The sequence below is a fragment of the Lissotriton helveticus genome, chromosome 7 (assembly GCF_964261635.1).
Source record: "Lissotriton helveticus chromosome 7, aLisHel1.1, whole genome shotgun sequence".
Taxonomy (NCBI): domain Eukaryota; kingdom Metazoa; phylum Chordata; class Amphibia; order Caudata; family Salamandridae; genus Lissotriton; species Lissotriton helveticus.
The window spans coordinates 256,920,905-257,497,620 of record NC_136068.1 but is presented as its reverse complement, the minus strand read 5'-3'; the positions used below and the strand labels follow the sequence as shown (position 1 = coordinate 257,497,620).

The following is a 576,716-nucleotide window of genomic DNA, read 5'->3' as shown; positions in this document are numbered from 1 at the left end:
TTGTGGCTGACTTTTGTATTGTTCGATTTCCTTTTTAGTTTCAAGAGTGCTTGGGTAACAACATCCTGAAACGTGTCTATATTATCGTGAGGTAAGTTGGGATAAAAAATGGAGCGTGGCTTAAACCCAGTCTTAGGGGTACGATTGATGGTCATACCCAGCTCTCTGCTATTGTCCAAACTTACAATATTATTTTCCACAGTCACTAAATCCTGTATATTTTGGATTCCTGATGCATCACCTACAGTGAGGTTAGGAAAGGTGCTGGGAATGTTGTCTCCTTCTAAAGTTATTGGAGCAGAATTCTGTTTATATAGGTAATGCCATTTCTTGAGTTTAACTTTTCTCACAAACCTATATAAATCGATTCTCGTATCTGCATAGTTAAAAACTTCAGAAGGACAAAATGTAAGTCCAAGACACAAAGTACTTTTTTCAGAAAAAGTTAATTGTCTACTACTCAGGTTAATAATAGTTTGATTTACCGTAGTAGGATCCATTATTCTTTGTTCATTGAGCCTCTTGTTCTTGTTCCCACGGACTCTTTTATGTTCTTCTTTGCTTTGTTGTTGTTTTCTGCGTTTCCGCCTTTGTTTGCTCCTCCCCTCCCTCTTCCTCTTCCTCGGCCTCTGCCTCGTGTTTTTCCTTTCGTCGGTGGAGATTCTGGAATTGGTCCTGGTATCGAACGGCCCTGTCTCAGGACCTTGAACTCGTCTAAAAAATTCGCTCTCCTCGTTGGCATTGGTCTTTCTGAATTCGAGCTCACAGTTGAAAATGAGAGATCAGCGTCTGATCCACTTACATCCACTGTCGTATTCTCGTTGGGTGTTGCACTTTCCGCCTGTAGCGATTTTTGTGGTGGTAGGTCTTCGTACAGATGGTCATATTTTGGACTGTATGTTAAAATCCGGCCGGATTCATAATCTAGACAGTCTCTGTGTAGTTTACGTTGTTTTCTATTCTTTATATCCTCCTCATGATGTTCTAATTTAGGTATTAAGTCCTTCAAAAATTTCTTGACTATATCTTGTTCGGCATTCTTCATCACTTCTTCTTCCAGTGACTTTATTTCTGCCATGATAACTTCGCGATCTTCCCATGCGTATTTTATCAAGATATTCATCATGATTCTTGAGCCGTTGGCAGAATTTTCTTGCCAATCCAAGAGCATTTGAGGATTTAAAGATTCATATGAAGGCATCACGTAGATACGTAGGCCTCTAGGAACCATCTGTTTGTCTACATAATCCTGTAGGGAAATGGCGTCCCACCATTTTGACGTCTCGGATTTCTTAAGTTTCTCCTATTTCTTTAGTTTCGTGAGTAGTGATGTGTCCACTTGGCTATTGATCCTTTGGACAGTGCCTGTGCCTATGCCCGGGGCTCTGGCGAACAATGTTGCTGCCGCTGCGCGGCGTTCTGCTTCCATGTTGTAATTTAAAAGGTGAGTCCTTATGTATCAGAAAAAATACACACAACCGTAGTGCTCCAATAGATGATATATTCGAGCAATCTCCTCTTCTCAATAAACTGAGGTTCTATTACCCCTTCTTATTAGAAGGTTTCTGTTGCCGTATAAGTTACCACATGTACAGCCGATTTGGAAATTCAACGTTTTTTGCGTTTTTTTCGTTTTTTTCGTTGTTTTCATGGGTGGCCGCAAATATCCAAAATGTATTCCGCAGTATCTACTTACTGGCTTGTCTTTTTTTTGACGTTGTAAAACAGAGACTGGTAAACACGTCTTCTTAGCAGGATATCATTCCCATTTCAATATGCGCGATGCATAGAGCGCTGTGCCAGAAGGATTGCGGGTTGAGAGAGAGACCTTCACCGGAGCCAGCGTTCTCCTACAGTAGGCAGATAAGCGTGCGCGTCTGCTTCCAAACGTACCCGCTATCTCCCTCCGAATACGTCCCGGGGAAGGGCAAAAGGAAAAGGCTTACTTCTACGGTGCTCTCAGCGGGTCTATACCATCCAAAACGATATCGTGTGGAACATCATCCAAAACTTCATTATCGGATGCACGGCCGGACAAAGGACTTCTCAATTTGTATGCACACTGTGTATATGTATTGATGTGTCCCTGCAAAATGAAATATGTAGGTAGCACTACAAACACCTCGAAAAAAAGAGTACTCTAACATATGAGGGCAATAACCAATAAAGACCCCCACTATCCAATTGCCAGACATTTTGAACTTTTCCATCATTCAAACTGCAATCTATTAAGCTTTTTTGCTTTGGAACAAGTTCATGTGGGCCCAAGAGGCGGAAATAGAACCCTGGCACTTCGTAAACGAGTAACGAAATGGATAATAACTCTCGAGACAAAATACCCTGGGGGGCACAATCTAGATGAGGAACTTGCCTGTCATCTAAAGGAATAACATCTGTTCTAGAGTACTCTTTGCCCTTTTTTGATCTACTAACTGCCTGCGTACAATGTAAATAATGTATATTATTCTGCAAACCTTGCTGTTTTTGTATATAGATTTTGATTACTTATTTAGTTCCCCTTTTTCTCACTGTAGGAAAAAAAGGACAGGTTGCCTGAATAATGATCCTTATAACCTACTCCTTTCTCCCGAGGGTCCTATTTATCAGATAAGAATTTTTGCACTTTATTGAGGAAGATTTTTTGGTGTTGCACTTTTTCTCTTTTTTCTGACTCAGGAAGCAGTCTTTTGGACATTAATTGTATATGCTAATGGCTCATCTGTAAAGCGGTGAAATTGGGTTGTAGGATGTTATGCTTCAAGATCATTGTAAAATATATATAATAGTAACCACTCTAGTAGGTGGATACGAGCACTATGCCTAAATTTAGGTTCCTGTAGGTATGGATTGAATTTGACACTATGTCGAATATAGGTACCAGGCAAACAGCTGGTGACAAATTGCTTTTTTGTACATATATAATTACAGTGTACAGAATATATTTGTCCATGAATGAACTCTGAATGTAAATATATTTGTGTAAATATAAAGATTATGATCCGTTTATATAACTCCACATGTAAATATTATCCACTACAAGATGGCCGCCATTTCCAAATTTGGACACTAGTTAACAAACATAGTCCTTTGTCTGTTTCAGTCATCTATGTATTGACTTCCTGGTCAGATTGCAAATTGTGTGATCAAGACAGCTCTTGCTGTTGAAACGCGTTACTTTGCTGGAATAAACTTTGGTTCAACTATTCCCTAGTGCGAGCTTTTCTGTGAGGAAACTTTGTGGTTATATATATATATATATATATATATATATATATATATTCACTGAAAAAACCATAGGTTTCAAGCCTTATATAGTTAGGAATTAGCATTTTCAAAACCTTTAAAATTCACTCAAAAAACTATAAGTTTTAGGGGTGTTATAGTTAGCTGGACATTTCACTCATACAAAACCATTGAAATTGCTCCTATATAGTTAGTTGTACTAACTATATTTCGCGCACCCGCAATCCACTGCTGATGATGTCACATATTACATCATTCATGACATGGTCAGTGACATCACTGATGACATCTCAAATGACATCACTGATGACATCACTGATGACATCATCCAGTGAATGTGGTTTACTTCGTTATTTAAATATGCATTATATATATAGCAATTTGCATTGATGAATGAGTGGATATATAAAAATAAATATTTGGATGGAGGATTTAGTAGCAGTGTAATTGACTGTTTACTTGACCAAGTTATAGTGTCTCACTAAATATAGTGGATAGTGACTAAACTGTATATCTATCACTTTGTCAGTTGTTGTGTAAACTGGTTCTCCAGTTGGTTTCTAGCTATGTGAAAGTCTGTATTAGTTATTGATTAGTTAACTGAGTATTTTTAAGGGAGAGTGAATGTGTGTGTGGTTCGGTGGGGGTGTGTGACTGCCCAAAGATGTGTGAATAGTTGATTCACTAGATATATGAAGTTAAAACTGCATGTTCTAACAGTTGTTTGGGTGAGTGAATATCTTTATGGGTGTGGTGATGAGCAAATATATTTCTCAATGGTACATGTCCAACAAACTAGAAAAATAAAAGGCAGTGTATGTGTCAGTTGTTGTATATTAATAAGTAAACATAAGACTCAATGATTGTGTAAGTGACTGTATGGATAACTTTATACTTGTAATAATGATTTTATAATTCACTAAGTATGACTTACTATCTAAATGAATAGATGAAGTTGTGTTTGTATAAGTGTGTAGCTAAGTAAATATGTAAGTATGATCCATTGTTTACATAAGTGAGTAGGATGACTTCATATGTGAATAGGATGTGTGCTGGTGTGTAATGTCGATTAAGGTGTATACGTATTTTTGATAGTGTTCTATTGTTCATTGACAGCATGTATGAGTGAATCTACAGGTAAGTGATTAGATGTGTGTATACATGTAAAATCACTGAGTGGGTTTTTAGATACTTGTATTGCTGTAACAATGGATTCAAATATGATACTCTTTATTTTACAAAGAGTGATGAAAGATTTTACTAGTGTATGAAAAGGTGTATGTGATTGTCACGTGGATGATGTCATCAGTGATGTCATTTGAAATGTCATCAGTGATGTCACTGACCATGTCATGAATGATGTAATATGTGACATCATCAGCAGTGGATTGCGGGTGCGCGAAATATAGTTAGTACAACTAACTATATAGGAGCAATTTCAATGGTTTTGTATGAGTGAAATGTCAAGCTAACTATAACACCCCTAAAACTTATAGTTTTTTGAGTGAATTTTAAAGGTTTTTTTAAATGCTAATTCCTAACTATATAAGGCCTGAAACCTATGGTTTTTTTCAGTGAATTTGCAAGCCTTTTTAAATGCTAATTCCTAACTATATAAGGCCTGAAACCTATGTTTTTTTCAGTGAATTTCAAAGGTTTTTTTAATGCTAATTCCTAACTATATAAGACGTGAAAGCCCACCAGGAATCTCCAGTATGTGCCAGGGGACTGCATTGCAGAGAGGTGTAATGAAGCCACGCCCCTTTTTACACCTCTCTGCAACGCAGCCCCCGTGCATGTTTGAAGAGGGGGAACTAATTCCCCTTGCATACTGGGGGCCCCTGGGGGACAACTAGCCCACCTTGAACCTCCAGTATGCGCCAGGGGGCTGCATTGCAGAGGTGTAATGAGGCTATGCCCCATGTTACACCTCTCTGCAACGCAGCCCCCTGGCGCGTTTGCAGAGGGGGAACTAATTCCCCTTGCATACTGGGGGGCCCTGGGGGCCAACTAGCCCACCAGGAGCCTCCAGTATTCGCCAGGGGGCTGCATTGCAGAGAGGTGTAATGAGGCCACACCCTTTTTTACACCTCTCTGCAACGCAGCCCCCGTGCATGTTTGAAGAGGGGGAACTAATTTTCCCTTGCATACTGGGGGTCCCTGGGGGCCAACTAGCCCACCTGGAACCTCCAGTATGCACCAGGGGGCTGCATTGCACAGAGATGTAATGAGGCTATGCCTCTTTTTACACCTCTCTGCAACGCAGGCCACTGGCGCGTTTGCAGAGGGGGCTCGAATTCCCCTTGCATACTGGGGGTCCCTTGGTCATATCTGCCCAAACGCCGAAATTCCGAACGATTGAAAATGACTTTTCTTGAGAAACATTTGGATTTGGATTATCATGTCCTATACTTTGGAATTTTTGAAAGACTGACTTTGAGGATGCTAGAAATTACTCAAGTCTGCCCGAATTGTGTGGGTAAAATTGATACCTAGTTACTTTGAATAAGAATGAACTTACATCTTGTCTAACATTTGGAAGAAATATCTAGTTATATGACAACAGGATACCGACATAACTTGAAGGAAATAAGAACGCCCTGAAGAAGTTCTGTTGTACAGAACGCAACGCGTCAGCTGGCTGTGGTACATAAACTTAAGGAAAATAAAAGCATTTGAATATACACCAAGATTCAGCGCTTGAATAAGGACTCTAAGTGATATGATTTGATTGGACTTATTGTGCAAGTGGTGCTGTGCCAAACTTTGGAATATTCTCCACTACTCTCTACTACTTACTCTCTACTACTCCACTACTCTCTAATACTCACTCTCTACTACTCATTCTCTACTACTCTACTACTCTCTACTACTCTCTCTCTACTACTCATTCCCTACTACTCACTATCTACTACTCTCTACTACTCACTCTCTACTACTCTCTACTCTCTACTACTCACTCTCTACTACTCTCTCTCTACTACTCACTCTTTACTACTCACTATCTACTACTCTCTACTACTCACTCTCTACTTCTCACTATCTACTACTCTCTACTACTCACTCTCTACTACTCTCTACTTCTCACTCTCTACTACTCTCTCTCTACTACTCTCTACTACTCACTCTACTACTCACTCTCTACTACTCTCTACTATTCTCTCTCTCTGCTACTCACTCTCTACTACTCTCTACTACTCACTCTTTACTACTGTCTACTACTCACTTTCTACTGCTCTCTACTACTCACTCTTTTTTTATTTGTATTTTTTTATTAAGAGATAAGGCAGTTATACATATCCAGACAAATATTAATATATCATTCATAATATGCAATAAATTAGTAATCATTATTCATAGATAATACCATACATATTTAGAAATATAAATATAAAAATTCATAGTGTGTAGTAAAATCAATCAGAGCTGTACAAAAGTTAATAACATACGATCATGGTTTGTAAAAATGTGTTATCCCAACATGGCTCACGAATCTGAATTCCTCCAGTTCTTCACTGGTGCCCATATATTCCTACCAAACTCCTGCTTCCTTCTTCCCTTAAATTCATATAGGCATGCTTCCAGATTATGAATAGCCAACAACCTAGACAGCCACATCTGGAACGTAGGGGCATTAGAATCTTTCCACCCAGCAGATATCAGCATTCGAAGTACTGCAACAGCTATAAATAACAATGCTTGTGCATGTTTTCCAACCTTAAGTTTGGCATCTGAACCTAAAAGGACCAGGGTGGGGGATAGGTTGATATTGTTACCTAGCAGCCCCCTCAAAAAGGTTGTTATCTCCATACGAATTAGGGCCAGACTGGGGCAACCATGAAACATATGCACCAAATCTGCCGGACCTGCATTACATCTTGGGCACTTATCATCTTCCCTTAGCCCCCATCCATACAGTTTCGCAGGTGTATAATAAAGGTTAAACACCGTCTTGTAATGTTGGGCCCTCAGATTTGAGGCTCGGAATATTTTATTACTTAAGAGTAGGGCAAGGTCTATATCAACATCCGGGTCCCCCAACTTATGCGACCACGCCAACTCCGTTTTATCTAAATCATCTGGGAGCCCAGACACCCAAAAATTATAGGCGGTACCAATCTTCCTTCCCCCTCTTTTTAAATAATCAATCAGTTGACTATCTGGTGTCACCACTAATTTTGGTCTTATTGCAGATATGGTTTGAGCGACTTGCCAATATAACAGCCAATGATTTCCAGGGATCTCAAATCACCGCTGTAGTTCATTGAAGCTGATTATATCCTTGCCCAACATGATATCACCCAAACATCTTATCCCCTGTATCCTCCATATAGAACAGTTCTCATTCCGGCCTAGATGAGCGAATAGGCTCGATTTCCACAGGCTGGTGTTAGCATTTATTTTAGGGATTCCCAAGGTTTTACAAATGGTTTTCCACATCCCCCAAACCCCTTCAATAATCTTATATCTTGTCCTACTATAGAATCTCCGTTCCACTTCGCACTGCAGTAATCCACATGCCTTTCTGCCCAACAGTAGCTTGAAAATGGAGGGAGGATCTTCATTCTCATTGGATCCTACCGCTGGCAGAGGTTCGGGCTGGAACAGTATATTCATTTGTGTAAGGAGGCATGCCAGATGGTAAAATTTTAGGTTCGGCAGCGACAGACCGCCTCTATCCGCCGGTAATGATAGATAGTTAATAGAGCGCCTAATTTTACCATACTGCCACACAAACCTAACAAATGTGGATTCTATTTTCTTGATAATTGTTTCCCCTAAAAATAGGGGAATAGCCCTGAAAAGATATAGTATTTTGGGGAACATGGTCATTTTTAGGGCATTCACCCTACCTATCAGGGATAAATGCAACACATCTATTCTTCTTAGTTCTGTTTCAATTGAGCTCAGCAGTGGAAGATAGTTCTCTTCAACCATCTTCTCGACGGATGAATCAATTTTGACCCCGAGATATACAGCACACTCTACAAACCTTTGATCACTCTTCCTGATGTTTTTGGTACAGATGATCTGGGTTTTCCCCTCATTCAGCTTATACCCGGAGCAGCTGCCAAATTCATTAGCCAATTGTACTATCTCCGACATTGCTTGATGGGGGTCCACAGTTGTTATTGCCAGATCGTCTGCGTAGGCTAACAGTTTGGTGGTGAATCCGTTAACCACCACCGGGCTTATTTGTCGTGAGGCCAGGATTCTTTGTATAAAGGGGTCGATGTACAAAGAGAACAGAATCGGCGAGCAGGGGCATCCCTGGCGCGTCCCCCTCTTAATTGTTATTTTGTCCGATTGATGCCCCATAACTGAAACTTTAGCCACCGGATTAAGGTACATCGCTTTAACTGCCCTCAGAAAATTACTACCGAACCCTCTACCTACCAAAATGCCCCAAAGATACTCCCAGACCACCCGGTCAAAGGCTTTCTTCGCGTCGAGGAGGATCATAGCCATCTCCTCCCCCGCGGCACCCTGAGCATCAAACAAAGCTGTTGCCCTTCTGACATGGTCCGTGGTGCCCCTCCCTGGCACAAACCCATGCTGCCACGGGGATACGAGCTGGCCAATGATCCCCCCCAACCTACTCGCCCATATCTTTAAATACAGCTTTGTATCTGAATTAATGAGTGATATGGGACGGTATGATCCTGGTAGTTCCTTGGGTTTCCCCTTCTTATGGAAGATAATGATTTTCGTCTCTTTCCAGGATTCTGCTACATTCCCTGTGTGTAAAATTCCGTTAAATAGATCAAGCAAAATAGGGGCAATCTGTTTTTCTAAGCACACATATACCTCGAGGGGAATCCCGTCGGGACCTGCAGCCTTACCCGCAGCTAACTCATGAAGTGCCTTTATTACCTCTGTAATCTGTAAATCTTTTTCCAGTTCTTCCCGATCCTGCACATTTAATCTAGGACCGCTGTCCGCATAGCCCAAGCTTTGCTCGCCTGTATGCTCCTCTTCGTCGTATAGTTTTTGATAGAAATCGTGAAATACTCTCGATATCTCTTTAGGCTCGGTAAACTCGATACCCTCTTCCTGTATGCACGAGATTAGATTTTTTGTCCTTTCCTGTCTTATCTGCAGAGCCAAAGCTCCCCTGTCTCGTAGCGTCTGGCCCTTGATACCTGATAGATTCTAGTCTCCTTCTCCATAACTATTTTCTGGAGGTTAGCTTTAGAGTTTGTGATTCTTGCAAGGCTTCCATGACCGTCCTGCCCTGAACTGATTTCCCTAATATGCTGTTTTTCAGCCAAAGCAAGCCCATCCATCAACTTCTCAACCTCTCTCCTATCCTCCCTCCTAAGCCTAGCTGAGCAGCTAATTGTTTCGCCCCTCAGCGAGGCCTTGAAGGCCTCCCACACCAAATTCCTGGATGAGCTCTACCGGTTGGCGTCATAAAACTCCTCTGCCCATTTTCTGAGATGTTCTACAAATCTGGTATCTAACAATAACTTGCGCTCAAAAGACCAGCTGGTATGTTTCTTCTCTATACTAGGTATCTTACAGGTCATAATCAGTGGATTGTGGTCTGAGATTGTTTAGGGAGTTTCCTGATGTCAACCTTATTCATTTCCACGGAGGAGATCAAAAAGTAATCTAGTTTGGTATATTTCGCATTAGGGAAAGATAAATAGGTGTAGCCTGGATCATGAGGCTCCTTAAACCCCCAGACGTCCGTAAGCCCATGGGAATTCCTAAGGGAGTCTAGGGCTCGGAACACCCTTGGTTTCCGCCCCGAGTAGCCCACCGGATCATTCCAATCCACCGATACATTTAAGTCCCCACAGACTATTATAGGTGTAGGCCAATTAGCTAGCTCTCCCTCCAGAAAATCAAAAACTTCTGGGTCGTCTTGGTTTGACCCATAAACCACGCAAAGAGTGTACCCAAGGTTGAGTTCTACTATCACCCATCTACCGGAGCTATCGGCTTTATGTCTTTTAGCCCCCCCAGATAAGCTTTAGCCAATATGGCGACCCCTCTTATGTTTGATGTTTGTGTGGAGCAGGATAGAATTTCATACCCCCTCATTTTCATCATATTTCGTTTAGCCCAAGGGAGATGGGTCTCCTGCATACAGAGGATATCGATGTTATTATACTTTACAAAATACTCCACATTATGTTGTTTTCACACATCATTCAGGCCGCCTACATTAGCTGTGCAAATATTAATGCTTGCCATACTTGCTATGTTTACCATACTTTTGATCAGGTTCACCCTGTAGAGCCTGGGTTGTGATTATCTTCCCCAAAAAGCTACTAGCTCTGATACTATCTTCTTCAAAACTCCTTATCTCCATTTTTTTTGCTTTCTCCCCTGCCATCCCTCCCCCTCCCCCCCTTCCCTTCCCCCCGCCCCCCTACCCCAACACACCACCACCCTTACTCGTGAGGCGCTCAGACCTGGTCTGTGCGTGTGATGGATGCAGTGAGAACAGTGAAGCCCTTCCAAAAAAAAAACAATACTTTGCACATCCTAACCCCCCTTACTACCCTCTACATTGCTATACCCTACCAACCGGTGACCCTTTGCTTACATTTATACTTCAGAGCTACTACCATGACCAGCCGGCCATCTTAGGACCCCGAGTCTGCTGATTTACTTCCCTTGAGAGTCCAGAAACTCTTTAGCTTTAATTTCGGATGAGAAATAAATCGTTCTCCCCTCATTGATAATTTTAAGTTGCGCCGGGTTTATCAGATAAGCCTGCATCTTCTTCTCGATGAACGGTTTAATCAATTGTCTAAGTCGCCAGCATCTCTCCACTGTGGCGTGGCAGAAGTCCGGACGAACAAAGAAACATACCCCGTCCACATTCCTCTTGGCGTCTGGTCTTGCCTTCTCCGAAATTGCCTGTCTGAGCAAAAAGTTGCTCACAAAGATAAGAATTGCTCTGGGTTTATCATCCCCCTTTGCCCCCCTTTTAATTTTGAACAGGAAGCGGTGTGCTCGTTGAATTTCTGCGGCCCAATCCCAGCTTGAAAGCTCGGGGAATGCCTGCCCGAATAGTTTAATGACATAGGCCCTTGTATCGGACCCTTCCATTTCTTCGGGTATCCCAAGGATCCGAAGGTTGTTGCGCCTAAGCCGATTCTCCATGTCCTCCAGCTTCCACTGGATTTCTGTTATTTGGGAACTTTGAGCTTCGACCTTATTAGTTGCTGCAGCAGCCTCCACCTCTGTTGAGACCACTCTATCTTCGAGGTTAGTCACTCGATCCCCCAAGTTGATGCAGGCCTTGGATAGCTTCCTTACCGCACCCTGCATTTTCCTTACTGCCGCTCTAGACTTTCGACTTTCCTGCCGGGCTTCCTCCCTATGGGCCAGGATCTCTTTATGGATAGTCTCCAGAAGCGACATCTGGGCCGCCGCTCCCCCCGGACTACCCTGCAGGGGCATAGCCGATGAATGGTCCCAGCTCAGCTCGCCTTGAGAGTGCTCTCGAACTTTTTGTGATTTCACTGTCGTCACCGGTAAGTCCAGCTCATGATCGCTTTCTGAGTCCAGATCTGATCCCTGGTTAGAGCTATCCTCCTCCTCTGACCATTCACCCCCTTCCGACACCGAGAAGAAGCATTCACTCGGGACCTTTTCGTTCTCTTTACATTTTTTTTCCTCAGGGTAAGCTCCCAGATACTCCTGGCATACTTTTGCCGCCTCGGCCTGACCGTCTACTATGTTTTCAGCCTCGTTCTTATCGGCCCCATTCAGCTGATTCACTTGACTTATATCATCTTGAGGTCCAGCATTTATATCTACTACCTCACCTTCAATCATCTCAATCGTTTTGTTGCTGGTAGTGGCATCACTCTCTGCACTCTCAAAAACGTTAGACTTTAATACCTTGGTACTTATAGCTTCCCCAGGTTTCACTTGTTCTGGTCCACCTTGGAGCACAGGGGCCACAGGGGCCACATCCTGATCGCTTGATATTAGTGCGGCTATATTCTCAGCTATCGATAAGTCTTTCCCCCCTCCTTCCGTTGCTAACGGGGTATTTTTTGATCCCTTTTCCTTAACCACCTTTGAGAAAAAGTCAATAATAGGGGCAGTGGGGGCTGCAGCCATAGCTTGTCTTGTTCTAGACGCAATTTGCTTCTTTACCTGAGGGGACTGCATTTTCAGCTCTGCTTCTGCTGGTGTAGTTGGCACCGTCTCACCCCCTGTCTTCTTTTTCTTTTCTGTGGTTGTTTTATTCCCCGTATTCACTTTGGAAGCCATTGCCTTGATTTTACTGTCTGCACCGTAGTTCTTTTTATTTTTCTCTATCACAGCTTCCCTCGCGTTCTGCTCCACTCCAGACTCTGCTAATTCTGCTGCTTCTGAGCGAGCTCCTGAATCAGCTGCTGACTTCGCCTTCGTTGGTTCCCTACGCGGAGTTTCACCTTTGCCCCGCCTCCTCCTCCTCCACTGAAGCCGAGACACAGTGAGAGCCGACCGCGTCGATACCAGGGCGCTCCTTCCAGTCCTGCCCCACCACCTTGTCTCCGACTCTGAAAAGCTCCGCAGTGTCTCACCGGCAGTCCGATCACAGGCACAGCCACGAATCACCACGGCGGGTCGAATCAGCCCGCGGATCAACTGCAGCGCCGTGCCACGGGTAAGCAGAAGAAACATCAGTTTCTCCCGGCCGCTCGTACCATTCGTACCCTAGGTTATATCTCCACAGCTGCCACCGTTACTTTTGCTTATTCTCCCGCGTTCGCCGTCATAGTTTACACAATGTAGAGTTTGGCAGGGTTCTTCACGGGCTCCACTGTTCGGCTGCTTTCAACCACAACTAAGCGGTCGCCATCTTGCACTTTCTCCTGCTCTCTACTACTCACTCTACTATTCACTCTACTACTTACTCTCTCCTACTCCCTACTACTCACTCTCTACTACTCTCTACTACTCACTCTACTATTCACTCTACTACTCTCTACTACTTACTCTCTGCTACTCTCTCTACTGCTCTCTACTACTCTCTACTACTCACTCTCTACTCTATTACTCACTCTCTTCTCTCTACCTCTCTATCTCTCTCTACTTCTTTCTCTACTAGTCTCTACCTCTCTACCTCTAGCTCTCTACCTCTACCTCTCTACCTCTACACCTCTACCTCTCTACCTCTCTCTACACGCACACATATACACATATATATATGCATATATATGCGTATGCATTTATGTATGTGTATATATATATATATACATACATATATAAACATATATAATCTGCATATCTATATAAATACAAATATAAATGCATGCATACATATACATATATGCATACATATGCATGTTATTTACATGAAAGTTTTAAAAACACTAATAAAAGCAAAGCTAAAAAGCCACCTCATTGAAATGAAATGAAATGAAAACAGCACTTTTATAGTGCATGGCTACCCGGAGGCATCCCAGCACTTGCAGCCACAGAAATTAATCAGAAGAGATGGATTAATTGGTAGGGAAAAGCCAAGTTTTTATTTTTTTACGGAAACGAGATAGTTAGGCTCCTGTCGAACGGAGAGGCGCAGAGAATTCCACAACCTCGTGATGTTATGGGAAAAGAGACGACCACCCGTGCGGGCCTTGTTAATTCTGCTTACTTGTGCCAAGTTCTGGTTGTTGGAGCGAAGATTTCTGGAGGCCTTGTGCATTTTAATTAGATTTGCCAAGATGGGAGGGCCATTGCCCTGAAGGTTTTTGTGGGCAATGCACAGGGCCTTAAAGTGTACCCGTTCTTTTATGGGTAACCAATGAAGAGATCTCAGGGCTGGTTTGGCTGAAGAGCGATGATTAGTATTTGTCAGCAATCTGGCGGCGGAGTTCTGCACCACCTGAAGTTTTTGGATTACGGAGATCGGGGCTCCCAAGTAGAGCACATTACCGTAATCCAGCCTAGATAAAATCATGGCCTGCACCAGAATTATTTTGGCTTTTTCGGGGAGTAGAGGGAGGATTTTGCGAGTGGATTTGAGCAGCCCAAAGCAAGTGGCCGCGGTTTTTCTGGCTTGTACTTTAAAAGTAAGGTTATCATCTAGCCAGAAGCCCAGGCTTTTGATCGCTTTTTTTGGAGTTGGGCTAACACCCATGGATGGGGGCCACAGCGTCGGGGAATTGAACGAGGCCTTCCTTCCCAGTAACATCAGTTCAGTTTTTTGACTGTTTAATTTTAGCTGGGACTGGCCCATCCACCTCGAAACCTCTTCGAGGCAACTGCTCAGAGTAGGGTGCGATGAATCAGCCTGATTGAGGGACACCACAAGCTGAGTATCATCAGCGTAGCTGATGAGTTCAATTCCAAAAGGGGCCACTATCTTAGCAAGGGGGGCCATGTAAACGTTAAAAAGTGTGGGGCTAAGGGAGGAGCCCTGAAGAACCCCACACTGCAGGGGGAATGGTGAAGAATGACAATCTCCTTCAAATACTTTGAAAAATCTGTCCCTGAGGAAAGATTCGAGCCAGGAAAGAGCTTTACCCGAGACTCCAGTTTCTGTAAGGCGGCACTAAGGTCCAGGAGGATGATGGCCACGTTGCCACCCGTGTCCATTATCCTCCTAGACTCTTCTACCACCTTGAGTAGTGCCGTCTCCGTCCCCTGACCCGGGCGAAAGCCAGTCTGGGAGGGATGAAGTGAGTTAGAGGTCTCCAGAAATGATGACAATTGCTGATTGATAAATTTTTCGGCAATTTTACTGATGGCCGGGAGAAGTAAAATGGGCCGGTAATTGGCTAGGTCTCCGGGGTCCAGGTACGATTTCTTGAGCAGAGGCTTGACCATGGCTATTTTCCAGTCCGAAGGGACTCTACCTGTTTCAATCGAAAGGTTGATCAGGTTGATAACTGGGGACTCTAAGATGGGCATAACTAGCTTCAGGGTGTTAATGGGAGCAGGGTCGAGAGGAGAACCACTCTTGATTGAGTTAAGGAGGGGGGATAGGTGTTCCTTCGTCAGCGGAGTAAATGAAGAGAGCCCGGGAGTGGGACTAAGAGAGAGCAGAACAGATGTCGCAGGAAGGTCGGGGCTAGAGACCGGAGGGAGGGCCAAAAGAATGTTTTGAATTTTCGTGTGGAAGAAGAGTGCCAGTTCTTCACAGCGAAATTCAGATGCTTGTTGGACCGACGGGGGATCAGGGGGTTTCAACAGGCTTTTCACAATTTTAAAAATCTCTTTGGTTGAGCTAGAGGAAGTGATGATTTTTTTCGGTATAAAAAGATACTTTTGTTGCCTTTAGCATGGATTTGTAGGCCTTAATTGAGGCTCTATATTTGACTTTTGTCTCTGAGTTGAAGTCTTTCCTCCATAATCTCTCTACTTTTTTGCAGTTCTGTTTGAGTTTACGGAGCTCAGGACTGAACCAAGGATGATTGACGGGTCCCCTTTTTTGCACTGTAGATTTTCTTGGTAGGGTGACGTCTAGTGAGTTCTCAATCCACTGGTTAAACTCTATATTTGCTATATTTATGTCAGGGTTCGCGGGTGGTAGAGTGAATTTTAGTTCTTCTGCCCAGTCGATAGTCTTGAGCTTGGACCAGTGTCTAGCCTTTTTGGTCGTAAACGATTTTACTGGGGCTGGGGGGGGAATCTTCCATACAAAAGGTATGATGAAGTGATCTGACCACGGTAAAGGATTAGGATGTGAAGTGGTGAGATCAATTAAATTGGAGAAAATGCGGTCAAGCAAATGACCCTTTGTATGAGTAGGCTTTTGATTTTTAAGAGACATGTCACACATCTCTAGGTCTTGTACGAGGTCAGCCGCTATCATGTCGAGAGGATCATCAAAATGGAGATTGAGATCGCCCAATATAGTGAAGTTGGAGGCTGAGCTGGCCAGATCTACGACAGCTTCCAATAATGTCTGATGAAATTGTCCTAAAGATCTCGGGGCGGTAGATTAAGAGCCCCGTGAAGGAGGCAGAAGATGATAGGGTTATCGAGAAGTGGACGTTTTCACAGTCCAGTACGGGACTGCCTAGAAGGCGGCAGACTAAATGGTCTTTATAAAGGATGGCAATCCCGCCACCTATATTTCCTGTTCGATCCAGGTGTTGAATTAGATAGCCCGGGGACAGGGCCTGGACAATATCTGGGCCAGAACAGGGTCCTAGCCATGTTTCCGTGAGAAACAGTAGATCGAGTGCTGAGTCTTGTAATAGGAAGGAGATCTCCGAGGCATGTTTGGGCAGGGACCGACAGTTTAAGAGGGCCATCTTAAGCATATGGGGTTGTTTCTGCCTGATCTCTGGTGTTTTGAGTAGATGGAAAGAGCAGTGTTGGCAATGGTATTGATTGAGCGAAGGGTCTAACGAATGATTGCACAGGGAAGAAAGGGTAGTGACCTGATTCAACTGTAGAAGGTGAGGCCGGGGATATGTGATAAGACCGGGAGAACGTGTGACAGGGGGGCAGGCCCTGGGCGCGTCCTGGTGCGGACGGATATATGACGGTACAACGCGTACCGTCACAACGCATACCTTTACAACGCGGCCGTGACAACGCAAGTCGTTACCACGACTTGCGTTGGGGGGGCGCGGATTTCGAATAGTTTAATTTACTATTCTAACACCAGTCCCCGTGGACCCTAGGGAAGGTGTTAGGATAGTAAATTAACTATTTTTAGACCTTGAGCGCCCTCCAGCGCAAGTCGTGGTAACGACTTGCGTTGTCACAGCCGCGGTGTAAAGGTACCGCGTTGTGAAAACATCGTTGTAAACGATGTTTACCGGTGCGGACGGGTGCAGACGGGCAGGACTCTGGCATGACTCCGGCGTGAGTCAGGCGTGTCCGCAGCGCGTCCGCTACGCGGAGAAGGGCCGTCCTTTTTATCAGACACTAGAGCGCACCTGAGCGCTTCGTCACCCCCAAGATGGCCGCTTTGGAGGCTTCAGATCCCGGTACCACACCCTCAGCGTCGATCCTCAGCTGAGAGTGGGTCCAGGGAGCAGAGAGGTGGTGCTTCACTGATCTGATACTAAAATCGCTTTTTAATTCAAGCGCAAAGTCAATACCCCTATAAACAGTAAAAGACGCTTTTTAATCGAGCGCTGCACTAGTGACAGTAATTTAATAAAAAGTTGCGAGGATAAAATGCTTTTTAAGTCAAGTGCTGCACTAGTGACAACATTTAAAAAAGAGTTGCGAGGAGTAAGAGAGAACCTCCCGGCTTCCGCCTCAGGAGGGTGAAACAGAATCGTAGCTTGCTAAGGCGCCGAGGGTGGGAGTCCCTTTTATCAGACACTAGAGCGCACCTAAGCGCTTCGTCACCCCCAAGATGGCCGCTTTGGAGGCTTCAGATCCCGGTACCACACCCTCAGCGTCGATCCTCAGCTGAGAGTAGGTCCAGGGAGCAGAGAGGTGGTGCTACACTGATCTGGTACGAAAATCGCTTTTTAATTCAGGCGCAAAGTCAATACCCCTATAAACAGTAAAAGACGCTTTTTAATCGAGCGCTGCACTAGTGACAGTAATTTAATAAAAAGTTGCGAGGATAAAATGCTTTTTAAGTCAAGCGCTGCACTAGTGACAATATTTAAAAAATAGTTGCGAGGAGTAAGAGAGAACCTCCCGGCTTCCGCCTCAGGAGGGTGAAACAGAATCGTAGCTTGCTAAGGCGCCGAGGGTGGGAGTCCCTTTTATCAGACACTAGAGCGCACCTGAGCGCTTCGTCACCCCCAAGATGGCCGCTTTGGAGGCTTCAGATCCCGGTACCACACCCTCAGCGTCGATCCTCAGCTGAGAGTGGGTCCAGGGAGCAGAGAGGGGGTGCTACACTGATCTGGTACGAAAATCGCTTTTTAATTCAAGCGCAAAGTGAAAATCCCTATAAACAGTAAAAGACATTTTTTAATCGAGCGCTGCACTAGTGACAGTAATTTAATAAAAAGTTACGAGGATAAAATGCTTTTTAAGTCAAGCGCTGCACTAGTGACAATATTTAAAAAGAGTTGCGAGGAGTAAGAGAGAACCTCCCGGCTTCCGCCTCAGGAGGGTGAAACAGAATCGTAGCTTGCCTGGTTCATTACAAACAGAATGGCTTTAACTTAAACGAGGGCGAGATTTATTGCATTTTCATTGCTTGTTTACTTTGGTTCCATCAAGAAGGCATTCAGATGTGTCACACATTTGCCATTAATTCTGAATGTTAGCACTCTAGTTGCTCATTAGATCACTGTAGTAAAGCTACTGCTCACCAGGGAAGTCTGCTGCTAATCATACTTTCTATTTCTATGGCAAAATGAACCCCCTCATTTTGTTCCTTTTTAAATTAAATGTTTTCAGACTTACCACTTCATTCCAATCAAGATGGCTTCTGGTGTGCCATACTTTCGTCATAAGTAAGACTGTTAGCGCTCTAGTTGTTCTTTAGAACACCCTGGGACATTCTGTCATTGGGCTATTCTTGGGCTACATCTGGGTGATATTTGGGCTACATTTGGGCTCTTTTGTCTCTGGTGGCCATCTTGGGAGACTGCATGTCAGAATTTTTTTATGAAATAGAAGAGGATTTGGGAATTCACTCAAAATATGCCCCAATTTTTCTTTCTGCAGCACTAATCATACTTTCTATGGCAAAATATACCCCCTCATTTTGTTCCTTTTTAAATTAAATGTTTTAAGAGTTACCACTTTATTCCAATCAAGATGGCGTTATGTGTGCCATACCTTTGTAATACGTAGGAATGTTAGCGCTCTAGTTGTTCTTTAAAACACTCTAGGAGGCTGCAGTAGAACACAAAGGAATCAACTGACAGTCTCTGTCCTTGTTGGATGTATATGTTTTACTGAGAATGTCAGACTTCATTCTCACATGACTGAGAAAGATAATGTGAATTTACAGAAAATATGCTTTCAGTTTAGCTTATAGATCCCCTTCCAAACCACTGTGGGAAAAGCATGAGATAATAGTTTTCTTTCAAACATGATTCATGATATCCCAGCAGAAGGCTTTTTCACATGGTAAAATCACCTTAGAACACACCACAATTCCTAAAATGAGTATGGTACCATCAACAAATGATTTATAATGTAACTAAAGTCCTAAAACCCTCTATTAACTACAATGCTTTTTAATGAGGTGCTATCATGTATATTGGTCCCAAGATGGCTGCCAACACTTCTTGGATGAAGTGCTGATAGCCAATCAGATCTCACGATGAGATGTGTGGTTAGGCTCCGCCCAGATATATATGTGTTTTTGATGTTAATTTTCATAAAAACCACTGGAGTAATTTTCACCAAATATAGCAAAGGCACTTCTGCGTACCAGTCCCTACAATTTTGCCAAGTTTGGTGTAATTCCGTTCAGCGGTTCGGGCTGTAGCCTCGTCAGAACGTCCTATGGAAATTAATATGGGGAAAACACGTTTTGGGACCCCCCTTTTTTCTCAGCCCCCACTTCACGAATCTCCCCATAACTTTCAGGGAAGGAGCGCAGCGGAGCTGGCCAAAATTTTGGAAAATTACACGCAAATTCCTCAACCGGCGCTAAAGTTATTCCCAATAGAATGTTGCGGATTTCCTATGGTAGCAAGGTCCTAACTATATATACCTACTGGCTATCGCCACTGGCTATATATATATATGCCACCAAACACTCCGAATTCCTCAATTCAGAAAAATAAACGGCACTCCAAGTCTGTGTGTTTCACCAAAGATGTTTTATTGGCAGACCCCCCTGCCCCCTTGACAAACGCGTTTGTATCCAAATGTAACTTGCTCCAAGGGTGAAGTGCCACACACGAAGTTCAGCTTTAACCTTGTTTATTTCAAAACGGCAACAGCAGAGGCACAGCACACTGAATTCTTAAGTCTTTCACAGCCTTTTGCCAGACGCGTTTCCGGAGACATTCTCCCTTACTCAATGGCAGGCAAGGAAAGAAACAGCTGCCTTGTGTCCCACATTCAATTTAAATATTCACAACACCGCCCAGCAGCCCACGAAGATGCCCCCCTGCTGACTGTGCAGGTCCGTTTGTTCTACTCATAAGCAACGGTAGTGAACGAAGTCACCTTTTCATCTTGGCACGAGATAAACAACAGAAGCGGCGTAATCTGATACAAGTAACATTTATTTAGGAAAGCATTGCAACAGCGGCAACTCAGCATCTTACTACATTAACCAGAATGCTTGATGCTACACGCCCTGCATTTGTGTGTGTATATATATATATATATATATATTTTTTTTTTTACCAAGATACTTCAAACGATTCTGAAGATAACAGGACACCCAAAGTTCAGATATTCCAAGATTTATTTGGCAGATGAAAAAATCACGACGCGTTTCGCCATTACGGCTTGATCACGCTCATCTCGTGGTAGTCACGGCCATTTTTTTATATACATACCACACCCTAGTGCATAGATTCTAACATGGGGAAGTGGAGGATATCTTTGAATGGTTTATACATAACGGCAACAGTCAATTATTAGCGCTAGACTGATAATCTTTGTCTTACAATACATTTAGTGTAACGTTAAACGCGCAATACAAAAATATTCATATAATATGACAGCGTAACGTAATTTCATATTATTATATACATATGTCAAAATAAAGCCTATATGAAAACCATAATGACCATGATATTAGTGCAAACTTGTTACATTGATCCAAACAGCGATATGTTCCTCAATTGCAATGTCAATATACAGCGCGATAGGACATATGCGAAAACAGACTCCTCATTGGCTATCCATCAACCTAACGCGCCATTGGTTGTATGTTGGTATGGCAATATGCTGTAAACTAAGTAAGTCCATAGTGATTGTTCAATCATAGATGAATAATAGCTAGCCAAAATTATATATACACTGCATTATATGATCATGCCGGTATTGTTGGTGCCTCAGTTCATGATAGAAGAAATGTAGTCTGCCCTAGTGGGCTGCAGTCTTGAATCCAATAGAACCACCGGAACAATGTTTTTAAGTTATACCCAAGTGGGCAAATAAATTCATTAACAAGGTAGTGCACAAAATAACTTGCGATATAATCCACTTCCTTCAGCTACCCCATGTTGTGAGAAATCTAAAAATAATAAAATAAAACAGTTAAAACCAAGGAAACTGCAGATATAATAATCAATCCAATATCATAAAGTTCTCTCATTCATACAAATGTACGGATAGTTCTTCACTCTTGTTAAATCCTTTCGGAGTTAAACATTCGAAGTCTACAATATATTTAGACTCAAGCTTCCTGAGGGACAGTTCACGGTTGCCTCCCCGGATTCCCAAACCTACACAGTCAATCACAACTAGCTGGATCAGTTTTTCATCCTGCATATGTTCTGCAAAAAAATGTCTCGCTATAGGATATTGTTTATTGTTGTTGTGTATGGCACGTAGGTGCTCCAGCACTCTTTTTTTAGCCTCATGTTTTGTGCTCCCTACGTACCATTTGTTACACGGACAGATTAGTACATATACACTGTAGGGTGTATTGCAAGTCAGATGTTTACGTATTGTGAACTCCTTCTTAGTAGTTGGAACAATGAGTGTTTTGCAATCATGGCTAAATTTACAAGCTTTGCATCTACGACAACATTTGAAGCCCATTTCTTGATTATTTGAGCCAGATGATGATGTCACATAATTCTGACTCAACTCGTCTCTTAGTGACCTCCCCTTCCGAAATGTTATTTGTGGATTGTCACTCAAGTACTTCTTAAGGTGTGAGTCAGTATGCAGGACGTGCCAATGTTTACTGAAGATCTTCCGCACATCGCGTGCCTGTCCTGAGAAAGTGGTTATGAGTCTAACCAGATTGGTATCTTCTGTTTCAATTCTGGGATTCAATAATTGCTCTCTATTTTTCAGGGCAACCCTCTCTTTTGCAGTATTAATCATATTCTGACTGTACCCCCTGTTACGAAATCTTTGACACATTGTCTTTTCTTCATCTATATAGGCTTCCTGAGTACTACAATTCCGCTTCGCGCGAAGTAATTCACCATAAGGTATACTATATACCAAATTGCGGGGATGGCAGCTATTAGCATATAAAATGCTATTGATAGAGCGCGCGAGGCCACCCGACCAATAGTTTTCGCCGTTTTCCGGCTTCAGGGCCCATATACTTTCAAATCACCATATACATCGATCAGGTGACTTCACGAGCTCTACCAATTTGTGTGTGTGTTCCCTACTATTAATTTTCAGTGCACCCGACTTACCATCCACCGATGCGGGTACCTAATGACCACAATGAATCAGGGAGCTAGCTGTAAAGAAAAGGCAGCAAAATACAAACCCAACCAATAACATTCAAAATTCTGTTGAAATGACCACGGACAACTGGAAGTTTTAAAATGTTTATCTAAAGTTCGTTCTCTTCATGCATCAAGTATACAAGAATGAGACAATCAATGACCAAGATAATGTAAATTATGTAGCTATATAAAAATAATGATAGGGTAATCATTGAAATACTGATATAAAATGCAAGAGAAAAATACTATGCAATTCAGTAATACCTAAGCATGGGTAGACTATGTATGGGTAGGCTGTGGGGTTTTAGGTTTAAACCTATAATAACTGATAAAACCCCACTGAAAGAGAAATAACCCTCACCAGTGAAAACATATAAACACTGAAAAAACACCTGCACAACCACAAACTAAATGCCATTCAAAGAAAGGAAAAAGAGAGTGAAAGAGTCATTTATTTTTCTTCCTGACGGGGCCAATACAATGAAACGTTGTTATACAAGCTAGCAGTAACAAAGCCTGGGCTAACATTATTCTTCTTGAGTTTTGTTGTTTAGGGATGCCACTAAAATATTGTTTCTTCTTCCTTTTGCTTTTTTCAGTTTTGTGGTCTTTGGTCTAAAGATGCAGGGTTTAGAAGCATGTTTTAGGTCTTGTTTTATTATTTTATAAACTGTAGAGAATCAGGAAATATCAAAATCATTTTTGATATTTTGGCTGCCTTTGATTCTTTCACTGTTAGGTAAGATGGCTTGTTTCATAAGAAGCTTTCCTGATATGTGTAATCACATTTACCCACCGAGAATGGGTAAAAACCCTGAAGACATCAACCCACAGTTTCTAGTGGGTCAGTATTGACAGTAGGTGAATTGCTAACACCTCAGGATTTAAACATTAATGCAAGGTATAGTGACAAGTCTATGTATAAAGAGTGCAATCATTAAGCATCAAGGATATTGATGAAAACGTGACAACAGACTTTTGGAAAACATGGAACGCAGTGTCACTTGGAATGCTCTGCAAAAAAATGTTCTTTCCAAGTTCAACAAAGATTGGAGTGATATTGTTTGTATTTGCAGTGATTCAGCTACATATATGAAAAAGTTGTGTGATGACCTGTCAAAATTGATACCTGAGCTGAAGTGATTCCCTGTAGGAGATCCTTGCCACTTGTTAAATGGTATGCTGAAAGCATCTTTGCAATCTTCAGAGTTAATGAGGGATGCTATTGACTTTTTCAGTCCATTCTGGTGCACTGTTTCCTTATGCACAGGAACTAAATCGCAAAGATTTATAATTTTGTGCTTTGTGTGGCATCAAAGAAAGAGCCATCTCAACTGTGTCCTTTAGCTGATGGTTCTCACTCCAAGGGGCTATGAATGCTATATTATCCATGTGGCAACCGTTTACAGAATGTTTGCTGAGTGATGGTGCCAAAGGCAAGAAATGTGAGGGTCTTTGGTCGCATAAACATAGTGATGTGAAAAAAGTGCACTCTACTGCATTATTAGATTTTTACTGGAAAACATAACTTCTGTAGTGGACATAATAAAAAAACTAGAGCTTGAAAAAAGCCTTTTCTGCCAAGTGTTCAGCATAATTGGTGTAGATGTGAAACCTCTCCTTGAGAGTAGGCTGGGCGACACCTTTATTGACTTTGGCACAGCAACCAGTATTGGCAGGGAAAGCTATGTCAGTGCCAGAGTTAACAAACTGTGACCTGGCTGTTTTGGAGTTGCTCGTCTCAAGTGCCAATGTTGAGAGGGTCTTTTCACAGAAGTTTACATGGGAAGGAAAGGGCGAGCTCACATGACCAAAGACACATGACCAAAGACTCACTGAAGGAGTATTGTATGGTGTATTACAATAGTTTAATTTGCAAAACTCTATTTGGACCTCATATACACTATACGTACATTGTCTATATATCATGTTCTATAAGTGCAGAAAGTAAGCAATAATAAAAGCGAAACATTCCATAAACACCGGAAAAACACTTTTTCTGTTGTTTTTAGTGGCGTGAAAATGTGTAACCACTGATAACAACTGTTTTTTAAGGTATTGAAAACACTGAAAAAACCCCACCAGAATTTACCAAAAATAGAAACTGAAAACAGGAAAGCCTATGTATGGGTAACTATAGGAGGGCCTAAAATGAGTAACACGCTTCACTTAAAGTAAAGGGGCCTTTGAACAGTCTAGGTAATGAAGTTCTAGACCATATCAGAAAATTACAAACTGCAATGCAAAATATAATCTCTAACAAGTGAGAAGACATAGGAACAAACTTATGGAAAAATGCAAATGACTTTCAATAGTTGCGGAAAGGCATGGAAAATATAACATATGCAATGATGAACTTTATTAAAGCAAAAGTTAGAAATTCAGAAGGTGCAAGATTTTAAGAGTTTCAGAGCAATATTTACCTAGAATGGTGTGGAAACCAAACCCTGGCCACGGGTCAGTTAAGGACAGGAAACCCTCAAGGAAGGATACCCCTCAAAGGACAGCAGGTGCAGAATGGACACCCAGGACAGGACAGGATACCCTCGGAATAGGAATCAGGACAGGACCCTCAGGACAGGACAGCAAACCCTCAGGACAGGACCGCTCAGGACAGGACCGCACCCGCAGTTTGGAAGCAACGCCTGCGCTCCACCCGCTCTGCAGCTATCGATCAAGACCCCGATTGGGTCAGCGAACTCCCAGCTAAGTGCTTCGCCAGCACTTTAAGGTTCAGTAGAACCTTAGTCTATGGTCAAATTCGGACAGAGTGCTCCGCAGCTCTCTGTATCTTCAGTCACCTATTGAGTGCGTTGGGTCAGTGACAGGTCAGCTAAACCAGACAAGTCGGACGACTCCCCAGGGGAACCCAGGGTAGATATACAGTTTGGGGACAGTGTACCACCCCCCAATGTTGCAAAGTGTCAGAATCCCTCAATTTGGATTGGTCCTAAGGTAGGATTTGGGTAGCACACCAATCACAACATAGTAATTCAAGCCTACATTTGCATAGTAGGGTACCGCCTAACTAGATTGGGGTTCCCATGAGAAATTGTGCAGAAATACAATGGCAATTTTAACAATGTTGCACTGCGAGAACATGTGATTGGTTCAGCCGAGTTTTCAGGTCGTTTCTCAGGAGCATCTTGCTCATCACTGCCAACTGGCTGTGTTCCATCAGTCAAGGTCTGCTGTGCCTCGGCAAGTCGCGCAGGCGCAGAAGGGACCTCCAAGATGGTTCTCGGTACATACAGAACCCCATTCCCCGCGGTACATGAAAAGTAAGCGAAAACAAATTAATACATAATAATGTCATTATGAAAACACATCACAGGGTTTGTACTTTTAACTCATCATCAAGAAATAAACTTATGCGTTTTAAATGTTAGCTACATTGATACAGGCACAAGAGCAGTGGCACGAGCAGTACCACATGATAAGCACAGCTATGAATTACGCATGCGCATAACTTTCCCTCCACTTCTGCAGACGCGTCAGGACACGTGAGTGTGGCTGACGCATGCGCAGTAACTAAAATACAAGCGGCGGCCATGTTAAAGTACACAGGGTAAGTGTATTAGAAATACACGTAGGCAAGCTTCATAAATTTTGCCTAAACAAAAATAAACGTTAGTAGAACATACTTAGGTTACCTTATTACACATAAACGAGGTTCTTGACTTCGGCAAGCCGCAAAATATGCGAAGCTTTGCTTCATCAATCCCCTCTTTGATGATATTTACTATCATCACAAAAATGGAACCAGATGCCAACTTTCTTTCATACTTTATATAGCTCTATCTCTTCCAGCAATCGTTCTAACTTTTCTCTCTCCGTTTTAGTAGGGTGAGAAGTCTTCACCTTTTTGTATATCTGATCATTCACTTCCTCCAACTCAATCTCATCCACACTCCGTTTCAACCCTCTTGCATTTACCTCGTGCTTCTTGGTGCGCTTGCGGCATTTACAACAGATAAAAATGAGAAATATAATAAGACCTATAATACCAATTGGCATCAGTATCTTGAACAACAAGCTTTTACCTACACTAGCAAGCCAATGACCTACATTTGAGAGACCATCTACCAGTCTCTTCCAGGCACTATCAACCTCGAGTGGTTTGAGTTCCTTTGTCAAATTAGTAATGTTTTTCACATATCTTTTGATCTGTACACTTTTATCCGGAATATAAGTGCAACAATGTTGCGCCTTCAACATCCGGCAGACTCCGCCCTCTTTCGCTAATAAGGTGTCAAGAGCAAGTCGATTCTGTAAAACCATTGATCTGATCGCAACCATTTCGGTATTGACCAGCAGAAATCCATGAGCTGTTTCAGTAGACAGCACATCTACTATAGTAGACAATTTGCAAATTCTGTGAGTGTTCAGAACCACTCCCACTCCAGGTATCAGTGCACTGAAAATACTACCCATAATTTCACCTATACTTTCTCTTTTACTACGCACTAAGCCATTAGTATCTTCATTGCTTCCAGCTTTTCCATTCACATGGTATATTTTCGGGAAAACAATGCCAAAATAGCAGCTTCCATACCAGTGATCCGGCAATTTGAAATAAGCCTTGTCCCCACAAATATAATAAATTCCAGGAAACACAGGCTCTGACCCATTTTTGAAACCCCAACCTCCAATTACCTTGTAATTATGTTCGCATTCACTGGAACCAATGAAAACATTATTATAATAGCTAGTCTTCTCGCGGTGAAGACATAGCTTGCCTTTCTTTTCAAAATCCAGCAACAGAGCAGGTCCCGCCCCACCATTTGAGGTGCCTTCCATGTTCTCTGCCCATTTTGGCTTTTTCTGACTTTCGTCATTAGCCTTCTTTTGTATTTTAATTCTTCTTTTCTCTGCCATGTTCAGGAACATCTTTTCCTGTTCACGCAAAGAACAAGTCAAGTTATCTCTGTGTGCATCTGCTATGTCAATGTTACCTATGGTCAAGAAGTAGTCTCCCATATATCTTATGGTGTCACTTTTGGTATGTACAGGATTCAAGTTCCCACGTATAGGAAGTTCAGAAAAGATTACGTCATTATTAGAATAATAGTACTGTAACGGTCCTCTTTTGTAAAATAAACTAGCTAAAATGCTACAGGAGATTCCATATGTTAATGGCAAGTGATGGTATGTCACGCCTTCAGCCACAGAAGTAGGTAGCTTCATGCAGACATAGCAATCTTCAATTTCCATAGTCTCTACATAGTGTATTAACAAGTTTGCAAAAACATTTAAGTGTGTCCTGTTCTTAATTCCATGATAATGTAGTCCTCCCTCATCTGATGCCTCTAAGTCTCGTTTTGTTTGTCTCAGTGCTCTCTCATGTCTTGCTACACTCTGTGTTGTCAACTCCTCACTGTCGGTATTTACAATTTCAGTAGGGACAATGTTAGTATCTTTACTTACAGTGAAGGGTATAAAGATTGTTAGTCCTATCCAAATTACTATCAGTACTACTATACTACATATACACACCTTGCAGCACGTCTTGAAACGACTGCAACTAGGTCTACCATTCACAGTTGAATCAGACATTTCGGCTCAGAAGAAGTTTCTTGACCCCTCTTTGTGTCTTTACACAGCTAGCTTACTTTGTGCAAATTCACGGTGGTTCGTCTTCTTCTTCAGCAGAGTACTCAGGGACGGGCTCTCCGTCGCTTACGTCAGTTATATCAAGATCTTCAAGTTCTTCCAAAACGAGTGTCCATTCAGGAGACTTGTATTTCTTGTTTTGTCTTTTTAATCGTTCACTCCTTCTTTTGGAAGAGTTTTCTTCTTGCTCTGCTATCCGTGCACTTCTCCTTGCTTCTGCACGTTTCTCTTCCACCGTCTTTATCCTTAGCCTTAGTCTCTTTATGAACCTAGGCTCAAGGTTGTTTCTTTTCTTTAGTCTCTTAGTTGGTACTTGGACTTCACTTTCTTCTCTTATCCTCTTACTCTCTTTAGCTTGTGGCAATTCTGCTTCACTTTCTTCTTCTTCTTCCCTTATCTCGCTAGTTCCAGGGCTATCATCAATTTCTTCTGCCTGGTTACTAATCTGGCCTAGTTCAGGAATATTTTGTTTTTGGCTTTCGATTGTCTCTGTTTCTGTTTCTGTTTCTGTTTCCTGAACCCGTTCTTCTAACCCTATCTGATCCTGTTCAAGCACTTCGATCTCTTGATTTTCTTCTGCTCGAACTATCACTCTATGTCTAAGCTGTCCCTTATCCTCATCAGGAGTTAGTGGAGGTGTATCGAACACCTGTTCTGTCCCTGTCTGACCTTCTCCTTCCTCAGTTTTGATGTGAATCTCAGGCGGCTGAGGTTCTTCGCCTGTGCCTTGCTTTTCCTGACTAGTCCACTCTCTACCTTCACTAAGTCGCTCTCTTGTTCTGATAGGATCTTCAGTCAGATCAATCATCGGTATCCATTCTTCTGGCCATATGCTTGGCAGCTCGTCATCAGCTACTCCTGGCTCAGCTTCCTGGACCTCTTCAGCAGGCTGGATTCTTGGCAGTTCGTAGTCAACTACTCCTGGGCCAACGTCTGCTGTTCCTGCAGCCTGACTGGTGCTGGGCTGCTCGTTGTCAGCTACTTCTGTTCTGGCTCCTGCAGAGTCCTCTGCTGGTTGCCCTTCTTCTGCAAATTCTTTGTCTGGTAATACCTTCTGGGTGTGGCCAGCGTGGATCCACTGGGGAACACCTGCGACCTTCACTGCAGTGGTTGTTACCAGGATTACTTGGCGTTTCTTTCCCCACCTTGGTGTCAGACAGTTTGATCGAGTGTGCTTCTTTATTTTGACCCAGTCTCCTGGAACCAAGCTGTGGAGAGGAGTCGTTGGATTGAGGATGCCGTCGTCTCCAATCTGGCGAGAGATAGAACGCACTTGGTCACCCAATCTTCTGCAGTATTCAAGCACCAAATCATCAGTAATACTCAACAGTTTGCTTCCTGGCACCCATGCTTGTCTCATCACTCTTCCCATAATGATTTCATGGGGACTTAGGCCTGTCTTGCGGTCAGGAACACTTCTCAGTCCCATCAGGACCAGGGGCAGGGCCTTCACCCAGGTCATGCCAGTAGCATCTGTCAGCTTTGCTAGTCTGTTTTTGATAGTTCCATTTACTTGTTCCACTATTCCAGAAGCCTCTGGGTGGTATGCACAATGAAGTTTTTGCCTTATTCCAAAGGCCTTACAGAGTTCAGCCAGTATTTCATTCTGGAAATGTCCACCCTTATCTGATTCAATAATGAATGGCACCCCGAATCTAGGTATCAGTTCTTTTAGTAAACACTTCGCTACTGTCAGTGCGTCACTTTGGGGAGTAGGGTAAGCTTCTACCCATTTTGAAAATACGCAAACAATGACAAGGACATATCGCTTCCCTTCACAACGGGGCATGGTGATGAAATCAATCTGTATCCTTACAAAGGGACCCCCTGATCTCCCAATTTTGCTCAGTTCAACCATTGTCCTCTTGCCTGGGTTCATCTGTTGACATGACAGGCACCTCTGGCAGAGGGACTCTGCTACTTTCCTGAACTTCTTACTATACCAAGTCTGTTGAAATACCAGAATCATGGCATCCCTACCAATGTGTGATCCTTCATGTATTAATCTTGCCATTGTGCCAAGCAAGTGTCGGGGTAATACAGGCATACCAGTTGGGCCCAAGATGACACCATCCACACGTCTCGGTCTACACCCATCCTCCTTCCATTTCTCTCTTTCTTGCCAAGGAGCCGACTCCTGCCACTCTCTCACTTCATCCCAAGTAGGCACTTTCTCAAACACCTGAAGTTGGCAGCTGGTTCCTGGCCCCCCTCGTTTTGGATTTACGATATACCGATCTCTGGCGCACCATTGGGCCACTCGGTCAGCATAATCGTTTCCCAGTGATACTTTGTCCATGCTCTTCTTATGAGCACCGCATTTTACCACTGCCAGTTCCTTGGGTAACTGGATGGCCTCTAAAAGGTCATGCACAACCTTTGCATTCCGAATGGGAGTACCTGAGGAAGTCAGGAATTCCCTCTGTAGCCACAATTGGCCAAAGTCATGCACAACTCCATAACAGTACTGACTGTCAGTATACACTGTTATGCGTATGTTTTTCCCAATTTTGCAAGCTTTTATCATAGCAATCAATTCGGCTACTTGTGCAGACTTGATGTTATATAGGTAACCTGCTTCTTCAATTTTTGTTAAAGAGACTACTGCATAAGCAGCACTCAGGCCTCCTAGTTCATGTCTTAGACAGGAACCATCCACAAATAGTTCTTTATCATGTTCAGGCAATGGCGCTTCTTTTATGTCTGGGCGTGGTTTAGTACTGAACTCTGTCAGATCAATGCAATCATGTTCATCATCATCCCCATCTTCCATTTCCAAGGGTTCGGGGAGTAAAGTGGCAGGGTTCAGAATACCGCACCTAACAATGCTTACATTTGCTGCACCCACAAGAATCCTCTCGTATTTAGTCAGCCGACTAGGGGTGAGATACTGCGTTTTAGTTCTGGTCAATAGAATTACTACTCCATGTGAAACATACACAGTCACAGGATGTCCCATGACAATGGACTCACTTTGTTCTAAACTTGCACAGGTAGCAGCTACCGCTTTCAGACAGCCTGGTAACCCAGCAGCTACTGGGTCCAAGGTGGCAGAGAAATAGGCCACAGGCCTTCTGGTCGTGCCATGTTCTTGAGTCAGGACTGACAATGCGCAATTATCGCGAGTGTCACAGAATAGGGCAAATTCTTTGGAATAATCAGGCATTCCCAGCGCAGGGGCTGTACACAGACAGTTTTTCAGTCTTGTGAAAGCCATTAGGCTTTCATCGTCCCATTCTACAATGTCTGGCATTCCTCTTGTAGTCATTTTTATCAAAGGCCGGGCTAAGACTGCAAATCCCAGAATCCACTGCCTGCAGTAGCCTAGTACACCCAGGAACATTCTGACGTCTTTTTGAGTACGGGGCAACTGCATCTTTTGAATTATTCTCACTCTTTCTGATGTGACTTTTCTGACACCCTTTTCTATCTGGTGTCCTAGATATTTTACTGATTTTGCACAGAACTGTAGTTTGTCAGGGGCCACTTTATGCCCTTTCTCACATAGATGATTTAGGAGGGCAATGGTGTCAACTACACAGTCCCTATGACTTTTAGACGCCAGTAGAAGGTCGTCTATGTACTGTACTAAGACCGAATTCCCAGGTAAGATCAAAGTCTCCAGACATTTTTTCAAGATCTGATTAAAGATAGAGGGGCTCTCTGTATACCCCTGAGGGACCCTGTTCCAGCCATACACGTGACCTTCGAAGGCAAATGAGAAAAGAAATTTGCTGTCGGGGTGCAGGGGTATCGAAAAGAATGCATGACACAAATCAATCACAGTGAACCACTCAGCATCCCAAGGAATCTGGTACAGAATCACTGCAGGGTTCGGGACAATAGGGCAGCAAGGAACTACAATTTTGTTTACCTTTCTCAGGTCTTGCACTACCCTATACTTGCCACTAGGCTTCTTGATGCCCATAATCGGTGAGTTGCATGGGCTGCTCATCACTTCCTGTATGATGTCTCCTTCTAATAATTTTTGTATTTCCAGAGTGACACCTGCTTTCACTTCAGCATTCATTCGGTAGGGCTTAGTGTTAGGATATACTGCATTGTCCTTGATGGCTATCTGTATGGGGTCCACATCTTTCATTAATCCCACATCTTTTCCAGTGAAATCCCACACCTCTGGCTTTACCGCTTCCTGGAGTTCTTGGGGCAAATCCTGCAGGGTCAATCTTTTAATTTCTGAGTCAGGTCTAAGTAACAATAATTTATAAATGCCATCTTCATCCGGGGTCTGTATTTCAACACCTTTTGGTGTGCAAAAGATGGTACAGTTCATTTTGCACAGCAAATCACGACCCAGTAGATTCACTGGACTGGTGTCACAGACAACAAACCTATGCATTTGTTTAAAATTTCCAATTGAAATCTCCATTGGTTCGGTAACAGGAGTACTAATCAATTGATTAGATACACCCACTACTTGGATATTTTCTCCCGAGAGGGGTAGGTTTGGAACGTCCACTGTTCTTACAGTAGAACGGGTAGCGCCAGTGTTCAACAGAAAGGTGACATCATTTCCGTCAACCTTTCCTTCAATATATGGTCCAGACTGGTCTACCGGCAAGGAAGCGCCAAGTACGCACTCCTCGTCCTCCCCTCTCAGGCCCCGTCAGTCCTGATCATTACAAAGGAAGGTATCATTTAGCAGATACTGCGAAGTTGCTGTATTTCTGTTCTCACCGCTTTCCCAAACTTCTATCTCCTCACCCTCTGCTTGCCTTCCCCTGTATACCTGCTTGGGTGCTCGAGGCACCTGAACTGTTTTTACCTGGGGTTGAGTCTTTCTTGGTCTTTCTTTCTGCGTCTGTGGAGTTAAATCAGGAGTTTTTGCATTATCATCTATTAATTGAGGACACTCGTTTCGCCAGTGTCCAATTTCGCCGCACTGATGGCAGGGAAATTTCTTCATAGCCTCTTCCCTACTAAATTTTGGCCGGGGCTTTCCTCCACCCCCTCCCCCAGGACTTTTGTTCTCAGCATTTTTAACCATGTTACTCAATTGTTTTTCCTGCTGTTCTGCGAGCTTCACCTGAGCCCACATCACTTTTTCCTTAAGGGCCTTTTTCTTTTCTGCCATCTCGTCCTCGCAGTACTTAGCGTACCGCAGGACCTCATCCATTTTCTTTGTATGCCAGCAGATTTTATTATCTTTTATCCACTGACAAATTTCAGGTCTTAAACCATTTACAAACCTGTAAATAAAATGCGTCATGTCCTTCAAATCGATGTTATCAATACCACTGTATGTTTTAAATACCTGCAATAACCTCTCATAGAAGGAGTGCACTGTCTCGTCCCTTTCCTGTGTTGTTCTATCTATTTTTGTCCAATCAGTTTCCTTTGCGGGCACCTTTTCTTTCAAATGCTGAATCACCTGCTCATATTTTCGCATGACATCCTTTGATGGCTCCCCTGTTTCCTTATTTCTTGGGTACTCCTCACTGGGCCAGTCTATGGCTATTTTACACTGGGTCCATAAATCCACCGGAACCACAATGTCGAAAAACCCATCCAGGTCTTTCCACAGACATTTCTGTACCTTCACGAACCTCTCCACCTGCCTGTACCAGTCTACTGGTTTCTCTCGTAATTTTGGAAAATCGTTCGTAAAGGACACAATATCCTGTCTAGACCAGGGGACATGCACATATTTCCCTCCAGGTACTTCGCGCATGGGGCATAACTGTTCAGGTTTCTCCACCTCCCTTAAAGCAAATTCAGGAGTCACTTGTCGGGAGCGAGCCTCTTCCCTCTTTTTCGCCCACCTGCTTCTCCATCTTTCCACATCTCCCCATTTCTGCAGTACTCCCAATAATTCTTTAATCTGCAGCTTTTTTCCTGCCACATTCAAGTGCTCTATATCTTTGTCTGAGAAGTCTGCTCTGTACGGTTTCTGTAAGGGCTTGGATTTTGAGATATCTACCCCCATACTAACTGCTGTTTCGGTCAGTTTTTCGTGGAGCACTCTGGTGTTCCTTGTAAAGCTTTTACATATAAACGACAATTCTTCTTCAGAGTAGGTATTCAATCGATCCAACCCCACATTTCCTGCCATTAATTCTTCTATTTCTACCCTCAGCTTGTAGAGGTCTAAAGGTTTCGTTTGCGGAGTCTGTTTCTCTAATTCACGACTCCAACTCTCAATTTCATCTGGAGTCACCAGAGAGACATTCCTAGTGCCTGTTGCGGATTCTAATTTAATCTCTTTCGCATTAAAAGGGTTATGCCTCTGCTGCATTCCCTTTCCGGTCGGTTTGTTTGGCAAGTCCAAGAACGCAACTTCAGACTCGCACTCACTGGACTGATCATCTATGATTATCGGTTCCTGTCTCGGGGGTGCCATGACTGGGGTCATAACTGGAGTAATCGGATTTCCCTGACCATTTCCGTATAACGGGACCACTGGTCCAATAGTTACTGGAATAGTCAATGCCTCAGGGCTGGTATTTAACTGGGAGATTTTCTGAATTATTTCTGTCCTTTGTCTAGCTAGAGCCTCTTGCTCCTTTTCCACTAGTATCCTTCTTAAAGTCGTGTCATGTAATATCTGTGGGGTCAAAGGAGGAGTAAAACTCGGGGCAGTAGGATGCGTTTCACTTGGTCCCCCACCATAATTTGGTTTCGGAAATAAAGTTCCAGTGTTAAAGGACCTGCGCTCTTCCCCATATGGAGGTTGAATAAAAGGCAGTCCTGAATTCGATGGTTTCTCTTCGCTTTCATACAAGGGTCTGGGAAACAAAACTTTCGTACGTGAATATTTTTCTTCCTGGCTTGCGGGCACTTTGGGATATATATCCCTTGTTTCCGCAGGTTCGGGTTTCTCAGAATAGGGCAATACTTGACCACCCCCTCCCAGTCCTAGGAACCTGTCTTCTTCCTTGAGGAAGTGGCGTCGGGGAGCATCTCCTACACTGGAAGGTCGGGTTCTCTCGTTATAAGGTGGCGGACTTCTGGTACAGATGTCATCTATCAGTTCATCATCTGACTCCCCCGGGGCCCCCCAATGCTTACACTTTTCGGTACTTTTCTCACCCGCTGCAGGGTTATGACATGCCGGCATTATGGGAAACAAACCCTCAACAATCATGCTCTGCCTCCACTGTTTCATCCTTTTATCCCTGGACTCCTGTTTCAGCCTGGGGTACCACTTGGTCAAACCCTTGTCCATTCGGGGTCTTTCTCTTTCAAAAGCCTCAATTTCCCATTCCTCTAATGCCTCATACTGCGTTAGTCTCGGTCTGGGATGCAATTCGTTCATCCGAGTCCTTAAATTAAATAGGATCCTACCATTGAAAGTCCCATCTAATGGAAATGCCAATACTCCATCATCTTTTGTGTACTTCACCCAATTCTCCAACCACACACAGGTATTGTACCCTCGGTCAAACATCATAAATGAGGCAGGAGTATTAGGTGGTGGGACAAGAACACCTTCCCTAGATTTAATTGGTTTGTCCGTTTTAAAATAATTTTTCACCTTACTTACAAGGGACAATTTTCTCTTTGTTCCGTACATAATATCGTATCTATTAGTTTTCCACTGATCCCTTTCAAACCCTAGGTGCCTTGGATCAGGTCGAGTTCCTGTAGTCTGCGAGTGCCACATACGATTTCTACGCTAAACTTTGTTTACAAACTACCTCCAATCAGAACGCGCTTCAGAAATCCGTGCGACCAATGGGTGCGCGACTCTGAATATTCTCCGCCAATGGGTGCGCGGCCCCTTCGTGAGACAGTTCCCACGCTCTGTCGCTCACCCCTCCTTTACAATTCCAGCTCCGCTACCCGCCCGCTGCTTCTACCAATCCCAGCGCGGCACAGAGTGACGTCAGAGACGCTTCGCGGCTGACCCCCTCCCTTCACAAGGTCACGGAAACTTTCTTTCTTTCTAAAGTGCTCAGTGCTTGGTTATTTTACAACAAATACACATTCGCCACAGTGCTCAAGTGTCTAGACAGGAAAATTTCTTTTACTGCAAGTAAACTACTTCCATTTACTTTTCACACGCTGCGGGTAGATCCCTTCCGCCTACCCTTCACTCTAGCATCGGTGAACCTGTTATTCCCCTAAACTCATCCACTTCTTTCCGGGATATGTTCCGAGTTTAAGGTTTCTCAGCGGACCCCTTTGCTTTCACGCTAGCTCCGAGGAACCTGCTACTCTTCCGATGTGACCCTTACTAGGTTACGCCACTATGGGAATTTTGCCAATGAACCCCGTTACTGACATTTATTCACACATGTATTCAAAAAAAAAACCCTAGTTAGTGCTTCCCGGTTATCTTAACCTGCACTTAACTTTCCTCGAGCCTGTGACCTCAGGACAATGGATTCTATTCACCACTTGCCCTTTCAATTCCCCGGGGAGTTCGGACAACAAGAAACAATACGGTTTACAAATGCATGGATTAGTACATATAACAATATAAGAACAAGAATAATAATAATACAAAAATTCATGAGTTTCAGCAGCGTATTCACAAGAGAATGATCAGGTCTCTTAGAACAGCCGCTCTTCTAGCAGCATCAATATACTAGCAGCTTCCGACTCAACTAGTCCAACTAATCCCTGCCTTACTCTCAACTAGTCCCTAACCATCCTCTAGCTACCAGAAAAACTGATAGAGCGCGCGAGGCCACCCGACCAATAGTTTTCGCCGTTTTCCGGCTTCAGGGCCCATATACTTTCAAATCACCATATACATCGATCAGGTGACTTCACGAGCTCTACCAATTTGTGTGTGTGTTCCCTACTATTAATTTTCAGTGCACCCGACTTACCATCCACCGATGCGGGTACCTAATGACCACAATGAATCAGGGAGCTAGCTGTAAAGAAAAGGCAGCAAAATACAAACCCAACCAATAACATTCAAAATTCTGTTGAAATGACCACGGACAACTGGAAGTTTTAAAATGTTTATCTAAAGTTCGTTCTCTTCATGCATCAAGTATACAAGAATGAGACAATCAATGACCAAGATAATGTAAATTATGTAGCTATATAAAAATAATGATAGGGTAATCATTGAAATACTGATATAAAATGCAAGAGAAAAATACTATGCAATTCAGTAATACCTAAGCATGGGTAGACTATGTATGGGTAACTATAGGAGGGCCTAAAATGAGTAACACGCTTCACTTAAAGTAAAGGGGCCTTTGAACAGTCTAGGTAATGAAGTTCTAGACCATATCAGAAAATTACAAACTGCAATGCAAAATATAATCTCTAACAAGTGAGAAGACATAGGAACAAACTTATGGAAAAATGCAAATGACTTTCAATAGTTGCGGAAAGGCATGGAAAATATAACATATGCAATGATGAACTTTATTAAAGCAAAAGTTAGAAATTCAGAAGGTGCAAGATTTTAAGAGTTTCAGAGCAATATTTACCTAGAATGGTGTGGAAACCAAACCCTGGCCACGGGTCAGTTAAGGACAGGAAACCCTCAAGGAAGGATACCCCTCAAAGGACAGCAGGTGCAGAATGGACACCCAGGACAGGACAGGATACCCTCGGAATAGGAATCAGGACAGGACCCTCAGGACAGGACAGCAAACCCTCAGGACAGGACCGCTCAGGACAGGACCGCACCCGCAGTTTGGAAGCAACGCCTGCGCTCCACCCGCTCTGCAGCTATCGATCAAGACCCCGATTGGGTCAGCGAACTCCCAGCTAAGTGCTTCGCCAGCACTTTAAGGTTCAGTAGAACCTTAGTCTATGGTCAAATTCGGACAGAGTGCTCCGCAGCTCTCTGTATCTTCAGTCACCTATTGAGTGCGTTGGGTCAGTGACAGGTCAGCTAAACCAGACAAGTCGGACGACTCCCCAGGGGAACCCAGGGTAGATATACAGTTTGGGGACAGTGTACCACCCCCCAATGTTGCAAAGTGTCAGAATCCCTCAATTTGGATTGGTCCTAAGGTAGGATTTGGGTAGCACACCAATCACAACATAGTAATTCAAGCCTACATTTGCATAGTAGGGTACCGCCTAACTAGATTGGGGTTCCCATGAGAAATTGTGCAGAAATACAATGGCAATTTTAACAATGTTGCACTGCGAGAACATGTGATTGGTTCAGCCGAGTTTTCAGGTCGTTTCTCAGGAGTATCTTGCTCATCACTGCCAACTGGCTGTGTTCCATCAGTCAAGGTCTGCTGTGCCTCGGCAAGTCGCGCAGGTGCAGAAGGGACCTCCAAGATGGTTCTCGGTACATACAGAACCCCATTCCCCGCGGTACATGAAAAGTAAGCGAAAACAAATTAATACATAATAATGTCATTATGAAAACACATCACAGGGTTTGTACTTTTAACTCATCATCAAGAAATAAACTTATGCGTTTTAAATGTTAGCTACATTGATACAGGCACAAGAGCAGTGGCACGAGCAGTACCACATGATAAGCACAGCTATGAATTACGCATGCGCATAACTTTCCCTCCACTTCTGCAGACGCGTCAGGACACGTGAGTGTGGCTGACGCATGCGCAGTAACTAAAATACAAGCGGCGGCCATGTTAAAGTACACAGGGTAAGTGTATTAGAAATACACGTAGGCAAGCTTCATAAATTTTGCCTAAACAAAAATAAACGTTAGTAGAACATACTTAGGTTACCTTATTACACATAAACGAGGTTCTTGACTTCGGCAAGCCGCAAAATATGCGAAGCTTTGCTTCATCACTATTACCCGCAGTTTTTTTGCGAAATAGTTTGGTGATAAGTTGTTTGTTACTAACTTCCACAGTTACATCAAGGAATTCTAGCCTTTTATCACTGATATGTTCAGTGAATGTGAGATTTAAATCGTTGATGTTCAATTTGTCAATGAATAGTCTAACAGACGCTTCATCCCCATTCCAAATGAAAAAAATATCATCTATGTAACGTAGCCACAGGGCAACGTTGTCAAATTCTGCCATCCCACTGACAACCTGCTCCTCCCACCAGCCCATGAATAAATTCGCGTAGCTGGGGGCGAAGCAGGTTCCCATGGCCGTGCCCTATGACTGACGATACAAGATGTTGTCAAAGAAAAAAAAATTGTTTCTGAGACAGAAATCAATCATAGATAAAACCATTTTAGAATGTTGCAGGTATGAGACAGAACGTGTTCTAAAGAAATACTCTATAGCCATTAAGCCTTGCTCGTGTAAGATGCTGGTATATAAACTAGTCACATCTAGTGTGACGAGAGTATATTGATCTTCCCAATGTATTCCATTGATGGCTGTTAGAAAGTGGGTGGTGTCTTTGATGTACGACGGAAGAGCGACCACGAAAGGTCTTAAATAGTGGTCAATATACTTGGAAGTGTGTTCCAGTAATGATCCAATCGAAGATACGATTGGACGTCCTGGTGGTACTAGGGGATTCTTGTGCAATTTGGGTAGTAGGTACAAAATAGGGATTCTGGGATGCGCACAATATAGATATTGAAACTCTTCAGGCTCAAGCAATCCCACATCCCTCCACTCCAACAACATGTCCCTAAACATTAGATTAGATTTCAATAGCTCTTCATGGTTGGTTTTACAATAGCAGTTCACATCATTGAGTTGTCGTAATCCCTCATTGAGGTATTGGGTCTTATTTAACACCACAACATTCCCACCTTTGTCACTTTGTCTAATAACAATGTTGGTATCATTTTTCAAGTCATCAATGGCTATTAGTTGATCATTCGTTAAGTTTTTCTTTCTACCTGGCCCTTTCTGATAGCGCAATTTTGTAAGATCTTTCAACACGCCTTTTTCAAACACATCTATTGCATCACATTGGATTAGGGGAAGAAAAACTGATTTTGGTTTGAATTTTGTTCCAGGATTAATCCCCAAATCAGTCCCCCACGTGTCCCAGTCAGAGGTATTGTGGATATTGTCCGGATCAGAACTCATCACATGCAATAGTTCCATATCACTCGTATCAAAATTACTGACAGTCGATGACATACTTACAGGCTCGCTGATCTTGGGTTTAGTTGCAAACCATTTCTTCGATTTAAGTTTCCTTGAAAATAGAAATAAATCGATGCGAGTTTCTGCAAAATTCATATTCATGGAAGGACAGAAAGATAAACCAAAGGCCAAAACATCTTCTTCCACCTTGGTAAGTGCCCTGTTCGATAAATTGACAACTGTCATATTTAATTCTGTTTGCGGCTCCGTGTTGCCATTCCCATTGGACCACTGTTGATTCTTGCACCTCCTCTTTTTGGCTTGTTTGTTGCGGTGGTTCCTCCTCTGTTTCCCCGTCCTCGACCCCTTTGTGGTCCCACATCCTGGAACATTTCTGTCTTCTATCATGAACTGAGGCGCCAACAATACCGGCATGATCATATAATGCAGTGTATATATAATTTTGGCTAGCTATTATTCATCTATGATTGAACAATCACTATGGACTTACTTAGTTTACAGCATATTGCCATACCAACATACAACCAATGGCGCGTTAGGTTGATGGATAGCCAATGAGGAGTCTGTTTTCGCATATGTCCTATCGCGCTGTATATTGACATTGCAATTGAGGAACATATCGCTGTTTGGATCAATGTAACAAGTTTGCACTAATATCATGGTCATTATGGTTTTCATATAGGCTTTATTTTGACATATGTATATAATAATATGAAATTACGTTACGCTGTCATATTATATGAATATTTTTGTATTGCGCGTTTAACGTTACACTAAATGTATTGTAAGACAAAGATTATCAGTCTAGCGCTAATAATTGACTGTTGCCGTTATGTATAAACCATTCAAAGATGTCCTCCACTTCCCCATGTTAGAATCTATGCACTAGGGTGTGGTATGTATATAAAAAAATGGCCGTGACTACCACGAGATGAGCGTGATCAAGCCGTAATGGCGAAACGCGTCGTGATTTTTTCATCTGCCAAATAAATCTTGGAATATCTGAACTTTGGGTGTCCTGTTATCTTCAGAATCGTTTGAAGTATCTTGGTAAAAATTACGAGCTTGCTGGTAGCTGTAACAGGACCGCCCGTGACAGCCTGACCCCTTCACCAGCAGTAGTGGAACGTATATATATATATATATATATATATATATATATATATATATATATAAACTCCAAGGTACTCTAAGACTTCCAACACATGGCTAAAAAGAATGCACAAACTCCTCTTCGTGGTAGGTTGAGACATTTTTATGACTCCCTTCTGCCTGCCATGATGCGTTTCGGCCGATGAGACGGCCATGATCACATGAGGCTGGCTCTGTCAGAGACATTTTTAAAGTTGCAACACCCACATCACGTGATAAAAGACATAAAGGATATACTGTCGAATCAATACAATTAACTGCAGAAAATAAATAAATAAATACTAAAACTGTTACACATAATATCTCAGTTATGTAGCAGTATTGTAAATAGTATTTATGGCACACATCCTGATAAAAATAGTGAAGAAAAGTGCTACTGCAGTGATAATGGTCCCACACAAATAAATGCTTAAAATGCTGAATATTGAAACGAAATATAACTCCACAGTGCAGGTTGTCTAAAAAGGCATAAATGGGCATTTAAAAAAAGATCATAATAGTATAAATACTATATATATTTAAAAAAACGACCCTGGCATGTTTTCAAATGTGAGGTACCCAACAATGCATGAAAACAGAGCAAAAAGTGAAGGGCAAATATAGAATTACTGCATAAATGCAAAATCATACAAAGCAGCCCCTTATTTTATATAATGCCTCCAGATGATGTAAAAGGGTACCTAAATGGAATGTATTCACTAATACAATGTATAGGATGTGCAGAACTGCAGTTAAAGAGAATATATATAAATGTCAGTATATCCAAAAAGTGACCCCCCCTGGTGGCTGACCAACTATTGATAAAAGCCTATTACTAAGTGTGCAAAAATTGCCATAAAGTGCAAAAGTGCTGATAGTGCGCAAAAATTGCCAAAATCTAAAAAGTATACAAAGGAAATACCATAGGCTACTAGGACATGGGGGAGGTGTGAGTGGACCAAATAAGTACATTGGGGCAGATTTATGTTGGGAATGTGCCACGTTTGCGTCACGCAACTGCGGCGTAAACGTGGCGCATCCCTACGACCCATTTACAACGTGACGCATCTAGGCAGATGCGTCACGTTGTAAAGCCCTGCGCCATTTGTGGGCGTTCCGGCGCAGGGTGGGCGTTCCGGGGCAGGTGCGCCTCGCAAAAGTGGCTGAGTGAAATCTATAAGATTTCACTCAGTCACTTTCAGGCCAATGCTGCGTCAAAACTCTGCGCCTGCTTGAAGCAGGCGTAGGTCTTGACGCAGCATTGTAAAGATGGGGCACCCCTGAGCCTTGCTGGAGCTGCGTCGCGCTTGCGACGCAACTCCAGCAATGCGCCACCTTTACGGCACAGATGCGTCACGCATCTGTGCCGTTTTTGCCCCATGGTGCGCCGCATTGTAAATGCGGCGCACCATGGGTGGCGGAGCAGCGGCACAAAATAACTGGCGCATCCCTGGGGATGCGCCAGTCATCATAAATCTGCCCCATTGTACATAATCAGACTGTTCCTATTTCGCCAAGGACTTCCCATGTCAACTTCGTTTGGCGCTGAAGACAGAACACGGCACGCCCAATTCAAGTTTTTGAAACTGGTTTATTATAACCTTAAGTTCATAACACCAAGTGCAACAGCAGCGTGAGATGGCCTACGCGTTTCGGCTGATGCCTTCCACAGGGCCATAGAGATGTGTGTGCAGAGTGCCCATTTAAAGAAGCTCGCACTCCAACCTACACCTCTTAAACAAAACTTTATTGACAAAGAGACATGCCCAATTTCTAACGTACTACTCATTTGCCAAACCACACAATTTATTGCACTCTGCATGAAAATGTATTTGTATTTACACAACCATTTCTGGTTTTCACTTTATACTCTTTTGTGTGTGTTCCTCTAAGAACAATACAGTAACACTAAAATTCATTTTTCATCACCTTATTCAATCGAATTGATTGAGGCCAATAAACAGGGAAGTAATGGTACCAAATTGATTTTAAGTTCCTCCTCAATAAATGTGATTCTCCAAGCAATTCCAGACAGTTGCTCTTTTTAACCTAATATTTTCTGAGACAACAAGATCATAACCTTTCCTTTTCCATGCATGTGGTTTTTCAAGCCACATCCATAGACTTAAGGTGCTGAGTGCTCCTATAAAACCCTAATAAGGTGCTCCACAACAATTATCAGGAATTCTTATAAGATATCTTTTTATGTAAGACATTTTTTCATGCTTGTCTTATTGGATTCATATGAAGTACCTATTTATTAAATGATCCACAATAAAAATATGCAGATGCTTACTGATGTCCAGGCTAAAGTTCTTAAGTCTCCTCTTTATGATTCGACACAGGCTTGATGTCATTTACTGATAAAGCACCTACAAAGTCTCTTTTTCTAATAATGTTGAAAGGTAGGTCTAATTTGATCAAAACGATATGGCAGGTTTAAAGGTCATTATGGTGTCTTAAAGTGCTGATTTGATATGATCCCTATAGAGTGTTAGCAATGTACTCTAATACGGGTGATATAATTTAAACATAGCAGATTCAGAGTGCCTCGTCCTCGCTTTTTTACCCAATTGGGTATTGATTTTATAAGCTGTAAAATCACTTGTGAAGTATTTAATACACGCTGCAGAATCAAATAAATCATTATTGCACAATATAATTAGGTATGTCAGGTTTAAAGTGCATTGTGCTGTCTTGAGATGCTGTCTTGAGATGCTGAGTCTCTGTAAAGTGCTAACAATATTACAATCCGCTTTGTTTGTTTGAACATAGCAGATTTAAAGTGCATCGTGCTGAATAATTTGCTGATTAATTTCTAGTTATATAAACTTTAAAAATCACTTGTAAAGTACTTGATGCACAGTAAAAAATCAAGCCAACCATTTTTGAACAGTGCCCACCTGATTCTGCAACATCAGAACCTATGTATGCGGCTTCTAATCAACACAAGTGCATTAGTATTTGGAAAATGACACCTCAACCCATTTCTTGGAGGACTTGGTACAGCAGCCTTTTGATCTTTGTTATATCCGCTACGTACAGTTTCGAATAGGTAGATAGATGGATAGAGAGATAGATAGATAGATAGATGGATGGATGGATGGATGGATGGATGGATGGATGGATGGATGGATGGATGGATGGATGGATGGATGGATGGATGGATGGATGGATGGATGGATAGATAGATAGATAGATAGATATTGGATGTCTCGCAAATTGTTTGTAATTGGTTTTTAGATAAGTATTTACATATTTGTGCTCGCACTCCATTAGTACCAATGCTGCTAGAGATTTTTTTCTCAGCTGTAAAACATCTGCTTGAAATAAAGGATTACCACCATATCAGCTCTTTTTGAGATGATAGCCGCACCGACTTCCATGCAGGCACGGTACTGAGGAGTATCATTACTCAGTTTACAAATTCCAGAAGCATTTTGTATTCTATATCATCAAGTCCCCATTTATGAGAAAAAACAGTGCAACAAGTATGCACAATGGATACCGTTTTTTAATCAAACACATTTAACAAAGGTTCCAAGTATCTCTGACGTAAATGCTGGAAAAGTGTCTCGACCATGTGCAGCATGACAAAGATCTCATGGTTACATCATTTTATTTTATTTCCAGTTTAAGGTCAAATACACTGCTACTCCTAGATTTGTGAAAATAAATCCTTTAGTTTGGTACAATCTACAAACCGTGAATAATTACATCTTTTTCTGCCAAAGGATCTTTGTTTTAGTCATATTCATGATTAACCTTTGACATTGTTAATGCCTTTTAATAAGCTTGTCTGGTCTGTTGGCATTAGGTCATCAGCATAGACTAGAACAGAAAGAAACAATATAGGGGAGTTTGGCGGACGGGTTACTCCATCACAAAATTGACAGAAAATTTGATACAATGGAACTCATAATACAGCGGACGGGATATCCATCACCTTTGTGATGGAGTGATCTGTCCGCCAAGCTCATAATCAGGCCCTGTGCTATCTAAATTACAATAGTTTTATGTCAAAAAGTCAAGCCCCAAAAATTGATTAGTAGGTCAATTGAGATTATATTATCAACATTCAAAATATTATCAAGGTAAGTGCAGAATTAGTATTATGAACTCCACCATGATGATAATGCTGGGGGTCAATATTTTGATCTTAATATATCTTTAGGTCGATATTTCTACCACATTAAGGTAGTCCACCGCCATCAACAACATCGAAATTTAACAAGGTTGATACAAGAATGCTCCCTTATTTAAGCTGTGTAGCGTGTGTATTTCTGGTGATACTGTGACTTTGATATTAGCCCAACTCTAAGCCAGAACTCACAGTGAGGAGATGTAATCAGATTTCACAATTTTGGATCACTCCTGTGTTTACTAGATTAGCCCAGTGCACAGATTTATTCACCATGTTGAAGGCTGCTCTAAAGTTTACGGAGCATCAGTATAGCCTTCAAACTCTTTTTGTAACAACAAAACATTCCACTAAACAGAGTGCAATACATTGCCTGAATACAGGCAGCATTCCTGAATTCAGGTTGGATTAAAGGTATCAAAGTCTTCTTTCCAATGCACACATTGATATAATCAAGTAAGGCACTGATAAATGGTTAACTTTCCTAATCTAGTAAAGAGATTTAAAAAAAAAAAGTTTTTATTGAAATCCATGAGTACACATACAAGCACATGTTTTACAAAAAGAATAGCATAGCATCACTCCAAAATGAATCAAAGCAAAAGAAAAAAGAAAAAACAGCACTACATAAAAAAAATAACACGTCAGTCCAGAATATCCGTAACCTATAGTGTGCAGGACTAATCACATCTGGACTTGTTATATCTGCTACTGTCTGACACACAAAAATACAGAAATTCAAGCAAAAAAGAAAGCATAATAAAACCACAAGGCGACACTTTTATACCTCCATATAGTTCATAACTGCCCCCCAAATCTGATGGCCTAGTTTCATTTTCCGTCTGCCTTTCACGGCATAAAGGCTATATTCAAAATTAAAGATTGATAAAAATCTTGCCCTCCATACCTCAAAGGATGGGGGGTCCTTTTGTAGCCACATTGATGCAATACAGAGCCTAGCAACAGCAGTGGCAAGAAAGATCAAATATACAGATTGCATGGGTAAAATATCAACTGTCGATCCCTTTTCAACCCCCAACAAAACCTGAGTAGCAGATAATCGTATATGTACACCCAGAATCTCAACAAAAAATTTCTCTATATGTCCAATGAGCATAGTTAAGTGCCTACACGAGTAGAAGACATGTACAATATCAGCAACTTCGGTCCCACAACGAAAAAAATTACCCCCATTAACACAGCCGCACTTAGACAATTTGGCTGGTGTGTAATATATTATCTAGTGTACCCAACATTAAAGTATTTGTGAATAACAAAGGCCCCCTGAATCTTGGATCAAGGAATTCCTAGGACAGGGAATTAACAATGTGAGTAGATATATTTCCTAGGCAATTACATTTTAATTGCCTAGGAAATATATCTACTCACATTCCCAACATTAAAGTATACAGTGTGCCGATCCGTGAGCCTTTCCTGACTGCCTCAACAAGAGGATTAGCTTGAATTTTCCATCTGGCTTTTAAAAAAGTAAACACGAATTTGTAAATATTTGAAAAAATCAGCCCGAGGCAAATAAAATTGATCCCTTAACTGATCGAAAGATTTCATGTCATTTACTAGAATTAGACCACCAACTGTGCAAACCCCTTTATCCCTCCATTTGCACACCGTCCAGTCCCAAAACACTGATGGAAAAAGAGTGGTTGTTGTTAATGGCGTATACCAAGATACCTTCTCCACCCCATACTTTTTTTGACCGTTGTCCATACTTTGTAAGCAGCACTGACAACCTTAAACCGAGTGCGCTTGTAGTAGCTCCCATCCACATTAATAAACAGTCGATTTTTGGCATCACTGCCTAGCAACATTTGATAAATCGAAGGGGATTCAGCCCTAGTAGTTAATTCAGCACCAGTCAAGAGTATGTTCATATGCTGCATCATACATGCGTAATAATACAACGTAAAATCTGGGACGGCCCAGCCCCCTTGTTCCCTAGGTAGCACCATATACCGCATCGCTGTGCGTGCTTTGCCCTGAGCCCATACAAATCTGGCACATATTGATTGTAGCAGAGCGAGATTACCTCGTGAGATCTCTAACGGCACTGCTCTAAAAAAATATAATATTTTTGGCAAGATCAGCATTTTAAGAATGTTACATCTTCCCACCATAGTCAGATGGAGGCACTCGCAGCGATCCAATTGTTTACGAGTCTCCGATACCAGCCGCCCCCAATTAGACTCAACCAATGCCCTCAGACAGACCCGGATCCTGATCCCCAAATAAACCACCTCCTGCACTACCCTTTGATCAACAAATGCATGTATGTTAGTACATAAGATTTGTGTCTTTGTTGAGTTCAATTTGTAGCCGGATGCCGCCCCGTACTGTACCGCCAATTGCTCTATTTCAGACATAGCCATTGCTGGATTAGTTGTTACTACTGCTACGTCATTGGCATAAGCGAGGATGCGAAATTGATCTTGCTGCAACCTGACTGATATTATCCTGGGGCTATCTTCTAACATTTTTAAAAAAGGGTCAATATAAAGAGAAAACAATAATGGGGAACAAGGACATCCTTGTCTTGTACCACGTGTGATTAAAAATGGCTTGGACTCAAGACCCTTTATACAAATCCTAGCGACTGGTTTGCGGTATAATGTTTGTAAAGCAGAAAGAAAATGCTGTTTAAACCCGCGACGCCGCATCACCGCCCACAGAAACCCCCAAGAAACGCGATCAAAAGCCTTCTCAGCATCTAATGAAATAAGGCTAAACGCTTCCCCCCTACAATTCGCATAGTCCAAAAGTGTTATCGCTCTGTTGACATGGTTTGTCGTTCCCCGCTTACGTATAAAACCGTGTTGTCGAGTTGATACCAGTGGTGTTATAACTTCCGCAAGTCTAGTCGCTTGGATTTTGGAATACATTTTACCATCTGCGTTCAAGAGAGAAATGGGGCGGTATGAGGCCGGGATCTCAGGAAGCTTATCTTTTTTCCCAAATACGACGATGTTGGCCTCATCCCAAGTTGCCGGAGATGAGCCAGCCTGAGCCTGTCTACCTGTTGCCAACATATCCTCCTGCAGGACACCGAAAAACGTTTTATACACCTCCAACTGTATTTTATCCGGCCCTGCAGCCTTCCCATGTGCTAGCTCATGTATGGCTCTTTCTAATTCACCCCTAGTTATAGGGGCCTCTAACTTTTCCGCCTCCAAATCATCCAAATTTCGCTCACAAAAACGCTGTAACAAAGGCTCAGACTGTTGCTGGTCGTATTCTACTCCAGTGTACAATACTTCATAAAAGTCTTTAAACACCTCTAGTATCCCAGCCTCAGTTTCCACCCGATTCCCCCTCAGATCACAAATTGCACTAATTCTCTGAGCCGCTTCCTTAGCTCTCACCTTTTGTGCCAGACAACGACCACTTGCCTCTCCATATTCATAATTCAATTGCTGATTCACTAGATTATTTTTTAGCTGCTTCTTGGCTCCAGTGTAGCTTTACTTTGGCCTTGCACCTGGCAACTTCTGTTGCAACATCTCCAATATTTAAACCATCATGTATAACCACCATAAGCTTTTCTTCTGCATACCTCAATGCACGATACAACTCCTGCAAAATACTCCTAAGTTGTTTTTGCCTATACAGACCATAACTAAGAACTTCCCCCCTAAATGCAGCTGTAAAAGCATCCCACACATATCCTGCAGCTGTATTACCACAATTAATCCGAAAAAAAACCTTGAATACACTTCTATCTGGGCATCTTTCAAAAGGTGAACCAGAGCAAAGAAATAATCAAACCTCACAAGTTTTTGATGTGGGCATGAAAAAAAGGTGTACCCTGGGTCATCTCCCCTCAAAGTAGCCCAACCATCAACCAGGCCATGCGCTTCAACAAACGATTGAAGAGCCTTGTATACTTTTGTTTTTCTGCCGATATACCTGTAATTCAAATTGCCTACACAATTAGGTGTAAGATGAATATTAAAATCACCACAAACTATAAGCGGAGTTGGCCATAGCACCAACTCAACGTTAATTGACTCTAAAACTAATGTCTCATCAAGATTTGAGCAATAGATGGAGCATATTGTAAAATTTGACGTCCCAAAAATACATTCAACTATGGCCCATCTTCCATATTTATCAGTTAGTGTTCTGCCAGTACTGACAGTCAGTTTTTTTGCCAAAACTGCAACCCCCCTTGATGTAATTGATTCTTCAGTACATGTCAAAACCTTATATCCCAACTCCGCTAACACTTTTCTCTTAGCCCATGCTATATGAGTCTCTTGGAGATAAATTAAGTCACACTGAAGCATCTGCAGCTCACTCGCCACCCGCTGCCTTTTATTGAGATGATTTAGGCCCCTAACATTCAAAGAGCCCAGTCTAATACCTTTATCCATCATCTATACTCCATACATTTTGCCCCTGGGCCATATGCCCCAGATGCTCAAAAATCAAAAAAGTGTACTCATGGATTATTTTTCTTTTTCTCCCCAACACCCTCCCACCCCTCATCCCACCCACTCCACCCAGGCCCCCACCCACACCCAACCCATTTCCCCCACCCAAAACGAGGCATAAGGACCATGTCCTCAGTGATGGGGAGTGTTTGTGGACTGCCCCCCCGCAACCCTCACCGTGACCCACCCATCACAAAACAATTCGTCCCTGGTGCCAACACCTTTTTATTTGCCAACTAACTATCTATATTAATTAAAGCACCTTGCATTTCATATTCCCTCCAGATAGACCCTGAACACTGACATAATGTATGTTCTGCATCCGAATAAATGATGCACTACACTGTATATCATAATATTGTAAACATATTAGCAATATACTGCAGGAAATAAAAATGAAAACCAGCATACTAGCTGGACGAAAGAAAGATTCTAACTTATACTGTGCTGTTGCTTACTGATTTGCCATTATCTTCAGGTATTCTTGTGCAGCTATCTCTGATGTGAGAAATTGAGTATTTCCCTTAAAGATCACTTTTAACTTAGCGGGATTTAGCAGAAAGGCCTGCCCTCCTTTAGCCTGAAAAGCTGCTATTAACTGCCGCAATCTCCACCTTTGCTGCACTGTAGTGGGACAAAAATCGGGGCGCACAAAAAATTTGCACCCCTTGCCCGACCGGCGCTTATCTGGCCGAGCAAGATCATATAATGCCTCACAAATAGTTGTTCAAACAAATTAAAATTGCACGAGGCTGTGCATTTCCACCAGACCCACCCGCTCTTGCAAGTATAACAAAGGGGAATCTATGTGCCCTAATAACCTCCGTCTCCCAGTTCCAGTCTTTTAAGTCAGGGAAGGCCTCCTTAAAAATTTCCACAACAAATTGTCTCACATCCTCCCCCTCCCGCTTTTCAGGCACCCCCACAATACGGAGGTTATTATGTCTTGATCTATTTTCCAAATGTGTAATCTTCCAATCAATGTCCACTCTAGTTTTTGTAGATCTGTGATGGCCGACTGTTGTTTTACCAATGAGTCTTCTGCTCCGGAAATATGTTCTTCTACCTCCACTACCCTTGCAGTTATTTCAGCGCAGGACTTTGCAATACGACGTACCGTGTTTTGTAATTTACGCACTGCCCCTTGTGTGCGTAGGCCTTCTGCCTTTGTCTCCTCCCTGTGGGCAATTATGACTTCATAGATTGTGTTCAGAGTTACTTCACCACAGACCTCACCAGGGTTTCCAACATCAGGTTCTGACTGGGCAGATTGTATGCTAGTTGTACTGTCCCAGATAGGCTGGACTAGAGGTATCTTCATCACGTGATCCCCGTGTTCTTGTATTTTCCTCACAGTCTCTTGATTTGCGGATTGCTCCAAGCAGGAATCATCCTCACCTAGATGTGAGTCTATCTTATCCCCCCAGTCTCTGACTGTGCTCAAGTTATCGTTATCATTATCATTCTCTGAAACATTCTCCGAAACAGTCGAAAGGACCGACATAGAATAGAATTTTCCACCTGACCCAGCAGAGTCCGCATCACTCATCTTTTCCGACACAATAGGGCCATTATTAACCATATCTAACCCATCTAATACAGCAGTACCCACAGTTAATGGCCCCTCAATATTGCTTAGTATGATACTGGCTGCAGCGTCCTCCGCGGCAACACCACTCACTGCCATCTGTGAAACAGGGGCATTATTACCTACAGAGCCATTAAATGTCAAGGGTCGGTTCAGAGGTGGATTTACTTGATTGACTTGGACCCCCACCGCCTTACCACTAGATACCACTTTTTTATGAAAAATAGCGGGCACTATACGGTCTTTTTTAGAAATATCTTTTGCTCATTCCTGGGTTCTTGCAGAGATCAATTCTCTAATCCTGAAGTGCCAGGGTCAATATCCCCAGCTGCGCCCGCAGAGTCCACAACCTGCACAGCTCCCCGCATATCCTCTACCTCACTGTCACGACGAGCGGGTGTCACTTTGGTCAAATTTTTTGAATTCGGTACGACCTTAGGAGTACCTCCCCCCGCTGGTCAAGTCCCCAGGAGTCACAGAGGATGAAGTGGCCGCCGCAGCGCCACAGGTGTTTGCCCCTCTACCTTTTGGAGCCATTTTCCAACTCCAACTCCAATCCGATCCAAAATCCTGAGAATCAGCCGCTGCTCAGCTCCGCTCCTTTCTGCTTTGCTCCGCGGCTCCTCCTCCACCTCTCTGCCAAAGTAGCAAAGACGCCGAGGACGCTGCAACCTCAGTGCTGCGCGAGGCCACTCCACCCGAGTCTTCGCAGAGGTCAATCCGCACGGGAATCACCCGCAAATCCCAGCCGCTACAGAGCCTCAACAAGCAGCAATCAGCAACCGCTCATGGACGGGCGAACCCGGCCACAGGTAAGAGGTTACAATGGAGCAGTCCACAGCCTACTCACACAGCCACCGCAGCAGCCGCCATCCTGCCTCATGATGTTAATGGTGAGACTCCTGTTCTCTTTTTGTGTATTGGGACTAAAAGTCCAGGAATTAGGAATAGTTGTGCTTTACAACACAGGCTTTAATTGTCTAAACTAATTGAATTGCACAAATATTGCTATTTAATTTATAGAGAGGATTGGGGATGCTATTGATACCGGGATCCTGTGATGATTTGCCATCTTTGATCAGATTCTCAGTATAAGTCATTGACCACTCATGTTGCCAATCATCAGAACTAAACCTTTCAGTAGTTTTCTGACCACCATCTTTCTATAGTCTTCCCAAGCATCTATACTGATGTCAAATGAAACAAGACTATCATTTTGATAGTTTAGTGTAAACTCCTGGGTGGCATAGTGGAAACACCTTCAAAGTGAGGGTACATTTCCAGAATCCACATCACAAGTGTCCCTGCTGTGGGAGGAGTTTTCTCCCAAGTACATCAGGCATATCTGTCTACGTTCCTTTACTAAAATTGAATGGTATGCTTGCATGTTTGCATACTTGAATCGATCCTACTGTGATGATTGCTGACGGTATACCTTCCTCAGTTTGAGATTATATATACTTTAGTTACGGGATTATTTATTTAGAGAGAATCTATGTACGAGTGGCACGTGATGTCAGGGTGGGACTAACTTGCAAGGAAGAATTTAGCAAGTTATAAGGATTCAGACTTTGAAGATTTTTTGGCACTCGGGCAATTTATCAAATTGAATTAACGAAATAATTTTTTCAGCCCTGAAGAAGTCAATTGTGTATTACATCAAACGACAAAACACATGTTGGCGGTTTTTCTACATATTTGCTGTGATTATAATTTGACATCAAGCTGTGTCTTGAAAATATTAACTGGCTACACCTTGAGAATTGGGAATCTGAATAAATACTCAGAATCTGGATCAAGAGTTTTTGGACTTGTTCAAATTTAAGGAATTTTTAAGATTATTTTGTGTGCTCAGGGTAGACCTTTATGTAATAATAAACAACATCAGTAAATAAATAAAATCAGTAAATAAATATAAATAATAAAATAAAAATACTAAAAATAATTAAGAAAATTTGAAAATACTGTACACTGACAGTTATAAAAGCATATACAATATACAAATATACAATTCACTATTCTCTTTCCAAATTAAGCAACAGTGGGGAAAGTTGCTGGACTTTGATGGGTCAGATTTAATATTCCTACTCCAAAATAAGCAATAGCATGGGAAGTTTTAGACTTTGGAGGGGTCTGATTTACTATTTCCACTCCAACCTGGGCAGCAGTAGGTAAAGTGTTGGACATTTGAGTGGTCAAATTTACTATTGGGACTCCAAAATAAGAAACTGTAAGGAAAGTGTTTACTTTTAGAAGAGTCCAATTTAGTATTTCCACTTCTAAATTAAAAAAAAACTAAATGTATGGAAAACATATATATAAATGTATTTCAACAAATATATTAAAAATATACAATAATTTTTACCATTAGATATTTAATATGAAACATTATTGCAACATTAAAAGTTAAAGTAATAAATAATCTTACAAATGTTTACTAAATATAAATATTAAATACATATTTTTAAAACACTTCCGACCCTAATCCCCTAAAAATCCCATCAACCACAAAAACAAATAAAAATGATACCAGAAAATAATAAATAGTGCATAGTAAATTAAAATAATAATTTCATAAACTTAAATGTTATATAAGCATACTAAAATGTTAAAACACTACATTTAATGAAAATAATAGTTATTTATAACAATTAAATAGTTTACATAATTGATAATGTAATTAACTAACAGTCCAAACAGTTAATCACTAATTTCCTTTTTATTTTCTATTACATCAATCAATTTACAAATTAAAATATACAAAATAAACCAATTGTTTATAAACAATTACAAAATACATATTAAAAACCTGTTGTCCTACTCTCCTCCGAACCCAAAAAACAACAATAGATAAACACATTCAAATGCAGTGAAAATAATCTTTAAATATATACACAGAGTAAAAATAAAATAAATGATACTAAAACAAAAATACACATATTCATCATTAAAATTATAACATATAGCACACAAAGTAATAAAAGCTAACAAAAGAATTGAAAAAAATAACTGTGTTAATAAAATGAAGCACTTAAATAATTATATACTTATCTGTGATATTCTGTCCACCAATATTATCGACATCATAATCATTTTGACATATGTGTGTCCAACAATATATTTGCAATGATATTAAGACTGTGAACTTCACAAGGCTATTTCAGTGGGTCAAAGCTCCTGAAATTTACTGAGAAAAGAAATTGAGAATCTTGTGCTGTAGGTGTAGCCAGCACAAAGCCTAGGCAGAGTGTGCCGCTGCCCATGACCCTAAGCCAGTGCACCACGGGAATAACGCTACCCTACACTCGGTCATGTCTCCAAGGCTTCAAAGAAACCCTTCTCAGCTTCTGACAATAATGCGAACGTGGTTAATTCACTCCTCACAGCCATAGTCTGAGAACGGAATAGCTCTGCCAGGTCCCAACCTAGCTAATGTGGAACACCAAATGCACTTCTGTGTGCACCACACAGAGAACGTGCTGAAAATACAAGCCTATCAACCACATGTTTTTTTTTGGTCAGGTTTCTGTTTCTAAGCTATTTACTATGCTACTTGGGTAACATCCAAAAAAGCATCAACTTCCTCGACTGTACGAAATGTATACATTTTGTTGTGCCACATAACTTTTAAGAAGGCGGGAAATTTTAACTGAGCTGTGGCTCCTACCTCCCTTAAGGGTGTCAGACGTTTTCCCATCTCCCATTGCCTATTAGCTGTTGCTGGAGATAGATCCGACCTAATATCCACTGCTACTCCATCTATCAAGATAGACTTTTTCTTTAAAGCAAGTTGCAAAATTTTTTCCTTCAATGAGTATGTTGCAAAGTTAATTAGAATTTTTCTTGGCTTAACCCGATCTGGATTTAGCCTGAAGGGGTCGCGATGTACTCGTTGAATGTCTCGGGCCAACCACTCCTCAGTTTCATCTAATGACAACTCTTTCTTTAACATTTGCACAACAAAAGTCTTTATGTCTGTTCCCTCTTTCCCTTCTGGAAGTTTAAGAATTTTTAGGTTGTTTCGCCTTTGCATGTTTTCCAATCTTTCTACCCTCTCATCTAATTCTCTATCCTGAGAGTATAATGTCTCTATCTCCTTACGGTTGTCCAACACTCTTCCGTGCACCATTTTTATCTCAGATTCCATCTGGCTTGTACGTATGGTCAATTTATCGATCTTGTCCTCTAACAAAGTGCATGTAGCGCTAATACGCTCTTGATTTTTTTTAGAGGCTTCAAACCCTAAATGAATGTCTTGCTCCAGTTTTCTTAAAAGTTCTATTACGGACAGATCTGCTGAGGCATACTTCTCATGCTGTATGGGACTGATTTCCTCCGGAGGACTTTTTTCCCCATTAACTGACAATTCATCTCTTTTTATAGATATATCAATTGCTTCATTCTCTTGGAATTCAGTAGGAACCACAGTTGGACACCCCACTGCTGATTCTGATGTGTTGGTTCGAAGTATCTGTTTAGTGAGGGACTGTGCTGAGTCTGTATCAAGGCTAACAGCCATTTCTACCTCCATCTCTGTGTTTAGAACCTGAAAAGGATTAGGGGATAAGAGGGTTGACCAATCCTGATCAGCCGTCTCTACTGCCTCTTCAACCCTAAGATGGGGTTGGAGCTGGGGGGAGGAACCCGGTTTCAAAACCAAAACCTTAGGGACAGGTTTAAAGTAAGAACTAAGTGAGGGGGTTATAGAGGGGGTTATAGAGGTCTTTAATCCAGCCTTTTCTTTTTTTTGTCTCTTTCTTCTCTCTTTCCTTGAGGGTGAAACGTAGGGTTAGACAAAATCTCTGTTTTTGCCGCCTCATTTTTATGACCCTTCTTACACTCGACTGAAGAAGAGAATGGGCCTCCTTGTAAATTATCAGACTTATTTGAATTGCTCCCTTCCAACAGACCACCCTGCCTCCCTGGTCTGTTACTCCTCAACTGGTATCTAGTTATTTTCCTTCCCACTTTCAGTCCCCCGCTTACTTGCTCCACGCTTAATTGCTCCACGCCAAGATCTGCTCTTTTGGTCCGATTACTGCCACACAGCTGCGAAGGGCTAGACGTAAGTGTCTCCACTCCTTGACCCCTGCCGCCACTGGTCGGTGTTCCAATTTTTGCCAGCACTCTTCTCCCTCTGCTGACTCCAGACGCTGCTCTCTGCCAGCTCCCCACCGGTAAAGGTCGTGACTCCGCCCCCTCACTCTCAGCGGATTGTAGAGCTGCGCCCTCCGCCATCCGTTTTGGATCGACTGGATCGAGCCGACAGACGGCCTCCAAGATAGACCGGTAGCTCGCCGTGGTGTCCGCTAAAAGTTGCTCTCCACTTCAGGTATGGGTTTCTTTCTCCCGCTATGCTGCCATTAACTGCAGCTTACGGCTGCAAGCCGAGATTGCTGCTCCGCTCCGCTGCTCTCTATAGCGTAGCTCTCATCTCTCAATGCCGCTGTGACCCCACAGGTCCTCACTCTCCGCTCTACGCTCTGTGTGAAAAAACTGTAGAAACCGCCAAACCCACTCGGCAGCAGTACTACACAGAGCCTGACATCACCACTCCTCGGACGTCCGCGACCCGCTTCCTAGCCGGCCGCCATGTTTTCCCCCCCATCACCACTGAGACGTCCACTGGCCTGGGCCATGGGAGTAATGGTTGGGTTTTCCGGGGAGGGAATTGAGAGTGTGGGGAGGGGAGGGGAGGGAACAGGGTCAGGGAGAAAAAAAGAAAATATTCCTCATGAGCTATCTTGCTGCGTCCTAATCAGTAGGGAAATCTTGTCACTATATGACAAATATCATGAGCAGGGCTAATAAAAAGGAGCTAAAGTTCCTCACTTGGAATGTTAACGGGCTCCGAGTCAAATCAAGGAGAATACTAATTTTGAAATACTTAGAAGATTCGCCAGCACAGATCATTATCTTGCAGGAAACACACTTAACACAAAAGGAATGTAAGGATATATTCACTACTCAAAAATGGATTGGGAAGGCTATCTACACATCGCAAGACTTGGTTACAAAGGGAGTGGCTATTCTAATTAGAAGAGGTTCTGATATAGTAGTTGAAAACAGTTTAGTAGATAGTAGAGGGAGATGGGTGATATGCAAGTTACGATTGCCGGGAGAAATACTAGTAGTAGTCGGTTACTATGGCCCAAATATTGACGATCCTACAATCCTAGAGAAAATAGAAGTTGAACTATTGGACTTCTCAGGTAAAATTGTCATGGCAGGAGATTTTAACACAGTATTAGATGCTAAGCTGGATAGAACTGTTAATCCTAGGGCAATAGTGAACTGTAAAATGACTGCTAAAGTGAAGTCACTTATGGCTCAGTTAGGGCTGTGTGATATTTGGCGACTTAAAGCAGCAAATCAGCCAGGATACACGTTCTATAATAAGAAATATAAACATAGTTCAAGGATTGATTTTTTCCTGACAGATATTAGGATCAAAGACCAAGTTATTAGTGTAGAACATATAGGGGCACACTTATCAGATCATTCTGCTGTAGGTCTAAATTTAAGCATGAAACCAGAAGACATGACCCCGGTTTGGAGATTAGATCGCACAATTTTAGCGGATTCTGAAATCTTAGAGACTCTTAAAGAAGAGACACAAACTTTTTTGGAGATTAACCTGGGATCGGCTAGGGAAGACATAGTGTGGGAAACATGCAAAGCTTTTATGAGAGGCAGAATGGGAGCTCTAGGTGCAAAGAAACGTAGAGTATATTACAGTCAAGTTTCTAATCTAGAAAAAGAGATCCGAGAGGCTGAACTTATTAGAAACCTAGATGGGTCATGCGAGAAAAAACTTTTAGATTTAAGAATTCAACTTACTGCAACACTCACTCAAAGAGTTAAGGAGAGATGGGAGGCCAGTCAGTTGGCACACTTTTCATATGGAGAGGGGTGTGGTAAGCTACTAGCGTGGAAAGCCAAGAAAGATGCTATACGGAATCAAATTAAGGAGATCAAGAAACCAGGGACAGATCAAGTTATTGTAGAAAATAAACAGATTGTAGAAGCATTTCAGCAATACTTTGCAGATGTATATACAGAGGATCTCTGTCCAGATCAGCTTGAGATTGATTCCTGGCTGCCCCTAATCCCACCGCTTGCAAATGAGGATATGTTGGAATTAAATAGGGAAATAACTCAGGAAGAGTTGGTGAAAGTTATCAAGGAAGGCAAAAGAGGGAAAGCACCTGGACCAGACGGTCTACCTGTGGAGGTTTATAAAGCTTTGGGAGATACGGTGGCACCCACTTTGTGTCTTTTGTATAATAAAATCTTCAGAGGGGAAGTGGCAATCCCAAGTTCATGGAACGAAGCTACTATTGTTTTAATATTAAAACCAGGGAAATCTCCAAAAGGTATGGATGCATATAGGCCGATTTCACTTTTGAATTGCGACTACAAATTTTTTTCCAAAATCTTAGCTGATAGGCTAGGCAAAGTCATTCATAAATTGATTCATGAAGATCAAAGAGGTTTTATTAAGAAGAGGTACTTAAAAGATCTTACTTTTTCACTGATAGGTATGATTGATGTAGCCTCTAAATATGATTATCCCTTGGCAGTCATTGCGCTAGATGCTGCCAAGGCTTTTGATCGAGTCAATTTTGTATATTTAAAATCCCTTTTGCACCATCTTAATTTAGGGGATAAGTTCACACAATCTATTTTTTCTCTGTATCATGCACCTACATCAAGAGTACTAGTAAATGGAACCCTCACACTTCCTATCAGAGTAATGCGGGGCACCCGACAAGGATGCCCCTTGTCACCGTTGCTTTTTAATATATATATAGAGCCTCTTGCATGCAAAATTAGAGCTTCAGCAGAGATACCTCCCTTTGTTGTGATGGATTGGTCCAAGAAACTTGGACTTTATGCGGACGACATTATTGTTTATTCTACTGATTTAGTTGGAACCTTGGAAAATTTAGTGAATACGACAAAGGAGTTTGGTAGGATTTCTGGATATCAGTTAAATCAAGACAAAACTGAAATAATGACTTGGAACCTTGATACTGAAGATGTTAAAACAACAAAAGAGATGAGGTACTTGGGAGTTAGGATTACTCAGAAAGTCGAAGATATGGCCAAAACTAATTACGATAGGGTGAGGAAAGAGGTTGGCGAGACGTTAAAAGGTTGGATGAATTTACCCCTGTCAATATATGGAAGATCTAATCTTGTTAAGATGGTGATTGTACCTAAGATTACCTTTTTATTCAAGACTATTCCGCTGGGCTTCAAAAAGGAATGGCTGGCGAAGTTACAAAGTATGATAACATCATTTATATGGGCATCAAAATCCTCTCGAATTTCGTGGAGGAAAATCAGGAGGAAAGTTGAAAAAGGAGGACTGGCGGCTTCAGACATACGAATGTATGCATGGGCTTTCTGTTTAAAAAATTGCAGGATGCTGTTGGGTACCCCTGTTAACTCTCAGATTGGAGGCCTTTTTGCGATGATGCTGAAGAGATCAGGTTATCATGAGTTTGGTTTTTTGTATAAGTTTGGAGACCCTAAGTTTTTTAAAAAGGTGAAACTCAAGACGCTGAGAGACCTTGCGGAGACATGGTATAAGATTAGAAAAGTATCTAATCTCTTGTATTTTAGCCATAGCGCTCCGATATGGGATTCTCCTGGAGCCCCCTCTTGGACACGAGATCTGCTTGCTTTAAGTTTGAAAAAGGAACCTGATTTGCAAAGGTGGAAGGACTTGTTTCAAGATGGCAATTTAATTCCTTGGGATAGTTGCCGACAAAAGTGGGGCTCAGTTTTTTCTAAATATAAGTACTTACAGATCCAAAGCTGGGCGAGCCACTTGGAAGTAAAGATTGGAGTGGAAAATGAGTTTGAGTCAAAGCTGGAGACGGGGGCATTTGAGAAGGAAGTAGCTTTCTGGTATTGGCGAATACTAGACTTGGAGGATGGAACATTTGATTTGCCAGAGACCCTGTGGAAGGAAAGCTTGCCAAGGATCGCCACAGAAGACCAATGGCAAGTAACTATGTGCATGCTATATAAAATTGTTAAACCGGCAAATCTGAGGCGAAATCTCTTGTTTACTATCCACAGGGCATACTGGTCTCCATACAGGCTTTCTAAATTTAAGGATGGAGGGATTGTTGGATGTCCAAAATGCAAAGCTCCAAATGTTGACGACTTACACATGTTCGTATCTTGCCCAATTATCAAGAATTTCTGGTTAGACGTGAGTAATTCCCTCTCCAAAACTTTGAATCAACCCATTGAGGTAAGCCCTGAACTAATTATCACTGGGAGAATGGATTTACAAAATAATTTTTTGAATAATAATGTCAGACTTATTTTTTACGCTATGTTGTTAGCACGCCGAGAGTTATGTAAATTGTGGGTCTCACCACTTAGTCCCACGTTATTAGATTGGGTTTTAGCCATGAGGTACACGGCAAAGCTTGATATGCTAGATCCCTCTAAAAGAAACAGAGGATTCTGGTTACCCTTCCTGCAAAAGTTTGGTTAAAATTAATTTCATGTTAAAGTCCAATGATTAAGCCCGTGCCTGTCTCGCTGGAACTTGTAACTACCCCAGTACGATAAAGAGAGTTGGTGGAGGACACACATCTTGGGTCAGGCTGGGAAGAAGGATAGCTTAGAGGAATGCCAGGCCCAGAATATGTGGTGTCTATGCCCTATTACTCTAATTCCAGCACAAGAGATAATAACAGCCCAGAGGTGGATTAGAGAGAAGCAGGGGCGGCAAGACGGCAAATGAGGATATAAAAAAATAAAATAAAAAAAAAAAGCCTATCAACCACATGTTGATGTGTTGAAATGTTATATTTTCGCATGTCTTTATTTTAATCATATTACAAGAGCAAGGACAGAACACTGAGAGCTTGGGCCACATGAAAAAAGTCATTTTGTGATCGCAAATCCTGCAATTCACAAGATCACAGGGTTTGCAACTGCAAAATGACTTTTTTTATATATATATATAAAAGCCCATTGACGAGTCAAGTTATTATTTGAGACTCGTAAAAGGGCTTTTGCAATCCTGCCTGATTTGCAAATAGGAGAGGGTGTGAAAGGGCGACCAATTCCTATTTAAGAGTCGGAGAGGAATGTACCAATGCATTGTGACCAACATTTCAGTCGCCAGCCATTAATGATATACCAACACCTCAAAGGTGATGATGTCTGATTTGAAAGGTGGAAGGAGTCCCTTTGAAGCCCTTTCCCTTTGTAATGCTTAAATAGTGTTCTAGGAGAGTTGGCGGTGCCCGTGGACCACTGCCAACTGTCAGTGGAACATTGTAAAATAACAAAACTGTCTTTTTAAATGCAGTCCTGCTTCCTTGAACGGACTGCAATAAAAAAAATCTTCATTTAAATACAATCACAGTTGTGTTGCTCTGCTTCCTTTGCAGGCCACCATCACTTTGAATGTGGCCAATCAAAAGGGGTCATAAATTGTGACCTTCTTAATGAATATGAATTAATCCGGTTGTTCTGTGACCCCCTGCTATTCAGTATTTTGTGAACCGACCTGTTTGTACATAGGTCTGTTTTTCAAAAGCAGAATAAATTCAAAAACGGTTAGTGTGCCATTTCATCATTTTTCTGAATCAATTCTTAGAACATAAGGCCTTGAATTACACTGATATATTGTTTTTATCTTTGTAGAAAAGTGGTGAATAGGTTGGTCGCTATCACATACACTTTTTTGGTGCAAACAATTAGATAAATTCACCATGTATGAATATTTGTTTAGGGAATATCTCCTCTGTGCTCACTCCTGTACTGAGTCTTTTTTGGAGTTTTTTACATGAAGTCATATAAGTGGAGAAAGGACCGGAAACAACATGATTTGACCAAGATTAGCTTGGTAAATTAGGGAGCCGAGATTGCAGGCCAGAATTGCTAGATGCAAGTCTTGTAACTTTCCTACTATTGTACATTTAGATGAGTGTACATGAAACTGGCAACAGTTTTACAGGGTAGTATTCAATGTGTATTGGGTTCCAGGACGATTTTCTTATCACACACTTCCTAGCCACTTTTATCCTCATTTTAAGTACCACCAATCTTGCCAAAAAAGTAAGAACAGGATGGAAAAATAAAAAAATGTGTTGCCCAAGACCGCACAGATTGTCATATCACTTGGGGAAACCAGGATTAGAAATCATGTCTCCTAGTTCTACAGTCCACACGTTGACCACTTGTAGAGTGGGCTGCTACTGATAACGATGCTGAGGGATTGTCCCCCCCCCAGGGAAAGTGCACTTTTTTGGGGACTCTGGTCAGATGTTATAATACACTGCTGATTACCAGCATGGTTTTCTAAAGTGACAAAGTGATAACGACGGTGATCACATATAGTGACGGCATAGTGGTATCTGCCCACCCTAGTGAATTGCCCTTCTCCTTTGGAGCAGTCATTTTTAGGTCTCGCTAGCGAACGCAGCGCATGCGCTGCTTTGCCTTGTTAGGTCTCGCTAGCGGACTCAGCTCATGCGATGCTTCGCCTTGCGAGACTCTATTGTTGCTGCTCTCTGTCCCGAAGGGAGACAGGAGGTGGCACGTGCGGACAGGAGATGTGCATGCATTCGGACAGGAGATGTGCACTCCGTACGCATGCACATCTCCTGTCCCCAGAGGCTGGCAGCGCGCGCATCGTGCGCTTTCATTTTCCCTCCGTATGGATTTCTAGTGATGGAAGGGGTTGGTGCATTTCGTAAGAAAACAAGCTTGTGAGAAAAGTTTTCCTGCTGGGGGTATTTTCTGTGGAGAAAGAAACCCGCCTGAGGTGGCGGCATGCGGCAGACACACCGGCAGGCAGGCACTTCCTCGCAGCGCTGTGCATGACTCATCATCCAGGCAGTGAGAGAGCCGAGGCGTGGAGGGGCACGCAGATACCATACTTACTGTAAGTGTGCAGACCACGGCTCCGACTGGCATTCCGTTCCCATGACTTTCCGCTTTCTGTTTCTATACTCATACCGAATGGAATGTTTTGAAGGGTTTAAGTTTCTTGCCCCATCAACACAGCGAACCAAATCAATGCACGCCCTGCGGCCCTCTTCCTTCCTGTATTCATACACACGTTTTAGCGAGGTGTGTGGTATATTATAATATTTACAATGTGTTTTATGGTGCTCCATACCGCTCTTCTGCCACTCCTAGGAGCATTACTATTTTTAGGTGCACACAACAGTTTATTAGATTTTGCTGGTCCGTATAAACTTACATTAAATAAAAATAGGAAGATAATATTCACAAATTTTTCGTTCATGATTTACAGACGTTGGAAGGCTGAGCCTTTCTCGCTGGGATTCGAACTCAGTCCTGATTTTTAGATAACTCTTTCTAAGCGGCAGACATTTAACGCACTGAGCCGCCTTTCAAGCTAATATGTGACTTATAACATGGGCTATTTAAAATATGCAATTTGACAGCCGCAGCTTTCTGACCTACTTTTGCATTTACATCAGTTGCCACATACTTCACCATCTGCTGTATAATTTGCAAATTTAAACGAAAAGCTAGTTTACACCTCAAAGGGATCTAAAGTTATTTTTAAAAAAACACATATATGATTCCTGGTGTAACACTGTGCCTGACAATTTGCGAAACTGAACTAGTCCCTGAGCAGCTGTTAATTACTGTATTTAGGTATTAAATGGGTATCAGTGAGTCAAAACTGTTGCTCATTCAGTGGCAGTGGCTAGGAAGGACTACTGAACAATCTCCTGCAAAAAGGTCCTCAGAAGTTTTGTCTCCATCCTTCTGTGTCTCTGGTTTGTCCCTTAATCTCCAGGAAGGCAGGCAATTCAGTTGTGCTGCCTTCTTAAGCAGTCTCCCAGCCTCCATCTCGTGCCATGTCAAAGAGCGATGCAAAATGGATGCCACCGGTTCGAGCACCCATACTCACCGGATTATAGAGTCATGCCACCATCCATACCTCAAACACAGGTAGTCAACATGCACATGAGATGTCAGCACAAGGGACAGGGTGCTACATCCAAGCAGAACCTTTCACGAGTGGGGCTAGTAGGCACCTCAATCAACCTGAATAAGAAAAAAAGGTATTTTCATTGTTATCAATCCACAAAAAACGGTATTCTTCCACCACCGCTCCATAATAACCCAGGACATGGACTGCACTAGTATGTCAGCATTAAGGGCACACTTGGTGCACTCTTCCAGGTCACTGGATTCGTTAATAGGCTTGTTAGTTCCTCCCTAGTACTGCCTTGTCTTGATTTGTAACATCCCATGAGGACTAACCCTTTTACTTCAGTTGTTACACAGTACATCTTATTTAGTCTGTAAGCACTATTTTCTTAAATGAGTTTCTCCTACTGCAGGCATGATATGCTTTCCTGCAACGTTCAATGCTCCAAGCGCATTCACTTTCCAAGCAGCCTGGGACAATGCGGGCGCTTCTTTGAAATACAATAGTTCTCTCATTTACAAGAGTTTGAGCTATTTGCATTGTAAATGACAATGCCTTTTATGTATATTTGAATTATAAAAACAGATAAATATATGGCCTTGTCATTTACAATGCCAATAACTTAAACTCTCACAAATGCGAGACCTATTGCATTGCAAATGCTTGTTTTAGCTCTCACTGCCTAAACGCAGTTTGTCTAAGCCATCCAAGTACGAGGCAATAAGGTATTAAAGGTGGGAGCTGACTGTAATGCCTAACAATAAATGAGTAGTTTATATATTGTTTTCATTTATCTGAAGTCAGCTTTTGACATAGTCCCCAGAGCTAAACATTGGTCCACCCTTTAGGCTCTAGGATCCCTTGTCCCTTGTACAACATCATAACCAGGCCATTGCAATAACTTTGCAAAAGTCTGCTGAGGAGCAAACGGGAGACTATGACCATTTTCAAGTCAGCAGGGGAGTCAGGCAGGCTGCATCCTTGTCCCTACTTTATTTCTTCTTTTTATCAACAGCTGTGCCGAATTCCTTAAGGGCTGCGACAATGATTCCCTGGTGCTTGGGGGTACTAAAATTCCAGCCCTATTGTTCACAGATGACATGTTAATGACTTTAAAAACCCCAATGGGTATCAAGACTCTCCTCCAAAGGTTTCACTCATTCTGCATTTCCTCTGGACTGACTATAAATGTATATCCAAAACTAGGTTTATGGCAATAAATTTCAGAGGGTCATTAACTTTAGAGGGGCTGATAATGGAGGGAGTACTCGAATTTGACTATCTCGGAATCTGGCTCTCCACTTCCAACTCTTGGGACAGTCAAGTTTTTAAGAGCTTTCTTAGGTTAAACCATAGGGCGGTTGCTATTTTAGATTTGCTGGTAAGACTACTTTCCACCCTGTCTCCCTACTTCAGGAAGTTTGGAGAGCCCGCAGTAGCAGATGCTACCTATGACGCAGAACTCTGGGGGCATAGGAAAGTAGGTGCGTTGGGCACAACTGAAAACACATTTTTGAGGATGGCCCTTAAACTACTCCAGAGCAATCCCTTGATTTTCAGACAAGACCTTGGTATTCGCCCTATCTTTTCTCTGGTGGGACTGAACCATTTGGTCTGTTCCCAAGCTGTCATACAATAGGGCAGGTCTGAAAGACATCTTGGGTAGACAAAAAAGTAGCGCGTTGGTACTATGGCTGAGTTATATCATACAGACCTTCTACTCATGGGTGCAACAGTTTTGGGTAGACACTTCTGCTATCACAACTTCCTCAATTAAAAATCTGAAGTCTCTTTATTGGGAACATGAGGAGAAGAAGCTGATTAACCAGTCGAGTCCAGGGTACCTTAGTGTCAGAAGTTGGCCTGATATATGATGCTCACTAGTTCTAGTGATCACCTTGTATCAGTCCAAACAACCCTTATGGTGATTGGTTGTAAGTCAACCTTATAGACCAGCTATCCTAGTGGTAGCATGGACAAAGCAGTCTTAGGCTAAACTCGTTATGGCATGTGAAGCCAGCTGTTTTACCACAATATAACCCCTTGAATACCAGATGAAAGGACACCACACAGGTTGTTATGAAAATAAACAGTATATTTATTAATAACAAACATCTCTGAACTCTTTATGAGGTCAGAGGGCTAAGCACATGACAATCTCTTAGGAAAAATACGATAAGTTGCACAAAATTACAAAGGTGCCCTAGGGGCACGACAAACCATATACTAAGTAAGTGGAATGTGAAAGTCGATAGAAGGAATGGAGCTGTCCAGAGGCTGTAGGATCGTTGGGACCACGCTACACTAACTCTAGGTAAGTAATAGGAGGCCCACGGAACGCGTGTGCAGAGTGTGAACTCACACGCGAGATGCGTAACAACGTCTATGGACAGTACAGTTCAAGTTAAAGGTGAGTACGGACAATCCTGACTAGGTAGGACTAAAACGCCTGTGGAACTGGACACTAGGACAGTTAAACTACCCCTGAGCACCGAAATGCTCTCGTTACCTCACCCACGGGCTGCGGGTGCATAGGTGCCAAAGTGTGTCGGGTTCTCGCGTTGAAGTCTATGGAGCCTGAAAGAAAAGATGCTGCAGGCGACCAGGAGGAAGATGTCCGGTGCGATCCAAGGGTGGATCGGTGAAGAAGAAGACCTGAAAGCAGAGGGGCCAATGTTCAAAGTCACTGGCCAGTGACTGGAGTGGAACCAGGAAGGAACCAGATGTCGTCGTCGCGATCAGGTGAAGAGTGGATGCTTATCTCTGCAGCCACGTGGACCAGGAGGTGTCTTCGCTGACCAGGATGGAGGCACGAGCTGTCCCACGCAGGCTCTCGCTGTCAGCGTTGTTGGATCCGGAATTGGCGCCAACAGGCCTTGGCAAAGGCAACCCACGCGGTGAGTGGAAACGGCGTCTGGAGTGGACCAGGAGGGTCCGGGGTGCTCCTCTTTTGGAAGGGAGCAAGGGCCAGTCTGGAGCAACCAGACCAGCAGTGAAAGTTTCAAAGTTCGTCGTCTAGGAGGCCACTAGCCAGCCGGCAAGTGACCAGACAACGCGTCAAGCAGCAAACAAGCAGAAGGGCCCCACGCAGATCTCGTGGATGCTGGAGGGCTGGTCTTCGGTGCAGGAGCTGCTCGGCCCGGGGCTTCTCAGTCCCCAAAGCACTTGGTCGAGTTTACCTCGGGAGTCGTGCTGAAAGCGAAGTGCAGATTATTTCAAGATGGCCGGTCCCACGTGTCTCGTCGCACCCACGGATCTCAGCTGTGCTGCAGATGTAGAAGTCTGGATCCTCAAGGGAAGACGACAAAGTGAAGCCGCTGGACGCTTGATGGTGCCTGCTTGTGCAGGGTGGACACTCCCTGCCCACAAGGGAGATTCTTCAGTCTTCTGTGGAGCAGAACGTCGAAGTCCAGAGTTTCTTCTTGTAGAATTGTTCAGGATAATCTAATTTGGAATGGGACCAGCTCCTACCTTTATTCTCCTAAAGGGGGCTGCACTACTGACTAGGTCCCTCCCCTGGGTGGGACCAGGAAGGGGGGTGGCTACACCCCCTATCCTTTGTCCGGTTTTCGCGCCAGGGCTGGGGCAGGGATGCCCCAGCAACTGGTTTGAACCGGTGTATGCACAGGACACCTTGTGTGCCCCAGGCATGTCTCATTCCTTTCAGGCCTGTCCTACCCAATACACAAAATCCTGTCTGGGGTGGTGCTAACACCTCCCAAGGCAGGAAACCCTTTGTCCAAGCCTCCCTCGCTGGAAGGACTCCCAGCAGCAGGAGGTCAGACTTGTGTCTGTGGTGGCAGCATCCATTTTGTGATGCCAAGGCTCGAGTTAACTTTAACCGGGGTTCTCAGTTACATACATGTCGTGTCCCTTTAGAAGGGTGGAATGCTACCCCCGTCGCCAGATATGGCGGGGGGGTAGTATTCCAATTCGTATGACACCTTACTCGACATGTTTTGATAATGTTATACCAGAGTTAGCATTCAACCGCGAGGTCGATAATGCACTTAAGAGTATATGGTATAGCGTTATCATGGAACAGCTATTAGGACTTGTTTCCGCAAGCTGCAGACGGGCACAGCTCATGCCAGAGCACCATCTCACATAATTCCAAGCACTCTGCCTTCAAGATTGTTAAGGCCTGCCATAGGAGTGACTGATAGGAGTATATGTGTCCATTTTGGGGTTAGATATAGGTATACTATATCTACAGCAAAGGGTGATTACACCACCTTGCCCCAGCTGTCGTGCAGCCAGTTGTGTCAGTTTTGGATGGCCAGCCAGGGGTGGCATAATACATGCTTCAGCCCCTGGTAGGCCCTGGGTACACCTATGCCCTGGGTACCTATAGTACACTGTACAGGGACTGATAAGGTGGCCCAGTACCAATGGGTAAATGCAGCTAAGGTACATGGTTGTCAATTTAGAGAGAGAACAGCTAGGCTGTGGGTCTGATTAGCAGGCCCACAGCCAGGGAAAGTCGTAAACCAGTGAAGCAAAAAGCAAAAATCTGGGGTGACCATAGGATTGCAGACCCCACTCTCCTACATAACCCCCCCCAAAACCTAGGGACATTAAACTAACCTTGACCAGGTGAGTCTTCCTGTTCTAAGTGGAAATACCTGGAGAGACCATCTGCATTGCCATGGTCAGTCCCTGGTCTGTGCTCCACTGTAAAGTCCATCCCCTGTAGGGAAATGGACCACCTAAGAAGTTTGGGGGTTTCACCCTTCACCTGATTTAGCCATAAGAGGGGCTTATGGTCGGTCTGAATCTTGAAGTGAGTTCCAAACAAGTAGGGCCTCAACTTCTTCAGGGCCCAAACCGCAGCAAAGGCCTCCCTCTCTATAGCTGACCAACGTTTCTCTCTAGGGGTCAGCCTTCTGCTTATAAAAGCAATGGACTGGTCATGACCATCAATATTCAGTTGAGATAGAACAGCTCCCAAACCCAACTCAGATGCATCTGTTTGGACAATGAAGGTTTTGGAGTAGTCAGGACTCTTGAGAATAGCTGCAGTACACATGGCCTGCTTTAGGTCATCAAATGCCTTTTGACAGCTAGCTGTCCACTGAACTTTCTTTGGCATTTTCTTACTTGTCAGGTCATTAAGAGGGGTCACAATTGACCCATAATTTCTGACAAATTTCCTGTAGTAACCAGACAGGCCCAAGAAAGCTCTGACCTGTGTCTGGGTGGTTGGAGGAGCCCGGTCCTTTATGGCCTGTATCTTGCCCTCCAAGGGTTGAACCTGGCCTCCACCCACAAGGTGGCCCAGGTACACAACCTGACTCTGCCCTATCTGGCACTTAGTAGCCTTGATAGTAAGGCCTGCCTTTTGCAGGGCCTCCAAAACTTTCCTCAGGTGGATCAGGTGATCCTCCCAGGTGGAGCTAAATACAGCAATATCATCTAGATATGCTGCACAGAAGTCATCCAACCCAGTGAGAACTTGGTTCACCAACCTTTGAAAAGTGGCAGGTGCATTTTTCAAACCAAAGGGCATCACCACAAACTGGTAATGACCTCCTGGGGTAGAAAATGCTGTTTTGGCCTTGGCATCCTCAGCTAACCTGATTTGCCAATAACCAGCTGTCAGGTCAAATGTACTCAAGAACTTGGCAGAAGCCAATTTGTCTATGAGTCCATCTACTCTTGGTATTGGATGGGCATCTGTCTTAGTGACAGCATTGAGACCCCTGTAGTCTACACAAAACCTCATCTCTCTCTTACCATCCTGGGTGTGAGGCTTTGGTACTTGAACTACAGGACTAGCCCAAGGGCTCTCTGAGAGTTCAATGACTCCCAATTCCAAAATCGTTTGTACTTCTTTCTTTATGCAGTCCCTGACGTGGTCAGGTTGCCTGTAGATTTTACTCTTTATAGGCAGACTGTCACCGGTGTCCACCTCATGGGTGCACCAGTCTGTCTGACTGGGAGTCAGAGAAAACATTTGTCTGAAGGATTGAAGTACCTGTCTACAATCCTCTTGTTGATGGTCAGAGAGGCTGTCAGAAAAGACTACATCATCTACTGACCCATCGTCAGGGTTCTGAGTGAGCAGGTCTGGGAGAGGGTCACTCTCTTCCTCCTGCCCCTCATCTGTGGCCATGAGCAAGCTCATGTCCTCCCTGTCAACAAATGCGTTGAGCCTGTTCACATGAAGTACTCTGTGAGGGCTCCTGGGAGTTCCAAGGTCCACCAGGTAGGTGACCTCTCCCTTTTGCTCAATGGTGGTATGGGGTCCAGACCATTTGTCTTGGAGAGCTGCTGGGGCCACTGGCTCCAACGCCCACACCTTCTGTCCTGGATGATAAACAGTCAGGACAGCCTTTTGGTCATGCCAAGCTTTTTGAAGATCTTGGCTGGCATCAAGGTTTTTGGATGCCTTCTCCATGTACTCTGCCATCCTGGAGCGGAGACCAAGTACATAGTCCACTATGTCAAGTTTAGGCTTTTTGAGAGGTAACTCCCATCCTTCCTTCACAAGACACAGGGGTCCTCTTACAGGATGCCCAAATAGAAGCTCAAAAGGGCTGTAACCAACCCCCTTCTGTGGGACCTCTCTGTAAGCAAACAGAAGGCAGGGTAAAAGGATGTCCCATCTTCGCCTAAGCTTGTCTGGTAACCCTTTTATCATCCCTTTGAGGGTCTTGTTGAATCTCTCCACAAGCCCATTGCACTGTGGGTGATAGGGTGTGGTAAACTTGTAGTTTACACCACATTCCTTCCACATTGCAGTCAAGTATCCTGACATGAAGTTTGTACCTCTGTCAGAGACAACCTCCTTAGGAAACCCCACTCTAGTAAAAACTGCAAGTAGGGCCCTGGCCACAACAGGAGCTGTAGTGGTCCTAAGGGGAATAGCTTCTGGGTACCTGGTGGCATGATCCACTATCACCAGTATAAATCTGTGCCCAGATGCTGTTAGGGGGTCCATTGGTCCAACAATGTCAATCCCCACTCTTTCAAAGGGAACCCCACCACAGGTAGTGGTATAAGGGGGGCCTTTGTTGTGCCACCGGATTTGCCACTGGCTTGGCAGGTGACACATGAGCGACAAAACTCTTTTGTGTCCTCAGACATATGAGGCCAGTGAAAGTGTGGAACAAGCCTGTCCCAAGTCTTGTTCTGGCCTAAGTGACCTGCAAGGGGAATTTCATGGGCTAAGGTGAGAAGGAAACCTCTAAGAGACAAGGGGATGACCAGCCTCCTGGTAGCACCAGGTTTGGGGTCTCTTGCCTCAGAGTATAGGAGTCCATCATCCCAATATACCTTATGGGCACCAGTAGCATTCCCTGCAGCCTCAGCAGCAGCCTGCTGTCTGAGGGGTTCAAGGGAGGAACAGTCTAACTGTGCCTGCCTCAAGTCTGCCCTGGAAGGTCCCCCTGTCCCAAGAAACTCAACCTGTTCAGGCTCAAGCTCTTCTAGGACAGTTCCTTCTGAGGTCTTGGGGTCAGCCTCCTGAGAGAGCTGATCCTCAACCTGAGGCAGGGGGGAAGGCTCAGCCTTACCCCTACTGCTCTTCCTCTTGGGTAGTGCCTGGTCCATTCTTCCAGGATCCAGCACTTGTTCAGCTGGGCATTTCTTGGCCTGTGACCTGGTCACAGCAAGGACATGTGAGGAGAGACCTAGCATTTCTACATGAGTCCTGTACTCCACATCTGACCACAGTGAGGATTCCAAATCATTGCCCAAAAGACAATCTACTGGGAGGTCTGAACTAACTACAACCCTTTTGAGGCCAGTTACCCCTCCCCAGGAGAAATTAACAACTGCCATACTGTGATTGGTAGTGACATTGCTAGCATTGGTCACTAGGTATTCTGAACCTAGCATGATCTGGGCAGGGTCCACAAATGTTTGTGTCACCATAGTGACACTGGCACATGTGTCCCTGTAGGCCTGAGCCATCTTTCCATTTATCAAAGGCGTTTGCCTGTATTTGCCCAGAGTACTAGGACTTACAGTAGGGGTCATATCCATGTCCCCAGTACAAACAAGAACTGCCTGAGTAGGTATTCTAACTAAGTCAGAACCCACCTCAGTTCCCAGGGTTAACCCAACTATAGCCTTGGGAGGTACACTACCACTACTAACTGTACTAGGGGGTGCAGGTGTCTTAGGGACAGTAGTGGTAGGAGTTTGGCCTTTCTTGGTGCACTCACTAAACCAGTGAGTCTTACTTTTACAGTATTGGCACCATGGTTTCTTAGGACCATCATTCTTCTTCTTTTGGGAAGTTTGGGACCCACCCTCCTTAGGTTGTTGGGGCCCTGTTGAAGACTTCTGGTCATTTTGCTTATTCTCATTACCCTTCTGGTCTGCTTTCTTCTGGCCACCACCCTGGTTCTGGTTCTGCTGCTTGACCCTTGTCCTGACCCATCTGTCTGCCTTCCTTCCCAATTCTTGGGGAGAGGTCAGATCTGAGTCAATCAAGTGCTGATGCAACAACTGGTTCTGACAATTATTTAAGATTTGCTCTCTCATAATTAGATTATACAATCCTGTGTAGTCAGTAACTTTACTTCCCAGTAACCAGCCCTCCAAAGCCTTAGTGGCACAATCAACAAAGTCAGTCCAATCTTGAGCCTGGGTTTTCTGGGTGTCCCTGAACATTAACCTGTACTGTTCAGTTGTTAAGCCAAACCCATCAATCAGTGCAGTTTTCAAGACTTGGTAATCATTAGCATCCTCATCTCTAACAGTGAGGAGCTTGTCTCTTCCTTTACCTTCAAAGGAGAGCCACAATATAGCTGCCCACTGACTCTGGGGTACCTGCTGTACTTTGCAGGCTCTCTCCAAAGCAGTTATCCACTTGTGGATATTATCTCCTGTCTTATAGGAGGGCACTATCTTGCTCAGGTTTCTAGTATCAAAACCCCTTTCTCTATCCCTAGGGATATTGCTGCCACCAGTGGGGACTACCCCACTCAACTGTTGCTCCCTAGCAAAGGCAAGCTTTTCTTTGGCAAGGGCAAGTTCTTCCCTTTGGATCCTCAGATTAGCCTCCTTCATCTTTGCTTCATGCTCTCTCCTCTGAGGGGAAGTCATTCTCCTCTGAGCAGATGCATGAGAGTGCACAGATCTATTGGAGTCCCTAGAAGGAGATCTATCTCTCCTAACCCCAAAGTTAGGCATGCTCAGGGTCAGTACTGGGGGTCCCCCAGATCCTTCCCTATGCATGTCTAAGTTGGCCCTGGTTAGTCTGCTGACTACTACAGGACCTTTGTCTGCCTCATCCCCAGAGGGGTCCTCTTCCTCCTCCTCCTCTTCTACATCTTCTGTTTCAGGGAGGTCTGGATCACCACGAGTACCTTCTAAGGCAGACATGCTCCTATCTGGATTAGAGGGGTCTGTGTCAGCAGCCCTTCTGGCATCATATGTCTCTAAGAGACCTAACAGAAAAGGAGTGGTAGGGTTAGAACCCTGTTTCAATTTCCTGGAGGTACGCAATTGTCTCATCTCCTGGAAACTGAGAGCTGCATATCTGGAAAGGACCTGTGGAGGGTCACTAACCACTAGGGGAGTCTCTGAAGTCTCTCCATGGGTAGACATTCTTTCTAGTGAGGTGTAAGTGATTCACCTACCTACACTATGGGTTTTCCTACTGATCCCTTACTAAGAGTTGTAGTCAGGGTGTGCTAGGCCCTTTCTACTACAACAGCTGGTTCAGTAGAACTCAGAGTATTTCTAAGCTTGTTATATGTACCTATAGTACCTTATGTGATCTTTCAAATGATATTTCAAGATTATATGCGGTAAAAACAACAGCAAGCTCAAATCCCAACCGCTGCACACCAATGTGAGAAGTTGGCCTGATATATGATGCTCACTAGTTCTAGTGATCACCTTGTATCAGTCCAAACAACCCTTATGGTGATTGGTTGTAAGTCAACCTTATAAACCAGCTATCCTAGTGGTAGCATGGACAAAGCAGTCTTAGGCTAAACTCGTTATGACATGTGAAGCCAGCTGTTTTACCACAATATAACCCCTTGAATACCAGATGAAAGGACACCACACAGGTTGTTATGGAAATAAACAGTATATTTATTAATAACAAACACCTCTGAACTCTTTATGAGGTCAGAGGGCTAAGCACATGACAATCTCTTAGGAAAAATACGATAAGTTGCACAAAATCACAAAGGTCCCTAGGGGCACGACAAACCATATACTAAGTAAGTGGAATGTGAAAGTCGATAGAAGGAATGGAGCTGTCCAGAGGCTGTAGGATCGTTGGGACCACGCTACACTAACTCTAGGTAAGTAATAGGAGGCCCACGGAACGCGTGTGCAGAGTGTGAACTCACACGCGAGATGCGTAACAACGTCTATGGACAGTACAGTTCAAGTTAAAGGTGAGTACAGACAATCCTGACTAGGTAGGACTAAAACGACTGTGGAACTGGACACTAGGACAGTTAAAGTACCCCTGAGCACCGAAATGCTCTCGTTACCTCACCCACGGGCTGCGGGTGCATAGGTGCCAAAGTGTGTCGGGTTCTTGCGTTGAAGTCTATGGAGCCTGAAAGAAAAACTGCTGCAGGCGACCAGGAGGAAGATGTCCGGTACGATCCAAGGGTGGATCGGTAAAGAAGAAGACCTGAAAGCAGAGGGGACAATGTTCAAAGTCACTGGCCAGTGACTGGAGTGGAACCAGGAAGGAACCAGATGTCGTCGTCGCGATCAGGTGAAGAGTGGACGCTTATCTCTGCAGCCACGTGGACCAGGAGGTGTCTTCGACAACCAGGATGGAGGCACGAGCTGTCCCACGCAGGCTCTCGCTGTCGGCGGTGTTGGATCCGGAATCGGCATCAACAGGCCTTGGCAAAGGCAACCCACGCAGTGAGTGGAAACGGCATCTGGAATGGACCAGGAGGGCCCGGGGTGCTCCTCTTTTGGAAGGAAGCACGGGCCAGTCTGGAGCAACCAGACCAGCAGTGAAAGTTTCAAAGTTTGTCGTCTAGGAGGCCACTAGCCAGCCGGCAAGTGACCAGACAATGCGTCAAGCAGCAAACAAGCATAAGGGCCCCACGCAGATCTCGTGGATGCTGGAGGGCTGGTCTTCGGTGCAGGAGCTGCTCGGGGCTGGGGCTTCTCAGTCCCCAAAGCACTTGGTTGAGTTTACCTCGGGAGTCATGCTGAAAGCGAAGTGCAGATTCTTTCAAGATGGCCGGTCCCAAGTGTCTCGTCGCACCCACGGATCTCAGCTGTGCTGCAGATGTAGGTTGAGGTCGGAGAGGTCTGGGAATCCGGGTCTTGTCGGGCTCTGAAGTCTGGATCCTCAAGGGAAGACGACAAAGTGAAGCCGCTGGACGCTTGATGGTGCCTGCTTGTGCAGGGTGGACACTCCTTGCCCACAAGGGAGATTCTTCAGTCTTCTGTGGAGCAGAACGTCGAAGTCCAGAGTTTCTTCTTGTAGAATTGTTCAGGATAATCTAATTTGGAATGGGACCAGCTCCTACCTTTATTCTCCTAAAGGGGGCTGCACTATTGACTAGGTCCCTCCCCTGGGTGGGACCAGGAAGGGGGGTGGCTACACCCCCTATCCTTTGTCCGGTTTTCGCGCCAGGGCTGGGGCAGGGATGCCCCAGCAACTGGTTTGAACCGGTGTATGCACAGGACACCTTGTGTGCCCCGGGCATGTCTCATTCCTTTCAGGCCTGTCCTACCCAATACACAAAATCCTGTCTGGGGTGGTTCTAGCACCTCCCAAGGCAGGAAACCCTTTGTCCAAGCCTCCCTAACTGGAAGGACTCCCAGCAGCAGGAGGTCAGACTTGTGTCTGTGGTGGCAGCATCCATTTTGTGATGCCAAGGCTCGAGTTAACTTTAACCGGGGTTCTCAGTTACATACATGTCGTGTCCCTCTAGAAGAGTGGAATGCTACCCCCGTCGCCAGAATTGGCGAGGGGGTAGTATTCCAATTCGTATGACACCTTACTCGACATGTTTTGATAATGTTATACCAGAGTTAGCATTCAACCGCGAGGTCGATAATGCACTTAAGAGTATATGGTATAGCGTTATCATGGAACAGCTATTAGGACTTAGTTCCGCAAGCTGCAGACGGGCTCAGCTCATGCCAGAGCACCATCTCACATAATTCCAAGCACTCTGCCTACAGGATTGTTAAGGCCTGCCATAGGAGTGACTGATAGGAGCATATGTGTCCATTTTGGGGTTAGATATAGGTATACTATATCTACAGCAAAGGGTGATTACACCACCTTGCCCCAGCTGTCGTGCAGCCAGTTGTGTCAGTTTTGGATGGCCAGCCAGGGGTGGTATAATACATGCTTCAGCCCCTGGTAGGCCCTGGGTACACCTATGCCCTGGGTACCTATAGTACACTGTACAGGGACTGATAAGGTGGCCCAGTACCAATGGGTAAATGCACCTAAGGTACATGGTTGTCAATTTAGAGAGAGAACAGCTAGGCTGTGGGTCTGATTAGCAGGCCCACAGCCAGGGAAAGTCGTAAACCAGTGAAGCAAAAAGCAAAAATCTGGGGTGACCATAGGATTGCAGACCCCACTCTCCTACACTTAGCGACCGCTTTGTAGGGTTCAAGCCCTTTTCGGCTATTGAGGCCAATATGGACAAAATTGATCCTGCCTCCACCAAAGCCCTTTATATAAGGTTAAGATTGGGCACTCTTCACCTTGCTTCATTTACTTCTAAATGAAAATGTGGCCCGGGGAGAAGTAGCCTGTACTCAGCATGCAATGGGTGTGAGAAAACGGATGACTATCTGCTGTTTTTTTGCCCCTTTTACTTGAAGCAGTCAAATGCTTGAACGACCCCCTTCTACGTTCTTTAGGAGTGCGCCAGTATAGGGTTGCCCTGAGAATTTGCAGAGTCGACACCTCGCCCCCCTCCCCTCATCGTGTTTTTGATTGCCAAGTTTTTAGAGAGCGTTTGGCAAATCCTGCGCAAAGCCATTCCATGCTAATCTATAGGCCTGAGAAAAATATTTTGTCACATAACTATACTGAACTGAATCATTCCTCTTGCACGCACAGTGTTTTAATTGTTGTATATGTGTAATTTAAAAAAATGAGAAGATCTTTCTATTTATTGCTTTTTAACTATTATTTTATACTATGGTTTTTAAGATTTATGGTATTTGTCTTGATGTAACCTAAGTGGGCCCACATTATTTTTCTTAAAACGTTGTGTTTTGTTATTAACTGTGTTTTTAACTAGGCTCATGTACTGTATTTTTCTTTCTCATCTGTGACTTTTGTGCTCTATGACCGAATAAAGTTTAAATTAACTGAGTAGTTTACTGATTTTTGGCAAAAGCCTGTTATTGTGTAATCAGCACACACTCTCAATCAATCTTTTTGGTAGAGTTGTGAGCCAGTATGCAAAGACAGTATAACACATACAATTTTATTGGCTAAGATATTCTCTCGAAGACAAAGCTGGATATTCTAAATTGCATTTTGAATTGGCAGTTGTGTCCTGGAACTTTTGTATTTATTGACCACAACCCCACCTTGAAGTGACTGTTCTGGTCAGAGAAATTATTTTTCTCCATCAGTTCCAATCTCACCTGACTGCAGCTGCTGCACCGTAAAAGTCTGTTTTAAGAGGGCAGTGGGCTGTGTGTGGCAGCAGCCCTGTGTTCAAGGTCAGGAGCAGGACCCTTGCAGCTGCACTCATGAAAGTTTGAATCTGAAATCGTTTCCTGATGTGTAAGTAAAATGGAGGACAGACTCCAATTTCAACCATGTGTGAAAGTTTCCCCTTGAGCAATGTATGTACCTGAGGGGCTTGTTTGTGTCTGAAGAGTAGATTATTGTTAAGTTTCTTAAGGTGAAACACTGGGGTCAGTTTCTGCTCTCAGGCAATTACCTCAGAAAAGAGCGTGTTCTGGCGGGCTCTAAGGCTGAAACAGTTCCAGCAGGAAACCTGTTTTAAAAGTAGAGTTTGAGTTTAACATTCAAAGCACCGTGAGTTATGAAACGAGCAAGTTAATCTAGTACTCGGTTCAAACCGAGAGATTTTACAGTTACTAATGACGTCACCCTTGGTATGCTACACGCCTCATTAAATGACATTAGTCATCATGACTCCAGTAATCCCATCCGCTTTGCTGAAATCCTGTGGCAGTTAGAACATATGACTTCTTATTACACCGCGGGTGACTGCACAGCTCCAGTCACGTGCCAGGCATAGGTATCCATGCGCATGTGAACCACAACAGGCTGCCACTTCCGGTGGAGGAACGTATCGACGTCATCACTAATGACGCCAGTCATGCTATTCATCCTGTTACACGGGACGTCACCTCAATACATGGAGAGATTCGTTGCAAAGAGAAAGAGACAACACAACTGAAACCCAGACTTTTCAATCCATAAAAGGAATGAGCCAAACATATTATTTTATCATTTGTTTTTGTAGCGCCCAGCAGATTTGGAATGTGTGCTTTTCATAAACTAAACATAGCAAGATACCGTAAAAATGATAACAATCGAGCATAAAAAATTATTTAAATTTTCCATGTTGCTCACCCAACACCGCAAGACTTTGTAAATGACACACCTCTCCCTTTAATGTCGGTTTCTGTATTGAATGATGGATTGCGTTTTAGCAGGTTTTGTCAAGTGCCCGAGGCTCACAACAGAGAAACGGATCCTCCAAAATTCCTTCGAGAAATTAGGAACATTCTTCGACTGATGCAAATCTCATTCTCTCCAGTTCCTTCCACAATATTTATCACTTTTATTTCCCAGTCCCTTTGCCGTCGCTAGGGGTCATAATTGCTGCCCCATTTTGGTGCCTGCTACCCATATTATTTATTTAATCTAAATAATCTCTTAGAAGTGTCCCTTTAAATGCTGCGTGTTTCAACAGATGATTGTTTGTGTCTGTTGTCAATCATTGTTCATTAACATGCTCAAGTCTTAATTAAAGCATGTTAAAAGACCTGCGATTTTATTTAATCAGGGTCAAAGCCTTAGTTATTTTTATTTTTTTATTTGTTTGCAGTTTAATATAGCTCCAACTCTACCTGAAGAGATTACATGAGCACCAGTTACATTACACAAAGACATATGAATTTTTGGTATTCACCTTGTGTCACTTTTGCGCCACCTGTGCGTCACTTTTTGTGACGCACCAGCGGCGTAAAAAATGTGCCTTGTTGCACCATATTTACAAAGTGACGCATCTAGGTAGATGCGTCACTTTGTAAACCCCTACGACACATTATACCTGCGCCAGGTATAATGTATGCAGGGGGCATTCCGACGCAAGAAAGGGCCATAGAAGTGACGCAGTGAAATCTATAAGATTTCACTGCTCCACTTCCAGGGCCGGACTGGCTACCAGGCAGTTTGGAATGCTGCCGAGCTGGGGGATGATTTCACTGCGGTAGGGGCTGATTTAGTTCATAGAGACCTGCGTGTGCTTTGAAATAATTTATGCAAAACGAATTTCGTTTAGCACATGCAGGTCTCCATGACGAAATCACCCCCCAGCTCAGCAGCATTCCAAACTGCCCGGTAGCCAGTCCGGCCCTGCCCACTTCTAGGACGAAAATGCGTCAATATCTCACCCCTGCCTCATGGCAGGCGTAAGACTGACGCAGGCACATTTCACATGGGACTTGCCCATGTGTAATGACCCATTGCTAGAGTTGTTACACCCTCAGGCAAGGAGTCATTTTTGCACCTACAGATGCGTCAAAAATACTGTCACATGATGCGTCATACTGTAAATATGACGCATCATTGGTGTCGCAAGGAAGGCGCAATGAAAAGTGACACATCACTGTTTTCTCGCAGCGATGTGTCACTTTTCATAAATGAGGCACAGGGAGATTGCGTGATTTGCCCAAAATCACAGGATGTTGAGCCAACGCCGAGACTCGAAGCTGGTTCCATAGTTCCAAAGTCATATTTCACCCTTGTGATTTTACTAGAGTGAGATCAAAGTGTATGTGTGTTACTTTCGCTCTTCATATCATTTTTGGTACTAATAAAGTCACTGGTTCCGTTGGATTTTTATTAATACCCCCACCTTCAGCTCCTCCCCTTTCCTACTTTTTCTTTGCGTTCTCCCCCACGCTTCTACTCTCCTTCTCCCCCCGTTCTTCCCTCCCCTTCTATGTGCGACTTTTTCTGAGGTGTGCACCTCTGGAATAGCATAGCAGCCGCGTGTCAGTTACTTCTCCAAGAACTGATCCCACCAAACAATTTCAGCAGTGTGGGGGCATTGGGGGAGGCAATATATTTTTTTAACTCTGTGATCAAAGAATTCTTACAGTAATCGGATCCTGAATTTGCACCAGTTTCCTGACCCTTTGAAAGGAGGGAATTATTCACACTGGCTCAGGTAACACCTTGAGCCTCCTGACTCAATTAAATCTGACATGCATCTGCTCTTGGGGCTAACAGATGAAAGGGCCTCTCCAATGAAATGCAAGCTTGCCTCTAGTTTTAGTACATGTTCTGGGTACACTCTCACCCCACCAAGACTGCCACCCCCACAAGACTTCACAAACTAAATTGTACTCTCTATACACTCTTCCACACACCAGCTTTTCTAAACTATCCCTCTTACTAATAGCACTTCTCTAGGAAGACGTTAAGACAAATTCACTTCTGATTGTTTACACTTTGAGAGACCAATTAGTTAGGTCTATGTCCTGATTTCAAGTTTCAGGGGTACGTTTCCAGGCCTTTGAAGAGAGAAGTTGCACAGGTATTGAAATTCCCTTTTGTGGGAAATACTACACTTCTGCAATTTCCCTCTGACCTATTTCATCAGGTTAAACCTGGCAAAATGAATCAAATAAAATATGCAGGAAAAATGTGATACCTGCAAGTATCGGTGCAGGAAACAATGATTGTGCATGCAATTCTCCATGTTTCCTGCCATACTGGAATAGAAGGTATTTATTGAACACACGAAATATCGAATGACAGAAAAATGCTTTTTAATGGGTGTGGAAATAACCTCAAAGTCTATTGGGACACACGCAAGAGAGACTGTTCTACAATCTCCAGTGTGGTTCCAAACATATGGGTGCTACAGGCAAAGATGCTATCGCTGAACTTGTGACCTCTATTTCATTAAGCTCAAAGGAAGATGATTATCTGCAGGGCCACTGGTGCACAGACACAAAAATGAAGTCTTTCTGGTTGCATGTTGACCCGTCAGTATTGTTTTTTTGTATTGCTGATTGTCAGGGAAAAACCTTTCAATCTATTAGGAACGCAAAAGGTCAAGTTATCTTGCAAACATAGCTAGACCTAGAGTGCAGTGGGGAGATCCTTTTTAATTTTTTAGCATTTTACACAGTTTCCCATATGATGTTCATGAGCAGGTGCAATTGAAGGATGTCGTTTTTCCGCTTCTAGACATGAAAACATACATATTCCATATGTTCTAAATGCATAGCATTCACCAACAAAATAAAGTAATCCATTGTTCAGAGGACATGGCGAAGACCTCCATGGAAAAAGGGTGATTTTTAGTGTCAGTGACTGATTGCTCCAGGTGCTTGTTTAGTATAGCCAGGAAATTTCCAGCACCATTTCAGAAGGTCAACAGGTCAACGGCTCAGTTGGTCAAAGATATATTTCACCATAGTGAGACAACTAAATGTAGGGTCACCTTAATTTAGAGGATTTTTCATAGGAAGGGATAGCCACAAGTGGTGCTGACAGACAATGTCGTGTAACTGACCTTGAAGGAAATTGATACGTTTGTGGGCTACAAAAATATAGAGCATCACAAGTCGTCTCTCTGTCATCCAGAAACCAGTGGGAGGGTCGATTAATATGGTAGGATTATAAGGAAATATACAAGAATGGCGTTGGATGCTTCAGACTCACCCAGTGGCTCCGCGGGAAGAACAAGCGATGGCTGTCAGCAGCTGTGCCCGCCCTGCAGCTGGCTTTCCAGATGTTCCAAACACTAAATTCTCAGATCATAACTGACAAAACCTCACTCAAGATGGCACTGTCAAAGAGATCTTAAACATAAAATAGGCCATCTACTTCCAGGTTATAGAACACAGAATGAGCATCAAAGGTAGCATTGCAATTCTCTCTTTGTTTGGCAACATTGTGGTTTGAATGGACGTTCAAAACTCATGTGATCCATTCCTGCTGTCTCAGTCTTACATTTGTCATTGCCACTTATTTCAGTATATTACATTTTTCATGGGTCTTTTTCCTTCAATATCCTGACACTCATTCTCCAGCCTTCTAAAGTAAATCCTGTATTGTTTCCTTAGTAGTTCAACTACCAGAATCCTGAGTGGTCTTAAGTTCAAACAGTCTTTTTCAGGGGGCCTGTGAATCCTGGCAATATTGATATTCCTGTTTCTTGAATGATATTATGTTTGTCCTTGGTATTCATGCCTTGATGTATTGCTTTAATGCAATTCCTTTAAAGATCCACTTTAAAGGGCCGATTATGAATCTGGCGGTCCAAGGACTGCCAGACTCGAGGGCGCGCGATGGTGGCGGTCCAACCACTGCCACACCGGCGGTCCAACCACCCCATTACAAGTTGGTGGTCGGACTGCCCTGGGACCGCCACTGCCAGGGAACTGCTGTTCCCTGGAGGTGGCACAGCGGTCAGAGACTATAATATGCTTGTCAGGAACCGCCGTGGTCCCACCAAGCATATTATGAGCTTCCTCTCTGCTGGCGGTGTCACGGAGGTTCTTCCTCAATGTACACCATGGCGGAGCAGAAACAAAGGGGGTCCTACAGGGTCCCCTCTGTGCCCACTCTGCATGTGAATGCACATAGGGGGCATAACAGGTGTATGGGGATGTGGGCATCGTATAGCATGGCTTACCTTGTAAGTTTATGAATGCTTACAAACATGTACACTTGAGCATTCACAAGGGTTGTATAACACAACCGCGCTTTCCTTTCCCATGCGTTCCTTACAACGAATGTGTCTGAACCACATATTCCATTTACAACGCAAGTTGTTGCAACAACTTGCCTCAGGGTGGCGCTGGACTTTGCAATACTATAATCTACTATTCCAACTCCAGTTCCCGAAAGAGTAGTGGACTTTAAAGTTCAAAGCCGCTTTACCTAACGCATGTCATTGTAACGACTTGCGTTGTAAATAGTATGCGTGGTTCAGATGCCTTCGCTGTTCCACCCGCATTGTAAAGGCAACGTGTTGTTCGGCGGACAAGGTATTTGCTGTTTCCCATTCACAAGCAATGATCTGAACCATTCCCACTCTGTACGTGACTATGAAGAGCAACTCTCTTCCAGAATGTGGAGGGCAACAAACCAGTCCAGGATTTGCTCCTGGTGTAGGGAAAGTCCTTTCTCCATGGAGAAAATGTTTTTCCAGGGGAGAAACAAAAATGTGCATTTGCACAGCTGTCTCTATTCCTTTGTGCATACTTCTGCACTATGTAGTTTTAGGGAAAGTGGGAATGGGGGTGTACGGCTGGAAAATGAGAGGGGGGCAGCTTTCCATGCTTTTTTCAGCAAATATCTATAAATAGAAAACAAAGTAAAGCATGCACAGATGGAAATGTGATTCTCTACGTGTTCTTTTTTGTTTCAATAAATAGGGCTATTTGAGTGTCTCTTCAGATGTTTCTTCAACAATAGAACTTCCGATATATGAAGGTGCTTAATTACTATATTCCCTTTACGGAGATCATCTTGTGACCATTGCTAGGCAATTTATTGGAACCCAGCGCCACTAACTGATCTAGCAATGATCAGTTTTTTCGACTTCTTAATATATAAGTTTTTCTTTTTCGGTAGGGCTAGAATGCAACAGTGACTCGGAACTACAAAATTGTTCACGTTTCTCTGATCGTTATCTGAAGAGGAAATGCTTTTAAAGTTTTGTTTCCTGTAAAAGCAGCATTCTTTGTGAATTTACATGTTATCTTTGACTGTCTCCGTTTACATACTTTCTTGTTTTCCCGGGGTTACAGTGCAGGGGGTTGGAGGCGGGGGAGATAGGGGTTAAAGAGAAGCCATAATCATGTTTATCTGCAGTTCCTTTCTCAGTTCCTACTCTGTACTAAGTTCAAGGTTTTCATTTTTTGATTGACTAATATCAACCCATCTGGGTTCCACACTTTACAATCAAAAGCATGCAACCCTTCTTAAACTTAAAAAAAAACTTGTATTTATAATCACAGGTAGAAAGAGAAAATATTGCAGTACTATTAATCCATACATTTTCATCATTGCAAATAGAAGAAATATTATAAAAGTATCCTTCCCCAAAGTCACACAATTCTTATACACGTTCCTAGATGTATTCATCATATAAAACCTGCCACATTGTATACACCGTCCACCCCCTAAAAAACTACTCTCTGCTCCCCACCCCTAATTTCATAGAACTTCACTATGGCTGCTACTCTTTGAGAGTATAGCATTTCCTTGGATTCCACTTGTTTCATCTTCAACACCCATTGATCGAAGGCTGGAGCCTCCACCAATCTCCATTCTTATAGGATCAAAGATTTGGCAACTAGTGATGCAATAAATAATAACTGTTTTTGACAAATTGATAAGTTAGGTGTAATGTTAATACCAAACAGGGCGGCCAATGAGTCGGGGTCTAAAGATGTCTGTAATTTTCTACTAAGCCGCTGAAAGACTTGTTTACAAAAATCTGTAAGAGCCAGGCAGGTGAAACATACATGTACCCAGTCTCCCGTATGGTGTCTACACCTAAAACACGACCCGGAAATAAACGGAAACATTGTACGTACGCGGGATGAGGTATAGTATTGTCGCAACTTACAAAGAAAGACAGTGCGTTTAAAGTTAGCCCCTCTTATGGCTTTGTGTGCCCACCCATTATAAGACTTCCACATATGCACTTTTGTTTTACACCCTGTAGAGGTCTGGATATTTTGCAAGGTTAGCAGAACAAGTGTACCATAGAGCTGTTGCTGGATTATTCAGTACTAATTCCCTACCCCTCTTGTCCCACTCAGACAGTATGCCTGGCTAATCAAAGTGGGTAGGGTATCTCCTGAAGGTTGCATGTTTCACATAAAATTTTGAAGCTGAAGAAAAGGAAACGACAAGGAGGAGGGAAGTTCTGGATTTCCAATTTTTACTGATCCCACACCTTCATGACCCCATCCACCAAAAGATCTCTTAACTGATGGATCCCAACTTTTTGCCAGTTTTTAATACTCCTGCCATCGATATGGAGACCCAATGAGTTACAGTCTCCTATCGAGATATGGGGTGGAAAGAAGCAAACCGAAATTCTTTGTTCATTTGGGAAAACCTGAAAAAGATAATGGGCCTCATAACGATGTCGGTCAGAAAGGTTCCGGCCGGCATTCGGATTTTCCTAACCAGTGTCGAAACCCATGTTTCCGACTGACTCGGAAACATTTAGGACCGACCGATTACGATAGAAGATAACCGTTCAGTCTTTCCAACTCTGTTCCGACCGGCATTCAGAGACTCCAAGTCGGTCAGAGCTAAATCGTACAGATCTACAGACTGTGCTTCTGACCAAATAATTACGATGTTGGATTCGGACAGCCTTTCCGAATTGGTCTGTCTGACACGGAACTGCTGTTGGAAACTGAATTTGGGGGCCCATAGCAGGACCCCTTCACCCGGATGCCTCCAGTTGGGGTCCGTGGGGGTACCCCCATGCACAGTGTGGCAGGCACCATGGGATGCCTGCGACAGGGTGCAACGTTTTCTGCAACTACCCCTTTTTTCAAAGGAAGCCTGTGCTGTAGGTCAGATACAGGCTCCCATTGAAGTCAATGGGAGTCGGACAGAAAGGTGTTCGGAAACATCGTAATCGGTCGGTCAGACTCGCCGAACCCGAGTCGGTCGGAACCAATTCCAACAAGGAGTCGGTCGGAATGCTTTACGACTGACATCGTAATGAGGCCCTATGTGTGAAAGCTTGTATCTATTGTGTTTTGGAAGCTTTTGGAATTTAAATAAATAGAATAAGTTGTATATTGCTTTATAGGAGCATATAAATTGCCTTCCAGGTCCCCTGGTGCGTCTGGATGAGCACACCAATCATAAAATGCAGATGTATAATAGTTTTCGAAGTGGGGCAGCGCAAGACCCCTGTCCTCCACACCCAACTGCAGAGTTACCAGTTTGGTATGGGGTTGCTTTCCTGACTAAACAAATTTGCGCAACACCTGGTTGATTTCATTAATATAGCTTTAGGGATCTTTAATTATCATTTTTATTCGAGCAATTCAACCAAATAGAGAGTGGGATGGGCTGCCATTGTCTTAATAAATGATTGGCCTTCGAAAGAGTTGGCACATAATGTAGGTGCAACAGCTGAGAAAAACGATGGTCAAAAAAAATGCCCAGATATCTAATTGAGCCCGCCCTGCAAACTTGAGTCTACATATCGATGGTAAGTACTTGATCCGAGCAGTTAAATAAAAGCACTGCAGACTTTGTATGATTAATTCTATAAACCCTAGATATGAAAATGTTTTAATCTTTTTTAATGTTCCAGCGATATTTTGTTTTTCCAAAAACAAGTAAAGAATTAAATAATCAGCTAACAATCTGAGTTTGGGAGCCCCTGGCAATGGTGCCCTAATCTGAGAGTTTTACTGCAGAAGCAAGGCTAGTTGTTCAATAAGCAGTGCAAACAGCAACGGAGACATGGGGCATCCCTGGGGAGTGCCACGTCTAATTTCAAGTGATCTCACTGTATGGGAATTTACTATGATTTTTACTTCTGCTTTACTATATAAGTTTTGCAGGAGCATCTCCAATTTAGTGGAAAATTTAACCTAAGTAAAATAGCAAATACAATATCCCACCAGACTAAGCCATTGGCTTTTTAAATGTTGATCTTGATGATCACCACTTTTGTTTAGCTGTTTCTAAAATAATCGAGAGCCTGAATGAAAAAATTGGTATTATTTGCAATGATTTTCCTTGGCAGAAAGCCTTATTGATCTCTATCCACCACTTCTTGCACTAGGGGAATTATCCTAGAGGCCATCATTTTAGTAAACAATTTATAGTCATTATTAAGCAAACTACTGGGATGATATGAGCCGAGCTTGCCAGAGGTCTTATATTTTTTCAAGAAGCTTATTATTACAGCTTTAGAAAAGGATTTGGGGGTCTGGCATCCCTCCCAACATTCCATCAAATAGTTGAACCAGTAGTCTTGCTATTTGGGCCATAAACCTTTTGTAAAGCTCTATTGGCTTCCTGTACTTCAGTAATCATAATGGGAGCCACTGTCTGGGCCTACGGGCCTACGGGGCTCTGCAAAACATGGGTAGATCTATTGTCCAGAGGTAATCACACATATTTTCTGAAGAAGCAAGAGATGGAGACGTAAATAGCTTTTTATGATGCCTAAGAAATACCCCATCTGTTTCTGCCATTTGGTCTACCCTCTGACCCCTATCCTCATCGTAGATTGATTTAATAGCAGCTTTGTTGCGCCTTTTTTTGACTGACCAAGCCAAAAATCTCCCAGCATGCTCACTCTCCTCATAAGGTTGCTGGAAGCACGTGTTCTGGTTAACTCTCATCGGAGAGTCACATTGCTTCTTTAATTGTTGTCTAGCTTCTCTCAAGATAGACTCTTTCGTTTGAGAGTAATGTGTTAGGTGCATTTGAGTTGCTTGCTCTAGATTACGCTGTAGAGACATTGTCTTCTCCATCCTTAGTTTAGATAAGTTGGCTTTAAAGGAGATTGCCCTGATGAAGGCCTTGCATGACTCCCAAACAGAAAATTTTGATCCGAAGTTCTTCTCTAGAAATTCCATGAGATTGGCTTGCATAATCCAGACTCATCCAGCATCAATTATTAGAACCTTGTCTAATGCCCACTGAAGACGCTCAGTCTAATTAGTGTCTCTGGTACTGGGGCAGAGTGGTCAGAGAATGGGTTTGTAAGGATAAGAGACTTCCCTCTAGCCTATGGTGAGAGCTTAGAAAAGGGTCTATCCTTGAGGTTGATTTAAACCTCTTGGAAAAGCAATTATACTACTGTGCCTGCAAATACCGAGCTCGTCAGAAATTGACTAAGGCAAGATCTTGACCCATTCTGGCCAAAAACTTGGAAGCTCTGAGTTTATTTTGGGCTTTACTCTTACGAGATTAGTCTAATTTTATATTCTGCAAAATATTAAAATCACCCCCTATCACCAAGAGGCTGGAAAGTTAAGCCAGTACATTCTCTAGTTTTTCTAGGACAGTTGTATCGTCCTCTATTGGGCCATAGAAACTAATCATCTGGAGGACCTTATTTTCAATTTTCACACTTACCTTAGGGTCTCTAACAACCTAAAGTAAAGTAAAGTCCACATTTGTAAAGCGCACAATCACCCGTAAGGGTCTCTAGGCGCTGGGGGGCCGTCGGGAAGATTAAGCGAGCTATTGCCCAGAGTCACATGGTGCTGGGCTGACCTGCCGCCGGAGCCGGGGATCGAACCCTGATCCCCAGATTCCAGCGTCAGTCGCCCTGGCCGCGGCGCCACACCTCTTCCACTAACCTGATAGGCTTTCCTCAAGCAATTGCGTGTGAACCCTTCTGAAGCCTACCAATGATGCTGCTGCAGTGACCCAAGGCCAGCTAAGAACATCCGTCGGGTCAGTGGTGGAAAACCAGCTGCCCTGAATCCTCTCAACAGGTCAGGATTTGTCTTATGGAGACCCAGAGAGCACTTCACATTCTCCAGCTAGCTGTAATATTTCTGGTCCCCTTTGGAGCTAAATGCCTAGGGGCAGATTTACAAGAAAGTGACGCATCTGTAAAGCTGCGTCACTTTTCCTGCGCCACCCTGAGAAAACCGAATAAAACAGTTTTGCAAAGCACATTGAGCCATCTAGAAGCGCGCCTGATAGAAAGATACCACACGTCAAGTGTAGAACTGAATGACTGGGACGAGATTTGGGCGCTCATCTAATACTTGAGGACAGTATGTCATGCATATAAAGGACCCCCCTTCTGAGGCAAGGCATAGAGGGGTAGCAGCAGTGACGAGGTAATCGTTTGCGACATGTATATATGTAAATATTTAAACTCTTGTGTTGAGGTTTAGCCACCATACAGATTATTAGGTTTTTATGTGTATATGTGTATGTAATGATTTATACTATATGTATTGTTGAGACAGATTGCTTCCCGCAGTTGAGCGGGTAGGTAGCCGACTTGGAGTGGTGGGACTGCCCAATCATCTGAGGTATGAGTGGGTGCGTTTTTCTATAGAACTTGGTGCATAGGTGGTGAGTTTAGTTTTTTGTATACTTTATATTACATTTGCTCCATTTATGGAGGGGCTCTTGCTCTCCGGATCGTGGTTTATATATTGAGCCACCTTCTGTTTTATATCAATAGCAGGATATTTCTTTTGAGTACACTTCTAGTTGTTTTTTGATTCATTTTTTTCGCCTGGTTATAGCGTTTTTGACTTTTTCTGCCGCCAGTGCGTTTTTTTAACTTTGGGTTAGTTTGCTTAATCAGTTTAGCCCTTTGAAGTGTATATTGCAATCCAGCAGCACGTATGCACTTTATGGCTAACTATATTTCGCTTGATTGCCATAATTGTGGTCCCCGAGATGCGCTTGAATATTCTATAGCGCCAGGAACGTTCTGCTGCTTTCCTCTATATTTATTAGCCTTTAGCTAGACGGGTCGCTTTAAGAAACAGTCCCCTTTTTTTGTCCATGCTCGTGCAGGGCGCAAAGAGCATACGTAGGAAAGTTTGTCGCTATACGTATGTATTCGCGCATATGCGTAGGTTCAGCAGCTGTTGCTCACGGGCACACTGGTCTCCTTGGGGTATTGGGCAGTCACCACCCTCTGTAGGCATGCTCCCCTCTGGAGTTGGGGATTGAAGTAATGCTGTGATATTGTTTTGTTTTTAGTATTGTATTAAACCTTGTCCTGAAGAGGCCGAAGAATACAAGGCTGAAACGTGGTCGCGTCGACACTTCTTTGGAGGAGTCTGGAAATAACAGTTATGTTCAGGTCTCTCCTATTCTATCCCGCAGGGATAAATAGGTGAGATTATAGTAAGCGGAAAATAAAAGTCTACGTAGCTGCGGATCGCGTACAGTTCATGTGAGCTATGCGCGTTCACATCATCGCCAGCCACATCATTTGCCTCGGCATCAGACTTCAAAGGCTGCCACACCCCCGCCCCCACGCATCAGACTTGAAAGGAATGCACGCCCCTACCACAGCAATGCCGAGAGCTTTTTTTTTTTCTACATGGCTCGTTACTTATTTCCTGTCTTTCTCTGGCTCACATTTTACTTTCTTCTCTGACTCATGCTTTTTTCGTCGGATCGTGCATTTCATTCCCCACTCTTTCATCTGCTAGTGCTTTTTTTCCCCACTTTTGTCGGCTCAAGCTTTTTTCCCCCCACTCTTTCGTTGGCTCGTGCTCCCCCCACTCTTTCTCAGTGCATTTTTTCCCCCATGCCTCTCACTGCTGCACGCCTCACACTGCTGCACGCCTCACACTGCTGCACGCCAAACACTGCTGCATGCCACACTGCTGCATGCCTCACACTGTTGCACACCCCACACTGCTGCACGGCACACACTGCTGCACACCACACTGCTACATGCCTCACAGCTCGTACACCCATCATGGGGGTACGGCTCGTACACCCATCGTACAATGGGGGTACGGCTCGTACACCCATCGTACAATGGGGTAAGGCTCGTACACCCATCGTACAATGGGGGTACGGCTCGTACACCCATCGTACAATGGGGGTACAGCTCGTACACCCCATGATCGCAGGGGTACGGTGCGTACCCCTGCGATCATGCAGTGTACGGACTGTACGGTGTGTATGTGTTTGTGTGCTTTTCCGTACGACTCGCCCTTACCTGACGTGGACCGCACGAATTGCGTCCTCATACCCCGGTCCGGATCATACTCGTCGGGTCGTACGGCATGTGTACAAGTCGTACGGTATGTGTACGAGTCGTACGGTTCACGGTTTCAGCCTTGCAATACGTACGGATCGCGACGATTTGGACGGATTCACGGAATACGGATCGTACTTCGTGACTCGAACGGACGGGTACGATTCGTACGGAGAGGGCTCCGGATACAAATCGTACGGACGTTTTTTTTCCCGAATCGGAATCGACCCCCTAGTGTTGTTAAACACACAAGGTCTGATTAACAAATCATTTTGTGCATTTAAGCTATAAAAACAACTTGATTTACAATTGTACTCTATTCACAAATTATTAACTTACATGTGTAAATTAACTTACTCAAGCTCAATATTAGTCCACATTTGTGTAATAATGCACATGAGGAAGTCCTACTCCCAGGGTAGGAAATTGGAGATCTAGTACAGAAAAAAGGTATCAGGATGCAAACAAGATTTCGAGTTTGTGTGTATAATTTTTTTACTACCCATCCCAGCCCTGGTAATGATTGAAGGTTTACTCGTGGAGAGCGGAAGCTATTTTCTCTTAGCTAGGTTGGATCTGAAATGCAACACACCATTTATGAGGGAATGGGGTTTTCCAAGGAAACATGTTTTCTCCCAGGAGAAACAAAAGGAAAGAAAAATAGTTCAAGTGTGCATAAGAAAAGGCATTTCTCCATGCACACGAGGGCATTTTTCCACGTGTAACTATGCTTGTGGAAATGCCCTCACATAATCATAGGTGGGCATTTCAGAAGTTTTCCAGCCGGGCACCTGAAAACCTGCAAATGTTGCACCTTTCAAGGAGCACTCATGGAAACGTTTGTGAAATCTGTAAATTCTGAAATTTGCACCCATGCAAAGTGATAACGCAATTGGTACCCATTTTTTGATGGTTTTCTGGGCATCATGTTTAGCAGTCAGATTAAATTACTACCAACACTCTGGAGTCAATTGCATCTGAACAGATCTAGCATGAGAAAGTATATTAAAAAAAGGCCAACCCATTCATGCTTTGCCCATTACTCATGCCAAACACAAGCACAAATGTAGAGAAGTAGGATCCCACAGCAGAGAGCAGCACTTTTTGGTGGAATGTGGAAGAGGAGCCATTGCTGCTCTATATATAACCTATGCTAGATGCATGCCTGCTGCCTCTGGAGGTTTAGTATGGAGAGCACAATTACAATGGTGCCAGGCACTTGGTCTTGTACATACAAGACCAGGGGCCTTGCACCATTGTTGAGTCAGACAATGTTGGTCATAAGTGTGGAGCACATGATGGCAGAAAGCTCCTCCTGGGGGTTTGGGTAATTCTAGTTACTGGATTTCAGAAGAGATTGGGCCAACCTTCTCGTGAGATCTGGAAGCCATTTTAAATCCGTAAACCACATAGCCCCCACTAATGATCACACCTAACTGGTATTAATTTTAATCTACCATAAAAAAAACTGGAATAAATGCAGGGAATGTTTTTGTTGTTGCTGTCGAGAGCATCTGACTAGTCCCAATAACCACAAATAACCATTGGGTTAACCACTAAACTTGAGACTCGAATAGGGTGCGACTTGTCACTTCAATCCCTCGTCAGAGGTTGTAAGTGCTACATAAATGCGATCACAAATACAAAGAACACTAGAAGTTACAGAGAGAAGGCTTAGTGTGGCTTAAGTGGAAGTTACAGACATCTCTTGTGTATAACAATGTCTCAACATAAGCAAAAAGTGCTTAGCTTAACTCCTTGCAGAACATTTTCAGGGCAGCTTTTTGTGTCTACATTTTGAAATGCAGCATAAGTTGCTACAGAAATCCTGCTTCAAATCACACCGGACTAAGGTAATCAAATAACATCGCACACTTTTGTTAGGATAGCTATCATCTTTGTTTTTCCATGACATTGAGTCGCAGTACTTTCACTCAGAAGAGTCAGTGTGCTTTTATAATTACCTTAAGAGGGCAAAAAATGGCTCACATTCACCGGTTATAATGCTCCCACACCTGATCCCTCAAACCATGAATGGAGGATCCCAGCACCAAGTTACAGCATAATGAAGGGAAACTGGGTGTAATGGACTAAGAACTGACCATAGGCAAAACTCTATACGTCAGTAACGGGATTAATCCTACAGTTATGGAGCATGAAATTCACTTTTGTATAGATTAGTGGTGGGCAAGCCAACAATTTAACAGGGATAGCCAAGCCAGCACTGAGCCAAGAAACAAGCTTGGATCATATAGCCCATGCATGAACCGAGCCCTGAAAATGTTTGCTTTGTAAATCACACATCTAAACTTCACATAAAATACGACAAAGTCTCTTCGACACTCAAAAAATTGTATTGACATGTGGAAGCTTTGACATTAATTTGTCACATTACACAAGGCCACATTTATATTTTAAATGCATGGGGACATTATGTGATTTGCCTAGAATCAAAGGAGGTTGAGCCAAAGCTGAAACTCAATCCTAGTTTCCCAGTTCCTAAATCATCAGTGCTGGCCATAACGCCACATCCTGAGTAAAGGGAGGATGGCAGGCAGAAGGCACATAAAAGCTTGGCTCGTTCAGGGCTTGTTAGTTGTAACAGGACCTCAGACTAAGCCAGGCTTCAGGCTCAAGTCTGGCTCGAGCTTTCAGTGGCTAGTCCACCTCTATCACAAATGAATGTGAGGATCCTGAGAACAGAAATTACTGCAACAAATGTAGAGTTGATGGCCGTTCCAGAGCGAGTAAAAGGCAATACTGTAGGGGATACTGTGGCATAACTCAGGATATTTCTTACCAAAATCCAGGACTTTCTCTATGACATTGTCTTGAGCATTCATATGTTGCACCACATAAAGCTATTGAGAAAGGCCACTAACAGCAACTAGTGTGGATTATTAATGTTATTTCGTAATTACATTTAATTAATCGAAGCACTAACAACCGCCATAGGCAAAAACCAGCTCATAGGAACACGACACAAAATACATTCTGTTGCAGATGTAATTGCTGACAAAAGGAAAATGATTCAAATTGTGTGAGTTTTTCAACCTTTCCTGTTTTTTGATGGGATATTACACCTGCGTTCCACAGTCAAATAAATAATTAACACTGCCACAGATACTATAATACCAGTGCTAGGCTCTCCAAATGTCTTAAAGTTCTGTAAGCTGCTCATAAAGTGCCCTTGGGGAAATGCCTAAAAAATATAGCGGAAATAGACACCTCACTGTAGTCGCCCATCAACCTCTGATCAGCATCCGCTCAGCATATCAACCAGAAATCTATCAAGAGGATGAAGCACAGACACAGATCTCAGGGTGTGCAAGGTCCTATACTCTGAAAAGCCCACTACTGGAACTTAAGATCTGAACTCAACTATTCATGGAGCATGTAAGTTCTGAAACGCAGCAAGCAGCAAGCAGCATGCAGTGGAACAGCTTGCAGATCACAGCCTATCATTAAAGAGGATCAGACAATGTTACCAGCCGCGGCCTGTGCAGGTAAGAGCGGTGGGGGGGATTTTGACAGGCGACGACACTGGAAGATTAATTATTTATTTAATTTTCCCTTGTGGTCGTCTGTCGAATACCCCCCTCCCCCCAACCCGGCTTCAACACTCTTACCTGCACGGGCCGCTCCTGAATGTTACACACCCTTCCTCCACAATGTGTTATTTTTAAATTCTCTGTCAGCACTCTCAAAGAGTTGAAAGGCAACATGTGGCACTTTACTAAATCAGTAAATAAATACTTTCACTTTATACTTATCAGTCTAAAATCTTTCAGGCTCCACACCATGTCTAAAAACAACCCTTCTCAATCCCACAGCACTTTCTAGTTTGAGTGAGGCGAAGACTTGTTCAGCAAAATACTAAACATATTAATTTACAAAAAATCTTACTAGATGACCAACCAGATGGAGATATCTCTCAACCCTCATTTCTGTTTTCAACTTAATTTATTGTGAATTGTGCACAGAGGAGTCTATCTCAACAAAGTCTGTGTACATTTTAAAACGTTCATGGTTCGGATGGCTTCACGTCCTGTTTTGATTACATCTGTGTCAGGAAAGTTAAATCCCTGCTCTGTATGGTAATAACATCTTGGTGGTCAGCTCAAACATTGTCAACTGCTCGTGTGGACCACGCACCACAACATAAAATATGTTTTATGTCATAATGAACCAGAGTATATGAGCAGTATCAGGAAAGGATACACTATTCAGTTATGTGTATTTGTACAGTGCACTAGAACCTGGGAGACTATGCTGGCGCCGATCAGATGTGTGTGCGTAGCACTGCCTATGGTAGGTTGGTTAATTGAAAAGCCCAGTCTTCAGCTTCTAGTGGAATTCAAGAAGAGAGGAGGAGGCTCTGATGTGGAGTGGGAGGTTGTTCCACGCCTTAGGAGCGATGCGAGAGAAAGCGGATCCTAAACTGATTCAGTGTATGAGTGTATGGAACACTGGTGCAAAGTTGAGTGTCTGTTTTTAGATACCGGGCTGTCCAAAGCACATGCGGAAGCAGGGACAAGCATTAATGCTTCCCATTCCCAAGCGGTCCTTTCTGTAGCTCATGCACTAACTCAGAGAATGAACGCTTTAGATAATACAATGTCTTAAGCCCATTGGCATAGTTGTGCCATACAACAGCGCGTCCATGCATGATCTAGTACCTAGGGCCATATCACATAGAGTGATCACTGCAAGTGCTAATTTAAGACAGGTCTGTGGCAGTGTTTTAGACTGACTGGTGTCTTAAATATTTGACATGCTGGAGCAGTGTTTTTTTAACCACCCCACACTGTGGCAAATTCCGCCATGCACCAGGAACTTTAAAGGTCTGTGCTTTTTTGGGGGGATATTTAGCCTGATCTATTGACATATCTGAAGCAAAAACAGAACAGAATACTGTAACAGACACAAAATACGATAACAGCACAATTAAACACAGCAGGGAAAAACACAATAACGGTCAAAATGGAATGTTACACAGCAACCACAGTAAGACACATTACATTGCAAAAATGCAACACAAAAACATGGCAGCACAAAACAACCGCATAACATATCATCACCACAACAAAACAATGTTTATTTGTAAATATGGGGAAAAAATGGAAAATGTATTATGATTGCCTATATGTCATTGTTTTTGTCTTGTCTGCATGCTGATATAAAAGCTTAATAAAAAATAATAATAAATAAATAAATAAATAAAGTTACCACCTTGGAAATGAAATAGTGGTAGTCAAAAATTATTTGTTATCAGTCGGCCCTTAGGGTTTACAGCTACCGACTCAGTTCCGTAGTGTCGGAAATGCAATAATCAACACTCATCTTCATGCTGCATACCTCATCACCATTATGTGAATTAAATTACTGCACAGTAGGATATTTGACCAAGACTTCATGGAAACCACAGGAATTCCAAGTCCGCCCTCCCCCCGCCCCCGAAAGTCTCATATTCAAAGACTTTATGAACTAATTTGCTCTCTTGAGTTTACTCTTACGTGTGGTGCAAACCTCGGACTTTGGCTTCAGTTGAGAATTGGCTGATCAGTAAATAAGAAAGACTACAGCACTTAATCTGTTACCCTGAACCGCTTCTGACCAAATGAGAATCTTGACTGCTAAATTGGGGATAAATAGGAGGATCACTGTTAATGCCAGTGTTATGCACACCTGAATTCTGATATCCAAATGGTATCGGGGGGATGGAAAATTACCAGGTGATATCGAAATACTGCACACTGTGTGATGTAACTATTTCACCTGCAGCTTATTTCGTTATCTGTTTGTAATGGTTCTGTGCTACCAAAATAAATGTCTGGAAACTCTGGGGCATATTTACAAGGGAATGGCAGAGCATGGCATTAAGCACAAAATGCTAATGTCACGCTCCGCCATTCCGAAAATGCAGGTATGAGACGTATTTACAAGGATACGGACCATCCCTGCATTTTCCCTAGCAATGGCGCTAAATGAAGCTGCCTAGCGCCAACGCAGGCACCCCCGCACCATAGTGCATGGGTGCCTGTATTGAGGGCATGATTGTTTATGTGCAGGAAGGTGTCCCTTCCTGCACATAAACAATCACAAATGGCGATTTGAAACTTCTATGTGTGCTGCATTGTGCAGCAAACATAGAAGTTGCAAATTGAAATTTTTTAATGATTGTTTATGTGCAGGAAGTGACACCTTCCTGCACATAAACAATCATTCATGGTGTTTGCTATTTCTATGCGTGCTGCACAATGCAGCACACTTAGAAACAGCAAAAACAGGGATAAATAATGCATTTCTCTTCGTTTTGCCATGTTAAGATTAGGTTTTCCCTGGTCTTAATTTTGGCACTGGCTCCTATTACGCCACCCTTGTAAATAGGGGCAGCGTCAAAATCAATGGGTATTGTGGCGGAACGCCCACCACAACACCCATTCACCCTCCCCTTTCGCGCTAAGTATAGCACAAAAGGGTGCCTTATTTACAAGGCACCGTTAAGCAAAGCCCGTATCTGCATAGGAAACTCCCTAAAGGTGACGTTGTGGTGGCGGTAGTCCCTTGCAAACATGCCCCTCTGTTCCCTTTCAGGTTTTTCACTCGCTGCCATTGACAGTAGGTTTGTAATGACTCCCCTTTCTTAGAATTCCACAAATAAACATAAAGGACATCGTGTAATTCTGTGGCTCTGGAAGATTTTCATGAGTATTCATCAAGTAAGTATTTCCACATGTGAATCTGTAACGAGGTGCATAATTCTGTTTGTAGAAATGTAATCCAAATGTGCATTAGCACATCCAATATTTTTTTTTCCATGTTGAATCTGTTTCACTCCAACTACTTGAGGTTTGAGAATATTCCGCTCCCTTACTCCTCTTACTCCTACTTCACTTACTCCGACGGCTCTTACCTCTTACGTCTTCCCTTGACAGAAGTAGATTTGCATTTCCTTGCAGGATGGTACCCGCAAATGTAAGAATTGTCGATTTTTCACCAGCTTAAGTATAGATTCTGACCCAGGAAAGACAAAAAAAATGCAAACATGCCATCATGGTGGGTGCAGATGACATTTCTGCATGCTGGTGGAATTCCCATATTGTCAATTTCCCTCTCCTCGTGGAAAATTCCACCAATCAATACTCTGTGTCTCAGGGTTGGGGGTTTAAGTGTGCAAAGTAAGACCCTGTGTGTATCTAACTAGATGTCAGGTGTGAAAGATCCTTTAAGACTGGTCCTATGTGGTAGACGTTGGCTACCGGGTTCAGGAAGGTGTCGCTGTTAGCTCAGAGAGAAACTGATGAAGTATCTCTTTGTTTTCCGAACACAAACATGTAGGTGATGTAACAACTCTCCAGATGTTTGAGGTTCAAGTGCATGACACTATGGTGGAATGAAGGTAATCACTGAGTACACAGAAAAGGTCGACACCATCCACCAGAGGGCAGAGGCTTAATGAAACCCTTCTGCTCTCCAGATGGTTACTTCCTAAAAGGAATCTTCACTGTCCCTCTGGACATATTAGCCAATGCCAGGTGTTCTCTGCTTTGCCACACAATCTCCCCAGTCCTGCTCGGGCAAACTAGTAGAAACTTTCACGCATACTTTTTGTGGCCTGTAAGATTGGAAAGTAGTGCCTTCTAGACTATCTGCCTGTTATTTAGAGCTCAGGTACTGCCATGACCTGGTTTTAAAACATTCTACATTGTTTTCCAATGCTGTCTGGAGTTAACTGACACTTTGGGCATATTCCATACTTCTCACACGTTTCTGGAGTAGCTCCTTTCCCTTCACCTATTTTCTAGGCTGTGGAAGTTTGTTGAGTGTGTGATATTCTCGAAGGGTAGTGACCTTTGGTATATTAGATTAATGTCCTGAAGGAAATTGGTTTGAATAGTGGATCAATAGAGGATTATTGACCTTTGCACAGAGTGTAGTCAACAGTTTCATCTCCTCTTTTGGGTGTGTGAACTGGCATGAAGTGCCTGCTTTGCAATTGTCTGCCGTGATTCTAACCTCTTGGTTTCCAGAGTGTGAGATGCGTGTGTCGCGTGAAGTTGGTCTACATGAGATTATTCAGGAAACCCAAGCTTGGGGTTCCACATTGTACGTGTAGCCCAAAGAAGATGCACTGCAATATTAGACAGCATAGAATCATCTGGTTGCCATCCCTGGCACACTTCCTGCCACTGCTCACTTCTACCCTCCATGTGGCAAGTTTGTGGAGTATCTGGGTTATATATTTTCAAACTCTGAATGGGAAAGGGAAGGGCCATTTGTGCTCATTTCAGTGATACAGGGCACATTAGAAAGTGCATATTGTTCCCTACAAGGAAGCATAATTTTGATACAGAGAGTGGGCAAGGGCATAACCTCTGCTAAACTCGAACAAAGAAGATGTACTGTGGTCCATCCCGCCCCTTGCAGTCTGCTCTGGCAGAGCAGGACTTACCCCCAGATGCATCATAAACCCATTTTGCGATTCCTTAATAGCGAAAAATACCGATTCACTATTAAGGAATAGCAAAATGGAATGCATGAAGAAATCACTAAAAAAATAGCGGTTTCATAGAATTCCTTAATTGCGACTCGCAAATTGCGAGTCGCAATTAAGGAATACCTCCCCATTCATTCCTATGGGCCTAGAGGCCCATAGGAATGAATGGGGAGACAATCTCATTTTGCGAATCACAATTAGCGATTCGCAAATTGAGATTGCGATTTCAAGGGTGCAGGGGTGTCCAAAGGACACCCTGTTGCATCCCTGAAATTGATCTGTGCACATATGTTGCGCAAACACATGCCCTTAGGGCATGTGTGTGCGCAACATGAAACTTTGAAAACTGCACTTTAGTGCATTTTTCTAAGTTTTTGCAAATTACCATGATGTTGTACTTCATGGTAATTTGCGTGCCCTATTAGCGAATTCGCTATTTTTAAAACTTTCATGCATTGCATTTAAGGAATCTCAATTTGAGATTCCTTAAATGCCAATAATCGGAATTTTGCGATTTCTCAATTTGCGATTTTTGCATTTGGGATGATGCATCCCAAATGCAAAAATACCGGTCGCAAAGGGGCAGATTCTGAGAATCTGCCCCTTTGCGAGCGGATTTTTGTTTGATGCATCTAGCTGTAAAATCCCAGGAACAAATACCACATTGGCAACAATTTTCCTGAGTAGAATCCACAAACCATGGAGATATTATGGGATGCAGTAATAGCCATAGGATGACGATTCTGAGAGCATTGTTACCAAACTAAAGATTGAGCAAGATTTAAGTGAACCTGGCTGGGTCCACTAAGGGATCAACTTCAACCCCAAATAAGGGCGATCTCAGCCACATGTTTTGGCCTGCTTAGATCTTTAAAATTGATACAGAATCTACTTTCTAGGTTCACTAGGAAAGGGGTAGTGCAGCTCTGGTTACTTCCAGGTTGGATTATACAGATGTACTGTATTCAAGACTTCCAGTTGGTTTGCTGCATAAGCTTCAGCTGGTGCAGAATGCGGCATCCTGTTTTATTCTAAAGACAATCTACAACGGAGAACCTTAAGCAGTAGCACTAGCTTCCTCTAAAGGATCACCTTTAATACAATGCTAATTACATTTAGATCACTGCATCACAAATGGCCTTTGTTTTTATAGAGAACAGTTAATAGATGTATCCCCTGCTAGGGCTTTGCAAATCAAGGAAAGGTGTTAATTCCAAGAATTCGTAAAGAAAGATCTGGGGGCAGGTCTTTGTCCTCTTGGGCGTGAGTTTCCTTGATTCAGAGCTGGTTTCAAAATTAGGATTAAAAGCCCATCTTTTTAGGGAGGCCATCTTATAAATTCTGTTTTCCATTTGCCTACTGGCTAAAGAACCGGGAGGCTTTGTGGTGAAGCATCTGTGCGCTTTATAAATCATTTTTCATTCATTCATTCACCAGTTCTTAGTGGCTGATTGGTGCGCCCACAGAGATTGTACGGTAACAGAGTCGCCAGAAAATATGTTTGTCTTTCACCTCCATTGTGAGCTCAGTGCCCAATCAGAAAAAGAATTGCAAGAATGACAGAAAGATTGGCTGTCCTCCTGGTACTTGGGGACAGCCTCAAAGAAATGAAAAACATGATGGGGCTCATTTACAAGACCCTCGCACCGCCGGTGCGTCTCTTTCAATATGGGAAAAAGTGACATACCGGTGGCGCAAGGGGCTTGTAAATAAGCCCCGACATTTCCGTGAAATCAAGAAAAGAGGATAGTCTACGATTTGCACTGAAATCCTGTCTTACCAGTCTAATATTCATAGCAGTGGTGTTGACAGAATATGTAGGACTCAAGGCTTAAAATGTGGTGAACTACGAAGATGGGAGATTTGTGCCGCTGCCCAGCACAGCCCCAAATATCACTCGACAGAGGTGAGCTTCACCAGACATTCCCCGATGACGAATGAAGAGGATATCCCTTGAGCAAGTTGCCAACAGAATGAAGGAAGATTGTAAGCACCTCTGGTTTAAACCAATGTGCCCTTTGGGTTGCCCATGGTGCCCTTCTTTGCTATGACCCAAGAGTTTCCTTGTATTCACTGATCATAACCTTGTTGACCCTGTCATGCTCTTTGTGTGGTTCCTGGAAGATGTTAGTGAATGTCTCAATTAATGTCTCATACCACACTAACACTGCTCTGATCCCGCATGTGCCCACCACTGTGCCGTTGCGCCTACCACCATCAAGTGTCAGGTGTCGGGAGTACATCGGCATCAGCCAGGACCTTGCTGCACACAACTCCCAACTAGTGCCATCCTGCAAGTATGACCTTGTGTCAGAGTTTTCATGGTCACTATCAGCAACCACACACAGGAATGGATCTGCAAGACTGAGCAGACTTTTGAATACATGTACTATCCCTTCAGAGAGGATGTGGCCTAATGGCTAGAGCGTTGACCTTGGAGCTGAGGAACCAGCTTTGAGTCTCTGCAGGGACGCTCAACATCATGTGATTCTGGGCACTTCACTTAATCCCCCCATGCCTAACAAAATAAATGTGTCCTTCCGTACGACAACTGGTGCTCATGTAAAGTGCTCCAATACTTCGGGTTGAGTTTGCGCTATATGAAACTCACCCCCACCCCCAAAAAATACCTGGAAAAATGGGATACATACAATTAATTGTGTTGAGCATCCCTTATTATGGCTCTCAATTGGACATTGCTATAGTGTGATTGAATATTTGCCCACAAGTATCTTATACTTTGATTACAAAAAAAGTGATAGCACTACCTGTACATTGTATTTATTGGGCACCAGTGCAATAGAAACTGTTTCTCTGCATCCTACTCCATACTGCTCTTCATTAATAGCTCTTGAATATCTTCCATTGCGACCCACTCATAGTCGAAGCCTACAAGAGAGGCTCTTGTCATTCATTGAGCTTGAAGTAATAGCAAGTTACCTAGGTTCAACACTCAGGGGCTTATTTATGAGTCTTTACGACACTTTTGCGTTGCCGTTGCGTCACTTTTTGTAACACATCTTGGAAGATGCGTCACTTTGTAAACCCCTACACTACATTATACCTGTGCTAGGTATCATGTATGCAGGGTGAGCCTTCCCCCGCAAAAAGCCTAGTAGAAGTGGCACATTGAAATCTATGAGATTTCAGTGCACCACTTCTAGGACGCCATTGCATCAATATCTTAGGCCTGCCTTACAGCAGGCGTAAGACTTACGCACGCAGTGCTATATTCATAGCCCTCCCCCTGCATTGCTGGAGTTGCGTCACGCTTCCGACAGAACTCCTTCAATGTGTCAGTTTTGCGCCAACAGACACGTCAGTAATACTGACATATCTATAATTCCTTGCGACATGATGCGTCATACAGTAAATACGATGCATCAATCATGTCGCAAGGAGGGCGCAGTGAAAACTATTGCATCGCTGTTTTGACGCAGCGATGCAACAGTTTTCATAAATAAGACCCTCAATCATTTTCCTAGCTGCCACTAGAATACCTGTGCCCCAGAAAACAGGCCAGACAAAGTACTTTCCAAATCAGGATTATATGCTCGGAGGAATACTTTCTTATTTTAACCCCTTAACCACGGCGTTAATTCTCCCGCCATGCGGGAGAATTAATGAGCACGTGGGGCTTCGACGTCCAACGGACGTGCGCAGCACCAGGGAGGTAGGGCTTGCATCGGCCGCTGGCCGACGCAAGCACTGAAGGGGTTAAACAAGCTGTTGACATTTTTAGCTTCCAATTTCTGGAGTGGTCTGTCATGGGTTTGTTCAGGGTTGTTCTAATCAGAGCTAATGCAGACAGTCATCTACAATGTCCGCTGTGGGTTGGGACTGCCAAAATCACATCTGACCTTTATCCCTTCAATGTTTTATAGCAGCTCTGATGTGTCATGCATGAAACAAATATTGCCACTGTTTTTTGTTCATGCTATACAGCATGATTAAGCAGAAAGAAAGACATAGTTCCCTAAAAGTGAGCAGTGGAAGGCACAAGTAAAGAGGCAATGCTCCAGAGGAGGGATAACATCAAGATGGACAAGGAAAGCTATTGAATAAGAAGCAAGAGCGACAATAAATCCAAATGATATGGGGCATTCGGCAGGCTTTACGCCCACAATAATATCTTGGTACGCTGATAATTGGTCTTTTGATTTGCTGTTACGTAGGAGGGGTTCTCAAAATTTACATTTGCAATAATGCGTGTAATGGTGTTCAAATATTGGCTTCTGGTATGTCTACAATTTGTTAGCATCTCTTACCCATTTTCAGCTACAGCAGTGTGCTTGGTCACTTTTCCCTTTCTTAATAGATTGTCTTGCTCATGTACCCAATTTGAGCTACTCTTTTATTAGCACATTTTGAGATGCAAACACAGCCACAACATTCAAAGTGGGTGTAACATGACTTAATCGGAAAATGTACCTTGGCAGTAGCATCAATAGCCTTCTTTCTCCTCACTGCTAATCCTAAAAATAAATCCAATACTTTTAGGCCTAGCCTAACTTTTGCTGTCTCAACAGCCTCATGATTTCCAATAAATTCGTTCGAAAAGTACATACGTTCATGTACAGAAATATAGGTACTTTTGATCAGCCCTCCTTATCCATGTGTTTGATCATGTGTCACTTACACTTTGCTTCTAGACACCACAGCATACAGCATGAGCAGATGACTCAGACTGCTTTGTGCTTTGTCTGTCTCCGAATGGTGTGTGGGCATTTTGCCTGATCACATGCCCACAGCCGCCAGAATAGGAGTGCACTTCAATAGCAGAGCTGGGGTGCTTGGGCTGTTGGACACTTCTCTTTTATTTTTATATTCTTTTATAGTTTTACCAACTTTTTTTGCATGTCGCACATGTTTGCAAACAAAGTAAGAAAAATAAACATTGCATGTTTGACAAGGTAAAATTCTATTGGTTTTGCCTGTTCTTGTTTCTTCAATCAATCAGGTTTCTTATAAAGCGTGACTACTCACCTGTAAAGGTCTCAAGGCACTGAGGGGAAGGATATCTTTACATTTCTCACTGAGAATTGCAAATTCCAGCTCTGGCCAGAGTCGAAGCCAGAGTCAAAAAGCATCTTCCAAAATTCTGCGGTGAAATGATGTGTGACGGCAAGGTCATGTGGGTGTGCAACAGGTCCCTTCAATGCCTGTTTGACACATCATGAAGCACTTTCACGATGCATGAGGAATCAATTGAGGGAATGGCATGAAGGTTCAAACGTAAATCATATTTAATGATAATGGCAAAATCTGTGAGTTTACTCTGCCCTACACTCCCAGTATGTGCGTGTGAGGGAGGAGGGGATTTGTAGCGGCATGAACCACATAATTGCACTACTTTACCCAAGTGTTCCAACCATTAACCTAAGCAACGGAGCATGGATAAATTCATATGTTCCATGTTTAACCAATTTTAGGTCGAGTCTGGGCAGCGCATGCGCTGCTCTGCGAGGCGTGCTGTATTGAGGTAGGGACTTGAAGATCTGCCCCCTCTCCGCCCATATTTTTCATTGGCTTGTGTCATTGTCCACTGTAAACTTTGGCTCTTCATTGGTCAAAAGACTTAGTAGTCCCTCTTTAGTATCGCTTTCTCTCATTTTGTAACTTCCCATAGAGACAGCCCCTGTTACTTGTGTTGTTGCTCAGTAGTCTTTAATTACAGTCTTCGAGCACTATGTTCTCAAATAGCTTTGTCCCGCGTGCTGTTGCAGGCAGGACGCACTCTTTCCTAACGCTTTTTCAAATTTTTATAGCACACATTTGCAATGTAATAGATCTCACATTTGCGAGAGTTTAAGCTATTGGCGTTGTAAATGACAATGCCTTCTATTTATCTTTTTCTAAAACAAAAGGCATTGTCATTTACAATGCTAATAGCTCAAACTCTCATAAATGTGAGACCTATTGCATTGCAAATGCGTGTTAATGCTGGTTGTCAAGCCTATGGTGTCACAAAATGGAGTCTCTGCAGGATTGTTATGTTTAATTCCAACTGCAGTGAGAAAACGACTATGGTTGTTAGCCTGTAAATAACATTGTGGGCGTGGATTAGAGTTACTGCGAGTTGGAATGTGCTACCCTTGCGTTGCCCTTTACTTCCCTGGGTACTGGCATTGCTACCCCTGGTCTGAGAAATGTTTGAGGCAGTGGTGGAAAGAGCCCCATAATTCCACCACATTAACCGTCTCACACGAATAAGAGGTTTTTGGGAGGCTAATAGTAGACATGGGTCAATCTTACAATGTGAGCGGTTAAAGGATGGGTGTGCTTCAATAAGATGTCACTTATGGTCAAAGTCAGCAATTGCTTATGGACAAAAGTGAAACTGCTTTAGGTCGAACAAAGAGAATTGTTGGAAACAAAAGGGGTTGCATTGTAGAAGAATTTGTGACGAACTACTGGCAAACCAACAACAAGCCAGATAATTTGGGTTGATAATTACACTTATCAAGGCAATAAAGAGGTAAGTGAGAACAACTAGGCAGTGGAACAGTGGATCGAATGTTGGTTCAGGAGATGCATGCCAGAATTTCAGGGTAACCGCAGACTAGTAGTCTAATCATATCCTACATTCATTGAGGCAGATTGACAAGCCCCTTGCGCCACTTTTAGCGTCATTTTTCCCATGTTACAAATTACGCAAAAGTGGCGCAAGGGGCTTGTAAATAAGCACCATTGTATGTAAAGTTATCCTATGTTGATATCCTGAAAATCTGGCATGGATTTAAGCTGCACAGAGCAATGCTTGAAACCCAGGAAGTGGCACTGATTCAGGAGACTGGCAGTCGCTCACCCTCTAGGGCCATGGTCATTGTATCAGTGGAAGCCACTAATAGCCAAAGGCGTTGGTGCACACGGAGCTGGTGCAAGGATCGTTCAAACCCTAAGTTCCATTTGGTTACCTCTATGTCAATCAGTGAGGTAATGTATAATATTTCTAGGGGGAATCTTGTGCCATTTTCCTGATGCATTGTAGTTATCTGGTTTTGTGTGGCTCTAACCCTGTTCATTGTCAAGCCAGTCGAAATATTTATTACAAAAAGGTAAGCTTGCATAGTTGCCATTTTACACAGTTAGCCTGGTACGTGTAATTTTCCTCCCAGACTTTATGCTACTGTGTGCAGTTTTTGACCATAGGAGACAGACTTGAGCAGAAAACGTATTGCAGGAACTGTGTGCTACAGCCTCGAGGTATTTTTTGCTTGAACCTGTATTGTGGGCAAATTTTTTTTACACGAGGTATAACATGACAGAGAAAAGCTACTTTCAATACCGGCAAAGTGCATTTCGCACAATGAGTAAAGTTTTTTGCAACATTAGATGTATAACGCTAAATAAAAACAAGCATTGGCAAAACCACGGGTCGTTCCTATGGAACAGCTATCGGCTTTTCCAATGTGTTTTAGCCATGTTGTACACCAGCGTGGCTTCTGTTCAGCATGGCTGAAAGTTAGGGGTATAGAGGAGAGTGGCAATGGAGTGGAGTAGCATAGAGTGAAGTAGAGTGTTGCAGAGTGGAGTGGAGTAGAGTCTAGTAGACTGGAGTAGAGTGGAGTGTCGTAAATTTGAGTGGCATAGAGTGGAGTGGGGTAGAGTGGTGTAGAGTGGCGTAGAGATGTAGGGTGAGTAGAGTGGAGAGGAAAGCAGGAGAATGGAGTGAGGTAATGTGGAGTGGAGTGTTGTGGAGTGTCAGGGAATGGCGTGGCGTAGAGTGGCGTGGAGTGGGGTGGAGTGGCGTGGAGTAGCGTGGAGTGGCGTGAAGTGGCCTAGACCGGAGTGGCATAGAACAGAGGGGAGTAGAGTGGCATAGAGTTGATGATATGGTAGCGCACTGCCTTACAGACTACACCTTGTCAATTGAAATGACTATTACATTTGAACAGACACAGTTTAACTGATAAAGCTATTCAGCTCACAAACGGAAATGTGTGGAAAAGGCATCACCTAAAAAAATTATTTGTTTTGATCACATTAAAATATTTGTTTCTACCACAATTCAGAATTACAAAAAATGTGCTTTATTAGTGCTTTCCTAATTCTGATATGTTCTTAAAAATTTGCACAGTTCATTTATAGACATTTACATTTTGTTGTGTGCTAGAGAAAAAAAACTCCTACAACCTTCCTCCAGCACATCCCCAGTACCCAGTATGATTGCCACATATATCTACTCACTTTGAAGTTAGAGAAAAATAAACACCAAGCTCTCTAGGAGAAGACAGAGCCCAACATTTGACTTCTGTCTTTGAATGCACAGCAAATGTGAAACGATAATCCAAAATGTAAAGGCCTTTTTATAGAAAGCGAGCACTTGCGGAAGAATACAGTAAACAGGCTATGAGCCACAGGAGAGACAAAGACATACTGCACAGCCTAAAACAAATAAAGCCAGCAAATAGAAAGCAAGCAACTGTGAGTTACAAAATACAAAAAATGGTAAGAAATGGGCAGAACATATTCCCAGGGAAGCTTTCTGGATGTCCCCAAGAAGTGTTTGTAAACCAGACAGCTGTGCTGTAGGTAGGCTTCTACCTAAAAATTGTGATTTTGCCCACTCCTATCTTCAGTTGCCCAAGGATGCTAGTGTCACATCTTTCCAAAGGCTGTACATAAAGACCTGCAGACTGAACATTCCATATCGTTCCACTTATTTTCCATTTCTATAACCCCATAATACCAGACTTCATCATGCTGACAAAATAGACGGAAAAGGTTTAGATCTACAGCCATGTTTTTATCTGCATCCTAAAGTAAAGAAATTCAATATTCTTTGTAATTTTTCTGGTAAACTGTTCCAAAAGATCGCAGCATGGCAGACGTTTCTACCAACCCAATCACTATGCTTGGATTTCACAATTAAAATCAATGATTTTTTGCAAAAGCCCAAGACTCGGTTTAGCCAAAAATCTCATATCCTACTTTTCACCATACAGCAGCGCTCAGTTGCCAACCACATAGGTTTGTGGTTTGGAAAAGTCCAAATATACATACATATATACAGAGAGTACCACAAGGGAACCAGAAATGTTAAACCTTATCAAGGATTTAACAAACAACCAGTGTAGGTTCCCAAAAATTGGTGTCATACACAAGAATCTTGAAACATTCTTGGCTACGGAATCTGCCAGATTGTGTAACCTTGCGCTTCTTGGAATAAGGATTGTGGCATTCCTGCATATAAAAAGTTTCAGTATTTGAGCCTAGTCCCAATGATTGATCTGGATACAACTATGAGATGAGCCCTCGGAGTGGTTGAAATCACAAATTTTTCCCCAGGTCTTTTCTTTGAAAATGTAGCATATTTTATCAAATACATTTGGGCAGACACCTGAGTCAAAATGTACGCAAGGGCATATCTCTGACACAGTAGTCACTGGAGATACTGGGGGGAGATTGGTTCAAGCAGAAAATGTATCACTGGCACACATCAGTTTCATAGTTCCCACAAGACTTTTTCTGCACCAACCAGTCTCCCATGGAGAAAAGGTGCATGAAAATGCATAACCTGGAAAGGGTCTAAGGGGATTTACCTAAATTAGCTTAAAGCAGATGTGTAATAAACATTTCGTATGGCCCTAATGAGATTGCCTCACTCGCCTGACAATCTCACGCACGTGATAAGCCTCAAATGGCGATTTGTGAAAATCACAACTGCGATCACTTGGGCTACCATTGTCATGCTAGAGTCCAAATAAATATCTGCTGTATTATATATGATATTTCAAAAAGGGGGTGGTGATGGACAGAGTATCTGAGTTAATCAGAACACTCCTACCCAGTCAACAGATCAGGGCTTGATCCATCACCGTTTTTTTAGCTCACTGCACCATCCCAGTTCAGAACCTGGCTATATGCAAATTAGTCTGTCCCTGGCCCAGTGCATCATGGGGACAGGGCAGACCAAACTACCAAGCCAATTCTTCACTGGAAAGGAAACAAGTTTCCGGGGACCGGTTTCTGGCATTACAGCCGTCTTCGGCCCGGCTTGCTTGAATCCTGATGGTGCAGTGAGCAAGGGACTCATGTCTGAGTATACCCTTCCACACTCATGGTGGCCAAAAATATTTCAAAAAGGGGGTGGTGATGGACAGAGTATCTGAGTTAATCAGAACACTCCTACCCAGTCAACAGACCAGGGCTTGATCCATCACCGTTTTTTAGCTCACTGCACCATCCCAGTTCAGAACCTGGCTATATGCAAATTAGTCTGTCCCTGGCCCAGTGCATCATGAGAACAGGGCAGACCAAACTACCAAGCCAATTCTTCACTGGAAAGGAAACAAGCTTCCGGGGACCGGTTTCTGGCATTACAGCCGTCTTCGGCCCGGCTTGCTTGAATCCTGATGGTGCAGTGAGCAAGGGACTCATGTCTGAGTATACCCTTCCACACTCATGGTGGCCAAAAATATTTCAAAAAGGGGGTGGTGATGGACAGAGTATCTGAGTTAATCAGAACACTCCTACCCAGTCAACAGATCAGGGCTTGATCCATCACCGTTTTTTAGCTCACTGCACCATCCAAGTTCAGAACCTGGCTATATGCAAATTACTCTGTCCCTGGCCCAGTGCATCATGGGAACAGGGCAGACCAAACTACCAAGCCAATTCTTCACTGGAAAGGAAACAAGCTTCCGGGGACCGGTTTCTGGCATTACAGCTGTCTTCGGCCCGGCTTGCTTGAATCCTGATGGTGCAGTGAGCAAGGGACTCATGTCTGAGTATACCCTTCCACACTCATGGTGGCCAAAAATATTTCAAAAAGGGGGTGGTGATGGACAGAGTATCTGAGTTAATCAGAACACTCCTACCCAGTCAACAGATCAGGGCTTGATCCATCACCGTTTTTTAGCTCACTGCACCATCCCAGTTCAGAACCTGGCTATATGCAAATTAGTCTGTCCCTGGCCCAGTGCATCATGGGAACAGGGCAGACCAAACTACCAAGCCAATTCTTCACTGGAAAGGAAACAAGCTTCTGGGGACCGGTTTCTGGCATTACAGCCGTCTTCGGCCCGGCTTGCTTGAATACTGATGGTGCAGTGAGCAAGGGACTCATGTCTGAGTATACCCTTCCACACTCATGGTGGCCAAAAATATTTCAAAAAGGGGGTGGTGATGGACAGAGTATCTGAGTTAATCAGAACACTCCTACCCAGTCAACAGATCAGGGCTTGATCCATCACCGTTTTTTAGCTCACTGCACCATCCCAGTTCAGAACCTGGCTATATGCAAATTAGTCTGTCCCTGGCCCAGTGCATCATGGGAATAGGGCAGACCAAACTACCAAGCCAATTCTTCACTGGAAAGGAAACAAGCTTCCGGGGACTCTGTCCATCACCACCCCTTGTTGTTAAATATTTTGTCCACCCTAAGCGTGGAAGGGTATACTCAGATGTGAGTCCCTTATTAGCACTTGCACTGTTACCCTGGTGTCATCTTTCACCTACTATTTTTTAATTCACTTGGTGCAGTAGTTTTTATTTATATTGGTCCTGAAGAATGCAAGGGAACTATAGTCCCATTATTGCAGAAACTAGTCGACCTACTCTGACCTAGAGCAGTCTACCTTATGAGAAGGCCTTAGGTTATATTGTTTTTATACTTTTGGTATGTTAGGCAAACACGGAATAAACTTTTTTTCAAGTGCCTATTCAAACCAATTTTAAACATACACTTTATGGATTTCTTTCACTTTATCACCCTTTCTAGCACTGCACACCCCAGTCCCACATCCAGGGCCACTTACCTATATCGAGTGGTCTACCACACTGTCACTGCCATTCCCCTTTGAGGAACCCCCTTACCACCGGGTTGACCTCACAGTGTGGCACCGAGCTTCTCAGACGGGTGGTACGGATAAAATCCCAAATGATGAAGGGCGGATCCGTATGGTGACTGATGGGTACTCTCCTCATCCTGTTGAGAATTTTCTGTGTTGTATCACTTTGGTCTGCTGGGAAAGGTTGGCTCTCTGTTTCTTTTGGGCACACTCCTCGAGACCCTCTGGTACCTTTTGTTGTTGAGAGACAAATATAGACATCAGCAATTTGTCATAAAGATTTGCACATCAAAACCCTCATTTCAGGCTCAATCCTAGACCCGCTTTGTTTGTGTTGTTCTCAGGGTGAGCTAGATTTTTTGATTGTGCGATAATGGGCGTCGACGCATTTCGATGGACTCTTTCAATAATGTGCCATCTTTATCAAGACTATAGAATATGTCTCTCCTATTATATGGCACTGGATGGTTGCCTCATACATGAAAGTTCTTATTCCATTTCCATTTTGTTTTACTTCGGATTTGTTTCCGTTTTTGTAAAAAATCGCATCCCTGTTTTTAATTTAATCTGATGGTCCCTTTATGTTTCACTCTTTGGTACCCCTGTTCCGATTTTTTCTAATTGATATTTAAAAAAGATATTTTCTTTCTTATTTTAAAGAATGATTCCTCCGTATTTATTGGTTTTCTACTCAGCTGCCTGTGTGCTCCCTAAGTGTGTGGCAAAACCAGGAGCAGAATGTGATAGCGGCAGCCCAGCCGCGAGGAGAGCACCATCCCACGAACTTTGGGGGCCACGAGGCGTGGTATTTACCTACCTCACTGTGGGACATCTGAGCTGGATGAGGACGGAGGCGCTCATGGGGGGGCTCATTCAGAGCCTTAAATGGAGCTAAGAACAGTGCCTCCATTTACGGATTTTAACTTCAACTCTCACAATGCTACAAGACACTGTTCCATCTGGGCAGCCCATCGAGGGGCGTGTCATGGTTAATAATGGCAGCTTGTGGGAGTATGCACGCAATCTTCGTTTTCAAGCCTCTGATGAAGAAGGATTTCAAAACGCGTAAGGCACTGCTTACATTTTTCCTGTGTTTGTGTGCCGTTCATACCAATGATTAAAGTTAAGGGTTAAACCTTCTCAGCTGCCTGTCTGCTCCCTAAGTGTGTGGCAAACCCAGGAGCAGAATATATATATATATATATATATATATATATATATATATATATATATATATATATATATATATATATATATATATATATATATATATATATATATATATATATATGTATATATATATATTATCATTGAGCTGAGCTTTGCCATTTGTCTGAAGAACTAAGCTGCCAGAAAGTGTGTTAAATTCTCACCATTAATGGTTTATCTGCTAAAATCAAATCTTAATGATGTGCAAACATATGTCCATCCATGCACATCCTTGCCATGAAATGGGACAGGACTGCTGGAAAGAGGGGTTTGAGTACTGTCAAATGTCTTTCTTTATAAAGACTGAAAACACACCAGCCCAGTGATATTATATGGAACAAAAAAGTAGACACTGATAACTACTGATTTTTGTAAATTTTGAAAACACTGGAAAAACTCCCAGCCTTTACAATAAATTGAAACTGAAAACAGGAAATCCTACCCATGCCTAAAGAACGTAACATTTCCAGCAAGGGTTAGATATAATCACAGAAAAGGAATGATGAGAGACAAGACCCCTGTGGTACCTGGTTAGAGGGAAACAGTTAATTGGCCTAATGCTTCACACATCAAATGTTCAGTCTTAAACGTAAAACACATCTTTAACATGTTCAGGCTCAGAAACTTTGAGGTTGTAATTCGTCTCTGTGAAAATAGAATATCCCAAAAATTCAAAATTACTGTAAGTTTCTTGTGTTTTCTGAAGATGAACAACATGAAGGCACATGCCTGTGCGTATTTTGGACACTGTACTATACATACTGAGACAAGCAGAAACATTTCTAGCATAGATGATGGGCAGAGGTAGAAAGAAGATACTTGGTACCAAGGTCGGTACGGAAACGCCCATTTAAATGTGACCTAGATACTTCATGGAGGATAATGGACTTACATACAGTAGGCAATAAAATACAAAAATACAAAGTACATTTAAACTGTAATGCAAATATTACAGTTGCATACCTATCCAGATACACTTGGACAGAGGGGGTTCTGCAAATGTATTTATTTCTTATTTTATTTAAGGTTTTAGTAAAGGGCCGCTACTCACTCACCAGAGGATTCAGAGCCTTCTGTGTGTGGGAACAGATGAAATGTTAAGAGTTTTAAGATAGTGCACTTAAGTGACCGGGTGATGGGGAAACACAACCTATCTGGTAAGAGTGGGGTGTGCTGCAGATATCATCCACCAAATATACCCATAAAATGAATCGTTTTATACTGGAACATAAAACTGAGGGCCGAGGATGTAGAAGGCTTAGGTGTTTGACCAACAAGTACTTCAAGGGGCAGCTGAGGAGTGTCATGAAAAAGGATAGGCTAATCCAAGAGTCAGGCAGAATAGATAAGGGTCTTTTTCTGTCACTGTGGTTCTCTGCTTAAAGGAGGTGTGCGTTAGCATAATCTTAGAGAGTTGAAGCACAGTTAATCCCCAGAACCCACCAGAGAGTGACTTTGGTGCAGGCGGTCTTGGACACAGAAGGATCTAAATGTGAATGAAGTACAGGCTACCTTGGATGGTTAGTAGGTTAAGGTCATCAGACTGCAGGTTGTGTTTAGGTGTGTAAAGCATGGGTGAGGTACACTAGGTCACCCATGCATGAATGTGGTACAGGCTACCTTGGATGGTTAGTAGGTTAAGGTCATCAGACTGCAGGTTGTGTTTAGGTGTGTAAAGCATGGGTGAGGTACACTAGGTCACCCATGCATGAATGTGGTACAGGCTACCTTGGATGGTTAGTAGGTTAAGGTCATCAGACTTCAGGTTGTGTTTGGTGTGTATACATGGGTGAGATACACTAGGTCACCCATGTATGAATGTAGTACAGGCTACCTTGGATGGTTAGTAGGTTATGGTCATCAGACTGCAGGTTGTGTTTAGCTGTGTAAAACACGGGTGAGATATAGTAGGTCACCCATGTGTAAATGTGGTACAGGCTACCTTGGAGTGTTAGTAGTTTGAGGTCATCAGACTGAAGGTTGCGTTTAGGTGTGTAAAACATGGGTGAGATACACTAGGTCACCCACGTGTGATTGTGGTATGGGCTACCTTGGATGGTTAGTAGGTTACGGTCATCAGACTGCAGGTTATGTTTAGCTTTGTAAAACACGGGTGATATACACTAGGTCACCCATGCGTGGATGTGGTACAGGCTACCTTGGATGGTTAGTAGGTTATGGTCATCAGACTGCTGGTTGTGTTTAGGTGTGTAAAATACGGGTGAGATACACTAGGTCACCCATGTATGAATGTGGTACAGACTACCTTGGATGGTTAGTAGGTTAAGGTCATCAGACTACATGTTGTGTTTAGGTGTGTAAAACATGGGTGAGGTGCACTAGGTCACCCATGTATGAATGTGTTACAGGCTACCTCGGATGGTTAGTAGGTTACGGTCATCAGAATGGGTAAGATATACTAGGTCACCCATGTGTGGATGTGGTACAGGCTACCTTGGATGGTTAGTAGGTTATGGTCATCGGAATGGGTAAGATATACTAGGTCACCCATGCGTGGATGTGGTACAGGCTTCCTTGGATGGTTAGTAGGTTATGGTCATCGGACTACAGGTGGTGATTAGGTGTGCAAAACAAGGATAAGATATACTCGGGGATCCATGTGTTTGGTGTGGCAGTAGCAGTTTAAACAATGGCTGGTGTTGTGTAAACAATATCCAGACAGTGCTTAATTTGTGCTGGTGGTTGCTTATGGTGGGCAGCAGCACTCATGTTGGGTTGCACTGACATATTTTTTATCATCGGAGAGGGGAGGCAGAAGAGAGAAAAACAGAAAGAGTACAAAGAACGAGGAAAAGAATGATAGGAAAATAAAGACAAATAGAGAAATTGGGTATGAAGAAAGAACTGCAAGAGAATGATAAATAGGTTGGGTAGTTTACGGCGGGCGAAGAAAAGAACATGCGGTGGAATCAAGGCCAAGCAGCCTTGGAATTAGTCATTACGACACTTGGCTTTGCCAGCAGCAGGCTTCTTGGAAAAATTATAAAAAAGGAAATAGAGAAAGGGAGAGAGAATCTGTGAAGGAAAAAAATTGTCAAGAAGAGGGAAAAGAAGTAAAGGTGGAAAGAAGGAAAGGCTAAAGGGTGGTTCAATGGAAGAGTGAGAGGACAGATGCAATGGTGAAAGGATCGATGGATGGATGGAAACGTGAAAGGATGAATGAATGAATGGGATGATAGAACGGTGAAAGCCCCAGAGGGATGCATGAAAGAAGAGATAGATTGAAGGGTGAGGTAATTGATGGGTGAACGGAAGGATGGATAGATGGGTAAAAGGAAGAATAAATGGTCTGGAGTGTGTATGAATGAATAGATGTACGAATTGGTGAACGGGTGGATGAATGGTAGGGTGGATGGGTGGGGGGAATGCTGAAAGGATAGATGGATAAATGAAAGAAATGATAAAGGACGGGTGGGTGAACAGATGAATGCCTGAAAGGATGACTGGATGGATACATTGGTGAGTGAGTGATGGATAGATAGAATGGGGCACCGATAGCTGCATGGAATAGTGAAAGGATGAATAGGTAGATGCACCACAAAGAATGGACGGATAGATCAGCGGAAGGTTAGCACTGTGAGCGGAATTCTTCCGGTTTGGGTCGCATAGCAGGTACAGATCAAAGTGGGGAGTCACTTCGTTCTCTGCCTGTTCCCTTGGCTGTTGCCCTTGTCTGGGACAATAAACTGAGGTTAGCCAGGCAGGAAGCTGCGGCAGTAATTGCTTGTGCATATTACTAACGCATTCGCCAGGCCCCTGGCAGTATGAGAGGAGAGATGGGGGATACATTTTGCTTCTGTTTAGCTCTTGGTTACTCGCTTCTGGGTCACAGTGGGAAGTTTCCGTGCTTTCTGAAAAATGCTTGAACTGAAGAACGCGGCAATTTAACATTGAATCCCGGCTCACGAGAATCAACCAAACGGTGTGATCCTCTGCAAAATGCCGCAATTCTCTGTAGGCCCCCGTGTTTGGCAAGTGCTTAGAAACAAGATAACCATGTTTGTAGCTGTGGGACACACAGGACGCTTACGTTTTTTTTTTTATTTAGAGAGAAGTCCCAGTTTTAATGTTGTTAACCACTTTTTTTAAAACGAGCAGATATCAATTCCATATTTACCATGTGAAACCTTCTCTTTAAAAAAACACAGACCAGATCTGAGGTATGCTTGTTAAAAAAAATGTACACGTAACCTACAGAGAGTAATAAAGATATGGGATTAAGAATGCAAACCGCAGAAATGGTTTAGAAACCTTCATAAACCTTAAAATATGGTAAACGGTCCCAAATAATTTCCAGTGAAGAGGAGGGGGGAGTGGAGGGGACTTCTGCAGACGGCTGTTTGTGATTAGCGGAGAGAAAGCATCATAAACCCGAGTAAACAGAGGATGCGGGGCCAGCCCCCGACCCCCTCCGGAGCGGGGCAGGCATCCGATGCCTTGTGATTCATAGCAGAGGGTTCAAGACGTAAGCACAGCCCGGCATGTCCTTTCAATTAGCCGCATTTTCCCAATCCCCCTGCCAGACTGCAAAGGGGGAGGCGGGAGGCAGCCCCGCGTCCCGCTGCAGCTCACTGAGGGGACTCGCAGTGTCGGGAAGCGCTGCTCTGGCTGACATGCGGGGCGCCTAGCGGCCGTCCGATGGCCTCAAGGCGCGCAGGAGCCACCCGGCCGGGCCTGGCGTTTCTTGGAAGTCCCCGCTGACATCACGGCAGGCTGGCACGGGGGATAAGGCAGCTATCAGGGCACCGCATGCTCTCTGGACATAAGCACAGCTCCGGGGGAGGCGAGGGAGCAGCAGCCTGCGAGAGGGGGCACTCGGGTGAGTTACCAAGGCTTTCTTTACTTCTCTGACACTCGTCTGTACTTTGAATTCAGCCTCAATGCAGATTCGGCGTATCCGACTGGGCTAAAAAGAAATGTAAAGCTTATATAACTTTAGGTCACTTTAGGTAGAAGTCGGTAGAGCAAGTCCTGCAAATGTTCTTTGCCTCTGGCGTTGTCTGTAGTTTACGGCTTTTACATGGCAGGTACTGTCAGATATGGAGTACCTGCACAGCTTCAATTTGAAAGGGAGAGTAACAGCAGGGTGCAATGCTTTGAATGGGAGCGTATGCACATTTCTCAGCAGGATGCAAAACCATGGGCGCAATGCTTTTAATGAGAGGGTATCAGCGCTTCTCAGCATGGGTTCAACACCTTTAATGGGAGAGTAACAACACTTCTCGGCATGGGTTCAACACTTTTAAGGAGAGAGAATCAGCACTTCTCAGCATGGGTTCAACACCTTTAATGGGAGAGTAACAGCACTTCTCAGCATGGGTTCAACAGTTTTAATGGGGGAGTAACAGCACTTCTCAGCATGGGTCAACACTTTTAATGGGAGAGTAACAGCACTTCTCTGCAGGGTGCAATGCTTTGAATGAGAGTAACAGCACTTCTCTGCAGGGTGCAATGCTTTGAATGGGAGCGTATGCACATTTCTCAGCAGGATGCAAAACCATGGGCGCAATGCTTTTAATGAGAGGGTATCAGCGCTTCTCAGCATGGGTTCAGCACCTTTAATGGGAGAGTAACAGCACTTCTCAGCATGGGTTCAACACTTTTAAGGAGAGAGAATCAGCACTTCTCAGCATGGGTTCAACACCTTTAATGGGAGAGTAACAGCACTTCTCAGCATGGGTTCAACAGTTTTAATGGGGGAGTAACAGCACTTCTCAGCATGGGTCAACACTTTTAATGGGAGAGTAACAGCACTTCTCTGCAGGGTGCAATGATTTGAATGGGAGCGTATGCACATTTCTCAGCAGGATGCAAAACCATGGGCGCAATGCTTTTAATGAGAGGGTATCAGCGCTTCTCAGCATGGGTTCAACACCTTTAATGGGAGAGTAACAGCACTTCTCGGCATGGGTTCAACACTTTTAAGGAGAGAGAATCAGCACTTCTCAGCATGGGTTCAACACCTTTAATGGGAGAGTAACAGCACTTCTCAGCATGGGTTCAACCGTTTTAATGGGGGAGTAACAGCACTTCTCAGCATGGGTCAGCACTTTTAATGGGAGAGTAACAGCACTTCTCTGCAGGGTGCAATGCTTTGAATGAGAGTAACAGCACTTCTCTGCAGGGTGCAATGCTTTGAATGGGAGAGTATGCACATTTCTCAGCAGGGTGCAATACTATCAACGGAAGTGTACTGGAAATTTGCACCATGGGCGCAATACTTTTAATGAGAGGGTATCGGCACTTCTCAGCACAGTGCAATATTTTTAAAGGATTAGTATCAGCACTTCTGAGCATGGGTTAAATACTTTTTTAGAGGGAGAGTATCAGTACTTCTCAGTAGGGTGCAATACTTCTAATTGGTGAGTACTGACACGTCATTGCACGGGGGCAATCCTTTTATTGGGAGAGTACCACCAGCATGTCACAGCATGGATTAAACACTTTTAATGGGAGTGAACCAGCACTTCTCAGCATGGGTTCAACACCTTTAATGGGAGGATACCAACACTTCTCAGTAGGGTGCAATACTGTCAATAGATGAGTACAGGAACTTCTCAGCATGGGTGAAATGCTTTTTAAAGGGAGAGTATCATTACTTCTCAGCATGGGTTCAACGCTGTGAATGGAAGAGTATCAGCACTTCTCAGTATGGGTTCATCACTTTTAATGGGAGAGTATCAGCATTTCTCAGCATGGGTTCAACGCTGTTAATGGGAGAGTATCAACACTTCTCAATATGGGTTCAACACCTTTAATGGGAGAGTACAAGCACTTCTCAGCGCAGTACAATATTTTTAATGGGAGAGTACCAACACTTCTCAGCAGGGTGCAATACTGTCAATAGATGAGTACAGGAACTTCTCAGCATGGGTGAAATACTTTTTTAAAGGGAGAGTATCAGTACTTCTCAGCATGGGTTCAACGCTGTTAATGGGAAAGTACCTGCACTACTCAGCAGGGTGCAATACTGTCAATGGAGGAGTACAGAAACTTGGCAGCATGGGTTCAATACTTAATGGTAGTGGACCAGCACTTCTCAGCATGGTTTCCACACTTTTGATGGGAGACCACCAGCACTTCTCAGCACAGTGCAATATTTTTAAAGGATGAGTACCAACACTCCTGAGCATGGGTTAAATACTTTTTTAGAGGGAGAGTATCAGTGCTTCTCAGTAGAGTGCAATACTTTTATTGAGTGAGTACTTGCACGTTTTAGCACAGGGCAATACTTTTATTCGGAGAGTACCAGCACTTCTCAGCATGGGTTCAATACTGTTAATGGGCGAGATCAGGCACTTCTTAGCATGTGCTCAATACTTTTAATGGAAGAGTACCAGCACTTCTGAACAGGGTGAAATACCGTAATGCATTAGAACCGGCACTTCTCAGCGCTGGAGCAATACTTTTAAATGCAGTTTATCAGTACTTCTGAGCAGGGTGCATTACTTTTAATGGATGAGTACTGGAACGTCTTGGCATGGGTTCAGTACTTTTGTTGGGAGAGTAAGGCACATCTCTGCATGGGTTCAATCATTTTAAGGTGTGAGTACTTACACTACTCAGTAACCAACAGGAACTCTAAGAGAGTGAGTTACTGCACTTTCATATTTCCATTTCAAGCACTCGTCTGCTTTGTCGTTCTCCTCAGTCTGAAGCTGGCTGGCACCAGGCACTTAGCATGGAGCAACGGTGCCCACTGCCCCCTCGCCGCTTCAGTAGATCACTTTACAGGCTTGGGTCTTGAATATGTCCCTGTAAGGCGCGGTCTTTGATACCTCACACCATTTAGTCAAGCCTGTCGCATAATTTGGTCCTCACCTGCCTCATAATTCCAGTAGCCCTGCCTAGAGGTTTAGAAATTTTTGGCAGGAGGGGGTCGTTACACCTGTAAATGTTGACAGGGGGGTCTCGGCATCCAAAAGTTTGAAGACCTCTGGTCTAAGGGCTTTAAAAGTGGGGGTTTGCCAGTTTCTAGACCTCTGCACTTTGGCAGATAGGAAACTAGGAAGCATGGGAAGACGGTGGGGGAAGGGTGACGGCTCAAAGCATAAGACCATCGCAGGTTCTTGCCCACCAGATCCACTCGTTATTTATGCACACATTTACACCTTGGATCACCCGGTTGGATCTGGAACAGACATAAAGCCTACCACATACATATTCCGCGGGGCTCTGGTAGGAGATTCTTCGGTAAATCCAAAATAATACGAAAACTCTGTGGCCAAAGGATCACTAATTGGCACTAGTTATGTGGCATTATTGGTTCATACTCTACAGAGCTGGGCTTGCAGCCACATAACGATCCGTCTCCACTTGAAATATTGTATTAGCTTCTAGTCACGTTAGGGCAGTGCTGGCCTTTATCCTTAAGGCGCATGTTAGACTCTATCAGCTTACAAGGCAGCGTCACTTCCTGGATATGTACCCAGGGTACGGGGGGCTCTCCCAGTTACAGTCCGCTGAGTGTCCCTGATGAGGTCTGTGGCTGCCCTACTGCTCACAGGATTTTATTCCAATACACCGGATGGCACCCATCATCCTTCCAAGGTCGAGTAACTGAACACTGCTGACTTGTAATATTGAGCTGTTACATTAGTGGGTAATTTGTCAAATAAAAGTGTTTACTGTGAGCCTGCCACGGTGCTGCGGAAGTAGGGCTGTCAAGTCCAGCTTCCATCTCATGCTTCTTTCCTCCACACCATACACTCCTTCCTCTCCTCACTCCACTTTCCCACTTTTTTTGTCCCTGCTTTCTCCCACTTTCTCGATCTCTCTCTCTTCCTCCTTCTTTCCCACTTTTCTAGGTTTCTTTCGCTCGATCTTGGTCAAGGTCTGGTAAAGAAAAACAAGTGCCGGTCCCCAAAAGTGAATGCCGATACCCATAGTCTGAAAACACCGGCACAAATTAAGCAGTGCTCATACCGTTATTTAACCTCCTTCTATGTGTTCCCCACTTATATAAGAACCAAGACAGTGGAAAAGAGGCCCAAGATCACACAGTGTGATTGATTGAGGAATGCTTGCTTAGAATCCAGGTCTTTGGATCTACAGTTGGCAACACAGTGACTGTACCGTATTTCATCATTTACAATCGCACCAGCTTTTTAAAATTGCTGTATTTAAGGCGGCAAGTGCTGTATTAAAGAGAACGTCAAATTGTTTTTATTTTCTGAGAAATGGAGGATGGTAGAAAAGTTGGGTGCCCTGGGGCTGGCAGTTCAGATGTTTCTCATCAGGGGGCTTCTTCCCCAGACTATGGGGAACGAGCAGCGCTTGTCGATAGTACGCATGATTTGCGAAGGCGCCCGTTAGTCAGCGGTCATCTCCCGCTGCAACATCTAAATGAAACTCGTAAAATTTCTCGCCGAATGACGCGATTTGTGGCGGTGCGGAGCGCGCTGGCTGTTAGAAGGGACCACATTAATGAATTTCCATGAATCAGAGGGTCTGCTAAATCCAAGCCAAACAGCTGTGCCGGCGGGGTAGGTATTTAAAAAAAAAAGTTTTGTGTACATTAAGCGCATGAACACTCTCACAACTCACGCATTCAATGCGCTAGGGGTAGAAATTCCTGCCACAGCTGAAAAGTCACCCATTGCTCCAACCTTATAGCCATCTTCGCAAACCTCCTCTCCAGATGAGCTGCCCTGGCGGCTCGCGCGGTCTCTCGGGCACCCCTCCACATTCAACATGGGAGACACCTTCAAAGCAGTGAAATGGCGCAAAACCATGCAAAACATGTTGATTGGCCCATGAGGTTCCTAGAAACCGCATCATATTTGCTCCGCCATTAACGTAGCAGCAAATAATGGCAGTGTATTTGGGGCTTAGTTCTATGTATGGAACTCTCACTTTTGATGGCAGTGAATTTCCGCATTAGGTCCAGTGTTTCACCCCTCTCTTTTATTGGCAGTTCCAGTATCTGGGCCCTCACTTTTAATGACAGTATATTTCTGGCTTATTTCTAGTGTCTGGGTCCTCACAGTCAGTCCCGGACTGGGAACCAAAACAGGCCCTGGCAAAGAGCTCGGCCGCCCCCCTCCCCAGCCCCCAGCTTTGCTGCAAAAACGGCCCTGTAACAAAATCGGCCCCCAGGGGCCCAAAACCAACCCCCACCTGTGCGGCGCACCGGAGGATTGCCCGGTGCCCGCTATGGCCAGTCCGGGCCTGCTCACAGTTATTGGCTGTTTACTTCTGGCTTGTTTCCAGTGTAACGGATCCTCACTTTTTCCAGTGTAACGGATCCTCACTTTTAATGTAACTATTTACTTTCTGTTCCTGCTGCTGTCCCCCTGAGACAGGAGGTAGGAAGGAAAGGTCCAGGAGTACCAAAGGGTAAGGAAATGGTTCCAAGCTAAGCTATGTTTAGCAGTCTCTACCTGAGATCTATATACTTCCTGTTTATACGGCAACGTTTCTATACATTGGGCCCACATGCTAGTCTCCTTGATGAGAGCACCAGGGATCTGCTCCGTCCACCGCACATGTGACTCTTTCACAGACCAGGCGCCTTTCAGGAAATATAGGGGTTTCTGGAGCCCAGAGGGATCTATTCCAGGTCAATTACGTAGAAAGAGGATGTGAGCAGGAATTCCACGTTACCCCCTGCCCACAATCAAATTAGCGTCGCACAACAGAGCATGTTTGCTTTCTTCATTTTCAGATAAATTGCCCACAGCTGTGCAATCTGATCGCCCGCTGGCCTGGAATGAAACTCTCGGATCTCTGACACTGCACAGTTCACATGCGGATGGCATCATTTGTCCTAAGTGCTTTGGACACAAAGGCATGATGGAAATAATGGCACACCTGTATATGATGGTTTATTGATTGGTGCTATGCCTGTATGGAGATCTTGGAAAAAACATTAAGCAGCTTATTTACAAGGCCCTTGCGCCACCGGTGCGTCACTTTTTGTGATGCACCTGTGGCGCATTTTGCTGCCCCATATTTAAAAGGACAGGAAAAGCCACCCTGTGTGGCTTTTCCTGCCCATGTAAATACGGCCCCTTTACACGCAGGACTTTGATTGAAAGGGGCGTTCCATGGGTGTTGCTGTGGGTTTTCCCACGCAACACCCATGGAACCCGACACAATTCCAGATTTACGAGAAATCATAAACCTGGAAATGCTTCTGAATGCTGCGCCTCCCAGGGGAGGCGTAGTGAGGCGCAACGAGGAGAAATGTATCCATTTCTCCAATGCTTGTTTTTTACTTCCTCCACCTTCGCGCAGTGATGAAATGCCACCTTGCGGTGTCTCAAAATGGCAGGATGAAAAGTGGGGTCTATATTAAGTCATATCTGTTTGCCTTTTAGACACCCAGAGCCAGATTTCCCATTGTTTTAAAGAATGGCACGCAGCGAGCAAAGGTGCTGAGCTTCTTTGCGTGAAACGGAGAGAGCAGACATGTGCTGTATCTACTAGGATATGGTGCAAATACAAAATAACAAATCATTTTAATTGCTTGAGTTGAGGAGAAATAATTCATTGAGACGCCATCTTTTCTCATCCAAGCCACACTCCATGGTGTGCTCAACTGTTAAGTTCTGCACTACCAGAACTTTGTAGACTCAGCAACGTAGGGCATGGAGGTTATAGAGAAACAACATGTTGCCCGCAGGTTTCTTGTAATAATGGTGGGAGTGAGCTGGTGCTGATGCAAACAAGACCTTCATGCTTCATCAGATCTCCCAGGCTTAAGTGCAGAGGGGGTGGGGATTGTGTGAATGATAAATGACTCCTCTGGCAGTACTGTGACTTCCACCACATGCTGTATTTTAATGACCCTATGGCTAACACTGAAGAACAGACTGCTTTGGGGCAGCACAGTTGCTCATAATCCGCAAATAGTACCTTTTCTCCAGCTATGCCTTTCGCTCTTCGCCCTACTGTGTACCACAGCATGCTGAACTCTTGCCTGATTGGTGGAGGGGCTTCTGTGTGTGCCTCAAGATATAAATTAACACACAATCACTGGCTACACTGTGTAGATTTTCAGGTGCACCACTATCGTGGGATGGAGAAGGAAGCGGAGCTATGCCACATCAGTAGCTGCCTTTGAGTCCTGCCACCCATAAAGTCCACCTATATTAGAGAGGAAATCATGTCTGTGCATGTCTATTAGGTCAAAAACTCACTGGGCAGGATTACAAGACTAGCAGATCTAGTCCAGCCTCAAATAGCCAGGAATCATCACATAAATGTCAGAGGCAAAGTTTTCCTGAGAGTGGACGCCATCAGTCCATGACTGTCCCCAAAAACCACAAAACTCATCATCAAGTGATAAGGCTAATGTTTGACCTGGGTAAGCACGATCATACCATTGATGACCCAAAGTGTCATGAATCCCCACCAATATTCAAGGTACAGAATTTTGCCCAGGGTGGGCCTCTTCAGGCGATGGTTGGCCCATAGTACCAAGAAGTACCACAAAAATACACAAATTTTTTTTTTTTTGCAGAGTTTTATATAGCGCGAACTAGAACCGAACCGAATCAGTTATCAGAGCGCTTTACATAGCACCAGTTACGTTACATGAGGACACACTTTCATTTTAGGCACGGGGAGATTAAGTGATTTGCCCAGAATCACAGGGGGTTTTTGGCGTCGTTACCGAGACTTGAACCCAGATCCCCAGGTCCGAGGTCGAGCGCCTTAGCTGTTAGGCCAACCCCTCTCCCCAATCGTAACTTTATTAGGTATAAGGGTGTCAGCCGGGGTATCGGCATTTGGAGACAGGCATAATAGCAGTTGAGCAGTTGTGTCATGTTAGCGTCCCGCTCTAACGTGTGGTCTGCTTGCATTTGTGATGTGGTGTGCTCATGTTTCGAGGGTGGGGCATTTGTCAGCTCCATTCATTGCCGTTCGGCATTACCACGGTGTGCGCTCCTGAGCAAACAGAACAATGGCTTACTTGAAGCCCACTATGTCTGCTCACATTGTGTACATCTCTTGCAGCAGCCTTTCCATGCTTCCTCAGTCAGTTATTTCAGCCAGCAACACCCAATGGAAACTTCTTCAGAGGTATTTTTTTTTTTTTTTTTTTTTTTTTATTTTAAAGATTTTTTATTTGCATCAAATGGATACACAAAATAAGCCAGAAATAAAATGTTGCAATAATTGCAGTAAACAAGCATTAAGCATTGCATAGGCCATAGCCAATAAAGAGGTCATACATACATAAGTTTTTAGAAAAAAAGACCAAAGAGAAGGATCCAAAAAAAGAAACATGACAAATACAATTACTGAGGCATAAATGAACCCCAATTTTTCGTTCAGCCTGTATACCCCTTGAAGCAGCAATAGCAGTCTCCATATTATATGTTTCCTTAACTAGGCTCCACCATTCCAGAACTATTGGTGTTTTTTTTTTAATCCAGGCTCTAGCAATAGTTAGTCTTGCGCATGTGATTTAAATATTCAACAAATCTCTAAGTGCGCGATTACCCCTACTGATGCCTACTAACACATCAATAGATGAAAATGAAATGGGTTGATCAAGTCTATCAGCAATCACCTTAATTATTCCATCCCAATACTCACTAAGGCGTGGGCAAGAAAAAAACATGTGGAGAATATCAGCGCCACTCAGGTCACATTTAGGGCATTTCGTGCGATCACAATAATTATTATTCGTTGTCCATTTAAGGATTCTCTCAGGAGTATGGTATAATTGACAAACAGTTTTAAACATTTGCAGTTTTAGACTAGAAGATTGAACAGATAAGTTTAGGCTTTTAAGAGATGTACTAATTAGATCAGTTGGTACAGTCAAAGCCAGTTTTCTATTCCATTTCTCTGTTAAGTTTATGACATCGCTAATCCTGAAGTCAGAAAAAAGCTTATACCCTAAGCTAATCATGGATTTGTCTACATCTCTATAAATACAATCCCATATCTCGGAATCTAGTACCATAGTAAATTCTAGTTTCTTCACCAAATAGTCTTTAATCTGATAACATTTAAACCGTGCCAGTTCGGATAAATTATAACAATGTTTCATTTTATCAAATGCCATAAATCCCTGATGGTCATATAAATCTCCCAAGAATCTGATACCAGAATCTAAAAGTAATCGGCAAGTTGGGTCATGAAAAATTAAAGGAAAGCCAGGATTACCCCATAAAGGTGTTTTATAATGTAAAAGAGAAGTATTACATTTAACCATAATAGATCGCCAAATGCTAACAGTATCACGTATTGTCTTGAATTGAACCCTTTTGAAGTAGTTAGGGTCATTCAGCCTGTAAAGAAACATATTAGCATCCGGTCCTAGTAGAAACCTATGAAAATACAAACATTTATCAATGACTGTCAAACTACGTAGCCGAATCAGAAACGCTGACCAATAATAGAGTTTGAAGTCCGGAAGCGCCAATCCCCCTTGATTGAAAGGGAGTTTAAGTGATGATACTGCACGTCGGGCTTTTTTATATCCCCATACAAAGCTGCTAATAATACCCTCTAATCTAAGAAAATAAGAATTGTTAACCCGTAAGGGAATTGCTCGAAACAAATATAAGAACTTAGGCAAAATTTTCATTTTAATTAAATTTATTTGGCCAATCATACTAATTGGTAATTTATGCCATTTCTTAAACTGCATAGCGGTCTCTTTTAATAAAGGTTCGTAGTTTAATGCTATGATAGAGTCAATATCAGAAGAGATTTTGACGCCTAGATAGGTTGCAGCGCAACACGTTCCAGGGATAGGGGCAGGTGATTGATAATTCATAACAACTTGAGTTTTAGTAGTATTAAGTCTATAGCCAGAAACAGATCCATATATACCTGCTTCTATTATAATGCCTTTCATGGTTTGAGACACATCTGAGGAAAAAACTGCAACGTCGTCCGCGTATACAGTAATATCTAGTTTATTTAAGCCATTAAAAAAAGGACAAATTAAAGCCTGGCGTTGAAGTGCGGTTAAAAAGGGTTCCATCCCTAAAGCGAAAAGCAGGGGTGATAAAGGGCACCCCTGTCTTGTCCCCCTTTTAATTGGAAACATAATAGAGCATTTCCCCATATACGCGATCTTACCCATGGGATTATCGTATATCGATTGAATCCATCGTAAAAATTGACCATTGATGCCAAATGCCTGTAAAGCTGCCCATAAAAAACCCCACCCCACCCGGTCAAATGCTTTTTCTGCATCTAATAAGATCATACCGAGTCGGGCGGGTTTAGTCCGTGCAGCATCAAAGGCAGATATGGCCATATTAATATGCGCTGTAGTATCTCGCTTTGGAATAAAACCATGTTGTTGGGGAGAAACAAGCTGGGACATGAGTGGCGCAAGCCTAGTAGCCAATATTTTGGCAAAGATTTTAGCATCACTATTGATAAGTGAAATTGGCCTGTATGATCCTCTCTCTTGGGGTACTTTGCCCTTTTAAAAAAAAAATAATAATTTGTGTTAAATTCCAAGATCTGGGTGCTTGTTGCCCTTTACCTATAGCACAAATCACATCAGTAAATAATGGTATCAATTCCTCAGCACAGTGTTTATAAAGTTCCAGAGGAATAAAATCTTCACCTACAGCTTTACCCATTGCTAAAGACTTGATAGCATCCCTAATTTCTATTGCTGTAATATCGGCCGCTAATTGAACAGATTGTTCCGGCTTTAGATTTTTAGCTTTGTTTAGGTTTATATAAGTATTAATGCTATCATCTGATATAGCAGTTTCTGGTGTATATAAAACTTGATAGAAGGAAGCAAATTGTTGTAATATCGATTTTGAGTCACAAAATAATTGATTGTTATCCCCTTTAATTTCTTTAACCATATTCTGAGATCGATCTTCAGCAACTTTGTAAGCCAGTAGTTTACCAACTTTATCACCATTTTCATACTGATCTAATTGATATTTCTTTAATTTGCTAATACTCTTACCCCTGAGAAGATCTTTTAATGCAGCTTTAAGCTCAATTAGTTTAAAGTTTAGTACATCTAAGTTCAAAACCCCGTTAGAAATTGCATCGTATATTTGAAGTTCAACATCACGAATTTCAATAAGCCTTCCCTTATTTAAATTTCGAAGTTCTTTATTTTGTCGCCAAATGTATTGTTGGGTGAATCCACGTATACTAGCTTTGCAAGAATCCCATACTATCCAGGGTGAGCTAGATTGTATGTTGATATCAATAAATTCTTTTATATGCTCTTTAAGTTGAGTTACAAACAGCGTGTCAGAAAACAAATAGCGTGGAAATGAGAAAAGACGAGGGGAAGACTCTTCAGTTGCTAATTCAAATGTTAAAGAGATCGGGTTATGGTCCGAGGTTACCCTTGGGTATATAGCCATCGAACAATTACCAAGAATAAAGTCTGAAGCCCAAATCATATCTATGCGTGAGCATACCTTATGCGCAGCAGAATAAAATGTATAGCCAGCTACTTTGGGATTTAAACATCTCCATACATCTTTTAGGAGATGAATAGCAGCTAAATCCAAAATTGCAGCTCTAGTTTTCCTCATTCTCGGAAGGGAATTTTTCCTGGTAATGTCCAAGTTATAGTTCATTATACAATTAAAATCACCCAGCACAATATATTCCCCCTCCCATACAAGTAATTCCATGTTAATCTGATCAAAAATTATAGGCTCGTCTTGATTTGATGCATAAACTCCACATATTGTATATTTTCGGTTTTCTAGCTTTATCTGTGCTATTGCCCATCTACCAGCTTTATCAGTTAATGTCTTAAGTAGCTCACATTTTAATCCTTTATGTTTTAAAATCGCTACCCCCCGAATTGAAGCATTAAAGTCAGTGCAAACTAAAATATCATATCCTAGTTGTTTAAGCAAGTGTTTATCTTTATAAGCAATATGAGTTTCAGTAAGAACCACAATTTGAGGGTTATACATCTTAAGCTCCTCATATACAAGACGCCGCTTTATTTTATTATTTAAACCTGACACGTTCCAGGTTAAGCATTTTATTTGATGCATTTCAAATTTAGTATATCGCTATCTATATGACCTCTATAGTAAATCATAACAGCATTATAATTCCTCATAGTTTTTTTATAGTTTTTGTGTCCTTTGATGCATTTTTTTCCCCAAAGCATATCTTCCCCTTGCCCACCCCACACTCTACCCCTACCTCCCCCCACCCCATAGTTACCTGCAGGTCCCCCCTTAATTCGGCTGCCGCTATAATGGCAGCCAACAAGCGGATTTAGCCGCCTGTAGGATCCGGGCATTCAAAAATGGTCAAAAGAAAACCGTGTTTAAAGTCATCAGTAACTAATGTATCTATTCCCACCTAGTCATCTGGTTAGACCAGTCAAAGAAGAAATTGAAATGTTAACAGCAGAGCAAGACAATAGGACAATAGGAAGAGCATAGCATTAGTCAATATCCACTTCATTTTTCCAGTCTCCACTTAGCAATAGCAGATTCAACCTCGTTCTCTTCCAGAAAGAAGTAAGAGCGACCATTCCTGAATACTTTCAGTTTTGCTGGTTCTTGCAAAAAAGCTTGGTAACCCAACTCCTTAATTGGATCAATAAATTGTTTCAGTTTCCGGCGTCGTTCCAAAGAAAGTTTACTTAAATCAGATCGAACAAAAAATATAACTGAGTCAATAGTAACTGGAGTATTTGGCCGAGCTTTTATTGATATGGCTTGTCGGAGCAGATAATTACCAAGACAGATCAGGATTGGGCGAGGAAATTTACCACTCTTATTCCTTTGCAATAAGGGAAGCCGATGGGCGCGTTGGATCTGAGAGTCCCAATCCCAATCTGATAAATCAGGAAAAGCCTTCTGAAACAGTCGGACAATAAATGCCCTAGGGTCAGCTCCCTCGACTCCCTCCGCTATGCCAAAAACGCGTAGGTTCTGTCTCCGTTGTCTATTTTCTAAATCTTCGAGTTTTAGCTTGCATCTGAAGAAGTTGAGAAGTATGTTTATTCACAGCAATCTCTGAACGGTGTGATTTTTCCTCTGTTAGAACCACTCTCTGCTGTAATTCCTCCACCTCTTGGGATACAGCTCCCAATTTACATGACAGTTCTTGCAAAGAAGCCTGAGTTTTATTGCTGTCTTCCCGCATCTGTTGATAATGAATCTTGGCTTCTTGTTTCTGTTCATTAAGTAACTGTAATATCGTCTGAAATGAAGCGGACACCTCCACTTGAAGGGTCCAATCTGCTGATAGTATAGACGGTTGAGCCGGTCCTTCAGAATTATTCTCTTTAGTTGATTCTATCACTGGAGCCGGTGCGTAGCCCCCTTTTGTTGATCTTACTATGCTTGTTGTATCCTCTGCTGAGGTGTTATTGTTAGATGAGAGTATAGGAGTATCGCTCATAGGTATTGTCGGTATTAAGGAAGGCAATTGCAGACTTGTTAGTGAAGAAAAGGGAGACTCTTCTAGTGGTTTGTTGCCAGAGCCAAGGCCAGATAGTTCCTGTCTTTCCGTTGTAGCCGCCTCAACTTCTGCAATCTGACCTGCAGTGGATGTTACATTTGGTCGTTGGCTAGAACCCATCGAACCGGGCGCGTCAGTCATTGCTACAGAGGCATTAACATCATTGGTTATCATACCTAAATCAGTTGGGCTGTTACCTGATAATCTCATTGCCATTGATTTAACACCGCCCTTAGCTTGCACTCATTGTCTGATAGGGCTGTTTTCTGCAATAGCTTTCATAGTGTTTGGTTTAGATTTGCTAATAGTCTTTTTGGCTTTATTCTTAGTTTTGCCTCTAAGTTTTTTGAAATTAATAGTTTTATCTTTAATCAATCCTGAAGGCGAGTTGTTCCCATGTTCGTAAAGGTCAAGATACTCCTCATCTGTTTCAATGCTTTCAGCATTGTCGCCGCCTTCAGCCCCTAGCACTCCTATTTCAACAGAATTAACATTTAAATCAGTAGACAGGTTAATAGGCAGCGCTTGATTAGTTGGTACTTTTTCCATACAGAGAGAGTCAGAATGTGTGGGGGCTGTGCTGGTATCAGTATATTGATTAGTCAGAACAGAAGAACCAGTATTAGCCTCAACCGTGAGAACTGTAGCAATGCTGGAAACTGTAGCAATGCCCTGATTATTTACAATAGCATTGTTGCACATAGACTCGAGCATCACTGGCTGAGCACCCACATTTGAAAGCATTGTATCAGCTTCTACACCACCCACAATTTCCCCCAGTTTCTCTTGCCTACCAGAGAATTGTTTGTTCACATCCAGCGTGGAAGTCAATAGGTTGTTAGCAGGACCCCCCAGAGAGACTGGATTGCTGGAATTAGAAGTCATTAAGAGCGGCGCTGTCGTTTGTTTCCCCGTTCCTGCTGTAGTCCGAGTATTCCTTGCTGGAGGTTTCGGTGCCATCACTGAACACTCTATCTCCGTCGACGTAGAGGAGAACTGCCGATAGATCCGCAGGCCAAACCCACTAATCGCCGACCAACCCCTCGTGGTCTCAGGGGTCAGACGCGGTAATCGAGCGGAGCGCAGCAAGCTCCGTACTCGGCTCTTAATCAGCCGTAGTTTCAACATTCAGCAGTGCTCCACAGTTTCCCAAGTGTTCATCTATCTCGGCGCCAGCATATGTGCCTCCGCCTACACCCGCTCCGGTGTATGATGTAGCTCCGGGGGGTCAGATGTGGTCAGACGCGGAAAACGGCCCGCAATCAGCCGTAGCTTCGCCTTCAGCATTTCAGGTAAGCAGCGTTCAGCATTCTCGGCACCCGTGTATAATCCGTGTTATCACAGAAACCTGCGGTATAGCTTGCGGTATAACTTATTTTTTGAGTCGATTGTGTGGAAAACCGTAATCCCAAAAGGTGGTCACAAATCACGGCATAAGCAGCAGAATCACTAGCCCGGACCCATACAGCGTTCCTCCGCTTAGCGGTGTCAATCCGCCATCTTGGACCCGAGTCGTCTGTCTCTGATGGTTAGGGTATTTTTTTTGTTTAACAATTTTTATTAAGATTTCAAAAAAAGAGAAACATTATTAATCAAATGAACCTATTATGAATAAAATATAACAGTTAATATATAAGAGAAAAACATGAGCAAATAATTCAAAAGAGCAAAAGATAAAAAGAGGTGAAGAAAGAGAGAACGAGAATAAGAGGATAGAAAGAGAGAGAAGAAAAGAAGAAAAGAAAGGAAGAGAGAAAGAAGATAAATAAAAGGAAGTTAGAAAGTAAGAGAAAGTAAAAATTTAAGATGCAGGTGCATGTTTAGAGAGAAAAGAAGTAAAAGGTAAACAAAGTAGGTCAGATTTAATTTTCTGAAAAAGAGTAAGAGAAGAAACAGAAGCAATGCTATGTTCATCACAAATATAGTTCCACCAAGTTAATAATGATACTTTAGAGTTATCTTTCCAACAGGACAGAATCACTTTAAATGCTAGAACAAGGAATAAATCAAACAACAAAAAAATATGATCATCAAAATCAGGTGAGAAGGAACCTAGAAAAACATTTTGTATGGATAATGGAATATTACATTTAAATATTTTCATACATTTAGACCAAATAGATTGCCAAAACTTCAATACATAAGAACAATCGTAAAATTGATGGATTAAAGTCCCAGTGGATTTAGAACAAGACCAACATAGGGACGAGGAAGTAGGGGAAAACTTGGATATACAAACAGGGGTAATAACAGCTCTATTATAAATAAAATATATGATTGAGTAATAACAGCGGTAATAGAAGTTTTAAATAACTTGAGCCATAATTTATCCCAAGAAGAGATAGAAAGGGACAAAGATAAATCTGCTTCCCAGAGTAATTCTACATGGGATTTAGGTCGTTCAGTAACAGGAGATAACAACAACTTATTAAATAAAGGCAGCCTTAGGTCTATGCTCCTGAGAGATACTATATAGCAGTGAGGATAGAGTGAGTGAGGGATAAGCCAAAGGGAAATATTTGGAAGATAAATAAGACTGCAAAGCCATTGATATTAAAAGATATCATTAAAAAATGAATCAGGTAAATTATAATGTAATTGGAAATCATGGAAGGGAATAACAGAATTATGCTGGATTAACTGATGGATAAAAATAATTCCCTTCTCCTTCCAGTGTTTGTAATAAAATGATTTATGTTTGTAGTTGATAAATTTATTATACCAAACAGTGGAAGACAAAAAAATTGATATGATTCTAGACCATCAGAAAAAATATTATATAATAACTGTCAGGAGTATTTTAAAATGGGATTATCTGAAATGAAGGTACAATTAGACATATATATTGTATTTCAAAAAGAAATATCTTTTAATAGGGAACGCTTAAAAACAATCCAACGGGGGATAGGGATATCAGCAAAATCATAATTTAAGGCAAAAAAATTAACTGACTCAAAATGCAGAATGATAGGATTTAAAATCAGCAAACGTACACCACCTTCTGTTTTGGCACATTTGAGTTTCATAAGAGCAATGTGGGGGTGTTTGTTATTCCATAAAAACTTTGTACAAATAGAGTCAATCTGTGAAAAATATGAAACAGGGACCTGGAAAGGTAACATGGATAATGTATAAAGGACATGTGGCACAATCATCATTTTAATAGTATCTAATCTACCCCACCATGACAAATGAAGAGGGGACCATGAGCGAAGGAGTGAACGTATTTTGTTCGTTAGTACATTAAACTTATGATTAATGGTGGTAGATAAGGTAGAGGAAAATCAAATACCAAGGTATTTGATTTTTGTGGGACACCAGGTAAAATTGGTATTATTGAACATATATAGATAGCAGATAGAGTTCAAGGGTAAGACTTTTGTCTTAGAAAAGTTCAATTTATATCCAGAGATACTGGAATACAACTGAAACTCATCCAAAACGGGAGGGAGGGAAGTATTGGGATCAGACATATATACCAACAGCCAGAAATATGTGAATTAACTCAAATACCCTAAGGAAAGCTTCAAGACATAAAAGAAATAACAAGGGCAAAAGAGGACAACCTTGGCATGTACCTCTATATAACGGAAAAGATTTAGAAAAATGGTTATTCACAAAAATACTAGCACGAGGAAAAGAATAGAGGAGTTTATCATAAGAAATAAAATTTGGACCAAAACCAAACAATTGGAATGTAATGAACATGAATTGACAGTTTATGCGGTCAAAAGCCTTTTCGGCATCTAAGGACAAAGCTGCAAGTGGAGATTTGTACTTCCTTCTGAAGGAGATAACATTAGCAAACATGCGTGCATGGTCCGAAGCCAATCTGCCCTTATCAAAACCAGCTTGATCTGTCTTAATCTATAGTGGGTTATATTCTCAAGGCGAGAGGCAAGAATTTTAGCAAATATCTTACAGTCCAAATTGATTAATGAAATGGGGCGATCATTTTTACAGAGGGAATGATCTTTATCATGTTTTGGAATAAGAACAATCAAGGCCTCCATAAAGGAACCAGAAGCTTTTGAATCAGAAATAAAAGAGTTAAAAAGGGCCAGAAGTTTGGGAGCAAAAATAGAGGAAAAAGTGGGAAAAAATTCAACAGAAAAACCATCAGGATCTGGTACTTTCGATTTTTTTAGGTATTTGATGGCTTCCGTTATCTCTTGAAGAGTGACCTCTCTTTCTAGTAATGCAAATTCATCAGGAAGCAGAGGGGGTTTAGGGAGACCCGAAAAAAAGGTGTATACATTTTGATTGGAGGGATTCGTATCATCAGTGTATAACGATTGATAATAATCATGAAATTCATTAGCAATATCTTCATCAGAGGACGCTAAAATATTAGTAGATTCATAAACTTGGTCAGAATTAGTTTCCACTTTCTGGGAGCACTGCACCACATACTGGGCACTGTAAGTGCTAAAGTATAACAGCGATTAGCATGCTTATTTGCACTGGATTTTTCTTTGTGTGCCAACAGCGATTGGCAAGTTTATTTCTCTTGCATATTTATCTCTGTACAGCGATTGGCAAGCTACGTTTGTGCTGAATACTACAGTGTGTTTCCTCAACAGCTCAACAACTAGGCATTAATTCTAGTATTTTTCATACTTGTGTAAAGTGGTTAGGTGTATTTAGGGATTAAGAACACTACTGTATTAGTATGTTGCACTTCTTTTAATTCATAATCATGCATACAGTCACATCACCAGCACCTTTTCTCCAGGAACCCGTAGAAACCCCGGTAAAGTGGTGACTTTGGATCAGGTTGTTTAATGGCTATATGGGTGCCATTGATGGTCAAAAATATCACCCAGTCAGAAAATGCAATTTGTTATATTATTATTTGTGGATTGAGGGACAAAATATTCTTGACCGTTTTCCTGAGGTTAATCGTACAGAGGATAACACGTCAATTGATACTTTTATCATTCCTCTAAAAGTTTTACCCCCACCTGCATCAAGGTAGGCTTTTGCGACTCCTTATTTGCGATTCCTTATTTGCGATTATTAAAGAATCGCAATTATGGAATCGCAAAAGCTAATGCATGTAGGAATCGCTAAAACAATAGTGATTCCCACACATTCCTTAATTGCGACTCGCAAATTGCGAGTTGAAGTTAAGGAATGGCTTCCCATTCATTCCTATGGGCCTACAGGTTCATAGGAATTAATGGGAAGTGCATGCGCAATTTGCGAGTACCCATTAGGTACTCGCACATTGCGCATGCAATTTTAAAGGTGTAAGGGTGCCAAAAGGACACCCTGTAGCACCTCTGAAATTGTAATGTGCACCCATGTTGCGGACACACATGCCCCAAGGGCATGTGTGTGTGTGTAACATGTAACTTTCAAAAATGCACTTTAGTGCATTTTTCAACGTTTTCGCAATTACCGTCCAGTTTCATTTGACGGTAATTTGCGAAGCCTAATAGCGAAATTGCTATATTAAATTGCATCATGCGTTGCATTTAAGGAATCGCAATTTGGGATTCCTTAAATGCAATCACAATTTAAGTAATCGCAAATTCTGCGATTCCTTAAATTGTGATTTTTGCATTTGGGATGATGCATCCCAAATGCAAAAATACCGGTCGCAAAGGGGCAGATTCTGAGAATCTGCCCATTTGCAACCGTTATTTTTGTTGATGCATGGGGCCCTTAGTCTCTTATTTCAATTTTGTGAAATGCTTCTGACCTTCAAAAATCCTTCACTTGGCAAGGCTATTGACTTAGCCAAATGCACTGAGGCTTTGAGAGAAGACTTGAAATAATTAGTAGCCAGTTTGCACCAAGTTGCCAATGTATCTCAGGGTAGTGGTAAAGAATCACAACCTGGACACCCACAGGCTAACGGGACACATTCTTACAAAGGACATGGGGGCAGTAAACCTTTATGTTTTAGGTGTGGTTCTTCTTACCATATATGCTCTTTCAAAAATTGTCCCACAATTATCCAAGAGCGTTGAAAGTGCAACAAAACAGGACATTTTGGGAAGGTATGCAGAGGCGGAAAGCACCTTAGTGGTGGCAGAGGTGCTTCTAGAGATATCTCTCTTCATACTGTCCGTAGTCAGGATTACTTTGATGGTGTACAAAGTTTAGATAACAAAGTTGATGAACGGGTGCTTGCAGTAGATGTGGTAGAGACTAAAGGTGCGAACAATCCATAGTGTTACAGTGATCCTTTGGTGGAATTTATGAATAATGCCTTCCCCATTCTCTGTTAGTTGATTCTGGTGCCAGGATAACTAATATTGACATTACCAGGTACAATGAAAGGTGATCTCACCAAGTTTTTTTGCCACTGGATGGAATTACCACAGTGCTTGAATGTAGTAGAATTAATCTTTTAGGTTATTTTTGGGCATTTATTGGATTCTCCAAAAGGAATATATTAAAGGAAAAGTATAGGCTGCAAAAAAATGTATCAACGTTCTTGGTTCGTGGCATCAAGCTGATTTTGGCATTGTATTACAACCTGGAAGAAACACCCAGTTATATTGAAAGACAGTCATGGCATTGGGGGGGGGGGGGCCATCGCCAATGAGATAGTACAATGGTTTTGTGAGTTTGATAAGGTGTTCACGGATGACTCTGGTGAGATTACAGATTTCAAGTATATAATTAAAGTAAAGGAGTGTGAAACACCACTTAAACATAAGCAGCATATTGTTCCTTTCAGTGTGAGAGGTGATTTGTCAAAAATGTTGTCCAAAACGCAACAAGAGGGCATACTTGAAACTGTGGATGCTACTTTGTGGTTGTCTCCAATAGTTCTAGCAAAGAAGAGATCTGGAGAGCTGAGATTGTACGTGGATCTTTGTAGTTTGAACATTGTCACATGGGTGGAAAACTTCCAATTACCACAAATAGAAGATCTTATAACAGCTGTGGGTCAGGCCAAATGGTACACAAAATTGGACTTAAAAGCTGCTCACATCGTGTTAGATGCCGATTCATGGCATTACACTGCGTTTGTTGATGCCTGATGGCACGTTCCAATTTTGTAGGATGTTATTTGGTCTGGCCTCCACTGCTTCTGTATTACAAAAAGTCATGACTAAATAATGTTGTTGTATTTCAAGATTTCATTTTGATATTTGCCAAAACTAAAGAAGAGCATGTTTGTACATTACGTTTGGTGTTGAATATGTTGAATGACAATGGTGTTACGCTAAGGAGAGTCAACTGTGTCTTTGCGGTCAATGAGGTAAAATATTATGGTCACATTCTCTCAACTGTAGGTGTCAAATCTAAACCTGGACTGGTTGAAGCCATAGTTAAAGCTCCCCATCCTAAGGACAGGGACCAACTCACATCCTTTTTAGGAATGTGTGGATTCGACTCTACGTTTTTGCGCAATCATCCTTACTTGACATTATCTTTCAGGATTTTGTTATAAAAGAAATCTTAGTTTATTTGGACGCCAGTTTGCCAACAAAATTTTGAACTCATCAAAAAGAACATAGACTCCGCTCCTGCTCTACAACCATATGTGGAAGGGCACAAAACGTTTACTACAGAGGATGCCAGCACCTATGGATTAGGAACAATACTTTCTTAGAGTGATGGCGTTAAGGAGTTCACAATTGGATTAGCATCTCGTAGACTGTCTGAAGTAGAAATGAGATACTCTATTATCAAAAAAGAGATGCTGGTATGAACATGGTGGGGTCGAAAAGTTTAAGCCATATCTTTGGGATAGGGCGTTTTGTTTGCAGACTGACCATATACCAGAAGTGGACATTCTCCAAGGTCTAAAGATTTAAAAATCTACAGCTAGATTAGCCATATTGTCTGTGAAATTGTTGGAATTTTACATTGATGTGGTGTACATTCCAGGAGGTAAAATTGTAAAGCTCCCTGCTTATTGAAACTGCCCGGGGGAACCAGTCAGCTTCCATGGAAGAAGTAGAAATTGAGGTGTGTTTGACTGCAAAAGTTATGGGTCATGTTGTACGTGAAAACTTGAATGAGTGGCACTGTGCCATGGCTGTGAATGTTGATTTCCAATAAGTTATGAAATTTTTTTGAGGGGTTGGCCCAAGGAAAAAAGTGTGAAAGTAAATTTACAACCATTTTGGAAAGTTGTAGATGAATTGTCAATGTAGTCTGGAATTCTTGTTAGAGGAGAGAAGTTCTGCCATCATGTTATAGAAAAAAGATAATCGAAACAGCACGTGCTGGGCATTTAGGCTTGACGGCCATCAAGAGAAGGGTAAGGAGCACAAATTGGTGGCCAACCATGGATCGCGAGGTGGATGAGGTGGTACGTGAATGTAGTCAATGTTGTATGAGTGTCAAACACCTGGCAATGTCTGTTCCAAAACCTAGAGTGGCGCTGAGTCCAGAGAAAGTGTAGAAAAAGGTTTCCATTGATTTTCTTGGCCCGTTCCATGTTTTACCCTTTCAAATGAGATATATGATTGTATTGATTGGTCACTTATCAAGATGAGTGGAAGTCAAAGGTGTTGCAAAACCTAACACTGTGAATGTTATAAAAAATTTTAAACAAGTTTTTTTACCGCGAGGGTACACCAGCGGAGGTATTGTCAAACAACGGTGTACAATTTACTTCAGCTGTTACGTGTTTTTTTTCCAAGAAACATGGAATTAAGCACATTCACACTCCGTTATATTGCCCACAATTTAAGTGTAAAGTGGAGCGATTCAATAAGGTTTTGGTTAAGTGCATTCAGAGTGCATTGAGATCTCAGTTGATTGTGTAGAGGCCATTAGAAACATCATTTGGGCATACTGCACTATCCCGTACTTTGTAACAGGACAGATACTTTTTGATGTGATGAGGTGAAGGAGTGTGAGGTTGTGATTATCCCTGGTGTGGATGTTGGATGTGGTGGATGTGGGGATTGATGTGCAGGAATTGTCTAAGAAAGCTAAAGTGGAAGTGAGGAAATGGGCAGGATCAAAGTGAAGGAGCTGTTGGAGTGTAAGAAAAGGCTCAAGAATGCTTTGACAGTGTTAGTGGGGGAGACTGGGTCCACATCAAAGCTCGATTGCTGTTGAGAAAGGGCTTGTCAAAATTCAGAGCCTATTCAAGTAAGGAGAGTGTGTGGTAATTCTGTACAAGTTTCCAAAGGTCAATGGTGGAACCTGTCCCATGTGGTGAAGGTGAGCATGGGCTGTGGAGAGTGTCCTGAAGGTGTGAGGATGATAGTAATGCTGTTATGGAGAAAGGTTGCCAGGAACATTGGTTTCAGTCTAAAGAACCTATCACGCAGTTAGGAAGAGTGTTCGCACAGTAAGGTTACCTGAAAGATTTATTGATTGCTTTTTTTGTGTTATTCGTGAGGAAGGGTGTAAATAAAAAGTAGGAAGTTGTGTGGTATAGTCATGTGTGTTGATAGATAGTCATGCTCATTCTGTAATGTCATAGTGAATGTTCCAAGATGACATACCCAGGAGCCATGAGAAATCTAGAATGTCAAGGAGAGAGGAAGAGAAGCTGTTCTCCTGGGCTCAGTAATTGTATAGCTCATGTTTATGCTCATGTGATCAATAAACCTATACTGATCAACCTGCTGGTGACTTAGTGGTCAGTTACACTTTGGTCATGTGCCAAATGACTTGCATACAAATACATACACACGCACGCATGCACTAGCGCATTCATGCGAATGCATGCTCTCACGCACCAGCAAAAGCTTGCATACAGTAGTTGAGTTTATCATATTTTTTACTTACGTTCTGCTGGCCCCCAGCACGGTTTCTGTGTATAGTTACTTCACCCTGGGGTTCCAGTGCTCTGCTTTTGGTCACTTTTCTAGACAAATTGTCAGGTCCAGTCACGTGTTCCGTGTGATTGCCAGTGCAAGGCCTGTCAGGGCACTGTGCTGCCAATCACGATGCAGATTTGACAGTGGGTCATGCCATTAGTGAAGATTGATAATAGGCAATACTCCATTAGAGAGCGGTGAAGCCCAAATGCAAGAACCCGGCAATCAGCAGCCCCACTGGTGAGTCATTTGTCATTTCTCTTTTCTCTTACTCTCCAGCAGAACCCAGTCCCACAACTACATTCTTGACTCACCCCAAATTCCGCCTGCCCTTTGATCATCCATGAAGCCCCCAACAGCCCCCCCGCATTCGCTCCTCTGGAATGCCTCCTCGGGGGTTTTAATAGGGCTGAGGGGCTGTGGGCACTCTGCATTTGTGGTTACAGGAAGATGGAGCTCTGTCCCCTAGCCCTTTGGGGGTCATTCAAAGACAGCCATTTAACATCTGGCATTCTCTTTTTATTTAAATTTCCATGATTAACTCTTTTTTGATGCCTACGGGTCCCAGGTCCAAGGTAATGTGAGGCTTAGAACACATGGGAGGTGATGTATGAGTAGCCTGTTCTAAGCTGAACCTTATTTATAATTTTCAGAGAAAAGTTAATTTCTGGGCACGTTTTTCAGGAAAGTCGTCTTATCCTATGGCTGTGAAATACTCCTGTAATGCAACCCTGAAAATGGGTGTGTCATGCGTGCATAGGTGCTCTTTACAGTGAAAGATACACATACATACACACACAAACACACACACACAAAGGCATCTAATTTGATCGGTTGGACTGAGACAGAAAATAGGCCCAGGCACCATAATAAAAGTGGCCCCCACTAGTGGATTAAATAGATAAAAAAGTGGTCATTGTTTGCAAATTGGTCATTTTGGAACTTGTAAACAAATGCTGCATCAGTGATTTGCAAGCTATGGATGACTTCATGGATTTGAACTTGTTGCAGGTAATGTTTGGGGTAATATTAGGGAAATCAACCACACAAAAATGCTCATTAGACCGTGAAACAGCCCCTCAAAGAGCCAAAAAACGGCCCTCACAGGAACCTGATAGACGAGCCCATCAGTCACTGCCTGCTTGCCTTACAGGCCAGTCCATCCCTGCTGCTGTGCACAAGATAAGCACGCGAGAATCTCACGTGCATCGCCGGATGCTAGAGAGGGCCCTGCTAAATGTGTAAACACTGGAAAAATACAGTCTCTGGCAAAATGCTTCTCACTGAAATGGATAACCCTCGATATCGCTGCTTTTCAGAATTTGTGAAAACACTGTAAAATATCTACTGAAATACACATAAAAGTAAATGCTGGAGAGCAAACCCAAAACATAACAAAACACAACACAACAAGACATGAGATGAGATGACATAACATATCACTTAAAGTAGAGTCTAGGGGGGAACCCAGGGTTCTTTTGTACAGGCACAAATGAGAAAGGCTGCAGACCTAGTTCAATTATATCTTTAAGGAGAAGGGAAGTCAGGCACACTGGAGAGACACAGGAGCTCCTAATCGTCCATGAAAGCACTTATATCAATATACTACTGGGCATATTTACAAAGAAGTGACGGAGCACGGTGTTAGCCTCCTTGGCTTAACGTCGAGCTCCGCCACTTACGAAACGCAGGGCTGCACCGCATGTGTGCTGCTTTGTGCCGCACACATAGAAGTTGCAACTCGTCATTTTTAAAATGATTGTTTATGTGCAGGAAGGGACGCCTTCCTGCACATAAACAATCATGCATGGTGTTTCGCTGTTTTTATGTGTGCTGCACAATGCAACGCACATAAAAACAACAAAAACAAGGAGAAATAAAGCATTTCTCCCTGTTGCGCTCTGTTAAGACCAGGTTTTCCCCGGTCTTAATTTTGGCTTTGCCACTTATTTACGCCACACTTGTAAATATGGGGCAACGTAAAAATCAATGGGTGTTGCGGCAGAACGACCACCACAACACCCATTGCCCTAGCGTGAAAGGGTGCCTTATTTACAAGGCTGTGTGCCTTATTTACAAGGCAGTGTTAAGCCACTTTAAGTGGCTTAACGCTACCTTGTAAATAAGGCAAAGCCAGTATCGCCACCAGAACGTCAAAAAAGTGACGTTCTGGTGGCGTTAGTTGTTTGTAAATATGCCCCTATATATTTCTCAATGTCACTTTTAAGGCAGCAGCATATTGTTGCACTGATATTTGTGTTTACCTCGCAAGGTTCTGCATGTTTTCAAGTCTTAGTGTGTTTTATGGCACAAATTGAGTAGTAATAAAATACAATCTCAGAGGTGTGCCTTCTGGGCTGTGCTTTGCTCCTTCCGGAAGTGTCTACAGTTGACACAAAGACATATTCCCTTAAAAAGTCCCTTCATGTCGCCTCATTGGTCTGACACACCAGTTACTGGGATGGCTGTATAAAACTGAATGTCATAGGTATATGACCAGTGTGATGCCCAGACTTTCATCTCTCCAAGGTCGATACCATGAGCACTATAGATTGAAGTAACAGTCACTTCTCTTATTGATGTGCAGCTGCGCTTAATTTGTGCCGGTGGTTACAGATGGTTGGCACCGGCATGCTTTTTTGGGGACCACGGCGTATTTTTTGTCATCAGAAGCAGACTGAGAAAGCATGAAAAGAGAGAATGAAGGAGGAAGAGATAGGAAACCAGTGAGGAAGGCTGTAAACAAGGATGAAAAGGAATCTGCAAGAATGGCATAAAGACACAGAACGTGGAAGAAAGAGGCCTGCGTGACATGTGATACTGGTGGGGCGTAAAAGTTAAAGAAATACCCCCCCACCCCCATTGTTGTGGTGTGGGTGTTTTATCAGTGCCTCTTCCTTGTGTGGACTTTGCTCGGTGCATATCCCTGTTGTCTGCTTTGTGAAGTACTGCATATATCTCTATTCTGGTTTGCTTTATGGGCATGTTCCATTGGCGTGGTCTGTGTACTGGCGCGTTCCTCTATGGAGCAGTATGCGTGCTTTTGAGTGGCACACACGATGGCGCGTAAATTATGCAATATTTTGTGTTGGTACTCAATACTCTAGATGGTAATTATGTGGTGCGCACACATCTCTGCTTTACAATATTTACAGCCTGTCTTTGGTATTGTCTCTGTGCTTGCATATATTTCTTTAGTAAAAAAAAAGCATGACAAATGAGCTTGGGAAGGTGTCTGTCGCGGGCCTTGTGTTTCACTTTTCCGTGCCCTGCGCTGCATGCGCCTCATCCACACCGTCCGCGTGCACCCTGGCTCGTGCCCGTCATGTCCTGTGCTGACCTCAGCACCCTTCCCTACGTCAGGGAGGTGAGGGCTGCTGCAGTACCTGCGCCAGGGGCTCCTGTGAATAACTCACTTTACTCCTCCACGCCTGCTGTCTACACTGCGGTTCTTTCGTCCACTCCAGGCTCTCCAGACGAGGCAGCGCCTGGACACAGTGCGCCCACCAGATGCGGCAGCGGGAAGAGGGAGCCCATGGCAGCAACGTCCTCGCACGACCGCATATCTTTTGTATTCACCAGTCCAAAAATCTGCTTCAAGTGCCCATCTCTTTGAAGTCTGACATGAGGTTGCCATATTTTTATCAGACAAATCTGGGACACGCTCCATGTCCGTGCCCCGAGGGCGAGAGCGCGCGCGGCATGTGGACCGGCCTTTTTAAAGTAAAATTTGGCGAGGTTCACTTACACCTAAAACAGGGTCTCGGTGCGCATCAAGGCCTGTTGTGCAGTGCTCTGAGGGGAGTGATGGCGAAACTCTGGAAAATGGCTATAAAACGGGTCAGTTAGGCCCACTTCAATGACACACACTGAGAGGCAATGGCCAATTGGTAACGTCTTGTAATAAAGTTCTACTGCCAGCAGATTTTTACTGACACACTGTGGTGGTACTGTATAGTAATTGCGTTTCTATAGTCCTTACTGCCCCTGATGAGGCGTCGAAAAGCTTTATTGGCAAGTAGTTTGCTGCTCCGGAACCCATAAAGGATTAGTGGAGAATTTGTATAGTGAAAAAAGAAAGTAATTTGAGTGGTTGATACGTTATTCAGTTATTTAGATTGAGAAGGATAGTGGAGGGATAGAAGAGGGAAAAAGGTTTGCAGTTATGTAGCGCTTGCTACCCCTGATGAGGTGTTGAAGCACTCTTTCGGTGAGTGGCCCGCTACTCCGGAACCATAAAGGATTAGTGGTGAATTAGTATAGTGTTAAGCCCGTAAGGCTGCCCAGTTCTATACCCCCCCAGTATGAAGCACAGTTTTTTAGGGAGTCTAGAAGTCAAGTATGTGGCAATTTTGAAAGCTTCCCTAGCAAATACAGTACCTTAAGGGGATAAATTAGTCAGACCAGAAATAGATGCTGAATTGATTAATGTAATTTGCTATCAGAAAGCTATTATCATTCCCTGCACAGAAAATTGGTGCGGTCCTGCCCTCCTCAACAAAGAATGTTTGGAGCACATTTACAAGGAAATGGTGGAGCGCAGAGCTGCGTCAAATTTGGCAGTGCCGCACTCCATTATTTCCAAAATGCAGAGATCTGTCGTATTTACAAGAATAAGGTGCACCCCTGTGTTTTCCCCAGTGCTGGTGCTAAAAATAGCTGCCTATCGCCAATACACACACCCTTGCGCCATAGTGCAAGGGGCCCTGCATTGCAGGGAATTAGTGTTTATGTGCAGGAAGGTTTCCCTTCCTGCACATAAACTATCAATAATGGCGATTTGTTACTTCTACACATGCTGCATTCTGCAGCACACATAGAAGTAGCAAATCGTCCCTATTTAATGATTGTTTTTGTGCAAGAAGGGACACCTTCTTGCACATAAACAATCATTAATGGTGGTGTTTTGCTCTTTCCATGTGTGCTGCACATTGCAGCACACATAGAAAAAGCAAAAGCGAGGAGAAATAAAAGTATTTATTCTCGGTGCGCCATTCTAACGCCTGCTATTGCATGGCGTTAGATTTTGGCGCTCCCTCAGGTTTACACATCCTTGCAAATCTGGGGCAGCGTAAAAAAACAATGGGTGTTTGGGGTGGAACGGCCACAGCAACACCCATTGCACGCCTCTTTCATGCAGAAAACTGCGTAAAAGTGCACCATATTTACAAAGCGCTGTTAACCGGCAGAAAGTGGCTTAATGCCACTTTGTAAATATGGAGCAGGACACTGTGCCACAGGAACGTTATCAAAAGTGACGTTCCTGTGGCGCAATCTCCTTGTAAATATGCCCCCTTGTTCCATTGTTTAGTGACATAGAAAATATAAACTTCAAGAGCTAAATTAACGAGGGGCCAATCAATTGTAGACAACAAAGGTATTGCTTGCGATATAATTACGGTTTCCTTATAATAATGTATAGGGGTCGCTGGTGTTTACCTGATGTTTGTCGAAGACAGCAGAGGTGTAATTGGAGTGTACAACCGAAAATGGATCGCGCTGACCTTTCTAGTTCCCTTCTGTCAAAGTGAAAAGCCCCTTCATTTTAAAGCAGCAGTGGGAGCACAAATGGGATGTAGATGGGATAATCGAATCTTCCAGACTGCAGTGTATGCCCTAATGCTGGTGCACCCACTCTATGTGCCCATCTTTCTCACCTACATCATCGGTGTCCAGCCCCTCCATCTCTCCGAAGTCCAGCTCCCTGCAGGTGATGCTGCTAAGGTGGGCCCTTTAGCCTCACAGGCTCACAGCAGACACTGTAGGGCCCCAGACTTTGTGATGCCCTCAGATCTGTCTTACGTAGTCGTACGTAACCAGCAGAACAAAGAGTTGAAGAACAAGCTAACCAATCTTGGAGCTGCTTTCGTGCTATTTTCAGCATGAGAGAAGCACCAGGACTGGGTGCAGCAGGCAAAACCGGTGCCCCTTTGCAGACTTGGGGTCTTTGACTGCAATCCGCCAGGCTGGTTGAAACAGCTCGGATTGGTGCGATCTGAACTGCGCATGTCGGGCTGGCCGTGGCAAGACAGCCTACCATTTCAAGAGGTGCACTCCACACTTTACTCTGCAGTCATCCCTTCCCTGCTGCCAATCATCATGAGACACCCCTGCCGCCGCTCACACTCGAGCTACAACAGCGCAGGGCACTGCAGTGATGGCACTTTTATAAGAAAATGGCAATAACAATTTTATTAATGTACATATGTTGCTGCGCTACCATCAGGTAGGGCGACGCACCTCCACCCTAAAGGAGGAACCGCCACTGGTGAGGTAGACAACAGTCTTGGTATTTGGCAACACAGATTTCGGAAGTACTGGCAGTGGACTCTTACGAAAAACTTTGGCCCGAAGAATCAAATTTGCTCTGAAATTAAGCACTGATGCCAGTGACAATTCAATTTGTTGCACGTCTTTTGTTAATGTTCTCTATTAACATTGTTCTCTTCTCCTTCCGTGATGTGAAGTCATCTAAATAATGTGTTTTATCCCGTGCAATTTACAAAATATTTGTTCAGCCGAATCCCTTCCCTTTCAGTACCCATGTGAGGGTAATTTGGGTGCCAGGGGATTCCTCATTTTCGGCAGTAAAGCAGAATGACCAATCAATTTAGCATTTCAGCAGAGGACAAAATCAAGATCTTGCAGTCCTAACAACCCCTTGCTTATAATTGACGCCATTTTAAAAGAATGGTTTTGTAATGGGAGGTATGATAATGAAAGGCATATGTTTAAAAAGGAATTCCAAATACAGTAGAGATTAGAAGCTCACAGGATTACTTTCAGATGCGGATTTATACAGTAACATTTGTTTTTGGTCAAATCTGTTTCTTTGGAACGTCAAAGTCGCTCAAGGATATCACATGACTTTCTATTTAGCAATCCCTCCAGCAGCGATCGATGGCCGGGCAGCGCGTGGAGCGTTGGACAGGATCCCACTTTAATAATGTGGTTGATGCTACATTTTTAGACTTGACCTTGCTCCATAAGCTTTGTTTAAACAGCTTCAAAGCCTTTGCTTTGTATAAAATGTCATACTGAGCGGTAAACAGTTTGCAGTCACATTCAGACGCTTGGGGAGACGCTGAGATGTTGTGGCCGCAGCACAGATGGTTTTTCTGGCGCAGCTTCAGGGTGTTGGCCAACATCACTAGATATGTGCAGGTAATCGTTAAAATAATCCTAGGGTGGACCAGAATTGCCAGTTACTTTTGGTAAGGTGTCGGGGCACACAAAGACAGCCTCAGTTGTTCCGTGCACATAGTGGTACCTAGACACGTCATAGGCGTTTAACACTTATGGTTTCTGGTCGCTGATCTGGCAGATCGCGTGTCTCTCTGTTGGAGTGAATAGTAAAATTATCAACAGAAGGAAAAGACTTAGCATGCGATTTGACTATGGGTAGTAGGGTTGTACGGGAAGAAGATTCTATCACACAGTGGGAGGTTGGAGAACATGAGTGCAGACTTTCAATACTGCTGTACGGTATACAACCTTTACCACGCAACTTTTACAACGACCTACCTTTACCACGCAATTTTTACAACGCAGGATCCATTACAACGAAGTACCATTACAACGCATGTATTTACAACGCAGATACTTTTACCACGCATACCACTACAACGTAAGTATTGGTAAGTATATAATTTTATCAAAAATATTATAAGTTTGGGTTTTTGGGTAAAGGGGTATTTTTAGGGTTGAGGGTCAGTTTTCAGTTTTTGGGTAAAGGGGTATTTTTAGGGTTCAGGGTCAGTTTTCAGTTTTTGGGTAAAGGGGTATTTTTAGGGTTCAGGGTCAGTTTTCAGTTTTTGGGTAAAGGGGTATTTTTAGGGTTCAGGGTCAGTTTTCAGTTTTTGAGTAAAGGGGTATTTTTAGGGTTCAGGGTCAGTTTTCAGTTTTTGGGTAAAGGGGTATTTTTAGGGTTCAGGGTCAGTTTTCAGTTTTTGGGTAAAGGGGTATTTTTAGGGTTCAGGGTCAGTTTTCAGTTTTTGGGTAAAGGGGTATTTTTAGGGTTCAGGGTTAGTTTTAGGTTTTTGGGTAAAGGGGTATTTTTAGGGTTCAGGGTTAGTTTTGGGTTTTTGGGTAAAGGGGTATTTTTAGGGTTCAGGGTCAGTTTTGGGTTTTTGGGTAAAGGGGTATTTTTAGGGTTCAGGGTCAGTTTTGGGTTTTTTGGGTAAAGGGGTACAGGATAAATTAAATTAAATTAAATAATTAAATTAAATTAAATAAAAATAAATTAATTAAATGAAATAATTAAATTAAATTAAAATAAATTAAATTAAATTAAATTAATTAAATTAAATTAAATTAAATTAAAATAAATTAAATTAAATTAATTAAATTAAATTAAAATAAATTAAATTAATTAAATTAAATTAATTAAATTAAATTAAATTACATTAAATTAAATTAATTAAATTAAATTAAATTAAATTAATTTAATTAAATTACATTAAATTACATTAAATTAATTAAATTGAAATAAATTAAATTAATTTAATTAAATTATATTAAATTACATTAAATTACATTAATTAAATTAATTTATTTAAATTAAATAAATTACATTAAATTAAATTAAATTAAATTAATTAAAATAAATTAAATTAAATTAATTAAATTAAATTAAATTAAATTAAATTAATTTTAATTAATTTACATTTCAAAAAATATTATATGCTTACTAATACTTACGTTGAATGGTATGCGTTGTAAAGGTATCTGCGTTGTAAATACATGCGTTGTAATGGTACTTCGTTGTAATGGATCCTGCGTTGTAAAAATTGCGTGGTAAAGGTAGGCGTTGTAAAAGTATGCGTTGTAACGTCATACATCCCTGCTGTACCACCAGAACATGAATAAATATGGGTGCCTCACCATAGGCTATACTGATTTTCATGGGAGGGGGAGACCATTTTAAAACAGTAAATATCCCTCTATCTTCAGGACAACAGATTTTACCCTACAGAATGTTTGTTCATCCTATGTGCAGTGCAGCATACATCAACCACCACCTGGACTTCCACCAACCCTCCCGACGCCTGCACTCCACCTCCCTCACACTCCCGCATCTGCTGAAGCAACAGTGGAGGAGGCTTCTTCTCCAAATCCTGGAAGGACCTTCTGCTCCACCTCAAAACATCTTCCTCACTCCCTGAATTCAGGAGAGCACTGAAAACATGAATTTTCAATTGATCTCAGCAAGAACCCAGAGCCTGGATACCCTCACGGGTGATTCGCCACGCTCTACAAATCCAGATTGATGGAGTGCACTTTCCACACTAAGCTTAGCTGCAGAACCACAGAAGGTGACTGGTCAAAGCCTAAAACTAGTGACATAAAATCCCACTTCAGGCTGTTGTGTGTCTATAACCCCTTCGACGCGGATGACAAAGCCAGCTCGTCATGGGCGTTACCTGCGCTACGCGGATGACGAGCTGGCTTTGTCACAAACCGCGCATTTTTCAAATTTCAGTGCACAGCGGGAAAACCCGCTAGCGCGCTAGAGGTTAAAGAATATATAAAAAGCACAATTGCTATACCATTGGTGGCTGTAAAAGAGACATACATAGATGACTTTACAGTTGCCATAATAAATATGTAGGGTATGTTAGCAGTGGATTGGGTTTCCATAAATCCAAGTCCAACATAGGCCTTTACTAGAGGAATGATGGAGACACCACTGCTCCCCGCACCCTGGCATGTCTCAAGAAAGACCATGGTTGTTTCTTTCACAGACTATCCACTTCAAACAAACACTAGCTGGTCTAAATGTAAGCCCTCGCAGTGTCCGTTCCATGTGCTGACATGTGGCACGTGAGAAATGGTCCTAATTTGTAAGTTGATACCCCATGCAAATTAGGTCATGTCCACCCACCCATAACCCACTTGTCCTCAGCGGGGCTTACTACCCAATGATTGAAGCCACCAGTTCTCACTGCTGCTCTATCTGCAATAGGCAGATCCTACCAGGTGGAAGTAGCCCAACTTTCAGCAGGCTTAACTTGTCTCCATCTGTGTAATGAGGACACCAGAGTCTTACCCTCACATCAACACATACTTTATTGCACCCAGAATTATTCATTCCTCGTATATTTGCATCCCAGTTCAAAACAAATCTAGCCTGGCAGTAATTTCATTACCCAAAGCCTAGCACGTGCTATCAATTCTCTTCTTAGATAGGCAGATAGGATAACCTTTGAACTGTCCTCTAGTTACTTATTGCAAGATACTTTGAAGTCCATTTATTATTAGAGACGAATTTCCCTGTAATAAGGACATCTGATTCACGTTTTCATAAACATCTGTTAACGATTCTTTGTATCATATGGGGCATAAACTACTGCACCACAAAACGGGTGATATTTAATATCCGGGGACACCATACTATTATGAAAGTCAAGTAACTCATGCCCCACGCGGCTCAACAGAAGTCAAAAACCTGAACCTACCTTTATGGATAATGGCATGAGCATTTCCACAGGAATGAACACTGTGCTCCTGATCCTCCTTATGAGCACATTATTAACCATATTGTACATCATCTGAACCAAATATCAACCAGAGACGACCAGAGATGGTACAAAAATCCAAAATATTGCTCCTCTGACTCTCCGACAAGTGCAACACCAGCACCACCCATATCCTTCCAAATAACGTCGCATCTCGACCGACACTCTTTCGGTCCTTCAAACACCTAAAGACAAACAGAGGTGACAAATGCTTGCCCATTCCCGCCCTCACAGGTTGGAACAGCCTTTCTCCTCATATCAGATTCACTGACTCCCACTTATTAAGAAAGCCATTAAAATCTTTCACCACTCACCGGCATAGTAGTGCCTACAATGCTGGACCAATTCCCTTGAATATAGATAAATAGTTCTGCGCCTCCTCCAGCATGACATGGATACCACTGTAACCTCTCTTCCCGTGTTCAACGCAATGACTCCACCCTATCAGCTACGCGCTTAATGCATAGCTGGTCCCAAAATCCCAATATATAAAGACCATGGGGCATATGTAGGTAGGCGTTTGCGATTCGCAAACGCCGAAATTCGGCGAATTGTGGCATTTGCAAATCGCAAATGGCGTTTTGATATGTAGGTGCCACTTAGGAAAATAAGGAATCGTAAAAATTGTGATTCCTTATTTTGCACAAGCATTTAAGGAATCGCAATGTTGCGATTCCTTAAATGCTATGTAGGGGTGCATTTAAAATTGCGATTTTGGCTTAAGGAATCGCAAAATACCACCTACTTCAAGTAGATGGTATTTTGCGATTTTCTTTCAAAATGCATTTTAAAAAAAAAAATCAAAGTGCCATGTGGCGCACAGACATGCCCTTAGGGCATGTATGTGCACCACATGTACTTACAGGCACATTCCAGGGGTGCAACAGGTGTCCTTTGGACACCCTGGCACCCTTGGAATTGCGATTCTCAAATTGCGATTTTCCCATAGAAAATCGCAATTTGAGAATGTATCCCCATTCATTCCTATAGGCCTCTTGGCCCTTAGGAATGAATGGGACACTCATTCCTTAATTGCGATTCGCAATTTGCTAATCGCAATTAAGGAATGTTAGAGATTCGCAAAAAAATTGCGAATTATTACCTACATTCCATTTTGCAATTCTCAAATAGCGATTCCTTAAAAATCGTTATTTGAGAATCGCAAAATGGAAATTACCTACATATGCCCCCATGTGTTTGTATCCAGGAAAGGCAAAAAGGTAAAGGTGGCAACTAGTGGCAATGCCAAGTAACAGCCACAAACCAGATGACCTGACTTTTTAGTGTTTGGGGAGCACTCGAGAGACAAAAATAGTGGTTTACCCACAGCACTGAAAATGCAGGCATCTATAGTATACCAAAGCTCAATACTCTTAGTGCATAAAAAAGAGCAAAAAAGAGCAGGAGTTAATCAACAAAACATTTTACGAATCATAATCAGTGCGCCACACTGCGCCCTTTTTACAAAGTGACTCATCTAGGCAGCTACGTCACGTTGTAAGGGCATGCGCTACTTATACTTGCGTCAGGTATAATGTATGCAGGGTGGGCGCTCCCCCGTAAAAAAAGCCCCATAGAAGTGACGCAGTGAAATTCATGAGATTTTACTGCATCACTTCTATGACTTGACTGTGTCAAAATCCTTACGCCTGCTTAAGCAAGTCTAAGGATTGACGCAGGTCTTTTCACATGCAACTCGCTCATGCTGTTGGGGTTGCGTCAGTTCTCCGACACAATCCAGCAATGCGCCATTTTTTGCAACACCTGATACGTTAGAATTTCTACATATCTGTAAATCCTTGTGCCATGGATTGCCGTATTGTAAATACGGCGCATTCATGGTGTCGTAAGATGGCGCTATGAAAAGTGATGCATTGTTGTTTATGCCCAGCGATGCGTCACTTTTCATAAATGAGGCCCTGAATGTGGAGGCCGGCAGCCAGTTTTCCATCCACATGATCAATAAAATCACGCTTGGGAAATATAACACAATCACTCTACCTGACATGTTGGCTTATCATATGTTTTCATAATGAAATACTGCGTTTATCACTCTGGCACTGAAAACTCAACACCATTTCTAAAGTTTACCACAAAAGGGATACCTAAGAAGGGGAGCCACGTGTTAATTTTGGTCTGATATCCATTGACAGTTGGGAAAGGCCTAGTTTTGCCTAATAGTGGTACGTGTTTTTCACATTCCTGTCTTTGTTATGATGTTTGTTGTTCTCGCGAGAATCGTGACATAATTGCATACGCGTCCAAGTCAGGATTTCCTAATAACGTTTGAGCGTTACTCGCACAATATTTGTAGGAATGCGCCGACATTTAGAATTTGGGCTTGGCTCCCAGAACCTATTGCGTGAGCCAAGTTTCAGCATTCCTATATAGACAGTTTGAGTTATGCAAGTTGGAACAATGCGCATTTTTTATGAAGCAGCAACATATGAATCTTTTGGGTGCTCAAATAACTATAAAAACTGAAATAATTGCTAGGCCAGAAATCTTGCTGGACAAATCCCCTGAAAATCTGAGCCAATCTGCAATCGATTGGGGATTGTGGCTTGTGAAGCCCTGACATACTTAAGACTGAAAATTGAGAAAACACCAAGGCTAAAGGGTAAAACCCACTAATTCATGTCAGCAGATTCCCAACCAGCCTTTGACAGCCAAAATTACATGTTTGGTTTGTTGTTTGTATTTAAGGGGGGGTGAAGCTATCATTACAGTAATTTCTCATTATCTTTACTGCCAATATATCTGTCAGTGTAGTAGCCACTTTGTATCCCTGTGTAATATATAGTTATACTGTTTGCCTCAAATTTCATGAACAGATCTTAGTAGCATAAACCAACCTCAGCCCTTGAGTGCAGCCTTGGTGAGACCTTCCATCCTCTAACCTTTCATGTCACCTCTCGGCGCTGAGCAGAAGCACCATCGCTCATGGTTGCATTTCAAAATATCGAGGTCAAAGGTATCGACCGACAGAAAAAGACTACCACTATGTCATCAAGGCAGGTATATACGGGGAAGTGTACATTTACTATCTTAACTCCACATCTACTTACCTTGATAATATTGTGAAGTTGTTATGGAGAAGTGTGGCTCAATGGTTAGAGCGGCAGACCCTGATGCAGAGGTCTAGCCCGGGACCAGGGTTCAATTCCCTGCCTTGGTGGGTCTAGGGCTCAAAATTCCATGGACCTGATAATTCACTCCTCGGTGCCTATTCCAATCATGGAGTCTCACTCTGCAACTCTGGGCAATAGCTTGCTTAATCTCCACAACAGCCCCCACAACACTAAGGAAGCCTGGCCTCCACCTTGGGGGTGCCCAGGAGTGGACACCTCACAGGGAAAGCCATGATGGGTTCCACAGTGGTATTTGTACAAGTGCCTTGAGACCCTTGCGGGTGAGTAGTGCGCTATACAAGTATCAATTTACATTTACATTCTTGAAGTCCAAAAATGTATTATTTATTTAATTTTCCCTCTTCATCGGCTATCGAAATCCAACCCTCCCCCCCCCCCCCAACTCGGCCCCACCGCTCTTACCTGCACAGGACCAGGCCCGGACTGGCCATAGCGGGTACCGGGCAATCCCCCGGGGCGCCGCAAGGGTGAGGGCCGTTTTTGAGCTCCTGGGGGCCGATTTTGTTAGAGGGCCGTTTTTGCAGCATAGCTGCAAAATCGGCCCTGCAACAAAATCGGCAGAAAACCGCCCCTGGCAAAGAGCTTGGCGGCACCTCCAACCCCCCGAGTGGGGAGGGGTGCCGGCCGAGCACTTTGCCAGGGCCGATTTTGGTTCCCAGTCCGGCCCTGCACAGGCCGCGGCTAGAATCTGAGATAGGGCAGTGGCCCAAGGACCCATATATTTTGGGTCTCATGCCTGGTAACCCATGTAGTTCCATTAAAATCTTAACTGGGTTCCATGTGAGCTTTCTGGGAAGACGGGAAAAGAGCCAGCGGATTCACTTGCTTCTGCTTTGATAACAGTAGATCACTTACTTTTCATATTTTTACATAATATACCAGATTTGTTACAGAAAATATTGGTGTACGAGTGATAAAGATCACATAGATGACCACAGACGTGCTACCTTTTAACCACTACCGCATTATATTTTCGTATCTTTTTCATCATTAAGTCGCTGGATGGAGAGGGCAACAACCCACCGTCTACCATCTAACCATTACCACTTTATACTTTTTAACTTTTTCATCATGAAGTTGTTCCATGGACGGTGCAACTTGTTATGGATTGGTTTAATTTGAGGTGCTGTTTAACTTGATTGCAATATGGAGTTGAGAGGATGTTTTCTACTGTGCATAAAGTTGTGGTAGGGCGTTCGTTAAGGGAGGGTCTGCGTTGCATAATACTTTTAAAGTTGCTCTATTGCTTTAAAATGTGTGCTTATTCCTCTCATTGAACTTTAAAGCAGGAATAAGAGATACATTTGCCCAGAAACAAATACACTGGATCATATTATCAGCCAGTGAAGAACCATCACACACTCAACAGGGAAACTGGAAAAGGGTTATGCATCTTCATATCTATTTCTCTTAGACTGTGCAAAGAGAATATTGCCTCTCAAGGGAAGCACACTTGCTACACCAAACTAACTTAAAGGGATAAGTAATAGATACAGAAAATCACCTCAAATTTCTTTCGCATATGTGCTGCCACTGTAACTCCATCAACTTCCAATTTGTAGACAAACCAGGAATACTTCTGGGAGCTGGGGTCCTTTCCATCCTCAATGCTGTGAATGGTTTGCTGCAGTAGACTAAATATTGCCCCACTATAATTCTCTGGATGAAGTTATTTTCTAAGGCCAATGGCCATGTGTTTGTAGGGTACAGGTACACCAAGGCTTTTTGGCGCAATTCTGAAAAGGGTGAGACCAATCACAAGTTGTTAGCTATCAATAAATAAATAAATAAAAAAGGTCTTAGTTGCTTTCTGAACTGGAACAGTGAGATGTCAGTGTGAAAGGTAAGCGGAGAATCACAGGGTTTTGCAGCTGCTACAAAGAAAGCTTTGTCAGCAAAGGTAACAGAGCGAGACCTGGACACAAATAACAAATGTAGCTTACCACAAAGTGTACAAGCAGGGTATACCAAGGAAATCAGGAGAATTTTTGGAAATATTCTACTTTTGACAGAGAGTCAGTGCAGTTGTCTCAACACTAATGTGATATGCGAGTGATTAGGTAGCTTGGTAAGTAGTCAGGTTGCAGGGTTACAAGGGATGCTATATAAATTGCAAGTGCTGAAATCCAGTCTCGATTGGCTAGGGTGTTAAAAATGAGAACCAGGAAACATTGATTGATGAAAGGCAATAGGGATCGGAAACCTTTAAGTTGTCAGAAGCTATCTTGGCTCCATTAGTTATCTGTGTTCTAAAGGAGCAATTGGAATCAATATAAATAACTAGGTTATGGCTTGAAATTGAATGTTTCCACAGTTTAGCAGAGGGTACAACTGACATGAGTAAACCGATTCCAGTGTGAGATATGTACTAAAGTTGTGAATACCCACAAACTTTCAAGTTTGTTGGTGTTTCTAGATTTTCTGTGAAAGGTCGTGATGGGCCACTCACTGCCCTGTGTTACAGATTAAACATGCGCAGTTTTACACAATTGTGTTGCAAACCGATTTTAATAAGTGCAAGTTCACCTTTTCTGATTTCCTTGGACTCATAATAAGTGAGGCATTTGAGCTTATAAATGCAAATGCCTTAAAAACTTACATATGCAAATATCTTCCATGTGTTAATTGTTTTGAGAATCAGGCTTGAAGACTGGAAATTTCAGGTGTTTAGTGGAGGGAGGTTACAAAGGGGGCAGAGGTTGGCCTTAAGAACTGATCACTCAGCCACACCACCTGTAAATCACACCTGCCATTCACACCAGAGGAAAACTTAGGCAGACCAGATGAAGATGCTAACTAAGCAAAACCAAAGAGGATGATGGACAGAGTGTTGAACATTGCAAACACTCACCCCCAGTCAACTGATCTGGGTCTAATCCATCATCATTCTTTAGCTAACTCTGCCACCCCATTTCAGACCTAGCCATATGCAAATCAGTCTGACCCTGTGCCTCATGGGAACAGTTCAGCCCGAACTGCCAAGCCATGTCTTCCCTGGACCAGAAACAAGCATCCTGGGACCGGTTTCTGGCTAATCAGCCGTCATCAGCCAGGCTAGCTTGAATCCAGTAGGAAAGTGAGCAAGGGACCCATGTCTGGGCATACCCTGCCAACTTAGGCCGAACAAAGCAAAACCAAAGGGGATGATGGACGGTGTGTTGAACATTGCAAGCACTCACCCTAGAAGATACTAACTAGTCGATTCTAAAACACATCTCATGGCTAGTAAACCCAATGTCATTGTTAGTCTTGAGCCAAAAAACACGAAAAAAAACACAGGAACAGAACACAAAAACTCCAAAAGGAATCTGTAAATAAAGCACAAGCTGCCACCTCCGAATATATATATTATATACAAACAGAAATGCAACTAACTCACTTTGGCATATTCGGTTGAGATATTTCAATTGCTCTACCCAAAGAGGCCACACGTAGCAAGACCAAGCAATTTGCAGCTTAATAATCAAAAGTTGTGGTACAACGTTGCCATGTCATCCTAAGGATTTTGGGTACCACGGGCAAGACATATTTTGGCCCCAATGTTTGGGAAAGCTTTTCATTTTATTACCTACCAATTTTTGACAATTCATGCTCCATGTTGCCTAACAATATTGAATTATACATTAGAGATTAAGATATAAAAATACACAAAAGTGAGCCAGAGAGAAAGTTCACGTTTCCGGGGTTGGGTGGTGGGGGTGGGTCTTGGAAGTGGGTGGCCCTGGGTAATTGCAAATTTTGTCCATGCCTTAAAACTTCTCTGCAGCGTTGTGGTAGATGAATTTCCCACAGAAACACATATAGCTTCAAAAATCCATCCTTCATGCAACAAATATATAAACTACCTCGGTTCTATAACATGTAGCCCTAATCTGCTTTGTACGTTTCCAGAATGTATGTTTGTGTCAGGGGAAAGTGGGAGGGTGTGTTAGGAGAATTATTCTTTCATATTCAACATCTGCTAACATTTTCAGATTAGTTGAGGGCTTGAAATTAAAAAAATATTGAATTAAATCACGGTTTATTTGCATCGTGTATTAAATCTTGATTGGAACTCAAAATATTTTTATGGCAGTCAAGCATTGCATGAATTGATTTACCATACTCTGTTCCTGCTTACGATTCCTTTAAGCAACGTAATAAATATGGTTCTTCTTAAAAAGAAAAAAGTTGAATTCCTTTTGTGGAAAAGTAAATTTTGCCATGTTCTGTGTCCCTACGTGTTCCCCATCTTATGTTATGTGTGTATGATTAATATGCATATGTATTCCCCATGTTTGATTAAAGACGCAATTACAGTTGTGTCCATCCCTAGTATGCCAGTTCCCAGTTCTCGTGAATACTACGAATATCAGGCCTATGTAAAGTTACGTTGCCACGTTTCCCAGTGTGCACGTTATTTCATTGAAAAGTCCCCGTTTCTAGGCCTCAAAAGGGCCTGGACACCAGATTCAGCTCCTGTCTCCTGAGCCCTCGCAGAGGAGCGATACAGCCCCCACCTGTGTTCCTGACCCTTCACTTACTTCCTGCCTCACAGTGCCCGGCTCGGTCTGGCTCTGCCTGCTAGTCTGCCAAGAGTATGTTATGATTCTAGTTATCAGTTCAGCCCTCCTTCTCTGCATTCCTAAGCTACTGAATCGCATCAATAGTTTCAGTCATCGTCTAGCCTTTACGTCTCCATGTAAGAGAAATACTGTATTAATGGTCATTTAATATTCTTCAACACACACTACATGTAGAATAATGCATGCACCAGTCTTAGAGTCTGTTAGCCTTTACCCTGATACCTTTTAGTTTATATCAACATGTTCTCTAAACATCAGATACTAGATAGTGTTTAGGTACATGTCGCCCTGACTCTCCAGACTTTCGTCTCTGCTCCTAGCACAGAAGTCATAGCCCCCAGCTTCTCCTAGTAACACGTCATTGTCAGTTTGCGCGCACCATTAGGTTAGAGGTCCCGGCTCCTTAGGTAGCCCCCTCCATGTTTCCGCCCCATTTATGACATATTCTGTTACGTTTACATCACATGTCTATGTATACGCCTCCTGTTACACCTCTTTTCACCCTTATCTTTCGCGACTGCTATTGACCACACCCACTGCTCCGCCTATTGTATGTATTGCAATTGCAACTGTTTTAGTATATATGCTTGTGTATTGTTATTAAAGTTAGCGCGCTCATCCCAGATCCAGCCCCGGCAGCTGCCGGGCTCTGCCATCCTATTCCTGTGCAGGTTGTCCTGTTCCTGTCCTTTATGCTGTAATAAACCTGCAAACTCCTACTACCTCGAATCTTGACTCTTATTTATTGAGCTATCTGTTATTACTATGTCCAGTAAAACCTAGATCCGGTATTATTTATTTATATACCACATAATGGCGCCCGAACAGGGACTTGCCCTTTCCCCACGCGCCGGTGAAGCCACGTATGCCCCCTGATCCTCTGCAGCCGTGACGGAACCATACCGTGCACGTGCAGATATTTCTGCTTCAAGTATCCCTCAGGCACACGGAGGAGACGGAGGTTGCGGTCCAGCATCCAGACGAGGCGGTGGAGGAACGCGGCGAGTCCCGACCAGAGCCCAAGCGGAGAGTCCAAGGTCCGAGGTATCCGGAGGCCCACCCGTAACAGAAGTCCGAAGTTCGTCCGTCCGGCTTCGAAGCAGTCCCGTCCAGTCCGAGGCCTTCCGTTCTTGCTGCCCGGTGAGTACCGTTGCTGGGGTAGTATCTAGACAGGGTCAATCTAATTGTCTCTGGTCCGTGGGGTTTGGTGGTACACAGATCCCGAAACGAAGTGTCCACTCCGGTGGATGCGGGTCCTGACGTGTCTCTTTATGAGACCGGTAAGTTTCGTACTGTTTCAGCAGTGCATCTAGTCTCTGTTCTAGTCAGTTCAGTTCTCAAGAAGATTCATGTATTCTGTTTTCCGTATTCCAGGTAGTATTCTGTCCGAACTGTTATTTTAAATGTTCTTCATGTATTTTAATGTCGTGGTATGAAAGTGGTGTAATTATCGTTATTGTATTATCGTGTTCATTGTGTATTGTATTGTGTCTAGATTACAGTTCAGTCATGCCGTTATTTTCCAGACTACGTCAGTTAAGAACTAGAAAAGGCCTGTTAGAAGAAGCAGTTCCTGTCCCGCCTAGGGACAGTCCAGGTCATTTTATGTATCAGAAGCATGGCATAAGTGCCATATTATATCTAGATTTATGGGTAGAGTATACCAAACAGTTAGAAGAAAAGTATAGATGGCCCGTATCGGGTACATGGGATGCCGAGTGCATCATGCGAGTAGAAGAAGCATTATGGAAAAAGAAAGCCAGACAGTCACAGAAAGATGCCATCGAGTTATGGCACAAAGAATCTCATAAAAGAACCGAAAAAGAAATCAGAAAGTCAGAATTAAGTAGAGAATCCTTAGAGCGAGCCCAAGAAAGGGAATTAATCGAGATAGGTGAACGAGTCAAAACCGAACAGTCAGACAGACAGAGGAATGCCCTCATTAAGGGTATGTATCCTCTTCTTGCCGAGGGCTTGCCAAAAGCGACCCCGGAGGCATCCAGTAATTTTCCGCCACCATTAGTTCCGACCAAGCTACGTCACAAACCGACCGCAGCTGATATTTTCATCTCGTCCTACTTGGACGACACAGTCCCAGAATATGCAAATCCTGTTCCGCCAGTCCCTGTAAATCATGCCATTCCTGCTCCTCCAGACACCGGAGTACCTGCTACGGTACCCCCGGTCCAGCCTACATTACAATTTCCCGCCACTCTGCCAGCACGAAGAGTATCAGTCGATGATACCAGTTTAGGGGCCGCAGGAGGAGGTCCTCCTGGTACCCCGCCACCACACCAACGTTTAACGTTAGTCGAGTTACATGAATGTGCGTTACAGCGTACGCCCAAATATAAGTCCGTTGCAGATATCCGACGAGCTCTTACTGAATGCCGCTATGATCCAGTCGCAGGTGATGATAGTACGGTTATATATTCGATACGTGTAAGACGGGTGACCGGGTATTTGGACACCCTACCAGATATGAAAGGAGATCTAGACAGAATATATCGTTTCATCCGTACAGGGGATGATCCAGAAAGTATTGGCGAAGCCATGTCCCAAAGGAAAGCTGAGATCCAGCTCATGCTATTAAAGTTTCTGATTAATTGTTTAATAAGGGAACAAGATTATCCGGCCGAAATGAGAATCCTGACAAGGTGGAGTGATAATATAGCCGAGGGTAAGCACAGAACTATCAGTAGTATAGAGAGTATGTACAAGAGAATTCGTAAGGAAATAATAAAGTTACACGAACAACGTAAAGCAGCACAAGTAAGCTGTGGAAAAGTAAATTTTGTCATGTTCTGTGTCACTACGCCTCATCCATCATATGTTATGTGTGCATGACCAATATGCATATGTACTCCCCATGTCCGATTCAAGACGCAATTACAGTTGTGTCCACCTCTAGTATGCCAGTTTCCAGTCCTCGTGAATACTACGAATACCAGGCCTATGTAAAGCTACGTTGCCACGTTTCCCAGTGTGCACATTATTCCATTATAAAGTCCCCGTTTCTAGGCCTCAAAAGGGCCTGGACATCAGATTCAGCTCCTGTCTCCTGAAGCCTCGCTAAGGAGCGATACAGCCCCCACCTGTATCCTCGACCTTTCACTTACTTCCTGCCTCGCAGTGCCCGGTGCAGCTTGGCTCTGCCTCTGAGTCTGCCAAAAGTATGTTATAGTTCCAGTTATCAGTTCAGTCCTCCTTCTCTGCATTCCTAAGCTACTGAACTGCATCAATAGTTTCCGTCATTGTCTAGCCTATTCGGCTCCATGTTAGAGAAATACTGCATTTACTGGTCGTTTAATATTCTTCATCACGCACTACATGTAGAATAATGCATGGTCCAGTCTTAAAGTCAAGTCAGCCTTTCCCCTCCTGACTTCTAGTTTATATCAACATGTTCTCTAAACATCAGATACTAGATAAGGTTTAGGTGCATGTCGCTCCGACCCTCCAGACTTTAGTCTCTGCTCCTAGCACAGAGTTCATAGCCCCCAGCTTCTCCTAGTAACACGTCATTGCCAGTTTGCGCGCACCACCAGGTTAGAGGTCCCGGCTCCTTAGGTAGCCCCCTCCAATGTTTCCGCCCCATTCATGACATATTCTGTTACGTCTGCACCACATGTCTATGTATACGCCTAGTTACACCTACTTTTACTGTTATCTTTCGCGACTGCTACGCGTCACGCCTTCTGCTCCACCCACTGCTACGCCTACTGCAATGTAATGCTATGTGTTTGCGCTATGTATATATGCTCGTGTATTGTTATCAAAAGTTAGCGCGCTCATCCCAGACCCAGCCCCAGCAGCTGCTGGGCCCCAGTTGTCCTGCCGGGCCCTGTCATCCTGTTCCCGTGCAGGTCGTCCTGTTCCTGTCCTTATGCTGTATTAAACCTGCAAACTCCTACTACCTCGAATCTTGACTCTTATTTATTGAGCTATCTGTTATGATATATGCCTAGTCAAAAATAGGGTATTATTTATTTATTTACCACATAATGGCGCCCGAACAGGGACTTGCCCTTTCCCCACGCGTCGGTGAAGCCACGCCGACCCCCTGACCCTCTGCAGTCGTGACGGAACCATACCGTGCACCGGCAGATATTTCTGCTTCAAGTATCCCTCAGGCCCACGGAGGAGACGGAGGAGGCGGTCCAGCATCCAAACGAGACGGTGGAGGAACGCGGCGAGTCCCGACCAGAGCCCAAGCCAAGAGTCCAAGGTCCGAGGTATCCGGAGGCCCACCCGTAACTGAAGTCCGAAGTTCGTCGTCCGTCGTCGTAGCAGTCCAGTCCAGTCCGAAGCTTCCGTTCTTGCTGCCCGGTGAGTACCATTACTGGGGTAGTATCTAGACAGGGTCAGTCTAAATTGACTCCTGGTCCGTGGGTTGGTGGTACCCAGACCCACAAACGAAGTGTTCACCTAGGTGGATACGGGTCTTGATGCGTCCCTTTATGGGACCGGTATGTTCCGTACTGTTACAGCAGTGCATCCAGTAACTCTAGTCTGTTCTGTTCTCGAGAAATTCTTGTGTTTCTGTTCTCAGTATTCCAGGTAATATTCTGTCCAAACTGTAATGTTATGATGTTGTTCAATGTATAGTCCAATGTCGTGGTATGCCTGAATTGTTCTCCCAATTGTTATTGTTCCTTGTTTATTGTATTGTGTTCCGATTCAAGTTTACAATGTCTCTCTTTTCGAGATTACGTCAGTTAAAAACTAGAAAGGGTTTGTTAGAGGAAGCAGTTCCTGTCCCGCCCAGGGACAGTCCAGGTCATTTTATGTATCAAAAGCATGGCATAAGCGCCATATTATATCTAGATTTATGGGTAGATTATACCAAACAGTTAGAAGAAAAGTATAGATGGCCCGTATCGGGTACATGGGATGCCGAGTGCATCATGCGAGTAGAAGAAGCATTATGGAAAAAGAAAGCCAGACAGTCACAGAAAGATGCCATCGAGTTATGGCGCAAAGAAGCTCATAAAAGAACCGAAAAAGAAATCAGAAAGTCAGAACTAAGTAGAGAATCCCAAGAACGAGCCCAAGAAAAAGAATTAATCGAGATAAGTGAACGAGTCAAAGCCGAACAGTCAGACAGACAGAGGCATGCCCTCATTAAGGGTATGTATCCTCTTCTTGCTGAGGGCTTGCCAAAAGCGACCCCGGAGGCATCCAGTAATTTCCCGCCACCGTTAGTCCCGACCAAGCTACGTCACAAACCGACCGCAGCTGATATTTTTATTTCGTCCTATCTGGACGACACAGTCCCCGAATATGCAAATCCTGTTCACGCTCCGCCAGTCCCTGTAAATCAGGTAATTCCTGCTCCTCCAGACACCGGGGTGCCCTTAACAGCCCCCCCGGGTCAGCCCGCCATACAAGTCCAGCCCACGTTACAATTACCGACCCTGCCAGGACGAAAAGCATCAGTTGATGATTCCAGTCTAGGGGCCGCAGGAGGAGGTCTTCCTCAAACCCCGCCGCCACACAAGCGTTTATCAGCCCTCGAATTACATGCTCAAGCATCACAGCGTACTCCTAAAAGTAATAAGTCTGTTACAGAAATCAGGCAAGCCCTTGGCGAATGTGTCTATGACCCAGTTCCAGGCGAGTTTAATATGGTTTTATATTCCGTACGCGTAAGGAGAGTGACCGAGTATCTAGTCACCTTGCCGAATATGAAAGAAGATCTAGACAGAATATATCGTTTCATCCGTACAGGGGATGATCCAGAAAGCATTAGTGATGCCATGTCTCAAAGGAAAGCCGAGATTCAGCGCATGATATTAAAGTTCCTAATTAACTGTCTAATAAGAGAACAAGATTACCCGTCTAAAGATCCGGAAGAAATGAAAACTCTAACAAAGTGGAGTGATAATATAGCCGAAGGAAAGCACAATACCATTGGTGCCATGGAAAGTATGTACAAGAAAATCCGTAGAGAGATAATAAAGATACACGAACAGCGTAAAGCAGCACAAGTAAGCGAGAAAGAAAGTATCTCTGATCCTGAAGAGGAAGACGACGAGAATCCCGCCAGAATAGCGTATGTAGGAAAACCTAGATTCCCAGATCGCCATTTACGTCTAGAACACAAGTCTATTTTTCATCATCCAGCACCAGAACAAGGTTCTCTAGAACAAGTATTCCAAGCTACCGATCACATTCTGAAATCACGAATCGGTTATAGTGAGTTAAGTACTATGCATGAGCAGGAACTAGCCCGATCAGCAGTCCGATGGATTACTGATTCTACCACTTTTCCAGACGAAATAGTGGCACAAATGTTTCTGAAAATGCCCCCAGCCGAGCAACGACTGGTGGGTATGTATATGATTCAGCACCTCATTACTTTGTATGAGGGTCAACACTCTGATCCAGGCCCGTTACATGATATCCTGAACGAGTTACTCCAGTATAGATGGAGAGGTCTAGGTACCGATTTAATTAGTATCATTCTAGAACAGCGTCACAAATATAGAACATTCTTGAACCCGCATTTTGTTCATGTCTCACCCCCAGAAAGTAAATCATTCTACATAGACAGACAGAATCCGTTACGAGAAGTCCACCCAGTTAAAGGAACGGGTGGCGAAATGCAGCGAGTGTTTGTTTACACCCCAATAACAAAGATGGAACTTCTCGAGATGAAGAAATTAATTCCCTGTCATGACAAAGATCCAGCAGGGTTCCATAGAGAATTAAAAGACATGCTCCGTATGGGAGAATATACTTACCCAGATATCATTAAAATGTTAAAAGTTCTGCTACCCGCAGGGGTGTATGAAAAGCTAAAGGAAAAAGAATGGGAGGTGGGAGAGAAAAAGATCGATTGGGCAGTTCTAGAAGCTGAAGACAAGGCACGAGTACCAGGTACCGGTCTTGGAGATAAATGTAAAGAATTACCGGAATTATTGATTCAAGTTTTACCCAGATTATTGACAACTAGAAAAGAAGACTGGGATGCAATCTCAGCCTGTAAACAGAAGCAAGATGAAGATATTAGTGATTTTTATTCTAGGTTTGAAAAATGTTTTAGTATCAACAGTGGTCTCAAGACAAGTAGTGAGTCATACCCTCACCTTTTCGTTACTAAATTAGTCGAGAATTCAAGTCCATCAATTAAAAACCGAGTTCTGAAAGTCGAAAGCACCTGGCAAGCTAATACTCCGTCCCAGATGCTCCAGATGCTCCAGTATCACCGGAATAGAATCAGGGAAGAGCAAGAACACGAAAGAAAACGTATGAAAGACACGAAAATGAAAGTACTAGTTGCACAATCTGTTCCTCAAGACAGTCAGAAGAGGGGTCCGAATCAAGCCAGTCATCCTGCAGCTCCCGTTAAAGGGAACTGCAATTATTGTAAACAGCCAGGTCATTTTATAAATGAGTGTGCAGTTCTGAAACATAACATAGCTACTGGTAAGACTAAAGAAAGACCACGTCCGCCTAGACAAGAACAAGTTTCACAGACTCCTCAGTCACAGAATGCACCACAGACAGTTACAGCACCGCAGCCTATTGCTGCAACACAGCATGTTACATCGCAGATGTACCAGTATGCACAGTCTGAGTATCCAGAGTACCAGCCATATTCATGAAACAGCCTAGAGAGGGAGGTAGGCTTGCCTCTCATCGAGATACCTGTAGATCAAGAAGGTCCCTATGTTCACAGTCAAGTATTAGGGAAAGACAGAAAGTTTTTGATTGATACAGGGGCAAGTAGGACCACAATTAGTCATGCCGAGGTTCCAGGGGCTCCGCTCTCAGGCTCAAGAAATGTTTCCCTTGGATTTTCAGGAAAACCTATAGTTAACGAGATATCAAAGCCAGTTACCCTAGAAGTAGGTCCATTGTCCCGTACTACTGATCTGTTACTTACTAAGTCATGTCCAGAAAACCTATTAGGCATTAAAACACTGAAAGAGTTGGGTGCAGTCATATGCTGTTCCCCAGAGGGAATACGTCTGTTCCTACGTGACTTTAAGGGTCACTATGTATTACGAGATTTTGATTCAAGACTGTCTAATGTTCCGCAGCATTTATGGGCGCAAGGTCCAACTGATGTAGGTTATATGCAAATCACACCCTATCGTGTGACTCTCAAACCAGGTGTAGTGTTACCACGAATCAGACAGTACAGATTGCCACCTGAGGCTGTAGCAGCCTTATCCAAAATTATAGACGAGCTCATGGCTCAAGGAGTAGTTGTAGAAACTGACTCCAATGTATGTAATTCTCCGATCATTCCAGTCATGAAACGTACTGATCCAAATGCACCCCCAGTATATCGATTAGTGATTGACTTACGAGAGCTTAATAAATGTATTATTCCGCAGTACCCAGTTGTCCCAGACATCTCTTCCCTATTGACAGCCATTGATTCCGAAGCCATGTTCTTTACTGTCATCGACCTCAAGAATGCATTTTTTAGTGTTCCCATCCATCCAGACAGTCAGTTTCTTTTCGGATTTTGTTTAAATGGAAGGAGCTATATGTTCACACGAGCTCCTCAAGGTTTCACTGAAAGTCCTAGTATTTACAGTCAAGCACTTAAGAGACAACTAGACAACATCCACATGCCAACTGACACTGCCCTGCTCCAGTATGTCGATGATCTACTGATCACAGCCCGTTCTGAACGTGACTGCGAGCGAGCGTCACTCACGGTTCTGTATTTCCTAGCCGAGATGGGGCACAAGGTGTCCCCTTCGAAGCTTCAATTCTGTGTCCAGCAAGTGGTCTACTTAGGACACTTGCTGTCCAAGAGGGGTAGGCAGTTGACACCAGACCGTATCCAGTTGATAGTGAGTCTTCCCCAGCCCAGAACCCAGAAGGAGGTACGTGCTTTTATCGGCCTTACTTCTTATTGTAGACAATGGATTCCCCAGTATGCATTTTTAGCCAAGCCACTGATACAGTTAACGACACAGGAGGCAGCCGTATCGACTGTTCTCCCTTGGACATCTGAACATACACTTAGTTTCAACGAGTTAAAGAAAGCCCTATGCCAAGCTCCAGTTCTAGCTACACCGAACTACAGTAAGCCTTTTACACTTTTCGTTACTGAACGTGAAGGTACAGCATTATCTGTTCTTACACAAGATCAAGCAGGACAACACAAGCCCTGTGCTTATTTTTCAAGCACATTAGATCCAGTCGCCCAGGCATTGCCTGCGTGCCTCAAGTCAGTTGCAGCCACAGCACTCGCTATCAGACAAAGTGATTCCATAGTTTTAGGACATTCCCTGACAGTACAAGTCCCACATTCCGTGGAAGTTCTTTTAAATCGAACACAAACTCAGCACTTGACAATTGCACGTTTAACAGGTTATGAATTGACACTGTTCCAGCCACACATAGAAATCAGACGCTGCAACATCCTGAATCCTGCTACACTGTTACCATCAGTTAGTTCAGATTCTGCCACACACGACTGTGTGGAAGTAGTCAACATTACGACAAAGCCAAGACAAGACCTGACAGACATTCCGTTACCAGATCCTGACCTGACACTTTATGTGGATGGTTCATGTATGAGAACTAGTACAGGAGAACTAGTCGCCGCGTATGCAGTGACTACTGACACTGAAGTTATTGAAACACACCGTATTGATACCCTGTCCGCTCAAGCAGCAGAGCTAGTTGCTCTGACACAAGCCTGTATACACGCCAAGAACCTGAAAGTTAATGTTTACACAGATTCACGTTACGCATTTGGAGTCGTACACGACTTTGGAGTGCTCTGGCAGGAGAGAGGTTTCATGACTTCTCATGGAACCAAGATTCAGCATGGTCTCCTTATTCAAGCTCTGTTAGATGCCATACATTTACCGACATCTATTGCTATCATGAAGTGCAAAGCACATACGAAAGTTACTGACATTATTTCTCAAGGTAATGATCTAGCAGATCGCACAGCCAAGCTTACAGCCCAGACTCCAGACATTCCAGTTAACAAGACACATACTCCAGATCCGATTACATGTATGACAGTTAAGGACCCTACTCAAGATGTCATAGATATCCAGTTACATGCTACTCCCGATGAAATCAAGAAATGGTCTGAACAAGGAGGGGTCCAGACAGATCAAGGATGGTTAACAAAGGGTAGAACCACATGGTTTCTCCCCGACTCTATGGTTCAAGTCATTATTAATACCGCACATAGTCCAGCACATTTAGGAGAAAAAGCCATGTTAGACAGTATCCAGAACATTTGGTTCAACAAGCATTTACGAGCTGCAGCCAAGCAGAAAGTCCGTACCTGTATGATATGTTGTCAGTTTAATCCAGGTAAAAGTGTCCCGGTGGAACAAGGTGGTTTCCAGCCTCCTGACCACCCATTTGAGGTCCTCCAGATGGATTATATTCAGATGGAGCGATGTCGAGGTTTCAAGTATGTTCTTGTAGTTGTATGCGCTTTGTCCAGGTGGACAGAAGCATATCCAGTCTCAGATTACACAGCCGCGACCACTGCTAAGCAGTTGGTTCGTGAATTCTTCCCTCGATATGGACTCCCTAGAGTCGTATATTCTGATAACGGCCAGCCATTCTCATCCGAGTTGATGAAGCACGTTTCCCTGTTGTTAGGGTACCAGTGGAAGTTTCATTGTGTACGCCATCCTGAAGCAGCCGGTCTAGTCGAGAGACATAATCAGACTCTGAAAATCCGCATTGCCAAAGTTTGTAAAGAAAAAGGTGTGGACTGGCTAGTAGCTCTGCCAGTCGCTTTGTTTTATATGCGCATGGTCGCACATTCCAGATCAGGTCTGTCCCCGTATGAGGTCGTATTCGGCCGCCCCCCTAACATGTGGGGTACTCCTAGACCCCGAAGTATTACTGATGTTTCATGTAATATGCTGACAGATTACCTAGCTTCCTTGATGTCTGCCCTCAACTCATGTCGTTCACAGGTTGCCGCCGCATTTCCAGACAATACCGAGGTGGCACCGCATGAAATCGTTCCAGGTTCCATGGTGATGGTCCGAAACTTTGACAGATCAAGTCCGCTGGAGCCCCGTTGGAAGGAGCCGAAGCTTGTCCTCCTGACCACCCGTACTGCCGTCAAGCTGGAAGGCAGGAAGGGGTGGGTCCACCTGTCTCATGTTAAAACATTTCACGGACTAAAACCTAAAAACATTTCCAAGAACATTTCCCAGGATTCGAAGGATTGCCAAAATATTGTTTTAAAGGACTGTCCCGCAAAAGACATTGCTACAACCCCTCCCTTGTTAGAGAAAACTCCGCAGCAGGAGTATAAGTTAAAACTACGGTCTAGTAAAATAAGTCAGCCAGTTTGATTGTCTAAGTCCTCCCCTAGGTGAAACGGTTAGACTGTTTCTGACATGTATAAAATAGACCCCCATAGTGAGAGAGTCAGTCAAAACTCAATTCAATGTATCGTTTTTCTAAGTTTCATATTATTCATCAGCATAATGATTTCCTGCACTAGTTACGCATTTTTCCTGTATTTTCCAGTTCCTCATGTAAATAAGTCTGCTAATGCTACAGTAGAGCACACGTTTAGTGATCTGCCTCCTCACGAATATTCATACCGCCTCGCTATGCGTAACAATTCATTTATCCGTATGTTACATTACTCACACCAGACCAGCAATGCCACAAATTGTTGGGTGTGTGGTCGACTCCCCCCTTTCCAGACACCAAAGGGAGTTCTGCCACTTTTTCCTTATCCATTTTCACATAATGGTTCGTGTGGAGCATGGTCCACGTTAACGTCATCCTCAACAGATATGTCTTTTCTTAACAGCACATGTTTCCCAGACAAGCAAGGTTTCCCCCACAGAACAGGTTTAGATCTAGAAAATGAAGTATATAATTTAGGTAATTATTCGTCGAATTTTATGGTCCTGAATGTTCAGTCTGATACTACTCCAGACTCACCTGCTATTTCAGTACTACCAGTCAAAGGCGAATTATGTGTCCGTAATCATGGTTCTGTACACGTAGGACATAGTGATTGTACTACTATTGTCAAGTATAGTGACAGTGGGAAATCTATTTTCAAAGCTTCACGTCATTCTTATTTTGTTTGTGGTCAAACTGCATATGTTCGTCTGCCCCTCAATTGGGAGGGAACCTGTTACATTGCCCTCCTACTGCCACCTGTTTTCCTAGCCCCACCTGATTACCATAGGAATTCCTTCCTAGTACATACTAGACACAAGAGAAACCTCCCGATTGTCGATTATACTGAAACCGCTGCAGAACAATTCATTGATATTGATAAAGGTGTTTTCCCTTATTTAGGTACAGTTGTAAACAGTAAGCTAATTCGTAGGTTAACAAGAACTCTTGAAGCAGTAGTAGATGAGACTGCCTCCGCTCTAGGTAACTTAACCGAAGAGCAATCCTTTATGAGAATTGTTGTGCTCCAGAATCGTCTCGTCCTTGACGTCATACTGGCCGATAGGGGCGGGGCCTGTAGAGTCCTCGGATCTAGTTGCTGCATTTTCATTCCAAATAACGCGCCGTCTGTTTATTCAGCTATAACCAGACTCCATAAAATTGCCCATCTGTTACACCAAGATCCAGGCACCTGGACATGGTCCGGTTGGTTCTGGAATATAATTTCCGCATGGGGATGGAAAGTCCTGTCCTTTCTAAGTATTGCAGTAGCGATCATATTCAGCTGCTGCCTCTGTATACAATGTGGCCCTGCGATTTGCGGCATTTGTGCTACCTCTTGTATTCCTAGTCCCAAGCCCCGTTCTAAATCCCGTTCCAAGATAATTCGAGACGAGCAAATGATACTGTATGAAATGATAGATGGTATCATGAATATTGATGTTTCCTGATGGAAACGTAGTGACAAGGAGGGAATGTGGAAAAGTAAATTTTGTCATGTTCTGTGTCACTACGCCTCATCCATCATATGTTATGTGTGCATGACCAATATGCATATGTACTCCCCATGTCCGATTCAAGACGCAATTACAGTTGTGTCCACCTCTAGTATGCCAGTTTCCAGTCCTCGTGAATACTACGAATACCAGGCCTATGTAAAGCTACGTTGCCACGTTTCCCAGTGTGCACATTATTCCATTATAAAGTCCCCGTTTCTAGGCCTCAAAAGGGCCTGGACATCAGATTCAGCTCCTGTCTCCTGAAGCCTCGCTAAGGAGCGATACAGCCCCCACCTGTATCCTCGACCTTTCACTTACTTCCTGCCTCGCAGTGCCCGGTGCAGCTTGGCTCTGCCTCTGAGTCTGCCAAAAGTATGTTATAGTTCCAGTTATCAGTTCAGTCCTCCTTCTCTGCATTCCTAAGCTACTGAACTGCATCAATAGTTTCCGTCATTGTCTAGCCTATTCGGCTCCATGTTAGAGAAATACTGCATTTACTGGTCGTTTAATATTCTTCATCACGCACTACATGTAGAATAATGCATGGTCCAGTCTTAAAGTCAAGTCAGCCTTTCCCCTCCTGACTTCTAGTTTATATCAACATGTTCTCTAAACATCAGATACTAGATAAGGTTTAGGTGCATGTCGCTCCGACCCTCCAGACTTTAGTCTCTGCTCCTAGCACAGAGTTCATAGCCCCCAGCTTCTCCTAGTAACACGTCATTGCCAGTTTGCGCGCACCACCAGGTTAGAGGTCCCGGCTCCTTAGGTAGCCCCCTCCAATGTTTCCGCCCCATTCATGACATATTCTGTTACGTCTGCACCACATGTCTATGTATACGCCTAGTTACACCTACTTTTACTGTTATCTTTCGCGACTGCTACGCGTCACGCCTTCTGCTCCACCCACTGCTACGCCTACTGCAATGTAATGCTATGTGTTTGCGCTATGTATATATGCTCGTGTATTGTTATCAAAAGTTAGCGCGCTCATCCCAGACCCAGCCCCAGCAGCTGCTGGGCCCCAGTTGTCCTGCCGGGCCCTGTCATCCTGTTCCCGTGCAGGTCGTCCTGTTCCTGTCCTTATGCTGTATTAAACCTGCAAACTCCTACTACCTCGAATCTTGACTCTTATTTATTGAGCTATCTGTTATGATATATGCCTAGTCAAAAATAGGGTATTATTTATTTATTTACCACAAAGCGAGAAAGAGAATGACTCTTCTACTGAAGAGGTAGAGGACGAGAATCCCGCCAGAATAGCGTATGTAGGTAAGTCTAGATTTCCAGACCGCCATTTACGCCTAGAACACAAGTCAGTTTTTCATCATCCAGCACCAGAACAAGGTTCTCTAGAACAAGTATTTCAAGCTACCGATCATATTCTGAAATCACGAATCGGTTATAGTGAGTTAAGTACTATGCATGAACAAGAACTAGTCCGATCAGCAGTCCGATGGATTACTGATTCTACCACTTTTCCAGACGAAATAGTGGCACAAATGTTTCTGAAATTGCCCCCAGCCGAGCAGCGACTGGTGGGTATGTATATGATCCAGCACCTCATTACACTGTATGAGGGTCAGCATTCCGATCCAGGTCCGTTACATGATGTCCTGAACGAGTTACTCCAGTATAGATGGAAAGGTTTAGGTACTGATTTAATTAGTGTCATTCTAGAACAGCGTCACAAATATAGAACGTTTCTGAACCCGCATTTTGTTCATGTTTCACCTCCAGAAAGTAAACCGTTTTACATAGATAGACAGAATCCGTTACGAGAAGTACACCCAGTCAGGACAGCAGATGGTGAAATGCAAAGAGTATTTGTTTACACCCCGATTACAAAGATGGAACTCTTAGAGATGAAGAAATTAATTCCTTGTCACGACAAAGATCCAGCAGGGTTCCACCGAGAATTAAAAGACATGTTCTGTATGGGAGAATACACGTATCCAGATATTATTAAAATGTTAAAGGTCCTGTTGCCCGCAGGGGTATACGAGAAACTCAAGGAAAAAGATTGGGAGGTGGGAGAGAAAAAGATCGATTGGGCAGTTCTAGAAGCCGAAGATAAGATACGAGTACCAGGTACCGGTCTTGGAGAGAAATGTAAAGAATTACCAGAACTGTTAATACAAGTTTTGCCCAGATTATTAGCAACTAAAAAGGAAGACTGGGATGCAATCTCAGCCTGTAAACAGAAACAAGACGAAGACACTAGTGATTTTTATTCTAGATTCGAGAAATGCTTTAATATAAACAGTGGCTTGAAGACGAGTAGCGAATCATACCCTCATCTTTTTGTTACTAAATTAGTTGAGAATTCAAGTCCACAAGTTAAGAATCGAGTTTTGAAAGTTGAAAGTACATGGCAAGCTAGTACCCCGTCCCAGATGTTACAGATGCTCCAGTACCACCAGAATAGAATCAGAGAAGAGCAAGAACACGAGAGAAAACGTATGAAAGACACGAAAATGAAAGTACTAGTTGCACAATCTATTCCTCAAGACAGTCAGAAGAGGGGTCCGACTCAAGCCAGTCATCCTGCAGCTCCCGTTAAAGGGACATGCAATTATTGTAAACAGCCAGGTCATTTCATAAACGAGTGTGCAGTTCTGAAACACAATATAGCTACTGGTAAAACTAAAGAAAGACCACGTCCGCCTAGACAAGAACAAGTTTCACAGACTTCTCAGCCACAGAATGCACAACAGACAGTTCCCGCACCGCAGCCTATTGCTGCAACACAGCATGTTACACAGCAGATGTACCAGTATGCTCAGACAGAGTATCCAGAGTACCAACAGTATTCATGAAACAGCCTAGAGAGGGAGGTAGGCTTGCCTCTCATCGAGATTCCTGTAGATCAAGAAGGTCCCTATGTTCATAGTCAAGTACTAGGGAAAGACAGAAAGTTTCTGATTGATACAGGGGCAAGTAGGACGACCATTAGTCACGCCGAAGTTCCAGGGGCTCCGCTCTCAGGCTCTAGAAATGTTTCCCTTGGATTTTCAGGAAAGCCTATTGTAAACGAGATATCAAAGCCAGTTACTCTAGAAGTAGGTCCATTGTCCCGCACTACTGATCTGTTACTTACGAAGTCATGTCCAGAAAATTTGTTAGGCATTAAGACACTGAAAGAATTAGGTGCAGTCATATGTTGTTCCCCAGAGGGAATACGCTTGTTTTTACGTGACTTCAAGGGTCACTATGTATTACGAGATTTTGATCCAAGATTGTCTAATGTTCCGCAGCATCTATGGGCGCAAGGTCCAACTGATGTAGGTCTTATGCAAATCACACCCTATCGTGTGACTCTCAAACCAGGTGTAGTGTTACCACGAATCAGACAGTACAGATTACCACCTGAGGCTGTAGCAGCCTTATCCAAAATTATTGACGAGCTCATGGCTCAAGGAGTAGTTGTAGAAACTGACTCCAATGTATGTAATTCTCCGATCATTCCAGTCATGAAACGTACTGATCCAAATGCACCCCCAGTATATCGATTAGTGATTGACCTTCGAGAACTCAATAAATGTATTATTCCCCAGTACCCAGTTGTCCCAGATATTTCTTCCCTATTGACAGCCATTGATTCTGAGGCAACATTTTTCACAGTCATAGACCTCAAGAACGCGTTTTTCAGTGTCCCCATTCATCCAGACAGCCAGTTTCTTTTCGGATTTTGTTTAAATGGAAGGAGCTATAAATTCACACGAGCTCCTCAAGGTTTCACAGAAAGTCCTAGTATTTATAGTCAAGCACTTAAGAGACAACTAGACAACATTCACATGCCAGCTGACACTGCCCTGCTCCAGTATGTCGATGATCTACTGATCACAGCCCGTTCTGAACGTGCTTGCGAGCGAGCATCACTTACAGTCTTGTATTTCCTTGCCGAGATGGGGCACAAGGTGTCCCCTTCGAAGCTTCAATTCTGTGTCCAGCAAGTGATCTACTTAGGCCACTTACTGTCCAAGTGGGGTAGGCAGTTGACACCAGACCGTATCCAGTTAATAGCGAGTCTTCCTCAACCCAAGACACAGAAGGAGGTACGTGCTTTTATCGGCCTTACTTCTTATTGCAGACAATGGATTCCTCAGTATGCATTTCTAGCTAAACCACTGATACAGTTAACGACACAGGAGGCAGCCCTATCGACTGTCCTCCCTTGGACATCTGAACATACACTTAGTTTCAATGAGTCGAAGAAAGCTCTATGCCAAGCTCCAGTTCTAGCTACACCGAACTACAGTAAGCCTTTTACACTTTTCGTCACAGAACGCGAAGGTACAGCATTATCTGTTCTCACACAAGATCAAGCAGGACAGTACAAGCCCTGTGCTTATTTTTCGAGCACATTAGATCCTGTAGCCCAGGCTCTGCCTGCGTGCCTTAAGTCAGTTGCAGCCACAGCACTAGCTATCAGACAAAGTGATTCCATAGTATTAGGACATTCCTTGACAGTACAAGTTCCACACTCCGTGGAAGTTCTTTTAAACCGAACCCAGACTCAGCACTTGACAATTGCACGTTTAACAGGTTATGAACTGACACTGTTCCAGCCACACATAGAAATCAGACGCTGCAACGTTCTAAATCCTGCTACATTGTTACCGTCAGTTAATTCGAATCCTGCCACACACGACTGTGTGGAAGTAGTTAACATTATGACTAAGCCAAGACAAGATCTGACAGATATTCCATTACCAGATCCCGACCTGACACTTTATGTGGATGGTTCATGTATGAGAACAAGTACAGGAGAACTAGTAGCCGCGTATGCAGTGACTACTGACACTGAAGTTATAGAAACACACTGTATTGACACCCTGTCTGCTCAAGCAGCAGAGCTAGTTGCTCTGACACAAGCCTGCATACACGCCAAAAACCTGAAAGTTAATGTTTATACAGATTCACGCTACGCATTCGGAGTTGTACACGACTTCGGAGTGCTCTGGCAGGAGAGAGGTTTCATGACTTCTCATGGAACCAAGATTCAGCATGGTCTCCTTATTCAAGCTCTGTTAGATGCTATACATTTACCGACATCTATTGCTATCATGAAATGCAAGGCACATACGAAAGTTACTGACATTATTTCTCAAGGTAATGATCTAGCAGATCGCACAGCCAAGCTTACAGCACAGACTCCAGACATTTCAGTTAATCCGACACAGACACATACTCCAGATCCGACTACATGCATGACAGTTAAGGACCCTACTCGAGATGTCATAGATATCCAGTTACATGCTACTCCCGAAGAAATCAAGAAATGGTCCGAACAAGGAGGGGTCCAGACAGATCAGGGATGGGTAACGAAGGGTAGAGCCACATGGTTTCTCCCCGACTCTATGGTTCAAGTCATTATCAATACCGCACATAGTCCAGCACATTTAGGAGAAAAAGCTATGTTAGACAGTATCCAGAACATTTGGTTCAATAAGCATTTACGAGCTGCAGCCAAGCAGAAAGTCCGTACCTGTATGATATGTTGCCAGTTCAATCCAGGTAAAAGTGTTCCGGTGGAACAAGGTGGATTCCAGCCCCCTGACCACCCTTTTGAAGTCCTCCAGATGGATTATATTCAGATGGAGCGATGTCGAGGTTTCAAGTATGTCCTTGTAGTGGTATGCGCTTTGTCCAGGTGGACAGAAGCATATCCAGTCCCAGATTACACAGCCACGACCACTGCCAAGCAGTTGGTTCGTGAATTCTTCCCCCGTTATGGACTCCCTAGAGTCGTATATTCTGATAACGGCCAGCCATTCTCATCTGAATTGATGAAACACGTTTCTCTGTTGTTAGGGTACCAGTGGAAGTTCCATTGTGTACGCCATCCTGAAGCAGCCGGTCTCGTAGAGAGACATAACCAGACCCTGAAAATCCGCATTGCCAAAGTCTGTCAAGAGAAAGGTGTAGACTGGCTAGTAGCTCTGCCAGTCGCTTTGTTTTACATGCGCATGGTCGCACATTCCAGATCAGGTCTGTCCCCGTATGAGGTCGTATTCGGCCGCCCCCCTAATATGTGGGGTACACCTAGACCCCGAAGTATTACCGATGTTTCAAGTAATATGCTGACAGATTACCTAGCTTCCTTGATGTCTGCCCTACACTCTTGTCGTTCACAGGTTGCCGCCGCATTTCCAGACAATACCGAGGTGGCACCGCATGAAATCGTTCCCGGAAATCTGGTTCTTGTGAGGAACTTTGATCGTTCAAGTCCGCTGGAGCCTCGCTGGAAGGAACCCAGACAGGTCCTCCTGGCCACCCGTACTGCCGTCAAGTTGGAAGGCAGGAAGGGCTGGGTCCACCTGTCTCATGTGAAAAAGTTTTACGGATTAAAGACTGTTTCCAAGAACATTTCCCAGGATTTGAAAGACTGCCAAAGTACTGCTCTTAATGACTGTCCCGCAAAAGACAATGATACTAAACCCTCCCTGTTAGAGAAAACTCCGCAACAGGAGTATAAGCTAAAATTAAGGTCTAGTAAAATAAGTCAGCCAGTTTGATTGTCTAAGTCCTCCCCTAGGTGAAACGGTTAGACCGGTTTCTGACATGTATAAAATAGACCCCCATAGTGAGAGAGTTAGTCAAAACTCAATCCGATGTATCGTTTTTCTAAGTTTCATATTGTTTTTCAGCCTTATGACTACCTGCACAGGTTATGCATTTTATTTGTGTTTTCCTATTTCTCATGTGAATAAGTCTTCTATTTCTACAGTAGAGCACACGTTTAGTGATCTGCCTTCTCATGAACTTTCTTATCGTCTTGCTATGCGTAATAATTCCTTTATCCGCATGTTACATTATTCACACCAGACCAGCAATGCCACTAATTGTTGGGTGTGTGGTCGACTCCCCCCTTTCCAGACACCGAAGGGAGTTCTGCCACTCTTTCCTTATCCATTTTCACATAATGGTTCGTGTGGAGCATGGTCCACGTTAACGTCATCCTCAACAGATACGTCTTTTCTTAACAATACATGTTTTCCAGACAAGCAAGGTCTTCCCCACAGAACAGGGTTAGATCTAGAAAATGAAGTTTATAATTTAGGTAATTATTCTTCGAATTTCATGGTCCTGAATGTTCAGTCTGATACTACTCCAGACTTACCTGCTATGTCAGTACTACCAGTTAAAGGCGAATTATGTGTCCGAAAGAATGGTTCCGTACATGTAGGACATAGTGATTGTACTACTATTGTCAAGTATAGTGACAGTAGGAAACCTATTTTTAAAGCTTCACGTCATTCTTATTTTATTTGTGGTCAGACCGCATATGTTCGTCTGCCCCTCGATTGGGAGGGAACCTGTTACATTGCATTCCTACTGCCACCAGTTTTCCTAGCCCCACCTGACTATCATAGGAATTCCCACCTAGTACATACTAGACACAAAAGAGACCTCCCGATTGTCGATTATACTGAAACTGCTCTAGAACAATATATAGATATCAATAAAGGTGTCTTCCCTTATTTAGGTACTGTCGTAAATAGTAAACTGATACGTAGATTAACCAGAACACTTGAAGCAGTAGTGATTGAGACTACTTCTGCTCTAAGTAACTTAACCGAAGAGCAATCCTTTATGAGAATTGTCGTGCTCCAGAATCGTCTCGTCCTTGACGTCATACTGGCCGATAGGGGCGGGGCTTGTAGAGTCATCGGATCTAGTTGCTGCATTTTCATTCCTAATAACGCGCCGTCTGTTTATTCAGCTATAACCAGACTCCATAAAATTGCCCATATGTTACACCAAGATCCAGGCACCTGGACATGGTCCGGTTGGTTCTGGAATATGATCTCCGCCTGGGGATGGAAAGTATTGTCTTTTCTAGGTATTGCAGTAGCGATCATATTCAGTTGCTGCCTATGTATACAATGTGGCCCTGCGATTTGTGGCATTTGTGCTACCTCTTGTATTCCTAGTCCCAAGTCCCGTTCTAAATCCAGTTCCAAGAAAATCCGAGACGAACAAATGATACTGTATGAAATGATAGATGGTATCATGAATATTGATGTTTCCTGATGGAAACGTAGTGACAAGGAGGGAATGTGGAAAAGTAAATTTTGCCATGTTCTGTGTCCCTACGTGTTCCCCATCTTATGTTATGTGTGTATGATTAATATGCATATGTATTCCCCATGTTTGATTAAAGACGCAATTACAGTTGTGTCCATCCCTAGTATGCCAGTTCCCAGTTCTCGTGAATACTACGAATATCAGGCCTATGTAAAGTTACGTTGCCACGTTTCCCAGTGTGCACGTTATTTCATTGAAAAGTCCCCGTTTCTAGGCCTCAAAAGGGCCTGGACACCAGATTCAGCTCCTGTCTCCTGAGCCCTCGCTGAGGAGCGATACAGCCCCCACCTGTGTTCCTGACCCTTCACTTACTTCCTGCCTCACAGTGCCCGGCTCGGTCTGGCTCTGCCTGCTAGTCTGCCAAGAGTATGTTATGATTCTAGTTATCAGTTCAGCCCTCCTTCTCTGCATTCCTAAGCTACTGAATCGCATCAATAGTTTCAGTCATCGTCTAGCCTTTACGTCTCCATGTAAGAGAAATACTGTATTAATGGTCATTTAATATTCTTCAACACACACTACATGTAGAATAATGCATGCACCAGTCTTAGAGTCTGTTAGCCTTTACCCTGATACCTTTTAGTTTATATCAACATGTTCTCTAAACATCAGATACTAGATAGTGTTTAGGTACATGTCGCCCTGACTCTCCAGACTTTCGTCTCTGCTCCTAGCACAGAAGTCATAGCCCCTAGCTTCTCCTAGTAACACGTCATTGTCAGTTTGCGCGCACCATTAGGTTAGAGGTCCCGGCTCCTTAGGTAGCCCCCTCCATGTTTCCGCCCCATTTATGACATATTCTGTTACGTTTACATCACATGTCTATGTATACGCCTCCTGTTACACCTCTTTTCACCCTTATCTTTCGCGACTGCTATTGACCACACCCACTGCTCCGCCTATTGTATGTATTGCAATTGCAACTGTTTTAGTATATATGCTTGTGTATTGTTATTAAAGTTAGCGCGCTCATCCCAGATCCAGCCCCGGCAGCTGCCGGGCTCTGCCATCCTATTCCTGTGCAGGTTGTCCTGTTCCTGTCCTTTATGCTGTAATAAACCTGCAAACTCCTACTACCTCGAATCTTGACTCTTATTTATTGAGCTATCTGTTATTACTATGTCCAGTAAAACCTAGATCCGGTATTATTTATTTATATACCACACTTTGTCAAAATAGCCATATGGAGGCCAGTGCTGTGTGCTTCTTTTCCAAGGGAAGTCAGTCCCTGGAAAAAGCTTGTATTAACGGTAGGCTGGTATGGTCAATAGGAATGTTATATTTCTAGTTAAATAGAATATTTAGAAAACCTTCCCAATCGAAAGGTTCATATTTGGCAAAAACACTGTGATACTGTACGATTAAATGTCTTGCTCTTTAGGATACAACACTTCCTTATGGAACTTTCCTGTGCGTTTGGTTGACACATACTTACACACCTCCTCCAGCACCTGGATTCCAGTCAGGTAATACATTTTGCTTTACAAATCCAAATAACATAGGACCTATTACTGGACCCCAGCCACTTCCTTACTCATTATATTTACTACCCTTATACCTCGTCCTATTCATAAGTATGATATTTTCAGACTTAAAATGGGAGATGTAAGTGCACCATCTTAAGAGTCAAAATAAAAATAGGACTAGAGGTAGTTTAACCATGAGGGGAGAATGGCTGGAATCAGACACTGTCTTAATGTGAAAACTCACAAGGACTCAAGGCCAAGGTACTAGTGTCTAGGCTTTAATGTCCTTGGCTCACCCCCAAAAGATCTGGGAGTGCACAGATGCTATTTCCCTTGTATGCCGCTTGTTCTTGGCCTCCCCCTTATATCCAAGCCCACCACATCTGTTGAGGGAAGATGTGGCTCCTCACGCCATCAATTTGTTGTTGCCCACTCATGCCCAGATGCAGCTTCGAGGTGCCTATGCACACATAGGCACCCATGTCGCAGCACTGCCTTTCAAAAGATTCAGACGTGACCACCTGTATGGCTTATGTATCGAAGCATTTCTGCTTGTAAGAATGAATTGAAAATGCCCTTATTATATCTTACAATGAGACATAAGTACTAGTGGGGATGGATTCATGTCATGAGGTGGCACATAGTGGTGCGGCTAATGCCAACTAAGATGTACATACTTTACCCTTAGCAAGAACGTATGTGGACAAGATGCCAAGATAATGTAAGGTGACCTGGAGAAATCAGCAGGTACCAGAAGGTGCCATGATCATTGATAAAATTCAGCTATTGATCCTTGAAACCACCCAATAGACTGGTGGCACCACAGTCCTACAAATGCTTTTTTTGTTTTCATTTTCAAACTTGTGTTTTTGCATCAATTTTCTGGTTTACTACTATATAGGGAGGATCTGGTGGTCATCGTCTGAAGATTAACTAGGCTTTGTATTTGTTTGTGGCTCTATGGAGCATCATCCAAAGACATTCCACAACCTTAAACAGTAACTGAGATGTATTGTCTCTACAGAAAAACACATGAAGGTTTGAACAATGGTTCCATTTGTTAGGGTTGTAAATACTTAGGGGCATATTACAATCGCAGTTTTCCCGCTTCCTCCGGGCCGGTGGAAGCCACCGCCGGCACGGAGGATGCGGGAAAACCGCCGCGGAGCCTCCAAAGACCCACCGCCAAATTAGGATGGCTGGTGGGTCTTGGTTTATGTCCGCCGCTTTTCCGCCTCGGTCGGCTTACAACCGCGGCGGAAAAGCACTTATATGGTGGCGGTGTCTCTCAGACACCGCCAGCCATATTAGGATTGCGTATCAGATATGCTTTTCCGCGGCGGGTTCTCCGCCGTGGAAAAGCATACGGATGTGCACTTCGGGGGCCCATTGCGGGCCCCCAGGGTGAAGGGGGTTGCACATGGGGCGTACCTATGGTACCCCCCTGCATTTACATGCAGACAGTGGCAGGCACCGCACGGTGCCTGTAGCTTTCTGCATGTAAATGCAATGCGTGCTTTTTTACCATTGCGGCGGGTGCAGCTTGAAGCCGCGCCCACCGCAATGTTAAAAATAGAGGATGTGACCGCCAGGGTGGCGGTCACATCCTAATTGCACAGGAGGGAACGCCGCAGCCCATATGGATGTTCCCTCCTCCTCAAGGGTCGCGGACGGACTCAAGTCCGTCCGCGATCCTAATGGGCTCCTTAGTGCGCCAACTCATCTCAACAATTTTGAATTAGTTGTGGTCCGCTTTTTGTCATTTCCATGTTTTTTGGGGCATCCTACATGAGCCTCCCCATCCAGCCCAAGACCTATGAATATCTGTGAGACATGGGAATCTCAGGAGCTCCTCATCACATTCTGCAGGAAGCCCCATCATTTTGTTCTTCAGTGCACACACTGGTGCAACAAGGCCACCTATGACCTACGGAATATGTTCCAACCCAACAAACTCACTTGTGTTTCAGTTTTATTTATAATTATGCTGTGGTTACCCAAATCAATAAGATGCCATTTTGTTTATTGAACTCACTTCCATTTCTTAAGTCAAGAAATACGGTAATTCTTTATTTTAACAGGCAATACCTTTACCCCATGAAAACATGTCTGGTCTTATCCTAGGGTGATCTTTCTGCAATAGCCCAGTACAGGTATCCACCTCAAGAAGGGAGATGATTGTTCTTTATTGTATGAAGGACCATTTCAAGGAGTAGGCATACAGCCTGGGTTTTTCTGCCCCACTATAATATAGTCCATGAGTCAAACAAAAAAATAGATATATCTATACAAACTGCCAACAATACTTTCCTGGGCAGGTGGATCCGCTGATTCTACCTAAGTAGCTGAAATGCAATACTTCCAGGCTTGATTACAAATTATGTCTTGTACAATTTCCAGTTACTAGGGAAATCTCCAGCTAACTTGTGTTAGCTATTGTTTACTTATTCATCGTCAACACACAAATAAGTGGTGGACAGAAATGTTTCACGTTTCAAAAATTTCCCCCAAATTAATTCTAACAGCTCACCTCTCATTGTGATGAAGACATGCAATAGGAAGAATCAGGTACAAGCACTCTCAAAATCTATTACATATCAGATTTGCTATGTGCAGCGCGCTGGTTGCTGTTTAATTTTAAACTCCCTCACTTGTCACTCGATATTTTAATTGCGCCGCTCACTACCCCTGCGCCGTGTACCTTGTGCTTAATATAGCGCTAGCTCCTTACTTACATTTAAAGGTGTTTCACCCTGCATTTGCAGGAATTAGGGCAGCCAGGGACTGATACCGGGGACTCTCGCGGACGCCATCTTTGAGAGGGCCTCTGTGGCAGCCGAATTTCGGGCGCCATCTTTGAGAGGGGAATAGTTTCCTCCCCTCACACTCCTCCCACGTCTGGAAAGGGTGTGTAGGAGTGTATTTAAGCGCCAGGACGATCGCGCTCAGGTAGATTTGCTATGTGCAGCGCGCTGGTTGCTGTTTAATTTTAAACTCCCTCACTTGTCACTCGATATTTTAATTGCGCCGCTCACTACCCCTGCGCCGTGTACCTTGTGCTTAATATAGCGCTAGCTCCTTACTTGCATTTAAAGGTGTTTCACCCTGCATTTGCAGGAATTAGGGCAGCCAGGGACTGATACCGGGGACTCTCGCGGACGCCATCTTTGAGAGGGCTTCTGTGGCAGCCGAATTTCGGGCGCCATCTTTGAGAGGGGAATAGTTTCCTCCCCTCACACTCCTCCCACGTCTGGAAAGGGTGTGTAGGAGTGTATTTAAGCGCAAGGACGATCGCGCTCAGGTAGATTTGCTATGTGCAGCGCGCTGGTTGCTGTTTAATTTTAAACTCCCTCACTTGTCACTCGATATTTTAATTGCGCCGCTCACTACCCCTGCGCCGTGTACCTTGTGCTTAATATAGCGCTAGCTCCTTACTTGCATTTAAAGGTGTTTCACCCTGCATTTGCAGGAATTAGGGCAGCCAGGGACTGATACCGGGGACTCTCGCGGACGCCATCTTTGAGAGGGCGTCTGTGGCAGCCGAATTTCGGGCGCCATCTTTGAGAGGGGAATAGTTTCCTCCCCTCACACTCCTCCCACGTCTGGAAAGGGTGTGTAGGAGTGTATTTAAGCGCCAGGGCGATCGCGCTCAGGTAGATTTGCTATGTGCAGCGCGCTGGTTGCTGTTTAATTTTAAACTTCCTCACTTGTCACTCGATATTTTAATTGCGCCGCTCACTACCCCTGCACCGTGTACCTTGTGCTTAATATAGCGCTAGCTCCTTACTTGCATTTAAAGGTGTTTCACCCTGCATTTGCAGGAATTAGGGCAGCCAGGGACTGATACCGGGGACTCTCGCGGACGCCATCTTTGAGAGGGCTTCTGTGGCAGCCGAATTTCGGGCGCCATCTTTGAGAGGGGAATAGTTTCCTCCCCTCACACTCCTCCCACGTCTGGAAAGGGTGTGTAGGAGTGTATTTAAGCACCAGGACGATCGCGCTCAGGTAGATTTTCTATGTGCAGCGCGCTGGTTGCTGTTTAATTTTAAACTCCCTCACTTGTCACTCGATATTTTAATTGCGCCGCTCACTACCCCTGCGCCGTGTACCTTGTGCTTAATATAGCGCTAGCTCCTTACTTGCATTTAAAGGTGTTTCACCCTGCATTTGCAGGAATTAGGGCAGCCAGGGACTGATACCGGGGACTCTCGCGGACGCCATCTTTGAGAGGGCTTCTGTGGCAGCCGAATTTCGGGCGCCATCTTTGAGAGGGGAATAGTTTCCTCCCCTCACACTCCTCCCACGTCTGGAAAGGGTGTGTAGGAGTGTATTTAAGCGCCAGGACGATCGCGCTCAGGTAGATTTGCTATGTGCAGCGCGCTGGTTGCTGTTTAATTTTAAACTCCCTCACTTGTCACTCGATATTTTAATTGCGCCGCTCACTACCCCTGCGCCGTGTACCTTGTGCTTAATATAGCGCTAGCTCCTTACTTGCATTTAAAGGTGTTTCACCCTGCATTTGCAGGAATTAGGGCAGCCAGGGACTGATACCGGGGACTCTCGCGGACGCCATCTTTGAGAGGGCTTCTGTGGCAGCCGAATTTCGGGCGCCATCTTTGAGAGGGGAATAGTTTCCTCCCCTCACACTCCTCCCACGTGTAGGGCTATAAGGGATGGGCAGACGGTCAGAGCGCAGCGATGACGCGCAGCGGGTGCGCGCCGGAGGTGCGCCAGAGGTAAGCCCGTTTGCGCCCGTTCGCGTCTCTGGCGCGTCTGGTGCGACCTTTATGGACACACTAGGCGAGTTGGATCCCTTAGTACAGCCTCGGGACCCCGTCAGAGGTCGCACCATGACTCGCCCTTTTGCCGCCTCCCTTACTTGTGGCCTACTCAATGTCCGCTCTCTTGTAAAACATCATGCGGAAATTGCATTGTTGATAGACTCTTTACATCTTGACGTTCTCTTCGTAACTGAGACCTGGATTAATTCTAACTGTGAAGTAGAGCTTGGATGGGCCTGCCCGTCGGGGTACCTTATAAAACATTCGCCTAGAACAACTGGCAGAGGTGGTGGACTAGGTTACATTTTCAGAGACTCAATTACATTTACACAGCTGGAGGTGAAGGAGGTAGCAGGGTTTGAGCTCATGGGTTTCTCCATCATGGCCCAAGGCGGTACCTTGGTGGCGGGTCTTTTATGTTATAGACCACCCTCCCCAACCTCCACGGATGTTCAGCCTCTGATTGACCTGATCTACGACCTCTCAAACTCCCACTCTAGACTAGTAGTATTAGGTGACTTTAACCTCTGGCCTTCTGGCCCTCAAGACCTGGCGTATAGAGAACTATGCCAAGCATGTAGCAATGTACAACTTGCACAGCTGGTTAAGGCACCTACCCATGGTAGAGGACATACTCTAGATCTTGTATTTGCCAACAGTGATTTAGTCTCTGTGGGAGAAGTCATGGCTCAATGCTGGACCGACCATTCACTGGTTCTGCTGTCTGTCCTCTTACCTAGTACACGGAAGACGGGCGGCCCAGGTGCTGTTAGGACTGGCAGGCAGTGGTCTCGTCTTTTGAAATCTTCAACTAGACCTACCTTGCTGTCCAGGCCCTTTGTGGTGGAGGACAATGTGGATAAAAGTTATCAGGTCTTCTGTCAGCAGATTGTAACATCTCTGGATAAATTGATCCCTCTAAGAAAAGTGGGGGACAGACCTAGAAGAACCAATGCCTGGTTTACGGAGGATCTGGGCCAGCAAAAACTTTGCTGTAAGCAGGCGGAACGACTCTGGAGAAGAGAATATAGGGAAGCTAACAAGGTTGCATATAAAGCGACCTTGCAGGAATATAAGATCCAGCTGAAGAAAGCCAAGGCCCAGTTTTTGGCGGATACTTTGACCAGGGCCGCCAATAAATCGCAGGTATTGTTTAAATTGGTAAACAACCTAGCCCACCCGCCTTGTGCTGCCTCGACCAATCCCATCTCCCAGGACCTGTGTGACTCGGTGGCTGATGCGTTCAAGGAGAAAATTAGGAAAATTCTGAGTGGACTTCAGAGTTCTGCTCAGTTAACATCTTCCTTGCTCTCCCCGATAGAATCACCCGTCATGGTGGCTCAGCTGTCCTGTTTTCCGTGCCCCTCCTTGGAAGAATTTTGCCTTCTGGCAAACGGTGTGTCCTCTGGATCACCACTTGATCCTATGCCTCACAAAATCTGGAAGGCTTTCCAAAATGAGCTGTTCCCGCCGCTCCACACCATCTGCTGTCAGTCACTAAGTACAGCAGTGGTTCCAGAAAGCTGGAAAATGGCAATTATTAGACCTTTGCTGAAGAAGGCTTCTCTGGACCCCTCAACTCTGGCCAATTACAGGCCCATCTCGCTCTTGCCTTTCATAATAAAGGTTGTAGAGAAGTGGGTCACAAGAACTCTATCCAGTTTCCTGGAAAACAACTCCTGCCTGGACACATCACAGTTCGGCTTTAGGCCGGCGCACGGCACGGAAACTGCATTGGTCGCCGTGTTGGACGATCTACGAGCGCGAGTCGACATGGGCAAATCAGCATTTTTAGTGCTGCTTGACATGTCGGCTGCGTTCGACACGGTGGACCATGCAGTATTGTTGAGCCGTCTGCAGATGACAGGAGTAACTGGCTCGGCTTTGAGTTGGATTACATCTTATCTTAGTGACAGACAGCAGGCAGTGGCTTTACCACCTTATCAATCTGCCACTCACCGTGTGGAACAAGGCGTCCCCCAGGGATCGGCGATCAGCCCAATTTTATTCAACCTGTACCTCCAACCTCTGGTCGCTTTGATAAAGTCATTCGGCATATCGGTCATCAATTATGCCGATGACACCCAGTTGATTTTCTCATTCGAGGGCGCCAAGGCAGTGTCAATAGACACATTTCATCGCTGTATGTCGGCTACAGCCGAGTGGCTGGGCGCGAATTCGCTCCAATTTAACAGCTCAAAAACGGAAGTGGTTCATTGCTCCTTAGACCGTACACCGCGCCCGCTTCCGGACGATTTTTGGCCTGTATCTATTCCTGGTACAGTAGAGGCCGCTGAGTCGGCCCGTAATCTGGGAGTCCTGTTTGAATTCAACCTGCAGCTTGATGCTTCAGTGAACAGAACCATAGCGACTTGTATGGGCCTACTCCATGCCCTACGCAAGATTTTACCACTCCTCCCTGCAGAGGCTAGAACAGAAGTAGTGCGCAGTTCTATTCTTAGTCGTTTAGATTACTGCAACGCACTGCTTCTGGGGGCCCCAAAAATCTTAATCCTAAAACTCCAGAGGATACAAAATATGGCAGCTAAGCTGGCCCTAGCGCGTCCTCGATCCGCCTCCTCCATGGGAGCATTGGCTGATCTTCACTGGCTACCTGTCCAGCAGAGAATTTCGTTCAAGGCAGCATGTCTTGTTTTTAAGGCCCTGCACGGACAGGGGCCGACGCCGATTCAAAATCTTTTTTCTTGGTATTGCGCCACCAGATCCTTAAGATCCTCCTCCGCGTTTTTAGTGACGGTCCCAAGGATCAATAGAGTGAGGATGGGCGATCGGGCGTTTGGTTTCACGGCCGCTACTCTTTGGAACACACTCCCGTTGGCGCTGAGGAGCAGACAGGATCTCCCTTCCTTTAAAAAGGATCTTAAAACGTTCTTGTTCCCAAGAAAAATGTAATGGCAGCCCTGCCTGTAGTACAGACGCAGTCTCAGCGCCAGGATACCCTTTGGGTGGCAGCCGCGCTTAACAAATAAATAAATACATACATACATACATGTCGAGTGCATTATAAATTTCATTACAGTATCTCACAAAGTAGGATCTATGTTAGGCCTTTTACAGATAATATTTTAATCAGAGAGTCGTTCTCTCATTAGTAACTGGTTTCTTATGCCATGTAAGACTCACCACTCTTACCAGCCCTGTGTGCCTTTTCTCCACACGTTGGGTTGTGATATTGAACTTCTGGGTACTCAAAAACATTAGTAGAATAAACAACACAGAGGAGTACCACCAATGAGAATTCACCAGTTGCTGTAGGGGTGAATGGTTTTCGTAAGGTGGAGAAAAACTCTTTTTATTAGAAACCCCTCACTCATCACCTAGTGATGACATGCTTCATCATCGGGGTCCACCCTAATGACCTAGCGCCATCAGGGTGTGCTTCGACACCTGATTACAGTGGAGCAGGTTTTTGAGTGGTGGTGCGTGAAAAAATGAAAGGTAAGTGTGTTAAAAATTGTCCTGGTTTGAACTTAAAAAATAAAGATTTTTTATTGGTAAGCAACTGGACAATGTTAAAATCGTGGCGAGATAAAATAAGGGCAGTGATGAGCCCGTGTATCTCTAGGGTTTATGTGTTGGGTCTACATGTTTCAACCTTAGCGGTTATGGTCAACCAGGTTTTCGTCAGGACCTCAAAACCAAGTTGGTGGATGGTCTGCGTCCCCTAAAAGACGCACCCAATCCTACCACATGGGACCACTGGATGGCAAAAATGTGCCCGTGGTTTAAGCTCGCTCCACACTGGGTGAGCTGTAGAAAAATTGTTTAAAACACCTGTAAAAGAAAATGCGAATATTTGTCACAAATTGAGCGTATTTACAAGCCTGTAACGTAGTGCAGTGCTTTCAACGTTGTGTCTGCATGCTGTCACACCCCGTTACATGGTGAATTCAATGGTAGCATCATACGTCTAGTGTTACCGCTGTCAGGCTCTACTCCAGCATACTTCTAGAGGAGGGAAGTGATAGTGAACAATGTGGGGCTGTGAAATTACAACGTTGTGTACATGATTACGTGCACTTGTGGCAAGAACTACATCGGTATGACGACCAGGAAGGTCAAACAGCGTATCTGCGAGCATCGCAGCACAATACGCTGCAGAAAGAACGCCACCAAGTTAACAGACCATTTCCTGAGTGCGAGCCACACACCAAACGATATGAGATGGACCATCATCGAGCAGATTCCAAATGGACCCAACTCCCAAAAAGTACTACACGAAAAAGAACAACGTTGGGTCTATAGACTCTCTACTCATATCACTGGCCTTAATGATAATATCCCTTGGGCCTCAGTACTCTGATAATATCCCTTTGGCCTCAGTACTCTGATGCTACCCACTGCCCTTGAAGCAACATCTTGCCTACCTATGACCCCCGACTGGCCTATATATCCCTCTGTAAATATGTACAAATTAACATGGCCTGGCACCCTTTTATTGTTGATCAGCCAAGGCCAAGGCTTTTACCAATCTCCCCGGTAAACATAGCCATGTAATTAGGCTGCATCTACAATCCCACATGGGAGGGTTTTACTGGGGTTCCTATTTCCGAGCGAGCTTAAACCACGGGCACATTTTTGCCATCCAGTGGTCCCATGTGGTAGGATTGGGTGCGTCTTTTAGGGGACGCAGACCATCCACCAACTTGGTTTTGAGGTCCTGACGAAAACCTGGTTGACCATAACCGCTAAGGTTGAAACATGTAGACCCAACACATAAACCCTAGAGATACACGGGCTCATCACTGCCCTTATTTTATCTCGCCACGATTTTAACATTGTCCAGTTGCTTACCAATAAAAAATCTTTATTTTTTAAGTTCAAACCAGGACAATTTTTAACACACTTACCTTTCATTTTTTCACGCACCACCACTCAAAAACCTGCTCCACTGTAATCAGGTGTCGAAGCACACCCTGATGGCGCTAGGTCATTAGGGTGGACCCCGATGATGAAGCATGTCATCACTAGGTGATGAGTGAGGGGTTTCTAATAAAAAGAGTTTTTCTCCACCTTACGAAAACCATTCACCCCTACAGCAACTGGTGAATTCTCATTGGTGGTACTCCTCTGTGTTGTTTATTCTACTATTGTATCCAGGGGTACAGGAGTACTCCCCGTTCACTCTGGTGAACACAATCCTTGCTCTCTCTATTGTTTTTGTATACTCAAAAACATTAACCATACATGTGTTTGTGCCAATAGCAGAATTTTATTTTAACAAATATCTTTGCATAAATCTAATGTTGAACTCACATGTTATTGTTAATTTAGACCATTCTTTGAGCTAGAGGACTTAATCAAACATCCACATATTTTTAGGGAATCAATCTTTGCCACCTATCATTTACCAGTATGGTTAGTTGTGAATAGGTAGTTACCTGTTCTTATGTAATTTGCCCTTTAATTAAGATTCTGGAATCTCTGCTTCTGTTTCATATACAATGTGAACAACAGGCCCTTGGCAGGCCTCAAAACAGAGGTTCAAGCTCTTGTATTATCATAACTAGATTATGATAGTGCTACCCTTGTGGGCCTTCCGAAAATCAATTTAGCACCGTTGAAGGCTACTTTGAATGTGAAAGCTAGGCTAATCATCAGAACAAAAAAATATCACCCGACTCAAACCACTGCAATGGCTTCCTTATAAGGCTAGGATCCATCTCAAAAGTGCTTGTATGACTCGAAAAGTGCTGCACCACAACACCCACTCTTACCTGACCGAAAAACTGACCATACCCGTTGGAAACAGATCTTCAAGAAGCACAAGCTCCCTACTACTTAAGCCACAAAAATTCTACAAAAAGAAAACTTACAACAGATCCTTCTCCGCAATTGCCTCAAAAATCTGGAACTCCGAGATTAGATGCAACCCATCCACAGCTATCTTCAGGAAAGAAGTAAACATTTTTATCCAACAAGTTCCTCTCATACTGATGATACACCTCCTCTTCTCATGAACAACTCTTTCCTACCTGTTTGACGTCGCTTCTTATCCTGCCTTCACCCATACTCCCAAGATCTGTGATGTTTCCTGCATTTCTCAGCCATCATCACACCATTCTGACACCTATCAGACATTGCCTATGCCAGAACTTATGTTTGATTATGTGCTCTTATCTCTCTTCTTACCATTTGCTTCTGTCAATTTTGGCTCCATAACTTCGTTTTGTATCATTTTGCCTTCATAATTTCGTAAACCATGGGTCATTATGTAATTTCCTTTTACCCCTTATGGTGTTGTGTTTGAGCGAATTCATTCCTCACTTATAACTGTCATCCAGTTATGAAAGCGGTGGGAATCCTCTGCTGGCTCACCAGTTAGGATTGGTATCTTATTTTGGGCAATGCAATGCAATGCAATTTTCACCCCGAGTGGGCTGGGTATGCTCAGACGTGAGTCCCAGGCTCTCCACACCACTGGAGTCAAGCTATCCAGGCTGATGAAGGCTGATAGCCAGAAACCGGTCCTTGGATGCTTGATTCCGGTCTGGGAAAGACATGGCTTGGTAGTTCGGACTGGACTGTTCCCATGAGGCACAGGGTCAGAGCTGATTTACATATAGCCAGTGTCTAACCCAGGGTGGTGTGGAGTGCAAAAAAATGATGGATTTAGGCCCAGATCCTTGTACTGGGGTGAATGTATGACATTGTTCTACATTCTGTCCATCAACTGTGTTTTTTGCAATTTTCACCCTGAGTGGGCTGGGTATGCTCAGACGTGAGTCCCAGGCTCTCCACACCACTGGAGTCAAGCTATCCAGGCTGATGAAGGCTGATAGCCAGAAACCGGTCCTTGGATGCTTGATTCCGGTCTGGGAAAGACATGGCTTGGTAGTTCGGACTGAACTGTTCCCATGAGGCACAGGGTCAGAGCTGATTTGCATATAGCCAGTGTCTAACCCAGGTTGGTGTGGAGTGCAAAAAAACAATGGATTTAGGCCCAGATCCTTGTACTGGGGTGAATGTATGACATTGTTCTACATTCTGTCCATCAACTGTGTTTTTTGCAATTTTCACCCCGAGTGGGCTGGGTATGCTCAGACGTGAGTCCCAGGCTCTCCACACCACTGGAGTCAAGCTATCCAGGCTGATGAAGGCTGATAGCCAGAAACCGGTCCTTGGATGCTTGATTCCGGTCTGGGAAAGCCATGGCTTGGTAGTTCGGACTGGACTGTTCCCATGAGGCACAGGGTCAGAGCTGATTTGCATATAGCCAGTGTCTAACCCAGGGTGGTGTGGAGTGCAAAAAAACGATGGATTTAGGCCCAGATCCTTGTACTGGGGTGAATGTATGACATTGTTCTACATTCTGTCCATCAACTGTGTTTTTTGCAACTCTTGCACCATGGCGCAAGGTTGCCTGGGTTGTTAGCAGGATTATTTTTGTGCAGGAAGGCACAAAACCACTCCCCACAAACAATCCCCGGGATCATTTTCCTCTTTCTTGCAGCACCCAAGGAAAGAGGGAAAAACAATGAGAAATAAACCTAATTCTCCTCGTTATGCTTCGCCAGGAGAGGCGTAGCAGTTTTGGCGCATTCCCAGGTCTTCCACTTACGGTAAATTTGGGAATGCATTACAACCCATGGGTTTTGCATGGAAACACCCATGCACAACCCATGGGAAGCCTCCCTGGGGCAGAGTAACGCAACACAGCAATTTGCAGTGCGTTGCGTCACGCCGGATTTATCAAACCACTCAGCCCCATGCAAGGTGGCCTTGTTTGGCCTGATAAATAGTATCTCGTGGGTTGCATCGCTTTTGCACCCCATCGCATGGTGCAAAAACAACGCGACCCTTGATTTGGGTGACCCGGCGTCCCGGATTTGCCAGGACGGTCCCCGTTTTTCACCAGCTGTCCGGGCAGATTTCGAGAAATTTAGCTCATGTTCCGGTTTTTGGAGAGGGTCGACTAAAAAAGAGGGGGGAGGTGTTTTTTATGTTTTACAAAGCTGGGCTTGTTTTCCAAGAAATCAATTTAATTCACAGGCAAGCTACTGAGTTTAAAAATAGCATCTTATGTATGTTCTTACTGCCTGTTTTGTAATTCTCTGCTCAGGAGCGCTGTCATTCTGTGAGCTCGGTTGACGTAAAATGATAGTCCTTCTTCTATTTTTTTCAAAATGTCCCTTTTTTTTGCTTTAACATTCTGGTCATCCTACCCCTGATAAATATGGCCCTGTGGATGAAATATCAACTGTACCGTCCTAAAACTACTTCACCCTGACCCAGTTAACCAGTAATCTGACTTACATTCCCGTGCTTAACTTGCCTGCCTTCTCTGCAACAAAATCAATATGCTGTGCTATTAGCAACGACCATCCACTTCCACTCCGGAGGTAAATACACACGTTTATTTAATTAGCTTAAACCCCCCAGACAGAGCAGTGTGCCAGAAAAGCGATGCAATAAATAAACATATACAAAGCATCGCAAGGTTGTCCTGACATATTCAAGACAATGCGCAGAGGGAGACGGGCCCCGCACACACAGCCTCCACCCCTCCACTTGGCCCTACAATCTAACGAATCGCAGAATCTTCCAATGGGGTTACTCGAATTACCCTCCTCCCGCCAATCCAAGTGCTGCACGTTTCTGCCGCCCTGTCACTCAGTAAAATGGCGTCCCCCGGCGCATGTCTGGCGTCGGCCGCGGCCTCTGCCAAGAGCTCGTGGCTGCGTAAGATCATGTGTGATGCTTTTGGACGGTGGTCATTTTCTTGGCCTGCGCCTCCAGAGGGGTCCCTTTGATGCTTCCTGCCCCATGTGAAGGAAACACAGCGCTCTCCTGTGCTTTTTTTCACATTTTTCGATGTCTTTTCCGTTTAAGGCGCTGGAGGTTGAATTATGTCATTTAACCCGAACAGCGTCTTTTTTCCATTTTCTTTCAGATCCTAATGAGTCACAGCAGCAGATCACATGAAACGCCATGGGAAGAAAAATACATTAAACACAGCACCGAGAGGGCCCGTCGCTTATAGCGGTGAGTCATGGGAGGGAGGGGACAAAGGTTTGTGAAAGGCAAATTCATCTTTGGAAGGGCCTCGAGCTCACTGTTTTAACAGTTACACCCCTCAGTACCTCCACTTACAAAAAGGTTCTGTAAAACTTGACATCTGGGCATTCTCAAATACAGCTGTTGAATGGTACCTTATTATGCCTCTGTGTGTTATTTATTGGGCATATTTATATAGTGCAAACCCAACTACGCCAGAAGGGCAGTGGGGTGCTTAACATAGCAGTACGTTCTGATACATGCGATTATATGACGGAATTACGCATGCGTTTAGAACGCATGCCTTTTTAATGCTATCGCTAGTACGAACGCGTCCTAATGACACGTTTCTTTTGCACGCAAGTCGTTACAATGCTGGAGTTTGGATTAGTATAATTTACTCTTCCAACTCCAGTCTGCGCATCAGTAGGGAAGGTGTTGGCACCTGCACCAATGCGCCCCCTAAAGCAAGTTGCTGTAATCACTTGCGCGCTAAACGAATGCGTGTTAATGACACGTTCGTTCAATTGCGGGCGCTGTAAAGGAGTAGATTGAGTTAGTGTTCTTATATGTAGTGCCTCGAATGGGATGAAAATGGCAGAGGGCCTCTTAAAGAGGCGTGGTTAAAGAACCGCAACTTGGAATCTTTTCCAAGTGACTTATGTAATTTAAGAATGCGGCATAAAAGATTGCAATGCAAATCAAGCACTTCTTGCTAGTATTTGAGTGCTTTTCTATGTTTCTTCTGTTATCATATTGTATTCTATTGTAATTACATTTATATAGCGCTTACTACCCCTGAGGAGGCACTGGAGTGCTTCAAGTTAGCAGCATGCTGCTCCGTGACCTAAGGTCAGTAGTTAGTCTGGTATTTTTGGTTATTTTTGGCAATTGGGATTAGCCTTGTGTGCCCAAGCAAACCATCCTGCGCATTCACTCCAGTTTCTTTGTGGTGGATTTAATTAGTAGGAGTTATTTGTGATCGTTAGTGGGGTATGGAGTATGTGACACATGCACGTGGGTGGTGGGATTAATAGATTAGCTAGAGGAGGTTAGGTATTGTTAGGTTGCAGGGGTATGACTTTCAGAGGAGTAGAGGTTGTGATCTTGTAAATGAGATGTGGGCTGTTTGCAGAAATACAGCAATAGAGATTAAGGCAAACATGCACATGAAATCATAGGTTGTGCTTAGAGAGAGGAGGCATACAGAGGATGGAAGTGAGGATGAGGGCCATTTGAAAGAAGAAAAGAGTAGCGAAAATCATTAGTTTTAAGTATTGGTCAGTTTTTCATGCCAGATTTTAGGGATATAGAGGATCTGCTTTGAGACTGCGTGCAATATGAGATTGTTAGGCTATAGAAAGAAACAACATTTTTTGCATGTGAAGATAGAGCTATAATTGGTATTTTTCAGAGGTACTAGAAACCGGCTGTTTGTGCACTGCTAGGCTACTGCTAGACAACCACTCCTGCCAGATCATCTGATGAGCGCAAGGGTCGGAAATGAGAATTAATGGCTGGACGTCTATTTAAAGAAATGTCAAGATCTTCAGGTTGCGCTTTAGGAACCAGTAACCTCAAGATGGTAGAAAAGTAAAAAAACATTATTATAATTATTTTGAGTTTTATTTATAATAGTAAAGAATGAAAACATTCAAAATGCTGTAGAAGATGTCTTCAGATTTTTTTCCTCAAGTTTGGCTCACAGTTTTTATTGTAAAAGCAGAGTGGGATCAATTTGGATGTGTCTGGATTGGCATGGTACAAGATAGAGGGGGAGGACAGTTTCCCCAGACACTGGAAGTGTGATGCCTATATTTCTGTGGCTGGAGGGTGGAGATCCAGACTCTGAGGTGTGGCGGATAGTGACTGGGCTCAAGGAGGCTGTGTCAGCAAGTGGTTTCCTCAAGCACTGGCCTTTGGTAGATAGCGGTGAGTAGTGGAGCTGCAGATTTTTTGTGCACGGGGAAGAGCCCTTTAGGTGAGTCCCAGCCTTTTGTCTTCCTTGATCAAACTTTCAGTTGGGCTGATGACAACTGCAGAAATCTCACACCTCTTTGTGCCACTGCTGTGTTTGTCCCGGGCTGGAGACTACCCTGTTGTGAGGGGCATTACTACACAAAGATTGTGTCTAGAGAGCATCCTTGAAAAGACATGTGAAAGAAGAACCACCCGAACCAGTTCTGAAGCATGAGACAGTGGATGCACTTGCAGTGTGATTCAAGAAAAAAATCTGTTTTTATACAACTACAGACAGATTGTTTAATGTACAAAGGGACAGAGGATGTTAGAGATAAATGATTGTTTCAGTCTTTTCTCTCCATTGCATCCAGGTATAAGATGCAACAAACATAGGTTTGACAAGCCAGACCTATTGGATTTGGCAGTTCTTGTTAGCAGTATCAAATGAGTAACAACAATCATTTTGTTGTGAATAATTAGAAGTGCAAATGGTTAAAATCTGAAAATTATAACAAAGTGATTTTAACATTTTAACCTTGCTAAAGTCTGTGAAATGGTTGATGGTCTTTGGAGTGCCCCTATCACCTTAATTCACCTTTTAACACCACTTACCTGCATTCTATCATCTGTTAGACACTTAATGCCCCTTTTCTCCCGACTTCAAATATTCCAGATACACATCGCACATTATGTCTTTACTCTTCAACACTGTCTTTTCACTCTTTCCTTCTGCATGTACTTCCTTTCATCTTACTTCAACATCCCAACATCCCCTGCACACCTGCAGCGTAAACAGAGCGGGTATTACTATCATTGAAGGTGTTTTTACTGTGAATTCGTTTGAAGGGATGAATTGTAAGCTTTTTAATGGTTCTTACATCTATTTTTTACATTGCTTAGCATTGTTTCCTGGTATCAGCGCATTGTTGGAAGGCAATGGGCAGATCAGACAGCCATTGTTGTAGTGCCCTACTGCCGGAGCAATTTTGAATTCTCTAGTCTTTTTCGAATTTCACAACGCCCATACACTATATAAACAAAGGCGATGCAGGGACATGTGTTGGGATGGGGTTGGAATGGTATTGCGGGCTTGTGGACCATACGTATTGCACCATTGAGAAGGAAGCCTTAGAGTTGTGGTGGGGAACTCGGCATTTCCGCATGTATGTATGGGGTGTTCCCTTTTTATTAAGAACTGACCACAAACCATTGGTTGAACTATTCAATACAAACAGGGATGATAAGGCTACTCCTAGTATTGCTAAGTGGAAATATTGGTTACAAGAAATCAAGTACGAAACTTGAGTATGTTCCTGGCAAGATGAATATCTTAGCGGATTTTTTATCCTGCATGCCATTGAATGATTTGAATGGGTCTACGGAAGAGACCATGGACGGGGACGACGATGTTGTGTGTTTAGCCAATCCCATCAATAGTGTGTTGCAAGGTACGTTGGATGAGTGTGAGTGGAGAATAGAGTTGGGTAAGGATCCCATGGTGTGCAAGGTCATGAGTTGGATTGCGCAAGAATGGCCCAATTTGAAGTCTTAGGAAGAGTATGCCATGCCATATGGGCAGGTTGCGTGTGATTTGACATGTGAAGATGGACTCTTGAAGAGACTTGGAAAGTTAGTAGCTCTGGTGAGTTTGAGGGGAAATATTTTGGATTGGCCCACTGCGACATAAGGGCAATGAAACATACAATACGTGAAGACTTCTGGTGGCCTGGCATGGATAAAGCATTGGTGAGCCACATACGTGATTGTGGGCCTTGTGTCATGAGCGATAAGTCGCAAGTGACTCATCCTTCCCCCATTGACCCAGTAAATTTTCCCCTGATTCCATGGGCTAAGGTGGCTTTGGACATTGCGGGTCCCATTAATGTTTTGGCTGATAGATCCAAATTTGTGATTGTTCTCATTGACTACATGTCAAAATGGCCTTAAGTGTTTTTTTTAAATAGCATTACTTTGGATGCCATTATACAATTTTTAGGCAAGGTTTTCATCAGGGAAGGTTTTCCAGCATAAATAGTGACAGATAATGATACACCATTGGTGTCCAGTGAAATTGAAGTATTTCTTTCATTGTAGGGTATGAAGCACACAAGGACTTCTTTGTATCATCCTAAGAGCAATGGTCTGGTTGAACGTTTTATTCGTACTTTGAAGGACCATTTGCAATTAGCGTGTGTCAACAAGTTGGGTTGGAAATCAGTTGTGGATAATATGCCGTTGGCGTACAGAATGACTCCTAATTGTTCCACGGGAGTTTTCCCCTTTTGTTCATCTTAGAGGCAGAGTTCCAGGTTCAAATTTGAAGCGTGAGTGGAGGAACCGGTAAGATGTTGTTGATGCTAGATTGTGGGTGTGGTGCATGTAAGAAAGAAGGTAGAAAGCAAGTATGGACATGTTCCCAGTGATTTATGTGCAGGAAAGTGCGTCGGAATCAAGAAACCTGCTCATGTTCCCAAGGGTGTTTCAACATTATCCACCCCTATATTGGTGGTTAAGGTTTCTCACAGTTCTGCTCACACCAATGATGGCAAGGTGTGAAATAAAGACAGGATTTCGATTATTCCTGTGACCAAAGTTGACCTGGTGCAATCTCATTTTGAGAAAACGTTAGTTGGCATGGGATCAAGTGATCCGCCTGTGATCAGAGCCAGTAGTGTGGATTAATTCTTATCGCCGGTACACTAGAGGACACTTCTCCGGTACTCGCACACCAGTACTGGCTAGGCAGGAAGGGTGCCCCTTTGCTTTTTTTGGGTCCTACATTGTGGAACTCCTATCCTCCAAAGCTGCGATTTTGTAACTCCTTTAAAAAGCTTAAAAAGCTCTATCTGTTTGTTAGCTCTGGGAAACCCCGTTGGGGCATCCATGCGCTTAATAAATCAGAAAAAATAGAATGTGGTAATTGAATAATTAGGCTGGACAAGCTGCAGGTCCAATGGTTCCAGTGACTCTGGTTATAGGCTAACCCTGCACCTGTTTACTTTGACATGGATAAAGTGCTAAATATAACACATTATTCTGTGATACCACAGAATATATAAAGGTAGATATCATTTCACTTTGCAAATCTGGGTGTAAATTCCTCTCCTGCTAAATATGGCTACTGTGGGATATGGTAATTAGTAAATGCTTAATTTTCATCTGATTTATACCCATTTCAATGTGGAAATGAATGGAATTTTAGTATGATTTCACCTTGTTTGGGGGTTTGCACAGCAAAGATAGACACTGTTTCTGATTTATCCATCACAAATAGGACGGCAAACTCTAAAGTCGGCACAATTGGTACCTGATTTGTAATCCTGTTTCCGATGTAAATGTGAAATTGCACCTAAAAGGAGAGTAGCAGCCCGATCATGCTGTATCGTGGCGCGCTTGTAACCTCAAACCTCAAGGGAGCACTGATATAGCGAGTGGGAAACTAAAGGTTAAAATTGCCTATTGCGGGACCCAGGTCTGTGACTTTAAGGATGGCAAGGTTAAAAACAGAAGGTGATGCTCATGAGTTCAAATCACTCTAGCAAGATGCTAGAGAAACAGCATGCAACGTGGAGAACTTGATGATGAAGCATTTAACTAGTAACAATTCTTTTATTCTTTTATAAAAAAAAGAAAATATTTTCTTGGGTGTAACTGGGGAGAATTCCCTTATAAAATAAGTGTGTTTACCCTTGTGATAGCCTATTAGTGCGGGAAATGTGAACCAACCCTCAGAAAACTTCTCCTGTCCCTCTTTTAGGTTTGGAATTTAATGATAAACCTGTTGAGACAGTGAAAAAGCCCCAAAAGCAATTTTCTCTGAAGCAATGCTGGCAATTCCACAGAAAAACACTGGGTTACATGATTACATTCAATAGTGCTAATTTCAGTTAGCAAACAGGTATCAAAACAATTAAACATCTATTTTGAATAGTTAGTCAAATCCAATTCAATGGGGTCAGATGTTTGATTAATATTAAGGAAAAGGTACTTTTATGAAATTTACCTTTTTCCTTACTAAAGTTTCTATGGAATCATTTGCATTTGTCTCTAACTTCTACCAGGCAGTGATAACATTTAAATGGACTTGAATGGTGTGAAATGCCTTAAGAGATAAAACAATGCTTTGACCTGACTGGGCAGAGATGAACCCCTCAGAACCTGGCAGAATACGCAGGTTAAGGGTTTGAGTATCCTTATTGATATTTCAGTGTCAAATCATGCTGACATTTAAAATCCTGCCTCACAATTCAGCTGGGGCTTATATATATATCTCTGGGGATGCTCTTGAAAGGCAGGGAACAGATACATATTGAAGGTCTGTTTGCTGGAAAACCCTGCTTTGTTCTACCACACATCTGTATTTATTGGGGGAACAGTGACTGCACCAAACTGGATTTTACTGTTACTTGTGGGATAACTCTAGGATTATGATAGTACACTCCTCACACACACACACCTGACCCTCAGAACCCAAGTTTAGTGAGGCTGAAGGCTTCCACCATGTTTATAATGCCCAAAGTTGGTAGGGTTGGCCAGAGGACCTGTTACCCCATTGGTTATTCCCATCCGTACAAGTCATAAATGTGACACCTCCAGGCACCCACTTCTGAACAGTCATGGGCCTGAGGAAGAACAGAAGAGTACTGAACCTACTATCTGCGACTTCAGAGGAGCCCTAAAGGACTGTATCTGCCTCCTCTTGTACTCAGGACAAAGAAGTGGACTCCAAGGGTCACAAAGCTGACCTGTTCAAGCTTCAAGGAAACAACAAAGTACAAGGGAATTTTCCTTGTAATTGCCCAGTGAACCAGTAGCAACTGGATCTGGACTTGACCCCCACTATTTGGCCTCTGGTCGGCACTCTGTAAGTCTATAAGTGTCTCCATTAGGGTTCTTGGGGCTTTAAAAATGCCCTCCTATGGTAGACTGGATTTTAAAGAACTAAAGTCAGAAGGTAAAACCTTTGACTAGGATGAATCTGGTTGGTGTATACGACTTGTGCTCCATTGCAATCAATCAATACGTGCCCAGGTCCCAGTCTTCCGTGACCATTGACTATCATTGACACTTTATGCTACTTAGTGCTGTTCCTCCCTAAAACTGTAAACATTCATTTCTCCTGTGCCTCATATTGGATTTTTGTCATTTTGTTTGTTAAATTTCACTCTATTTATCTAATTTGGTTTGGGATTTCTTTTGTATTCTATTTTGACTTTATTTCTCCTTTGGTGCTGCATAAATAATTTTACACATTGCCCTAAGTTAAGCCTGTGTGCTCCGTGTCATAGTATATAACAAACGTTACTAAAAAAAAGCAAGGTTTTTATAGAGAAAGGAAGAAAATGGTGTGTGCGTAGCTCGATACTGTAAAGGGGTTTCTGGGCATTTTTTGTTAAGAACCACCCCAAATAATAACCCATTTTGTTACAGGCTATACGTTAAAAACGTCCAAACAGCAAAAAAAACTGCCTCACAATCTGGTCTTGCGCTTTTTGTATGCTTTTGCCCTCCCTTACAACAGCAGGCCTACCCCTCAAGATTCTTTCTTCTCCTATTTCTTCAAGATTTTCATTATTCTTTCAGCCTACTGTGCCTTTGCACAATAGAACTTTTAAAGAAAGGGATGAGCAGAAACCCTCTGTCTTCTAGTCTTGTGTCTTCTAATTGACTGCTCTGTACTACGTGTTTAGCTTTGATGGTTCCTAGCACACCTGTGCTTAAACATAGCACATGTGATGTGGCAAGGTCTATGAATGGCATGCATTGCACACCTGGGGCCATATTACGAATCTACATTGTTTGAGCCATGTGTACCTTTTAAAAGGTGCTGTATGTGCAAACAATGAAAATGTGCCCTATTACAATAAATGCGCTGCCCCAGGCCTGCCGCAAACTCATGATGCCCTCGGAGCAGCGCATTCATGTGGAAAAAATGGAGCGTGTTTTCACAGTGCAGTAGGCAACCCGCCTGCACTTTTGAAAGGGATTAGAGATCCCCTCACAGGTGGGTGCAGTCAGTGACTAATTGCACTCTCCTGCAAGGGAATGTCTGGGGGGTTAATAGGACCCGCTATCCTCCCCAGAGGGCTGCTCTCAGGGGGTGCACTCACAGTGGTGAATGCGCCCCCAGAGAGCTGCTTTGCCTCTGCGCCAGCATCTGTAATATGACGTGGGTGCAGAGGCCAAGGAATTCTCTCATTTGCATAGGACACACCCCTATGCAAATGGGGGAACTTCCCCTGATGGTAGCGCTGTGCTTTACGTGAGCCAGCTCTATCAGTATTGCTGAAGGGGGCGCACAATTGTCTGCGCCCTCTTCTGTAATGCCAAAGTGCCCCGAAGGTCCGCAAAGTGGGCGCAAAACCTCGTTGCGCCCCCGGGGCACTTACGTTATTACGGCCCCTGGTCATTAACATTAGTTAGAGGTAGCCAAGAGTAGAGCTTGGTTCCCTTGACCTGACCTTTGGTACCTTTGACAATTACAACATATTGGTGGTCTTGAAAGCAGTGGTAGACCAGGAAGTAAAGAAGGTTCTGAAAGCTGTTAAATTTCTGTATTTTCCGCTCCCTATTTTTCTCCAGCCCCAGGATGCCAAAGTCCACTGAGAGGCTGAGGTTGGGACAAGCCTGTGGTGTCATGAAGTGTCAAAGGTTAAATTATGTCACTCCAGTAACTCTGTTCACTTTGGTAACTCGATAGACCTGTGCTCTTTGTCTGCATGCCGGTACCTTTAGTGCATTTGCCCATGCGGGGCAATTCTTCTTGTATGGGCCAATGTGGCGGTCAGGGCCGGACCGGGAACACAACCAGTCCTGGTAGGCGCGCAACACCCATTGGACTGAAACGGCCTCAGCCCTCCCGTTGTGTGTGGCAGCCCGGGATGAAACACTTCCCGGACACACACACAGCCACACCCGAGCACTTCACAGGTCTTTTAAAGACCATTTGCATGTTAATGAGGCCTTGCTGTTGTTTCACCACTTTTAAGAGCCCCTGAAGCTCCACTCTGCATGTTGCTCAAAGATTCAGCCCCCCCCCCCTGAAGTTTATTTTTTAACCCCCCCCCCGAAATTTGGCTCTAGTTGCGCCTCTGAGTCCTGGCAATTCAGCGTGACCGGCCCTGGGGGGTGGAGTTGGGGTTGTGTCAGTAAGAAGCACTGGCCTGGGGGAAGGAGCTGGTGTGAAACACTGCTGCCGCTTTTGTTGCAGGGGGCCGATATTGCAGCACTGCAGCAAAACCGGCCCCCTGTAACACAACTGGCATACACCGCTCAGAAGCCAGCCCCCACGCTACCAGCCCATAGGTAAAAAAAACACCTGGTCCCGACTACGGCCAGTCCAGCCCTGGTGGCGGGGATCAGATCTTCCCCAGTGAACTCGCCTCCCATACAAAACCCCTCAAGCTCGCTGCCTGGGGCGGGCAGTGAAAGGCCTCATAGACTGAGGAAGGATGGGACAGTGTTTCAACTGCAACTGGTAATAAAATAACACGGCTTGAAACTACATGGCTTACTACTTACACTTTCATAGTCGCTGAGAGATGCTTAAACGTGTGCCAAATACCAGAACTACAAAAAAATTACATTTTGCTTTCAGAGATATCATATGCCGTGTCAGCACTGGGCGTTATTTCCACATGTACACACGCATATCCATGATAAAAAAAACACACTTTTGCTTGTGTTGGCATTTCAGTTTTCTGCCATATTTCTTGGACCATCACTGATGCAATTTAAAGAAAATCCTCCCTGTGATAATTTTCAGCTGAAAACTGTGAACTAAGCGTTTGTGCTGTGCACTGCCAAATCCTTCCATAGTTAAAATATAAGTAGGCATGAAAAAATGTATAAACATTATCTAACAGCTACGTTTACAGCGGTTTCCGCCTAAGTTGAAGCATATGATCCCAAGCCAAATTGTCAGATTAGGCAGCATAGGTAAATGGGGAAATTGGAATTGAAGCTGCGCGCCATCTGCTGATGTTAAAATGCTTATATAGCGCAACGTTCACCAGGTAGGTTTCTTGGCGCTTCGAAGGACGGGGCTCTATGTGGATTGGTGGCTTAGGTGGAATACGCTTGTAAGAATAGCCATGTTTTTAGCTGTTTCCTAAAGTGAAGATGGATGTCAGTGGTCCGTATTGAGAGGGGGAAAGAGTTCCAGATTTGGGGAGCCAGCGTGGAGAACCGGATCCCGCCGTGTTTAATGCGCTTAAATCTAGGAATGGTCAGAAGGTGTTAACCAGAAGATCGGAGGGTGCAAGAAGGGATGTATTTCCTAATCTTGTTGGAGATAAATTTAGGGCTCTCTTCTGACAGCGCCTTGTGTACAATGCAGCCTAACTTAAAGACACTGCGTTGGCTCACTGGGAGCCAATGAAGTTGTTTGAGCAGTGGCTTTACATGCTGACGGACCGGGAGTTGAAAAATTAACCTGGCCGCGTAGTTCTGGATTAATTGTAAGCGTTGTACTTGATATGCTGGAATTCCAACATAAAGTGAGTTAGCATAATCCAGTCGCGAGATGATAAGCGCCAGGACAGCCAGGGTTAATGCTTCTGTAGAGAGGAATCTTTTTATTTTCTTTATTTTTCGTAACATGAGAAAGCAAACCGACACCACCGAGCTGATCTGAGATTTCATTGATAAGTCATTGCTTATCATAATCCCCAGGCTTTTTGCCGTAGCTGCTGGAACAGGCGGAAGACCCAGGGAGGAAGGCCAAAAGTTGGCATACCATGGGTTTAGAGTACCACCTTTCAAGATCAGCTCCGTTTTGTCTGGATTCAGTTTTAGTTGGTTCAAATTCATCCAATTGCTAATGTAAGTCATAATAGACTGCAGATTGGATTCTGATAAACTTGTGGGTTGAATATTGAAAATTAATTGCAGATCATCTGCATAGTTAAAAACCAGGACATCCATTTCCTTTAGTGCGATAACCAGGGGCTGCATCTACAGGTTAAATAAAAGGGGGGATAGAGAGGAGCCCTGTGGGACTCCGCATGAAAGTTTTCCTTTTTTTGAACAAAAGTTGCCTAATCGGACGGATTGATATCTACCCGTCAGAAGGGAATGTATCCACTTCAGTGCCTGGCCCCCAACGCCTGCGCTGTGGACACGGTCGATCAGGATGTTGTGGTCGACCGTGTCAAATGCATCTGACAGGTCGAGAAGGATCAGGGCCTGAGGGGAGTCAAGGTCTGCTCCAGTTCGTAATTCATCCATGACTGTCAGAATGACAGCCTCGGTCAAGTGAGCAGGCCTGAAGCCCGCCTGATGGGGGTCCAGATGGAGTGACTCCTCAACAAAGGAGCTCATACAGCCAGCCACGTGTGCCTCCAGAATCTTACTCAGGTAGGGCAGGAGGGATATCGGGCGGTAGTTGCTCATCACTTGGGAGTTGGCGCCGGGCTTCTTTAATATGGCGAGAATCTCAGCATTTTTAAAAGAATCGGGGACAGTACCGCTGCTGATTGAAGAATTGAGAAGAGATATAGGGGGATCAGGACAGGCACTGAAAGCTTTGCGTAAGATGTGGGGAGGGCCACAGTCGAGAGGAGAGCCTGACTTAACTTTGTTTGTCAGTTTAAAAAAGGATTCTGTGTTAATAAGAGGAAAATGATTAAGTACAGCTAGATTTTGGCGAGGTAAAGAAGGTGCGGTAAAAATGTTGGACACTGGAATACTGGTTTTTATTGAAGTAATTAAAAAAAAAAAATAATGATTTAAGGAGTCGCATAACTGGTGGGAATGCACTGGTTGCGCCGAGACTCTCTCAGGGCCTGCCAGTTCATCAACAATTGAGAAAATCTCTCTTGTTTTGTTGACGGAGTTCAAGATTTTCAACGAGATATACTCGGCTTTACATGAGAGAATAGAAGTTTTACATTCTCTAAGAAGAGACAGATAAGTTAATTTGAGTTCAGGCTCATAGTGCCTTCTCCATTTTCGCTCAGCTTGTCTGAGACTTAGTTTAAGTTCTTTTAAGGCGGGCGAGAACCACTTTTGGGCGTCGTGTGTCCTTCTTGTTTTGATGTTTTTCAAAGGAGCGACTTTGTCGCTGGCCGATTCGAGCCAGGCAGTAAGATTTTTAGATTGAGTAGAGAGGGAGCTGGCTTGGAGCGGGGGGGGCTGTGTTAACTAATATGGTTTGGAATGACTCAATACATGCTTGACTCCAATTTCTCGCTTTCATATTGCTTGGCCTGGCGGTAGGAGCTGCGACAATGTCGGAGATCAAGAAGGTTATTAAGCAGTGATATGACCAACTGCAAGGGGAGATTGCAAATTGTGTAATGTCTAAATTTTGTGACCACACTTGATCTAAAGTGAGTCCCTTCTTATGCGTGGCGACATATACATGCTGGGAGCAATTTAAGCGGACAAGGGATTCCATAAATTCTCGAGAGATAGTACTTTCATTTGTGTCATCATGCCAGTAATTGAAATCGCAAACGATCAGCACTCTGGAGTGATTAATCACCAGGTGGGCAATCAAATCGCTAAAGTCCTGTGGAAATGACGGCATGTGTTGGGGCGGTAGATAAGCGACCACACATGCCAAGGAGGACTGGTGCAATTCTAATTTGATTGTCAAGATTTCCGTATGCAGGACTTGTGTGGTTTTGAGTAAAGTAAACTGGTGCTTTTTGTTAATTATTGCCGCTACTCCCCCTCCCATTTTACCTACATCTCTGTCGGCGTGTAGTATATAGTAAGGTTCGGAAATGGACGCTAGGATGTCAGGGGTAGAGACAGGGGACAACCAAGTTTCTGCCAGAAATAGAATATCCGGCCAATTTGTATCAATCAGAGAAAATATCTCTAACTGATGTTTGCCAAGGGAGCGGGTGTTTAAGTAGTGAATTATCAAATCGCGGCCCTTATTCATGCGGGGAGTGGTCTCGATTTCAGTTTCATCATGTGGATTGGTGCAGACGGGTTCTGCACTGTGAGGCAAGATTTGTCCTAAGTTGGCCTGTCTGAGATCATGAATCAAAAGTCCTTGCTGCTCTAAGATGTTCTTAAGGGCTTTATCTATCCCGTAATTGCCCTGAAGAAGTTTCAATTGAGCAACCGAGTATGTAAAAAAACGGTCGTGGTGGCTGGTCCCAGGCCCCGGTCTGCCGCGGACGGGCGCAGACGGGCTTCCCTTTGGCGCGCCTTCGGCGCTGCGCGCGTCCGCTGCGCGTCGGTCAGCACATCCGTATTTATGGGGAGGGAAGCGGCTTCAACACTAGACCGCTCTCTCGTGCCCCACCGGAAGTGTGGGAAAAATGCAGAATTTAGGGATAGCAAGGACCTCCCTCCACATCAATCGAGCCAGGCTCGTGGTGGACCGGGGAGTTTGGAAAGTGACCCAGAAGATGGGTAAAGAACCGTTAAGTGTGCAACTAGCACTGTAGTGAAATTCCGAATTGTGCAAATTAAAAACAAGAGTGCAAGTTAAAAACACGAATTGCCAATTTCACATTAGATTTCGCCTTAGAAGCCTACCACATGAGTAGAGCGCGTCTGCTGCGCGTCGGCCAGCACATCCGTATTTATGGGGAGGGAAGCGGCTTGAACACTAGACCGCTCTCTCGCGCCTCACTGGAAGTGTGGGAAAAATGCGGAATTTAGGGATAGCAAGGACCTCCCTCCACATCAATCGAGCCAGGCTCGCGGTGGACCGGGGAGTTTGGAAAGTGGCTCAGAAGATGGGTAAAGAACCGTTAAGTGTGCAACTAGCGCTGCAGTGAAATTCCAAATTGTGCAAATTAGAAACAAGAGTGCAAGTTAAAAACACGAATTGCCAATTTCACATTAGATTTTGCCTTAGAAGCCTACCACATGAGTAGAGCGCGTCCGCTGCGCGTCGGCCAGCACATCCGTATTTATGGGGAGGGAAGCGGCTTGAACACTAGACCGCTCTCTCGCGCCCCACCGGAAGTGTGGGAAAAATGCGGAATTTAGGGATAGCAAGGACCTCCCTCCACATCAATCGAGCCAGGCTCGCGGTGGACCGGGGAGTTTGGAAAATGACCCAGAACATGGGTAAAGAACCGTTAAGTGTGCAACTAGCGCTGGAGTGAAATTCCAAATTGTGCAAATTAAAAACAAGAGTGCAAGTTAAAAACACGAATTGCCAAATTCACATTAGATTTTGCCGTAGAAGCCTACCACATGAGTAGAGCGCGTGGTGTGATGAATTTTACATAACTGTATGTGTCAAATTATGAAATGGTCAAACATAATCACTGCAAACACAAGGAGATGATGTACAGAGTGCTGAAACGTTTCAGATACTCAACCCCAGTCACAGATCTGGGTTGAATCCATCATCGTTCTTTAGCTCACTTCACCACCCCAGTTCAGAACTAGCAAGAGGCAAATCAGTCTTGACCCTGTTCCTCATGGGAACAGTCCAGCCCAAACTGCAAAGCGAGTTCTTCCCTGGACCGGAAACAAGCATCCTGGGACCGGTTTTGGGTAACACCCATCATCAGCCAGGCTTGCTTGAATCCAGTAGCATAGTGAGCAAGGGAAACACGTCTGGGCATACCCTTGCAACTTAGGGTGAACAAAGCAAACACAAGGAGATGATGGACGGAGCGCTGAAACTTTTCGGACACTGAACCCCAGTCACAGATAAGGAACAGGGTCAAGACTAATTTGCATATGACTGTGCCTGAACTGGGGTGGCGAAGTGGGATAAAGAACGATGGTGGATTTAACCCAGATCTGTGACTGGGGTGTCTGAAAAGTTTCAGCGCTCCGTCCATCATCTCCGTGTGTTTGCAAACATAATCACTGTCTAATGTACATTTTGTGGTCATTTTTGGCCATTCTGCTTTGTTATTGGTCAGACAGATTCACATGACAGATTCACATGACTGTTTGGAATTGCCACTAATAACATGGAAATGTCCATAGCATTATATGTGACATGATACTGTCATAAGAGATCAAATATACTTTAGAAATATTTTCTTTTATCTGGATTTGTTCTCACATAAATTCTGACATATTTTTTCTGTTATTGACCATGAGCTTGTTACATAAAATAAATTATGGCTTTGTGACACTTATGGCCAGGAATTAAATAAAGCCTACACTTAAGGAGCTGTTTGGAAGACAAGGGAACCTCAAAATACTATGACCAGGGGTAGTAATATGGTTTAAGGAAACAGTGGTGTTTGTGAAGCCTAAGGGGGTCCTCGCGTATCAAAAGGCTACTATTTACTAGACTTTATGTCACTCAAGTACAAATTAGTCAACTGAATCCAGGATGGCACAGTAAGCAATACATGTGTGGACACAAGTTTTCTTCGAATGACATCACATTTTATTAACATCATAAAAAGGAATATCATCAATTTTTTCAAATAGTTCTGGTGCTCACACATAAACACGTGAAGTGAAAGTGCTTAGTGACAGTAAAACTTTACATCGCATTGAAAACAATGTACAAAGACTCCTAATTAAATAAAAGTAGTCATGGAGCTTTGAACCTCCCCTCCCCCGATGGTGGTCCTACAAAACTGCCAGGACTTCTCTGGGTTCCCAGTCCGGCCCGGCCCTCTAGCCGAGGGCCCCAGCCTTTCAGTTGGCCCCTGATGGAGCCAACTCTGCTCTGCAGAGAATCTTGCCCTGATGACCTTGATTAATTCTTCAATGGATTGTTTTAAATACCGTTTTCTTTAATTTATTGTGAATGTGGGTAATGCGTGAGAGCCTGTAACAAGACATTTTGCAGAAAAATGCTGTGTTTATGTTTTATGCACTATCCCTAAATAGTGTCTTTTAGATCAAATTAGGACGTCACATATGAGAAATTGGAGGGTGTCACAGAGATTATTTAAGGTATTATTAGTGAGCTGCTGTTGTGTCAAAATATTGAGAACACATATCACTCTCCCTTAATATTAGATGTAAACACATTTAGAAGAGTGTGCTTGTGCTCTCAGTGACCTGGCCAAAGAAGGCATAAAAAAGCTGAAATGTAATCATAAATTCAAAACTGTTCCAAACAGGGGCCCCCAAAATAGCCCAGAGACGCCAAAATCCTTAAGTTATCTCCGAGTTCAACTGTTCATAAGTCTTTTGCATAAGATGCATAATGTCATGTGCTGCTCCTAACTTGTCCTCATCACTTAAAGAGATGCTGCACAGTTGCTGTAAAATGGAGCCATGAGACAGACACGGGTTAGGGATCCACTCAGAAGCTGCACCCGAGCCTGGTAAATTTCCTCTCTCTTGATAAATAGAAATGTATACAGGCAGGGAGCAATTACAACCGCAGCTGACAAGAAATGTGTCTCCCCTGCTGCCGGTTCCTGCATGACAACATGTCAGATTCTTTAAATATTCTTAGGATGTAAGGCTTCAAATGTCAGGTCCTGGGAGTCTTCGATGCCCCCAGGGACACCCCTTGTGATAATGTACAGTACTGGGGCCCTGACGTGGGACATCTGGTACAGTTTAGAGAAGGTTTGGAGGGGGTTTCCTTCCTTGACCGCCCTCTGTCAGACATTAATCAATAGATCATTTTCTGAATTCCATCCTGTGTAGCTGGAGAGTGTTCAGGGGGTGGTGGCTTGTGAGCTTTTTATTAGAGTGTGATGCTATCCCACACTGAAGAGGCCATCTTTTGAAATTAACAGAGGTGGCCTTTCCTTCTCAGAGCATTTATTAATGTGATTTAACTTCATGGTGTTCTGACAGCTTTATTAATATAGCATTAAAGCCTTCTTTCAAAGGCTGTATCAGTTGTTAAAGGCCCTCGTCCCGTGTCATAGGCTTGAGCAGCAGGAATGGGCCTGTAATGAGGGGGAGGACCTCTTTCCCCATTTATTGCCTGAGGAGAAAGAACTATAAAGCTAGTAGAACAGTCCACCCACTAAGGGTTATCCAAATGTAATTCATGCCCTCTCTGCTATCTGAAGGAAGCCCTTCAACTACTGAAAAACCTACTTTATTTGACTATGGAAGTGTCTTCCAAGTGTGTTCTTGTGGTTTGAAAGTCTGCCTCTTATTGCAGTATTGTCCTTCCTCCTGTGTCTGGGACTCGTGGGTGACTTGCACCCGTCACTCTCTCCGGTAACACACTGTTTTCTACCTCCTACATTTGTTTGTTTCGACACCTGCACAAGTGCCACCAGTGCCTACGTAACGTTTGTTCTTGTGCTGGAGTGTCCTCCATATATTGCAGTATTATACCTCTATATTTATTTTGTACGCTTTTTGTAACCTGCACACGTCACTTTTTCCTCCTGCAATGCACCGTTTGCTACCTCTTGTATTTTGTTGACTCACGATTGTCACTTTTGTAATGCACCGTTTACTACCTCTTATACTTTGTTGGCGCACAATTGTAATTTTGCTTCACTTAATGTAACGTTTGCCTTTGTATTTTGCTCACTTGTAATGTTCTCATGTATCAGTTCTGTTCCTATTGTGAAGCGCTCTGACACCTTCGGGTAAAGTCCGCGCTATATAAAAATGCATAAATAAATAAATAAATAAATAAAGGGTAGGATGTGTTTCAAAATAAATGAGAAACAAATAGACAAGCTTTGAAATGTTAAATCAAAAGGTTTGTATCAGCCAATATTGACCCTGGGTCACTTCAGTGGAGCTCTCAGCATGCAAATGTTCTAATCTAGTTTAACACTATTACGATAACATCTATTCTCTTATTTGACTATAAGTTTGATTCCATTGTACAGGATTTAAGGGGGTTCTTCTTTGTTGCAAGCAGTGACTCAATGGATTTTTGAGTGATACAGCAACAAATGATGGACGGAATGCTGATTTTATCAAACATTCACCCCCCTGTAAAGAGATCTGGGTTAAATCCTTTGTTAATTTGCTCACTAATCCACCCCAGTTTGGACCCAGCCATATGCAAATCAGCCTTGACTCTGTTCCTCATGGGAACAGTCCAGCCCGAACTACCAATCCAGGTCCTCCCTGGACTGGAAACGTGCATCCTGGGATTAGCTCTGTGGTAACACCTATCATCAGCCAGGCTAACTTGAATTCAGTGGCACAACGAGCAAGAGATCCACGACTGGGCATACCTATCCCACTTCAGGCAAAAAGTGCTGCAGCAACAAATGATGGACGGAATGCTGACTGTATCAAACATTCACCCTCCTGTAAAGAGATCTGGGTTAAATCCTTCATTCATTTGCCCACTACTCCACCCCAGTTTGGACCCAGCCATATGCAAATCAGCCTTGACTCTGTTCCTCATGGGAACAGTCCAGCTCGAACTACCAAGCCAGGTCCTCCCTGGACTTGAAAGTAGCATCCTGGGACTGGTTTCGGGGTAACACTCTCATCAGCCAGGCTAGCTTGAATCCAGTGGTAAAGCGAGCAAGGGACTCACATCTGGGTATACCCATCCCACTCCAGGCGAAAATTGCTGCGGCAACATATGATGGACGGAACGCTCAATGAATCAAACATTCACCCTCAGTCAAGAGATCTGGGTTAAATCTATCGTTCTTTTGCTCACTACACCACCAGATCTCTTGACTGGGGGTGAATGTTTGATTCATTCAGTGTTCCGTCCATCATTTGTTGCCACAGCACTCCATGGATCTTGAGTCAACACAATGCCACGAGAAATGTATGTGAGTTCAATCGCCTTTGGCCCCCGATGACAAAACTGAGTTGCCCTATTACCCCATCCTTAGCAATCTAAACAGTCTTCTATTTGCCACTGGTTTACCAAGGAAGGGCAATGGTAAATGAATGGGCCCACAGACCCCTGTTCATTTTGTTTTCTTGACACTGCCTTTATGAGCCTTGAGACTGGAAGTAGCAAGTATAGTGTTAGGGGTACAATAGAGTAAGCCACAGGAACACACTGACATCACTCACAACCTCAAATTGAAGTTCATTGATACCTCTGGAAAAATTATAAAGCCAAGAAACAGATTTCCTTTTTCACTGTATGCGTTTCAGAATTCACACCCAGCACTACTGTGGCTACTAGATAAGTATGTCTGTCTTACTGCAGGATTGGAGGGTAAAAGAATACCTCAGTGGGCAGGGCAGGACCGGACTGGAAGCAGCAACCTGCCCTGACAGATTGCTGCTGAAACGGCCCTACAAGCAGCGGGGGGAGGGGTCGGGGTGGGCGGGGGTGCTAGCAAGAAGCACCGCTCCTGCTTTTGTTACAGGGGGCCGATCTTGCAGCATTGCTGCAAAACATTTCCCAGTGACAAAACCGGCCCCCACAGACACAAAACCGCCCCCCCCCACACCGGCCCACTGGGGAAATGCCTGGTGCCCGCTACGGCCAGTATGGCCCTGCGGTGGGTGGGTGTACTAGTGAACCTGCACCGTACCATAGCACCCAAATTATATTTCATGAAAATATAAACATCAAGTTTATTTAAGAGTTCTGGTTGTGAAGAAAATATAACTGAGGACGTTGAAATCAGGATAACACACCACAATGTGATGTTGGTTAGGTTCAATGAAAATATTGCATGCGTTGTCATCCTTTTATCACAAAGATTATTTTAGGATGTGTTTTAATATTCTCTACAATGTGAGGAGTCTTTGTGGCTATATAATGTAAATACGGTCAAACTCCAACCCCATGTCATTACTTTTTACTTTGATATCTACTTGCATATCTAAGTATTTATTTATTTATTTATTCATGTACTTTTTTGTTGTGCAAGAAATTTGCATTTTGACAAGAAGTGCTGTACCGAGCAACAGAACTGCAGCATGTGATAATGGAGAAGACTGGTAATTTCAAAAATTGAATTTAGCATGAAATATGGATGATATGTAGTGAATTTGGCCAGAAAGGGCTTGATGCATATGGTCCATTATATATAAATTCAAACTAGTAAATATACAAATAATAATAGTAGGGGATTTTAGGGAGACACTTCTAGACAAATTAGTAAAATAATTATCAAACCATGTATCATACATTTTCCCAAATTCTATGACTTGTGTTTTAGAGTGGCCACCAGACGTCGCCTTCCTCACAGAAACCTGGATGAACGCCTCCTCAGCGCCCGACATCACCATCGCCATCCCAGACGGATACAAGATCATCCGGAGAGACCGCATCAACCAGACTGGGGGAGGCATCGCCATCGTACACAAGAACACCATCCGCATCACGACCGACTTCAACGACACCGTCGCCACCGCTGAGTATCTCCACTTCCAGATACACACCGACCCTAAGACGACCCTCAGAGGCACCCTCGTCTACAGACCCCCTGGACCACGCACACAATTCAGCGAAGACATCACGGACTTCATCAGCCCGCACGCCCTCCGCTCCACTGACTACATCCTCCATGGGGACCTCAACTTCCACCTAGAGAACAACAAGGACCGCAACTCCGCCGCCCTGCTGGACAACCTCGCCAACCTCGGACTCAAGCAACTGGTCAACACCCCCACCCACTACGCCGGCCACACGCTTGACCCCGTCTTCCCATCCAGCAAGCACGTCACCTTCAGCCACTCCACCGGACTTCACTGGACCGACCACAGCTGCGTCCACTTCAGCTTCAGAAAAACCACGACCCACCGCCACCCGCATCAGGTTCCTCACAGGAGCTGGAGCAAGATCACCGCCGAGCAGCTCACCACCTCCCTCAGCCAGAACCCGCCCGCCAGCACAACGGACCCCAACGAAGCAGCCCGCAACCTCACACAGTGACTAACCGCCTGCGCCGACGACCTCGCTCCACTCAAGAACCCTCCCAGCAGACCAAGAAGCAAGAAAGCCTCCTGGTTCACCGACGAACTCAAGGACTCCAAGAAGAACTGCCGCACCCTCGAGAAAGCCTGGCTCCTCGACCAGACCGCAGACAACATGACCGCCCTCAAACAAGCCACCCGCAAGCACCACCAAGAAGAAATCACTGAAGGAACGACTGGACAACAATGCCAACGACAGCAAGGAACTCTTCAGCATCGTCAAGGAGTTCTCCAACCCCAGCACGGGCAACAACGACATCACTCCTTCTCAAGACCTCTGCGACTCTCTCGCCTCTTTCTTCCACCGCAAGATCGCCGACATCCACAACAGCTTCGGTGCACCATCCACGCACCCCACCGTCGAAGCAACGCCCCCCACCGCCACCCTCCGCACCTGGACCACGGTGACCACCGAAGACACAGCCCGCACGATGAACACCATCCACTCCGGATCTCCAACCGACCCCTGCCCCCACCACATCTTCAACAAGGCCGACTCCATCATCGCACCCCAACTCCGAGACGTCATCAATACCTCCTTCAACACCGCCACCTTCCCGGAGAGCTGGAAGCATGCCGAGCTCAACGCGCTACTGAAGAAACCAACAGCAGACCCCACCGACCTCAAGAACTTTCGCCCCATCTCGCTCCTCCCTTTTCCTGCCAAAGTCATCGAGAAGACCGTCAACAGACAGCTTGCAGCCTTCCTCGAGACGAACGGATCCCTCGACCCCTCGCAGTCCGGTTTCCGAGCCAACCACAGCACCGAGACCGCCCTCATCGCAGCCACCGACGACATCAGAACCCTGCTCGACAACGGGGAAACAACGGCCCTCATCCTCCTGGACCTCTCTGCAGCGTTCGACACCGTCTGCCACCGCACTCTAGTCCAACGCCTCAACAACATCGGGATCCAAGAGAAGGCACTGGAGTGGATCATCTCGTTCCTCGACGGAAGAACACAGAGAGTCCGCCTCCCACCGTTCCGATCCGAGGCCACCGAAGTCATCTGCGGCCACCGAAGTCATCTGCGGCGTACCGCAAGGATCATCACTCAGCCCCACCCTCTACAACGTCTACATGAGACCTCTTGCAACCATCGCACGCCAGCACAACCTCAACATCATCTCATACGCCGACGACACCCAGCTGATCCTCTCCCTCACCAGAGACCCCGCCACCGCCAGAACGAGCCTGCACGAAGGGATGAAAGACGTCGCCGAGTGGATGAAGAACAGCCGCCTGAAACTGAACTCAGACAAGACGGAAGTCCTCATCCTGGGACCGTCACCCTCCACCTGGGATGACTCCTGGTGGCCCCCTGCCCTGGGCACCCCACCCAAGCCAACCGACCACGCACGCAACCTGGGCTTCATCCTGGACTCTTCCCTCTCAATGACCAGACAAGTCAACGCCGTCTCCTCATCTTGCTTCAACACCCTGCGTATGCTCCGTAAGATCTTCCGGTGGATCCTGACCGAAACCAGGAAGACGGTCACCCAGGCACTCGTCATAAGCCGACTGGACTACGGGAACACCCTCTACGCGGGAACCACAGCCAAACTACAGAAAAGACTCCAGCGCATACAGAACGCCTCCGCCCGACTCATCCTGGACATCCCCCGACGCAGCCACATCTCCGGCCACCTGAGGGACCTGCACTGGCTCCCCGTCAGCAAAAGGATCACGTTCAGGCTCCTGACCCACGCACACAAGTCTCTCCACGACCTGGGCCCCAAGTACCTCAACGACCGCCTGACCTTCTACACGCCCACCCGCCAGCTACGTTCTACAAGCCTCGCCCTCGCCGCCGTACCACGCATCCGAAGAGCCACCGCCGGAGGAAGATCCTTCTCCCACCTGGCAGCCAAGACATGGAACTCCCTCCCCATCCACCTCCGACTGACACAGGACCATCTCGCCTTCAGGAAACAACTCAAGACCTGGCTGTTCGAGCAGTAGCGAACCCCTCCCCAAGCGCCTTGAGACCCTTCCGGGTGAGTAGCGCGCTATACAAATTGTATGATTGATTGATTGATTGATTGAGGTGTGCACAAGAGGTTAATATTATATTTCAGATGTCCAATAACAGCATCCATACTTTAAGCTTAATCAGAGATGTAGTAATTTCTTATTAAAAAGGACTATTCATTGTAAAAGCCACTGATACAGCCAAATAATTATGCATGAGAAGTAGAGTTAAAACACTGCTCTAAATTATTAAAACATCATCCCAGGATCAATTAAATTGGTCAGTCTTGTGGTTGTGCCTGCAGTATTTGCGATGTGTGGCATTTACTTGATGCTGTCAGTAACTTGCCGTTCCACAGTAGTATGTAAAAACTTGCCATAGTTATGGTGCTGCTTCAATTCAACAAGTTCCACAATTAACAAATGGTACAAATACAGTGTAATATAAGACATGTCTCTCTTATACTACTACAAACCTGGTACTGCCTTAGGCCAACTATGTACCAACAGCTTAAAAAAGGTTGAACCTCAAGCAATAGACCCTGCCCAATATAGCTCCCATGTACTTTGCCTTATCCTAGTGGTCCACCTACAAAACCCTGAATGCTTTGTTTTGCAAACTTATCTAATATACAGGGTAAAGTTGTAAGTACAGCAGCTGGGTTTTCATGATGCTTGTCTTTCTAAACTATTTGCTAAACTGTGGTTGGCTAACAATGACATTAAGAAATGAGATTTAGTTAATTTCATTGCAGCTTCATAAGGCGAATCACAAAGGCTCCTAGACACATATCATGTAGGGCTAATATCACCTTAGACTTAATCACTTTAGTTTATGGTGGAATTGCAGTCCAGGTCAAAAGGAGTGCAAGGGTTGTTAGAAAAAGTGCCCATGTTTTAGAGGAGGACAATAACTATTGAAGTCCTACACACCCTTCTCTGCACCCTTGACCCAGAGTGGAGAATGTTAAAGGACAGACAAGGGGAACCATCTTTAGCCTCCCATACATTAATGGTGACATCCCCAAAATGGTGGCCGCCTTGTTGTCTAATTTATTCTTGCCAGCCTTTCACTGTTTCCAGCATCATGTCACCCATAGATACCACCATATAAACGGTGGCGATCATCCACACAAGGTCTGAAAGTACTGTTGACCTTCTGAGAGAAGCTAAGATCACATTTAATGTAGTTACTGGAAACTTACAACTACTTTTGGATTGCATTCATAGTACTAACATTTTCCACCTTGCCACATGGACGTTGTCGAATTGCCATCGCAGAATTTTTCAGATGTTTTTGACTTGAGGCAGGTCATGGGATGGTGGCAGATGTCACCATGGGAAAAACATTTTGCTGCTGAGGCGATAATGTTTAAATAGGACAGCTCTTTCTCGGCCTGTGTGGTTAAAGACTTTCCTTCGTCACACTAATGGCTGGAACCTCTGCCCTAAAATCAGACCCAGCGACTTAACCTAACTATTCTGCTCATTGCCGTTTTCAGTGACGTGTGTTTTGCCGCCGCTTTGAGTGACGTGTGTTCTGAGAAATATTCTAAGCGGGAGACAGCGTTTACAACGCTTGTAGTACGACGCGGGTTGTTAACAAAGCAGACGTTACAACTACCGCGTTATTACCACGCATGGCATTACATCGCCATTCGTTTCAACGACTTGCATTAGATGGCGTGCAACACCAGAGAATGTGTTGTATTTTAAGCCCAGCACCTTCCCTGCTGTTGCGCTAACTGGAGTAGGAATAGTAATTTATATTATTCCTTAATCCAGCGCGCCATCTAGCGCAAGTCGTAAAAACGACTTGCGATGTAATGCATGCGTAGTAACAACCCAGACGATGTAACGTCCGTGTTGTAAACTACCGCGTGTTATTTGCTCGTGGTGTAACGTAATATATTTATTTTAAGCAGTCCAATGCTAGAAGTTACAACCAATGTAATGGCTGCTGTTCTGTTGAGTGCACTAGTACAGGAAAATTGACCAAGGAGTTGGTCAATATTTCTTGTTTTTGGTCCTCATCTGTTTTGTGGGTCCATGTGCAGGCGATGGCATAGAATCTGTGTTAAGAAATATCAACAAATGTTATATATCGGCTCTAAGGGCAGTAAGCCGCTAGAGCATTAAAGGGCCATTGTGATCACCGCTCCCTCCAGCCTCCCTTGCCTCCCATCTCTACCTTCAATTCTTCAGTGTGTTTTGTGGGTGCTTCCAAAGCGGTCCAAAGCTAGGAGTTTTTGACTGCTTTCCAAGGACTCTTCCCCTCTCGCTGCATTCCAATTCCTAAGCTAATGTAAGATAACCATAAGTTGTTTAATGTACTCCATATTCTTAATTTGCCTATCTAGCTCATGTTTGGACAAAAGTGAACTGTCCAAGAGCCATGTAACTGAAGCGTGAGAAATTGTAGGGTTTTCTTATTATTTGTTCACTAGGAATAAAAAAAATCAAAATCTTTTCTGTTAAGCTTATGACTCATTAACCAAAAGCAAATAGAACAAATATCAGAAGTGATAGTCTTCCATCGTACAGGCTTTATCTACATATAATTCATATTTTATCGCGAAAATGAATGCGTACAAAGGCTCCCTTGACAACTTACCCTCTGGAGTACCCAATAGCAGTGGTTAATTTATAAAAAAATAAGTGACGGGCTCTTTTCAGGAGGCAGCCCATTTCTCTTGTTAGCGCCGCCTAAACAGAAACAATTCCTAACCAGGAAAGTGGGGAGAGGATGTGGCATAATGGTCAGAGCTGCCGACTTCAGAGCTGGGGAAGGGACGATGTGGCCTAATGGCCAGAGCAGCTGACTTTGTAGCTGGGGAACCGGGTTCGAGTTTCGGCGTTGGCTCAACAGCCTGTAATTCTGGGCAAATCGCTTAGTCTTCCTGTAAATGAATGTGTCCTTAACTAGTGCTCATGAAAATCGCCGGTGTTGATGATTAAGCACCGGTGCTGAGCCCCGGCAACCGCCAGCACAAATTAAGCACTGCTCAATAGCAAGACCCACAGAAGAGTGAACATTTAATGAGATTTATTAACGTAAAAAATAAACTCTAGCGTCCTCTCACTGTAATGGAAAGTATTTTGCATCAATACCTTAGGAACTAAACATTGGTAGTAAAAAAATGCAAGCAAGCAGAAGACTGCATTCTTCTTTTCGAGTTTGTCATGCAGTAGGAATTTCATCCGTGAGTTATTTTCGTAGACTTTCCATTCTTCGGTTCTTCTTCGCCCAGAACTCGAAACTCTTGACGTAACTCTGGATGCTCTGCACTGTCTTGCAGTCCGTGATGTCCACCAGGGGATTATTGTTTCCAGCTCTCACAGTTCACACAGTCTTAGAAGGAACCTGTGTTTGTGCCCTTTTTAAAACTAAAAAGCCCATGCTGCCAAAGACAAAGAATACGATTGCATTGGTAGTTTCTATAGGGCTTTCTGTACCTCTTACGTGTCCTAAAGCACTTTTTGGGGGGATTAAAGTTGCATTATTAGTTTAGAGTCATGTCCCTGACGAGGTAAAGAAATACTCCAAATTCAGGAGCGGCTGGTGTCAGGGAAAAGTGGTGAGCCAGCAAGGGGGAAGATGGGACAATAACAAACACAAAAAAACAAGAACAAAGAACTTACCTGCCGCACGCCACATCACCGCTCTTCTGATTCTCTGACTGCACTGCAGCACAGACTGGGACTCCCCTATTGCCAATCCAGACGCTTCTCTCATGCTGCTGGCTGGGACTGGGAGCCTGTGCCTGCTGTCTCCAACCGCAAAAGAACAATTGTTGGACATAATGCAGAACAATGTCATACATTAACCCCAGTACAGAGATCTGGGCCTAAAACCATCTTTTTTTTGCTCCCCATGCCATTCCAGTTTGAACCCTGCCATATGCAAATCAGTCTTGACCCTGCGCCCAATGGGAACAGTCCAGCCCAAACTGCCAGGCCAGGTCCTGTCTGGACTAAAAACAAGCATCCTAGGACCGGTTTCTGGGTTTCACCCCTCATCAGCCAGGATAGCTTGACTTCCGTGGCATACAGCACAGCTCGGGTTGGAAACATCTCAGTGCGCATGTGGGTTTGGCCGATCTAAGATGGCTGGCCATACCCACTTGCGTACCTGCGGCAGTGCCTACCACTCCTCCTCCATGCCTGTCATCAAATGGCCCACCCCAAGACTCGGCCATATGTTTGAATTGCATTTATACAGCGCTTTGAAGAAAAATTAAATGATAATAAACTTGCTTTATTATCAATTTATTTTTCAAGTTTCGCATCTGCTTGCTGTCTGCCGCTGTCCAAATTGCACTGTGTTTCTCAATGTTTATTGGTATGAACAGTTTAAAGGGTGTTATTTGTGGTTGGTCTCTGTGAGCTTGTTGGTGAGATGTGCACGGTTTGAAGATGTGCTGGGTGCATGGCACTCTGAGTGCCGCAAACATTAGCATGGGTGCTCCACTGAGTCTGAGAACAAAGCAGACCTGCATGGGCGTACTTGCATCTTCTGGCTAGCCCGTGTCATTAGTAGGAAAGATGGCTGGTTGACATGCTACAGTGAGGCCCATTATGGTTTATGGAGCTGACCCAGGAAACATGCAGTAATGGGTAAATACAGTTTGGTGATAAATACTTGCAAAATAAAACTAAAGACCCTCTTTACGAACAATACCCCTGGAAATTATTCCTAGGTGGAAAACATAGACTCGATCACTAGTGGCCTGGAGAACCTGCTCTCAGATTCTCCAGGTGCGGGAACACCAAATCTGATTTTACTGACTGCTAATTGCAGCCAGTATAATCCACCAAGGATTTTTCAGCAAGGGGGTAGCATGTAATGGTTCCTCCCCAGAGCACTTTTTCCCCTTACCTCCCATACCCTGCCAACCCCCTCCCTCCACCCTCGCTAGGCACCTGCCACCCAGCTCACATTTACCACCTGCTCAGAGCAGGTTGTAATTGTGACGGTTAAGCAATGTAGGAAACAGTGTTGAATTCCACCCGGTAAAACCAGGTCTGCACAGTTATTCCTCATTCTGGAGGATTGACTCATAACTGCATTGTCCTGGCTGGGTGTTACTGCACAGTAACAGTAATTCTGTTGTTTGGAGTTTGCACTCTGCCAGTACTGTGCTACTCATAAGGAAGACCTGAATGGTGAAAAATACTTAGGTCTGTTACCGCCTGGGTAAATTTATTGATGGAGTAGTTACATTACCAACCCCCTTTCCTTGAAAATTACTTCCCAATAATTATAACATTTACCACCCAAAATAACGTCATCTTTGTGCGGGTCTAAACAATATTCATAACTAGCTTCCACAAAATGAAGGTTGTTTATGCCTAGGGACATGTGGCAGGGATTTCATTGAGCTAAATGCAGATTTTGGAAATTTATAAAGATTACTAGCTGTTTTGGGAATTTCCATATAGTATGCACTTTTGGGAGTTCTCTGTAAATTTTGCATCCCAGCCTAAATTTGCAACAGAAAGTAGGAGGAATAGCTGTGGCTCCGTGGTGGAGCTATTAACATAAAAGTATTGTAAGAATGGCAAAACCCTGTTTGAATCACTCAGTGAAGGCACTCTATCCCTACCCCCCTCCCTCACTGTGACTGACTGACGAAAGCAGGTGTGCTTTCGCAAGGGCACAATCACGTAAGAAGGTACGGGACAATGTTAGTGATGGAATAAAGAACCAATCATTGCTATTTGAATGCACATAGAGGTGAGGAGGAGAGAATTGTGAAGAGAAAAAGAAGTGTTAGATATTTAGAACCAGTTTATTTTAAGACCACTCTAAAATGTCAAAAACAAATAAACAGAGGAGGTAATTCTTTGATGTTTTTGCATCGTCTGTTAAGTATTAAATGTTAATGTACATTAGTTCTATTGTTTATGCAGATTTTCTCACAAATGGGAACCTATTTTGTCCCCTCTCAGAACTCTTGAGATATATCCTCAGATATTCACATATTTACTTATTTATTTGTACTATCACAAATCGACCAAGAATAGGCAAATGTATAAACAGGATCTCCTTCACCTGCTGCAAGATAGGTGGTGGGCTTTTTTGCTGGAGGCTGTGAACATCTGATCAGCCAAAATGCTGTCGCTCTCAGAGCAAGGCAGCAGGTGTAAGAATTGGGCTACACCCATACTGTATGGGGTGGGGGGGGTAAGCAAAATGGAAATGACACACAAGCAGGCCAATGGAGGAAGATGGCTGACCAAAAAATCTTGAAATATGTATAGTTTTTTAATGGGTTAGAGCTAGAGCTGTCTCTAAGCCTGATCTAATAATGACTGACAAAGAAATATCAATCGAGACACAAAAGAGACCAACCCAAATTGGCTCAGGTTACTTGAATATATGACTGCTGGAGAAGAGGAGTCAAGATAGTGGAAACGCATGTGACCTTGGGCCATATGGATCAAGCAGAATTGCATTCGCAAACGCCGAAATTCGCAAATCTGCATGCAAAATAAGGAATCACAAAGTATGCGATTCCTTATTTTGCGATTGCATTTAAGTAATCACAAAAATTTCGCGATTCCTTAAATGCAATGTAAGAAACACCAAAAAAGTGCAATTTGGCCTTAAGGAATCGCAAATTACCACCAACTTCAAGTTGGTGGTAATTTGCGATTTCTTTGAAAAATTCACTTTTTTGCATTTTTCAAAGTGCTATGTGAAGCACATACATGCCCTTAGGGCATGTATGTGCGCCACATGTGCACCCATGCTTATTTCAGGGGTGCAACAGGGTGTCCTTTTGACACCCCTGCACCCTTGAAATTGCATTCTCAATTAGCGATTCGCTTATTGCTAATCGCAAATTGAGAATGTCTTCCCATTCATTCCTATGGGCCTCTAGGCCCATAGGAATGAATGGGGAGGTATTCCTTAATTACGAATCGTAATTTGAGATTCGCAATTAAGGAATATGTAGGATTTACAAAATGTATTGCGAATCCTACATACATAGCATTTTGCGATTCTCAAATAGCGATTCGCAAAAAAAGGAAATTCAGTCTTGTCTGTAAGAAGTAGCATGAAAAGGAAATTAATGAGGATCATATGAAGTGATCAGATTGCTGCAGAAAGAACAAAACACAAATATATCCTGAGCTTGGGTCAACAGTAAATAGAGTCCCTAGTAAATCAAAGGTTGATACGGTCTTCTTATCTTCCTTTATTTCACAGCACTTCTTCATAAACAATCCTTTAGGCGGCTAGGATTGTTTATGAAGAAGTGCTGTGTAATAAACGAAGATAAGAAGACCGTCTCAACCTTGATTTACTAAGGACTCTATTTACTGTTGACTCAACCTCAGGATATATCCGTGTTTTGTTCTGTATAGTATAGATTTTTCTGTACTTTTTGGTTGATGGTGGATAGCCGTCACCTTATCCTTTGAGCTATTTATATCTTGAGTTTTAACTGCTTCACAACTTTGCGCAACTATCACCCAGCCATCCTTTCTTTGTAGTATTGCTGCAGAAAGAAGCCATGCTGCAATGGGGAAATCACAATGGAGGGTATGAGGCACAAGGCTTAGCTATTTCCTAAGAGCTCAGTGAAATATATTACAGAAAAATTTATTTTGGAAGACATGAAATAAAGTTACTAATAATAGTAATCCTGGTGCAATAAACCAAGTCAGAAGATCAGAAGATCCGAAAAAGAGTAGCAAACTTTAGAATATTTATTTTCTGGACAAGTTAGGCTATGAACAGGTTAGGAATAGGGGTGTGTATAATTTTGCGTAATTTGCGTTTGCTTAATTACACAACTTTGGAAAAATGTTGCATAATCATTTGAAATTCAAAACTGTCATTTAGTGCTAAATTTGAGTGTGAAATCCTTCCTTGCTTCCATTTTGGATGCGAGGATACATTTAGCGATATATGAATGGTGCAAAACACACTAGTGCTACAAACAGCAGTAACTTGCCTTCTGGTTGTTGTTGTTGATCCTGTGCACTTACTCTAAATTTTTGACAATAATGAAATGTAACTATGCGATTATATAATAATGCATAATAGCATAATTTCGGAAATTTTGCATAACAAGCATAAAAGGAAGTTACTGAAATTATTCAAGATTATGCCAGTAGAAAGGACATTTCTCCCAGGCCTAGATATGAATCCCAGGGAAGGATTCAAAAGATCCAAGAAAGAATCCAAAGAAGCAAATAGTCTTTTCACCATTTTGAATACATCCATTCAGGAGACTGGGTCCGAGAAGCAAAGGGAAAAGACTGAGCCTAAGAAGGAAGGATAGAATATTCTAAATGATATGCAAGAGAAAAAATAAGGGACAAACACTAAACCCCAACTATGGCTTATCACTGTTTAAGCCTAGTGACTTGGTGAATCAGTAATATAGACTAGGTGGGAACTTCAGGCATGGGGAAGAATATTAATTGTTGTAACAGACCCAATTAGCAAACAGCAAAAATGACTAACTGACAAATTATGTCAATCAATTTCCATACAAACCAACCCAAAAATCACTCAGGTGATTGGATTTCTTGACTGCCGGATGAGAGAAATTGACATAGTGGAAAAGCGTGGGACTTAGTCTGAAAAATTGCAAAAAAGAGGAGTTCTGGAAAAGAAACTCGGTCTTGCCTGAAAGAAGTGGCATGAAAATTAATTTAATATGAAGCACATGAACTGAACACCTTGCTGCAAAAAGAAACATGAAGCAATTTTGAAGCGGGAATGGAGTGAATGAATCACAAGGCTGAGCTGGTCTCTGAGTGCACAGGAAATTACATTAATGAAGATTGATGTTTGGAAGAGAGGATATAAACTTCTTGGAAGTGGATGATAATGCAACAAAACAGATCAGAAGACAAGGAGAAGACGCAGAAAAATTATACCTATGTTTGCGATATTTCCTTTCTGGACAGACTAGGTTATGAATCTCAAGGCAGGCTTCAAAGCTTCCAAGAAAGATGAAGCAAAGAGCCTTTTTATAATTTTAAAGACTACTGATCAGGGAACTGGGCCCGAAAGCTAATGGGCAAAGATGGAACCTAAGAAGGAAAAGAACTACATATGTTACAACCCCCAAACTTCAAGATAAAAAACAGATACCAAAATGACTAGAGATTTATCTAGGAGTGTGGCCGATGGGTATCCATGATACCCACACACTCTGTATTTTATTCTTCTTGTGCTGTGTACTTTTTAAGAACTTTGTGATCGAAATAAAGTTATATGATGATGATGATACCGACAAACTGAAACAAACAAACCCCCAAATGAGAATATGTTGGGTCTAACCGATACCATGGGTATAAATCCATGGGCCCAGTAGATTAAGACTTTGTTAAGGCACTCCCACAATAAGGTTAAATAGGTTTATAAGATTTTATGAGGCGCTCCTAATCAACTGTGCATTTTACAGTCCTCATTAAGAAGTCAGTTTTGAGGGAACACAAATGAACATACCATAAATGCATTAGTTGCTCACCATCTTAGATGCTTGAGCAGGACCTTAGTACAAGATCCTGGAAGAAGGAAATGAGAAAGGTCCCAAAACTCACATCTTGATGTGACTGGCAAGAAGACTCTGGAGTTAAACAAAGGTGTTTGAGGGCTTAAACTTTAATGCCAACATATATGTTCCTTTGCCTGTATAATGAAGTACAAAATGCCAACACCAGAACCATCTTGCTGGTGTAGATTAGCACATGCTGATCCAACACATTTTCATGTAGTCAGATCCATTGACTGCACCAAATGCTTGGTCATGTTTCTCCCTATATGAAACTGAATGTTTATGGTGGCAGTTAATAAATGGAGAATAAAGAAATGTACAAAAGGAGGTTTAACTTACAAACTAAAAATACTCTTAAAAAATATACGTTTCACTTGATTCAGTAAACAAGCATCACTGCAGCTGTGTTTAGTTTTTATTGTGAGCTATTTTCTGTAGTTGACTTGTTTCTCTCAGAGTTTATGGGTAAAAGGAAGGCTGGAGGAAAGGATGGAGTAAGGGGTTGATAGCGCATTAAGGGTGTTAGATGGTGCTCCGACAGTGCAGATGGTGGGCTTGCTAGGACAGAAGAAGATTCCAAACAGAGTTGTTTGCTAAAAGAATTGAACGCCATTTACAACCTCAACATTTGCCTCTCATCAAAAACTAGAAACGGTAAAGCTGCTAATGAAAACTCTGCCTGCCAAACATCTACGAGACCAAATGCCAGATCACAGCGAGAGCATTCCTGGAAGATTTCTTGTACACCACAAAATTGTTTACGCATTGCTGAGCCCAGCATGCAGAAATATTTCCTGGATGAAGCTCAGAAGGATAGATTGACATGCAGACTCTTCCAAAGTCAGTTGAAATGTTCCAAACACAAAATATTCGAAAGGTTGTTTTAGGAATGCCCAGAGGCATTTTCAAGGGTATCTACTGTTTGATTAATGGGTGCATACAGGAAGACATGGATGCTACAGACGCCCTATGTTAAGACATTATAGGTGAGGAGTTTAATATTCTTCCTATCTTTCTACCTGTGAATCATTTATTGAGTGTAAGTCACACCCTCATTGAAGGAGTCGAGGATGGAAACCAGCTTGCTAAGGATGAAGAAGCTTATGGCCTACAGCAAAGCTCAGATGGCGAAGGCATCAGCTGTAGGATTTACAGAAAGCAGTTGGCCATAAGTACCAGTATCCACTTATCCACCCTGTGAACTATTTGCAAACTTTGGGTCTGATTTAGAGTTCGGAGAATGGGTTACCATATCAAAAAATGTGACGGAAATCCCTTTCGCCGTATTGCAAGTGCCATGGGTTATAATGCACTTGTAATACCGCGACAAGACATCTGTCACATTCATTTGTGACAGAGTGACCCATCCATCGAGCTCTAAATCAGGCCATTTGTGCCAGCATTTATTGAATGAGAATGGGTAATCCCAAAAGATTGTTCCATGGGCTTGAGATTTACATTATTGAGGAAAGGACCTTTGAAGAGTATCTCAGATGTCTGGGGAAAGGGGAGAGTTAGACACCCAATAAAGTGTTTTCTAATATTTCTCAAATGGGCATATACTTTTTTGCCTCTCTAGACATGCTTTGGGATCAGGTGCAATCTGACTTAGTTACAGACTGTTCGCTTGAGCCAGATGTCTCTCTCGCTCATGACAGTTTTGTGTCACATATGCCCAGGGCACAAGTCCTAAAAAAAGAAGTGGGAGGATGCTGTCACCGGAGTTGACGTCACGACAGGAAGTGACGTCACAAAAGGTAGCTTGCACCATCGGGCTCATTGCCTCCCCTCGCTCACCCCTTAGATGCGATTGCATCTGAGAAGTCAGCGCTTGAGCAGTGTGCTGTGAGCTCCAAGCTCCTCGTCCCAGAGAGGCCAAAGATGGAAGTCCAGCCGTTTGGCAGGGGGGACGGGGTCCACCTGGTAAAATAAGTGGGGGGACGCCGTCCACCCGCGTGGTACCCCGACTCGAGCCCTGCATATGGCGATCATGAAAAGTGGTAATCTGATGGGGTTGGTAAAACGAGTAACCCACCAATTGGAAGTACCAGATCAGAAGTAACTCCGCAGATTTGGTGTCTTTCATCTGGGACTCCTGTTTCTGAGTGTGGTTAGAGTCAGAGGGTGAAAAACCTGAGGTGTTGTGGGGTTTAAAAGAATAATAACTACGGAAGGAATTGCAACAGGAATTACCGTGTAATACACAGTAACTCCAACCACTCCCTCGGATTGACCAATGTCCCTGCTATTGGTAACCCTGGGGGCGAAGTTACCTGGCTCAGCACTATGGCACTGGGCCACGCGTAACGAGGCCTAGTATGCCTCTCCCATTCAGTTCAAGTAACCTGGAAAAACAAGACATCTTGTGGGCTTGAAAGTTGCCTGTTTTGGCTTCCTCCGAAGTCACGTCATGTAATGCACTTCTTATGAAATGTACTTTCAACTCCTCCTCTCTAAAAGGAACAGTTTCTTTCTCTGCTAAACAAACAAGTACTCGATTTTACAGCCTCAACAGGTTTCGAACAATCTGCAACCCTCACTTCCACAGGATGGTTGATGAAGACTGTCCTTGCTCTACACTGAGGACCCTGAAAAACCAGGACTGTCTGGGCACATCTGGAACATCTGGTCACCCTAACATTTGACCTTGTACAAGCTTTCGAGAAAAGTATTAAAATAATAATTGTATTTTATTCAGACGAGTGGCATTATATTAAGTACATAACCATAAATGTCATGGTTGTTTATAGACCTAAACTCCTACTTTTATATCAATTATTCTCATTGTGAACCTTTATAAACAAGCAGGTTTCCATATTCGAAGGCGTTAAAGAGCAGTGGCATATTTACAAGCCCCTATCGCCACCGGAACATAGCTTTTAGTGACGTTCCTGTGGCGATATGTGATTCGCCTTATTTACAAGGCAGCATTAAGCCACTTAACGTGGCGTAACGCTGCCTTGTAAATAAGGCACCCTTTCACGCTATACTTAGCGTGAAAGGGGTGGGCATTGGGTGTTGCGGTGGGCGTTCCACCGCAACATCCATTGATTTTGAAGCTGCCCCCTATTTACAAGGGCAGCGTAAATAGGAGGCAACGCCAACATTAATACCAGGGCAAACCTGGTCTTAAACTTGCGAAACAAGGAGAAATGCTTTATTTCTCCTCGTTTTTGCTGTTTCAATGTGTGCTACCTTGTGCAGCACACATAGAAACAGCAAAAGCCCATTGACTGTTTATGTGCAGGAAGGTGACCCTTCCTGCACATAAACAATCTTTGAAAAAAATGACGTTTAGTAACTTCTCTGTGTGCTGCATTAAGCAGCACACATAGAAGTGTCAAAACGCCATTTAAAGATTGTGTATGTGCAGGAAGTGACACCTTCCTGCACATACACAATCTTCCCCTCAACGCAGACACTTTTGCACTATGGTGCAAGGGTGCCTGCATTAGTGCTAGGCTGCTAAATTTAGCGCCAGCGCAGTTGGAAACGCAGGGCTCAGGGCCGGACTGGGAACCAAAACCAGCCTTGGCAAAGTGCTCGGCCGGCCCCAAGGGGGGCCAGTTTTTGGCCAATTTTGTTACATGGACGATTTTGCAGCTATGCTAACAAAAATGGTCCCATGGGGGCAAAACCGGCCCCCACCTTTGCGGCGCACCGGGGGATTGCCCGGTACCCGCAACGGCAAGTCCGGCCCTGGCAGGGCTGCACCATATTGTTCTAAATATGGTCCAGCCCTGCATTTCAGAAGTGGCGTATTGTGGCTTTAAGTCAAGGAGGCTGACGCCTCTCTCTGCCACTTCGTTGTAAATATGCGCCTTTGAGTGGTTTATATCACTATTCGAGTATTTTTAGATTACACAAATTATAAAAAATGCGGAATGATCCCTGGTCAGTTGCCTTTTAGCATGATGAGAACAATCATCTGTTCTGGTGTGATATTCCACAGATCCCTACGTTCTTTGAGCACAGTGGCCGACGCCTCTTAATAAAGTTTAAAGTGAGCAATCTCTGGCTTTTATACCTAATTCCCCGGTAATTGTAATTGAAAGTCTCCAGCTTCTGAAAATAAGGTAGCTGTAAGAGTAACATTTCTGGTTTGTTTAAACTTTCCTTTCAATGCTGAAAAAAAGTCAACATTTCAAGAACAGAAAATCTAGAAAAACAAAATGAATGTTACAGTTTGCTTCTTCAGTAGTTTTACAATATTTATTTAATTTGAGGAATCAATTTAATATTTATCCAAAATATGGATTCAAATTGTTTGGAAAATTTAAGAAGTTTAGATTAAATATTGCATCATCTTTGAAGAAGTCTTCGCTTCACTTTTTACTAGTCATTTCTTCCCCTTAAAACACCACAGTCCTTCGACGTTTTGCATCCTAGTCTGCCATCTCGCCAACAACATGTCCTTGGCATCGGCTTACTCGCTGCTGTAGATGTGGAAATTCATGGCTGCCATCCAAGCCGAGATGGACAAAAACCAATAACAATGCTACAAAAATCGCTGCAGGGATTGTTTAGATCGATAGGGCTGCCATCTTTCCATAAACATGCACCACATCCATTTAATAATTTCATTGTTATTTCATATAATTCATCTACTTACAAGCACAAACATCAACACAAATTGCATGTAAAGTATTTATTTTATCCTGTTATGCCATTTGGATGTAATAAGAATAATGTGTTGTTGAAGGCACCCAAATCTGCTCATGGGTTGTACACTTTAAAAAATAAATTAATAAAAGTGTTTTAGTATTTTATTGTTTGATCTTCTGCCAGATTTGAGTCTGGCTGTCTTCCAGTCACCAGACTAATGGTGCAGGTTCACTGTCCGCCGTATAATGACTTTAAAAGTCGTTGTATTTTAAAGAACAATGGTCCCTATTTTGGAAGGAAAAATAGAGGAACACAATAATCATACGCTTAAATGTATCGTATGTCTTTTGTCCAGCCGGACAAGAATTTATTTTCATATAGGTAACACCTATATAATTTATTTTCATATAGGTAACACCTATATGAAAATAAATTCTTGTCCGGCTGGACAAAAGACATACGATACATTTAAGCGTATGATTATTGTGTTCCTCTATTTTTCCTTCTAAAATAGGGACCATTGTTCTTTAAAATATGTTACTGCCCAAGGTCCCTATGGCATACCTTCTGGGTTTCCCTTGTTTTGTAAAATAATTTAAAAGTCGTTGTAGCAGAGGACCACCGGCTGCACCAGGGAACAGTTGTTCCCTGTCAGTGGAGCATCTGCACACCAATGTAAGATGCTTAGCGGGACTGGTGCAGTCCTGCTGAGCATATTACAAGTTCCGCCACCACCAGCCATTTCATGGCGGTAGCCCCGCCATGAAAAGGCTGGCAGTGGAGGCACTGCAGGGCTCCCAAGGCCCCCCGCCATGGGGATACATTCAGGGGTGCACCACATGTGCCCCCGCTGTCTGTATTTCCCCCAAAGTTCCAGCACGGCATGAACGTCACCATTTCTCATCCACAAAACACTTTTATCAGTTTTATGGTTCTCAATACTGCCGATTAGAATTTAAGCTTCAAGGGTGGTTCTCTTGGGTTATCAGATTTCCTCCTTGTAGCCATTTCCTACAAACCTGAATGCTCTCACAATAATTCTAGTGTTCCAAAATATTTGACTTGCTCATTGTTTATCAGAGTGTATGCCAGTCCACTCGCTTTCAGCAATTTTTCCTACGCCTGGCCTTGTGCTAGAACCGATGGCAAACCCCAACCCCCCGATGCGATACTCAATTTGTGCGCTATCCACAGACAAGTATGTGATGCACATTGCGGAGACTGAGTGAAGGCATTTGTGACTCATTTTTTTATCACTTCTGGGGCGTATTTCAGAGTTTAAAGCTCCATGTCTGATGGGTGGGTTAAGTTCTCTGCAGTGGAGGCATGTCTACTGCCTTGTAAGAGTTTAACTGCGAGCTCTGAGGCAAACCTTCTCTGGTTAATATAACCAAGATGTACTCTGGACATCTTTTGGCTTGATTTCTTCCTTTTTCCACCTCCAACCTCCTCCGCATTGCTATTGGTCTTTTAAGGACAGGTCCGATACAGCTGGTTTGGACCGTTCCCTTGCCTGCGCCATTGACCTCTCTTTCTGGGCTGGACTCATACTCTTTCTTTGGATGATCCCATTGTTCCCTTTAATCCTTCTGTTTATTTTTCAGACTGCCTTGTAAATGAGAGAGTAGAGTATAAAGTCTGGTTCATCCAAAAGGCTTGTAAATTTGTTTTTTGCCACTGGCCCAAAAATGGTGCATGACTTTGGGTCTCTCTGTCGATTAAACCTTCCAGAAACATCCCAGGATATCACTATATTCACTGGTTAATTGGCCCACTCAGGAATTAATTAACCTACCAATATTGAGTTTCTTGGTGTTAATCTTAGAAGGAGGTCGAGTGGTTGCTGCTGGTGGACGCCAACACTCATTTTTTGGGGATTGAGACTTTATTTTTCTTCATTAGACTTTGGTCCACAGCAAGACAGTGAAAGGGAGGAAATAGAGAAAGGAAGGAAAAAAGTGACAAAGAGAAAAATCAAAAGTGCTATACAGCGGCCTGAAGTGGATGACGTGAGGTGGAATCAAGACTAGGGTGCCTTGGTATTTGGAAACTCCAGCATTCAGCAGCTCCAGTGGTGAGCCCCTAACCCCCTGATTTCATTTATTCCTTAAAACAACGCACTACTTAAGTGTTTCCTTTCATGTTGGGGATGCTGTCTTTCCCATATTCACTTAGCACTTCGGTTGAAGTGTCGTGAAAAACTAGGTGGACCCTAACTAATTCCTAGGCAATGTTAATGTAGTGTCAAGCTTTGACTATGAAACTTAAGCAACTAAGAAAATTTCATGAGAGCTGTGCTTTGACTATCAATTGAAGTGGCCCAACAGAAATAGAAAGGGATCCTTATTTTTGTTTGATAAAGCGTTAATTAATTTTGACCTATATAGAGAGTATAAATGTAATCGCTAATCAGCAAGTTAATTAACAAATGTTTATATTGTACCTTTAGCCAGTGCCAATTGCAATGACATACAGGACAATCTATATGCAAAATGCATAGCTTCATAAAAGCAGACTTCTCATCAGTCATTACAGCCCTAAACAAGAATTGCACATAACCACATCAAGGTGGTAGAACCAGGAGAAACACCAGAACCAAAACACCACAAAAATGTAATTCACAGTTTCCCAGAACCCTTAATAATAGTCTCAATTGTCTTCTTCATAATGCTAAGAGTTCTTACAGTGTCTTTCCTCAGCTGACTGCCCCCCCCCACTTTCTTCGCAATGTTTGCCAACTGACAGTGTTGTGAAAGCTTTCAGGGAAGAACAGTTGCTCTACTAGAGGCAGCTCCAGATGTGTTAGCATCAATGTGGCACTAATGATATAGTGGGCAATAAATAGAGGGCGGAGCCAGGAATTAATGATTCATCCGGTATCTCCACCCAGGATATTGGACACCACAAGTTGTTCTCAGATTTGGGAACAAGAAAAATACAGCAACTGGAATCACCTGATCTATTACCATACAAGATTTACTAATTCTGGGACTTTTTCCCAGCACATTTTACTACTACCTAGAGTATGCAGAAAAGGGGCATGGAAAAGTATTTGGCTTTCCTGAGTGTATTCCCGCGCTAAGTACAATTGTTTGGGAACTATGAACCTGAGTGCAAAGAGGGCAGGGTGAGGGATTGTGAGAGGATATCAAAAATGTGGGAAAATATTTTGTAACTATTTTGTTGGGCTTTCAATTTAAGTTAGTTGAATATAAATAATACATGCACCTTAAATGAAAAATAACAATAAATGAAACTAATCGGAGGGAATGCACCTTTTATATCATGAAACCGCAATTGGTTAATGCAGTTACTGCAGATGTCTGTGTGTAACTAGGAAGTCAGAGAATTGAATCCTAGCTGGCACAGTGGGTAATAGTGACTTTTGTATTTATAATGCTGTGAGGTCCCAGCCTGTGTCAGAAAGCAGTGTGAATATGTAAATCAGTATTTTTTAAACGTATTACACACAGTGTAAGATAGGATGCCAGTGTTATATTCCACATAGGTACCCTATATGGGCGCAGGTAACACTGCAACCTTTCACCTATATCCTTCCCCACATTTCATACATAACGGTTCATAGGGACTGACCTTTTACCTAGATACAACACTACATTCAGAATGCAGGTTTTTCCCTGGTTCGAAGCTCATACATTATGCATGAGGTTTCTTGGAAGCACGGCAGGACTCACAGCAGGATGAACATCTCCTGTATAATATCTATGTTAAAGTTCAAGCCCAACGTCATCCTTTAGGCCAACACAGTAACACAGCAAGGTAGGACCCCTGGGTGTATATACATCATGTCTTGCTTAAACTGACAGAGGAGACTGTGCCTTCCCGGCTGATACACTGACCAGAGACGCTGAGGTTCCTACATGCAGACGCTCCAGCTAGCAGTGGTCTAACACTCCCCGTGGGGTGTCCAACTCGAGACCAGTACGGGGTCCCTTATTCTCTCCTTACTCAGGTAATAGGGTTAACTAGACCTTAGAGGGATTCTTGGCATAACACATAACACCTACACAGATGCTATGTACATTTAGGTACATCTAGTTAGGGAGTCATCATAGGAGTACGCACTTTCTTATCATGTGTTTTATATACTTGTATGTATTCATGATTACTGTAAAATGGCAGAACTCTACCATCCCTTTACTTTCGTAGTACTGCTAATCATATATCTCTGCTACTGTCTAATGGTTGTTACAGAAAATCTATTCTACACTAGAATAACAACTGTTCAATAAATCCTTATTGAAACGCCCAGACTGTTTATTCTGTGTATCTCTGAGACAAAAAAGTAAGCACGAGTGACTGAGCGATACGTAGTATATTGTTTCCACGATCCTGGGGGATCAGGGTTGAATGTTCTGAGGTTGCCAGAAACTATTCTCTACCCAATAAGAGGAGATTCTAGTGGCAATGTGAGCTAGCTAATGCAAACAGGTCAACATATCCGGTGGGGTTGCTCGGAACCAGTCTGCCACCAAACTCACAGTTTATGTTATCCGAACGCACAGATCCTCTATAGGATGTATAGGAACTACACGACACAAGAACATGTACAAAAAGTGTTAGGCCCAGATGTAATAACATTTTACATCGTGAGTGCTCCACTTTGTTTCTGCAGCCCCTACATAAAATGCATTTTGAATTTACAAAGCCATGCAAAGCTCGATCTGAAACGCTTTGTTAAAAAAAAATAAAGAAATGCAACGCAGAGCACAGCCTCTATGGATCCTGCCCACAGTGCAGGCACCCTTGCACGGCGCAAGTGGGCCTGTGTTGGTGCTAGACAGCCACAATTACATCAGAGCAGGGATAGAGCAGACCTGCGGCATATTTTTGTAAATATGGCGCAGGTCAGTTCCCTCCGGTTCACGCAACACTATGCAACAACTTGCCTTACTGCATTTCGTTGTGTGAAAAATTAGTAAATCTGGGCTGTACAGTTCATGACAAAACAAATGATTTCAAAATATATATTTGAGGAATACCTAATCAGACTGTTTCAAGTGCATACATTGGTATAGGTGTCTCTGAAAACTACACACTCCAGAGCTCTGCTAGTAACATCCTTCCATTAACTCTCAAATAGAATAATTATTTGTCACCTTTAAGTGTCAAGTGACTCCCTCAATTAAACCCTCTATTGGCTTCTAAGCAGAATTTTTTCATTTGCTGATTAGTTAGTCAGACATATTTGCATTTGTTTCAGGTAGCAGGCACCCCGGCAAGATGGCTTGCTATTTCATCTTTAGCTCTCTGTCAGTGGTGTAACAAAGGATCCCGCAGGCCCCAGGGTGTGAGGGTGGGACACCCGAGCTCCAGGGGACCCCTTAGCCCAGTACCCTGGCTGGAGAGCTCCTGAGTGTGGTCGGAGGGGGCCCCCTTCGTGTACTTTCCAGGGGGCCCCCCTCGAGTTTCGTTATGCCACTGCTCTCTGTCCCTCCCTCGGATTCACAGGACAGGAAGGCCCCCTCTGTCGCTTTCAGCTGGAGGCACCCCAATGTTGGCATTATCCTTCCAGGGACGGTATTTTAAACAAAAAGTATTGGATTTATAACATTAAAAAGGTACAGGCATAACGTTCCCCATAGATCCGCTCTACACGACTCAGATTGGGGCTCTCAGTGGCCATCAATCTGCCTCTTGATCTGGGGCTGGCAGAACCATACAAAACCCTCTTACAGGGTGTACTAAAAATGTTCATTCTTATACTTCAAAGTCCCCACAGCAGGATGTTTCAGTTTTATTTGAGAGATGTTCAGATTACAGCCCCAGACAATAAAAGAAAAAAGCATAAACACAGACTATGTCGTTAAACACCCTTTGGTATAATCAGCACCATATTCCAATATATAAACTAAAATAAATACAATGTGAACTTCTAAACAACAAATGAAAACATTAAAATGTTGAACAATCAGGTTCAGAGCCTTTAAAAATGGTACAAACCAAGACACAAGGGCTATAAGGCTGCATTAAAACAATGGCATGTTGATTACTCAGTTGAAGACAATAAAGTGGGTCAGAGCCAATAATGGCTTGGATAGGTATTCCAATATTTGTATTTTTATTTATTCCTTCATAATCTAAAACATTCTGGGTTGACTGTTCTAATAGCTTAGAGCTCTTGGGCTATAACAGTTACTAAAAGCCCTCTCCCTCATTATAGTCTCTCATCTGTGACTTGGACCTATAACTCAGGGCCTTTAAGAACAGGTTTAGCCTTCGCAGTGGGCTATAATGCTCTATTAGAACATTGAAATGTTGGGAGCTCCTTTGAAAACAATGGAGTGCTCAGGGCTTATAATGGCTGGTATAAGCCTGGAGCTCCAACATTTTAATGTTTCTTTGTTCACAGCTCTGGCTGTGAACAAAGGATTCACGGAGCTTGAGGGGATTCCAATCCCCTAACCTCCATAAGGCTTTGGTTTTTTTGTTAGAACATTCTGCCTTCGGCTCAGGCCTTTAACGCTGGAGAGGGCCTTTAATAGCTGGTATAGCCCTCTACGGCGGGCTATAGGCTATATATATATATATATACATAAATATATATATATTAGAACACTGGAAAGCTGAGTGCTCCACTGAAGACAATGGAGTAGCTCCAGGATTATAATGGCTGTTATAAGCATGGAGCTCCAGCATTCCATTTGTCTTCATGTTTCTCCATCTTTAATTTAGAGCATTCTACCATTAGTGTGTGGAATGTTCTAACAGCCTTTAGCCCTTCTGTACAAGTTGTTAGAGGCCCTCTCCCTTGTAATAGGCCCTTGCCTGCGACTCAGGCGTATACCTCAGGTTCAGGGTCCTTTACAACCGGCATAGCCCTCGGCAGCAGGCAATAAGGCTATATTAGAACACAGAGGGAAGACTTCTAAACAAGGAAGAAACAATAAGACAGTCGCTCGATTAATTGAGCTGATGCCTTTTACCAGTTATTATTGATCGTCTGTTAATTCCTTGACTCCCGTGGAGTGCTCAACATCCCAATGATCTAATGTATCATAAGCAATTATTGTTAAGGAAATCAGTTCCAATGTCACAGCCAGGGGTATTTAGTCAACTCATGATTACACAGAAATGCAATCACATGTCATATGTTTCTAAAATGCATATTGTTATGGGGTTTGTTCCATTTCATTCTGGATCTTTGTGCTTGAATCTGTGGAGTTTTCGAATCAGATAAACACAAATTAGGAGAAAAAAGATATGTGTGATTGATGGAAAACATTTCTATTTGTAACTAGTAACTTTTACAATTATATTGTCTGAATTTCTTGTTTTCCAGCCACTGTCTATGGTGCTCCTTTAAATATATACCGACTTATCATAGTCTTATTTTTCATATATTAACCATGTGAAGTTGTTAGTTTTAGATGGCTTTGTGAGTTAATTCTCACCGCTGATGTCTGCAGTGGTCAGCTGCTTGAATCCTGGCAAAATCAAACCAGGCTTCCAATAACATAGGCAATGATAAAACATGTTAATCACAGCACTTGGAAACAAACAATGCACTGTATAAACAAGCATTGGCAAAGCCAATAGAGTTAGCCTTTGGGACCTATTGGCTTTCCAAATTGTTTATAACAATGCTACACCGCATGGCCAAAGAAGAAAGAAAAAAAGGTGCTATGATAAGGCTGCTTCATTTTGTAGACATGGACACCACGCATGCTTGCACCTGCAAAATGACATAGATGATTTTTTCTTTGTAATTATCAATCCAAGTTCCATCTATAAATAAAAAACAAACAGAGGCAAGAAAGCATTTTATTCCCCTTTCTCTGTGGGTAGGGAGAAGCAACATTGAGGGCTGGAGAGAAAGAAGCAAGATAGGGGTGAAGCAACACTAGATGCCTGATGAAACACAGAGGGCTGGGGTATGTAAGCAACACAGGTAGTGGGTGGGGGAAGCAACATGGACGAGAGAGAGAGAGGAACAAGGAGTGCGAGAAGAAGTAAAGCAAATGGGCTAGATAGAGGAAGGTAGAGCTGGAGGGGAGAAGCAAATGGGTGAAAACGCACTAGGCAGGAGAAGCACATGAGGGTGAGCACAACCTGAGGGAGAGGGGGAGAATCACATGGACAACACAAAGCGCCAGAGAGAGGGGAGTGAGACAGCTGGAAAACACATGCACTCTCATGCAGCTCTTAACCAGAAAGAAAAAAGTAGTGCCCGAAAAGTAAGGAGCGGAAGGGCACCGGTAATATGGCTATGCATCCATTGAAAGACAAACAAGCAGAGGAAGGAATGTCTACACAAGCTGACGAATAAAAAGCTACCAAATGAGAGTGACAATAAAGCCAACCAATGGTAATCGATGGGTGGGGTCTAAGCCCACTCTATACCTACAATTGATCTTCTGGAAAATGATAGCTTATACAGTCTGGTAGACGCAATGACTAAAATCTCACATAGAAACCAATGAGTTTCTCTTTTCTAAAAATGAAAAACTTGTTTGATTAGACATGGAAGGGAAAGAGTTACTTGAATATTTGATCTTAACATCACAGGGCACACTATACACTTGTATTAGAAAAACAGAAACAAGTTCTCCTCTATACATTATCAGTGTCAAATAAACGTAAGATGGTGATCCTGGCTCTAGCTCTGTTAGTCTAGTGATGTTTTCAGAAGACATGGCCTGGATCACGGGTCCCGAAAGAGTTGGGAAGGCAGCAGAGGGTTTATATAACACAGCTTGGCTAAACTTTCCCTGTCCCAGGTTTGCCAAGGTTCATCTGGAGTGCAAATGGACTTGGCACTTGAAACATTTCCCTATCCTATGAAAACTTTGTTAATATAATTGGTAAAAGGAATTTTCAATTATGTCCATAACCGCATCAGCTGGGCTTTGTACAGCTAGAGGGAGGACAAGCTTGAATCAAAATAAAGATGTAATGTCAGAGATGGGCTTGAAAGTCACAGGTTAGTTACGATAATTTGGATGGCTCTTTTCATGAGAAATGCGCTATTTCATAAGAATGAAAGGGTAGTAAGGTCATAAACATTTAATATATGAATTAGTAGTACCCAGGTAAAACATGTGCATGATTTTATCACCAAAGATATCTGCCTAGCAATAAGAAAGTGATATCACCTCTGATCTGCTTGTTGAATTTAAGATTCAAAATAACGTTATGCAACCACAGAAGAACTATGAATTGTATATTAGAAAATCTGAATTTACCATAAACCTTTGTTTTATGGTAAACGGATTTTGTTTTCAATAGAGGATACAGTAAAACGTGTGCTTAGTTTTGAGAGTTGGTCTGCATATTCTATTATGAGAACTACACACTTAGACACATTCTGTACCGTCCTGTGTATGCACAACTGAAAACTAATTATCGCTACACATCAGATCCTACAAAACCCTGTTCATCTGGAGCCCCCTCCTAAGAAAAGTTTGGGTGAAATCCCGCTTTTGGATAAATCATGAATATCTATGGTCCATACATTGGATTACCGTGTTTTTCACCGTACTTTTGACTGGAGGTTTCCCCTTAGCATAACACATTTTCAATTTTTTACATCACCGATGACCTAACCAACATTCAAAGTTATTAAGAGGATTACCCACCTTCTATACAAACGCTGTTCTATCCTGTGTATGCACCATTGAAAACTAATGCCTTCCTAAGCAGGCACTACAAAACACTGGGGCATATTTGCAAGCCCCCATCGCCACCACAACGTCACATTTCTCAACATTGTGGTGGTGATAGGGGCTTCGCCTTATTCACAAGACGGCGTTAGGCCACTTAACGTGGCTTAACGTCGCCTTGTGAATAGGGCCCCCTTTCATGCTATACTTAGCATGAAAGGGGTCGGCTATGAGTATTGTGGTGGGCGTTCCACCGCAACACCCATTGATTTTTACGTTGCCCCAGGACTTTAAGTGGGCCGGGTCTCACTGGGTCTGAGCACCAGCAGTTTTTTAAAGGAGGCCTCAAAACAGGTCTCTATCGGGCTCTGTTTTGTGCCCTGGCACACGCGGTCTGTTTTTTTCCGGACTGCAGTGACAGCGGCACATCGATGTGCGCTGCTCAGACTGCACACTTCTCACTAGTATGTGCTGCTCACACTGCTCACTTCTCACTAGTGGAGAAGTTACGACATGACGTCATGCCAGGGGAGCGTTGTCGGGGAAGGGAAATCCTTTAAAGAGTCATTTTCTCTTAGGATTTCCCTTCTCTTTTTTGAAACTCAGGAGCAGCAGCATTGACGTGGTGTCACCAGGGCTTTAAGTGGAAGCTTTTCAATATTATATACAATGAGCCATGGTTGCTGCTTATTTATCATATGCAACTAACAACCATTGACAAAGGCAATAGTCCTGACTTTTTGTAGGTATGATGTTATTTGTTGTGTCATATATCCGGATACAATGACAGAAACAGCAAAATACAAGTCGGGTGACATACTATGCTAAGAACAGATTTTTAGCGTACACCTTAAAAACATTGGCCACACCCCTTTGAGAGACCCCACAGTTTTTTCATCCCACTTAAAGCCCTGCCTTGCTCCATATTTTCAAGGGTGGTGTAAATATGGGGCAGTGCCAAAATTAAGACCAAGGAAAACCTGCAATGATGTTTTGCAACGTCTATGTGTGTTGCATTAAGTAGCACACATATAAGTTTCAAAATGCCTTTTCAGATTGTTTATGTGCAGGAACGGACACCTCCCTACACATAAACAATCATTCCCCTCAATGCAGGCAACCTTGCACTATGGTGCAAACGTGCCAGCGTTGGCGCTAGGCAGCTAAATGAGTGCCAGCACAGGAACAATTGCAAGGCTGCACCATATTCTTGTAAATACGGTGCAGCCCCAGAGCGCAGCAATAAGCCAAGGAGGCTAAAGCCACGCTCCGCCACTTCCTTGTAAATATTCCCCACTGTTCTTCAGGACCCCCTAAGAAGACTATAGCTTAAATCCCTCTTTTTTTAAGTTCAGAAGAAGTTTATTAGGATAAAAGAATTACAACATTGTGCAGAATATAAAAACAATAGCAATAAAATGTGTAGTCCAAACACGGATTAACTGTGTTTTTGACTGTACTTTTGACTGGCGATTTCTCCTTAGGATAACAAATTTTCCATTAATTACGTCACCCACGACATAAACTTCTTTCAAATTTCTTGTTTTCTCTGACAGCGCAATCATTAATTCTGTTGTGCAAGACTTTGTAGTTTGTAAACTATTGTCAAGCTTATCTAAATCTGGCATGCTACTGCTCAAGACATTCACATAATTCGGAATCCATTGATGCGAGGAGTGGACTGTGAAATAGGGAATTCATTACATATTGGGATGGAATTAGTTCCGCCTGAACAATTGATGGTTGCTCCCTATATGCTGTGTCCTGATCATGACCTGTCAAATCAATAATGTCAAAATGCTGTTGACGCCTTCCTTGGCAAAAGAGGAAGAATTAAGGGGCCCATTAGGATCGCGGGGGGATCGCCACCTTCCCAGCCCGCCACCCATTTTCCCACTGCCATATTACTCTGGCGGGGGACCACGGCGGACGGAAAAACCGTCCGCCGCTTTTCTACCTAGTCAACGAGTTGACCGGGTGGAAAAGGGTTTAATATAGTGGCGGTGTCTGTTAGACACCGCCAGCCATATTACCATGGGTGCGGAAAGAAGCCTTTCCACCACGGAAAGGCATGCAGGAATAGACTGCGGGGCCTGTTGTGGGCCTCCAGGACTCTGGGGGGTGGGGGTGCACATGGGGGGTACCAATGGTACCCCCGGCAGTTCCATGCACAACATGGCAGGCACCGCGCGGTTCCTGCCATGTTGTGCATGGAAGTGCATGACATGCCTTCCTGGCATTGTGGCGGGCGGTGCTGAGTGCACCGCCCGCCACAATGACAGGAATGCAGGAGGCACCCGCAACTGTGGCAGGCACATCCTAATGGCCCCAACGGGACCCCCTGCCCTTATGGCGGGTGGTCCTATTACCCGATAGGATGGCGGGCGGACAAAGTCCGCCCGCCATCCTAATGACCCCCCAAGTGTATTCAATTTCTGTAATCCCACAAAGCCTGATGTTGTATATAATATTTTCTTTTTTACCATTATTATGAATTCTGTTTACACTATAGTTTGTCCTTTGTTAGTGATATTTGTGTGTGCAACCATGTGAGCTCTATTTTGTAACAGTGTATATTTGAATTCTTTATTAATGAAAAACTTTCCGATAACTGTTTGAGGGTACTGTGTTATTTGATTCTTTAAATGAATTATTAGAAGTAATAAATGTTTTTCATTTAACTAGGAACCTGAAACATTGTAGCGTTTATATTGTTTATTAGCCCCAGGTTTGGGTTACAGGGCTGCCCCTGTTTATTGTAATCACTGCTCAAGACAAGCAACAACTCAGCTAATCACTGACACCAGATGCATCAAACATATCATAACCATCCTTGTCTAACTCCATTGAGTCCTCCTTGAAGACCATATTTTTTCTAAATCACTTACCTTTGCCACAATGAAATTCCCATCCAACAACCTACATTCTGACCATAAATGTAAGGATCTGAGGGGCCTATTTACAAGGGGCCTGATCCGCCTGAGCTTTATATTTTTTGATGATCCAGTGGTGCTGGCCTCTCAATCATATCCATGAGGCAACGCAGCGCTGCGCTGCCTTGACTTACTCTGTATCAAGGAGGAGTTCCATGTGTGTTGCGGTGGGACTTTCCGTGCAACAACCATGGATTTTGATTCTGCCCCAAATTTACAAAATCATGTAAACCTGGGACAGCCCCAAAACCTTACGCCTCCCCAAAGCCATAGAACGAGGGAAACAACTCTCTGGGTTGTTTTTCCAGCACAAAAACAATCCTGCCTGTAAGGGAGGCACCCTTGCACAATGGCTCTAGGAGCAAATTGTGCGACAGCACCATTTCATAAATATGGTGCATTCCTGCTCTTTCATATTGGCCTACGCCAATTCCTCGTAAAGGCCCTAAGTGAACCATCTGCAAGGTAATATTTCACCCATAGATAGCCATTCTCCTGGAATACTTGCCACATTTGGAAATCTATGTCCTTAACTTTCTCATAGGAACTGAAAAAAAACTCCCTGCTAAAGAGAAACTCAAGTACAGGAAAAAAAACAATTATAGAGGGGATGCATTAAGTAATTTGAGCCATTGGTAATACTGTGGATATAATTCCATTCCATTGTTATTTCGCTTGCCTTCTCTAACACAGGAGAGGACCAACTAAATGCAAATCAGTCTTGGACATACCCCTAAGAGAAGCAGTCCATACTAAACTGCTAAACCACATCAACTCTGAACAGGGACATAAGGAACCTCACATGCTCTTCACTTCATTTTGGATTCCTCACCTTTGCAAAGTGCAATTCGTCAAATGGTGAAGCACTGGTTCAACCCCATATACTCACAGGTGAATTCCTACACTTTCAATATCCAGCTCCTTCATTCATCATCCTCTCTATCAACTTCTTTCCTTGATGACTTGCAACATCTTTGTTGTGGTTGAAATAGATACCATTTGCAGATTAGTGCTTTCCCAAACTTCAAATCTACGCCTCGCATGTGAACACCCATGTTATCAAATATATACTTGAATCAATTTCCCGTAAATTGTAAATGAGCATTTTGAAGTTGGATTTTATCTACCCAGTGTATCATCAATCGCAATAAATGTACTTCTTGTACAAAATATATCTTTTCTGAATTTAAAGGAAATGTAATTAACACAATGAATCCGGATATGCTTGTGTTTTGAAGTGAAATAGTGAAAACGAGGCACATATAGTGACTAATGTTTGGCAATTAGAATGTAATCAGCCTTATGGGACAAGCGAGAACAACCTCTCTAGACAGAGAAAGATGAGGCTGCTTCATGGACTGCTTGAGCCAACACCATCCAAAATGTTTTTATTAACAAGCATTTGCAATGCAATAGGTCTCACATTAGTGAAAGTTTGAGCAATTGGTATTGCAAATTATGTTTCTTTTTTTTTGTATTAAGAAATAAACGGCAATGCAAGGAGCATGGAAAGGGTGCAGTACCACAGGCTGTTACTAGATTACCCTCTAGAGTTATAAAGGGACCTCTATTAGCCACATAAGTTACTGCACTCTTAATGCAATTATAAAGAGAAAATTGCAGCTGAGCAAATGTTTTCATTTATTTTTATTGAAAGTGAGATTTTTTGTTAGCTTGCGTTTTAAAAGTGCACCATTGTTGTTTACTTAGCTTTTAAAGCTAAATAAACAACAATGATGCATTTTTTTAAAATATTTAATGTGTTATCACGTTTTTAAAATGCACCATTATAACCTAGTAGCAGCCAGTGGCACTGCACCCTTTCAGTGCTTATGATGATGTGTATTTTGTGGCTCCCAGGAAGTCGGACCCGTAGCTGGAGGTATGGCGGGTCCAGACTAAATGGGCACGTCATGCCGAGCACCTGCAGCACTGGCGGGGCTCTGAGACAGTGTCAGCTACTTGGTGGAGAGTGGCGTCCTGGGTGAAACAAGAAATAGAAGAAAACCAAATTATCATGCGTATCATACTTGTGAAAATGCGCTCAGTACAGTCCGTAGCTATTTTGCCTGCAACAGTAGCTAAACAATTATGATGATGTAAATGCTGTGAAGTCCATAGCCATCATGATGTTAATGCTCGTGGAAATTCGCTTGCTAAAGTTTGAAGCTGTTCTGCCTCAACAATAGCTAATAATAATATTTTTGAAAATGCTGTGAAGTCCTTAGCTATCATGCTGGCAAATACATTGCAGTCAGGGAAGTTGGGGAAGTCGGTAGAGGCCATGCCTGCAACACCAGCTAACAAAAAGTCTGTAACAAAATAGTGCTCACAGTTTGAAAATAAAACAATCAGAGTAAGGTCACTTGTTAAAGGGGCAGTCCTCATGGGAGGTTACAACTGTAGACAAGGAGGGAGTAAGTAGGGGCTACTAAACAAATTTACCAAAGAAAAAAAAACATTCCCAAAACACAGTTAAAGGAACTAATTAAAAACATGGGTGGTGAAATGGGTGGAAGTGAAATCCTATATTCTGAATACAACAAGTCTCGAAGAGACAGTGCAAGCGCTGCCTAGGCGAAACCTAAAAAGTAAGTGCTTACTTTGTGCTTGTGATTGTAGGTGGTCGGCACCAGCACTTATTTTTGGCAACAGAAAATATTTTTCATCATCAGATTTGACTCAGACCAACATAGTAAAAGACAAAAAGAATGAAGAAAAAGACAGGGAAGCATTGGCAAAAGGAGAAAGAAGATGCTTATTAATATAATGTTGTGCATGTATTTGGGTCATCTGTGTTCTGGTTTTAGGAGTGTCTTCAGAACTGACTGTAAAACCCACTGCCTTTACCGAAATTCGGAAAATTGTGTTGCAAAATCAATCAGGCCTATTTAAAGAAAGAAATCTTCAGGGCGAACCCAGGGATGGACTGCCCTTTAGGGCAATCAGGCAGCGCCCAATGAGCTGGTCTTAACAGATCATAGAATGGGCTGTTTTTGTAGAGGTGTCGGGGCCTGTTTTAGGGCCAGGTCGGTCGGTTTATACTGGTGAATTCCCTGATGTTACCACAAATATTGCCTGCAGCAAGAACAAATGCACGCAGTCTCCCATACCTTACAAAATGCACATACAGCGTGTCTTGACAAGTTCAAAACTGGCCTGATTAGCAAAGGTGGCCTCCTTTTTTTAGCTATCTGGTTCGCTAACAAGGGCCGATTTTATTTTGGTGCCTATTTTATGTCCCAGTCTGACCCTGGGCGAACAAACATCTCTAAACAAACCTGCCTGGAAAGAGAGTTGGACTCTTTGATTAGACTTGCTTACCTGATGCAATGTGGGGGATAGTGAAAGTAGGGGGGGATATTAAAACAATGTTCATAGCTGATTTTAGCTCTTTGCACAGTCCTGTTTGCAAATGCCTTAGTATACAGAGAAAAATGCAAAAATGGTTAGCCTTCAATGACCATTACTTTTCCATATATTTTCATAATCACATTTATGTAAATTCAAAGTTCATATTGTTATTGAGCATAACATTTCATTGCTATTTACATTGCTTCTTCAATGCATATATTTTAATATGGAATATTGCAAAATGCATACATTAGAACTCATCATATTTTATGTGTATATATGTATTCATGTCTATTGTACAAATATCATTTTTATTTTGTTATAGTTTTATATAGCGCGAACTAGACCCGAGTGATCGGGCATCAGAGCGCTTTACATGAGCACCTGTTTTAAATATGGTGTTCAGGTTTCAAACTGTTTAACTTTAAGTGTTATATTCTTTTGAAGTCGAATCGCCTACATATCGACTTACAGTGTCTATGTCATTGGGGTCATTTACTAGCGGAATTTTATGCAAAGAAATATAGCTCGAAATATGTGAAATGACGTATGGAACTCAATGACCCCACCCTTAAAGTTCATCCAAAGCTGTGAGTGAAAATTATGAATTGGTTCCAGGTGTTGCCACCAATAAACTTTTAGGAAAATAAACTTAAAACATATTACATTTTTAGATGTATTCATTTATTTACATTTTTACGGCTGAATCCCTCTTCTTTAATATTATTTTATTATAGGATTGTAGCCTGGTGCTTCGGGCCCTACCAGTCATGCAAGCCCTCTGCTTGATTACCAGACCCAAGCATCAGGCGAGGGAGTGGACCTATAACAGCCATTACAGTCCGAAGCAGAGGGTCTATAAAGCTGTTCAAAAATTGTTCTCACTGATGGGAGAAAGTTTTAAATTAAAAAGTGAGAAACATTATTAGAAGCTTGGGAAAGATGTAGCCGAAGGCCCATATCAAACATTTTTGGCTTTCTGCCACTTCATTATCTACACTGGAGCTCTCCGTATTCCAGTTTACTAAAACTCCATTAAACACATGGAAAACCAAAAGGTAGAATTAAACAGCACTATATAAAAATCCACAAATAAATATTTTACTTATATGAAATACAGATAGCTTATAATCAAAATGGTATAATTAAACAATAAGCACACCAAACTATCCCAGGAAATAAGACTTGCACATTTTTTTGTGTCTACATGACAGCCAGAAAGCCAAACAGGCAGCAAGACAAACTTTTAAAACGATCCCTGAGTTAATTCCATCCGAACTCAGGGGCATATTACCAAGCTATAGCGATAATTATCGCTAAGCTTGGTTAGCGGCCAAAAATATATCGCCGAGCTTCGGCTATTTTTATCGCTTAGGAGCCTTGATATTATCAAGGTTTATCTCCTAAGCGATAAAAATCAGCCGAAATGCATGAATATCGCTGAAAAGTCAGCGATATTCATGCATTACCGAGCAAATGCTCTTAGCCATGTTATCCACCTACCATTGGATAACATGGCTAAGAACTGCTCTGGGCAGGCGTTAGCTTTTGGAGATAATCGCGCTTAGCGCAAATATTTCCAAAAGTTGGTAATAGGGGATAGCGATGTTAGCGACTGTTTCCAGTCCCTAACATCTTGGCACGCCCACTTTGCATTTCATTAGCGATAATTATCGTTGACATGCAAAGTGGGCCCCTAAATGCCCGCTATCGCCTATTAGCTGTCGCTAACTGGTGTTAGCGACAGCTAGGTAATAGGGCGATTAAATTATCGCTGCTTTAGCGGGAAAAATTCCCGCTAAAGCGGCGATAAGCCCCTTGGTAATATTCCCCAGAATTATTATTTAATATAGGATACATCTTTTATGCTGCAGCGTTAGAGCCGGACCCGTGGATTGCACCAGTGCCCATGCATTTTTGAACCCTTCTTTCCAAATTACATAAACTATTATCTTGCTTGTTCAATATTGGTTCAAGGTTTGCACTTCCTCACACGTGGAAAAAAAAATCATTTTCACCGTCTGCTCAATGCAAAAAAAGTATTTACAGCGGGTAGTCCGAATTGTAAAGCTATTGTTTTTTTTTTATTTTTTCTTATGGACTGGTATAAAAGGAAAAACTGGAAGGCTGTCTGAAATCATTGTTTCATGAAGTTAGTCAAGATTTGGATGATTAGACTCCATATTTTTTTACTTTATCATTTCTTTGATAGGTTGTGTGAGATAACCGGATATTTAACAAAATGTTTCCCAGATGTGCTACTTCTCAGACTAGACCCAAGCTTTTCACACTTTTAATCTTTCGCAAGAACAGTAATTCTAAACTATACACAGTTTCACTGAATAGAAATATTTTGCTTTTTTTCTAAAACAAAGGTATTTAACAAATTTCCAGCTGACAATTTAGATAGAATGGACTATCTCAAAGGGAGCCTTGAAGAAGTGCATGCTTGTGTGAAACAGCTGTTGGGCCTGACAGTGGTGTGTCTCTTCTCTGCAGCAAGAGAGCTTAATCCATGTTCTTTGTAACCCTTCTATCCACTTGAGGTTACGCTTTGCACTTGCTTAATGCCATTTTTTGGACTCCATGCATACCTATATTTTGACCAGTTATGGATGGACCTGTTGTGTTCCGTCTTTCCTTTTTTTCACATATTTCTTTGTCCTGGGTTAGAATTTTTGGCAGCCATTTTTTCCACACTGACACACTGTGTTTATTAGGACCTATTTCATCTATGGGGGAAATATGCGTCTGCTAAACATGCAATCTTTCATAGGGATCTTTATTGTATTTCAGACACACACATGCTTTGCTGGTGTTGGGAATTGACGCTCCATGGGCACTGTGCCAGACAGACCCTGAAACACTGCAATATTTCAAGAGTTCTACTTTAGAACTTCACCTCAAACTTGAAAGATTATTTGGAAAATTGCTTAATAAAAGGAATGTTTTGAACCAATTATTTTTATTAAAATATATATATTTCTGTGGGTGGGACTGTCAACGCCCTTGCTGTTATTGTTCACTAGTGTAACAAGGACCTGGTATTAAAACTTTACAAGCCTTTTTTCAAGTCACAATATCAGAACCTCTCCCAGATTTTGAGGGAGGCCCTCCTAACACCCTCATTGTCATTTACATTGCTTATGGGAAACATTCCCTTCCAAATTTATCTCGTGAGGCTTGGCATTCCTTTTCCCCTTCAGGTCTCATGCTTAGTTTACCTATACATTCAATCACTCATAATCTAGGTGCAGGGGTTTGGCGTACTGTCAAAACTGGGGCGCCATAGATATATTACTATCAGGAACACATATACATGCCTTTGAATTATTTTTATGTCATGATACATCACAAAGTCCTAGATGGTTTAGTGCCATACAAGAGTGGTGCAAGGAGTTTCAGCACTTCAGGCAAAATAGAAACATTGGGAAATAGAGTACTCCCTACACTGACAAAATGTAGCTATATGGACTCTTTTGCCGTAGCTTTGCACCACCACATGGTGGCGCCACAAAGTTGCTTTTTACGACACCTTATCGAGTCCTCAACCCAAATGTCATGCACGCCAAATCTTCCCAATACGGGCTGGTCAATGTTTGTGCTTGTTTCATGAAGGTGTAATGACATTCACACAAGCAAGGGTTGTGTCAGTGAGATCATTGTATGCACACATGCAGATGGGTCTACCTCATTTGAAAAAGGACATTTTACACTTTTCAGAAATCACACCTAATGACCAGTTTTGTGTGTTCTTTCGTCCTATTTTATCTATTTAGTGAAATCAACTAAGATATTAGTAAAGCACAGGGAGGCAAGTACTGGTGTTGTATCTAAATGGCTTGATTCTTATGACTAGAATCTGCATTTGGAAGTTTACCTTTGAGATATTTCCATAATGAGTAAAAACGGGTTATGCTTCTCTGCCTGGTGTCATTTTTATCTCGATTTCATTCAGATTTCGTAAACGGGGTATTTCTAAACTATGCGGTGTTTACTCAACAGAAAGGTTTTAGTTTTTGAAAATGTATAATATACATAGTTTCCAGCAGATCGTTTGATAGAGTGCACTTTACTTGGGCTTCTGACCAGTTTACCTGATGCATCTGTGGTGCCTGGCATTGTTGATGGCTCCTATCTCTAAACATGGTTTCATTTTTCCAGATTTCAGCCTTTCTGTAGCCTTCCTAGTGCTTAACTTGTAAAGAACATAAGTGCAGAGGTCCAATATTTTCCTAAGAGCACTTTGCACGTGTCGCTGGACACCTATATTGCTGAATACGAAGACTGCCTGTTATTGATTCCAACTCTTATCTCTTTCTTCACCACCCTAAACGTCTTGTCTATCTCACTTTTACAGGTTCTTTTTTATTCCTGCTTTCTCCCTTTGTCACATTTTTCCTATCTGTCTCTTTTTCTCTCTTTCTCCTTTTCTGCCTTTCTCCCTGCTCTGGACGAAAGTCTGATGATGGAAAATATGTCTCAGTGACCAGAAATGAGTACCGCCACCCACCACTGTCACCTATGCTCACCAGCACAAATTAAGCACTGCTGTCTGTTCAATATGGTACTCTCTGAGCCCGATTTAGAGTTTGGCGGACATGGATTCCATCACAAAAGTGATGGAGCACCATTCCCGCCAAATCCTCAGTCCTCTGCTTCATTTACAGATGGGCAGACCTTAGGTATTCCGTCTACACAGCTCCTGTTGGCTCCATCAACTGAACACTTCCACCATCCGCGCCCTATATAGCTTGGGAGGTCTAATGCCTTTTTTCCAGTCTGTCGCTACCTGGAAGTACCTGGTGCTAAGGGATGGGAAAAAATAATAATGACCCCCACACCCAGTGAGAAAACTTCTGTTTTGGGGAGCGTTCGCTTTTTGTTTTTCAAAACCAAACTCCAAAATTTTGGAGTTTAGTTTTGAAAAACAAAAAAATGCCTATAGTTTGGCGTACAGCCATCAGAACTGACAGCAGCCTTATATCAAACGTTGAATACATTGGAAGGAACCACGTTGAATACATTGGAAGGAACCACAGGGATTCCTTTCAATGTACAGAGATAACAGTAGGGCCGGCAGTCATCTCTAAATTTGGCGGGCAGAGGTAACGTCCTCCACTATCCTGATGGACACTACTCCATTGGCCAAACTTTAAGTCAGGTCATTAGTGACAGCAACATTCCATTTGTACAAATTCTGATAATTAGAAATTGATACACAAATTATATATCTTAACTGGCCATGTGTGGCGTTCTCCAATTTTAGTTTCAAATACTTTATGTTGATTTAGCAATATCAGAAGGGAATCACTTGAAATCTGGCAGCATTGCAATCCCTTTGTGTATTGAAATTCAGAACACAGTTTAAAAAGAACCTGCCCATATAGATTAAAAATATCTAAAAGTGTTTCATTTCACATCATCACAGCAGTAACCGCCACTCTTTCTTTGCCTTACCCGCTGGGTTTCATTGTATTCAGCCGCGGCCCGCGCAGGTAAGAGCGTTGGAGCGGTAAGGCTGGGTGGGGGAGATTTCGACAAACAATGAGGGAAAATAAATTATTTATTTCATTTTCCCTCATGGACGTCAGTCGAACCCCCCAACCCGGCCCCACCCCCGCAACGCTCTTACCTGCACGGACCGCTCCTGATTGTGTTGATTTATGTTAGGTCATAATGGTTTAGTGTCTCTAGTTTCTTGTACCCAAAATGCTGCTTCATGGTGTGGCCACAAATTATGCAGGTTTTCTTTACACAGTAGAAGGTTAAAAGAGAATGAAACGTAAACACTTGAAAATAATGCAAATTCCGTCATTACTTTGTAATATTTATTTATTTATTGGTTAAACACCTTTATATACCTCTCTTTCCACCAGATTGGCATTACGGTGTTTTACAGAGAACAATGAGCGTTACGTGTATAAGTATAATAGTGAAACACATCATATGTAGGAAGAGGGGGAAACACTTAACAGCATAATGATGCACCTGGGAGTGTTGGGTGGGAAAGTGGAAGGAAAGGGACACATGGAGAGAAGAAAATGAGGAAGAGGATAGAGAAAGAGATACTTTTAGAGCATTTTCTAGGCCAGATTAGGGAAAATGACCAGTTTCTGTAGTAGAGTGTCGGTGAGCCATGCTAGCGATATTTGGGGGGGGATCATGGGGTTTGGACCTCAAAGGAAGAATCAAAATAGGTGAGTAATTAGCCCTATTCTGAATGTCAAGATGTTTCATGCTGTTCTCAAGTTAAGAGGAAAAAAGTTCCAGGAGCCAGTGTCGGATCCCTGAAAGGATTGTTTCGGGTATAGTGAGGATTTTAATATTGACATTTCTAGGACCAGAGAGCTCTTACTCTATGCTTATTTTGTGCCTTGAGATGGTCAGGAAGCCCCCTATGTAGTTGGGTTTGCCATGGCGTGGCACTTTGTAGGGTAGGCAATATATTTAAAACTTGACTCTTGCGTGTAGTGGGAGACAATGAGGTTCTTTCACTATTGGAGAGCTGTGGTCAAACTGGTAAATCTATGGGACGTGGCGTATTTTGGAGTGAAAAGCAGCTTTCAATGGGGCTATCATGGAATTCGGAATCCAAACTAGTACAACATTTTCAAAGGTTATCCTGGATATAAGAAGAGTATGGTCCACATTGTACGATTGTACTTGAATAGGTGTGTGATTTTCTTTAGCTGTTGTAGGTGGAAGTGAGCAGATTGTGCTAATTTGTTTACGTGGTGAAACATAGTGGAGAGTCAACTCTGGGATTTTATGCTTCCATTCTGCGATGGGATAAATCCAAATTCTGCTTGTTCCAAGACTAGGGAGGGATCAATTTCATGATTGGATTTGCGAGATAGAAGCAGGAACTCAATGTTTGGGGGGTTACTTTCATACAAAGATTGTTCATCAGATGTGCCATGCTTTCTGAACCATTTATAGAGTGCGGATATTGTTGACAGATGTTTGTTTTAAGTACAGTTGTGTTACATTTGCATACTGGTATAATTTTAAGAATGAGATCCCTAGTAGTAGGCCTCATGGTTCCACAAATAAGTAGGAAAGCATAGGTAATTGCGCGGATCCTTGAGGCACACTGCATGCTACCTTCCCTGATTGAGATGTATACGGCCCCAGTTTTATTCTTTGTGATCTGTTTTTTAGAATGGATTTAAACCAATTTAGCACACTGCCACTGAAACACATTCTCTGTATTCGAGCAATGCATCACTTGGCTGTAAATATAGTTTATTTCTGGGCACAAACCATGCAAGTCTCAGTTCAGATCACAGTGGACAAGTAAGGTGTCTCTCTCCTTCTGTCCTCACCATCCTCAAAAAAAAAAGAATTTTATCATCACACTTGTTCTTAAATGGGCACATTTATTTTCAGTTTCACATACAATCTCATGATTAATATGCACGGGTCTCCATCTAAAATCCGTAGCATTGCACTCAAATGCGGACCAGATTTCTCACCACTGTGTGCTGGGGCAAAGTTGCCAAAGGTGATGCAAACTGGTGCAAAGTGTTGATTTAGGGGCAGATTTATGATGACTGGCGCATCCCCAGGGATGCGCCAGTTATTTTGCGCCGCTGCTCCGCCTCCCATGGTGCGCCGCATTTACAATGCGGCGCACCATGGGGCAAAAACGGCACAGATGCGTGACGCATCTGTGCCGTAAAGGTGGCGCATTGCTGGAGTTGCGTCGCAAGCGCGACACAGCTCCAGCAAGGCTCGGGGGGCCCCATCTTTACAATGCTGCGTCAAGACCTACGCCTGCTTCAAGCAGGCGCAGGGTTTTGACGCAGCATTGGCCTGAAAGTGACTGAGTGAAATCTTATAGATTTCACTCAGCCACTTTTGCGAGGCGCACCTGCCCCGGAACGCCCACCCTGCGCCAGAACGCCCACAAGTGGCGCAGGGCTTTACAACGTGACGCATCTGCCTAGATGCGTCACGTTGTAAATGGGTCGTAGGGATGCGCCACGTTTACGCCGCAGTTGCGTGACGCAAACGTGGCGCGTTCCAAACATAAATCTGCCCGTTAGTATTTACTTTCCAGCGCAAAACTTGTTTTACGGCAGGACATTGCATAAAAGTAACCCAAAGCAGTGCTATATGCTGATTTGCATTACTTTGTTTCAAGTGGGTATTCTGTGGGCATTCCTTTGCATGGGCATTCCTTTGCAACCCCACATGATTTTTGATGCAAGACTCTACCTAATAACATTTGTAGACAGGGCTTTGCGCCAAAGAAATGACTCCTCCTTGAAGCCGGTGCAAAGAAGGAAAAAAGTTTATTTTCTCCAAACTTTACTAACTTTGTGTGTGTGCTGTACTGTACAGCACACAAAGTGAAAATCGTTTCAAATTAGGTATAGGCCTAGTATTCTTAACTTGCTTAAACTAAATTGTCAAAGCTGTGCGGGTGTTGCAATTTCAATGTCCATGGTTTCTATAACTTGCAGAGTTCAACATTGCACAAGTGTTTAACTGGAGCTGTTTGGAGCAGGTGGGGTCCATTGTCACTCACTTTTGGAGGCTGGCACCTGTTTTTAACATAACATAACGTGTATTTGTAAAGCGCACGTTCACCCAGAAGGGTATCTGGGCTCTGAATAACGGAAGTTTATTGTTACCCAACTCAATAGTAATCATGTTATCAACCTCAGAAGGATGAAAGGCTGAGTAGACCCACCGGTATTTGAGACCATGAAGTCAAACACAGGCCCCCTACAGTGGAAGAATTAGCCCACTAAGCCGCCAGACCCAGCATATCATTTTCCTCATTAGACATTGATGCAGAGCAAGAGTGAGAAAAACACAAAAGGAGGAAAGATGGAGGTAGAGAAAGACAGGAAAACGGTGACAAAGGTATGAAAAAGTACCCACAAGAGTGAGTTAAGGAGGCATCAAGTGTCGGGTGGTGGATTAAAGAGGCATGAGTTGGAATGAAGACTACACAGCCTTGGTATGCGGCACTCCAAAAGTAGCTGCCCTGGGCTTTTGAGCAACACTTTGGGCACAGTGCGTTTTCTTTTACAAAATAACCACTGGTTGTACATGCTTGTATAATGGTATATCGAGTATGCATGAGTGGGTTTAGTCAGATTAGGTGCCTCACAAATACCATACAGAATCCGAAAAATATTTTTCAAATAAAGAATTCCCTAGGAATGGGTTCCTCTTGTATTTTCATGTTCTCACTTTATCACTGAGGTTTTAATTTAAGCTGCCCTCCTTGCCTCACTCAAAATGGCCGCCACTTCCCAAGCTCAAGGTACAAGGATGTCTTCCATCAAAGCAGGGCACACACAAGACCTTCTCTCATTTAAGTGGCTCTTCCGTGATAGTGAGATATGAGTGCACTCCCATTAAAGGGTTTTGGGAACATAATGCACCTTAGTGGAGAAAATTACTCATGGGAAAAGAGAGGTTTGAAAGGCTTACTCCCTTTGAACTGTAAACGTAGCGTGGGTGGGCACAGGGGAGAGTATTGTGCTATGGCCAGGCTTTTTTTTGGACTAGCTCCAAAAAATGTAATCCATCTCTATTTCTGCATGTGCACTTGCACATTCCCTCGGTGCCAGCTGGGTCAGCACAGCAGGTACTATTGTAATAGCTGCGGTGTCGAGTCAGCCATTTCAAGTAATAGCCTTAAGAGCAGCCCACAGGGGACGCAATCTGATGAGTGAAGCTGGGATAAAAATGGACCAAAAGATGTGGCAGCTGCAGGCCTGAAACCTGCTTTTGAGTAGTCTTTATTTGCTCTGACTTGTGCTTTTGAAAAAGCGTCTTGAGTGCAAGGCTCACACCAACCGAGTATTAAAACATTATGCATGGAAGCCCACGTCGGATCTGGTGAGGATGCTTACAACGTTTTTAATAAAACACACTAAAATATATTATTAGATTGGACAGCGCTATAAAGTAAATGAAAAAGGTTTCATGGCGCTTCATAACTTTTCAAAATAAAGACATTCGTTACCATTGATGCAAATTAATGGATCAACTTATTTCTGTTATGGTAGGCTGTGCAGTTTGAATTTGTTTACTATTGTTTCTATCATTTGTATGACCTGGCAGCATTCTCAGAAGTTTAGGGGTGCCCATTTTTGTGTTCCTGGGTTTTATCATTAAGCATCCACCCTCACAACATCCACGCCTTGTACTTCATCAACAAGTCGCAATTCATTCTCTGCCTGACGGACAAGATGCCCACTACCTGGATCAAGTTTGATGCCTGTATGACTGAAATTACCCACTGGATGAAGCTGTCTAAAGCAGAACACTGACAAGTCGAAAATCATGGCCTTCGGGAAGAGCGCATCACATGGGACTCAACCTGGTGGCCCAAAAAATCTAAGACCGACCCCCATCCCCACCACCTATGCGAAGAACCTCAGAATCATCATCTACAGCAAACTCGACATGACCGCCCAAGTCAATGTTGGTTGATCAAGCCTTCTCCTATATGGCTTCTCCAGGGAGGAACTACCTGCTACTACACATGCTATTAGCTTGACTAATCTCCACAACGGCCCCATCAACTCCGGGGATGCCTGGCTCCACCTTGGGGACTCCCAGCAGGGACCATCCCACAGGGAAAGCCAGGACGGGTTCCCCAGAGTTATACAGCGCCAGGAAACCTACGGACGGGTAGCAGTGCGCTTTACAAGCTCAAATACATTTACATTTACATACATTTACACACATAAGAGCCTCCTTCTCACTTCTGGATTTTGCAAGAAGACGTGGCTATTCAAGTAGTCCCGCTAGGTCCCAGGTGTGGCTAGACTCGAAACTGCTCAGGGCTGAATATACTCCTGATAGTAAACTCTACAAATCTGCATAACATAGCATACCACAATGTAACATAGTCACTGTGGCAAGCTATTACTGTGTGAGGTTTGTGGGATGATGTATGTGGTCAGTGTTGTGAGTGATGATTGTTCCTATTGGTTTAAAGGGAATAAGCATTGTCTCATCCAGCTGAAACCTTTGAGGTGTGTGTTTGTCAGGTTGGGTTTGTTCTTGATCTACAGCTGTTCCATTTATTTCTTTTTAAGGCTTACTCGATTAGTTAAACGCTCACAGATGAAACGTGGTAATTAGCAACCCACCATTTCAAAGCACAGCAAGACCAACTCAGCCTTCTTTCTTTCCAATGGTCTGTAGTTTGAGTGACATTAAACTGGGTATTAGTAATAACTGTTATGTGTAGTGCTGAGCAGCAGACAGAGCAAGTATGAAAAGCTATTTAAAAATCTATTAAAATAAAAGGTAGTATTATTATTATTAATTCACTTCACAATGATGAACAGTTGTCATCGCCAGGCATGTAGTTCATTCGTGTAGTTAGAATGTCCCCTTCTTCCTCAAATATGCTTTTGGTGTTGTACTGAGCGTGCAAATTGATTTTAAAGTGTTGTGTTTATGAATTATGTGTCGTTAAACACAATCTAGAGGACTAGAATTTAATTATCAGTTATCACCACACAATGTGGAAATTGTAAGCCATGTACAAGAACAGAAATAACAAAAACTGTTTCTACACGATATGTGGTGATACAGTCTTGCCACTTTGTTGCGCGGATGATATCGTCCTATAAGCACCAATGATAATGTGCACATTCTGTTGACTTTATATGCAATATGGGAAAAGATGACGATGATGGAACCGGAATCAGGACAAAGTGATTTTTATGTAAAATAGGTGAAATCTCGCACAATCTTACACAATTCCCCAGTATTGGATTAGCAGCATCCCGCATAATTTGTACTTTTCCCCCTCTTATTAACCATTCAGAATTTTACTGCTAAGTGTAATTCGTGAAATGCGTATCATTTTATTACACGTGGAAAAATGCTCGATTTCTACCACTTGTAATTAGAATTACAGGCTGCAATCTCTTGAAGGGGGTCAATCGAAAAGAGGGGAAAAGAATGCCAGTGAAGAACTATGGGGCATATTTACAAGCCCTTGCGTCACTTTTGCGTCATTTTTAACATGGGAAAAATGGCGCAAAAGTTGCGCAAGGGGCTTGTAAATCTGTAAGTGTGCGAAAATGGCATAGGATAGAAAGATTCGACTGCTCTCTAATAGCACAAAACAGAGGCTATTTAGAGGCAGAATCCAGTGAGCTCACTTCTTAATGCCCCTGTGATGTAGACGGCCAGTAAGTGCAATACAACCTAACACTATAATTTAATAAATGACTCAAGGTCAACAACATTATAACACTTTAAACTAGTGTGTATTCATTTGATGTACACTCTAGGCTATTCCAAAGGTTCTTTAATTTTAAGTGTGCTCTGGGGCACCAGGGTAAAGAGCGAGTCAAATCTACTGAAATTATTTTTTATGTTTATGTAAGGTGGAATGGATCAAACAGATGTTGATCATTTTTGTATTACAGAAGGATTTTGCCCCAGAGCACACGTCGATGAAACACATTGTAAAACAACATGTAATACATGTATTGCTTATAAATCACTTTATTTGTGTAATAGAGATTTTTACCAATCCATCCTATTCCATGAACAGCAAACTGCTTTGACTATTTTTGAGGTTTATTTAATAACTTGGAACTGACTTATTTTCCTTCAAAGTATAATGTTTCAAACTTGAAAAGTTGATAAAATGTATTTCACAACAATAATATATATTTAGTCTGTGCTATGATCAATCAATTAATCTTTATTTATGAATATGTGCTGATGGATATTGTGTATATGTGCGTGCATGCATGTGGGTGTGTGTAGGAAGTGAAAAGAGAAATAGATGAAGAAATTTGCCCAAAAGATACAGAGACTACTAAACTAAAGGGTATGCATTTCAAGGAAATTTAGAACAGCCATAAAAGAGACAGGCCGCTGTATCGGCACTGGACACAATTGTCACGTGACCTCATTGTTCCTGAGTTTGCATTAGCTAAATCAGAAGGAGGATTCAATTGACAGTACTTCCATTCCTCAAATGGATGCCATGGTTTACATATTATTCAGACTGACATTTGCACCAAAGCTTTATTGCACAACTTCAACTGAGAGGCACTCATTTTGGGAGCCAATAGCAGACAGTGTTACACTTTGAAGTCAGTTTTATATCCTCCGACCAACAGACCATTTGTATTTTGAGGGGCGCTCGCTGCTGAAGAGAGACCGCCATTGGGTGAGGATGGTGACTGAAATTTATCTCCTGGTTCCAGGTGCCATTACCTCACCTACCAACAAGCATGTCCAATTTCAACGTATTCTATTACGCTGGTCCTGTCGCTGTCAATGAGTGCTCACAATCACATGTACCATGGGCAAATTCTGCATGGATGTTATTGGGCTGATGTGGATAGACACTGTATGTTATTCCTTGCTATTATATGTACATGTGCATGAAGGATCTGGGTTCCTCTCTGTCAATTTACTCTGGAACCCTCGGTCAATGGACCGTTTGTACCTGCTGGAAAGTGTAGAGGGGAGAAATAATTCATCAGGTTAGGATCACAAGTTCAAAGAAGCATAACTCCGAAGAATCACAGACTCCAGTTTCCATGTTAGTGGGTTTATTACAAAGCCAAAAATAACTGGACATACAGGCACCGCAAGGCGAGGTTGCAGAGAATCATCAGAACTAATACAATTCCAAACCTGCGCACAATGTTCCCTCGCTGGAACATATAAAGAATGACAATTTCCAAGAAACAGGATGCAGCCAATGATTGTCTCCACGTCAAGATCAGTCTTCATTTGAGGTTCGTAAGTAAAAAGCATTAGTCTGTCCCTATCCTACTACTAACGTGACATCCCTACTTAGCATTTCCCAGGCAAGTTCAGGAAAAGGTGTCAGCGCGTGAAGACTTCCTAAGAAGTGCACTTACATTGAATGGGTCAGGTGGCACAATGCTACAGAGCTTGTTCTAAGATGCTCCTTCTCTCTCCATCAATCCCTTCTCCTCCTCTCTCTAACACAACCCCCCGGGCACTGTCCCTAATTAAAAAAACACCAAATCATAGAACAAGCCCATTGGTCCGATCTCCTCCTCCAGCTGGGCACCTCCTCATAGGTGATTTTCCATTTGGTTTCGGTGCTCCCAGCTCCTGGTGCAATGACCTTGATTCCCAGGCCTTCTCCAGTGAGAAAGAACACCGTCTCACATTATCAGCACTCCTTGTATAACTGAATCTTCCCCTCCCTGAGCCTAACTCCTAAAACAAAAGCGTTATTCTAACTAAGGAAGAAGAATTTCTCTACCTGCAACAGAAACGTGAGAAAGGGAAAATTAAACATGTACCCGAAATTCAACTACTGAGTCTAAGATCAGAGCGTCCAGGCAAAATGCATTTCAGACCTACAGAAATCGGTCAACATAAGAGGCTAACATGTAGGCCTTACGGTTAGGTAAATATCACTTAATTTACTGCCCCCTTGTTATCAGGGCCATACACTTCAGTTCAGTGAAATGTTAAAAATCTGCAAATCACCCTTAAAATGAATACAAGTATTTAGTGGAAAGTGGATGCCTCTACTCTTCCCCTTCAGTAGAAGCATAAATGCCAACAATTTGGAAAACAAAAGTGGGAGATTTTTTAAAATTAATTGGGATAATATATTTCTCCCATTAGCTTCTGTTGCGGCCTGCATGGGGTTTATTGGCATATGTGAGACTTGAAAGTGTGCTCCTGCACCCTTGCAAAATGCAAACATATATTTGCATTTCTGCATATCAGAAATACAAATATACGTTTTTCCCTTAGCTGTCAGGTGCACAGAGAAATCGAATTGGCAGGCAGAGAGAGTGTGACACAAATGTTGTGCACTTGCCTGCAGGAGCAGGTTACTGGCAGTGCATAATCCGAGTCAGACAAGACCAGTCCCTGCAGTCTGCAGCCCGCCGAAGTATCTGGTTTTTGCATGCCGGTATTGGTAGTCGGGAATCTAGCCTTGAAATCGTTAGTCTCCCGCCTGAATCGGATGGGTTGGATTGTATGGTAGAACGGTTCATGGAATTCTGCTCTCCAGGAATTGGGCATTTCGCCAGTAGGCTGGAGGAGTGTAGTCCCGACATTTGGAGGCCGGCTTTGCAAGCCCAGGGCTGCTGCTGGTGCTTCTGTCTTGATTTTTACACAGCTCCTTGAGGTTAATTGCCACAGTTATGCGTTGGGATGGGGCCCTTTGAGGGGTGGGATTGGTAGGGCAGTTCTTCAAAGAGAGAGCAACAGGGATGGGAGGTGGGAAAAAAAGATCAGATAAGGGAAAGAGAGAGGAGAGAAGGAGAAAGAGAATGGAGGGAAAGAGAAAGCATAGTAAAGGAGAGACAGGTTCATGGATAGAAATAGAGAGTTAGAGAGATGAGAGGAAAGGATCAAGTCTGTTTGACCATTTTGCCAAGGCTGCTTTTTGTTCAAGCCATGTCTTCCCTGGACCGGAAACAAGCATCCTGGGACCGGTTTCTGGCTAATCAGCCGTCATTAGTCAGGCTAGCTTGAATCCAGTGGCAAAGTGAGCAAGGGACCCACATCTGGGCATACCCTGCCAACTTAGGGCGAATAAAGTGATCCCAAATTGTGCAAGCCAGTGATAGACAAGAAGGGCCCGATTCACAGAACTAACTTAAGACAAAATCCTAAACTTACTACTTTTGGTATTCACAGAAGTTAGGATTTTGTCTTAAGTTTGTCTTAAGACAGACTTAAGACAGACTTAAGTTAGGATTTAGTCTTAAGTCTGTCTTAAGTCTGTCTTAAGACAATCTTAAGATAAAGTCCTAACTTCTGTGAATACCAAAAGTAGTAAGTTTAGGATTTTGTCTTAAGTTAGTTCTGTGAATCGGGCCCGAAGGACCTAAACAAGGCTTTAAGAAAGCCGGGTCCTGCCGGTGCAGAGCACTGGCATTGTTTAAAATAATGGCATTGAAACTGGTCCGTATTAGTCTCTCTTTTCAAACCCTGGCCTTTTTTTGCCATGCCTTGGCAATACAGACTAATGAAGGTAAGCTTAACAAAGATGTCTCTCACATCGTTACAAGAGTCAGATGTAATATGTCCGTCATGAATCTGGAACCTGAAAAGTAATCGTAAGAGGAGGGATGTTCTGGCCTACTGTTCCTCCTTTTTCTGCTGGAATCCAGCAGCATGGCTAGTCACTTTCGATCCTCTTGTGGTTGCCCTGCCCCTGCATGATTTTGTGTTGACCCGGCCTCTCCTGCTACGTGCCATGATGTTTGCTTTGCTGCGGGATGGTGCAGTGTTCGGAACCGAAAGGGAATCATTCCCTGGACAGACACCATTTTAGACTAATGTGAGTCACTGGAGACACTTGGTTGGAACTGGCCTATTTATGTTATGGAATGTTATGAACTGCATTTCCCCTTTTTTTCACGCCTTTCCATCCTCCTATGCACCTGATATTGCCTGATCACAAATGCGGTTGCAGTTTAACCTTAAGCTGATGTGGAGCTGTGAATGTCTAACCCGCCAAATGTAACCATAAGAAAATAAGTTATGCAGAGCATGAGCCAGGATTCGGGAAGTTTCACCAATAGTATTGTAATCTACGTAGAAGGGAGGAAAGACTCGTCTGAGTGCATTCACTGTCAACATGTTATGTTGATTTATTCATTGACTGGAACTGTCATTGCTCAAAGGCGGGCAGGTAAGCGTAGAGTGTGCCAGGCCAGTGGCATAGCTAGGGGGGGGGGGGCGTGGGGGTCGGTCCGCCCCAGGCGGCACTCATTTGTGGGCGGCAGCTGCCCGGCCTCGGCACTTGTGGCCCGTGGCGGCGGCCTTTATAATTTATTTGGAGACACAGACTGACTAGTGTCAGTGAGTCAGTGGCCGCCGGAACGGGACGCCAGTGCCACTCGGCCCCCGTGTTGAAGTGCAAGGCCAGCACACGCACCTGCTTGTACAGGCTGCCTGCAGTGACATGGTGCGGTGCTCGACGTACCGCGTTTGTGGGTCCTGTGATGTCCCAGGGCCGTCAATCTTGTAGCGCGCGAAAGCGCTACCAATGACGGCCCTGGGTTTAAGGTTTGGCCAGCCCTCGCCCTGAAAAAAAATTCAGCAGTGACGCATCACGCAGCGTGCCACTTTGAAGGTGCCACTTTCAAGGCTGGAAGCCTCGCTGCACTTGTCACTCGCTCCAGAAAGACTGCAGTTCAAAGGCATACAGAGAAATGCTGGGAGGTAGGAGTCCTGGGAATGGGTTGAAAATAACCATATATGCAACCATTTGTTGCTGGAAAAACTGTGAAGAACTCTTTGTTAGGCGTGAGTGCCTAGACAGGATGCTATTGCAGTGTAGGCGTGTTATATTATACAGTGACTGGATCAGCGCTTTAAACTTCCGGCCTGTGACATTCCCTGTGTATCTCTGGAGGTACATACACTATGATTTGTTTTCACTCGAGTCACATTTTACAGCACGCATGTGTGCATAGGTTTTTTGTATAAATATATACATAGCTGCCAAGGTTTCAGATTGCTACGTGTGACATTTTTATAATTTTAGTGTAGTTATGTGCGACATTTCCACAACAATGAGTGACGCTTTCTCTTGAGCAAAATCAAGCAATGAAGACGAGGGAAACACAAATATCAGAAATTGGCTATGCTACCCGTAAAACTAGTTACCATTGGGAAAATAATTGTTTTCTGTTTTCACTGATAGTTCTTTCAGGTTTATTTTGTTATACAGAAAAGGTTTATTCGGAGAGCAACGGGGTGTCTGTGTAAGGCAACACAGCAACCTAGAGCTTGAGCCTGTGGAGGAAATAAGAGCAGTTACTTACAGTGTCTGGTCCTGGAGCCTGGACCCATATGGGTGTGACTGGACAGCAACAGCATCCGTTGTTGGGAAAGAACGGTGCTGATGTGGAGGCCCTGCAATCTGTGTGTATCAACGAGTGCACCGTCATTTAGTGGGTAGGTGATGCTGCCGTGCGTGGTCCTGTGACACTTTCCTGTGCTTCTGAGAGATACTTCCAAGATTCATGCACAACTCTCTGGGCCAGGCTTTATTAGCACTGGCGCATGCACGAAAGGAAGTGGGGGGTGCAATCAGCTGTGCAGATGATCACTCTTCACATTCAAAATGAGTTCAGCGCTAGAAGTTAATAAAAGTGAAATCTCAATAGTTCATGAAAGTGGGCGTAAAAGGCCGATAGTGCAAAACTGTAGGAAACCACACAAAGTCAGATCAGTGTGATGCAAAGCAGCACGTCATAGCTTAGTTTGATAGTACAGAAGCAAATGAAAACTAGTGCAAACGGTGGACAGTCGGGGGGGTAGTTGCGACGTATTTTCCTGCTCGTAATTTGAGAATATATATTCCATGAGCGCCGCAGTGTTTCCCTACACCAAACAAAAGTATGTCTGAGCGCTAACAAACATAGAGGGCGAAAAGTGAGTTCAGTTGTGTTTACTCACTGTCATCCAGCAGACTCGGAATTTTGCCTGACAGCCAGAGCGCGTCCTCATCTGCAGCATTAAGCAGCATCTAGAGTCGCATGTTAAGTGCGCCAATCTAGCTGACCCAGGTGCCGCAAGGAAATCCATACATGCCACCTCAAGCGCCAATCAGACACCATCATGGTCATATAACGGGTGTCTCCTTGCCAGAAAACACCAGGCAAGTCGCCACCCCCGGATCCACTAAACGTAGTCACTGCCGGGTCCTCGTTGCATTTGTTAACATTACAAAGCGGAGCTGAATGAGATGAGGTGGTATTGGCCCTCAGCCGCAAAAATTAAACACCTCTGTGTTAACTGGTGTCATGGTGGATTTGTAATTGAAAAAAGGTGCATGCCTGCATGGAGTGCCCTCCATGCAGGCAGGCAGCATGGAGGGCACTCAAGCCGTGTGGCGTACTCAAGCCGTGTGGCGTTTCCTGCTTGAATGTAGCTCTTCGTCTAGCGCTCCTCGCATACGTAGTCGGGGATTCAAAATTTGAGTCAAGACTTTACCGCACACAATCACAGGACTGCGGATGCAAGGGGCGGCAATCTGAGTGATAGCCTCGGGCGCCACAAGCTCTAGCTACGCCGCCACCACCACACACTCAACAATGAGTTGGAGGCTTGCTTTCAAAACACAGCACACTGATGCATGCATGTCATTTATAGCAATTGCACATGGTATTAAGTAAATATCAGAATTTAAGACATTACATTGCTGGCCAAGCTTCCTCCTTGGCCGGGACCTTTACTATATCTGTCTCTAAAAACTATATAATTAAAGGCCTCCTAGTATACAGGCCCCCTGGAGGTAACAGTCAGTTTGCTGCCAGTCTGATACAGAATATACTATCCCCAGCTTTGCGCTATGAGAAATTTCTGTTGTTAGGTGACCTTAATCTTCATTTTAACGATGCTCTGAGCATCTCGGCCCAAGAGGTCCGTAATGATTTATTAACTTTGCAATTCGTTCTTAAATCGGAACTGCCCACACACCGACTCTGGCATACGTTAGACCCTATTTTCTGTAACTGGGACTCCCTCACAGTTGATCCCCCATAACCAATGGTCTGGACGGATCACTTTTTGGTACCATTTCAGATCAATCACTCCCCAGGAATTACCCAAGGGAAAGGGGATGGTACTCTTAAGTTACAGAGACGATGGGCTAGGTTTTCCCCTGCAGACTTTAAGGCCCGTTTGGAGCAGGGGGGACCACCGGAAGGTCTGGGCCTAACAACTGATGGGGCGTGTGAAACACTTGATCGACGCATCCACGCTGCTCTGGACGCAACTGCACCATGGTCTAATAGGGGACCCATGCGGCGCACTAAATCCGCGGCGTGGTTTAATGAGGACTTAAAAAGGGCTAAGACCGTTTGTAAGCGGTATGAAAGAACCTGGAGACAGAAATACTCACCAGACCATGAGAGGGAATATAAGTTGAACCTTAGAAAGTACCATGCTCTGATAAGGAAAACCCGGGCAGATTACTACACTGAAAGGATTACTAAGGCTGATTGCTCCGCCAAAGAACTCTTTACAGTATATAAGGAATTATCTTCTTTGGCTTGTCTGGAAGAAAGAGCAGCGACCTCAGTGCAATCTTGCAATCAGATAGCTGACTACTTTCATAAAAAGGTACAGGATATCTATGCCGCCTTTCCCAACACGGCCAGGGCCGGTTCCAGTGACCAAACTTTGCTGGATGAGGGACTTTCAGCCACAGATAAGCTGTGTGCTTTTCTGGCCCCTGATATTGACGAGCTAAAAAAGGTGGCCGGAAGTATAAAATCAGGCTCTCCCAGGGATCCGGCACCCGCCATAATTTTGTGAAGCAATATGGAGACACTAGCGCCGTATGTCAGGCATCTCCTGACACTGTCGTTTGACTCTGGTACGGTTCCAACGACGTGGAAACAGGCAGTGGTACTTCCACTTAAGAAGAAACCACAGATTAGCATCGCTCAAATGAGCAATCTACGGCCTATCTCCCTTCTCCCCTACATCGCCAAAATAGCGGAAAAATTGGCGAACTAACAACTTACGGCTCACATTGAAACCCAACAACTCTATCACCCCACTCAGGCTGGCTTTCGTGCTCTCCATTCTACGGAGTCCGCTCTACTCTACTCCACGGAGATGCTACGGAAGCATGCGGATGAGGGTCAAATGCGGCACTGATTCTTTTAGATCTCAGTGCCGCGTTTGACACTGTGGCTCATCACACTCTGCTACAGCACCTGAGAGAGGGAGGAGTTGCTGGCAAAGCGTGGCAATGGCTGAAGTCCTTTCTCCTTGGTCGCAGTTTCTGTGTGGAGCAGGGGCCCCATAGGTCCAGAGCTATCGCCCTGAACCAGGGAGTTCCCCAAGGCTCCAGCCTCAGTCCCACTTTATTCAACCTCTATGTTGCCCCAGTGGCATCTATCGCGGAGAAACATGGGGTTGCTATGGTGACCTACGCGGACGATACTCAGTTGGTTGTAGCTCTTTCACAGCCAGCTGAGCAGGCAGCTAGTCAGTTTACATCCTGCCTGCAAGACCTGGCTAATTGGATGTCAAACAACTGTCTCAGATTAAACGGAGACAAGACAGAGGTGCTTATCGTAGGCAAGTCTCTGTCTGTTTGGACATCCGCATGGTGGCCCCAGACTTTGGGCCCCTTACCCCAACCTAAAGATCAGGTCAAGAACTTGGGTATCTGGATGGACTCAAAACTATCTTTCGAGTATCACACTAGACGTGTAGCCGGTACTTGCTTTGGCATTCTACGTTGTCTGAGAAATACACTCGATCTGCTCCCAGTGTCAGCAAGGAGGACCCTGGTCCATGCCCTGGTGACTTCCAGGCTGGACTATGGGAATGCCTTATATTTGGGAGCTAACGTGAGATGCCTCCAACGTTTGCAAGGTATCCAAAATGCTGCTGCACGCCTAGTACTGGCGCTGCCAAAAAGATCTTCCTCCAAAAAGGTATTGGGGACGCTTCACTGGCTACCAATTAAAGAGCATGTCCAGTTTAAGATCTTGTGTATAGGCCATCGGATCGCTCACGGTAAGGGCCCCAGTTTCCTGCGGAATTTGCTCACATTGTATAAACCAACTAGGCTCCTCCGGTCGGAGGGCACTGGGTTAATGTGTATCCCGAAGACTAGCAGGGCCAGGATGGGCGGTAGATCCTTCCGCCTCCTGGCGGCCCGGAGTTGGAACACGCTCCCTCTCAGACTCCGGACGGAGCCGTCCTAAAAAGTTTTCCGCAAGGAACTCAAGACATACTTGTTCCCCAAATATTAAATTGCATTTTCACGAGCTGCACTAGGGATCATTCAGGCCACTATTAGCGCGGGGACACACTGGCTAGTGTAACCAGGCGCTCTATAAGCTCAGTATAAATAAATAAAGAAATATAATTAAATTGCCTTCTCTGTGCATGTCCAGGGATGATGTGTACTCAGTATCAGCTATGGTCAGGTCAGAATGTAAATGAAAACTATGCAACAAACATCATGTTTGAACATGATAATTCAAATGTGTTTTGTTTTAGTACGAAATAGCATCTCTTTGTAAGGCTGCCATACCACAGCCATTTAATCTCTGTAGTCTGTGCCATTCTTTGCCTCCACGTCTGATTTGCTGCCTCCATTTGTTAAATAAAGGACTCCAGCTTCCATTGGTGCAGCAGGTGCAGTGACGGTGGGGCCCCATGTCCTGAGGGGTCCACTAAACCTTAACTATTACTGAATTTCACAGTTCAAAGCGCAGCCTGGGGACCCATGTCCTTCCTTGCAATAGGGCTCCTGACACACTGCCTACACCATTACTGATTTAAACATGCTAATTTGTGTCTCTTGCCTGGCTGTGCACAAGGCTCATGTTGTTTCTTACTTATTTATTATTCTTTGTTGAATGAGAATTCATGAATTTCTAAAGTACACAATGCTAGTTCTCATGATTTAGGCCCAGCCCCTAACTGTGTTGGCCATGCACCTTCAACTGGTTTCCCACGCCTCTTTTAGAGACCCCACTGTTTTTTCATCTCACTTAAAGCTCTGGACATGAAGATTAGTTCTGCCTGTCACAACATCACAAATTAAGACAAAACTCTGAACATATCACCAGCACTACCCAAGTATGCAACTAACTGAGGAGAGGATGTAGCCCTTGAAGCTGGGGAATCGGGTTTGAGTCTCTGCAACGACGGTCAACGTCCTGTGATTCTGTGAAAATCAAGTAATATTCCCGTGCCTAGCAAAAATAAATGTGTCCTTCTGTAACAAAACTGGTGCTCTTGTAATACGTTCTGATTCTCGGGTCTAGTTCGCGCTATATAAAACTCTAAAAAATTGCCAACGGGCAACATCACCTCACTGATCTACCCTACACGTGCTGCGGCTGTCCACAAATCTGACAAATTTATCCCACTGAACTTTCACCTCTACTAAAGAGGATAGTCCTCTTTTCACCTCTACTAAACAGGACAGTCCTCTTTTCACCTCTACTAAACAGGATAGGCCTCTTGTCTGGGATGAAAGCCCTTGGCAAATCATACTCTGGCTACTGAATGAGACTGCAATGCCACTCTAATGGCAGAGTGTGCGCTATTGCAGTGTTAATTAACAATAAAAACTGTATTGCACCCAGTGGGTTACTGAAACCTACAGGTCTCTGTGGCGAGAAGCACTCAGTTGACCGAGTCATCCATCACATTTTTTGCAGGTGGCGTTTTTTGGTTGCAGTTGGCGTTTAAAAAAAAATATGAATATGTTGCGCTGCTTTTGATTTGTGCGCATGTAAATAAAAATTCAAAAGACCATGCATAGAGCCATGCTATTGTGAGAGTGCATGAATAAATATTCACTTGAATGTTTGAAAATGGCGGCATGCCAGAGTGTGACGTTTGCTTGGCACGCGCTGAGAAAACACAGGCTTCTCATAGCGATTCAATTACCGCGGGTGCCTTCAAAGAGCGAACACTTTCCTCCTGCGATATCAGTTGTCACTGAGTGACAATGTTTTATCCATATGATAAATAAGTGCTCAACATATTAGATCGCCCGCCATCTGGAAGAAGGCCAGTTTAACACACCCCAGAGCTGTCTTCCCGTGCAGGAAGGGAACGTACTTTGTATGACCTTAACCTTAGGCGCGAACGCGGTTCCATCGGTAAACATCCGTAGAATGTAAATTTCAAATCGCCCACAACAGGACTGACTGGTTGTAGAAATTCCCGAATGATGTCGAGGGTATAGTAGCTTCACAAGCCATTGCACACAATGACCGGCATGGGTGACTACTATGGCCATGGACTGCCGGAGGACCCCCACCCTTCCGTTAACCAACATAACTTTATTAACAGGACATGAGAGGGCTTTCTTTGGAAGGCGGGGGATCTTTCGACCCTCCGGCCGTATTTATTAAAATATACAAAATAAATCAAAATTGAAATAAACAGTATTAAAATTGCGCAGAAAATGTTACAATTGATATATACAGGTATTCAGATGGCTAACCTTAACATATTTCTAGTACAAGGTATTTCCTATCCGAAACTAACATATCAAATCACATTATACATTTGTTACTTTTCTGCGTACCTATTTGGGCCGACGGCAAGGTCAATAACTGGTGTCAGATCCTTATCACTAAACCACGCCCTCCTGAAGGAGTGGGCATGCGCAGGAGGGTCCGTTTACCGTGGGGGCATGTCCCCTTGCCGGTTACCCCCGTACGCCCTATTTGACCACGCCCTCCCGTAGAGGTGCACGTGCGCAGGAGGGCCCGTTTACTGTGGGGGCACATCCCCTCCCCGGTTACCCCCGTACGCCCAATTTAACCACACCCTCCCGTAGAGGTGCGCGTGCGCAGGAGGACCCGTTTACTGTGGGGGCACATCCCCTCACCGGTTGCCCCCGTACGCCCAATTTAACCACGCCCTCCCGTAGGGGTGTAATCCCTCACCGACTAACGTTTGTTCTTGTGTTTGAGTGTCCTCCATTTATTGCAGTATTATACCTCTATTTGTACTTTGTACGCTTTTGTAACATGCACACATGTCACTTTTTCCTCCTGTAATGCACCGTTTGTTACCTCGTGTATTTTGTTTGCTCACGATTGTCACTTTTGCCTCATGTAACTTAGCGTTTGCTTTTGTAATTTGTTCACCTGTAATGTTCTCATGTATGAGTTCTGTTCCTATTGTAAAGCGCTCTGACACCTTCGGGTAAAGTCCGCGCTATATAAAAACGCATAAATAAATATCTACTTGCTTCTCAATTAATGGCATGACGTGATGGCTGCAGTGGCTTGGATGCCGAGGAGTTAGGCAGCGTGAGCCCGGAGCTCCGCGCCCGATCCCGGCTAAAATCCTGTCAAACTGTACGGATTCCGGCCGAAAACCACTGTCCTGTCAGCGGAAAACACTGGTGGTGCGGCGGGACCCCGAGGTCGCAGCTACTTGCCGCTACTCAGCGCAGCAACCCGACTTGGCGATCTGCTCGGGTGACGGGACGCTTCGGCCCAAGATGGCGGCTTGAGGTCCGTACCGGCGCTATCACAGGCCGAGGAGGACCGACGATCTCCAGCTCGAGAGCGCTTGACGGCTCGAGGACGCCGCCGGAGAGATTTCTGAGTGCCCGCACCGGAGGAGGTCGCAAACAGCATTCCCTACTGCACACGGGGAGACGGCGGTAAGAGTCCAGCGGGTTTCCCCAGTGGCACACCTAAGATGGCGGCGACCCCGAGAACCGACAGCTGAAGACCCAGTTTAAAGATAGGGCTGGGAAGGCGGCGGGCGGGGCCCCCGCTACACAGCACCGGCTAGAGTGGGGAGGACTCCCCCTGATTGCGCAGAGGTGCAGCCTATCCAGAGTCCTGTGCCCGCACCGCAGCCCGGATTGAGGAAAGAGACGGCGATCGCGCTGTGCCCGGACCCGGGGGGAGCGGCACCCTGGGCATTTAACAGCGAGGGAGTGAATAGGACGGACGCTCTGCCTGGGCTGGGGACATGTGACGCCCTATGTGAGGATTGGGGATGGTCCGATGCTCCCGCTCTATAAGGGAGGGCACGAGCGGCGGAAATTTGACCAGGAGGGGGCGTGAGATGCACGAGGCCTATGAGCAGGATCAAACACCCTGAGAGCGAACTTGAAAGCGGCTGCAGACCCGTGGGGACCCATAACCTGTGGTGGGGTGCTTCCTAGGGGACGGCCACGGGAACATGGTGGTGTTAAAGCCAACTGAGACACCAGACCTGGAGGGCTGTACACCGAACGACGTCAGGAGCGGCCCTACCCAACCCAGGGCTCCAGTATCTGATGCAGGTATGCAGGATAGCGCATCGCAATAGATAAGAGAACCCCCCTATTCTCGGGTGGGGTGCGAGCCTTGCAGGGGCTGGAGGGAGGCCTGAAGTACCCTGGACGACTGTTGGGGCGTGAGGCCGCCCGAGAACGAGAACTGGTACCTAGGCGGGGAGGGAGCTGGCCAGCAGAGGTGACATTGGGAGCTGGCTTTAACTCGCTGCCTGGAACTGGTGGAGCCGATAGTGGTTCTCGGGAGTGCGACCTAACCATCGCCCCGATGTAACGGGAAGTCCCCCTCCCCTACTCCTGGGAGAGAACCGCCGTTGAGTGAACAAATCGAGATGGGGAAGCCAAAGGGGAAAGGGGACGGAGCTACTGGTTTGGAAACGGCGGACGGCGCAGACCAAGGTCGCACGGAACTACAACAAATGCAGGATCGCATATTGGACGCTATCACGGCCACAAAAGAAGCTCTACAACAGGACATTGCGCAAGTGGCAACAGGATTGGGGCTCCTGCGAGCAGACCATGATAAGTTAAAGGACAGGGTCAAGAGCACGGAGGTTGCCCTGCAAGAGATGGTCCCGGAGCATAAGTCTATGGAAGGACGGCTGGGCGATGCTCTAAACCGAATACTAGCGCTGGAGAGACGAGCGGAGGACGCTGAAAATCGCAGTAGACGCAACAACGTCCGCTTGGTGGGCCTTCCAGAGAAAAAGGAGGGGGACGACATGGTGGGTTTTCTTGATAAATGGTTGCGGACTGAAGTGGCACCAGAAGGGCTTTCACCTTTCTTCATGCTGGAACGGGCGCACAGGGTCCCGGCCAGGCCGCCTGCCCCGGGCCAACCGCCCCGTACTGTGGTGATCAAACTGCTGCATTATAAAGACAGAGACTGGTTGTTGCAAAGGGCCAGAGAAGCAGGCCCTTTTCAGGTGGACAATAATAGTGTGACAATGTTCCCGGACTTCACGTTTGAAACTCAGAAGCTACGGGCTTCCTTCTTGTCGATCAAACGGGAGATGCGCGTGGAGGGCGTAAAGTATTCACTCCTCGTCCCGGCAAAGCTCAGGGTCGTGGTGGATGACAAAACACTCTTCTTCCCCACATCGGCAGATGCCTGGGCGTGGTGGGATACCTACAAAACTGGTACGGACGGAGCCAGAATCAGAGCTGAGGAGGAACAGCGGAGACAACCGACCAGAAAATCACAGCGCCTTCGGAAGCGCCGACAAAGGACTAGGAAGCCAACGGCGTCGCAGACTGAGGAAGAGAGGAAGGCGGCACTTCAGGCAGTGGTGGACTTGTCGGGAACGGTGCACAGCCAGTCATGTAAGGGCTCAGAATCTGAGGGACAGGCCACAGGCTCGGAAACGGACCTTTCGGAACTTGGTGGAGCTAGGGGGCCAGTTGTGACGCCACAGACGTCGGAGGAAATTATAGAAGCTTGAGAGGAGAGACTCTGAAGTGCTGTACTATATATTGGCCTTGGGGGGACCGCGCCCATAGATGCGAAAGACTGTGCTGCAGAAATACAGAACTTCGTGAGTGATTATGGGGGGATTGTGGGGCGGGGGGGACGGGAGTGCACTAGTCACCCTCGGAGTCGGGCCGTGCCCTGTTGGCCCCTAAGGTCACCGCAGTGGAGACTGCGGACTATAGAGCTAGCGATTGGGGTAGTTGACCCTTTTGGTACAGTTTGGATGGGAGCTGCTTTGGTGAAGGTGGGTCCTGTTCTAGGGGGGAGGTTGCCAAGAGTAGTTGGGGGGGCTCGAGGCGAGGGAGGTGGGGCTTGGGGAATAGTTGTTTGGGAGGGGAGGGGGGATCAGGGGAAAACCTCCATAAGCGCCTGGGAGAAGACTGTTGGTACTATGAAGGGGTATGCAAGAGACAATGGCTAGTGCTGGAGTATTGAAATGTGTGCCCTGGAACGTGCGGGGCCTGCATACTATTGCGAGGAGACACAAGATACATGCTTATCTAGTCCGCAGAGGAGTTCAAATTGCGCTATTGCAGGAGACACACTTGACAAAGCAAGAGGGCATCGCGCTGCAGAGACGTTGGCGAGGACAACTGTTTAACACTACATACTCTGCATTCGCAAGGGGGGCACTGATATGGGTCCGGGCGGGGGTTCCCTTCCAAGTGATTAAACAGCTGGTAGACCCGGAGGGCAGATTTGTGGCCGTAGAGGGGAAACTTAGAGGTCGGGACATAACACTCTGCAGCGGGAACGCGCCCAATGTAGACCAGTCAGCCTTTCTGACGAAGCTATCAGGTAAGCTGGCGAGCTACTTAACAGGTCCAATAGTCATGGGTGGGGATTTTAATTCTGTAGCAGACACCACACTAGGCAGGTCACACCCACCACTGAGTGCATCGCCAGTGCATAGACTAGCGAAGCGCAGGCTAGAATGGCAGGGGAGGTGGGGACTGGTGGGCGCTTGGAGGGAACTGCCCCTACCGTGAGGGATTACTCATTTCACTCTAGTCTGCATGATCTACACGTCCGGCTGGATGTGTTTCTGTGCTCCTCGCTCGTACTTCCTGCTGTGACACACGCAGAGTATTTGACCCGCACGCTGTCTGACCACAACCCCCTATTAATGTCGCTGAATTGGATGACCGAGATCTCGCGAGTCCCGACCTGGCAACTCCGGCCAGATACCTTGGACGACTTACTGTTCAGGGAAGACTTAGGTGAGAGACTTACTCGATATTTTGAGGAAAACAGCGGCTCCACGGCCTCCAGGGCAACGGAGTGGGATGCCTTCAAGGTAGTCGTCCGAGGTCATTGTATAGGGGCATATGCGGGGGTCCGCAAAACACTCTTGGATGACCTAGATAGGACCGAGAAAGAATTGCGGAAAGTCGAATTGGAGCGCCCTAACCACCCTGAGCTCCAGGAAGCAGTTAGTAAGGCCAAGGAAGCAGTGGCTGTGGAAATGGAAAGATTGCGAAGTTTTGATCATAAGGTCTACCTGACTAGGGCACATGCAGAGGGTGACAAGGCGGGAACGATGCTGGCCTGGCTGGCTAACCCAACTAGGCGCAGCCACCCGATTTTGGCCATTGAGGAAGACGGAGGGCACACCTGCAACACCCAAACAGAGATCTTAGACAGGTTCCGAGTGTATTACGAATGGCTGTATGAGAGTGGGCCTGAGAGTGGGCCTGCAGGCCACGAGTCTGAAGTTGACGCCTTTCTGGAGGGACTGCAACTGCCGCGGCTAGAACAAGAACAGGCGGATGATCTGGGTAGAGACATCACACTGGGGGAAATAGGGAGTGCAGTGAAACAGATGGCTCGGAACAAAACTCCGGGGTTAGATGGCTTGCCCATAGAGTTTTACAGTAGATACCTGGGGTTCCTAGCTCCACGACTGCAAGCGGTATATAATGAGGCAAAATCGAGAGGGAGGCTGCCCCAATCCATGTGTGAAGCTCTAATGATCCCGTTACTGAAGCCGGGGAGGGAGAGTGGTAAACTCTCCTCCTATCGTCCGCTATCCATGTTGACGACGGACTACAAAATCTTGAGCAAAATACTGGCCAACAGGTTGTTGGGCCATATGATGGAGCTGGTCCACAGGGACCAATCAGGCTTCATTCCCACGCGAAACACTACCAACAATATAAGCCGGCTGACACGGCTGCTGGAAGATACGCTGTCGAACCCCTGGTGTTCTCCATTGACATCGCGAAGGCGTTTGACAGCTTGGAGTGGGGGTATCTTTACAGGGTAATGGAGCGTTTCGGCCTGGGAGATGGCTATATTGGTTGGACCAAGGTGTTGTACTCGGCGGCCAAGGCGCGGGTCCGGATAGGCTCCCTAATTTCGAGTCAATACCACGTGGGCCGCGGAACTAGGCAGGGGTGCTCGCTGTCTCCCCTGCTGTTTGCGCTGGCGATGGAGCCTTTTGCGGTGGAAGCCCGGGCGGGGCGCTATTACAAGGGCTTAGTTCACAGGGGAACGCCGCAGGCTATCTCATTATACCCGGATGACCTCTTATTATTCTTGAAAAATGCAGACGAGGAACTGGAAGGAGCAAAACAGCTTCTCAGCCTTTTTGGAGGGCTGTCGGGCTTAAAGGTTAACTGGCCCAAATCCTGTTTATTTCCGTTACGAAAAGGGGAGGAGCGACCTGCCAACCTCCAGATGCTCAAATGGGAGCCTAACTGTTTACACTACTTAGGAGTGTATATATACCACACGGCGGCAGATATGTTAGAGGGCAATGTGGGTCATTGTATCAGTGCATTGAAGGGGAGCATGGCGTTTTGGGCCACTCTTCCGCTTTCGGTAACAGGTCGAATCTCCTTACTGAAGATGATAGCACTCCCGCGGCTCCTTTACTATTTCCTCACGCTGCCGGTATGGATACCGAGCACTATCTTCCGACAGTTGAGATCAACGGTGATAGCCTTTCTATGGGAAGCGGGCAGACGCAGGATAGCGCTCGACACGTTGCTTCGACCTAAAGATGAGGGGGGCATGGCAGTACCAGATTTTGAGTGTTACTACCTGGCGGCCCAGTTGCAGACCTTTACACAAGAGGTAGCGAAGGTGTATCGAGGTCCGGAACCGGACAGAGAAGGGGGCACACCACGGCATGTGCTGGCATACATTACCCTGCAGCAGAGGCTCCTCATCAGGGATCTTTCCCAGGAGGAGCAGACGTTTCGGCTGTGCTGGAATCGAGCGCGGCGGAGAGCGGGGGTACGCCGAATGTACGTACCGGAGATTCCGCTGGGAATGGTGACCGCTCTCCCTCACGGTGGAGACTGGTCGCGACTACAAGGGTGGGAAGATGCGGGGCTGCAGATGTTAGGTGATCTATATGAGGACGGGGTATTACTCCAGTTCCAGACCCTGCAGGAACGCTTTGACCTGCCGAGAGGGGACTACCTGATGCATGCCGCTGTGACAAGAGCCATGCAAGAGCACTGGGGGGAGGGGTTGCAGGAACCCGGTACATCCATGGCCTGCCAGTACACAATGATGGAAGCTGGCATCTATAAGGCAGTGACCTGCCTTTATTCTCGAATGCTACGAGAACCGTTAAAACCGCGCAAGAGCGCTGAAGGCCAAGTGGGAACTGGATCTCCAGATGGAGATTCCTGATACCACCTGGGCGCAACTACTAAGGCGAGCGAGGAGGAGCACAAGGAACGCAAGATTTCAACTGATACATTTCTACATCCTGCATAGGGCTTACCTCACCCCGGGGAAACTGGGGAAATACTTTGGTGTGGAAAACGCAGCTTGCCCCAGATGTAATATTGCAGAGGCGGATTTGGGGCATATGCTGTGGGATTGCCCACAACTGCGAGAATACTGGCGGGAGATTGGAGAGGCACTGAATAATGCTACGGACAGGGAACTGCACTACACTAAAGCGGTAGGAACACTACACTGGTTTCCACACACCCCCAAGAATAAAGTAACCAGTAAGTTTATAGACATGGGGCTACTATTAGCCAAGCATGAAATCACTAGAAACTGGAAATCTAGAAAGGGACCCGCATACAAGCGGTGGTATAATGAATGTCTTAAATGGGCGGCGAGCGAAAGCACACTGAGGTACCAACTAGCCCGACGCACTGCTGACGAAAGAGCGCTCGAAAGGTCGACAGCATGGGAGGCACTAGTGCAGGCGCTCTGAGATGGCACGGGGGAGGAGGAGGGGGGACACACTGACTCTGAAACTGATGATCCCACTAGCACACCAGGTACACACTCTTAGCGAATGATACATTCCTCCTAGCAATGTCCAAAACATACTCTACTTGGGAATCCAGGCGCAGGCGTAAGCATCGGGTGGAGGGTGGAGGGGGGGGGGAGTTGGGGAACTGGGTAGGTGAGAAGTTGGGGGAAGGGGGAGGGGTGAACGTATAAAGCAGACCGCAGATATAATGGCATACAGACTGCAAGAATTCGGGGGCTACTACGATGAGTGTACAATGGACCGACGCCGCCCGACCTTCGATTGTGGCCTTATTGGCTGTGTCACTGATCCGCCCGAGTACATTCTTAATACTGTTGTTGCTATTGTGAAGTGCCCATAACTGTATGATATGTGTAAGAGTTGGTTCTGCAATAAAAACGATGTTACAAAAGAAAAAATGACGTGATGGCTGCATGAGCTTTCCCGTCCACCCTCATACACAGCTCAGTTTGTGTTCATTACGCGCAGAACCGCAGACCCGAAAATTGGATTAGCTAATACAGCTAAATACAAATTCTAGTCGAGGCGTCAATTGGTTTATTCATCATTTGAATTGATTAGTTTAGAGAAATTACATCTGAAAATCATTATCTTTACCTTAGTCACTGGTAAACATTTATTGTGTCAAAATAAATAAAAACGATATTAACCAGAAAAATAGGGTTCAGCCCCTAAACTGCACTGAAACGTTGCCCCACACACAATCCCCTTTACCTTTGACTTTGTGGGGCCGAAAAATAGTAGCAAAAAACAAAGCAATTGAAGGAATGTTAGAATTAATGTCAGTCATTGGTGGTTATCAGTCGGCATTCCAGTTCTCTGTTTTTTACCCACTGTGCCACTTTGGACAGAATCGAGCTACATGGATCTCAGTGTTGGACCTGCCTCCAGGCAGGAGCACAAGCACCGCCAGACTTATTTACTTGGGTCTCGTCTCAAGGCGTACTTACTTATGTCTTTTCTTACTTGGGTCTCACCAGCGATGTGTTGCTTGAGTGCTATATCACCAGGAGCAATTCAACAAACAGTTCAGCAACAGCGATTCCACTTCATTGTCTTTCATCCACTTTGCCTCTCTAGACAGAGACCTGCCATATACAAATCAGTTGTGTTCTTGCCTCAGAACTTCCAGGAGTGAACTGGCTTGGCAATTCCTAATCCTTTCGGCTTGACTTAGACAATGGTGGTTCATGTTTGGTGTTGCCCAGGGGCAACAAGTGTATTAGGTTGCAGCCAATCGAAATAACTGGTGGCTGTGAATAAATCATGCATTTCACCCATCAATTTTTTGGTTCCCTTGCTAATTAGCGGCTGGCACAGGTAAGAGCAGTGGGGTGGGACAGGGCAGGATGGGGAAGTCGACATACATGGGCTAAGTAACATAAAATAAATAAATAAAACCAATTACCTTGCTCTCGCCGCATCACTGAATTGGCGATGAGGCGAGCACAAGGTAAGTGATTTTTTTAAATGTATTTGATGTTACTTATTCCGTCGTCAGTCGACTTCACTGCCCCCACCGCCTTACCGCTCTTGCTTATGCCTGCCGCCACTGGTCGGGCCTACTAGTTGAGCTACTTGTGCCACAACGGTCTAGCCCTGTGATGATCATCTGTGGCCTTCAATAACTATAAGGCTTGCAGTACTAGCAATTACATCATTTGTCTGTTATCAGGGGATGCCTTCTTGCTCCTCTCCCAGCCAATCATCATCTTTTGGATCAGGAAACCAATTTGTGTATCTTCTTTGTCGAGATCATTTGCTACAGAGCCAAGCCCGCCAGTCTCATAGGTGGACGTGATCTACCCCTACCGTTGCTGTGGGCCATTGCAGGGATTGTGTCAACACTTAATCTGAAAGCTAGTCCAATGGGCCACGCCTAAATATCAATTCAGCACTGTAGCTAAAAATATGATTTGTATATTGCAACATCTCATTCATATTTGTAACCTGTAGAATTACATGAATCCTTGATTAGTCAACTAAGAGGCTTAAAATTCCATTTAGAAAATTATTTGCAGCCGTCGAGAGAAAAAGAAATTGGAGTTGTTATATTGTGCATGAGTGAGTGAAGAGTGAGTGAGTGTGAATGAAGTCACTTTGGATTTTAGTTTGTGTATTTTGCACTGGTGAGTGTCCACCATGTGATTTACTCGTAGCGTGAAGTGCTGAGGTCAGACCCTCCCGGATTTTGGTGATTTGCAAACAAACCATTAAATTGGGACTTTAAAAAAAACACGATTTTGATAAAAGTGGCAAAAAAATATTAAAGATGTTGGGCCACTAAAAGGAAGCTTGGCCGGAGACAATTGATTCTCTGTCTCTGCTGCATGGAAATGCAGAACCCACCTCATATAAGCACAGCCTAAGAGGAAAAGACTGCAGGAGACCGGGACTAAGCAGGTCCCTACCTCTTTTGGTGATTTCCTGGCCCCTCTCACCCCCGTAGCCTTTATCTAGGGCCGTCTTTAACGCTGGTGGCGCCTTGTGCGACAATCACTTTTGGTGACCCCATGACCTCCTCCTCGGATTCTCTTACTACCACCAGGCAAAATAGGCCATCATCTTTCCAATCATAAGATTTTGCTAAACACAGCGCCTCCCCCCCTGAGGTCAGCACCCCGTGCGGCTGTGCCGGTCGCACTGCCCTAAAGCCGGCCCTGCCTTTATTCCTATTGTTCACCTGCACCCCTAAATAGATGGGCAGTCCTTCTAGATATCACCCCCCTCTCCAGCGTCCTGCCTCACCATCTTGTTCCCATCTATCACCAGTGCTCCTCCTTCTAACCCCAAACTCCCCCTTACACCGCTTTCTGCCTCAATCCATACCCCACTTCTTCCCCCTGCACCACCATCACGTCAGTAGCTGGAAGGAGCAGTTACCTTTGCCCCCTCTGTCCACCTTATTTTGAGGTGGAGGACAATGGAGGAGGCTAAAGTAGAAGCCCCCTCTAGCACAATGTATTAGATGCAGGGAAGCGTGAGGGCAGGGTGGTGACAGGCAGAGTGCAGCTTTTATGTTTCAATCTGTTTTCTCTCTGGCACCATACATTTGTCTTCATACCGCTATCACGGTGTCCAGTGCTGGTTTCCTGGTCCAACAACTGCACCACAGTATTTTTGTTACAGGAATGTTAGATGCCTGTCACAAAAAGAGCACACATTTTGCTTTTTTTGGGTTGCAATATATTTCTTTTTAAGCCGCAAAATTTGACAAAACACACCGCAATATCCTAGGGGGTAGATTATAGGTATGTCCATACCCAGCCTAGAGCCTTGGGCAATGACATCCGCACAGCTTTCAGCGAGCTTCATTACAGTCAGGACTGGCTTTAGCAATGGTGGCGCCCGGTGCAACAGTTTATTCTGGCGCCCCCCATGGTCTCCTCCACCTCTGATTCCCTCAGTACCACCTGAAATAGTGCCCCTCATCTCTCCATAGCCCCTCTCTCACATACATTTCATTTGTTTTAAAGCACTGGTAAAGGATGGCTTTACTAATTCACTCAGCTATTCACATGAAATACTGAACTGTTCTTTGCAGCAGGCATATTAACCCTCGGTTCTACTATATGGCAAGTCAAAACCTCCACTTTGTTCTCTCTGTCTAGCAGGAACATTAATCACAAGAGTTATCTTGACATTTTTATTGCTGCCTGAAAGATGGACACAAAAGGAACTCTGAAGCAGGTGCTCTGAGGGCCGCCCCCCCTCTCCCTCCAAGTCAGCACCCAGTGCTCCCGCACCAGCAGGGCCGAACTGGGAACCAAAGACCACCCTGGCAAAGTGCTCGGACGTCCCCCCCCCCTCGGGAGTTGGGGGTGCCGCCGAGCTCTTTGCCAGGGCCGGTTTTCGGCCGATTTTGTTACAGGGCCGATTTTGCAGCTATGCTGCAAAAACAGCCCTGTAATAAAAACGGCCCCAGGGGCTCAAACCCAGGCCCCACCCGTGCGGCGCACCGGGGGATTGCCCGGTGCCCGCTACGGCCAGTCCGGGCCTCCGCACCAGTCGCACTGCCCTAAAGCCGGCCCTGATTACAGTCCATCTTCAGAAAACAGCGTGTTCTCAAGAGCATCTTGGCTAGCGCGTGATGAGTCACGACCTGGCACTTGCTTAAAGCCAGGCATGCATGTCTGTTTGTACCACCCATCTTTTTCATGAACAAACATTTGCATTGTTCACAACGCACAGAGACCATGGCGCGTCCACTCCCTCGCCTGCGCTTCTCTTCCTTTCATGTAATATTTGGGCTCGGGTTTGGCTGTTTTTCCTGCCCTGGACTCACATCCCGTCCCAGCAGCACGTACAGTTCTGTATCAGGTGTGCTATTTTATGCCAAGCCTTTGGCAGGGGCACACTGTGGTGTACAGCAAACATGAAGATCCAGCCGGTTATGACTGTAATGAAACGAATGCTGTGTTTGAACTTTTCTCTGTTGAGCATAGAACATTTCTCAAGTTGGATTTATGGATTTGGAAACATTGCTAGATGCATCTCATCTGATGCAGAATCAATATTGCCAGCTGTGTACTGCACACTGTTTTTATAATCATTTGTGACTGTCCCAGTGGCAGCTGCCACCAAGTAGTACGGGTAGGGCGGGGTGGGGGATAGAAAAAAAAATAAACCAGCTACTTACCTTGCTTACGGCTGCCGCCTCGCCGCTCCTCCATCCTGCTCTGTTCCTGGTGGAAGCAGGAAGCACACACAGACTCCTCTAAGCCAGTTACGATGCTGCTGTCACCATGACAGCAGCGCCGTGATTGGTCTTAGCACCGTAGTGCGGCACTCAGGCGGGAACTCTGAGCCTGTGCATGTTCTCCAGCTAGTCTGGGCATTACAGAGAGAGAAGAAGATGCAAAGTGCGCATGACTGTTTGGCTGGCCCAAGCTGACTAGCCGAACCGTCATGCGCACTTAAGTGGCCAACCACTACTCCCCTGCTGGCTGTAACAACAGCACAGCCCCGCCTCACAAAACTGCCAGACAATGGAAAAATAAAAAGATAATATGATAGTGTTATTATCATTTTATTTGTAGGTTTCACCTACACAGCGCTTCCGCTGTGCTTGAGAAATTTATTGTTTGTAATATAAACTTAAAAGGGACTTCCATTCTGCCTCCTCTGTTTCCTGGCTTCTCATTGGTTCCTGTGCATGCCACTTACCTTTCCTCCATTTCTATTGGCTGTAACATGTTTTCCTGCATTTACCAATGCTTGTTCCTTGTCTGCTTCTCTAATGAGTTTCTTGCCTCCGAATTACTATTAACATCACTTTGGTGGAACTATATTTTCCTAAAGTTTTGCCTCTACTATCCCAGCATATTTATATAATAATTTATCACCCGCAGAGATTGTGATTTTCATAAAATCACAGGATGTTGCGCGGCGCCGCTGAGACTCGAACCGGGATTCCCCAGCTCTAGAGTTAGCAGCTCCGGCTGTTGCGCCACATCCTCTCCACTCCCATGTTATCTGTCAGGGAGCTCTTTCCTTCCCCCAGACGATGATTGATGAAAACAGCTCTTTTTCATCACATAGGTGAAACCGATGCATTTCCAATGATTCTTCCTTTTTCCACTGCTCAAAGAGGAGTAAGGCAGCGCTCCACCGCCTTACCTGAGGAGCCGCCGCTGGACCCTCCATATCCCACTTTAAAAGTGGTTTGACAATCTCACATAATTTTAGAAAACTACGAATTGTTTCAATATTTACATACATTTGGACCCGTGTTAGTGACTTACTAAATGATAGTGTGCTGTGCAGAGAGTGAAAGGGTTTTCTAAAGGCTCACTTACATGAGGCACATTATGTCCGGCATCAGTGCAAGCTTCCCTCCACACTGAAAATGTACAGTATGGCAGCAGCAATCAACTATCCCTCGCACACAGAACGTGCAGAGAACAGGAGAAACACTGAACAGTACCAAACCAAAAAAAACAAGCATTACAAAGGCAATTGGTCACTGCTTTAAAAGACAGATTGGTTTTGGCAAAGCTTGTTAGCAGGGGCATGCAAATGCATTCATCAAAACACATGCACATACATGGCTGACAATATAGGAAGGGGCTTTCATTCAAGGAAATCAATTCCAAGATGGCCACCAATACATCCATATTTGATGTGGCACATGCACCCATGTGTGTAGTTTCATGCACATGCGTGTGTGTAATGACACGTGCTGGCCATTTTTAATTTAGCATTCTAACAAAACACACAGTCATGTTAGAACAGTAAATTAATGTGTTAAAACATTTTTTTTTAAAGTGAGGTTGAGGCTTACGAAAGGTAGCCAATAGCCCGGTAGCACTTTGCAGTTACCATGCGCTCATACATTTAAAAAATAATAATAAAATGTTATACTGGAAGGAGGATGGGGAGTGGGACTGCGAATAGGGGGTGTATCATTGGGGAAGGACCTGAAAAGAGAGCGTGCACCATTCAGATGAAAAAATTATGACAGCAATGAAACACATGCGTTCCCACAAAGTGCTTAATTACAAAACAAGCAATGGCAAAGAGATTTCGCCTATGCGAGAGCTATTGGCTTTGGCAATGAGATTTAGCCATTATGTACATAAGTGTGGCTGCTGTTCAGCATGGCTAAATGTTAGTGGTGTGAGGTGGGGTGGGGTAGATTGGTATAGAAAGAAATGGGATAGATTGAGGTAGAGTGGAGTGGGGTGGGGTGGGGTGGAGTGGGGTAGATTGGCATGGGGTAGATTAGAGTGGGTGGGTGGTTAGACTAGTGTGGTATATTGAAGTGGAGTAGATTGAATTGGCGTAGATTGGGGTGGAGTATGGTAGATTGGGTGGAGTGTGGTAGAGTGGGGTGGATGGGGGAAATTGGCGTGGAGTGGGGTAAAGTGGTGTGGAGTAGATTGGGGTAAATAACAGTGGGCTAGATTCGAGTGGAGTAGATAGGAGCGGGGTAGATTGGGGTAGAGTGGAGTTGGATATATTGGAATAGATAGGAGTGGATTGGGTGGGGTAGAGTCAGGAAGAGTGGAGTGGGTGGATTGGGGAAGATTGGAATGGAGTGGGGTAAACTGGAGTGGAGTTGTGGAGTTTGAAGAGGAGTAGAGTCGATTGGAGTGGGGTAAATTGGGGTAGGGTGGAGTGGGTTAGATTGTGGTGGAGTAGGGTAGATTTGATGGTAGTGGAATGGATTGGGTAGAATGGAGTGGGGTAGATTGGGGTGGGGTAAATTGTTTTGGAATAGATTGGGTTAGATTGGAGTGGAGGAGAAATGAGCAAGGTAGATTGGGGTAGGATGGAGTTGGATAAATTGGAGTAGAGTGGGCAGGTTGGAGTCGAGTGTGGTAAATTTGAGAGGAGTGTAGTAGATTAGGTGAATTATAGTAGTGTAGAATGGAATGGAGTTGGGGTAGTTTGGAGTGGGGTAGATTGGGGTGGAGTGGCGTAGATTGAAGGAGTGGGGTAGATTGGAGTGGTGTGAGGTAGATTGGGATGCAGTGGGGTAGATTGGAGTGAGATAGATTGGAGTGGAGTAGATTGGAATAGATTGGAGTTTGGTAGATTGGCATGAAGTGGAGTAGATTGGGGTGGAGTGTGGAAGATTGAAGTGGAGTGGGGCAGATTGGAGTAGGGTTGGGTACAATGAAGTGGAGTGGGATAGATAGGGTAAATTATGGTAGGGTAGACTAAAGTGAAGTGGGGTAGATTAGAGTGAGATAGACATGCATGAGGTAGTTTGGAGTGGGTTAGATTGGAATAGAGTTGGATAGAGTAGTGTGGGGTGGATTAGAATGCGGTGGGTAGATTATTTTAGGGAGGGGCAGATTGAAGTCAAGTAGATTGAAGTGGAGTAGATTGGGGTAGACTGGAGTGGGGCAGATTGGAGTAAGGTAGTTGGGGTGCAGTGGGTAGGGTGGGTGGAGTGGGTTAGATTGGACTGGAGTGGGTTAGATTTGGGTGGCATGTGGTAGATTGGAGTGAAGTCAAGTGGAGTAGATTGGGTAGAGTGGACTGGAGTGTGGTAGAATGGGGCAGAGTGGATCGGAGTGGGTAGATAGGAGTGGAGTTAATTGGGGTAGAGTGGAGCGGGGGTAGATTTTGTGGATCAGAGTGGGGTAGATTGGAGTGTAGTGGAGTGGGATAGAGTGGAGTTGGATTGATTGGAGTTAAGTCAAGATTGGAGTGGAGTGAGATAGATTGGGGAAGACTGGAGTAGAGTGGGGTAGATTGAAGTGTAGTGTAGTGGGGTAGATTAAGGTGGAGTGAGGAAGATTGATTGGATTGGAGTAGCGTAGGTTGGAGTGGGTATATTGAAGAGGGATGATTGGAGTGGGTGGATTGGAATGGGGTGGAGCGGGGTATATTGGAGTGGAGTAGGTTAGAATAGAATGGAGTGGGTTGGTCTGGAGTAGAGTGGAGTGAGGTAGAGTGTGGTGGGGTAGATTGCAGTGGGGTGGGGCGGAGTGGGGTAGATTAAGGTAGGTTGGAGGGGGTAGATTGAATTCGAGTAGATGGGGTAGATTAGGATGGGATGGGATGGAATGGGGAGGGGTAGATTGGAGTAGGGCAGATTGGGGTGGAGTGAGGTGGGGTAAATTGCAGTGGGGCGGAGTGGGATAGATTAGAGTTTAGTGGGGTAAGTTTTGAGTGGAGTGCGGTAGATTGCAGTGGAGTATATTGGAGTGAAGTGTAGTGAGATACATATGGGTACAGTGGAGTGGGGTAGATTAGAATGGAGTTTAGTAGGGTAGGTTTGAGTGGAGTGCAGTAGATTGCCGTGGAGTAGATTGGAGTGAAGCGGAGTGAGGTAAATATGGGTACAGTGGAGTGGGGTAGATTGGAATGGAGTGGAGTGTGGTAGATTTGAGAGGAGTTGAGTAGATTGTGGTAGATTGGAGTGGCGTAGATTGTGGTAGATTGGAGTGGGGTAGATGGGGGTAGATTGTGATGGAGTGGGGTAGGTTGGAATGGTGTGGGATAGATTGGAGTGAAGTGGGGTAAATTAGAAAGGAGTTGGATAGATTGCAGTGGAGTTTGGAGTGTAGTTTGGTAAATTGGAATAGAGTGGGGTAAATTGGATTTGGGCAGATTGGAGCGGAGTGCAGTGGGGTAGATTGAAGTGGAATCAGTAGATTGGAGTGGAGTGGATTGTGGTACATTGGAGTGGGGTGGATTGGGGTAGATATGAGTGAAATGGAGTGGAGTGAGGTAGCCTGGAGCAGAGCAGGTTAGATTTTAATGGAGTACAGTAGATTGGTGTGGAATGGGGTAGATTGGAGTGGGGTAAATTGGGATAGAAGTGGAGTGGAGTGGCATGGATTGGAGTGGAGTAGGGAAGTTTTGTTCCTAGTGTAATGGATTGGGTAGATTGGAGCGGGCTAGATTGGAGTGGAGTGAGTAAATTGGGGTGGGGTAGTTTGGAGTTGGATAAATTAGAGTGGAGTGGGGTATATTAGAGTGGAGTAGGGTAGTTTGGGTGGAGTGGGGTAGATTGGAGTGGAGCAGATTGGGGTCGATTGTAACGAATTGGAATGGGATGGGGAGATTGTGGTGCTTTGGAGTGGAGTGGGATCGATGTGAGGGAATTGGGATAGATTGGACCGGAGTTGGGTAGATTTTAGTGGGGTAGAGTGAAGTAGGGTAAGTGGTGTGGAGTTGAGGGGCATAGAGGGGAGTGGCATGTTGTGTCATGGAGTGAGTAGCATAGATTGAAGTGGCCTAGAGTGGAGTGGCATGGCGTAGAGTGTCTTAGAGTGGAGGGACGTAGAGTGGATTGGCTTGTCGTTGAGTGGAGTGGAGGGCCGTAGAATGGAGTGGAGTGTCTTAGTGTGGAAGGGAATAGAGTGGAGTGGTGTAGTGTTCAGTATTCATGGTGTAGTAGTACACTGCCATTACAAAAAACACATTTTCAATTGAAATGACCATTACATTTACACCGAAATATGGTTGGGCTGCAGGTAAATGATAATATGTGCAAATGCCATTACTTAGTGTATTGCTGGGTTGTGATCGTATTAAACCTTCAATTTCCACCACACTTCAGAATCACAAAAAAAAAGTGCTTCACTTGAACTAATTCTGATATATTCTGAAACATCAGTTTGTGTGCTTGGAAAAAAACATCCTTTACCTGCAAGAATACTCAACAGGATTGTCACATAAATTCTTTCACTTTGAAGTCAGAGAAATTAAAGTAAACACCAAGCTGCCGCAAAGAAAGAACTTGACATTTTACCTCTGTCTTTGAACTCACAGCAAATGTGACAATATAAGAACAAGATTTAAAGGCCTGCTTACTGAGAGCTACTTCGTGTAAGAATACAGTTAACAAGTTTTAGGCAATGGGAGGGACAAAGTCAAGCTGGACAGCCTAAAGCAAATAAGGCTTACCATTAGAATGCCAGAAAATGTGAGTTTCAAACCACAAAGCCAATGGTAAGCAACGGGCAAAATGCATTCCTAGGTCTCCTTTCTGAATGTCCTGAAGATGTTTTTTGAAAACTACACAGCGACCTAAAAAGAGTGCCCTTAAGTATGCAGTGGAGCGATACAATTAATCCAGGAAGAACAATGTGAAATGCTCCTCAGTTGAACAACACAATAGAGAAGAAACTAATTGAATCAAGGACAAAAAACTACGATAAACAAAGACATCCAGTCATGAGCAAGGGGTGGAGCCAAATCCAACTCTAAATACATGTCATGTATTTAACAATAGGTCTGGCTACAGGCCTGCCTCCAGCTGCATAGTATTTAAAATATACATTACAGACAGCAGCATTGCAAGCTCCCTCACACGCAGAACAGGTACAACATGTATAGAAGCAATGCCAGCTTCTCACTTAGTCAGGCAAGGTAACAACAGAGCAGGGTTCGTTCATATTGATGACAGCAGTAGGGCAAGTCACCTTCATATGCAACAGTTGCAGTGCAAAGCATCTGTTTTGTCAGTGAGGGTTATTCAGGACTGGGACACTTTGCTGTCTATTTTATCTTGTCTTCCTGTGTCATGGCCTGGCAACTGTATCAATGTGGACTGGAGTACCAGGGACTTGGCTTAAATTGGACTATTAGAAGAGTTATTTCCCCCTCTAAAATAAATTAATGTTCCCAGATTTACACCGCAAAGAACAAATTAAGATAGGTCTGAGGAGCAACATGCTAACTACATTGTGGAATTATTTTGTAATCAAAAGCAATACCACCTGTCTTCATCGCTAGAGCTGGCTTGTAAAACAAAATTACTTAAGATTCTTTCTGTTTAACATCCCAATATTCCAGTTTAAGGGTGCTGAGAATTCTCAGTTAGTATGGTACAATCACCGTAGATTGTGTGGTTGCAAGAATGATAAGATTGAGCACTTCATCTGCTTATGTCCATCCCTTCTAGAGGCGGTACAAGAAGAAAGAGAAACCAAGATGTAATCTTAAGAACTGAAAGCCAAGGAAGAAACTAGTGAGAGACACAGAAAGAAAGACAATACTATGGAATACTCTAGTGAAAGCTAAAGAGCAAGTTAGGAAGATACGAAAGCAAGAAAAGAGAAAAGTAGACAGAATAAAACGACGGGCTGAGAAGGAAAACCAGAGAGGAAGGGACTGAAAATAAAAGAAAAGAGACGGAAAAGAGGATTAAAAAGAGAAAATAAGACAATAGATGGAAGATCTGTGAAGCTAGCGTGCACAATTAAGACTGCATAGAAGCAATGAGAGAATGACAGAAAGAGGAAGAGAGAGTAGAGAAGTGTGAAAAAGAGAGGGGGCTAACAAGAGGCAAACAGAGGATAGAAGGAAGACAGAAAGAAAGCGTGAAAGAGTTGTAGATTCACACAGAGAGTAAGAGAGGTGCTGAAAGTATGAGAGTCTTATGGAGAAGCATAGAGTGAAAGAGTGAAACAAAGAGTGGAGAGAGAAAGAGCAAGACAAAAAACAGATTACGAGTGTGGAGGAGGATAAAAAAATGTGTGATTGAGAGAGAAAAGGAAAGAGGGTACGAAAGAGGGCTGAGAATTGAAGGTACGGAAGAAAGCAAGATATAGAGAGAAAGAGGTGTAGAGTGGGTCAAATGGAAAGACAGAGTGCAAGAGAGAGAATGTGAGAGAAAGACTAGATGACAATGTGAGAGAAAAGAAGGAGAGAAAGAGAGAATACTAGTAAAATTGAAGAGGAGAGAAAAACTTAAAAAGGTTTTGATGAAAAGACAGAGAAATGTAGAGAGAAAAACAGACAGAAATGGAAGAACCTCGAGGTGGATGCTAGAGAGACTCTGAGAAAACAGACGGGGAAGAGAGAGAAAGATAAAGAAGGAAAAGAGACCAAATAAAGGAAGAGGAGAGAAAGAGGGTAAGAGAAAGTTGGATGATTATGAAGTTTTACGAATAATTCTTTCAATTAATGATCCAAAAGGCAGAGGATATGTGCCCCAGTTTTAATAAAAAAAACTGGGACCGAATCCAGAAGTCATGATTTGATTAGCCTATATATTTGTGAATTTACTTTTTCATTCTTTTATAATATGAAACCTCATGACCAGGGGATCTGGCACATTTTCTAAGCACTTCTTCAATCAAATCAGACACAGACATGGTATTATAGGGAGCAGGGTGGGGTGCTCATGACCGCAGAGCCGTGATTAAGAGCATTAACATGCCATGGGCATCACTGATTTTATTTGACACAGACCAACAGTCATCTGGCTTCAGCTATTTGGAGGTAAATGAGACTTAGCCCAATTCCCTATTGGTTCTTAACCGTTAGACTTCAGTCAACAACCACTTAATCCCTGATTTGCATCTTAAAGCAATACACAAAAATACAGAAGCAAATCGACAGACGCACACATTATGGAATATTTTATTTAATTCAGAAACAAAATATATATAAGATCAACATTTTTATTTTAATCAGAACTTTGGATCCTTTAATATTTGGCTTAATTTCAACACTACGAAGAAATATGCTACACTTTAGCATGCCACTTTATCTCTTGTTGCTCCTAATGCATACTCTTTTGTGTGAGCACATACCAGTGTCTCAATTGAGGCCATCAATCAAACACAGCAGATGTTTTTTAATGTACTTGCACTGGTCCCACAAATCAAGATAAGGACACAAACGTAATTGTTTGCCCTCAAATTAAAACTCCAGATTTACAAAGCATTTTAAAATGTTCAAATTTACATTTTGCTAATATTATTTAATTATCTGAGCAGACGCGGACCACTTGAGTAGGTGTGCCAGACCCAAGGTAATAACTTCTGCTATAGACCCATCAAGTACATGTTGCCTCTTGGCTCAACAGAAAGAGTCATGTTCTTCAAGATCTGGCTCATATTTCATTTTGGAGCTGTGGTGTTGTTTCCAGTGGATCATAAACAACCTGCACCTCTTGCAGTGTGTCACTCCCTTATCACATTTTTTGATGGAATTTATGAGATGCTATTACTCTGATGCATTTTCCATTGTTGCTGCTCTCAACAAAGGTGGAGGCCTTGTATGAGTCCAGTTTTCACAAAGATTTTGGTCCATAATTCTGAATAGTTCTGGTACCAGTTAGGACTTTTTTGATCTTGTTTATTAGTGTACCTTCCTGTAATAGAAAGGTTTTAGACACAATATAGCAAGAGTGAGTGGATTTAGGTCTGCCTCTTCATGATCGCCTTACAAACAGACTCCTGATCGGGCAGCAGTTGTGTTAGACAATGTAAGAAGTCATTCTATTGCTCTTAAGTGATAGAGACGTTGTTAAGACAGAAACCATGTCAAATGCAGTGTGAACGGGTTTTCCATGGCACAAGCCTCTGACAAATACTGTAGCAAGGGGTTTTAAATTGTGAACTCTGATAAATACCAAATGAATGGGTTTTTACATTGTGCACTCTCTTATAAATGCAACAGGGACAAGTTTTACATTCTAAATGAAATGTAAATGCTTTACATTGTAAATGTATGTAATGTACACTGTTAATTCTATGACAAATGCAAGAGAAAAGGGATGTATGTTGGGGACTCTTTGACAAACATCATAGAAAGGGACTTTACATGATTGAAACTGAGAGACCTTATTACACATATCTCTTTTTCAGGAGAAGATAGAGAGTTTTGGCTTTCGATCTGCATGTTTGTAATTTTAAGTTTAGTGCTTAGTTATGCATACATTAAAGTGTTTTGTTTTTATGGTAAAATCACTGGCTTGACATTGATTTATTAAGTGCTATCGTGTGCTTTCCAGTTTTCAGAGCTACGAACCCGAATCTTTTGCTCGAGTAGGTCTTGCGCTGCTCTTTATTATTACTCTATGGGTCAACTGCTAAAGGGGTACACTTGGTGCTTAGTTTAGGTATAAGGATAAAGGAACCCCAGGGCTTTGGCTTCCCCTCATTTCTGATCTTCTTTACTGGTATCTGATTGGTCAGAAGTTGTGTTAGCTCACCTATAAAGTAGTTCCATTACTTGTAACTGATAGAGACATTGTTAATACAGACCCCACCCCGAATACTTTAGGAGAGGGCTTTATATGATTGTTGCTCCACTCATATACAAAAACTCTCCCTGTTCCAGTGGCTGATTTGCTCTAGGCACACATAGATGTGCAGGTGTGTCTCCATGCCGCTCTCCAGATGGATATGGACCAGGATATCATCATTGTACATTTGAAATTAAACTAAACCTCATGTTCATCTAGTCGTTCCTTTGGAGGATATGTCGGTATTGACAAGAAGATGAAGAGACGGAGAAGCTATGTTGGACTCTGTAATGCACGCTGTGAGCGCTTAACACCGATGATCCTATCTGTATTTGCTGGCTCTGATTATTGAGTAATGATCGGACCCAGTCAAGGGCCATCCCTGACACATTCTGCAAGCATCTGTAACACAGATGAGGCCCACAATATCTTAGGCTGCCTAGAAGTTGGCCCAAGGCTGATCAGAAAGTCTCCTCTGATATCTGCCAGAGTAGGTTCAATGCCGCACAACAGTCTAAATCCCAATTGACAATTATTCAGAATGAGATTCTTATGATATTGGCCACTCTCACAAGGTCCTGTAAGTGATGGAACTATGAGGTGGATATTTTATGGTAGCTGATTGGGAGGTGGAGTATAGTATGGGGAGAGGGTCTGGCCTAACAGCTAGAGCGGTCAAAGTTGGGGAACCGGGTTCGAGTCTTAGCAGGGACGGTCAACATCCTGCGATTCTGGGTAAATCACTTAATCTCCCTGACCCTAACAAAAATTTATGTGGCTGTCTGTAACGCAACTGGTGCTCATGTAAAGTGCTCTGATACCTTCGGGTCGACTTTGCGCTGTATAAAACTCACAAAAATATAAAAATAAATAACGAGTAGAGAGTATGATTTGAAAATTGCTTTGATGTGTCAATTTAGATATATTTTCAGCTTCATGCGTACGCTATTGAATACTGACCATAGTTGCACAGCATGATGGTGGGGTATATTTGTGTTTAAGGAGACTTAGTTTCTCTTTTATCTTGCAGATGTTGTGTTAGCTTGTAAACTGTCAAACTTATTGTCTTCTTTTTTATACTACAGTGGGTTCCACGATGTCGGTAAAAGTGCGATTTATCTATCCCCGTGATGGGGATGGAATCAGCAGAAGCCTTTCCTTCGCTGGATTCAGTACTATACCAAGCAGGAAGATCCCGTGAGTAGAAAAAGCATCAACTATTGTATTGTAATTGTATTGTAATTGCATTTATATAGCTCTTACTACCCCGAAACGTTTTTTCAGTGAGTAGCATGCTACTCCAGAACTCATAAAGGATTAGTGGTGAGTTAGTATAGTGAAGTATGAAAGTAATTTGGGTGGTGGATATGTTAGTCATTTATTTGGACTGAGAAGGATAGTGGAGGGATAGAAGAGGGAGAAGGTTTGCATTTATCTAGCGCTTGATACCCCTGATGAGGTGTTGAAGTGCTTTTCGGTGACCAGCACGCTACTTCGGAACCTAAACACGATTAGTGGTAATTATAGGGAAATATGCATATAAAACAGTAACCACTGTTCGGAAGGACAACATTTTCAGTAGCCGGTGTGATGTTATTGCTGTGTCCTAAAATATGTTATACAGTTGTTGGCATACATTTGGCCGTATATGGAATCTGTGATAAAGCAAACCATATATATATTTTCCCTTTGATTGCGTGGTAAGATAGAGCTAGCATAGTCATTTTAGGATCGTTCAATTTTTTTAATAACTTATTAGAATACCTAAAGATGAGTCTTTTGCCAGCATTACACCTATCACCTTTCTGGTTTCCCCCGGGCACTTGACATGCTTGTGTTTGTCAAAACAAATCGGTCAGTGGCATGATCTGAAGATGGAGTGAGTGGCGAAGACGAAGTTGAATGTGAGCTGTGAATGACGTGATATAATGACAAAGGGGCGGCAACCCGCTTTACCCTTTACATAGTAACGATCAGTGTAGACCATCTGAAGAGGAAGAGGTGTGGCGCCGCGGCCAGGGCGACTGACTCCGGAATCTGGGGATCACGGTTCGATCCCCGGGGCCGGCGGCAGGGGTCTGCCCAGCACCATGTGACTCAGGGCAATAGCTCGCTTAATCTTCCCGACGGCCCCCAGCGCCTAGAGACCCTTACGGGTGATTGTGCGCTTTACAAATGTGGATTATTATTATTATTATTATTATTATCTGCTCGGCCTATGCATAAATGCATAAATGCACTCATCCCTCAGAATACCAAATAAAATACTCTGAAGCACCAAAGATAATCAACACAAATGGGGAAGGAGAGAGTAACTGCAAGACAGTAAGAGGAAGAGGAGGGTTTAGTGTATTGATGACTATTAGTCAACCTTTAGTCAGTCTTCTATGTCACTGCAGATCTTTTTTAAAAATCATCCTATTTACACATGTGGGTTTTAGGCTTTTAGGCCTTTGCGAAGAATTAAAAAATAATATTAAAAACATATATTGATGCATAATCATATAAAGTTGTTGGGTTTTGAACACATATAATATGCAATAGTGATTTTTTTTTTACTTCAGCTGTCTGATTAGATGTTAGATTAGTGTTTTCACAAGGCAAACTAGTGCCATCTACCAATGGCCACTTGCTAACAGTAGGGGGTAAATGGAAACAGAAAAGTCCCCAAAATGATGGGTAATCATGGAGAAAACGACCCAGTAATCCCATACCCTCATGGTTAGCCTCAATTCTGATTTCTTAAACTTGTAATACCTGGAGGCCTATGTGCTATTCTGCCCTAGCATTTCCCCTTTAAACTCGGTTGAGGTTGTTATAAAGCACCACATTTTCTAAGACCAATGCTTAATTTGAGCCAGTAGTGCTCCCAGCAATAATTTTTGGCGACCCGGACATAATTTTCATCATCAGTCTTTGATCCAAAACAAGTGAAAAGAAGGAAGACAAGTGGAGGAATAAAGAGGAAGAGAAAGAAAAGAAAACTGGCGAAGGGAGAAAGGGATGAAAACTAATATTCTAGGGATATATAAAGAGTCAGAACGTAGAAGATGGTAGAACGAAGAGGCATGAGGAGGAATCAAAAACATACAGGCGTGGGATAAGGTAGCCCTGGCCTGCAGGGGGCATCTTAAAAAAAGTTTGGACCCCTGGACTTATTCTTTTACAGATTAAGCACTGCCAAATAGTACGCTTACCTGAATACATCAGGAGCAAATCCTGACCCTCTACATGGCATGTCTCAGAAATAACGTTCTTGCTTTTATTTCTCATAATTTTGACTTAGTCGTTTTATTAAATAGCTTTTGACATCTGGGTGTTCGATTCCGTGTGTTACTCAGTTGGGTACACCTGATTGGGGTTTAACTGTTGTTCTGGTTATACAGAGCTTTTAACTGTGGGGTATTGTATCTCTTCAGTTTAGAGGAAAATATTTATGATGATATTTATGATTTATAATTAATGTTTGAGTAACTTGAGTTTGCATTTGATTTTTGGGGTGCTGATGACTTTTGAGTAAATGCCACTCTTTTTAGACTTAGAGTTATACTGAAATCTAATGAGCAGCACAGCTCATTTTCCAAAAACGCCACTACCTCATTCTTTAAGTCCCTTACTTGCCAAAGTGCTTAAGGGTCAGCCACTTTAGTGATCAGGGGTTGCGAAGGGACCTGGGCTTCAGAGTGGTTATTCTCTTTTGTAACGTGCTTGAGTGCTGCTAACGCGGTATTACTGGTTACTAGTTACCTTACTAAATCCCAAACTAAGTCGACTGAATCGTTGGTACCTGTCATTGAGTAAAAGGTAATCTAACAATAAGTCAATCAATTTAAGAACTTACACCACTCTAAATGACCACTGACCAAATTTAAGTTTCAAAGATTTAATATAAAGTCAAAGATAACTGAAGATACAAAATTCTCAAAATAAGATTCAGAAGATAAATTGGTATCACTATGAACATGAACTTTTTGAATAGTCTGAGTCTGAAAAACAGAATAATGAGTACAACTTCCAATAACATGAGCGTTGCCAAAATGGATACAAGTTGCAACCTCAAAGTCATTACAGAAAAGAAAATTAAGGTTAATCTGTCCCTACACTATGCTAAATGACATCCCTACTTAACAAGATCTTTACCCTCTAGGTGTCAGCCGTGGTGATTTCCTAAGAAGATCACGCACTTCTCTTTGTCTCTTCTCTGATAATGGGTCTCTCCTGATCAGCCTATCTGCCTACCCATCCGCTTCCTTAGGCTCCCAAAATCATCTGCTCTGCTCTCTTCCCGGGTCTCTTTCCCTAATACCAAATCACATTTCGGATAGGAACGCCCCTTGGGATGCCCCTCACGTGGTACATCTTTGCGCGGTAAACTCCTTGATGGTACTCTTCAAGACCCTCGTTAAAGTTGACCTTGGTTCCCAGGCTTCTTCTCCAGTGCGCCGATACCCCCTGAAATTCCTGGAGACTCCTACAGGCCTGCGCCAAGCGCCACTGAACAAAGCCCCTTTCATTCGAGCTGATTAGGACCCTCGCACCTGCATACAGTTCGTCCTGCAGTGGGCCTCAAATTCCAGACTCCACCATATCTTTAAGTCGTAAAACACACCCAAAGCTCTGTGCTGGACACCTCTCGACTTCTTCCCTAACGAGCACATGGCAGTTCAAACGATATGACATTATCAGTTCAGGCCTACTTGATTTACATGAAGCGGGTCCCTGCACTCTTAAAACATTAACTTGATTTAAACAGCAAACATTCTTAACTAGCATACGTTTCTAAAATAACACATCTAGAAAGCATATATTTTAACCCTAAATTCAATAATACATTTGGAAGAACCACGTCAACCTCATCTCACATTATTTTAGCAGCACGTTTAGGTTTGCTGTGAATTGCCCTGAGGCCTACACATTTAACTGGATTTCAGTGTTACATTTAATTCTGACATGATTCTTTTAACATGAGAACGTGAAGTTTTCATATTCATTCCAACATTTCTACATTAATCTCACACAGTTATGATTATTGTTACACTGCTTAAACATTCGAAACCTTTCACTACTGAATATAGAACACTCTGTATATTTCACTCCTAGATATAAAACACTCGTGTGCAAAACATGTTTAAACTAACTACGTGCTTGTAAATATGGTGCACTTATACATTTTTTCAAACTTGTGCTCTCTCAATCCCCCCTTTGATGACCTTCAGGGGTCATCACCATCAAGACACCATCACAAAATGTAGAACCCTTCAAAGTGAAGTCGTGGCAGTGCCACCTCTTTTCATTGTCTCTAATGCCTTTAGACTCCGATATTGAGTGTCCTGCATCGCTGTCAACTTTTCCTCCTGTTTCCTCATAGTTCTCTGTAACCTATTTGCTCTATACCACTGATACAGACGCACCAATCCCCACAAAGTGATTACGCAAATCACAATTATGATGATGGGTTTCAGTATGTACCAAACGATACCCTTTCCTAAGTTTGCAAACCAACCTCCAACTTTACCCATTCCATGACCTACTTTTTCCCACACGTTTACCTTTGTCAGATCCTCAATTTCGTAGTGTATGGCAGTGATGTTTCGTATGTACTTCTCTAGAGGTTTTGAATTGTCTGGAATGTAAGTGCAGCACTCCTGGACCTTCAAAGCCTTACAGACTCCTCCCTCTTTAGCTAACAGAACGTCTAAAGCAAGTCGGTTCTGAAGAACCATTGCCCTAATCGATTGCATCTCACCTTCTATCAGCATCAATGATCTAGCAGTACTGGCAGATAGCCTATCTACGACTGTAGCTAACCTCCTGATCTTAATATCATTCAATATCAGTCCTAAAATAGGGAATGCAGCACCGAGTACATCTCCAACTACTTCTGCTGCACCCAGCCCTCTCTTCCACCTAGTTGGTATTTCTTTCTTTGTCGTTTCTAAATTCTCAACATGATATATTTTAGGGAAGACAACAGCCAGATAGCATGATCCGTACCAATTATCTGGTAGCTTCACATAGGCATTTCTTCCACATACAAAATATACATTTGGAATTGCTTGCATCCCTTTCAAAAAGTCCTTAGAGTAATACTCCAGTTGAAAGGCATGTTCACAATTGACTTGACCTACATAAAAATTCTCATAATAGGAGTAACTCCTGTGGATGCACAGTTTCCCCCGTTTCTCCTTACCTAAAGCAATTGGACCAATACTACCCTTTCTTTGATGTGCCCTTTCCTCCTTGGTCCAATCTGTTTCCCATTGTCCTGAGGCCTTCAGAATCTTCTGCCTCCTGTATCTAGTATCTACCTGCCCTATAAACTTTTTCTCAATTTCTGACACTTGACAAGTCAGATTGTTTCTTCGAGCATGTGAAGTATCTAACGTTTTCCATGGAATAAACCATTTGTGTAATCTGTCTTCGCTTTTGTAATAGTCCCACTTGTTCAAATGCTTGAAATTCGGGACCTCTGGCAATGTCGAGTCGAAATTCGAGAAATAATACTCAAATCCTTCTCGTCCATAAAATATGCTCAACAACAAACTGCACGTGATTCCATATGTCAACGGAAGATGATGGTATCTGATACCCTCCTCTACCGAAGCTGGTAATTGCATACAAACATAGCAATTCTTCACCTCCATGACACCAACGTATTCATAAAGCAATTTAGCATAAGCATTTGACCTGAAATTTCCCTGTGACTCATCTGTGTGTAACCTTTTTATTTCTGCATCTAACAACGCTTTGTCTTTATCATTGATGTTTCCCTTATCATTAATAATGGTAGTTCTCGGTGTTGACACTCCCTTGGCCTCCTCTACTGTAGTTGCATCTCTCTCGTGTCCCACTATGTATGAGACGGTAACCACTAAAACTATCAAGGAAATCACTACTCCCAACAATGTGCCAACTATACATTTTGCCCTGCGGTTCGGGTTGCCAGCCTCCATGTTTTCAAACAGTGTGGTTCTGAACGCTCTTCCTGCATCAACTTCTTCCTCTTTTCGAACAAAGTCTTTCTCTCTTGCAATGTCTCTCTTTTGAACACTTGGAAGCTTGACAATTTATTTCCGCAAAACAGTTCAAAGTCCAGTAGAAATTAGACAACCCTAGCCCTTCTCCATCCGCTAAAAGGAAACCCCTACCATTTTTTCTTCTTCCACTCGGCGCTAGGTTATCTTGCAGCAATTTTACAATTTCTTTTCAAGAGTCTTATCTCCGTCTGAAGTTATGTATGGCTCAAGGAGTGACACTACGTCTTCATAAATGTCCATCCGAAGAAACATTCCCTCAAGTTCTGGGCAGTTCGTACAACAACATGGAAAGTCAACTGTTTCTAGGATTATTCTCCTTATTTCGCTCTGGACAAGTGGACGGACGAAATTGAGAGTTAACGTTTTTTCAATTTCTACTCCTGGTACTATCAGTTCTACATCCACAATTACAAAGGGGTCCGTTCTAATCAGGATCACTTTCTTCACCTTTCCAGTTCTGCGCCCCTTTGAAGACATTCGCAATATGGTATTAATCCACAACAATGAGCATTCCAAGAATTTCTACTACTCGCTCAAGCATTTCCAAACGAAGAAGAGTTCCCTCCAATATTGGATATCGTGAACAGCAAACTGGAAACTCAACTGTCTCTAAAATCAATTTTCTTATTCCGCTCAGGAGAGGAGGATGAACGATGTTAAGTGTCAGCAACCTTTCGGTCTCCGCTCCTGGCAGTAGAAACCTTATTTGCACTGTGATGATCGGGTTAGTTCTGACCAGGTCCACTTCCCTGATCCTCCCGGTTCTGTGCCCCCCCGACATCTGCAACGAGGTAGGTCCAATCGGGAGTAGAGTATCTTCTACTAGGCACTCGCACCCTCCTTGATCTTCTAAGGCCCTCCTCGGTTCCCTCCTGGGTATCTTCTTCCTGATCCGAGTCTTCAGATATAGGAGCACGGGTTTCTTCCTGGGCCGACCTCAAACTTAGCCTCCTGTCTCTTCCCGGCCAAGTGGCAGCCTCACACCTTGTTCTCCGATATCTCGTCCTCACACTCGGTTCTTGATCACTCTGGTACTGATCCGTGTCTGTTTCGTATTCACTGCTGCTCTCTCCTTCCGTTGCGTCTTCAGTTTCACTGCCGTCCTGCCTTCGCTCTTCTTCTGAATCCGATGCGTTCCCAACTTCTTCCGACACCCCCTCAGCTGCCTCAATCCCTTCTTGCGACTCTTCTTCCACTTCCGGGCTTTCGTCTGGGATAGGAGCTGTTCCTTCTAGAGGTGCTGGAACTCTTCGAGTATGGGATGCATGGATCCAATTTGGCAGCCCCCCGCACTTCACCGCGGTGTTCGTTATCAGGATTACCTGAAAGGGCCCACGCCAGCGAACATCTAGGCAGTTCTTCCGGACGTGCTTTTTAACCAACACCCAGTCCCCTGGGTTCAGGTCATGACACAGGTTCCTCGATGCTGGAACTTCAACCGCATGCACCTGAAGGGACACAGAATGGATGGCGTCAGACAGTCCTTTACAATAATCCAAGATCAGATCATCTGTAATATTCAATAGGGCAGCAGTTGGAACTGTGGGAAGTCTCATGGCCCTCCCCATCAGAATCTCGTGTGGAGAGAGACCTGTCCTCCTGTCAGGGGTGCTGCGCATGCTCATGAGCACTAAAGGAAGAGCATCTGGCCAACTCAAAGATGTGGATGCCACTACTTTAGCCAATCTATTCTTCAAAGTGCCTTTCACTTGTTCCACAATTCCTGAAGCTTCTGGTCGATAACTACAATGCAGTTTTTGATCGATATTCAGTGTGGAGCACAACATCTTCACTATTTCGCTGTTAAAATGTTTTCCTCTGTCCGACTCCAAAGAGGCAGGCACCCCGAAGCGCGGTATCAACTCCCTGAGCAATAATTTAGCCACTGTGAGTTTATCGCACCTACGTGTAGGGCACGCTTCAACCCATCTGGAAAATACGCATACAATCACCAACACATACCGAAGGCGATTGACTCTTGGCATTTCGATGAAATCTAGTTGCATTCTATTGAAAGGCCCCCCCGACCTCCCAATGTGACTCAGTGTGACTGGTGTTCGTTTGCCTACGTTCAGTTGTTGGCAGGTAACACATCGCTTACATACTGATTCTGCTGCTATTCTAAATTTAGGGCAATACCAAGTTTGCCTAAACACTCTCATCATAGCATCCCTTCCTAGATGTACTGGACCATGTATTTCTCTCGCCATGGGATTTGCTAATTCTTCAGGTAACACAGCCCTCCCATCTGCTGAAACCAAAAAATCCATTTCACTTCGCACACAACCTGCTGTTTCCCATGCCTTTTTCTCGGTTTCTGGTGCATTCTCCTGCATTACCCTCAAATTTTCCCAGGTATCCACGGTCTCTAACATCATGCTTAATTCTGTCCTTTCTTCCGCACCTTCTATTTCCACCTTTGAGAAAGAATAATTTTGCTCAGCACAATAACGTGCGACTTCATCAGCGTATCTGTTGCCTTGAGACACAAAATCTGTATTCTTAGTATGAGCTACACATTTTACTATTGCGATGTCAACTGGACCTTGTAATGCTTCTAACAACAGCCGCACAAATTCTCCATTTCGAATGGGCGAACCAGAGGAGGTCATGTAACCTCTCTGAGACCACAACTGCCCGAAATCATGAACCACACCGAACCCATATTGGCTGTCCGTGTAGATGGTGACTCTCTTTCCGTTTCCTGCTATACAGGCACGAGTTAGGGCAATAATTTCTGCTACCTGTGCGGAATGTACTCCTTCCAGGCAAGCGGCTTCCACAACTCCAGTAATAGTACAAACAGCATAAGCTGCTCTCAACCGACCAGTATCGTCTCTTAAACATGAGCCATCAACAAAATAAATCTCATCAGGGTCAGACAATGGCTCATCCACAATATCTGGTCTGGGTTTCGTGCATAGTTCAGTCACATCGAGGCAATCGTGGTCTTCACATCCTTCGCCTTCTATTACAGTAGGTAATGGCATCAAAGTAGCAGGATTCAAGACAGAGCATCTCCTGAGGGTCACGTTCTCCGCGGCAAGAATAACTTGCTCGTAGCGCGTGAGCCTACTATTGGTCAGATGCTGCGTCTTCGTCCTGGTCATTAACAATTCAACTGAATGCGGTACATACACCACTACTGGATGTCCCATCACAATACTCTCGCTCCTTTCAATGCTGACACCCGTTGCAGCAACGGATTTGAGACATCCGGGCAACGCTGCGGCTACTGGATCTAATGTAGCCGAAAAATATGCAACTGGTCTACGGGCATTTCCGTGGGTCTGTGCCAAGACTGACAAAGCACATCCCTCTCTCTCACAGCAATAGAGTGAAAATGATTTCTCGTAATCGGGCATTCCCAGAGCCGGAGCACGACACAAATCGTCTCTCAGCTGTAAAAACGCCACCAGACATTCTTCATCCCATGGTACCGGATCACTCACCTCCTTGTGCGTCAGTTTCTGTAAGGGCTTTGCTTTCAGTGAAAAGTTAACTATCCACTGTCGGCAGTAACCCACCATTCCTAGGAACATTCTAACTTCTCTCTGTGTTGTAGGCGCATTCATCTTCATTATCGCCTCAATCCTCTCTGGGGACACCTTACGTTTCCCTTTTTCTAACCGGTGCCCTAAATACTGTACTTCTGTCAGACAATACTGCAACTTGCTCGGAGATACCTTATGTCCATTTTCAGCTAAATGGTTCAGTAAGACAATTGAGTCTGCTTTACAGGCTTCCTCTGTCTCTGACGCAACAAGTAGGTCATCTATGTATTGGACCAGAACCGAGTTCTGGGGCAGTACTAGATTTTCGAGATTCTTTTTCAACAACTGATTGAAGATGGATGGGCTGTCTGTGAATCCTTGTGGGATTCGACACCATGTTAAAACGCGATCTTCCATTTTAAAAGCGAAAAGATATCTGCTCTCTTCATCCAATGGGATTGAAAAGAAAGCCTGGCAAAGATCTATCACTGTGAACCATTCTGCTTGACATGGTATTTGAAACAGTATCACTGATGGATTCGGTACCACGGGACAACATGAAACGACTATGTTGTTAATTTTTCGTAAATCCTGCACTATCCTGAATTTCCCACTAGGTTTCTGCAAACCCATAATCGGGGAGTTACAAGGACTACCCACGATTTCTTTCAGTATTCCCTGTTGTATCATTGACTTGATCACAGGCTTTATTCCTGCAATCGTTTCCTGTGACAATTTGTATTGAGGCGTTCTTGGAAACTCGGCATTTGGTTTTACCAGTATTTTTACCGGTTCTACCCCTTTAATCAATCCTATTTCTTCTCCTGTGAAATCCCATACCTCTGACGCCACTGCATCTCGTAGGTCTTGGGGAAGATCTTCTACTGTCAGAGTAGGATATAGTTCTACACAGGATTTTGAATTGGCCACCTTAAAAGTAGCATCTTCGTCGGTAGTCTGTACCTCCACTCCTTGCGGGGTGCAGTATATTGTGCAGTTCAATTTGCACAACAAATCCCTTCCTAACAGACATACCGGACTCGAGTCGCAAACCACAAACTGATGTTCGTTCATATGGTTTCCTATCTTCACAGACACTGGTTCTGTCAAGGGACTAGTCATCCTTTTATTTGCGACTCCTACCACCTGAATTGTTTCCCCTGACATCGGCAAGTCTGGAACCACCGCCGATCTCAGTGTTGATCGGGTAGCCCCAGTATCCACCAAGAACGTAGTGGGACACCCTGCCACTTCTGCCTCAACAAATGGTCCTCTCTGATCCACTTCTAGGACTGCCCCGAGGGTGCAGTCCTCCTCACTACTCACACGCTGTCCTGTTAATGGATCAATGTAATAACACTTTTCTTCCTCGATAAAGAGAGGCATTTGTTTGAAAACCTTTCCCCCGGTCGCTATCTTCGGTGGCTGTGGGAATTGGGCCCGTGGAGCCGAAATCCCCCCTTTGGCCACCTTGCTACCTGGAACTGTCACCTTTTGAGTTGGGACTTCTTGGACCTGCTCTTCTACTTCCAGCTCTCCATTTTCAGGGTTAAAGGGACACTCGCGTCGCCAATGCCCCACCTGGTGACACTGATGACACTTTGTCGTTTTCTTTAAAGTGGCAAAGTCTATCCTAGGTCTCTGCCCTTCCTCATTGTCCTTATTCTGACCGTTTGGCTTTCGTCCCATCCCCTGCTTCTGCTGGCCACCCTTCCCGGCGGACTGCATCTGCACCACCATCAATTTCTCCTTTAAATTCTTGGCTTTAGAATCTATCTCATCACTACAGTATCTTGCATAACGTAGGATTTCATCGAGTGGTTTGTTTTGCCAACAAATTAAATGTTGCTGAATCATCAAGCAAATATCAGGTCTCAACCCCAAAACAAACTTTGACACAAATTGTCCTATATCTTTGGGATCCATTACATCGAGTCCACTGTATTGCTTGAATGTTTTCAACAACCTCTCATAAAACTCATGCACGGTCTCCTTCGGTTCTTGCCTCGTTCGATCTATCTTTACCCAATCTATATCCTGTGGTGGTACCTTCTCTTTCAACCAAGCTATTACCCTTTCATACTTTCGCATGACAATCTCGGATGGTCCATTAGTTCGAACATCCCTCACTGGTTCAGCATTTGGCCATTCAACACTAGTCTTACACGGGGTCCACAGATCAGATGGGACCACGATGTCAAACAACGTGTTCAAATCAATCCACAATACTTTCGAGATTTTGACAAACCTTTCTACCTGCTTATACCACTCTACTGGATTGTCCCTTAACTTCGGAAATGAGTTGGTAAATGCAGCTAAGTCTCCTCTACTCCAGGGCACATGTACATAATTTCCATTTGATATTTCTCGCAAAGGGAATGCCTCCATCTGCATTACCCTTCCCTCAGGGGTCATCACATTTGTACTTCGCCTAACCGTGCCCTTTTTCGACCACCTTTCTTCCCATTTATCCAGTTCTCTCCACACTCTTATTCCAGATATCAACTCCCTTATGTGAGTTTTCAATCCAGTAGTCCTCTTCTCATCTAGGTCTTGATCTGAGTATTGTAACCTATGGTTACTCTGTAGTGCCCTTGTCCTAGATAAATCTACAGCATACCTGTCGGCCAAATTAGTCAGTTTCTCATGGAATGCTCTAGCTCTCCTAGTAGTATCCTTTGCTATGAACAACAACTCATCTTGTTCGTACAGATCGATCCTTTCTAAAGGCACCGTTCCTTCTATAATCTCGTCTAGATCGGATTTCAGACTGGAGACATCAAGTCTTTTAACCTTTATCGCGGCTTTCAGCACCTCTGGTCCAGATGTACCTTCCACATCCTTCCCGTCCCAGCTCCTAGCCCTGCGCCTAGGCACTGGTGAGTTAAAGGGAGTCCTCCCCTCTTCCCATCTCTCTAGGTCCCATGCCTTTCCATCCTCTCGGGGTGGATGATGAAATACTTCCTTGTTTCTCAATTTTCCGCCTTCCCCGATCTGCCTGTTTTCTCTGGGTGCATAGCAAGGCATCCCATTGCTCCCCCTTTCCTCACTATTTCCCTGTGATTCTTGATTACTCGAAGCATGGCGGGACCTGTCACTGTTCTCCTTCCTCCAATGTTGAACGTCTTCCCCGAGTGTATGATGAAGGCACCTAAACCTATTCTGAAAAGCCCGTACCATTTCATCTCCCCCTTTCCCCCAGAGACGAGACATTTCCTCACACTCTACAATCCAAGTATTTTGTTCCGGCTGTTCTCCCTGATTTGTAGGACGTGCATCCCCTCTATTCTCTGGACTTTGGCTTTCCCGGCCCTGACTGCTTTCGCTGGCCCCACAATGAGATACAGTCCCATTGCCCCTGGTTTCCCACTCTGGTTCCGTTCTTGTCCTGTTACTCGGGGATACTATGGACCCGTCCCATTCCCTCAAATCCGCTCTTATTTCTGAATAGGGTCTTGGCCGCGGTCCCCTTAGATCCATTGGTCCTCTCGGACCTCCCTGTTCTGAATTGGGACCGACAGTTGTGTCTAATGGGGTATTCCATGTTACCGATCCTGGCAACTGTTTCCATGCATTTGTCACATTATTCCTCCTTTCCACCTCAATCCTTTCTCTATCCAATTGCCTCTGTTCCTCCTCTCTATCTCTTTCTGGGTTATAGATCGATACTATGGGTCCTATGGTAACAGGCACCTGAAGAGCATCTGGCAATCCAACAGACTCAACCCTTTCGGTGGTTGGCGTTTTCTGCACCACAAACCTTCCCACTACACTCTGTACAGTGTTGTTTTGAGGTATTTCTCCGCCTTTGATAGGTGTCCATTCCGATATAGGGAGTGGTGTATACCCCTCTATGGCATTCCCATCTTCCCTTGCGAGCCCTCTATCTTCTATCACCCCCACTCTCGGAGGTGGTCTATCCATTAACAATCTGTTTATCAGGTTGTCCTCCGACTCGCTTTCCTCGTCTTCTTCCATGAGGTTTCCTCCTCCTCCTGCCACCTCCCTCATCGGATACATTTTTCCCACCTCAATAGCCTGTACCCTCCAACGCTTTGCCTCCTCATCCCATTTGGAATCTCGCACTGCTCTTACCGATCGCGTCAGCCTTTGTTGACGCCTGTTCAAATTCCTATCGTGTGCAGCCCTAATCCATGCATTAAGGGCCTCAAACTGTGTGGGTCTGGGCGAGGGTTTCAATGAGGACATATTTGCTTTTAGCCGATGTAACACTTCTAACTTAAACGTCCCGTACTTCGGGAACTGCATTTCCTCATTCCCTTCCGTAAGCTTATTCCAAGCCCCAATCCATAATATGGTATGCAGCCCAACATTCGTTGCCATATAATGAGCTGGCGTACCCTCCGGCGGAGCCTCTTCCCCGTAATAATGCTCACTTCTTTTTCTTTTAAAAATCCCTTTCAAACACTTAAAACAGTTCATGATTTCTCTTTTCTCCGCGTTTGTTTACTTCCTGATGATATTCCACCAATCTCAGCCCCGTTCTCACTAGCTGGCCTATCCGTACGCGACTTTCCTCCGATGTCACTCTAGCCGCCCAACCAGAGCGCAGCTCTAGCTAACGTCACACCAACCGCTCAATCACAGCGCGGCTCTAGCCGACGTCACCCGTCCCCCTTCGCAGCAGTTCCCCTCCTTTCTCAGCTTGTCTCCTCGGTCATGCACGCATCCCATTCATACTCTGAAAAATGATTACTTCCGTCCAAGCGATCACCTTTCTTGACTGTACGCCCACAGTCTTTCTGTAGTTGTCACCTTAACTTGGCGAAATGTACAATCGCCTTCTCCGATAGGTTACTCACACACAGTAACTTTCGACCAGCGTCCGTTACTCATACACTCACTCTTACACTCCCCCTATCTTGGATCCACGGCGGTCAATGGTACCTCGTGACCTCCGTACTATGGTCGACAACTACCCTGGATGTTCGATACACCCAAAACCACTTAAGCTCTGGCCTGAACTTAAGATTTCACCAGTTCACCCGTTTACCAGGTTACCAGTTTACCAGGTTGCGCGCGCTCACAACCTTCTCTCATTCACACTACAGGCATTCAACTCCGCAAGACATTACAATACAAATACAACACAAAACACCGCAATCTGTTCACGCATGACCCTTGTTATACTCACTCTCCTCCGATACTGCTGCTTTTCTCGCACCGTCTGCACCTTCTGCGCACGATTCTTCCGCTGCTCGTCTCTCGACGTCTCGGGGCCTTGGGGTAAACTAACCTCTCTAGATTACCTTCCTCAAGAAGATAACCATCCTCACTCTGCTACCAACTGCTAACGCGGGATTACTGGTTACTAGTTACCTTACCAAATCCCAAACTAAGTCGACTGAATCGTTGGTACCTGTCATTGAGTAAAAGGTAATCTAACAATAAGTCAATCAATTTAAGAACTTACACCACTCTAAATGACCACTGACCAAATTTAAGTTTCAAAGATTTAATATAAAGTCAAAGATAACTGAAGATACAAACTTCTCAAAATAAGATTCAGAAGATAAATTGGTATCACTATGAACATGAACTTTTTGAATAGTCTGAGTCTGAAAAACAGAATAATGAGTACAACTTCCAATAACATGAGCGTTGCCAAAATGGATACAAGTTGCAACCTCAAAGTCATTACAGAAAAGAAAATTAAGGTTAATCTGTCCCTACACTATGCTAAATGACATCCCTACTTAACAAGATCTTTACCCTCTAGGTGTCAGCCGTGGTGATTTCCTAAGAAGATCACGCACTTCTCTTTGTCTCTTCTCTGATAATGGGTCTCTCCTGATCAGCCTATCTGCCTACCCATCCACTTCCTTAGGCTCCCAAAATCATCTGCTCTGCTCTCTTCCCGGGTCTCTTTCCCTAATACCAAATCACATTTCAGATAGGAACGCCCCTTGGGACGCCCCTCACGTGGTACATCTTTGCGCGGTAAACTCCATGATGGTACTCTTCAAGACCCTCGTTAAAGTTGACCTTGGTTCCCAGGCTTCTTCTCCAGTGCGCCGATACCCCCTGAAATTCCTGGAGACTCCTACAGGCCTGCGCCAAGCGCCACTGAACAAAGCCCCTTTCATTCGAGCTGATTAGGACCCTCGCACCTGCATACAGTTCGTCCTGCAGTGGGCCTCAAATTCCAGACTCCACCATATCTTTAAGTCGTAAAACACACCCAAAGCTCTGTGCTGGACACCTCTCGACTTCTTCCCTAACGAGCACATGGCAGTTCAAACGATATGACATTATCAGTTCAGGCCTACTTGATTTACATGAAGCGGGTCCCTGCACTCTTAAAACATTAACTTGATTTAAACAGCAAACATTCTTAACTAGCATACGTTTCTAAAATAACACATCTAGAAAGCATATATTTTAACCCTAAATTCAATAATACATTTGGAAGAACCACGTCAACCTCATCTCACATTATTTTAGCAGCACGTTTAGGTTTGCTGTGAATTGCCCTGAGGCCTACACATTTAACTGGATTTCAGTGTTACATTTAATTCTGACATGATTCTTTTAACATGAGAACGTGAAGTTTTCATATTCATTCCAACATTTCTACATTAATCTCACACAGTTATGATTATTGTTACACTGCTTAAACATTCGAAACCTTTCACTACTGAATATAGAACACTCTGTATATTTCACTCCTAGATATAAAACACTCGTGTGCAAAACATGTTTAAACTAACTACGTGCTTGTAAATATGGTGCACTTATACATTTTTTCAAACTTGTGCTCTCTCAGTGCTGTAATGTGGGGTTGGCTCTGTTGTGTATTTGCATTTTCGTAGCCTGATTTCCCTCTAAAGGAATCGCCCACCAATCCAAAGCTCCCCACTCCTGCATCCTTTAACCTTGAATCTACTTTCAGTCACTTAGCTTCCATTGTCAGTTTGCTGTGGCACTCATCACCCTGTCAATCTGGGACCTCACATTACCCTGTTACTGGGACACACACACTGTTGCTCACGGGGGTAATCACCCTATCTGTGCTCTCTCTTGTCTTCCTCCCTATGAGCACCCAGGGGCAACGCCCCCCTACAATTGTTTCACAGTTGAGCACTTCCTCTTCTGATCCAAAGACTCCATGATCCTGAGACTACCAGCAAAAGTAATGCATCCCTACATGCCCCCTGCGGTTTCCACACCGATGATCATTTCCCTTCCAAAGCCCTCAGCCGACTTTCTTGAATGAAGTCCATCCGGTGGCGTGGATGTCTGTGCTGTCTCTTTACCTGAAGAGTCTTGGGGAAGATTTGTCATTCCTTGCGGTGAAGGCAAGCTTGATCCTGCATGCACGTTCATTGATGGCCTTACTTGGAGTATAGTGTTACTACCATCCTTTAGGTCATTACAATGTTTCCAACCATGGACTTTTGTCAACCAATTGCATTCTGGGCATTGTAGAATTCGCTTGCTATCATTAAACTACTTAAACAAACCCACATGAAAACAGTGATAAGTAGCTGAAAAGGTCAGGAATGGAGTCAGTGCGCCATCATAACCAGGTGTGAGGTTCATCTCCTAATGGCGAAGATAAAACTGTGTCAGACACTATGGCCGGAGGTCAGTAGGACAAGGTGCACATAAACTTTGGCTGGGGTGGAGGTTTCTAACAAGTGTTGGGGAATATGGCCATTTAGTGCTCAATATTTGATTACAGATGTCTGTTGCAAGTGGGATTGCAGGGAGCCAATGGAATTTCATAAACATCCGGTTCATCAAACTGGGTCACTTCCTTGTTGAACTGCACCCATGGCACATTGGGGAATCATGGAGCATGAAAGTTGCTATGAGTGTGATAGCTGCAGAGAGAGAATTATCCAAGGTTAGTGCTGATCAATGACCATGAGTTATAAATTGCGTTTTGGGATATGTAGTAATGGTTTAACCGGAGCCTACACCTTTTGTAGAGCTCCACGCTAGATGCATTTGACAGACCTAGTTTGTACTTAATATCACTAAAGGATACATCGCGAAGGAGATAAACAGACAGTCACCGTTCGGTGGGTGTTTCCACTTGGTTACTGGAAGGGCGAGATTTTGATCGATACCTTATCACTATTGATCTAAACCCCGATCTGGTCGACTGAACCTTTGTTGCCTGTCATTGAGGGAAGAAAGTGCATCTCTTACCAAGTTAGTTCACCCAATAAAGGACTCCGCTCCAAAAGATCACAAACAACTTCTAGCTTTCAAAAGTTTATTGTAAGGTTAGGATAAGCTGCAAATACAGGCATCTCAGAATGAGATTCACGAGATACACAGGTCCAACTACATACATGTGCTCTCTGAAAGCCCTCAGACGAGCAACGGAAATTACCAACACAAGTTCTAAGAATAATAAAGCTATCAGCATTGACGCATATTGAGATCTCTCCTTCATTTAAGTTGGAGGAAAAAACACACAGGTTAGGCTGTCCCTACCCTGCTCTAGATGGTATCCCTACTTAACCAAGTCTCAACCTAACAAAAGGTGTCAGCAGTGAATGACCCCCAAGGGAAGTCACTCACTCTTAGTCTCTTGGTGAAAACCTATAGTTCTCCAGTCATGACCCCTCTCTGCCTACCCATCCGCTCTCTAAAGGGTCCTCAGGCATCTGCTCTAACTCCACCCAGGGGTGCTGTCCCTAATACAAAACAGTCAACAACATTTGAGACGCCCCTCGTGAGACGCCCCTCACGTGGTGTAGCTTCTGGCTTTTTCCATGCTGCTTTGTATTGGGCCTCATACGTTGGAGTTGACCTTGCTTCTCAGACTCTTCTCCGGCCCGCTGATACCCCTTAAAACATTCCGGAACCCTCCTCCATGTCTGGGCCGTCTTCTGAACAGACCTCTATTCATATTATTTATAATTGGATCCCCCCTTTTCTCTTGCAGACAGACATCTGCAGCCAAGATCCCAACTCTCATAGACTTCCAAAAAGGTTCGCAACATTTCTCGGCCCAGACCAGTACGTGTAAATCAATGTTAAAACATTTCAGGCCTACAGCATTTCTCATAATGATTATAGCATTCAACTTCTTCATTAATTAAAGCATGTTAATACTTTTATTCTATTATTCAGTAAACACATCTATAAATCATGGCCCATTAATGCAATGACCAAAACATTAGTGAAATCCATATCGTGAAAAGAAACACCTTCCCCTTCCCTTCTAGCTCTGGCCCTGAGGCCTACCACATTCTGCGTTTAACCACATGCCATCTTACATTTTAGCAGCTACACGACATGGATTCAGGAATAATCACATCTAATAAAATCATATAGTGTCACACATTTCTGTATTAGTTCCACTTCTTCTTAAATCTCTACATTATCTATACATTCAGAATATAATTGCAGATACTACTAGCACTCATGGCATTTCTCCTCATGATTTGTGCTTACTACGGGTAAGTGTGATGCACTCATACATTTAGGTCAGTTTGCGCTCTCTCAGTTCCCCCCTTTGATGACCTCTCGGGGTCATCACTAACATTTAAACTGCAGTTATTGCTAGCATAACTTGTCTCTGCGTTTCCAGAGCCCTCAGACTCCTGTACTGATTATCTTGTATGGCAGCCAATCTCTGCAGCTGCTCTCTTTGGGCCCTTTCTGACCTTTTTGCTCTGTACCATTTGAATACCCTCACCAATCCCCACAATATGATCCCACAGATCAATATTATGATGATAGGTTTTAGTATATACCACACAAAGCTTTTGCCTAGGGTGGAGATCCACCCTCCAACTTCACTCATTCCGTGGCCCACCTTTTCCCAGACATTTTCTCTACTCAAGTCTTCGATCTCCTTGTGAATATCAGTTATGTTCCTAATAACTTTCCCAAGGGGCTTTGAATTGTCTGGAATGTAAGTACAACATTCCTGGACCTTCAAAGCCTTACAGACTCCGCCCTCTTTTGCTAGTAGGACGTCTAACGCAAGACGGTTCTGAAGAACCATAGCCCTTATCGATTGCATCTCTCCTTCTACCAGCATTAAGGACTGAGCAGTGCTGGCAGACAACCTGTCGACGACTGTTGCCAGTCGTCTAATTTTAACATCATTAAGGATTAGTCCCAAAAGAGGGAACACAGCTCCAAAGACATCTCCAACCATTTCTGCATCTCCTATATCTCTCCTTCCCCTCGATGATGTCTTGCCCTCGATGATCTCTAAGTCTTGTGCATGATATATTTTGGGGAAGACAATTGCTAGGTAACATGATCCATACCAGTTGTCAGGTAGTCTCACGTAGGCATTTCTTCCACATACAAAATACACATTTGGAATCACTTGCATTCCCTTCAGGAAATCTTTAGTATAGTACTCTATATTGAAAGCATGTTCACAGCTGACTTCTCCCACGTATACATTTTCGTAATACGTTTTGGCTCGGTGAAGACATAGCTTTCCTCTCTGCGTCTTATCTAATGCTATTGGACCACTACTACCCTTTCTCTTGTGTGCCTTCTCTTCCTCGGTCCAATCTGTTTTCCATTGTCCTGATTTTTTCAAAATCTTTTGTCTCCTGTAACGATCATCCACCTGCCCTATGAACTTCTTCTCGACTTCTGACACTTTGCATGTCAGGTTATTTCTACGGGCATGTGAAGTATCTAAGGTAATCCAAGGAATGAAGAACTTGGCCAATCTGTCTTCACTCTTCCAGTAGTCCCATTTGTTCATCTGCTTATAATTTGGGACTTCTGGCAACACTGAATCATAGTTGGAGAAATAGTATTCAAAACTATCTCTCCCATAAAATATACTAAGCAATAAGCTACATGTAATGCCATATGTCAGCGGGAGGTGATGATATCTAATGCCTTCATCTACAGACGCCGGCAACTGCATGCAGACGTAACAGTCCTTAACCTCCATGGCATCCACGTATTCATATAAGAGTTTAGCATATGCATTTGACCTAAAGTCTCCTTGGGACTCATCTACGTGTAACCTGCGGGCTTCTGCAGCTAATAACGCTTTCTCTTGAGTGTTTTCCCTTTTCTCACCAGCAACAGTGGGTGTAAGCGTTTCTACAGATTTCACATCAGTTACCTTCGCCTCTTCCTCATGTCCCTTTACATAAGAAATTGTTACCACTAAAGCTATTAATATTATCACTCCTACTATTAGTGTACCTATTATACATTTAGCTCTGCGGTTCTGGGTGCCGGCTTCCATTTCGTCAGACAATATAGCTCTCTCTTATCTTGGCACAAAGTTCTTTTCTTCTCGTTCCTTTACAGTCTCTTTTTACTCCTTTTGTCTTTAGAATCCACACAACTGGAAGCTGACAACCTTCTTCGCAAAGGTCCTGTAACAGTTCAATAAAGACAACCCTAGCCCTTCTCCATCAACTCAAGGGAAGGTCCCTAATATTCTCTGCTTCCTGGGCGCTAGGTAATCTTCTTGTTCTGCTCGCTTTATTTACAAAGTCCTTTAAGCATCTACTATCAGGTTTGTGCCTGCAGCTTCGATAGCAAAGTTCAGTATTTCCAAACGAAGATTGTGCTCTTCATGGGCTGTTATCGTTGTACCAAAGTCGGGGAATTGCAATTCTGAGAGAAACATGTGTTTTAACTTGCTGAGGCGGGGAGGTCTGGGGAGCATGAATGTTAGTGACCCTTCTTGTTCGACTCCGGGTACCAACAGTCGTATTTCCACGGTGACGATGGGCTCAGAACTGGACACCACCACCGCTCGAATCCTCCCTGTCTCCTGTTTCAAAGACATTTGTCGCCAGATATGTCCACTCAGGGGTGGAGTATCTTCTGCTAGGCACACGCACTCTTCTTGACCTTCTTCGGTCCGGTGCTTCAGCGCCCTGAGCACCTTCTTCCGGGTCTGAGTCTTCTGATATCGGAGGAAGGGTTATCTCTGGAGTTGACCTCAGGCTAGAGCTCCTTCTTTGCGGCCAATTAGCTTCTCCACGTGCCCTTCTACTCCTTCTCCTTCTTGTCTGTTCTCGCTCTCTGTCAGACCTGTCAGTGTCTGACTCGTACTCCCAGCTACTTTCTCCTTCTGTAGCGTCGTCTGTTTCGCTGTTGTACTGACCGTCCTCAGCTTGGTCAGACTCGTTCCCTGCTTCCGCTGGCACCTCTACAGCTTGGCTAGCCCCCTCTATGGCTTCTCGGTCCTCTGCTGGACGTCTATCCGAGAGAGGAGCTGTTTCTTCCAGAGGTGCTGGAACCCTTCGCGTATGTGACGCGTGGATCCAATTGGGCAGGCCTCCCACCTTCACAGCCGTGTTCGCGATCAGGATGATCTGGAAGGGCCCACGCCAACGAACATCCAGGCAGCTTCTTCTCACATGTTTTTTCACCAGGACCCAGTCCCCAGGATACAGGTCATGGCACGGGCCCTGGCACGATGGAACCTCGGCAGCCTGCACCTGAAGGGACACAGAATGAATGGCGTCAGACAGCCCCTTACAATAGTCCAGGATCATATCATCTGTGATATTTAACAGTGCAGTAGTTGGGACAGATGGCAGCCTCATTGCTCTTCCCATTAACACCTCATGTGGTGACAACCCCGTTCTTCTGTCTGGGGTACTACGAAGGCTCATGAGGACCAATGGCAGGGCGTCAGGCCAACTCAGGGTCGTTGAGGAACACACTTTTGCAATTCTGGCTTTGATCGTGCCATTGATCTGCTCCACAATTCCTGAGGCTTCTGGTCGGTAACTGCAATGCAATTTCTGATCTATGTTCAGAGCCGCACAAATCATCTTCACAAGCTCGCTGTTGAAATGCGTTCCCCTATCTGATTCCAAAGAGGCCGGCACCCCGAAGCGCGGAATGAGCTCCCTAAGCAGTAATTTGGCCACTGTGAGGGTGTCGCACCTACGTGTAGGGTATGCCTCAACCCATCTGGAGAATACACAAACAACCACCAGGACATAGCGGAGGCGGTTGCACCTCGGCATTTCAATGAAATCTATCTGCATTCGATTGAATGGACCTCCAGACCTTCCTATGTGGCTCAGTGCAACTGGTGTTCTTTTCCCTACGTTCAGCTGCTGACAGGTCACACAACGCTGGCACACTGCTTCTGCTGCTATTCTAAACTTAGGATTGTACCAAGTCTGTCTAAACACTCTCAGCATACCGTCTCTCCCTAGGTGTACGGGACCATGTATGTGTCTGGCCATTGGGCTCACCATCTCATTGGGCAACACTGCTCTGCCATCTGCTGAGACCCAAAAATGGGACTCACCCACTACACATCCTGCCTTTTCCCATGTTTCTTTTTCAAAATCAGGAGCATTTTCTTGCATGTTTGTCAGTTCGTCCCAAGTATCAACAGTTTCCAATATCATGGCTAATTCAGTCCTTACATTTATTCCACCCACTTCCACCTCTGTGAAAGAGTACCCTTGTTCCGCGCAATACCGCGTGACTTCGTCGGCATATCTATTGCCTTGCGAGACGAAGTCCACATTTCTGGTATGTGCGGTGCACTTTACAACTGCGATACCTGCTGGACATTGCAACGCCTCTAACAACAGGCGCACAAACTCTCCATTGCGAATGGGAGAGCCTGAAGAGGTCATGAACCCTCTTTGAGACCATAACTGCCCGTAATCATGAACCACCCCATAACCATATTGGCTGTCGGTGTATATGGTGACTCGAATTTGATTGCTTGCCAAGCAAGCACGTGTCAAGGCAATAATCTCGGCTACCTGAGCGGAGTGTACTCCTTCCAGGCACCCAGCTTCCACAACTCCAGTAATTGTACAAACAGCGTAAGCTGCTCTCAACTGCCCAACTTCGTCTCTTACACATGAGCCATCGACAAAGAAAATTTCGTCTGGGTCGGTCAGTGGCTCATCTACGATGTCGGGTCTGGGTTTGGTGCATAGTTCAGTCACATCGAGGCAGTCATGGTCTGTACATTCATCATCATCCTCGATATCATTTGGGAGTGGCATCAAGGTGGCAGGGTTCAAAACAGAGCATCTCCTGAGGGTCACATTCTCTGCAGCAAGAATAACTTGCTCATAGCGCGTGAGCCTGCTGTTGGTCAGATGCTGTGTTTTGGTCCTGGTCATCAACAGTTCAACAGAATGGGGCACGTACACCTCTAACGGGTGCCCCATGACGATATTTTCACATCTCTCAATGCTGACACCCGTTGCAGCAACGGATTTGAGACATCCGGGCAACGCTGCGGCTACTGGGTCTAAAGTAGCCGAGAAATAAGCAACTGGTCTACGGGCATTCCCATGGATTTGGACTAACACAGACAACGCGCAACCTTCTCTCTCACAACAGTAAAGCAAGAATGGTTTATTGTAATCAGGCATTCCCAATGCCGGAGCACGACACAGGTCCTCTCGCAGCTGTAGGAATGCCATCAAACAGTCTTTGTCCCATGGTACCGGATCGCTCACCTCCTTATGCGTCAGTTTTTGCAAGGGCTTTGCTTTCAGTGAAAAGTTCGCGATCCACTGTCGGCAATAACCCACCATCCCTAGGAACATCCTGACCTCTCTCTGTGTCTTAGGCGCATTCATTTTCATGATCGCCTCTATCCTGTCTGGTGACACCTTTCGTTTGCCTTTCTCTATTCGGTGTCCCAAGTACTGCACTTCTGTCAGGCAGTACTGCAACTTTCCCGGGGACACCTTGTGCCCATTGGCAGCTAGGTGATTTAACAAAGCAATGGAGTCCTCCCTGCAAGCTTCTTCTGTTTCTGACGCCACGAGGAGGTCGTCTATGTACTGGACCAGAACTGACTTCTGGGGCAGCACTAGACTTTCAAGATTTTTCTTCAAAAGCTGGTTGAAGATCGATGGGCTTTCTGTATACCCCTGAGGAATACGACACCATGTTAGGACGCGACCTTCCAGCTTAAATGCGAAAAGAAAATGGCTTTCTTCGTCCAGAGGGATCGAAAAGAAAGCCTGACAAAGATCAATCACAGTGAACCACTCAGCTTGGAATGGAATCTGAAACAGTATCACTGATGGATTCGGTACCACTGGACAACACGAAACGACTATGTTATTAATCTTTCGGAGGTCCTGCACTATCCGGAATTTCCCATTTGGTTTCTGCAGACCCATAATCGGGGAGTTGCATGGACTACCCACGATTTCTTTCAGTATTCCCTGTTTAATCATGGACTCGATCACGGGTTTTATGCCTGCAATCGTTTCTGGAGTCAATTTATATTGGGGTGTTCTTGGGAACTCAGCATGCGGTTTCACTACAATTTTCACTGGGTCCACCCCTTTGACCAATCCAATCTCTTCCCCAGTGAAGTCCCATACTTCTGGTGCCACTGTCTCTCTCAAGTCCCAGGGGAGCTCATCTACTGTCAAAGTAGGGTACAGCTCCACGCATATTCTTGAGTTTGCAACTTTGAAGTCTGCGTCATCATCATTGGTCAATACCTCCACTCCCTGAGGTGTACAGTATATTGTACAATTCAATTTACACAACAGGTCTCTGCCTAGCAGACACACAGGACTTGAATCGCAAACCACAAACTGGTGCTCATCGCTGTACTTCCCTATTTTCACCTGTACCGGTTCTGTCAATTGGCTGGTTATTCTCCTGTTTGCGACCCCCACCACTTGTATGGTCTCTCCAGACATGGGCAGGTCTGGAACTGCAGCTGATCTGATCGTGGATCTAGTGGCTCCTGTGTCCACCAGAAATGTCGTGGGGCACCCTGCTACTTCTGCTTCGACATAGGGTCCCCTCTGGTCCACCTCTAAGGCTGCCCCGAGGGTGCAGTCTTCTCTTTCCACTCTCTGTCCGGTTAATGGGTCCACATAATAGCACTCTTCTCCTTCTACAAACAGGGGCATCTGTCTATAGGTCTTACCCATAGTCCCTACTCGGGGAGGTTGCGGGAACTGGGCTCGGGGAGGAGCCCCCCCCCCTTTGAGCACCTTTCCCTGGTATGGCGTCACCCCTCTTGTAGGCGCGCTCTGGACCTCTTCCTCCTCTATCTCCTGTTCTCCTATCTCTACATTGTAGGGACACTCGCGTTTCCAATGTCCCACCTCGTTACACTGGTGGCACCTAGTCGTTTTCTTCAAGGCAGCTATGTCTATTCTGGGTCTAAAGGTGGAACTCTCCTCATTGCCCTTGTTCTGACTGTACTGCTTCTTTCCTCCTGTACCTGTTCCTTGCTGCTGTTGCTGCTGTCCCCCCTTCCCTGCTGCCTGCATCTGTACCACCATCAATTTTTCTTTTAGTTTCTTAGCCTTGGAGTCTATCTCATCACAGCAGTACCTGGCATATCTCAGTATTTCGTCTAGGGGTTTATTTTGCCAACAAATCAAGTGTTGCTGAATCATTAAACTAATATCCGGTCTCAGTCCCAGGACGAACTTGGACACAAATTGCCCTATGTCTTTTGGATCCATTACATCCAGACCGCTATACTGTTTAAACGCCTTCAGCAATCTCTCGTAATATTCGTGGACTGTCTCTTTGGGTTCCTGTCTAGTTCGGTCTATTCTGACCCAATCTATGTCTTGCATTGGCACTTTCTCTTTCAGCCAAGTCATCACTCTCTCGAATTTTGCCATCACAATCTCGGACGGCCCATTAGTCTTAGCATCTCTCTCCGGCTCCGTTGTGGGCCACTCAGCGCTAACCTTGCATGCTGTCCACAGATCTCCTGGTACTACAATGTCAAACAGCGTGTTCAGATCTATCCATAGGACCTTTGAGATTTTTACAAATCTCTCAACTTGCTTGTACCACTCCACTGGGTTTTCCCGCAATTTGGGGAAGGAGGTGGTAAAAGCAGCTAAATCTCCCCTACTCCAAGGGACATGCACATAGTTCCCATTTGCGACTTCGCGCAAAGGGTATGCTCCTATTCCCTGCAGCCTTCCTGGTGTCGTACCAAGCGTGCTTCTCCTGACGGTCCCTTTCTTGGACCACCTCTCTTCCCACTTATCTAGTGCCCTCCATGTCCTTATTCCAGTGATCAGTTCCCTTATGTGCGTTTTCAGCCCGATCGTTCTCCTCTCATCTAGGTCTCGATCTGTGTAATGTAGCCTGTGGTTACCCTGTAATGCTTTGGTTCTTGACAGGTCCACCATATATTTGCCTGCTAGTTCGACTAACTTCTCATGGATTGCTCTCGCCTTTCGAGTGACGTCCTTTGCCATATACAGTATTTCATCCTGCTCATACATTTCCATTCTTTCTAAAGGCAGGGTACCATCTACCATGTCATCCAGGTCTGACCTTAAGCTGGCGACATCGAGTCTCTTGGCTTTTATCTCAGCTCGCAATATGTCTTTCGAAGGGGGCTCACTGGTCTCCCTACCATCCCAACTCCGAGCTCTACGTTTGGGCTCGGGAGAGTTAATGAGTGCTCTCCCTTGCTCCCATCTCTCCAGGTCCCATGCTCGGCCATCCGATCTTGGAAGGTGATGGAACACGGGCCTGTTACCCCCACTCTTGCTCTGCCCACTCTCTCCTTCTTCTCTCCTTTCACCGTACGCCTCTCTGTTATTTTCCCTTTGGTTGCTACTCTCCCTTTGCCTAGTATCGCTCAGTATCCGATACGATCCTTCCTGGTTCCCCATATTCCCTGGGCTGCGCTCGTGTCCGTCATCACAGGGACTATGGTGCGACCTCTCACAACTCCCATTCGGTTCTCTGGTGCCGGGCACACAGTGGGTACACTTAAAGCTGTTTCTGTACTCTTGCGTTCTCCTCTCCCCTTCACTGAGTATTGGGCGCGCCACCCCTCCACTCCCGGGGCCCCCGTTTTCCAGGTCCGTTCTATCTCCACTCCGGGCCCAATGGGTGACTCCCCTACTATCTCTCTCTCTCCAGTCCCACTCCGGGCTGCTCTCCCCAGCCCCGCAGTGAGTCCGAGCTCTGCTGTCCTGACTTTCCCTTCCAGCTTCCGCAGCTATGATGCTCTTGTGAGCCTCCACTGCCTCATCCCACTTCTTCATGTACTCATTTAGCTCTTGAAAGGATTTTCGTCCAGATCCCCTCATATCCACTGGCCATCTAGGGCCCCCAGGATCCCCTCCTGGATCCCCTGCTGTGTGCACCGGGGTGCTCCACTCTCTTGGTATCGGCATCTGACTTGGGAAATTGATCGTATCGTTCCTCCTTGCCGTCTCTGCTCTTTCTCCGTCCTTCCGTACCCGTTCTTCCCCTCTTGCTCTCTCTGGGTCATATATCGATATTATAGGACCTATGGTAACAGGTACCTGTAGTGCATCTGGTAATGCGTAGGATGTGGCGCACTCCGTTTCCGGCGCTCTTTGTACCACAAACCTCCCGACTACCTGTTGCACCTGACTAGGCTGGGACAGCTCTTTCTTTGCCTCAGGATCCCACTCTGAACTGGGAAGCGGTCCATGCTCTCCTGCATTGCCCCCCTTTTCTCTTTCACTATGCTCGACCTCTCCCCCTGCTCTATTATACGGGGGTGGCCTGTCTGTCAATAATCTGTTTATCAGGCTGTCCTCTGTTTCGCTCTCATCATCTTCTTCTAGGGGGCTTTTATTTCCGGGCACCTCTAACACTGGGTACAGTTTATTGACTTCCATGTTATGCACTCTCCATCTTTTAGCATCCGCATCCCATCTGGCATCCTGTACTGCCCTTACCGATCATTTCACCCTTTCTTGTCGTCTGTTCATATTCTTTACATGCGCTGCCCTAATCCATGCATCAAGGGCTTCAAACTGAGTCGGTCTAGGCAAGGGTCTCATTGAGGTCATGACTGATTTTAATCGATGTAACACCTCTAATCTGAACGTCCCGTACTTCGGGAACGTCAGTTCCTCATTTCCTTCCGTAATCTCACTCCACTCTGTTATCCAAAGGATCGTATGCAGCCCAACATTCACTGCCATGTAACGAGCCGGCGTACCCTCCGGCGGGGCTTCTTCCCCTTCATCCGATCCCCGCTTCTCTTTTTTAAACGCCGCTCTCAGCCATTTAAAACACTTCATAATTATACGCACAATATCCAGCCTCGCTACTCTGTTTACTTCCTGATGACAATCCACCAATCCTAGCGCGGCTTTGCTACCTTGGCCTATCGCAGCGCGGTCTTTCTCCGGTCGGCCAATCCCAGCTCAACACTTTCTGACGTCTTTGCTAGCTGGCCTATCACAGCGCGGTCTTTCTCCGGTCGGCCAATCACAGCGCGACACTTCCTGACGTCACTTTTCTCCGCTTCGCAGCAGCACCCCTCCTTTCTCAACTCGTCTCCCGGTCATGCATGCGTCCCATTCATACACCGAAAAATGACTACTTCCGACCAAGCGGTCACTTCCCTCGACTGTACGTCCACAGTCTATATGTAATTGTCAACACAACTGACGAAATGTCTATCGTCTCTCTGATAGGTTGCTTACACACACAGTAACCTCCGACCAGCGTCCGTTACTCACGCACTCACTCTTACGTTCCCCCTATCTCGGTCTTTCGGGTGATCAATGGTACCTCATGACCCCCTTCACACTAGTTGACAATTACTCTGGGTGTCCGATACACCCGAACCACTTAAGCTCTCCTTGAACTTAAGATTTCCACCGGTTGCGCGCGCTCACAACCTGTTCCACAGTCACTCTACAGACATTCAACTCCGCCAGACATTACAACATAGATACAATACAAAAACACCGCAATCTAACACGCATGACCCTTTATACTCACTCTCGACCGATACTGCTGCTTTTTCTGTCTCACGTCATCCGGATCTTCTTCGGCGGGCGATTCTTCCGATCATCGATCTCTAGGGGCCTTGGGGTAAGCTAACCTGGCCTAGGTCACCGTCCTCAAGAAGGCAACCATCCTCTATAGCTACCAACTGGAAGGGCGAGATTTTGATCGATACCTTATCACTATTGATCTAAACCCCGATCTGGTCGACTGAACCTTTGTTGCCTGTCATTGAGGGAAGAAAGTGCATCTCTTACCAAGTTAGTTCACCCAATAAAGGACTCCGCTCCAAAAGATCACAAACAACTTCTAGCTTTCAAAAGTTTATTGTAAGGTTAGGATAAGCTGCAAATACAGGCATCTCAGAATGAGATTCACGAGATACACAGGTCCAACTACATACATGTGCTCTCTGAAAGCCCTCAGACGAGCAACGGAAATTACCAACACAAGTTCTAAGAATAATAAAGCTATCAGCATTGACGCATATTGAGATCTCTCCTTCATTTAAGTTGGAGGAAAAAACACACAGGTTAGGCTGTCCCTACCCTGCTCTAGATGGTATCCCTACTTAACCAAGTCTCAACCTAACAAAAGGTGTCAGCAGTGAATGACCCCCAAGGGAAGTCACTCACTCTTAGTCTCTTGGTGAAAACCTATAGTTCTCCAGTCATGACCCCTCTCTGCCTACCCATCCGCTCTCTAAAGGGTCCTCAGGCATCTGCTCTACCTCCACCCAGGGGTGCTGTCCCTAATACAAAACAGTCAACAACATTTGAGACGCCCCTCGTGAGACGCCCCTCACGTGGTGTAGCTTCTGGCTTTTTCCATGCTGCTTTGTATTGGGCCTCATACGTTGGAGTTGACCTTGCTTCTCAGACTCTTCTCCGGCCCGCTGATACCCCTTAAAACATTCCGGAACCCTCCTCCATGTCTGGGCCGTCTTCTGAACAGACCTCTATTCATATTATTTATAATTGGATCCCCCCTTTTCTCTTGCAGACAGACATCTGCAGCCAAGATCCCAACTCTCATAGACTTCCAAAAAGGTTCGCAACATTTCTCGGCCCAGACCAGTACGTGTAAATCAATGTTAAAACATTTCAGGCCTACAGCATTTCTCATAATGATTATAGCATTCAACTTCTTCATTAATTAAAGCATGTTAATACTTTTATTCTATTATTCAGTAAACACATCTATAAATCATGGCCCATTAATGCAATGACCAAAACATTAGTGAAATCCATATCGTGAAAAGAAACACCTTCCCCTTCCCTTCTAGCTCTGGCCCTGAGGCCTACCACATTCTGCGTTTAACCACATGCCATCTTACATTTTAGCAGCTACACGACATGGATTCAGGAATAATCACATCTAATAAAATCATATAGTGTCACACATTTCTGTATTAGTTCCACTTCTTCTTAAATCTCTACATTATCTATACATTCAGAATATAATTGCAGATACTACTAGCACTCATGGCATTTCTCCTCATGATTTGTGCTTACTACGGGTAAGTGTGATGCACTCATACATTTAGGTCAGTTTGCGCTCTCTCATTACATATATTCACCATGTACCTCACTCAGTGTTAGCCTGATATATGGGACCGATGGATGTTCCTCATAGCTGTCACTAGTGCAGAGGTTTACAGATGCACAGGCACATAGACCAATCATTACAAGATGTGGGGAGAGGTAATTCTACATGTTTTATGTGTATTTACTATCCTAGGAAAGTGCACGTTTTACTAAGTGTGGAATTGCACCCATTAATATGACCTGCTTCAAACACATGCCAAAAGAGGGCCCAAAATACCGTACAAAGTACTTATAGGTCCATGTGTAATTCCCCATTCTGGGCCAACAACACTGCTACGACCAGTAAATTGAGTGGTAATTCCACCTGGTAACTGTATTACCTTTCCATCTTACCAGTTAACTCGTAAAGAGGCGTGTAAGCAGACAACCTTAGATGTTGCCTTGTGGCTTGGTCATCCCCCTACTTCAGGACCTAGTAGTGACATACATGTATCCACCTACCTATGCCCTATCCAGCAGGGCCCAAAATGTCAAGATACTCCAGGGGTCGTTAGGAGAACTATCACCGACTGCCCTGTATCTGCCATGCTCTATAGTAAGACTGGTTTGGCTTTTTCTGACACTCCTCATCCTCCCTTGGTTATTATCCACGAGCCTTTCCTTCCCTCACACATGAAAATGAAGTGTTGTTAATAACCCACGTCTGTATACGGTTGATCTATCTCGGCTTTGGCGATGCCTCCTACGTGTTGCCTGGTGAGTCCTGATGCCAGAACTTCTTCCCATTGTATCATGTCACTGCTTTTGTGATAGCTGCCTGAATGGGTCCTTTCTTCACTGTCAGTCTTCTCATGTGGTATTTGATTGTTTGTTGTGCCTACGCCTGACTGTGACGGGCTGATGAACAAATTCACTTGCATAGGTGATCGCACGGGCTACGGAAAAGGTCTCCTTTTTGCTAGAATGACACAATAACTTCATATGAGTTGGCAGCTCATATCCTAGGTTGAGTATTACAGCTTTGAACAAGTCTGCAATCTTGGGTGTCCTGTCCTGGCAGGGGCCATTGCTTTGGCACTTTCCATATTAAGGGCATTTGTTCATGCCCATTGCACTCAATGTTGTTATTGGCCTCCAGACCCATGAATTCATAACAGAGCAGTATTTTCTTGGAGCATTGTGGTTTGATTTTTAAACTTTCCTCTGCTTTTCAAGGCATGTTTAATAGGCATAAAACCAATGACTAGGCAGCGTGACATACAATAGATGCTGCATTTACATGGTTGGTCTTGTATAACAACCACTTTCCATGCTATTGGCAGATTAAGCATAATACCAGTAATAACGAATAGCCAAGTAGCATGTGTTACTTAGTGTCATATTTCATAAACTGTTGCAAGCCATATAAATATCTGCTAATGGCATCAGATTCAAACAAGCATTGCCAAATTCAATTGTTCGCAGTATTTTTAAAGAAACAATGGCATTCACATTGTCATACCCTTCCAAAGCTGCAATCTGCGTTTTTCCGCTGCAGGCTGTAGAACCTTAGGTCGTAGCTAACAATCCCTTGAGTTAGACACAAGTTCTTTCTGTACCTAGTTGCGGTATGTCAAAACCATTACTTGAGGACCCATAGGCATAACTTGCCCATGTTTAACAAAACTACCACCCAGGATAAGCCTAAGATATGCACGCTGCAGGTGAGGGGGAGGTAGTGTAGGTTTGATAGGTTAGGTATGATTCGGTAGGTATGGTAGTTTAGTTTAGGTAAGTAGATTAGATATGGTATGTAGGGAGGTATGGTATGTTAGGTAGAGCATGTAGAAATGATAGGTTGGCATGGTATGCTAGGTATGGTAGGTTAGGTATGATAGATAACTATATTAATTCAGGTCAGGAACAGTAGGAGAGTAGATAATTTACAGTAATAATGTATTATAGGTGTGCTAGGTAGGTAGGTATGGTAAGTGTGATAGTTAGTTTTGGTAAGTTAGGTAAGATAAGTATATTCAGATAGGTGTGGTAAGTAAATAGGTTTTATAGGCATGGAAAGTATGACATGTTCGTTGTTATGGGTATGGTAGATTAGGTAAAGTAAGGTTAAGTACTGTGTGTATGAAAGGTATGGTAGGTAGGTAGGTTTGATAGGCTAGGTATGGTAGGTAGGGTTGGATGATATGGTAATTAGGTATGCTAGGTTAGGAAAGTTAGGTGGGTAGGTAGGTAAAATTAGTTAGATATGGTAGATATGAAATGTATTGTTGGTCAGGTTAGGTTTGGTAGATATGAAATGTATTGTTGGTCAGGTTAGGTTTGGTAGATATGGAATGTATGGTTGGTCAGGTTAGGTATGGTAGATGTGGAATGTATGGTTGATCAGGTATAGCAAACCGTGATAACATTTTATATAATATTTAAAATTTTGCAGTACTAAAGCATTTCCAAGACTTCTTTCTTACACATTCTAATATTATTAGTGAGATGCACAGACATGTTTCTTTATTAATAAATCACACTTTTTAGTTTATAGATGAGTAGTATATATTACATGAGATGCTGTAAATTGTTTATGCGTGTTGCTTACAATTCCCTGCTTAAAATATCAAAAACAAATCCAGTCCATGTAAGGGTATTTAAGTGATGTTTTAAATTATATTAGTAGTAGTAGTAGTAAGAAGAACAATACCAACAACAAAAACAAAAAGGTTATTATTATTATTATTATTAATAATAATAATGCCTCTTTGCCTAATTTACAGCATTGGCAGAGTTAAACCATATACCCAAGTAATAGTGTTATGTCTTTGATACAGAAGTTAAATTTTGGAATGTAAGCGACACAGCAAAATAACATTTATTTAGTTTAGATACTTTAAAAAAAGGATCAGTACCTTCATTAAAGCTTTAAGAATGCCTATACATCTTTACTTTGTGAGCAAAAAGGCTGTTAATCCAACAAGATGTTACATAATCAAAAAGTGAACAAATGAACGCTCAAGAGCGATTAGTGAACAGCACTGCAACTTTATTTTATGATTGACTTAAGCATCCAAACAGCAACTAGCAACACCATAAATCAGCATTTAAAATGACATTAGGCTAGCGATGTAAATTCATCAAAGAACACACCATGTGCCTCAGTTTGAAGCTATGTGTCAAGTTGGATCTGCAATTTACTGGCATTGGCATCTCTATGAAATTTTACATGGAGATTATAATCGGTAAGCAGAATGGACATTTTCTATGTAAGAAGGAGATTCTAAATGCTGCAGAAATTTCTGTGACATGAACAAATATTATGTGCACTTTTTCATGCAAAGTCTAAACAATTAGTGTGCTCAATTGCAGAGAAAAGGTAAGGCGAATGGTATAAAATCGTTGTTTAATGGAAATAACTTGGAGTTTTTCTGGCGTTTTCTATGACTATTTAAGTAGAATTCTTGGTGATTATGCAGATCATTCTAGAAAAAGGTACAACTCTGCTTTTTAAAGATTCTTGTGCCATTTTCATTCACATGTATACAGAAAATTCCATGACACATTTCTGGGAAATCTCGGCAGAGCTCGTAGAAATATCACTATCTACAAGAATGTCCCCAGATTTGAACCCCATTTTCCTGGATACTGCAATTCATTTATAAGAACATATCATCAGAATTTCAATACATTCCTCATTCCAAAGATAAAGTCAGTACACCATCCCTGGGTACTAAACTTGCCTTATGGAATCTGAGGCTTTTGCTTGTATGTGAGTTTCTGATTGGGCATAAAGGAGCATAATTTATTACAAGAGCATAACAAAGCAAAGTAAACGCAAGGAGATGATGGACGGAGTGCTGAAACTTTTCAGACACTCACCCCAGTCACAGATCTGGGTTGAATCCATCATCATTCTATAGTTCTGTTCACCACCTCAATTCATACCCATAACAAAGCAATGGCCTTTTGCAAAATAATTTCATAACCAGCGAAGAGTTACAGTTATACGTTTTTGTATAGATATTTGTACTTTCCTTGTATTATAAATGGAAGTAAATACATTCCACCTGCAAGGTATAACAAATATTATGTAAGTAGACATTTCATGCCCAGATGGAGACCGGGATACCTTTAAAATGGCATAGAAATCCAAAGTCCATTCCATTTCAAAATACTTTATTCGACATTATGCAATAAAAGCAACAGAACATTTAAACAATTAGAAAAAATACAGTTGCACTTATGAATACAAATAGATAAACCTCCGATTTTTTTTTTCAAATGCTAGGCGGAGTGAAAATTCATGCTTTACATTGATAACATGAAAAGTGCAGTTCCTAAAAGGCTACTCATAAGGCATTTGTTCAAATAAATATCTCTTCCTATCTTTCCCTGATTAAAAAAGCCAGTTAAAAAAAGCTCAAAGCAGCGTAGCATATTTCCAACGTGGGGAGTCGTTACTTCATCTCAAGCCCCAATTGGTGCTTTCTGATCTTTAATAAGCCCAACACCAGGAAAGACTTTTGTGGATCTTGGTATAAGAAACAAAACATGATAAAATGGCTCATGCTTTGTTTTGTAGTATTATTACTTGGGTGTAAGTCCTGGCGCTATGTTTTTTGCGTAGGGAAAGCTACATTAGAAAGTATAAAATTAAGTGTAAAAAGGGTTAGAATGCAGACTTCCACACGTACTACTCGGTCTCGCACCTCCTGGTGATCAATGAGTGGTGGTATGGTTCCCAGACAGATCCGGCCTACTCCGTAGAGCGGTTAGCCATGGCGGGTGCCCCGCTGCTCCATCTCCTATACAGTAGCTCTTCTCTGCAGGCGCTTCCTCCGGCTTGCTGGATAATCATTCAGACATGGAGGCGGGTGGCTGGGTCCACAGGTTGGTGGCGTAGGTTGACCGGCGCCACTCCCCTCTGGCGGGGAACGTATCTTCGGCCTGTCTCGTCACTTGTGGGATTTCGTAGGTGGGACGATATCGGTATATCCACGCTCAGGGACATTATGCAGGGTACCACTCTAAAATCCTTTCAAAGGCTAAAGGCGAATTTTGACCTTCATAAATCGCAGTTCCATCGCTATTTGCAGCTCTGCCACGCACTGACCCCCTGATTCGGCAGCTAGAGTCGCTACCGGAGTTCCACCGCTGGAGTGTCGCCTACTGATGGGGCATCCGGGAGCTCACAAAATCCGGCAAATCTACCAAACACTCACTACACATTCCAAGACTACTATTCACCAAACCCGGGAGGCTTCGGAGGCGGAACTGCCAGCTCTTACGGACGACAACTGGGCCTAGGCACTGGCTAGCCCTCGGTACACCGCCGTCTCTACTAGATATAGGCTAATCCAATTTAAATACCTCCATAGGTGTGTCTCCGTCTTTGGAAAATGGGGGGAAATCCAGTCCCCTATCTGTCTCCGCTGAGGTGCAGACGAGGGGTCGTTCCTACATACGGTGCGGAGTTGCCGGGCACTGCAGCTCTTCTGGTCTGGCGTGTTGTCTTGCTTGGGGCGTGTTCTGGCATGGGATATCCTGACGGACCCTAGATTGGCGCTCTTACACAGCACAGAAGACATCGGGGGAACAGGTTTTGTTTTTGGGTCTCACATTGGCTAAGCGGGACATAGCACAGCACTGGAAGGACGCGTCCCCACCCCGTATAACTAACTGGAAAAAGGCCCTGGATAGGTGCATGTCAGCGGAGATTGTGGTGTTCCAGTTGAGGGGATGTCCTCAGAAGCATGGGAAGATTTGGTCTCAGTGGACCAAGTACAGGGGTATAGATCTGCCCTCGATGTCGCAGATCACCACTCGTGACCCTATTGAACAACTGATGGTGAATGATTTACCTGTTTAATGTATCAATACTAAAAAGGCGTGGCTGGGAATTCCTTTGACTTTTACATGTAATGTTCCCGAAGTATGTATGGTACACACTAGGGGGGTGGGGGGATAGGTGTTTTTGCTGGTCTGATGTTCTGGTCTGATGTTCCGCAGACTATGGGGGAGGTTGTTATACAGTACCCAGAGACATTTCCTTATGCATTTCAGCTCTGCTTTGCTTGCCGGGCTCTGTCCCTCTGGTATGATGAAAATTCAATAAAATCTGTTGTTAAAAAAAAGGGTTAGAATATGGCGCTGGGATGGATTTTCATTATGGCTCAGAGCATCTCGTTGTTGAGACCGGTGCATATTTCAAAACTGATTTTAGTTTAAATGCCCCTTCCATTCTAGTTTCCATACACCTCTCTAGGAGGTAGATATTCAAACATTTTGCGCTGTGTTCATGTCACAAAAGTGATGCTAACCAGTGCAAAATGTTTTTTTACCAATTTACTTTCCAGCTAAAAACCTCTTTGGCGTTGCATAGTACCCTACAAGTAACGCAAAGCAGTGCAAAACATTGCTTTGCATTACTTAGCGCCAAGGGAGCGTTACATGGGTGGTACGTGAGCGTTCCCATGCAGCCACCCATGCCTTTTGACGCAATGCCCGATCTACAAACAATTGTAGAGAGGGTTTAGCTCCCAAAGTTAACACCATCTGAAAAGAGGCATTAAGAGGAGAAATGTTTTCATTTTTCCTTTCTTTTACTACTTTATATGTGTGCTGCACAGTGCAGCACACATACAAAGTGGGAAAAGTGTTTGAACTTGTTTTGGCATTGTATTTTGTACAGGAAGGGTCCTGTACAAAACCTATGCTAGACTCAGGTATGCACCTTAGCGCTATGGCGCTAAGGTGTGTGCCTGGTGCACAGCAGCTAAAATCAGTACCGGCGCTAGGGTGAGGGGAGGAGAGAGCCTTATCTCTATACATATGGCACTCTCCTGCTCCCTTTATGTCACACAATGCAGCGCAGCATTTTTGAATGCTGGGCTGAGTGACTTCTTAGAAAATCTGCCCCATAGTATCTATTTTATACTAGCTGTACTCGGACACGCGTTGCTGTGGCTCAGTCTGGTTAAATGGAAGAGAAAGAAAAGAGTAAGTGCACGTTTCTGATATGTTTAATTTCACAATGCTTATGGGTATACAATGTTTTTGTGACTATTGTCTCTAAGCGTCCCTTGTAGTTGTTGCGCAGCAAGCAAATCGATAGGGTCTGTTAGGCCTTTCGATTAAAAACATGTGCGTATTGTACACGCGCGTATTTGAATCCAACGTTGTGTATTTATAAACACACACTAATGTTGCAAAGTGAACCAACTCCTCCCCCCTCCCTCCACCCACTTCCCAGTCTGTCATCAAGACACCAACTGTCCATCCTAATATATGTAGACTATTGTCTCTATGCTGCGTCCTTTCTCAATTTTGCTAAGTGAACCAACTCCTCCTCCTCCCTCCACCCACTTCCCGGTCTGCCATCCTGACACCAACTGTCCATCCTAATATATGTAGACTATTGTCTCTATGCGTCCCTTTTAGTTGTTGCGCATCAACGAAATTGATAGGGTCTGTTCGGCCTTTCGAATCCAACGTTGTGTATATATAAACACGCGCTAATGTTGCAAAGTGAACCAACTCCTCCCGCCTCTCTCCACCCACTTCCCGGTCTGCCATCCTGACACCAACTGTCCATCCTAATATATGTGGACTATTGTCTCTATGCGTCCCTTGTAGTTGTTGCGCAGCAACCAAATCGATAGGGTCTGTTCGGCCTTTCGATTAAAAACACGCGCGTATTGGACACGCGCGTATTCGAATCCAACGTTGTGTATATATAAACACGCGCTTAATCGAATCCAACGTTGTATCAAAATTTCAAAGCAATCTGTGAACAACTTTCGGACATTTAAGATTTTGAACAAACTAACATCGACATTTTTATGTGTCTTTTCCGGCTTTCAATTAAAAACACGCAGGTATTTGACACGCGCGTATTGGAATCCAACGTTGTGTCAAAATTTCAAAGCAATCAGTGAGGTACTTTCCGAGATTTGCGATTTTGAACAAATGAACATTGGCATTTTTATGTGTCTGTTCGGGCTTTCGATTAAAAACACGCACGTATTCGACACGCGCCTATTGGAATCCAACGTTGTGTATATAAAAACACGCGCGTATTCGAATCCAATGTTGTGTCAAAATTTCAAAGCAATCGGTGAAGTACTTTCGGAGATTTGCGATTTGGAACAAACAAACAGTTACATTTTTATTTATATAGATAGTTTCTTTGTAAATTTGATTGTATTCTTGTGGGTTTGTAAAAATCTCCACCACATTCAATTTATTAAAAATATTTCAAATGTATACCAACCAGGGTATTTTTTTTACACCATCTAATGTCAGGTTATCTGCCAGACAAAATGTAACTAGACTTGCTTCAGGATTACCCCAGCACTTCATCCATAGTAAAAGCGGGACTAATTCTATTTGCTCCTCAATGTATGGAAGGCTAGTTCCTCATGGACAATAAAAGTTGCTGTACTTTTCGAGACTGCCTACAGTCAATGAGCAGAAGCATTTTCTGACCGCTGGCTAGACCCTGCATTTCCATAGCCCCAAACCACTGCTCTGTATAGCCCAGCTGATACTCCTTTACTTCTGTACAAATTGAGCATCTCTTTAATTGGATTGTTTTTCAGTTTTCTGGCAAATCTAAAGATTGCCTCCACATTTCTTCCCAAAAGCTGGGCTTTTACAATTATGAGGGCATTCCAGCAAAGGGATGAATTTAGGATGATGCCAAATAATTAATGGTGTTTATCCTCTCCAGGCATGTACCCCCCTCGTAAAAAATCTTGTTTTCCTGTTGGATTTCCTACATGACATAATGTATGTTTTAGTGTAGCTGACTTTAAAATCTAGGGAGACCATATGTCAGAAAAGAATCCAGAATTATTTGTAAACATTTGCTGTACGGGACATGATGGCTGCATCGCCTGCTTACAGCAAAATTGGTATGTGGTGATTACCCATCCTTGACATATCCCTGCCTGTTGCTATCTGATGTTGACTGGACCCGTTAATATATAGGAGAAACAGGAAGGGCTCAAGAATACACCCCTGTCTTAAACCTAATAGTGAGGTAATCTGTGCAGTCTTTACTCCCTGCGGGCCATAACATATAGAAGTTGCTAAATCATGATGGAGCTGCTTTATAAGTTCTAGCAGGCCAAGGTCCACCCCCACTTTTTTGATAATGTGCCATAACTTTGCCCTATATCCATGTCGAATGATGCGCTTGTTAAATCTATGAATGCCTTGTGCAGGGTACCCTTCTTGGACAGTACTTATTTCTCTGCTATAAGGTATAGATTCAATAATTGCTCTACTGTGCCAATACCCGGCCTGAAGCCAAACTGAGCCCCTGATGAGATGTTATTTTCAATGACTCAAGATTCAAGTTGAGACAAAATAAATCTCCCCAGAATCTTAATGCTAGAATCTAATAGGGAGATTGGCCTATAACTCCAAAGCCATTGCAATATCTTTTTACATAAGGTGTGAGTATTGCATCCCATATATTATATGTTGTCAACAGCCTGATTCATGTACATGCCGTTTTGCGTGTCCCTAATAGCGAATCATAGCGATTCGCTATTGAGGACACGCAAAACGGCATTCATGTAGGAATTGCTACTTAAATAGCGATTCCTACATGTTCTTTATTTGCGAGTAGCAATTTGCTACTCGCAAATACTCCCCATTCATTCCTATGGGCCAAGAGGCCCATAGGAATGAATGGGGATTTGCGAGTAGCAATTTGCTACTCGCAACTAAGATAGCGATTTTAAGGGTGGCAGGGGTGTCCAAAGGACGCCCTGTAGCACCCCTAAAATGCACTTTTGGACAGGTGTTGCGCACACACATGTCCAAAGGACATGTGTGTGTGCTACATGCAACTTTGAAAAATGCTTTTAAAAGCATTTTTCTGAGTTTTTGCTATCTACCGACAGGTCTGACCTGTCGGTAAATAGCGGCCCCAAAAGTCCAAAATCGCTATTTTGTTTTGTGTCATGAATAGCATTTGAGGAATCTCTATTAGAGATTCCTTAAATGCCATTCCACGCAAATATGCGAATTCTTACATAGCGATTTTTGCATTTGGTATCATGAATACCAAATGCAAAAATCGCACTCGCAAAGGGCCAGATTCTCAGAATCTGGCCCTTTGCGAGTGCAATTTACCTACATGAATCAGGCTGCAAATCACTTGTGTGATTTTAATTTTTCTGCTGTTCCCTTTCTGCAATAAATAATTCACAGAGGTGATCATGGAAAACCATTTAAAAAAAAGTTCACATTACACCAACATTTTATGCAAGTGCTGCAGGTGCAAAATATGTTATACGGTGGAGGAGGTCTGTAGGTGTGTCCTTAGTACCCCAGAGTACTCCACTGTTAAGCCAAGTTAAAAAGACCTGCTTTTGACCTTCCCTGCATCAAAGTAAAGCTGATGTGAATGCACTGCACTCACCATCCGAGAAGACATGTCTTATACTGGCTTCCATTCAGAACATCATCTGGCTTTGACTTTCCAAATTTGGGTTTGCAGCCACAAACTACCATTCGTGCAGTCACAGATTATGATGCATGCGGCCTACCTCCATCCTTTGCAGTTGCGGCCGGCACGACTCGCGGGTGTGGGGGCGCAGGGGGGGGGGATCACGCTGGGGGGTAATTCAATTAAAAAAAAATATTGATATTTAAACTTACCTTTCTGACGGCTGGGTCCAGTGTCTTCTCTGCTCTAGTGCTCTCCAGGAACAGGGAGCAGAAGCAGGCAGCCAGGCTCCGTCCCTCCCTATACCCAATCACAACTCTGCTTGCAATCACAACCCTGCTCAAGCAGCATTGTGATTGGTCGGGACGCTGACCAGCCAGGGGCTAATGGGGAGGCATTTTCTCCATGTAGGCTGCATACAGCCTACATGGAGAAAAGGCAGACTGTGCATGACTTGCTTGGGCAAACAGTCTTTGTGCACTCAGGATTGGGCAGGCACACTACTACTCCCCTCCCCTGTTCTCAGAGCAGCATCGCCCACCCGCAACCAAACATAAAATGGTAATACTTAAATGTTATTACCATTTTATGTTTCTGCTTCTCGCACTGCGAGATGCAGTCTGCCGTAGTGGAGGAGCCGCCCAGGATCCTTTGGGATTCAGCAGAGTCCAAGTGGACTTGAGATGGTGTGGCTTAGAGAATACCAGAGCACATAGCCCACTTGCATTGCTAGAGGGACACTGTCTCATTATTCTATTATATCCTCAAGAACCAAACCTTCTCCTGTCTAATATACATACATATGCCTTACCGCCTTGATTTTTCTTTCCAGGAGTTCACTCAGCAAAAGCTCAGTAAGATCAAAAACGTCCATAAAGTCAGCAAAGCTGTATCCCTCGCTGCGAAAAGGAACTGTCAGCCTGGATCCACAGCCACACCAGGTGAAGAAAATATTTGAAGCCTTGAAAAAAGGAATAATGTAAGGACTTTAATGTGACTATCAAACTATTCAGTTGCTTCTCCTAATGGTATTTGAATTTAGGATGCATATTTCTGTGAACCTTTTCTGAGCATTATTCTGGTTTAGTGGTTTGCTCTAGGTTGTTTAATCAAAACTGCACTGCCTGGTTATTTTGTCATTTATGTGTAGAAAAATTGTAATGTCCTGTATGTTCAATTTCCAGTTACACTTATTTTGTTTCAGGAGGGCCAGGCTGGGAACCCAAAGCAGCCCTGTAATTTACTCGGGCCATCCCCTGGAGAAGCACTGCGTAGATCCAAGAGAAATCCGTACTGGATCTTTTGGTACTGGAGGCCGATATTGCAGCACCGATGCAAAACTGGCCTCCAGTAACAAAACCAGCCCACACTGCTGCAAAACCATCCCCCACCCTTCCAGCCTCCCTGGGAAAGGCCCGATGCCCGGTACGGCCAACCCAGTCCTGATTTTTAGAAAGGGCTCAGCGACTTCAAAGGGTCCAAAAGCAGATGCACATATTGACTCAATCCTGCTACCTGTTACTTCTGCTATTTATTGCATTGTTTTGCTTCTGACCAATATAAATTCCACACCAGAAGCATTAGGTTAATCTAATGAGACATAGCAGGTCAGAATAGTCTAATGTGTTCTATATATCTTGGGGACACCTGAGATCACTGCATTCTCTTCTCTTGGCATTCTAGAAAATAAACTGCATAACATACCTGTTCCTTCCTATCTCAAAACCTTAGACATTCAAGTGTGCATCTGACAATGTTTTCCACTACTGTGTTCCTAATGTATGTACACAGTTTGAATGTTATCACTTGCATTGTATTCCCTTTATAGGACCCCAGACATTTGAATGGCAATAGAATTGTTTCACCTATCTGAGTAAAGGGGAATAATAGTCAACAACTACCTTAGTTGTTTAGAGGGCCTGTCCAATGTAGACAAAAACGTTTATTTTACCCACCTGCATCTTTACCGTTCACCAACAATATTCCTTCCAGAGCAGGGGCCTTAACCTTTTCACTTCTGTGGATCCTTAATGAATAAAAATGGAAGTTAGGACCACCACCTTAGCAAATTCTATATTTTTAACTTCAAACAATAAACAAAATATATAAAGTATAGATTCAACAGATACACAGAATGCAATATATTTTTTTTATTTGCAAAGAAAAAATGCAAAAACCCAAACATTTTCACTTTTGATATGTATATCGGAGCTTTTCAATATTTACTTTTATTTCTAAAAGACAAGTCTAGATTATCGCTTTGCCTTCTTTGCTTTTAATGCTTGCTCTCACTTTGTCTGTGCATATCAGTGCTTTATTTGATGTCATCAATTGCTCATACTTTAATGTGTTTGATGTCTTTGCACTGTTCCAACAAGTTCGGCACAGGATACCTAATAATTTTTTAGCCTCCAATTTCAAATTCCCTCATATTTACAGAGCGTTGTAAAATGTTACAATTTAAGTGTAGCTTTTTCATTTACATATTCTTTATTGATCTGCTAGAATTATTTATTTTTCAACACAGCCTTGAACCCCTTAAATAGGCATTACTAACCACCAGTGTCTGCGGACCCCAGGATTAAGATTTGTTTTTCTACAAACCTGCTTTGTTTGAGATGTATTGTGATGTCATTCAATGTATGATTCCTTTAACCCCTTCGGCGCTGATGACGGAACCGCTCCGTCATCAGCGTCGGTTGAGCTGTGCTGATGACGGAGCGGTTCCGTCACGGCCCGCCCAGCTCGATAGAACGCTCATGCGCGGCGCGAATTCCGCGCCTGCGCTGAAGGTTCTATTGAGCGGGGCGGGCCGTGACGGAACCGCTCCGTCACGAGCACAGCTCAACCGACGCTCGTGCCGGAGCGGCTCCGTCACGAGCATGCGGCCGCCGCGCGGCCGCTCAAAACCGTTAGCACTGCGGCGGAATAGCCGCCGCAGTGAAGGTGTTAAGGATCAAGACCAAGCCTTATAAATAATGACAATGATGAGAACTGTGTGACATTACTGTCAGTGAACATTTTCACAAATCTTTTACAATTTCAGTGAATTAACTGATGTGGGAAATGTGCCTCCTTTTGTTCATAAAACATGAAAATGTAATAATTTACATTTTTTTTTACCAAGACTTTATTGATTGTTTTTCACATCATTTAGAGTGAAGATTTTATTGATTGTTTTTCACATCATTTAGAGTGAAGAGTAAACGTGTATAGCATCGATAAAGCAGGATTATATATTCAATGTCCAAATTTGACATTCATTTAATTCTCCACACAACAAACACATTCAATCCAAAATTATTAAATGTCTGTTCTCAATCTGCAAAAATAGATATTGATTTTTCCAAGGGTACTAGTTGCATCTCCTAACACTACCAGTTGATAAAAAATTAGGTTCTTTTTATCTACCACTTTCATAGAAACTTTAGCCACTATGGTGTATAAAATGTAATATTCTTTACATTCTAATAAAATTTTAGTCCGTATGCCTCAACACCTTTTCTTAGCATCATTGAATGAGTGGCCAGGTTTTCTTTCCCACACAAAACGTCTTTTATTTATTTTCTTAACTGACAGGAACTTGGTGGAGATCAGGACTAAATTTACATACAAAGAGAATCTAACCTCTATAGGGACAGGGTATTTCTGGAGGAGAGGTTTAGTGTACACAAGACAATTGACTGGAAGTTGGTAAGAAAAAAGAGGACAATACAGGAGTCTGCGGACTGGAACAGGTTGGAATCAGGACCGTGGAACTGAACTGTATAATGACTGCAAAGACAAAACTATCCAGACATAAAGATATACTGAACAGTGAATAAAAAGGCATGGTGATGGTACAGGCAGAATGAAACACTGAAAACAGGAACATGGCTGAAGGGAAACAGAGCTGGATTCATTAACAGGAACAGGACTGAACTCTAAGTCTGTGGAGATGGGCACACAGAACACCAAGAAAGGAAAACCAGAACAAACAGGCGATTCTCCTGCCTTTGGCAGGTTGTTGTGGAGATTGTCAAGTTGTTTTGCAATGATGGTCCTACTGGTCATACCAGAAATTTTTGAGGCAGTGGAATGAAATAAAGAAGAGAGTGATTTGATAAAAAAAAGAATATAGCTCCAAGGATGAGCCTCCCTGTAGAGTGAAGGACCACCCTTCAAATAGCCAAAATTGATACTGGCAATCAAGTAATACGTAGAGCCTCTCTGTTGGTATGAGTGCATTTATTTTCCTAAAGGGGTGGAGTGAGTTGATAGCTGAATTGGATAGGCTGGCAAGATGAGAGCAGAGGATGAGGTTCAAGACAAAGTTGAAGTAAAATAGAAATGAGTATATCTTGGCAGAGTTGAGCTTCAATACAAATGTGCTCATCCTGTTCTTGAGGGGCTCCCCAAAAAATCAGAGGATAAATAGGTCCACAGGAGATAACTCCCTCAGGAAGTGATATAAGACATTCTGGTCCAGTAGAACTGTGCTTGGACTACTACATAGACATTGAACGGCATGTGGACGACTATGAAACCTTGTGGTAGCACTCAAGTTAGAGGAAGGGGAGGTCATGTGGCTGATTAAATGTAAACAATCTATGGTCCTCCTAATAGGAAAGAGGTGAAACAGTCCAGAACAAAAACCTATTGGCAAAGACATAGGAGTCTATTGACAACGGCATTTTCAGGTGTAAACAAAGGCTCATGACCAGAAATTCCTCTTTTACACCTGCCAAGAATTCACAAAGATTGTCCTGTTGGGAATAAGTACTTTCACTACTGCAGATTCGTCCACCATATGTGCTGAAAAATCTGCATTAATAAGTCTTACTCAAGGGGTGGAAGTGAGCATTCCAAGGCATGGTTTGTATTGGAAGCTTGGGAACACCCACAAACAAGGACTTCAATGGACATTCCAAAACTCCTCTCTAACCTCTTCCATCATGCAAATAATCTGAGATTACCACCTTTCCCGTATGAAAAGGGGAATGGATCACCCCAGGTGTGCTCAGGGTGTTGGGGAACAGCTTTCTCCATGAGCAAAAATGTTTTTTCAACAGAGAAAGAAAAGATTTTTAAAAATTGCATTTTCCCAGGATGCTGCTTTCCCCGTACAGATTTTGTATGCTATGTACCATGCTGCACATTGGTAGTAGGAGCCTGTGGGAATAGAAACCCATGGAAATACTCACATGACATCCCTTATGGAGCACCTGAAAAGGTATTTCCGGTGCAGATTTCCAGGCATACTACTGGGAACTAGAAACAGGGAGGGAGCCTGTGAGGGTTGTTTGGCGGCCTTCTCAGCCACCCCAGAACTTTTCTCTACTGATGAGGGATACTATCCCGAAACACGAGCCATGTCTCGTGTCTAGAGATACTGGAAATATCAAGCACTTGCTTGCACCAACTTTGGTGAAACACTCATGAACTTTTTCCTAACTTTTCAACTTATACGCACTGCATATACCAGGATGCAGAGGGGCGATCCAGCAGAGAGGCTAGCAGTGTGCTCCCATCGTTGATTCCCATACTACTGGGAACTCTTCGTGAACACCAAAAAAAGACTAAAGTATATTTAGTCCCGAGAGTGCTCAAAAGTAACAGCATGAGATTGACCCACAGACTATAGCAGTACTAGCAGACAGGGTTCACCTTTATCAGGGAGTATCAGGATCGTGTCTCTGTGCTGCACCAAGATGGAACCCAGATTAATAAGTGGCTAGTTAGCTGGTTTTGGCAAAGTGTTTGAGTAGCTTAAGGGCTGTTATATTTTAAATGATTATCTCTAGCAAGGAAAGCTTTATGACTGGATTCAAGTTTTGAAACGTCATGCCATTCAATTTACATGCCTTAAGTATAGCTGTAACTTATTCAGGTTTCAGTGAAGTTGGGAAATGTCCTTGTGCAATGGAAATAGGTTTAAGAGATAAGAAAGAGGCAGAGAGAGTGGTAGTAAATTAATTTCTTTAAATAAAAACACATGGGAGTCTGGATCAGTGCTGAATTAGACTAGAAGCAGGGGAGTAAATACCAACTTGTATTTTTACATTTTATTTGAAAAGAAGGAGGCAACGTTCTCTAGATTTTCAAGAGAGTGAGGTATGTGAACATAAGGTATAGGACTAAAAGAGTGTTTGATGCCTTCAAAACCTGTGTTAGGTTTGTTGGTGGTTTAATAATTTGCAGGTTATTTTATTGTGCTTTTGTGTTCTCAATGTAGAATTTGCATGGCCTTCTTTGATATGATTTTTATTAAATGAAAGCTGAGTCTGAAGATATGCTGTACAGATTGTCTAGAGAGTGTTTTGCTAGTGTTCATTTCCTCAGTGTATTAATAAGAAGAGTTATGAGTTGACATGTTTGCAATTTGGTGACGCAATATCACCCATGATTTTAAGTGTACACTTGTTGTACTGAATAGTGATGCCAGTGATGTCAGCTAAATGGGTGGTATAGCGTCAGATGTGTTTCTGTAAGACATTGTAGTGCCATCCTGTTTCTTAGGGATCATTTGGAGTGTTTAGCCCTTTTTGTTGGTCATTTGACTGAAGGATCAGCTGAGTGGATGTGAATTGATGGCTAATTTATCAGACCATTTGAATATAATTGTCTGGGCACTTTAAAGATCTCCTTGCTTTCAATGAAAAGGTCATGGGCATGGTCTCTGCTGTGCGATCTACATATTCTACATATTGCCACTGTCCAATGTTTCAGATGATATTGATCAGCCCAACAAAATCTGGCTCTACTGGATTGTAATCCGATAAAAAGCTCCGAATTAAGAGTTTGTCCTTGAAAAAGGGAATAACAAGCAGATTTTGCTGCTTAACATGCGAGAATCCACATGTACCTCTAATTATGGCCAATTTTTACCTGATACATTTTGGCAGAATTGACTGGATAACATTTATTGGGGGGTAAGAAAATGGCAGTGCGGTGTTACCATCAAACTCCTACCGGAGATGTGTGTGGGAACAGGATTTACCACTCATATTGCAATAAGGCAGATCACTGGTAATGAGATTCCTAATGGATATTAAGTCATTGGATGGTTCTATTAAGGAGGAGGCATGACCAGAGTGTCTTTAGATATTAGCAACAAGAGAGAGAACTTTTGTTGGGAAGTCCAAATGTCAGTGAAAGTCAATGAGGGAGCATTTTAGTTTTTTTTTCTTTTGTTTAAAAATAAATAAATGTATAAATCCTCCTCCAGTATTATTCTGCCGTCTTTGTAAAGAATATGGTATCCATCCTGATTAAGGATGTCAATTAGGCTGTTTAAGTGGAGGAGAACCAAGTTTCAGTAATTAAAAGTAGGCTAGTTTGTGTGTCAAAATTAGATTTGCACTTTTCTCAGAAAGTGCAGTTCCAGAGTCAGCATTAATTAAATGCCCTGGAGGGATGGAATCTGTTCTTTCAGCATGGGAGGTTAGGCGAATGACATTTTCACGGTCCTGACCTTCGGTGTGATGTACTTTTAAGCTTGGGAGAGAGAAATACAAAGGCCAGTGCAGACAGCAGGGGAACAGACAGAAAATGCCTTTAGGAAGCTTCAATAGGAGCTCAAATGTATTTGACAGGGTATGGGTATGGGATTCAACCCTGATTCTCACAAATCTATATAGGGCAAAGAAAGATGGTATGATGGCAGCATAGCAATGTATATGCCTATTCTGGGAGGATCTTAGCAAATTTGATTTGGAACTTTTATGAGTAGTTCAATCTGCTAACTTTGCTAGATTGGTGCCAAAGTTGTTAACTTAACACATGCATGGTTGAGCTAGTTATTACAGCCTGAATTTCCCAACAACTACTTTTTGCAAAATTAATGATGTGAAAGTGATTTACCCGTTTCACTGGTGCTGGGAGTGACTCTTTCCAAAATGCCCTATTGGGTCACAGGAAACTTGAACTGGCTAAAGGTGTTGCCAGTCAGTAGCATCCCGGTGGTATATGGTGATGTAGGTGACAAAACGCGTTCATAGGACCTCGTCAAGTGAACAGCTTTGCAACCTTTGTGGCCAGGCAAGTGTACTGAAAAGCTGTAGATAAAGCAGCAACTCCGTTGGACTTGTGCAATGTTTGAGTTTTTCAAAGGAAAAACGCATGGCACGTTTAGCGCAAGGATTGACATACGTCTCAACAGCGATACCTATGAGCTTTGCCAATGTTTGTTTGGGGAGTGTAGATAGCTGCAGTGAATGAGCCAACATACATGCTGGCAGTTATGCAACGGAGAGGTAGGTGAAGCAAAAGACTAGGTGGGGTTTTTGAGTGGAAGCAACATGGAGAGTGAAGGGGCGGGGAAAAGTGAAGGGAGAGCAGCACAAGAGAAGAGAGCAAGAAAACATGTTTGCTCTGTTGAAGTGCATGTGATAAAAAATAAGCTAGTTGTTCTCTGGACGCAGGCAATGTCAGCTGTGGAAGATTACAAGTCAACACTGTGAGAAAGAAATACTTGTGGTATGGACAGACATGTGAATAGGGCTGAAATCCATTGAATCAAGAGGAGACATCTTAGCTAGACAACAAAGGCATCCATTCATGAGCAAGGGGCTAACCCAATGCTCACTCCAAGGGGTCTTTTCACAATGGTAAATTCACACAAAAGTACATCTACATGTGCAATTTTAGTCTTACACTTTGTAGTACATTTACTACTTTTGTGTCTGCACCACTTCTGAAATGAAATTTACTACAAAGTGTAGACTTACATGTCTCCACCTCTGAAACAAGGGGTGGAGACACATTTAGCAGTGTAAACTTACTACTAGTTACTCTTCACATGTAGGTGGAGGTCTCTGCCTCTGGGGCGGAATTTCTCCTAAGGTAAATTATAGAGAATTTTTTTTAATGTTTAAACTTTATAATGTAATTAGTAAAATCATTTTTATATTAAAAACTAATGTAAATTAATTTATATACTTATTTTAAATGTAAAAATGCTGCAAAACTAGTAATTTAATTTTGAATATAATATGTAAGTATTTAAAATATATTGAATCATAATTATTTTTTAAAGAGTTGATAAAAAGAATCCAACCTAAAGTAAAATGTGTACATTTATTATGTATTAAAATTGTAAACGTTCTATATAGAAGGAACATAATTTATTTAAAAAAATAAAACTTACATTTATTTTTAAATTAAGAAAACATGATTAAAATATGTTATATTACAGTAATATGTTTTTATTTGTATATCATTTTGGTACTATTAAGTCAAATGTATTTATATTTTTAAAATAGAAATCCATTAATTTATTTTAGCATTATTTCATTATGGGTTTTATTTTAAGCCCCTGCCTCCCTTATTTTGTAGCGAAAGGCATTGCAGTGCTTCCTTGTGGTAATGTATGGTTTTATGCTTACTATTAGGCTGTGCAGGAGTGCCACTTTGGGCTGTAGTAACTTTAGAAGTGTGATATAGCAATGGACTAACACTTTTGTGGGTAGGTGTTTCTATTTGCATTTCCCTTCCTAAGCCACTCATTACCCTTCCCTTAACCCCTCCTTACTCTTCCCTAAACTCAACTATTTTGTAGTAGATAACACATATTTTCCCACCACTCTCTGATCCCTCTCACATAGACTACTTAGGGCCTTATTATGATGTCAGACGGACTCACGTCCGCCAGACACCGTTGCGGAATCAGGACTGACCGACTTCATGTCGGCAGACCCGACCGCAGTATTAGGATGCAACTGCACATGATGCGGTTGCACACTCCCATCTTTCAATGGGAGCTTGTTCAGCGGTCAAAAAACAGCCGCAGCAGAAGTTCTTATAGCAAAAAGGCAGTTTTTGTTAATCCTTGTATCCCGTGGCAGGCACCACACGGTGCCTGCCATGCAGTGCAGGGATTGACAGGGGGCATCATATGTTCCCCCGGGCCCCCAACCGGAGTCCGCTGTTGCAAGGGGCCCTGCTAGGGGCCCCCAAAGTTTCTTTCCGATAGACTTTTCATGTCGGAAAGCCCGACATGAAAAGCCTGTGGGAAACCGACATTGGAATCCCGATGGTGGAAACGTCATCCTTAAGGAATTACATGCCAGTTCAGACTGGCTTACAGCCTCCTTCTGCCTGTCGGAAGCCAGCTGGAATGACTGGCCGGTTTCAATTTCGACCGCCATATTCATAATACGGTGGTTGGAATTGAAACCGAAGATGCTGGTCAGAAAGCCTCCGACCCCAGGTCGGACACTTTCGGACCGACATCAAAATCAGGGCCTAAGTATTAAACTCACATGTACAAACAAACTAGATCAGAGCTCCACTATAAAGCGAACAAGTCCATATAGATAATAATTGCTCAGTGAAGCACAGAGTGAGATATTTTCTACTATATTTTTTCATTCGTAAAAAGCAACAGCCAACGCGTTTCATCCTATAGCGTAGGACTTCTTCAGGGCATTCATCAGTCTGAGTCGACCGGAAGATAGGGAACATATGGTCTTGGCCTTGTAAATAAATTATTCCGAGCAAAAGTGGCTATCTAACATCTTAGGGATCAAGGCGTTATTTAATAAATTCCAGTTTCCAATAGTCGTACGTAGCTCTGTAGATAAAGTTGTATGATAACCACAGTTATGTAGGAACTATGCTGGTACATCTTTAGGGAAACTCTTAATAGTAGCGGCTGTACTCCATGGTGGAAGTGTAAACCGGCAGTTCAAGACTTTGATTTCATTCGTGATTTTTTGTGATTGGTGCCACAAGTTTTTGTGTTTGGTATACTGTCCAATTTTTCTGTTTCTATTAAACTCACATGTGTGTAGGTTTACCCATTGAACAGATAGTAGAGTTGGAGATGGAGGTGTACATCTGTAGGTATGTGACTAGAATTTTATAGTAAGTAGTATTACTATAGTACTACAAAATGCAGTTGATGAATCAGACACTATACATTATGTAGTGGAAATAGGTCTCGTATCAGGCCACCAAAGTACATGCTAACACAGCTTTTCCGAACCTTTGAGAGGACCTTTGTCCCCATATGAACCCTCAATGTAAATTCAGAAACATGTGCATTGGCAACTTTTTGTACAGACAACAAGTGGACCTTCAACCGGAGAGCTCATAATTGGAGCCAACTGCATTGGAATTATTTACTTAAACTATTGAAGTATCTAGGTTGATGACACTTTTGAGAAGCTTACCCATAATATTATTTTTACATGCTGTAGACCAAAAGTCCATTAGCTAAAAAAAAACATCTCTACCAGAATGTTTGTGGCATTATTTGCTTTATCACCAGAAGTTGTTGAAAAAGATAAAACATTTTTGCGTTTTCCCTCCCATTTCAATGTGTGTGAGTAAAGCGCACTATAAGGATTATTTAAACAGTACATCTCTTGTAGCAATTCCTCCACCCTACGTATCCACGCCTTTAGGAAAAAACTGTACTCTTAGCAGATCTGGTTTGCATCAAAATATAATTTCTAGCCCAGAAGAAGACTGGAAAATTCCTGATCCAAGGAATTAAACATAAAAGAAAATAATTAAACACTGCATTAAGGTTAAATACACTAAAATATAAATAATTCATTTCACATAAATCTTTCTAATCCTCTCATGGGATTACAATTGAAAGCTTTCCATTACTGAGAACTCTTAAAAATGACGACTTTGCAACATAGCCATGCTTAAATGTCAGAGGTTTCTCGTTAAAACGGTGGTGTGTCCCATCCCTCTGCAGCATGTTTTTTTTTTCATCCATTCCCTTTTCTTTGGACTCTTTACCCTAATGTATGACTTTCTAAGAAGGGAAGCAACAGAAAGATCCTTTCAGACTTCCTGGAAGACCCAAAAGTGCTTTTCATTGACAAACATTAACAGAAGAAATGATCTGGAATGCTAGAGAAGACTTCTGACCCTGGCCTGTGTATTGTTGGTGGTACAGTGGAAAGTAACAGATGTTCACAGATCAGTTACCATTGCCAAAACTTGCACCATAGTCAACATCCATGGTTCGTAAAGAGATGTTCCAAGCCTTCATAACCTTGAGCATCATTCACAAAGTTGCTGTAAATAAAGTGTGACATGTCTGGTATTACTCTTACATTTGGAAAAGATTTCTGTCTTTATGGTGATTTACACAACATTCCAGGAGAGTAACTTGTTGTGTACGCCATTCATAGATTTATAGTAGTACTGCTAATGGGCAACATTTATCCATGATTATTTTTCACTAGATGGATATCATGTGGAAATGTGCATTTCACTTTCTCTTATCTTCCTTGAGGAGAAATAAAGACCCCCCACCCCATCCTACAACCTCATAAACTATCCCAAGTAACTTACTGATGGCTACCTTTCATTGAGTAATCTCACATGCATTTCCAGACTCGAAAACATTCTGCAAACATGTTTGCGAACTGTCAGAAACATAAATGTTTGTTGGTTTTAACTGAATTTTGTAAGGCCACCCACCCTTTAATACCACTTTTCCAGGCACAGGTAGATTTTCTACTATTGCAGGTGCAATTTCTTTAGTCTAAAAATGCTACAGAAGGCCAGTGCTTAATTTGAGCCACTGGAAGCCACCAACACTAATTTTCGGTAACTGGCACTTATGCTTCCTCATCTGACATTTCCTGCGAGAAAGAGGATAACATGCACAAAGGGAAAAGATGGAGAAAGGAAAAGACGGACAAACCATCTCAAATGGAGAAAGCAGGATCCTGCAAGAGTGGGATAAAGGGGCAGGGCATGTCTGGAAGTGTATTAGAGAAATTTAAGGGGGATTGAAGACTGTGCAGCCTTGGTAATAAGCGCACTGACATTCAGTTGTGCTGGTCATAGCTTCTCAGCAGATCTTTGGACACTAGCACTTATTATTTTACAAATAAAGCGTTGTAGAACACAATCACTTTGTGAACTTTTGCCAGATAATTGAGCATTGTGTTTTTTAGGTCTCAAATATGTTATTGAAAGTTTGTAAAAAAAAATACAAGTCTTATAAAAATAAGTAATATTCTGAACAAATGAAACTATAGGCACAAGGTGCAATAAAGGTAATACATTCACATTTAAATGTTATAGATTTAGGATTAGCATGTCTAAAGATATCACAAGCATGAAAGCAGAGGGTCAACAGACCAAACATTTTTGAGAACCTATTATCTTCAAGTGGTTGAGGTAAGTCATAGACATTGGGGTTGGAGTAAAAGTAAAACAGAAAGGGTGCATACATTCATGCAGTCACAGCTTAGACATGCTCATATATATTTGTGAAAAATTGAGTCTAGATGTTTATGTTCTTACATTAAGAATTACGTCTCCTTCTAACTAACAGTTCGTTAAATTTTGAGGTTTGTTCTTGACCTGAGATAATTCAACTGATCGCAGAGGCTGAAAGCTATGCACCAATCAGTGACTACCAATCCCTGCGACCTACCACTTTGGATGGCTGGCCTGTTTGATTTTTGTGACCTCTTTGATTTTTGTGAATTTTACTCTTTCCAAACACGTCTGGTCTGGAAAAGTAGCTGAAGATTTCCAAACATTCTGATTTGAACTTAAGCCCAAACTCTGTATCATACATGGTTCCTTTAATTTGGTTTAGAAGGGTTGTCATGGTGGGTGATTAAACAATAATAGGGCATGAGAGCAGTACTGACAGCTGAAAGTGGTTGGCTTTGGGGCATGTTTTGGAGACAAGGAGGTTGATGTGTGACCACCACGCCTTGTGTGCAAGGATCGAATTGGTTATGATCCATGAGTTTGGCACCAGTACTTTCATGTTCACTAATCACTACTTCTTCCAATCTTCTTACTATCGCAGTGTTAAAAATATGGTGCCAGAATAATTTTTTATGACTTTTCTATGGTGCGGTCATACACTCAATGCTGTGTCCAGAGTATGTAAGTAATACCATATACATAGTGTTAACTGGTTTATAGATTAAAATGCAATGACCAGAAGGAAGGAACTGGTAAATCTCTTGGTGGAGCAAATGTGTGTTCCTCATAATTTTGGACCATACATGGGCTGATGAACTTTAACTATGGGAGAGTGCAACTGGGCAGGACTGGCAGAAAGTGAGGGGTCTGTACTGGTATGATAATAGCTTTAGAATATCATGAGTGCAAGAGCAAAGAAGCTGTTGTGCAAAGCAAGTGAATTATGCTCTTAGACAAGCCCTGCCACCGAAACCTAGAACATGTGCTTTTTATTTTGAGATGTATCAAATCCTACTGAAAAATTATTCGCATTTTTCAGTGACTACATAGAAGCACATCAAGCTCAGCTGGATTTTCTCACAGGCCAACAGAAGGATATCAAGAGAAACTCCCGACTGGTAAGAAAGAAAGCGGCATGTGCTTGAATGCTAAGCTAATGTACTCTTGAATATGGAGTACAAGAATATTGTGGTTTTTGGCCTAGCTCGATTCTATGGATTAGACGATCAAGGTGCCTGATCTAATATATCCAGATTCTAGTTGTTAACAACAAATATTGTATATTAATGGTATATATTTTTATATGGTTTTAATATTTGTTTGGTATTTTTAAGTGTCCTTTTTATAGACCTCTATATTATTTGGCATATTTTACAACCACCCTGTCATATGAAATATATGTATTTGTTTGTGATGGACTTTTTAAGATCTTTGTGATCGAATTAAAGTTATGATGATGATGGTGGCTTATATCATGGACAAAATATCAAGGGACCAAATATTGAAAGGCAACTGCACAGAAGGAAGCTTAAATTTACTATTCCTATCTCTAGGTCTATGTACCTTGACCGTATGCAAATATTGTCAAGGTACATAGATGTTGAGTTAGGTATGGAAAATCCATTTATACTTACCGTTTAATATTTTGTCTACAATATTAGTGTCCCACGATATCCTGCACTCGATGCTCAGAGGCCATACTGTGTTATACTTATAGATTTATAGACATTATAGCATATATGCTGGTATTATATATATCAATACACCGAAGACAGAGAGAGTGCTGTGGTAACAATCAAACTGCACACATTTTCTCTTGAAGGATAGTGACAATCTGTATAATAAAAGACAAAAATGTAATAAAAGTAATAAAGTGACACAAAAAAGTTTGAATTATCAGGTGAAGAGGTGGAGCACATTCAGGCCATGACACTATCTAACTTGATGACAAAAGCGATGGGGCAAGTAGAACCTGACCAAATCTGGAAACAAGTACAATAGAGGAACTAATTGTTATGTTCATTTTAAGATTGGAAATAAGGACTAGAAAGAGAAGAACAAGCAATTGGTCCTTACTATCATTATGAACTGCTACTGGTATTAATGACATATGGGGCCTCAGTAATGGAACCACAGCATGCACTATTTTGTGATTCTAGACAAATCACCAAGGGCCAGATGTAGGTAGGCTTTTACCGGTCAGTAACGGCCGAAATCGGCCATTACCGACCGGTAAAAGCCTTTTCCTATGTAGGAGGCTATTTTACCGATTCGGTAAATACCGAATTGATATTTACCGATTTGGTATTTACCGAATCATCATTTACCAAATCGGTATTTACCGAATCGGTAAATGAGATGTAGGAAGCACTGTAAACAGTGCTTCTGGGCTTTAAGAATTCGTTATTTACCACCAACTATTAGTTGGTGGTAAATAAGGAATTCCTAGGTAAATGCATAAATGTGCATTTACACCTGTGCCATGTGACAGACATACATGCCCTTAGGGCATGTATGTATACCACATGTGCACACCAGCACTAATCAGGGGTGCAACAGGGTGTCAAAGTGACACCCTGCCACCCTTGAATTTTTCTCAATTTTACCGAATCGGTAATTACCGATTCGGTAATTGACATTCATTCCTATGGGCCTCCAGGCCCATAGGAATGCATGGCAAATACTGAATCTGTAATTACCGAATCGGTAAATACCGATTCTTACCGATTCGATATTTTTTTTAACGAATAATTACCTACTTTGTATTTACCGATTCGAAAATACCGAATCAGTAAAATTCGGTATTTTCGAATCGGTAAATCTAAATTACCTACATCTAGCCCCAAGTTCAGACATGGTTCCCTTAAATTACCACTATATATTAAACAAGACAGAGAACATGTTCAGCAAAAGACAAGGCATTTTTTGGGGGGGATAGCGACAACACAAATGTTGCTGAATATTTATGTTTGGTTCTGCAAGGTTGCGTGGAGAATAATGTGTAATATCCGCTTCAGATCCGCTATAGATTTAGGATCAGCCTATCAATAGACGGGAAATTCAATGGTGTGGCATTTCTGGTCGCAAAATACTTCAATATTGTTTACAAAATGTATTCGGATAGTGTTTGATAGACTTCCTAGCAGACTTTGACTTAGTGGATTATATATTACTTTACAACTACTTTCTTGAATAAGCGACCTACCAGTTTGTTCAATCAACTAGTTCTTTTTGTTAGGGTTAGTCTCTAAAAGTGTTGATTAAGTATATTAAACCACAGGGAATTTTTAGCAGGGTCCAATCAAATTGTGACAACATGAATCAGAGTGAGTGTGCATTTTTGTCTCTGTTTCCAATATTGATACTGCTGGTCTTCCCCATTTCAGCTCTTAGCCAACAGCACTTTTGATGAAGGTAGGAAGTGTCAGTTGTTAAGCACCAATCTAAGCAGATGACAATGTATCTCTAGACTAGGCCCCAATAAGATTGTGGGAATAACTTTATATGTGATTTGGGGCAAACAAATAAATTAAACATTGACAAAAATAATAGCATTTGGCAATAGGAAAAGTGATAGTATTAAGTGTATATACAAATTAGTTTTAGAATGAGAAACTCAGCATTGGTACCCAAGATCCATTTTCAACTACATCTTGTGAAACAAAAATAGGGGCTGCTGATTTGACTCGGTAAGGGCTGCAGGCATCCAACGTGATTCCTATGGGAGGTGCTGCATGCCGACAGTCTGTATTTGGGTTATTAAGGTTATCCCAGTGGTTAACACACAGCTTCTCAGTATTGGACCAATCTTGATTAAACGCGTTGTGGGAGTTTCACCTGCTAAAACATCATGGACAGTAAGTTTAAGATAGGGAAGTATAACTCTGAAGTATGCAAGAGCTGCTTTGATAATTCAAGAAAAAGTTAAGAGAAATTTAAGAATTATTTAATAGCGTAAGTAAAAAGACTCATAACAAGTTCGACAGTACAGTGGAGATTGAAATTTACTCTAACTAGAAATTGCCGGATCTTATGCAAACCAGTGACCTCTCAGGATACAAAATGAACTTGATTTGATCTCGAGTCGAATATCTTGTAAACGTGTTGGTTTTGAGGCAGCTAAACAAGGTTCTCCCTTAGCAAACAGTCCACTGTTTTCTGATTATTCTATGCCTCCCCAGCCTGCTTCCCTTATTTGACTGTCTGTTTTCGTATTCATTCTCCTCAACACCTCTTCTCAGTGGAGAGCCCCTTCAGAAATGGCAACCCCCATTTTACTCACTGCATACTGCTTTTATCCACTCTGCCTTTTCCACTTCCTTTCCATGAAAAACCGCCTTCTTTCAATAAAAGCCTGTGCTGTTTTGATTGAGGGAGGAGAACCTGGTGAACTACCCGAAGTCCAGCTGGACTCTTTGTTTAATAGAGGCTCAATTCTCAGAAAGTTTAGAAAGTTAAAATATGTTGTTTTGAAATATTTCCTTGTGATAATTTGTTCGACCTCTAATACAGTCTATGTTGTACTTTGTGTGTGGAAGCAGCACTGGAGATTCTAAGGGCCTGAAGCTTTGCATACATTCAGACATGGACACACTGGGTGCGCCTGTTGGCAACTGAAAGTATTTTAGTTTGTAGGTACATTTCAGTCTAAGTATTTTGTAATAGCACAGTACATTTACAATCTGCTAAAAAACGCCTGGGGGTCAATGTAACAAAAGTTTATGCATTGCAGGGCAGCAAGCAAGGTTGCTGTGCTGCGTTGCGTGAACGTGAGAGAGCTATGGCACTCGTCAGCTCTCTCTCTCTGTGTTGTTGCTCTTGTGGCTGCCTAGCCCCAATGCAGGCACCCAATGGATACCGTTCTGCAAAAAAACTATCCAAAGTTGCATAGTTCTCTTTCTCTGTGTGATGCAGACTCCATTACGCATAGCAGAGGAAGTAATCAGTAGAAATAGAGCTTTTTCTCCCCATTTCGCCTTTTTGTGGTAGGCATACGGATCCACTCAATTCCAGGCATACAAACTTTAGTAAATCTGGAATTGCGTGAAATCCATGGGTAGATGCACAGCACATGCTCCACCCATGGAATGCTTACCATTAAGAAATGTAATGCAACACAGCACAAGCTGCTGTTCTGTGTTACATTTCTTTACAAAGCCACACAAGGCCACACAAAACAGGCCTTACATGGCTTTGTAAACCACCCCAAAAATCTACATTGCCCTTCGTGGATGTATGACGTTACAACGCATACTTTTACAACGCATACTTTTACAACGCATTTTGTACAACGCAACATCCTTTACAACGCATTCCATTACAACGCATGCCATTACAACGAATTTTCTGAAAACTACCTTTACAACGCATTCCATTACAACGCATACTACCTTTACAACACATACCATTACAACGCATACCATTACATTGCATGTATTGTAAGTATTGGATAGTGTAGGGGTAAAAATTACTATTCTAACTCCAGGGGGTGCAACAGTAGGGTAAGTGTTGGATAGTTTAGGGGTAAAAATTACTATTCTAACTCCAGGGGGTGCAACAGTATGGTAAGTGTTGGATAGTGTAGGGGTAAAAATTACTAGTCTAACTCCAGGGGGTGCAACAGTAGGGTAATTGTTGGATAGTGTAAGGGTACTATACGTTGTAATGGTATGCGTTGTAATGGTATGCGTTGTAATGACTGCGTTGTAATGACATGAGTTGTAATTGTATGCGTTGTAGTGTCATGCGTGGTAATGGTTGCGTTGTAATGGTATGCGTTGCAAGGGATGTTGCGTTGTAATGACTGCATTGTAATGGTAGTGCGTTGTAAAAGTTGCGTTGTAAAGGTTGTTTCCTCCCTTCGTCACCTCGCGTGACACAAGGTCGACACAAAGCCATTTTAAACCCAAGCCCAGATCTTAGTGGATTCTAAATTTGTATCCATGCACTTTTTAACCTGAAGTGTCTTGTGAAAAATATTGGCAAATACACAGATTTTAATTGAGCTTTATCTTTTTTATGGGACTTTGATGTGTAAAATGTGTACTAATGCCTTCTTGTATCCATTACAGGCCTACTTTTATGACTTGGACAAGGTAAGAATCAATCCATTCTTTGAAAAGTGATGACCCTCTTTCTTCAGGCAATATTATACCAAAGGTCTAGCCAGCAACTATCCTCTCTCATCTGTTCCTCTTCTTCAATTTTGCTCTTTATCCTCTTCCATGGGATTGTTTGTGGGTTTCTGATCTCATAGAAGTGAAGCAAGGATCTTGGATTCTACAGAAATAGGAAAAATGAAGCAGAAAATATGAATGAGGCTTCAGTTGTAAATGTAGATATAAAATAGTTGGAAATGTTGATCTTTTCTGGATATTGACTTATATTAACTTTGAACCTAAATAAAACCGAGATACAAAATAATAGCTGTAATTGATTTGTTCTCAAGATTTTCACATTCAGTAGAATTAAGGGAGTTATTTAGGGAAACACAAATCAACGTGATAAGAGCCAGTATTATCAAACAGGCACCCTAAGCTACATGCATGACACATGCGCCTGACTTTCAGATCAGCGAGGAATACCCAAAGTAAACCTGTAATGTGTTACTTTTGTACTTACAAAAATCACAGTGCATTTTAATCTGTCTCTTTTGCTTTCTTTCTTTTGGAAGGAAATCCGTTTCATTGAGAGGTATATTAGGAAACTGGAATTTCATGTGAGCAAGGTGAGCAGGAAGAGCCTCCATACTTTAGTTAATTTATTTTTTTAAACGGTAGGGTATTTCACCAGTCGTTTTTGGTGCATGTAAATGTTTTTATAACTATTAAAAAAAAAGAAAAGTGGGCAATGATTGTGTCGTAAGGTAACATTTCAATATGCATGCTGGTACGTATATTAATATAGACATGTGCGTGCTTTTACACATATGTAGCCTGTATACACCACTAAATGTTACTTTGTTCCATTAATATATGTATTGCAGAGCTTTTAAAAAGGTCTACCTTTGATAAAATTCAGACAGCTGGTTTGGATGATAAGCGGCCATTAGACGTAGAGACTTAAGACATGGACCCTCTGTTTAGTACGAACAATATCTGCCACGTTTACCAAGTCCATGCACAACTAGGTGCTTCAGTGCAGGTGTTCTTTGCTGTCTGCCATTTTTACTCTTGTTTAGCCCATTTTAAAACCAGGACTACAATTCCCAGAATGCACAGAAAAGATCTGACTTGAGTAACTATCAAGTATGGGCCTAGGAAACTTGGAAGCCATGACTCACCATTAACATTTATGAGGCACACACTGTAAAACTATGCACATTTTTTTTAACTGGCATATAGAGTGTGCAATGCAAGCCAGTGTATCAAACGTGTGTTACATTGCACGGTACCTTCGGGGAGTTCCTCTGAACGAGCTCTTTTAACCATTGCTCTAGGACGGATGTGCGCCTACTGTCCGCTGCTGAAGCAACAGCACTGTTTGTTCCTGGCTTCAGGTTAGGGCGGCCTGCGGAGGGAGATGTACCTGCCCATTTTACAAACGTTCACTCAAAGGGGGCACTAGGGCACTCCTTTCCTTCACCGATCAATGTGCACAAATCATGATCTTAGCTTGAGCACTATTTTGTTTGTCCTCCATTGGAATAAGCTGACTAGCATGGACTCTAGCTAGTGCTTAATTTGTAAAAAAATAAATAAGTGCAGGTGTCCAAATATTTTCTAAGGAGCCTCCACCGAGTTTCACCATGGATGCTGACTCCCAGCCTATCCACTGCATCGGCTCTTTATCCTCTCTACCCTGGCTGTACTGTCTGCTGTCCCTGCACTTTACCTATTTTCTCTGTTTCCATTCTCACCTTTGGCCTGTCATCTTTCTCTCTCCATTTCCAATGCTCCCTCTCTGTCTTCTACCTGTGCTGTCTTTCCTCACCCCTTATATTCATGCTCTGTTCTCTTCCCTGTACCATTATCCAAGCTTTTTCCCTTCTCTAGTCTGGCCCTCAACAGCTACCTCTCTACTTTGCACCCGCTCTGTTTTTTAGGTTGAAGCTATCTGGTTGCAAAGACATATTGGGGTCATGCTGAAAGCTTCCCTGTGAATGCATTTCCCCCATTGCTTTCTGTTTTGTAACTCACATTTGCTTGCTTTCTATTTGCTGGCTGCACAGCCTTTATTTGTCCCTCTTGTGGAGCAAAGCCTATTTACCACTACTCTGAGTGGCTCCTTGTAATCTTCCATGAATGCTCACTTTCTTGGAACTCTTTTTTCTTTTTCATGATGCACTCCAAGAGAGTACATGTGGTCTCAGTTGTCTCCCTTGTATGCTAGTTCAATAAGCAGTAAACATGCTGTATTTCTTGGAAAAGGTGTCCAGCCTCCTATCTTTCTGCTTGATTTTACTTTTATCTCTGCCACAATCAGTTCATCAATCTTGCATGCCTGTGAAGAACAATGGGGCATATTATCAACAACTAGCAATATTTATCGCTAAAGAAACTTAGCGACTTTTTTTTATCCCCAAGCATCGCCGGATTTTATCGTGCTATTAGCAACGTTTATCTCCAATGCGCTAAAATAACCGGCGATAGCGGCGAAATGCGTGAATATCGCTGGAAAACCAGGGATATTCACGCATCATCGGCAATAGGGTCCAAGTCAGAATATCCACCTCACATTGGATATAATGGCTAAGAACTGGCCTGAGCAGGCGTTAGTTTTAAGCGATATTCGCGCTTAGCGCAAATATTTTTTGCGCTACGCCTGCCTTGCTAATAGGCGATAGCAACGTTAGCGACTGCTTTCAGTCGCTAACTGGTTGGGTAAGCCCATTTTGCATGTCATTAGCAATAAATATCGCTGACATGCAAAGCGGGCCACAAACCGCTCGCTATCACCTAAAAGCTGTCGCTAACTGATGTTAGCGATAACTTGCTAATAGGGCGATTAAATTGTCGCCGCTTTGCTGCCGAAAACGGCCGCAAAAGCGGAGATAATTTCATTTCGCCTGCCTTGATAATATGCCCCAATGTTCTGTCTTCAAGCTAGTTTATTGTGTTAAGTGCTCTTTAGTAACAGTATAACTTAAGCAACCCTCTTTTCACATCCATGCCATAGGCATTGGAAGTCGTGAAGTAGGGGGTGCTGTAGCACCACAAAATAACTTCAGACGTGAATCAGGGAAAAACAGGCCTTTAAAATTTGATTTTATCCTATCACATTTGTCCTGCATTCAAAGACAGAGGTCAAATGTTAAGCTCAGTCTCACTAGGGAGACTATGGTTTACTTTTCTTTCTCTGACTGCAAAGTGAGAAGATTTATGTGACAAGCTTGCTGAGTACTGAGGAGTTGATAGGATGTTATTTTTGTCTAGCTCACAAAAAAATGTAATTGCCAGTAAATAAACTGTACAAATATTTCAGAATATATCAGAATAGGAAACCACAAATGAAGCACATTTTTTTGCAATCCTGAAGTGTGGTGCAAACAAATATTTTAGTACCCTCAAAAAAATCCATACACAACATGAATCTGATTTTCACACATTATCATTTGTGTGCTACATAGTTTTATCAGTCTGTACAAATGTAATGGTAATTCATGTTATTGCTGCTGTGATATCTCTGTAAAGGACTCTGATACCTTCAGGTCTAGTTCTCGCTATATAAAACTTGATAAATAAATAATATAAATAAATAATTTCAATTGAATATGTGTTTTCTGTAATGGCAGTGCACTACCACACAATACATACTCCAGTGTATGCCACTCCACTCTATCCCACTCCACGGCACTTCACCCTCTGTCACTCTACTTCACTCTGCATCACTCCATGAAACTCTACCCCACTTTATGCCACTCCACTTTACGACACTCTATGACACTCTGCCACACTCTACTCCATTCTATGACACTCCATGAACCTCCACTTTACTCTATGGCACTCCATTCCACAACACTTCATTCCACAACACTCCACTCCACAACACTCCACTCTGCGAAACTCTATGGGGCATATCATCAAGGGGGGGTGATAATTATCGCTAAGCACACGTAGCGCTAGGATAAATATCGCCACCCAACTCTAAATGTTATCGCTGCGATAGCGTGCTGTCAGCAACGCTTATCTCCACAGCGATAAAATTCAGAGCGTAAGCTGCCTAACTGTGTGATTATCGATGGAAATCCATACTTAGCCATGATATCCACCTCCCATAGGATATCATGGCTAAGTCAGTTTCAAAGCAGGCATAAGGAAAGCAAAGCATAGCGACAGGAGAAGTAGCGATAACCTCTGTTATCGCTACTTCTCCTGTCGCTATGCTGCTTTGCGTGATGCTTGATAATAGGAGAAATGTTGCTAAGCAACATTTCTCCTGTTATCCTGGGGAGGAACGCCCACTTTGCATCTCATTAAAGATGCAAAGCTGGGCGTAGAGGGAAAGTGTGAAGAAGCATGGATTCACACGTTAGCGTGTCCTTGCTAATAGGGCGTTAAAATTATCGCCGCTTTTCTGCCAAAAACGGCCGTATAAGCGGCGATAATTGTTTCACGCTGCCTTGTTGATATGCCCCTATGTCACTCCACTATGTGACATTATGCAACTCCACTCTACACCACCCCACTCTACACAACTTCACTCTAAAATGCTCTACTCCACTCTATGCAGTTCAATGCCACTTTACTGCACTCTGCACCATTCCACTCTATGCAACTCTACTCTACGACACTCTTCTCTGCTCTGTGACTCTCTACTCCACTCTACGACACTCCACTCTTTGACATTCCACTCTGCAACACTCTACTTCACTCTATGTCACTCCAGTCTATGCTACTTCACTCCACCCTACTACATTCTACTGTATGCCACTTCACTCCACAACACTCTACTCCACTCTATGTCACTGCACTCTACAATATCCTACTCCACTCTTCATCCAATCCACTCTACACCAAATCACTCTGCGCACTGTACTCCATTACATTCAAGTCTACACCACTGCACTCTACAATACTCAACTCTAAGCGACTCCACTCTACGCCACTTCACTCTACTCCACTCTATGGCACTACTCCACCTTAAGTCACTCCCTGCCACTCCTTTCTGCGACACTCTATGTCACTCCGCTCTACAACACTCCATTCCTCTCTACTCTACAGCACTCCACTCTAAGCCACTCTACTCTATGCCACTAACACTCCATGCCACTCTACTCCACTGTACACTACTCCACTTAAAGACACTCCATTCTATGCTACTGCACTCTACTCCACTCCAATCTATGCCAATCCAATCTACACTACTCCACTTTGTTACACTCTACTTTATTCTGCGTCACTCTACGCCACATCACTTTATGACACTCTACTCCACTCGACAACACTCTATGCTACTCCACTCTACAACACCCCACTCTATGCACTCCACTCTACTCCACTCTACAACACTACTCCACTCAATGCCACTCTGTGCCACTCCAATCTTTGACACTCTACTCCACTCCCCTCTATGACACACTACCACACTCTGTTCCACTTCATTCTACGACACTCTGCAGCGCTCGACTTTACACCACTCCACTCTACTCCACTTTATGCCACTTCACTGTACGAGACTCTATTCCACTCTATGACACTCCATTCTACTCCACTCTACAACACTCTCCGACACTATATGACACTCCACTTTACAACACTGTGCAACTCCACTATAAACATTTTACTGTTCTCCACTCTACGCCACTCCACTCTATGCCACTCCACTCTATTCCCCTCCACTCTACAAATTTCTTCTCCACTGTACGCCACTCTGCTGTACAACACTCCATTCCACTCTACTCTATGACACTCTGCCACTTCACTCTGTGCCACTCCACTCTACAACAATCTACTACACTCTACTTTATGACACAGTACGCCACTACACTTTATGCCACTACACTATATGCCTCTCTACTCCACCCTATGCCGCTTCACTAAACACCACTACCTTTAGCAAGGCAGTGACGCTGGTAAATAACATGGCTAAAATACATTGCAAAGCCAATAGCGCTTGCATTGGTGAGACCTATTGGCTTTGCTAGTGCTTGTTGTACTGCGTTGCCCCATTTTCCCTGAGGCTCCCAATCTGCCAAAATTGGAACCGGATAAAGGCAAATAGTACCAACTGCTAAAATACCACTTCACCATATCCAATCCATCTACTGCACCAGTCTGGGCGTTTGCAATATTGTAATCTTTTTTTCTGGATGTTTAATAACAAAGTTCACATGCACCCAGAGCCCATTGAGTTCTGTGGGCTTTGAATACTCGCAAAACTGTTCAGCAGAAAAAAATAAAATTAGGATTCTGGAAACTGCATCAGAGAATTTCTGGTGGCTTTACAACCACTGACAGGAAATTCTGCTCCCGGCCCTCTGGTAAATGTTTTCGGTTGGTATTAGCCCACTCCTATGCTGAAACTTCCTCTTCTCTTAAGCATTCATAAGAGAAAAACTTTGGGCCCCCTGAACTTTTTTCAGAGTAAGAACTGGGTGTTCCACAAGTCCCTTTCGTTGAAGCAATGCCGAGCGCCCCTTGCTTGGACACAGGGCCAGCTGTAGCGCTGGTGGGGCCCAGTGCAACAATCTTTTTGGGTGCCTCCCCCCCATAAGGCCTCCTCCTCTGATTCTCTCACTGCTACCCTGCAGAAGGGCCCCTCATCTCTCCATAGCCCTACTCCCAAATACATTTCACTTGTTTTAACCCCTTCGGTGCTGGTGACGGAACCGCTCCGTCACCAGCTTCGGTTGAGCTGTGCTGGTGACGGAGCGGTTCCGTCATGGCCCGCCCAGCTCGATAGAACGCTCATGCGCGGCACGAATTCCGCGCCTGCGCTGAGCGTTCTATTGAGCGGGGCGGGCCGTGACAGAACCGCTCCGTCACGAGCACAGCTCAACCGACGCTCGTGACGGAGCGGCTCCGTCACGAGCATGCGGCCGCCGCGCGGCCGGGAAAATTCGTCAGCACTGCGGCGGAATAGCCGCCGCAGTGAAGCGGTTAAAGTGATGGTAAAAGCTGTCTTTACTAATCCACTCAGCTATCCACATAAAATACAGAACTGTTCTTTGCAGCAGGCATATTAACTCTCTGCGCTACTTTATGGCGAGTCAAAACTGCCATGAGGCAAACTCACATCTCTCTCTCTCTCTAGCAGGAATATTAATCACCCTGCAGCAGGTGCTTCTAAATCCTAGGTTATTGCTAAATAGAGTGACCCCCCCTCAAGTCTGTCCCCCCTTCAGGTTAGGGCCCAGTGCGGCCGCACCGGTCGCACTGCCCTAAAACTGGCCCTGCTTGAACACCTTAACCTTAGCCTTATGCTTGTGTCTGGTCTGTCTAGAACAGTAAATAGGCCCGGACACCAAAGGGGTCCCATTAATGAGTCAAAAAAGGGGCCACATTTGCAAATCGGGCAGTCTTAAACTTGTACAGAGACACGGTATAGGTGCTCTGTGATTGTGGGAATAGTAGGGAAATCAACAATAAAATCCGGTCAACCATAAAACTGGCCTAAAAACAGTAAAAATAAAAAAATAAAAACCCACACACTGATCTCTCAGACCAGCCCTACTTCTCTGCCATATTGCCCTCCCTATAGGCCAGTCCAACCCTGTGTTTGTGTAAGTGGCTAAAAGCCTGGGGAATGCAAAGCGGCTGATTTTGTTGGCCTTGTTTGCAGGGATGGCTGCATGGAGGCTAAGGGTCAGCTGAAGCAATAAAAAAGGATGTTATGAAAATAATGATATTGTGCTTTCGTTAATTGAGGCATCCCGAGTGCTAGAAGAGAAGCTCGGTTGAGGAATTCTAGCTGCGTCATACATTACTTGACGTGTTGGAGTGTGGCAGGAGGTCACGCGGGGCAGACATGGGTGTTGTGCTCTCAGCCTGCTGTCTTATTAACAGCAAATGTTGGCACCAGAGGCTGAACTCCCCTTCCAAGCAAATGAATTCAGAGAACACAGAATTCTGTTGTCATTTACTCTTTATCACTTAAATATGTCCTGGGGGTGGCACATGTGTTTTTACGTTTTAACAAAAATGTATAAAAATAACTTTTAAAAAGTAGATATCGTTTGAAAAGTAAAGGTCAAACGTGAAAGCCGACATTATTTTTAACAATTTGGAAGGGTCATGGCCGACAAATAATGTCTCCACAACAAGCTGGAAACGTTTTTCCCCCGAAAGTCTCAGTAATTGTGCCATTGTTTGGTTCAAATTTGTGCTGGTAAATGTTTCAGCCCACGCACCGCGCATATGGAGTTTTTTTATAACCCTTTTTGTACAAAAACGCTAATCCTTAAAATATGCGAATTGGGAAATAATCGTATCATCAATTCAATGTGCTAATAATGATTAGCAACTCCGGGGAGGCATCATAATGCAGTCCAGTGCCCTGGGAACACAATCATGCCTTTTGAGTTAAGAAATACATTTGAAAATGTCATCGATGATGAGAGAAAAACAAGCATTTGCAATGCAATAGGTCTCGCATTTATGAGAGCTTGAGCTATTGACATTGTAAATGGCAATGCCTTTTGATAATGTGTTGTTTTTAAAACAGATAAATAAAAGGCATTGTCATTTACAATGCCAATAGCTTAAACTGTCGCCAATGCAAGACCTATTACATTGCAAATGTGTGCTATAAGTTTTTTTAAAGCGATAGGAGAGAGCGTGTCCTTCCTGCAACAGAAGGCAGGACAAGGCTACTTGGGAAAATAGTGCTCAGAGGCTGTAATTAAAGCCTACAGAACAACAACACATGTAACAGGGGGCATCCTGTTGCGGCCGGCATGACTCGCGGATGGAGGTGTGGGAGGGTTGCGCGGAGAGGGGGGTGTTAATTAAAACATTTTTTAACTTACCTTCACCTCCAGTCCCGCGTCGCGTCTCCTCTCTCCTCTTCACACAGGAAGCAGGCAGCCTCCCTCTCCTCCACTAAGCCAATCACAACGTTGCAATGGCAGCGTTGTGATTGGCTGGGACGCCGACCACACAGGTGTCTATGTGTGGCCATTTTCTCTATGTAGGCTGCAGCCTACATAGAGGAAATGCAGAGAGTTCATGACTGGTCGGGTCGGCCCTTGGGCCAACCAAACAGTCAGCACCCACAACATTGGGCAAGCCACTCCTCCCCTGCCTGGAACAGGACCGTCCACACAGGACCGTCCACCCACCCACCTGTCCCATACCAAACCCTACCTTCTGCTTTCTCACAGTGCGAGAAGCAGAAACATAAAATGGTATTCATAATACCATTTTATGTTTATGTTTCACGCTCTGCGAGAAAGCAGTGGGGCGATGCTCCTCCGCCCATATGGAGGACCCGCCCCTGGGGGCATCGCCATGGGAGATTACAAATCGAGATAAAGAGGTACTAAGGAGGGACTACTATGCCTTTTAACCAATGAACAGCCACAGTTTACAGTGGACAATGACACAAGCCAATGAAAATGTGGGCGGAGAGTGGGCAGAGCTTCAAGTCCCTACCTCAATACAGCATGACTCACAGAGCAGCACATGCGCTGTCCGGCTCGACCTAATAAGCAAGGACAAGGCTGGAGCAGAGTTGTGTATGCTCCAGTGTGCCTGCAATGGCACTGACTGTTTCCCTTCCTTCAACATGCAAACAAACCAGGGATTCGCTGAAAGTCTTTGCCTTTGACCTGTTCTGGTTATGTGCGACAGGATACTCCAAACTTGTATAATTGGCATATTAGATTACCCTAATCCTAAACGAAGGGGGACTGTGCCAGTAATACGACTCGCTGAGTCAACTGTGCACTGCTTACATGCCCTGTCAACTTCAGCCAGGTAAAAAGGCGTTTGCTGCTCCAGGAATGTTAAATTTTTCCTTTCGAGCGCTGTTCCTCCATTAATATAAAAAGGCAATTTTCCAGACCTTTTATTGCAATGTCGAGCAATCTCCAAGAGGCGCCCAACGTTACTTTATGGAAGTAAGAGCCCTAACTACAAGACAGAAGTTTGAATCCTGTTGAAGACAATAAGCCTTCCATCGTAAATCCTGTACCATTAAACTGTCAATCTAACCTGTTCACCAACAGTGCTTGGAAAGTACAAAAATATGGTATGAAGCACTAAATGAAACAAGTGTTCATGCGTGTGTGTACCACAAATCACTCATCCAAGAAACCCTTTCTTATAGAAGTTGTCCTCCTTGTGAAAGGAGTGAGTCCATGTTTTGCCTCAACTGCCCTTCTCTACCCTCCCTTCTATTCCCAGCCGTTTTAGGGGCTGTGCGTGGCTGTCTGTCAGCTGTTTATACCGCGGGCTCTCAGCGGCCGCGGTCGCCATCTTGCCTTGGGCTGGATCGCCCAACCCCTCCCACGCCACTCCCCCCGCGCCACTCCTCCATTTAGGAGTGTTTGTGACGCCTCCCCAGCGATTGCGAGCAGCCCAGTGGCAGTGGGCTTGCTGGCAGGAGCTGGATGGTAGCGTTTCTCTACATTTTAAAATTTGCGCGCTTGTCACGCTGATTGCGAGCGGTGACACGCTTTTACTGCTGTTGGCATTGTACTGTTTTTAAATTGTGCACTAACCTGTACTGAACACTGACAGGTTACTAATTCATTCATTCTTCGTTTTAGGGGCTGTGCGTGGCTGTCTGTCAGCTGTTTATACCGCGGGCTCTCAGCGGCCGCGGTCGCCATCTTGCCTTGCGCTGGATCGCCCAACCCCTCCCACGCCACTCCCCCCGCGCCACTCCTCCATTTAGGAGTGTTTGTGACGCCTCCCCAGCGATTGCGAGCAGCCCAGTGGCAGTGGGCTTGCTGCCAGGAGCTGGATGGTAGCGTTTCTCTACATTTTAAAATTTGCGCGCTTGTCACGCTGATTGCGAGCAGTGACACGCTTTTACTGCTGTTGGCATTGTACTGTTTTTAAATTGTGCACTAACCTGTACTGAACATTGACAGGTTACTAATTCATTCATTCTTCGTTTTAGGGGCTGTGCGTGGCTGTCTGTCAGCTGTTTATACCGCGGGCTCTCAGCGGCCGCGGTCGCCATCTTGCCTTGGGCTGGATCGCCCAACCCCTCCCACGCCACTCCCCCCGCGCCACTCCTCCATTTAAACGGCCTTCATGTGTCAGCGCAGCGGACGAGCGCAGCGGGCGCGACGTAGGCGCGCCGGAGTCACGCCAGAGTCCAGCCCGTCTGCGCCCGTCCGCGGCCGGCCGGGGCTAGGGGCACCTCCTAATGCTCCCCCCCTGTCTTACTCTTCCCTCAGTCTCCTGTCACTCTGGACCCCTGGCACTATCAGCCCGTCTACCTTTTATCGGCTGAAACATCTGGGCCTTCTTGCTAGTCCTCCTCCTATTCCTCCAGCCACTATAGCTGGCTTGCTCACTTCGTCCCGCACTGTCTCTTCCATCCCTTCCTCTGTACCTGCTCCCCATACCCCGGCCTTTAACACCACGGCCGTGCTTCTTAACACCCGATCAGCAGTTAGCCACCAGTATGAGCTATTCGACTATATTGATACCCATAAACCGGATCTCTTGTTGTTAACAGAGACATGGTTCAAGGCCGACTCCCTGCCAAATGTCTTAGCTGCCCTACCTCCCTCATACTCTACCATCCGAGCGGATCGACCGGAGGGCAGGAGAGGCGGTGGAGTGGCCCTGATAGCTCACACTGATTTCCATTTTCAGATCCTTCCCTCCCCCTCTATTCCGGAAGTCGACTGCTTGATAATTCGTTCCAGCTCCCACTCCACTCCCCTTACCGTTGTCCTCATCTACCGTCCCCCCCATCCCACCCCCACCTTTGTTTCTAATCTTCAGGACACCCTCGCAACACTGGTAGTAAACAACTCGTCAGTGTTAGTTTTAGGTGACCTGAACTATTGGCCTAATGTTCCTGCTGAAAGCCCCTCCTCTAAAGATTTTACTGACCTTATGATTAGCCTCAACTTCACCTCTCATGTTCACAGCCCCACTCATGCACTTGGTCACTCGCTCGATCAGGTTTGGACCCTGAACATCCCCGTCACCCCACTTGCCATTTCCCCTTGTTCCTGGTCTGATCATTTTTTAATCTCCTTTTCCCTTGCCTTAGCCCCGGCTGTCAAACTTCCACTTCCTAAGAACATCTGGGTTAGAAAATGGGGTAAAGCCGACATGCCATCCCTGTGCACTTTCCTGGCCAACTCTAGCCCTGACCTTACCGGCCTCGCCGCCCCGGTCCAACTGGATACCATTAACAACTGGCTTACCCGCGCTGGCGACGACTTTGCTCCATTAAGACGGATCACGGTTAAGCGGAATCACGCTGCTAACCGTTGATTCACTCCTGATCTTAAAGTGAAAAAGTTGGCCGCGCGCAGAGCAGAGCGCGCATGGAGGAAAACATACTGCCCTGCCCAAAAAAAGGCCTACCTTTCCGTACTTAAGGTCTACAAGCAAGGCATCCTTGATGCCAAGACCCTGTTTTATTCTAACAGGATTCTGTCTGCGGAGTCACAATCCAAAGAAATCTTCGCCACAGTACACGAGCTTGCCTCATCCCACAGAGTCATGGCCACGATCCCCCCTTCACAACCGCTTTGCGACTCGCTCAATGATTTTTTTCCTTGATAAAGTCGCAAAGATTAAGGCCAACATCCCCCCTCCATCCCTCACATTCATTAATCCTCCCCCCCCTACTGCTACCCCTAAACTCACTTCCATTCCCCTTCTGACAAAAGTCACGCTCCCTCCTTTGCTCCAAAAGGTGAAATCAGGCTCCCCTCTGGACTTTGCCCCTGCTTATATTTTGAGAGATATCTTCCTAGCCTGCCCAATTCCCCCTCTTACCCTTCTGAATGACTCCCTCAGGAATGGAGTGGTTCCTGCTGCCCATAAATATGCGGCTATCATTCCTATCTTAAAAAAAGCAGGTGCCGACCCTTCTTCCCCTTCCAATTACCGCCCCATTTCTCTTTTGCCTTACTTGGGCAAGGTCCTGGAAACCCATCTAACCTGCACCCTGAGCGCCCACGTGGAAAACAACCACTGCCTCTCCCCTCGGCAGGCGGGCTTTCGCCCCCTCCATTCAACGGAGAAGGTGGTGATCTCAGTGATGGACTACCTACGCGAGGGCATTGATACCAACTCACCACAGGCCCTCATTCTTTTAGATCTGTCCGCCGCTTTTGACACGGTGGATCACTCCACTCTTCTTACCCGTGTCAGGGCGGCGGGCATAGAGGGCCTTGCCCTCGCCTGGATCTAGTCCTTCCTGAGTGACAGGGCTCAGGCGGTCCATCTAGCTGGTTTCAGGGCCTCCCCTCGTAAGGTTGCTTGTGGGGTTCCCCAAGGTTCTTCACTTTCCCCTCTTTTGTTTAATTTATACATCTACCCCCTCATTTTTATGTTACAGCAGCTCGAGGTCACGGTGTTTAACTACGCCGATGACCTCCAGCTAATTTTTAACCTTTCTCACTCCCCTTCATCCTCCCAGAATGTCCAGTCTGTTATGTTGTTTATACAGGACTGGATGAACTGCAACCACCTCAAACTCAACCCGGACAAGACGGAGTTAGTCTTGACCGGAGGTGGTTGCAGCCCCTGGTCCCCTTCCCACTGGCCATCTTCACTCGGTGTTCCCCCGCTTCCTGTTTCTAAGGTTAAAACCCTTGGTATCTTTCTTAATTCCTCACTTTCTGTCCACTCACAGGTGAATTCGGTTGTCTCTTCTTGTTTTTTTTCTCTCAGAACTATTAGGAAGATCTCTCGTTTTTTCTCCCTTCCCGCCTTAAAGATCATAGTGATGGCCATGGTGCTCTCGCGCCTTGATTATGGTAACATCATCTATAATGGCGCTCCGGCCTATGCCATCCATCGGCTGCAGCTAGTGCAGAACCAGGCTGCCCGCCTGATTCACGGCCTGCCTAAATATCACCGTACCACCCCTTTATTGCAGGCATTGCACTGGCTGCCAGTGAGAGAGCGAGCCTTATTTAAGCTTGGTTGTCTTACCTTCCAGGCTAAAATGGGCACTGCCCCGGAGTTTATTTGCTCCGCTGTTAAACCCTATGTACCGGGCAGAGAGCTCCGCTCTACCCATCAAGCACTCCTCACCACTCACCGGTTTAGGAAGGAAAAGGCGGGTGGAACCAAATTTGCAGTCCTTGCCCCTATGTTTTGGAACTCCCTTCCCGCGGAGCTTCGCATGACATCCCTTTACACTGAGTTCCGTAAAGGCCTCAAAACCCTGCTCTTTTCTCGAGCTCACGTTCTTTAGATCCTTCTTGCTGCCTCTCGCAATCCAAAAGCGCCAAGAAACCGCGTGGTATATGTGCGCTATACAAATGTTTTTAAATTCAAATTCAAAATACAGGACAGCCATCCTGGGCCTCTCTGCACCATTTGACGCCGTCTCACATTCCATGCACATCAGGCACCCACACAAAATTGTCATCCAAGAACCCTCTCTCCACAGGATCTGCTCTTTCACAACGGATAGAACACAAGCTGTCAACCTGGCACCATACTCTTCAGAAGTCTGCAAACTCATCCGTTAAGTTCCTCAAGGTTCATCACTCGGCCCACCCTCTTAAATGCATACATGATCCCTCTGCCAATGTTATCCATGCCCACAAACTCAACATCCTTTCCTAAACTGAGGACACACAATTCATACCTTCCCTCTCAGATAAGACCCCTCAACACAATAAAAAAGTTCACCGCCTGCAAGACCGAAGTCTCTAACTGGATGAAATCCAACTTTCTCAAGCTTAACACACAAGACATAAGTAGTGATCTTTGGCAAGAACACTTCACCATGGGACTCCAACTCATGGTCAGCTAAACTCTGACCCACAACCACACCGAGCACAGATGCCTGGAACCAATATTATTTGGCAGAAAACTTGGCATGACTGCAGAAGTCAATGCTGTCCCTGCATCCTGCTGCCACACCCTGAAGATGCTGATGGAGAACTACAAGTGGCCCCCAAGAAACACTAGAAAAACGACCTAAGCTATAGACACCAGCAAGTTGGACTATGGGAACACCCTCTACATAGTTTCACCTAGCAACACACTAGAAGACTACAAACCATCTAGAACTCACCAGCTAGACTCATCCTCAACCTCCCACACAGAACTTACCTAACATCGCAACTCATGGACTTCCACTGGCTCCCAATAAACAAGTGCACTCATTTCAAACTCCTCACACACACATTTAAGGTGCTACACAACTTAGGTCAACCTCTGCCTGAACTGTTGCATCTCCTTCCACCAATCACTCAGAGACCTCCGCTCCGCTGGACTCCTACTTGCACAGATGCCACATATACACTTAACCAGATCAGGAGGTTGGACATTCTCTTACATCGCTCCTAAAGCATGGAACAGCCTTCCACTCCACAACAGAGCCTCCTCCTCACTTCTTGAATTCTGAAAGAAGCTGAAGGCCGGTCTTCTCAATTAGCCAACCCACCATAGGCAGGTCTAGGAACACACACCTTCTTCAGCACCAGGATACCCTAGCTGGTGATAATGTTCTTTACATATAACAAAACATAACATAACAAAATGGGATGACTCTCTAGTTTTGTAGTTGAGTAGGTTGAAACAATATATGGTTTTACTTAGGCAATCTAAAGTTAAAGTTGGAATGCTAGCTGCACCACACGGTAACCAAAAAGAAAAAAAAGTTCTCTGAAAGTGATTGGTTGAAGTATTCAAGTCAGCCAATCAAAAAGATGGTAAGAAGAGTATTCTCCATGGGAGGGACACACACAAAATGAACAAGCTGTGACAAGCAAAGTCATTGAACAAGAAGCAAGTAAATGAGAGAGACAATAAAGCTAACCAATGGTTGCAGGCTGTAAGCCCCTGACCTAACAAGGAGGTGATTGGTGGGGTATCACACACATTAGTCTTTTTTGGAACAGTGCGTGCTACTGCATTCATAAGGTTAATTGTAGAGATGATGGTATATGACTATTTATCAATAACAAAGATCTGATGAACAGTTCATAACCCAGGTACAGTGGAAAAGTCTAGGGCATGACAAGTAAACTGAACTTCAGCTCAACGCAAAGATGTGCACTCAGGACACATACACATTCAGTACATATAGAGCCTTACCACACATGATGGCTTCAAACTATACAAACCAATTTGACATGGCTCTAAGCATGAGAAAAGATAGGATGATCAGCAGCAAATGAAGATGATATTTGCACAGTAGATGTCACTTGAGGTGTTCCATATAGGGAATTGTGTGAGAACATGCAAGACAAGTCTCTAGAAGAAAAGAGAAGAGTCAGGCAGTTCAGATGTGAATGTCCAAAATGGCCTGTGGTCAGAATGACAAGACTGGAGATTGAAGGACAAGGAGAAAAATTGAAATGCTAAAGAACACTTGCTGAAGGAAAGTCAAGAACAACATTAGAAAATTGATTGCAACTGAAAGAATAGTGTAAGAGTATCCGATCAGTAGGGACGGAGATTAAAAAGATGAGTACTGGAATGGACTCAGTGGAAAACAGCTAGATAAAAGATTGAGTTGAGTGTTTCCACATAACACTCAACTCAATCTTTTATCTAGCTGTTTTCAATTGCCACTTTGAACCTCTGGAGGGGTTACTGGATGGTGCCCTTACGGCCGAGGATGACTACTGGGGGGTGCCACCCTCGTCTTCTCCCCACCCCAAAGCCTGGTCTCCTCTAGCACTCCAACTCATGTCCCTTACCTTGAATTGCGCACTGAGGGCTTGTAATGGTCGTACTCCTTCCGATACCCCCTCGGTGTGCACTTTCAACAGAAGGGGCCATGAGTCGAGGCTAGATTACATCATGGTGGATATTACACTTTGGCCAAAAGTACTTGACTTTGGGGTGATAAATAGGGCAGATAGTGATCATAATGCCCTTTGTCTAAACATCCAGAGCCCTCTACCCTCGGCGGTTGTATCCCCAGTAGAGCAAGGGGAAGACCTGGGGGAATTGCGCCTCTCGACAAATAGGCGCCGGGTCAAGTGGGGGAAGCTGGTTAGCTCAGAAGAGGCTATCACTAAGCTCTATGAGCTGGCACTCCCAAGGTTTATGGAGGTGGATGTACTTCTGGCTGAGCCAAGGATCCCAGAATTCAAGGAGAAACTGGGTAATATACATCAGGACCTAGTGAGGGATCTGGCTGAGGTCTTCTACCCGGTGGTGCCAACCCGAAAGAAAAAGACCCATGTTCCCACCTGGTATACCTCCTCCTGCAGGGCAGCAAAATCCGAGCTTATTGCCGCAATAAAAGAGGGGTCCAACAAGGACAAGGTACGTGACCTCAGGAAACACTACAAATCAGTGATGGTGACTGCCAGGGCCGAGTGGGACTGGATCCACTGGCAGGATCTCTATGATGCTCTAAAAACCAGGGATTCCCGGAAATTCTGGGCCCTTGTAAATAATGGGACTGGGGAGCTTATTAAGGCAACCGAACCTAATATTGCACCCGCAGTCTGGGAGGCCTACTTCGGGGTACTTTACCAGGACATTGATTCTTGCCCTGATATATCTCTGCAAGTGCCTCTGGGCTCCCAGGTTCCTGGTATGGAATTATCCCTGGGGGAAGTGGAATCTGCCCTGGAGCATTTACCATTGGGGAAGGCGCCAGGCCTGGACAGGCTACCCGGGGATCTCTTTAGGCATCACCCGGACATCTGGGGTCCATACCTTCTTATTCTTTTTAATGCCATCTTAGGAGGTATGCCAATCCCCGGGTCATGGCTGGGGGCAGAGATTGTACCAATCCATAAGAAGGGATCCACTCTGCTCCCCGCCAATTACAGGCCCATAAGCCTAATTGATGTCCCCCAAAAGCTTTTTGCGCGCCTCATTCTAAACCATCTCATAGACTGGGTCGAGGCCAATGACATCATGAGCCCCCTTCAGGCTGGCTTCAGGAAGAACACGTCGACCATGGACCAAATTTTCCGCCTCCTTCTCCTATATTGGAAGACGGTCACGCTGGAGGGCGGACGTTTGTACATGGTCTTCGTGGACCTGAGGTCAGCCTTTGACCTCGTCCCCAGAGGCAAGCTATGGGAGGTTCTGGAAAAGCTAGGAGTACCCCCCCACCTTCTTAGTATCATCATCAGGCTGCATGAGAACAACTTTGCACAAGTAAGGTGTGGGAGGGATGGTAGGCTCTCGGGCAAATTCCCGGTCCGTCGTGGCGTCAGACAGGGCTGTGTCCTGGCCCGACCCTGTTCTGTCTGTACATTAACAGCGTCATTCAACATCTTGACGCTGTTAGAGACAATGACGCCCCGCTTCTGGCAGGCAGGAGGGTCCCGGCAATAATGTTTGCCGACGATACCCTCCTGCTTTCCAAATCCCCAATGGGGATCCAGAGGATTGTGGACGGTTTTGGCATTTTCTGTCGTCAGCATGGGTTGGAGGTGAACACGGGTAAAACCAAGTTCATGATCTTCAACCCCCCCACCAAAACCAGACCCAACCCGACACTGGGGGATATCACTCTGGAGAGGGTCTCGACCTTTATATATTTGGGGGTATCATTGCAAGGAAATTTATCATGGGACTCCCAGGTAGCGAGATCTAGGCTTAAACTCGCCCAGCTATCGGGGGCACTCCTGAAGGCGGCCAATAAGTCGTCCTTTAAGCCTGTAAGCCCGGCCCTGGAAACTTACAGGTCCCAAGCGAAGGCGGCAGCCTCTTATGGCAGTGAGCTCTGGGGACATAAGGCAGGTAAGGTCATGGCAGGGGTGGAAAATTGTTTTCTTAGGCGTTTACTTGCTCTCCCGCAAGGTACGCCACTCCTCCCCTTAAGACTTGACCTGGGCCTTCCGTCTATTGCCGAGGATCTTCTGTCAAAGCCTGTGAAGTTCTGGCATCGGATTTGGACCACCGAGGAACTGCATCACTACAGACAGGACCTCATTCATGTCATGAGGCTGAATACCAACAGCAAAATTCCCTGGCTGGCATATATCAAGTCGGAACTGACTAGCTTGAATCTGCCTGACCTATGGGATGATCCAGCTCAGGGCTGCCAAAGGATCTCGCGGAAAGCCCTTGCCCAGCTGTATAAGAATAAACACCTTGCTGCTATGGTTAATGCTCATGACAGTGGCACCCTGACGGGACGTTTTTTAGAATCCAAAAATTCGTATGTATTCGAACCTTTTATGGATTTTATTTCTCCTCTTTTAGCGAGGAAACTGTTCCTGCAATGGAGGTTTGGTACACTCCCTACCAAAGTTTTTACTTACAAATGGTCTGCAGGGGGTGACAAACTCTGCCCATGCTGTAAAGCCCACGACGAAGATGATCTGCACATAATGTTTGGTTGTTATGCTTACCGGAGCCCGAGGAGGCGCTGGATAGCACCTTTGTGCCGGAATTTGGGCTTTAGGAAGTACTCACAGGCCTACAGGGTTATGAAGACCAACACTCTGGGCCATATTGTGTTTGCGGTTTCAAAATTTTTAATGGCAGCATGGATAACAAGGAAGAAAATGTCCCCCTGATTTACTTTACCTTGTTCGTGTACCTTATGCAGGCCTAGCAGGACCTCTTTTATTGTATATACTGTGTCTCAAATGTATGTATTGCTTTTATTGCATCTTTTATGGCCCATGTGGCCGAAATAAAGAATTTTTGGAATTGGTTTCCACATAAATGGTAGACGTGAATTGGCTAAGGACGTGTATCTGATAAAACTCATACTCATTTAAAGTCCAAAGTGAAGGAAAAAATGTACAACAAGTAATTCTACAAATTATCACCTCAGAATCTGTCATAGATGCTGTATTCATTGTACTGGTTTATCCTAAATTCTGTGATTGCATTGTGTTATTGCCAATGTGCGCAGTCCAAAAATAGATCTTTTAGTGATATTTAAAGAATAAAAGGATGTGTTACTTCATGTGTATTGCAGATAGAAGAACTGTTCGAGGCTTATTGCATCCAGTGGAGGCTGCGAGATGGGGCATGTAACATGAAACATGCCTTTTCGTTGTCGCCATCGACGAAAGCATCAAGAGAAAGTCTGGTCGAACTTTACAAGAATTTCCAAGAGTGCACTGAGGTACTGTGTTTACCCTTACGAAACATGGGAAGTGATCAAACACAGCAGCCATATCATTTTTATGCCCTTCAAAACATAAAAATAACACAGAAGACTAGGCTAGAATTCAAGGACAGTTGGTGTTCTTCCTGATCACTTTATTTTATTGCTATATTTCTATTTGACATTGTCTGTCATGAAAGAGGTATGTTTACACCAACGTATTCTTCCGTGTGACTTGATCTTACTATTGTTTCAAATATTCCATATCTATATTCCATTGGCAAGGAAATTCATTTGAAATGTGTATGGAACTGGCTTAAGTTTGGCGTAGCAGAACATTAAAGAACGATTTGGCTGATTACACTGAGGTATATTCCGCAAGCCTCAAGGCACTATGTGGGATAGGAGGAAGTCACTTTAGCAGATGCTTGTCTCTTCCTACTATCAATTCTCATACACACTTTTTACTCCCACCTAATTTCTGTAGGTGCATCTGTCATCATGAGTCTCAAGTAATCTTTTGTCATACAAATTTAACTGGCAGTAACACTAAGGGCCCCATTAGGATGGCGGGCGGATTGCCCCCGCCAGCCTAGCGGGGGCAATCCGCCCGCCATCCGCACCTAAATTCCCCCCGCCATATTAGGATGGCAGGGGGGACCGCAGTGGACGGAAAGACGAAAACGTTTAATATAGTGGCGGTGTCTGTTAGACACCGCCAGCCATATTAAGATGGGCTTAAACAGATGCCATTGCCGCCACGGAAGGGCATGCAGTCTTCACTCCGGGGGCCCCCTGCTGGCCCCCATGGTGAAGGGGGGGCACACATGGGGGGTACCTGTGGTACCCCCCTGCATTTGCATACACAATGCGTCAGGCACCATGCGGTGCCTGGCGCTTTGTGCATGCAAATGCATACATGCATTTTTAGCATTGTGGCAGGCGGTGCTGAGAGCACCACCCGCCACAATGTTAAAAATGCATGATGCGCCCGCCACTGTGGTGGGCGCATCCTAATATGCAGTGCGGGACCGCAGCTCAGCTCGTGGGCGGTCCCGTTTTCCGCGAGGGTGGCGGGCGGGCAAAGTCCGCCCGCCATCCTAATGGGGGCCTAAGTTCCAAATTCTGCATAAGAGGTTGTGACTAATTTACTATGAAAAACCTCTGACAAAATGAACTGCTGATTTGTGGATTGTAGTAGCTCTCTTGGGTATTGCTGCTTGTCATGTTTGAGTACCCTGACAAAAAATATTTTACCAAGCATTTGCTGTAATAGCTCAGACGCTCCAGTATGCTAGTTCACTTTAAGAAACTACCCCCATCCCTCATTGATCGGTCATATCAGATAGATATCCAGAAACAGCCACTGGGAAAAAGTTAGGCCCTATCCTCAAAAGTTTACTATATACACAATCATTTTGCTATGTACATAAGGGGCCTGATTCACAGAACTAACTTAAGACAAAATCCTAAGCTTACTACCAGTTAGGTATTCACAGAAGACACTTACACATTTTGGTATTCACAGAAGACACTTACTCATTTTGGTATTCACAGAAGGCACTTACTCATTGATGAGTAAGTGCCTTCTGTGAATACCAAAATGAGTAACTGACTCATTTTGAGTAACTTACACATTTTGGTATTCACAGAAGGCACTTCCTCATTGATGAGTAAGTGCCTTCTGTGAATACCAAAATGAGCAAGTGCCTTCTGTGAATACCAAAATGGAAGTAGGTTTAGGATTTTGTCTTGTTAGTTCTGTGAATCGGGCCCAAGGTTTCCAGCCATTTTCTAAGTTAATTTGGAATAGGCACACTTATGTCAATACATTTTTGACATTTTAGAAATATTTCTGACTCATAAACTGAAGATAAAAAAAAACCAAGTAAAAGGCCAACACTGAACACAAATGTTTAACACGTGTTTCAGCAAGTAAATTTAATGCTAGGGAACTGTAGAAAGGATTTCAGCAGTTCCCTGTCGTGATCCATACATTATCCTAGCCATAGCAATGGCAGTAGTAAAGGAGGGAGAGGTGTGGCGCTGCGGCCAGGGCGACTGACGCTGGAATCTGGGGACCACGGTTCGATCCCCGGCTCCGGCGGCAGGTTAGCCCAGCACCATGTGACTCTGGGCAATAGCTCGCTTAATCTTCCCGACGGCCCCCAGCGCCTAGAGACCCTTACGGGTGATTGTGCACTTTACAAATGTGGACTTTACTTTAAAGGGGTCTGTAAAATTCATACAACAAAGTGGCTACTCTAAATCAAAAACTGACACGGGGTCAGTGAGACTTTAACCAGTAAGAAAGGGAAAGGATGAATGAAAGCCTGATAGGAAAGGCTCACATTGGGAAACAAAGCATGCTGGAACCTACCAGGATTCCTCATGGCAGCTCCAAGACTATCTAGCCCATTCGTAGTTTGCAGGTCTGCCCCAATATTAAAGGAATTTTCTAGTGTTCTGCTAAGGTCCTGGAAACTGAAGATTACAACCTCAAGGAATCCTTTTCATCTAATTACAGATCGGTTATTGCCCTCTAAAGTATTACAGGGTTTAATGGGTGCCTCCAAAAACTGTTACTGGAGACTATTATGGCTGTATTTCAAATCCATCTCTTATCTGAGCATTTGTTTTAAACAATAACTTAGCAATATTACATCCCATTTGTTTTTAAATGTTTTTGTGAGTATTAAGAGGCATTTATAAGTAGAGATTTTCAAGATTGTATTGATATTTCCGTACATTATTTCCACATTCCCACTTTTGACCATAAGTACGTATGTAACTGCACGGAAGTATCATGTCATATTTTCATGAATGCATCATAATGTTTACATAGAGTTGCATACACGTAAGTGCATATATCTGCTCACAGATATCTGGACACAGGCACACACATGCATTTTACATTTTATGCACAAAGTTGTAGACCATTACATTATTGTAGATATTACACAGAGTAATATCTGCGGTAATCAGAGAATAAGTGGGTGTCATTGTAATGGTTCCATAATGCTCACAAAATAATAGAACTACCGCTCTAAATCAAGGGGACAGTGCCTCTAGAGACAAAGGGCAAAAATGGATACCACCGAAAGACAGCGACAAGCACCGTAGACGCATAGCTGTTCTCACATTATTAAAACGAAATAAGGGCCGTGGATTTATTCAACATTATGGGGCCAATTCAGATTCGGTAAAATCCCTTACAAATAGCCGTACGGAGCATATTTCCCGTACCAATCGTACCCTTAAACGTCCCATACGCACGATAAAGTACGATTCGGACCCAAAGCAGGTCTCCATACGAATCGTACGAAAGACCATACGACTTAAAAATCCGTACGAATCGCATTCGGAACATGCAGTACGGGACGTCCGTACGGATCGAAGCAGCATTTTTCGACCCAGCAAGTACGATTCGTCTTGTCAACACTCCGTACAACTCTTTTTCTATGGGAGCTCAAAACATCCGGAAAAGCAGATTTCGACTCGAACCGCGTACAAAACGGACCCCCCCCCCGGGTACGGTGCGTACACCCCATGATTGCAGGGGCACGGTGCGTACACCCCATGATTGCAGGGGTACAGTGTGTAATGGTACGGTGCGTACACCCCATGATTGCAGGGGTACGGTGCGTTTGATTGTTTGGCTCTCTGTACGAATCGCTCATACGCGACGTTTTCCGTACGCATCGCGCTCTCATTCCCCGGTCCGGATCATACTTGTCGGGTCGTACAGCATGTTTACGATTCCGGCCCCTAAATGATGTGATAGAGTCGTAAAACCAAAATAGTTGTGGTTAATATATGTGACCTTCCTTACGTATGATGATACATTTTTGTATCTTTATACTACTAAAAATATATATGAATATATATTTCTTTTATTATAAATTAATACATTGTATATTTTTGTATATTTGTGTAGTTTTGTTTCTTTTGTACAGTAGATGTCTTAGAACCCAGGAGACTTCTTTGTGGTTGAAAATGATGGCATTCCCCAAGCAGGGCAGCAGCCTAGCATAAAACCTCATTAGGGCAGTAGCTTAACTACATGCAGACTGCTGGGGGGGAGAAAACCTAGCTCACATGATATACATATGTCCAAGCAGAGAAATAATAGAGGCTCAGCATCGCTTTTTAAATCTTATATGTTCAAAGAATAACGTCCTTAGAGGGATGGAAAGGATGGTTATTATCAATTCCCTGCCAAACAAATTTGTATGTAATAATGTATATACATTTAAAAAATCCTTTTTATTATTTTACTAGCAATTGAAGAACTTATGGAAATCAAGAACTATTAATGCTTATTCTAGGAAAATGTATTTATAATGAAGGTGTTGATGGTTCTTATTAATTCTCCGCTAAATGAATTTGTAATAGTGTATATAGATGTTTTAAAATTATCATTGTGTTAGCAAATTAATGAAATTATGGTAACTAAGCAAATTCGCCAAAGTTTGTTTTAAAATTGTTCTTGTTAACCTCATGAGAGGTCTAAATCAATGAATAAAAATCTTGAAATACAGACTGCTATGTGCAACATTTGGTCCCAAATGCTAACCTATAGCATCCTGTAAATATTCAGAAGAGATATGTGGACGGCCTTAGGCTCTATACATCAATACCACTGAAGGAAGGAATCGAAGCGACAGAGTGGGCATTACTGCAATTAGAGGACATTGGAGCTAACAAAATATTCTTGCTTGAACTATTACTGTTTTGTTTACAACACAGTTACTTTCAATTTGACAACAAGTTCTTCTTACAGATCAGCGGGACCAGCATGGGTTTTGGAGGAGCACCGACCTACGCTAATATCTTCATGGCGCAATTTGAGGAACAGCACATTTTGACCAATGACGCATGGACAACCTCATTATTAATGTATCGTCGTTTTATAGACGATATATTTCTGATTTGGAAAGGTTCATCTGAAATTTTAGTGAAAAACATTCAAGATTTGAATAAAAAAAAACCAAGGATTACATTTACGCATTCGATCAATGAGAAAGAAATATCATTTTTGGACGTACAAATCACCAGGAGTCAGATGAAGTTAAACACTCAAACTTACGTCAAACCTACTGACCGCAACAACACTTTGCTATTTAGTAGCTTTCACACCCCACAACTAATTGAAAACTTACCATTTTCACAAATGCTAAGAAGCAAAAGAATATGTTCATCCCCTGAAGCACAAGAAGCAGACATGCAGAGGATCAGAAATAAGTTTCAAGAAAGGGGATATCCAGCAACGTGCATTACCAAAGCTGAAGAAAAGATTAAAAACTTGAGCCGTGAAAGTCTTCTCAAAAAAGTGAAAACACCTAAAACTAAGCAAAGGAGAGTCTTCGTGTCAAAATATTCCACCAAATCCCGGAACATAAAAAAGATAATTGTAAACCGCTGGGAATTGTTACAACAAGATGAAGATTTCAACAAGATTTTCGCAGAAAGACCGATCTTTGCCTACAAAAGGAGCAAAAACTTAAAGGAGGAATTAAAATCTAAAAGGAACACAAAACCTACAGACTACAAGGGAATGAAGAAATGCAACAATTGCATTAATTGCAATAATGTTATGCAACAAACTTTTGTATCACATCCAAGAACTGGTAAACAAATACCACTCAAATTATCAGCAGATTGCAATTCCAACTTCGTGATCTACGGCATCAAATGCCATCAAATGCCCATGGGCTGATGTATATAGGGAAAACAGAAAGGAAAGTCAAGACAAGAATAGGAGAACACAAAAGTATGATAAGAACTAAAAACACCAATTCTAACTTAGCAGCACACTGGTTGGAAAAAAAGCACAATATCTCTCAACTAAGATTTTTAGTGATAGAAAAAATTGAAGTGATACCAGGGAGGGACAATCAAAAATTCTTATCCCAAAGGGAAACAATGCTGATTAAAAAATTTGAAACCATGGAGCCACGTGGATTAAATGACAAATTAGATATGGTTTGCTTTTTATAGAAAATTATGGGGAATTTATCTGTTTAATTATGTGGATAAGATCATCAACTACCACACAAATGTTTTATAATATTCAACCTAGACATTCATTATGTACAATATATAATGCAGATTGATATTTGTATGTAAAACATTCGCATCAATTGGCAATAATGTCATTCATGTAGAACCCAGTCACCGCAGGCATGTTGTTTAGCAGTTGCACACATTAATTAGCATGAACACTAGTAACTTTCAGCGACGGAAACTGAGGATTGCGCCGTTTTTATTTATTATTTTTCATTTTCACTTTTATTTTTAGATGATGGAAATTAAACATATGCAGTGACTAACAGTAAATATGGACGTCATATGAGCACATAACACAGATTTAGTCCCGTTATCCGTGCAGTTTACATCACTCCAATATGGCGCCTTCCTATTTCCTTAAGAAACTAGGTCGTTCAGGGTTAGATAAGGTCGCTTTTTTATGACCGTGAGATTACTTGCACCGAACGTCCGCCGCGAAGAGCAACAAGAACCCAGAGTAGCCGGTGAGTTTCCCGGAAGGCATCAGCCAGAAACTTTTTAAAAACATTACCGAGCAAATGCACGCGCGTAATTGAACGGTTTTGTTTAACACACATTTCGTTTCATGGTAGACACTTTGAACACGAAGAAAACAACGCACCGAAAACCCTACATCTCGATTAGAAGTCGGTGACTCTCCAGTCCGCTTTAAGGTACAAATCACCAGCAATGATTAATTGGCACATGTTATTTTGTTAATCGCAAGTGAGAGTGAACATTGAACAACACTCACATTTTATTTTCAGCACGCTACGAGCAGTTTATATTTCACTTGAGAAGCAGGCAGCACACCATTGCGCTATACAAGGTAATTAGAACGACACGTTTATGCATATTGTACGAATAACACAGAACCAGAATAGCTAGGTTGGTAATTGTAGAACGTTTTAACCCCATTAAACCACTGATCTATCGGGTACAATGTCATAATTCACAGAGAGGTAACGCTTAACTTTTAAATAACGTTAAGAGCCAGGCAGGCACCCATGAATCAAACAAGCATTGATATATCGAAATGAGCCTTAAGACACTAACCATTAGGAATTCGCTACTACCTATTCAATACAGTGCTAATCATACAATTCATATTAATGTTTCACAGGCAGTAAACCAGAAAATTGAAAGTATCGTTTTGTCTTTTACATATATTGTTATATGAGTACGGAAACTTGGTGGTAGATTTGAGGCCGGAACGTGCCCATGAGTTAAAACTATTTTTTAAAAGCGAAGAGAGTAATATACATTATTTAATTTAAATTTTTTGTCCACAGGAAGGCCCCCGAAGAAGGGACAGGGTCCCGAAATGCATCGGGCCGATTTGAACTTGTGATAATAGCTTTTGTTCTCAGTTGAAAATGTATATTATTATGGGCTGTGTTAAAGTGTGATGAAATTCACACCAAAGATTAACTGTTAATATTGAATGTTGAAAATAATTATGACCTGAAAAAATGTGTGATAATCAAAGAAAAATAATTTGATGAACAATTTGGTGAATAAAACCATGTTTAAAATTCATTTCATGTAAGGAATAAGTTTGAGAATATTTTTTGAATAGGAGTCAAACAGAGTCAAGCTGTGCATCAGGTGAGGTAGTGACTGTGAGTCACTACCCTAAGATTTTTGAAGTATCCTGTAAATATTACCTGATGGAGCTGAAACCTAAGCATGCAATACAAACCGAGATTTCTCATGCATGCTATCCTGCCCGCAATCTGAGAAGTCCACAAAATACTACTGGAAAAATTGTAGCTCCCTGCTTTTATCTTAACACTTGAAAAACCTAAATGACGTGAAAAATATATTTTATAAACAAATCTTTAAAACAAACTTTTTTTTGTGACAAGGTACACAGAAACATAGGAAAAGAAAATTATTACCAGAACACACTCTCAGGTAGCTTTATGGGTTTACTGTCTGCAGATGAGGTTTGCGCATAACCTGAAAGTTATTCAGTCATGGTGGGGGCACTCAACCTTTCATCTTTCAGAGGTCGAATAAAAAGCCAGTATTAATCAGTAAGAATAATAAAGTATTATTCATTGTCCTCTAAAGATGCAAGCCTCCGTTATTAAGCTCAACAATACTGTATTATTATTACTTTGATATAAAAAATGTGACCAGTGAGTGGATTAAAATACACTTATTATGTCACAGCACAGGCATTGAGGGCATTAAGAATCAGATCGGGTCTGTATGCAACATGACAAATAAACTGTGATCCCTGGTAAATGTTGGCAGGTCGAACATGGAAGGGTAAAAAGGGCCGGTATTAACCAAAACTTTCGGATTTTGATGTACTAAGCAACAAAATCTACGTTATTGCCCAAAAAAGTCAAATAAGTGCACTTTTTTCACATTCAACAAATTCCAAACCCTGATATGGCAGGTTTTATGGGGTGCGATAAATTCCAACTCTCTCTCTAAAGCACTTTAAAACATTTTTAAAACAATTTTTTTTATTGACCTTTCAATAAGCATGACATCATGTACATTATACCAAAAATCAGTACAAGTACAAAACACCGGGCTCCAGACCCAACCACAACGGTAGTAATATGTTACAACGTGCCAGGCATTGGATTGAAGTAGCAAAAAGTACATCCCAATAACATGATAGGCAATTTACCAACTTGAGTATCAAACCTTCCCCACCCGCTCCCTCTCCCAAGCTTCCATTCAGCAACTGGTCAATACATAAAGGAGAACGCCCTAGTTCATCAACAGGTCGTCCACCATTTAACACAACTTGGATGTCTATTATCACTCTAAAGCACTTGTTGTTATGATATCCAGGGGGATGGTATTTACTGAGGGCAGTCAATAACTGGCGTAGAGACACCAGAGAGAGCCCTCAAAGCTTAGACAATACATATCGCAGTGGGTCGATACCCTCCATCGATAGCATGTACCATTTCCTATGTTGACTTTATAGACTGACTCAGTCGTGGCACGCCCAGGGGGAAGGGGGTTTGGAGGAGGGGTATAAGGGAGAGTTTTATTTCCTACAATTTTGACTAGCACCTTAGTCATTGATAACCTCTTGTTTAGACAGATCGAGTAAAATAGTTGCGCGAGTGCAATCATGTGGCTGCGATGGAAGCATATATATGTTATGCCTTTCCCCACCGAACCATGATACGGTAGGGATGAATCTGCCCATAGGGTGGCTAACGACACTTGTGTGCTATTACATGACTATGCATGATTACCTTTGAACTATACTCTTGTTTTATAAAACAATATAAATCTATTTAAAAAGAAATTCAAGAAACAAAACTAGTCAATCTTCCAATACACTTTAATTAACAATCATTGGCAAAAGCATTACGTCTCACCTCTGCGATCTATTGGCTTTGCCAATGGTTTTAGCCAAGTTTTACAGCATCCTTGATACCATGTTGCTCATAAATAGGGAAGGAAAAGCCTATGCGGCCAGGCGTGGCATTTTGTAGGCATGCACACCAGGCACGTGCCTGGCTACAAAATGATGCAAGCAATTTTTTTCATTTTGTTTATCGATCGAAATTAACAAGACAAAAAGCCAATGGAAATCAATGGGTGGAGTTTCATCAATAGACGTATCCCGATACATATTTCACAACCAGACAATTGCACTGTCTGGTAGACTTCAAAGACAAGATGCTACTCTTTTTTTGTGCTAAGATGTTTACGAGTTTTTCATCAAACTGTGTCAAACTTTGCTAGCAGTTTCAACGTTTGACACAGTTTGATGCAAAACTTGTCAACATCTTAACAGAAAACAATTAGGTCATACTGGATATGAAAGGAATATGAGTCTGGAACTATATTCTGCAGATCAAAAGCAAAATAACTTGCATTACAAACAGATATCTGGAGTACTCTTTTTGGCGTGGAAGGATACACAGCACTCCTTATTTGACGTGCTAAAAGAGTACATACACTTTTGAAGAACAGATCTAAAATTAAGCGCGATTGGTTCCAGTTCAAGTGATATCTTAGCAAACACGATGCCTGAATGTGGAACTGCTCAATTAAATTGTGAATCATGTTTTTCCATTTTCCAGGATATGTGCCTGATCGAGGGGGCGCTGGAAATGCATTTGGGGGAATTCCACATAAAGATGAAAGGTAACCAAAATTATAAAGCCAACTTGATTTCCAACCATCATTTTTTATAGATTTGTTTTGTGTGGTATATTAATACGTATTCTCACATATTTTCGTTTCAAGACAGAATGTTAGTTGTTCTGCTATTTTTCCAATTATGGAAAAGACTTATGAAGCTTTCTTTCTCCGCTGGGCTGTTTCATATTAAATTGTACAATTTCAGCTGGATTTATGGTGTAGAAAATTCCACGTGTTGATTCTTCTCCATTTAAGTACATGCAGAAAAGACTGGAAAATGTTCTGTTACCATCAGACTCTAAAATTAAGGGGCACATGGTGCTGATTGTTGTTGCACTCTGGTCACATTTATCCACTGTAACAGCCTTCAAAATGTTAACCTTTTTTTTTTTTAAATGGACCATGTATCACCCTCAGCTGCCAAGAATGTTGTTATCGCAATGGGAACACTTGTGGGTTTTTCTAATTCTGAGGTTAGAGGTTTTGTAAGGCCCTTCAGTTCAGCTTGGGGCCCGTATTGTTTCTGCCAATTGTCAACCTTCTTATCTCTGTTCTCCTCAAGCCCTCTTCTGTTCTTCAAACAAATTTCTTCAACCATCCAGGCCAAAGATCTGATGCTGCCTCTTCACTTTGTTGCTGTGTCCTTCTGTTCTTGTTGGTGAACACACACTTCTCCTCAAAGGCATCTATCTTTAACTCACATATCAGTACACTCACACATTCGATTTTCACTTCAACTTCTTTCCCCTTTGCAGTTCAGTGTGCCCTGTGCAAAGTCTTTAATCATATTTCTGTTTTATTAATACAACAACAAAAAAATACCCTGAGATGGTGGAATAACATGTCTGAGGATCCTATGACATGCATGCTGGAGATGAAGTAACATATCACACCATCATAAAACAGAAGCAAATTCAATTAGCATGTTACATCATTTTATAAAAAAAACAATGAAGATAAAATTACATCACACCAACAAAATGCATCTGAGTTTAGATGACATAACGTCACTCTTCCTTAAGACACCAGCCAAAGGGATGACATTACATCATGTCTATACAATACACTTCACGTAGGATGAAATAACATGCCTCACCATCATAGGTCACTTGAACTAGGGTTGAAGAAACTTGTCATACCATAAGATATAGAAGAGTAGCACTCTCTTGAAGACTAAGGGCCTCATTTTGATTGCCCTGTGCAGTTCTTGGTAACTATGATTCCCAGAGCACCAACACCATGATTTATGTTAACTCTGATGGATGGAGTTTACATGATGGACCCCAAGGGTCCTCCTTGAAAGGCAAAACTATTGGGAAATTGACAATTGCAATTCCTTTTGGTTATTTCTCAGTTCATACTTGGTATTTCACCTGGATAAATGCAGCCAAAGTCTTTGGACAAAATACACTGGGTCACCAGTGTTTCCACAGACCTTATAATCTCACTTGGGCCAGAAAAGCCCATTACTTGCCACATCAGCATAATTATGGGACTCCTAATTGAAGACTCATATGGTGTATGAAATAACAGATCATAACTCAATAAGATATTTACAGTGGCCGTGGTCTGACGTGTGACACCCTTAGAGGGCACTCTGAGCAAGAAATATCCGGTCAAATCCTCTTAAAACACACTGGAGTTAGGGTAAGGTCACATCGGATGTATGACGTTACAACGCATACTTTTACAACGCCTACCTTTACGACGCATTTTTTACAACGCAACATCCATTACAACGCATTCCATTACAACGCATGCATTTACAACGAATTTTTAAAAACTACCTTTACAACGCATTCCATTACATCGCATACTACCTTTACAATGCATACCATTACAACGCATAACATTACTTTGCATGTAAGGTAAGTATTTGATAGTGTAGGGGTAATAATTACTATTCTAACTCCAGGGGGTGCAACAGTAGGGTAAGTGTTGGATAGTGTAGGGGTAAAAATTACTATTCTAACTCCAGGGGGTGCAACAGTAGGGTAAGTGTTGGATAGTGTAGGGGTAAAAATTACTATTCTAACTCCAGGGGGTGCAACAGTAGGGTAAGTGCTGGATAGTGTAGGGGTAAAAATTACTATTCTAACTCCAGGGGGTGCAACAGTAGGGTAAGTGTTGGATAGTGTAGGGGTAAAAATTACTATTCTAACTCCAGGGGGTGCAACAGTAGGGTAAGTGTTGGATAGTGTAGGGGTACTATGTGTTGTAATGCTATGCGTTGTAATGGTATGCGTTGTAATGACTGCGTTGTAATGACATGCGTTGTAGTGGTGTGCGTTGTAGTGTCATGCGTTGTGATGGTTGCGTTGTAAAAACATGCGTTGTAATGGATGTTGCGTTGTAAAAGTTTCGTTGTAATGGTAGTGCGTTGTAAAAGTTGCGTTGTAAAGGTTGTTCCCCGTCACATCATCAGCCTCACTGTAGAGGATGTTACATGTCACACTATGATAAGACACTTGACTGATGGATGAAGTGGCATATTACACTATCATAAGAAACGTATGCCTGAGGTGACGTAAAATTGCACCGAAAGGTATAACACACTGATGATGGCATAATTTGTCATACCTTCATAATGCACTATATGTTTCGGACACTCATACAGAGGATAAAATAACATGTCACACGATGATAAAACACTTAAAAAGGGAGTTGAAATAGAATGTTGTACCATTGCAAGACCCACTTAAAAAGGAAGTAATTTGTTTCTCCTTAATAAGATATGTACATCGGCATCGAACTAACACATCACATAGACAATAGAGATAAAAATAACATTTTACACACTCATAAAACCCACACTGTGAATAAAATAACATGTTACACATACCATAAGACACACCCAGAGCATGAAACGTCACACAATCATACATTTCTTGCACTGGGGATAAAGTAACTTGTCATTCCACCAGAAGATGTTCACAATTAGGAGGTTAAAGCATATATTGAGATCATTAAACACTTACAGAGTGGATGTAATGGCATGTAACAGAATCATAAATTAGTTATTCTGGTAATGAATTAACATGTTACTTATCATAAAAAAACACACAGCAGGAAATAACAAATAAAGTAAAGCTTGATATGACTTTCTGGGAAACAGAAACCTCACAGTATAATTGAACATTACAGCTTTAAAAAACACGTTCACTGAGGAATATGCATTATGGCACACCATGATGAGACACTCATACTGATGGTGAAGTAACATAACATAGCATCATGAGACACTGGTAACATAGCAACATATCGATGCTGACCAGTTGCCCGGGGCACAAGGGCAGTCAAGGGTAACTGGGATCTAGGCACATCAACTGGAGTTGTCCAATAGTACTGTGTCTGCGGGCCACAGTACTATTGGAACCAAACTGGATAACCAAGTGCTCCTCTCTAGCACCTGAGTCACTCAGGTGTGGTGATACATATCAGTCCAAAGCTTAATCAAGGAGGCGAGGTGGGTTAGACATTCATAATACAGTTTACCCTGTAATATCGACCAATAAGATCAATGTCCAGTGAGTGCTTTACTTTATAAAAGAAAGATACTTTAATACACACACACAAGGAGAATATTCTACACATAAAACTAAGATACACAGTGAAAACCAGAAGTTTCTACAGCCCTCTAGGCCCGATTTCTGAACCCAAACATTATAACAGAATTTATGCACTCATTGCGATGGTGGACTACCACCGACAGGCCGTCGGTGACGGTCTGCCCACCATCTAGGGCATTGGTCGGACTGCTGCATTACAATGCAGCTGTTTGGACCACAGAGGTGGGGAGGTAGGACCGCTGCTTCTGATAGGATCAAATATCCAGCCGGGACAGTGGTTGAATTTTTAATCCCTACAATGGGGGTGGTGCCTGTGCAGGCACCACCATAAGGAATTAGGTTATCCCTTTCCGACTGCCTCTTCATGGCGGTTCTACCACCATGAACAGGCAGCCGGAAAAGGACTTTGGGGGGCCCTAGCAGGAACCACATCCCCCCTCGGCCTCCGCTATGTGGCCTGGAAGGCACATGTGGTGGCCCCCCAAACATCCGTACACTGTGTGCCAGGCAGCACATGGTGCCAGGCACACAGATGTTTAAAACATCCCTTTTTCTATTGTGAAAACCGGCTGCAGCATTAGCCACAATAGAAAAAGGGATGTTATCAACCACCTACACAGTGGTTGCATCCTAATCTAGCAGGTTGGACCGACGACAACTTGTCGGCCGGTCTCATTCCCGCTGCGAGAACATCCGACCGCCATCGTAATGTGACCTATAGTTGCTTAGCACTGTAAAAACAGTAAACATTGCCGTATACAGACCATGGTGCACAGAATTATTCTTTAGAGCTACTGAGGTAGTAGCACTCCTTATATTGCAGAAATTTGGCTTCAGCAGTTGATATGAAATCAAATATTCCTAGTCCTCCCAGTGTCCCACCACACAAAGTACCAGAAGCTCCTACCTTTTGTTTAAGAGGTCACCACTCTAATGGTGTCGGGGATCTGGTTAAGGGTGCCTGGCATCATGGCACACTTACTGGAGTCCCAGTAGCCCCTGGGGTAGCTGTAGAAGGGTAGAGGCTGGCAGGGGAAACAGTACTCCCTGATACTCTCTGACGACACAAAAAGAGTCAGCAGACTATTACAGAGAACCCACTGTTTGCACTTGGGTTTCTAATAGCAGGGTACCCATCGGGACGGTGCTGCTTGTTACTAGTGCAGGACAAGCGAAGACAAAGCTGGAGACTTGTAAATCCTGGGGCAGGAATCAAGGTTTCAAGTGGTAAATTCTTCAACAGGGCACTCTTCCTCAACTACAAGTGATAACTGGAAGCACCCTCAGTCTTCCACAGCCCAGGCGAGGGATCAGGTGCAAAACCGGCCCACTTTCAGTACCAGTAAGGAGCTTCCCCTGCCTCCTTCCATATTGGTGGCAACAAGTTTCCCTATTTTGAGTAGTCGCCTAGAGTCTCCTTGTGCTTCAACGCAGTCAGCGCTCCACGATCCTCACAGATAGCTTGTTCCCTGCTAGTGTTCCCCAAAGTCTTTACCTGATGAGCTGAAGCCCAGCTCCTTTTGTCTGACTGGGAAATTCCTTTCACTGGTAATCCATCACATAAACACCTTCTCACATCCAGACCCTGTTCCCAGATCTGGCAAGGCGAATAGCAATCCAACTCCTGGATTCCATTCCTGGATCTTTTCTTCCTCCCTCTCCCTGGTGTGTAGTTATGTCAGAAAATGAGTACAGCATTGAACAACCACAGGCCAATGAGGAGGGTGTTATCATTCCATGATGGACCGGCTACTCGCAGGATCTGCTACTTTTGAATCCTGGGTGCTCCTCCAATCCTGTGGCACAATTCTTTCATGTTTGCTCCATTATCCGTACAAAAAGATAGCCAGCTTCCCTTTTCCTCAGTCTCTTGGCACCTGTCAGGCAGTGCCCAGGAAGGAATATTAATTAACTCCAGGCCAGGAGGCCTTGACCATCACCCAGCAGAAAGGGAGGAGGTTGTCCCAGCAGAGGGATTCTTAGCTAAACACAGGTAGAAGTTTGTATCTTCACCAACACCCAGGCTACTACAGGACTAGGGAGGGGAGCTTGAAGTACCAGCAGAACAGATACCAGTGACATATTAAACACAGTGGCTTACCATCATCGCCCAGTATCCCACTGGATCTCATAACAAACATCCCACACAGGATAGAAGCAAAAAGAGCTCAGGTGAGCGAAACTGCACACTCCTTACCAGGAGGGATCTCATAGGCAACCCCTCCTAAGGGTACAGGTGTCCGTGACTATAGATTATGCTGCCACCACTGACAGTCTACCACAGCCTATGGAGAGAGGGAAGTAACCGCTCTCTGTAAAAGAGTGGTGCACTAAGCATACTCCCTCGATGTCAGAGCCAAGCTCTGGGGTCTCAATTCATGTAAACAAGGGGCCTCATTTATGTTTTTTTTGCCGTAGGGCAGAGCAGCAGGCCTTGCTGCTGCAATGCTCTACGTCAAAAGAAAATGGCAGGAATGCGCTGTATATATTAGATACGACGCATTCCTGTCCTTTTCACCTGCGTCGGTGCACAAAGGGCTGCTGTACGCCAATGCAAGCACATTTGCACCTTGCTACAAGGGTGCCTGCACTGCGGGGATGATTATTTTTTTACAGGAAGGGAAACCAACCAGCACAAAAACAATCACAAGAGGCTTTTTGCTCTTTCTATGTGTGCTGCAGAATGTAGCACACATAGAAAGAGGAAAACGAGGCAAAATAAAGTTATTTCTCCTCATTGTGTCTCCCTTACGCCTCCCCTGGGGATTTCTCATAAATCTGGGGTAGTGTCAAAAAACTATGGATATTGCAGGGAACGCCCCCAGAAACACCAGTGGAATGCCCCTTTCATGCAATTTTCTGCGTTGAAGGGTACATATTTATAAGGCCAAGAAAAGCCACGTAAAGTGGATTTATGTGACCTTGTAAATATGTCAGTGGCACATTGTGCCACCAAAACGTCAAAAAAGTGGCGTTCCGGCGGCCCTAGGGGTCCATTAGTGGACATGCGTAATTGTCATCTTCACTAAGAAAACAAATCAGGAAAGCAGGAGATCAAGATAGGGCAGGGAAGCACACTCTTCAGAGCCATGCAGAAGACTTTCCGTATCAGCAACATCACACCTTCATAACACTGTGTATGCCTGGGCACTCATATTGAGGACGAAACAGCATTTCCCTTTGTACAAAATACTTAAAGGGAATATAAGAAAAGCATGTCACATCATCATAATGCAGCCAGACTGGTAATGAAGCAACACTTCACACCATCCTATAACATTCACATTTAGGATGAAGTAACTTGTCACACTACTACAAGACAAATAATCTGGCTATAAGGTAGATCCACTCTCCATTATAAGGAATTCACACTGAAGATGAAATGACGTCACACTATTGAAAGGTATGCAGTGGAGTGAAATAACATGTCACTCCATTAAAAGGCCCTTTGGGTGTGGATGAAATAACATTTCAATCCTAAAGCAGCAATGCATGAAATAACTGTACATTGGAATGATGGCAGGCCACAGATAGCTACAAATCCTCGGGGTTTATTTATTTATTTGTTTATTTATATGCTTGTATAGCGCTAGATTCGACTCCCAAAGGAGTATCTCTGCCCTTAATGCACCTAGCAGGCGAAAGGGACAGTGCTTCCAGGATCTTGCTGGATTAAAACAGAAAGGTCTTCAGCAGTTTCCTCAAGGCTAAATGGTTAGTACATAGCCTGAGGGTAGGTGGAAGTTTATTCCAGAGACTGGGACCCAGAAATGAGAGAGCTCTACCACCCAATCTCGCCCTTCTGATGGACGGAACCTGTAGAAGACATTGATTGCTGGAGCGGAGGGTGCGTACAGGATTGTAAGGGACAAACTTCTCCGTCAGGTACAGGGGACCTGAGCCATGGATACTCTTATGAATAATACAACAAGTTTTACATTTTACCCGTTGTCGGATCGGTAGCCAATGAAGCTTTTCCAGGAGAGGGCGGGAGGGAGTTATGGGCGGGGCATTAAGAACTAGCCTTGCAGCGGATGTCCAAAGGTATTAGCTCTCGCCCCCTCTTTAAATATCCCATAGCTCACCTAGGACAGAAAATATTCATCTCCTAAAATAGTGGGCATTTACTCTGAGCATCTTGGTCTGGGCGTGAAATGAGGAACATGCAATATGTTGGGATAGTTTGGAAATCTATAACCAAACATGTTTACTCTGCAGTAAATCTGCTGGAACAGACAGTGCCTTACTGCTCGACATTGGAATGCGGCTCTCATCTGTGGTGGGCCCTATGGGAATGTCAAACGTTGTCTGAAGCATTAGGCTGCACTGCGCCTTTCCATAAATAACGTTCGTTGCCTAAAGACATGACGTCAGCTGTTATCTCCATTAACAGACATGCCTTCTGGGCCAGCGTACATATTAACATGTGCCTGAATATTCAGATAAGATGTTCTGACACATATCTTCTTAAACAGTGCTCGAAAATTTCAAATTCTCACGAGTTCTTTCATGTCTGAAGATCTGTGCCACTTTCTGTTGTGAGTTTCCCTCACACACTTATATTGTCACACTATGAGGCGACTGGTTCAGTTCTTGACTCCATTTTGAATTTGAAGTTATCTGCACTGAGTCAAGGGTAAACTGATGGTAATAAGTCTCGAAGTAACACACTTTACGTTCTTGCTTTTTTATAGGTTTGGTGGGCTATGCACGTTTGTGTCCAGGAGACCATTATGAGGTACCATTTATAATAAAGTTATCCTTTTTTTAAAACTTTACACGTTCTTTTTAGTTATTAGTCAATTCGTTTAACTGTAGGTCTGACTACTATAAAGTATTGGTATGTTATGTTAACAGAGATAGTAGAGTGCACTATACCAGAAGGTGTCAAAGCGCTTTGGCTGGCAGTGTGTAGCAGTTTATTTCAGTTACTCGGATAGCTAAGGGAATTAAGAGGAAAAAAAACATGTCTTTAAGTGCTTTGTAAAAACAGAAAAGAAGTCAGGACCAACGCCGTGGGTAGGAAGTATGTTCCAAAGTTTGGTGCAGCGACGGCTGGCTCAGGTAAGCGCAGTGGGGCAGTGTGGCGTGGCAGGGAGCGGAGGGGGGGGAGCCAACGGTCGATGGAATAGGTATTATTTATTTATTAAATTATACCTATCCCATCATATGTCGACTTCCCCCCTCTCCCACTCTGCCCCGCCACACCGCGTTTTCCTGTGCCGGCCGCTGCTGGTTTAGCGGCAGCCACTGAGATGAAGCAACCGCCCCAGCTGGCCTTGTAGAGTTCACTACATTTTTTTCCTGCCTTTACATCTCCTATTCTGAAAGCCAACAGTCTGTTTTCACTATCAAATGTGTGAACCAACGCTACTAATGTTTAAAAATGTATAGAAACATAGAGACAAATCAAATAGTCTTTGGATGGCAAATCCACGTGCACCATTATTACCGCTTGTGTAATAAAGAGAGGACAAAAGGGTGTTTGAACTAGATCAAACAACATGCAAACTGATATAAAACAATTATTGCTGTTTCACAAAGCAAGAAGTGACATTTTTCTGTATTTCTAATTGGTGCTAAGGCCCAGCCAATTGTATTGGAGATACCACACAAGACATCCAGCCCTTAAGCATGTAAATTGACAGGCCAAGACCCTGCTTAAGAAGTAATTGGTGGTCCTCTTGCACCAGAGATACAGTGAGGTTCTGTTTCTCCCAATCACGTACAGACTGGCTCCTGAATAGCTTGTCGTCTGGGCATATTTACACTTCATTGATAGAAGCCATAGGTTACCTTTCTCTTGGATAGTGTGGGCTCAATGTCTCGTCTCAATGATTTACCTCCCATCAGGTTTCGCAAGAGCTTTGATGAAAGGGATGACTCTTGAATTGTGGTTACTGGTTGGATTTTGCCTGGTTCCTAAGTATATTAAGACCAAGGGGAACAATGTTTATGGGGTTCCAAATTTCCCCTAAACTGAATTAACAAGAAATACCTCAATTGGAGAGATGGGTACATGTATAATACCTAATTTATGCTATTCTTGCAATTCAATGTATGAGTGTAGGTTTTTGCCCTCTGATAGTGTCTTTTAAGGTACAAATGTCCTTCCCTTTCTTACCTTAAATCCTCTGAACATAAGTAATCCTGGATGCGAGGTTGATAGCTAAACGGGGAGGGAATAATATTATCAATTGTTACTTTTTCCTTCCGTTAATGTGGGCCACAACCTTTTTCCATGAGTCCACCATAATATATGAAGATGGACGAAGCAGTTCCAGAACACCTTCTGCACAGTGGTAGCTGACCCTTACAGCCCACTCCTACCCTGATTGTGCAGGTAACTCTCGCTGTAAATGTCCACCAGGTGACTATCAGTAGTTTAGCAGCCCATAAAACGTGTTAGCTTCTGTGATCCTCATGGCCAGAGGAATTGTACAGCTGAGAAGTCGCAACCCAAGAGATTTTACTCCACTAAAGCACACTGCACATATCCTATTTTTTGTTTTGGTTCCATTTCTATCTCCTTGGCCAAACTGACACTGTATTTTCAACTACTTGAGTATGTCCACCTGACCAAATACGCATTCTCCTTGATATAACTTCCAGGTATTGGTGAGGCTTGGCCGGCAAAGGTGGAGGCTGAAAGGAAAGATTGAAACGAGTGACAGTCAGATGTGGGATGAAGAAGAGCGGGTGTTTATACCAAGTCTCCACGAGAACTTTGAAATCAAGGTAAAGTGGTTTTAAAAATTGCAAATGCCACCCACATTAGACATTATTGAAAAAAATGTCAACAGTCAATCAGATTATGAAGCACCTGTGTGGGTGGTTTGACTTTAAACAGAATTTCTGAGTCTGTTATTTGCCAAGAGAGGACAACAAACAAACAAACAGAGCAACCAAGCTAGTAACTGTTGCAAGGCAGGGTAAACATATATGTGCATTCTTTTACAAAGGTGTCTAAAGAAAATATGGATATTAAGATAGGTACAGAAGGTGGGTTAGGGATATGCAGGATTGCGCCACCGCAGAATTAGTTCGGATGAGAAAAGTCAGAAGGGATGACAAACTTGAAGTAGATGCGAGGGCTTGGTATTTAATGATTACCGACCTAACCAAAGAGAAAGTCCCTCTGGAGGGGGAGGTAGACTCATTATAGTCCAGTCAGGGAAGGAATGACACAGTGGCGGCACTTGAGGTCCCTCCGACGCCAGATACCGCTGTAGACAGGTGAGGTACACGATAGGAAAGACGGCCCTCCAGTCTCAGGAAGAACGTAGCAGCAGCCGCGATGCAGGGTGTGCTACGAAATTCTTTTAATTTATTAAATTGCTTACTTACCTCCAATTATCCATATTCCGGTTTTTAGCACCACCCACCCTGCCCCGCCCCGCCTTTCTGCCCCACCGTAACTCCCTCCACGGGCCGCGGCTGCGTAGCAGCCCACGACCCAGGGGTGGGGGAATGAGTTCTAAGTTGTTGTTACTCATGGTTGGAAATATGACAATGGCGTATGCGATTTGTATGATAACAATTGGAGATAAGAAGAGAAGTCACCAAAAGTCTATGATAAATGAATTTGTATCCTTGTTGAACGGAAGCGAGAGTACTGTAATTGTTGTGATATACCTGTTTGGAAATGTATTGTTACCACGCAAATGACAATAAAAATATTTTTAAAAAGATAGGTACAAAAGGAATGAAGCTGCTGGGAACACTTTGACGGGTTCTTCTGCTCCAGAAAAGTGCTATTCTATGAGATATCAGAACTGATGCTACTAGTGATGTCATCAGTGATGCCATTAATGATGTAATTGGGGGACCTATTATGATTGTTATGGATTGTCATCAGTGACATGTAGGACAGCATGGATGATGTCATCTGATTTTTTAAGGTGCCCTAAGCTGAGCATCCAGCAAGTTAAAGTTAGTTACTTCATTATTCTACCTGGTGAACTATTTTTTCGTTTGTATTCTTTGTCACTTCACATGAGGTTTTTGTATCACATTTATAGGTTATTGGACTAACACTCCACTGCTCCTATACCAGGAAGAAAACATCAACTATTTGTTTTAGCTGCGAATTCCATTTGATTTATTTAAATTTGTTTATTCACATTTTTTAACTATTTTCAATATCATTCAAAGCAGTCATAAACGCCTTATTTTTTTACAAACCGTCTTCTACATCCCCATATCATATCGAACCATTCTATATTGTTTCACAACCCCTAGGCATTAAAATGCCACGTTTTCCATCACTTCCTGTTACCATGGCACCCACGTTGCTGGGGTCGCTTAATTCCAGCATCTTTCAATCAGCAGAGGGACTCGTATTGTTTCTAGAAATATACTTCCATATCCCTGTACAATGTTTCAGAATACTTTCTTAATGTTATTAAAGCTTCCTTAATTTGCCTAATGCGTGAGAATATATTATAACAAACCATAGAACATGTCCTGTTGCTGTGATCCTTTTACACTAGACCTATGTGGTGTGTTTTCTGCCTGACTAGTGTGCTCAGAACAAACCGCAGCTTGTGGCTGTGGATCATGTTTAAAGAACCTGTTTGATAAACACAAATTGAGGTTTACCACAAACGACCCAAATCTGCTGAACTTGTGTATCAAACACAGACCATAGCTCCCAGCCACAGCTATTTGTACTGAGCCCGATACACTGAGGCCTGTGGTCACAGCCCGTGTTTGCTACTTTAGGAATCAAAAACGTACGAACGAGGATAAAACTGAGGAGCACAATGGAAGGGGGTCAGCATTTTTCTAGGATAAGGTAGAGAGTTGCAGATTGCCATCTCAATTTTGCTCCTTGGCAAGTTAGCACAGCACTGTGTCACCGCAATACTATGTTGCGCTGTGGCCTGTGCGCAGAGCGGCACATTTATTTCACGGTACTTTCATAAGGGTGCAAGTTGGTATGATTTTCCGGGGTTGGTGGGGTATTGAAGGGGCACAGTGTTGAAGGAATGAAGGGGCATATTACCAACAAGTAGCGATAATTATCGCTAAATAGGCTAAGCGATGATTTTTTTATCGCTGCCTATCGCTGGATATGTTAGCGGAGAAAACATACTATTAGCAACGTTTTTCTCCATTGAGCTAAAATATCCAGCGATAGCGGCGAAATGCATGAATATCGCGGAGAATACAGCGATATTCACGCATTAGCGACGAAATGCTCTCAGCCATGTTATCAACCTCCCATTGGATAACATGGCTAAGAACTGGTCTGAGCAGGCGCTGGTTTTTGGCGATAGCTGGAATATTTCCATTGCTACGCCTGCCTTGCTAATAGGCGATAGCGACGTTAGCGACTTTTTTCAGTCGCTAACAGATTGGGTACGCCCACTTTGCATGTCATTAGCGATAAATATCGCTGACATGCAAAGCGGGCCCCAAACCGCTCGCTATCGCCTAAAAGCTGTCGCTAACATCAGTTAGCGACAGCTTGCTAATAGAGCGAGAGAATTATCGCCGCTTAGCGGACGAAAACGTCCGCTAAACCGGCGATAATTGCCTTCGCCACCCTTGGTAATATGCCCCGAATTTATTTGGCTCTGGTGATACTTAGAAAACATATCAAGAAGATTTAGATGTAGGAATGCGTGTGGGGGGGTGGTGCCTGCATGTACATGTGTGAGCTTGCTGGATCTTGCTTTTCTATATGGATTGGTTGACTTTTGTGGGACAGGAAGGCGTAAGTCACGACACAAATATTAATGCGCATTGTCCCCCTTTCAGTGTCAGGTGGTAGCAGATTTCGCCTGAGCAAGCTTCGGGAATCCTTGAAGCCCCGTAATTTTAATCTCTATGTTTGTCCCCTGGCCAGCCAAATCAAAACCTCATAAATGATCAAGGAAACAAGCATCAATCAATATAAAATGGGAATACAAATAAAAACTCCTATGTTTATACTCAATTTTCAACACTCTTCTTAAAACTAATCACATTAAACAAAATGTCCTTGTTGTTCTATACTGGTACCGCCATTGGAGCGAACAGAGTTTGCCTTTGTTAACCTGTATCTTGGCAGTTGAAAACATAAATACCACACACTTTTAGGTCCATTTGGAATCCCTGTGCACTAACTCTTGAAGGAGTGATTAGAAGGGGGTCATTGTTTTCTGATCCCTTTGTAAAACCCAATTTGTGCATGGGTCTGGAATTAGGGGTTTTGTTGTATTTAACGCATCCAATAATTATCAGATTTTGGCAGGTCAAGCCTGCCGAAATTTAACATGCGAAAAGCATACGGTATTTAACGGGTACTTTTTATCGAACCGATAAATAATGTGCCCCATGGGATCTTTATTTACCTGGTGCGATAAATGGCATATTTACTTTTATTCAGGGCATTAGGTTATTTAGCTCTAGCGACCATAGAAAATCATAATATGCAACCCTGAAATATTTACAATGCCTCCGTGGAAAAATTGAATATCATGGGCTTCGTCCCCTTTACTGTGAGTACAAGAAGGCAAAAGTAACATCGTGCTGTGGCTCCACAGCATAATGGGGAACACATAACTAATTAAGGAAAGGGGTTCAAGAAAAGGAGAGATTAAGGGGGATTAAGAAAATGAGTAAAGGGCCCCAAGAGAGCATCCCTACTAGAGGGCAAAAGGAGTTTAGGAGTTATTGTGACTAAGTAGGAGGCGATTCCCCCATTGGACAAAGAATTAAATCTAGACCACAGCTAGCATAAAACCTACATTGGAACTTCTAGGTTTTCAAAACAACCACAACTACATTGTTTTCATTGTAGCACCCAAAACATCGATGGTGCCCACAACTATACTTCACTCCAGCCTGGGTCAGCAGTTTCCGCTATTATCAAATTTGATGCCGTCCTCAGTTGTCTGGTTCTCTGGTGTCTGTTCGACTTATTGCACCCACATTGCAAATCTGGTACCTTCCAACTCCTGTTGGGTGATTCCTCTGGGTGTCTCCAGATTCTCAACCTCAGAAAGTCTTAGCTGCTTTCATGCCTTCTCTGATTTATAAAGCTGAAGCAGCCCTTCCCATTTCACAACTCAGAACCACAGGCCTTTCTTCACCACTCTAGTGCTAGGCGCACTCCCCTCTAGGTGCGATCGAACACTAGTTTAAGAACCCCATCTTCTCAGGCATCTCTTGAGGGTGAAAGACTGCCCTCCCATGCATGCACATCCTATAGGCCGCAGCAGAACATGCCAAAAGATGTAGCTACCATGATGGTTGACCAGCCGCAACCCCTCAAACGGAGCTTTCCTAAGAGCAAGTACTCTACTCCAATCAAGCACCTCATGCGTTAAAGGCATTTACACCAAAACAGTCAGCACAGGCCCAACATTTCAAATCAACTCACAGCCCAAAAAACTCTGGTGTCTGTTAAAAGCGTGGTCCCATAAACATCTTCTTGTCTCCAACCCAGTAAACTCAGGGAGCTATGTTTACATTTCCTCATCATGAAAAGATATATAAGTCATAATACTTACACTGGCATGCTGAAAACAATCATACTGGAAATAAAATACTAATATTTGTATAGCTATTTTATTTATTTACTTATTAAGGAGCTTTGTAAAGAACTGTCAGCACCTTTTGGTAACTTCAGAGAGGTGGCAAATACAGAAATACAGTTAAAACCATGAAGGGAAATATTTTCAGTGAATTAAGCAGGAAAGTAACCGTGTCCAATATTTTTCAAAAATGACTACATTTGTTTTTCGAATTTAGTTGATGGCAAGTTTAAATAGTTCAGTTTTCTGGAGTTTCTAAATCTCTTGAGCTTGGGTTGGGGTGAGGTGTATTCCAGATTTGCGGTCTAACACACACATAAATCTGCCCCATGTGTCATCATCTTAAACAATCATTGGTTGATCATATGGTTCAACATTGTTGGGTTGCAGCGAGAATTCTGCAAGGAAATGAGACCTTTTCACCCACAGGATTGTTGATAGTGCTGAAAATCTTAAATGTAATCTTTCATGCTTCATGGAGCCATTGGAGTGCTTAAAGGCGGGGTTGATACTGTGCCAGTTACACAGATTAAGGCACATTCTTGCTTCTTGGTTCTGTACGTTTTAATGCCTTGTGATGAGTTTCTTTGAGGATCAGAATAGATGATTGTGTGTCCCCGTGTGCCAATATGGTGCCAGGACGATCTGTCTGCTCAGTGTGATTCTGTGGTCAGAGAAATGAAGTGGAAGGAGAGATTTCCAAAGAAGAGAGAGCTGCACTTTCAGGGTCTTTTATCTGCTTTTACTTGGGAAACAAAGGTGAGGTTTTGTTAAGAAAAAAATAATTGTTGATTTCATATTTTTGGTGAGGTAGAGGGAGGTATTCCTAGTGTTCAAGGCCATGCAAATGGTATTATGCCAGTCCTGGGTTAACCAATACTTGCATTCTCTTTTTTAGTGTGACTCTAGCATAGTGACTTCATATTCAGTGGAATACTCTCTGCAAGCAGGAGGAATTTGTTATGCTCATAGTGTTCCTAACAATAAAGAGCACACATCCAGAAGGCCGGGATTGCAGAGGGATTATTTATATATATATATATATATATATATATATAAAAGTGATGCCACCAAGTTACAGATAATCCAGCAGTCGGCCAACAATTGACTCCTAGAGTCTCAGAAGCTATCAACTTTCCTAGTGAGGCCTTACTATTCTGACGGTCCCAAGATAGAAGACAGACCACAATACACCCCCTTTATACAAATTTAAGACAACGATAACCCCAATATGCATACCAATGCCTGATGAAATAAAATACCATATAAAAAGGAATAACACATGCCACTGTAGCAATAGACATAGAACTGAGTAAAAAATGCATGACTTTGGTAGAATGTAACCAATGAAAATTACTTCAACATCATTTTCACATTAGTTCCTAAGCACTCCACCAGTCCAGCCTCTACATCATCCTCAGGCTACTCCGACAACCGAAACTTTTCCGGCAGATATTTTGCAGGGAGCCGGAGGTTCTTCCTTGAAGCCAATTTCTTTGTTAGATCTCATGTGCCTTGCAAGTCTTGACATACTCAACACATCATCAGATTCAACTACACTGTCTTTCATTTCCTAAATTTTGAATGGTTCCATAATCTACATTTGCCCTTCTTGACTTGGTCCAGCTTTTTCACAAAATCAACCTCCCCTTATCCAGTCGCTTCTTATGGATCTGCTCTATGGGCCATGCCACCTTCTTAATAACACTACTGATTATTCTTCCACTTGGCAGATAAAACCCCAGAATCGTTCTACCTTAAGAATCAGTTCAATCAAGCGGGGTTAATTTTAGACCCTGACAACCTTCCTGTCAGGTACACAAAAGGTGATAACTGAGTAACACTATTGGTTGTTTTACAATGGGCACACATTTTTTGACTCAACAATTCTCTGACAGGTATCCTCAAATAAACTTCCCCCTAGACACATCACCTAACTAGTCTGTCCATTTGGTCAGCCAAGATATTGGCTCGAGGTGCAAAAAGAGCTGTTCTCTGATGGACAACTCCTCAGAAACTCTTACATAGCATATGACACAAACTGCACACCATTGGCTTGATAGTTGACTTCAGCCCCCTCTTCACAGGCAAACTCTTACTTCATGAATTACAGAACCACTCCGGTGTAGGAGAGTAGGATCTGCTTACTATGGTTACCCCCACTTTTTGCTGTGTTTCACTGATTTATTGACTTTAGTCTGGCTGGGGCCCTGCTAACCGGGACCTCAGTCTAGCTGCTTCCTCTCTAAACTGATTACATGTACAGTAGGTACACTCCAGATTGGTTACTGGGTTACCCTTGTGAGTAAAACACACAAGATGATGGACGAGATGTTGCACATTGGCAAAACATTCACCCCCAGTCACAGATCTGGGTTTAATCCATCGTTATTTTGCTCATCAAGCCACCCCAGTTCAGACATGGCCATATGCAAATCAGTCTTGACCCTGTGCCTCATGGGAACAGTCTAGCCCGAACTGCCAAGCCATGTCTTCCCTGGACCGGAATCAAGCATCCTAGGACCGGTTTCTGGCTATCAGCCGTCTTCAGCCAGGATAGCTTGACTCCAGTGGCCTAGTGAGCAAGGGACCCACGTCTGGGCATACCCTTCCCACATAGGGTGAACAGCAAAACACACAAGATGATGGACGGAATGTTGCACAATGGCAAAACATTCACCCCCAGTCAAAGATCTGGGTTTAATCCATCGTTATTTTGCTCACCAAGCCACCCCAGTTCAGACATGGCCATATGCAAATCAGTCTTGACCCTGTGCCTCATGGGAACAGTCCAGCCCGAACTGCCAAGCCATGTCTTCCCTGGACCGGAATCAAGCATCCTAGGAACGGTTTCTGACTATCAGCCGTCTTAAGCCAGGATAGCTTGACTCCAGTGGCCTAGTGAGCAAGGGACCCACGTCTGGCTTGGTAGTTCGGTCTGGACTGTTCCCATGAGGCACAGGGTCAAGACTGATTTGCTTATGGCCATGTCTGAACTGGGGTGGCTTGGTGAGCAAAATAACGATGGATTAAACCCAGATCTGCGACTGGGGGTGAATGCTTTGCCATTGTGCAACATTCCGTCCATCATCTTGTGTGTTTTGCTGTTTATCCTATGTGGGAAGGGTATGCCCAGACGTGGGTCCCGTGCTCCCTACGCCACTGGAGTCAAGCTATCCTGGCTGATGAAGGCTGATAGCCAGAAACCGGTCCTGGGATGCTTGATTCCGGTCCAGGGAAGACATGGCTTGGTAGTTCGGTCTGGACTGTTCCCATGAGGCACAGGGTCAAGACTGATTTGCATATGGCCATGTCTGAACTGGGGTGGCTTGGTGAGCAAAATAACGATGGATTAAACCCAGATCTGTGACTGGGGGTGAATGTTTTCCCATTTTGCAACATTCCGTCCATCATCTTGTGTGTTTTACCCTTGTGAGTCCCTAGTATATGGTACCTTAAGTACCAAGGGCATAGGTACCCCAGAGGCCTACCAGGGGCTGAAGCATGTATTATGCCACCCCTGGGAAGCCTTCCAAATTGGCACCACCGGTCTGCTACTGCAGCCTGGGTAAGGTGGTGTAAGTACCCCTTACTAAGATATAGTATATCTATATCTACCTATATATAAAGACACATATAAACCTATAAGTCACTCTTATGGCCGGCCTTGACAATCCTGAAGGCATAATGCTTGGTTTTGTGTGAGAGGGTGCCCAAGCATGAGCTGAGCCCCTCTGCAGCTTTCGGAATCACTTCCTTATAGCTGTTCTGTGATACAGCCATGCCATATACTCTTAAGTGCATTATAACCTCGCGGTAAATGCTAACTTTGGAATGGCTGCGTCAAAATATGTCGTGTTTGGTGTCAAACACTTTGGAATCCAACCCCCCGCCCACCAGTCCTGGCAGCTGGGGTAGAATTCCACCCTTCTAGAGGGAGAAGGCATGTACACCTTTACTTAACCGGTAATAGTTTAAAAGAGCCTCAGCATCACAAAATGGATGCTGCTGCCACAGACACGAGTCTGACCTCCTGCTGCTGGATGAAACTCTGGCAGGGTAGGCCTGGACAATAGGTTTTCTGTCACAGGGAGGTGTAACCACCTCCTCAGACAGGCTTTAGTGTATTGGAGCAGGATGGGTGCATTCAGTGAATGCTTTTCAGACAGTGCCTGGGGCACAAAAGCTGTCCTTGTGCATACCCCAGTTCAAACCAGTTGGTGGGGCACTCAGCCCCAGCTCTGGCACGAAACTGGACAAAGTGGAAGGGGTGTAACCACCCCCTCCCCAGGTTCTCCCATAGGTGGGACCTTAGAGTTAGTCCATCCCCTAAACTTAGTATAAGTATAGGAACCCAGACCCTAGGACTTTAGATTACCCTGGACAAAACTCTGCAACATATATCCTGGAACTTCTACATTCTATTTTGACTAGAAGACGGAAGGATCTCCCTTGGGGTCAAGGAGTGACTCCTCTGTTTAAACAGGCACCACAGAAGCATCTTGCCGGTCTGCATTTTCAAGGCTCCCGCCAGATCCCAAATAATCTGCGACACAGGACATGGACTTCCAGACCTATCCGAGGCCAACACGAGATCCTAGCAAAGCTGAGACCTGTAGCCATCATGAGAGACGTGGCACCATAACTCGTGGACAATGTGCACATTTGGTAGTGCAACTTCTTCCCGAGCTTTCCCGAAGTTGTTCATTGGGCTACTTGTAGTACAAGCCCTGAGCACCATCTGCACCGAAGACTGTGGGCGTATACTCCACGAGTGTTCCGTGGGCCCGCTTCTAGCATTTCTACTCGAGGCCCCTTCGTGATCCCTGGTCCATCGACTGGTGGGTCCCCACGAAGGTAACTCTTTTGTTTCTTGAGCTTTCCTGGTTGCTCCAGATGTGCCCTGACTCCCATCCAAAGGGTGAGTCCCTCAGATCTTGCTGGTCTGCTCCGAAGCCAATCTTTGCATTCTGCGTGGGTTGCTGTTGCCAAGGTTTGTTGGGTCCAATCCGGATACCGACGCTGCAGCACTCGACATCCGACGTGGGACAGCTTGAATCCAGCTCCTGGTTGTCATTGACGTCTCCTGGTCCTCGTGGCTGAAGAGTCAAGCTTCACCTCCTGCACCTGAAATCACCCAACATCTGTGGGCGTCTTCTTACTGCCTCCCTGGTCACTGGCAAGTGACCCAGACTCTGTCCCCTCTGATTTTATGTTCTTCAGATCTTCAATCCTCCCTTGGATCCATCTGGACACTTTTCATCTGATCGCCTGCAGCACTTCTTTGCAGCTCTCCATAGGAAACGACGACAAAACCCGACACGAAAAGACACCTTTGCACCCGGCTTCCCTGGGTGAGGTAACACGAGTACTTCAGTGCTCCCATCGGTCTTGACTCTCAAACTGTCCAGTACTGAAGGGGTTGTTTCCTAGTCCACTCCTAATTGTCCTTATTCTTTAAAAATCTAATTGCATCTTTCTCCATAGAAGTCAATGATGATTCGCGGCTGTGTTTAGACACTGCACACATCCCCCGTGGGTCTCCTGCGTCCCTGCCATGGGTGGTTTCTGGTTGCCCCAGCGGTTCTACAGGCCCTAGGTCTTGTCTCTATGTTCAAAGTGATACCTATACCACTTTCTTAGTATATGGTTTGTGAGGCCCCTAGGGCAAAACGTATACTGTGCTAATTTACTGTGTGCTAAATAAGTTTACTTTGTGTACTTTTGCCTCTAGCCTCATAAAGAGACTAGAGGGATGTGTTTAGAGTAAATACATATATATTTTATATATACCTGGTGTGATTCTCCTTTCATTTGGTCATTCATGAGATTATAGACGGGTAAAAAAAGCTCCTTTACATTCCTACAAGACTTAGCCTGAAGGCTGCTCTCCACAGCTACCACTAGGATAGCTTTCTATAAAGGTTGTCTTTAAGCCTACCATCAATATGGGTCGTTTGGACTGGTGCAAGGTGCTCACTAGAATAGTGGACAGCATATGCCATGCCAACTTCTCACATACGGTGTTGACAACATTTACATACCATACAGTGACCGACTCGGATTTAACAGCTAGACGTGCCTTTTGGCAGGTCGAAGTAGTTAAAAGGGGTCCATGATTTCCAAACCTAACTTATCCCATGGTTCTTCCAGAATCTCCACTGCTAACATGTGAGTGGCCCTAAGAGACTTGTCATTACTAGCATACTGATTATGATCGTATACTACTTGGTCAACCTTCAAGTCAATCTTCAGCTACAAAGACTACCCTCTCACTCTGGTCTTGGTAAGGTTCCTCCCCAAATGCCACAAGTTAATATTTTCTCTCTCAATCTTGCAGGAGGGACCCATTGGTCCCCTCTACTCAACTCTTCCTCAAATATGTTAAATTTATTTATCACATTCAAGTATTCCTTAAATAGATATGTTGATTCACAGACATTCGGCAACCCTTTGAGCATGAGTCCAATGACTATAAACAACAGGTCATTGCTCTAATGGCTTGAGGAGATCGGGGTGAAGAGCAAGTCCCTGGCCTGGTTTGCATCTTTCCTGACCGATCGCTCTTTTCAGGTCTCTGCCCCTCCCTATTTGTCCAGCATGTACCCTCTCAGTTGTAGGGTCCCCCAGGGCTCTGCCTTGAGCCCCATGCTGTTCAACCTATATGCCCTCTTGGCTAAAGCACGGAACATCAATATGGTATCTTATGCTTATGATACCCAACTGGTATTTACCTTTTCCAACAACCTTAAACAAGACTAAGTGAAATTCCAAGAGGATCTTCTGGCCATCTCAGACTAGATGGCAAACAATTACTTACAATTGAACTCCTCGAAGTCTGAGGTGCTCTTGGTGGGTTGTGACATCCATCAATGGGACAACCAAGGGTGGCCTATGGCTCTGGGTACCCCCCTAACGAAAACCGTGGTTAAGAGCTTAGGGGTCCTGATGGACAAAGCCCTCTCATTTGAGAACCACGCAAAAAAAGTGGCGGGGACTTGTTTTGGTCTTCTACGCGGCCTGAAACCCATCTTGGGATACTTCGATGCATCCATCCGCCAAACGATCGCTCAATCTGTAGTGCAGTCTTGATTAGACTATTGTAACAGGCTCTTACTCAGTGTGAACAAATCAGTTACTAAAAGACTCCAACTGACACAGAATGCAGCAGCTCACACTCTTTTTTCCTTACCAAAGCACTATCATGCTTCTAATCTTCTTCATCGTCTTCACTGGTTACCAATTGAACAAAGAGTCCGGTTTAAGACTCTATGGACTAAGCACAAGATTCTACATGTCGTAAACAAAATAGAATCCACTCAAAAGTTAACAGTGGTCCCTACTGTGGTGGGGAGCACTTAGGGCCAGATGTAGGTAATAATTTTTTTACCACCTCTTAAATACCGTTTCACACCGACTCGGTATTACCGAGTAGGAAAATGAGATGTAGGTAAAAATGCCGGTAACAAATTCCGACTCGGAATCTGTCGGTAATCGGAATCGGTATTTACCGACTCGGAATATACCTACACGGTAAAATCCGAGACGGAAAAACCCAAACTGATCCACCGGTGCCATGGCCCATAGGAATGAATGGCAACTCCCGACCCGGAAAATACCGAGTCGGTAAAAACCGACCCGGTATTTACCGTGTCGGTAATATCCGTCGAAGAATTTGAAACTGACAAACATGTGTGCCTGTGAACCAATCAGGTACTCCAACCACACCCAAATCCAAAGCCACAGGGGAACTAACCAATCAGATCCAAGCACCACACCCCAGTACCTGGGACAGGCCACGCCCATGCAGGTGCAGAAACCAACAGTCAGGAGAGCAGGAGGACAGAGTGTGGAGCAGCCTTTCCTGAGACAAACAACACTGCAAGATGGAGAGCCAGGAGGCACAGAGAGATGCTGCAGAGCGCAAAAGGAAGCAGAAGTTCAGCCAGGAGGAACTGCAGGTGCTAATTTCTGAGATTGTTAGACATTATGGCAAAATTTTCGGAAAGCAAACTCTGCATGTTGCAGAATCAATCAAACGCAGCACCTGGTTGGACATACAAGGCAAGGTAAATGCCATTGGTGTCACCCACCGTGACCTTGAAGACCTAAAAAAACGGTGGTATGACATCCGCATTATCACCAAGAAAAAACTTGCTGCCCACCGCAAGGAAAGTGCTGCAACAGGGGGAGGAAGAAACAGAGCCCCCAGACTCACCGACATCGAGGAGATGGTGGCATCCACCCTTGAGAAGGAATGCATTCACGGCATCGGAGACGCTGACAGCTCAGCAAGAGGAGCAAAGAAACCAGGTAAGATGCAAGTACATTATCATTTACCCATTTACCTATTCCCCTCACAGGACAAATCAGACTCCACAACAGGTTTAACTAATGTCCTGCAATGCATCCTGGGAAATGTAGTCATGTGTAGATACCTCAGAGCAGTCAGCGTGCATTGCAGCAAGGGGAGCAACAGACAACTAGCATAGGCAAATGAGAGACAGGCAAAAGTGCAATAGAAGTGTATTTTATCTCATGACACAGGTGAACAACTTCACTGACACAATGTCCATGTCTGTCCACGGGAGAGTCAATGCGCAGCACAGCAGAGGTTAGAGAGAAGAGGAGGGAAGGAGCCGGACCGAGCACATCTCACGGAGGGAAGGACCAAGATCAGGCAGCCCCGATACCTGAGGAGGCAACTGCAGAAAATCCACAATCCCCTCTCCTATTCGGTAGTCAGGACACAGGAGCGGCTGAACAATCACCCACCCCCACATCACCATCCCCAGTGCTGGGAAGAGTAAGGTGCCATGATGTGTCCCCTCGCAGAATACTGCAAACATCATCGGAGGAGGAGGTGGAGGGTGACACACAGGACAGAGGCAACACCGAGCAGCAGCCCAGTCCCAGAGTCACGCGGGCCAGTGTCCGAGGGCGACGGCCACGGGAGGTAGAGGATGTGCGTCAAGTTCAGGGTGTCTTCTGCGGACTGGAGGCCACCATGGTGAAAGTGCAGCGCCTGCAGGCAAAAGCGATGATGGGGGTTCAGAGGCAGGCACGCACAACAAATAAAAAACTGGAAGCAGTAGGCAAGGGCATAGGGGAAATGGCAGAAAGCATGCAATCTATGGCGTCAGGAATATCTGATATTACACAGTGCATGACTGTCCTGTGTGACAAATTGGACAGGGACCATTTAGAGAGACGCAAGGCCCGTGTGGATGTGCGACAGCAAACCAAGGCCCTGAACAGGTTTGCCACTGCTACCACTGTGCTGTGCAGACAGTCAGTGACGATGCAGGATGCCATAGTGCAGTGCTGCAACAATTTAACTGAAGGTATGGCCAGGATGACCTCTGCTATGGAGCTCGTGCTCGCGCATCAGACTGGCACTGGAGGCGACACTTGTGCTGCCGAAAGCGAGGGGTCCACCAGCAGGAGTGGTGCAAGCACTCCTGTGCATGACTTACGGAGGAGTGGCAGGCGTCGGGGAAGTGTGACAGGCCAGAGTGAGAACATTGATTCACAGCCACAGCAGCCCCGCCCTGTGGCCCGTGGCCACAAACAATGACTTTGCCCTCCACCCAAGGCTGTAGTCACGGTGGTGTTAACCGTGACAACACACTCATGGAGTGTTTGATATAGTGAGCCCAATGTGAGCTAGCAATGCTGTGGCGTAGTGAATATTAAACTACTTACACAAAGTTACATTCATGCCTGTGTCTCTTTACTCACTCAGAAATATTGTTGTGTAACCTCTTCCCGTCTCAGTCTCCCATCTGTAGCTGCTGCTGCCACTGTAGCTTGGGGCTCTGCCTCCTCTGGGTCGTCATCAATGTCCTCATGATATGTGAGCTCCACCTCAGTGCCTTGCTTGGTGGCGAGATTATGCAACATTGCACAGGTCGCTATTATTTTGCAGCAGATGATTGGGGTGTACTGCCGTGCACCTCCACTCTTGTGGAGGCAGCGAAACCTGCTCTTAAGGAGTCCAAATGTGCGCTCAACAACGTTTCGTGTGGATCTGTGAGCCACGTTGTATCGCCTTTCACTCCTGGTGGATGGGTTGAGGTAGGGAGTGAGCACAAAGGACCGCAGGGCATATGCACTGTCGCCTAGGGGGAGAAAGATAGACATTAATTGCAAGTACATGAGACGTAGATCTGATGTGAGTGTCAGGGTGTGTCATTGTGATTTACCTAGCAGGTATCCATTTCCAAATTCTCCGGCAAGTAGGCGTGTGTATATTCCACTATTCTGGAATATGTAAGAATCATGGGTACTTCCGGGGAACTTGGCTACGATGTCAGTGATGAGGTTCCCTGCATTACATATGACCTGGACGTTGATGGAGTGCGTTGATTTGCGATTCCTGTATATGTGCTCTGTTGTTACTGGTGGACAGAGTGGGACGTGGGTGCCATCGATGCAGCCTATCACGTGAGGGAAGTGTGCCAGTTGATAAAAGTCTGTCTTGGTTTTAGCTAATTCTGCCGGTGTAACAGGGAATGAAATATAATGCCCCATCCTCTGCATCATGGCGTCAAGAAACCTCCTGAAGAAGCGGGACAGGCAGCCCTGGGACACGCCACCCACTACAGCTATCACACTCTGGTAGCTCCCTGAGGCCAGCAGGTGTAAGCTACATAGCACCTGGACATGAGGTGGGATGGCATGGGCCCTGGGTGTTGGGTGGTCCAGGAGTGGGTGTAGGTCCCTGATCAATTGCTTGATGGTGTCTGGGTGTAGCCTGTACCTCTGCAGTATTTCAGGCTCTGTCAGTTGGAACAGTGTTATCCTCTGCCTGTACACTTGTTCCTCCCTTAGCCATTCTCTCTGTCCTGCTGCCTGTAGTCTCTGCCGTCTTGCTATGATGTAAAAAGCCGCCATCATGGGTCCTGAGGTGCATTTTGGGACTTTTTTTATAGCCCTCCCTTGGTTACCACCTGCTTTCAATCCATGGTAAATACCGACTAAAAAATACCGTTTTTCTGCAGATTCTGTATTTTTGGGCTTACCTACATCTCCAAGGCCAATTATTACCGTTTCTTATTTTCCGAGTCGGAAAATACGAACTCGGTATTTATGTATACGGTAGATTCCGACACGGTAATTTTACCGGGTCATTATTACCGAGTCGGTATGTTTCCGACTCGGGTTTTCAATAATCGGAAATTAATGGCCTCCTACATCTCATTTCCTGGATTCCGGTCGGTAACGGCCGATTTTACCGGTTTTCGGCCGTTACCGGCCGGTAAACGCCTACCTACATCTGGCCCTCAGTGTTTTTAAAATACACCTCACACACCAACAGGCCCCTTGGTGTCATGCTTCATCATCGGGGTCTTCGTTACCCTCTACGGGATGCGGCGAGCTGCGACCGGCGGAAGAGTGGGAGCACTAATATTGGACTATGTGTGGTGTGTGTAGGGTAATAGTTGTCCGTGAGTAGTGAGGTTTGGAAAAGTGATAAGTGATAATTAAAAAATACCTGGCTCGTGGGGTGAATTTGTTTTTTTTATTTAGCCCCCGGGCTAGTATTGTTAAAAATGGTGCAGTGGGAGGTTATTAGTGTATAATTATGTACATTAACCTCATGTGTGCGTCTACATGACCATGTTTCGGAGTCTAAAACTCCTTCTTCAGGACAGGGTAGCACAAATCCCCACCTTACTCACATGAATGTAAAAGTGTATAATACAAAAAAGGGGGTGAACTATAGGATATATGTACCTAATTCACAGTATAAAGTAGTCCGTAGTCTTTTGGCCCAATTGGCGTTAATTCAGAAAGACTCAGTACTTTAGGTTAATAGACTCCATGAGCCTCATGAAATTTTTGGGGGTTCCCATCTTGCCAAATTTGCAACGATTACTCTGGGCTCGGTAAGTCTCCCTCCCCTCAACGCGGCTCCGCTAGAAGTACATATATCCTATAGTTCACCCCCTTTTTTGTCACTTATTACTTTTCCAAACCTCACTACTCACGGACAGCTATTACCCTACACACACCACCCATAGTCCAATATTAGTGCTCCAACGCTTCCGCCGGTCGCAGCACGCCACATCCCGCAGAGGGGTGCGAAGACCCCGATGATGAAGCATGACACCAAGGGGCCTGTTGGTGTGTGAGGGGTATTTTAAAAACACTAAGTGCTCCCCACCACAGTAGGGACCACTGTTAACTTTTGAGTGGATTCTATTTTGTTTACGATATATACCCGGGGAGACCGAATCCACTTTTATTCTCTCCCTCCCTCCTTTGTTAAAAACACAAGATTCTAAATGGCCAAAGCCTCCAAATCCTGCATGGGCTATGCTCTCCATATGTCCGGACTCGAGCTCTATGCTCCGCCGACTTGCACCTGGCTTGTACTCCCCGAGTTCGCAGGCGTAGAGCAGGGGGGCACTCATTTAGGGCAATGCACCCCACCCTATTGAATTCTGCCCCTCTTGATGCTCGTAGAACACAAGATCACTGGGCATTCAGGAAATTGATTAACTGGAGAGCACTCCGGTTCACTCTACAGATATGCAAAATAATCTTAACTTGTGCAGTAAATGCTGATCATTCATAATCTACAATAAGGTTAACAGAACCTGTCAGTGGAGAATCATTAAATTCAGGTCAGTTAGAAGATGCTCAGTGCCAATAAAGCTGAGGCCTTGATATTTCATGGTATTTGAAGATTAGGACTTTCAATTCACTAGTTGCTCGTGTGTTTCAATGAGGCTCATACTGCTGTGCAAAATGTTGGCTTGCTGATTAGTCTCCGTTTCCAAGGTTTGAGGCATTAATGAAATCATGTTTTCCAAATTAAGATCTTCAAAATAATTATTCCTCTTCTTTCTGCTTCCATCAAATTGCAGCCAACACACTCATTCCTTCGTGCTCGAAATGTGGAAATAGTGTCTATTTATGAATCTCTCATTACTTGTGCTGTGTGATGCTGTCAGTCCAAAGTGCAGCAGCTTATGTGGTCACTAGTCTTAGGAAAATTGACCCAATTTCTCTGTTCTGGAATCGCCTCATTGGCTATCGCTCATTATCAGGGTGCCTCGTGTGCTTAACTTTAGAGAAATCACTTACTAGTAATACATTGAATGTTCAAAGGGTTTATGGATGCTGTACCTCCTCTGCAAAGCTCTCACCAACTTTGATTTCTGATTTAAATATCAAATCCTACTTAAAACCTTCCTGTTCAACTAGACTTTTCCTTTCTTACTCTGCTTTGGTTCCCTCTGATGCTTGGGCTCACGCCGGGACACTCTATTGAGTAGCCGTGCACTCTATAAATCCCATAAACAGAAACAAACATGTGATGTTCATGCTCTAAATACCATATACATATTTTTTTACTTATGTGTTTCATTTTTGTATGGCATTATACTTTACATGAACAGAAAGGGTAGGACCATTAAATACACAAATAAAAGAGATGAATGCAGACGAAAATGCTTGAAAGAAGTAGAATAAAGACTGGTGGTAAACCTTTGGTGGTATAAAGCTGGATTTGAAGTCCTCCTCTTCAGCCAATAGTTCAACGTTAGTGATTCAGAACCACACAGAACACCTTTCCGGGGCAAGGATGTATAATGGATGGGTACATTTAGGGTTGGATAGGAGTCATGTTGAGGAGCTTTCAAAAGGAGAGATTGGGCAATCATCGCTAGAGAATCAGTAACATTAACGCCCATTATATATATATCAGTGCACCTTTCATTGGAGGAGGGAGTATGGAACTTCCAAAGAATTGTGGCTGGAGGCCCTTTGATACTTAAACACTTTAGAAGTCGGAGGCCGTCTGTATCAGGGTAGTTATGACCATACATCCACTGACAATGTCTGTGGGTAGCTTTAAGCCTCTTCATCTTCTCCCATTAAGTAGTACAATCTTTGGCTGAGTCTTCCCCCAGACATGTGGACGTGGAGCCACAACCTTGGCAAGTATTTTAAGATCAATATTGTGGCAGGCTTGTCCTGGAATGGTTTAACAGAAAAGGGGTTAGACAGCAAAGATTCATTGAGCCGAACAAGGATGCAATGGGCAGGATTGTAAGAGGTGTCACTTGGGCAGGACAATCGTGTGGCTGTTAGGAAATACGAGCGGATTCCAAATTCTTGGAGCTCATTCATTGATGTGTTCTTCTGAAGATTGGGACCTGGCGGCAGGACTCATACTTTCTTCAAAAGGACCTTACACTTCCAACGATTAGGATTAATTGGCCGTATCCTTTGGAATTTTGAGATGGAGAGCTTTGAACAGCTAGGATTCAATAATGAGGAAAGAGTGAACTTCTATCGAAAACCATTGAGGCAATATTAGACCAAGAATAACATAGTCCGAATAAAAGCGACTGGACATCTGTCCGGCAGCAGAATGTCACATAACCTTTAATTGGGCAAGCCATTTTTTAGGCTAATTGCCAAGAGACGATAACTGTAGTTCTGGCTCCATTACAGGGTGCCTGGACCATTTAACTAGGGATGGAACTCTATATTTGACAGCAGTTTGAGTTGACAGTGGGGCCCATTCACTAGATTGTGTTTTAATGTTTTGATTATTCTGCGGCTTTGACATGCCTACAGGATAATCATCTACTGAGAAGGAAATGATAAGGAGGATTCTGTTTCCTAAGCTTTCCACTGGGAGAAATTATAAATTGTGGTGAAAAGTTCATGGTTATGACATAATTCCTGTGATCTAGGGATTTCAAAACACTGATATTTGTCCATTAAAATTTGGCAGACACCTAACAATGTGTTTTCTTGTCGAAAGACCAAGACAATAAAAGCAATGACCTCAGGGTCGGGCATTTCCTGTTTGTTAATACCCCACAGGTTAAGTTAATTGATTCCGAGCACTTCAGGCGCACAACGTGGACATCAAGCCTGCGCTGAAAATTATCTCAATATGTCTAAGTCTGGGAGAAGAGGAAGGCTCGTTGGCAAAGGGTGTGTTTTGTGTTCTGCTTTGTTTTCCTTGCATTCTGCATCTAATACTATTATCCTTCTAGTGGTCCATTGTTGCAAATCTCTTTTGTTTTTACGTACAATTAAAAGCTATTTGGAGATCAAATCAGATGTTTTTCCCTTGAGGGGATGTTATATTATAAAGAGTTTGCAGATGCCTCGATCAGTCTTTGCAGCAGAGGTACAGCGGTAGCACAGCAGGCATAGGGGATCCTGTGTGACGGGCAAATAAAGGTGAAGCTAGAGACCATCACGTTGTACAAGTCACTAGGAGGGTTGGATAGGCAGGTAGTTTAGGTTTGAGTTGACTAGCAGTCATCCACCAAACACTGGAGGAAATAAAATGTAGTTGAATGCTTAAACTGAACAAAAAGTAGCTGTAATGTACATGAGGCGGGGTAAGGGCATCCAAGTAGACTTAAAAAAAAAAGAAGCCTTCAGATTAATGAAAAATGTCCTTGTATAAGTGGGTTCATAAAATATATATACATAACTTGGCTGAAAGGTTCATGGTGGTACCGGTGTTCCAAAGACTTGCCAATGAGTGACATAACATGAATCTCTGCAAAATAATTCTGTTGGAGCAGCCCAGTAGTCAGTGAATACTGAGGAAAAGAGGTGGAGGCCTTGAATGTGGTCCCGAGGATTGCAGGTAAATACTGAGCAGTGTTGTAATTCCAGAGAGGCTTATGGGTAAAAGGCTAAGTAAGGTCCGTGATAGGAAGGGACGTTTTTGTCAAAGAGGGTTTACACTAGGTGAACATCAGCCACTCAACATTCTTAGCAGCTTGCAGTCTCGGCCCGTGCAGGTAAGAGCAGTGGGGAGGTGGTGCCTGGTTGGGGGGTGGGGGGATTGGACAGGCGACCTCAAGGGAAAATTAAATAAGTAATTAATTTTCCTCATCGTCGTCTGTCATCCCCGCCCCCCCCCCACCCCCCACCAACTGGCCCCTACCACTCTTACCTGCACGGGCCGCGGCTGGTAGCTTGGTGTCTCCGGGTCCAAAGTGACCGGGTCTGCAAATTCCACAACTTGTGATCCATGCCCACAAACTCCAGAAGCGAACTCAGTGAAGATGATGCAGTTGGCATAGGCTGCAGGCAGGAGTCCAGCCTGGTTCCCGCTGGACCCCTTCACAACATGGGGTCAGCATACAATATTGCCCTCAGTCAGTGCTCAGATTCCACTCTCACCTCCCACTTCCGCAAGAAGCAGTGCAAAGATGTGCTCAGCCATATTCAGAGCCCCATGCCAAATACTGTGACCTGGGGTTGACAGGACGTCCATCCGCCCTCCCTCCAACCCATCCCCGCTAAAAAGGGCCTCTGGGTGCCAGTGCCATAACCCAGGGCTGCTGTCTGTGAGCAGTGTCTGGGCCTGTATGCACCACCACCTGAAGCAAATGACAGAGCATATAATGCTCCCTCTTCCATACTCCAGCCATGTCATGACCAATCCACTCACCATCACTGCCCACTGCTGGTCCTTCTGCTGACATCTTCCACCTCATCTGAGCAGGAGGAAACATCAACAAATTTGTCCATTGAATCTGTAAAAAACATGGGGAAAAGGATCAGGAATTCAGGGCCTGGCTGACTATTAATCACCCCAGGGCCAAAACACGTTATTCTCAGAATTCGGTGCAAGAACATCAGTCAAAATCACAGATTATGGTCCCCCAGTATTATTGCACCAAATTTTCCGAAACTCATAATGAAGGCAGAAGTAATGCTTAGCTTAAGCAGGTGGTTGCAGGTGATGCCCACCGGCATTCTTTTTTGGGGCCCGGGGCTTATTTTTAATCAGCAGACTTTGACCCAGAGCAATAGAGAGAAAAACACAAAAGGGGAAGGAAAGAGGATGGAAAAGACATGAACAACAGTGACAAAGGGAGAAAGCAGAAATGAAAAGCAACCTGCATGATTCATATAAAGTGGTAGGGGGAGTATACTGGTGGATAAAAGAGGCCTGAAGTGAAATAAAGACTATAATGTAGTGATGAAGTCCACACGGATGATGATGTAAAGATGTTTATTTATAATTAAGTAGATAAGATGGTAACAACGCCCCACCAGGAACATCTAACATGATGCTCAGCCCAATGCCAACTGACCCTTCAGTCCACAGAGCCCCAACATTCCACAATGCATCATAACTGGAACATTCCACAAGCTGGGGTAGAGAAAAGGATTTAACATGTAATGCATTAATGGGGTACCAGAATACTACATAGACCACCTTGGTATTCGGCAAGGCCGAATGAGATCAGCGACACCGGCGGGATTCTTGGAAAAAAGTATGCACTGGCACTTATTCTTTTACAAATTAAGCACTGCGCCCAAGTGTCACGGCACTGTGCAGAGGCAAGCCAACAATATCTTGTGATAAATGTGTTCTTCTCAAGGACATCTTAGAGCAGAAATTTCATGCAGAAACCACCCAGATGTAAATTGTGTAATGCGTGCCTATTCCCAGAAATAACACGTATTCTACGTAGGACAATTGGAAGATTTTCCTTTTGCCCACTGTTGATGCCTGCTTCCATATATTGCTATATGATTTCCCGCGAAGCCAGGCCATGCTATGTCAGTAGGTCTGGATTTGCATGAAATCCTAGGCCTTTATGCCCGCCACGTTAGGTCCTTTTTACATGAATTAACAGAAGTTTGATAATAAGTGATACAAAGCACTCACCTCAACTTTTTGGTTAAAACAAAGACCCTCCTTTATGAAAAGTGTTGCATCAGAGCGTGAAAACAGTGATGCGACATTCTCCAGTGCACCTTCCTTGCCACACCATGGATGCACCATATTTACTGTGCGGCGCGCCATGTTGCAAGGATTTGCAGATACGTCAGTATTTCTGACGTATCGGTAGGCGCAAAAGTGGCGAATTGCTGGGGTGTGTCTGAAAACAGGCGCATCTCCAGCAATGCGTCCATTCACAAAGGGCCTGCGTCAGTCTTACACCTGCTATGAAGCAGGGGTAAGGATTTGACGCAGTTGCGTCCTAGAAGTGTTGCAGTGAAATCTCGATTTCACTGCGACACGTCCAACAAGCCTTTTTTGTGGGGGAACACCCTCCCTGCATACATTATATTGGACGCAGGTATAATGTAGTGCAGGGGTTACAAAGTGACGCATCTGCTTGGATGAGTCACTTTGAAAATATGTTGCAGGGTGGCGCATATTTTACGCTGCCGGTGCGTCACAAAAAGTGATGCAGCACAAGGGGCTCATAAATGTGCCCCAAAAGGTGCTGGAAAGTTGCTTGGTGCTGTCCTTTGTGTTGCTTTGCATTACCTAGAGCCGCTGTGCGTCACTACAAAAGACTCCCGCGCACTGACACTAGTCTATTTGCATTTCTAAAATACCACAGAACAGTGAGCTAGCACTAATCTGTGACAGCAGGAAATGCTAAATTAATCTTGTAGTCCTTTTCAATTACAAGAGTGGGCCACTGTTGCAGGGAGACTGATGTTAGATGACAGTGGTATGATAATTGTTTCTTCCTAAAAATAGAGCTATTAAAATACCTTCTGAGTTTTCAAGCCATAATTCTGTAATAACATTTAGCCTCCCTCGCGATCTGGGGTTGCGCTTGTGGTCAGTACACTTCGAGCTGCATAATTTTCCCATAACTCTGGCAACTGAACCTTTTTCCCTGTTATTAAGTGAGTCAAAGATAAGAAAACTTTAGCATCTAAGAGGAAGTTAAATAAATGTTCTCCCCCCAAAATTCTTTGCATTACCAATGTGCCACAATTACAGTGTAGTCGACTGTATCTGGTTAAACATTTTGGGGCAGATTTACTAGGAAGTGCCGCAGTGCTGCAACGCAAGCCCTTTGTCTGCGCCATGCTGCGGCACTTCCAAAGCACAGGAATGCAACATATTTACAATAATATGTCGTATTCCTGTGCTCTCCCCTGGCGCACAAACAGCTGCCATGCGCCGCTGCAGGCACCCTTGCACCATGGTGGAAGGATGCCTGCGTAATGGGGAGATCTTCCTTCCTGCACAAAAACAATCACTACAGGCATTTTCCTCTTTCAATGGGTGCTGTAGAATACAGCACACATTCAAAGAGGAAAAAAACTAGGAGAAATGAAAACATTTCTCCTCGTTGCGCCTTGCTATGCCGCCCCTGGGGAGGCGTAGCATTTAGTCACATTTACAGATGTACGATTCTTCGTAAATCTGGAAACTTGTCTTGTTCCATGGGTGTTGCGTGGGAACACCCACTGCAACACCCATGGAACACCCCTTTCATGCAAAGTGCTGCGTGTAAAGGGCCATATTTACATGGACAGGAAAAGCCTTGCAGGGTGGCTTTTCTTGTCCTTGTAAATATGGAGCAGTAAAATAGGCCACCAGTAGGTCACAAAAAGTGACGTACTGGTGGCACAAGGGGTTTGTAAATCTGCCCCTTCCTTTTCCGCTCAGAAGGATGCTAGATCAACTTAAACATCTGCCTTATAGCAGCACTGCAAAATATCCCAAGATGGTTAGAGATTACAAGAAAATGCCTCAAAATGGCCTCAAAGTGAGAACCGAAACAGCAAAATAGTTTTTGCCTGGGAGTCAAAATCCTTGCAGAGCAGATGGGTTTAGCAAATGTATTCCTATATGTGAGGACAAGAAAGTCATTCTGGCTGCTTCCTCAAAGGACACAGAAGATGATTGAGCTGATAAGACACTGAGGGCCATATTCTCAAGGAGCTATCGCCGAGTTATCGGCACCTTAACACAGCCAAATTTACGATAAACTTACCACCCCATTCACAAGCTGGTGCAAACAGCCCATATCACCAGTTCTCTGGTGAAAGCAGCTGCAAAAAACATCATCAAGGATGACCCAGGCAAATATCGCTAATGAGATGCAGAGTAGACTTTCCTGAGCAAAGAAACGCGACTACACCACACCACAACAGCGCAGGCTCGTCTTTTATTGCCCGGCTCGATCTCTGCGGTCGGAATCTCAGTTTTTGGCCGTGGTCCCTCGAGTGAGGAAGGCCCGTACCGGGGGTCGCTCCTTTAGTTTGAGGGCCCCTCAGTTGTGGAACACCTTGCCTCTGGCCTTGCGGCGCACACCTAATCTGCTCCTGTTCAGAAAGAGCCTTAAGACCTGGATTTTTAACCTTTAGTAGGTTTTTCTTTCCCTGTTTGTTTCTAGTTTTATGGTGTTATGTTTTTTTACACTGAGCTGCCCAAGTAAAGCGCCGGGACACTCCTATCGAGTAGCCGTGCGCTATAGAAATAAAATTTAACATAACATAACATAACATAACATTCTCAACGACCAGACAGATCGGCGATAAGATCACAAAACATGCGATAAGGCGCGTTAGCACCAGTAAACTAACACCTGCTCCAACCTGGTGCAAAGTCGGACTACAACCTGTACCACAAAAGAGAGCCCAGCCCAGAGCCACACCTGAAGAACAACCGATGCCATGGAGCCACAGAACATGCGTCCCTGAGCTCCAAGAGGGCAACAACACCCAGCGCCCTCACCCCCAGGACCCCACCTTCCCCACCCCGAGCCCCACTTCGGGCACCCCCCACCCACCCCCGGACAAAGATATGTCACATCATCCACACGGATTCATATACCAAAGAACTCGCATGATGGCGTACAATCACATTTGGTGACATGAATGTGTCATCACAAAAATGAGCAACACACATTCACCTTCGAAGAAACAAAAAATAATTTATTAAAATAAACAGAACAGAAATGAAGACACATGGCGGCTCCCCTCGGAACAATCCGTAGGTCACAACCTGCAAGACAAAGAAATTCATGATGAGAAAGTGTGTCTTGCGCACATCAATGGACAGAGAGAGAGCGAAGGAGAGAGAGAGCGAAGGAGAGGGAGCAAAAGAAAGACGGACAGAAAGGGTGAACAAGCGAAAGACAGACAGAGAGGGTGAGCAAGAGAAAGATGGACAGAGAGGAGGAAAAAGAGAAAGACGGACAGAGAGGGGGAGAGAGAGAAAGACGTACAGAGAGGGTGAGCGAGAGAAAGACTGACAGAGAGGGGGAGAGAGAGAAAGACGGACAGAGAGGGTGAGCAAGAAAAAGACGGACATAGAGGGTGAGCGAGAGACAGACGGAAAGAGAGGGGGAGAGGGAGATAGAGAAAAGAAGGGAGGGACAGGGAGAGAGAGAGTGCCGACACTGCGCACCCAGGCCACACTGCTCACCTGCTGCCACTGGTGTGTCTCCAACCACATGCCGGTATGAAGTGCAGTTCACCAGGTCCCACATCTGAAACAGATCTGTCATCTGAAACAGATACCTCTATGGCAAAGTACAAACAATTGCATGCAACATCATCACCTGTCCACCCCTGCGCACCCAGGCAGCTGCACCCCAGCCCCTCCCGCCGTCAAGCGGTGCATTCCTGCCCCTGCGCACCCAGACAGTTGCACTCCAGCCCCTCCCGCCGCTCAGCGGTGCATGCCCGCCCCTGCGCACCCAAGCCTCCCTGCTCACCTTCCGCACCGGCGTGTAGAAATGAGGGCCCACCACGTGCCGCTGCAAGCCCCAAGCCCGGGGCCCATGGACATGTCACCCTCCACATCATGCAGCTCCACTCCATGGGACCCCAGGTCTCACATTTGGTGCTGGCTCTTGATTTCTCCATGGAAGAGGACATACCAGTGCACCCAGCATCATCGCAAGCTGCACACCCGCTCAGCCTCATAGGTGCCACTAACTCTGTGATCCAAGAGGCGACGCCACGTGTCGGTAGGTCCGTGCTGCCCGCTGGCTCAGGCCTTCACTGCGGTCCAGCAGGGCGCACAAAAACTGAGCCGTCCGGACCACCGGGACGGGGCATCATCGCAGGCTGCACACCCGCTCAGCACTTAAGGTGCCCCTACATCAGTTCACTGAAAATCACCGTCCCGTTGCGATGTGCCTGTGCCGGCCGCAGTGCATCCGGTGCCACCAAGTCTGTGACCCGCTAGTCACGGACCCTCTATGATTGGGTATCGTGGTGCGGACGCCATCATGTCACCTCCGTGCCTGCGGAATGTGATATTGCAGGCCCCTGGGCCCCCATGCCTTCAAGCACACCACACGGATACACCCCGAGAGAGGTTGGAAATGGCGTCGTGCACGTGCGCCAGGCCCTTTTTATTGATAGGGCCACATGTCTTGTGACGCGTGTGCTGGATGGGTGTGGTGTGGGTGTAAACCAGTCATGAGGGAGTGGCCGTGCCATGCTGACAACTAGACCTGTGAGCAGCAGATCACTACAGGGGAATCCTGGCACATGTGGCGTAGTTGCACCCCCCTGGAGCGTAAGCATAGTGGGCTGGCCTGGCGTATGCCAGTCCAGCGTAAGGGTTTGAACGATGACCCCAGGGCTCTGTGCGTGGTTCCGTAAGGAGCTGGACTAGGAAGTAACAAATGCGTGTGTCACTGTTGTTGCGTCGGCGCACCCCGGAGGGCAATTGGCAATGTGTCACCCTGTGACCCAAGTCCAACGACATGAGCCACTTGGACGTAAGAGGAAATCACTGACCCTACATTCATCCATACTTCCACATTTGAAAGACCATAGACGCGACACTTCTGTGTGATTCGGAATGTTTAATGCACATTCAGTGGAGTGTTGCATCTGGAGCAGTACAGGGCCATGCAAAGCCCACTTTCAAAGGTTGGGCCATGGAGGGCCAGCCAGAGTCCTTCAGGGAATGGGAAGTCCAATGAAAGAGGGAGACTTCAGTCTGCAGTCTGATGGCTGTGTCATTGGCGAACAAACAGAATATGGCAGTCCATGTCGAGGTCCAAGGTGAGTGTCGCAGAGTGTATCGGGAGACATTGGAAGGTGATGCAGAGGGTAGAACCAAGCTGAAACCGGCCATATGGAAGAGGTGAATGCTACAGTTTCCTCCGTACCAGTAAAGAGGTTTTATCCGCATCTTCGTCCTCTGCTGTTGCATGTGCCTCACCTCACGTGTGGGTAGTTCTGGCCTTTCTCCAGCACTGTGTGGCAGTGACACCTCAGGGCAAGAGGTGGAATGTCTGCCGCACTGCGTGGCACTGACACTTCAGGGAGGGAGATGTTGATGTGATGGTAGCAGCAGCATGCATCTGTGCCAGGCCTTGTGGCAGCAATGCTATGAGGACGGTTTTGAGGTCATTGTGGAACCCAGCTACCTCTCGCTGGTGTGCAGCCGTGGCAGCCGCTCTCTCCACATTGGCCCGATCCATGTTCTCCATGAGCCTCCGCATGAGTCCCAACTCCCAGACTAGCTCACTGGAGCCACCCTGACTAGACAGTCGTTCTTGTCGTACAGTCAGGACTCTGGCGATATCAGCCATTGTTCGTTGAAGGGCATCGAGTGGACTGTCGGTCTCAGGTTAGGGACTGTGAGTGGTCCCTGATGGGACTTAGACACCCACGGATGGCATGTAGTTTTTCTGCCAATTGGTCGAAGCCCACTCGCACCTGTTCAGCTAGCTGCTCCTGGCATCCCAACACACAGCATTGGAAGGCTTTGTGTTCTTTGTGGGGGTCCTGGGAGGCAGCTGTGGTGGTGGGTGCTGCCTGCTGTGTGGTCTGTGCAGGGGGTGGGTTCTCCTCGTGTCAGCTGGGCTGCCCTGCTCCTGGAGGTGGGCTGCTGAGACTGTCAATGAACTCTAGGCGGGCGTCGGAGTCAAAGGTGTTGTGGTCCTCTTCGTCATCAGCGAAGAGAGGTTGTGACTGCTCTGCAGGAGGTGGTGATTGTCCCTCTGCAATGTGAAGAGGAGATTCAGTTTAACAATGTGTCCACATGAGTGTTGTCACATTGTACATGTTTACATACAGACTGCATGACTGTGTACGTTGTGGCTGTTTCGGAGGGGCTGCCCATTTGTTGCGGGACAGTGGACATTTCAACACCATCACAGCTGTGTGTTTGTACCTGTACATTATCAACTCACATTTCTCTGAAATGCCATTTGTGATTGACCAGTGTCTTCACCCAGTCAGCACCACTTGTGTCCTCTGTTCTGTGGTGAAAGTGTTGTGGGTTGTGCCACTTTGTTGTCAATGTTAATATGCTCTGCCTGTGATGTATGTGTGCCGCATTTTGGGGCTGTCGCCCCTGCAGCTCTGCTTTGGCTGCCCCTTATCCCTTACATGTGGTGTGCCTCTGACTTCTGTGCTTATACAGTGCTGACATGTGGAATGCTTGGGTACATTGTTCTCTTGGTGGGAGTTGGGGTCTGGGGCATGGTTTGTCTGCCGATGTGCTCAGCTCAATTGTGCATGTGTGCCATTGTGCCCATCTCCCCCTGTTACCCCAGTCCCTGGTCGTCACTCACCCTGGTGCTGTTGTGTCCAATCCTGTTGAGCAGTGTCAGGTCCCCCGACTCCAGCCACCGTCTTCCCACTGATGACTGTGGACACCATTTCCTCCATGTTGTCCAGCTCCTCTTGTGGCACAGGACTGCCACCTCCAGTCTGCATTGCTGCCTTGCGGTTGTTTGTGAATTTCTGATTGGTTTTTCGCTTGACATCATTCCAGCGCCTCACGACCTCATCCATTGTCCTCTTCAGCACTCCCACTGCATTCACCTTGTCCACGATGGCCTGCCATAGTCCATTTGTTGTTGCCAATGACACAGTGGAGTTGACAAACAGTTGTTGAAGGTGTTCGACCACCTCCGTTATCAGGATTCGGTTTGCCTGTGGACTGAAGCGCTTCTTCCTAGTCTTCTTCTCCTTGGCCTTCCCTGACCCCGAAGCTCCAGGCAGGTCCTCTGGGGAGCTTGTGGGGTTCTGGTTCTCCTCCATACTTGCTCCGGCAACATCCATGGTTCTTCGCTGTTGTTTGGCATTTGTTTGTCTGTTTTTTTTCTTCTTTCATGGTGATTGTTCCCGCCTGACGTGTGTGAATTGCAGGCCTGTGGCTGGTTTTCACAGATTTTTGTATCTTTCTTGGCCTCATCGTAGCTTTTTTTGCGTTCGCGTTTCGCATTTTTACGGCTTGGCGCTGATTTTAACACGTCCATTTGACGCTTTATCTGGTGACTATCGCATGGTACCGCCGTGTTGTGAATACCTGGTTAACACTGCGTCAATTTCCCGGTATGGACTGCGATGTTGAGGGTTGCGTTAAGTAACTTTTGCGATGGTTATCACACGTTCTTGAGAATATACCCCTGAGTACACTGCAGCCAGTTCGAACTAAGGTCGCCAGTTAAAAGCTGTCTTTGAAGATCGCAACAGAGAAGCATGGTAGGCTGATTAACCTGACTCCAGGAGGAAGTGATTCGTCGATAAATTCAATCCAAGGATACGGGTCTCTTGCCTTAAACTGGCCCTCAAGAGTTAAGGCTTGATTTAAAGCTGGGTGGTAACTGAAAATCCTCAAAAACAAGTGTTATTACCTTGTTATTCATCATTTTGAGAAGTTGCACCCAGGATGGGTAGACAATACCGCACCCGATAAGTACTGTAACAGAGTTGTATTTACTTGGGAGGTTTAACTTCTCCCATACCCTGGGACTCTTAATAAACCCTGGTGTGTTTAAATGTAGCTGATATTTTTTTAATATTTGAAAAATTTAGTTTGTATATTAAGCAGATGTCTGTATTTACGTGTCTGTTGTAACAAGATTACATATAGCAGGCTTCTACTTTCACCCTGTCCTGTATCCCAGAAAGAGTTATGAAATGCCTCCATTTGTCAGTCATAGAGAGGAAAAGTAAACAATGGGGTAAATGAATTATCGGCAGTTGGACGGAAGTCATTGCACCATAGTCGATAGTCTGTGTTTGAAAAAGCGTTACATGTTTCAAGAATAGCATGCAAAGCCCTCGCTTGTTTATTTTCAAAGTTAACTTCTTAATGGTTATCTGGGGTGCTGCTGCACCTCCAGCACTCCTGGTTCCAGTGCCAGGAACCTTACTATGGGTAACTTAAGCACACTCACAGCAATGACCACATCACTCCAATCCTGATATCTGTCCACTGATTCTCCGGTGAAGATTGTTGTATCGTCAATAAAGCCTGCCTCACACACACCCATCACAACCTTCCGAGCAAATTTGTAAAAAAGCGTATTAATCCAGGCTGCACACTCACGTTACGCAGCAAGGACCAGGCGTGGCTTGTGTCAGGGAACAGAGGCGGGGTGGTGGGTGGAAAGGGGGACGAGAGAGACAAATGTAAAAAATAGGAAAGAATGTCCCTGCTGCCCTCCACCATCACGTCGCGCTCATCTGCTCATCTCCTCTTTCGAAGGCACAGGCTCCTAGCCTGCCGTGCGGCCAATCCTGAAGCTGCTCTCACCCATGACAGCAGCTTCAGGATTGGCCTGAGTGCCCTTGATTTGCGCTCCAGGACAGACTGCACATGACGGTTGGCTGCCCAAACCGTAATGTTCAGTGATGGGAGTGCACATACCACTCCCCTCAGTGCCTGTCGTCACTGTGGCCCTGCCCCCAAAGACTCGGCATAAAGAAAATAAAAGGAGAATAAAACGGGTTTTAAACCAGTTTTATTATCGTTTTATTTTTCATATTTTGGAGGATGCTGGCAGGGGGCTATGCTCCTCCGCCATAGTGGAAAGCCGCCACCAGCAAGGATGTCTTGAAGTAGTACCAGCTCAACAGCATCTGACCATCCTGCTTTCCTCTTATCTACATTGTTACTGGAATTGCATGGCCTCAGACAGAGAGAGGGCACTAGGACGCTGAGACTCAGGGAGACATTGGACACAAGGCATGACCACTTCCTCCACATGGACGGTAGACAGTAAGTGGCCATTGGGAGGCCCTGTTGAGAGACGGGTTTCACCAGGAATAGCGGACACAGTATGAAAAGAGGCATTTGAATCACTGAAGCACAGTAAGACCAAAGAATCTCTGCTTATTTATTTAGCTACTTTCTGGGAACTGGCCACGCATGCACCTCAGTGAATCCAATGCCGAAGTGTTCACGACTCATGGCTTAATATAACTAACATATACAGTAAGTAAGGCCTCTAAGTAATACGCCAATACACACTATATAGCCCGTAGTCTCAAAATAAAGAGCAAACAAATGCAAAAACCAAACCAAGACTTCTCAGGAAATACAACACATTTGTATGGATTCCCATCACTCACCATTCCAGGTGACATGCTTCATCATCTGGGTCTCCTTTAAGAGGGCTAACACTCCACCCTAATGATGGAGGAGCCCAAGGATGTTTTCAAAGTTCGTAAATACAGATGTGAGCAGTGATGGGAATCCATACAAATTTGTTGTATTTCCTGAAAAGTCTTGGTTTGGTTTTTGCATTTGTTTGCTCTTTATTTTGAGACTACGGGCTGTATAGTGTGTATTGGCTATTAGTTTGTGGGGCTGCATATCCCGATTAGTCTTTAAACTCCAGGCCTCCGACCCTAATCAAATATTTAGTGTATTCTCTCTCTAAGTAATACGTCCAAAAACAGCAAAGTACTCCAAACCCAGAAACAGTGTAATCTGAGGTTAGCAGAACTATAAATGGAAATATTTAAATGCCCTAGATTAAGTAGTAAACATTGCGGCCATATTTGCAATTATTTAGTATCCTACCAATGGTATGCAACCTGTGCGCTATCAATGCCTGCCGCTGGGATCTCACCACTGGCTTCACACACAAATGGCTAGAATTACTAACATGGGAGGCAATGCAACGCAGCAAGTAAACGTACTACGCTGCATTGCATAAACAGGAAGAGAAAAAATGCACTCTATGCACTAAGATATAGTGCACCTCTGCCCTCTCCTAGCGCTGATGCACTGTGTGCTGCCTCACACCAATGCAGGCACAGTGGTGCAGGGGTGCCTGCGTTACGGGCAGGATTGCTTTTGTGCCAAGGCATACCTTCCTGCACAACAACGAACCATAGAGGCGCATTTTTCTTTCTATAAGTGCTATATGTGCAGCAGACTGCAGCACATACACAGAAAGAGGAAATCTGAATAGTTTTCCTGGTTACACCTCTCTCTGGTAGTTGCACCATTTTGGCCCAAACCCAGGTTTCCTCCTTTTAGTAAATCTGGAATTGTGTCAAATTCCGTAGGTGGATGCACAGGAACGCCCAGGTTCCACTCATGGAACTTGTAGCACAACGAAATATAACACAACGCAGTGCAAGTTACAAAGTCATGCAAGGCGGATCAAATTGCTCCCTGTATGTCTTTGTAAATCCCATTTAGGGGCTTGTGCTGACTTGTGACGACTTGCGTCACACAAGTCCTTCGTAAAAATGCACCGAAATGCATAAGGAATGTAGCCGGGGAGCAGAGGGAGCAACTTCTCCCCCGAGAAGAGTTCCATGTAAAAGGGGACAAAAAGGTATGAGGGCCAAGTGGGGTGGGAGACTCACTGAAAAAGAAAATCTATTGGCCTGAATGTTGCTGCATGTATAAGTGAATGTCCCACGGTCCAAAGTCTTGGGCTCTGATTCTGAAAGATTTAGCGTCAGGTTAGCGTTCATTTTTTTAATGCTAACCCGACGAGAAACCCATTTTGGATTCATAAAACCAATGCAAATAACTAGTTGCTTTGGTTTGTACGGAAAAGTAAGGCAAAGCAGCACGACGCTGCTTTGCATTATTTTGCGTTAAGGGGGTGTTACATGGGTGGTACATGGGCATTCCCATGCAACCACCCTGCTTTTTTATGCTAAATCCGATTCACTAATATGAGTGGAGAGGGTTTGCATGCGTGCTGCACTGTGCAGCACACATATAAAGTAGGAAATGCTTTTGGACATGTCTAGGCATAGTAGTTTTTACAGGAAGGATACCCTTCCTGTACAAAACCTATGCTAGATTTAGGGACGTACCCTAGCGCCTTGGCACTAAGGTGTGTGCCTAGCGCACAGCAGCTGAAATCTGCGCCGGCACGTGAGAGAGGGGAGAAGAATGTCATTTCTCTGTGAATATGGCGATCTCCTGCTCTCTCCCTGTCACGCAACGCAGTGCAGCCTCTTAGGAGGTTGCGCTGCGTGACTGTATTCAGAATCTAGGTCCTAGAATCCTATTAAACACCATTTTTAAGGCCCCACACCCAAAAAGCGCTATTACCATGTTCAAGTTGACACGTATATTTTAATGCCATGGAAGTTGAGGCAGAAATAAGTTCAATATAATCTTCATGTTTATGGTCAGAGGCATTCTGTAGCCCTGTGATGTTCATTGTCCACATTTCACAAACAAATGCATCAATACAGACCAAATCCAGGTCTGTGCAAACGCAGGCAGATGTATTAAATTCTTAAGCAACACGGCCCTCAGCCAGCAAACACCCCCTCTGCTGTATACACACTCCTTGGGAAGAAGAAACTGCATGCATCCACAACAAAAAATGACAATAGAGCCTGCTGTGTTTAACAAGCTGGCAGGCAACACATAAACAACACACGCTTGTCCCTGATCTTTCATGTGACTCACTTTACTGGAATTGAAAAAAAAATTGATGTTTTATAAATATCATGTGGAAAGTACTGTGCTCTTCAGAATTAGATTTTTGGCCCCCACACTAGTGCTCTTTTGTATTCTGATGGAAAGCTGAGCCAGGCATTTCCAACAAAATCTCCCAGGGCTCCTCTGGCATCGTTTCAAGTGGAACATTTACCTCGCCCTGCCTGTCATGTGTATGTTAGTGCAAGTGATATATAATGAGGGGCTTGGACTCTTTTTGGCACATGAGTGGACACTAGAGGCATGCAAAAATGTATATTTTTGATTTCCCCTATACAGAGGTACATTGGATGTGACCTGGTTGTCATGGGTCCTAATGCAAGCATAAAAAGTGGACCCTTGTCCTGGATTCAATAGTAAAAGAGGGCCATAATTCGGCTGTAGATTTCCCTCGTACCCTTGGCCATGATTTTGCTTCACATGTGACACTAATGATAGCTATAACCCTTGACACTCTCATTCGCTCCATCCCTTTCTTGCCCTTTGATGTCTCCTGAAGTATACAAAAAGTGATGGATGGAATGTATGAATTAATCTCAGCCACTGGTAATTACTCAGGCCGCATCCCAGTCTATCACCACTATCACACCATGCCACCTCAGTTTGGACTCAGCCATATGCAAATAAGTCTTTACTCTGCTCTTATTGGATCAGTCCAGCCCCAACTGCCAGATTATGTCCTCCCTAAACCGGAACACAAACAACCCAGGACTGGATTTGCCACCTCAGTTTGGACTCAGCCATATGCAAATAAGTCTTTACTCTGCTCTTATTGGATCAGTCCAGCTCCAACTGCCAGATTATGTCCTCCCTAAACCGGAACACAAACAACCCAGGACTGGATTTGCCGTGATTATTGCTCATCAGCCAGGTATAGCTTGGTTCCAGTAAGAAGGTGTGTATAGGACCCATGTCGAGGCATACCGGTCCAACTTAGGTCAACACACTGAAGTATACAAAAAGCAATCAATGGAATAATATAATTAATCTCAGCCACTGGTAATTACTCAGGGCAGCATCACAGTTCATTGTTATTCTGAACACCATGCCACCTCAGTTGGGACCCAGCCATTTGAAAATCTTACACAGTGAGTAGTTGGAACCAAGCTATACCTTTCTGATGAGCCCTCACTAGGGTGAAACTGGTCATGCGTTGCTTGTGTTCTGGTTCAGGAAAGACTTGGCCTCGTGTTGGACTGTTCCCATTAGAGCAGGGTCAAGACTGATTTGCATATGGCAGGGCCCAAACTGAGGTGGCATGGTGTGTAAAATAACAAAGCAGTGGGATGCGGCCCTAGTAACTACCAGTGGTGGGATTAATTCAAGTATTCCATCCATCACATTTTATATACTTTAATATATCCAGCACTACCCCTGGTCTTTGAAGTGATGCATGTAGCAGCAGGAGCAGAAGGCACCCTTTTTTAGGTTTGGCTAGTAATAGTGTTAGCACCATTCACAGCAAACATATTGTATTATATGCATACTTTAAGGAAGTTCGGTTCAGCCTCTTTCAGCCATTGGCTTCTTAGACTCAAGAACCTACGCCCATTGTTTTGAGACCTTGTTAATCACATCCTAGATCAATTCATTAACCCACAGGAATATTTTAGTCTCACCTTCTTTCTTTTGGCTGCTTTAATGCATCTGTGTGCCTATATTGAAATGCATGAGGGACTAATATAAATGTGAAAAGTACACTCTGGCATCACACTTTCAAATATTGAACTTATCCATGCACAGTATACACAAAGCAATACATGTTTAATAGTTTTGCACTTTAGCAGGCATTTTCTTTTTGTCTGTGCTCAAAAGAGAACATCATACCTATTGTTGGTTGATATGCTTTATTTCGATACATAAAAAATATCTTAAAAGCAGTAAGTACAACAAATATTTCAAGAAAATGGCATCATACCTATTGGTTTTATCAATGCTTGCTACCTTCTGTAGTTTTTACTTGTTGCCTTTCATCTGCAAACATGAGACTATCATACCATATGGGGTTCTACAGCATGTGTTGTGACCTCAGCTAACTCTGGACTTTAGGTCAATATAATTCAATGATCCCCGGCATCATCCCCTACCCACCCCATAGTCTCATCTTTACTACTTCTTGTGTAGGTCATCCACATGCCCCCTCTGTTATTTTGTGAAATGTTATATCTCAGGCTGAACGGTCGGTATGCTCAATTGTTAATGTAAGGTACTTACATATCTCCATCTACTGAATAGGAGATTGAGCCAAATTGACAGGTGTAAAGTTACTCCTGCCATAAAGGAGCAGTAATAAGTCCAGTATAATACATGGCCAACCATTGATACTGCAACACCCTCCCATAGAAAATAATAGAGTTAGGCTGCAGTCCCATAGGAAATAATGATAAAAGAAATTAAATTATTTAAAATAGTTAAAAATATAAATAAATGTAATTTCATGTTTCTAAACATAAGACAATTTTTTATATTATTTTAGCATATATTTTACCATATTTTAATAGATGTTTTAAATTTTAAAATGAATGTAACATTGTTATTAACATACAATTAAATTCCATTTCATACTATACCTTACTTTCAATAATTATTGATATATAGTAAAAAAACAAATTTACTTTAGAAAACTAATGTTAATTGAATTTAAAATATTCAAATGAATTAACTATTTAATTCAAAATAAAGTTAATAGTGCTGCAGCGTTTTCTGTTTTGTTCTACATTTAAAATTAATAGATAACAATAATTGATATTAATATTTAACATAAAAATAGTTTTACTAATCTTTTCATGTTTGATAAACTTTTTTAAATTGCCCTATACTTTACCTTATAGAGATCTAAACCATGGTGGGTGTAGTGCATTCACATTAGAAATGGCGCAAGGCCTCACACACCCACTTATGTGGCACGCTTTACTGTTGGGCTGCTCTGCACTTGGACCTCCCATAGAATAGTTTACATGCACTACCTCAGCTTGAAGCACATTCGGAGATCTTTAATGACAAAATTACGATTTGTGGTTGGTATCGAAGCTTAGTGAAATTACCTAAGAGTTTTTCCAAATACCTTTATTAATAGTTAGCGCTGGTAGTTACTAAATTCTGAAGAAGAATGAAAGGGTAAATTAGTAATCTCTCGTTCTGAGGGTCAACATGTTTCAGCCCGATTGGGTAGGCCCATGCAGGGTCACTGACTTTTGTCAGATCACAAAGCTACCAAATAGTGTACCTGACTTGTGCTCTAATTCTAATGTGAACTAAAATGAATCATGTCAACTACAAAAGCACTTGCAAAGCAATACTTGTGATTAATCCCTAAACTGTTAGCCTGTAATTTAGAGAAGACAAGACACAACAATTAGCAATGGTTACAGGGCCGTCAGTTCCAATGTTATACGTGTGTCAAACTTCAAAATGTAAACCACGTTTTGTTTGCCCCACTGCAAACCGGATGCAGCACAGAAGACGACACCCACAATTGACTTGTAAGTGAAGGTGTTGTATTTGTATTTTATGAATTCATACCTGCCAACTAAAACAAAGATTTCACTGTGTGAGGAGGTGGGCAATGGATGGGCGGGGTCTTGTTCCGAAAAGTACCTAAGAGGCACTTTTGCTCCCACACGACCTCAAGCCTCCTCCTGCAAAACGAAGAAAAAAGCTGTCTGAGGCTGGTGCTGACATCCTGGGTGTTTCCACACCCCTTAACACCTTCGCTGTGGCGGCTATTCCGCCGCAGCGCTAAGGGGACGGGGGGTTGCGCGGCGCTCACACGCTGGTGACGGAACCGCTCCGTCACCAGCCTCGGGTGAGCTGTGCTGATGACGGAGGGGTTCCATCATGGCCCCGCCCGCTCAATAGAACGCGCCGCGCAGGCGCGTCGGGCGGGCCATGACGGAACCGCTCCGTCATCAGCACAGCGCCACCGCGGCTGATGACGGAGCGGTTCCGTCATCAGCATCGATGTGGTTAATTGACGTCGGCACTTCAAAGCCTCCGAAAACAAGCTGGAAATCCACTGTTTATAGTCTTTTTGCGCTTACATTTAGGGCCACCCTCCTGATGTTATGACATGCAATGTAAAGGTACTTCAGATGTAGTGAGCACTAGAGGTGCAACTAGAGCCAAATTCCGGGGGCGGGGAGGGGGGGGATTAAGAAAAAATTTCAGGGGGGGTTTGATACTTACAGCCATAGGCCGAGTGTAGGTGAAAAACACCAGAGCCTCAATAACAAGCAAATGTTTTTTTAAAGACCTGTGAAGTACTCGGGTGCGGCTGTGTGTGTGCCCGGGAAGCTGTCTCAGCCCGGGCTGCCACACACGACGGGGGGGGGGGCTGAAGCCCTTTGAGCCCAATGGGTGTTGTGCGCCGGGTGAGCACAATGTAATCACTCTTGATGTAAAAACATCTGAAATAATGATATTCCGCCTGGATTATTCTACAAACACGACAATAGATAGTGCTAGCAGTAGACTCCTTAGAAAAAGATGGAAGCCTGCTCTTATAGTTATGCAAAATAAGCACTGCTCTTGGTGTGGACATTATTGGTTTCATCAAAGTAAGCTTGCCCATAGGCCCTTCCTACTGTCTGTCATAGAGTAGGCGCTACAAAGCTCAAGTGGAAATTAAATCCAGCACTGGCATCCTGAACCCCTTCCATGCTTTTGACGGAACCACTCAGTCACGAGCCATGGGTGGCGTGTGCTCATGACGGAGTGGTTCAGTCATGCCGTGGCCGCTCCCCCCACGCGGCTCTGATTCCCCGCCAGTGCGAACGAATTCGTTAGTGGGCGGAGTCGTGACGGAACCACTCCGTCATAAGCACAGCCCGCCTGTGGCTCGTGACGGAGTTGTTCAGTCATGCCGCTCCGCCCACACGGCTCTGATTCCCCGCCTGTGCGGACGAATTCGTTAGTGGGCGGAGTCGTGACGGAACCACTCCGTCATAAGCACAGCCCGTCTGTGGCTCGTGACGGAGTGGTTCCATCACAAGCATGGCGGCGCCGCCCAACAACCCCCTCCCACCCAGCTCCACGTCAGAATTACCGCCGCCGCCAAGGGGTTAAATAGAAGAATTATTTTTGCCAAAGCTCCAGATCAGCTGTTTTTTTCCTGATCAAGAATCACCAGCCTGTCACGTAAATAATAGTAATTAATACACATTACAAATTGTCTCTTCTCTATGTGCTGAAAACAGGTCTTAATTATAAGGTAACTCTGTGGTACTCATTTTATCAACCTAAGAAGTATTAACAGCAGAGTGCTTGTTCTGCAAGTGATTCTAACCTCACCTTTAATCTAACTATAAATGGTGACATAATCGTAAATGGGGAAAAAACAAGCATTGGCCAAAGTTCGGTCTGGTGCAGAATAGTTCAAAGACGGAGCAAAATGTATACACTGTGATACTGAGCATTTTTTCAGTGGTACCAATAAGCAAAATTATTAAATTGTGGACAGCTCTTCATCTGGCTATTTGACAGTGGTGGGCGGGATCCTTTTCAGCTGACCACCCACCTTCCGTCAGAGATGGTGCATCCTGTCTTCCCCTAGTACCACATTGTGACGTCACCAACCTCCATCTTATATGCGTGGACTGACTAGGATATTGATTAGTGTATAGCTGGCTAGCAGGAGTGGATTAAAGTAACATTAACATAGTATCTTTCACTACTCCTTTCAAGCCTTCTAAGCGCCTCATGAGGTGGCTGAATTTTGCTGTGGAGGTACCAGATTGGCGGAATTTAAATTACTGGCCATTGTCTCTGCAGCAAAGACTGCTCATTACAAGTTTTTTTTCTCCAAAATCGGGGCAATAATTGCTGGGACTCTGATGTACCGGGGGCAGTTTTTCACCATTTTAGCAAAATTAAAAAAAAATGCAGGTATTTTCTGCCTGCTCTGAGCAATCGGAAAGCATCTGTGGTACTACCACTGAGGCTTTGTGGTGAGAGGCAGTGGTAAATGGCACACTTTTGCATGTCTATGGTGAACATTTTCAGCTCCCCAGCACTGATGTGGGTGGCGGGTGGGGTCAGGCAGTGCTGTTGCCCACAGTCCCTACCGTGCAGAAAATCTTACAGGTCCAGTGTTTCTGGCCACGGATTTATCAGATGCAGGGTCATATTATCAAGGGCCATATCGCCGCTTTTTTGGCTTAAAAAGCCAAAAAAGCAGAGATAAAAGTCAAAAAAGCGGAGATAATATTATCGCTCTATTAACAAGGCGGCGGTAACATGCATTAGCGCATATTAGCAACCGTTTTCCCCACGCCTCGCCTTGCATCGCTAATGAGATGCAAAGTAGGCGTTCATTTACAAAACAACATGAAAAAGATTGCTAATAGTACTTCGCTGTATTAACAAGCCGGCCCAGGACAGCCATAGCAATATTAAAAGCCGCACTAACTGCGGTTATCGCCGGAAGCTAACGTCTGCTAAATTTCAGACTTAGCTATATGTATAAAGGGACGTGATTTGTCAGGCTAAGTCCACCATGGCCAATCAACAAGGAATTTCCTATCGCTGCAGTGTTATCGCTGAATTTCCAGCGATATACCCGCATTTCGCCGCTATCACTGGATTATTTATCACCTCGAACATTAGCGTTGTTAATAACGCGCTAACTGGGCCATAACATCCAGCGATAGCCGGCAATAAATGGAAAAGCGCTATGCACGCTTTGCGATATTCATCGCCATCTGTTGATAATATGCCCCGCAGAGTTCTCAGACCCAATAATGTAGGGCCCAAACATACTTGCAATGGGAACTGGAGTTATTTCACCCAGAGTTACCACTGCAGGTGAAATAATCCAAATCATAATGAGGCCCATTGGTAAAATAACCTATTTGGTAAGGCAAATTCAGGCGTTTTCAGAGTATGTCTCAAACTTTATTTTGAAACCTTAAAGGTATATTTATATTAATGCTTGTGATACATATTTTTTTGTAGGTCATAGAACTTCGTGGACTGACAACGGTGCTGGTCGGGCTCGTAACGTGCGACTGTGCAGACTTTTTCACCACAAGACCCAGGAGTGTTATTGTCGACATAACGGAACTGGGAACCATCAAGCTGCAACTAGAGGTCATCTGGAAGTAAGTCAGTAACCATGTGCCGTGATTGATGGGGTGAGCAAGAACATGTGGCCTAGTGCTTACGTTTCCAATTCTAACTACCGGGGATAGCTGTGTTCTAATCCTGGCTTCCCTACAGATTGAACTATGTGCTCCTGGGCAAATAACAATATCTCTCTCTGTAGGCCTTTCCCTTATATGGAAAAATTCCGGTAATGGAGTATACCTCCAATTCTGATAAAAAAAAGTGTTCTCATAGAGTAAGACTCCTGGCACCATCATGCATGTATTAGACACAAACCCCGGCTCAACCACATTCACAACACTGTTTCAACCCATACATGTGGCTAAGCACTGCCAAGTCAACATCATGTATATGTATTACGTTATATTCATACTTCTCCCTACACCTACAGTACAAGTAAAGCACAACCCCGATAGTTGGCTTAGTTTTACCACCTAAACAGCTCATCCATATCTTCTATGCCATCTACTTAGTACCATTTCAGAAGACCTTAACTTAAATATATTACACCCACATGCACACAGCATGGCAGCAAAGCACATAATTGGCAAAGAAGCTCCCTAACTCAACATACAAGTCAAGCAAGACCAGTGGATAATCATGCTACCATCAGAGCAAAATAAACAACATTGTCCTTCTACACACACACCCAGGGCTAAAAAGCAGGTGCTGAGACAGGTCTCTATCGGGCTCTCCATTTTTGCACTCACCATCCGGGTGAAAAATAAATCTTAACTCTGCATCAGTACCACCCTTCACTGCCATTGATGTAACTCTAAAGAGACACGTTATGGTTCTTTCACAGTCTCATAATTTCAAACTGAAGCCTTTTCAATACTATATAGGACGAAACCATAGTTGTTGCTTATTTATCTTATGCATCTAACAACCATTGACAAAAGCCAATAGTCCTGGCTTGTTGTAGGTGTAATGTTACTTGTCGTATTATATATCTGGATGTAATGACAGAAGCAGCAAAATACCAGTAAGGTTGCACATTATGCAAAGCACAGATTTTTTGTTTATGTGTTTTAAGCCATGCCCTTAATTACATCGACCACGCCCATTTGAGAGAACCCCCCTCTCATTTTTTCATCTCAATTAAAGCCCTGCACACATCCTTGCACAAAGCACACCAGCTACATCTATAAATGGATCTAACTGCCCAGTGTCCAATAGGGCCTGCTGCAAAACAAAACATTAGTTTATTCGATCCCTGCCCGCCAATAAACATAAAGTCCACCGCTGAACATGATCAAATATAAACAGCTATATTGTCCACAAACCACTTTAAATTTGCAAATGGTTCAGTGATTTCGAACATGCAACAGGCCATACACATTTTAAATGTGTGCTATGCATATGCAAACAACGTGACAGCTAAATCCTTCTGGTGCTGTGACTATAGGCCATTCGGTGTTGCTTTGATCGATCTAGTGGGCTAATTAAAATGAGTAGAAATGCTTGAATCTTTTTATTTCCACAAAACGTAGATACGAAAAAAACGCGATTGAATATTTTTTAGTATTTCTCTCATTTATGGAATTTTACTGGTTCACTGAAATATGGCGTGATGTGAAAGGCACACAATCCCGTAAAAAAGGGGGTGAATTCGTTTCGCAAGCACAGTTTCCCTGTGGATGGATATCTTCTTTTTTCGACAGGCTGATACATTGCTGAATATTGTGCCTTTTTAGTAGAAAGTATGGACTTTTGTGGAATAATTCTACCTGGACCTGGCCTGGCAGTTCGGGCTGGACTCTTCCCATTGGGCACAGGGTCAAGACTGATTTGCATATGGCTGGGTCCAAACTGGAATGGCAATGTGAGCAAAAAAACGATGGTTTTAGGCCCAGATCTCTGTACTGGGGCGAATGTATGATATTGTTCTGCATTCTGTCCATCAATTGTTCTTTTTGAATAATTCTATAGGGCAGATGCTTTTTACTTGCAAGTCTAGAATAAACTCTGAGTCTGATTTTTTTGAAAACATATTTTATTAGTTTCGTACGTGCAAAATACACTATTCACAACCATTCAGCATCAACTCATGTCATGCCTCTCAGTATTCCTCCCCCAACTTATCACACATGGATCTCCCCAAAGTATATGGAAGCAATACGATGATACATTGACAAATTAGGCATAATCATACTATAGATCTTGATTTTGCAGATTCTAAATCCTGACTTAAATTCCCCCCCAACCCCAATAACGTGCCCTCCCCCTTCCTCCTCACCGGTGTGTTTTCTTGTGACATCTGTTCCAGATACTTTTTGTGATGAAGCTACTCCTAACCGCATCACGTAGTGTACCTGTAACTGCAAAAGGACTTTATGGTACCCAGTTTGCTTCGCCTACTCTTCCTCTGCTTGGTGATCTGATAAGGATTGTACCAATGTCTCCCATGCATTTGCTCAATCCAGGGCTTTTTCATTATTGATACGGCACGCCTGCTGATATCTAAGGACACTCTCACTGCTTGCCCACTTTAGGAACTCAGCCTTCCATCTCTTGCTATCAGGTCAGTTTTTCGATTTCCAATTCCTGGTGATTTCCCTTTTCGCTAGCAGTAGCCCCATATCTACAAATGTACTTGTCACCTTAGTCTTGGGTGTGTGAGGGAACCAGTGCAGTATGCATGTTGCGATGTCAAAAGTTAAGTGTCGCTCCGTGGTCAGAGCCAGCGTGTCTCCCACTTCCTCCCAGTAGTCCCCTAAATTAGGGCACTCCCATAACATATGTTCCAGCTCTACCCCTTCGCTCGCGCATCGGGGCACGCTGCTTCCTCCACTTTAAAATACTTCCTAATCCTACCTGGTGTTAAGTATGCCCTGTGCAGGATATAGAAATTTACCAGCTGAAATCTTGCGTTCCTCGTGCTTCTCCAAGCCCTACGTATTATCTGTTCCCATGCTTTCTCCGGTATGGGTTTCCCACCTTACCCACCTCCCATTTGATTCTCAATTTATCTAATGGTGCCAGCCCTTCATTCAGCATTCTAGAATACAAACATGTGACCCCCTTAAAAGTCCCTGCCGCCATCATTACATATTGGCATGCCTTTGTCATTTTAGGCTCGGTGAGCCCTTCTCTCCACTGTGCCCGTGTGCCCGTAGTGCATGAACCAGTGCGGTGTGTATTAAAAATCCTCCGCTAGGTAGATCGTACCTCTCTTGCAGTGCTTGGTAGGGTAACAACTCCCCGTCCTCATATAAATCCCCAATTACTTGGATCCCCGCCTGTTCCCAGTCCTGCAGAGGCATCCAATCGCCTCCGTGGGGTAACGCTGTAGGCATCTCCAACGGAATTTCAGCCGCATAGGGATATAGGACTCCCGCTCTACGCTGTGAGAGATTCCAACACAGTCTCAGTGTATTTTCTTCCATGGAGAGATCTCTAAGGTCTAGTTTTTGTTGCATGACTATGAAGGATATAACATGGCGTGGTATCCCCCTGCCTCTCAGGTGCTCAGGGCCTCTGAATTCCCTCGCCACTGCCTGCGTCAATACCTGTAGCTGGGCCGCCAGATAATACAGTTCGAAATCTGGGACTGGTCTTATCAGTGTTGCTTGGGCCACTCTTTGCCTACCAGATCCCCATAAGAACCCCACAATCAAGGATTTCAATGACTTAAAGATCGATCACGCTATCCAGACCGGTAACGTTCTAAAAAATATAACAGCCTAGGCAGTGCCACATTTTTAATAAAGCTATCCGACCTGTTACGGACAGCGGGAGAGTAGCCCAAAAGGCCATTCTACCTTTTAATGCTCTACTTCATCTCCCTACATTCCCTTCCAGCATATCATTGGCCCTATAATAGACATGTACACCCAGGTATGCCAGGCAGGTCGGTTCCCATCGCACTTCCCTAGCTGTGGTGGGTGGTAGCTCCCCGGGTCTCGCCGGAAACAGACATGTCTTGGTCCAATTCACCCATAGGCCTGATACATCTCCAAATTCTGACAGCAAGCCCGCCACCCACTCCAGTGCACTCCCCGCATTGTCTAGAAACATCAACAAATCATCAGCATACAGCGAAATATACTGCTGATTTCCCCTGTACAACAGGCCGCCATAGCTCTCTCCCAATCTAGCTCTTGCCGCCAGTGGTTCTATTGCTAGGGCAAACAATAAAGGGGAGAGCGAGCACCCCTGTCTCGTCCCACGGGCCACTTGGTATTGGGGTGATATCAATGCTCCCACCTTCACTCTAGCCACTGCTGATGTGTAAAGCACCTTCGTCCAAGCCACGAAGTCGTCACCCACTCCGAAGCGTCCTAGCGTCTTATACAAATACATCCATTCCAAGCTATCAAAGGCTTTCTCTATGTCCACCGAAAGCACCATTGGTTTCAGCGCACCCTGTTGATCCTCTTCTAATATCCTCACCAATCTCTTCACACTAGAGGCTGTGTTCCGTGTCGGGATAAACCCAGCCTGATCTTCATGGATTAGAGTAGTCATGTGCTGCAAGAGGCGAGTCGCCAATATTCTGCTCAGAATCTTGTAATCAGTGGTCAGCATTGATAACGGGCGGTAGGAGGCTGTATCTGTCCCTTTCTCGGGTTGGCTTTAATAGTGGGATCACAAGCGCTTCCCGCATTGATCCAGGGAGTTGACCTAGTTCCTTCGCCTCTCTATACACCTCCAACAACCTTGGAGCCAATAAATCTACATATCGCCAGTAGAACTCTACAGACAATCCGCCTACTCCTGGTGTTTTATTACAGGCCATATGCTTGATAGCACTCCTAATTTCCTCTATCATTATATCACGGCCCAAGCATTGCGCTTGCTCCTCTTCTAACTCTGGAAGTAAGATCCCACCCAGGAAGGAGTCGTTTTCGGAGTTCCCTGCCACTAGCGAGATGCTATATAATGCTTCATAGTATTGCAAGAATCGGCGTAAGATCTCATTCTGGGTGAACACCGCCTCCCCGTCTGCATCTTCTAGAGCCAATATTGGCAATCCCCGCTTCATCGGGTTAGCCATCCAAGCTAGCAATGTCCCAGCCTTATCTCCCTCAGCGTGTGCTTTTGTGATGTAAGTTTTAGGATCGAAGCAACGCTGTCTCTCTACCTCTGCTGCCACCCCTTCTTTAGCTGCGACCTCCTCTGCCTGCATCTCAGGATGTCCAGGCCTTGCTAATTCCACCTTTCTTAATCTGCTCTCGGCACGGTCTACATCCTGTAGCAATACCTTCCTCACTCCTACATGTTTACTAATGCAGAGCCCCCGTATTACAACTTGAAAGGCATCCCATTCCATCGCTCTTGTTGACGCTGTACCCGCATTCTCGGTAAAGTAATGTGTTATCCCTTCCTCTATTTCCCTTTGAAAAATTGGGTCATCCAACGTTTCAGGGCGTAATCGCCAAGTGGGGATGGCAGATTGTGTCACCATCCAGTGCACAGTAAACATCAGTGGGTTGTGATCAGACAATGTCCTGGTGAGGGGAAACATCCTTTACGACGCAACTTTTACCACGCAGCGCCTTTACAACGCAGGTTTTTCAACGCAAGTCATTACAACAAAATGCGCTGGGGGACACTCAAGGATAGGTAATAGTTTAATTTACTATCCAACACCTTCCCTACCATCCACGGGGACTGGAGTTGGATTAGTAAAGTAAACTATTCACTATCCAGCACCCCCCAACGCAAGTCGTTGTAACGACTTGCGTTGAAAAACCTGTGTTGTAAAGGCATGCGTAGTAAAAGCATGCGTTGTAACAACGTACATCCCCTGGTGAGATATTCAGTGTGCACTATGGAGGGCACCAGCAGCGTGGATCATAAGACTGCATCTAATCGAACGTGCAGGTCGTGCAACGCAGAAAAGTAGGAGTAGTCCCGGTCATGTGGATGGTGATTGCGCCATACGTCCACTAAATCCCATCTGTTCTGCCACTCCCGCCTACATTTAGCCAATCTATGCACAGGGGAGTCCACTAGTGGTGGGTGTGATCTATCTCGTGATGGGTCTGTTATGGAATTAAAATCCCCTCCCAGTACTGCAGAGCCTGTAAAGTCGTGCGCTAACGTACCAGATAAGCGTTCTAGGAAGCGCGCTTGGTCAATATTTGGTGCGTAAATGCTACAGAGCACTATATCCCTACCTCGTAGTCTCCGTTCTACTGCTACAAATCTGCCTTCAGGGTCTATTGTCTGTTTCGTTACTTGGAAAGGAACCCCAGCCCTAATCCAAATCAATGCCCCCCGTGCAAACGCAGAGTATGCGGTGCTGAATACCTGTCCTTTCCATCTCCGTTGCAAAGCTAAACCCTCTGCCTTAGTGAGGTGAGTTTCTTGAAGCAATGCTATGTGTATTCCTCTTCTAACTAAGTAGGCATGGATCTTGTGGCGCCTTGTCATTGTGTGAAGTCCCCTTACATTCCTGGTAATACATCGTAAGTCAGGTATCGCCCCCATCACTATAGTACAATATCCGCATTTCAATCCGTATGCCAGGATCCACACCGGTGAACCCCCTTCCCCAACCTTTCTCCCAACTGCTCAACATCCCCACCCCCCCAAGAACAGGACCTAGAACCAAACAGCTAGTCCCCATCCAAACCACTGCAACTATTAGCACACTTCTAAGCCCACCAGTAGTTACTGAGGGCATACCTTATGGGCACGAGAGGAGCCCAGTACCAACGGACCGCCGCTTACACCCTAGACTCATACCCGCCCTGAAAACCCGAAATAAAATTACATCATGCATGTTCTCCCCCGATCACCAGTTTCAGTTTCATTGAACACCAACTAATAGTTCGAGCTTACCACTGCCTATTTGGAACAGAAGGGTCCCCCCTCCCCGCGCAGCCTCCAACACCGTTGTTCCACCTTCGCAGTAATGTCCACAGTCCCTCTCCCATTCAGTGTCAGTTGTATAAGAGACTCCCATAGTACAACCTTTATTCATCCAGTAGTCCATCCGCTGTCGCTGTTGTGATCGGCGGCATCCGTATGCTGTCCACTTCTGAGGTCTCAGTTTCTGATTGCTCTTTGTCCTTCTCTGAGTCAGTGCCTTCCGGAGAGTGCATCATCCAATCTCCTGAGAGAGCAGACACCGCCTCCAGCACCCCCCCCCCCCCGCCGCTCCACCTCAGTTTGCGATGTTGAGGGCCTCCGTAGACCTCGCCGCCGTTGCAGAAGTCTTTGTGATTTGCGCTGTAGAAGCACTTCCGAGGCGTCTTGGGTCTTCCGTCCCTGCTGTGTCCGTGTGCAGTATCAGCTTCAGTGGTTCAACATCGTAGTTCACAGGAGAGGAGCAAATGATAAGTCCCCAGTACCTAGGAATTCCAGCGTGACTTGCTCTTTTCTCTATTCAGTGCCTGGGCCAAGCACTAACCCCCCGATCAGTACTTTGGTGCTGAGATCAGTAGAACCCGACCAACTCTATGCACGTAGTTGATCTCCTCGCCGTGCAGGCCGGTGGTAGTGCTTCGCTGCCTGGGAGGCCAGTCATCCAGTGCCTGACTCTCCCGGGCCTGCTGTATCTCATCTCTCCCCCAGGATCTCGCTCCTATCCACCTGTCCCTCCTGCTGTTGTTCCCCTGGGCGCTGGCTCTTCACTGTCAGCCTCCGGTCCTGCCCAGGAGTCCCTCGGGGGTCTACAGACTTTTCAGGCAAGCGCCCACTCCCACGTCCCGGCTCGCAGGCCGCAGCGTCCCCGGGCCCCCCGCCCACCTCTGCGGTCTGCGGTCCCAGGTCGCGCCACACCCCACTCACCAGTGCGAGGTTGGGCTCCTCTCGTGCCTCCTGTCTGCCTTCTTCAGCCGCACCAATGATCAGCCTCTCCCGATCAGCCACCGAGGGTGCAGTAAACTCCGTACCCTCGGCGCCGGCTGTCACTCTCCGCCGCCGCAGGCTGCTGCCTGTCTGGGCTCATCCCACGCGGGCCGAGTCCACCCGCTCAACTCTCCGCCACAGCACTCACTTCGAGGGCAGGGGCGTCCCAGCCGTCACACTTTTCGGGTCTGCCGAGTGATCGGCTCCCTCTCCGGCAAGCGGCAGCCTCCTTCAGTACAGTCTCCGGGTCTCCCGGTTCTGGATCGCCGCCATTTTGTAGTCGTCTCCCACCATCACCCCAAGCCGGGAAACCGCCAAAAGCTCCACAATTTCGCTCAATACTGTTGCGGAACCGCACCAGTGCAGGTACGCCCCACTGTCCGATCGTTTGGTGGCATCAGGGGGTTCCGTGCAATATGAAATCAGGATTTCACGCGGCTTCCCTCATCGGCCTCTGAGCCACGCCCCCTAAAACTCTGAGTCTGATGATTCGCTTGAGGAGTCAAGCAGCAGCTGTGCAGGGGGAGTGTTACAGGAAGCCAGCGTAACAAAACTTGAGGGGCCTCCTGGAGCTTGACCCAGCACGCGGGGTCTGCAGGAATTTAATTACGCCACTGCTAAGACTTAGGTAAAATGCACAACACCTATGGCGCATGACTCCTCCTCCCATATGTCTGCTTCGTTTTGACTGTGGGTGCCCTGCACATCTGCTTTGAACTGCAGAGCACACATGGAACACATCACAATCCTGGCATGGCACTTGCCCAAGATTTCTCTCCAATATGATTCAGAGACATATACCCACCAGCAATTTCCGCTCCGCCCCCATGAACCTTCTGGTCACACCATACTTCAAATCGAAAGCGGCTAGGCGGTAGCAGATTTGCAGTGCTGGCCTCTGATTCTGGAATGCCCTGCCCCTTGCTATCAGTACCTGTACAGACCTGCTGAGATTCCGGAGACTCCTTAAGACATGGCTGTTCACTCAGGCATTTGAATAACACACCAGGAATCTGGCTACTCCTATATATAGCACCAAGAAACCAACAGGTGTACATGTGCTCTATGAATAATTTTAACATAGCATAACATCACTAGCAGGGAGTTTGTTAATTTTGTGATTTCCTAGATTATCAATTCTTTTGTATGCAGCAGGAGTCTTTGAAAACACTCATACCCCGAAGGTTACCTGATATCGTTCTGATGTGTTAAAGCTTTAATGTCAAATGAAAGATCAGTAGGTGGATTTTGAACTCAGATTTTGCAGCAGAATGTAAATCTTTGCACATTTCCATTGGAATTGCCACCAAATTTGCAGACAAAGTTTTACTGCTAAAACTTTATTGCACACAAATGATAATGTGTAGAATTAGGGTTTCAGTGAATATTTATAAATACCCATATTAAAAAAATAAACACCAATTACCATGTTAAAAAAATAGCCGCAATTTGTCAGAAGACATAGCTTGAACTTTGACCCCTGTCTTTGAAGGCAGAAAATGTGACAACATAAATACAGGATGTAAAGGCATCTTTATTGCTTGGACTTTCATGACCCACCAAAAATAAGCTCGGCACCTCACCAGTGGATCGCGACCCACAGTTTGGGAAACACTGCCCTAGCTAACTTCTTCCTTTAGGTAACGAAGCAAAATGGTTCTGTATAGTACTTGCTAGACCAGAGACAGCCCAGGCTCCTGCATATATCGAGGGCTTCACCAAGTGTTCCTAAAATTAGAAACAGTCTTGAGCCATAAAGGAGACAAACCAAATGACATGCCAGCCGCGGGAAACATCCTTTACGACGCAACTTTTACCACGCAGTGCCTTTACAACGCAGGTTTTTCAACGCAAGTCATTACAACGAATTGCGCTGGGGGGCGCTCTAGGATAGGTAATAGTTTAATTTACTATCCAACACCTTCCCTACTATCCACGGGGACTGGAGTTGGAATAGTAAATTAAACTATTCACTATCCAGCGCCCCCCAACGCAAGTCGTTAACCTGCGTTGTAAAAGCATGCGTGGTAAAAGCATGCGTTGTAACAACGTACATCCCCAGCCGCGGGTTGTGCAGGTAAGAGCGGTGGTGCAGAGTGGGGAGGATTTCGACAGGCGATGACAAGGGAAAATTAATTATTTATTTAATTTCCTCTCGTGGTCGTCAGTCGAATCCCCCCCCCAACCCAACCTGGCCTCACTGCTCTTACCTGCACAGGCCACAGCTGTGATATGCACGTGCACCATTTTCAGGCAATTACTTCCAGTTCATTTAGACATGCCCTGGACGTGTCTGGTTAAAGCCAATATTTTGTTCATGAATAAGAGTGTTTTCAAAGAACAGCGGGGAGGCAAGTCTGTGTCTCCAGAGGACAAGAGGCAGGGGCTGACAGTCGCAGCTGCATTTTTTGGATTCTGCAGCGCTTCTCGCTTTCACAGGCAGGAAGTACCTTCCTTTCCCACGGTACCTCGGAGACAAGCTGGGCCTGGTTTCTAATGAGATCACGTTTTCTTAAGAGGCGCACTGCTGTTAGGAATCAGGTGTGCTCAGGGTCGGGCTGGGACAGAAAATTGGACCGAGAGCCGAAATAGAAGTGGCCCCCCTCAGTGAATTAAATTCCTGAAAAAGTGACCCATGTTTGCAAATTGAAGCAGTTTTGAACTTGTAAAGACACGCTGAATAAGTGGTTTGCAAGATGCGGAAGACTGCATGGATTTGAGCTCGCTGCAGGAAATATTTAATATCAAGGAAATGAACAGTAAAAACCAGCCCACTAGACCTTAAAAAAGGCCCACAAACAGCCAAACAAACAGGCCCACACACTGGCCTTTTAGACTAGCCCATCGGGTATTGCCTGTTTATCCTATGATATGCCAGCCTGACCCTGTGTGTGATTCCTAAAGTAACACTGTTTCTACACTTATCTTCCACTTTCATGTTTCAAGGCTTTGTTAAATTCAGGTATTAGGAGTTTGAGGAGTCCAGTGTGTTGTTTCTCACACAGTGGGGCATATTTCCAGGCCTCTGAACATGTTTCACATTGAAAAATCAAGGATAGATGCTACCATAACACAGTCCGATGGCAGCCATTTTATTGACCCAATGTCATACATTCACCCCAGTACAGAGATCTGGGCCTAAATCCATCATTTATTTGCACTCCACACCACCCCAGTTCAGACATGCAGAATGCAAATCAGCCGTGACCCTGTGCCTCATGGGTAAAGTCCAGCCCGAACTGCCAAGCCATGTCTTTCCTGGACCGGAATCAAGCATCCTAGGACCGGTTTCTGGCTATCAGGCGTCTTCAGCCAGGATAGCTTGACTCCAGTGGTGTGGAGAGCATGGGACTCACGCCTGAGCATACCCATCCCACTCGGGGTGACAAATGCAAAAATAACAGTTGATGGACAGAATGTAGAATAATGTCATACATTCACCCCAGTACAGAGATCTGGGCCTGGCTTGGCAGTTCGGGCGGGACTGTTCCCATGAGGCACAGGGTCAGACTGATTTGCATATGGCCATGTCTGAACTGGGGTGGCAGAGTGGGCTAAAGAACGGTGATGGATTAAACCCAGATATGTTGACTGGGTGTGAGTGTTTGATTGGTTCAGATGCTCCGTCCATCACCACCCCCTTTTGTACCACTTTGTTTGCCATAAGTTGGCAGGGTATGCTCAGACGTGAGTCCCTTGCTCACTTTGCCACTGGATTCAAGCAAGCCGGGCTGAAGACGGCTGAAATGCCAGAAACCGGTCCTCGGAAGCTTGTTTCCGGTCCAGGGAAGGCATGGCTTTGCAGTTTGGGCTGGACTGTTCCCATGAGGCACAGGGTCAGACTGATTTGCATATGGCCATGTCTGAACTGGGGTGGCAGAGTGGGCTAAAGAACGGTGATGGATTAAACCAAGATCTGTTGACTGGGTGTGAGTGTTTGATTGGTTCAGATGCTCCGTCCATCACCACCCCCTTTTGTACCACCAAATGGATGACAGCCTATCTGCTCAGACTGAGGTGTTATTTATTCAATAAGTGCAAAGATATAATATGGATATATTACTACTCTGCAACAAAACTGATATGAAAAAAACACTGTTTGCTGCCCCAAAGATTGTGTGTACAAATTACTTTACACAGAATACATCACTGCCAATAGCCAGATGGCCTCTTCAATGTGATATTAACCTTACTGCTCAAACTTAACAGTTTGCATCCTGCTTTTTGTTAAATACATTTTGCTAAAAACAAATATACATTAATAAATGCAACCACATAAACCAAATGTATTTGTATATAAATATCTGAATGTTTCAGCCTCTCTTAACTGTATCTCAGGATCATACTGAAAATAGTAAAAATGATTTAAAAAATATATTAAGAATATTTTTCTAATGTTCTATTCCTATCCAGCATTTGTTTTATAATGTTATAAGATCATATAAAATGAGCATGTCATTTTTGTGACATATTAAGTTTAATGCTGGGCTTTTCGTTTCAAAGTACCGTCCTACTGTGTAAAAGGTGCTTAAGTGCATCTAGTGACTAGATCTTAAAGTGCCAATTGTGAAGGATCTAAGAACATAAATATTAGTAATCAGGATACCATGGGTTCAGAAAAGGGGCCTGATTCCTTTCTTACATTTTCAACACATGTATCTGAAGACCTACTTTCCAGATGTATATTTATAATAGGTTAAAATGTATATGTCAATACCTGAATAGTAAAAAATTGAATAAAGTACAAAAATACAGAAATAACCTGGAGTGTACACTATGGTGTAATTTGAAACCCCAATATTGAGACATGTAAACAATCCCTGCAAACCATCCCAATTTAGTTAATATAATCAGGTATAGGGACTAATGTGTTCAAGAGATATATCAAACAAACTTTAAAAGACTATAAATGATTGGTCAGATGATTTCAATATGAATATATAATTCTGAATCCATATTTAATCCATTGGGGGTCTCTGTCCCCAATAGTAGGATCTTATTTGCTTCTTCACAGCGTAGTTCCAGTTCTTAGTTTTCCCCTCGTGGTTTCTCCAGCACATGTTTGATGATATAGTACTTTATGTTTTCTACATTCCCATTGTGTGTTTCCCATATGTGTCTGGACATGGCATATTGGTAGTTCTGATTTATTATGGCTCTCAGATGTCGCAGTATACTGACCTTGAGTTTGTTGATTTTACTGCCCACGTGTTTTATGCCACATTGGCACTCAAGGACATATAGTACTGACTCAGTCTCACAGGTGATTTTCTCCTATTTCTTGTTCATTCTTCCTTATATGGTCTTATATTCTGTATTATTTATTCCATGTCTACAAGCTTTAAACTTCACACATTTGAAAAAGCCAGTGGTTTGAACTGTGAGCCATGTGGTTACATTGGTTTGGGTATTAGTTGGTTTCATATAAGGTGGTCAATAGATCCCCTAATGATGGTGCTTTACTGTGGGTGATATTAAGCATTTTGGTAAGTATTATTTCAAATCCTCATCCATAAGTAACATTTTTCAATTATCCCTGAGTATGTCTCACACCCTTCCACTTGATGTGTTGTATTCAGTTATAAATCTAACATCTTGGTTTTTGTTTCCTTCTTTCATACTTGGCACTTCCTTTGGCCTTAACAGTGTTTCCCGTTTTTTAGTACTTGCTCTTGTTAAGGCATCCTGTAAGACTGTTTCCGAATAACCTCTTAATTGAAATCTTTCAAACATTTCTTTTGCCTGATGTTCAAATTCAGATTCTTCTGAGCAGCATCGTCTTAGCCTTGGGAACTCCTAATATGGGACACTACATTTCAATGGTAAGGGGTGTCCACTGTTGACATGGAACTTTACAGTTTGTGCGGGTCGGTTTTCTGTACATTTTAGTGCAAAATATATATATACATATAATAAATATTGATCAGGACTTGCGGAATAGATTTCCCAGGGCAATACGTGGCTCGGTTAAGGGAGATAATGCAAGCTGCCTTTCCCATATTTTTAAATATATATATACATATATATTTTATGCGTCAACCCCCCAGGCCCTGGCCTACGCTGGGGGGGGGGGGGGGAGGGGGAGGTATAATTGAAAAGGGCTACACTGCCTCCTATATATGTTTTTTCTTTTTTCTTCCTTTGACATCGGGATTGAGTCCCTTAATCCTAAATGGCTACCAAATATCTCTCTAGATTTTGAAGGCAGACAATCAGATTGTATCCTTTGATTTGCTGGTCTTGCAGTACTAGCAATGTCTACACATTTTTAACTTTAATTTCTTGAAAATTGCAGAGCGGATTTATACCAAATCATGAAAAGCATGCTTTCTGTGTAAAGATCTAGCGTTCTGCCAAATTTTGTATAATTCCGTGCAAATGCTTTGGATGTAGCATTGTCTAAAGTTCCTATGGGAAACTGCATAAGGAAAATGCGTTTTGGGCCCCCCCACCACCATCCCCTATTGCTTGGCCCCCAATTAACATATCACCCATAAACTTTGCAGGAAGGAGCTGAGGCAGAGTAACGTTTTTTTTGTGGAAAGTTTCTTGAAAATGTGTCAAACAGTCTCAAAGTTATTAGCAAACCAAAAAAAATCAACTTCATATGGAAACTGGGTCATCAGACTGCCACTGTGTATTATGCTCACACACATTGAAGGGCTTTCGATCATCCTTCTTCATCCATTGATCTGTTCAAGTGTTCTTCACACTTTTCTCATCAGCATGGCGGCCATCAGTTAGCCCTCTTCGGCCATTGGCTGTTTTCAATCTGAGTTATGACATTTTGCTCTTGCGCTACTGTAAATGCTCACATCCACCTAAAAAGAAGTGCACTTCAGTGTCATGTCTGGTAGGCCCATCTCTGATTTAATTTGAGCTTTAATTTCAGGATGTTATTTACTTTTGTTCCTTACTTTTTTCAAATGTATGCATGGTACCTTTTTTATTTGTTTTCTATTTTTACACCCTTCGTGTTTAGTGCACATGTTTACGGAAAAATACATGCTTAAAAAAATAGCAGGCTTGCAAAGCGTTTCCAATTGACTTTGTTTGCCTGTGCAGTTCAGAATTGTGTCAAGTGAAACTCAGAAAATAAAAAAAAGGTAGTCTCTCACTTTACAAAACATGTAAGAGATAAAATGGGTGTTGGGGGGGGGGGGAGGATGGATAGCACATTGCGTGCGTGTGTGTTGAAATCCCATTGGTGATCTGGCAGGAAAATGAAGCGAGCAGCTGCTGTGTGTTTATTCCAGGTACAATCCGCATCATTAAACTGCACTCACACTAAGTATGGCCGATAAAGTTTTTACCCATTGTTAGAGAATGCAAATTCTGTAGTTTCAAGATTTAAAGGGCTGTAAATTGGTCTCTAAATTGTAAAAACCAAACTGAACATTCTTTATTTATAAAATCAAGTAAACAGTCCCGTGCAAGTAGGAGAAGAGCTGACCTTGAATGGTCTGAACTTCCAGAGAGTGCATGTGAGGCAAACTGGCTATGAACTTCTTCCAAAAAATTATGTTTAAGAGGAGATTCGTACCCAAAGCTCAAATATTCGGGACTTTCTCATCTGGCTTGATACTTCTAAGCACGTTGGCCTTCGGGCAGAACCAAAAAATGTGTAAAGTTGTTTGTTTTTAAAGTTTGTTCCGAGTTTTTACAGCTGATATTCGAGAACTGAAACCAAACCAGCAACCAGCACTACCCTTGGGTGGTAAGGCTGCATCCATAGCGTGCCACCACTAGGTGACGCCAAATTATAGGACAAGGCCTGAACAGCTGCCTGTTTACTATGGGCAGTGAGTGCTTCAACGGCACGCTGTTATTTTTGCTCCAGTGGCACACTGCAAATTTCCCTGATGTGCCCAAAATTTTGCAGCATGGCTCAAAAATGGAGCTACGTTTTCAACATCGTAAAACCTTTGATTTATGTTTATAGCTGTGAAAGACAACACAGTGCACTTCAAAGTCCTCTTAGCACTGTGTGGGGATGTTTAAAAGGTAGGCGTCCAAGATCACAGACTTTAGGGGTCTCAGGCCAATCAGCCATACTTCAAGCAAGGTAGGGTGTTCAATTATGAGTTCTTATATCTCTCATTGATGATGACTTTAGGATGGAAAAGGCGTATGCTTGGAGAGACCCCAATGTCACATCACTTGATAAATAGCCAGTTGGTAGGTCCTGTCTTAGGTCTCTAGCGGGTGATACATAGGTACTTGTGGTTGGTGTTCTTCTCTGAGTTTATTCTCAGGTTTGACTCACAGTTCATTTTGTCTGATTGTATTCATTATCCATGCACAAGAGGTGAGTCTAGAGTTTCCGGATGCTTCCGTTGAGTCTTGCTGCAGGGTAGGGCAGCCAAAGTGTATTACGCTGAAAATATGGAAGTTTATGGAGACCGATCTTAGGAGGTCTCTGGCAGGCTGTTAGTATTGGATGTATATCCGCATTGTTACCTACCCGCGTGGTATTGACAGCGTTATAAACGCGGTTTCCCATATGGACTATGTGTAGTCTTAAAGTCTGTCTTTCTTTATTCATGAGAGAAAGAGAGATCTTCACAGCAAATTTTCAGGATTAGTGGCACTTGGAAACTTGAATACTGTCTCCTTTTTAGGTTGAGCCTAGAGTCAACGGGCATGCACTGCTCTGCAAGGCATGCTGTATCCGGAATGAGCAGTTTGTTCATGCCCACCATGTTTAATTGCTTTTTTCCTGTGCTTTTCTAACTGTTTCTCTTTTATCTGGTGAATTTTGCCATGTGTCACTCCTTTGGGTGTGTTTGTCTCATACCTATTGTTTAATGGCAATGTAGCTGCTCCTACCAGTTGTCTTAAACCCCACGGGAAGTTTCTCAACAGGGCCTTGGTCTTGAGATGCGAGAAGAGTTGAGTGATTGCTGCTGTTTCCGATACCTCTGTATCAAAGGGTAGACGTGAGATGGCCACGGAGTGTGCATGTTTTGCTTTTTGGAGAACTATCCTAGTGTGTATCAAGGTGTTGTTAAGGTTGGTGATGGTAAGTGATAAAGCAAGAGGCACAACTTCCACATATTTTGCACCATATCTAGTCATCAATTGAGATGATTATTTGAAAGATGTTAGGATTTCTATAATTTCCGACTCTTGAAAGAAAATGGTGCATGGTCAAGATATGTAAGATGCTAATCACTTAGAAAGTTACAGTTAAGGTCACAATATTTTTTTCATGAAGTCAATTTGATTAGAGAAGGAAGACTTTAGATGGTCACGTAGCGTTCTCTGAGAAGCAATAATTGTGTGTGTGGGCTAAAGTGCAGCAATTTCTTTGTAGACACAAGAGTATTTTTTTCTGGCTATCTGCATTCTTGATTACATCCAGGAAATGTGTTGTTTTTCGGTTTTTTTTTGTTGATCTGGCACATGCTAACGTGTATCCATGCCAGTGTGTGCATGTGGTTATATTTGTGAGTAGTGTACACGCTGCGTCATGAAAATTCTTGTATTTTAAGGCGTCCTGGGCAGAGGAAGGAACACTGAATACCCTGTGTCCTTATAACCCTTTTGCCCTGTCAGTCAGTCTTGCGCCACTCTGCCGCTCTTTCTCAATCCCTGTCACCTGGTCCACCTTCCCTTCGTGTCCCGCTGCTCGCTCACTGTCCAGTAGTGAGACCTCGAAAGCAGTGCTCGCCTGAATGAGGTGGACCTCCCGTGTAAAAACCTGCATCATAATGAACCAAGACCATCTTTATGTAATGTGCAAAACCTTCACAAACGGTTAAAACGGTCATTCAGGTTGACAATGGCCCTCCATTAACCTCAAATTAATTCTTGCCATTGGCACACCACTATACATTCTACTCGGCACCACAAACCTTCATCATACTTAAGTCAACAAAACTCAGGAAACAGTCCTCTTTCAAGGAGATCAATGTTTTGCATTTCTCACTTAAAGGGACAAGCATGGAAAATGCAAAACATATACCTGAGCTTAACCAATGATCGGAGGACAATGCAAATCTGCTACACCACCCTAAGAAAATTGTTTTCGATAAGAATGACCAGGTTCAAGGCAAGTCAGAAATCAAAAAAGTAAAAATATGTTTACAGAGGCGTGTTCCGTGATCGTATCCAGAACTTTCTAAGGGCAATCAAGTAAGTATTCATAGAGCTTATTGACAGCAGTGGCAGGGCAAAGCACAGCATAGCACACGAAAATAGCCAGGCTGCTAGGTCCCTTGTAGATAGCAGAGACATCAACATGAACCAAGAGACATATGCAACTGATCATCACCGCATGTTTTGCAAATAAAAAACTCTTACATTCTGTTTCACATTTATAGCCGAAGCGGTCATATCTTCTGAGAAAGTGCAGATTGAGCATAAGAAGGCAAAAGATTTCCCAGATGCTAAAATGTGTATGACCCAGGTGAGTGGGTGGCGGTGGGTTTCAGTACTTTGTAAATATGCCTGAATCGGACTGGATTGGGACTCTACAAACCAAAGTAACTGTTGGCGTTTACTTCGAGACGATGGTACTCCTTTTATCAACTTGGTAGGATAAGAACACTGCATGTTCCCTGCAAGTGCTTCGCACCCCCTAATAGCCCCCTAATTTCTGCTGGAGGCGCAGAAGCCACAAAATTGTGTTTACTGCGCGAAAGCCGACGTGGAGACCCAGTGGAAATGTTATGCACAAATCATGTAATTCTGAAAATATTCTCTAGAAAGGAAAAGAACATTCCCGAAGACGTGAGGCATCAAACCGCCACAGCACTGAGCACTGCAGGGGGTCTACGTGGTGCTCCGGTTGCCGTGGGCCACGCATCTCTCGCGCTGCCACGTGCCAGCGTGGAATGCATTGCGCAGCTGCTTCCCATTAGCACGTGCCCCCTCAGTAACTATAAGACGTAGTCAAACGATGATAGGTAAAATACCCAAAGCAGGATGGCTCGTGGTGCCCCCTGGGGTGGGCCTCTCCAATTGCAAGCAGGATGCACTTCCTCTCCCACTGAGGTGATTTTTTTCCGCTACAGAGGTAGGCCCTGCTCTCCTTAGCACAGTAAAAAAAAAATGCAAGGCTAATAAATCAGTGGTAGAGTAAGCACAAAAATGGTAGATATTTCTTGGGCCACAGTGTCTCTGAAAGCAGTTGTTTTCATTTACTTGGCGCGGGTTCAAGTCAGATAGAATGAAATGATACGGGGTAGGCACATTCCTCCGCCGTGAAGCCATCCCAAGAGCCGTTTTAAAGTTAACAGGAGAATTTCCCCCATGCTGTTCTCATCTGTCATTCCGCGAGATGTCTGTTCTCCGCGCGCTCACTCCGTACATTCTTGCACACTCGGGATTGCAAAATGTTATGTTTCCGTTCACACGGTAAGAGCACGCTGTCAATTAGGCATCTCGTGCTTGCACACTCTCTGCCCAAAAAAAAAAATATTTCTTGCGTGCCGGGATGTGACACACTGAACTTCCACCTAGTAAAAGCATTGTTGTTGTCTGAGTGACTTTTAACATTTCACAATTCGTGCTCAAATGAAGTTATTTTTATTTGTAGCAAGGAGGATTTATGATTTTTTTAAATGAGTTCTGCAAAATGAGGTCACCGAAACTTTACTTTGTTCTTGAGACCAATTTTCTCACGGAGAGTTTTTGCCGCCAATTTCATCCGAAAAAGCTGTACTATTATTTCGGCACATGCATTGTTCCACTTTAAATTAATTGCCTATGTATGTAAAGTTGATGAAAACAAAGAAAGATGATGCAGATATTTTGAAAGTAAGAAAATAGATTGCTTATCCGTGGCAACAACCATTTGGTCGCATATCTTTATTGCCTATCACATGATTTTGGTACATTAGGTCGTACTTACTAGACACCCCAAGGTGTCTGCGAAAGACCTGTTCTAAACTAGCAGTGGGCTTACAGCATGCCTACTACTTCCCACTATTTGGCCTTATCATCACTCTCATTTGATTGTTTCTCTTTTGATGGCTTGCCATCATCTTCTATCTAGTGTCTGTTCCTCCCCTGGAAGCTTCTTTACAAGCTTTTTTGCTAAGCTGATATATCCTTTCACTGAACTGTTTAGCGAGCTACTTGTTTTCTGTGTCCCTCCTCAAATAACCACCTCTTTGCAATGTTGCTTCTCACTAGTCCCAGCTTGTCTGAAAAACCACAGCGAAAGGCATATTTTTGATAGGGTATGGCTAAAGAGCAGACTTTTGTTTTATATCCTGCATTCCATATATCACATGAAAGTGCAAACTTTGGCACATAAAGGGATTTATAGCTCTGGCGAAAGGCCATTTGCTGCTTTCGCTCAAGTGACGTATGAGTCAGAAAGGGTACTTAGTATGACACTTCTCCTGAATGCCGATAAGTTTTCTCCCTGCAGAGAAACAAATGGCTGAATTATGTGGAATTAATTATGCCATGGTAAGCATTTCCCTTTACATTCTGACGTGTCCTTATTATTTTTTTATTCTGTTTAGTTTCCCTAGTGGAAAAGATACCAAAACGTATGTTTGTTTTTCCTCTATTATTTTGAAACGTTTTTTTTTTCTTTTACTTTGGTAAAAAATATTTTACTAACATTGGTAAGTCCAATTGCTCAGCATTCCCATTATAAAGACACAGCCTATTGGTTTTACCAATGCTTGTTTTTGGTCAGGGACCACAAACTTTACAATCTAGGCAAGGTTGTGTTTTGCCAGCAGAAGCACTTCTCATATTGTTTAGAGATCGTTCCTGGGGTGCACCTGTAAAGAGTTTTCAAGCCAATTTAACCTGTTTAGAGTTCCCTAGGCAATACGGATAATGTCACTCTTCCCCAAAGAAAGAGAAAACAGACAGGTAAGTCACACCTCTCCCTGAAAACTATACACATTTGCTGTAGGGACGTTTGGAGGACAGCACTCTAGAAGGGGTTATGAGGGGCTTATTTCATTCCCAGACCCCTCTCTAATCTGTTCACATTCATAATAGATTTATAATAGTGGGGGTTTAATGTACCATCACATATTGTAGAAAATATGGATAGTAATAGTTGTGATTAAAATACAAATATTAGCAAATGCGAACACAATTAAAGAGTGTAACATGTAAACTTAAAGCATTATGGTTCATTAGTTGGAATCATAGACTACATTAATTCTCAGATCTTCTGAGCTATGCAAAATTTTCTCTGCAAACCTTGGTACAGCCTGTGTGACTGGCCACTGGCCTTTTGGCAAAACAATGCCCGTGGAGAAGGTACAGATCGCTGGTGTGCAGTGGCGTAGCAAGGTCAGGTGGTACCCGGTGCAGAAAATTTCTTGTCATCCCCGGCTTGACAAAACACTTATTTTTGCCATTTTGTCACCCCCCCTCAGTGATGACACCCAGGGCGGGCCGCACCCACCTCACCCCTCCCTACGTCACTTCTGGTGTGCAGCAGCGGCACCCCCCTTTAGGGCAGAGGAGCGTCATCCACCCCGCTGCCAGTGCAGTAAAAGTGAAAAATGAATTACCGTTTTATTTTCACTGCTCCCACCCAAGTAGTGTTTAGAGGCAGGGCTGCTGTTGATTGGTAGCAGGGGAGTGGCGCACTGCCGAAGTCGCTCTGGCCGGCTGTCTTGCGATGGCCACCCTGGCTTGCGCATTGTAAACCTCTCCACTTAGCTGTCTCAGCAGCTGGGTAGAAAGCAGGAACAGAGGTCGAGGCTGCCCGCTCCATCCAGTCTTAGCCCTGCTCTCATGCTGCTCATCTGCAGCATGAGAGCAGCATCAAAGTTTTCAGAAGTGGGTTGTCTGAGGCTCCGCGAGGTGTCGCTGCGCTGACTGTATCCAGGAAGAATGAAGAAAAAGAGTGAGTAGAGAAAAACACAGGTAAGTACATTTTTAAATAAAAAATAAAATCTATTTGGCCCCACAGGGTTCGCTCTCAGTCCTCTTAAACCCTTCCCTGCGGGAATAGTTCCCCCATGGTGCGGGGGGGGGGCAGGGGGGTGAGCACGGCGCCGCGGTGCTTGTGACGAGACCAACTCGTCATGAGTCACAGTGCAGCTGTGCTCATGGCGAGCTGGTCTCGTCACGACTCCGCCCACTGATTAATTCACCCGCACAAGCGGGGAATCAATCGCGCGTGGGCGGAGCGCAGCCTTTATGAGGAGACCAGCTCGTCATGAGCACAGCTCCACTGTGACTCATGATGAGCTGCTCTCATCATGAGCACCAAAGGTGTTAATGACCTTCCAGGGTTGAGGATCACTGCCCGCCACCACTGGTGTGTAGATGGCCCACCTCCCTTTCCACACGGGAGAGACGCAGTCATATAGTTTTGTGCCTGGTTATGGTGGTTGCCAATGAGGTTGACCAGTGAATGGATTTTAATCTGTTGCTGACTGACCGCATTGAGTAACCTATGAGCAGGCTCGGTCACTTAGTGATCTGCTGTCAAGCAAGGTGGCACGGCAATGGCTCACCCTAAGGAGTCCACAGAAGATCTCAGCATAGAAGCCCTTAGTGAATCACACATCAGTAATAACTGTCATCATTAGTATACGTTGTATTTGATTGCTCCTCTGTAAGAAAGCATTTTACTAGTCTTATGTTATTTTTGTGATAACGATTATACCTAAAAAAACAGTAAAGATACGCAGTTAGGCACCATACCATACATCGTCGATAATAATGTATCCTGTAATGCAATTAAAGCATCAATTAGTAAATCCCTTCAGTTGGCAGAGAAAACCACATCACACCCATACAGTGAATAAATGCTACATTCAAACCTTGCATTAGAAATGTAGATGCCTCCACCCTCTGGTGTCCTAATGCTACTTAGGTTGCCGTAAAGCTTGCTTAGGTATGGTTCTGAGGCCTAACCTCACCTTATGAAAATGATTGTCCTTTTAGTGATTCTGCGATCATTTCATACCTCCTCCTCATTAAAGAAAGAGCACTGTTTAAGATTCTGTGCATCACTCATTAGGCACACCTTGGTTGTAGCCCAGGATTCCTCTCCTATGTTTTCTGTATCTCCTTTTGCCTGACACCTGAGACCGGCCACTCAATAACACCTTCACCTATGGCCTTGTAAATATAAAGCATTTGGGATATTATCCCTTTACATACAAAACTCTTTGGTCTTGCATGCCCTCTCTGGATATCCGAGACTCAAAGCACACTTTTTACATTTTTGTACAGTTAAATAGTCCATCTCTTCTGATTAAACTATAACCTCGGGACACAATTATCGTTTCCACCTCAAATCACACACGCACTATCCAGTCCTGTGAGTATTGTGTTTATCCAGCCTGTAAAAGAGATCAGAAGCCTTGTCGCCACCAACAATTTGCAAGGCTCCTGACGTTCTTCAACTCAGGTCTTGGCATGGCCTTATCCTCATGTCACTATTAAGCTGGTAGCCATGCCAGTCTTTTAGAAAAAACATAACCGAACAATACTGTCTTACAGTGGCGTAGCTAGACCAATGGCTGCCCGTGGCGGCCCCTGCATTTGCCGCCCCACGGCCGTGTGTAAAGGGGGTGCTGGCAATGTCCGTGACTGCCGCAGGTAAGACCGGTGGGGGGGAGTTTGCTGGCGATTTCCTCAGCGGCTGCAGGTAAGAGCCGCCCCCAAAACTTGTGACTCCCGAGACAGACCGCCCCCCGTTGCTACGCCTCTGCTGTCTTACCTCATGTCTTGCACTCAGGGCAGGCGGTTGACTAACGGAAGACAGCCTTAGGACACCACCTTATGGTGGCACAGAATTGTTTCAAAAAGGGTCAGTAGAAGGCTTTTTAGTTTTATGTGTAAGTAGAGCATTCAAGCTTGGGAAATTCAATCTGGACTGTGCCTGGGTTCTTGCCTGTGCTCTAATAATGACTCAGAATGTTGTCTCATGATTCTGTTCAAATTAGCAGTTTGTTCCAGGCTCATTCCCATGTAATTCCCCTGATGCTCCACATGATGGTTGCAATGCTTTCCACAATTCCAAAATTAATAAATACATTGAATATGTGAATCATTCTTTTGTGCTTCAGGACTTGAAAACTCGAATTCACTATTAGTTTATGTCCCTTGCATACCTCTTCTGTCAATGGTCAGTTACTTTGTATGACAGTTTTGACATCACTTCCGCTGATGACAGTGCACAAGTGACAGCACACATCTCACAGATCAATGATAAATTAAACTAGTATACACAGATCAATGAGAAATGAAATTAGTACAGACAATTAAAGCAAGAAAAAAATGATTTTAATTAGAAATGATATCTAAGAAAAATTGCTCGTATTTGAAAAAAAAATGTATGCACGCCTTAGTAACCGAATGTGTTTGGCCGGCGGCAGATCAGCCTAGCACCATGTGACTCTGGGCAATAGCTCGCTTAACCTTCCCGACAGCCCCCAGCGCCTTGACACCTTCGGGTAATTGCTCGTGCTTTACAAATACTGGACATTTACACTTGTCAGTGAAATAGCAATTGTAGAGCTCAGACCCTCAGTTCAACCATCTCTTTGCACTCATTTCCCACCATACTTGTGTCTAGACGAATCGCAATCTGCCACTAGTTTTGAGCTCTTCCTGGTTTGGACTAGGGAAACGTGAATCCTCCTGACTGCCCTTGAGGCTAAAGTTACCATCTTTGAAATGTATTTATTCAAACAGTTAATTACAACCATGGCAACGTGATAAATATGTAATTAAAGAAACATGAACCTAATCTGAGGGCGTTGAAAATACTAACAACAATTTATTTTGTATTAAAACCACTTATTCCACACTTCAATCTTCTCTAAGTGTTGTAAAGAACAGAGTTGTTCTTACCAATTTGACGCTACATTACTCACTGACATGTGAGGGATGAAAGGTGTAGTCTGTCCTGCAGGATAAAATGTCTTAGGGCCTCATCTATGGGTTTTTTCCCATAGGGCAGCTCAGTAGGCCTGGCTGCTGCGCAGGCCCGGACTGGCCGTAGCGGGCACCGGGCAATCCCCCGGTGGGCCGCACCGGTGGGGGCCGGTTTTGGGCCCCTGGGGGCCGTTTTTGTTACAGGGCTGTTTTTGCAGCATAGCTGCAAAATCGTCCCTGTAACAAAATAGGCTGAAATCCGGCCTTGGCAAAGAGCTCAGCGGCACCCACAACCCCCCAACAGGTGGGGGGGGCCGGCAGAGCACTTTGCCAGGGCCGGGTTTTGTTCCCAGTCCGGCCCTGCTGCTGCGCTGCCCTACGGCAAAAGAAAAGGGCAGGAATAATAGATATGGCACATTCCTGTCCTTTTCCCCTGCGCCGGTGCACAGTGGGCTGCCGCTCGCCAACGCAGACACCGATGCACCATGGTGCAATGGGTGCCTGCGTTGCGGGGAAGATTATTTTCGTGCAGGACGGGAAACCTTCCTGCACAAAAGCTATCACAAGAGGCTTTTTCCTCTTTCTATGTGTGCTGCATTCTATAAAGAGGGAAAACAAGGAGAAATAAAAATATTTCTCCTTGTTGTGCCTCCCTTACGCCTCCCAGGGCAGGCGTAAGTTTTTGGCGCTGCCTCAGACTTACGATTTCTCGTAATTCTGAGGCAGTGTCAAAAAGCCATGGATTTTCCTTGGAACGCCCCCAACAAAACTCATGGAACGACCCTTTCCCACAGTTTTCTGCGTGAAAGGGGCACCTATTTATAAGGCAGTGAAAATCCATGAACATGTCTTATCTACTGGGCCTTCCTACCACAATATAAGTTATAACGATTTTTTCTTGGTGTTTACAATTGCTGGGTTGTTTATCTCCGGTTTCTATGCCAACGGGACCCCACGCAGCCTCTCAGGTAAGTAATCATAAGGTTATCAGCAGCAATGAAATGAAATCCCGTGGAATCAGTCTTCAGAGCGCTGGCACAAGACAGGGTTTTCCAGTGATTCAAACGGGCATAAATATTGCATCAGTGTTTGGTGCCAGCCCGGGGCATCACAGAGGAAAGCGAGCAGCTGAATTAAATGAAAATGTGTGTCAGTGAACAGGTGCCTATCGTGCGGTTCTAGAGTCCAGACTCCAGACCCACTATTTGCTCAATTCATAATAGTCTGATTTATGGCACATATCAGGAAATTATTGATGTCATGTGATGAACTGCCTAATGCAACAAATAAACTACGACTTTGAGGCAGATTTCTGCTCACCAGGGCCTGTTAACTGGTAATTTACACATGAGAAAGTGAACATAGCTCCGCGTAGCCTGCGGTGGCACTGTGTAGTTTAATTAACGTCTCAGCGCTATAAATACCGCACTCATGTAATTTTCTTCCGGTGAAACTCTTGCTTTAAGACTAATCCCTTTGTATGATCTCACAACCACAGACCGGCATGTACAGACATGTACCGGTAGTGATCTGTAAACGTCTCACTTACTTTGATCAAAGAGCAACACACACAACTACAGAACCCCCGACTTTTCGGGAAAAGCACAACACTTGAATTTTTTTAATGCTTGGATTAATTACTGATAATCTTCATTACTCCTAGTTACATTATTTATTTATCTATTTTAGAGCTTTATAAAGCGCTACTTAGACCCGAAGGTATCAGAGCATTACGGGGCATATTACGAAGGAATAGCGATATTTATCGCAAAATTCGCTTAGCGCATTTTTTTTATCGCTGCCTATCGCTGGACATGTTAGCGGAGAAAACATGCTATTAGCAACGTTTTTCTCCATTGTGCTAAAATATCCAGCGATAGCGGTGAAATGCGTGAATATTGCTGAGAATACAGCGATTTTCACGCATTAGCGACAAAATGCTCTTAGCTATGTTATCCACCTCCCATTGGATAACATGGCTAAGAACTGGTCTGGTCAGGTGTTAGTATTTGGAGATATTCGCGCTTAGCGCGAATATGTCCATCGCTACGCCTGCCTTGCTAATAGGCGATAGCGACGTTAGCGACTGCTTTCAGTCGCTAACTGGTTGGATACGCCCACTTTGCATGTCATTAGCGATAAACATCGCTGACATGCAAAGTGGGCCCCAAACTGCTCGCTATCGCCTAAAAGCGGTCGCTAACATCAGTTGGCGACAGCTTGCTAATAGGGCGATAAAATTATCGCCGCTTAGCGGCCGGCGATAATTGCCTATCGCCCTGCTTGATAATATGCCCCTACATATTATGCACTGAAGTTTACTCGAGATATATGTGTTGATTTTAGTGGATCGGAACAGCCGACCAAAGAGTGTAAAACAATACAGCATTAAGGTAGTTAACGGCCAGTAAACATCAAAAACAATATAGCATTTATCGCGTTATATAAAACTTTATAAATAAATACATGAATATAAAATTACTACGATTCACATTCCTCGCACTATTACTGGTGGGGTGGAGGCTGGGTAAGTGTTTGGGAAAAACAGGAAGTGGTGTAGTTCTACTCCCCTTTAATCGTTAAAGGGTTTAAGGATACCCTGGAAATGAAAGAAAGTTGCTAGGGAATGGTTAATGGCGTGCAGCGGTGCTTCAATACTGTATATGTGCGTAATGGTAGAAGGAAGGTGGATCAGGATGTTAATGTAATCATTTTGCTCAGTTATTGTCCATTGTTATCCTCCTTGTTTCATTGCTGTATTTTAAGAGGTTTGGTTTTAGGGAATTAACTGAATAATGCGGAATTTAATGTGAGAAAGCCAATATGTGTTACCGTGGCAAGCCGGTACATAGTGTTCTTTTTTTTTATTTCAACGTGTGCAGCATAAAATAAAAACAATTAAAAGAGGCAACCATCTAAGTGTAGCTGCCACACGCATTCAATAAATATGTTATATTTTAATAAAAATCCTCTGCTGCAGCTATTTTACTCATGGAGTTTTTTTTAAAATAGCAGGCCTTTCAGTCGTGTTATGCAGTTTATTATAATTATTTGTGAAGGAGATACAAATAAGTCACCACATAACCAAGATTCAAAACCTAGGCATCTACAATGTTACAATGTCACTTAAAAACTTTATAACCATAACTTTAAAAAAGAGACAGAAAATAACATGCCTTCTAAGAAGGAAGTAGGAACCCGAATTGCAGACAAAATACATACCTGGCATTTAAAGATAATATACAAAATAAAATAAAAAACACACTTTGAACCACCTTGGCATCAAAAAGAGATTTTTTAGGCAGGTGTGAACAATGTGCACAGCCTTAGTGCCCTCACTCAAAGTGAAGGAACCCGATGGGAACAGGCAACAGTGACATCGCTGGTAAAATGATATCAAATTTAGTTGTTAAACTTTATGGGGTTTGTTTTCAATTTTGAACAGATGCTTGAAGTCCAAGACCACCTGGTGCCAACTTGGTAGCCTAGCACCAGTCATCGTGAGATCCCATTTTGATCCTTGTAATGTCATTCATGGTGGGTTCTCATCGAAGCACCAAGTCTGCTGGTTGTCTAAAATAATATGGAACATTTAGAGAACTAGTACAATTACTGTTAAAACTTATGAGTCTTATTTGGGATTTGTGGACCTCTTATCCTAAAATCAAGCCTGGTGAAATAAAAAACGAACAGTATTTTCAGCCAAGGTATTTATGTAAATTAGGTCCATTATAGAAAGCATTATGGGATATGAACCCAACTCCTTTAGATTGTGCCAAGAAGCAAGGCTTGTCCTATCATAGGTGGGTACTAATTACTCCCAGCAAGATATAGTATGAGTGCAAACAATTGTCAGCATATACCTACTCAACAGTCATAAACACAGGCGTCTAGAGTTGAGCTGACACCCCTAGCACTCAGGTGAGAGAACCTTTGGAGTTACCAGCAGGGTCACAGCAAGGGCAAGCGAATACGTCTACAAGAAAAACTCTCATTGACCGCGATCTTGGAGTAACTGGATTTGTTTTGTGAGAACTTCTATGCAGTTAGATAAGACACATTAGTGTTTCTCATGCCCATTCTGCTGCAGACATGAATTGGTAAAACACATCTTTCTTGCTGGTTAGCTATGGGGTATATAAGAACTCACCATCAAAGTTTATCATTTGTTGATACTATGCCAAACTGTTCACCTTAATCTCCTACCACAAGATGCACCAGCATCTTGCAGGGAGAGCTTTGCCAGAGACCTGCTCCAGTCCAAGAAGATTCCAACTTAGGATGAACTATTTTAAGAACTGGCAGCCTAAAGTGGTCCCCTGGAGTGTCTGCAGGTGCCAGGAAGCATGTTTTACATTATGCAGGTATGACCTTGGCTCAGGAGGGATAAGCTCTAGCCTGGAATCCAGCTTTCTTCAAGCAAGTCATAGGAGAAGAGTCAAGCTGAGACAGTATTTTACTGTTTTTGTTTACTCTCCAAAAGGTCTGTCAGCCTCGCATATGTTTGCCAAGGACTACATGTGTTGCGGTGTGAGAAGAATCAGCCTTGGAAAGAGCTTCCGTCAAGCCTAGTTATTATGACTTGCTGCCAACCATGAGCGTATGTACTTTGTAAAGATTATGTCTAAAGAACCCACTTGACTCCAGCATCTGTTGACCAACACAGAGTAAACCCAGACAGTCTCTTCCCCTAGGAGAGAGAAACACATGCAGCAGAATCTGAGTCCATCCCAAGGCAAAATGCCTTAGCGCTTGAAGGCTCCATTACTGGCTGACCTCTCATCACACCTTTTGGACTAAGTGAGGACTCTGACTTACGAGGGCCATCTGGTAAACACTTAGGCCCAGATTTACAAAATGGTCAGACAACGCAGCGCAGCCCCCAATGCTGTGATGAATGACAGGAAGAGAGAAGGAAAGCACCATATCTAAAGAGATGTCACTGTCCTGCTCTCTCACTAGTAGTAGTGCACAATCAGGCTGCTGCAGTGCAAAGGTGTCTGCATGAGTGTAGCATAGATATTGTACTGGAAAGGTGCCTTCCTGTACAACTACTATGCGTAGACAAACCATAAAACTTTACCCATGTTCGATGTATGCTGTCAAGACCGGCTTTTGTGCTGGTGGTGCCCAGTGCAATAATGTTTGGTGGTGCCCCCCAATGACCACCTCCGCCACTGATTCCCTCACTACTACCCATTAACAGTACCCCTCAAGTCTCCTTATCCACTCTCTCTCTCTCGGATGCTTTTAATTAGTTTTATCTTCACATTTTTATTGTTGCCTGGAAATTGCTGAAGGCCAGGAACGTGGCAGCAGGTGCTTTTAAAACCATAATATACTTCAAACACAAAGCCCCCACCCGAAGTCAGCGCCCAGTGCGGTTGCGGCAGTCGCTCCTCCCTATACGCTGAACAGTGCAGCATACATGCAAAGTGGGAAAAGTTAGAAGCAATAATAGCATTTCTCCCTTTAGTGCCTGCTTTCAAGTGGAGTTACTTTTTGGTGCAAACCTGTGTCTATTATTGTTAGTAGATAGGGATTTGCATAAAAAACATTGGTGGTTGCACAGGAATGCCCACGTACCACCCATGGATTGCCCCCTTGACGCATTGTACCCCTTTCAGACAATTTCCCAACCAACACAAGTTTGAACTGGGAAGACAATGAAAAAAAGCAACACTTTGCTCAGGTGTGCATCACTTATTACGCACTTTCCTTGGAAACAGCATGCCATGTGAGAGTGACCGTGTTAGGAACAGAACTGTTTAATAATTCACTGAGGAAAAAGAGAATCAAAACTATGCCCATAGGACAAATGGGACAAAGGAGGAAGTAGGCGTTATGTAAAAATCTAGTCATATTACAGAAACTTTGCAGTTGTGTGAAAATAGAGAGCAAAAGCTTGTTTGCTCGTCATTTTAACACACTCTGATGCAAAAGGCACCCAACACTATTCAGAAGGCTATGATCTTGCAAAAAAAGACACACGCACAATATATATATATATATATATATTGCGATACTTAGCAAGCAGTTGAAGGTTTGCTAGAAAGATGTAAGAGGCACACGCGGAGTCTAGTTTTCAAAAGCGAAGATGCTTTATTCGGTGCTTAAGTGCCCTCTCCCCTCCATATCGACAGACGCGTTTCGCCTTCGCGGCTTTTTCAATGTCGATTACCCCACAGTATGTCATGGTTTATAAACCCACCCTTCAGTTTCATGATCATGAAAACAGATGACGTACAATCATTTTACCAACTTTACATTCGCAAAGCGGTGGCCATTTTACAGTGGGTGAAACAATACTGTTATTTTTGTGATGAGATTACACAAATAATATAAACGTGCAAGTGCAAAAATCATGATAATACAATATCCAGTTAAAAAGGAGTCAAAATCCACTCCTTTCATTAATTCAAAATAAACAGGTCAGTTAATGAACATTATACAATATATGTATTTCACTTCATAACATGATCTGTGTTTTATACAAGATCTTAGTAGATACCGTCACTGTGTGGAAGGGGGAAGAAAAGTTCCTGAATTCATGGGAACATAAATAACCCTCCCACAGTCACGTGTAACTATCTACTTCGATAACACAATTGAGCCCTGTATGGGCATGAGGCTCCCCACATAAAATACTCATAACTATGTCCAAATGTTTGTTCTATTGTTCCGGGATGGCCCTTATATCCCAGAATAATTAGAAAATTTAACTTAGAAGATTTGAACAATAGAAGTGTTAGAAATGTATATCAGTTCATACTGGACCAAATTCCTATGTATTGCATACTGATAATGTAAACCAACATTTCAAAAAACCACAATTTCATGCTAGATTGATATCAATACAGGTCAGATCAACAAATTGCTTTTTAGGAAAGACCGCTAGTCTAGGTGTACCCAAAGCTCCTCATCATTATTGAGTCCAGCCGGGCTCATGCTTTGGAGTTCTATTATGTAGCGGGACTCTTTTGCTCTAAGTTTTTTCAGTCTGTCTCCCCCTCTCTCATGTTTTTCCACCCCGTCAATGCAATAAAACTGCAATAGATCCCTATTGCTCTGATGATATAGTTCAAAATGTCTTGCAACGGGGTAGGTGGGGTCTTTATTGGAGATAGCCCGCATATGTTCTAATATGCGTTTCTTGGTAGCATTTTTGGTGCTACCAATGTATCTCTTTTTACAGGGACAGACAAGACAATACACCGTATATTCGGAATTACAATTGTAAAACTTATTGATTACTTTCATGGGCCTGTTAGTCCCAGGAGCACCTTCAAACTGAGTCACTTTCTTACTAAATTTGCAAGCCTTGCATTTCTTGCAAGGAAAAAAGCCATTAATTCCCAGTTTGTTTTTGGTGGCTGAGGGTTTGGTGAAATGACTATGTATAAGATGGTCGCCAATTGATAGACATCTTTTATAGGTGATGGGTGGGCGATCTGGTATATGCTTCTTCAAGACGAAGTCGGTCTGAAGAATATGCCAGTTCTTTCTGAAGATTTGAACAATCTGTGCAGATTTCTCATTGTATGTAGTGATCATACGTACAACGTTGTCCTCTTGTTTGTTCTTATTTTTACTAGTTGAGGACAATAAAGTTCTTCTTTCAATTTTTTGTACTTGGAGTTCTGCACTTTGTAAATGTCCTCTCTTGTAACCCCTATTTCTGAAACGTTGCATAGCCTGTTTTTTTGCCGTATCGTAACTTTCCTTGGTAGAGCAATTGCGCTTAAGGCGCAGCAGTTCACCATACGGTATGCTCTTAATGAGGCTACTTGGATGGTGGCTATCGGCGTGTAGAACTGCATTTCCCGCCGTAGGTTTCCTAAAGAGGCGAGTAGCTAGGACATTATCTTCAATATATATCTGGAGATCTAAATAATTGACTGTGGTATCACTGATGTTTCCTGTGAACCTTAGATTGAGGTCATTATTATTCAGAGTGGCAACATACTCCTCAGCCGAGGAGCGGTCGCCTCTCCAAACAATAAAAAGATCATCAATGTACCTTGTCCAAAGTACTATGTTATCTAGCCAATGGTCATTATGATCTCCCCAGGCCACGTGCTTCTCCCACCAGCCCACGAAAAGATTCGCGTAGCTGGGGGCGAAGCACGTTCCCATCGCTGTACCACGTTTTTGTAGGTACAGTTGCCCATCAAAGATAAAGATGTTATTATTTAGACAGTAGGTAACCATCTGTACAAGCATGTTCTTGTGTTGTGCAAATTTGGGATGCTTCTGACCCAGAAACCATTTGATTGCCTTCAGACCATCCGTATGACAGATGCAGGTGTATAAACTAGTGATATCTAGTGTAATCAACAACAAATTGTTTTCCCAACAGATTCCCTCTATATGTTTCAGGAAATCCTGTGTATCCTGTATATAGGATGATAAGTTCTTCACAAAGGGAGATAAGAACGAGTCTACATAAATTGCAGTGTTCTCCAATAGACTGTTGTTAGAAGCAACTATTGGTCTTCCAGGAGGGTTACTGTAGTGCTTATGAACTTTAGGCAAATGGTAGAAAGTAGGCAGCGTAGGTTCTTCACAGAGTAGGAAGAGGTATTCGTCATGATTCAGCATGCCTTCTTCTTTCCATTGGCCTAGTAATTGATGGTATTGCATGATACTTTCCACATATGCACCACGTTGGATTTTGCTGTAACATTCCATGTCTTCTAGTTGTCTTATTGCTTCTTTTTGATACTGCTCTTTGCTAAAAATCACCATGTTACCACCTTTGTCCGAAGGTTTTATTTCTATGGTTTTGTCATTTTTCAAGGTTTGTAAAGCTTCCAAATATTTTCTAGGAATGTTGAAATGATCAATCTTTTTCTGGTTTTTATCGGCCAAACTCTTGAGATCATCAATGACTGCTTCGTTGAACACATCGATAGCGTCAAAGGGAGTCTGCGGAATCTTTCTAGATTTTCTCTTAAATTTGCTTTTACCTCCAACTTGCGTTATTCCTGCTTGCTCTAAGTATTGTTGGGTGTTCGGGGCTGTTGATTCTCCAGCACCTAAGCATTCAAGAGCCTGCAATGTAGATATTGCCTGGAATGTGTTAACAGTTGGTAAAGCTTCTTCTGTATTCTCATCCTCCAAAATTGTGGGAGGTGTAGATGACAATTCCTGCGGATTGATTAGAAAGATTTTTGGAATTTAAGTTTCCTAATAAACTTGAACAGATCGATGCGAGTGTTTGCATAATCAAATCCTGAGGTAGGGCAAAAAGTAGGTCCCAGTTCCAAGACCTTGAGTTCATCATGTGTCAATGTTCTTTCAGATAAATTGACCACAATGCGTGCTGGTTGGTCCTTTAATTTTTGTTCTTCTTTTGACGCTGGCTCCTGGTCTCTCTCTGGGTTTGTGGTTCTACCACTTTGTTTCCTGCTCCGCCTTGTTTTCCTTTTGGATTTTTCGATTTTTGTTGAACAGGAACGTTTGGTTGTTGCGTTTTTCTTTGGCGGCTCTCTGTGATGATTTTGTACTCCCGAAAAAACGGGGGATCATTTCCATTGCCAGCTTCCGCTGGTCCTCCGTCCTTTTTTGTGGCTGTAGATTCCTCATCCGAGACTTCTACTTCCGACTCGGAAGTTTCACGTCCGTCCGTGGCTGTTATTCCTGCCTTGCTTAACCTTGTTCTTACTTTATCGTATTTTTTGGCAAAGGTTAATACACGCCCCGTGACGTAATCCTGCTCGTCCCGTTCAAATTTATTTTGTTTTCTTCTCCTGATCGTTATCTCATAGCTTTTTAGTCTCTTAAGCATGTTGTCTTTGAGATCTGTAATAGCCGTGGAATCCTGTTCCTTGCTTATTAGATCCTCCAGTCTAGCTATTTCATCTAGAGCTTTCTTTCTGTCGCTCCACGCGTAATGTACCAGCATCTTTACTAGACCTTTATCTGACTCAGCGGTATATGCTGCCCAATCTTTTAACAGCTGGGGGTCCGGGTTTTCATAGGCTGGCACGGTGTATGTTCTGAGGCCTCTTGGGATGCGGTCACAATCTACATATCCCTGTAGTGAGGTGGCCTCCCACCACTTTCTCAGTTCCCTCTCATGGGCTTTCTCTAGATTCTGGAAAAGGATTGTTAAATTACTGGCTGGATTCATCACGGCAGATGTATTATCCTGTGTTTTAGGTCGTGCACCAGAGTTAGGTTTAAACATTCCTGTGGCCACTTCCTCGCGTTCTTTGACGCTCGACATGATGAGTAAGCGAGGGAGTCTCTGATGTTATGTTTGTAGGCGATGTTAGATAGCGCCCTGCTAGTACTTGCACTTCTCGTGCGGGTTGGGGAGGGAAGAGGACAGTATCGCACCGTAATTTGACCCCTCGAAATAGAGGCTTGGAGCTTGTTTCGTAATTATACAGTCCGAAGAACAAATGCAGGGACAGTGACTCACCCCGTACCGTGCTGCAGCCTCCCAGCGAGGTTGAGTCGCGTTGCGCGGATCCGTCACCGCCTAGGCACAGTCTTCGTATCTGCAATCTCCGTCTAGATTAATCCGACAGACAGCGCTCTCTTGATGCCGCACACTTTCACCCCGATGTATCTCTCGGCGTCTCAGTGTGTTTAGAAGCTTCCGGGCAGACGGCCATATTGATTTCTGGAACAGGACTTCACCGCCGTCGCTCCGTTCTTCCGGGTGCACTCTCTGACGTTGGTGAAACGTCTGCTGCCTCCAGACCAAAGGGCGCGTCGACACCTGGAACTCCCAGTCACGGTGCAAATTAATTCACCAATACTTCCAAAGAAAGCAGTCGACGCTGTGTCTGTGCGAAATTACTTTAATGTCAGCTGGATAGTGCTAGACGCGTTTCGCCTGACCTGCAGGCTTGGTCATTTCAATAAAGTTTTCGAAGTGTTTTTAACTTTTAATGCAACAAATCACGTGATGGACTACAACAATAGAAATAAACAACATACTGGTAGTTTTTAGCATAAATATATAAAGTGCAGTTCATTATTAGAACAGACGCTGCTACACGCTGTTATTGACACAAGCTGCTTCTTTCAAAACGGTATACAATTTTACCGATATTAATTTCAATTCTTTGGAAAGCATTTTATCAGATATCACGCTAGCACAAAATCACAATCATAGTGGTTGGAAATGCAACATGAACTTAGTTCATAAATTGCAACAACTTAGCATGTTTAAGCTATTAGCGATGCAAGTATTAAACAAATTCCGCCCATGTGGGCTCATGAATGTGTTTTCCAATTGTGCAATTAATATCTCTTCACAATGAACACCATAATTGAGCCTAAGTGGGACTCGTCGACTACTGTTGGAATACCTACAACATCAGCACGATCAACAGAACAAGAACAATATGAAAATTTGGGTGTGGATGACATGAACTTGATGTTAGAACTCTACCAACTTGAACATTCGAGCGATCTCAATGAAGTAACTGATGGTACCATAGATATTGCCAGTACAAGGGAACAAATGTCGATCTTAGCCCACCAAGAAGGAATAACTACGAACACTGAGACTTTGACTAATTTCAAACAGACTTCCAAATTTACACCTATAACAGCTAAAGTCTCCGTTGCTGTATTCAATGAGTTAATAATCAATGAGGTTAAAAATCTGTGCAACTCATAAAATGCAAAGAAAAAACCATTCAATTAACAGTCTAAGGATTATTACAGCTTGGTGGATAAGTTGGCTTGTGATCATAACTGTATTGTCCGTAATGCTGACAAGGGGGCAACGTAGTTCTCTGGGGCAAACAACAGTATTTAAGGGAGGCATATAAACAGCTTAATAACAGATCAAATTATGTCAAGGTAAAGGATGATGTTATGCAAGCATGTTATCTATCGTATAATGCTTTATTGGTGGATTGGAAATGTCAAGGGCTAATTAGTAAAGATGAAATGTCCTTTCTTAGGATCTGCAATCCCACTACTCCCGTCCTTTACCTAATCCCAAAAATTCACAAAGACATGTTGAATCCACCTGGCCGCCCTATAATCTCAGCCATTGATAGTGCCTTAGAACATACTTCTAAACATGCTGACTCATTTTTGTGCCCTCTTGTGAAGAAATGAACTTTGTTCATTTTAGATACAGGCAATTTCCTCCGTAAAGTATATGACATCCCGTGGGAGGCTGAATTTTCACTAATGACCATAGATGCCACAACCCTTTACACCAGTATTCACGACCAGGATGGCAAAAATGCCGTTAAACATTTTTTGGGCAGCCGTCCGGCTAGGTTTTGGCACCACACACAAATGTTAATCAAGATGATTAGCATCTGTTTGGAAAACAATTTTTTCTTGTTTAATGGTGAGTTGTATCACCAGGTGTGTGGGACAGCGATGGGCACCTGCTTCGCCCCCAGCTATGCTAATTTGCGTATGGGCTGGTGGGAGGAGCAGGTCGTCCAGACGCTGTGGCACACCGAGTGGCAGGACAATGTGTTCCATTGGAGTCGGTACATCGACGACTTTTTTGTCGTCTGGAGGGGCACTAAAAAGAGTGCCAAGGAGTTTATTAAGAAACTCCAAACTAATAATCTGAATCTGAAATTGACTAGCGTCATCAGTGCATCGGAGGTAAACTTTCTGGGCCTTACAGTATATGTACATGATGGCAAATTACAGACCAAGTTGTACCGGAAGTCAACTGACGGAAACACGTTATTACATGCTACGAGTTTCCATCCAGGGAAATTGGTAAACGGCATCCCCTATGGGGAGTGCCTCAGGGCTATGCATAATTGCAGTACAAGCGATACAAAAGGGGATGATGGACGGAGCGTTTGAGCAAATCAAACACTCACCCCCAGTCAACTGATCTGGGTTTAATCCATCACCATTCTTTAGCTCACTCCACCACCCCAGTTCAGACATGGCCGTATGCAAATCAGTCTGACCCTGTGCCTCATGGGAACAGTCCAGCCCGAACTGCCAAAGCCATGTCTTCCCTGGACCGGAAACAAGCATCCTGGGGCCGGTTTCTGGCATTGCAGCCGTCATTAGCCAGGCTAGCTTGAATCCAGTGGCAAGGTGAGCAAGGGACTCACGTCTTAGCATACCCTGCCAACTTAGGGCGAACAAAGCGATACAAAAGGGGATGATGGACGGAGCGTTTGAGCAATTCAAACACTCACCCCCAGCCAACTGATCTGGGTTTAATCCATCACCATTCTTTAGCTCACTCTGCCACCCCAGTTCAGATATGGCCATATGCAAATCATTCTGACCCTGTGCCTCATGGGAACAGTACAGCCCGAACTGCCAAAGCCATGTCTTCTCCGGACCGGAAACAAGCATCCTGGGACCGGTTTCAGGATGCTTGTTTCCGGTCCAGGGAAGACATGGCTTGGCAGTTTGGGCTGGACTGTTTAAACCCAGATCAGTTGACTGGGGGTGAGTGTTTGATTTGCTCAAACGCTCCGTCCATCATCCTCTTTTGTATCTCGTCGTAATTGTAGTACCAAGCAGGATTTAGAAACTGAGTTATCCTGTCTTAGGTCTCGGTTCTTAGCCAGAGGCTATGCAGAAAAATGTATTGACAATGCTATCTGTAAAGCAAAAAAGAAAACCAGAGAACAGATTTTGTTTGAGAAAGTTACTAAACCAGGCATAGCAACACAAAAGGGAAGTAACCAGTGCAGATTTATCACCACATACAATAACCAGCAGGGTGACTATCAGTTCTGATTTGTCACCCTGCTGGTTATTGTATGTGGTGATAAATCTGCACTGGTTACTTCCCTTTTGTGTTGCTAGTCAGTTGGCCCACTTCTCTTATGGGGAAGGGTGTAGCAAACTGTTAGCGTGGAAAGCAAAAAAAGATTTATTACGGAACCAAATAAAAGCAATCAAAAAGACGGATTCTGGAAATATTATAACAGATGGCAGAGGAATAGCAGATGCTTTTCATGAGTTTTTTGTAGGAATATATAAGGAGGAGTTGTGTCCAAAACAATCTGATATAGAAGGGTGGGTACAAAGTTTGGAACCTCTTGCTGATAATCTGGTAGGGGTACTGAATAAGGAAATATCTCGAGCTGAGGTGGTCAAGGTCATCAAAGAGAGCAAAGGAGGGAAGGCACCAGGCCCGGATGGCCTGCCTGCTGAAGTTTACAAGGTATTGGTGGATGAGTTAGCTTCTACATTATGTCATTTATTTAATCAAGTTTTTACGGCTAGAGCAGCAATACCTAATTCTTGGAATGAAGCTACAATTTCCTTGATTCTTAAACCTGGAAAGTCACCTAGGTCTATGGACTCGTATAGACCTGTATCCCTTCTAAATTGTGATTATAAGTTTTTTGCAAAAATTCTGGCAGACAGGTTAGGAATGGTTATCCCTAAGCTGATTAATCAAGATCAAAAAGGCTTTATCAAGGGGCGATATTTGAAAGAACTAACTTTTGCTCTCATTGGTATTATAGATATGGCCTCAGCAAACGAACTCCCCTTGGCGGTGATCGCTTTAGATGCCGCCAAGGCTTTTGATCGAGTTAACTTGTTTTTTTTAAAAGCAATACTGGAACATCTTAAATTGGGAATTTTTTTTACGGATTCCCTCCTCTCGCTGTATTGCGCCCCGACATCACGAGTTTTGGTTAACGGTATACTAACTCAACCCGTTAAAATAATGCGTGGGACAAGACAAGGGTGTCCACTGTCACCCTTGTTATTTAACTTATACATAGAACCACTAGCCTGCAAAATTAGGAGTTCGGATATGATACCCCCTTTTGTGATTGGTGACTGGTCGAAGAAAATGGGTCTGTATGCAGATGATATCATTATCTATTCATCAAAGCTGCATCAGTCTTTGGACTCTCTTGTAAAAATATCTAAGGAATTCGGAGCTGTCTCAGGCTATGAGATAAACCAGGACAAAACTGAAATCATGGTATGGAATCTGGATACAGCAGGATTAGCCACCAAGACATAAATGAGATATTTGGGGGTTAGGATAACTCAAAACATTGGTGACTTAGCTAAGACAAATTTCTTCAGGATAAAGAAAGAGGTTTCGGCCACTCTTAAGGGATGGATGAATATTCCTCTGTCTTTATTTGGCCGGACCAATTTAGTTAAGATGGTGATCCTGCCAAAGGTTACTTTTTTGTTTGAGGCTATCCCGCTCGGATTTAGAAAGGAATGGCTGGCTAGATTACAGAGTGAGATAGCTTCATTTATTTGGGCATAAAGGGGGTCACGGCTTGCATGGAAGAAATTGAGGAGGAGGCTGTGCAAGGGAGGTTTGGCGGCCCCGGACTTACAAATATATGCGTGGGCTTTCTCCTTAAAAAACTGCAGGATGTTATTGGGTACTCCGACTATGTCACCGATCGGAAGTTTATTTGGTGTGATGTTAAAAAACTGTAGATATGAAAATTTTGCTTTTTTGTACAAATTTGCAGACCCCAAGTTTTTTAAGAAGGTTAGGCTTAAGGTCCTCCGAGATCTGGCGGAGATGTGGTACAGGATACGGAGATTACTGAAGATACCGTATTTTAGCTACATGGCTCCAGTATGGGATTCTCCAGGATCTCCGCCTTGGACGATGGACGCTTTAGCTCTCCCGCTTAAGAGGGCTGGCCTAGTACAGAGATGGAAAGATTTGTTTCATGAGGGCAAGTTGGTGACATGGGGTCAATGTCAGCAGTTATGGGGGCATTTTTTTTCAATGTATAAATATTTACAGATTCAGAGCTGGGCAAGTGATCCAGAAATCTTAATAGGGACACAAAATGACCTTGAGTTAAAACTTGGAACGGAGGGGGTCTTCAAGAAGGAGGTGGCCCTCTGGTATTGGATGATATTGGACAAGGAGGATGGCCCTTTCGAGCTCCCGGAGGTCTTATGGAAAGAAAGCTTGCTGAGGATCGCGACGGAGAACCAATGGCAAGTAACAATGGCTATGCTTTATAGAATTGTTAAACCCGCAAATTTAAGGCGAAATGCTTTGTTCACGATCCACAGGGCGTATTGGACTCCTCGTAGACTGGCGAAATTTAAAGCTGGTGGAGCAGTGGAATGTCCAAAATGCAAGACCCCCAACGTGGACGATTTACACATGTTTGTGTTTTGCTCAAATATAAGTCAATTTTGGAAGGACGTGAGTAATTGTCTATTTCAAGCTCTGAATCTGCGAATTGAGGTAAGCCCCAAAATAGTAATAACAGGGAGATATGATTTAGAGGTTAAAAGCATGAATGATAATGCAAAACTTATTTTTTATGCAATGTTATTGTCTCGAAGAGAGTTGTGCAAATTGTGGGTCTCCCCGCTCTCCCCCAAAGTAATGGATTGGATATTGGCTATGAGGTATATAGCCAAATTGGATATGTTAGATCACACCAAGAAAAAACATGGGTTTTGGGTACCTTTTTGTTTGTGTTTTGGGTAAGGGTAAATGTCACAGGCTGTGGTATAAGGCAAACAACCAATTACATCCAATGATTAAGCCCCCGCCTATCTCGCTGGTAATTAAATATGTATTTTCCCAGGACAACAAATAGAGGATGAGGTGGTCACACCGGCTGAGGCAATTGGCTGGGAAGTTTGGTCACTTTGTAAGTACTCTCAGCGTCCGGTATGGCTTAGGCCTCTTTCCTCTTACCAGCATATGAGATGAAAAGCCCAGTGGTGGTATCGTTAGTAAAAATGGGTGGCGAGTTGGCGAATGAGGAGAAAAAAAATAAATAAATAACCAGCAGGGTGAACTTAGGAAAATCATTTACAAGCATTGGCACATTGTTCGCAATGATCCAGTTCTGGGTAAATTGATTCAAAGGAGACCTCAGTTTACTTTTAGAAAAGCGCGCTCTCTTCACCAAGCACTGGTCAGCAACATGCTACCTAGTAGCTCAGCCCCAAAAAATTTCTTCTTGGTGAAGTAGGAAGGATGGTTTTATCAAATGCTTAAAGTGCAAGGCGTGCACGTTTGGCAAAAATACTACAAGTTTTCCTTTGGGTTTTTCACAGAAATCTGAGCAACGAATCAAAGGGCATATTTAGTGTAAAACTGAATACGCTGTCTACGTGCTTCAGTGCCCATGCAGCCTGAAGTAAGTGGGCAGCACCATCCTTCCTGTACACAAGAGGGTGCTGCAACATCTTTGTGCTATTAAAACCGGGGATAAAGCATATCCAGTGGCACGTCATTTCGAGCAGCATCACACAAAGAATGCTGAAGGTCTGTCCTATTTTGTAATCAATGCTGTCCCTCAAAATGTAAGGGGTGATGATCGTGAAAAAAGATTGAGAAAGCTTGAATCCAGCTACATCCTTAAGCTGAATACCAAAACCCCAGAAGGTCTTAACATGGAAGAAAATTTACATACTTATTTATAGGCTTCTCCCAATTATCTGTTGTTTTAACTTCACTTTCACATATGAGCACTGTTCCTGACACAGATGTTTGACCACAACACTAATCTTCGACTAGGTGCATACCCATGCTGTTTAGCTGTGATATTTAATTGCCCACTTGGGCTCAATTATGCTGTTCATTGTGATGAGATATTAATTGCACAATTGGAAAACGCATTCATGAGCCCACATGGGCGGAATTTCTTTAATTCTTGCATCACTAACAGCTGAAACTTGCTAAGTTGTTGCAATTTATGAACTAAGTTCATGTTGTATTTTCAACCACAATGGTTGTGATTTTGTGGTAGCGTGTTGCGTGTTATTTGATAAAATGCTTTCCAAATGAACTGAAATTTATATCGGTAAAATTGTATACCATTTAGAAACAAGCAGCTTGTGTCAATAACAGTGTGTAGCAGCGTCTGTTCTAATAATAAACTGCACTTTATATATTAATGCTAAAAACTACCAGTATGTTGTTTATTTCTATTGTTGTAGTCAATCACGTGATATGTTGCACTAAAAGTTAAAACCACTTCGAAAACTTTATTGAAATGCTAGTGACCAAGCCTGCAGGTCAGTCGAAACGCTTCTAGCACTATCCAGCTGACATATATATATAAGATCATTGCACACAGTTGATCTCCAACTTGATACCCAGGAACGGACACTGCATCCAAATCAAAATTCAAGTGCTTTATTCAGGTAAAATGTAATTGCATATACAAAGGCTAATGCCTGCCGTCCAAGACGCATTTGACCGCTGGAACACGGTCTTGATCAGATATATATCTATCAATCAATAGATTCTATTGAAAATGTTATTTACAATCAATAATGATTTGTCTTGCTTAAAAGCAAAGGAATGATTATGTTTCGTAGGGTACACCAATACAGGCTTGAGTAGTCACCTGACCCTTCACCTACATTTACCGTACCATTGTACTACATAACGGTTTTTGGTATTGACCCTTTACCTAGGTAAGCGCTGCATAAATGTTGTGTGGCTTTCCCTGAAAACTAGCCTCATTAATTATGCATGAAGATTCTCAGAATCCCAGAAGAATTACCATATTCTGCATAATAACTATGTATAAGGGTCATACCTTCCGTCATCCTCGGCCGACATGACACAGCAAGGTAGAATCCTGTGAGGGTACCTTTTGGGTATATTTACACCAAATCATTGCTGGGGCAGGCAGAGGAGAAAGACTTCCATGCTGACCCACTGATGCGAGATGCTGAGGTTCCTACACCGGACACTCCAGCATGCAGTGGTCTGACATCCCTCGCCAGGTATCCATCTCAAGACCAAGACGGGGTCCTTCATTCTCTCACACCAGGTAATGGGGTTGGCCTCATCCTACGGGGATTCTTGGCTCTACACCTACATACATGTTAGGTACACTTAGGTACATCAAGTTAGGGTTGCATCATAGGAGCACATATTGTTACTGTCATGTATATATATGCTTGCATATATTCATTGTTTTAGCACTATGGTAGAAATCTACCATCTATTATTCTGTTGGTGCTTATAATTGTTTATATCTGTTTCTGTCTAATGGTTGTTTCAGCACACCTATTTTACACTAAAATGATGCTGGTTCAATAAATACTTATTAGAAACGTCCCCACTGTGTATTCTGTGTATCTCTCTGAGACAAAGTGAGCACAAGTGACTGAGCGAAAAGTACTGTACTGTTTCCAGAATCCCTGATGGGATAGGGTTGTTATGTTCGATAGTTGCCAGAAACTATTCTCTCCTTGGTAAGAGGGGTTCATAGTGGCACTGTAAGATAGCTGGTATACAGGCAAATATATCCGGTGGGAGTGCCTGGAATGAGTCTGGACACCAATCCCACAGTTTATGTTGCATAAACACGCAGATCCTATATAGTTTTATAGCAACTACATGACAGAATGTCATTTTATGTACACCTCCCCTTCTAACTCCAACAGTAAAATCTTTAGTATAAAACATACAGCGGCATATTATCAAGAACGGCGTTAAAATTATCGCCGGTATAGCGGCAGAAAACTGCCGTTAAATCAGCAATAATGGGATTGATAATATGCCCTGGAGAATTCCAATAGAAGCCCATGTTCACAGCAGAACATGGACTTCTATTGGAATTCTCTAGGGCAAATTATCAAGCCCATTATCGCCGCTTTAGCGGCAGTTTTCTGCTGCTAAACCGGCGAATGTTTTTAACACCGTTCATGATAATATGCACCTCAGTGTGGTAATCAGGAGAAAACAAGTGTTCTTGTGCAGGTTTCTTGTTAGAAAACCCAACCCCTTTTAGGTCTTGCCTGAGCCAGCGCATGCGCTGCCCTGCGATACATTTAGTGTGTGGGCTTTTAAAAGTCCTACCACAGCTTTTTGGCTGACATAGAGCGTGCAGTTATGTGCACAATGACGAGCAGAGGCACCATCTGGCTTTCCTCTCTCTTCATGGTGTCCGCACATCGCACACCACTCGCCAGCCTGCTTTCACTTTTGCCATGGCTCATCGCTCGCGGGCACCCTTACAGCCCGCGTGTGAGATTGCGATCACTTTCACTTTCATTCGAATTGTAATTATTTGAAACTCAATGACTTCATTCAGAAGATCACCACCAACTCCACGATCACTTTCAGTTTCGTGGCCGCGGCACTTTAACCCGCCGCGCGGCCAATGCTTGTTTGTCTGAGCTGCTGCCATAGCGTCTGTCCCTTGTTTAGTCTCGGCTAAGGGAGATCTTTATGCCGCTTGGGTGCCACTTGATTTAGGCCCGCTCCCTTAATTAGGCCCGCTACCTGCCGGTGTCTGCTATGCTCATGCGTCACACCTACCGCGCCATGATTGGTGGCCCCTCTGGCACTGCTCCAGACCTCCAGGGGCTCTTGACCCTGCCGTAGGCTTGCCTGGCCTGGCATAGGAGGCCGGGTCTCACTGCTCCACTTCCCAGGGCCCAAAGCTCCAGTGCTCAGCTCTGCTTTGCTGGGGCGCGAGCCCGCGCCATACCACAGTCCTGAATGCCGCTTGCCTTAGGCCTGCTCTGTTGCTCCGGGGCTCACCTCCTCTTAATATCTGCTGTGAGCACATGCCGCATCTACCGCGTCATAATCGGCGGCCCCTCCAGCACTGCTCTACACTTCCCGGTGCTTTCGGGTCCGCCGCAGAATCGTCCGGTCCAGCGTGGGAGGCCAGATCTCACTTGTTGTAGTTTATGTTCTTCCCAAACATGACATGAACATGTTCTACTATTTATTTAGGATAAGTCTGAGTTGTTCAGTCAGGCCAGGAATATCACTTTGTGATTTACTATGCCTGGGCATTAAGTGAACTCCTTGAAATTTCACCAATGTTTTTCGGTTTTAAATGCAGATGTCCACTTTAACTCTGTCGGGTTTCTTCCTTTCATGTTCATGACCAAAAGTTATGATTGTTCGTATTAACTTATACATTTGCTACTTCCTGCTATTTGTGCACCTGCTACTTCGCCCTAGGACTAGATGACTGGTGCAGCTCACTCTAGAATTTGATTACTTTAACTGGTTGTGTCGGAAACTGTCTAGGGGCTTGTCTGGGGCCCTAAAGGATGTGGGACGGTAGCTTTCTTAGCACGTGGTGTTTCGCTTCCAATAAAAAAAATAAAAGTGCAGTGATTACTGTTCCACAGTACCTGTTTGTTCTAAGAAGTGATGGCACTCTCCCATTAACCACTTGACTACTAGGGCGCTCCCTACTTACTGGATATTTTTTTTTTGTCTCGCTCGAACATTATCTATTTGAGATATTTTATTTTCTGACAGTGTGCTCTAAGGCCACCTGTTAAATACAATTGGTTGGTTTCATTGTCACTCACCTTTCCTTGCTCCTTAGTGGTCCGCTGCCATAGGCTTCCTTCCTTTAAGTGTGTTTGTTTCTTACCCGGAGTATAGACAAATTACTTGTGTTCTTCCATTGTTCATTTTTTTAGGCACTACTTTGTCGTTAAGCACCCTACAAGAGTTATTCTTTTTGAGCTGTCGCCCTTGTGTACTTGCCCCCAGAGCTGTTCATCTGCTTGTCCCAGTAGCCCCTCCTGCCACTGGCCATCTGTTTCCTGAGACCCTTACTCGCTCGCCCCATTGTCATAAACTTGCCTCTTACTCCCACGCTCTGATATCTTTATGCTTTCTCACAGAAATGCCCTTCCGCCCTCTGTTGTCTGTCACAGCACCCCTCCCCCTTGTCATGTCCTTCCTCCTCCCTCTGTTTTTTCTCCCACCCCTTAGTGAACTAAAACAAGCATTGGCATAGCCAATAGGTCTCGCCTTTGGGACCTTATAAGTGTTTAGTTATCCAGCACAATATCCATGGTGCAACAACATTAACTGTTGCATGGCTAAATACCTATAAGGTCCCAAAGGCGAGACCTATTGGCTAGGCCAATGCTTGTTTGTTCTGTGTACCAATTATGTTTGAGAAGTGGCCTGCAGAGCAGTATTATATATTACATAAATACGTGGTGTAAGTGTCTTGTTACAGGACACTGTACGATTCAAGCAGGAATGTTTACTAAGGGCAGCATTGGTGCTTCTGTGGGGCTGCACGATTTTGTGCTACATCAATAGGTTTTTATAATGGTAAACACATCCACTCAATGCTTTTTATCACCCTGTGCCATATTAGCACGTTCACAAAACATTAGTACATGACCCCCAGAAAATTTCCTCCAAACCAAAGTTTGGCTCATTTGGTCTTTACTAAAACCTAGAGTCTTGTATCTGACTGTCAAAAGGGAAAACTATTTTTGATGTTTACAAAACTGAAACATTAAAAAAGAAGTTAAAATTAAGATTCAGCCCAATTCATCTTGTTTTTATTTTTTATTAGTGCTAAAATACTTTAAAAATCTTATTCATGGACTATGATTTCCTGGTTGCAATCCCTATAACACAGCTAATATGATTTACAAGTAAAAAATGTGTCATATATGTTAAGCAATGATTTTCCCATCCATTTCTTTCATTTTTGGCCTGGTGATGTCGACTAAAGCAAAATTTGCTTACTCCATTTCATATTGCACAAGCAGGAAAATTGTGACAAATAGATTTCCCATAGGAAAGTGCAGAGAAAGTTATTAAAGATTCAAAAAAATGTATATAAAAATGCTTTAATATATACTATAAATGTAAACTATTTGAAATATTGATTATTAAACTTACATTTATAAAGGAAAATGTTACAGCACATTAATTCATCAAATTAAATGTGCATTAAATAGCTAACACATTTAAATATATGACTTTAATTTATGAATAATTTTAAACAATAATTAAAAAAACACCCTCCCTAATCTTTTTATTTTTATTTACTATGTAGTAAATGTTGCTAGATGATATGAGTTGAAATAGTTAAAATTTTCTAATAGAAGGTACAAAGTTAACATTTTTTAAAGTTACGCCTATGATTAAACGTCAAAATAATTATTTGATAATTGAATAACATTTTAACACACACACACACACATACATATCTATATATAGATATATGTAGATATATATATCTATGTATATATAATGTAACTATCATGATACTTTAATTCATTACGAATTTGTTTCTATGAGATCTTGATTTTATTTCCCTGCCTCCACTGTATTTTATCGGAGTGTGCTGCAGTACCCGTGACTGGCCAGGATCAGTGCTCGATTTACCCAAGACTAGGCTGGAGTACATTTGCATCTTTTTTCAGAGATTCAAGGCTGAAGTAACTTTCAAAAGGTAGTTTGTGAATTCCTGTTCTCTTAATCTTTGTGGGTGTTTGTTATTAATAGCATGTCCTTCCCAAACCCCCCTCAATTTCCCTAAACCCCTCCCGTTTAGTAGTATGCATTCCCCATTTTACCTCGACTCCTCCCGTACCTCTCATATTTACTACAAAAAAATATAAACACAAGTGTGGAGATCTCTGTCACACTGGAGGTGATATCTGCACAGAAAAGTTTGGAGAGGCAGAGGTCCCCACCCGTAGGTTTGTGAATAGCATTTTGTAGTCAACAAATAGTACTACGGTAGTAACAACAAATACAAGATATAAATCAGGCCAAATGAGGTAAACTGGCTTTGTCTTCTTTATTTTGTCTTTCATTAAAAAACTGAGAACACAGATTTAGCTTCAAACTTAGGGCTAGATTTATCAAGCTTTTACTATAGTGCAGTGTCACCAAAAGCGACACAAACCAGCACAAAGTATTACACGGAAATTTACTTTCTAGCACATATTCCGATTTGTGGTTGAAAGTATCCCTTTAAGATAACAGGGCATTCAATGGGTGGTACTTGGGCATTCCTATGCAACCACCTAGGATTTTTTATGCAAAGCCTTATCTATTATTTAGCTATTGCCTCCTCGACGCTAGCGTAATGGTGGAGAAAAGTGTTTTTTTCTCCAAACTTTTCCAACTTTACATGTAAGTTGTAATGTAAGAAATTCACAGATAATCATAAACTATGAAACTACATATATTTAAATCATAGGCTTGTGTGTATATGTCAACCCTAAACCAGCAGATTATCCTTTGACAGAATAGCTGCCTTTTCATGCGTGGTCCAAACTCACTTTGGGGACGATTTATATTTTGGTTGTGTGAATACTCTACTGTAACAGCGAGGGACTATACACACTACCAACATAATTGCCCGCCTTCTCGATTTAATTGCTGGCATACCGTAGGTTTGGCTACGCCAGTGACTACTCAGTCACCGGCATAGTCAAACCTTTCCTACACCCCAACAGAGTACGGGCAGCTGGAAAAATGGCTATGTGTCTGCACATGCAATCAAGATGGACATTTATTTTACTGTCCATCACTGCCTGACAAACCCTGGCAATGAGGGACAATAAAAAGAAAAAAATGCTCCCCTGCCATTGGAGATGACTTCCATGGTCAGGGTCGTTTTACTTTTTTATTTTTAAAAAGAAAATCCTGTTTCAGGATTTGCTTTTTGAAAATAAAAGAGAATACTGTTTGGCGCAAGGTTGCATCAAACAGCGAGATGCATTGACAGGAACCTCCGTGACGGTGGTTGCTGCCAATGCATTATAAATGATCCCCTGCTTTGCAGTCATTTATAAATTTGAGGGGTGATCTCTCCATCATGGAGACGGAGTAATTCACTCCATCCTCATAGCGGAATGGTGGGCCATCCGTCAATATATAAATCTGGCCCTTTATCTTTTTTTTTTTACAGCCCGGTCAAGACCTTTTTTATATAGTTACTTCAACCTATTTTAGAACAAATTTAGGAGTGTAATATACATTGAAAATGTTTGTGAATACCCACAGTTGTGACATCTTTTGTGGTGTTAGCCTCATAATCACTAGTAACACATTGTCTCTCCCTGTGAAACACCTCTGGGCCGCCATCAGTCATATTTTTCGCCAGCTTTAACCGCATGCGTGCGGTAGGATTTCCGCCCGTACGCTGGGTTTTAGGGATTCGCACTTTACATGACGAGCTGGGCTCGTCATGAGCGTGCGAGGAGGCTACCTCATGACGAGCCCAGCTCGTCATCAGCGTCGAAGGGGTTAAGGCAACTTTCCACTAATCTCGATAAACACATTCTATTTACAAAGATATATGAATATTTGTATCTTGTAAGTGACACAGGTACACAAAACAATTGTGAAAGCGATCTAGGGTGTTCTTCAGATAAGTCTGCAATATTTTTAGGCTCCTCCCTCGAGGTTACGTTGGTTGTATACGTAAACTGTTTCAATGGATCTGGGTTCTAATTACAAATTCTGAAATCTAGAGTGTGTGCGTTGCTTGAAGAATAGAATGGATGATAGTGGCTTGGTCTGAGTTCATTTAACTAAATTCATGGCCTGCACACTCCACTTACTAGTGATAAACAGCTAGCACCCAAGGTGCAAGAAATATACACAAAAATATTCCTTCCTGCTTAGCATGACGTAAGTTGTAACATACTGCAAATTCATTGTTCAAAGCAGGGAACTTTTATAAGGAAATCGAGGCAAGAAACAGTCATGGTTCAGGCTCACAAAGCAACTTCTTCTACTTGTTGATTCACATACTGTAAATAAAAAATATCTTATGGAGCAAAAATAACAAACATAATATAGCCAGCAAACATATTATATAGCCAACAAGATGGCTAAATAATAGGCAATATCCGGTGTTATCTGAAGGTCATGAGTTCCAATCCTGTTTGGAAACTCTCAGGTTGGTGAATTGAATACGACTGAATTGAGGAAGAGTGGTACTTACAATGTGGACAAACAGCAAAATTGTGCTATTTATCAGTATATCAAAACAAGCCTTGATAAAGTTGGTTGAGCAGTTTTTTTGTAAATAGAAGCATTTAGGCGACTTTGTGTATAATGGCACTAGCTGTTCTAGAAAGAAAATCCCTTAAAGAAGCAATGGGTTACAACAAAATGGATGGGCTCCTTTCCTTGACAACCTGCAATTGCAAGGTTTACGTTCTACCCTCAAAAAAGTGTTCTGAAAAGCAGTCAGAAAATAAAGTTTACATTATAAGTGGTGAACTTAAAAGGCACGCACAGCAAAATATTGGGTTGTACATACTTTTAACAAAGGACAAATATTTTCAATGCATCTTTAAGAAAGTCTATTTGTGCACATGTATATTTTGTTAAGTAAAACCCATTTCCTCGACGACTGTCAGGCTGGGTTCAGACCTGCCCATTCCACTGAGGCAGTTGTGGTGGCAGTTATGGACACGTTGAAACAGGGAGCTGACAGGAATTTGTCCCAGGCCCTTGTACTTTTAGACCTCTCAGCCGCTTTCGACACGGTCGACCATGGTATCTTGGTCGACCGTGTCAGAAATGCTGGCATCTCCGGCCTGGCCCTGTCATGGGTGGTATCTTTTCTTCACTCTCGTTTTCAATCGGTCCGGCTTTCTTCCTTCTCTGCCCCTCTATCCTCTCTTTCTTGTGGTGTCCCCCAGGGTTCTGCTCTGTCCCCGCTTTTGTTCAATCTCTACATGCAGCCCCTTCTTGTTTCCCTTCGTCGGTTTTCACTCACTGCTTTTAACTACGCAGATGATCTGCAGCTTATCTTTCCTCTCAATTCTTCTCCCTCCTCCTGCTCTAACTTTCAAAATGCCATGCTCTTCATCTATGAGTGGATGAACCTTAGTCAACTCAAGCTCAACCCTAGTAAAACGGAGCTTGTAGTGACTGGTGGTTCTCTTACTCCCTGGTCTCCCAACTTCTGGCCTGCAGCTTTTGGTTCCCCTCCTTGCCCTGTGAATACCGTGAAGAGCCTGGGGGTCACTATTTCTAGTGACCTCTCAATGCGGCCTCACATTAACACCGTCACTTCGGCTTGCTTTTTCCACCTCCGCCGAATCGGGAAGATTCGCAGGTTTCTATCTCAAGAGGCCCTTATTCTTGTAATCCTTGCCCTCATCACCTCACGTCTAGATTATGCCAACTGCCTATACGTGGGGGTCCCTGCCTGCCATCTTTCCCGACTCCAACTGGTTCAGAACCAGGCAGCCAGATTAATCTTTCGGCAGCCCAAACATCAGCATGTCACTCCTTTGCTGAAAACTTTACACTGGCTCCCCGTTGCACAGCGGTGTGTTTTTAAAATGGCCTGTACTATTTTCAAATCTTTGTTCCTATGTGCTCCTGCTTTTATTTCTTCTTGTTTGCACGCCTATATCCCTTCCCGCCACCTCAGATCCTCGGCTCACAACCTCTTGATCACCCCCAGGTTTAACCGCAAGAAACATGGAGGAGCCTGTTTCTCCTTCCTTGCTCCTGCCACCTGGAACTCCCTCCCTCTTGCCATTCGTCTGTCTAACGACTATCGCTGCTTCCGCAATTCTTTGAAAACTTACCTGTTCCGTCTGGCGCACGGCTAGCGGCCCTGCCCTCGTATGTTCTTCTCCCACCTGGTCTAGAGCGCCAAGAAACCAATTGGTGTATGTGCGCGGTACCAAATCCTTTTTAATAATAATAACTGTAAATCTAACAACAGGTTATTATGACAGCAAAGTAAAGCAAAAAGCACTTCCTAAATCTACAATTAATGGCAAAGCCAATCAATATAGACTTTTGGGTTTGTCAATGCACATTTATTAGCTTTGCCAATGGTTACTGTTAATGCTAAACAGTATTTGCAAAAACCATGATGCAAAGATATATATGTATTCGTACATCATCACTTATGTGACATGATGCTACGGCAGTCAAGGCGTGATGAAGTATTTGCATACATGTATCACCTCACATGCGCGCACATGCGTCCATCATGATAGAAAGTCAATTTTGTGTTTTTAATTGTTTCGCGATGGTAAATGTGAATGTTGGAGGTGCAAGTTAAAAAATATGCAAACGCAAATAAAAAGAAAGGAGGGGCTGAGCATCAAATTGCAGCTGCTAAGCTTTCCGAATCTCGATTACTAAAGCATTTATTTAAAAAAACAAAATAATACGATGGGGTGGGACAAGGGAACTAGGAAGCAGTTTGTCAATGCCACCAAGTAGCTTTAGCAGCATGTAGAGGAGCAAAGGAGAAAAGGGCAGGGGTTAATTATTGAAAAAAATAAAAGTCCGACAGGGTAGGTTGGGAAAGCAATTAAATATATGTGGGATGAGTGGAAGCATCACTGAGAGAGAGGGAGGTTTTGAGGGGGTAACTTGAGTGCAAAAAAAGAGAAAAGAAAATAGTAGTTACTTGTAGGTAGGCAGTGAAATGACACAAGTTATCAAATTGGAACATAATAGAGAAGAAATACTCCATTGAATAAGAAACATGGAAATGAGATAGACAAGAAAGCCATCCAGAAAGGAGCAAGAGGTTGACTCACAGCCTACTATTTGTGTATATTTTAATGTATAAGAGGCAATAGGTCTTTGATAACAGAAGGCTAAAGATGCTAAATCTCGATGTTTCAAGACCTAAAAATCCATAACCCAGCAATTATAATGTGTTATATCAGTAAATTAATTACATCAAAGTTCACACAATGGCTCAAGTCTAACAAAGGGCAACTTGAGCTTCATGACCAAAATCTAATGAGATCACAAATGGGATAATGTAACTACCCATAAAACACCTTAACCCAGATGCACTAACCCATCCGAGCAATGGCAAACAATTAAAAAACACAAGAAAGCAAATGGTTATAAAGGGGGATGAACATGAAGTCTCTTTGTACTTCTTAATGTGCTTTTTAGAAGAATCGAAGTTAAACTTCAATTTAAAGCATGTTGACACTAAGAAACTATGCATTTGCTAATGTACATCCTTGGTTTTCTTTTCACCAGTCCCTTTGACAACGAAAAACTGCTGGTATCTTCTGGTAGCTCCAGTGCAACCAAGTCCACTGCAACAATAAGAAGAAACTGTCTGTACAATTGGACCCCGCCTAACACGCCGAGCTTCAGAGAGAAGTATTTTCTTGTAAGAATGGATTTACAGATGTTTTCTTTTTTTTTCATTTTTAGAAAAGGTGGGATTAAGAGGGATGTTTTGTTATGATGGTTGTACTTAAAAAAGTAGAAAATGTAAGCTCCTATGTGTATTACTGGTGCTACATTTGCACATCTGCCAACTTCTCTCTTATTACTTATCTAGATGTTTTGGGAGTTAAATTCAGATGTAAGTGTGTAACTAAGGTTTGAGCCACATAAAACTTTGCACACCTTTCCTTGGGTGTGAAAAAAGTGTCACCTGACTCTAAAATGTGTAGTAGGTAGAATAAGCTGTGGAAAATTCACAAGCTTATGGAATGTTCCTCTGATGTAAATTGAGGAAAGAAAACACTACAAGGACAATGAGTGAATGAACAGCCCTTCTAATCCTAAATCAATGTATTATCTGCCTGCAGGCAACCAGCAATTGTTGAATTAGGGAAAACAGGGGCATACCTGGAAATCTATGAATATTGCATAGTGTAAATCTCTAAGACGTTTTGTGAGTCCCATGACAAGTGCATCTGTATAAAATTCCTAATTATAATCCTATGACTCTTATATTTACTAATTTTCAATGAAGTAAGGTCTGGGTTCTTGATCTTCAAAGCTGTGAGCTTGGGTTCTGGTTCAGTGTTTGACCAACATTGTGCTGTTTTGGGCAAATCACTTTTACGTATTACTAATAGTACATAGAACAACTCTTGATTATTGCATGGCTTCAAACATATACAAATATCATGGGAAAATTGGTTTTAAGTCATGAATGTGCTTAAATGATAGATATTTATCTGACTGAGCCATAGAAATGACTGGCTAATAAGAGTACTTAAAGGATGAAAGTGTAGTGACTTAAGGGCAGATTACGACCTCTGGCGCATCTCTGCTAATCAGCAGAGATGCGCCAGAAGAGTTGCGACGCATCTGCCCACCCGTGCGCCACTACTGATGCGCTGTATTTACAATGCGGCGCACCGTGGCGCTTGGATGGGCAGATGCGTGACACATCCCGGCGGAAATTCGGCGCATTGCTGTAGTTGCGTCGCAAGCACGACGCAGCTCGAGCAAGGCTCGGAGGTGCACTATCTATAACATACTGCGTCAATCCTTACGCCTGCTTCAAGCAGGCGCAGGGTTTTGACGCAGCATGGCCCTGAAAGTAACTGAGTGAAATCTTGTAGATTTCAATCAGCCACTTTTAGGAGGCGTTCCTACATCGGACCGCCCCCCCTGCGCCAGAACGCCTACATGTGGCGCAGGACTTGACAACGTGACGCATCTCCCAGATGCGTCACGTTGTAAATACCCTGCAGCATGGCGCTGGCTTTGCGCCACCGCTGCGTCACAAAAGTGACGCAACTGCGCCATTAAAGAGGCACAATGGGCTTGTAAATCTGCCCCTTAGTTTGTATGTAAAAAGAGGAGTGCATGGGAATTTCCCAATATATGTATACATACAGATTTTATTCAGCATGCTGCACACAGATTACAGCTACATAGTGTAAATTCTTTTAAAAAGTAAAATTGCACCGATCACCGAGAAGACTGTCGGCTTGCAGCCGCCCTCAAAGATTTGAATAGATCATATTACATTGCCTGGCTTTTGGGGGGGAACATCCTTGTATATTAAACAGCAACCTTTTAATCGGATATATGCGGTTGCATTTACTTTGGTTGAAGTTTGCAAGTGCTTCAGCACAGAAGATGATTTTTATTGTTGTAAAGCCGTGGAGCAGATGCCCCTAAAGATGTGCGAGAGGATGAGTACCTGGACAGTGAACTGTATGTTGCTCAGAGGGACAGCAAGATTGACTCTGCATAGTAGTCAGAACTGGAATCAGGTCACTGCGTCTTTCTCTTCATAAACTCCTCGAAGGAAAATTCTTGGCAGGACAGATGAGATGGAAAAGAAGCAGGAGACACCTATATTCTCATGCAATGTCTGCCTAGTTCCCTCACAGGTGGGTATTATGAGAACCACCAATAACTAAAAATTGGTAAGGTATGAAATATTGTGGAGATTGAGTCTGTCAGGTAATGGCCACTCATGCATGAATGTGAATAAAAGTCTAAAAAGAACTTAGACAAATGAATGTGTGACAGCATGACGATTCCCAAATCTGACCTCGTTTTTGAGCATTCAAAATAACATACAATAAGACCATACGAAAACAGTATAGAGACATTAGGAGCAATGTAAATTGTAAAGGAAAATATATTTCTTAAAAAGGACTACTATTGCCTTACTATCAAAATAAAGCATATAAATTGACGGGGAAACATTCTTGTATAAATTGAGTGAAGCCGTAGAATAGATGCTTAGATTACGTACCCCAATGTTCTCCAAATGTACGCTCACTCAAATTCTTTACATGTGAAGGTAAGCTTATAATAATTTAAATGATCATAGATTAAATGCTTCAAATGAAATAGTAGTATTGTTCGTTACAAGAACAAAACACATGTAGACGCTTTGTATTGCCTTGAATATGCTATAAGTATAAACCTTTCTACTCCTATGTGGGATGCAGAAGGACTTGTCCACCTGGATAGCATGCTTTACAATTGAGTGTGGTACGTTGTTTTTGATTTGAGCCAATATATAAATATTTCTGTCATTCGTGATGACCAATGAGATGCGGTTATCATGTTATAGGACACAGCACTTAGCAGGGTGATGGATGAGGAAGTGTGAGAGATTGATGCACATTTTTATAACGTGCTATGCTGGCAGCTCTAATTAGCTCTTCAAGTCCATTTATTGTGTTTGTTGAGTTACTTTTATGTTTTTGATCCATGCCTATGCTGCCTGCGGCAGGAGGTTGTCCACTCTGAGATCTCTAATATATCAGTGAGAGGTAACAGATGTAGCTAAAGACTGAGAGAGAGATCAGAGGTCTGCCTGGATAGACTGTCTCACAGTCCTCCTTTATAGGATTTCCCATTATGACATGGCAGTCGGAGAGATTTGTCAAGGCGGGCTTGCGTTATCTTAATCGTTTTTGCTTTCATAGGATGTCAAAGCATAGAGTCTTAGGAGATATATGATCTCACTGATAAAGATGTTTTGTTTTTTACCAGGGTGATGTATTGTTAAGGCAATTTGACCAAATGACAATATCTGTAGGTGAAGCTGGTGGGACTTCACAAAGGGTCCCATGCAAGGAGATTTGAGGGCCCATTTAATTTTTTTCCCTGTATTTCCTGTTGACAGAAATTCATCACTCATTTGATTGAGCACAACTAAGGGAGTACATAAGATATGGGAGTGCCTTAGAGATTAACCGCCTCAGAATTAATATCGACATGGGACAACTTACATTTGGAATATAAATAGTGAAAATATTTTTATTTCTGCCTATTCCTGTTGTATTTATAAGTAAGCTTGGGGAATGGACTGAGGGTTACCCTCTACCCGTTTTACTGATTAGACCATCAGAATTGGAGTGGGTGACTCTTTAGATATCAGGACTTTGTGGAGCTGCAGCTGAACCGCCTTAAGCTTGGAATGGAAGAGAGGCATTTGACAGAGTTGTGGATACAGTTAGAGTCGGACACTAGCAGACAAGGATTGGAGTAAAAACCATCTGTCATAGCTGTTGCCATCAAGTGTTTGGTCAAAGAGCAACACCTGACCATACCTTTAGCAGATAGTTTTTCACCATAAAGTGGTTAACAAACACCTTATGCAGGTGCAAACCAAGAGAGCTGGCTGACGTAGCTAGGAACTTCTGGTATTGTTTGCACACCATATTTTCTCTGTACCCATCATTGGAGAATGTAGCAGATAAATAGAGGGACCTGCACAGATTTGAGCAAACTGGAGGTTGGATCTTCCGACATTATTGATGCATTTGGACAGGTGAGCGGAGGGAATGTCCATAGGTTAGTACATCTGCGTGTCCAATCTGCATCCTTGCCACAACACCCAGCTTGCAGAATTATTTAACTATAAAAGGGATCTGATGGGTCAGGCAGTGGCCAACTCTGGAGTGAAATGTGGAATGTCATTTGTTACTCCATTCCTTCTCCTAATTTTAATGACCCGTATCTGGTCTTCAAGACCCCACATCTGGAGACATCTGCTGTCTGAAAACGAATGACTTCGATTTGGAAGAGGTTCGCTCTAGTGTCTCTCTCTTACTGGAGATGTGGGTCAAATGGATAATGCAGCAGATAGCTTTCATTCACGCTATGATTCTGAGCTATTCCAGAAGGGTGCGGTGATTGACAAAGATTTATCTTGGGATATATAGCAGTGTTATCAGGACTTTTAACTGGTTGAAGTCTCAAAGATAAAGAAGCTTCACATAAAACCTACTGTCCCTATGACTGCATAGGTGATAGGATAGCTTTAAAGGAACATAGTGCTCAACTTCAGTCCTGACACAGAATGTAGATTTACCTATATTCACTGAAGTAGAATCTGATCTCTATCAAGGATATAGATGCAAGCATTTTAAAGATAATGAACCTGATTAATAAAGTTTATTTCCATGAACAAGCTTGTCTTACTCCTGGAAATTTAGAAACAGACCACCACTAGGTCTCAAGTAAGAGATAACTGCTTGTTTAAAACATTTGGAAGCAGCAAGGTTGTGATTTGCAAATGTTTATAATAGGGTTCATTCTCTTTGGACATAAAACGATGTAAACGTATGGACATAGAGTCCTACAAACTAAAAACCACATAGGTGCATATGTATGTGTTAGGTAGTGAGCCTGTATAACAACGGCTATTTTTTTGGTTTAAAGCAAAAGAGAACAAAGCTGAAAGACAATTTCCCTTATAAAATCACAGCGATCTCACATGATTTGAACTATCCTTCTGACTTATAGTGGGGTGTATCAGTAGCAGTATAATTGTATTGTTTTAGATAATTAAAACCATAACAAATAAGTTCACAGTTGGTAAAATAAAATTTTAAAACAAGGCATTCCTATGTTATATATTCATAAGATATAAAAATTGATTTGTATAAATGCCGTAGACATGATAGAAAGCAAATCGAGTAAAGTGGACTAATCTAAAAATGCATCCTTTATAAATACTGTGACACGGAGATGAACAGTCTACAAAAGTCCTGTATACAAACAGAACTAGTCTCAGACTTTAAGTGTAATAAACATATCAAGAAGACCATCCTGTACGAGCAATTAAATGCCAAAGTAATCACTCTACAGAGTCATAATCTAAGAACCAGACTTTGTAAAAAATAAAGTGTAGCAAACTTAGTTAAGCAAGCATTTGCAATGCAATAGGTCTCGTAATTGCGAGATTTTGAGCCATGGGCTTGTAAATGACAATGCCTTTTATATATGCAATACTAAAAGGCATTCAGCCTGATTCATGTAGCTAAAAGCGCTCGCAAAAGGGCCAGATTCTGAGAAACTGGCCCTTTGCGAGTGCGATTTTTGCATTTGGTATTCACAATCCCAAATGCAAAAATCGCTAATTAAGAATTAGCAAACATGCGAGGATTAGCATTTAAGGAATCTCTATTAGAGATTCCTTAAATGCTATTCATGACACATTTAAAAATTGCGAATTAGCAATTTTGGGCCGCTATTTACCGAGAGGTCAGACCTCTCGGTAAATAGCAAAAACTTAGAAAAATGCTTTTAAAAGCATTTTTCTAAGTTGCATGTTGCACACACATGTCCTTTGCACATGTGTGTGCGCAACACCTGTTCAAATGTGCATTTTAGGGGTGCTACAGGGTGTCCTTTGGACACCCCTGGCACCCTTAAAATCGCTATCTGATTTGCGAGTAGCAAATTGCTACTCGCAAATAAGGGATACTCCCCATTCATCTTATGGGCCTTTTGGCCCATAGGAATGGATGGGGAGTTATTCCTTTTTTTGCGAGTAGCAAATTGCTACTCGCAAATAGAGAACATGTAGGAATCGCTATTGATTTAGCAATTCCTACATGAATGTTTTGCGTGTCCTCAATAGCGAGTCGCTATGATTCGCTATTAGGGCCACGCAAAACGGCCCGTACATGAATCAGGCTGATTGTCATTTACAATACCAATAGGTCAAAGTTTCAAAAATGCTAGACATATTGCATTGCAAATGCTTGTTGTTTACAAGCACCCCATGCTGTGCTTTCACGTTAATAGAGGCCACGCCCCTTTATGTAGATGAGCCGTGTCTAAAGAAAGGTCTGCGGCCGCTATAAAAGTGAAAGAGCGCTATGGGGCACTTTTACCCCAAAAAAGCATTTGTTTGTTAAGTTGACAAATGTTTTTTTTTGTAAAAGCACCCTGTGAAAGCATGCATGGCACGCTGAATGTTGCAGGAAAGTATGTCGTCCCTGCAGTATGAGAAACTCATTAAAGAAAATAGTGCTTACAGACTGAATAAGACGTACAATGTAACAACCGAAGTAAAAGAGCCCGTCCTCATGGGAGGTTACAGATGAAGACAAGGTGGTACTATGGAGGGACTAACAAGCCTATTAACGAATCAGAAGCCAGTATTTCGAAGGACAATGACACAAGCCAATGACAAATTTGAGCAGAGAGTGGGCGGGGCTTCAAGTCCATTCTGCAATACAGTATGCCTCGCAGAGCAGCACATGCGCTGCCAAGGCTCGCCCTATAAAGGATGGCCTACCCACGGACAACAAAGGGACAACAATTAAAAGAGAAAAAGCCAAATTAGCAAATTGTTGTTGTATACTTAGCTGAACAGCTGCTGTTGGGGACTTGCAGCCTGATTCATCATTCTCCCGTTTTGCGAGCCCCTAATAGCGAATCATAAGGAATCGCTATTAAGGACTTGCAAAACGGTATTCATGTAGGAATAACAAAAAATATTGCGATTCCTACATGTTCCTTATTTGCGATTAGCAAATTGCTAATCGCAAATAAGGAATAACTCCCCATGCATTCCTATGGGCCTACAGGCCCATAGGAATGCATGGGGAGTTATACCTTATTTGCGATTAGCAATTAGCTAATCGCAAATAAGGATGCGAATTCAAGGGTGCAGGGGTGTCCAAAGGACACCCTGTAGCACCCCTGAAATGTAATCTACATTGGTCCAAAGGACATGTGTGTGTGTAACATGCAACTTAGAAAAATGCATTTAAATGCATTTTTCTAAGTTTTTGCTATTTACCGAGAGGTCTGACCTCTCGGTAAATAGCGGCCCAAAATTGCAATTTCGCAATTTTAAAATGATTCATGAATTGCATTTAAGGAATCTCAAATAGAGATTCCTTAAAGGCAATTCTTCGCAAATGTGCAAATTCTTTAATAGCGAATTTTGCATTTGGGATAATGAATCCCAAATGCAAAAATTGCACTCGCAAAAGGCAAGATTCTGAGAATCTTGCCCTTTGCGAGTGCAATTTAGCTTGATGAATCAGGCTGATAGTGTACATATAGAGGAGTGTATTTTAACGTTATTGCAAAAGATCTTCCTGCTGCTGATATGAATACTATGAGTGGAAACTAGGTTGAGGAAATAAATGATAAGCAGTCTTGGTGCAAGCAAATATTTTAAGCTGTTTAGTGTGAGCCACTTGTACAGCCAGTATTTTAGCAAACTCAAGCAGTGTGATAAGTACACCGAGGCCATGATTACAAGTGGGTTGGTGTTTTCTGACACTGCATAAACCTCTCTTTACACAGGGGGTTGAAATTAGGAATTGAGTGACAATTATCACATCTGGTAATTACCAGGTGTATTAAATATCTCCCTTTTGTAAATTTCGTCAGGTCAAACCAACCAGAATTTAACATGGGAAAAGTGTCTGATATTTACCATATGATGCGAATTTTGGTGCCCCATGCACCAAAATCTGCATGGGATTTCCCAGAAATGTGTGATAGTTGCTATTTATTGCGCCCCTAAATAACATAACCCAGGGTGATTACTGGATATTTCCGCTTAGGGCAAATACTGACTCACTTTGACACCGATGCTTGCCTGGCAGTGATTGGTGTTTTTTTTTTTACAGGAGGGTCCACTTGTGCCCCCGCTACCCTTCCCACCCAGTCGTTATTTAGCAGGTGTGATAAAAAGCGCCTGGATTCCAGCAAACTCAGAATCAGGGCCCTACTGTCCTAAATTTCACGGTATCTGCAAATGATTGTGAATTTTTGGTACAAGAAAGTTAACAATAAAGGGATCTGAAAAGCAAGTCCTTCATTTGTTTTTGTAAGTGGCAGCTGATATTCTGAAAAGTTGCTATTCACAATCTATCCCCGTTTATCATCCGAATTAATCTCAGATTGCATCTGTGGAATTCAATAGCATGAATTTGTGCAGTCCTGTGCAAAGACATTGAACAGAGACATTAAGGTGTTGGCTCTAAGGTGCGGTAAATAGCACCTATTCTGAATTTTGGGGAATAACACCTGGATGTTGGTGCCTTACACACCAAAATCTGCATATTACTGTGAACACCTTATTATTTTTCTCCATTAAATTTTGCAAATTTGACCTGCGAAATTTAATGAAAGGTATTGTATTTAATGCACTCACGGCAATTACCACTTAACTTGGAAAACACGACCAGCTCAGAAACAGTTTGGCCCTGGAAGATCGGTTTCTGGCTTAAAAAACACTAGCAATCGTTAGAAGGTCTGTGCAACTTCAACTCTATATTGCCTGTTAGATCTGTGCATGCTCTGTCTTGGTACCTTGCCTTTAACCAACTGTTCTGGCTTGATTTCAGTCTCTATTGCAGCAGCCGAATGATCTGGAGAACACGTTTTCTTCAACTGGGAGTGAAGAACAAGCCTCTTGTATCCTGAGCTACTTGGCAGACAGTGACTTTGATGTTCGTTTCAAGAGGAAAAGTCAAGATGAGTCTTTAACAGATCAGGGTGAGTGTGTGAGTACTAGTGAAAAAGTGATAGCGACAATTGGCAGGGATGGCGATGACGCAACGCTACAGTACGACTCATTGCAGGAGCTTCCTAGGCTGAATCGCGTTGCCGAGGACTACTTGCAAACTCCAAGCCATAAGACACTGGATATCCTACGAGAAACACCCATCCAATATGGAGGTCACCAAGCGATTAAGCCAACTAAACTGGATTTCAGCGAGACAGCGGGTCATGACTCGGATCACATGAGTTTTATACCCGGAAACCTAACACCCAGTCTTCACAAAATCATGGACCTTGGTGCGAACACACAGCACTTGCCTAGATGCCAACATGTGATTGGGAGACTTTTTGATGAGGTTTTGGACTTGCTCAAGCTGAAGAGCGAAGGTCAAGCAGATCTTCAGGAGCTGTCACAACACATCTTGTGTTTCAAGGACATATTAAAGGTATATATTCTTAAAATTATACAGATTGGGTCCTAAAAAATATGTTACACATAAAGCGACGTTAACTTGAAAATTGATTCATTCAATTGTCCATCAATTTAAATAATCTAAAAGCCCAATTTAGGAGCTACAATTGCCTGACACATCATCATAGATATTAACTTTAAAGTTTAAAATGATCGAACACAAATCATGTTATACAACTTTAAGTGCAAAAGCAATGCTGTTCCTAGATAAAGCGTTGGAAGAGAGGATTTGCGCCAACCCTCTTGTCTTTTTGTGTACCATTAAAAATCACATTACATCTCCTGACTTTAGCTATAGCTTAGATTTATTTTTATAGGAGGACAACTTAACCATATTTAAAATCATAAGGGTGATGACATAAAAGTGAATCAAACAATATCTTTGTTCCTACTTAATGTTTTGCTTAATATTTCACATTTGAAAGAGAACATAAATTCTAATCAGATAACAGGCATTTTTTTTTTTAATAGTCATTTTGGGCTAGATGTAGCAAGCCAAATTGCAATCGCAAACGCTGAAATTCTGCAAATTTCGGCGTTTGCGATCGCAATTCAGTTGTGTGCAATGTAGGAAGGCAAATACCTACTCGCAAAATAAGGAATCGCTAAAATTGCGATTCCTTATTTTGTGCAAGCAGTTAGAGAATCGCAATTTGCGATTCCCTAAATGCTATGCTAGTAGGCATCTCAAATTGCGATATTGCCTTAAGGAATCGCAAATTACCACCAATTTCAAGTTGGTGGTAATTTGCAATTTCCTTTAAAAAAACACTTTTTTGCTTTTTTAAAAGTGCCATGGGGCACACATTTATGCCCTTAGGGCATGCATGTGCGCCATATGTGCACACATGCTAAGTTAAAAACCTACCTGTACACCAGATAACTTTGGCCTGCCAGTACTGTTTGCCCCTGTTTTTTTGTTTCTCTCACCGTCAGCGCGGGGACACGCCGGTGCGCGTAACTCAGCGCTTTACAAATGCCCCTATTATTATTATTATTATTATGCACATTTCAGGGGTGCAAAAGGGTGTCCCTTTGGAACACTTGCACCCTTGAAATTGCGCACACAATTTGCGAGTACCTATTGGGTACTCGCAAATTGCGTGCACAATTCCCATTCATTCCTATGGGCCTCTAGGCCCATAGGAATAACTGGGAAGGTATTCCTTGATTGCGAATCGCAATTTGCAATTCGCAATGAAGGAATCGCAAAAAATATTGCGATTCCTACCTACATGGCATTTTGCAAGTCCTTAATAGCGATTCCCTAAAAATCGCTATTAAAGACTACCTAAACTGCTTGCACCTACATCTAGCCCAATATCATTTGCAAATCCCATGGAGGGGACAAAGATGGTTGGTTGTAGGTGTGGGGCACTCATACCAGAGAGTGCAGGGCACCACTGGACATCCTAACAGTGAAGCCGCCACTGTAGACGTCAGAGATGTGAAGTCAAAAAGGGTGCCCTTTGCAGCAGCTCGGTGCACTCTATATGTAAAATGGTGCTCTCTGGTACCTTGTGGAATGTTGCTAAGGTATTACAAGCAGTAATCCATGCCAGTTTATAATAGTCTCTTCATTTGGCAAATACAGCTCATGCCCAGTCTATTGCCAGCCAACTACCAACAATGTTCACATGCAACCCTACGCTAATATTTTCTCAATGAATTTGAAATGCCTAAAGCTCCAAATATTGCTTGGCTTTCTTACTACATTCAGAGTTTCATTTCTGTTCTCCCAAATTCTATAACTTTGCAGTGTCGGTGATGAACATTTGCGGGCTAGTGATGGTTTTGCGTGAGAGTGGGCATACCAGTGCTTAAATTGAGCCAGTGGTTTCCGGTGCTCAGCTCCAGCATTTAATTGTCAACACAGGCGCTTGTGACAGCTTGCTAAAAGGTGCTGCTGTCTGAGATTACCACAACAGTCAATTGTTAATTCAATATACATAAAAAATTACTATAACCTGTCACCCAAGCCATTCTAATAGCTTTGTGGGCTTGGAATAGTCCGAATTGTCCCACTAACGGGAGTGTGATGGTTAGTAGTTGTGTTGTTACTATCATTGGCAGCATGGCATGCGTGGGTGGTGTAGGCTGCAGTGGCCTCCTCACGAGAGCCCTGGCACTTATGTTTTTACAAATTAAGCACTGCGGCATACACCCACAGAAGGACAAACCAAAGCATTAGCAATTCATCACTGAAGAGAAACCACCAACCTGCAGCTGCAAATTGACACAACAGCTGGTCGAGAGGTACCAAGCTCTCTAAAAAAAACATGGGAAATCTGTTGAGACAGATTTTTGTGGGTCAAGCTGAATAGCCTTTTAAAATGAGTTCTGGCTGCAGTGCTGAATTAGGTACTCGTATGCATTCATTCATTCATTCATTCATTCATTCATTCATTCAGGTACTCGTGTACAACGAATCAGTGAAAGTATAACATCTATGGGGAAATGAAGGCGGGAAACACTACCACTCACCACTATTCACTAGCCTAAATAATAAAAGCAAATCGGGAGCCAGTTTCAACTAGGATTCGTCAAAATGTCGAAATATAAGTCATAGGGAGTTGCTGTGATAAGAACTCACTGGCAAAATTGAAAATATCTTCTGATGGGTGCAATGCGTTACATACAGGTCTGGTTAATATCTGGATGGGCGGATTTATGTTTTTTTTCCCTTCAACAGCCAAGAGCTTCTAGCCGGAAACATTCATCCATGGAAAGCCTGATGGTGGAGACTGTCCTGGAAAGCTTCGACTTTTTAAATAGCGACTTCAGTGCTGATGAGATGTCCTTGTTTGGCAGTGTCAGGACATGCAGCAAGAGGTAACACACATTCCATTAATGAATCTCGGCTTCTCAAATGTTAGCACCACCTGCTTTCTCTTTCTCACGAACGTCAGCGGCCTGAAATGTCGAAACAGGGTTTTTTTTAACCAGATGTCGTGGGTTCAAGAAATTACAGACTTCTTTCAGTTGTACTTCATGGACAGAATGCTTTTCTGACCAAGCTCACCTGCAAATCAAAATTGGTTTACTCACGCATGCAGTTTTTTAAGTGTTAACAATTTGAAAGATCTACCTAAACAGAAAGGGACATTTTTTTACCAAAACATATTTTTATCTCTTCCATATAAAGGGCCTGATACATACATGTCTTGTGAAGTTTAGAGTTCAGAGGCACCAAGATGGGAAATTAATCTGGTTTTGGCTCTCGACTTTAGGATTTTAAATTGTGAGACTTTCCTGAAGTTCCACTAGGTTGTATTAGAATGTTGTGGCTGTTTATAAAACGAGGCCTCTTTTGACTGCTTTGTGAGAGAGGATTAATTGAGTCCACTATACCAACAAAGAAGTTTGAGAGTTTTGAAGGTTAGTTTGGCTTAAGTGATAAGTTTTTTTGTAATTTTTCCGTTCCTTTCTCATGTTATAAGGTTTTCTGTTTGCAGACGTAGATGCCAACCGCATTCTAAAAACTTCTCAGAGCCTTGCTTTCTTCCTTAACCGCATGCGTGCGGGCGGAATTCCGCTCGTACGCTGAGTTTTTCAAAAGCGCACTTTACGTGACGAGCTGGGCTCGTCATCAGCGTGCGAGGAGGCTACCTGATGACGAGCCCAGCTCGTCATCAGCGGGGAAGGGGTTAAGGTCTTTCAATAATTATTGAGCAGATCATTTCTTTTTACTTTTATATGTGCTACATTTTATAAAATGTAGACAGTGTCGACCAATTGGGATGAAAGGACACTGATTCCTTGGTCCAGCTGCCCAGTGTAAGGAGAGGAGGAAACCCGTTATTCTAGTTTATTCATACTAATGTTTTTTTAGGTCTCTAGTCCATTGTTTGGGTATTCTTGGTTGATCTCTGGAAATGGGTTTGGATGGGCGATGAGGGACCAGGTAGTAGTCTAACTAGTGTACTGGAATCCATAGCGATAATGATATTTAGGATGTCTCTCTGTTTACGACGAGTTATGAGCAATTGATTGAGGTTGTTGTTGATAAGTATGGAGGATAATAGTGAGGTAGTACAGTATTTTGTAGTTCTCCAGTGTACAACAGAGTCACCCAAGAATGTGTTCTAGTTTAAGGAGATCGTTTTATTCATGATTAATTCAGTGAGCTGTTCCACGAAAGTATTCTTTGTCCACTAAAGGGGGGTGGGGCAAATTAAGCTGATTTCTTTTTAAGGTTTCTGTGAATTAATATCCCATTTGGGAGGTGAGAAATTGTTGATTTTCAGGCTGTTGCATTGGAGGAGGATTTTATGTACCATTTTTGTTCTTCCTCTAATTTTGTATGTTTGATCCACAATGAAGAGGAGAGGCCTGGTGACTGTGAGATTCCATTTAGCCAGTTTCAGGTATAAAGAGGAGGTCAAATATATCATAGGTAGTGGGTGATGGGGGTCAAACATTTAGAGGGAGAGGTTATGATGTCTATTACTCTATGTGAACAGCTTTATCTTGGAGTTCTGTGTTAGGGTTTCTGGAGAACTCAACTGGGATGCTGTTTGACATTTTAGATTGGTATGATCTCTCCAGGTTTTGGATTTAGTTGAGAGTTTGGTGAGGATGTAGCCCTCTTCATCTGTGTTCCCAATTGTTGTGTGGTCTGTATCTTAAGTTGAGTGTTTGGGACCAAGTGTGGGATGTCTTTATACATGGCATGACAGTGTTCTACTGATTTCACCGAGAGAAGTGTTACAGGTCTGAGTTGAGTGAGACTAGAAGTAGTGCTAGAAAAGACTCAATGCTGGAAGAAAGGTTTTTTTTGTAGTGGTTTGTTTTGCGGAATTACTGGATCCATTTTTGTTTTCTGCCTCATTTTCAATCATGTTTGGAGAATTATTGTTAGTTTTTCTTGATCATTGAGGTATCTTCCTTGCGATAGTGTTTTCTTCCTTGTCGAACTAGCAATTGTTTCCTCAGGGTCTATTTACTAATTGGCAGGGAGTAAATCTGCTGTTTGAATCTGTAGTTTTCTGCTTACATTATGTTTAGTAGAGGGGCTTATCTGGTACATAGAAGGATTTGAGATGGGGCCCTCTTCAGCCCTAAATTGGCATCCTGTTTTTGTATTTCTTATATGTAATCAAGGGCAAGCCTTTTGGTGGGTGATTGATTCTATGTGGGAGATGAAGATCTTGTTCTGCCTTGTTGTATTTCATTTTCATTGCAGTGGTTTGAAGAGTTGCTGTTGGATGTGACAGACTGTCCATCGATCAGTCTGAAGCGTGGAGTAGAGGGTGGTCTGGGAATCCAACTGGTGGAGAAAGGTTACTGTTGACAAATGTGTTACCAGTTTATTTGCCTCCTTTTTGGGTAGGAGAGAGACAATGCTACAGACAATTGCTTTAAGGGCATTGTTTGAAGCTTGTATCATTGTCTTCCCATTATTGTAGATGGCAATGGCGACAGTGTCATTGAAGGAGAAGGAAGGCACGATGTGAATTTTCTGGCTGTAAGACGTTTTTAGAAACTTTGGACTAATTAGTTAATATTTCAAATCAACTGTCAGGATTGTAAGAAAAAACCAGTTGGTATGTTTTTTGGTCTCCTTTCTGTATCAGTAATGTTTATCAAGAAGGAGAGTTTTGGGAAATCTCTTTTAGTTATTGTGTTTAAAGTTTAGGGAACAATTCTTTGAGATACGAAATGTACTTATAGTGAAAGAATGAATGCCTGCCTACCTACGCAGCTGTGGCGTGGGCATTTGTGGGATTTTACCATTTTTATGAAGAAGGTGATCTCTATTGCCGACTGAAGTTGAGGGATATCCTTTATGGTGGTCCAGCTGGCTGAATGTATAGCATCTTCCTTGAGATCTGCAGAATCTCTGAATTCTACTGTGTGTGTGTGGGGGGCGGCAACTTTGTGTGGGGAGTGTTGGTGGAGCGAAATACCCCTTTGTTCGATGTGGCAAAAAGGCTTACACCAGTCCTGCTCCCTACCCTGAGCTCCACAACAATTTGTTTCAACAACTGCAACCAAGTATCTTTCTATGTATCAGTTTGCCTGCTGATTGAAAACTTTTTTGTTGCTCCATCTTTTGCGTTTAGCAACAGCACTTCCCATGGAGAGTCTCTGCAGTCTCTCGGCAGCAGCATCAAAACAGCAGCAAGAGAAATGACAACAGGAAATGAAGACTTAGACCTTCTACTCTCCATCCATCTTCAGGTGTGCAAAGCCCTTTTACAGGTAAGAACGTCTTCGCTCTATTGCTGACAAAAACTGATGCAAAGAACAGCAATTCTTTTTCTGCAGTTGCGTGAGAGGACACTAACACCACGGAGAATCTCAATAATTTCCAGAGAAGAATCATCCAAAATGTCCTAAAATATGAAAAAGCATGAAGTCTAGACTTTTCACCAGTAGTAAGTATGTGTTATGCTAAGACGAGTGGCACCTTACAACATTTCTAATGGATTGTGGTGATTCTAGGCACATTAACATCCAAGCAACAGAGACAAACCCCATAAGAAACAATGCTTCACAGGGTAATGGCAGTAGCAGTGATGTGGATTGCCACACGAAGGTGAGCACCTTGTAGAGGCTGTTCATGTTATTTGAAGTAGTGTGCCATGCTTAGAAATACCAAAACCTCAGCCATATTGCCTTACAAACACAAATATTCTAACCACGCATAATACAAAGGTACCACCTGGACCGCTGAACCTAAACAACTCAGCCTACCTTTGACTGATTCCATGGCTATATTTCCCTGTTTTAGGAATCTTCAAAACTACACAGACCTCTATTGACTTAACCATTTTGGAATGCACCACTCAATTTCTGGCATCAAAGTAATCTTCCATTTCGATACACTATAAGAGCTTAATAACTGCAAACTGCCCCCATCCACTTCAGCTGCCCAGGAGCAGGGTGACTAATTCTCCCTCATTCTCCTCCTCTTTGCATTAAGCAGCGCCCCCAAGAGCATGGGATTGCCATTTTTCCCAGAGAAATATATGAGCCATTTGTCCACTCTTTAAGATTTCGTAAAGTCCCGGACATGATACTTAAATAGGACCTTACATAAAAGCGCCCATATTAATGTTTAGCTTGGATTTTCTGTCTTTGTTTACTTTAATTATCAGTCAGATATCATTATTTTTCAGGCAGCTCTAGAACACATTTTAAAGTGCCTTCTACTTATAATTGCTGTTTTAAGAATATTCTAAGAAGGGGAAAAACTAGTTTAAGGTGATTTTCCTAATTTTTGTACCAGATTGGACATTAAAATACTGCTCATGCCAGTAAAAACGGTCAGGTAGCAGCTTTACTAGAAAAATGTAGAGATGTTTTAATTGGAATGTGAATGTGTTGCCTAGCAGCTCAGAATGTTATGATTAGAAAGAATTGAACTGAGCTGTGAAGCAGGTTGTGGATGAAGCTGGAGGCTCCTGTACAAATCTTCATTAAACTATTTACTTCTACTTGCTTGCCTGGATCCATCTTTACACAAAACACATCTGTATCAGTGCTTTCTGGTTACCTTCCTCCTAATTGCAATAGAACCATGTTCAATCTCCGCGCTAAGTTCAAAACTCTGGGGCAAATTATCAAGCATGGCGTTAACATTATCGCCACTTTAGCGGCAGAAAACTGCTGCTAAAGTGACGATAATGGGCTTGATAATACTCCGTCGAGAATTCCCATAGAAGCCCATGTTCACACCAGAACATGGGCTTCTATGGGAATTCACAAGGGTGTATTATCAAGCCCATTATCGCCGCTTTAGCAGCAGTTTTCTGCCGCTAAAGTGGCGATAATGTTAACGCTGTTTCTTGATAATATGCCCCCCTAATTGTTTGATATACAATCCATCAACCTTCCTGCCTTGAGCTCTGCTAAGCCCTATGTCTAATTTGTAAAGGAATAAATACTGGGTTCCAAAGTTTCGCTCAAAAACTCCCAGTCAGCGTTATCGAATGTCAGGGGCTTTGAATGGCAAGGATGCTGAGTTTTAGTTCGCCCTCCAGCCCCTAATCATGATCCTTGCCCCTTTATCTCAATCTTTCAGGTTCTCCCCCCTTTTTAAGTCTTGTTTCCTCTCTTTGTCACTGTTTTTCTTTCTTTGTCTCCTTCTTCCCCCCTTTTGTTTTTTTATATTCTCTCTTGATCTGGGACAAATCCTGATGAAGAAGAACAGGTGGCAGCCCCTAAAAATTAGGGCCCGCTGGCCCCACTAACAACCATAAACTCAAATTAAGCACTGCCTAGTCTCTCCACAAACAGGCACTTCCAATATGGAAAAAGAAACTGGTCCAAAATAGATGGCAGATTCAAGCAACAAGTAAAGAAAAGTAAGCATTGTCAAAGCTAATAGTACCTACTTCAAGACCAAATGGCTTTGCCAATTGCATGCAACTACGCTATACAGCATGGCTAAAGATTTAAAAAAAGGTGCTTTTTTATTTTTAGTTACTGATCCTATTTGGATTGGTACCCAAAAAGAAAATCCTACTCACAAAAGCTTTTGTTTTCAAAAGCGGGAGGGTGGATTGGAAGCAACCCGGGCCATCGAAGCAACATGGAAGAGGGCGAAGGGACATGTGGAAATAACACAGGGGAAGGGGGCATGGAAGCAACACGGGGAGAGCAAGAGGGGCAAAAGCAACACAGGGGTTGAAGGGAGCAACACAGAGGCTGCTGGTGGTAGAAGCGGCTAGAGGTGAGCGAGGAGAATGGTGTGGGTGGGAGGAGCAACATGGACAGTGGGAGAAGCAATAGGGAAAAGCGCACGGGCGAGCAGAACTTGGAAGAGGGGTGTCAGATATGGGACAGAGCAGTACGAGGTGCAGGGGTGGAGAAGTACACAAAGGAGACAGCTCAACACACACACTCTCATGGAATGCTTAACTGAAAAAAAAACAGTAGTTCTTGAAAAGCACGCAGTGGAAGCCACAAAGGCAGCCAATCAAAAGAGACGCATGAGGCAATGCTCCATGTCAAGATCAAACAAAAGTGTCAAGCTGGGAAACAAACAAGAAGCAGGCAAATGAGACTTGAAAGGAAAGACAACCAATGGTAGGCAATGAGTGGGCTTCATGCCCAGGTATGTTGTTGACAAGTCAAAATGTGCCTTTTTAATCAACAGTGCATGTGCTGTCTAGAAGGCTTTACCTAAACAAGCATTTGCAATGCAATAGGTCTCACATTTGCGAGAGTTTAAGCAATTGGCATTGTAAATGACAATGCCTTTTATTTCTTTTTTTTTTAAACCAACATATGAATGAAAGGCATTGCCATTTACAATGCCAATAGCTAAAACTCTTGCAAATGTGAGACCTATTGCATTGCAAATGTTGTTTCAAAATAGACTTTGTTTGCTGGTGTGAGTTGGGATGCTACACAAAAAGAGTAGAAAAAAGTAGCAGTGGAGGGGAGAGCTACAGGAAGTGGGAGTTGTGAGGACTCACAGAGGGCGGGTGGTGAAACAATATGGGGGCACAGGTGGGGGAAGAATCATGGGGTGTTGGGAGAGCACGGAGAAAAAGTAATGGGGTAAGATGCTGCACTGGACGTATTGTGCAAGAAGGGGGGATGAAGGGGCAGATTTATGAGGCCCTTGCGCCTCTTTGCGCCGCAATTGCGTCACTTTATTTGACGCAACGGCGGCGCAAACAATGCGCCCTATTTACAACATGACGCATCTAGGAGATGCGTCACGTTGTAAAGCCCTGCGCCATAAGGAGGCGTTCCTGCGCAGGGGGGGCGTTCCTGCGCAGGAATGCCTCCTGAAAGTGGCTGAGTGAAATCTATAAGATTTCACTCAGTCACTTTCAGGCCAATGCTGCATCAAAACCCTGCGCCTGCTTGAAGCAGGCGTAGGTCTTGACGCAGCATTGTGAAGATGGGGCACCCCCGAGCCTTGCTGGAGCTGCGTCGCGCTTGCGACGCAACTCCAGCAATGCGCCACCTTTACGGCACAGATGCGTCACGCATCTGTGCCGTTTTTGCCCCATGGTGCGCCGCATTGTAAATGCGGCGCACCATGGGTGGCGGCTGTGGCGCACTGTGGCGCACATTAACTGGCGCATCCCTGGGGATGCGCCAGTTAACATAAATCTGCCCCTATGTGCCTTGGGACGCGTGTAGTATACAGGTGAAAGGGGGAGAGTAGTGTGCAAATCACGCGCTGCACTCCTGCTGATAATGATTATTAAGCAGCCGGCGAGGCGCCCTGCACAGTGTTTGTATGCAGCGGCACATGGCTCCTCCAGCAAGGCTGAAGTAAATGCAATCTCTGTCTCTTTGTGCACCATTCTTGCAGGGCACATTGTGTTACTTTAGGGCAGCTGCCTATAGCATGCTTACCTGGGCTGGAGCTGGAGCTGCGGGGGTCCAGGATGAGGAAGATCGCTCCAGAGAAGCCCAAAACCATTTGATCTTTCTGGTTATAGGGGACTTTAACTGCTCATGCTCTGGAGTCAGGGCTTCACCAGGTAGGGGGTGGGGAAGTGCTGGTTCACCTTCCTGGTCAGTGTTTTTGCTGTGGAGTCTGGGGCTGCACTAACACTGTGGGCCTCCAGAGAGCTGAGAATATGATGTTAAAACGTGTGCTGACACTACCTAAAAGTACCCCTGCCATTATGTACCATAAGGAATTGGGCATGACACCATTGTCCTTTCGCATGCAATTAGCACCTCTGATGCTTTGGCGTCGTAGCTAGTAAAAGAGGAACCAGCCCTGAACCGTGACATAATTTTAGATTGTTTGAAACTGCAAAAATAATTCCCTGGCTCTCTTACTTGCAAGATCAACTTGAGAAGTTGGGATTGCAGGATTGTTTTATTAGTCCTGGCTACATATCTGCAATTTCAAAAGATAAGCTTAAAAATGAATTCCTATTATATTTAAATAGTGTAAGAGATAGCCAGGAGATGGTTAAAAAAAGGTTTACAGAGCACTCATTGTTCATTAGCTTCCCAAGAATTTAATCTTATCTTTCTTTTTACTTTAACCAAGCCAAGATGTTTTACTTGATTAGGCTAAGGATGGGAATTGCTCAACTGTTGGTTTCGTATCCAAGTGATGCATACTGTGATGCTAAATTAGATTTGTGTCCATGCAACTCAATTTCTGCACAACGCACCCTGCACTTTATTTGTTTCTATAAACTTTAACCTAACCCGAGACGCACCTTTTTAAAACCTTTATTAAGATTTTTAAACATTAGAAAATGTCAACCTGCATTATGTCACCTACTTCTTTTAAATGATGAATTTACTTGTTTTATGGTTTACAGTATATCTCCACTGCAGTTTGTCTCCGTAACATCGTCGGAAAATGAATTCCTGGGTATTGATCATGTTGGCTAAAATGTTATCATGTTTATTTTTCTTTGTAAAACAATGTTTTATTTTGCTCTTTTATGGCTAATATTTAGTCGAATAATGATTTTTGAGCCCTGTCGTACTTTGAGATCGTCGGCTAATTGCGACTATGTCATCCCCAGATTTAAGATAGTGAAGATGGGTGGAAGATCTTTCTCCCATCTTGGCCCCAAACAATGGAATACACTGCCCATTGCCATGAAGACTGAGACCAACATGCTCAGTTTTCGGAAAAAACTGCAAACTTTACTTTTTTTTAAAAATTACTTTTGTAGCGGTGATTGATGTCAGTTTTTCTTCTTCAGTCTGTCCCTTGCGCCGGGAAACCCACTGCGGGTAGCTGTTGCGCATTATAAATTTTAAATAAATAAATAAATAAAATAAATGAAATGAACTGAGAGAGGCTTTGTCCTCGATCCATGATAGAAGTTTTACTGCTTTCCATACTAATTTTTTAATATACAGTGGTTGGTTAATGTTTCCCAGAGCTGAATTAGCCACAGGGTGGTCAGACTTGTCTGAAAATATTTTGTGGCTAGTGACGATGTATGCTGTTGTAGCTCTAACCACAAGTACCGATTGAGAGTTCCTAGTCCAGATTTTTGTACCTTTTACCCAGAAGATGATATATGCTCCTTGTCTTGCCAGGGTCTGTTTTTGAACACCGAACTCTAGCCTGATCTGTGCAGGAGAGGTGTGTTTTGGCAGGCCAAAAATAATTTGGTACGCTGTTGCAACCGTGCTGTCCAATATTTTAGCGTCCCAGCCCCTCTGTGCCTTGCTGCCATAGGCTATTGTCGGTAAAAGTTTTGCCCGTATGACTTGAGCTAAGGGGAAGAGCGATGGGCCAATCAATTGTGAGTTAACATTTCTTTGCGAAACCGCCAGGGCTGTGCCCTTCCTCCTAATTGAGTCCCTATGGGCAGCAAAGTGGCCACTTTTGTCAATAACCACTCCTAAATATTTATATTCCGAAAGAGATTCAATATGTGTGTTCCCCCAGAACCAGGCTGATGATTTCTTTAAATTCTTCTTGATTGTCATAGTCTTAGTTTTCTGCAGGTTGATACTCAAGCTGTTGCCTTCTGAGTATTCATGTGTGGTGGTGGGAAGATGCTGTAGACCCACCTTCGTCTGGCTAATTAGAACTAAGTAATCTGCATAAAGAAGTCATGGTAGTGCTACATTCCCTAATCTTGGGGCATGTGAGTTGCTGGTGTGTAGTAGCGGGTCAAGATCTGCAAGGAACCAATTGGACAGGATTGGAGCCAATACACAACCTTGCTTGAATCCCTTCGTTGTTGGTATCTTTCTTGACAGTGTTGATCAGTCTCTCAGTTTCATTTGGATTCAAGTGTCTGTGTGCAGATTGATTAGCAAGTTAGCAGGTATGCCTCATTTGGCAAGTTTTTCCCACAATCTGTTGTGGTTTACATGGTCAAAGGCGGCCCTGTAATCGATGAAGCATAAATGTAATGGCATTTTTTTTTTCAGCCATATCATGATAAGTAGTGAGTTTTCCCCAAAAATTAAGTGCACATACGCTTCCTAACATGTTTTAAAAAAACGACCTGGAAAAACAAAAAGAAAACAATGGAGCATGAAGCGGAGCACCTGAAAGCAACTTATAAAAAAGATTGTGTGTGTTTTTAAAATACACACCGCAACCACAACATTCGAGCGGAGAGACAAGTTCCGGCATCCTGAGAGTGCAGCGTGGGGCGGCAGGCACCCTTTCTAAAAGTGAAAGCACGCTTATACAATTATTAGCAGTTGTAACTGAATGCTGCTGCTATTATGCTGTTTTGTCTATTTACAGTGAAGTGCCTTTGTATCTGTTTTTGAAGTGCGCACGTCAGAGCGGATCCTCCTAGCAAACAATGGCAGGCTCACTTTTCCCTCTAGAAACACCTCCTCTTTTCATGTTCTAGAACAAAGCTTCATTATACATGGTTAGCTGCAATTAAAAAACATTGCTTAACCTTGCCTTTCCCTGAGGTATTTCTCAATTCATGTAAAATGAAATCAGCATGGGCACTGTCAATACATTCGGCTTATGAAAGAAAGCGCCTCTACTGGTGAGTTCAGGCAATCAGTGTCATCCTACTTCACCTTGTCTCATGCATCCCTTCATCCACCCACTGGTTAATTCTTGCATTCACCCACTTACCCATGTAAACGAAACACACAATTAACATATAGATAAAAAACATAATTTAAGAGAATAACAAAAAGAAGAAAACATGCCACTACCTAAATATGACAGGCATATGTTTGCAATAAAAAATGTAATTAGCCATGGGAACGAGCGAACTTGTTGCAACATAGTGTATCCTATTTCCAAAATAGCCACCAAGTTTAGAAGCAGCATGTTTGCCAACTTGGAGCAGTAAAACACTGATACCCTTTACAAACACCAGTTTGAGATGGCTGCTCAAGAAACCTCGCACTGGGAGGCCATGTTGCAATGAATAATTGTTACAATGAGTTTTGTAAATTTGGTAACCTGCGCAAAGACTTTCTTCACACTGAAGGGTAGGTCGCTATACAGTTGAGCGACTTGCCAGGATTTTTCCATCCTCAGGAAAAAAAAAGCTTTGGAAAAGGAAATTTGTTGTTTTAATATTGTGACCCATTCCTTTTCCAGTAAAAGGGTACCTCCCTCCATACTTGGTCCTGTTGCACTTACTGCATTATAAACCAACTACCCTCCAACCCCATGTTGAGTGTGTCTTTGCCTTTCCCCTTGTACATGCATGCATACAATGGTGTTGTACACTGTGTATCACTGTTGTACCAATCCCAGACGGCTGACATAATTCTTTTAAATATCAGCATCTTGGAATGGTAAAACAATAATAAACAACAGACAATACAACTCCAAGATGATTTACCAGTTTGAAAACAGTGGCCATGGGGGATGCGTCACTCTTTAGTTGAAATTAATGGGAAGCAGCTGTCCGCTAGCACTGTCTGTGAAGTTGCAGAAGAAAGAAACACATGTGGACTTATAAAAGTAAGAAATGGAAAACTAAAAGATTAGCTTAATAGGTCTGGCACTGAAGCAAACTGATTAGTAAGCCCTTGTGAGCTGGCTTAATGTTGTCACTCACAGGGCAATGAAACCATTGGCTAACATGGCCTGACTCATTGCACCATGCTGTGACTGCCACAGCAGAACGAGAATAGGTATGCCACTCAAACAGACCAATGGCTGAGTACAGCTGATCCAAAGCCCCAATATGCATGTGTATCTATAATATGCGTGTATTATTTGTTTAAATTATCTTTTTTATATGTGTTTGGCAAATAACTAAACCTGCCAGGCCCTCCTAAGAGGGTCATGCAAATATTATGATAATGAAAATAGTTTACCCTCACAGGGGATAATCAACCCCAAAACTTTTTCGGACTTGGGTAATCCGTGAGATACCATGCAACTAATCTACAGGGATTAGCATGGTGTAATAAAAATCCAAGCTCAAAACCCAACTGGCTTTAGCCCCTTGGGCGCGGCCGCGATTCTGCACCTGTGCGGCAGAATCGCGAGTGGGCGGGTTTATGATGGCCCCCAGCCGTCATCAGCACACGAGCCCCGTGATGCATGACGGCTGGGGGCCGTCATCAGCATCGAAGGGGTTAATACATGTTTTCATAATAAATGAACCAATCCGGCATACTGCCTATATCTTTAGCTTGTCATCGTAACAAATTTTGGCTATTGAATTGAGTGTAAGCTTTCACGCAAGGCAACCATCAGGCATACAATCCTAAAATTGCAAATATGTAGGAAATAACTGGTGGCAAACAATATACAAGTCCTCAGAGAAAAGAGGTAAACATGCAGGGGCATAACGAACAATAGGGCCGCTGATATAGTGGCACTGAGCACAGGGTTCTGACGGGCCTACCATACCCAAACTATAACTGCTTTCTACTATCAAATCAAAGGAAAGAGGGCCCAGTTTCTTTGCTTGCCTTAGAACCCATAGTACCTTTTTACGCAACTGTTAATAAGGTACATAAAAGTGCAAATCTTCTACCCTCAGGCTTTTTTAACAGAGGACCAAACACCAAAACCTTTGCCTACACAGGTAATATGTAAATTTCTACTAACAAAATGTCTTCACCATAGTGTAATACCAATCAACCCTTAAAGGCATATTGACTTTTAAATATGCTTTTAACAATAAATGTCAAGAGTACTGTGCTTGTTGTAACTTTTCATAATAAATAGAACAGATCACACTTACGGCATTGGACATAGTTTCTCTCAATCACTCAATCAAGACCATAGATTTTATCATTGGCTTATCACCATAATCAACTCAGTCCGCCTGTATTGAACGTAAGATTTCCCATATGGGAAGCATCAGGCATACAGTCATAATATTACAAATATGTAAAATAAATTACAGTTATAATACAATATATAACACAGCCCTCCACAAGAGAGTCTAGCAAGGGTTATCACATTGTAAATTTTCTCTACCCAGGGTTTTTTACAGAGAGCTGCCAAGATCAAAACCTTTGCCTGCTACAGTAATCTAAGAGAATTCCTAAAGCTCCATACCCATGCACAGCCTTTCAGTGTAGTGCCAATCCACTCGTAGAGGCCTAAAGGCTCAAACATATCTTTTTCACAAGAATTGTGTCGGGCTGACTGCCTTTGTTGTAACCTTTTATATAAACTGTAGGTAAACTTCATCATCGGCTTCTCACTATAACTAACACAATTGTTCTATATTGAGCATAAACTTTACTATGCAAAGAAAATATGATACAAACAAAGGGCATCATTTATTAAAACTGTTGCATCGCTGCAGCAGTTGTCACTATGCCCTTCATGCGTCATGATGAATACTGTATTTAATGAACAGCGCTTCATGTCACAAGGAGTTACAGATACGTCAGTATTACTGACGTATCTGTAGGCGCAAAAGTGAAACATTGTTGGGGTGTGTCTGAAAATAGACGCAACTCCAGCAATGTGTCCTTTTACATAGGGAATGCCACACGTGAAAGGGCCTGCATCAGTCTTACACCTTCTGTGAGGCAGGTGTAATGTTTTGACGCAGTGGCGTCCTAGAAGTGGCGCAGTGAAATCTTATTTCAAGGCTTTTTGCGAGGGAATGCCGACCCTGCATACATTATACCTGACTCAGGTATAATGTAGCTCAAGGCTTTACAAAGTGACTCATCTGCTTAGATGCGTCACTTCGTAAATAGGGCGCAACATGGTACATTTTTTACACCGCCGGTGTTTCAAAAAAAGTGACGCACTTGCGGCGCAGAAGTGTCACAAGGGCTAATAAATTAGCCCCATTGTTTTTCACTGGAATTACAGCCTCTGCCCAATCCGATTCTGTACTCCAGAGAATCAACATGTGGGTGGAGTCAAAGCCCCTCTTGCTGTACTGCTCCTTAGAGCTCTTTTTTTGTTGATCACTTAAGGTCGCTGTGTGCTGTCTGACAGACCTAAAAAGACATGTCAACCTTGCCAAAATGACCCTGTTCTGTGCTTTTTGGATTTGTCCTTGTTTGTTTTAGCAAAACTAAATATTACCATATATATATTATTTTCCAATAGTAAAAAGGTTTGCCATTACATTAAAGTATGCTTTAAATCTGAGGTCGTCTATTAGAAAAACAAAACTAGTGTTAGAGGAGCCCTAAAACTAGCTCATATATAAAGTTTTTCCGTAATGGGATGCTTTGTGGTTTTATTTTACTATTGTAGTCAGTTTTCTGCCAACAAACACATTTTTGCAACAGGCTTATTTATGATTTTCAATTATTTGAATGATAGGCCTAGCCCACAGGCATCAAAACCCACTAAACTGCATTAAGAATATAAAAAATATTAAACACCAAAACAAGAAGAAATACATTTTTCACAGACATTGTACTGACAGAAGAAAAATACTGGTTCATGTTAAATATACATTGTGGTTCGGAAACAAATCAGTGGTCATTGGGGTACAAAACATTATGTGAAGGAGCTAGATAACAATTCCAATGTGTTGTGTTTGATGGGCATTAAATATACTGTACTAAGTACAGAATCTGAAAAGTGTGTTGCTCCTTGTGGGATCTGGCTATCCTAAGGTTAGGCTGTCTTTTTTCAGGGCCTCATTTATGAGGCCCTGCCGGCACTTTTGCACGACCGGAACATCACTTTTTTGACGGTCTGGTGGCGCAATGTGCCACTTGCATATTTATAAGGCCACGTAACGTGGCTTTTCATGGATTTATAAATATGTGCCCCTTTCATGCAGAAAAGTGTGTGAAAGGGGCATTCCATGGGTGTTGCCTGGGGCGTTCCCAGCAACTTCCATGGCTTTTTGACACTGCCACAGATTTACGAGAAATCATAAGTCTGAGTCAGCGCCAAAAACATACGCCTCCCCAGGGGAGACGTAAGCGAGGCACAACGAGGAGAAATATCTTTATTTCTCCTTGTTTTTCCTCTTTCTATGTTTCCTGCATTCTGCAGCCCACATAGAAAGAGGAAAAAGGGGGAAACCTTCCTACACAAAAATAATCAACCCTGCAACGCAGGCACCCTTGCACCATGGTGCAAAGGTGCCTGCGTTGGCTCACAGCAGCCCATTGTGCGCCGGTGCAGGTGAAAAGGACAGGAATGCGCCGTATCTAGTAGATATGGTGCATTCCTGCCCTTTTCTTTGGCCATAGGGCAGCGCAGCAGCAAGGCCTGCTGTGCTACCGTACGGCAGAAAACCCATAAATGAGTCCCTCATTGGTTATTTTTATGGATTTCAGTGGTGTTTGCTCAGTTTTTCCAAGCAATTTGAAACCAGTGCCTATCTGGGTGTATTCAACTACATAAATCCCAAATAGGCACAACTGTGTTCCAATGTTTATAAAGCATGTTTTGGAGTGATTGTTAAAGCACATATTTAATTTAAATGGAAGTCATTCATGGCATGTAGTGTCTTTCCATTACCAACATCTCCAGTTGATTTACGTTAGACTGTTAAGTATAGAAAGTCTGTCTTGCACTATCACTCACACTCACATCTCATTATCATGCATAATCACCTCTCACCCTCACTCTGTCTGGTTTACAGAACTTTTAATGTATTAAAAAGTAAAAGCGCTATATTCCAATATTTTAATAAACAAATTCCTGGACAAAGTTGGTGGCCAGTTGACCTACTCCATACTGAGTATTATGAAATTGTAGGGGTTGGCAACATTGCCATCAGCAAATTACCATGTGAAACCTTCAATATGTTTAATTACACCAGATTAATGTATAGCTCGGCATTCTAAGGCACCTGAAACTTGATGCTTTAAGCATGTCAGTCACTGCTTTGCTGCACTTTATTCCTGACTGAATTAAGGTGGTGATGCTGTTCTGTGGACATTCATAGCTGGCATGTGTCCCCATGACAAATGTATCACTTTAAGTCAGTCCTGGCCGTTTAACAGGCATCACATTGTGTTCTGGCACTTGAAATGTTGCTGTTTGCATTCTAACTATGGGCTTAAAAACCACAGTAGTTAAGTGCAGTTGGGTAAAAAGCCAGGATAAGCTGAAGGTTCCACGCATACCAATGGGACACTTTGCAGCTATGAAATTTGTTGGTATATGGAAAGTCGTGTCATGTTTTCACCACTATCCCATGTGCATGGTGATAGCACTTTTGCACAGGTATCTGTCACTACATATTACATAGAATGTTTAGAATCGGGGGTGTTTGGTGGTTGACCGATATTAATATGACTTGATAGGTAAAGGGGATGATATATCAAAGGGGTTTACTCATTCTGTGTCTGTGAGTAAATGTGATGGTACATATTTGCCAAGATTCTTATGCGCCAGCCATTTCACCAATCACTGTAAGAAGTAAACAATGCCAGAAGATCAAATATGTTTTTAATTTCCCCATTTTCTTTATAGTGTGTAAAATAATTAGTTCAGACCTCGAACATGCTTTTAAAGTCTGCACCTTTTATATAAGCACACAAAACTTGAGGACACAAAAGGAAGAAGAAATGATATCTTAGTGCCATCCCTTAACAACAAAACTGAAGCAGAGTGATCTTAGACCAGTCTTTCTTGCAGCTACCTTGCATAACAAAGTTACATTGTGTTAATCACTTCAAAAAGAAATAACAATTATTAATTCTCTCTCTCTTTCCTTTCTGTGAATGCCATTGTAGTTTGAGGTTGTGCTGTGTTTATATGTTTACATGGATGAGGACTGTTCCCTTTCAGTGGGGTTTCCCAGTTATTAGAGATTTAAACCTAAAACAGGATAGCCTAATTAATGTATACTACATGCCAATGCATATTCATTGCATGTTAATGCCTGGGCAATCGGAAAAGGGTGCAGTCGGGGCATTCTTCACAGGCCTTTATTAATAATGAGATAGCTAATACAGCTATTCTATTAGACTATTCAGGTTCTGACATGTTGCCTCTTTCTCTGGAGATTCTATATATATTTTTTAACATAGAAACAGGTGCACATGCTATGGGTCCCGCATTACATTTTTGACACAGTCCCTCAAAAACGTCAAACACTTGATTAATGTACCAAGTGCTTGAGATTGAACACAGAAAAGACGGAGGTTCTCTTCTTCAATCAATCTATGATCCCACGGTCAGAGCTCTGGTGGCCGGGTGAGTTAAATCCCCCGCCTCTTCCAGTTACCTCTGCCAGACATTTGGGCTTTAAGTTTGACACACAATTGTCTAGCAAAGTGCAAATTGCCCATGTCTCGGGACAATGATTTTGGAAGATGAAGGCTCTTCGGAGCTTTCTCCATTATCTTCCCTTGGAGTGTAGAAAGACCGTGGTGCATGCATTGGTCACTTCCCAACTTGATTACGTGAACAGTCTGTATATGGGACTTCCGGAGTACTTATCGGGAAGACTGCAGACTGTTCAGAATGCAGCAGCAAGGCTTGTGCGTAACATGCCAATGCGGCACCACATAACTCCCCACCTGATTAGTCTTTACTGGCTACCAGTGAAAAGAAGAGTAGAGTTTAAAGCCCTTACATTGGCCCACAGAGCAATGAATAACACGGTCCTCTATATTTGAGGTGAAGACTCGTACAATACAGTAATAAGAGAGCACTCAGATCTAATAAGAAGAACTTTCTGGTCATTCCACGGTTTGCAAAGGCCAGGACCAGAGGTCGCTCCTTCTCGGTTAAAACGGCAAAGGTGTGGAACACCATGCCTGACTATTTAAGGAAGATACACTCTGAACAGATCTTCAGGAGAGCATTAAAACGCGGCTCTTCAATCTTCCTTAACTCCTTGCAGGTTTCACGCAACTAATTCAGCTGCACTATAAGCACCGGGACATCTCCGTTGGAGGTAGCCATGCGCTTTATAAGCCCCCTATTATTATTATTATTATTATTAATATTATTATTATTATTATTATTATTATTAAGTGCATCCCATTTTCAACTGTGCCTGCGGCAACAATGTGGACGTCCACATGAAGAGCTTGCAGCAGTTGGGAAGTCGAGTGTAGGCTTTTTGAGTGTGTGTCTGATGATATTAGCAGCGCAACACACTGAAGGAGCAGCAATTCCCTCAACGGACAGTAGTGTCTGGAACATCTGGTACTTCTTGGCATTTACAGGACACTACCTTCAAGAGGGAATGTATACCAGTGGGCCAGACATTTTTTCAAGGATCTTGATTAAAGCAAGAATAATGACTTCTCCTTCCCCATCTTTGGAAGTTATAGGCAGCCTTGATAAGCATATCCCTAGTGCCTCCTGCCATCAGTTCTATCTCTGTATGTAGCACAACCTCAGCCTGTCTTTAGTAGAATGACAGGCCATGTTATGGAGTGGATTTAGACACTGCTTCCCAAAGGGGCAGCCACATATATTTGGTGTATTGCCTTTGCTCCTTGCTAAGCCTCAAGCCCTCAACCATACCAGGTTCAAATCACCCTTAAGGGATTTAGAAAGTGGGTTTCTGTGGAGTTCTGCCCCAGAATATGTTCTGTAATGGTGCATGCACTGGGGTAGTAGCAGATCACTTATTTGCTTGAAGAACATCTTAGGAATAAACTGAAGATGAAGTCCGCTCCACCTTCTGTAGTATCTGGGTGCAAACAGAACTCATGCAGAATGGGGAAAGAGGAGCATTTGCCTGTGCGCACCAAGCTGCACCAGCAGAACAGACTGCAAAGAGGTTAGATCTTAGAGGTTTCTCTAAATACAACAGTGTTGGAAAAAGAAAAGCATGTGGGGAGGCCCTTTCTGCTCTATTGGCCAAGTCGGCTATTAGGTGTCATTGTTTGATCACAGGTTTGAATCCCAATGGGTCAAGTTGACCTTTCATCCTCACTAGTTAAAAAAAAAAAAAGTTCAATTCAGTTGGTAAAACATAAGCATGTTAACCAGTCCCAAAATACCTGCGGTGAACATGTGCTTTACAAATGCATATGATTGGTTTGGACAAGACGTAGACACACAGGCGCAATACTCGTAAAATGATGCGAGTCTGCTTTTTAAAATGACAAAATGGTAAGAGAATTTAAAGGGAACATTATTTTGCACACTGCAAAGGGCCTGATTACAAGTGTGCCCGTGTTTGGTGAGAGGATACCGGAGGTCCTGAATCCCCAATTCCAACCAGTATTTCTGCATCAAAAACAAGGACCAGGTTTAATAACATTTGGCTCAATGCAACGCAGCAAGGCAACTTGCTGCACTGGGTCAAATGGAGAGAGCAGGAATGTGCCTAATTTACTACGATATTGCACATTCCTGCTCTCTCTCTGCTCTGGAACACTGAGAACTGTCTAGCCCCAATGCAGGCACATTTGCGCCATGGTGCAAGGGTGCCTGAGTTACAATCAGGATTGTTTTTTGTGCAGGAAGGGACACCTTTTGGTACAAAAACAATCATCAGAGGCATTTTCCTCTGTCTATGTTTGCTGCAGAACGCAGCACATGTAGAAAGAGGAAGTAATGAGGAGAAATAAACGTATTTCTCCTTGCTGCGCCTCTGTTGGGATGCCATAGCATTTTGACTTATTCCCAGGTTTACTATTCTGAGTAAACCTGTGAATATGCCAAAATCCAATGGTGTATGCCTTGGAGCACCCACACGCCATCCATTGAATGCCAACACAGAGTAACACATGGCAGCGACTTGCACTACTTTGCGTTACTCTAAACTTACTAAGCCACACATGGCCATGCAAGGTGGCTTAACGGGGCTCAATAAATCAGACTTAAGGGCTTGCGTTCCCTTGCGTCACCTTGCATGACACAGTGGCAATGCAAACCCTCAGTAAATATGGGCGCAGTTATTTTGACCTTTCGCCCAGTATGGTAAATAACTGCACTGACCCAGAAATACCCTTGCGCCTTGGAGCAAAGATCAGTAGAAAAACAATCTTTAGAGATATAAGTCATCTTTATAAGTGTACGGCACAATGAATTCTCCTGTGCGCAAAAGTGTTTTGTCAATGCAAATGTACTCTACAGCGAAACAAAATCTCAAACAATGACAACGTTTTTATTTTTTATAGTTTTTCCACGAGAGAAACATTTTATGACACGATTTACTAAGAGTGACGCACACTTAGAAAGAGGAAACAACAAGGAGAAATAAAGATAATTCTCCTATTTGCACGTCTGGTGGGAAGGCATACAATTCTGAGGCATTTCCAGGTCAACTCGTATTAGTAAATCTGGGAATGCCTCAAAATACATGACTAGATCCATGGGAACACCCACACACCACCCTTATAACGCCCCACCATGTAGAGTAACTCAAGACAGCAACTCAAATTGCCTTGCGTTACTCCAGATTTACCAAGCCACATAGGACCAAGCAAGGTGGACTCGTGCACTTGGTAAATGTCATCTAGGTTTTGCGTCGCCCCTACGTTTCCTTGCATGGCGCAAGGTGGAGCAAAACTTTAATAAATATGCCCCTGAGTTCTTTACTGTGCTTTTTTCCCAATTTCTGGGTAACAAACGCTGACATTTTCCATCTGCTTTGACCAGATGGATTGTCAGTGGAAGGGCAATGGCGGAGATGGGATCGTGTGCTGAACCAGATGACCGCATGGAGACTGGTGTAATATTCACCGAAATGCTTTTATGAGTCTTTTGAATCGACATGAGCCATATGTTTGGATATATATGGCTGGCAAGAGATATATTTTAGTAACGAGCGCTTCCCAAATGATACATTCTGTGTATGGGAACACACATAACTTTCAAATTGATTGACGTGATATAGAGGCAAGAAACACATGAATGAGGAAATCTTTTATACTCCTGAGCCCTGAAGAAGTCCACTTGAGGATGAAACGCGTTGGCAGTTTGAGATTGTATAGAATGTGAATAAAAGAATGAACTCTAAACAATGCAAGACCTGTTGGAATCTTCTTTAAGAAAACAACAGTGTACTGAGAACTGAATATACTTTGTATATGGATCAACATTGATGTTTACATGTACCTAATATATGAAAGAGTGCAGGGCTGTATGTTTGTTATATTGTATTAGAGTGACTAGGAAGGCTTTCTTTGTCTCTATTTTTGGGACCTAGGGTATTGTGTCTCAAGCCCTTGCACCTCAATTTTATTTGAGATTACGCGCAGGGACATTTAAGACTGGTGCATGTGTCTATGCTTTGAACCCCAACCTTTTGTGACACAATGGAGGAGATGGGGCCTGCCCATCTGGCACATGCCGTCCACAGCTCCTGCATCAGTAAGGCAAGCACGGTGTCTCCAGGATAGGAACTATCAGGGCGGGAGTTTGCATATCCGATACATGCGGTCCTGAAATTCTTATATTTTGAGGTGTAAAATTCCATGCAGTTATCGCTCCAGGTAAAATGCCCCAGCTCATATTCGGGCCAAAGTGTTAGGATGTATGACGTTACAACGCATACTTTTACAACGCCTACCTTTACATCGCAAGTTTTACAACGCATACCTTTACAACGCATAGTGCTTTTAGGTGCTGGATAGTGAATAGTTTAATTTACTATTCCAACTCCAGTCCCCGTGGATAGTAGGGAAGGTGTTGGATAGTACATTAAACCTATTCCCTATCCTAGAGCGCCCCCCAGCGCAATGCGTTGTAATAGTTTGCGTTGTAAAAGTTGCGTCGTAAAGGCACTGCGTGGTAAAAGTTGCGTTGTAAAGGATGTTTACCAAGTGTTGTGGTTAGGTCAACAAAATGTGTGTAATATGTGTTTTTTTCAAGGCTGTTTTTACTCATTACATTAAATAAAAGCAATAATTTATTATTACTAGAAGGGCGAATTATAAACTGAAGATGCTCATTTCTAAACAATGTTTCCATATTCTTTACACCTATCTCAGTACATTTGTGTTCCGAGATAATTTCTTTTAACAGAATAATGTGACTCTGTAGCGAGAAACAGCAGCAAACCACACAACGTGAGCCTCAACCATTAAGTAGCTCTTAATTGCCAATAAAATAGATTATGCTACCATCTAATTCCAAAAGACTAGTTACGTTTTGTGCCCATTTGTTTTTCTTATGGTGTCTGCGCACATTACAAACCCAGCTTCAGCACTGAGGGCTCTGTTTCCTTTTCAGAAACTCGTGTCCGCAGATGTGGCAAGAATTGCTCAGAGGGGCCTCCTGGATGAGCTGTCAGGGCAGAAACAGGTTCTGGAAAACCTGGCTTTCCTGTACCTCGAAAAGGATGGGGAGCCCGTCTCGGTAGAAACCGGTAACTATTCATGTCTGCTTCTTGTCTGATGCTCCTTCGGGTGTGGTACCACAATGTTCAAATGGCGCCCTGTAACAATATCCTTTATAAGATGTTGACGTGCACAATGTTATGTTATGTTATGTTATATGGATTTCTATAGCGCGCGGCTGCCCCAGCCAAGGGGCGTCCCGGCGCTGCGAACTGACCAGAGTGCGAAATGAGGGTGCACAAAGGAACGGATTATTGGAAAAGATGAGTTTTAATGGCTTTCCTAAAGGCTAAAAGATCATGCATCCCCCGTATGGTAACAGGCAGGCTGTTCCATAGTTTGGCAACAAGGAGGCTGAAAGAACGTCCCCCAACTCTAGCAAGTCTGGTGCGTGGGATGGTCACTAGATGTTGTCCCTCTGAGCGGAGAGATCTGCTGGGTGTATACTCAGACAGGAGGGGGCTCAGCAGTGGGGGGGAGGCGGTTTTAAGGATCTTGAAGGCCAAACACAGAGCCTTAAACTGGATCCTTCTTCCCACCGGGAGCCAATGTAGTTTCCTTAAAGTTCCAGAAACAGAAGAGTGGCGAGGTAGGCCGACCAGAGCTCTGGCAGCCGCATTCTATACTCTCTGCAGTCTAGTGATTTCGGCCAGGTTTGCTCCCAAAAGGAGAGAGCTGGCATAGTCCAGTCTTGAAAGGATCGTCGCCTGGACGATGAGCTGGCGGGTGCTGCAGTCAAAAAACTTCAGGATAGGCCTGATGTTGCGTAAAATGCCGAAGCACGTGGCGGCCACTTTCTTGGTGTGGATGGTGTATTTTAGAGCCGAGTCGATCCAGACGCCTAGATTTTTAACACAGTCTTTTGGCTTAGGGGGAGAGCCCAAAATATCAGGCCACCAGTTATCTCCCCAGGAAGCGGTGTTTTTTCCCAAGAGGAGAATCTCGGTTTTACCGGCATTTAGTTGGAGAAAGTTCGCCGTCATCCAGTTGGTGATGTCGATGAGTGTCTGTTTGAAATGACGGGCTTCCAGACCACTGTTGTTATTCAAAGCCACCACCAACTGGGTATCATCTGCATATGATACTAAAGCCATTCCATTCCTTCTGGCCACCTCCGCTAACGGGCGGACATAGACATTGAACAGGGTAGGGCTAAGGGACGAGCCCTGCGGCACTCCCTGTCCAATGCTATGCTCCTTCGAGATGTAAGGGGGGGTGGAGACTCTAAAAGACCTGTTAGCCAGGAAGTCTCTAAACCACCCCAGGGCTGCCCCTGTGACTCCGATTTCCTCCAGTCTCATCAAGAGGACCTCATGTGACACCGTATCAAAGGCAGCACTGAGGTCCAATAGGACCAGTGCTGCAGTGCCGCCGGCGTCAAGGATGGAACGGAGGTCCTCAGAAACACTGAGCAAGGCTGTCTCGGTGCTATGACCAGCTCTAAACCCGTGTTGGGAGTCGTCCAGGATGTTATTGGTCCGGAGGAAGTTGGACAAGATGTTATTAACGTGTGCCTCGGCCACTTTAGCGGGCCAAGGGAGCAGGGAGATCGGCCTAAAGTTTTCCGGGAGTGAGGGGTCCAAGGTGGGTTTCTTCAAAATGGGGGATACCCATGCCTGCTTCCATTTAATAGGGACCCTGGCAGTGGAGAGTGACCGATTGATAAAATCACGAACGTGGTCTGTGATGAGTGCATGAGCGTCACAGAAGAGGTCAGGCTTTAAGGGATCTGCCGGAGACCCGGATTTAATCTTTCTACAGATTTTAGAGAAAGTATCACGGTCAAGTGTGGGAAAAGAAATGAGGGAATGCCTGGAAGGATCAAAGGTGACCGGTGCCTGTGGGTCTTTGGGGAAGGTGTCGTATATCTTCTTGATTTTGTCTGTGAAGAAATTAGCCATGTTGTTACAGAGGTCAGGCGAGGTAGTAATGGCGTTGACAGTTTGTTTTGCCGTGAGGTCTTTCAAAATTTTAAAGACCGATTTTGAGGTGTTAGAGCTGTTGTTGATTTCACTGGCATAATATGCCGCTCTCACTCTGCAGACTTTACGGTGGTAAGATTTTTGATGCAGGACATAATCTTGTTTAAGGCTGGCAACATAACTTTTCCTCCAGCGTCTCTCTGCCTTCTTACATTCCTTTTGTCATCAAGGTAAGATGTGGAAGCCATCTTGGATTGGTTTAAAAACCATTGTAATAGCCACCTGCTCTTGAGTAGTGGTCTTTAGAGTGTCAACCATAGTTTGATGAAGGCACAAATAGCGCTGCTACCGAGGATTCAGGAGTGAAAGGCAATTCACAATAACAGTCAGAAAAGATAGCAAATCAAATAATCCTTCAATGGAAAGCAGCAGTTTGACAGCACTAGGGGCTAGAGATTCTTCCCAGCAAAGATGACCTCTCCCTCTCATTCAGCCTGTGTTGGACCGAAATAAGGATGTCCCAAATATTATATGAAAAAAATAACCCTGTTGAAGTTAATAACATAAAAGATGCACTCAATGGGATGATATTTTTGTAAACAAATTTTAGGATACACTATTTATGTCAGACAATATAGCTGTAAACAACATTTTGAACTGTACCCCTTGGGAAAGAGGGACAATTGACTCCCTCTGTGCCCACCCTGAAGAACAAGCGCTCTTACAATCTCTGAGATCTGCGCATAATGTAGGGCAGTCCTTTTGTGGTGCCCTGCTATGCAGGTCATTCTGGATAGGGCGACTCATTGCCTCCGGTTTCCAATATCTGTGAGCGCAGTGACAGTCATTTCACCACAGTCCGAGAGGTGCATTCTCCCAGGTGCAGTGTGGGATCTGAAGCTTGAGGTGGGCCTTCAGGATTACAGGGGAGCAGCTCATCGGCGCCTCTTCTATGGATGCACATAACCAGAGAGGTAGCCACTTTGATTATAGGTGGGGCACAAAATCCCAGGCAAGTGATGCTTCCTTTTGCAGTGAGACCAATGTCCCTGAAAGGGAATTCCCCCCCTTCTGGGTGATATATTCTGGATGATTCTAGTGCTGTCAGCAAGTTATCGGACAATAAACTGGCTGCATTATAACCTTTAGTTACAGTGAAGTCCTCATTGCACCTTGGCCTTTCAGCAGGTAGCTGCCTACCCAAAGAAACAACCCATGCAGGTAAGAGCTGTAGGGTAAGGAGGGTGGGGGGGGGGGGGGGTTGTCAACATACAATGAAGAGGGAAACTCAAATTAAAAAAAAGAAAACTATGGTTTGTGGAATGGATTTCTTCTTGTATAAGTCAAATAATTCATAAATAAGCTTAAATTTACATCTTGTGAATGTTACAGTATTATAAAGCTTAAACGAAATCATACGAGACTGTACCACAATCTGCGTGTTCTTTTCTTGGTTTTCATCCATTGAACCGGTGTACCAACATCTCTGTCAACAATGAGTTATCCTGAAGCGGAAAAGTGTTTTGTCAATGCAAATCTACTCAACCACAAAACACAATCTCAAGCAATAACATTTTTTTTTATGCAGTTTTTCCAAGAGTGAAAAAGATCAAACATTTACTAAAAGTGTGGAACCAGTGTACAGAAACTGGATGTCCCTTTATCTGTCCAACTGAAAGGTTTATAAACCAACTCAAGAAAACGTTCTTCTCCAGAATAAAGGGAAAATATCCCGGACAGCTAGAGACAGGTACGTCACCATTGTCTGCTTGAGGCATCACGCAGACTGTGGATACTGCAAGTGCATGCGTGTAAAATGTTAGGCACATATACTTCTGTTTTGGTCTAAGTCAACAGTGTTCAGCATTGGTTCTGGAGAGTTGGATCTCTTCCCAATTTTCAGGATTACCATTGTTCCATTTCAATTTGTATATTTAAATATATCTCAAAGCGCTAGATAATACATCTGGTATGTGTCCTGTACTTGTGGATCTACAAAGTAGATTTTTAGTCTAAGTAAAACAGATTTACGTGTGTCCACGTTATTTTTTTGTAATTCAAACGTTCTGAAATGTAGCCACTTGAGATGTTGTCTGTTTACTGAGATATTTAGATGCACCTGAAGCGATGAAGCATAATAGTGCTGCAAAAATGAAACCTAAGTAAGAAGTGTCATATTTTTGGGAACTTTGTCAACAATTTTAGATCTAAAAAGGTTGTTCTTGACCTAACATAGTAGTAAGTGAAAGTGATAGGCTGTATGTCAGAATATAGAGGATAGAAACAGAGTGCTACAAAGATAATGTTGGTAAATTATCAGCAACCAAAAGAACGTGGAGGTAAGTATATACTGTCAAGTTTAGATTTACTATTCTTAAATCCACATCCATAGTTCTATATTGTGGAGTTTAGTATAGTAAACCTATACTTACCTATAAGTACGTTCCTTTATGTCATTTTGAGAGCCAATATTTAGGTAATGGCATGCTGGCATATAAGGAGTAGTTTCTGTCCTGTAACTCCAGTTCTGTAGTAGGGGTATCTCTGTTATAGTCATAATCTAGAGAATAGTCCCGCCCATGTGCGTGGACCCCGGAGCAATCAAAAATAATCTCTTACAGTGTCAAAAAATGCAAAAAATGCATAGACACTTAAGAGAGAATTTAAAGACAGATAATGCAGCCAAAAGGCTACACTGTCCAGTACTTCAACTAGAAATTTCCACCATAAAATCCACAAAACAGCAAAGCCTGTACAGATTTCCCTTGCTTAACAGCAAAATCCCTCAGGAATGATAGAGAGAAGAACCTGGACAGACAAGCCCCATAGGCTGCCATTATGTGGCTTAATTAGGATACTGTGCCTTTAAGAGAACCTTCTAGAACCTTCTCTCAGTATCCCAGAATGCATAGCAGGTCCAACTTAGCCTCAGTTCTTTTCGAGGGCGTAGGAAACGCCAGACCTGTAGCATTATGATCATGAACAACACTCCACCGGGGAGGCGGGAGGGCGCTTATGACTATAACAGAGATACCCCTACTACAGAACTGGAGTTACAGGACAGAAACTACTCCTTCTGTAGTAGGGGATCTCTGTGTATAGTCATAATCTAGTGAATAGAATGGCAAGCCCATCCCCACACCAAGCGGCGGTGGAGAGTAAAATAACGCCACTACTGTGCGAACAGATTCCGCAGCGAAGCCTGCCCAACCTGAGCGTCTGTCCTGGCATCAGAATCCAGGCAGTAATGCTTAGCAAAGGTATGGACCGACTTCCAAGTGGCCGCCTTGCAGATCTCTGCAATGGGAACATTACGGAGCATAGCTGTCGTAGCAGCCTTGCCCCTGGTGGAATGAGCCTTAGGTTTGCCCCCTAAGGTCTTATTAGCTTTGCAGTAACACAACTGAATGCAGGACACAATCCACCTAGAGATGGACTGTTTAGAGGTAGCAAGACCCGTCCTGACTGAACCGTAATTGATGAACAATTGGTCTGACCTACGAACATCTTTAGTCTTATCAAGATAAAACTTCAGCACCCTCCGCACATCCAGGGAATGTAAAGACCTTTCCGCCGGAGACGAAGGATTCTGAAAGAACGTAGGCAAAGTGATAGTCTGATTGATATGAAAATCAGAAACAACCTTGGGAAGAAACTTAGGGTGAGTACGCATAACAACTTTAGCATTATGAAACACAGTATAAGGTTCCTGGCAACACAATGCCTGAATCTCACTCACCCTGCGGGCCGATGTAATGGCCACTAGGAACGCCGCCTTCCAGGACAGGTGCTGCAACGAAGCCTTATGAATGGGTTCAAAAGGCTCCTTCATCAATCTGGACAGCACCACATTCAAGTCCCATGAAGGCGAAGGAAGCCTGACAGGAGGGAATACTTTCTTCAAGCCTTCCAAAAAATCTTTGATCACAGGGATCTGGAAGAAGGAAGTCTGTGAAGGGCCTTTCCTGTAGGCAGTCAAAGCAGCCAGATGAACCTTAATGGAATGGACATTAAGGCCCGACTGCGCCAGATGAAGCAGATATGGAAGGATGACATCTTCCTTGCATGACGTAGGGTCATAGTTCTTAGACTTGCACCAGATGCAAAACCTCTTCCACTTGTAAGCATAGGAAGTCCTAGTGGAAGGTCGCTTAGCCTCCTTCAGTATGCCCATACAATCCTCTGGGAGATTCAGATGGCCATATTGCACTATTTCAGGAGCCATGCCGCCAAACTCAAAGACGAGAGGTTGGGGTGCACCATCCGCCCCCCGAACTTCGTGAGAAGGTCCGGCCTGCACGGCAGCTTCATGTGAGGAAGGAGAGAACGGTGAAGCAGGTCCGTGAACCACCACTGTCTGGGCCATTCCGGGGCAATCAGAATCATTCTCGCCCTGGACTGGGACAGCTTGATGAGAACCGCCGGAATCAGGGGAATTGGTGGAAAAGCGTACAGAAAGCTGTTCGACCAGTTGATCCATAACGCGTTCCCCAGCGTCCCTGGCTGGTAGTACCTGGAGGCGAAGCCTCGGCATTTGCTGTTTTCGGCGGTGGCAAACAGATCTACGTCTGGAGTTCCCCACCTTGCGAAGACTTCTCCTAGTACTTCGTCGTTTATGACCCATTCGTGGTTTTCTTGCACGATTCTGCTCAGTTCGTCTGCCTGAACATTCTGCACACCTGGCAGATGGGTGGCCGTTATCGACAGTCCTCGAGCCAGAAGCCAGTGCCAGATCGCCTGCGCCTCCTGCGACAGAGTGCGCGATCTCGAGCCCCCCTGCTTGTTGAGGTAATACATCGTAGTCGTGTTGTCCGTCTGAACAAGCAGAGAGTTGGTCTGAAAGGACGGATGAAAGGCCTTCAGTGCCAAGTGAACAGCTCTCAGTTCCAGGAAATTGATGTGGTACGTGGACTCCGTCGGGGACCACGTCCCTTGAATTTGCAGATCTCCGGAATGCGCCCCCCAACCTTGGAGAGACGCATCCGTCACGATGGTCTGTGTGGGAATGTCCTTGTGGAAGGGAACGCCTCTGAGGAGATTCTCCTTCGAGCACCACCACTTCAGAGACTGAAGAGCATGTAGAGACAGTCGTATCCTGTCGTCCCAAGAACCTCTCCTCTGGTCCCACTGATCCTCCAAGCACTCCTGCAGAGGACGCATCTGTAGCCGTGCGTGAGGAGTGAGAAAAATGCAAGAGGCCATCGATCCCAGTAGAGAAGACACGGTCCTCACCGTCGTAGACGGAGAGTTCATGAGAGCCTGAGCCTTCCGAACGAGTGATAAACGTCGCTCTTCCGAAGGAGACACGCTTGCTGACAGCGTATTGATGGAGGCCCCCAAGTACTGGATGCACTGCACCGGAATCGGGACCGACTTGGACATGTTGATGTGCAACCCCAGCTTGTTCAAGAGAACGCACGTCTTCTGGAAGTGTGCTCGAGCTTCCGAGAAGGAGGAGGCTTTGATCAACCAATCGTCCAGGTACGGGTAGACAAACACCTTGTTCTTCCTCAGGTGTGCCGCTACCACTGCCATACATTTTGAGAATGTCCTGGGTGCAGACTTCAGTCCGAAGGGTAGCACCGTGTACTGATAGTGATTGGTGCCGACTTGAAAGCGCAGAAATTTTCTGTGTTTGCATGCAATGGGCACGTGGAAGTATGCGTCCTGTAGATCTATGGCACACATCCAGTCTCCCCGTTGCAGCTGAGGGTAGATCTGATGCAACGACAGCATGCGAAACTTTTCTCTGCGAATCCACTTGTTTGCCTGCCGCAAATCCAGAATGGGCCTGAACTCGTTTTTGTCCTTCTTGCGGACAAGAAAGAACCGAGAGTACAGACCTCTTCCTCTTTGAGACAGAGGTACGTCTTCGATCGCCCTTTTCCTTAGCAGAACGTCCGCCTCCGTCTGAAGCTCGCGCAGTTGATACTGCGAGCTGACGGGAGGAATCGATGGAGGAGGGCTGGTGAAACGTAGACTGTATCCATTGCAAACAATATTCAGCACCCACTTGTCCTGAGTAATTTTTCTCCACTCTGCCAGAAAAAATTGAACGCTTCCCCCCACCGGAGCGGGTAACGGACGAGGGGGAAGTAACAGCTCAGGGACGGGACCCGGCCGGGCCCTTGGTCGCGGTAGAGGACTGTTGACGACCTCTACCACCCTGTCGCTTCTGGAAGGGCTGCCTGTACTGCTGCTGCTGCTGCCGCTGTTGATGTTGACCAGCAGACTGCCCCCTTCCACGACCCTGCGCCCCAAACCGACGCTGGTACTGTCGGAAGGGTTTCTTTTCCTTGGGCTTTACCAGGCCCACTGCCGTCAGGGTCTCCGCTTCGGCCTTCATCCTGGCCATCTCATCATCCGCGTGCTTCCCGAAGAGGGTATCTCCGGAAAACGGGAGATTCGCCACGCGTTGCTGTGCCTCCGGTTTCAACGATGTCAACCTGAGCCAAGCATGGCGTCTCTGGTGAATCCCGTGGCAATATCCGTGCGCGGACAGCAACGATATGTCTGCTGCAGCGCCGATGGCCTGATTAGAGACCAACATCCCCTCCTTGACGATCTCCACAAAGTCCTCCTTGCGGTCTCGAGGGACGAGGTCTGCGAACTGCTCCATCGAGTCCCAAAGGGACCGGTCGTAACGTCCCAGCAAAGCCGAGTCACTGGCTGCCTTCATGGACGAGGCGGATGTCCCACACGCCTTGCGACCAGCAGAATCGATCCACCGGCTCTCCTTGTCCGGAGGCACCGTGGACGCAGGGGAGGTGGAATGAAGCTTCCGAGCAGCAGTCACGATGACTGAATCCGGTACCGGGTCTTTCCTCAAGAAGGCTGGGTCTGAGTCCGGAGCCCTGTACTTTTTCAGTATCCTGGAAGGGACAGATCTCACCGTCGCCGGCGTCAGGAATAGCTGTTCGGCGGGCTCAAGGAGCCCCGGCACCAGAGGTAACAGGGGGCGAGACAAGTGCCTCTTGTGTAAAGTCTCAAAGATTACCGAGGTAGAAGCCGTAGGCGCTTCAACCTCAATGCCCAACTTCGCCGCACCACGCAGGAGAACCTCCTGAAATGTGCTAATATCGTCTATCGGAGACACCCTAGTCTCCGGCGAATCGGACAGCGTGGGCGAGTAGGAACGGGTCCCAGAAGGAGAACGTGACCTGGACCGACGTCTCTTGTGATGATGCCTGGATCGTGATGAAGATCCGCGGCCACTCCTCGATCTGTCCCGTCTCCCCGAGCGAGACCTCGACCTCTTGGGCCTCGGACGCTCCTTCGGCCTCCCAGGGTCAGGAGCTCCAGGCTTCTTAGGAGTCTTCTTCGGAGGCGTCGGGAACTTAGGCATCGACACCTCCCTCGGTGGGATCGGGGGTGGAGGAGCAACCGGACGCGGGTCCCGCGGAGCCGGCTTCGGAGGCGGGGTAGGGGCCTTCGGAGGAGGACCCTTCGGCACAGCAGGCCGCGGAGGAGGCGTAGACGGCTTCATCGGAGTATCCACCCCGGAATGCGCCGGTCCCGGCGAGCCATCACCTCTACCAGAGAGTGGGGAGCCCCCCACAGTCCTGGGCCTGTCCGTAGGACCTACAGACGCTGAAGACCGGTGTCCAGACGACGACCGATGTCCCCTCGACGTCGAACGGTCCTTCGGCGTCGACCGAATCACACTCCTCGACGTCGAACCGTGTCTTCGTCTCGACGTCGACCCCGACCAGATCGACGAGCCACGAAACCTCGACGACGGGCGATGGTGCCTCGACGGCGACCTCGACCTCTTCGCCGGTCTCGACGTCGACTTCCTGGATCGCTTCGACGGCGACCCTTTGGATCTCCTCGACGTCGACCTCTCCGACCTTTTCGACGTCGATCTTCTCGACCGTCTCGACGTCGGCCTTTTGGAATGCTTCGACGTCGACCTCTTCGGCGCCGGAGATGCCTTTCGTCTCGACGGCGACCTTGACGACGAGGATCCCCTCGACGACGATGTCCTCGACGGCGAACGGCGGTGTCGCCTCGACGGCGAGCGCCGACGCCGGGCCCTCCGATGTCGATCACTCGACGCCGACAGCGACGACGAGGATATCGACACCGGCTTCGACGGCGGCCGGAACACGTTCCTCGACGTCGACGGGCGACGTTTTCTCGACCCAGAGCCCTGGGGAGACCTGGAACTGGCCGTTGACCGTCCCCTCGACGTCGTGGTCAGCGCAACTGACCCAGACGGAGACCTTGGGCGCGGGCTGGTCTTCCTGCCCCTGGGGAGCCCCCCAGAGGCCTCAGCATGGGTAGAAGGAGCCCCTCCTGACCCACCTCGTGCCTTCTGCTTCCTCTCCTCAAGCCCCTGAAGCCTGATCTTCTTCCTCTCCTTCAGGGTCCTTCCAGAGAAGCTTCTGCAGATCCTACACTCCTCAGGGATGTGGGAAGAGGGAAGGCAGAGAATACAGACCTCATGGGAGTCTGTCTTGGCCTTCTTCCTTGAGCACTCAGGGCACTTGTCGAACAATGCAGGCATTATTGGACAAAAAAGAGTGCAGAAACACAGAAAGAAAGTCACCAGAGTACTTTAAAAGTACCAAAAATCGAAAGCAGTGTAAAACACTAACAAAAACCCTTGAAAGGGAGAGCTCAATGCTCCAGGGTCCTGCTTGCAGGAGCCGGAAAAAAGAACTGAGGCTAAGTTGGACCTGCTATGCATTCTGGGATACTGAGAGAAGGTTCTAGAAGGTTCTCTTAAAGGCACAGTATCCTAATTAAGCCACATAATGGCAGCCTATGGGGCTTGTCTGTCCAGGTTCTTCTCTCTATCATTCCTGAGGGATTTTGCTGTTAAGCAAGGGAAATCTGTACAGGCTTTGCTGTTTTGTGGATTTTATGGTGGAAATTTCTAGTTGAAGTACTGGACAGTGTAGCCTTTTGGCTGCATTATCTGTCTTTAAATTCTCTCTTAAGTGTCTATGCATTTTTTGCATTTTTTGACACTGTAAGAGATTATTTTTGATTGCTCCGGGGTCCACGCACATGGGCGGGACTATTCTCTAGATTATGACTATACACAGAGATCCCCTACTACAGAATGTTGGATAGATGAGTCATTAAACTTCATCATACATCCGATGTACTTGGACCTTTTTGATGATTTCTAAGGTAGCCGATAAATAAAGGACATTTTTTGGGTTACAAAGGGCCTTCTTCTTGGGTATTCATAAAGATATTTTTACCATTTATCTGAATTGATGATATAATTAAGTTTTGAATTATATAAGAACTCCCAATACTGGTTGAGTCCGTCAAGGTGGTATTTACGTACCTGGGTGTGGAGTAATGACATATAATGATGCATGCCACTATAAGGTTTGGGTAAGCCAACCTCTCCAGAATCTCTGTGATTCCTGCAATTTTCTATAGATGTTCCCTTACAAGTCCATGGCAATTGTTTGTATACATTATGTTAAGGAGGGTATGCCTAGGTCTCATGACTCTTTCTCTCCTCTACCCTCTCTGCAGTATCCTATAAAACTAAATTGTTTCATATTCTTAACTACTTGGTACTACTTCCTACAAGTTAACGATTTCCATTCACCACAATTTTATCATTTGTTAACGGATTATTGACAGAGCAGTTATTACAAATCCTGGTTAGGTTGCACATTCATCTCCTTTTGAGAGTCTAATGAGTACACCTACACCACAAATGCACAGGTTGTTGTACTTTGAAGAGGGAAAGCTTTATATCTGTTGATTCCTTGTGATCCTCTGTTCAGTGTGTCACAGGCTGCTGGAACAGATCGCAAGCTGCTGTGGGTTGGTTTCCTCTACCGCTCTTCCTGAGGACCTGCTTACCTTCTTCTTGCTCCATGACTACTTAAAGAAACACAACGTGGTCGACCTTGAGAAACATCTTGCAGCACTCACTAAAGAAGGTAAGGGTAGAAATGGGTCTCCAATTACAGATACAGCCTTGCTTGCACAATGGACCTCATCTACAAACAAATGAAGCAGTGCAGCGCCGCAACCCATTTAGTTGTGCCGTGCTGCGTCATTTTCAAAGCAAAGGGATGTGTCCTATTAACAACAATACAACGCATCCCTCTGCTTTTGCCTGCGCTGGTGCACAACTGGCTGGCTTGCGCCAGCGCAGACACCCTTGCGTCATTTTGCAAGGGTGCCTGTGCTACGGGGATGAGGGGCACCTTCCTGCACAAAAACAATAATTTTCCTCTTTCTATGAGCATAGAAAGAGGAAAACATTAAAAGAAATAAAAGTATTTCTCCTCGTTCCGCCTCCTTACGGCTCCCTTGGGGAGGCGTAGAATCTGACACATTCCCAGTTTTACAAAATGTTGTAAATCTGGGAATGTGTCAAGTTCCATGGATGGTGCGTGGGAACACTCACAGCTACACCCATGGAATGCCCCTTTCATGCAGAGTAATGCGTTAAAGGGGCCATATTTACAATGTCATGAAAAGTCACTCAGGGTGACTTTACATGGCCTTGTAAATAACAGCAAGCACATTGCGCCGCCGGTGCATCAAACAAATTGACACATCGGTGACGCAATGGGCTTGCAAATAAGCCCCAATGTCTTTATTTGAAGCAGCCGTCAAAAGTCTCTGTGGAGTAGGCATCCGTGAAATATCACATGCTCCTAGGCCCAACAGAAAACAGGCTTGGCAAATGGACTAGATTTAATCAAGATTAGATTCACTTAGTTGCATTAGTTGGTGAAGGAAGGCTTTGAAAGTGCTATGAACATGTACATTCAGATGAAAAAAGATCAAGAAAGGCTGGACAAATTTAAGGCTTGTCTGGCAAAGCCAATATTGCAATGATTCAGATTAATTAAGATCTTGCAGAGTGGAGTTAAAATGAATGCAAAGCTAAAGGGTGAATGATTTGTTGAGCCTGCCATTACTTTATCATGAAAGTACAAATACATGTCTATTTTGGAAACTAATTGGTTTTAGAGGTTTAAGAAATGTGTGATCTAAGAAGGGAAGGCAGTAAGGAGAAATTATGCTCAAAATTGAAGACAAACAAGAAGAAACAATAACAAGTAATTCAAGAAGATATAATAAGCCAAAAAACAAAAGGAATAAAAAGAGAAAACAACAAAAGAAAAAAATGGTAAGGTATATGAGGGAAGACAAGGAAAATAATTACTCTACAAACGTTTTTGATGTGTTCTCATTTGAAAGCATCACATGCAACCTAAATCACATCATTGCTGCTTTGTAAACATACAAATACAGCACTGTCCTCCTTTAGTGTTCAAATTGCAATCTCCAATCCTCCATCTTTTAATTATCGATGGGATGGTAAGGGAGCAAAACATCAGGGCAGAAGCTTGCATACAGGCTCACATAAGGAGCAAATTGCCACAGTGCACAAATGTGATTAGACAAGCCAACGCCATTTGCGTATTAGTTCATTATCTACAAAGTGTTATGAAGTGATTTAATAAGAGCATGTGACATGCCACAAATTACATCACTTAAGACTAAAGATGACACTCGCATTCATTTTTTATGTGAGTTTGTGTAACTAATGGACACGCTCACTTTGAAATTATTGCCGAGAAATATATGCAAGGACAATTCTAAAGTAATATAAACATGTCTTTTTGCTCATTCACTCACCACACACCTTGCTGTCTGTGTTTTCCAGGTCTCACCTCAATAGAATACAAACACAGACTGCTAAAATATGGTTACATAAAGCAGCGCCACAGTATAAGAGACATTTTATTTCCAGTGAAAACAGTGTCTTAGGAAGGAACAAAAGCCAGAATGTCCATTTGTGATGCAACAATGTGATGTAACCCATGAACTACAAATAATCTAGATCAGAGCTACTCCATATTTTCGGATAAATTGGGTAGGAGCATACCCCAAAAAAATGTCAGTGTTTTAATAATTTATTTTTTTAAATGGCCCAATGGCTTTCCGTAATAAACACAATGTTCCCAGTTTTATTTGGATTTCATTTCTAAAAATCGTGAGGTCATACATTTGATTTAATTTTGAAGTAAGACTTCAGAATCACAGCCAATATGTTTCATGATTTTTTAACGTATCTTAATTAGGACAAATGAAATAATAAACGCATCATTCTCACAAACCCAGTTGAGAAATAATCCATAATTTTCGAAAACATATCCCAATAGTGCAATCAAATTTGTTGATATCCTAAATTAATTGTGTCTGCATCATAACGAATAAAATATCATGCAGACACAAGCAGTTTAGTCAAACATATAGTCTGGATAGCTGATGAGAGCTTTTTATTGACATAACTTCAATTTCCTTTAGAAAACTGAGGCCTGCAATCAAGGGTTTCTTGTGTGTACTTTACACACTAACACCAGCTGTCTCATTCTGAGCCTGGTGGTCCTTTGGGTTGTCCTGTTTGCCAAGGCTTTGGCTTCCACTCCCTTGGTGAAAGACCAACAACCATATTCAGATACCATGCCAGGCAAGCAGGCATCTTTGCTGTCAGTGGAGATATTTCTACTGCAACTCTGTTGAAGGCCAGAAGGCTCCTTTGCCAAGTAGGCATTATGTTTAAGGCGCTCACTTGGCAAAGGTTTTTTCTTCTAAAACAAACTGCCAAACAGAGTACCTTGAGGAATTTGCATGGGATAGATTAGTCTGTAATGGGGAAAATGGTCAGATTTCGGGTGCCAAAAAACCACTTGCGAACATAAGCCCATACATTATGAGGAATAAAGTACCTCTTAGTGGGGAAATAGAGCATGGTTCATTAACAGAATGTACTTGGGGCGATTTTACCACTTGGTGATTTATAGTAATGAGGGCCTTAGTATTAAAGCAGATTTATAGAGTTAAACGAGCCAGTGCAAACATGCATCATTAAACGAAAGTTACCCATTCCCACCATTAATAGTTAGTGTTTGGTGATGTGTGGGAATATTTAGAAACTATCTAATGCAGGAGCAGGACACTTCACATGCCCTTCACTCCCAAATGAAGAATGACAAAAGTACATTAAATAGGTTTTGACTTTGCCAACATATTGAGCTTTCATGTATCAGAACATCTTCTTGTGCAATTAACAGTATAGAAACTAGTGTTGCGGTGAGATGAACTATACAGCCATCAGCTTCCATAATTTACTGTTGACTGCGTTGCTGTTTTTATTGAAGTGACCCTCATAGAAGATCTACAAATGCCTGGGCGGTTGAAGAAGTTGAAGAAGCTGAAGGGGAAGCAGCTACGGCAGTTGCACCCTTTGCCTCAGACACTCAGCCTGTTAGCGACTCTCCAGCTCGACGAGAACCTCAAAATCTGCAAAGCAGCAAAGTCATGCCTCTGCCGAGCGGCCATGCTCAAACCTTTCAGAGACAAGGTATGATTCACAATACAAATGTTAGCTTTTTACAAAGTATAGAGTGTCAACACTGCCAATGAGAGTACCAAGAAGCCACAAGACTGAGGCAGCAAGGGCTATATGAAATTAATAAGCATTGGTAGAACAATCAAATTGTGGAGCTCCATTGAAAACTGTAGAGTGGCAGCAGGCCAATAATGGCTGGCATAGCCTTACTGCTTCAACATTTCAATGTTTTGTCTTTTCTGCTTCCCAGTCTTTATAATAAAATGTTTACCTTTAATGATGAAAAGTTCTAAATGCATTATAGCCACGGTCTGGACTGTTAAGGGCCCTCTCCTTCGTTATAAGACCTCATCCATGGCTTGTCTAGATGGCATTTACAAATGGTGTAGCCCTCTGTACAGTGGAGTATAGTGATATATCAGAACATTGGAATGTTGGGCGCTCCATTGAAAACAATGGAGTAGCTCCGGCCTTATAGTCCTTGGTAGCTGGGCTGTACCGGCTATTAAAGTCCCGCTCCCTTGTTAAAGGCCCTCACCTTCGGCTCAGGCCTTTAACGCTGGAGCGGGCCTTTAATAGCCGGTATAGCCCACTACTGCGGGCTATAAGGCTATATTAGAACATTGGAATGTGGAGCACTCCATTGCAGACAATGGAGTGCTCCGTGCTTCTACGGGCTGGTAAACGTCCGCAAAGCAACATTCCAATGTTGTTTAAACAAAGGCCTCTTGGAGCCCTAGGGGATTTCAATCCATTCGGGCTCCGAGAAGCCTTTGTATAATTTGTTAGAACATTCTGCCCTGTAGTGGCAGAATGTTCTAATAGCCTTATAGCCCTTCATAGCTGGGCGATACCGGCTAATAAAGTCCTGCTCCCTTGTTAAAGGCCCTCGCCTTCGTCTCGGGCCTTTAATGCTGGAGCGGGCCTTTAACAGACAGTATAGCCCGCTACGGCCGGCTATAAGGCTATATTAAAACATTGGAATGTTGAGAGTTTTATTGAAGATAATCAAATGGCTCAGTTTTACTAGTTGCTGGTACATACCTTCTGCTCTAGCAGTCCAACTCTTCTCTTTCTTGTTTCCCCCTTTTATTTTAGAACATTCTACCCTCAGTACGGTGGAATGTTCTAACAGCATTATATCCCTTCTGCCTCTAGCCATAATGTTTGTTAAAGGCCCTCTAGCTGTACTAATAGCTATCTTAATAATACTATAATTTACAGTGGAAGTCTGTAGTATCTGTATACAAACCTGCACCTTATTTCATAATCACAGCTTAGCTGTGACATCATTGATCATATATTTTAGGAAAATGGCATCACCCACTAATGTATAATAGTTTTGGTTGGAAGTCATAATGCCTGCTGCCAACATTGATACGGTGATATTTGTGGTACCAGGTAAGGAGGAGGTATATTTAGTGCACTGCTGGAGCTCATACTGGACAGCATGAACTTGTGTGTGTTTTAAATTGCAAATTCAAAGTTGGCTTGCATTGAATTGTTTACTACATGACAGCAACTACTTTTACGATGCATATTGGTGTGTTTATTTTCATATGCCAAATAATGGGCTTTATCTACATATTTGCAACCACATGATTTCTAGCATCATGGGAAGCAAAAAAAAAGATTTTGAAAAGTGTGCTGACAAGTGATAATGTATACCGAGGAAGAAAGTACCTCCTACTATATGTAAAAGGGCTATTCAAAGTCACTGCCACCTGCCACAACCTTATAAAAACTAAGAAAAGATCTATGCCTTTCTTCTGTCCGGTCATGGTACTCATTTGAGACTTGAAATATCCTTACAGTCGGGGGTACTTTAGAATGTATGGTATTATCATTCACTATGGCAATTAGTAGGCATCATTAATGGTACTTTGCAGGTTGGTGATTTCTGGTCATGCATCCTGGGAAACTCAGATGCAGACCCAGTATACAAAGGTATACATATAACACAAACACAAAATAGCCACAGAGTCAGCTAGGCTGCCCATTTCCCAACATACAGCAGCTACCAAGAACATTCCCACAAGTGGCACACGTTGAACAAAAGAGAAGCAGACCTTAATACAAAACGTCAGCAAGTATGGAATGAGAGATGCTAGGACCCTTGTGCAGGTGACTAATCTAATCATTTTTAATATTTTGAAATACACAATTTAAAAACATTTTCATCAATTATATTGTTAGGAAAAAATCAGTTAAAGCATTAGGATAACTAGGTCAAGTGTGCCTCATGGTTACCCTGTTCCTGTTCAACGAAATGCTGCGTCACCCCATGGAGTGGTCCTACTGACCTAGAGTGTGGTCTCCTTTCCTATTTTGCCAGTCTGGTTAAATTCTGGTGCTGAAACTTGGCTTGAACTACGGTTCCAGTGTATTTAGTCCTCGTCCTTTGTACCTTCCAGTCCAAGAATAATCTATCAATCCAAATTTCACCCACAAAAATTGATACTCTTTGCTTCCCAAAATTCAAAACTGAATGCTTAACGTGAGCCCTTTGCTTTGATGCTTTTTACAATGTAACCTAATAATGAAGTTTCAAGCCAACCGATTGGAGCTGACTTTATTTATTTAGTTAGGCTATGTAGAAAGTAGTAATTCAACAAAGTACATTGTCCTCTTGGCTGTTTGTCTCTCTAGAAGCCCTGAAATCTTCTTTCTCCAGACATTTCCAGGACCTGGTTTGCTCTAGTTTCAGCAACAACCATCCAGACACATCCCTTGCCAGCTAGCTATCAATTTTCTCTTAGCTTCTGGAGTCTCTCTCTTTTGTTTATCACTGGTCACTTCAACCAGTCATTTGCCATATTCCAATCACATCCAGACATCTCTGCCATTTTACTAAATTAAATAAATCAATCAAATTTGGCATCACTTCACACTTTGCAGCCAATTAAAAGCCTCTGTTTCATGTGACTCAGTCAATACAACATCACATGACCTTACTGTTTGTGAACCTATTGCAAAGTACTCTCTTCCATATTAGCTCCACATGTCTTGTCAGGCTGCCCGCCTACGTGCAGATCCCCTTGATCAGGAAATGTGGCAATGTGTCTTGTTCCAAGAATATTTAAAAATACACACTTAATGCCTAATTACTATCAAGTCCATTCCAAGCAGGCTCAGGGGGTGCATGAAGATTGAGGGGCACACCATGTACCCCCCTGCATGCACCCCCAGACCCGGAGGCAACAGGGGGCCCTGTAGGCCTAGCAGGCTCAATGCTATGAAAACTGTGGCGGTGACGGTTCTCATAATATTCTTGGCAGTGCAGCACCGCCAGCATATTGCAGCCTCAGACAGCTGCACTACCATTGCGGGATCAGAGCTCCCCAGCCATTGCAGCAGTCCTTTGGCCGTCAGAACGCCAAAGTCGTAACACGATGGTCGGACTGCCGGTGCGCTGGTAGCCGCACTGCCACAGCAGGTTTGGCAGTCCATCGGACCGCCAGACTCGGAATTAGCCCCTTAAGCAACTGACCTGTTGACAAAGGCAGAGTGAAACTGAAAAATCTGGCTCAAATATCCACAATCACCTAAAGTTGTTATAATCAATACATAAATAAAGTAATGAGATGTACTTATCTAATCCTCTGTTAGTACTGTGGCTTTAATGAAGGCTACAGATGCTTGGAACATTTTTTTTAATTTTGATTTTGAAAATGTATGTAATGAGAGCCAGAGGGTCCCAAGGCAGACTAGGTACTGGACTCCGACTGTAACAACTATCATCTTTTTTGCTGGAGACAACCCATGGGAACTAAGTACCCATTGTTTGGACTTGACTCCCAGGGTAGTGAGACACAGCAGTCCAAGTTGCTCTCCTCTCCCCTAAACACTGGCATGGAGAGCATGGGGAAGCACACCACGTTGCTCTTGTGTCTCTGGCCCTCCTAGGGTGGAAAAGCAATGAAAAGGGGAGCGCTGCGCACAAACCTACTCACTCTCGTTTTGGAAATTGTAAGTCGCTTTTCAGCCCGGCAGGGACATCATGAAGTGGCCAAACAAATGATGTTATCTTGGGGTCTTTTGGGTATTTAAAACAGGGTCTGTTGCATTTGCTTTTGGTAAAGAACTCCACCACCAGGAAATATTTTAAGACTCGTGGTGTCTAAATGTTGGGACTTTTTCTGGATCAGTTTTTTCTTTCACTGCTTTCCCTCGATGACAGATAACTTAGTGCATTCCCACATACCCTTTTAGTTCTTCAACCTGATCTTAAGGCTTTTTCTTAGCTCCAGCTTACAGCTGCTTTTCTCAAACAGCAAGGAGCAGATCAGGCCCTAGGAGCTGTGCTTCTTACTGGTTCAAGGTTGGCCTGGGGTCAGCAGCACCCTGTGGCCGTAAAAGCAGATTATACTCCCCACCTGCACTACCCAGGATCCACTACCCCTTGACCACTTATAAGGCTCCTGTATGCCCAGGAGGAGTCAGTCACCTTTCCTCTAGGGGTACTCTTTGCAGGACCAGTCCACCAAAGCCCAAGCTCCTTCAGGGTCCGTATCAAGTCCACCCTCTTCTGCCCCCCGCAGCAGTAGGGAGGCCAGTACCATTGACCCTGGAGACACTGTGCCAACAGAATCAAAATTCTGAGAGTCCCACCACTCCACGCAAGGGTCCATCCATGTTTAATCCTTCCTTCCTTGTCATCTGCGGGTCCTAGTCTTTGAGTGGTGTCAGATGCCTGGATATCTCCCTTTGTTACTGTGTTACTGTGAGAAAGGGCATTGCCAGGGTGGTCAGCAAGTGTGGATCAATTACCATGCAGATTTCTCCCGACCCTCTTCTTCTCCCAAATTTCCCCTTGACTGAAGGCTTTAATCTACCTACTGTCCATCAAAGTAATTAACTTGGCCAAGCAGGATACTTTAACACCCAAATTAAAACATGAGTTTACTCAGGAAAATACTGGAACACCCAAAGTACATGAAGGAGTGCCAATATGGACAAAATATTATTATATTTGTACTTCAGACCTTTTTTAAACCAATAGAAAAGACAATCTTTTTCCTAGGTTTACCTAATGCAAAGTTGATGTTTTGCTGCAGCTTTCACCTACAGCATGAATAAAGCAAAGCACTACAGACTTACAGCGACGCACTACAGACTCGCAGTAAAGCAATGCAGACTCACTATAGTCAAAGAGAAATTGGACTATTTCTTTAGGATGCCCAATTAAATTATGAGGCCAGCACAGACTACAACCAATTTATTAAAGGTCCCATCTGCAACAGGCTACCTGTGTGCAGATACTAGGCTGAGTTCGATAGTTGTGCCATTCTCAAACTGTACATGTGTGACCAATTGTGTGCACACATGGTCACATGATTCCACCTCAGAGCCTCATATCCTAGCTGCGGACCAATGGACTTTATCTCAAAAGGCCGGCACTGGTAGTTAGGGCTCAAATCAATTTGAGCAGATCTAGCAGGGGTGTCACTAAGTACTACACACTCAGATTAGAGGTCCAAAAACCAGGTGGTCCAAAAGCAAAAGGATTAGGGACTTTAAACCAGACGAGGACCCATTTCTTCAGAACACATAATGCCTAAACAGTGTTATTCAGTTTAGCTCATACCCAGATCAAGAAATGGTTGGAAATGCACTGGACAACAACATCTTTTGGTTCTGAGTCCTCTTAAGTCCTCGGTTATACATTCAGGATTGCATTAAAAGAGTTCCAGTAATTTCAAAAGAGCTAGTAATGGGAGTTACTGGCTCCATTGGATTTATGAGATCTGTTCAATTGATTTATAAAGTTGTCTATATAAAACATTTATGTAGGTTTTAAGAAATATATATTTTACACATTTATTTTGCAGGCAGGCCTTTTTTACACAGAGAACTTACAAGGCAGAGATGTCCATTTACAACGAGCCGCGTGTCTCGCCCTAAAGCATCTAAGAGTAAGTACAGGATTTATGTTTACGGTACATTCTCCAAGTGCGTCCTGTACTCATTATTTGTTTATTTGATTCCTAGAAAGGACCAGAGATTTACTCCAGTCAATGGGTCGAAAAAATTCAATTTCAGGGTGGGGTTGTGTTTGCAGCACATCCTCAAACTTGGTGGTGGTGTAGTAGAAGGGCTTGCTCTATGGAGAAAACAATTTTCTCGTGGAGGAAGAAAGTGCCATTGCGTGGATGAGAGGTGCAGTTATGCACTGTATTTAAATTCACATGCGGCAATCCCTCCACATTGACATGCCACCAAATTCTATTTCTTTTGCAGGAGTACGCCTGACAACCTTTGACTTACATGTTCCATGTCCTTCCCTGGGATAAAAAAAAAAGAAAAAGCTTAAAAAGTACTAGTATGCATTTTGCATGCATATTTGTAAAGAATGTATAATCATTAATACAGCCTTTGCACCAGCGTAAATTAGAATTTTCAAAGGTTTTCCAAGAGTATTCTTTGATGTCCTGCACGCGACACAGTGTCACAGTGGTATTCCTGGTGTGTAGACTTTCGAATTCCTTTGTTAATCAGTCACATAATGTTTACATGTAATGTAAACAAATGCACATGCTAAGTACAGAACATGGCGGCATACAAAAGGCAGGTGACATTTTTGTCAAAGTTTAAAGTTGTGAATCTGGTTATCTTCTAGTCATGCTTTCACATATTTAGCTTGTATTCAAGTATTTAATCTAGCCGTAGAATATAAAAATCTCCTTTGCGTGGCATAAGTTTGTTGTTAAGAATTCATGAAAAATATTTCTACTTCCTACTCTATGTCGTAAAAAAATAATAATAATAAACAAAGTCAAAATGATCTCAGCTTTTGAGAGAAACAAAGTAGGCTTGGCTAATGTTTGCAATAGCAAGGAAATTGATTATACTTTCTGTGAAGTAAACATCTGGACCATGACAAGTTTCTTGTGGCAAGGTTAATGTCATTGTCATAGCCACTTCACTCTCTTCAGCAACAGATTTCCATATATGGAAGTCACAGTGTCAGAAATCAAGGTAGTGACATATCAGGTGAAACAGAGTGCAAAGAATAAGGGAAATTGATCCCCTGTGAGCAGGTCGACATTTTGATACAAGGACACCATATTCCAGTTATGATTTCCCCAGTAGATCAGACTGTGCTCTTCGAGGTAACACCCTAAGTGACTCATTCAGAAAAGTATGAAAAAACATGTGTAAATTGCACGACAAATAAAGTAACGCATGTGCATTCTTTCAACACTTTAAACGTTCATGTAATTCATATTACAATTCATACATATATTAGACATACTGTATTCATGGACCGTACATTAGTCTCATCAACTAGTCTAACCATACATTTAAAATTGTACATGCATTACAAACGTACAGTTAGGAAAAATAAGGGATACAGATATGATTCAAATTATTTGCTTCTGCAACAATTTCCCCTCTGTCTGTATGACAGAAATATTTTTGCACCAGAGCAAACATTTAAAAAAAAATGATTATGGAACTATGGTTCATTGTTCTTTTGTGTTTGTGAATCTGTAGATCTAATAGAGATTGTATGAAAGAAAACCCACTAACTTAAAAAACGTTTTAAAAAAGATAGAGCAAACTGTTAAGGCATTGTTTTGCTAATAAAATGGAATAAAATTATTTTTCTCAAGGTTAGTCACATCTTTTACTTTTCAGCCAGGAAGGAAATGGACAACATCAATTGTGGGATCATTGATAAACCTTCAGAACAGATTGTTGTGACTGCAAATGGTTTACAAGCATAATCATTATTTTTAACAAAGAAACCTGCTCCTTGAAAAAACGTTAACAGCGCTGACTTTTTTAGCACTATGCTGGCAGTCGTGTAATAAAAGTGGAACAAACTGATTTTTCCTCGATTACAATACTATCTTTCACACTTGGCAAGTGGAGAAAATGTATTTGATTGGCTTCTTATTATACAAACAGAGCAGCAAAAATATCAATGTGTGCCCTGGTAAAAAATATTGTTTGCAACATTTCTTACAATAGAAGAAGCCACGACTGCACCAATTGATTTGCCTGTTATGTACCAAAGCAACACTTTTTTTATTTGCCCACTGATACATTTTGAGGTAAATTAGGTATATAAATAAGTGCAGAAAGGGCATTGTGAATGCTAACAACTAACTATTTATTACCTTGCGTCGGGCCGGACTGAGAGCCAAAAACAGCCCTGGTAATTTTTGTCGGACCAGCCCCCTCACTGCATAACCTGTCTCAGGCAGCTCTGTTCGGTTGCGCTGAGGCTTATATTTACATTGGACTTCGCTGCTGGAGTAACTGTGGACCGTTCAAGCCTTCAGCAAGAGCGGCCTGATAGGTCAAAATCGGCCCCTTAGGTGAAAATCAACCCCTTTGCCTCCTGCCCACCAGGGAAATGCCCGATGACCGGTATGACCAGTCCGGCTCTAACTTGCCTGTGGTTAATTGGTACAGACGGGGCCAGTTACACAGGGGGACTACATTTTTCCAGTCCCTGGATTGGCAAGCTCGCGTACCACAAAGCGTACAAGAAACCTTTGACACCTGCACATACACTAAATACAGCAGTCCAGAGTGCAGACCCCGAGAGGAGAATAGTTTTGCCAGTGGTACTAGGCTTTCCAAAGTACCCCGGCCTTTGCAAGCCTGCCCACCTCCTGGAGATAAAAGAAACCTGCAACTCCTGCAGCACGACACACTAAATGTGGCGGGACAGAGCGTCCACTCCAGAGACCAGTTACGCGGGGAGGGGACTATGTTTCCTTAAGTTCTCAAGCTTTTGCAAGCCAGTCTACCACCTTGAAATAAAAGAAACCTATGACTCCTGTAGTGTTCATGCCCAAGGAAGGCTTGTTTACGCCCATAAAAGCTAGTAAGAAGCAGGGCAGGCAGCCCCTCAATAGGTCACTTTGCTGTAGTGATAAATGCTTACTGTTCTATGGTCAACTGTGAAGTTCTTTTGCTGGGATATACCATCACCCTTTGCTTTCCTGATTGATTAATTTGTTTTGCCTCACTAAATAGAATGTGGAGGTTCTTATCAAAGTGTGGCTTTCAAAAAGCCAGCTGTGTCTCGGAAGTTTGACATCTTAATGTTCTATTGCTCTTGCTGACTAGGGCATGGGCCCTAAAAATAAGTAAGGCTCTCAAGCCAACCAAGCATGCCTCAGAGGTATGATAAGCTGTAAAGTGCCTCAATTGAAAAACAAAAACAAAGGTTAAAATAATGGTATAGTTAGGAGTGTTGAAACTACTAATTAGTAAGAACCAATGTTAAAAAACTCAAAAAACACAGAAATACACCAGTTAATGATTAGACAATTACTTATAACTTGCGCCCTTATCATGCACTGCTTTTTGACCTCACATATTCCCTTGGGGACCAGGGCACTCAGTAATAATTTGAAGAATATTATACCTAAATGAATGATGACATCAATAATGTTATTTAACACATCATATAAGAGGTAAAATGGTGTTCAGATGTGCCTCACTTTTGTATTAAATACGGCATGTTAGCATTCTGGTTGTACTTTAGAACTCTGTGGTGTAACTGCAGTTGATCACTAAGGATAAACATATCACTAAGCATGCTTCTGCAAATTTCACTTTAACCCCTTCAGCGCTAATGACAAGGGTAACTCGTCATGGACTTTCCATTGATTTCAATGGAAAGTGAATGGACCTCGCACACACCCCTTAGCAGCCAAGTGGTTAAACAAAATAGTTGAGCTTACAGAGGAACTAGAAACTATACCGCCTACACAATAGAAGAAATTCTAATGAGGTTGCCACCTCTTATGTGAAATAATAACCTCCCACAAAATTAAAGTTGTTTGCCATAATACATTTGCCTCTGGGGCAAACAAAAATCATAGTATAGCGGGGTTGTAATGACCAAGGTTTCTTTTGACTGTGACATCAACATGGTTGACAGAGGTTCTTTGGATTTATTGTCTTTGAAATGTTCGTCTAGGGTCTCCGTGACTATATTTCATGTCTATAAATGAGCCAACATGAAAGAGAAATAATCTGATACTTTACATCTGCTAGATACATTATTGACTGAGTATAACCCATTGTTTAGCTAGGCGGCAGCTGTGGATTTCAATACCACATATGAGCTCATTAGTAATTTGGGGAATTTGGTGGGGGGGGACGAGAAGTAATGGGTCATACCCAAACTTTCACCCGATTCACTAAAACGATAAAATGCAATGGCTTTACAGTTAGCTGTAGATGTAGAATATATTTTTCTCCATGAATGGATTAGGAATCGCTTGATTGGATTGGGAATCGTTTGATTGATATGATAATAATTGAAAGATCAGAGAGCGATCATGATCGACTGTCCTTGATTCTAAAGGTAATTTTTGATGCAAAGTCACAGGTTTTTCACAAACGACACTCTTCAAACCCTGAAGGCATCTCCCTAGCTAACAACCATAGATGGGTTATGGAGTGTATAACCCTGTTGAACTTTCACACAACTCGAGACTCTTGGAGGCTTTCATTTTTTTTTCTCTTTTCTTTTTTAACGGCCACAAAGCAGTAAAGACTGTCATTACGCTATCTTAAAGCTGAATATCGGGTTTTTTAAATGGGGTAGGTTTTTTTGGGTGGGGGGTGATGTTCATGTGTTTTATACTGTATAGATTTTAAGTAATCACACAGTTAATAAAAGATTTACTTACACCATAGATGGGTTAGATACGTAAGTACTCACTTCTTTCAATCTGTGGTACTGTTGTACCTTGTCAAGAGGCTTTGTCTTCTTCAAACAATGATGCCCACTCCTAGGTTTTGAATCATGTGGAAATATTTACATCAAAAGCTACAGTTTTAAAAATGGAACTAAATTATCCCAGCAGGTTAACACATAAACATAATATGTGTTATGATAGTGTTTGCATAGAGCTAATTTAAATTTGCAGCTGGACTTGAAAACAAAGAAAAGACTGAAATAGGTAGCACCTATCAGTTTTAAAAAATGATTTCGAAATTGAGTTAGGTGAGTTCGAAGCAGCAACAGTGGTCGAATTTGCTGACAGCAACCAAGAAGAAAAATTCTCCACCCTCTTTGCATATTGTTGCTCATGGCAGGCCAGTGACTATTTTTAAACCTGAAATATTTATACAACATAAAGTTTGAATACAGCATCTTACCTCTTTACATGCTCAGGATAATGCTATCTCTAATAGAAGTCTTTTTTATTTACAAAACAGGTGAAAGAAAGCATTGAACAAATTGCTTGCCTCTGTCAGTCCGAAGTCGAGGAAGTGCGGAACACTGCAAGAGGGACTGTCATGGCATTCGGTAAACAACCTCACTTGAAATCAAATATCTTAACTAGGTTGTAGGAAGGTACCTCATGGAAATTAAGAGACTTGTGACCAGTTTGCTCATTTGATCTTGGAACATTATCGAGAAAAAAAGTTCAACATTCAGGAATAGGATCTTTGTATATTAGATATATTGCCATATTAGGGATTTTAATTGAGAGGGATGTAAATAGATGGTAATCACCCATGTTTTGGTACTTATCTAGACTATTCCAGAGGTAATATCTAAAAGTTGGTGTCTTGGTAGATATCTGCCACTGAAATAATAGTCATTGGTCGATGTACTGTTAAAGACTAATTTTAAGGCTAACACTCTAAAAGAAACAAACCCCCCTGTATTAACATGCTTTGGAATAGGTAAATGAAGACGTATAGTCGATATACGACTTTAGGCACCTAGTATTATTATTTATGGAATTTGATGTCAGTTAAAAAATGCAAGACACATTAATGTTTAACATTTTTAAAGATTCCACCAAAATCACAAATCTTACTTTGGCTAAGGTTTTACTCTTGGCCAACTACAGCTTGAAGTTGAAATGTGCTTCCCTGCACATCTGGCTAACTCACCAAGCTGGGCATCCTTACAAGGACCTTTTATGTGAAATTTTACTCCAGGTAGGAAGCTACAGATGGAGTAGTTTCTGTCCTGTAACTCCAGTTCTGTAGTAGGGGTATCTCTGTTATAGTCATAATCTAGTGAATAGTCCCGCCCATATGCGTGGACCCCGGAGCAATCAAAAATAATCTCTTACAGTGTCAAAAAATGCAGAAATGCATAGACACTTAAGAGAGAATTTAAAGACAGATAATGCAGCCAAAAAAGGCTACACTGTCCAATACTTCAACTAGAAATTCCACCACAAAATCCACAAAACAGCAAAGCCTGTACAGATTTCCCTTGCTTAACAGCAAAATCCCTCAGGAATGATAGAGAGAAGAACCTGGACAGACAAGCCCCATAGGCTGCCATTATGTGGCTTAAATAGGATACTGTGCCTTTAAGGAACCTTCCAGAACCTTCTCCCAGTATCCCAGAATGCATAGCAGGTCCAACTTAGTTTCAGTTCTTTTTGAAGGCGTAAACAACGCCAGACCTGTAGCATTATGTACCTGAACAAATCTCCACCGGGGAGGCGGGAGGGCGCTTATGACTATAACAGAGATACCCCTACTACAGAACTGGAGTTACAGGACAGAAACTACTCCTTCTGTAGTAGGGGATCTCTGTGTATAGTCATAATCTAGTGAATAGAATGGCAAGCCCATCCCCACATCAAGCGGCGGTGGAGAATATGAAAATCACGCCACTATTGTGCGAACAAATTCCGCAGCGAAGCCTGCCCAACCTGAGCGTCTGCCCTGGCATCAGTGTCCAGGCAGTAATGCTTAGCAAAGGTATGGACCGACTTCCAAGTGGCCGCCTTGCAAATCTCTGCAAAGGGAACATTACGAAGCATAGCTGTCGTAGCAGCTGTGCCTCTGGTGGAATGAGCCTTAGGCTTACCCCCTAAGGTCTTATTAGCTTTGCAGTAACACAATTGTATGCAGGACACAATCCACCTCGAGATGGACTGCTTAGAGGTAGCAAGACCTGTCCTGACTGAGCCATAATTAATGAACAATTGGTCTGACCTACGAATATCTTTAGTCTTATCAAGATAAAACTTCAGCACCCTCCTCACATCCAGGGAATGTAAAGACCTTTCCGCTGGAGATGACGGATTCTGAAAGAACGTAGGCAAAGTGATAGTCTGATTGATATGAAAATCAGAAACAACCTTGGGAAGAAATTTAGGGTGAGTACGCATAACAACCTTAGCAGCATGAAACACAGTATAAGGTTCTTGGCAACACAATGCCTGAATCTCACTCACCCTGCGGGCCGATGTAATGGCCACGAGGAACGCCGCCTTCCAGGACAGGTGCTGCAACGAAGCCTTATGAATGGGTTCAAAAGGCTCCTTCATCAATCTGGACAGCACCACATTCAAGTCCCACGAAGGCGAAGGAAGCCTGACAGGAGGGAACACTTTCTTCAAGCCTTCCAAAAAATCTTTGATCACAGGGATCTGGAAGAAGGAAGTCTGTGAAGGGCCTTTCCTGTAGGCAGTCAAAGCAGCCAGATGAACCTTAATGGAATGGACATTAAGGCCCGACTGCGCCAGATGCAGCAGATACGGAAGGATGACATCTTCCTTGCATGTCGTAGGGTCATAGTTCTTAGACTTGCACCAGATGCAAAACCTCTTCCACTTGTAAGCATAAGAAGTCCTAGTGGAAGGTCGCTTAGCCTCCTTCAGTATGTCCATACAATCTTCTGGGAGATTCAGATGGCCATATTGCACTATTTCAGGAGCCATGCCGCCAAACTCAAAGACGAGAGGTTGGGGTGTACCATCCGCCCCCCGAACTTCGTGAGAAGGTCCGGCCTGCACGGCAGCTTCATGTGAGGAAGGAGAGAGCGGTGAAGCAGGTCCGTGAACCACCACTGTCTGGGCCATTCAGGGGCAACCAGGATCATCCGCGCCCTGGACTGGGACAGCTTGATGAGAACCGCCGGAATCAGGGGAATTGGTGGAAAAGCGTACAGAAAGCTGTTCGACCAGTTGATCCATAACGCGTTCCCCAGCGTCCCCTGCTGGTAGTACCTGGAGGCGAAGCCTCGGCATTTGCTGTTTTCGGCGGTGGCGAACAGATCCACGTCTGGAGTTCCCCACCTTGCGAAGACTTCTCCTAGTACTTCGTCGTTTAAGACCCATTCGTGGTTTTCTTGAATGAGTCTGCTCAGTTCGTCTGCCTGAACATTCTGCACACCTGGCAGATGGGTGGCCGTTATAGACAGTCCTCGAGCCAGAAGCCAGTGCCAGATCGCCTGCGCCTCCTGCGACAGAGTGCGCGATCTCGAGCCCCCCTGCTTGTTGAGGTAATACATCGTTGTCGTGTTGTCCGTCTGAACAAGCAGAGAGTTGGTCTGAAAGGACGGGTGAAAAGCCTTCAGTGCCAAGTGCACAGCCCTGAGTTCCAGGAAATTGATGTGGTACGTGGCCTCCATCTGGGACCACGTCCCTTGAATTTGTAGGTCTCCGGAGTGCGCTCCCCAACCCTGGAGAGAAGCATCCGTCACGATAGTCTGTGTGGGAATGTCCTTGTGGAAGGGAACCCCTCTGAGGAGATTCTCCTTCGAGCACCACCACTTCAAAGACTGAAGAGCATGCAGAGACAGTCGTATCTTGTCGTCCCAAGATCCTCTCCTCTGGTCCCATTGATCCTCCAAGCACTCCAGTAGCGGTCTCATGTGCAGCCGCGCATGTGGCGTCAGGAAGATACACGAGGCCATCGATCCCAGCAGAGAAGACACCGTCCTCACCGTCGTGGACGGAGTAGACATGAGAGCCTGAGCCTTCCGAAGGAGTGATAAACGTCGCTCTTCCGAAGGAGACACGCTTGCCGACAGTGTATTGATGGAGGCTCCCAAGTACTGGATGCACTGGACCGGAATCGGGACCGACTTGGACATGTTGATGTGCAACCCCAGCTTGTTCAAGAGAACGCACGCCTTCTGGAAGTGTGCTTGAGCTTCCGAGAAGGAGGAGGCCTTGATCAACCAATCGTCCAGGTACGGGTAGACAAACACCTTGTTCTTCCGCAGGTGTGCCGCTACCACTGCCATGCATTTCGAGAATGTCCTGGGTGCAGACTTCAGTCCGAAGGGCAGCACCGTGTACTGATAGTGATTGGTGCCGACTTGAAAACGCAGAAACTTCCTGTGTTTGCATGCAATGGGCACGTGGAAGTATGCGTCCTGTAGATCTATGGCACACATCCAATCTCCTCGTTGCAGCTGAGGGTAGATTTGATGCAACGACAGCATGCGAAACTTTTCTCTGCGAATCCACTTGTTTGCCTGTCGCAAATCCAGAATGGGCCTGAACTCGTTTTTGTCCTTCTTGCGGACAAGAAAGAACCGAGAGTAAAGACCTCTTCCTCTTTGAGACAGAGGTACGTCTTCTATCGCCCTTTTCCTTAGCAGAATGTCTGCCTCCGCCTGAAGCTCGCGCAGTTGATACTGCGAGCTGACGGGAGGAATCGATGGAGGAGGGCTGGTGAAACGCAGACTGTATCCATTGCAAACAATATTCAGCACCCACTTGTCCTGAGTAATTTTTCTCCACTCTGCCAGACAAAATTGAACGCTTCCCCCCACCGGAGCGGGTAACGGACGAGGGGGAAGTAACAGCTCAGGGTCGAGGCCCGGCCGGGCCCTTGGAAGCGGTAGAGGACTGCTGTCTACCTCTACCCCCCTGGCGTTTCTGGAAGGGCCGTCTGTACTGCTGCTGCTGTTGCTGCTGCTGATGTTGTCCGGCAGACGGCCCTCTTCCACGACCCTGCGACCCGAACCGCCGTTGGAACTGGCGGTAGGGTTTCTTCTCCTTGGGCTTCTCCAAGCCCACCGCCGTCAGGGTCTCCGCCTCGGCCTTCATCCTGGCCATCTCGTCATCCGCGTGTCTCCCGAAGAGGGTATCTCCGGAAAACGGGAGATTCGCCACACGTTGTTGTGCTTCTGGCTTAAGAGACGTCAACCGGAGCCAAGCATGGCGCCTCTGGTTAATCCCGTGGCAGTATCCGTGCGCAGACAGCAAGGAAATATCCGCCGCGGCGCTAATGGCCTGGTTAGAGACCAGCATCCCCTCCTGGACGATCTCCATGAAGTCCTCTTTGCGGTCTCGAGGAACGAGGTCCGCAAACTGCTCCATTGAGTCCCACAGTGCACGGTCGTATCGTCCCAACAAAGCCGAGTCACTGGCAGCCTTCATTGACGAGGAGGATGTACCACACGCTTTTCGCCCAGCAGAGTCGATCCAGCGGCTCTCCTTGTCCGGAGGCACCGTGGACGCAGGGGAGGTGGCATGAAGCTTCCGGGCCGCCGTCACAATGACCAAATCCGGCGCCGGGTCCTTTCTCAAGAAGGCTGGGTCCGAGTCCGGAGCTCTGTATTTCTTGAGGAGCCTGGAAGGCGCAGACTTCACAACCGCCGGCGTCAGGAAAAGCTGTTCAGCCGGCTCGAGGAGCCCCGGCACCAGAGGCAGTAGGGGGCGAGACAGGTGTTTCTTGTGTAACGTCTCAAAGATGACAGAAGTCGAAGGCGTAGGCGCTTCAACTTTGATCCCCAACTTCGCCGCTCCCGCAGGAGAACCTCTTGGAATGTGCCGATATCGTCGATCGGGGACACCCTAGTCTCCGGCGAATCAGACAGCGTGGGCGAGTAAGAACGGGTCCCAGATGAGCGTGACCTGGACCGACGCCTCCTATGGCGATGCCTGGATCTCGATGAAGATCCGCGGCCACTCCTGGACTTGTCCCGTCTCCCCGAGCGAGACCTCGATCTCTTGGGCCTGGGACGGTCCGCCGGCCTCCCCGGTTCCGGAGTCCGAGGCTTCGGCTTCGACTTAGGAGTCTTCTTCGGCGGCGTCGGAAACTTGGGCATCGACACCGCCCGCGGTGGAACCGGGGGCGGGGGAGTCACTGGAAGCGGGGCCTGCGGAGCCGGTCGAGCAGGCAATGCAGGGGGGGTCGGAGCCTTCGGAGGCGGACCCCTTGGCAAAGGAGGCAGTGAAGGAGGCGCTGAAGGCTTCTTCGGGGTATATACCTCGGAATACGCCGTTCCCGGCGAGCCATCATCCTGTCCGGAATGTGGGGAGCCCCCCACAGTCCTGGGCCTGTCTTTTCGACCTCCTGACGCCGAAGATCGGTGCCCAGACGGCGAGCCTGGGTCCCTAGACGTCGAACGGCCCTTCGGCGTCGACCGCCTCTCACTCCTCGACGTCGAACGGTGTCGACGTCTCGACGTCGACCCCGACCAGATGGACGAGCCACGGAATCTCGACGACGGGCGATGGTGCCTCGACGGCGACCTCGACCTCTTCGGACGTCTCGACGTTGACCTGGATCGTCTCGACGTCGACCTCTTGGAACGTTTCGACGTCGATCTCTTTGAATGTCTCGACGTCGACGTCTTCCGCGCCGGAGACTTCTTCCGTCTCGACGGCGGCCTCGACGACGAGGATCCCCTCAACGGCGAACGGCGGTGTCGCCTCGACGGCGAGCGCCGACGCCGGGTCCTCCGATGTCGACCACTCGACGCCGACGACGAGGAGATCGACGGCGGCCGGAACACATCCCTCGACGTCGACGGGCGACGTTTTCTCAACCCAGAGCCCTGGGGAGACCGGGAACTGGCCGTGGACCTTCCCCTCGACGTCGTGGTCAGCGCAACTGACCCAGACGGAGATCTTGGGCGCGGGCTGGACTTCCTGCCCCTGGGGAGCCCCCCAGAGGCCTCAGCATGGGCAGAAGGAGCCCCTCCTGACCCACCTCGGGCCTTCAATCTTCTTTCTTCAAGTCCCTGAAGTCTGATTTTACGCCTGTCCTTCAGGGTCCTTCCAGAGAAGCCTCTACAGATCACACACTCCTCAGGGATGTGGGAAGAGGGAAGGCAGAGGATACAGACCTCATGGGGGTCTGACTTGGCCTTCTTCCTGGAGCACTCCGGGCATTTGTCAAATAATGCTGGCATTATGGACAATAAAAGAGTGCAGGAACCCAAGAAGAAAGTCACTAAAGTACTTTGAAAGCACCAACAATCGAATTTAGTGTAAAAACACCAACAAAACCCTTGAAAAGGGAGAGCTCAATGCTCCAGGGTCCTGCTTGCAGGAGCCGGAAAAAAGAACTGAAACTAAGTTGGACCTGCTATGCATTCTGGGATACTGGGAGAAGGTTCTGGAAGGTTCCTTAAAGGCACAGTATCCTATTTAAGCCACATAATGGCAGCCTATGGGGCTTGTCTGTCCAGGTTCTTCTCTCTATCATTCCTGAGGGATTTTGCTGTTAAGCAAGGGAAATCTGTACAGGCTTTGCTGTTTTGTGGATTTTGTGGTGGAATTTCTAGTTGAAGTACTGGACAGTGTAGCCTTTTTTGGCTGCATTATCTGTCTTTAAATTCTCTCTTAAGTGTCTATGCATTTCTGCATTTTTTGACACTGTAAGAGATTATTTTTGATTGCTCCGGGGTCCACGCATATGGGCGGGACTATTCACTAGATTATGACTATACACAGAGATCCCCTACTACAGAACTCTCTTACCAAACAGTAGTCTAGATTTCTCCACGTAAAGGGTCCCGTACATGACTTTGGTAGTTGTGTGCATAGATGCTCTACCTTTCGTCACCAAGCTTAAAAAAGTGCAGGCGTGCTCCCCTATTTAGTGAGGTAAAGTCATGCAGTTTAGTGCCATCTTTATGAGAGAGTCCACATTTACAGCTTTTTATGGCGACATTAAAATAATTTCTCCTCACTTCCAGAAGTTATTCAATCCACATTAGGCTGGATGACTCGATAAAAATAATGTGTACCCTTTTTCTGATTTTGTTTAACAAAAGGGAAATTAAATTGGGTGCAGGCAGTGCCTGACATTCACCTTTACTCTCAGACCCTTATGAATGAATACCCTCTTGTATAGCGCATGGCTACTCTCGAGCATCCCAGCGCTTATATGATGCAATGAAAGAAATGTGCCTCCATACAGACTTTTCAATGCCTGTAATTGTACCAGGTTGAAGCCAGGATTTCCTATGCTTTATGCATATATCCAGAAAGACCGTAATAGTTTTCAAAAATATGATTTTTAAAATATACAGGATCTTACCTATGGACATGGATTGCAAAGCCTAGAAATAAGTAAAGGTCTTTAATTGCATCATGCAAGGAAAGACGAGTGGGCATGGCCAACAACCTATTTCAGGAAGCTTGGTTTTCTGTTTGCGTGCATGGCCTTTAAAGAGTGGAGACTGTAGGTTACAGTTTCCTGTCATTATCACCCCTCCTAACTTAGCTAGAAATGTCATGTAGGTAGAGAAGATGTTAGGGCTTAATTTGTGCCAGTGATTGCAGGTGGTGGGCACCGACACTCATTTTCGGTCACCGGGACTTCTTTGTCCCCATAAAACTTGGACTCTCAGGAAGAGAGAAAAGAAGAAAAGGGAGAAGGAATGCGGATGAACAGTGAAAAAGGGCCGAAAAAAATATGGAAGAGTGAGAAAAAGAGACATGGTGTTTTGTCATATGAATTGAGAGCTGGAATTGGAAATTTGAGGCTGACTTGTGTCTTAAAAAGTTGAGTTGTCAGTGGAACCTTTATTTATTTATTTATCTGTGGGTTTGTACCGCGCTCGAATCAACTCCCGAAGGAGAATCTCTGCGCCCAGCGCCCTCGACATATGGAGATAATGAGCTAGAACCTAAGTGAATTACTAATACTGAAATAGAAAAGTTTTCAGCCTTTTCCTAAACGTTAAATGGTCTGTACACTGCCTAAGAGACATAGGGAGGTTGTTCCATAGTCCTGGGCCAACGGAAGACAGGGCTTTGCCCCCCTGTCTTACCTTTTTTACCAAAGGGACTTGTAAAAGCAACTGGTTGCTGGAGCGAAGGGTGCGCGCTGGGTTATAGGGGACAAATTGTTCGGCCAGATACAAGGGACCCAGTCCATGCAAGCCCTTATGGACCACGCAACAGGCTTTAAATTTAACCCTTTGGCCGATTGGAAGCCAGTGTAATTTTTCCAGCAAGGGACGTGAGGGGAACTGGGAGGGGCATTTAGAACCAATCTTGCAGCAGTATTTTGTACCACTTGGAGCCTGCTAAGTACGCCCTCATTGGCTGATACCAGCGGCCCATTGCAGTAGTCCAGGCGGCTGAGCACCAGAGCCTGGACCAAGGTTTTTCTAGTGCTGTCTGAAAGTAGGGGGAACACTTTATGGAGTAATCCGATAACGTGAAAACAGGACCCTACGGTATAGTTTGCATGGTCCTTCAGGGATAGATCTTGATCCAGTCGCACCCCCAGGTTCTTCACTACCTGTTTAGGGCAGGGGGCGGAACCTAGATCAGGAGGCCACCAATCCGGAGTCCACAGCATTTTGGCTTCCCCAAAGAGTATAACCTCCGTCTTTCCCACATTGCACTGTAGGAAATTCGAGGTCATCCACTCTGAGACCGCCTTCATGCCATTGGAGAAGGTCAATTTGACCGTGGGGGTGAGTGTTTTGAATGGGAAGAGGAGCTGAGTGTAATTAGCATATGACACTGGGATGAAATTAAAAGCTCTCATAATCCTGGCTAGGGGGGCCACATACATGTTAAAGATTGTAGGGCTCAAACATGAGCCCTGGGGCACCCCCTTAGTGATCTTTACTGGGGCAGATCGAAACGCACCCATGTTAACACACTGTGTGTGGCCGGATAGGAAGCTCCTCAACCAGGCCAGTGCCGAACCCTCGAGCCCAACCTCTGCCAAACGTCTGAGTAGGATGTCATGGGAAATGGTAACGAACGCCGCCGATAAATCCAATAGCACCAAAACCACCGAATGTCCTTTATCCAAGGACATGCGGAGGTCGTCCGTAACAGACAGAAGTGCGGATTCGGTGCTATGATTTGGCCGGAAGCCGGACTGAGAATAGTCCAGACTCCCTGTGCGTTCAATAAAGCTCGATAGATGTGAATTGACGTGCTTCTCCGTTAGTTTACTCAGGTAAGGAAGGAGAGATATTGGCCTGAGGTTGGACAGGTCGGTCCAGGGAATGGTGGTATTCTTCCGAATGGTTCTCACTAGTGCATTCTTCCAGTCCTGTGGAACTCGGCCCTCAGATAGCGAGAGGTTGGCCAAGGACTGGATCACAGGACCAAGCACCCTGCCCACCACTGGCATAACTCTGGCAGGAATGAGATCCGATGGACAGCCACTCTTAATTTGACCAATAAGGTCCTCAACCTCCTCCACAGAGGTAGCCGGGAACCGGTCAGCCTAATGAGGTTGGTGACCTTCTTTTCCGGAGAAGGTACAAAAGGTTGGCCCATAGATAGACTAGAATCAGAGATTTTGTCATAAATCCTGTCTATCTTATTAGTGAAATAGAGGGAAATGTTGTCGCATAATTGTTGTGACGATACCTCAGGGCTCTCACAGGCTGTAGGTTTAATGAAGGTTTGGAGAATTTGGTACAAAAGCTTAGGGGCATTGCCTGCCTCCATAAGCTGGGAGGCAATATGATTTTTGCGTGCTGCTCAGATATCCTTATGATAGGAGGTCAAAGCAGTGTAATAGCATTTTTTATCATCCTCCAGATGAGATAATCTCCAGATCTTTTCCAACTTCCTACACGCCTTTTTGCGTGATCGAAGTTGGTAAGAAAACCATACTTCTTGGAGATGCGCAGAGCGCAATTTACATAATTTCAGGGGGGCGATGGTTTCTACCACTGAGTCAATGGCAAGATTATATTTAGATAGAGCTATCTCGATATTGTCAGAGGGTGTTATGCGGGGTTCAACAAATGTCTCTTGAAAGACCTCCTGTGACATTTTATGCCATTGTCTCCGCCACAGAGGTAGTGGAGGGGGCTGGTAAAGGGTTTAGTCAAATTAGGCATCACAAATTCTATAATCGAGTGATCTGTCTAATTGACCTGTTTAGGGGGGTGACACACAATTTTAGGGGAATTGGAGAGAATGAAATCTAATGTGCGTCCTGCCCGATGGGTGAAGGAATATGCTGCTTTGGGCTGGAAATAGAGCAGCATGTGTTGAAATCTTTAATTACATAGCAAGAAAGAACACAAAAACTTAATACAAAGATATAACCATATACAAATACCACATAACAAATACTATTGTCAGACATCATCAACACCACAAATCTGCTTTCATAATACTGTAGTAAAAGGTGTGAGCACCATGCACTGCCATATACATCATCATGAACATGTAATAGCATCAGTCAAAGTGGCTTATTACAAGCCTCTTGCGCCACCAAGCATCACTTTTTATAATGTTCCAGCAGCGCAGAGTGCAGACCCATATCTATGAGGCCATGCCAAAGCCATGGTGTAAGGCAACACAGTGCAAGTCGCTGCGTTGCCTTACCCTGCACCAGGAAGACATACCATGGGCGTTGCAGTGGGTGTTCCCATGCTGCACCCATGGGTTTTGACGCATTCCCAGATTTGCAAGGATCTGTAACCCTGGGAATGCATCAAAACTGTACGCCTCCCCAGGGCAGACGCAACGGGGAGAAATATGTGTTCGAGGCATATGGGCTGCAGATGGTACATTTATGAATAGATCGCCATCTAGTGTTGGGCTCGGATGATTGCACTTTGTTTTTCTTCTGGAGAAGTCTTTGTCGTCATAGGTGACTCCTCCTCTCGGTGTTAGTGCGCATGGGCATCGGCTCCATCCTTAGATTGTTTTTTTCCGCCATCGGGTTCGGATGAGGATCGAAGCGCTCCGGACCGACTTCAACAAAGAAGGTTATAACCGGCGCGTATTCCTTTCCAAATCGACGGTATCGTTATCGAACGCGACTTCACTCCATACCGACGCGGTTCGAAGGACGACGACTACGAGAAACTCGACGTAGTCCAGCCCGGGGTCCATGGAAAGGACTCCATTCAAAAAATGTCCAACGTGTGGTGCTAAGTTCCCACACAAGGACCTACACGAGGTGTGCAACCTCTGCTTGTCCCCTGAACACGAATCCAGGGACTGTGAGGCCTGTGCAGCGTTCTCGTCAAAATCGACGATTAGAAACCGTCGAGCCCGAAGACACGAGGTATCGAGAATGCAGTCACAAGCAATCCCGGAGCTGTTCGAGGACCAGCACCCAGAAGAGGAGGAAGAAGAGGCCGACGAGGCGGGGTCAGAAGCGGACGAATCCGACGTCGAGGAAATCGACGTCCAACAAACCGTGAGTGACGACGTCCCTTTACCGAAAAACAGACCCCGCACGGTGTCGACCCCGCCCTCGAGCCCGGTCAGACAACCGAAAAAAGTTTCCAACGCCCCGCCTTCGAGCCCGGCAACGAAACAGAAACCGAAACACTCGGTCCCACATCATAGTGGTTCCGGTTCCGATAAACCGACCACATCGACACCGAAGCACCAGGTCAAGGAAAGCTCGAAGTCGAAGCAGTCCATGTCGACACCGAAGCACGCTTCGGCGCCGAAAACACCCCCGACACCGGGGACATCTTCGATACCGAAGAAGTCGGATCCGAACAAAACTTCGGCACCGAAAATACAAATGGACAGTTCAAAGAAAAAACACCTTTCGGAACCGAAAACTGCGGTACCGACACAGGAACACGGAACGGATCCTAAACAAAAGACTTTGTTTATTGACCCAAAGACTGGCAAGGTAGCCACAGAACTACCTAAAAAGAGGAAACATGAACATTTGGACGACAAGGCTCATCCAAAGAAGAGAACAATGGGGACGAATACAACTCCTCCCCCTTCTCCCAAACCTCACACACCATCTTCACCTCTTCCTCACAATAGGCCAGATATTCCTCCCACACGTCCATCTACACCTACAACAGATGGAGAGAGTGACACAGGGGAGGGGGGACACCCTGGGGATGATGAGGACACAATCCCAGAGGAGGCAGACCCATGGGAGGAGTATAATGTGGGATCAGGTAATGATACCGACCTTGAGTCATATCCCTCAAAACCTTCACCTCCTGATGACAATACTGGGTTTGCACAACTCATTACTAGAGCAGCAACATTTCATAAGGTAGACCTACATACAGAACCTCTAGTACAGGACTTCTTATTAGAAACACTACCTACTGCACAAAGAACATCAGGAACACTACCAATGCTAAAGGGCCTTCTCAGTCATACATCAGAGATATTCAAAGACCCAGTGAGGGCTAGGGTATTGAACCCAAGAATTGATAAAAAATATAGGGCAGCTCCAAAAGACCCAATATACATTAAGGGACAAATTCCTCTAGACTCACTAGTGGTCACAAACGCTCGCAAGAGAGCAAACTCTTTATCTACAGGAGAAGCTCCACCTCCTGACAAAGAGTCTAAACTAATAGATGCCTCTGGCAAGAGAGTAGCATCTCAAGCGGCAAACAGTTGGCGCATAGCTAATACGCAAGCACTACTTGCAAGGTATGACAGAGCGCATTATGATGAGTTAGAAACACTCATCAAACATCTCCCTAAAGAACATCAAAAGAAAGCAGATCAACTTATACAAGAAGGGAAGTTAATTACTAACACTTCAATAAAGTGCGCCCTAGACGCGGCAGAAACTGCGGCAAGGTCGACAAATACAAGCATCATGTTAAGGAGACATGCATGGCTCAGAGTGTCAGGGTTCAAACAAGAGGTACAAACATCGTTACTGAACCAACCTTTTGATGGGAAAACACTTTTTGGCACAGGGACAGATGAGGCCCTAGAAAAAATGAAAAAGGATACAGAAACGGCTAAATCAATGGGAGCATTGCAACAGCCGACACAAAGAGGTTCCTTTCGTAGATCCACCTATAGAGGAGGATCCAAAAGTACAGGTACAAACCAACAGCAAACCTCTTTTACACCTACATCACCCAGAGGTAATTCTAGAGGTGGATACAGGGGTAACAACAACAAGGGTAGAGGTCGCGGAAACAACAACAACCGCAACTCTCCAACCCCAAAACAGTGACTTCATAGAGCTTCCCCCAGACCATATAACACCGGTAGGGGGACGCCTATCACAGTTCCTACCTGTCTGGGAAAACATCACATCAGACAAGTGGGTAAGACAAATTATCCAACATGGTTATTGCCTAGAACTCACAGCTACCCCACCAAACATCCCCCCCAAACAGCGTCCAATGAAACAAGATCACCTGACACTATTAAAACAGGAAGTAATATCACTGCTAGAAAAGCATGCCATAGAGAAGGTTCCACAGCACCAACAGGGAACAGGAGTATACTCCCTATACTTCCTAATCCCCAAAAAGGACGGGTCTCTAGGCCAATACTGGACCTAAGACCTCTCAACGCATACATAAATTCGGAACATTTCCACATGGTCACGCTCCAACAAGTACTTCCTTTACTGAAGAAAGGGGACTTTCTTTCTACACTGGATCTAAAAGACGCTTACTTTCATATCCCTATTCACAAAGCCCACAGGAAATACCTCAGGTTTGTGGTAGAAGGACAACATTATCAGTTCAAAGTCCTTCCATTTGGTGTCACGACGGCACCAAGGGTGTTCACAAAATGCCTGGCAGTGGTAGCAGCTCACCTAAGAAGACAACAAATTCATGTCTTCCCATACTTGGACGACTGGCTAATAAAAGCCAGGTCGCAAGAGGAGTGTCTGCAACACACACAAAAGACAATTCAGCTACTACACCAGCTAGGGTTCACGGTGAACTACACAAAGTCACACCTACAACCAAACAAGGTTCAACAATATCTGGGGGCTACTATAGATACAGAAAAAGCCAAAGTGTACCCCAACCCAGTCAGGGTCCAAGCAATGCTTACAATCATTCAGAGATTTCAGCCACAACACTCACTAACAGCAAGAGTGTTCATGCAGCTATTAGGCATGATGTCATCCTGCATACTGCTAATACCATATGCAAAACTACAAATGCGTCCGCTACAAGAATGCTTAGCGACACAGTGGAATCAGGCTCAAGGGCAGATTACGGATCTGGTGTTGGTAGACGACCGCACACACCGCTCTCTGAAGTGGTGGAACAGAACAAACATTACCAAGGGGCGGTCGTTCCTAGAGCCAATTCCACAGGTGACAATAACAGCAGACGCATCGCTCACCGGATGGGGAGCACATATGGACAAGTACACAGTACAAGGAAGGTGGAGTGTGCAGGAAAGAACACTACACATCAACTACCTAGAACTACTGGCAGTGTTTCTAGCATTGAAAGCCTTTCAGATACATGTTATCCACAAAGCAGTCCTGATCAGAACAGACAACATGACAGCAATGTATTATATTCAAAAACAGGGGGGGACGCACTCTCTCCAATTATCCAGACTAGCACAGGAAATTTGGAGATGGGCCATTCCTCAAAACATCTATCTGTTAGCCGAACACCTACCAGGAGTTCAAAACCAGATAGCAGACATCTTAAGCAGACAGTCGGAACAAATACACGAATGGGAACTGCACCAACAAATACTGCAGCCATTCTTCCAAAGATGGGGACAACCAGAGATAGACCTATTTGCCACTCATCAGAACGCAAAATGCCAAAGCTTCGCGTCCAGGTACCCACATCACCTGTCGCAGGGCAATGCGTTATGGATAAATTGGTCCAACAAATTTGCATACGCTTTTCCCCCTCTCCCACTAATCCCATTAGTGGTCAGGAAACTGCAACAACATTCAATGACCATGATACTAGTAGCACCCACGTGGGCAAGACAGCCGTGGTTCACCACGCTCTTGCAACTCTCACAAGTGCCACATCAAAAGCTACGAATTCTACCCATGCACCTTACACAGAACCATGGAGAAATAATGCACCCAGATCCAACTCAATTGAACTTAGCGATCTGGCTCCTGAAATCCTAGAATTTGGGTACTTAGATCTCCCCCCAAATTGCATGGAAATAATTAAACAAGCGAGACGTCCAACCACCAGAGCATGCTATGCAGCTAAGTGGAAGAGGTTTGCTATACACTGTACTAATAACAATATCAACCCTCTAGACGTATCAACAAGGGAGATTATTTGCTACTTATTACACTTACAGCAATGTAATCTAGCGTACACATCTATCAGAGTACATCTAGCAGCTATAGCAGCATACCTACAAAACAGGCAGCGCATATCACTGTTCAGAGTACCAGCGATAAAATCATTCATGGAAGGTCTTAAAAGAGTCATTCCACCAAGATTACCACCTTCCCCAGTCTGGAACCTCAACGTAGTACTCACCAGACTAATGGGGCCACCCTTCGAACCTATGCATAGGTGCGAAATACAATTCCTTACATGGAAGGTGGCATTCCTTATAGCTATTACCTCACTCAGAAGAGTAAGCGAATTACAGGCATTAACAATACAAGAACCATTCCTACAGTTACACCAGAATAAAGTGGTTCTTAGAACAAACCCAAAGTTCTTGCCTAAAGTAATTTCAGCATTCCACATCAATCAGCCAGTGGAATTACCAGTCTTCTTTCCAAAGCCACAGACGGTGGCAGAAAGGGCTCTACATACACTAGATGTTAAAAGAGCCATTTTGTACTACATAGAAAGAACACAAGACTTCAGGAAAACTAAACAACTATTTGTAGCATTTTCCCCAACACATAAGGGCAATCCTATCTCTAAAGCAGGCATCGCAAGATGGATTGTAAGATGTATACAAATATGTTACATTAAAGCAAAGAGAACATTAACTGTTCCTCCTAGAGCTCATTCCACAAGAAAACCAAGAGCATCTATGGCATTCTTAGGGAACATTCCCCTAGATGACATATGTAGAGCAGCAACTTGGTCTACACCACATACATTCACAAAGCACTACTGTGTTGATGTACAGGCTGCACAACAAGCCAGAGTGGGCCAAGCTGTATTAAAAACTCTATTTCAGACAGTTGCGACAGACACTGGTGACCACCGCTAGGGAGGTAACTGCTGTACAATCTATTCATAAATTTACCATCTGCAGCCCATATGCCTCGAACGGAATATGCTACTTACCAGTATGCATCTGTTCTTGGCATAGAGGGCTGCAGAGTGGTACATGCCCTCCCTGCCTCCCCGGAAACCTGTGTCTGTCCCAACATTATCTTATTTAGATACATTTACATGGGCATATCTTTATGTACTATACTACACTACTCCATCTAACCCTACTATGGCAAAACAATCTAAGGATGGAGCCGATGCCCATGCGCACTAACTCCGAGAGGAGGAGTCACCTATGACGACAAAGACTTCTCCAGAAGAAAAACAAAGTGCAATCATCCGAGCCCAACACCAGATGGCGATCTATTCATAAATGTACCACTCTGCAGCCCTCTATGCCAAGAACAGATGCATACTGGTAAGTAGCATATTCCTTATTTCTCCTCGTTGTTTTCCTCTTTCTATGTGTGCTGCATTCTGCAGCAAACATTGAAAGAGGAAAACGCCTGCATGGATTGTTTTTGTGCAGGATGGCATCCCTTCCTGCACAAAAACAATCCTGCCAACAACGCAGACACCCTTGCACCATGCTGCAAGGGTACCTGCATTGGTGCTGGGCACCATATGGTGTGCTGCGCAGGCTGAGAGGACAGCTCCATATCTTGTAAATACGGTGCATTCCTGACCTTTTGATTTGGTGTACGGCAGTGCAGCAAAAACACTTGCAGCACTGTCCTATGCCAAATCATTGCAAATGAGGCTCAAAATGTTTTGTGATCCAGCCCAGGAAGGGTAATATGATGGAAGACAGACACATGAGGTGGGATAAAGATGAGGCAGGCTTGGTATTCAGCAACCCTGTTAATCAGCAGCACAAGTAATGGGCTCCAAAGACAAGCTTTTGGCCCAAACACTTATTTTATTTTTTATAAGTTAGGCATTGGAAGAAACTATTTATCCACAATTTCTATGAAAACTGTATATCCATTTCAATCTGATACGTACAGATACGATGGAACAGGCATGGCCTGCTCCAGATGTCACTATACAGTAACACAAAAATAGCCTTACAGATGCGGCAGGACTGCCTCATCATAAGTTTTAGAAATACTTTGAATTACGATGTTTAATTTGATATATTTCAGTGTTTTAAATATCGTATTTAGTTGACATGTGCTGGAAATATGTTTTAATCGATTATCATTTGTTCGCAGGAAACAAACGACGCCAGAACTTTGAAAAAAAAGACAAGCTCTGCAGTGAGCTACAAGGCACTCTATATCAGGACGATGAAATTGAAATAACCATTTTTTAAATAGCCACGACTATGGACAGAGAATGTTATAATCTAGACGCACATGTGCTTGTATTATGGTATACGTAATGTGTATATGGAATATATTTGTGTTTTTATAAATGTACATACATTCCAGCCTAAATCAGAAAAGAACACACCTTGGTCTTTTGCATAACGGAGGGTAGATGTCAAAAGCATTGAGCATTGACCGAGGTTATCACCTGTCCAAAGAAGACACCTGAAACTCATCCAGAAAATACAAAGAACATCAACATTTACTTAACATAGTAATATGTAATAGAGAAAAGCACCCAGATTAAGGTTTACTTGGACGATTGCAAGAGATTGACCAAATATGACCGCAGACTCGTTACCTACCTTGAAACTAAAATGATGGATTCAGTTGTATGCTGCCTATTGTAATGCACAAGGAAACACATTTTTACAGTTAATTTGCATGTACTGTTTGTGGAATTCATGACTAGTCTGATGATGTATCTCGGGGTTTCAAAAGATCGATAATGGAAGATAATAGGGCCATATGCATGAACACATTTTCCCATAGACACAGAATGGGCAAAACCCTTTGATGCATCTGGCCAATAGAAACAACATTTTACTGAGTGGTGTCAAGTGATGTGATGTATACTTTCTGGTCTTGTCTGGGAAACAGAGAAAAAAGAGATTTCAGAAGAACCAGAACAGATCCACTTAGCTAGTCAGGTGATTTAGAAGATGGGAAGCTCTTCCTCCACAGACAAAAGCAGAGCTTTCAAGTGTAAGTGACCAGAAAGACCCTGCTGTGCGTAAATGCATAAACCTCCTCAGCAAAGATCTATAGACTAAAATATTGGCTCCTTGATCCGCACACCAGGGCCTATATAATACAATGTGCCTCGGGAGAGCAAAGGGTGTGTGTGCCACTCTGAGCGCCCCCGGGCACAATGCTATTAAAGAAGGGCCACAGGCGCTTGTGCATCCCCTTCTGTAATCCAGATAGCGCCGGCACAAATGTAGCTCCAGCGCTATCATGAGACGGCGTTCCTTCGGTTGCTTGGGGGCCTAGCCCCATGCAAACAAGGGAATCACTTTGCCTCTGCGCCAATGCCGGATTAGGTGCAGAGGCAAGCATGCCTTTAAGAGGGGCACTGAAAGTGCGCTACACAAAGGTGGTGCACTTTCAGTGTTGTCTCCTAAAGGCAAACCTCTGGGGGCGGAGAAAGGGGGTCCCATGAGGGGCATCCCACTGCAGGCAGGTGCAGCCATTCACTGCACCCACTTGAAAGGGGATCTCTAATCCCCCTTAAAAGTGCAGGCGGGTTGCCACATGCACAGTGAATCACTGAGTAGCTTTTAAACAGCTGCTCAGAATTTCATTTGAATGCTCTATGTTCAGGGCCCAGCGCAAGTTCACGGCTGCCCTGAGAACATATCATTCATTCTAATACGATGCACTTTCCTCATTTGTGTATGATGCACCTTTTGAAAGGTTGGCCGCGGCGCAAACAAGGAAAGTGAACCATGTTCATAATACTGCCCCAGGGGTGTTGGTTGGTTTGACTGCATAATTATTGTTACTAAATTGGACACTCGCAACACTTTGTCTATCAAAATGTGCATTTATGAAAAAATACTTCTGCGGAGGCCTCTTCTTGCATACAGAATTGCAAACAGCACAGGTCATCTGTACCCAGACATCCCCTTTGACTTCCTGCCTCTTTCCGCCTTTATTTCATCCAAGACCTGTTCTTGGTATGCTCCACAACAGCAAAGAGGTGAACCATGCAGGTCCACATCATGCAAGCTTTACTAACATATCTTCTGTTGTTAAATAAAAGTGTATTGATTAGGAAAATATTTTCCAATTTCTATTACAGCTCCTTATACATATCAGTCATTTGAGACACATTTGTAGGCCATTGCATCAAGTTCACTTGTAAAGGATGCTAGTGTTATAATATCTCTTAATATGACAAGAAGTTGAAAAGCATACAACAGAAAACAAAATTCGCTTTATGAAAGATTTTGGGAAATTGCCTACTGTAAGTTGTTTAGTATAATATTTCAGGTACCTTCTTATTATCAGTGGCGTGGCTAGGGGGGATGAGGGGGCGGTCCGCCCGGGTGGTACTGTTTTTGGGGACGGCGAAGGTGAGCAAGTTGTGTCTATCGAATACCACCATCCTTCTGCCCCCATAGAACACCTGCCATTACCTGCACCAGGTGGCAAACTTAAAGTTCACCCCGGGTGGCAGTAGGTCTATCTATGCCACTGCTTATTATCTATTACTTTCATGCCTTAGTTACCTGCCTACGTCAGTCAGTATCACATTCATTGATAACCTATGAGTGAAAGACCCTGGGTGCATGCTTCCTGAAGCTTCTATTCTTTGAGGTTCCCACATCCTGCTTGCACTGAGCAGAGAACCAATGACTAGGAATAGTGCAATGATTTTCAGTGCTAAAGACAGAGGGCTATTTTGGCTCATGGGCGCTACCCATACAGAGAAGAATGCACTTGGTGAACAGTTGATGTGGCACTGTCTGTGTGGCACGTGTTGTGTAAACCATACCTTTGTTAACAGTGAACACACTTTCAATTCACCTTGACTTGTGAGTACAAAAGCAAGATCCTGACATATTTGTTTCTGTATCATGGAAACAGGTGATATTGTAGAGCGACATTATACTAAATGTACCAGCTTTAGAATTTCAAAGACGAAATCTAGTGAAATAAATAAATCTGAAATTAGGCACGGCTTTGCGCACCAATATATATGGGGCAACAGGAAGCAGCGAAAAAAAGTCTAGTGATTGATTTTAATAAAGCTAATAACACTTAGGGACATATGTTAAAAGTTTATTTAAGGGTGCAAAAGGCCAGAGTCGCAGAATTGGTCCATTTGCGACCACAAAAAAGCATATTTAAATGAGCAAAATCAGATTCCCAAACCACAATTTGTATTAGCTATCCATTATTTGTAAAGGGCGTGTTTAGAGCGTTCCTTCCAAATACCTACTGCCAGTAGTATGTATTAGTATATTCCGGTCGCAAAACATTAATACTTTACCACCAATTAAACAGTAGTGGTAACCCATTCGCAAAAAATATGTTTTGAACATTCTCAAAGGGAAGGGGTCCTACCCTTTGCTCCTTGAGATTGTTCAAAACATTTTTTTTAAGTAGGCAGTGCTCCCATGGAGGACCTCCCACTCTTAAAAAATTAAAGCTACATTTTTCATTTTTCGTTTTAAACGCATTACATTTTTCTTTAAAGAAAACAGGGTGCATTAAAAAAATATGATTTTTTTAATTTAAAAAGCAATCACAGACATGGTGGTCTGCTCACCTCAACAGTCCACACTATCCCTGTGATGGCTGTCATTCCTAATGGGTCGCAAATTGCGACCTACCTCATTAACATTAATGAGGTAGGTCAATTTGCGACCCACTAGGAATCTGTAAATAAGAAATACAACTTTCATACATTTAGAATAACGATTACCAAGTAACGATTCAGAAAAAAAGCCATTTGGAAATCGCTATCCTAAAGGTATGTACATCTGGCCCTTAGTCCTGTATTGTATGGAAACTTACAATCATATCCTTCCTGGTATTAACTGTTCGTATAAATCAGTGTACTGAGGTAATAATGCATGCAACATGTGCAACCAACCTATGCAAGTTATATCCCAGTCTTTGTGGATAGGTGTATATTGGGTGCAAAAGCACATCCACAACTCAGCACAATTGTTATGTGCATCAAGTCGTTTTTTAAACCACTGATTGCGCATGGACAATTAGATGTCACAAGTGCTTCGATTGTGCTAGTGGCAGCAGGCGATGGGCATCGGCACTCATTTTTAGGGATCTGGATTTATTTTTCATCAGACTTTGACCCACAGTAAGAGAGAGAAAGAAAGGAAGGAGAGAAGGATGGAAGGGGAAAACTGTCAAACAATTTTTTTTAAGTAGGCAGTGCTCCCATGGACGACCTTCCACTCTTAAAAAATTAAAGCTACATTTTTCATTTTTAGCGCATTACATTTTTCTTTAAGGAAAACAGGGTGCATTGAAAAAACATGATTTTTTTTATTTAAAAAGCAATCACAGACATGGTGGTCTGCTCACCTCAACAGTCCACACTATCCCACTATCAGGGTGAAAAAGAACCCCAAAGATATGAGATAAGAGACTTTAAGTGTGGGGAAGTGGGTGAAAAAGACATGAGGTGGAATCAAGATTAGCAGTCTTGGTATTTATCATCCCTGGCATTCAGCAGCACTGGCGGAGGGCTCCGAATTGAAAAAATACCGGTGACATTTGTAAGCCTGATTGCCTCACAGAAAAATCAGAGGGCCACTATAGGAGCATTGTGAATAGAGGCGTACCCCCCGCAGGGAGGCCAAGTCATTTGCTGTAGGACGGAACTGCTGATTCTGCCACCCTGAATGTTTTCCCAGCTCGCAGGCCAGAGCAGAATGGGCTGCCGTGACCGACTCATGCCCTCATGGCTGCATTATACTGCAGTGGTAGATTCACAAAGAAAGTGGGTAAATTATAGACAGAGATCTTGTCTTCAACTGGACATAATTGTCTGACTTTCTAGTATTCGCAAACATTCCCGCATGCATGCCTGGAATGTTGTCCCAGATGCAGGTTTCGAGGTGCACTTCTGGGAGGGCCATACAGCATTCCCTACAGGAATCTGTTCCTGCTGTCAGATTTCTCCATAGTGGAGCACTCCACATAGGGAGAAAATGGTTCCCTGAGCAAATGCGCCTGCTCGTTCTCATCTGAAAAAATATTTTTTCCTTTGGAGAAACCTTTTCCTACTCCCCAGCAATTGTAGGCATAAATGGGTTTATTCCTATGAGGAATTACTTTTTGAATTCATGGGAGGTGTAAATTAAGGTACATTCAGATGCATTTTTGTTTATGACAGAATTTACCTTTGTGGTCCCCAGCCTCCTGCAATTTTTGTCGCCATTGACTTTTGGTTTCCAATCCAGCCATTTTGGCCACAACATAAATCAGTAGATTAATGATGAAATGTGTGTGCAACCTGCAGGTCCACAGATTTGAATTTTAGTGGGCAGATTCAGCATTACCTCTTGTGGTATTGTTGAATTTTCACTATTTTGTTGGATAATTATAAAATAGCGCCGGTAAGCTGAGAATTGTGGTAATAACTGCAATATAAAAACAGTATTGATTTAGGAAACTTTCAGTGATGATAAAGGTTGGTGCTCAGATTAAGATGTTTGAGATAAAGAGACCAGAAGTATAGGGTGGGTGTGAAGCGGTGGAAGAAAGAAGTGTGAAGTGGAATCTGGACTAGGCAGCCTTGGTATTCGGCATTCAGCAGCACTGCTGACGTGCACCTAAGAAAAACTTTGAGGCTTACACTTATTTATTTCACAAATGTAGCACTAAATACATCTTGGCACATGGGTCAATGCCCCTTTATTACCTGGGATCCATGAATAGAGAACATTATTTCTTGCCCCATTACATATGCGCACAGGGGCTTATTTACAAGCCCCTTACACCACCGGTGTGTCACTTTTTCCCCATATAAAAAAATGACGCAGCACAAGGGGTTTGTACCGGAGTACGAGGCAACAGGTACAAGGCAGGCTCTGACCAGAAAAGCTGGTCAACCCCTTACCGCTTCACTCCTGGAAGCATTAGCTGCAAAATCTAAGCGCATATATGAGAAGGGAATCCCCCCTCTCACACTTAGAGAAACACCTTAGTGAGTGTAACACATAGCCTGGATTACACTCCTTTTTAACCTGCACTACACTCTATTTTAAAAAGGTCCTCAGGAAAGCCAGATTTAGTTTAAGGCACTGGCTGAAACATGTCGACCAACTGATGGATGTAGGAGGTAGTAACTCGCCTCCCTTAAACATCCCCAAGCCTTATTTTAACCGCTGACGGGGGCCCAGTTATTAAAATTTAATTTACCCTCGGGTACTGGGACCCTCGCCAAGCCATTTTAACTCACACTTCATTTTACACCTCACACTGCACTCTCAGTAAAATACCAGCTCCGCTCTGTAATCAGGCGTCGCAGCACACCCGGGACACATTAGGTGTCACTGGGTGGGCCCGATGATGAAGCATGCCACCAACTAGGTTGGTGGGTGAGGGCTTCATGAACTCGCTAACGAGGTGCCCATGACAAATCTAATCAGAGTCCTAACAATATTGGTCATATTTAAGCTAGTCTCTTTTGATAACACACGTTTGTATATAAGCCCCATAATGTGTAAGACTCACTAAGCTCTTCGGTACTTTATTCATCAAATAGGTAGTGAGCTATGGTTTACGATTGGTGGGTAATTAATTTCTGGTTTCATTAGTCACTCAACAGTGTACTATCTCTGACCCCAAAAGGGAAAAGGGGGCCCTATTCTAATGCTAACATTTTCCCAGCTGTTTACACACCATTGAGACAAATCAATATAGGACATTAAGACATGTAGACCAAGTCCACATAATAGCAAAAGGTCAGAAACAACCACATGTACAAGGTTTAAGCAAATACTGTGCACAGAGCATATTTTGAAGTTTCAAGAAGCCAATTGTGCCTTCAATAATGAGTGGGTGGGTACGTCTAGGGCTTTTCCTCCTGTCAACAGACTCATTTTTAATAGCATAGCCAGAATGCACAATTACTGTGTACTTGGAAACCTCGACCTACTGTCGAAAATACCAGTTCACCAGCATATTGTATATTTCATTTACCTGTCATTGTATATATGTATTTTAAACCCAAGGTTTCACCTGTAAAATGTAAGTATATGTTTAAAAATGACTAACATCGTAAGCCTGTTACAAGAAAGTGTGACATTTTGATACAATAAATATTTTCCAACTTGTTTCAAGGACTTAAAATAACATGGACTCTGGGAATGGGGTTTTATCAACTTAAATGTTTATGATGACCTCAAACTTAAAATATTGCTTTTTATATTTACACTTTTCAGACTTAAATAAATATAAGTTCTCAGACTAGACAACTGCAGAGAGATGAGAAAGGAGCAAATAATGTGCCGTTTGTACTGGTCCCCGACAATCCACAGACCTACTTACTGCTAACAGAGGGGCTTATTTACAAGCCCTTTGCCATACTTTCGCACCGCAGCTGCTTCACTTT

General features: G+C 43.8%; 1 protein-coding gene across 3 annotated transcripts; it reads left to right on the top strand.

Moving 5' to 3' along the window:
• The first annotated feature begins 117,175 nt into the window (after positions 1 to 117,175).
• RIPOR3 (RIPOR family member 3) lies at positions 117,176 to 569,915 on the top strand. 3 transcript variants are annotated; one of them, XM_078652039.1, is made up of 23 exons: positions 117,176 to 117,537; positions 195,231 to 195,322; positions 295,055 to 295,166; positions 337,031 to 337,177; positions 350,417 to 350,495; positions 355,449 to 355,472; positions 356,051 to 356,104; positions 375,331 to 375,480; positions 385,581 to 385,644; positions 393,905 to 393,948; positions 395,823 to 395,948; positions 437,136 to 437,281; positions 490,603 to 490,738; positions 499,443 to 500,045; positions 502,764 to 502,903; positions 506,137 to 506,275; positions 525,018 to 525,153; positions 528,635 to 528,796; positions 536,805 to 536,963; positions 540,207 to 540,409; positions 546,229 to 546,312; positions 551,594 to 551,684; positions 569,465 to 569,915. In XM_078652039.1, exons 2-23 carry the CDS (start codon positions 195,259 to 195,261, stop codon positions 569,563 to 569,565), a joined length of 2,964 nt encoding a protein of 987 aa, XP_078508165.1. In that variant the 5' UTR covers positions 117,176 to 117,537; positions 195,231 to 195,258; the 3' UTR covers positions 569,566 to 569,915. The 3 variants fall into 3 exon arrangements, with proteins under 3 accessions (XP_078508165.1, XP_078508164.1, XP_078508166.1); XM_078652038.1 differs by lacking the exon at positions 195,231 to 195,322; XM_078652040.1 differs by lacking the exons at positions 117,176 to 117,537; positions 195,231 to 195,322 and having other exon boundaries at positions 295,139 to 295,166; positions 337,031 to 337,139.
• The last annotated feature ends 6,801 nt before the right edge of the window (positions 569,916 to 576,716 follow it).

Excerpts from the sequence above, each read along its gene's own strand:
- RIPOR3 (XM_078652038.1), top strand. The coding sequence starts at position 117,468 with ATGCTCTCTGGACATAAGCACAGCTCCGGGGGAGGCGAGGGAGCAGCA. Across the intron at positions 117,538-295,054 it reads CTGCGAGAGGGGGCACTCGG|TGGGTTCCACGATGTCGGTA; the intron begins GTGAGTTACCAA and ends TTTATACTACAG. Across the intron at positions 356,105-375,330 it reads TGGAATTTCATGTGAGCAAG|ATAGAAGAACTGTTCGAGGC; the intron begins GTGAGCAGGAAG and ends TGTGTATTGCAG.